General features: G+C 41.1%; 5 protein-coding genes, 2 long non-coding RNA genes and 17 pseudogenes across 60 annotated transcripts in view; 23 read left to right on the top strand and 1 right to left on the bottom strand.

Moving 5' to 3' along the window:
• LOC110082079 (protocadherin beta-16) overlaps positions 1-146108 on the top strand; it is a 186594-nt gene extending 40486 nt beyond the window's left edge. For 4 of the 10 annotated variants that reach the window (XM_072998375.2, XM_078392490.1, XM_072998376.2 and 1 more), the window contains exon 2: positions 144399-146108. In XM_072998375.2, coding sequence (XP_072854476.2) covers positions 144399-144518 — 120 coding nt within the window. In that variant the 3' untranslated portion in view covers positions 144519-146108. Of the gene's footprint in view, positions 1495-11154; positions 15168-86141; positions 88531-105240; positions 109126-118251; positions 120910-121246; positions 126690-144398 lie in introns of those variants that run through there. The other 6 variants (XM_078392492.1, XM_078392491.1, XM_072998378.2 and 3 more) reach the window with 6 other exon arrangements.
• Positions 89420-90503, top strand: LOC144588625 (protocadherin beta-16-like). The gene has a single exon (XM_078391730.1). It carries the CDS (start codon positions 89420-89422, stop codon positions 90473-90475), a length of 1056 nt encoding a protein of 351 aa, XP_078247856.1. The 3' UTR covers positions 90476-90503.
• Positions 141036-141384, top strand: LOC144588932 (uncharacterized). Its single transcript, XR_013544698.1, has 2 exons — positions 141036-141146; positions 141246-141384. It is a non-coding gene; the product is annotated as an uncharacterized LOC144588932 (long non-coding RNA).
• Positions 146109-160681: 14573 nt separating the features above from the next.
• On the top strand, positions 160682-182793 carry LOC144589113 (protocadherin gamma-A12 pseudogene; annotated as a pseudogene). Its single transcript, XR_013545012.1, has 3 exons — positions 160682-160797; positions 180118-181661; positions 181808-182793. The product of XR_013545012.1 is annotated as a protocadherin gamma-A12 pseudogene (transcript).
• Positions 182794-183342: 549 nt separating this feature from the next.
• On the top strand, positions 183343-188902 carry LOC110082104 (protocadherin gamma-A5 pseudogene; annotated as a pseudogene). Its single transcript, XR_013544690.1, has one exon. The product of XR_013544690.1 is annotated as a protocadherin gamma-A5 pseudogene (transcript).
• A 2266-nt stretch (positions 188903-191168) lies between these two features.
• On the top strand, positions 191169-195553 carry LOC140706790 (protocadherin gamma-A10). The gene has a single exon (XM_072998371.2). The coding sequence runs from the start codon at positions 192941-192943 to the stop codon at positions 195551-195553; it is 2613 nt and encodes an 870-aa protein (XP_072854472.2). The 5' UTR covers positions 191169-192940.
• A 7224-nt stretch (positions 195554-202777) lies between these two features.
• Positions 202778-206351, top strand: LOC144589112 (protocadherin gamma-A6 pseudogene; annotated as a pseudogene). The gene has a single exon (XR_013545011.1). The product of XR_013545011.1 is annotated as a protocadherin gamma-A6 pseudogene (transcript).
• A 4193-nt stretch (positions 206352-210544) lies between these two features.
• On the top strand, positions 210545-215890 carry LOC144589111 (protocadherin gamma-A6 pseudogene; annotated as a pseudogene). The gene has a single exon (XR_013545010.1). The product of XR_013545010.1 is annotated as a protocadherin gamma-A6 pseudogene (transcript).
• Positions 215843-219660, top strand: LOC144589110 (protocadherin gamma-B5 pseudogene; annotated as a pseudogene). Its single transcript, XR_013545009.1, has one exon. The product of XR_013545009.1 is annotated as a protocadherin gamma-B5 pseudogene (transcript).
• A 5186-nt stretch (positions 219661-224846) lies between these two features.
• Positions 224847-241879, top strand: LOC110082016 (protocadherin gamma-A12). Its single transcript, XM_078393077.1, has 4 exons — positions 224847-225472; positions 234184-236084; positions 240249-241745; positions 241817-241879. Exons 1-4 carry the CDS (start codon positions 224950-224952, stop codon positions 241877-241879), a joined length of 3984 nt encoding a protein of 1327 aa, XP_078249203.1. The 5' UTR covers positions 224847-224949.
• A 501-nt stretch (positions 241880-242380) lies between these two features.
• LOC144583006 (protocadherin gamma-C5-like) lies at positions 242381-511167 on the top strand. 28 transcript variants are annotated; one of them, XM_078392480.1, is made up of 5 exons: positions 465351-465753; positions 467084-468166; positions 478492-478550; positions 493010-493098; positions 508285-510011. In XM_078392480.1, exons 1-5 carry the CDS (start codon positions 465751-465753, stop codon positions 508536-508538), a joined length of 1488 nt encoding a protein of 495 aa, XP_078248606.1. In that variant the 5' UTR covers positions 465351-465750; the 3' UTR covers positions 508539-510011. The 28 variants fall into 28 exon arrangements, with proteins under 28 accessions (XP_072854467.2, XP_072854463.2, XP_072854457.2 ...); XM_072998366.2 differs by lacking the exons at positions 465351-465753; positions 467084-468166 and adding an exon at positions 242381-242567; XM_072998362.2 differs by lacking the exons at positions 465351-465753; positions 467084-468166 and adding an exon at positions 243530-247537.
• On the top strand, positions 288954-305576 carry LOC144583065 (protocadherin gamma-B5 pseudogene; annotated as a pseudogene). Its single transcript, XR_013544254.1, has 3 exons — positions 288954-293369; positions 303356-305347; positions 305547-305576. The product of XR_013544254.1 is annotated as a protocadherin gamma-B5 pseudogene (transcript).
• On the top strand, positions 307286-312742 carry LOC144583040 (protocadherin gamma-B5 pseudogene; annotated as a pseudogene). Its single transcript, XR_013544253.1, has one exon. The product of XR_013544253.1 is annotated as a protocadherin gamma-B5 pseudogene (transcript).
• LOC144588929 (protocadherin gamma-B1 pseudogene) lies at positions 313064-318110 on the top strand (annotated as a pseudogene). The gene has a single exon (XR_013544693.1). The product of XR_013544693.1 is annotated as a protocadherin gamma-B1 pseudogene (transcript).
• On the top strand, positions 321320-326596 carry LOC144588926 (protocadherin gamma-B4 pseudogene; annotated as a pseudogene). The gene has a single exon (XR_013544691.1). The product of XR_013544691.1 is annotated as a protocadherin gamma-B4 pseudogene (transcript).
• On the top strand, positions 336418-340828 carry LOC144583056 (protocadherin gamma-B1 pseudogene; annotated as a pseudogene). Its single transcript, XR_013544252.1, has 2 exons — positions 336418-338942; positions 340811-340828. The product of XR_013544252.1 is annotated as a protocadherin gamma-B1 pseudogene (transcript).
• Positions 340068-346261, top strand: LOC144583041 (protocadherin gamma-B5 pseudogene; annotated as a pseudogene). Its single transcript, XR_013544251.1, has one exon. The product of XR_013544251.1 is annotated as a protocadherin gamma-B5 pseudogene (transcript).
• LOC144583062 (protocadherin gamma-B7 pseudogene) lies at positions 356272-360486 on the top strand (annotated as a pseudogene). The gene is made up of 2 exons (XR_013544250.1): positions 356272-358645; positions 360289-360486. The product of XR_013544250.1 is annotated as a protocadherin gamma-B7 pseudogene (transcript).
• On the top strand, positions 358803-364490 carry LOC144583057 (protocadherin gamma-B5 pseudogene; annotated as a pseudogene). Its single transcript, XR_013544248.1, has 2 exons — positions 358803-362997; positions 364398-364490. The product of XR_013544248.1 is annotated as a protocadherin gamma-B5 pseudogene (transcript).
• LOC144583058 (protocadherin gamma-B5 pseudogene) lies at positions 366664-375328 on the top strand (annotated as a pseudogene). The gene is made up of 2 exons (XR_013544247.1): positions 366664-372222; positions 375215-375328. The product of XR_013544247.1 is annotated as a protocadherin gamma-B5 pseudogene (transcript).
• On the top strand, positions 374641-382558 carry LOC144583059 (protocadherin gamma-B1 pseudogene; annotated as a pseudogene). The gene is made up of 2 exons (XR_013544246.1): positions 374641-381311; positions 382505-382558. The product of XR_013544246.1 is annotated as a protocadherin gamma-B1 pseudogene (transcript).
• On the top strand, positions 392389-395535 carry LOC144583060 (protocadherin gamma-B1 pseudogene; annotated as a pseudogene). Its single transcript, XR_013544245.1, has 2 exons — positions 392389-394762; positions 395530-395535. The product of XR_013544245.1 is annotated as a protocadherin gamma-B1 pseudogene (transcript).
• On the top strand, positions 415023-419223 carry LOC144588928 (protocadherin gamma-A12 pseudogene; annotated as a pseudogene). Its single transcript, XR_013544692.1, has one exon. The product of XR_013544692.1 is annotated as a protocadherin gamma-A12 pseudogene (transcript).
• A 3131-nt stretch (positions 511168-514298) lies between the features above and the next one.
• Positions 514299-556352, bottom strand: LOC140706792 (uncharacterized). Its single transcript, XR_012086656.2, has 4 exons — positions 555633-556352; positions 549567-549648; positions 527420-527490; positions 514299-514383 (listed from the first exon to the last, which is right to left on the bottom strand). It is a non-coding gene; the product is annotated as an uncharacterized LOC140706792 (long non-coding RNA).
• Between the last annotated feature and the right edge of the window lie 20364 nt (positions 556353-576716).

The raw sequence follows: 576716 nt of genomic DNA, 5'->3' as shown, positions 1-576716 counted from the left end.
TATGACATAAATATCAAGGCAACTGATGGTGGAGGACTTTCTGGATATTGCAAAGTCCTGGTGGAGGTTGAGGATGTGAATGACAATCCCCCAGAAGTGTCTGTCATTTCCATCAACAGTCCATTGCCTGAGGATGCTCCCCTGGAGACGCTGGTTGTCCTCTTCAGTGTCATAGACAGAGACTCAGGAGACAATGGAAGAACTCTCTGCTCTGTAGACATGAACCTGCCCTTTGTTTTAAAGAGCACCACAGATAATTTTTACCAGCTTGTGATTCAAAGTCCCCTGGACAGAGAGAAAATCACTGAGTATAATGTCACCATCATGGCCATGGATAGGGGCTCTCCTAGGCTCACTTCCACCAGAGTGATCAATGTTCAGATCTCAGATGTCAATGACAACCCTCCAGCATTTGAAAAAGCTTTATTTGAAATGCAGGTATTTGAAAATAATATTCCAGGCTTGCTAATTGGATCAGTCTATGCTGTTGATCTGGACGCAGGAAGGAATGCAAAAGTGAACTATCAGGTTTTACCAAGGAAGGCTGGAGATGGCCCCATGGCCTCTTACATCTCTGTCAACTCTGAAACTGGAAATGTCTATGTCCTCCGATCCCTGGACTATGAGCGGATCAAAGACTTTCAAGTTACAGTGAAGGCAACGGATGGTGGGAATCCTCCACTGAGTTCAGAAGTAATTGTCCGAGTCTTCGTCATGGATGAAAATGACAATGCTCCCTTTTTCCTGTATCCCCTTCAGAACAGCACAGCCCCCTGCAATGAGCTGCTTCCCAAGACTGCAGAGGCTGGTTACTTGGTGACCAAAGTGGTGGCTGTGGATGGGGATTCTGGCCAGAACTCCTGGCTCTCCTATGAACTGTTGAAGGCCACTGACCCCACTCTTTTCGGCATAGGAGCCCAGAATGGAGAGGTGAAAACTAGGAGGCCCATTAATGAGCGAGAGACAAGCAAACAGAGGCTTATAATCCTGGTGAAAGATAATGGGGTCCCTCCACAGACTAGCACTGCAACACTCAACATCCTTCCAGTGGATGGCTTTTCTGATCCTTATATGAAGATGGTGGATGTCAGACAACAAGATCCAGAAGGAGAGGAGGAAACCTTGACCTTGTATTTGGTGATCTGCCTGGCTGCAGTCTCTGCTGTGTTTCTGGTTTCCATAGTTTCCTTTGTAGTTGTCAAATTGTACAAGAAAGGCACCAGGGAATGTTTCATGGCTGCACCTCCCCACTTCCCTCCTGCCAGACCTGATATTCCCGAGACCTGTTCAGATTCTCAAAGTGGGTCCCTTTCCAGGAATTATCAGTATGATGTTTGCTTAACGGGTGGATCCTTAAGCAGTGAGTTCCGATTCCTCCGGCCTCTCATTCCTGTTTTTTCTGTGGGGGAACCAATCGTCCCTGTGAACCCCAAGACTTCGTCTGGTTCCCAGGACCTTCAGGGCCATTTGGAAAGCAGTCAGTCAGTGGAACAGGTGAGAGAATATTACTTTTAAATCCATACAAAAAGATAATACAACATGTTATTTAATGCATATTCCTTTGTAAGAGTAATGTCTTTATCTTCCCATTCTATAATTGTTTTTCATCAAAAATACAGCAGCTCAAGAAAACTCATAACAATATTTGCATTTGGAAAGGCTTCTGAATTAAGTGCAGCAGAGCACTTTTCCTGCTGATACTCAGATTACACCCTGCCAGCTCACTCCATAGGCACAGAGTATGGTTCAAAAACACACCTGTGCCTGATAAATGGATGGGGAATCACCTGAGTTTGAGAATGTTACTTTAGAGGAAAAATGCAGTTGCTCTTCATTGTATGTGATTATGATTGCCAAACGTGACTGTTCCCAAACATAAAAACTTTAATTGTCAGACATCAACCAAAACTCTTTCCTTCAAAAAGGAGACAAATCTTCCATTGTTTTGTGTCGGCAATGACAACCACCTCATACCTCTAGATGAATGATAATGAAAAGAAGAATGCATTAATTTGATATACCTAAAAGTGGTTTGGTGTTCACCCTTTGCTATATGCACACCAGGATAAGTTGGATAGAAAAAAAAGGGTTTTCATTTGATTATTAGAGTACTGCTGTTGGTGTGTGTGTCTCTCTCTGTGTGTGTGTGTGTGTATTTCTTTGTTGTTACAGTCAGCAGTGTGTACCTGATTTTTAATTGGCTATTTTAGAGACATCTTTTGCTACCTTTGCATACTCTTTGCCTTTTAAGAAGATCCCGTGAATGTCCGATTTTGTATTGTCATGTTTTGTGGCATTACAATAGAGTGGTAATAGAGGGAGGATGATTGCACTCAGTGGAGCTAAGCTTTGAGGCATATTCCACACTTGCTTACTGCAGATTCCTATAAAACCCCAGTCCTTGTGAGCAGATCTGCATACAATTCCCCATCCGGTGCTGTTTTTTTCAGTTATGTACACTTTATATTTGTTGTTTTTCTTGGTAATATAGATTCTATTAATGAAAAACAGTGGCTCCATCAAAGCCACGATCATATTGTTTCAATGAAGGGGTGGGGTTCAATCATTCCTGGGGTTTAACAAAGTAGGAAATCCCCTATATCTTCTCCCATTAATTTTGGGAATTAAGCTTTTTTTAAAGGAAAAAAAAACAGAGTTCAGCATTTGTTTCTGCTCCTTCTATATCTATCTTTACACAGCTTTTTTATAGTTTAGTCTCCATGTTTTTCAGGATCTCTGTAATTAAATGCATTTTCCCCAAAAATCCTGAATACTTAAAAAATATATGATCTTGAAAAATGGAAGGAGTTCAGTGATCATGAGATGGTTCTGACTTTCTAATCATGGAATAAAAAGAGAGAGAAAACTGCAAAACAGGATGATGAATAGGATTTTGAGGCGTGGGGTATAAGGAATCTGTAAGAGAAAAAGAACTTTTCTGTGAGAAAATTAATTGGTGGGATTCCTATAGAATCATTACAACCTATAGTCCTCCCAGGCGATGTTCTTTCAAGAGAGGTCAAGAAATATAATTAGGGCCTTCTTTGCTGTGGCTCCAATGCTATGGTCCCCCTCCCTCCCCTCCTTTAAAAGACCATTGAAAGCACTACTTTACAAAGAGGCCTCTTTTGGCAACTCCGCGCAACCTATTCTTTGCTGCTCTACATGGTTATATGCCCATGCTGTATTTCATTTTATATTTCTGCCACTTGATGTCTTGATTTTTATTTTGTTGTTTTTATTTCCATTTATTATTTTTAGTTGCTTTTGCACTAATGGGGTGGTATACAAATTAAACAAGCAAACAGACATACAGACTATCATCTACTACATCACTGATCCATTTTTTGAAGGTAGGTCTCAGGGGATTGGTGATTTGGGTGTTTTGCACAGGATTCCTCAGAAAACTGGGGAAGACACATAAAGCAGCACAAGATTGTTACAATTCATGTGTAAAATGGCATATTTCCTGCAAAGGGCTTTAAATTATACAGGAATTAGCAGTTGACTTTGCAGAACAAAAGAAAAATAAAGGGGGGAAAATGAAAGGGAGACTTTGACTGACGTCTTGTATGTACAGGAAGCTGGGAAATCTCATTAAGGGTGTGGTTACATGAACAATAAGAACTGCTTTTGAATTGAATTTTGTGTATTTAATTTTCATTTTAAAAATCCCAACTACATGATGCAAGGAGAGCCCCTCATTTGTTTTGCTGCAGTGAGTTTTTTTAATGAGCCCATGAAGGCTCTTTATTTTAATATGCATGTGAAATCAATCCATTATGAATTGTTTTGTTGTATGTGAATGCCATAAACACTGCATTTGGAGGATTGTGAGTTCCAGTCCCAAGCCAAACAGCCCTTCTGGGGAAAAGTAAATGTCACCTGAACTTGTTATCATTTGTTGTAAGCTGCCTAGAGTGGTCGAAATGACTAGATAGGCAGGGTATAAATAAATAAATAAATAAATAAATAAATAAATAAATAAATAAATAAATAAATAAATAAATAAATAAATAAATAAATAAATAAATAAATAAATAAATAAATAAATAAAATGCTCCAACCACAGAAGACAAAGGGGAGTAAAGGGTTTATCCCCGAGCTACTGCTGGTCTCAGGTTGGAGAGAGGAGCTGCGCAAAAGCTGAACAGAGACTGGTGTCACTGCACAGGATGGCTAGCATGGCAAATCGGAGCCCAAACAAGGTGGGAGGAAGGAAGGCAGTGCCATGCTCCACACTGTACTGTGTCTGCCATTCCACTGTTTCTGTGTGCTTTTTTCAGCGATGAAGATTTTGCAATCGCTTTTGCGATCGCATTGCGATGTTCCCTATGGGGAAAAATCACTTTGTGACTATCGCTTCCCCCCCGATCATCGCAAACGGCCCATTTTCGCACAGCTGATCGGCAGGGCCGCACGATCTTCACAAAGGCCCACCAATCAGCTGTACGAAAATGGGGCATTTGCAATGATCAGGGGGAAGTGATAGTCACAAACGCCCCATTTTCACACAGCTGATTGGTGGGCCTTTGCGAAGATCGCACAGCCCCGCCGATCAGCAGGTAGTTTAGTTTCTGTAAATACTTTGTGCTCTTCCATGGACTTCATCTCCTCATCCATGGCATCTTGCAATTTCCTTCTTTCAAATTCAGGAAGTTCCATTACTTCCTCATAATTTCTAGGTTCTAAGTATACATGACAAACTCTTACTCCACCCACTCCAAATCTCTTGGGTGGTACACCCTTGTTTGCTCTTTCAGACCTCCTAGGACCCTGTGTTTCTGGCTGTTTCTCTGACTCACTAATGTGTTGTCCTTCTTGTTCTTCATTTTCTTCTTCATCTTCTTCAACAGAGGACTTCGTGTCTTCTTCATGTGTTTCTGACTGCCTATTCTGACTTCTCCTTGTGTCATTTATTGGGATAAATATCTGTGAATTAGCGTGCACTTTATCCCAATTCTCACTTTCATTGAAACTGGCAGACCTGGATATTACAATATTTCTATTTCCATCAACAAACCTATATGCTTTAGATCCAGGCTCATATCCTAAAAACCTCATTTTCTTTGTTTTAGCTCTGCCTTTTTCTCTGTTTTAGCTCTGTGTACCCATGCATACAACCAAATACCCTCAGGTGCTTTAATGAAGGTTCCTTTCCAAAAAGCATGTAGTAAGGAGTCTGATCTATGGCAGACGACCAAAGTCTGTTCACCAAATAATTAGCCGTTTTCAGAGACTCCGCCCAAAATCCATGATGCATTTCTGCATCTGCTAACAGTGCATCCTTCATTTCCTGAAGTACCCCATTTCTCCTTTCAGCCACACCGTTTTGAAACGGAGAATATGGACTTATTTTTCTGTGGCTTATCCCTGTGTTTTCTAGCCACCTTTGAAACTTAGTGTTCATGAATTCTGAACCCCTATCTGTTTGCAATTCCGCCACCTAGTGGCCAAAACGTCTCTCAATGAATTTCACCCATTTTCTGAACGTATGAAAGACCTCTGTTTTGATTTTAACGTGAAACAGTATGAAAAACGTGTGTAGTCATCAACAATAATTAATGAATATTTTGCCCCTCCTAATGCGGGTGGAAATGGTCCTATCAAATCGGCATGTACCAGTTCAAAAGGTTTACTTGTCTTTCTGACACTCAATTTCCCTTTTGGTGCCACATGGGTTTTAGTTTGCTTGCACACCTGGCAATCTAAGTAGTTTTTACAATCTTTTAAATGTACACCTCTAGCAATGTTTTCCATTCTTTGTACAGTTTTAAAATTCACATGTCCCAGTCTCCTGTGTAACAAATGTATGCAGTTATTATGTTGTGGCTCATTCCTGTTTATCATGTGTGTATCTCTATATGTTCTGCTTTTTAATACATACAAATTGTCCTCTTGTTTTGCTTTTGCTATTACTCTGTTCTTTTTCTTAATTATGCATTCACCCTTTTCAAATATTACAGAAAACCCTTGTCTGTCTAATGCTGAGACACTTAACAAATGACAATCAATGCTGGGAACCAGTAACGCATTACTAATCTCTTCTTTTAGACTGGGAATATAAATTCTCCCTTCTGCTGTAACGTCTGCTTTTTCTCCATTCGCCAGAGTCACGCTTCTCAGCTCTGTGTCTCCTAGAAAACAAAACATTTCTGGATCGTTAGTTAAGTGATGTACAGCCCCGCTGTCAATTATCCACACAGCTGTGTTCACAGCCTTGATTGCCTTATCTCTTGTTCTCTTAACAAGAGAAATTCCTTTTCTGTTGCCTTCTGCGGAGCGTCTGTAATTTGTTGCTTCTCTGCAGTTTGAAAATGTCTCTCTTTTCATGCTGTTTTCTGTTTGTCCACAGTTTCTCAAAAGATGATTCTTTGACCCACATCTGTAGCAAGATTTAATTGTCATGGCACACCCACGCTGCTCTCTGTCTGTATCTGGTGTTCTTCCTTTCATGCTGCCCTCTGGAATCCGTCTCCAGCTCTCCCGGCCAGCTTTCACGTGGCTTCCTTAAGCACTTTGGGACCTCTCTTTCCATCGATCCTGTTCCTGCAAAATTCTGCTTGTAATATATTCCAAAGTCAGGCAAACTTTCCAAGCTTGTAATCAGCATATCAAAATTATTGGGCAGGCTGCTCAAAATCACGAAGACCTTATGCTCTTCTGTAAAATGAACATTCATCAGCTCCAGTTCATTAAACAGTCCTTTCATTGTTTGGAGGTGCTTTGATGCACATTCACCAGGCTGCATTTTGCACTTATATAGCCTTCTGGTCAATGAAATCTTCGTACCGGCTGTCTCTCTTAAGTAAATGTTCCTTAGCCGGTCCCAGACTGCCTTAGCTGTGGCCAGTCCTTGCACATGTACTAACTTTTCATCTTCGACTGACAAAATCAGGGTACTAAGAGCCCTCTCATGCTCTCTCTGTTCCTCCTCAGTTAACTGTGCTGGAGGATTACACACAAATGACCATAATCCTTCTCTTCTTAATAGCATCTCAGCCTTTATTGCCCATGTTTTATAATTTCTGTCATTCAGCCTGTTAATTGCTAATCCTCCTATGCCTGCTGCACTCAACGCCATTCTGTCTTCTCTTTCAGTTCTCTGTTTCCTTTCCCCTCCTGGGCTAATAGACGAACTGTCTTCTCCCAAGTCTTCTATATCACTTTCTCTCTATTCCTTCATTTAAAGCCTTCACCCACGGTACTCACCAACTGTCTTGACATCAAATGGCTTGTGCAGCACACGTTGCTGGGCCCATAACCTCTGTCAGGAATTTGGCGACAGGAAAATGCGCAGAGTTAATTGAAGACACTGACATGTTCTTCTTCTTTAGCAAGACGGGTATATTTTACAATAAGTACAAATATATACAGGCTGGCATCACTTCAGCATGGCAGGAAAATCATCAAACAAACCGGCATGGAGGATAGCAGCAAGTGGTAGAGAGAGAAGGGAAGACTATGAACACACAGTTCTCTTATATACATTTACAAGACTTCTTCAGTCCAATCACAGGACACATTACATCATCTTCTGCACCTGGTGTCATCTCATCTTCAGACATTGCATCATCTCTTCAGCAGTCACAGTGACTCAGCAGTCACACATCTGTTCACAATGGCAGTTCATTAATAACACATTTAATCCAGGTTCAGGCCTACAAAAATTACAATATCCTGACAATGTTTTAGTGAACCCATATGAAAAACTAATGGAATATATTAAACAGAAAAGAGAAATTCCATCTACATGGAAAGAAGCTATAATATCAATACTGTAATTCATAAAAGAAGGAACTGAACCAGAAGAAATTAAACACTACAAATCAATCTCACTATTCAATGTGGACTATAAAAATATGTCTCAGTTTCAGCAGACAGACTGAAAAAAGTTATTGTACATATAATTCATGAAGATCTGTCAGGCTTCCTGCCAAAGAGACAGATGAGAAACAATATTAGGACAATATTAAATGCATTAGAATATTATGAGACACAACCAGAAAGAGTGATGGCTATGATTTTTCTTGATGCAGAGAAGGCCTTTGACAATGTCAATTGGGATTTTATGTTAAAACAATTAGAAATCATGGAAGCAGGAAAGGACTTTGTTGAGGCAATAAGGACTATCTATAGACAACAGAAAGCAAAGATCAGAATCAATTGAGAATACACAGGATATAAAAATACAAAAAGGAACAAGACAAGGATGCCCATTGTCTCCTTTACTGTTTGTACTATTTATTGAAACATTATTACAAGTTAGAAAGAACACAGATATACAACAACTCAAAATAAGAGGGTAAGAATATAAAGTACAGGCATTTGCAGATGACATGGTCTTTATTCTAGAGGATCTGATAAATTCAATGGGGACATTAACAGAAACAATAAAAATTTTTGGAGAAGTATCCGGGCTAAAAGTTAATAAACAAAAAACACAAATCTTGACTAAAAATATGAAGAAAGAATAGATCCAAAATTTAGTAGAAATGACAGGTTTTAAAGATGAGAAAAAAGTTAAATACCTAGGAATTCAGATTACCAAAAAAAAAAAAAGTACCTTGATAAAAGACAACTACATCAGACTAATTGGCCTGATCGAAAAAGATCTGGAAAAATTGCAATTATCATTTATAGAGAGGATTCCAGCTGTGAAGATGAATATATTACCTAAAATTGATATTTCTTTTTCAGACAATACCAGTTCTTAGAAAACAATTAATACTTCAAGAATTTAAAATAATAATAATAATAAAGTTTGTCTGGCAAGGGAAAACCTAGAATAAAAATCAAAACACTGCAAGATGCAAAACAAAGAGCAGGCTTTGGACTTCCAGATTGGTTTTTATATTATAAAGCTTGTGCTCTAGTTTGGATAAAACAATGAATAGTTTTAGAAAATGGCAGAATATTAAAACTAGAAGGACATGATTTAAATCTAGGATGACATGCCTTCCTATGGCATCAAAAAGCAAAAGACAATAAACAATTTAAAAACCATCTCATTAGGAAAGGTTTTAACTGGGTATAGACCAAGATCTGGGAAGAAAATTACCAAAAAGTTCCTGAATGGTTCTCACCAATGGAAGCATTTACACAACCAATGTTAATGGAAAAGAAGAAACTTTTGAGATACAGAGATTTGTTAAAAGAAGACTTAAGTATGAAATCAAGGGAAGAACTAGAAGAATAAGGTACAATACTTGATTGGTGGACAAAAACACAAATCAATTCCAGCTATACAAGAGATAAAACAGTAGGAAGGAACGGTTTGTAAGGAACAGAGCAGACATTTGTAATTATACAAATGTTGTATAATTATCTACTAGAATAAAAAACACAAGATGAAATAGTTAAAGAATGAATGATAAAATGGGCCCAAAATGTGGGCCACAATGTTAACTTAAAGTCATGGTCACGAATATGGGAAGGTAATATTAAGCTAAGAAAAGCAATTAATTACAAAGAAAATATGAATAAGATGTTCTAAAGATGGTATATGACACCTGAAAAATTATCGAAAATATATCAAAGTATTTCTAACAAATGTTGGAAATGCAAATCAAAAGAAAGTAGCTTGTGGTGGACTTGTAGAGAAGCTAAAAGCTTTTGGAAACTAGTCTACGAGTTTTTCCAAAAATGTTATCCTAGGAAGGAAGGAAGGAAGGAAGGAAGGAAGGAAGGAAGGAAGGAAGGAAGGAAGGAAGGAAGGAAGGAAGGAAGGAAGGAAGGAAGGAAGGAAGGAAGGAAGGAAGGAAGGAAAGGTTTAATTGATGAGGGCCTTGGTTGCAGGAAGCTGACACCCCTGTGAGCACCCTTTTGCTCCAAATCTGGCAATTCTACAATGGGCTTCACCATAATGAACTTTAAATTGTGTACTCATCTATTTTAATTCGGTGACAAATCCAATATAAATTGTAGGGTAAATGGCCAATGTAGTTGTAGAACTCAAAACTATTCACGATAAAAAAGTAATTTAAAAAAAGCAATGGATGAAGAAGGGCTCACTACTTATTGGGAATTCATTATAGGAGGTGAGGATAACAATGCCCCAGAAATGACTGTAACATCCACCACTAAACCTTTACCAGAGGAACCTCCCTCATCCTTTTGGAGAACATGGCAGAACTGCCTGCACCACTGAGACAAGTTCCCTTTTATGCTACAGCTCACAAAAAACAGCTGTTGCCACCATGCAATCCCCTAGACAGAGAACAAGTCTCTGATTGGGTCAGCGTCATTGATAAATGGTTAGCATAGGCTCATTGCAATGATAATCATTAATATTCAAATCTCAAAAGTGAATTATAACCTTTTAGGGCTCAAAACTTTATTCTCTGTCATGCAATTAAAGGAAAACAATATTCTAAATCTGTTTATCACGTCAATCCACTTTGACAACCCAGAACAGAATGCAGAAGCAACTTACTTGCTTTTTGTTAGAAAGGTTAGTGTATCGTCTTGCTTCTGCATTAACTGAGAACCAGTATGCCATCCACTGTATAGATTTGTTGTTGTTGTTTAGTCATCAAGTCACATCTGACTCTTTGTGACCCCATGGACCAGAGCACGCCAGGCCCTCCTGTCTTCCACTGCCTCCCGGAGTTGGGTCAAATTCATGTCGGTAGCTTCAATGACACTGTCCAGCCATCTCGTCCTTTGGCGTCCCCTTCTCCTCTTGCCTTCACACTTTCCCAACATCAGGGTCTTTTCCAGGCAGTCTTCTCTTCTCGTCAGATGGTCAAAGTACTGCAGCCTCAGCTTCAGGGTCTGTCCTTCCAGTGAGCACTCACATTTGATTTCCTTCAAAATGGATAGGTTTGTTCTCCTTGCAGTCCAGGGGACTCTCAAGAGCCTCCTCCAACACCACAATTCAAAGGCATCAATTCTTCAACGGTCAGTCTTCTTTATGGTCCAGCTCTCACTTCCATACATTGCTACAGGAAAAACCATAGCTTTGACTATGCAGACCTTTGTTGGCAAGGTGATGTCTCTGCTTTTTAAGATGCTGTCTAGGTTTGTCATTGCTTTCCTCCCAAGAAGCAGGGGTCTTTTAATTTCTTGGCTGCTGTCACCATCCGCAGTGATCATGGAGCCCAAGAAAATAAAATCTGTCACTGCCTCCATATCTTCCCCTTCTATTTGCCAGGAGGTGATGGAACCAGTGGCCATGATCTTAGTTTTTGTATAGATTATGAGATGTGAAATATTCCTTTGCTTTCTTCCTTTTTATTGCTTTCTTCCTTTTTATTGGCAATCCTTGGCAATCATGGGGGGGGGAGAACACACAATACAAAGTCCTCTTATCAAATTACCTATAAAATCAAATAGACAACAATAAATCTTTGTCAATGAATAGATGTGAAAGATTTCTGCCCGACCATTTGGTGTAAGATTAAATGTTCCCCTATACTCAGCTCAGAGGTTATTGTCCTAGTTCATACCATGGATGAAAATGGTGGTGCCCCTTTCATCCTCTGTCCTATTCAGAACTGAAACTGCTCTTCAAACAACATGGGGGAGAGGCTGGTTACCGAATCACCAAATTGTGATCAGAACTCATGATTTTTCCATCAACTGTCAAAGGAGTTCTTCATTTTAGGGGCTCAAACATGAGAAGTAAGGTTAATTAATAAATGAGTCAGCATGAGACAAAAACTTCATGTGGTTGTCAAAGTTAAAACACATCATTCCCTGTGATGTTTGCTGTTAAGACTTTGAAACAAAGGAATTATAGCTAGAATCCTGCTGGAAGGCAAGGACTGTAAAAGAGCACTGAGGAAAGCACCCCACTTTTCCCTGGCAGTCTCCAGCCTGCTGTTCCACAAACAGAAGACTGTCCAATTTGAAAAAAAAGAGGGATTTCTACTTGGGCCAAATGTTACTCAATTCACCGTGTGGAAGCAGCAGTTGTTCCAGCCAGTTTCTCAGGAAAGGAAGTGAGCCTGAAATGCTACAACATAATCTCTTTGAGCCGAAAGGGGAGGGACTACTAGGGGGGAATTATTTTTCATGGAGTTAAATTCCATATCATAATGGTATTTTTCAATCTATTTTTGCCCCCACTGAATCTGTGGTATCTAATATAGAATGCAATGCAATAGGGAACTATAAATAATAATAAAAAGATGAAGATTAAAATATATGAATATGAATATATGGCTAACAGCTTGAAATTCACTAGGAAATCCATTGGGAAAGTTTGTAATAAAAGAGTATTTTTAACTTAAACTGCATATATTCAGATACGCCATCTGCATAATAAAAGGTCTACTATTGTTGCTCTGATACCAGCAGGAGTAATACTTCTCCTCATCCTCATGGTTTCTCATTTACATATCATCCATATCCCCATGTTTATGAAAACTTTCCTTTCATTTCCTCAGCATTTGATTAATAGGAAATATAAACTTTTCCTGCTAAGTTTCTTGTGCGTTGAGCTTATCATTCAAGGAGAATTATGCAATGCCTAGTGATTGTTTCCGGATTCATCCACATGGTGGTAGTATAAGCAAACACATCGCTTGAAGCTCCCATTTCAGAGTCTACTAGGAAATTTGCAAGCATTTTCAAGCACCCCAGTCTCAAAAAACAACGACAGCAGGGACTTTCCATTTTAGAGGCATAACATTTAATGCAGGAAATGAATCTGCACTGAAAAAACACACACCCTCTAACACTAGAGGTGGTGACAGGGTGACTATCTGAAGCTTTACATTTGGGGGGCAAACTGAAGAAGGAGACAAGATATCTCAGCCATGAAAGGTCTGTATTTTTTCCTTTTAATCTCTGTTTCTGGTGTGTTTTGTGACTCTATCTCATTTTCTGTGCCTGAAGAGAAGAAAAGTGGCTCTCTGGTGGCTAATGTACTGAAGGATTTGAACCTGGGATTAGAGGAGCTGTCTGTTCGCAAAGCCCAGCTTGTTTCCAAAAGCAATAAACAATATTTCCACCTTGATACTCGCTCTGGGGATCTCCTAGTAATTGACAAGATAGACAGAGAATCTTTCTGTGGACAGGTTGAACATTGCTTACTACAGTCTGAAATTGTACTCCAAAACCCCTTAAAAATTTACAGCATTGAAATGAAGATAGAAGATGTGAATGACAATGCTCCCAAATTCTCTAGAAATGAATATCAGCTGGAAATCCCTGAGAATGTCCCTATTAATTCACAGTTCCCCTTGGAATCTGCCAAGGATCAGGACATGGGGAAAAACAGCATCCAAAACTATACACTTAGTCCCAATGATCACTTTCACTTGGTTGTAGAAAGCAATCCTGATGGGAGCAAATTTGTAGATCTTGTTCTGCAGAAACCACTAGATAGGGAGAAAGAGCCACTCTTTGGACTGACACTTATGGCTATTGATGGAGGGACACCACGGAGAACAGGCACAGTTCAAATTAACATTAAAGTTCTGGACAATAATGATAATTTCCCTCAGTTTACTCATTCTGAATATAAAGTAATTGTAAAAGAAAACAGCCCTCAAGATACTCTGATCCTTAGAGTGCAAGCCACAGATTTAGATTTTGGCTCAAATGCACAGATCACTTACTCCTTCCATCGAGTGCCAGAAAACATAAATGGTTTCTTCCATTTAAATGAATTGAATGGGGAAATCACTGTTATAGGAGAAATAGATTATGAAAAAGAAAAGAGTTATAATATGAACATCAAAGCAACTGATGGAGGAGGACTTTCTGGGCGTTGCAAAGTCCTGGTGGAGGTTGAGGATGTGAATGACAATCCCCCAGAAGTATCCATCATTTCCGTCAATAGTCCTTTGCCTGAGGATTCTCCCCCGGAGAAACTTGTTGTCCTCTTCAATGTCATAGACAGAGACTCAGGAGACAATGGAAGAACTTTCTGCTCTGTAGACATGAATTTGCCCTTTATGTTAAAAACCACGGTGAACAACTATTACCAGCTTGTGATCCAAAGTCCTCTGGACAGAGAGAAAGTCTCAGAGTATAATGTCACCATCACGGCCATGGACAGGGGCTCCCCGAGGCTCACTTCCACTAGAATCCTGAATGTTCAGATCTCAGATGTCAATGACAACCCTCCAGTGTTTGAAAAGGCTTTTTATGAAATGCACCTACAAGAAAATAATATTCCTGGACTGCATATTGGCTCAATCCATGCTGTTGATCTGGACACAGATAAAAATGGCAAAGTGAGCTACCAGCTTTTGTCTGGAAAGATTGGGGGTAACCCTGTGGCCTCTTACATCTCAGTCAACTCAGAAACTGGAAATGTGTATGTCCTCCGATCCCTGGACTATGAGCAGATCAAAGACTTCCAAGTCACAGTGAAGGCAATGGATGGTGGGAATCCTTCACTGAGCTCAGAAGTGATTGTCCGAGTCTTTGTCATGGATGAAAATGACAATGCTCCTTTCTTCCTGTACCCCCTTCAGAACAGCACAGCCCCCTGCAATGAGCTGCTTCCCAAGACGGCAGAGGCTGGTTACCTGGTGACCAAAGTGGTGGCTGTGGATGGAGATTCTGGCCAGAACTCCTGGCTCTCCTATGAACTGCTGAAAGCCACCGACCCCACTCTTTTCAGCATAGGAGCCCAGAATGGAGAAGTGAAAACCAGGAGGCCCCTGAATGAGCGAGACACTGGGAAACAGAAGCTTGTCATCCTGGTTAAAGACAATGGGGTGCCTCCACAGACCAGCACCACAATGCTCAACATCCTTCCAGTGGATGGCTTTTCTGATCCTTATATGAAGATCGTGGATGTCAGAAAACAAGACCCAGAAGAAGAGGAGGAAACCTTGACAATGTATTTGGTGATCTGCCTGGCTGCAGTCTCAGCTCTATTTTTAATATCTGTTGTTTCTTTTGTTGTTATCAAAATCTATAAGAAAGGCACAAGGGAATGTTTCATTGCTGGACCTCCCCACTTCCCTCCTCCCAGACCTGATATTCCCGAGACCTGTTCAGATTCTCAGAGTGGGTCCCTTTCCAGGAATTATCAGTATGATGTTTGCTTAACGGGTGGATCCTTAAGCAGTGAGTTCCGATTCCTCCGGCCTCTCATTCCTGTTTTTTCTGTGGGGGAACCAGTCATCCCTGTGAACCCCAAGACCTCTTCTGGTTCCCAAGACCTTCATGACCATTTGAGGAGCAGTCAGTCAGTGGAACAGGTGAGAAACTGGTGCTTTTTCATATACTAGTGGGATTATATTAATTCAGTTACATGTGATATTTGTTTCTTAATATTAATCTGTGAGCAAAATACATGGTGAGTGGAGTATTTTGGCACTTGAGAGTACCATCCAAGGGTTTGCTTGGGGCTGTGACTCTCCATGAATATGGACAAAAACATTTACTGAAGCTCTGTACTAGTCTCATGAGAACTGACGTACAGCCCTTCCTTCCAACATCTCAGCACACTTGGATAGAATTTAACTATGCTGGCTGCGCTTGCATGGGAATTGTATTGCAAAATAGCAACTTTCCTGTCCTTCTGTGGGGTATTATCTGTTTCGCGGAACAGGTATAGCAAAATAAAGCTCTTGGTAACTTTTCAGGCAAGCACGTTGTCAAGGTGTTTATCCTTTGAACCCATGCGTCTTATCTATCACAATAGTAAAGCAGTATTTGGACAATAACCAATAGGTATTATTTATTTATTTATTTTATTTACAATATTTTTTAGCCGCACCATTGCCAGTGGCTTCTCTGTATCTTGGGGTGGGGGCAAAATTAGAAAATTCTTAAGGGTAAGAATCACTTCCCTTTTTGGTGAAACAGCTCTCTTAACATGGAATAACAATAAACTGAGGAACCCAAATGCTTCTTGAAGTCTTCTTGAGGGACTTTGTAGAAAGGGACATGACTTAATTCATGCCTATCTCTACTTTAGGCATGAATTAAGTCATGTCCCTTTCTACAAAGTCCCTCCCCATGTACCCCAGCATTCTGGCCCACTCACCGTCTGTCATGCGCCAGCAAGCTCCTCATTCTCCAGCAGTGCTCCAGTCCAGGCAGGAGTTCAGGCTACCCTTCCCCATCTCCTCTGGCTGCCGACCACTCAGACAAGAAGGCGGGATGGGGATTCTCCCTGTGCAGCCATTGTGTGGTCAGCTTTTGGGAGAGGCAGGGAAGGGCAAACTGAGCTCCTGCCCAGACTGGAGCACTACCAAGGAGAACCCTGGCGGCATGCAACATATTGTGAGTGGCCCAGCTGGCCAGAGGGTGGAGTAAGGGAACACATAGCTGGGGGGTTGGGGCAAGGGAATGTGCAACACCAGAAACCAGCCACCACAGGTGCCATGTGGAGAACTTCGTACAAAGTGGCGTGACTTAATTCGTGCCCATCTCTACCTTGAAGGAAAGAAAATGCCCTGTCATTTTATATTGGCCCTTGGTTATAAAAGGGTTAATTTTTTGTTGGATATTGGACTCATTGATGCTTTTTCCAGCTTTGGAATTCAAGAGGTCAAACCGTGGAACTGGAAAAAGGATACCTAGTTATTGTATGAATCAGAAACTTAGCAAAAATATACAGCACCGATAAGACTGGGAGTTATATTTAAGTGAAGTTGGCAAATAAGCAGTAATGTGGTTAAAGATCTAGAAGTCAGGAGGGAGAGACCAAGACAGAGAGTGGCAAATGAACGAGAAACCAGGCACAAGGAAGCCCAGCTGAAAGCAAGATGGCAGGGAGGTGCAGTGCCAGAGGGCTAGGATGGGAACATCTAATCAGAAGGAGGAGTTCATTAAATGCTGAAAGCACTTAATTGTCATAGCAGAAGCTTTTCACACCCCCTCTATTTTGTAGATCAGCTTGCTTTGATTCTCCAATTGTTCTGTCTGCTTGGAAAAATATTGATACCCAGGCATCTTCCCATTTTAAAAAAGAAGTAGAATTGTGCATAACAAGTTTGTGGAGTGCTGAATTTGAGTTGAAGTGACATTGTGAGGTTTGTCCTCTTGCATGCGTTTTGCAGTTCATTGCAATAAAATTCCATGCAGTATAAACCTATTCCCTACCTCTGTTCAATAGCATAACAGAAATATAAAAGTATCCTTGTAGAGAGTTGAAACTTTTTCTCTGGTTGTGCTGATGAGAAATTAATTCTGAAAGGTTTAATTCCTGTATGAACCAGATAAATATTTTGCACCTTGAACAATTTTTTTATCTTCTTTTGTATATCCTTTTTAATTTTTTGCCAATGCAAAATATACTGATTGTCCAGAAAAATCTCTACTGAACAAGTATATAGAACAGGTATAACTGTTTAATACTATTCCCCATCTATGCATATGGATAAAGTAATCCTTTTTTTACTTCTAAGAACTTTGATATTTTAAGGGACATAGTCTATGCTTTTTTATTATTCCTTTCTTAAGGCTGTAAGCTTCATTTTTGGGTTGAAATATGATTTATGTTCTTGCCTGTAACTTTTATAGCTAAAAGCTTACAATGGAAATATATTTTTCTGACTTAAGAATTTGCCTACAACTTAAGTTTAATCTTTATGTATTCCAGCTCTTCTGGATGCAAATTCAGGTTTATTGTTCATGTCTGATTTCTCAGATGCAAAGGTCTGCAAGTATCACGTTTCTGAAACACTTAACAAGATTTCTGATATAATAACACGTTATCTGGAATACGTCATTGACCTTGAATTTTAAGAAACAACAATAATAATACTAAGTTAATGATCGCTGTCTAGAAGAAGGAGTCCCTCTGAGGTCACTGAATGTGTCTTGCTGAGTTTTTGATACGTTAACAGCCCTGTAAAGCCCATTGAAACATTCAATCTACTGTACTTGAAACTAGCAATAGTTGAATATTTGAATATCTCATTGAGCTTCTAGAGTGAAGAACTGAACATATGAAGGTAGAATCTAGTTCAAAAAGTTAAAATTATTTTCATTCCATTTCTTCTTCAACATTTTATATGTGCTCGCGTGTGCATGCATGTGTGAATACCTGTGGAAAAGAGATGGGGGTATTTGTATTTGTATATGAATACAAATATCCTTGCACAGGTGGAAATAACGATTTCTGTTTATCTGCTGCCACCGGCTACGCGGAGGCTTCCTATCATGCTGTTCGCCACAATGGATTAGCCACTCTCTGACCTTGCAGAGAGGCTTGTCATCCTGCCTCCTGCCATGACTGGGTAATTGATTGCTGACAATGATGCGATAGGAAGGTTCGATGAGCTCGTGTTAGCGTGAAATCATGAGTGGACAGCCCCAGGGGACCGGACCCTTGTTATTTCCACCTGTGTGGGGATATTCATCGTCGTCGTTTAGTCATGTCCTACTGTGCGTGACCCCATGGACCAGAGCACGCCAGGCCCTCCTATCTTCCACTGCCTCCCGGAGTTGGGTCAAATTCATGTTGGTTGCTTCGCAGACACTATCCATCCATCTCATCCTCTGTCGTCCCCTTCTCCTCTTGCCATCACACTTTCCCAACATCAAGGTCTTTTTCAGGCAGTCTTCTTTTCTCATGAGATGGCCAAAGTACTGGAGCCTCAGCTTCAGGATCTGTCCTTCTAGTGAGCACTCAGGGTTGATTTCCTTTAGAATTGATAGGTTTGTTCTCCTTACCCCATCTCTACTGTGGACATAGACACAGTAAGAATATTCTTACAAATATTAATACTCTCTATGAAAATGTGAATTTCCACTTTTGTCACAGAAGCCGAATCTTTGCTACCAGAAACAAATCTTGAAGCATGGACATGAGCCAATGGTTTCTCCTGGTCCTCAAGAGTAGCCATGTTAGTCTGTTTCAGCATGTATGGAAAAAAAGAACAAAAAAAACTCACAAAACTGTGGCACCTTTCATATCAACACATTCATGCCCGTGTGAGATTTTACAGATTATCAATGACTTCCTCAGACTTTAATCCAGTGACTCCCTCTCCTATTCCAAGATTACCTTTGCCTTTTTGTGAGATAATAATGTCCTAAGACAATAACGTTTTTTATTTCATTTAAATTAGAGCATTTCGACCTTCTTGAAAAGGTAAGCATAACACAAACCTTTTGAGGAGCAAGACTAACACCCATTTCCCAGGAGAGAGAAAAAGACGCACATCCAGAGATGGAAATATTATGATTTGAGACTACAACACCCAGAATACTCCAGCTAACATACCTAGTGGCTGTTATCATGGCTTGCATGTGCTAGGAGTTGTCAGAATGGGAGCTTTCTCCATCTCATTGCCCTTTTCAGATTTTTCTAGCTATCTCAATGTGCCAAGTTTCCCATCCAAGAGCAAGTTCACTGACCATGTTCATCATCACCGACACAAATTGCTACTTCAAATGGTCAGAGAAATGAGATTTCAATGTACTTCTGGGACATCTAGTGGTATCTGGTAGATCTTATGTAGTACTTTACATGATCACTTCACACATTTCTATTAACAAGGCTAGCCTAAGAAACGTTACAGCACAACAGGGAACAGCAAATCACACCTCAGCTTCCCAAGTAAAGGTACGACATGCCCCAGACCAAGAAATTCTGCCAGCTGAGGCAGAAATCGTCATTTAAATTCCCTTCCCTTCTCAGCACTAAGGACAGAATAATAGTACATCCAATATTTCCTACACTTTCGGGACAGTCAAACTCCTGTGCCTGAATGACAGCCTCACGGGGAATAATGGTTGGTTCTGAGCTGTGTCTGTGAATCTGACTGTCCTCCTCTTTCCAAATGGTATTTGCCAGGAGGGGGTGGAAGTGGTGTTAGCCAAAGGTGCAAGGGTGTGGAAGGCAATAAGTTGTTTGGGGCAACCAAAAAGCTTTCCACTGGGAGAGAGTTTCTAAGATATGCCTTTCCCGCAAACTTTCATATTTAAAACACATCTTCTTTACCAAAGCTTCAGCGTCAAAATGACCGTACCCACTGTGACACAAGTTCCCACTTCCGCCTCCGATCACTGCATATTTTACACCTGGATGCCATGCTTAAAAGGGCTGGAAAATGAAGAGTCAAAACAAACATAAGTGCACCTCACCTTCTCCAGTATGTTCATGTTTCCACAAACACTGCTACCATCAGCACAGCAATTTCTACAAATAAAATAATCTACTATGGATGGATAAACAGAAAATTTCACCCATTCTTGCTATGTGTACTGAGTGCTGAATTATCATTCAATAAGAATACAAAATTATTGTGGTCATTTCCTCAAACAGCCACACAGTGGCAGTACAGGATAAAACATCAGGAAAAAACCTCAGCATTTTTGGCTTGTGAGGATGTTCGTAGGAACCACTCAGCCGAGGAGTTTTCTCAAAGACAGCCAATTTTTCTTTGTGATAGAGGCATTGAGTAAAATAAATGGATCAGTACTGAAAAACAGAAACATCACCTCCATCACTAGAGAGGGTGACAGGGTGACAAAAGGAAGCTTTATATTTAAGCCAGAAATTGAAGAGGAAGAACATGGAAGGCTGCTGCAGGAATTTACAAGGTCTGTATCTTTTCCTCTTTCTCTCTGTTTCTGGGGTATTCTGTGTCTCCATCCGTTATTCTGTGCCTGAAGAAAAGAAAATCGGGTCTTTGGTGGCTAATGTGCTGAAGGATTTGAAACTGGTGGTTGGAGAGCTTTCTACTCGCAGAGCCCAGCTGGTTTCCAAAAATGAAAAGGAATATTTCCACCTTGATACTAGCTCTGGGAACCTATTGATAAATGACAAAATAGATAGAGAAGCTTTGTGTACCCAGATTGAACCTTGCTTACTTCTCTCTCAAATAGTGCTCCAAAAGCCCTTAAAAATCTACAGTATTGAAGTAAGGATAGAAGATGTGAATGACAATGCTCCAAAATTCCCTAAACATGAATTTGAGCTTGAAATCCCTGAGAATGGCCCCATAAATACACGATTCCCCTTAGAATCTGCACAAGATGAGGACCTGGGCAAAAACAGCATTCAAAACTACACACTCAGTCCCAGTGAACATTTCCATCTGGGTGTGGAGAGAAATACAGATGGAGGTATATTAGTTGATCTTATTCTGGTGAAACCACTGGACAGGGAGAAGGAGCCGCATATTAAGCTGACACTTACAGCTGTTGATGGAGGAATGCCAGAGAGAACGGGCACACTTCAAATAAACATTATTATTCTGGACAATAATGATAACTTTCCTCAGTTCACTCAATCTGAATATAAAGTAAAGATAAAAGAAAACAGCCCCCAAGATACTCTGCTCTTCAAAGTTGAAGCTTTAGATTTAGATGTTGGTTCAAATGCACAAGTCACCTACAGCTTCCATCGAGTACCTGAAAAAATACACAATTTGTTTTCCTTACATCAAGTTAGCGGGGAAATCACTATTGTGGGACAGATTGATTATGAAAAAGAAAAGAATTATGACATGAGTATAAAAGCAACTGATGGAGGAGGACTTTCTGGGCATTGTAAGGTTCTGGTGGAGGTGGAGGATGTGAATGACAATCCCCCAGAAGTGTCTGTCATTTCCGTCAACAGTCCTTTGCCTGAGGATTCTCCCCTGGAGACGCTGGTTGTCCTCTTCAGTGTCATTGACAGAGACTCAGGTGACAATGGAAGAACGGTCTGCTCTGTAGACATGAACTTGCCCTTTGTTTTAAAGAGTACCACAGATAATTTTTACCAGCTTGTGATCCAAAGTCCCCTGGACAGAGAGAAAGTCTCAGAGTATAATATCACCATCATGGCCATGGACAGGGGCTCCCCCAGACTCACGTCCACAAGAATCCTGAGTGTGCAGATCTCAGATGTTAATGACAATCCTCCAGTATTTAAAAAGTCTTTATATGAAATGCAGCTACAAGAAAATAATATTCCTGGACTGCTTATTGGCTCAATCCATGCTGTTGATCAGGACACAGATAAAAATGCCAAAGTGAGCTACCAGCTTTTACCTGGGAAGCTTGGGGGTGGCCTTGTGGCCTCTTACATCTCAGTCAACTCAGAAACTGGAAATGTGTATGTCCTCCGATCTCTGGACTATGAGCAGATCAAAGACTTCCAAGTCACAGTGAAGGCGACAGATGGTGGGACTCCTCCACTGAGCTCAGAAGTAATTGTCCAAGTCTCCATCCTGGATGAAAATGACAATGCACCCTTTTTCTTGTACCCCCTTCAAAATAGCACATCCCCTTGCAATGAACTGCTTCCCAAGACAGCAGAGGCTGGTTACCTGGTGACCAAAGTGGTGGCCGTGGATGGGGATTCTGGCCAGAACTCCTGGCTCTCCTATGAACTGCTGAAAGCCACCGACCCCACTCTTTTCATCATTGGAGCCCAGAATGGAGAGGTGAAAACCAGGAGACCCATTAATGAGCGAGAGACAAGCAAACAGAGGCTTATCATCCTGGTCAGAGACAATGGGGTCCCTCCACAGACCAGCACCGCAACGCTCAACATCCTTCCAGTGGATGGCTTTTCTGATCCTTATATGAAGATGGTGGATGTCAGACAACAAGATCCAGAAGGAGAGGAGGAAACCTTGACCACGTATTTAGTGATCTGCCTGGCTGCAGTCTCAGCTCTGTTTCTGATATCTGTTGTTTCTTTTGTTGTTATCAAAATCTATAAGAAAGGTGCCAAGGAATGTTTCATGGCTGCACCTCCCCACTTCCCTCCTGCCAGACCTGATATTCCTGAGACTTGTTCTGATTCTCAGAGTGAGTCCCTTTCCAGGAATTATCGCTATGATGTTTGCTTAACGGGTGGATCCTTAAGCAGTGAGTTCCGATTCCTCCGGCCTCTCATTCCTGTTTTTTCTGTGGGAGATCCAAACATTCTTGTGAATCCCAAGACTTCTTCTGGTTCCCAAGACCCTCAAGACTGTTTGGAGAATAGTAATTCCACAGACAAGGTGAGAGAATCATAACTTGAAAGCATTCAATACTAAAGGAAAAGTAAAGAAGTTATAGCATTTTTAATATTTTAGTGAAGTAGTAAATCTCTCTTTCCTACATTACATAATTTGATTGCTCATTCATGATTAAATGGACAGTAGTTCAAAATAGCTGCAATTTTAAGACAGTATATTCTATATTTTTCTATTCTTCTCCCTATGTTTTCCTTACATTCCTCTTTCATTATGTGTTTGCTATCCTCCTGTCTTTTCCTCATTTTTTCCTTTGTAACAGATCTCCCCTCTTTTTTTCCATCTGAGGATTTCCCCCTCATCTACTGCTACTTTCATTAACCCTTTTAAATCTGCATACCTTATTTCTATTGAGTTTCTATTCTTCCACCCATCATCTCTGTTCAAGCCCTTTCACTGAAGCCTACTAATGGGTGTGGTGCAGCCCTTGCTTTTTAATCTGTTCTTTTAGGCCTCTATATCCAGCCCTTTTAAGACTAAAAGTGGCTGAGCAATTTGAGTGCTAATCACAGATAATGTATTAATAAATGTGTCATTCATTAAAGTAATGAAGTTTGGATTTTATATCGATGCATGTAAATGCCAATGTACATGACTGGAGCTGAATACAAGTATCCAACATTTAAACATGTAGCTAGGGTATTTACATGTTTCTGCTGCTTTCATTTAAATGTAAATTTGAGGCAACTCTTACTTTGAATATATATTAATTTATGTCCATATATACTGGTAACACTGAGCTTCCTATCTTAGTGTGTCCTACTCCTTGTATCCCTATAGATTAAACAGCATGGGTATAATCAATATAATATAGAATACTAATATAGGAAAGGAAAATGTTGGGGTGAAGGTTGGGGAGAAGGAAGGGAGATTACCCCTTTTCTCACCTTTCTCAGTTAGTGCTCTGCTGGGGCTGTGCTTTCAGGGGCAGAGCCCATGGAATCAAATGGCCTCCTTCCCTCTCGTCTCCCACAGCTGTCATTCAGCTGACTACGGTAACGTTCTTTGTTGCTGTTGTTGTTAAATAAAGTAAGTAAAGCACATCAAAATAGAAGAAAACTGAAATACCAAACTGGGAAGAATTTACGGAAAAGGTTATGGAAGTGGCAGAGATGGATATATTAACAGAAGCTTTAAAAGACAATTCAATCCAAGAAGCAAATGAAAAATGGGACACTATATATAACAGGATTTGTTCTATAACCTGAAAGCCTAATGCAACAACTTTAATACAAAATAGTCAAATAATTCTAGTTGGAACTATATAAGCAACTAACAGATACAAATGTTCTTAATGTAATGATATGTGTAAGTACAGATAATATGTGATAAGTAATGGCATGATACATATTCCCTGTTATCCCGATTCATTTCCTCTTACCTGGAAATAAACAAGAAAGAAAGAAAGAAAAGTAGAACGCATCAACCTAGCATGGTATTAGGATTTCACTGCATCTGTTATAAATTTTTTTAAACAAACATGAAACTAGAGGAGAGGGTTTCTCTGTCCTACCTTCTAATGTCACAACCTACTAAATATGTCACAGGGTTTTCTCCTCAACTAATGCCTTCCAGAGCCCTGTTCCAGGTGTAAATTAGCCATCTGCATGGGCTACACAATGGGATATGACTGTGCTGAATTGTACAAAAAAACAAAAACAAACAAACAAAAAACTCAGAAGCTGCTTGAGTGCCAGAAAGGAGCAGGACAGCTCTTAAAAAGCACAAGATGGATCAATCAAAGTAGAAATGTGTGTGGGTGCCATGATTCCACATCAAACTGTACCAACAGTGATCTGTGTACCTGTCTGGACAAGCCCAAGGGCTCCAAAAAGGTCCCAAATATCAGTAAGAGTATACTCTGATATGTATCACCTGGTAAAAGTTGCACCCCAGAGTCATCAAGACAATGTGTGTGCCAATGCCAAATAATTCAATTCTATTCAGGAGCCTGATGTACAGTTCAAAAAAGTCATATTAAAACAGATTGAGAGGAAGCATTGTTTTGAACTGCATTGTCATATTTCTATTTGAACTGTTATAGCAGACTACACTGCTCTTTAATTTTGAATTGATTCATTTTCTCTACTGTTTCTTGAGGCAATCAGCCCCCCCCTTGTCCTTTAAAAAAAAAATTAAAGGTGATATATCAATAGAGCACTCTGTGTCTTCTCTTCTCCTCCTCTTTCCCTTTCCCTCCTTTACTCACTCATTCTCTTTTCCTTATTTCCCTGCCTATCTCTCCATTTCAGTTCTTGGCTTTCATTCCCCCCCCCCTTTTTTTCACAGCTTCAGGAGGAGGAAGTGGGTTTGCAGAGCATTGCAAAGTATTTTTTGCAGAGTATTGTGAAGAGCAGAGTTAAAAGTGTGTGAGAGAAGATATGTTAATGCTACACCCCTTTCTTTACATTTCAAAACAGAAAATGTCCTTCTTGGCTCAAGCCCTCTTTCACCCACAGTGGCAAGGAAGGCTGTCTCTATCTGAGAATGCATTCATGTTCTTTTCATAGTGGTAGCATTGCCCGCTACTAGTGAATTACCGATATCCCCCTTAAAAAAAGATACAAGCACTGTGGCCATGTAGTAGCCACAGCACCCCAAACCTCACAAAAGGGTTTCCTTTCCTTTCCTTCACAAAGGAAACAAATTGACAGCAATGTTCACATGTGCTGAAATGATAAGGCATGGAATGTACATGATTGGTACATTTTAGACCAACCCTCCTGAGAGGAGGAAATAAACTGATTGCCATGGCAAATGAATCAATGTTAGCCAAATAGATTTATATCTACTAATTAGAAGTTGGGGTATTCATATTTGTATATGAATATGAATACCCCCCATTCACATGTCTGCCACTGCCAGTGGCTCCACTCTCCCTTCCAATCACTCCGGAGCTGCCAGTCGACTATCCACTGCTGACAGAAGGAGGTAAGATTAATCTCCATGCCAGGCTGATGAGTGGATAGCCATCTGGCAGCTCCAGAGTGATTGGAAGGGAGAGTGGAGCTGATGGTGGCAGCAGATACGTGAGTGGGTGGTCTGGCCCCAGGGTTCCAGACCCGCATTACATCCAGCTGTGTGGGGGTATTCGAATACCCCCATCTCTACTGCTAATGGTTCTATAACAGAAACAAAAAGTGAAGGGGAAAGCAGATAGTCCTGTTTAGTGCCCCTTGGAATGTCAGTGAGGGAGGATTCTATGTCATTTGTTTTAATTTGCTGCCTGGAAAATAAAGTGGGAAGAATTGGTTTTTAAAAAAATCCACCAAGTTCCTCCACATCCATATTTCAAACAAGTAGAGCCACTCTAAACAGTCAAAAGCTTTTGTTGTGTCAAAGTAATCTATGGCATGAGGGAAGGGGAAGATTTAGTGCTTAAGTGAATGAAAATGAAATATTTTCTTAAGGTGTTAGAAACATGACTGTTGTATAATAACCTGCTTTTTTTTAAGTCGGCAATTAATTTATATAATCTATTGCCTAGTATACTTGTAAAGATTTTGCCATACTGGTTAATGATGATTATACGATTATTTGAATACTTATATATTCAAATATATGAGAGAGAGACAGAGTACTTATGCACACACACACGCACACACACACACACAAACACAAACACACAAACACACAAAATTGGTAACAATTTGCCAAGAATTAATAAATTTTATTATTTTCCTATAGTACAATTAAAATAAAACAGAGCGTAATTTGGGCCTAAAATCTTTGTAGAAATTATGATTTAGACCATCTGAACCAAGGAATTAATTTAATTTAATTTTAATTTTTAATTGCTTTATGAAGACTTTACTCATTTTTTGTCAAAGAAATTTCTCAGATGAATTTATGTAATAGCACTTAATCCAAAAGAGACAAGATATTATTTACAGTTGGGTTTTCAGAAGAATAAAGGGGATCTATTAAGAACTTTTTAGAAATATTATTTCATGAATATTTAAAAAATTCTCTCTTAGATGATTTGATTTATTTTTGAGATCCCTTTTTTATAATTAGGTTTTGCACATAATTTAGAACTTTCATTTCCAAACTCTTAATAATCTCACTTTGGTGCTTCTGGATGTATTAGATGAAATTAAAGAATTAGAAAAGTTTCATAAAATCAACGGGAACAAATGCATACTAATGCAGAAGCTAATGCAGACAAGCACAAACACTAGAACTATAGCTGTGGCTTTACATTACTCTGCAGGCAAACATTCCAGCCTGATGTGATTTAGTTCAGCCCATGAGATGGCACCCAATGAAAGCTGTAGAATCATTACTAGGTGAGTGAAGACCTGCTGGTAGTCAGTAGCCATTGCTCCCAGTTACATATGGAGCGAGATAGTAGCTAAGAGTAAGGACTCAAAGCTTTTACATCAAATATGAATCCACTTTTCAACTACCATCCTGGCCCTTCCACACTAAAATCAAGGAAAGGTTTTCAGGGTGTCTATGAATTTTGAAGGAAAACAAGAGAATGCTAGAATCATAACGTGGAGAGAAAGAACTATCCATCTGTTAAAATGGATGGAACCCCTGGAAAGCTCCTGATCACACCGAGAACTGGATTGCTCAGTAGTTGCTTAATCAGTTATGGACTGGAGTAAGCAGAACCAAAGTGAACCTAAGAAAATGGAAGTTTTGTACCAGCAGTATCCTTTGCCAGTGCAGAGAAGGACTGGCAACTTCACAACTACACCATTGTTCACAACGATGCTCCTCAAGAAATACTGTGGAAGATTTGATTTTGTCTGCTCCAAATACTCTTGATGTTGCCCATTAGTGGGCAAAGACTATCTGACATTTATTAATTGTACTGTGATGCTTCTGACATGAAGAACTTCTGCTAGCAATATGTTTTTGGTAGTCTCCATATATTTCTTTTTTTTAAAAAAAATAATTATGCCCTTTGATGCATTTTTCACATAAAGTGACTCTGAGTACATCCTATATTAGCTAAAGTTCACATCTGGCATACTAATAAAAAATGGAGATATAGATTGTTTTGTCATGTCCACTGTTTTGTCTAGTTAAGAACACTAATGGGAGCGTTCAGGGAGATGGAGCTGACTAGAGAAGACTGTTAGAAATTGGCAAGAAGGCATTTACACTAGTTTCTATGGACGGAAAAGAGCAGATACGGATTAAATGGTTTTCAATGCATTCCTATGGGAAATGCAGATTCAACATAAGAACTTTTCAACTTGAGAACCACCTTCCAATACGGATTAAGTTCTTAAGTAGAGACCCCACTGTAGAGGGATAAACATGATGAGTGAATCTGTTAACTCTTGTTTGGAGAAATCAAATATGAAAATATAATGTATGTTCAGATCATAGGTATAATTTCATTCACTTTGATGTAGTTCTCTCCAGTTTTTTAGTAAATCATATTTTGCAGAGGAGGAACCATATTTATTCAACTCCTGTCAGTATCATTGGCTGTTATGTTGAAATCATGACCCAGGATTATGGCATTTTCTCTAGTTTCTCTTCAGATTGTGTAAAGATTGTGGCTTTTTCCTTAAAGAAGTTCACAGTTTGAAAATATATTCTCCTCTGGAATATTTATTGGTATCCCAAGGGAGAGAGGAAGTAATTAACTTTGCAATGAATACACATCTGGATTTAGAGGATCTGAATATGAGATTAAAATCTCAACACTATCCCATTATCAGCTCTCCCACACAGCTTGTGTACCCGGCAACTCTGTGGGATCAGAAGGAAAGCCCATTCTTCCATGGCAGACATTCTTCTCTGTAGAGAAGAGTTTGGTTGATTGTATGGAACTCAGATAGACCTTAGCTTTTTAAAATATAAGAATTTATCAGGTTATTTTTGCATAAATGCTTCCTACTTTTCTGGCAGAAGAATAAGATACATATCACTCATGGTGAAGCAGTTCTTTCCTCAGACATCTTGTCTTTTTATTCTATCTTTGAGAAGAAAAGTGACTCTGGCAAACTGATGCTATTGTATATGCTTTTAAAAAAATCTGTATTGAATCTATATTTCTCATACAAGAAGACTATACTTTCAAAAAGGTTAAAAAGTATAATCGTAAACAATTGCATTCAGAAAATAATATTTCAGCCATATTTTGAAATCTATAAAATATATTTCATAGCCTTAGGCAATTATTGCATTGACATGTACCAGAAATTCTAAAATACTCTTACCTATAGGATTATGTCAACATAAAAATAATGAATTGTAGGCCATAATACCTATTTCTTCTTACCTCTCTCCCCTTCTGTGCTTTTCCACTTAAAATTCTAGCTCTTATCTGTCAATGTAATATTATTGTTGACATAAAGGTGCTTGGATAGCAGTAGCTTTAAGTGAATTTCTCCTCTGTTTGTTGTTAATCAGACATGTTGCTTTTATTTATCTGCAAAGGTAAAGGTAAAGATTCCCCTTGACATTTTTTTCAGTCGTGTTCGACTCTAGGGGGTGGTGCTCATCCCAGTTTCCAAGCCGTAGAGCCAGTGTTTGTCCGAAGACAGTTTCCATTGTCACGTGGCCAGCGTGACTTAGACCCGGAACTCTGTTTACCCTCCCACTGAGATGGTACCTATTTATCTACTCGCATTTACATGCTTTTGAACTGCTAGGTTGGCAGGAGCTGGGACAAGCAATGGGAGCTCACTCCATCGCGTGGATTCGATCTTACAACTGCTGGTCTTCTGACCCTGCAGCACACAAAGGCTTCTGCAGTTTAGCCTGCAGCGCCACCACGTCCCACCGCCACCACGTCCCACTGGTGCACATTGTCTAATCTTGGCTGGTAGCTACCAGTAGTAACATCATTATTATCATTCATGAAGTCTATCCAAGCAGATTATTTCTGTGCTTGCTAGTAATGCACATTAAGAAAATATAAATTCATATGCTTATTTTTAGCACACTAAGCAAACTAATGTGAATACAACAAAGATATAGAAAAATATTCACTGCCATCAAGTGGAAAATGGGAGTCTTTTGATTTACAAAAGCCAGGTTTTTCCAAAAGCCCATTCTTGGACAATAAACATCAGATTTATTTTTTCTCTTAATGTAAGACCCTATTCTATGAACACCTAAAGCAATTACTTTAAAGCCTGACATTGGTTTTCCACCAGTGGTTGTAAATATAATATCCCATTCTTTTTACTACATCCCAAAATTATAAAACCCAAACTGAACAATTAAGAACTGAAAGCTTGCAGCCCCTAAAACACTTGTGTCAGATTGTTTTCCCTTAATAATCCTTACTGGATCCAGAATGGCTAAGGTGATGAAGGGATAAAAAAATGAAACTGTTGAATAGCACAATGGCTTAGGTATCTGACTAAGGAACCAGAGGTTGGGAGTTTGATTCCTCATTGTGCCTCCTTGACAAGAGGTGCACTCATTGATTCATAGGCTCCCTTTAGACTCTGCTGTTGTTGTTGTTGTTAGTGATCAATATGTTCATTTGGCCTCATTTGTACTTAATTACTTATTTCATCACTATGCTAGTATATTCAATGAGTTTATTACTCCTTTGGAGCATCGTAAGTGCAAATATTCATGGAAAGTGTCAGGACTCTTCTTTCTTATTGCTTGCAAAATGGTATCCCTTGTTTCTTCCTTGGTAAATCTTACTGAAGCCAGTGCCTTGCCTTTCTTTAAGTGGCTGAGCAGCTCTATATATGTATGCCACCTCCCCTCAGTTTCAAGTCTGAGGCGAGCTCTTCTAACAGGTCAACAGTACCTCGTTTTCTCCTAAGCCTTTTAGTGGCTTCTTTACCTCTCTAATTCTTAGATGTTGCTTTCTATTTCTGTTTTCAGTTAAGTCCAGTTTGAAGTGAAGGTCAAAATTGCATTGTGGATACCAAGCGCCATGGCTATATTTCCAGGTTTGCTTCCTAGTCCATCTACTTTGTCTTTAAGAAGGGATGAAAGTAGCTGGCCACTCCTCACTTAATCCTTCTTCAAGTTGTTTAGTCATTCCAAGAACTTCACTTGAGGTATTTGAAACATCCGAAGAATTTTTCTATTCCTTTCTGTCCATGTAACTGCCAGTGATAGTTTTGCACCTTTGTTTTTGAGCTTTTTGAATCCGAACCAGAAATGATTTTGAACATTCATCTCACTGGTTCTGGTATCTCATTGACAGTCTGATACAAAATTCTATCAGAGCTGAAAAATATCACTTTCCTTGGACTTCAACTCCCAAGGTCTGCCAGCCAGCTCAGTGTTTCCGTTCCCTGAATTTTAAGCTGGTTTATTTATAAACTGGTTCATCAGTTTATTTAATACTTTTTTCAGATTTCAATCACAGAGTGACTCTGCGCACTTTGTCAATTTTGTGCAACACTTTATAAAACAAATCTGCACATTTCTAGGAAGGGGGTCAACCTCAGACATTTTGGTATCTCGGGTAGATCAATAAATTCTACTTAAGTGCACAGAACCGAAAGCAAGACAAGGGGCTTTTTAAAAGGGACAGGAAATCCCACGAGGAGACTTCTTCCTTCTTGGCAGAAAAGTTCAGGGAAAAAAAATATAAATAACTCATGAAAGCTAAACATGGTTTCTTAAACTCTTTATGCCTGATGATTGGACCAAGCCTTTCTATGAGCCTGCTCTCATCTTTCCTAAGTACTTTTGGCAAAGAGTGATGGAGAGTTGTCACCCAAGAAATACGAGGAAGAGAAAACTAATAGGCTTCTTGAAACCAGTCTGCAAACTTTCAGCTGGGAATACTGGACTTTTCACAATGAACAGCTATTCCAATAGTCAGTCTTTTAAATAAAAACATCAGAGTCATTATAATATTAGCAATGAAAGTTCTGAGCCACCTTTGCAACTTGTCTCCATATCAAGCGACCAGAGTGAATGGACAGTCATGCTTAACAGACTCAGAAGTTAACAGCTAAATAAATATAGGCAAACCACTCATGTGGTTTCAAAGTAATCATCATCCATATCACCATGTTTTCATAAATATTCATGCCATTTGCTGAGCACTACGGATTGATAAACAGTGAGTGTAAAGCTTTCCACCTAGGTTTATTGTGCATTGAGCTGCCATTCAACACACAAATCTATAGTTTCTCGATTCAGCCACATGGTGGTAGCATAGGCAAACACATGGCTTGCAACTAAGAAATTTGGTCTGTAAGCAAATTTTCAGGAACCTGGAAGCTTCCTTCTATCTGAAAGAAAAGGACGGCCAATTTCTGCACATCACAGTGGACCAAACATTCAATGTGGCAAAGCAAGGAGAACTGAAAAAAATTAAAATTAATCTCTACCAGTAGGCATAAGGTGAAAGTCAGAAGCTTTACATTTGGACCAGAACCTGAAGAGAGAGGCAGCAGTTTTGAACCATGGAAGATTGCTTCAGGAAAATACAAGGTCTGTATTTTTTGCTCTTGTTCACTGTGTCTGGAGTATTCTGTGTCTCCATCCGTTATTCTGTGCCTGAAGAGAAGAAAACTGGGTCTTTGGTGGCTAATGTATTGAAGGATTTGCAACTGGGATTAGGGGAGTTGACTGTTCGGAAAGCCCAGCTTGTTTGCAAAAGCAATAAGCAATATTTCCACCTTGATACTCGCTCTGGGGATCTCTTAATAAATGAAAAAATAGACCGAGAAGTATTATGTGGCCAGAGTCAGCATTGCTTACTATTGTCTGAAATTGTGCTTCAAAGTCCCTTAAAAATTTACAGTATTGAAATGAAAATAGAAGATGTGAATGACAATGCTCCCAAATTCTCTAAAGATGAACTTCAGCTGCAAATCCCTGAGAATGTTCCCATTAATTCTCAATTCCCCATGGAATCTGCAAAAGATCAGGACCTGGGAGAAAATAGCATCCAGAACTACACACTTAGTCCCAATGACCATTTCCATTTGGGAGTAAAAAGCAATCCTGATGGAAGAAAGTATGTGAATCTCATTCTGGAGAAACCACTAGATAGGGAGAAGGAGTCACACTTTAGACTGATACTTAAAGCTATTGATGGAGGGGTGCCCCAGAGAACAGGAACGCTTCAAATAAAGATTAATGTCCTGGACGTCAATGATAATTCTCCTCAGTTCTCTCAGGCTGAATATAAAGTAAAATTAAAAGAAAACAGCCTCCAGGGTACTCTGGTCTCGAAAGTTGAAGCTAGAGATTTAGATTTGGGTTCAAATGCAGATATCACTTATTCTTTTAATCAAGTGCCTGAAAATATATACAACTTATTCAGTTTAAATGAAAGGACTGGAGAAATAACAGTTTTGGGGCAGATTGATTATGAAAAAGAAAACAGTTATGAAATGAACATCAAAGCAACAGATGGAGGAGATCTTTCAGGGCACTGCAATGTCCTGGTGGAGGTTGAGGATGTGAATGACAATCCCCCAGAAGTGACCATCATTTCCGTCAATAGTCCTATACCGGAGGACTCTACCCTGGAAACACTTGTAGCTCTCATCAGTATCAGGGACCAGGATACTGGAGACAATGGCAGAACTGTCTGTTCATTAGCCATCAATCTGCCCTTTGTGTTAAAAGCAACAGTGAATGACTATTATCAGCTTGTGATTCAAAGTCCTCTGGACAGAGAGAAGGTTAGAGAATATAATGTCACCATCACTGCCACGGATAGGGGCTCCCCAAGGCTCACTTCCACAAGAATAATTAATATTCAAATCTCAGATGTAAATGACAATCCACCAGTATTTGAAAACACTTTATATGAAATGCAGATAAGGGAAAATAATATTCCAGGTCTACTGATTGGCACAATCCAGGCTGTTGATCGGGACACAGATAAGAATGCTAAAGTGAGCTACCAGCTTTTGCCTTGGAAGACTGATGGCGTCCTTCTGAGTTCTTACATCTCAGTCAACTCAGAAACTGGAAATTTGTATGCTCTCAGATCTCTGGATTATGAACAGATCAAAGACTTCCAAGTCACAGTGAGGGCGATGGACGGTGGGACCCCTCCACTGAGCTCGGAGGCAAGTGTCCGACTCTTCGTCCTGGATGAAAATGACAATGCTCCTTTCTTCCTGTACCCCCTTCACAACAGCACAGCTCCTTGCAATGAGCTGCTTCCCAAGACAGCAGAGGCTGGTTACTTGGTCACCAAAGTGGTGGCCGTGGATGGAGATTCTGGCCAGAACTCGTGGCTCTCTTACGAACTGCTGAAAGCTACTGACCCCACTCTTTTCAGCATAGGAGCTCAGAATGGAGAGGTGAAAACCAGGAGGCCCCTGAATGAGCGAGACACAAGCAAACAGAGACTTATTATCTTGGTCAGAGACAATGGAGTTCCTCCACAGACCAGCACTGCAACGCTCCACATCCTTCCAGTGGATGGCTTTTCTGATCCTTATATGAAGATGGTGGATGTCAGGCAACAAGATCCAGAAGAAGAAGAGGAAACCTTGACTGTGTATTTAGTGATCTGCCTGGCTGCAGTTTCAGCTCTGTTTCTGATATCTGTTGTTTCTTTTGTTGTTATCAAAATCTATAAGAAAGGTTCCAGGGAATGTTTCGTGGCTGCACCTCCCCATTTCCCTCCTACTCGACCTGATATTCCAGAAGGCTGTTCGGATTCTCAGAGTGGATCCCTTTCCAGGAATTATCACTATGATGTTTGTTTAACGGGTGGATCCTTAAGCAGTGAGTTCCGATTCCTCCGGCCATTTATACCTGTTTTTTCTATGGGAGAACCAATCATTCCTGTGAACCCCAAGACCTCTTCTGGTTCTGAAAACCTTCAGGAACATTTGGAATTCAGTCAGTCAGTGGAACAGGTGAGAGACTAATTCATTTTCATTATTCTGTGTACCAGGGAAGTCTATCACAAGTGGTATTTGTTTCTTCATGTTAATTCTTTTGTATTAGTCCTTTATCAGCAAAATACAAAGAATAGTTTGTATTCTTGGAATAGTTTGGCACCTGAGAGTAGCTTTCAAGAGCTTACTTGGGTTTGTGGGCCACATGAGCATGAACATACATGGGCACTTGAACACCACACTAATCTAAATTTCCATCAGCTTTTCACAGAAAAGGGTAAGGATTAGCTTTGCTGGCTCGGCTTGTGTGAGAACAAAAACAGTCCAAAATAGTAACTTTTTCTTTCCTTCTCTGTGATGTATCTGTTTCACTGTGGAAGCCTTTGGTGACACTTCAGAAAGGCCCTTTTCTGATTCATTTCTCCCTGAACATATGCTTATTTCCTCACAGTCCCCCAATATCTTCCACAAGAGGAACCATGTTGGGAGTAGGTACTAGTAGGTACTAGTGGTGGTGAAATCTTCTCTGCCATCATGAGGTCATGCATGTTTTGTATGCTGCAATGAGGGCAAAATTGATGACTTGTGGTGGTTGAAAGTCACATTAGTGTTTGGTCTCAGAAGTACTGTATACATTGGCATATAAATGTTAGAACTATAAAATCTCTGAAAGACCATACAGTCATGAAATAATTCAATCATTTTATGTTTGTGGTTATAGCATATTTATTTTTTCAGTTTTTTATTGGATTAATTGTTTAGAAGTCTTTTTTTGCAAGGGAATTCAAAGGGCCATACAAGTTATGCTGATGGACTGTATCACTTCACTGGCGTATTATAAGACACAGGTCCCAGCATAACAGGATATTATGTACTTTGAAAATTACAGGACTCTTTCTTATTAATTATTTGCAAAATTGCATTCCTTGTTTCTTCCCTGGATATGTCTTACCTCAGGTCTTGCCTTTCTTCAGTGACTGAGGCAAGGTTCTTTTGTATACAGAAGGTACATCACTTTCTATCCATTGTAGGTCTGGAGAATGGCGATTTGGTAGATTAGCAATAGCTTTGCTTTCTCTGTGTCCTACTAGAGCATCCTTACCTCTCTAATTAAATTTTGCTTTCTGTTTTTGTTTTTATTTAACTTCACATTAAGATGGAAGTCTAAGGTGCATTATATAATGGGTGAAAATGTTAGTGTTTAATACCAAGCTCCATGGCTTGTTCAGCTCTGCTGGATATATTTTAAGTCTACTTACTAGTCCATTTATTTTATATTTAAGAGGGATGAAAAAAGCAGGTAAAGGTAAAGGCTCCCCTTGACCTTTAGTCTAGTCTTGTCTGACTCTAGGGCATGGTGTTCATCCCAGTCTCCAAGCTGTAGAGCCAGGATTTGTCCATAGAACATTACCATGGTCACGTGGCCAGTCCGACTGGATGCCATTACCTTCCCACCGAGGTGGTACCTATTTATCTACTCACATTTTTACATGCTTTCGAACTGCTAGGTTGGCAGGAAAAAAGCTGACCGCTCTTCAATTAAGCCATAATTAACTTATTTAATATTTTCAAGAATATCACTTGAGGGATTTGAAACATTAGAAACATTAGATAAGAGCCTCGTGGCGCAGTGGTTAAAACGCTGTACTGCAGCTAAAACTGTGCTCACGACCTGGGGTTCAAATCCCAGGTAGCCGGCTCAAGGCTGACTCAGCCTTCCATCCTTCCGAGGTCGGTAAAATGAGTACCCAGCTTGCTGGGGGGGCAATGTGTAGCCTGTATAATTAAAAACATTGTAAACCGCCCGGAGAGTGCTTGTAGCGCTATGGGGCGGTATAGAAGTCCAATAAATAAATAAATAAATAACTAGAAGAATTTTTCTATATGGCAGGCTTTATCTAGCAGCTCTGAATTTCCAGGTTTTTAAAAACAAAAGTTTAAGTATACATACCCTACACACAAGTTCCAGATGCAACATCTCTCATGGAGAGTTACCTTGTATTAGAAGAATACAGAAGATTATCACATGATCTGTACCATGTTGGTGTGTGGGAGGGGTAGAACTAAGAACAGCTAGGATGTGGCTGCAGTCCCTCTGTGCCAAAATACTTTGAAAGACTGTTTTGGACTGAATAAAATGTGCAGCAAATGTGTGAATGAGAGCAAAACAGAGAAGCATACGTACCTTTTAATCTCTCAGGTAAACTAATGTTGCACATCCACTTTGCAAAATGCAGATTAGATGCAGTAGCTGTCCTCTAAGTTCCAGTTCCTTTCCTTGTGGCAGGCAACCTGAGGAAGAAAAGTACATAGATCCAAAAGCTTTACTAACATGTTGCATGCATGTTTTCCAAAAGATGTCCCCAACTACAGGCTCCGTAAATTTGCATTTTGAAATAATGGGGGCTGAGAGTGAGCAAAGATTGTCACTGAAAACCAAGGTCAAAAATCATCCATACTATTTAAAAGACAGACAGTGAAGAAAGAATAAAAAAAACCTTGAACTTATTTGAAATGTAGTGTTGGAGGAGAACCTTACAGATACCATGGACCACCAGATAGACAGATAAATGGGTACTCAATCAAGTTAAGCCTGAATTTTCACTAAAACAAAAATTAGTAAACTAAGGATATTGTTTGCCTTGCACAGAATTGAAGAGACAGAATTTACAAAAACAAAAAAGTAGAATTTATGGGAAAAGTGAGGGGGGCTCAGTAGGAAGAAAGGAAAACTTAACAGGAGATTAATTGACTCAAAAAAGGAAGTCACTGCTATTAGTTTGCAAGATCTGAGCAGAGCTGTTAATAATAGGATGTTGTGGAGATCATCATAGTCACCACATGTAGGAGGTATGTGATGGCACATAACATCTTTGGAGGCTTTTTATATGTGGAGGGGTTTTAGTTATTGATTTATGGTGATAAGACAGGTGGAATGGTTGCAGTATCCAACTACCAGCTAGAGACTATGACTGGGCATAAGCCACAAATGCTCTACTGACATGCTTGTAAAATTTCCAAAATATGTCCCTAGCCACAGGGTCTAGAAATCTGTCTGTTAGCAAAAAAGCAGTAACAACTTTGTTGCATTTTTATTGATTAAGTAACACTATCCCTTGTCACAAAACAAAAAACTGTATTGTAGCTTAAAAGAGTGAGCTTCTGAATATTTGTTATCTGTTCTTTCTTTAATATCTGTGTCTGTATGTCTACAACCAGACACAGAATACCCTTGCAAACATGAATCTCAACTAGCCCATTTGGCGAAGGAGGTGTTAAACACCCCCTAATTGGGTCCTGACTGACAGGTTCAAATTTCAGACTGCCCCAGACATGGATCCAATTTCCCATTTGGAAACATATATTAGGAGATTGTTTGGCCCAAGAGATCATGAGATAATGTTTGCTGAAAGGGCTCTAGGCCATGAGAAAATACAACTGGATGATTTCGTATTGCGTGCTTTTGTAATGTATGTGGAAATACTTTGATTTTGCCTTACGAAATTGTATGCTGATTTCCTGAAGCTACATGGGAAATGTTCCCTTTTCTCGAGGACTGTTGAACAAGCCTGTTCTTTGACTGTCCTGTTTCCTAATATTTTGGGCCATGATTATTACTTTCTTTAAAGCAAGCCTGTTTTTGAGTCTCCTATTTTCTATTAGTTTGAGCTGTGACCTTTCCTCTTAATAGTTCCCTTCCCCTTTCCCTTCTCCCAGCTTTAGCCTTTGCTAAAGCCAGTCTTCTTCCAGGCAGGCTTGTACCATGCATGCTCAGTTTTATAAGAAATCATTGTTGTTCTCACTTGAAAGGCCTGTCTAAAAGACCAGTATTTCAGCCTCTGCAGCCTGGATTCTTTCCAAATAAAAAAGAAAGCATTCTTTTTCAAGAGAAGCAGGATTGTTCTTTTCAATTTATGTGAGTTAATTAAAATCTGGGAATGTTTAGGGCCACCTATTTCTGAATGGAGGAAAAAACTGTTTTACATTTTAAAAATAATAACTTAATAGTCGTTTCCTCAAACGTCCCCAAGTCTGACACAGAACAAGAGCAGACTGTCTGCTACAACTGTGCCAGATTTGATTCTGATCTGAAGCCCTATTTAAAAGTTATAATTGTTTTTGTTGAAGCGGTCCCATTTCGAGAATTGACTTATACAAGTAGAATGTTGATTTGCTCTGTCAGCATGAGACCTGAGGTGCAACCATCATGTACCTCTCATTTCTTCTTACTTTTCTGCTTGTTGTAGCCAAAATCTATCAGTGTGAGCTCTGTAGCCTTAGAACCTAAGCCAAGCCAAGAGATTTTTATAAAAAAGGGAAAACATCCCACATGCATATCTCCTCCTTTGCAGTAAAAATATAGCAGTAATTCCTTTAAAAGGCTTCAAGAATCAGAAAACCAAAACTCATCTGTCAGAAACAACTATCTCACTAGCCCTAATGGTTACAGCTGACCCAATGAACCTGACTATTCTCTTTCCAAGAAATCCTTTGTGGAATATGGTGGAGAAGAATAATGAGAAGGAAAGGAAGTTAATAGAATCTTTGAGGCTAATGTGTCATCTTTCATCCGGGAGATTCTGCAACGCAACACTTTTCTTTCGCACCTGTATATTACAATATTTATATATTAATCAAACCTCCACTATCATTATAATGGCTACACTTAAAACATGCTGCATAGCCAGCAACCAGAGCAAAAAGACAGTCATCCTTAACAGATCCGAAAAACATACAGAATACATGTCGGCTAGCAATTTGCACACAAGCACTCACTTGGTTTTTTTTATTACAACTCATCCCCTGTGTGTTGTCATTAGGTTTCTTATTATTTGATGATTATTATTGATGGCTTAACCTGTTAAGTTATTTGTGCATTGTGCTGACAAATATACAGTCCTAGGATGGTTTCCTCATCTGGCCACACGGTGGTAGTATAGGCAAACACATGACTTCTAATTCAGACTTTTGATCTGTGAGGAAATTCATAGGAAGCATTCTTGTATCTGAAACAAGAAGGCAGCCGGGTTTTCTCCATCCTGAAGAGATAGCATTAGCTGCAGCAAAGGAATCAGTACTGAAACACGAGAACAATTTTGAAAACACTACAGACTGTGACAGACTTGTTATATCTGAGCCAGAAACTGAAGAGAGATACTGTACAAGAATTCTGAACCATGACATCCTGCTTCAGGATCAGACAAGGTCTGTATCTTTTGCTTTTTCTCTCTGTTTCTGAAGTATTCTGTGTCTCTATCCATTATTCTGTGCCAGAGGAAAAGAAAATTGGGTCTCTGGTGGCAAATGTGTTGAAGGACCTGGAATTGGGAATAGAGGCGCTCTCAGCACGCAGAGCCCAGCTAATTTCCAAAAGCAGTATGCAATATTTCCACCTTGATATTCGCTCTGGGAATCTGCTAATAAATGATAAAATAGACCGAGAAGCATTATGTGGACAGATTGAGCCTTGCTTATTACATTCTGAAATTGTTCTCCAAAACCCCTTAAAAATTTACAGTATTGAAATAAAGATAGAAGATGTGAATGACAATGCACCCAAGTTCTCAAAAACTGAATTTCAGCTGGAAATCCCTGAGATTGTTCCAATAAATACACGATTCCCCATAGAATCTGCCAAGGATCAGGACCTGGGAGAAAACAGCATCCAGAACTACACACTTAGTCCCAATGACCATTTCCGTTTGGGAGTAAAAAGCAATCCTGATGGAAGAAAATATGTGGATCTCATTTTGGAAAAACTATTAGACAGGGAAAAAGAGCCATATTTTCGACTGACAGTTATGGCTGTTGATGGAGGGGTGCCACAGAAAACAGGGACAGTTCAAATAAGTATAAATATTCTGGACAATAATGATAACTTCCCTCATTTTACTCAGTCTGAATATAAAATAATCCTAAAAGAAAACAGTCCTAGAGATTCTCTTGTCTGCAAAGTCGAGGCCAGAGATTTGGATATTGGTTCTAATGCACAGATCACATATTCTTTCCATCAAATACCTGAAAACATGAACAGTTTGTTTCATTTAAACGAAATGACAGGGGAAATCACTGTTTTTGGAGAAATTGATTATGAAAAAGAAACCAGTTATGAAATTGATATCAGAGCAACTGATGGCGGAGGACTTTCTGGGCACTGTAAGGTTCTTGTGCAGGTTGAGGATGTGAATGACAATCCCCCAGAAGTTTCCATCATTTCCATCAACAGTCCTTTGCCCGAAGATGCTCCTCTGGAGAAACTTGTTGTCCTCTTCAGTGTCATAGACAGAGACTCAGGTGACAATGGAAGAACGCTCTGCTCTGTAGACATGAACCTGCCATTTATGTTAAAAACCACTGTAAACAACTATTACCAGCTTGTGATCCAAAGTCCCCTCGACAGAGAAAAAGTCTCAGAGTATAATGTCACCATCACGGCCATGGACAGGGGCTCCCCGAGGCTCACTTCCACTAGAATAGTTAATATTCAAATTTCAGATGTCAATGACAATCCTCCAGTGTTTGAAAAGGCTTTTTATGAAATGCAGCTGCAAGAAAATAATATTCCTGGTCTTCTGATTGGCACAATCCATGCTGTTGATTTGGACACAGAGAAGAATGCCAAAGTGAGGTACCAGCTTTTGCCTGGAAAAATTGGAGATGGCCTTGTGGCCTCTTACATCTCAGTCAACTCTGAAACTGGAAATGTGTATGTCCTCCGATCTCTGGACTATGAACAGATCAAAGACTTCCAAGTCACAGTGAGGGCGATGGATGGTGGGAATCCTCCACTGAGCTCAGAGGCAAGTGTCCGACTCTTCGTCTTGGATGAAAATGACAATGCTCCTTTCTTCCTGTACCCCCTTCACAACAGCACAGCTCCTTGCAATGAGCTGCTTCCCAAGACAGCAGAGGCTGGTTACTTGGTGACCAAAGTGGTGGCTGTGGATGGAGATTCTGGCCAGAACTCCTGGCTCTCCTACGAACTGCTGAAGGCCACTGACCCCACTCTTTTCACCATAGGAGCACAGAATGGAGAGGTGAAAACCAGGAGGCCCCTGAATGAGCGGGACACAAGCAAACAGAGACTTATTATCCTAGTCAGAGATAATGGGGTCCCCCCACAGACCAGCACTGCAACCCTCAATATCCTTCCAGTGGATGGCTTTTCTGATCCTTATATGAAGATGGTGGATGTCAGGCAACAGGATCCAGAAGAAAATGAGGAAACCTTGACCATGTATTTAGTGATCTGCCTGGCTGCAGTCTCAGCTCTGTTTCTAGTATCGGTTGTTTCTTTTGTTGTTATCAAAATCTATAAGAAAGGTGCCAAGGAATGTTTCGTGGCTGCACCTCCGCACTTCCCTCCTGCCAGACCTGATATTCCTGAGACTTGTTCCAATTCTCAGAGTGGGTCCCTTTCCAGGAATTATCGCTATGATGTTTGCTTAACGGGTGGATCCTTAAGCAGTGAGTTCCGATTCCTCCGGCCTCTCATTCCTGTTTTTTCTGTGGGGGATCCAAACATTCTTGGGAACCCCAGTACCTCTGCTGGTTTCCAAGAACCTCAGAATCATTTGGAGAAGAATAAATCAACAGAGACGGTGAGCATTTTTCTCTCAAGTACTTCATCATTTAAATTTAATAATGTAATCTACTAGTTGTGCCTTCGTATTTCTCTCTCTGTATTGGTTGTTTTTCAGCAGAATGCATTGTGGCTAAAGTGCCTGCTGCATCGTATCTTCTCAGTGTTACCCATGGAATTCCCTAAAGGGTGATCAAGTCCTGCAAGAGCAAATAGGAATTTTGATTCATGTCATGGGTAGAAAAAGAGGGGGAAAAGAAATACCATGTCTACCAGTAAAACCTGCCTTGGGTTTTGGGGACAGGGGACAGGCATAGTATCTCCTGCAATAGGGAAATAACTTTTGGACAATATCTGGTAGATGTTCATGCTTGGCAGTATTCTCCCAGCCTTCATTGAACTGACTTCCTGTTTTAATGACATGGACATGGAGGTGCCTTTTGGTGGTGGAAATTCATCTCCCTCTCCTTGGAGTGACACTCACTGTTCATTAACTCCCCCCTTTCATTGTGCTCTTTCTTTAAGAAAGCTTTTCATGTAACTTTCCCATTTTTCTGGGCCTGAATCCTATGAGAATGATGCCACATAATGATTTTAAAAATATATTGAAATTATAAGCCCATAAGGACTAAAATGCTATCACTATTTCTTTTTAAATTTTGATTTTATTGAGATAACAAATTGATACTCCAGCAGAAAATGACACTAAGAAAAAACTTTAGAAAAAAACATGTGGAATAAAAATCAAAAACATAAACTTTCACTGAAGAATGGGGTGAAGGAGTCTTATTTTGTTTTTGTTTTTTTTTAATTTTGCCCACTGAAACTCCTGCTAAATTAAAGTATGTTGTCATTTAGTCATGTCCGACTCTTTGTGACCCCATGGACCAGAGCACACCAGGCCCTCCTGTCTTCTACTGCCTCCCGGAGTTGGGTCAAATTCATGTTGGTAGCTTCGATGACACTGTCCAACCATCCCGTCCTCAGTCGTCCCTTTCTCCTCTTGCCTTCACACTTTCCCAACATCAGGGTCTTTTCCAGGGAGTATTGTCTTCTCATGAGATGGCCAAAGTACTGGAGCCTCAGCTTCAGGATCTGTCCTTCCAGTGAGCACTAAGGGTTGATTTTCTTTCAAAATGGATAGGTTTGTTCTCTTTGCAGTCCAGGGGACTCTCAAGAGTTTCCTCCAGCATCACAATTCAAAAGCATCAATTCTTTGGCAGTCAGCCTTCTTTATGGTCCAGTTCTCACTTCCATATATCACTACTAGAAAAACCATGGCTTTGACTATGCAGACTTTTGTTGGCAAGGTGATGTCTCTGCTTTTTAAGATGCTGTTTAGGTTTGTCATCGCTTTCCTCCCAAGAAGCAGGCATCTTTTAATTTCCTGGCTGCTGTCTCCATCTGCAGTGATCATGGAGCCCAAGAAAGTAAAATCTGTCACTACCTCCATCTTTTCCTCTTCTATTTGCCAGGTGGTGATGCAAACAGTGGCCATGATCTTAGTTTTTTTGATATTGAGCTTCAAATCATTTTTTGCACTCTCTTTCACCCTCATTAAGAGGGTCTTTTAATTCCTCCTCACTTTCTGCCATCAGAGTGGTATCATCTGCATATGTGAGGTTGTTGATATTTCTTCCGCATTTTGCATGATGTATTCTGCAATATAAGTTAAATAAGCAGGGAGACAATATGCAGCCTTGTCGTACTCCTTTCCCAATTTTGAACCAATCCGTTGTTCCATATCCAGTTCTAACTGTTGCTTCCTGTCCCACATATAGGTTTCTCAGGAGATGGATAAGGTGGTCAGGCATGCCCATTTCTTTTAGGACATGCCATAGTTTGCTGTGGTCCACAGAGTCAAAGGCTTTTGCGTAGTCAATGAAACAGAAGTAGATGTTTTTCTGAAACTCTCTGGCTTTCTCCATAATCCAGCGCATGTTAGCAATCTCGTCTCTAGTTTGTCTGCCCCTTCGAAATCCAGCTTGTACTTCTGAGAGTTCTTGGTCCACGTACTGCTGAAGCCTACCTTGTAGGATTTTGAGTAGAACCTTGCTAGCGTGTGAAATGGGTGCAATTGTACGGTGGTTGGAGCGTTCTTTGGCACTGCCCTTCTTTGGGATTGAGATGTAGATTGATCTTTTCCAGTCCTCTGGCCACTGTTGAGTTTTCCAAACTTGCTGGCATATTGAATGTAGCACCTTAACAGCATCATCTTTCAAGATTTTAAATAGTTCTACTGGAATGCCATCACCTCCACTGGTCTTGTTGTTAGCCATGCTTTCTAAGGCCCACTTGACTTCACTCTCCAGGATGTCTGGCTTCAGGTCAGGAACCACACTATCTGGGTTATCTGGGACATCCAGATCTTTCTGGTATAATTCCTCTGTGTATTCTTGCCACCTCTTCTTGATGTCTTCTGCTTCTGTTAGGTCCCTACCATTTTTGTCCTTTATCATGTCCATCTTTGCACAAAATGTTCCTTTAATATCTCCAGTTTTCTTGAACAGATCTCTGGTTTTTCCCTTTCTATTATTTTCCTCTATTTCTTTGCATTGTTCATTTAAGAAGGCCCTCTTGTCTCTCCCTGCTATTCTTTGGAAGTCTGCATTCCATTTTCTGTAACTTTCCCTATCTCCCTTGCATTTGCAAAGTTTTTGTTGCTGCCTCCTGTACAATATTACAAACCTCCATCCATAGTTCTTCAGGCACTCTGTCCACCAAATCGAGTTCCTTAAATCTGTTCTACACTTGCACTCTGTATTCATAAGGGATTTGGTTTAGATTATACCTGACTCACCCAGTGGTTTTTCCTACTTTCTTCAGTTGAAGCTTGAATTTTGCTATAAGAGGCTGATGATCAGAGCCACAATCAACACCAGGCCTTGTTTTTGCTTATTGTATAGAACTTCTCCATCTTTGGCTGCAGAGAACATAATCAATCTGATGTCCATGTATAGAGTCACCTCTTGTATTGTTGGAAAAGAGTGTTTATGATGACCAGCTTGTTCTCTTGACAAACCTCTATTAGCCTTTGCCCTGCTTCGTTTTGAACTCCATGGCCAAATTTACCTGTTGTTCCTTTTTTCTCTTGACTCCCTACTTCAGTATTCCAGTCCCCTATAATGAGAAGAACATCTTTCTTTGATGTCAGTTCTAGAAGGTGTTGCAAGTCTTCATAGAATTGGTCAATTTCAGCCTCTTCAGTATCGATGGTTGGTACATAAACTTGGATTACTGTGATGTTGAAAGGTCTGCCTTGGATTTGTATTGAAATCATTCTATCATTTTTGAGATTGTATCCCAGTACAGCTTTTCCCACTCTTTTGTTGACTATGAGGGCTACTCCATTTCTTCTCCGGAATTCTTGCCCACCAGAGTAGATATGATAATCGTCTGAATTGAATTCTCCCATTTCAGTTCACTGACACCCAGGATGTCAATGTTTATTCTTGCCATCTGGTGTTTGACCACCTCCAGCTTCCCAAGGTTCATAGATCTGACACTCCAGGTTCCTATGCAGAATTTTTCTTTGCAGCACTGGACTTTCCTTCCACTTCCAGGTGCGTCCACAGCTGAACATCCTTTCGGCTTTCGCCCATCCACTTCATTAGCTCTGGAGCTACTTGTCCTCCGCTCTTCCTCAGTAGCATGTTGAATGCCTTCCGACCTGAGGGGCTCATCTTCCAACGTCATATCTTTTAGCCTTTTGTTTCTGTCCATGGAGTTTTCTTCACAAAGATACTGGAGTGGCTTGCCAGTTCCTGTTCCAGGTGGGTCACGTTTATTCCAAACTCTCCACTACGACCTGTCTGTCTTGGGTATCCCTGCACAGCATAGCATAGCCCATAGCTTCTCTAAGTTACTCAAGCCCTTTCGCCATGACAAGGCAGCAATCCATGAATTAAAGTATACTTTAAAGCAACCATGTTTTCGTTGAAACTGAAGTATAAGGGCAAAAAATATTGCAGCATCCAAAAATTTACCCAAACAAATATATCTGATTGGGTAAGTGATGGAAGGGGGCAGAGTTTGAAGTTAAGTTGTCATAGAGGCCAGAATATAGCTTTAGAACTAGATAACAGAACAAAGAATCCAGGATAGGGAGTAGCAGTGGAACCCCCCCCCCAAAAAAATAAAACAAGCAAGGAAACAAACAAAAAACAGTAACAGAATAAGCTGACCTGGAAGGAAATTGGCTGGAAACTATTAGAAGCAGGAATCAGATGTAAAAATAATATATTTTATTGCTAGCAATAGGTTAACCAGGGAAGCAGTCTGACCGTGTTTCAGATGGATGGGCTTCTTTCATGTTTCTTTGACACCGTGAATGTCCTCATTATTAATAATAAAATCCTTTTTTAAGGAATATTATTATAGTAACTATTTAATTGATAAAACTATTTAAGTGATAAAAACCTTGGTTTATTCCCCCCCCCCGCAGCATGTAACTACATTTCCACTTTATTCATTCATTTATTTATTTACTTACTTACTTTTATTTAGATTTTTTGCCCCACCTTTCTCCTTTAAAGGGGCCATAAGCGGTGTACATCATTAAAAGACAATATTTAAAGCTAAAACCACTAAGTGTACAGATACTAAAAAGGATCAAACAAATACGACACTAAAAAGCGGTTAACAAAAGCAACACCAAAACCACATTCAAAGCAATAAAAGGCACAACAAAGCAGGAAGCCATTGAAAAGGCCCACTCAGGCAGCCAGTCACTTAGGGAAAGCTAAGTGACTGAAGAGAAAGGGTTTCACAAATATGAGGCCAGCCTACCCTCTTTCTTGCAAGAGGGGGTTCCCGGGGTCTGGGAGCAGCACCGAAGAAGGCCCCCTCAGGTGTCCCCATGAAACACACCTGTGAAGGTGGTGGGGCCAAGAAAAAGGCCTCTTTTGATGATCTTAACACCCACACAGGCTCATAAATGGAGACACATTTCTTGAGATAGCTTAGACTCTATGCAATACAGTGAATTAAACAGCAGAGTTATTAAAGAAATCCATAAGAGAGACTATAGTTACAGACTTATTTGAATGCCAAGGGGAAAAAGCAGCAACCTTTTGGATACCGAAAAGTTCAGAGGGCTTGGAAAAATTCCCAGGACCATGGTTCCCTTTGGTCTACAACAAATATGGCATCTTCTATCATGTGGACAACTGATATGAAGCAAATAGTAAGTACCTGAAGAATATTAGAGCTACAGATGAAGGAGGGCTCTTGTCTTACTCTTTGCAAAGTCATTCTGAATTTTCCAAACTGTTTACTTGCCACCATAGGCATAAAATATGTGGCCAAAAAGCAACAAGAAAGATGATAAACTGCAGGAAGCAAATTTGTACCAGCAGAGTTTCCAATATGTGCTCTTTATAAATGAAAGAATCTGTGTCTGATTCTGATTCTGATCTTTATTATGGTCACTGACCAGCAGATATATTCAAACATTATTATTTAGTATAACACAAAAATACAATTAAAAATATGCAGCCTATTACAATAGGACTAAATTTTATAGAATCTCCATAGTTTTCACAGGACTGAGGAGATGGTGGCCAATACATACCATTACTAAACATCTGGCATTGCTTTAATCGGTGCAAGGAAGGAACAGCGACACTTCTTTGCTGCCACACAAAACTTTGCCACTGCTCTAGTTCTATCAGATTTCTTGTCCAAGAGAAAGAGCGCAACATAAAATTCTCTGGACTTCCCTTGAAATTGCTGCAGTACGGGCTGGAGGAGATCTTTCCCAATCTCTTTAAGGAAGGCACACTTTAAGAGGACATGATCAGCACTTTCAACCTCCACCTCATTGCAAGGCCATGCGCAATTAGCGACTGGCAATTGGAGTCCCTAATAGCTGTTATGAAACAGGTCCCTTCCTATCCTTGTTAAAGACTCATCTGGGACAACCAACGAGGAAAAGCAGCAATACTTAACAAGCCTGGAATAAAAAGTGATGCCTTGAATATAACAACCTTTTGAAAATTGTAGGCACAGAGAGTCTGTAATCAGAAGCACTCAGCTGAAAGGTCTATTAGGGTCGCTATAAACCTGTTCCGAATTGAGGGCGCATAACATAACAGCCTGAGCTGCCCACTCAAAGGAAACACAACTTTTGATCAATGTTTCTTGATTCAGCCACATGGTGGCAGTAGAGGCAAACATATGACTTGCAACTCAGAATTTTGATTAGGAAATACAAAGGAAGCTCCGACCATCGCCCTGTCTGAAAGAAGAAATCACCTATTTTTTTTCCTCTGTCGTAAAGAGAGAAATTAGGTACAACAGAGGGATCAGCACTGTCAAACAGAAAGGATATTCGGACCAGAAATTAATAAGAGATTCAAGAGGAAGCTTTGAACCATGGGAGACAGTTATAGGAGCATAAAAGGTCTGTATCTTTTCCTGTTTCTCTCTGTTTCTGGGGTGTTCAGTGTCTTTATACATTATTCTGTGCCCGAAGAAAAGAAAACTGGGTCTCTGGTGGCTAATGTGCTGAAGGATTTGAAACTGGGACTAGGAGAGCTCTCTGCTCGCAGAGCCCAGCTGGTTTCCAAAGACAATAATCCATATTTCCACCTTGATACCAATTCTGGGGATCTCTTGATAAATGAAAAAATAGACAGAGAAGCATTGTGTGGACAGACAGAGCCTTGCTTATTGCAGTCTGAAATTGTGCTACAAAGCCCTTTGAAAGTTTATAGCATTGAAGTAAAGATAGAAGATGTGAATGACAATGCTCCCAAATTTTCTAATAATAAATTTCAGCTAGAAATATTTGAGAATGCCCCCATAAACACACGATTCCTCCTGGAGTCTGCCGAAGATGAAGATCTTGGTCAAAACAGCATCCAAAACTACACACTCAGCCCCAATGACAATTTCTGCCTGGATGTAGAAAGCAATAAAGATGGGAGAAAATATGTGGATCTCATTCTGCAGAAACCACTGGACAGAGAGAAGGAGACACATTTTAAACTGACACTTATGGCTCTTGATGGAGGGCTACCACAGAGAACAGGCACAGTTCAAATTAACATTAACATTCTGGACATCAATGATAATTCACCGCAATTCACTCAATCTGAATATAAAGTAATCCTGAAAGAAAACAGCCCAAGAAATTCTCTTCTCTCTAAAGTGGAAGCCAAAGATTTAGATTTTGGTTCAAATGCACAGATCACCTATTCCTTCCATCGAGTGCCAGAGAAAATACAGAGTTTGTTTCATTTAAATGAGATTACTGGAGAAATTACTGTCTGGGGAAAAATAGATTATGAAAAGGAAGCCAGTTATGAAATGAGCATCAAAGCAACAGATGCAGGGGGTCTTTCTGGACAATGCAAGGTTCTGGTGGAGATTGAGGATGTGAATGACAATCCCCCAGAAGTTTCCGTAATTTCAGTCAACAGTCCTTTGCCTGAGGATGCTCCTCTGGAGACACTTGTTGTCCTCTTCAATGTCATAGACAGAGACTCAGGTGACAATGGAAGAAATCTCTGCTCTGTAGACATGAACTTGCCCTTTATGTTAAAAACCACGGTGAACAACTATTACCAGCTTGTGATCCAAAGTCCCCTCGACAGAGAAAAAGTCTCAGAGTATAATGTCACCATCACGGCCATAGACAGGGGCTCCCCTAGGCTCACTTCCACTAGAATAATTAATATTCAAATTTCAGATGTCAATGACAATCCTCCAGTGTTTGAAAAGGCTTTTTATGAAATGCAGATATGGGAAAATAACATTCCAGGACTACTGTTTGGTTCAGTCCATGCAACAGATTTGGACGCAGAGAAGAATGCGAAAGTGAGCTACCAGCTTTTGCCTGGAAAGATTGGGGGTAACCCTGTGGCCTCTTACATCTCAGTCAACTCAGAAACTGGAAATGTGTATGTCCTCCGATCCCTGGACTATGAGCAGATCAAAGACTTCCAAGTCACAGTGAAGGCAACAGATGGTGGGACTCCTCCACTGAGTTTGGAGGCAATTGTCCGAGTCTTTGTCATGGATGAAAATGACAATGCTCCTTTCTTCCTGTACCCCCTTCAGAACAGCACGACCCCCTGCAATGAGCTACTTCCCAAGACAGCAGAGGCTGGTTACTTGGTGACCAAAGTGGTAGCCGTGGATGGAGATTCTGGCCAGAACTCGTGGCTCTCCTATGAACTGCTGAAGGCCACTGACCCCACTCTTTTCAGCATTGGAGCCCAGAATGGAGAGGTGAAAACCAGGAGGCCCCTGAGTGAGCGAGACACAAGCAAACAGAGACTTATTATCCTAGTCAGAGATAATGGGGTCCCCCCACAGACCAGCACTGCAACCCTCAATATCCTTCCAGTGGATGGCTTTTCTGATCCTTATATGAAGATGGTGGATGTCAGGCAACAAGATCCAGAAGAAAATGAGGAAACCTTGACCATGTATTTGGTGATCTGCCTGGCTGCAGTGTCAGCTCTGTTTCTGGTTTCCATAGTTTCCTTTGTAATTGCCAAAATGTTCAAGAAGGGCACCAGGGAATGTTTCATGGCTGCACCTCCCCATATCCCACCTGCCAGACCTGATATTCCAGAGACCTGTTCAGATTCTCAGAGTGGGTCCCTTTCCAGGAATTACCAGTATGATGTTTGTTTAACTGGTGGATCCTTAAGCAGCGAGTTCCGATTCCTCCGACCTCTCATCCCTGTTTTTTCTGTGGGGGATCCAAATATTCTTATGAACCCCAAGAGTTCTTCTGGTTCCCAAGATCTTCATGACCATTTGGATAACAATAAATCAACAGAACAGGTGAGAGAATAGTACATTTATTAGTCCATATGTCATTTAAAGAGGAGGGTAATCATATTAGATTGCTTTTCCTTGCTTGAATTGTTCTTTGTTGATGTGTTGTTGCTTTGAGGAACATATAAGAGTTCGCCCCAGGCTAGAGCAAGAGGAAATGTACTCCAAAGTTCCACATCCTGTGTTGGAAGTGGTCCATTAAGCCACACTATTCAAGAACATACACTTGCACTCATGCTCCACATACACTGAGGCATACGTACATACATATATACACATCCATTCTCCCAGCATATCAGCTCCTAGAAATGGGGAACATCAACTGCTCTGCTAGCAGTATTTCACCTCATCATCCAGCTAGCCAACTGTCCTTTTGAAGAAATTGGGGCCACATGGTGTTTATAGTCCATGTATAGGACTGCAGTTGTAGAACTGTGGTCTTTTTATTTTGAATTCCTGTGAGAAATTCATCCCCTGCAGTGCCATCTTTATTGCTGGCAGTGTCTTCTGTTTACCTGTCTCCTATTTTCACTGGACTTCTTCCTTCCTTCCAGACTTTTTTCAGGCCTCTTTTCCAAACAGCACTGTTTAAACTGAGTGTAACTCTTGAGTACTTACATTCATGTACCTGAACTCCCCTATATTTAGCTGTACACTGCATTTGACTTAAATGTTGTACTGTATTAATTTTTTTTTAGTTAAAATATTTATATCTCACTTATTCCATTATTAAGTTCTCTGCAGTTTGCAGAAATTAACTACCAGCACATCTGGACTAGTGCGTCCCATGAAGAATTCCAGAAGTGTTGGTGCCATACATGCATCTTTATCTGCCATGGTAGAAAAGAACCTTGCTTGGGATGTTCTGTGTATGTACCTATATGCTGTTGTTTAGAAACGCAAGATCTACTATCTGCACTTCTTTTGAGGCAGTTGCATGTGCTGCACATATAGAGACATATCAGATGCCTGTTCTGTCATCCTGAAAGCTGCAACATCCGCCATAGCTTAGCTCAAGAGAGAAATGTGAAAAGATAAGGAAGTGACCTCAGCAACCCTAGGAGTATCTGTTTTGGATGAAGAAAGGTCAGCATAGGTCAGGGCAAGTAAAGGACAGTCTAGGAAAACTGAGAAGGTCCTTCCTTCTCTACCTAGTCCTCTCCATTCAAAGGCATACATCTTCTTCATTCTAAGCCAAGTTGCAACCAGTCCTCTACCAACCTCTTGCCTGTTTCCTTGGGTGTCACAATAATGGTTTGTACTTAACCCAGAGTTTTCAATATACAGTATGTACATGAGAAGAATTAGATGCCCGAAACCCTGTAAAGCTGCTGCCAAACATAATTGACAACATTGGGCTATATAAACCAATGCTTTGACTCAAAACTAGGCAGTTTCCTATATTCCTATTATTGCTGCTACTTTCAAATAACCTTTTCCTCAAAATGACTGACTTGTCTCATTAAGCACAAAGATTGTGTGCTAGAGCTCTCGGGGGGGGGGAGAGAATCTAGGACATGCTTGATTTTAAAATTATAGATGTAGTTGATATGGCTACCTTGCTTATAGAGTGAAAGTCTGTTCACAGAAATAAAGAATGGGATGAAATGTCTGCATGAGGGTTGGCAGCTTTTAGATGTCTGAGGTATACATGCACCCACCCCAGAACCTTGAGCCCCACCTGTCCCCCAAAATTTTTATGTTTTAAAACATATTGTAAAGTGGGAGGGGGGAACCCTCACACCTGCTAATGGCCAATAAATAAATAATAACTTATTTGGAAAAAAATTACAGAACATATTTTGGCATGAGGGAATACGAGTGATGCTGGGAACCACAACCTCATATAATTCAATCCAATAAATATCTTGGTCTGCTCTGTTGTAATGAGGGTAATGATAAATTAAAGATAACCCATTTCCTTTTCTCTCTGAGTTGTGGGCTATGTAAGCATTTTCATTCTCTCCTTTGAAACAAGAGATAAGACACCATACATCTTAGTGATTAAGAAGCACAGTAGATAAAAATCTATGCATTCAAGCATTATAAAATCTCTTTTCATTTCCTTCACACATTTTTGCTGCATATAAATAATCAAACAGGATTATGCCATGAAGAACCAAAAACACGTGTGAGAAAACATTCATCTAAATTTATTTTTACCAAGTGATCAAAGTCACCTACCTAATTTTTGAAAGCAACAGAGACAAATGCTATGTAAACCTTCAAAAAAAACCAGTATATCAAGGTATTTCTGGATGCACTTAGTAAAAGATCTAGCTGGCAGTTGCAACAAGCATAACTAAGTGTTGGCTAGATAGAACAATTGTTATGTGGATTCACAGTTGAATACAGAATTGTACTCAGAGAGTGCTTATCAATTGCTGCCTCTCAAACTGGGAGAAGATAACATGTGGAGTACCACAAGGCTCAGTCCTGGTCCTGGAGCTCTTCAACATGTTTATTAATGACTTGCATGAGGGGGTGCAGGGAATGCTGATCAAATTTATGGATGACACACAATTGGTTGGAATAACTAACACCCTGGAAGACAGGAACAAAATTCAAAAATCTTGATAGGCTCGAGCACTGGGCTGAAAACAACAGAATGAAATTTGAAATGGATACATTTAGGATGTTCTACACTTAGGAAAAAGAAACCAAATGCACAGGTATAAGATAGGGAATACTTGGTTCAGTAATATTATGAGCAAGAAGGATCTTAGAATTGTTACAGATCACTCGCTGAATATGAGCCAACAGTGCAATGTGGCTGCAAAAAAGGCGGATACAGTGGTGCCTTGCTTGACAAGGATAATCCGTTCCAGCGAAATCGCTGTAGAACGAAATCGTCATCAAGCGAAATAAAAAAGCCCATTGGAATGCATTAAAACCTGGTTCATGCATTACAATGGGCTAAATATCTCAGCGTCCAGCGAAGATCCTCCATAGGGTGGCCATTTTCCGGTGCCTGTATAGCGAGGAATCCATCCTTAAGCACAGCGGGGAGCCATTTTACACAGTGGGTGGCCATTTTGAATATCCGACAATCAGCTGTTTTGATTGTCGTAAAGCAAAAAATCGGTTCCCAAAGCATGGAACCGATCATCGTGTAGCAGAAAAAGCCCATGGAATCATTGTTTAGTGATCGCAATAGCGATTACAAAAAACTACTCATCAGGTGATTTCCTCGTCTAACGAGGTAATCATCAAGCAGGGCACCAGTGTATTATTTTAGGCTAGGCTGCATTAGCAGAAGTATAGTCCCCATATCCTGTGAGGTATTATTTCCTCTCTATTTAGAACTAGTTAAGTGTCATATTGAATATTGTATCTAGTTCTGCACACTACTACATGAAGGATTCAGACAAACTGAATCTAGAGAAGGGCAACATGGATGATCAGGGGACTGGAAACCAAGCCTTCTGAAGAAAGACTGAAAGAACGTGCATGTTTAGCCTTGAGAAAAGAAGACTGATGGGAGATAACATTCATCAAATGCATAAAAGATTGTCATGCAGAGGAGGGGCAGAATCTGTTTTGTTCTCTACTATAGAGTGCAAGACATGTAATAATAGACTCATATTACAGAAAGTGAGATTTTGGTTTAGTATTAGAGTAGTATGATAATGGAATCATTTATCTCAGGAGGTAGTAAGTGCTACTACTTTGGACGCATTCAACAGAAAATTGGACAACCATCTGTCAGATCTATTTTGATTTGAATTCCTTCATTGACCAAGGGGTTGAAATCACTGACCTTATTGGCCCCTTCCAACTCCTTTATTTGATGGTTCTATGATTAAGTGAGAAACGAACCCTATTAATTACAACAAATATGTCTGCCAACAATTAATGGACACAACAAGAAATCTTTAGCTTTAGAAATTAGGCAATAAACATTTTATCAGAGAAGGCTTGTGTTGGTTGAAAGAATTTTAAAATATAAGTGATTAGAAAAAATTCTGAAGAAACAGCTGTCTTAATTCTTGGCAGGCTTGAGAAGTGGACATAGATGAAAAAGCATTAAAGAGAATATATAACAGCAGAAGGGGAAAATTGCACGTGCTTTATAAACAAGAAGCAAAATTGTCTGTTTTAATGTTCCATTAAGATATTTCTGACTAGAAAATAACCCTGTGGATTAATCACCTATTAATCACCTATTAAATGCAATAATGAGAGACTATGTGAAAAGATAAAGAGATAATGTAAAAAGTGTGCACATATACAGGTATAAGAGTTTATTAATAAGACATTTACTGTCATTGTAATACAATAGATATTGGCCTGTTGTGCTATTTTGAATGCATTAATAATAAAAATTTCTTTAAAAATTAAATATCACCTATTAAAAGTCCTATTATTTTATCAAGAGCACTGTTCTGGTCTTACAAACTAAATACCGCACCTCTCTTTATTGATTCAATCCATCTCATGTTAGGTCTTCTTCATTTACCAATGCCTTCAACTTTTCCCAATATTATTGTCTTTTCCAGTGAGTCTTGTCCTGTTATGCTAACCTCAGTTTAGTCATTTTGGCCTCTAGTGAGAGTTCACATTTGTACTTGATTTGATCTAGAATGTACTTGTCTTTCTGCTCATCCACGATGTTTGTAAAGCCACATTTGGAATGAATAAATTTTTTCCTATCAACTTTCTTCAACGCCTAGTTCCCTATCCATGCATTGTCACTGGGGATACCACAGTTTGGATAATCTTGCCTGCACATTCTTAAACTTGAGGATTGTTTCTGGTTCATCACAGCTGCCCTTCTGTTCTTAGTGTTCTCCTGACTCCTTGGTTACAGTCTCCTTTTTGATTCAAGACTGAGTCAAAAGTATTAAAAATCGTTGATTTCTTCTCTACTAAGCATTACCTAAAACGGGAAGAAAAAATAATACAAATTTTTGAAAACTCAGAAATAAGGAAAAAAATTAAATTGAACCCAGTTTCCACTCAGTTTTCAGTTCTAACATGTTGTGTGAAAAGAGGTATAGGACAATGAAGGAAAATATAAAATACTAAAATACATGTATTTTTAAAACAAATTATTTCAACGCTAAGTATTCTAATTCCAGTTTGGTGCCAATTCTGCAGCTAAAGCAGAATCGAAATCAAATCAAGCAATTAATTAAATAATGTCATTACTCTGCCTTGCATATTTTACAGCATTTCATACAAGGATAGTTTAGGTAGAAGTTATTATTTTCAAGTGGATTTTAATTGGGTGAGAAGAGATTTTTCCAGAGGCTGTATTGTTGTCAGACAACGCCATCAATTTTTCATCATTCAATGCTTTCTGGCACTGAGGCCTTTCTCACAGGTTTTCCTGCATTCAGTCCTCAACAAAAATCATAGATAGTATATACATCTGAACTTAATTTTCCCCAGATGAGCTCAGTCATATGAGCACAAAAAAACCACACCCATTATACTGATTTGGCCATTTTTTAGATTGTTTCATAATTTTCCATTCACATGATACATAGCTAACATTGATTAATTTGCCCTGACAATTGGTTCATTTCACCCTCACCAGGGGGGTTGCTTTAAATTGTACTGATGATGTATCACTTCATTCAGTGATTCATTATTGTTTCAGTGTGTGTGAATGTTGTTGTCAATTTATTTCTTTTGCAAAGGGGTTGGATTTTGAGGTGCTGTGGCCACTTCATGACCACTGTGCTTGTACCCTTTTTAAAAAAGAACATATTGGTAAATTGCTAGTAGCAGCTGCCACCGCAGCAAAACCAACATAAATACATTACTCAGAAGGAGACAGCCTGCCCTCCATGGGTGAAAAAAAGGCTTGACCACAGCCCTGCTTTGAATTGTAAAGAAAGAGGTATAGCATTAACTTCTCCTCTCTCTCTTTTCTAAACCCTGATATTCACAATACTTTGCAAGTCTTTCAAAACCTGCTCCCTCTTCCTGACACTGCAAAAGGGAAAAGAGAAATGAAAGTCAAGAGCTAGAAAGGGAAAGATATGCAGGGAAATAAGAAAAAAAGAAAAGGGGATGAGTGAGTAAAGAAGGAAAGGGAAAAGGGGAGGAGGAGAGAAGGCTCATGCTGCTCTATTCTATTGCACTATCAATATATTGCTTCTATTTTTTTTTTTTTTTAAGGCAAGGCGGTGCTGATTGTCCAAAGAAACAGTAGAGAAAATGAATCAATTCAATTTTATGGAGCAGTGTCGCCAGCTATAATGGTTCAATTAGAAAGAAATTAATCAGTACAGTTAAAACCAATGACTCCTGCCAATATATATATACCATGTGACCTCTGGGGGAAAAATATATCGGTACAACAGATGGATGAAAAGAATTGGTATAACTGGGGTGTGATTGAGCCCTCCATTACAGTTAAAAGGACACTGAGGGAGTGGGCTTGAATGCATGGGTGAGGAGGAATTAATGAGGGCCAGTGGGGAATTTTCGCAGCACTTGGTACATTTTAAAATGCTTTGTTAATACCAGACAACAGCACTAACAGTCTTGTACTTCAATCTTTACCCTTTCATGGTCAGTTTTCCATTCTAAAGCATTTTCTCTCCTCTGGCAATAGCAGAAAGACATAGAAATGGCAGACGAGGGGCAGAGTAAACTTGAAAAGGAAAAAAAGGGGGACAAATGAGTGACACAAAGTATGGTAAAGAATGGCTCGTTATTTTGAAGATTTGTACCTCAGCTTTCAAACAAGTGACTCACAAGACAGCTTGCAAGAGAGTGTAGTAATGCTACAACCACTCTCTGTTCCCAAAACCTCATGCAATCCAGACCACACACAATCCAGTACAGTAGGCCATATATTTCTGGCTGATGGATGGACCCCAAACATGTTTCCCTTTGGTTCAGCCCTCTGACACCAGCTGGAAGTTGGAGCGAAATGTTCTTTCTAGCAGAGAGAAGGAAACAAGCTCCCTGCAGGGGAGTCACCTTGATCCACCTCTAGTCATGATGTTTCTCACTTGGGGGTGTGAGGAGCCAGGGGTCAAAGGGTTGAATGCAGAGCCCAGAGCCTGCTTTCCCTCCTTTCTGCCACTGAGGGTGAGATAAGAGAGGGAAGTAAAGAGAACTGAAGGTTTGTGTGTGGATGCTGAACTGTTTCACTAATTTATGGAACATTTTGATGCACCTTTCCAGCCCAGAAACTAAAAATTTTGCCTATTCTTTTCTCCAGAAGGAATGGATGGGTGTGTATAGACACACGCAAAAATGTATAAACACAACATATATTTTAAAGTTTTAAATAGCAGTCTAGCTGTGTCCCTCCAGATGCCGTTGGACTCCAGCCGGCCATTTGCACTGGCTGCAGTAGCTCGGGCGGTTGGCGGTTGCTGTCCTGTGACATCTGGAGGCAGTGATGAGTCATGACTAGGGAGGGGGAAATGCCCACCCTGAAATTCTGGGATTTTTTTATTTTGAGACTAATGTGCAGCTTTTCAGCTGGGATGACCTTCAATACAAGATTATTATTATTATTATTATTATTATTATTATTATTATTATTATTATTATTATTATTATTATTATTATTATTATTATTATTATTATTATGAATTGCATATTTAAAGATGTCTTTTTCTAATCATAACACTGGTATCCATATCAAAGACAAGTTATATATTTTCCAACTCTCCTTTAAAATCTATTGGCATATCCACCAGCCTGAGTTGAATGCTGGCCATGTTGAACAGGCTTGGAAGCGAATTTTTCAGTACAAATGAAGGCACAAAGATATTTGCAACAGAAATCTTTCATATAATTCCTCAATTACACTTTACCTACATCGCTATATTTTATAAAATTTCTATTAGGTGAGCATTATTAATTATTATTATTATTATTTCATTCCACTTTTATACTGCCCATCTGGCTACCAAGGCCACTCTGGAAGGTACACAGTGTTTATCAGTAAATCTAAAACATTCATCCTAATTTTGTTGTGTGCTGAGCTGATATTCAGTAAGAAATACACAATCCCAGTAATTTTTCCCCCTTCAGCCACATGGTGGTAGTATAGGCAAACATATGACTTGGAACTCAGAATTTTAATCTGTTAGAGAACTCACAGAAAGCATCGCACATCCTTGCATCTGAAAGAAGAAGATGGCTGGGTATACTCCATCATAGGGAGGTAACGATACATGCAGCAAAGCAATCAACACAGGAGAAAAAAAAAAGGAGAACCATTTATCCAAAAAGGAAAGAGGGTGAGAGAGTGGAAATCAGAAGCTTTTCAGCTGACCAGAAACTGAGAGAGAACCAAGAGTTCAGAATCATGGAAGACTGCTTCAAAATCATGCAAGGTCTGTATCTCTGGCTCTTATTCTCTCTTTCTGGAGTAGTCTGTGTCTCCATCCATTATTCTGTGCCTGAAGAGAAGAAAAGTGGGGCTCTGGTGGCAAATGTGTTGAAGGATTTGAAACTGGAAATAGGGGAGCTGTCTGCTCGCAGAGCCCAGCTAGTTTCCAAAGGCAATAAGCAGTACTTTCACCTTGACAGCCTTTCTGGGAATCTGTTAGTACATGATAAAATAGACAGAGAAGTTCTGTGTGGACAGACTGAGCCCTGCTTACTGCAGTTTGAAATTGTGCTCCAAAACCCATTGAAAATCTATAGCGTTGAAATGCAGATAGAAGATGTGAATGACAATGCTCCCATATTCCCTAAAAATGAATTTCAGCTTGAAATCCCTGAGAATGTCCCCACAAAGACACAGTTTCCTCTGGACTCTGCCCAAGATGAGGACCTGGGTAAAAACGGCATTCAAAATTACACACTTAGTGCCAATGAGTATTTCCGTCTTGGTGTTGAAAGCAATGCTGGTGGAAGGAAGTATGTGGACCTTATTCTTGAGAAACCACTGGACAGGGAGAAGGAACCACACTTTAAATTGACTCTTATGGCTGTTGATGGAGGGGTACCAAGAAGAACAGGCGTGGTCCTAATAAACATTAAAGTTCTTGACAGCAATGATAACTTTCCTCAATTTGCTCATGCAGAATATAAAGTGAAGTTAAAGGAAAACAGCCCTCAGGATACTCTTGTCCTCAAAGTGGTTGCCACAGATCTGGACCTGGGTTCAAATGCACAGATCATCTACTTTTTCCACCGAGTGCCTGAAATAATACACACTTTATTCCACTTGAACAAGAATACTGGGGAAATCACTGTTTTGGGAGAAATTGATTATGAAGAAGAAATCAATTATGAAATGAGCATCAAAGCAACAGATGGAGGGGGTCTTTCTGGACAGTGCAAGGTTCTGGTGGAGGTTGAGGATGTGAATGACAATCCCCCAGAAGTTTCTGTCATTTCCGTCAATAGTCCTTTGCCCGAAGATTCTCCCCTGGAGACGCTTGTTGTCCTCTTCAATGTCATAGACAGAGACTCAGGAGACAATGGAAGAATGCTGTGCTCTGTAGACATGAACCTGCCCTTTATGTTAAAAACCACAGTGAACAACTATTACCAGCTTGTGATCCAAAGTCCCCTCAACAGAGAAAAAGTCTCAGAGTATAATGTCACCATAACAGCTGTGGACAGGGGCTCTCCTAGGCTCACTTCCACTAGAATAATTAATATTCAAATTTCAGATGTCAACGACAATCGTCCAGTGTTTGAAAAGGCTTTTTATGAAATGCAGATATGGGAAAATAACATTCCAGGACTACTGTTTGGTTCAGTCCATGCAACTGATTTGGACGCAGAGAAGAATGCGAAAGTGAGCTACCAGCTTTTGCCTGGAAAGATTGGGGTTAACCCTGTGGCCTCTTACATCTCAGTCAACTCAGAAACTGGAAATGTGTATGTCCTCCGATCCCTGGACTATGAGCAGATCAAAGACTTCCAAGTCACAGTAAGGGCAACGGATGGTGGGACTCCTCCATTGAGCTCAGAAGTAATTGTCCAAGTCTTTGTCATGGATGAAAATGACAATGCTCCTTTCTTCCTGTATCCCCTTCAGAACAGCACAACCCCCTGCAATGAGCTACTTCCCAAGACTGCGGAGGCTGGTTACTTGGTGACCAAAGTGGTGGCTGTGGATGGGGATTCTGGCCAGAACTCCTGGCTCTCCTATGAACTGCTGAAGGCCACCGACCCCACTCTTTTCAGCATAGGAGCCCAGAATGGAGAGGTGAAAACCAAGAGACCGTTGAATGAGCGAGACACAAGCAAACAGAGGCTTATCATCCTGGTCAGAGACAATGGGGTCCCTCCACAGACCAGCACTACAACGCTCAATATTCTTCCAGTGGATGGCTTTTCTGATCCTTATATGAAGATGGTGGATGTCAGACAACAAGATCCAGAAGGAGATGAGGAAACCTTGACCATTTACTTGGTGATCTGCCTGGCTGCAGTCTCAGCTCTGTTTCTGGTTTCCATAGTTTCCTTTGTAGTTATCAAAATGTTCAAGAAGGGCACCAGGGAATGTTTCATGGCTGCACCTCCCCATATCCCACCTGCCAGACCTGATATTCCAGAGACCTGTTCAGATTCTCAGAGTGGGTCCCTTTCCAGGAATTATCACTACGATGTTTGCTTAACGGGTGGATCCTTAAGCAGTGAATTCCGATTCCTCCGACCTCTTATTCCTGTTTTTTCTGTGGGGGAACCAATCATTCCTGAGAACCCCAAGACCTCCTCTGATTCTCAAAACCCTTGTGACTATTTGGAAGGCAGTCAAGCAGTGGAACAGGTGAGAGAATGGCTTCTTTTTAAAAAGTACTCTCTATATCAAGAAAATCAATTTAAACCAAGTCAGTCACATCTGTTATTTCTCTCCCCCCCACCACATTTCTCTTCCTGCACGTTTTGTTTGCCAGCAGAATCTATAGTGCTTAGAGTACCTTTGTACTTGAGGAGTACATTGGGTGTTGGTGGTGCAGCTGTGGCATTCTTTATCAGGGATTAAGCCCTACAAGAGGTGGGAATAATCTTGTTCACCTCATGTGTGGGTGCAGGGTGAAAGACGGAGATCCCCAAATAGAATTCAGTTCTGTTTCATTTTGCCAAAATAATACAAATAGAACTGATAGAGATATCATGCATTACACATTCATGGAACGCACAGATAGTTGCCCAAAAGAGTTGTCACAGGAGGTAGACAACAAAGGGGACAATACTGTGCTAAGATAAAGCAGAAGTAGAGTCAGTAGCAGATCTAATCCTTTTTGGGGGGAGGTTTTGATAAGTTTGGTAGTTTGTAGCCTTCTAGAACCTTCTAGATGTCTCCCAGATTTCTTTGCAGTAGATATAATCTTATCCATATGTCATATTTGCTCGTCCTGAAGAGGTGGTTCAGATCCATTGATTCAGATTAGTTTTACAGATCTACATGATGTTACTGGAATCTCAGATACATCCTTCCTACTTCCCTACTTCCCACTAAATACATGGTGAAGGTTTCATGAATATTTTCCCTGGTTTCAAAAATGCTTTGGTTTGGTTTTAGCCCTGCTCCTTCCATATGTCTTATCCTCCTCTGTTCCTTTGTTTCAAGCAAACATAGGTCCTGTGGGACATGTATAATAAGAATTCCTCCTGACATCATTTGTATTGGGTGTTCTCAGCACACGACTACTTCTGGCTGCTTCTCTAAATAGAGAGATGGGTAGGGGTTTTCTCCCCCACACAGCTGCTTCTCAACCTCTGCTTCATGTGTAGCAGCATCAATATAATGCTGCTTTAACATACTCACATCCAAGAGTTATTGGTTCTGAGCTGTCCTTCTGTCTCTGCAGACTCTTCTCAATGTTATGGAGAAACCAACAGTCTTTTCTCCACAAAGTGGAAGCTCCCACTATCAAATTAGAGAATGTCAAGGGAGGAAAACAGACAAGGGGTGGAGAATGAATAGAAAATGGGGATGTCATGAGAGAGAAATAGAAAAGAGAAGTAGGAGAAGAAAGAGGGATGAAGGGAGGGGATGTGTTTTTACAGTGGAAGCTCAGTCTGGATTACATTGAAGGAAAAGTAGCTACAGGTGTGGAAATTTGGAATAAGTACTTTTTGTTTGTCTACTGGCACTCCACATAGAATAAAAATATTTTTAAAGCAACCATAATGTCCCAGAAGACTGTGAATGAGTTGTTGTTTAGTCATTAAGTCATGCCTGACTCTTTGTGACCCCATGGACCAGAGTACACCAACCCTCCTGTCTTCCACTGCCTCCCGGAGTTGTGTCAAATTCATGTTGGTTGCTTCAATGACACTGTCCATCCATCTCATTCTCTGTTGTCCCCTTCTCCTCTTGCCTTCACACTTTCCCAACATCAGGGTCTTTTCCAGGGAGTCTTCTCATGAGATGGCCAAAATATTGGAGCCTCAACTTCAGGATCTGTCATTATAAAATCATTATTTTGCCTTTAGACATTGATTATTTGAAGGATTATTTGGAGGATGTTCTTCCTGGAGCATTCAAAAATGTGCTGGTTCAGACCAGCAAACTGAAGCCTGGGGGAAGAGAGAAATCTGATGTGCAGCATCTAGAAAACCATCCAAAGAACTGGATAGACCGTCATCCCTGGTTGGCTAAGTGGTTGGGAGGAGTAGTTGGAATAGTACAAGTGAATGTGGCAATTATGCCAGAGTGTACACTTCTGTGAATGTTCATTGCCTTGCTCTCCAGTGACACATCCTTACACGTGATGATCTTTTCTACCTCCTTCATAGCTTCTCTTCCGACTTCTGGTCTTTTTCTCATTTCTTGGCTGCAGTCTTCATTTGAACAGATGATTGGATTGATAAGTACAAAACTTTTAACAATTTCAATCTCTTCATGATTAGCATTAAATTTATGTTGTTCTTCTACAGTCATGATTTTTGATTTCTTAATGTTCAGCTGGAATCCGGTTCTTACAGTCTTTTCTTTCATCTTCCTCAGGAGTCATTTGCAGACTCCTCTCCACAGTCTAAAGCAGAGGTCGTTAACTCCCGGTCCACGGCTCTGTGCCAGTCTGTGGCCTGAGCCAGACCCGGCCGTGGAGACAGACCTCCTGCCCCCCTGCATGCACTCCCCTCCCCACAGCTGCTTTTCGCACACTGCGTGTGCCAGTGCTGGTATGAGCGCTCCCCCACCCCTTCATGGATGCACCCGAGCGCCTGCACAAAGCGGTGGGTGGGTGCACGCACAGGTGTGCAGGCGCTTTTGTGCTTGTGCAAAGTGGTGGGGGAGCACTCATGTTGGTGCTGGCACACGTGCGCATGCTCCCCACTGGGTCACGCATGCGCCCAAGAGAGAGAGCGTGCCCCTGCGACCACGGGGGTGTGTGTGCCACTTTCCTAAGAGGCTCAGCCAATCCACGGTCCCAAAAAGATTGGGGACTGCTGGTCTAAATGATAACCAGTACTGAATAGGATGATGTGATTTATGCTGCCATCTAGCAACAAATGGGGAAAGAGGGAAACAGAGTCTGAGTTTAAGGGCGTGGCCAAATGGAGATATAGCTTGCATTGTGGACTGCTTGTGGAACTGTATGGCGTGACCTATTTTTCAGTGATGAAATGATGGAGAGGAAATCACGAACCAGACCGTGTTCCTTGCCCAGTATAGAGCTCCCTTTTTTTGTCCGGGGATACTTTTTTGGAGCTGGGTGGCAGTTATTCTTGTGTGTAAAGGATTGCTGTAAAGTAGATCACTCCTGGTGGAGCAACCTTTTCCAGTGCAAACAAACAGGATCCTTTATTGGTTTCTGATCACACCCTAAGACATGTGGTTTCTGTTCGTTACCTGCCATCAGGTAATCAGTGTTGAAACTAGGAGGGGGCTTGTGGGTCCACTCCTGGATGATGATGATGATGATGATGAGTAGTAGTAGTAGTAGTAGTAGTAGTAGTAGTAGTAGTAGTAGTAGTAGTAGTAGTAGTAGTAGTAGTAGTTCTGTTCTGTTTGTACTGAAAATATGCAATGCATTGTGGTTCTCTGGATTTGGGGCAGAATTTTGCCTTGGTGTTTTTAAAAGAGTAAGCTCATTACATTTTCCCTCTATATAATCAAATCACATGTGTTCGTTCATGAGAAGCAATTTTTTAGTATATGTAAGTCTTAATACCCAGGGTAACTGGCCATTTCTGTATAAGCAGATAAATGTATATAATACTTACAAGGCATTTTATAACTGATATTACGACAGTACCGTATGTCCTGGCATCTAGCTTTTTTAAAAGTCCTAATATTTGGGGAGAGGGGAGCAAAAATCTGAAACATTTTTGAGAAAGGGAAGGGATAGGAAGAACAGAAAACAATACTATAAAATATAATGATCAAAATATTTTGCTATCTGCATATAGTATAGACAATCATAATTAAAATTTGTAGTTATGACATTTCTTAATATTTTAAAATTAATTTGCATTCTAATATAAAGCCAAAGGTTGATGCTATTGATGATTTTAAAATCATGTAAGTGCTTAAATAAGGAATAAATGAGTACTCATGGAAAGAGAAGGATCAAACAAGCAGTAGGTTACCTTAGTTTTAATATTATTTAACATTATTGTCTATTGATGATATAAAGATACAAGAAGAACAGAAATATCCATTTTTCACATATATTCATATTCAATGAACTGTAGAAAATATGAACTAAACATGAATTTCAATATTTTAATGTTTTTGCTCTATTTATTTAATCCATACACCATCTTTCTCCCAATTCTGAGTGTCTGGGACCCTGGGTGGTTACCTAGTCAGTTTTTTGCACCATGGTACGTTGCCTTGTAGTTCTACCTAAATTATCTTAATGATGTCTCCGTTTGCTTATGAGATTAAATGAGCATACTGAATTTTAATGCAAAAATCTGCACCTCTTGGGTAACAGATATCCTCTTTTTTGGTATTTTTTGTTCTCTGTGTCCTCCTTTCTGGTCATCCTAAGCAGCAAATGAAAATAAATAAAAAAAGAAGACAGAAGAAATTCATGGTTAAAGTAAAGTCTTTCACTGAAGGATGAAGAAATGGAAGTTGTTATGTTTCGAATTTGTATTTTTTAGCTAGCCTACGAGCATTCCAATGTGGTATAAAAATGTACTTTAAGCATCTAAAACAGTTCTGGAAGACTCTGACATAGTGTACAGTGAATGGTTAGTTATTTTGTGTGTATTCTTAGTTATAAAAATCTTTACTTTCTGTTTATTTGAAACTTAGAGATTCTTCTTATTGGGGGTTCAAAATGCCATAGGATGCTCGGCCAGCCTAGTAAACAGAATCCTAAGGGGGGGGGGAAGAAGCATAGGCACCACAGGTTCCTTAAATTTACCTGAAGAATCCTCACTGACTAAGAGTATCGAAAGGGGAGTTGGAATAATTTAAGGGAAGATGGCAAATATATATGTTATTTTTTTTAGCTTGTTGGTCTCGTGATTAAGTTTTCCCCCTTAAAAATAGAATTATAATTACCATAGCTGTTACACTTTCCTGAACTGATCTCAGGCTGTAACAGTTGAACCTTATCCAACGAACCAGAAAAAGAGATTTAGAATACCTCAGGTATGGAAAATGCTGCAATCCTACTTAAAATAATGAGATTGTTTCCATGAAGTGCTATGTAACCATGTCACAATAAATCACAGAGTGAATGTAACGTCCCTGCCCCCCCAAGGTCTGTGACTGAGTGACGCTCTTGTTCACTTGGTGCAGTGCTGCACAAAGAGGAAGAAGACAAATACCGTCTTATCAGGAGAATGCCGACGTGTTCAAGGTATAGTTTTCTTAAAACAACTCAAGTATAAACAAGCAGATACCCAGTGAAGTGTAGTGGATAGAGTGATGGACTAGGACTCAGGAAGCCTGGGTTTGCATAGCTCAGCTATGTAAGCTCACTGGGGGTGTGGAATTGGTAAAATCATTCCTTAAATATCTCACTGACCTTAAAAATCCTGTTAGAATCACCATAAACCAGCAGTGAGGTCTGCTTAGCTGCTTAGAACTTTTCATCACAGTTTGACAAGTTACAGTTGGTGAAGTAGAGCTGAGAAGTTCTAAATAGACAGTTTGGGCCACAAAGCAGTATTTCCAACAAAGTCCTTATTCTGAGAATGTGGCAGTCAACAAGAAAGAGAATAGAACAAGTTATCATTAATACTCTGGACATCAACAACAGTTCCTTGCATTTTGGAAAATCCATGTGCAAAGTGAAACTAACTAACAACAACAAAACCCACACATTGCAATACCTAAATTGATAACCTCAGTTCCAGCAAGTTACACCGATTCTGGCTCCTCTTCAGATATTTCTCATCCCTTCAGATGAGTAGCAAAGGCAGCTTGAAGATCATTCAAATTAAAAAGGCAGAATCAGGAAATTTGTACTGTATGGGCAACTGACAGTGAAGCAAATAGTAGTTATGAGATGAACCACAGTACTACAGATGGAAGAGAATTCTTTGCTTAGTGAGAAGTCATTCTGGAAGCTAAATTTCCCAAACTCTTTACTTGCCACTTCTTGAAATGAAGAAAGAGAGAGGAAGATGATGGGCTGTTTCAGCACACTCTGCAGTCTTTCCATCAGGAGAATCTCCACTGTGTGCCTTTTTTTTCCTTATATATATTGCAATATACCTTCTTCATGAATGCATCTGTGTCCCTAATATCAGTTGCCATTGCCCCAGTTCCTTCCCTCGTTTATCTGGGTTTGGAGCCAGAAGGTGTGAATTCAATCCCCCCCCCCCCGTGCTTCCTTGACAGGGACTGGGCTTGATGATCCATAGGGTCCCTTCCAGCTCTGCAGTTCTAAGATCATCATCATTACTAATTTGAGATCAGTCAAGAACAACCAGAGGAAAAGGCTTGTCGTGCTTAACAGCCCTGGAACAAGAGGTGCAGGATAAATGTAGAACCCAGAGGTGGTTTAGTAAAGTTGACCAATAAAGAAACTGCAGATTCCTTTTCAGTATGATATTTATTATATCAGACTTTTTTTTTTATGTAAGCACAGAGAGCCAACAATGAGGAGCACTCACCTGCTTTCTCAGTTAAGCTCATCCAAGTCACTATGTTTTCATAAACTTTCCTACCATCTGCTGGACATTCCAAATGGGATTAATACAAAACCTCTGTATTAATTCCTGTCCACAGAACTGCCACTGGATGAGAAATACACATTCCCAATACGTAATTGCTATTCAAGGAGAAATATGTGACTGTTGCCTCTTTCAGCCACATGGTGGGAGTATAGGCAAACACATGACTTGCAACTCAGAATTTCGGGCTGTTGAAATTCAGAGCAAGCTCAAAACATCTTTGAATATGAAACCAGAAGACATCTGATTTTTCCGTGCTACAAAGGGAGACATTCAGGACAGCAAAGCAATCAACACGGAAAGCAAGAACAATATCTCCATCAATAGAAGTGGAGAAAAAGTGAAAACCTGAAGACACAAATTGAAGGGATAGACAGTTGTTCTGAAACCATGGAAGACTGCTTCAGGAACACACAAGGTCTGTATCTTCTCTTCTTCTTCTGTGTATCTGGAGTGGTCTGTGACTCAATTAATTATTCTGTGCCTGAAGAGAAGAAAAGTGGATCTCTGGTGGCTAATGTGCTGAAAGATTTGAAACTGGAAATAGGGGAGTTGTCCAGTCGCAGAGCCCAGCTAGTGTCCAAAGGCAATCAGCAATATTTCCATCTCGATACCCACTCTGGGGATCTTTTGATAAATGACAAAATAGACCGAGAGATTTTATGTGGCCAGATGGAGCCTTGCTTACTACTGTCTGAAATTGTACTCCAAAGTCCCTTAAAAATCTATAGCATTGAAATGCAGATAGAAGATGTGAATGACAATGCTCCCATATTCCCTAAAAATGAATTTCAGCTTGAAATCCCTGAGAACGTCCCCATAAATACACAATTCCCCCTGGAGTCTGCCCAAGATGAGGACCTGGGTGAAAACGGCATCCAAAACTACACACTCAGTAACAATGTGTACTTCTCTCTGGGTGTGGAAAGCAGCCTTGAGGGAAGGAAATATGTGGATCTCATTTTGGTGAAACCACTAGATAGGGAGAAGGAGCCCCAGTTTCAGCTGATACTTATGGCTGTTGATGGAGGGACACCACAGAGAACAGGCACAGTTCAAATAACTATTAACATTCTGGATATCAATGATAATTCCCCTCAGTTCACTCAGTCCGAATATAAAGTAAGAATAAAGGAAAATAGCCTCCAGGGTACTCTAGTATCTAAAGTGGATGCAACAGATTTGGATTTTGGTTCAAATGCACAGATCACCTATTCTTTCCATCGAGTGCCTCAAAAAATACATAATTTATTCCACTTAAATCAAAATAACGGGGAAATCTCTGTTTTGGGAGAAATTGATTATGAAAAAGAAACCAGGTATGAAATGAATATTAAAGCAACAGATGGAGGAGGACTTTCTGGGCACTGCAAGGTTCTGGTGGAGGTTGAGGATGTGAATGACAATCCACCAGAAGTGTCTGTCATTTCCATGAACAGTCCTTTGCCAGAGGATTCCCCCCTGGAGACGCTTGTTGTCCTCTTTACGGCCACAGATAAAGACTCAGGAGACAATGGAAGAACTGTCTGCTCCGTAGCCATGAACTTACCATTTCTGTTAAAAACCACTGTAAACAATTATTATCAACTTGTGATCCAGAGTCCCCTGGACAGAGAAAAAGTCACGGAGTATAACGTCACTATCACAGCCATGGACAGGGGTTCTCCTAGGCTTTCTTCAACAAAAAGGATTAATATTCAGATCTCAGATGTCAATGACAACCCTCCAGTATTTGAAAGGTCTTTGTATCAATTGCAGATACAAGAAAATAACATTCCTGGATTGCTAATTGGTTCAGTCCATGCTGTTGATATGGACACAGGAAGGAATGCTAAGGTGAGCTACCAGGTTTTGCCTGATAAAGTTGGGGATGGCCTTGTGGCTTCTTATATCTCAGTCAACTCAGAAACTGGAAATGTGTATGTCCTCCGATCTCTGGACTATGAACAGATCAAAGACTTCCAAGTCACAATGAAGGCAACAGACGGTGGGAATCCTCCACTGAGCTCAGAAGTAATTGTCCGAGTCTTCATCCTGGATGAAAATGACAATGCTCCTTTCTTCCTGTACCCCCTTCAGAATAGCACAGCCCCCTGCAATGAGCTGCTTCCCAAGACAGCAGAGGCTGGTTACTTGGTCACCAAAGTGGTGGCTGTGGATGGAGATTCTGGCCAGAACTCCTGGCTCTCCTATGAACTGTTGAAAGCTACTGACCCCACTCTTTTCAGCATAGGAGCCCAGAATGGAGAGGTGAAAACCAGGAGGCCCCTGAGTGAGCGAGACACAAGCAAACAGAGGCTTGTCATCCTGGTTAAAGACAATGGGGTCCCCCCTCAGACCAGCACTGCGACCCTCAATATCCTTCCAGTGGATGGCTTTTCTGATCCTTATATGAAGATGGTGGATGTCAGACAACAAGATCCAGAAGGAGACGAGGAAACCTTGACCATGTATTTGGTGATCTGCCTGGCTGCAGTCTCTGCTCTGTTTCTGGTTTCCATAGTTTCCTTTGTAGTTATCAAAATGTTCAAGAAGGGCACCAGGGAATGTTTAATGGCTGCACCTCCCCATATCCCACCTACAAGACCTGATATTCCCGAGAACTGTTCAGATTCACAGAGTGGGTCCCTTTCCAGGAATTATCAGTATGATGTTTGTTTAACGGGTGGATCCTTAAGCAGCGAGTTCCGATTCCTCCGACCTCTTATTCCTGTTTTTTCTGTGGGGGAACCAATCATTCCTGTGAACCCCAAGACCTCTTCTGATTCCCAAAACCCTCTTGATAATTTGGACAATAGATCAACAGAAAAGGTAAGAGATTTTTTTTCCTATTTAAAAAAAAGACTCTGTATATGAAAGGAAATTTATCTAGTCAGTCACATCTGATATTTGTTTTGTCACATTTCTCTCCATGCACTACTACTTTGTCGGTAAAATGCATAGTGGCTGGAATAGCTTTGCATTTAAGCGCTACTTCCAATGTTGGCAGTGTTAGCTTTGACATTCCTTATTGCGGAGTAAGCCCTGCAAGAGATTGCAGTAATCTGATTTACCTTTTAGGTGGAGTGAGTTGTAAAGACTGAGATCTTGAAACAGAATCCAGCTCTCTTTTGGTGGGCAAAAGTGATCCAAACTGAACCAATAGAATTACCATGAATCACACATGAATGGACCACAGAGATACTTATCGATACTTGCCAAAGGAAGTAGTTGAACAAGGGGTAGAATATGATCTGGATTGGACTGTGCTGAGTAAAGCAGTAGAGTAAGCACCATCCACAATATTTGTTTTGGAGACCCTTTGATACTTTTCTTTGATGATTTACATCCTTGTAGTTCCTTCTGAATGCTTTGCAAAGTTATTTACAACTGTGAATCTATCCATTTTGTTCCTGGTGAAGAGGTGGCTCCATCACCCATTGATTTAGATTGGCTTAACAGATGCATGTGACATTACTGCAGTTTCCAATCAGTCCCTCCTACTTCCTTTCCATCTCAGGATTATTTTCTGTTGTTTGAGAACTGGGATTTTTTTTTTGAAGGCCAGGTCCTCTAGATCTGTTATCCACATCTGTTCCTTTGTCTGGAACTAGCACAGTTCCTATGGGTCATGTAGAATTAGAATCCCCCTAATTGTTATGTTAGCTATGGCAGTGTTCTTTTCAGTGCAATGTTAAGCTGCCTTTTGTTGCATCTCTAAATGGAGGGGCAAGCAGGGGTGTTCTTCCTATCATAGCTGCCTCTGTCCCTCTGCTTCATGCCTGGCAGGATCAATATAATTTTGTCCTCCCCCCTCCCCCCCCCAAAAAAACACCAACTAATGGCTATCTTCCAAGCTCTGCAGGTTTTTCTCCATGTTAGGATGCTCTTCCAAGCAAAATGGAAACTTTATCAAATCAGGCAACATTAAGGGGAGAAAACAGAGAAGGGGTGGAGAAAGGATGGAGGAGATGAGAAGGAAGGAGAGGGTAGAAGTAGGAGGAAGAAGGGAGTGGACGTATGATGTGGAAACTCAATTTGCCTTAATGAGCCATATTTCAGTCTGAACTTTGGTTTCAGTTGTGAAAGGGTGTAGCGATCAGTAGCCTTTGACATGTAATTGCATCTCTGAACAGAAGCTATACATTGTCCTCCACATTTCCTAGTGATAGATCTCTATTCTGGAACTGCTTAGGAAGACATATATTATCAGGTCTTGTATGTTATGAACATAAACAAAAGGCTAAAAGATATGACGCTGGAAGATGAGCCCCTCAAGGCAAAAGGCGTCCAACATGCTACTGAGGAAGAGCAGAGGACAAGTACAGGTAGCTCCAGAGCTAATGAAGTGGTAGGGCCAAAGCCGAAAGGACACTCAGCTGTGGACGTGCCTGGAAGTGAAAGAAAAGTCTGATGCTGCAAAGAAAAATATTGCATAGGAACCTGGAATGTAAGATCTATGAACGTTGGGAAGCTGGAAGTGATCCAACAGGAGATGGCAAGAATAAACATTGACATCCTGGGTGTCAGTGAACTAAAATGGATGGGAATGGATGAATTCAATTCAGACGATTATCATATCTACTACTGTGGGCAAGAATCCCATCGAAGAAATGGAGTATCCCTCATAGTCAACAAAAGAGTGGGAAAAGCTGTACTGGGATACAATTTCAATAAGAATCCAAGGCAGACCTTTCAACATCACAGTAATCCAAGTTTATGTACCAACTACCAATGATGAAGAGGCTGAAATTGACCAGTTCTATGAAGACTTTCAACACCTTCGAGAACTGACACCAAAAAAGGATGTTCTTCTCATTATAGGGGACTGGAATGCTAAAGTAGGGAGTCAAGAGATAAAAGGAACAACAGGTAAGTTTGGCCTTGGGGTTCAAAATGAAGCAGGGCAAAGGCTAATAGAGTTTTGTTAAAAGAAAAGCTGATAATCACAAACACTCTTTTCCAACAACACAAGAGGTGACTCTACACATGGGCAACACAGAAATCAGATTGATTATGTTCTCTGCAGCCAAAGATGAAGAAGCTCTATACAGTCAGCAAAAACAAGACCTGGAGCTGATTGTGGCTCTGATCATCAGCTTCTTATACCAAAACTCAAGCTTCAATTGAAGAAAGTAGGAAAAACCACTGGGTGAGTCAGGTATAATCAAAACCAAATCCCTTATGAATACACAGTGGAAGGGAAGAACAGATTTAAGGAACCAGATTTGGTGGACAGAGTTCCTGAAGAACTATGGATGGAGACTTGTAACATTGTACAGGAGGCAGCAACAAAAACCATCCCAAAGAAAAGGAATGTATTTATTTTTTTTATTTTATTTTATTTATATCCCGCCTATCTGGTCGTGTGAGGACCACTCTAGGCGGAAATGCAAGAAAGCAAAGTGGCTGTCCAATGAGGCCTTACAAATAGCAGAGAAGAGAAGGGAAACTAAATTCAAGGGAGATAAGTAAAGTTATCCAAAGAATAGCAAGGAGAGACAAGAGGGCCTTCTTAAATGAACAGTGCAAAGAAATAGAGGAAAATAATAGAAAGGGAAAAACCAGAGATCTGTTCAAGAAGATTTGAGATGTTAAAGGAACCTTTTGTGCAAAGATGGACATGATAAAGGACAAAAATGGTAGGGACCTAAGAGAAGCAGAAGACATCAAGAAGAGGTGGCAAGAATACACAGAGGAATTATACGAGAAAGATCTGGATGTCCTGGACAACCCAGATAGTGTGGTTGCTGACCTTGAGCCTGACATGAGTTCTGCCGAAGAAGATCTGGAATGCTGGGCAATCAGAATCGCAGGTAGCTGAATCGCCACAGATTCTCCTCACCCGGTAGCCAGAGTGACGGAGAAGCTTCGGCAAGGACTCATGACACGAAGATCCGAAGCCCACATGAGTGCTTCCCATAGAAACATCAGGTCGACCAGCCCTGAGTTTTAGCAGGATGAGGTGTTTAGATGACTGCTGTTGCTATAAAATCTGCACCCAGAGGCTTGCAAGTTTGTGGAAGCAACAAGTCAAACACTTTGGCTCGCATCCACGCTCTTACTTATCCTGGACCCTGTTCTCTGGACCCCTGGCTTTGGACTCTTACTGCTGACTATGGTTTGTGTTTTGGGTTTGGCGTTTTGGTATCTGCTTTGCATCTTCTGGACTTCTGATATTGGACTGGTTTATTGGACTGTTGACTGTTGAAACCCCCTGGGAACATGACAGAGCCAGACATCCTGAAGAGTGAAGACAAGTGGGCCTTAGAAAGCATGGCTAACAACAAGGCCAGTGGAGGTGATGGCATTCCAGTTGAACTATTTAAAATCTTAAAAGATGACGTTGTTAAGGTGCTACACTCAATATGCCAGCAGTGGCCAGAGGACTGGAATAGATCAGTCTACATTCCAGTCCCAAAGAAGGGCAGTGCCAAAGAATGCTCCAACTACCGTACAATTGCACTCATTTCACATGCTAAAATGCTCAAAATCCTCCAAGGTAGGCTTCAACAGTATGTGGACCAGGTACTCCCAGAAGTACAAGCTGGATTTCGAAGGAGCAGAGGAACTAGAGACCAAATTACTAACATATGCTGGATTATGGAGAAAGCCAGAGAGTTCCAGAAAAACTTCTGTTTCATTGACTATGCAAAAGCCTTTGACTGTGTGGACCACAGCAAACTATGGCTGTACTGGGAGTACAGCTTGTACTCCCAGAAGTACAAGCTGGATTTCGAAGGAGCAGAGGAACTAGAGACCAAATTACTAACATATGCTGGATTATGGAGAAAGCCAGAGAGTTCCAGAAAAACTTCTGTTTCATTGACTATGCAAAAGCCTTTGACTGTGTGGACCACAGCAAACTATGGCTAAGAAATGGGAGTGCCTGACCACCTTATCTGTCTCCTGAGAAATCTATATGTGGGACAGGAAGCAACAGTTAGAGCTGGATATGGAACAACTGATTGGTTCAAAATTGGGAAAGGAGCACGACAAGGCTGTATATTGTCTCCCTGCTTATTTAACTTATATGCAGAATACATCATGGGAAAGGCTGCACTGGATGAATTCCAAGCCGGAATTAAGATTGCCAGAAGAAATATCAACAACCTCCGATATGCAGATGATACCACTCTGATGGCAGAAAGTGTGGAGGAATTAAAGAACCTCTTAGTGAGGGTGAAAGAGGAGAGCGCAAAAATGGCCTGAAGCTCAACATCAAAAAAACTAAGATCATGGCCACTGGTCCGATCACCTCCTGGCAAATACAGTGGTGCCTCGCTAGACAGTTACCCCACATGACAGTTTTTTCGCTAGACATTGACGTTTTGCGATCGCTATAGCGATTCGCAAAACAGTGATTCCTATGGGGGAATTTTGCTGGACAATGTTTGGTCCCTGCTTCGCAAACCAATTTTCACTAGACAGCAATTTTGACAGCTCCCTCCGCGCTCGCAAACAGGTGTTTTCGGGAGTTAATCTTCGCAAGACAGCGATTTAAACAGCTGATCGGCGGTTCGCAAAGTGGCTTTCCTGTGGCCGAACTTCGCTAGACAACGACGATTCTTCCCCATTGAAACGCATTAAACAGGTTTCAATGCATTCCAATGGGGAAATGCTTTTCGCTAGACAATGATTTCGCTAAACAGCGATTTCAGTGGAACGGGTTATCATCGTCTAATGAGGCACCACTGTAGAAGGGGAAGATATGGAGGCAGTGACTGATTTTACTTTCTTGGGATTTGTGATCACTGCAGATGGTGACAACAGCCATGAAATTAAAAGACACCTGCTTCTTGGGAGGAAAGCAATGACAAACCTAGACAACATCTTAAACAGCAGAGACATCACCCTGCCAACAAAGGTCCGCATAGTCAAAGCTATGGTTTTTCCAGTAGCGATGTATGAAAGTGAGAGCTGGACCATAAAGAAGGCTGAACGCCAAAGAATTGATGCTTTTGAATTGTGGTGCTGGAGGAGACTCTTGAGAGTCCCCTGGACTGCAAGGAGATCAAACCTATCCATTCTGAAGGAAATCAACCCAAAGTGCTCACTGGAAGGACAGCTTCTGAAGCTGAGGCGCCAATACTTTGGCCAACTCATGAGAATTGAAGGCTCCCTGGAAAAGACCCTGATGTTGGGAAAGTGTGAAGGCAAGAGGAGAAGGGGACGGCAGTGGACGAGATGGTTGGACAGTGTCACTGAAGCTGCCAACATGAATTTGACCAAACTCTGGGAACCACTGGATGACAGGAGGGGCGGGTGTATTCTGGTCCATGGGGTCATGAAGAGTCGGACATGACTTAACGAGTGAACAACAACGACATATTATGCTAAGTTGGGCTGGTTTTCTATTCAGCTTTTCCCCAAGTCCATTTTTTCAGTTATTTGATACATTTCTCTATATCACTGTTTGGGGTCAATGGCACTGCCTTGATTCAGTCCCTTTTGTTGTTCCCTCCAAAATGCTTATCGTTCCTTTAACAGTGGGTAACTGGGAAAGGGTTCATCATGGCATCAGTTAGAGGGAAGATTACACATAGGCATGAATGTAACCAAGTTCATTCAAAGTTAGACATAGCCTGCCTGACCACAGTGTCTCAGAATCTTTGGTGGCCCTTTCCAGACTGTAATAGGTGGAGATTTTGGTAATACACATTCATGAACATGTAAATGCATTTACATCCCATACACATCTCAACCCAAATGAATTATCAGTATATATTTGTTGTCCTCTGACATATTAGTCAACTGGTATTGCTGGCTGGAGCATCCGGGAAGTTGTAGTCCCAAAAATATTTTTGTTCTATCTGTATCGTGTTATACATTTCACAGACTAAGGGTGCAGTTGCACTTTGAAGACTTCTGGGTTGTGGTTTAGTATCTGCAAAACACTCTTCCAGCATCATATTACAAACAAATTGACTATTTTTCTCTCTCTGCTTCTGTTACAATCCAACTTTCATGCCTTCTGATGGTAACTGAATAATAATCATATGCCAGGTCAAATCAGTTCTGACATGGAGACCCTTTTTTAGGGTTTCTAAGTAGAAAGTATACAGAAGTGAACTATCATTCCATTCTTCCAGTGGTGCTCTGGGTCTGTGCAGCTTGCCCAAGGCCACACAGGCTGACTCTATTCACAGGAAGCACAATGTAGAATAAAACTCCCAACCTCTGACTCCTCAGCCACATAACTAAACAACTATATCCAGACAGTGGTAACTTGGAATACAGTCACGTGGATGATCTTGGCTTTGGTCTTCAGTGACACATCCTTATACATGATTATCTTTTCTAGCTCCTTTGTAGAACCCTTCCAACTCTCAATCTTCTCATTTCTTGCTTACAGTCTTCATTTGAAAAGACAATTGAACTGAGGTTTACAAAACCTTTAACAATTTTAATTTCTTCATTGTTAGCATTAAAGTTATGTAGCTCTTCTTGAGTCACGATTTGTAACTACTTAATATTCAAATGAAGTCCTGTTCTTGAACTTTCTCCTCTCGTTTTCCTCAGGAGTTGTTAGCAAATCATGGCCAGTTTCTGCAAGAAATATGGTGTCATTTGCACTCATCTTAAATTATTGATGTTTCTCCCACCAATTTTCACTCCTCCTTCATCTGAATCTAGCCCAGATTTCCATGTGATATCTTCTGTGTACAGCCATGGAGGTAAAATTCACACTTCTCTGACACAATGAGAATCCATTCTGTTTCATCATATCGTGTTCTAACAGTAGCTTCTTGTTCGTAATATAGGTTATGCATCAGGAGAATCAAGTATTGAGGCACACCTGTTTCTTTCAGAGCAAGTAAGATCATACATTTACTGAACCCCAAAGCCTTGTATGGCTCCTACGCAAGCTATGCCTTATTTACCGCAGCATGAGGAGGAACAGTCTCCCCAGCATGGGTCAGAACTATTAAAACCCAGAGGCTACTAGTATGGAAGTATTGCCCCCAGACTTTAGTAATCTTCAGCTAGAGATGAATCTGCAGCCCAGCAACCACAACAATTATGACTCAAAAAAACATTTAAAGATTTCAAAAGAACATTCCTTCTTGCCCTTAATGTACACATGGCGGTTTTTCTGAACTATATTCTGAAGGCCCCAAATAAGTAGTATTTTCCTTAAAACCTCATATTGTAATGCATCTTCTTTTATGAAAGCACCTGTGCTGTTAGCATTACTTGTGGTAAAACCAGTTTCTTCTCACGTTAGAAATCAGCCTAAAATAACCAGAGGGAAGGCCTGTTGTGAGAAAGGGCGCAGGATGCATGTAGAACCCAGAGGCAGGTATTCTGACCAACACACTTCAGATTCCCTTTTAGTGGGATCTTCATTGTATCAAACTTTTTTAAAAGCACAGAGAGACTACAACAAGAAGCACTCACCTGCTTTATCAGTCAAGCTCATCTAAGTCACCATGTTTTCATGAATATTCCTATAATTTGCTGGCTATTACAAATGGATTAGCAGAACACATTGATTCCTTTTTTGTTAAACTTACTGTGCACAAAATTACGACCAGATGAGGAATACACATTCCCAATAATTGCTATTCAGAAAGAAGTATGTAATACTAGTGACTGTTTCCTCTTTCAGCCACATGGTGGGAGTATAGGCAAGCACATGACTTGCAAGTCAGAATTTTAGTCTGTTGGAAATTCACAGGGAGCTCATAGCAGCTCTGTATACAGAAGGCATCTGACTTAAAAAGAAAGCATTAGCGCGGCAAAGGTCTCAAAGAAGAACAATTTCTCCCTCAGCAGCACTGTGAGAATTAAAAGCTTTGTATTTGGGCCACCAATTGAAGAGGACATAGTTGTGAGCTATGGACGCCTGCTTCAAGAACACACAAGGTCTGTATCTTTTGCTCTTTCTCTCTGTTTCTAGAGTGTTCTGTGTATCAATTCATTACACTGTTCCTGAAGAGAAGAAAAGTGGGTCTCTAGTGGCTAATGTGCTGAAAGATTTAAAACTGAAATCAGGGGAGCTTTCGGCTCGCAGAGCCCAGCTAGTGTCCAAAGGCAATAAGCAGTACTTCCACCTTGATATCCACTCTGGGGATCTGTTAATACATGACAAAATAGACAGGGAAGCTTTGTGTGGACAGACTGAACCTTGCTTACTACAGTCTCAAATTGTGCTGCAAACACCCTTGAAAATCTACAGTATTGACATGGAGATAGAAGATGTAAATGACAATGCACCCAGTTTTTCTAAAAATGAATTTTTGTTGGAAATTCCTGAGCATGTTCCCCCAAATACGAGATTCCCCTTGGAGTCTGCCCAAGATGAAGACCTGGGACAAAACAGCATACAGAACTACACACTCAGTGCCAATGAGTATTTCCATCTGGGGGTGGAAAGCAACACAGAGGGAAGCAAATATGTAGAACTCGTTCTGCAGAAATCACTGGACAGAGAGAAAGAGCCACACTTTGCATTGACTCTTATGGCTGTTGATGGAGGGCTGCCACAGAGAACTGGCACCATTCAAATCAAGGTTAATGTCCTGGACAACAATGATAATTCTCCTCAGTTTAGTCAGTCAGAGTATAAGGTAAAGATAAAAGAAAACACCCCTCGGGATACTCTGATTCTCAGAGTGGAAGCCTTAGATATGGACTTTGGTTCTAATGCAGAAATCACTTACATCTTTCATCGACCGTCTGCAAAAATATATAATTTGTTTCATTTAAATGAAATGACTGGGGCAGTCACTGTTTTGGGAGAAACCGATTATGAAAAAGAAACCAGTTATGACATGAATATCAAAGCAACAGATGGTGGAGGACTTTCTGGGCACTGCAAGGTTCTGGTGGAGATTGAGGATGTGAATGACAATGCTCCAGAAGTTTCTGTCATTTCTGTCAATAGTCCTTTGCCTGAGGATTCTCCCCTGGAGATGCTTGTTGCCCTCTTTAATGTTATGGACAGAGACTCAGGAGACAATGGAAGAACGCTCTGCTCTGTAGACATGAATTTGCCCTTCGTTATAAAGAGTACCACGGATAATTTTTACCAGCTTGTGATCCAGAGTCCCCTGGACAGAGAGAAAGTCACAGAGTACAATATCACCATCACCGCCACAGACAGGGGCTCCCCTCGGCTCACATCCACAAGAATAATTAATGTTCAAATCTCAGATGTCAATGACAATCTTCCTGTATTTGAAAAGACTTTATACGAAATGCAGATATGGGAAAATAATATTCCAGGCCTGCTGATTGGCTCAATCCATGCTGTTGATCGGGACACAGAAAAGAATGCGAAAGTGAGCTACCAGCTTTTGCCTGGGAAGCTTGGGGGTAACCCTGTGGCCTCTTACATCTCTGTCAACTCAGAAACTGGAAATGTGTATGTCCTCCGATCTCTGGACTATGAACAGATCAAAGACTTCCAAGTCACAGTAAGGGCAACGGATGGTGGGAATCCTCCACTGAGCTCAGAAGTAATTGTCCGAGTCTTTGTCATGGATGAAAATGACAATGCTCCCTTCTTCCTGTACCCCCTTCAGAACAGCACAGCCCCCTGCAATGAGCTGCTTCCCAAGACTGCGGAGGCTGATTACTTGGTGACCAAAGTGGTGGCCGTGGATGGGGATTCTGGCCAGAACTCGTGGCTCTCCTATGAACTGCTGAAAGCTACTGACCCCACTCTTTTCAGCATAGGAGCCCAGAATGGAGAGGTGAAAACCAAGAGACCGTTGAATGAGCGAGACACAAGCAAACAGAGGCTTATCATCCTGGTCCGAGACAATGGGGTCCCTCCACAGACCAGCACTACAACGCTCAATATTCTTCCAGTGGATGGCTTTTCTGATCCTTATATGAAGATGGTTGATGTCAGGCAACAGGATCCAGAAGGAGAGGAGGAAACCTTGACCATGTATTTGGTGATCTGTCTGGCTGCAGTCTCAGCTCTGTTTCTGATATCTGTTGTTTCTTTTGTTGTTATCAAAATCTATAAGAAAGGCACCAGGGAATGTTTCATTGCTGCACCTCCTCATATCCCTCCTGCCAGACCTGATATTCCAGAGACCTGTTCAGATTCTCAGACTGGGTCCCTTTCCAGGAATTATCAGTATGATGTTTGTTTAACGGGTGGATCCTTAAGCAGCGAGTTCCGATTCCTCCGGCCTCTCATTCCTGTTTTTTCTGTGGGGGAACCAATTGTCCCTGTGAACCCCAAGACCTCTTCAGGTTCCCAAGACCTTCATGACCATTTAGATGGCAATAAATCAACAGAACAGGTAAGATGATTATTGTTCTGTATATCAGGGAAATCAGATCAGGTCTGTCAAGTCTAATATTTCTTTTTCTTTTTTTCTTTTTTAACCTACTTGCATTATACTTTCTGGCTGTTTTGTTATTTATGTTTTGGGAATAGGGCTTCACCGGCCTAGAATAGGAAGTACATTCAGGTTATGCATCCAGTACTGGATTTGGTTCAGGTGACTGAAACATACAATATACTCATACCCTCATGCCCCACATACATTGATATGTGCATACATATTTAGATATGATTCATTCTCCCTGTCATCCTGGCACACAATGAAGAGGAAATATAAGCTGCATTGCCAGAAGCGTTTTGCCCACCGTGCACCTAACCAGTTGGCCTGCAAGAGAAATGTGGGGAAACACCTTGTCAATAGACATGTATACGTCCTTGGGATAGAAAAGAAGACACAGTTATATAATGGTGGAATCCTTTCTATTTGAGAAATGCATCCTCTGCACCACCATCTTTATTGTTGGCTGTTTTTCTGTTTCCTTATCTTCTCTTTGGGTCTTATTTTGTCTTCCCATCACTGGACCTTCCCTTGCCTCCATAAATTATCCACCTGAATTAATCATATCTTAAAGGACCTGTCATTAACTGCCTAGTTCCTGTCTTACACTCTCCCTTTATTGAGTCAATCAATCTCATGTTAGGTCTTTTTTCCTATTGCCTTCCATTTTTCCTAGCATTATTTTATTTTCCAGTGAGTTGTCTTCTCATGATGTCTCAAAGACATGATAGCCTGAGTGTGATCATTTTAGCTTCTACTGGCAGTTCATGCTTGCATTTGATTTGATCTAGAACCTGTTGTTTCTTTATATCCATAATGTCTATAAAGCTCTTATTCAAAGAGCCTATCTTCATTGCCTAGCTTTCGTATGCATGAATTGTAACTGGGAATACCATAGTATGGATGATTGTACTCTGTCTCCACTGACACATTCTTAAACATGAGGATCTTTTCTGGTTGCTCTTCGTAGTCCAAGTGTTCTTCTGATTCCTTGGCCAGGGTCTCCCTTTTGATTTATGATAGAACAATAGTATTTAAAATCTTTCATTTCTTCTCTACTAAGTATTATCTAAAAGTGAAAGAAAAGGGAATGCAAACTTTCCAAAATTAAGAAATAATAAAGAATTTTTAATTGTAGTCAATTTCCTCTCTGTGGTAATGTTTTAAATGCTAACATTTTGTGTGAAAAGAGTTATAGGACAATGAAGGAAACAATAAAATCCTGAAATGCATGTATTTTAACACAAACCTTTTAAAAGCTAAGTATTCTAATTTCCCTTGCTGTTTGGTCTGCTGCAGGGATTGACTGGTTCCCTCCTTTTTCTGATGATCAGATTACATAATTGCTAGAGCAAACTATCCCATCCCCAGAGTGTTCCTACCCACATCTCTCTGCATCCCTGTCAGGGGCTACTGTTTTTTATGTGAGGATAGGATTGCCCTGTTTTGGTTTGTTTCCACCTTGTGTGGTCACTGGAAGTGAACAAAGCAAAGTTTCCTGCCTTTGATTTGCCAGCTGGTTTCAATTTCCAAATATTTGTAAGTGGCTAAAGAAGACAACAAAGCCACTTCACAATACTCGGAAATTAAATACTTCCCTGCTGTTTTCTGGAGGAACAAATGAAGCATATATCTATTAAGACAGTGCTGATGCACTATATCACTTAGAAAAAAATAAAAACAACTTGAAAACTTCCTCCCAGAAGTAGAAAGAAAGAGGAATAGCAAGAAGGGGGATCTTTTTGGTTGTTGTTTTCTATGTTTTTTTTAAACAGGAAGGCAGGCCAAATAGGGTCAATTTGGATGGAAGGATATCATGAAATGGCATACCGGACCTCTAGCCAACCTTGAGCAACCCTATTCCTCTAATTGCAAACATGTTGACAAGCCCTATATCTGAATTGAGTTTTCCACAAAGGAAACCTGAGGCTCAAGGACAATTAAAAGGACACTGAGGGAGGGGACTTGAATGCGCGGATGAGGAATTCAGGAGACCTGGTGGGGAATTTCCCCAATGTTTTATGTGTTTTAAATGCTCTGCTATCAACTAGATACAGCTGTGAGAAACTCTAATTTTCCTCTAGCAGTAGCAGAAAGACATGGAAGCGGCAAGAATGGGGCATGGCAAATTTGAAAGGGAAAGGAAAAACTTTTGACAAAATGTTAACCCTGATAAAGAATGGCAGGTTTTTTTGAAGATTTGTACCTCAGCTTTCAAACAAGTGACTCTCAAGACAGCGTGAAGGAGAGTGTAGTAATACTACACACACACTCTTTTCCCAAAACCTCACACAATCCAGACCACACACAATCCAGTAGTCCATAAATTTCTGTGTGATGGATGGGCCCCAAACATATTTCCCTTTGGTTCAACCCCCTGACACCAGCTGGAGTGAAAATGTTCTTTCTAGCAGAGAGAAGGAAACAAACTCCCTGCAGAGGAAGCAGCTTGACCCATCTCTTGCCATAATGTTTCTTACTTGGAGATGTGGAGAGCAGCTCCTAGGGGCCCGACAGTTGAATGCAGAGCCCAGAGCTTGCTTTCTGTCTCTACTGCTATTGAGAGTGAGGTGGGAAGGAGGGAAGACAAGAGAGTGATGGTTTTTGTGTGATGCTGAACTGTTTCACTAATCCATAGCTTGGAAAATAAAAAAATATTCTTTCAATTATTTCTAGAATGTATGGGGGAAGTGTAAACTCATACAGAAATACCCTAACCACACACTTATTTTAAACCATGAAATAGCAGTCAGGTTTGTTCTGGATTCCCCCCCCCCCAAATGAAAATCCCTTAACCTAGGAGGGAGAAAAATGTGGCTCCCCAGATGTTGTTGGACTGTCTTCATCCCTCTGCCCTGGGTATACTGGCTAGGGTTCTTTGGAGTTGCTATCCCATGACATCTGGAGGCAGTGATGGATCATAGCTAAGAGGGGGAGAATGCCCTCTTGAAATTCTGTGGTGAGGTGCCCCACAGTCCTGGTCCATCTGGTCAGTTCGTCATAACCTGAACCGCATATTTATTTGGGAAATAAATACAGCAAAGATACTGAAACCTTAAAGCAAAATCAGACAGCACTGCGATAGCCAGTGAGGAAGCTGACAGAACAGAGAGAATGGGATGTTCTAAGAGGTGGCATTTACTGTGGATGACTGTAGGTGAGTGATGCAGAGTATCAAGTCCTGTATCCAGATGTTTCCTCTTCTTTCCAATGTTCTTGGATTAGATGCAGTAAATGAAAAATCTGATATGATGAAATTTTCTTTTAAAAAGTGCTTTGCAACTTGATTGGGTTTTTTTCCTGGAGATTGCAGATTTGTAATTTCTGGAATATATTTCCAGATCAGTTGCTCTTTTACATGTTTACTAAATATGAGATGCTGGGCATATGTATCAGTGATCTAACATGCATTGTGTGGCCTGCAAGTCATGTTTCAATAGGGTGAGCCTTGTCAGTCACAAAGCTCTTAATGATGACATCTTGATAAACTGAGTTGATGGTACTGCCAATATGTGAAAGAAGTTCTTTTTTTAAAAAATGTTTTTGGATCTTTGGGGTTCAGTGTATACTTGAATAAGAACTAACAAAGCCAAGTGCAGTTTTACTAAGAATTCTTCCATGTTACTGGACCTTTTAGGCTCAGGGATTTTCTTCTCCAAGAAGAATATGCAGACCAACCAGTCATAGAAGCTTCTCTCAGACTAAAGCCACTGCTTCCATGTAATTCACTAGGCCAACTCATGCTAGGCCTTCTTCCTAAAGAAATATCACACGAAATTGAGATGTTAATGTCACTCAACTGCACAGGGGTTCAAATCGTGACCAGATTCATCCTTGTGTGTGAAATGAGAAGAAACAAACTCCCCCCCCCTCCTCACTGTGGGAGAGCAAGGTTTTCTGTAGGAAAGGCAACCCTGGAAAGAATTTGAGCATTATCAAGGGTGATTTTTTTGCAGGTTTCAGCAGTTACACAAAAGCTAAAACAGCAGAAATGGATGCCTTGTTTCATGGACTTTTAAAAATTAGAATTATGTGCTTTTTGAAACTTTCATGAGCATTCAGCCCACACTTTGGCGGTTTATGTATGCACGTTCTCAATGTCAGAAAATGAAAAGAGCATTGAGATAATTTGTAGAAATGGGCAATGATGAAAGGAGGAGGTAAGGGAAAGCATTTGGTGTCTTCCTCTCATTCCCGAGGTAAAATCTTTAGCAGGGCTTGAAAATCCTCAATAAACCATCTCACCCTAACAAGACAGCCTCTTTCACTATAAATAAGACATAGGCAGGATTTCTTTACCTCTCCTGTTATAATTTTTAAAAAGGAGGCTTCAACTATATGGTAGTATCTGTGTTTATTCATGTATAACATTTGAGAGAATGTATTTTATGCAATTACTGCGAGCCTTTACTACAGAACATTTTTCTACATGTGTTGCAAATGGTACTCTACGGACATTGTTCTATATGGCAAGCACAAGGTGGTGCTATTGCACCACAAATAATAGATCAGAGATCCGGTTCAGTCTTGGAAATCTGAAAGGGTTAATCAGACAAAGGAATCTCAACCTAAAAGGCAGCAGACCTTCCACCCAAGCAAATTTTTAAGAAGCATTCAGGAGAAAAGGCCTCCATAACCATCAGTACAAAACATAAATAAAGGAAAATGCAAAGATTTGCCTTGGACATTTTGCAGTGAAAAACCAGCTCCAGTCGTTGCTTTAGAAATAATCATAGAGCACTTTCGGATCTGACTTGAAGGAGGCTGGAAAAATGGAAACTCAGCTTGACAGCAGGCAAGTTTTGGTTTTTCTCCTTTATTTCTCTGCATGTGTAGCAATGTGTGAGTCTATCCTGTATTCAGTGCCTGAGGAAAAGAGAAGTGGGTCTCTGGTGGCTAATGTGCTACAAGATTTGAAAGTGGATGCAAAAGAGCTGTCTGATCGGAAAGCCAGGCTGGTGTCTAAAGGATCTAAGCAATATTTCCAGCTCGATCCTCATACTGGGAATGTGGTATTGAAGGAGAAAATAGACCGAGAGGTTCTGTGTGGTCAGAAGGACCCTTGCTTTCTGCTTTTTGAAATCATATTGCAAAATCCACTGGAGCTGCACAGAATCAAAGTCCAAATAGAGGACATCAATGATAACCCTCCCAAATTCTCCAGCAGTCAAATTGTTTTTGAAATATCTGAACAGATTCCAACAAATACACGGTTTCCTCTGGAAACTGCTGAGGACTCAGACAAAGGAGAAAATACTGTTCAGAATTACACAATTAGTCCTAATGAACATTTCAGGTTGGACATGCAAAGCAGCAGTGATGGCAGCAGATCTGCAGAACTTGTGCTGGAGAAAGCATTAGACCGTGAGTTGAATCCACAGATTACCCTCATTTTGTCAGCTGTGGATGGAGGGATCCCTCAAAGAACTGGAACAACGCAAATAATAATTGATGTTCTGGATGCTAACGATAACGTGCCTCAATTTGAACAATCTGTTTACAGAGTGAAACTAATGGAAAACAGCTTGCCAGGCACAGTGGTCATGAAAACTGAAGCCAGGGATAATGATTTTGGTTCTTATGCTCAAGTCACTTATTCCTTCAGTCAAGCACAGGAAAATGTCCTGAGATCATTTAAGTTAGACAGCCAGACAGGAGAACTTACAGTCGTAGGGGAAATTAACTATGAGGAAAAAAATAACTACGAGATGAATATCAGAGCCACAGATGGAGGAGGGCTCTCTGCGTATTGCAAAGTCATTGTGGAGGTTGTAGATGAGAACGACAATGCCCCGGAGGTGACCATAACATCCATCACCAGTCCCTTGCCAGAGGACTCTCTTCCAGGCACCGTGGTGGCTCTCTTCAGCGTCACAGACCAGGACTCTGGAGACAACGGTAGAACCACTTGCACCTCTGAAACAGATCTGCCCTTTGTGCTAAAGGCCAGTGAGAACAGTTATTACCAGCTAGAGACCCAATGGCCTCTGGATAGAGAAAAGGTTTCTGGTTATAACATCACCATCACCGCCACAGACAGAGGCTCTCCCCAGCTCACTTCAAGAAGGATTATTACCATCCAGCTCACTGATATCAACGACAATCCCCCAGAATTTGAGAGGCCTTTCTATGACATGCAGCTGTGGGAGAACAATATTCCAGGTCTTCTCATTGGCTCAGTTCACGCCGTGGATCTGGACACAGAGCAGAATGCCAAAGTGATCTACTCCTTGTTGCCTGGGAAGATCAAAGATGGCCCTGCATCCTCTTACATCTCCATTAATTCTGAAAGTGGAAGCCTCTATGCCATCCGATCTATGGATTATGAGGACATAAAAGATTTCCATGTGACCATCCAAGCTGTGGATAAAGGTTCACCTCCACTGAGCTCGGACGTTACTGTCCAAATTCATATAATGGATGAGAATGACAATGCCCCCTTCCTCCTCTACCCTCTTCAGAACAGCACCTCCCCTTCCAGCGACCTGGTTCCCAGAGGGGCAGAAGCTGGCTACCTGGTCACTAAAGTGGTGGCCGTGGACAGAGACTCTGGCCAGAACTCTTGGCTGTCTTATCAGCTTCTGAAGGCCACGGAACCAGGTCTCTTCACTGTTGGGGCCCACAATGGGGAAGTGAAAACCTTGAGGCCAGTTAATAAACGAGATGCCATGAAGCAGAACCTTATTGTGGTTGTCAGAGATAATGGGCATCCTCCCCAGTCCACCTCCGCGACACTCAGGATTCTTCTGGTGGAGGGCTTCTCTGACCCTTACCTGCAAATTGCAGAGATCCCCAAGGAGGAAGCAACACAGAAGGAAGATCACGCCCTGACTCTGTATTTGATCGTATGCTTGGCTGCCATCTCATCCGTTTTCCTCTTTTCTGTATTAGTGTTTATTGCCATCAAGATTCAGAAGAAGAGAAAGCTCATGGCAACCTATAACTCTGAGCCCAATTTTCCAGCGGGATCCAATACCCAAGAGAACCGCATGGATTCTGGTACCCTTTCCCAGGCCTACAACTATGAGGTGTGCTTAGCTGGAGGTTCTCTGAACAGTGAGTTCAGGTTTCTCAGGCCTTTATTTCCTGTTTTTTCAATGGATCTTCCCAACTGTCAGGGAAATCCAAGGAATTCAAGTGGTTCCCAAGAACTTGCTATCCATACAGAGGAAAATAAACATATGAACCAGGTAGGAATGCTGTTGTAATCCTTTCTTAAGGTTATATTACTGTATTCTGACTGTGCCCATAATGTGTAAGCCTGAAAGTAACAGATTTCAGGGAATCTGAGAGAGTGTTTTTTATTTCCATTTATTCCGCTTTCCTTGTTTTTGCAGATGAAGTAGAATATCAGTTTATTTTTTACATAGTAACTTGGTGAATGGCCAAATTATGTCTTTCTGTACCTTTGTGAAGCTGACTGTTCTTTTAGTCAATGTGTTCAGCGAGTACGTGTGTCACCAAAAAGCCGGAAAAGGAAGGTAATAGATTAGTCTTGCAGAGAGGAATCTGCAATCTTTAAAGTAGAAAATAATTTTCAATATATTCATTTTGGGGAAAAACTCAGTTTGGAATATATAGTCTTTCCAGTAATCCCTTCTTATATTCATCCCCAGCTGAAATTTGTTAGAGGACAAAGACGGTCATGATAAACATACCTAGAAACAAAATTTTCAGAACAAACCAAACAAACATATAAAAAGCGCATTTCTACTTTCTGTTATTATTCAGCCACACGATGGCAGTAGAGGCAAAGATATGACTTGCAGCTTTGAATTTTTGTTTAAGAAGAAAAGTGTTCTCGGCACATTCACAGCCATGGAAACGACAAGATCGTCCTACCTTCTTTAGGAGAGGAACGAGGAAGAAGAGGTGGAAGAGAAAGAAGATGAAAATTCAGAGGAAGCACTGAACAAAGGAGTGTCAGAAGTCACACAGCTGCATTGCTTCTGTGATAAAGAAGGTCCATTTGAAGAAGGAAAGGAGAAAAGCAGAAACTGTTCAATGGAAATGGTCACTGGATGAATTAAGCTTTATATTTGGACCAGAAATTGAGGGAGGAGGCAGGAAGTATAAGCCATGGAAGCCTGCTTCAGGAACATACAAGGTTGGTATCTTTTGCTCTTTCTCTCTGCTTCTGGAGTGTTTTGTGTCTCAATTCGTTATTCTGTGCCTGAAGAGAAGAAAAGTGGGTCTCTGGTGGCTAATGTGCTGAAAGATTTAAAACTGAGAGCAGAGGAGCTGTCTTCTCGCAGAGCCCAACTAGTGTCCAAAGGCAATAAGCAGTATTTCCGCCTTGATACCCGCTCTGGAGACCTTTTGATAAATGACAAAGTGGACCGAGAAGCTTTGTGCGACCAGGCTGAGCCTTGCTTACTGCTGTCTGAAATTGTGCTCCGAAGTCCCTTGGAGCTCTACAGTATTGAAATGGAGGTAGAAGATGTGAACGACAATGCTCCCAATTTTCCGAAAAATATGTTTGAACTTGAAATACCTGAGAATGTCCCCATGAATACACAATTTTCCCTGGAATCTGCCCAAGATGAAGACCTGGGACAAAATAGCATCCAGAACTACACACTCAGTCCAAATGAGTATTTCCGTCTGGGTGTGGAAAGCAATCCTGATGGAAGCAAACTGGTGGATCTCATTCTTGAGAAACCACTGGACAGGGAGAAGGAGCCACACTTTGGACTGACACTTATGGCTGTTGATGGAGGGACCCCACGGAGAACAGGCACAGTTCAAATCAAGGTTAATGTCCTGGACATTAATGATAATTCTCCTCAGTTCACACAATCTGAATATAAAGTAAAGTTAAAAGAAAACAGCCCTCAAGGTACTCTGGTCTCCAAAGTGGAAGCCAGAGATTTAGATTTTGGTTCAAATGCTGAGATCACCTACTCCTTCCATCGAGTGTCTGGAAAAATACACAGTTTATTCCACTTAAATCAAGATACTGGAGAAATCACCATTATGGGAGAAATTGATTATGAAAAAGAAACCAGTTATGATATGAATATCAAAGCAACAGATGGAGGAGTCTTTCTGGACGCTGTAAGGTCCTGGTGGAAGTTGAGGATGAAAATGACAACCCCCCAGAAGTGTCAATTATATCTCTTACCAGCATCATAGAAGAAGACGCTCCTCTAGATACTGTGGTGGCCCTGTTCAGTGTCTCAGACCTAGACTCTGGAGAAAATGGAAGAACTGCCTGCTCTGCAGAGATGAACTTGCCCTTTGCATTAAAATCGAGCAAGAAAAACTATTATCAACTTGTGATCCAAAGTCCCCTGGACAGAGAGAAAGCCACAGAGTATAATATCACCATTGCAGCTATGGATTGGGGCTCCCCTAGGCTTACGTCCACAAGAATCATTCATGTTCAGATTTCAGATGTCAATGACAACCCTCCTGTATTTCAAACTCCTTTATATAAAATGATGATATGGGAAAATAATATTCCAGGACTTCTGATTGGTTCAGTCCATGCTGTTGATCAGGACACAGATAAAAATGCCAAAGTGAGCTACCAGCTTTTGCCTGGGAAGCTTGGAGGTAACCCTGTGGCCTCTTACATCTCAGTCAACGCAGAAACTGGAAATGTGTATGTCCTCCGATCTCTGGACTATGAACAGATCAAAGACTTCCAAGTCACAGTAAGGGCAACAGATGGTGGGAATCCTCCACTGAGCTCAGAAGTAATTGTCCAAGTCTTCATCCTGGATGAAAATGACAATGCTCCTTTCTTCCTGTACCCCCTTCAGAACAGCACATCCCCATGCAATGAGCTGCTTCCCAAGACAGCAGAGGCTGGTTACCTGGTCACCAAAGTGGTGGCTGTGGATGGAGATTCTGGCCAGAACTCCTGGCTCTCCTATGAACTGCTGAAGGCCACCGACCCCACTCTTTTCAGCATAGGAGCCCAGAATGGTGAGGTGAAAACCAAGAGACCATTGAATGAGCGAGACACTGGGAAACAGAGGCTTGTCATCCTGGTTAAAGACAATGGGGTCCCTCCACAGACCAGCACCGCAATGCTCAACATCCTTCCTGTGGATGGTTTTTCTGACCCTTATATGAAGATGGTGGATGTCGTCCCACAAGTACATGAAGATGAAGGAACCTTGACCATGTATTTGGTGATCTGTCTGGCTGCAGTCTCAGCTCTGTTTCTAATATCTTTTGTTTCTTTCATTGCTTTCAAAATCTATAAGAAAGGCACCAGGGAATGTTTTGTGGCTGCACCTCCCCACTTCCCTCCTGCCAGACCTGATATTCCAGAGACCTGTTCAGATTCTCAGAGTGGGTCCCTTTCCAGGAATTATCGCTACGATGTTTGCTTAACGGGTGGATCCTTAAGCAGCGAGTTCCGATTCCTCCGGCCTCTCATCCCTGTTTTTTCTGTGGGGAACACAAACATTCCTGTGAATCACAGGGTATCTTCTGTTTCTCAGGACAAATCTGAAGAGCTTATGGATGAAGAGCCAAAGTATCAGGTGAGAGAACTCTAAATAGGTTTTAGCTGAAGGCATTGATTGTTTCTAATGTTAACAATTACAGGGAAAAGATGGTGCTGATGAAATTTCAGTCAAGGAAATTTATAATAGCTGATGTGCAGCTGTCCAGTGGAGCATCTGAACCCCACATAAATGGATTTTGAGTTTTTTCAAAATGTATATACTTACTCTGTTTCTGTTGTTGTTATCTTTCATCAAATCATCTCCTACATACAGCGAATGTATGAATAAGTAGTTTCCAAAATGTCCTGTCCTCAAATGCCCTTCTTCATTATTGTAAACGAAGCCAGACCCGTGGCTTCCTTTAATAAGCACTGAAGTCAGTCCATCTTGTATTTGGTCTTCCTCATTTCCTGATGCCGTCTATCTATCCAAGCATTGTTGTCTTTTCCAGAGAAAATATTCATCCTAGGACCTATTAATTAATTAACATCTATATGTCACCATTCTTCAGTCAAGGTAGGATGCACATAATTCACGGTGTTCTTCAGTCCAGGTCCTGACCAAGACTAGATCAGTTGAGCTTCAGCAAGAATGCTGGGTCATGTGTGAGGGTACCAGAAGCCCTGATGTCAGGATACTTCTCTCTGCTTACCGACTGTACAGTCTCTTTGCCAATTTATTGGGAAATTCTGGAATCAGTAGCACATGTACAGTACAGTTGCCATACTGTATTGCCTATTTGGTCATGTTTTATCTAGAGTTTTATCCAGCCTTGTCACCTTGTGCCTGTTTTCACCATTAGCTTGCCAGGATGTATGTAACCCTTGTAGAAGCCAAGATGTGAGGCAGAATGTGCGGTCAGTTGCCATTGCCTTTCAGTTATGGATAAGCAATGACTACCAACTTACTGCTGACATGTTTATGTTGTAGAGTTACTCATCCTCTCACAATTTACTTGGTAGATATTGCAATCTTGGTACAAAGCCTAGCATGTTTGCAGACAATTGAGACCTTTTCCGCAGAGCTACCAAAAACAGGGTACCTAAAGGAAGGGAGCTGTAGAAACACATGGGAAAGGAAAATGTAACAAAGTATTCATGCAAAGCATGGAAAAAGCTGTTGTAGCTATTTTAAAAAATAGTAGTTAAGATATGATGGATTTTGTTGCTTTTGCTTGACATGGAAATATCATGCAGAACTTGAAAAAGTGTGTTTGGAGGTTGTACTACAATGATCACACTTTAGCCTTGTTGATGACCATACTGGTTAAAGGATTTGTGGAATTGTAGTGCGTTATTCTAATTTTCTTTTATCATTGTTTACTAAATCTTGAATTTTGTGGAAAGGGGTTTCAACAATGATAAAAAAGTGACAAAATATTTTTTGAACAACCAATACTGCATCTGTTTGTTTTAGCATTATGATGTGATCCTGTGAGCTCTTACACATAGGAGCAGTTTTCAAGCAGTTCTAAGCTGTTTCAGTAAAAACATGCTGTGGTACCTTAAAGAACTACGAGTTTCCTTTGACACAAGCTTTCATAGAGAGTATCTGATTTCGTCAGAGGTATAGAATGTTGCCTCAATAGGCAAATTATTGTATACAGTGGTGCCTCGCTTAACGACGTTAATTCAATCCAGCGAAATCACTGTAGAGTGAAAACATCGTAAAGTGAAATAAAAAATCCCATTGAAATGCATTGAAAACTGTTCAATGCATTCCAATGGGCTGAAAACTCACAGCCCAGCAAAGATCCTCCATAGGGGCGGCCATTTTCTGGTGCCTGTAAAGCGAAAAATGGCTCTTAAACACAGCGGGGAGACATTTTGTACACCCAGCAGCCATTTTGAAACCCGACGATCAGCTGTTTTTGATTGTCGTAAAGTGAAAATCGGTTCCCGAAGCAGGGAACCGATCATCGCAAAGTGGAAAAACCCCATTCAACCCATTGTTTTGCGATTGCAAAAGTGATCACAAACACATCGTCATCAAGCGGATTCATCGTTAAACGGGGTAATCGTAAAGCAGGGCACGACTGTACATGTTTGAGTTGTTGGAGTGCTGAAGTGCTATCAGGTTCTGACTTATGACAACTCTATGCATGAATGACCTCCAGAATGTCTTATCATTAACAGACTTGCTCAGCTTCCATAGACTTGGGCATGATGGTATAACTAGTGAGCAAAGGAATTGAAATGCAGAAAGTATGGATTTTGAATATTTATCTTAACTTTGATCTTTAACAAACAATGGCTGTTTAGAGGCTATGCATTGGCTATGCACTGGCTTATCCTATGAGCAAGGTTTCAGTCAATGGTTGGGTGGTACCAGTGACACTCTAGCATAGATGCTTAACCATTTATTATGATGAAAAATCTTAATAGAATAAAAAATCTCCTTCCCTGTTATCCTTTCGAAAAAAGCTAAAGACCCATCTCTTCAGGCAGGCTTTTAACAATTATAACGGAATCTCTGAACCCCATTTTAGCAGATATGAGATACACTACATTTGGATAAAAAGTAATGACCAAACCAGTAATTTTTTTTACTGACAAAGAAGGGATCTGAACTTGACTTTCTCTTCAGCATTCCCAACCATTACCCTGTATTAGTTTTTTTAAAATAAATGCTCAGTATATAAATATACTGATAAATATAACATGTGGAAGGAAAGATAAGATTGGGGACATCCAGAAACAGAGGAACTTGTCTCATCATGGCGCAACAAGGTGCATGATGATGGTTTGAGATGGGGTGAAGAAAAAGAATTCAGGAAAGATATGAGGTATATTCTAGATAGAAGGGAATGGGGTAAAGGTAGCATATTAACAAGGAAAAACAGGCACAAGAAGAAGTGTATATTGGAAGGATTGTAAAATGTCTGTAAAAGACCTAAGAGGTAGGAATATAATGCAGAATTCCAGTGGGATCTAGAGTTAAGGAGAGGAGAAGAAAAAGCATGGGCCAAATAAGAACTACAGTTTTGTTGAGTGTTTTAAATAATCATGTAAACCCCATTCCCAGTGCAGATATTTTCAGCACCACTTGGCTGGGATGGTAGAGAGACACATATTCTCCATTTGCCTCACTTCCCAGGCAACATGGCCCTGTCTTAAAGGCAGAAGAAGCAGGTAGATAGATGTGCTCCTCCTGGCTCCTCAAAGTCTGCGTCCGAAAAATTTGCCAGGCAAAGCAGGTTGAGCCACATTCCTTCTCAGCCAACCAGTTCTTGGGAGTTGAGGGTGGCAGCCCTCAAGGGGGTTCTGCTCTTTACTTTTCCCAAACCAGATACCTAATCTGTAGACCTTCTCTTCCACTCTCCAAGTGTCTAAGATGCTCTCAGAACACTTCGCTGCTCCTTCATAACTCATCTTTACCCATAAACTGTGAGCTACACATAGCTGAGTTAATCAAAAGCAAAACCAATATTGAAGGAAAGGAACTTCCCAACACGAGGAAAAGATGTATACTGTCCTCATATCCAGTTTATTTCAAGGGCAGGGATTCCCTGTTGTGACCGCCTTCCCAAATCGATCAGATGATGGTTTATGATGGCCAGATTAGCTGTAAAGAAAGAAAGATGGACACAGGCTGAAGAGAATAACCATGTTTTGATGATTTTATCACCTCCTCTTCCCTAGAGATTCCCTCAAAAATGCTACCTTAAGCTCTGTATTCAGTACTCCCCACCACCAGCAAGCCCAGTATGGATTTCGCATACATATTCCATGTGGATTAATTTTCAGTTGCTGCTTCTTTTCCTTAATGCTTGGTATTATGAGGAGAACACTCCAAAACACCAGCACAGGTGCACCGTGAGGCAACAGTAGCTTCCACAAAGTTATAGGATACTTAATCAACAGCTTAGGTTCTGGAATCTCAACTTTTGTGATAAGGAACTGTGAATATATTGGTCAAATTATGACTGATGACCAGGAGTTTTTATATAATTTGATCAATATATTCACAGTTCCTTATATATATATATCTTTTTCTCTGGGTGCCATCTTAGTCGATAGGATTGGCTACCAGCATGGCATATTTCCTCCTATCTCTTGCTGTTTGGATTAGTTGTTGGTTATTAATGCTTGGCCAGTCTCTGAGGTTACTTATCCAAGCACTCCATCTTCTATCTCTTCCACATTTGCCCGTTATTTTCCCTCCAATTATGTATTGCAATTAATTTGTCATAACAAATTATGTGTCTGGGATATGAGAGCTCTTGTTTCTTTATAGCCAGCTCTGGCTGAAGCTGCATGGCCAAATACCACAAGATTGGCTCCACTTATAGAACAGGTAGATTCAAAATATTTTTTTTCACTCACAAAGGTTGATTCAAATAAGTCCAGCTATTTTTGCTCCCAAAGCACGTTCCCCCCCCCCGCCACTTGGGGGCTTCTACTTTTTCAAACTATAACTGTTTGAATGTACCTTTTCCCTGTGTGGTTTGTTGTGATGCATTCTTGTAAAGATGGGGGGGGTGCCAGTAGGTGATGTTTCAGTGACACGGGCAGTTGGGGCATGATGTTCAGGACCAGGAGATTCTCCCCTGATCACCCTCCTGATTTTTTCATTTTTATTTTTTAAAAAGTACATAAATGAGATTAGCACTAGATCACCCTGTCACTTTATCATTCGGTCATCATTATTATTACTTCCTGTACTTACACTTCATAAAACAATCAGCAGAGGTGAGAGCAGAGGAAGACAGGATCGCCAGAGGAAGGAAAGAAAGGAGGAGGAGCTGTGCAAATGGAAGGCAAATCACATCACATCCAGTATGAATGATGAACTCTCAAATCAGTCTGCAGCTCCTGTGTGAACACTGACTGCAGTTTCAAACATAATACCGGCTGTGTGAATCAAATTGTTTCCCAATGTAGTTGCAGCATCTGTTTCTTAGATTGCAATTATACCTGTAGGATATTAATCTTTAAAATCATGAACATTTAATTAAAAATATCATTCATTTCAGTATCAGTAATGACATGTAGCAAAACACTACTGTATCTACTGCCGGAATGAACTATACCAGTGTAAAAGGTTTCCACCACTGGCATTATAGAAATGATGAAAGGGAAATTTCAGTAGCTGCTTTACAGAGACCTCTCTTGAGTTTCAAATTTACCTTGAGAGAAACTGGAAATATCTCAGAATGCTAGGCACATTTCCATGGGATTTATTCTCCTATACTTCTGTAACTGTGGTGTGAGCCTTTTCACTATTTAATGCCTGAGGAAAAAAGAGTGGATTCTCTGGTAGCTAATGTGCTAAAAGATTGGAACATGGAAATTCACATTCCTGTTCAGAAAGCCAGGGTGGTTTCTAAGAGCTCCAAGCAGTATTTCCTGCTAGATCCTCATTCTGGGAATGGGACACAAAAGAAACTCTGTGCTGTCAGGAAGAACCTTGCATTCTCTTTTCTGAAATCATATTTTTCCCATTGAACCACGAGGTGGCAGTATTGGAAAACACATTCCTTGACTTTCAGACTCCTTTCAAAGCAGCAGCATTGCGGAAGCTATTAGCAGACAAAACTGAACCAGAGGGAAGCAGGATCTTTGAAATAAAAACAATATTTAAGATGTCAGAATGTTAACCACAGCAGTTTCAACAACAAGAGGTGATCACAGGAGAAAATCAGAAGACTTGCATTTTGGAAAGAATTTGCTAATTTAACCAGGAAGAAACTGGAATCATGGAAGGCTGCATCAGCAATTTACAAGGTCTGTATCTTTTGCTCTTTCTCTCTGTTTCTGGAGTATTCTGTGTCTCTATCCATTATTCTGTACCTGAAGAGAAGAAAATTGGCTCTCTTGTGGCTAATGTGCTAAAGGATTTGAAGCTGGAAATAGGGGAGTTTTCTGTTCGTAGAGCCCAGCTAGTTTCCAAAAACACTAAGCAATATTTCCAGCTGGATACTCGCTCTGGGGATCTCTTGGTAAATGAAAAAATTGACAGAGAAGCTTTGTGTGGACAGACTGAGCCTTGTCTACATCTCTCCCAAATCCTTCTGGAGAACCCTTTAGAGCTCTACAGAGTTAACATAAACATAGAAGATGTGAATGACAATGCTCCCAAATTTCCGAAAAATGCATTTGAGCTTGAAATCCCTGAGAATGTCCCCATAAATACACGATTCCCCCTGGAGTCTGCACAAGATGAAGACCTGGGTGAGAATAGCATTCAGAACTACACGCTCAGTCCCAGTGAGCATTTCCAGCTGGGTGTGGAAAGCAATCCTGATGGACAGAAATATGTGGATCTTATTTTGGTGAAACCACTAGACAGAGAGAAAAAGCCGCAGTTTCAACTCATACTTATGGCTGTTGATGGAGGAGTGCCACAGAGAACAGGCACGGTTCAAATTAAGTATTAACATTTTGGACATCAATGATAATTCTCCTCAGTTCACACAGTCTGAATATAAAGCAAAGTTAAAAGAAAACAGCCCTCAAGGTACTCTGGTCTCCAAAGTGGAAGCCACAGATTTAGATTTTGGTTCAAATTCTGAGATCACCTACTCCTTTCATCGAGTGTCTGGAAAAATACACAGCTTATTCCACTTAAATCAAGATACTGGAGAAATCACTGTTTTGGGAGAAATTGATTATGAAAAAGAAACCAGGTATGAAATGAGCATCAAAGCAACAGATGGAGGGGGTCTTTCTGGACAATGCAAAGTCCATGTGGAGATTGAGGATGTGAATGACAATCCCCCAGAAGTGTCAGTCTTGTCCCTTAAAAACATCATACCAGAAGATGCTCCCCTGGGCACAGTTGTGGCACTCATCAGCATCACAGACCCAGATTCTGGGGATAACAGCAAAACAATCTGTTCTAGTGATATAAACCTACCCTTTGTGTTAAACACTACCCTGAATAATATTTATCATCTTCTGATCCAAAGTCCCCTGGACAGAGAGAAAGTCTCAGAGTATAATGTCACCATCACAGCCATGGACAGGGGTTCTCCTAGGCTTTCTTCAACAAAAAGGATTAATATTCAGATCTCAGATGTCAATGACAACCCTCCAGTATTTGAAAAGGCTTTTTATGAAATGCAAATATGGGAAAATAATATTCCAGGTCTGCTAATTGGCTCAATCCATGCTGTAGATCGGGACACAGATAAAAATGCCAAAGTGAGCTACCGGCTTTTGCCTGGGACGGTTGGAGACAGCATTGCAGCCTCTTACAGTTCAGTTAACTCAGAAACTGGAAATATATATATTCTCCGATCTTTGGACTATGAGCGAATCAAAAACTTCAAAGTCACAGTGAGGGCAACGGATGGCGGGACTCCTCCACTGAGCTCAGAGGCAATTGTCCAAGTCTCCATCCTGGATGAAAATGACAATGCTCCTTTCTTCCTGTACCCCCTTCAGAACAGCACAGCCCCCTGCAATGAGCTGCTTCCCAAGACAGCAGAGGCTGATTACCTGGTCACCAAAGTGGTGGCCGTGGATGGGGATTCTGGCCAGAACTCCTGGCTCTCCTATGAACTGTTGAAGGCCACCGACCCCACTCTTTTCAGCATAGGAGCCCAGAATGGAGAGGTGAAAACTAGGAGACCCCTGAATGAGCGAGACACAAGCAAACAGAGACTTATTATCCTAGTCAGAGACAATGGAGTCCCTCCACACACCAGCACTGCGACCCTCAATATCCTTCCAGTGGATGGCTTTTCTGATCCTTATATGAAGATGGTGGATGTCAGGCAACAAGATCCAGAAGGAGAGGAGGAAACCTTGACCTTGTATTTGGTGATCTGCCTGGCTGCAGTCTCAGCTCTGTTTCTGGTTTCTATAGTTTCCTTTGTTGTTATCAAAATCTACAAGAAAGGCGTCCGGGAATGTTTTATTGCTGCACCTCCCCACTTTCCTCCTACTCGACCTGATATTCCTGAGAATGGCTCGGGTTCAGAGAGTGGGTCCCTTTCCAGGAATTATCACTATGATGTTTGTTTAACGGGTGGATCCTTAAGCAGCGAGTTCCGATTCCTCCGGCCTCTCATCCCCGTTTTTTCTGTGGGGAACCCAAGCATTCCTGTGAATCACAGAGTATCTTCTCTTTCCGAAGATAGTCCTGAGCAGGCTGTGGATAAAGAATCCAATGGGCAGGTGAGATAAACTGGATAAACCACATAATTTCTGCTGTACTCTTATGTCATTTTCCCTTTTCTGTTACTTCTGTGTGCATCTTTAGGGCAGATTGGGCTCATTCTGAAAGTATTCTTTGCACTTGGTACCTTATCCTTTTTCCAAATGGCTACTCTGCATCATCTCATTCTACCTGATCCTGGTAGGATTAGCACTAATCACAACGGGGAAATTGTACTGTTGCAGTAGCAGTTCAGAAAGCAATGGCATTTACCAAAAGGAGATGAATACTGAGGCTAGTCTCATGTGACACCCTCCCCTGCTGGTTTCTCAATATTCAAGTCCTGTCTGAAATTAGGAATCAGTATGGGCAGTGGAAGACAGGAGGGCCTGGCATGCTCTGGTCCATGTGGTCACGAAGAGTCAGACATGACTTAATGACTAAACAACAACAAATGGTGTTTTTTTTAATGGGGGGGGAGGATGCAAATATTTAGGTGGCAAGGAATAGTAATCACAACAAAGTGGTTCAAGAATTTCTTTCTTTTTGTTTTGTTTTCTTCTTTTCTTTTTACATTATATGGAAAGCCACTCTGCTTGACGGAGTGAAATCTGACAGAGCAGCTGCTATCGATAATCTGCGTTGCAAATGAATCTGCAAACAGCCCAAGGAAGATTATTTTTTTATGATGGTGTGATTTTTATAGTCAAAGCTTTGTACTTTTTAAAGATTGCTGATTGTCTCTTAGTACTGCAGGACTGTAATGAGTGCTGTCATAGTAAGTGATTTTTAGAACTATTTATACCTTCACCCTTGAGTGCATTTCTGGTACATATGTGCATACCTTTATAGAGTGGGAATATTCCTGCCTTGCCTGGAGGGTGATATATGCATCTGTTACATAAGAAGTTTTTTTTTCTGATGGTATCTAGTGGGCTTGAGTTGTAAGGAAGATACAGAGAATAATCTAAGTAATTTGTATGCAAGTCTAAAGAACCCCATTAAACGGAAGCTTAATCCAAGAACTGTTGGACCTTATTTATGAAACTGTTGAATAAAAGATTAGAGGCATAAATTGTGGCAAAATACAGAATTAATAATTTATTTATAAGACCTATTCTATGAGATTTTTGAGCCAAAGAAAAACTATTCTCAGACAGGGCTTTTTTTTTTTTTTTTAAGAAAATTAGTCATTTTTAAAAAAATCTTGTATAAATTCTCAAAATCTAATTTTTTTTAACCATTGATTTTTACCTATCCTGGCTACCAGTCTAAGGTACACTGCAGTTAGAGTTCTCCCTCTCTGTCTCTTCTTTTAGCCCTTCCTAGGTCTTTCTGGCATGTAAAGAGTTACTGACCTTACACTCAATTCTATTGCATCCTTGTTTTTGCTTGCTAGGGAAAAAAAATTCTGGGTGTCATTATTTCCCCCTGATCTACTGTCCTTCAGAAAAAACAAGCAATGTCAGCTCGTGCTAATGTGGGGAAAGTGGGGAAAAAACACAAGGTAATATCTTCTTTCTTCTAGCTAGAAAATTATGTTGACGTGCAAAGCTGAAATGATTTTGATCCAGGCCCAGAGCTGCATAGTTTCTGCACGGTTACTGTGTCTTGTGTGATGCACTACATCTTTGGTTCCATGATTCTTCAAATAACTAACTGGTTGCTTATTGCTGCTGTCCATTTCTCAGAAAATCTTTTCAGTGCTGGTTCTAGCAGGATTTTTTTTATGAGGTATATAATTTCTTGAACGTTATTAAGGTTTCGTTGTAGGTTTTTCAGGCTGTGTGGCTTTGTTCTGGAGATTTTTCTTCCTAACATTTCGCTAGTCTCTGTGGCTGGCATCTTCAGAGGACAGGAGTTAGAACTATTATTGAGAATTATTGAGGTTACCCTAATATTCATCAAGGTTTGGTCACTTTGTGCATTATTTTGGAAAGGGCAAACTGTTCCTCCAAAATTTGGTAAGACAGGTCCTACTTTGAGTATTATAATAAAGACAACAATATGAGCAAAGCATCTCACTGCAGCAAAGTCATTTTCTGTAGTACAAGAGGAGAGATGGGCACCAGTTGGGAAAAGAGTTATTTGTGATGGTTCATGGTTCATCACTATTCACGAACCCTGAAACGAAGCACAAAACAGCCCAATTCATTGGTTTGGTTTGGTTTTTTGCTTCGTGGTTTGTTTTGAGCCCATCGCATACAAAAAGCAAGCAGATATTGTTCACTGTATCTCATGATGCATCAGAATGGATAATACAGACCACTTTCCTGAAGCTAGATACATGGAACTGTCACAAGGAAAAAGCTGCTGCACTTTATGGATCAAATTTAACTGAGGTGAATAAAATAGCAAAGCTGATAAATGTACAAGGTCATAAAGAAGATGAGGTAGGAAAGAACCAGGAGGTGGAGTAGATGTCTCTATTGTCAAAGGAAGCAAGATGCTTACAAGATGGTTTGAGATGGGTTTGGGGGAAAAAACTGGAAAGAGGAGATGCACATTTCACCTAGTTGCAGAAATTGAGTGAAAAGTGTATATTGACAAGGGAAACAGAAGCACCAGGAAAAGTTATTGAGGAGGCAAACTTTAAGTGGCCAAGGGTAAGCTGGGTCTGCCAAAGTGTGCACTTCTTATGATTTAGGGCCCACAACAACCTTTCTTTCAGTGTGGCAATCTTATCAACAGCAAGGTGAGCTAACTCATTATAAAAATCCAGATAAATACATAGGAGGGTGAGGTGTGAGGAAGGACACCTGATGTGCTAAAGACACTCTGAGTTCATCTGCCAAATAGTGGAAAGCCTGTAGATGTTGGCCGCACTCAAAGGAATCAGCTGGACCCAGTAAGAAAGAAAGAAAGAAAGAAAGAAAGAAAGAAAGAAAGAAAGAAAGAAAGAAAGAAAGAAAGAAAGATAGATAGATAGATAGATAGATAGATAGATAGATAGATAGATAGATAGATAGATAGATAGATAGATAGATAGATAGATAGATAGATAGATAGATAGATAGATAGATAGATAGATAGATAGATAGATAGATAGATAGATAGATAGATAGATAGATAGATAGATAGATAGATAGATAGATAGATAGATAGATAGATAGATATTCGTGCTAGCCTTCACCCTGGCTGCTCATTCAAGAAAGGTACTAAATCATTCAAAGGCAGCTCAAGGAATGGCACAGTCCATGGGCGCTGTATTGTCCACAAACCAGCCCCTCCTCCAAAATTGAAAAACCTCATAGACAAAAGGTATCAGGCTAAACAGGGAGCAGAAGGAATACAAACTGCACATCACACTTTGCCATCAGTGCCCCTGGCCCACATACCCTGATCACCCAGAGTGGTATGATATACCAGATGGGCGGGATATAAATCAAATAAATAAATAAATAAATAAATCACCTGACCCAGGGAATTAACGAAGAATGTCTCAGGGGGGGTTGCATCATCAACTGACCTCATCAACTGAGCCTCCTAGAGTGGTCTATTGACTAGATAGGCGGGATATAAACAAAATAAATAAATAAAATTTAGGGTAAGACAAGTGATATACTGTACAAGGCAAAATTGAAGGTCTCCTGGGGAATCTTCAAATTTTGGAAAAGGAAGTGCCTTGAAAGGCCCATTTGCTCCCCTGACCACTGGCTCCTTATCTAGTTTGGCTTCCTCTACCTGTGGGAGCTCCTTTGTAGACTTAAGATTAGATGCATCAGATGACGCACGAAGACCTGGAATGCATATGAAGACCATAGGAAAAACCACCCAGTGCAGCTTTCTTGTCAGTGTTTCTTTGTCCTACTCAAAAGAACTGCAGACAGCTGAATCTCCATGAACAGGAAAGATGAGGGTGAGGACCCCAGCAAACATACAATTGTGTTCAGAGGTATAACAGGTCCTCTGACATTTTGCAGAGGTCGTATTGCCAGCACATATCTCAGAGAATCCTCCTTCCTAGTCAGGTAACAAGCTCTTGGATGGGTTACCTTTGGCTCTAATATTTGGGCCAACAACTACAAGCCACGGCTTCTTATTCAATAGATCCCATCTAGTACTTGAACTATGTGAGGCCCCCTTACTGAACGCCTTGTCCTAACTGACAGCTTCCATCTCGCCCGCTAGGGTGCTGGCCCTCAGGACATTAGATAGGTGATTAATTAAGTGCCAATCCGACTCCAAGTAAGCAACCTGCATCACTGCCATCCCCCTTAGACTTCCTGTGCTTCCCCAGTTCAGGCGCAACAGTGTAAACACATCCACATAACCTTCCGGAATAGGTTTCCTAACCTTACAAGGCAATTGGATCCCTGGGAAATCTTCACTCTACAAAATAGTAACATGAGATATAGATATGCCTTCCCAAACATCTCCATGGGCTCCCTGCTGCTCATTAGCCTGCTCCTGTCTCTTTAATGCCCATGATGGGGCCCCAGTACTGCAGCCCCTTTGGACCAATAATTCTCCTTCACTATCTGAATATGACGAGTCTGTGCTTCCACCATTATCTGACTCCTCTCTCTCTTGCAGTGTGATATCTTTCCTTTTGCACTGCACTTGCAGCATTTCTTTGGCCAGTAACACTGATGGGATGAGTCATCTGGATTACTGGTCTGGCGACAGGGACCTTCTGGATGGGCTTGCAGGCTCCTGGGCTTTTTCTCCCCCAGGGGCATGTGCAGAAGCTTGTCAACTTTGGCTGCCCAAACTTTTCAACTAGAAAGGCCAGCGTCTCCATCAAGCCCTTCACTAAGAGAAGAAACCTCCACCTTGCCAGATGAAGTGTCAGCCATCTGCTCTCTTGCTACCTCTGCCTGGGAGCCAGAGCCTCCCAAGACTTCTTCACTTGCTCTACATGTCTCCTGGTTACCAATTTTGATATTTCTTTACAAAGCTGATGACAGCCCTTCTTCTCTTTTCCTGGTCCCATCTCCATCATAGCAAAACAAAGTTAGGTAAAGGTAAAGGTTCCCCTTGACAATTTTTGTCCAGTCGTGTTCGACTCTAGGGGGCGGTGCTCATCCCTGTTTCCAAGCCATAGAGCCAGCGTTTTGTCCGAAGACAATCTTCCATGGTCACATGGCCAGTGCAACTTAGACACTGAGGTGGTCCCTATTTATCTACTCTCATTTACATGCTTTCGAACTGCTAGGTTGGCGGGAGCTGGGACAAACGACGGGCACTCACTCCGTTGCGTGGATTTCATCTTACGACTGCTGGTCTTCTGACCCTGCAGCACACACAAAGGCTTCTGCGGTTTAGCCTGCAGCGCCACCACGTCCCTGCAGCGCCACCACGTCCCTAAAGTTTGTAACAAAGTTACAGTAATGCAAATTGTTAGAAATTCCCCCAGTACTTTTGGAGGAAAGGTTGGCCCAATCTCATAAGCCTCTCTCACACATCCTGTGCCCTACAACCCAGCTCCTAGCTCTGTTGGAAAGGAGGAACATTTCATAGTCCTCCTTCCCAAGTGGTTTCAGCTCTTAGAGAAGAGCTGCTTCCCTCAATCTGGAATTTGTTGCTGCTGCCATCACCTTGACTGCCACTGCAGTCTTCTACCTTTCTCTGTCTTCAACCTTCTCTAGACCCTCTCTGGTCCTGAAGCGGAGTGCCAGAGAACAGCCTGAGCAGCTCCTTATGTATTTGTCTGACAGACCAGATTTAAACCTTTTTCTTTGGTCTGCTAGCTAAGAGGCCCTTCCTACTCTCTTTGGCTGCATCATTCTCATTGGCCATCACGCAGGGAGCATGAAGGAACATTTCAGCCTGGCATGGAGTCCCCTTAGAAGAAAACAGGGGCACTGAAAATGGCGGCATCTCCTTCTGGCAGCCCAGGACTCCCCAAACAGGACCCAATTTAGTGGCAGCTGGATGACCCTGGTTTCCCAGCAGAACGTAAAACCCAAGAGAACGTCCCAGATTCTGCTGCAGTTACTCTTTCCCAACCCTATAACTATGGGGGGTGCTCAGCCAGTGGTTCTCTGAACAATGAGTTTCTATTTCTTAGGCTTTTATTTCCTGTTTTTTAATGTATATTCTGCCAGCATTTGGGATTACATATAAGTGATAATTCAGATAATCATCATCTTAGAACTTCAGAGGTGAGCTTGTTTGTTATAATTATATTTTGAGTCCATATATATAAATGTTTTAATATTCTTTTATTTATACCTATCCTTTCCACCCCCAGAGGTTACTCAAAGAATGGTAAAGTTTAAATTAAATAAATAGCTGCACTAATGTAGCATATTTTCTTGGTGTTTGAATTTCCGGAAAAGTAGAGGAGAGTGAGAAATGCTGTCAGTTAGAGCCATTGTGAGTAATTGTGGAAAATAGACAGTAATTATTTTCTGCTCCTTTTTCCCCAACATCATTCAGAAGTCATGCTGCCTGTTACAAATAGACCAAATTTTGGTTCTTGTTAATTTATGAAAGGTGGGGTAGAAATGTTTTAAATTCAATAAATGAATAAAGCATAGATAAATGGCCCTATACTAAATTCATATTCAGCTGCCATGCTAGAATATAGAATATTTTCCTCACTGAGTCACAAGATGGCAGTATTGCCAAACATATTCATGGCTACAGAGATTCTTTTTAGAACAGGCGCTTGATCCAGCCAACTGCAGCATTTTTTTTCTCAGAAGGAAACATAAAATTCAAGGGAACACAGCATTGAATGAGGCAGAACAAGAACACTTTCTGCTATAGGAGAGATAAATACAGAGGAATACATTGCATTTTGGGCAGAACCTGCAGGTGTGACCTACAGAAGACACTACAGTGATGGAGGTCTGCATCAGAAACAAAGAAGGTCTGTATCTCTTGCTCTTCCTCTTCTTCTCTGTGTCTCGAGTGATGTGTGTCTCCCTCCGTTATTCTGTGCCTGAAGAGAAGAAAAAAGGGGCTCTGGTAACCAATGTACTGAAGGATTTGAAGTTGGGATTAGGGGAGCTGTCTGATCGCAGAGCCCAGCTGGTCCTCAAAAGCAGTAAGCAGTATTTCCACCTAGATACTCACTCTGGGGATCTCTTGATACAGGACAGGATAGACAGAGAAGCTCTGTGCGGACAGGCTGAGCCTTGCTTACTGCTGTCTGAAATTGTGCTGGAAGATCCTTTAGAGCTCCACAAGATTGAAATAAAGATAGAAGATGTGAATGACAATGCTCCCAAATTTCCAAAAAATGCATTTGAGCTTGAAATCTCTGAAATGGTCCCCATAAATACACGATTCCCCCTAGAATCTGCCCAAGATGAGGACCTGGGAGAAAACAGCATCCAAAACTACACACTCAGCCCCAGTGAGTATTTCCGTCTGGCTGTAGAAAGCAATGCTGATGGAAGCAAACTGGTGGATCTCATTCTTCAGAAACCACTGGACAGGGAGAAGGAGCCACAGTTTGCACTGACACTTATGGCTGTTGATGGAGGGACCCCACGGAGAACAGGCACAGTTCAAATCAAGGTGAATGTCCTGGACATCAATGATAATTCTCCTCAATTTAATCAGGCTGAATATAAAGTAAAGTTAAAAGAAAACAGCCCTCAAGGTACTCTGGTCTCCAAAGTGGAAGCCACAGATTTAGATTTTGGTTCAAATGCTGAGATCACCTACTCCTTCCATCGAGTGTCTGGAAAAATACACCGTGTATTTCACTTAAATCAAGATACTGGAGAAATCAAAGTTTCGGGAGAAATTGATTATGAAAAAGAAACCAGGTATGAAATGAGCATCAAAGCAACAGATGGAGGGGGTCTTTCTGGACAATGCAAAGTCCTCGTGGAGATTGATGACGTGAATGACAATGCCCCAGAAGTGTCAGTCTTGTCCCTTAAAAACATCATACCAGAGAACTCTCCTCCAGACCTAATGGTGGCCCTTCTCAGTATCACAGATCAAGACTCTGGGGACAATGGAAGAACTGCCTGTTCTGTAGACATGAACTTGCCCTTTGTTTTAAAAACCACTGTGAGTAATTATTACCAGCTTGTGATCCAAAGTCCCCTGGACAGAGAGAAAGTCAAGGAGTACAATATCACCATCACTGCCACAGACAGGGGTTCTCCTAGGCTCACTTCAAAAAGAATGATTAATGTTCAGATCTCAGACATCAATGACAACCCTCCAGTATTTGAAAAGATTTTATATGAAATGCAGGTATGGGAAAATAATATTCCAGGGCTGCTGATTGGCTCGGTCCATGCTATTGATCAGGATGCAGACAGAAATGCCAAAGTAAGCTACCAGGTTCTGTCTGGGAAGGTTGATGACAGCTTTGTGGCCTCTTACATCTCAGTCAACTCTGAAACTGGAAATGTGTATGTCCTCCGATCTCTGGACTATGAGCGGATCAAAGACATCCAAGTCATAGTGAAGGCAACAGACGGTGGGACTCCTCCACTGAGTGCAGAAGTGATTGTCAAAGTCTTCGTCCTGGATGAAAATGACAATGCTCCCTTTTTCTTGTACCCCCTTCAGAACAGCACATCCCCTTGCAATGAACTGCTTCCCAAGACAGCAGAGGCTGGTTACTTGGTCACCAAAGTGGTGGCTGTGGATGGAGATTCTGGCCAGAACTCCTGGCTCTCCTATGAACTGCTGAAGGCCACCGACCCCACTCTTTTCAGCATAGGAGCCCAGAATGGAGAGGTGAAAACCAGGAGGCCCCTGAATGAGCGAGACACAAGCAAACAGAAACTTATCATCCTGGTTAAAGATAATGGGGTGCCCCCTCAGACCAGCACTGCGATGCTGCACATCCTTCCAGTGGATGGCTTTTCTGATCCTTATATGAAGATGGTGGATGTCAGGCAACAGGATCCAGAAGAAGAGGAGGAAACCTTGACCCTGTATTTGGTGATCTGCCTGGCTGCAGTCTCTGCTCTGTTTCTAATATCCGTTGCTTCCTTTGTTGCTATCAAATTTATAAAGAAAGACCACAGTGGAAGTTTCATTGCTGCACCTCATTTCCCTCCTGCTAGACCTGATATCCCAGAAGGCTGTTCCGATTCTCAGAGTGGGTCCCTTTCCAGGAATTACCAGTATGATGTTTGCTTAACGGGTGGATCCTTAAGCAGTGAATTCCGATTCCTCCGGCCTCTCATCCCTGTTTTTTCTGTGGGAGACCCAAATTTAGCTGTTAATCACAGAATTTCTTCTGGTTCACAAGGCATTCGTGAGCATGTTGAGAATGAAGAGTCCAGAGAACAGGTAAGCCAGTAGCCAATGTTGAAGCCACACTGAAACCCTTTATTTCTAATAATATGTGTTCTTGGTGGCCTTGTAAAAGGTGATTGAATGTCCGAGCTCTGGCTTCACAGTCTGACGTAGCGTAGGTTGACAGGACAGGTATGCAAAGGAGCTGTAACCATATTGAGCAGAGCACACGTGCATGGCTACATAAGATCAAGAATCCTGTAAAGACAGGGTTCCCAGCTGCAGGAATCTTTGTGAGCACATCAATTTAAATATGGCTAACACTCCTTGCAAACCTTTCCCATCAATATAGGGAGGTCACAGTTGTGGGGCACAGTCTTGGAATATGCATCTGTGGTTCTCACCACACTCCTTTTAAAAGTAACACTTGTGTGATGCTTGGGGCAGCATAGTAGTAAGACTATTTTTTTTGTTTAAGTTTGTTCCTGCATCTTACTCTTTGCACTGATTCTGTGAGTTGCTCCCTGTTGTTAAATCTCATTCACCTCAGAAACTGGACATGTTATTCCCTTCAATTCTGGATTATGATATTTTCAAAAAATTATACCAATAATCTTTCACCCTTGGTTTTACCCTTGTACTATTTTCCTTCCACCTACTTCCCTATTTAATTGAATTTATTTCCATTAAGATCCTTAGTATGTGTTTCGGTATATATACATATGTGAGAGGAAGGAGCGTGTCATACTAACTACACCCCAGAACTATCCTCAGTACTTGTTGTATTGCTGTCTTCAGAGCTTCAACATTATCGGCCCAACGTACTTGCACAACATCTCTCAAATTGTTAAATTTCTTGATTTTGTTTCCTCTAGCCCCTGAAACTTTCCAAGTGTTGAGAAAAAGTGTCACTTTCCCCAAGAGGTCAATATCTCAGATATGTCAAGTTTATACCTAAACTGGACTATACAATGTCTCTGGCTAAGAATAAAGAATTTTATAAAATGGCCGTCCAATAGATAAACGAACTTTTTAGCTTATGCCTAAATGGAAGCATGTTATCTTCTTAACAAAGGCTCTACTGCAGTGGTGTCGAACTGTGGCCCTCCAGATGTTCTTGGACTTCAACTCCCAGAAGCCTTCACCACCACCTCTGCTGGCCAGGATTTCTGGGAGTTGAAGGCCAAGAACATCTGGAGGGCCACAGTTCGACACCACTGCTCTACTGTGTCTCCTTCCTATGGCCTCTGTGCTCAGCAGAGATAGAGATCCTCTTGCCATCTGTGGAATCTTATCTTTCATTTTTGCCTTGTTATTACAACTTGTTCCTGTCATGTGTCATTGTCACCTCCCATTTATGGTGACTGTGATTGGGTTCTTTTGAAATTGGTGACAGTTCCTCACATTTTTGGGAAGAAGAGCCTGGGACTGAATTAAGGAATTCTTACTTTCTACTCAGCATTTATACTAACAGAGTCAAAACATGACAAGTCAGGTAATTGTCCATAACTGGTTAACGAAGATCTTTCATCTAATACAAGTCCATTCACAGTGGGGCTGCACCGAACTGTTCGTGATTGGTAATCTTGCACAGGGGTGCACTCCTCATCACGCACACTGTCCCACAGCATGGGTGACGTGCCCAATCTCTATCCGGTGGGGTGTTGTATACTGGATCAGGGTGTATCACCTTCTTCCCACGACCTTGCCCACACAGAAACACTATCATGGTCCATTCCTGTGTCTCGTAGACCTCTCTCTCTCTCTCTTGAGACCTCTGGGTTCGGAAGCAATCCTCCCACTGTCAGATTGGGGAAATCTTTTATAAGTCATGCACTTTCTCATACTTCGGGTCACTCTTCCCTGTTTCTAATTCGGTCTTGTGTTGTTCACTCTTTCTCCACCACTCTACTACAGAACCTCCTCCCGCCCCCCATAGGGAAAGTTTTAACTCCTCCGCTTTTCTTCCTTCTCCTTCCTCTACTAAACAAACTTCTGTATTTCTTTTCCCCTCCTCCAGCACTCCTGTCATCCCTCCTATGTGATCTCTTTTTCCTCTTTTGCTGGTCTCGCTGGTGAGGACGGCACACCTGTCTCCTGTTCTCCTTCACAGTGACTCTGTGAATGAGTGATCTCCACAATATCCTGTCATCCAAAGTTTTGTGCCTTCATCAAACCATTAACTTGAGTCTACTCGTATGATAGAGCAAAAACAAACAAAAAACCCACAAATTTGACTTTTCAGTAAGAGTCAGAAAATTGTCTTTCAAGCCAAAATACAAGACTAAATGAAAAAAAAAATCCACAGAATTATGGCAACCATTTTTTTTAAAAAAGCATTTAGGCTTGAATTCAGCTGCAGCTGTCAGCAACATGGGAAAAGTGAGAATGTTTCCAACACTTTAAGTAGGTATTTGTGGCACAATTGGGGCTACAGTGGGAGTGCAAATTACACCCCTCTTGTTTCCACTGATGAAGCAGTTTCATTTACAGGGCTGCCCCCACTGGATTCTGACTATGGAAGCCAAGGCTATATAGATGAATTCTAAAGGACAAGAACCTTCTCATGGGGGAGGGGAGAAACTTTGATCAGTTGGAACCAGTCACTTATAAAGAATCACTTAAATGAGATATAAAATAGATTGCACTAAAGATGAGAACCTTTTGAGCACAAACCAAACCGCTCGATCCTCCCCTGTCTGGACATGTCCTTCATTGGCTGCCACTCCATCTGTAAAACTGATACAGTTCTAGAACTAAGAACCAACAAGCAAGATTTGGTGGCAGCCAACAGATATCAGCATGCTTACATAAAAAACGGGGACTCAAGACACTTAGAAACATATGTTGCAGTATGAAACTACAATAATTTTATCAAGTCAATTAAAAAGCTATTTATTTAGATGTAGACATATGTAGATATATAAATGCAATACAACCACATGCCTTTTAATGCAGTCTTTCTCATTGGTGAGAAATGTAAATATTTCAGTTAAAACTACACTATGAATATTGTGACATACATGGAAAAGGACTGAGCTCTTTCCTCCTCACCTCCTTTGATAAGGCTCCTGGAGATATGAATGGCCTAGAATGACTGTCATTCACACTTGGATATCCCATATTGGCCAGTATCTTGTTTATGTAAAGTTGCACTGGCATAAATGTGCTGGCTGTTACACCTGGCAACAAAGGATTACCCCATGCACTTGCACAATCAGTTGTGCATCCCCAATGTGACCAACTGTGCAATGCACCAGAGAAAGTGCCTCAGGGATTGCACTTCCACTTCAGCCATTGCACAGCTGCCACAGGTGCAATATCAAGTTGTGCATTCTTGCACAACAGGATGCTGGGCATTGAAACTCTGATTGGGATGAGTTTCCATAAACAAGGTAAAGTTAAAGAGACAAAGAACAGAAATTAGGCTAATATTATGCAATTTAGTGTTTCCACATGTAGTGAACCATAACTGTCCACTATACTTTTATGACTGGGGTATTACTTTACCATGTGACTAGTGTTTTTTCCACTGAGGAACACTGAAAATATGGCACATAAACTTGTGTAATCCAGCTCTGAATTCTGCTACCTCAAATTACCATTTTTGAGTAATGTTTTAGGCATACCAAGAACAGTATTAATTTGTGTCTAGGCATCTTTCAGTCTCGAGAGACTATGGTAATGTGCTCTGTACGAAGGTCTTGGAACAGTGCCTTGTGTGGCTGAGAAGGCCAATTCGAGAGTGACAATCTCTTCCACATTGAAGACAAATACAATCTGTCCCCTGTCCAGGTCCCTGGTTTTGCTTGTTTCGGGACTGCCTCTTTGCCTCGGCCTGCTGTACAAGTGTATCTTCAAATTGGGAGAGGCCATGATGCACCGCCTGCCTCCAGGCTGAACGCTCAGACGTCAAGGTTTCCCATCTGTTGAGGTCCATTCCTAAGGCCTTCAGATCCCGTTTGCAGATGTCCTTGTAACGCAGCTGTGGTCTCCCTCGGGGGCGGCTTCCCTGCACTAATTCTCCATACAGGAGATCTTTTGGAATCTGACCATCATCCATTCTCATGACGTGCCCAAGCCAACGTAGATGGCGCTCTTTCAATAATGTATACATGCTGAAAATTCCAGCTCGTTCTGGGACTGCTCTATTTGGAACTTTGTCCTGCCAGGTGATACCAAAAATGAGTCGGAGGCAACGCATATGGAAGGTGTTCAACTTCCTCTTCTGCTGTGCACAAAGGGTCCAGGACTCGCTGCAGTATAGGAGTGTGCTCAGGACACAGGCTCTATAGACCTGGATTTTGGTGTATGCCGCCAACTTCTTATTAAGCCATACTCTCTTTGTGAGTCTAGAGAACATGGTAGCTGCTTTCCCAATGCGTTTATCCAGCTCGACATCTAGGGAGAGAGTGTCAGAGATTGTTGAGCCAAGGTACACAAATGCATGAACAACCTCCAATTCTTGCATGGAGATAGTAATAGAGGGAGGTGAGTCCACGCCCTGGCACACAACTTGTGTTTTCTTCAGGCTGATAGTTAGTCCAAAGTCTTGGCAGGCCTTGCTAAAACGATTTATGAGTTGTTGGAGGTCTTCAGCAGAATGGGCAACAATGGCTGCATCATCGGCAAAGAGGAAGTCCCACATGCATTTCAGTTGGACTTTGGTCTTCACTGTCAATCTAGTGAGATTAAAGAGCTTTCCATCTGATCTTGTCCGGAGATAGACACCTTCTGTTGCAGTTCCAAAGGCCTGCTTCAGCATGACAGCAAAAAAGATCCCAAACAGGGTTGGCGCAAGGACACAGCCTTGTTTTACTCCGCTTCGGATGTCAAAGGGATCTGATGTTGAGCCATTAAAAACTACAGTGCCCTTCATTTCCTCATGAAAGGACCTGATGATATTAAGGAGTTGAGGTGGACATCCAATCTTGGGAAGTATTTTAAAGAGTCCGTCCCTGCTAACCAAGTCAAAGGCCTTTGTGAGATCTATGAAGGCCACAAAGAGTGGCTGTTGTTGTTCCCTGCATTTCTCCTGCAACTGTCTGAGGGAAAATACCATGCCGGTGGTGGATCTATTAGCTCGAAATCCACACTGTGATTCTGGATAGACTCTGTCTGCAAGCACCTGGAGTCTCTTCAGCACAACACGGGCCAGCAGCTTCCCTACAACACTGAGAAGAGAGATACCACGGTAGTTATTGCAGTTGCCCCTGTCGCCTTTGTTCTTATACAATATGACGATGTTTGCATCCTTCATGTCCTGTGGTACTTCACCTTCTCTCCAGCAAAGACAAAAGACTTCATACAGCTCAGTGGTGATGATCTCTTTACAACACTTCAAAACCTCAATGGGGATGTTGTCCTTTCCAGGTGCCTTGCCAGAGGCAAGGGAATCCAAGGCCACTTTTATTTCTGCTAAAGTTGGTTCACTGTCCAGCTCTTCCAAGACAGGCAGGCACTCAATGTTATTTAATGCCTCTTCCGTTACTACATTCTCTCTAGAATATAGCTCAGAGTAGTGCTGCACCCAGCGTTCCATCTGCTGTGCTCGGTCCTGGATGATCACGCCTGTAGTAGACTTCAAGGGAGCAGATTTCTTCTGTATTGGACCTAAAGCCTGCTTGATACCTTCATACATTCCCTTGATGTTACCTGTGTCCGCTGCTATCTGTATCTGAGAGCAGAGCTGGAGCCAATAATCATTGGAACATCTCCTGGCAGTCTGTTGGACTTGGCTACGAGCAGCTCGAAGAGCCTGCAAGTTGTACTCACTAGGACAGGCTTTGTATGCTGCTAGAGCTCTCCTCTTATCCTCGATGGCTGGAATCAGCTCCTCCGAATGGGCTTCAAACCAGTCAGCCGTCTTTTTGGTCTTCTTACCAAATGTGGACAAGGCAGTGTTATAAACAGCGTTCTTGAAGTGTTCCCATCGTTCAGGTGCATTTGCATTAGCCGGGCCTGGAAGGGTTTCCTGAAGCGCTTGGGCAAATTCCTCCACTTTTCTTTGATTGCGAATCTTGTTGATGTCTATACGTGGTCCTCCTTTCTTTTTAGTGTGATACAATCTCTTTGTTCGCAGTTTTATTCTGCTACACACCAGGGAGTGATCAGTATCACAATCAGCACTCTGGTAGCTGCGTGTGATCGTAATACTAGATAGGCTAGAACGTCTAGTGAGGATCAAATCAAGCTGATGCCAATGCTTTGATCTTGGATGTCTCCAGGAAACTCTGTGTTGAAGCTTTGTATTAAAGAACATGTTGGTGACACAAAGACCATAATAACAACAAACCTCCAGCAAGTTTTGGCCATTTTCATTCATCTTCCCAATGCCAAAACAGCCTAGACAGGTGGGCCAAGAGTTGTGATCAGCATCAACTCTAGCATTAAAGTCTCTGAGAATGAACAGCGGCTCTCTCTCAGGGACTTTTTTGATAGTAGCCGCCAAATCGTCATAGAATTTATCTTTGGCTTCTGTTGTGGATGACAGTGTTGGTGCATATGCACTGATGAGGGTGACCAGTCCCGCTGATGAGTGGAGCTGCAGAGACAGGATTCTTTCACTCCCTACAGTAGGTGGAACAATGGATCTCAGCAGAGTATTTCTGACCGCAAAGCCAACACCATATTCCCTGGTCTCGTTCAATGGTCTTCCCTGCCAGAAGAATGAGAAGCTTTTTCTTTGACAGATCCCATGTCTGGCAATCTCGTCTCTTGCAAGGCAACAATGTCCATCCGCAGTCTACTTAGTTCGATGTCGATGACAGCTGTCTTGCGCACGTCGTCTATTTCCTGCAGGTTGTCAGAAAAGCCAGGGGTCATTGTCTGAACATTCCAGGTGCCCAACTTTAAAGCAGATGTTTTCTTCTGATTGTTGCATGGTGCAGGGTTATTGATCTCCTTTTCCGCTCTCCCACCATCAGAAGTAGCCCCTGGCATCATGCTCTACGCCAATCGAGCAAGACTTATAATCAGTAACTGCTAGTTCCTGTGTTATTTCAACACTGTATGCAAAGCTGGAGTGTCCTCTCCAGAGCACGAAGCCTGGGTAAATTAATAACATGGAGGATAGGCTGTTACCCAAGCAGTAAATCCCCCCTCTCGACATCACTGAAATAGTCCAATGGAAAAGCAAGAGCCAATACAACTGGTTCCAGCGACGTCGCAGGAGTTGGCAGAACAACACGATCTGCCTACAGGACTCCGGCTCAGGATTTTGCCTCGAGGTTATCTCCTGAAGCCTTTTCTATCAGAGGATATAGTCACAAGGCAGTGGAGGTTTGAAATCAGAGTTTTCCTTCTCCTAGATGGGCTGCCTTACATGGCTGACGAGTCCCACCTACTCGCCCTGCACTCTAATAGCGCGGGAGTATGATCCTACTCCTGAAACATTCCTGCCCCAGGTGTATGAAATGCTATTTGGCTATCCTATTTAGCAGATTAGAGTAAAAAATAGAGTGAGAGGACGGCGCGCGCTTCTGCACGCACTAATTTAAAACCAAAGCCCCGCCCCCTCAGACCATGCGGTCAAAGGGTCAGCTTACCAGGAAAGAGCTCACCAATTAAAATGTCCCCCAAGCACAGCCCCCTCCTGCCTCTGCTTCCTCTTCAGGAAAGGGGCTTGGAGCTTCTGCAGGCACTAATTTAAAGCCAAAGCCCCGCCCAGTATTAATTTAATTCAATAGAAAATGGGAGAGAACAGAGGAGAAAAAATATGTCAGTATGAAGGCAAAAAGACTAATAATGGCAGGGTGATTTGGAGTCCATCAGAATAACAAGCAGATTAGGCAAGTCCCCCTTGCCACCTTCTAGGTGACAACAGTCATAAGGCTTTGCCTGACACACACACACACACACACACACACCGAGGCTGGCTTCAGACAGATGACCTCCAGTCATATTTGTGGCTTGAGTACTGGGTCTGACTTGTAAGGCGATGTGTGGTTTATTCAAGCTTGAGAACATGCTGCAGGTAAAATGGCATTCATTGTTACACATAGTTCTTGTGTACTTGGCCTTACTTCTGTGTGGGAATTTGGGGAGCATTTTGCAGCCTTGAGAAACTAAAAGATTGGTGTGTGCTCGGGGAAAATGTTTTGTTAACTTTTATTCCATACAGTCCATAATTTGAAATTTATTAGAATGCTTCATTGAGATGCTGCCTGTTTTGGAGGGACCCTCTGCCAACATGCTCAGAAGATGACCAGATAAAAGGGGAAAACTGGGTTAGCTTCACCATCGGGCAGCTAAAACAATGACTGGACAGTTAATATGTACAGAAGGAAAATAAATATATGGGGGCATTGCACATGTGCACCTTATGCCACTCAATGTGTGAAAGGAATATGGGAAACCACATACCTCAGGGATTGTATGAGACCCTCCCAGCCCATTTTGCACCTCATGGAGACCTCACAAGCTCTACGTCCTCCCCCTCTTCTGAAAAAAGAAATCATGCCAGGGGAAGCCTCCAGGGGGCTCTTGTCTTCTCTAAAACAAGGTATAGTGTCCTCCTGAATCTTGTGTTGAGGAAAAAAACAAGCTTCAGTTTTTGAATTGAGGACATGTTAGGTGTGACCCACCAGCAGATCTAAGGTGTGTGTGTAGAATGCCTTCTGGGTCTCCTGAACGTATCCGCTCCAGGTATTAATGGACAGAATGAACTCTAGATTAGGACTGTCAGATGTTCCATATGCCTGGTATGTTAGAAAATATGCTCAGGTGGTTAAGTTACATGAATATTTGCTTGGCAGGATATATATTTTGTACTCTGCATATCTGTACAGCCAAAGGACAACATTTCATTTATACCTACATAATTCACCAAAAGCAGGTTTTTAAGGTATTTCTAATGTTTGAAAAACTTTTAAAAATAATTTATTTTTTATGACAATCCGGTATTGTTGCTTGACGTTTGAGTCTAATGGGAAGAACAGAGCATTGCAATTGCAAACATACTTTACATTGCTTTGTTTCTATATATTCATCTTTATTTTTCCTAATTACAAAAATAATGGTTCAACTTATGAATTTTAGTTAGCTTTAAGAGATAAATGAGTGTACTATCTAAATGTCATCTGTGCTGAGCTACCAGGTCTTACAAAGGAACAAGGTTAACATTTTTCTGAATGAACCGCAAGGTGGCAGTATTGCCAAACACATTCTTTAACATTCAGGATCTCATTTTGGAGCAGCAGCAGCAGCATCACAGAGACTACAATCAGACAAAACTGATCCAGACGGAGAAGGGATATTTTCCTCTGAAAACATAAAATTCAAGGGAACACAGCATTGAATGAGGCAGAACAAGAACACTTTCTGCTATAGGGGAGATAAATACAGAGGAATACATTGCATTTTGGGCAGAACCTGCAGGTGTGACCTACAGAAGACACTACAGTGATGGAGGTCTGCATCAGAAACAAAGAAGGTCTGTATCTCTTGCTCTTCCTCTTCTTCTCTGTGTCTCGAGTGATGTGTGTCTCCATCCGTTATTCTGTGCCTGAAGAGAAGAAAAAAGGGGCTCTGGTAACCAATGTACTGAAGGATTTGAAGTTGGGATTAGGGGAGCTGTCTGATCGCAGAGCCCAGCTGGTCTTCAAAAGCAGTAAGCAGTATTTCCACCTAGATACTCACTCTGGGGATCTCTTGATACAGGACAGGATAGACAGAGAAGCTCTGTGCGGCCAGGCTGAGCCTTGCTTACAACTCTCTGAAATTGTGCTACAAAACCCTTTAGAGCTCTACAGTATTATAGTAAAGATAGAAGATGTGAATGACAATGCTCCCAAATTTCGTAAAAATGTGTTTGAGCTTGAAATACCTGAGAATGTCCCCATGAATGCACGATTTCCCCTGGAGTCTGCTCAAGATGAAGACCTGGGAGAAAACAGCATCCAGAACTACACACTTAGTCCAAATGAGAATTTCCGTCTGGCTGTAGAAAGCAATCCTGATGGAAGCAAACTGGTGGATCTCATTCTTCAGAAACCACTGGACAGGGAGAAGGAGCCACACTTTGCATTGACACTTATGGCTGTTGATGGAGGGACCCCACGGAGAACAGGCACAGTTCAAATCAAGGTTAACGTCCTGGACATCAATGATAATTCTCCTCAGTTCACACAGTCTGAATATAAAGCAAAGTTAAAGGAAAACAGCCCTCAAGGTACTCTGGTCTCCAAAGTGGAAGCCAGAGATTTAGATTTTGGTTCAAATGCTGAGATCACCTACTCCTTCCATCGTGTCCCTGAAAAAATATATAGTTTCTTTCATTTAAATGAAGTGACTGGGGAAGTCACAGTTTCAGGAGATCTTGATTATGAAAGAGAAACCAGTTATGACATGAATATCAAAGCAACGGACACAGGAGGACTTTCTGGGCACTGCAAGGTCCTTGTAGAGACTGAGGATGTGAACGATAATGCCCCAGAAGTATCAGTCATATCCCTTACTAATATCATAGCTGAAGATGCTCCCCTGGGCACAGTGGTGGCCCTTTTCAGTGTTTCAGACCAGGACTCTGGGGACAATGGAAGAACTGCCTGTTCTGTAGGCATGAATTTGCCTTTTATATTACAAACCACCAAGAATAACTATTACCAACTGGTGATCCAAAGTCCCCTGGACAGAGAGAAAGTCACGGAGTACAATATCACCATCACCGCCATAGACAGGGGTTCTCCTAGGCTCACTTCAAAAAGAATGATTAATGTTCAGATCTCAGACATCAATGACAACCCTCCAGTATTTGAAAAGATTTTATATGAAATGCAGGTATGGGAAAATAATATTCCAGGGCTGCTGATTGGCTCGGTCCATGCTATTGATCAGGATGCAGAGAGAAATGCCAAAGTGAGCTACCAGGTTCTGTCTGGGAAGGTTGATGACAGCTTTGTGGCCTCTTACATCTCAGTCAACTCTGAAACTGGAAATGTGTATGTCCTCCGATCTCTGGACTATGAGCGGATCAAAGACTTCCAAGTCACAGTGAAGGCAATGGATGGTGGGACTCCTCCACTGAGTGCAGAAGTAATTGTCCAAGTCTCAATCCTGGATGAAAATGACAATGCTCCCTTCTTCCTCTACCCCCTTCAGAATAGCACATCCCCTTGCAATGAGCTGCTTCCCAAGACAGCAGAGGCTGGTTACCTGGTCACCAAAGTGGTGGCTGTGGATGGGGATTCTGGCCAGAACTCGTGGCTCTCCTATGAACTGCTGAAAGCCACCGACCCCACTCTTTTCAGCATAGGAGCCCAGAATGGAGAGGTGAAAACCAGGAGGCCCCTGAATGAGCGAGACACAAGCAAACAGAGGCTTATCATCCTGGTCAGAGACAATGGGGTCCCCCCACAGACCAGCACTGTGATGCTCCACATCCTTCCAGTGGATGGCTTTTCTGATCCTTATATGAAGATGGTGGATGTCAGGCAACAGGATCCAGAAGAAGAGGAGGAAACCTTGACCCTGTATTTGGTGATCTGCCTGGCTGCAGTCTCTGCTCTGTTTCTAATATCTGTTGCTTCCTTTGTTGCTATCAAATTTTTAAAGAAGGATGACAGTGGAAGTTTCATTGCTGCACCTCATTTCCCTCCTGCTAGACCTGATATCCCAGAAGGCTGTTCCGATTCTCAGAGTGGGTCCCTTTCCAGGAATTATCACTACGATGTTTGCTTAACAGGTGGATCTTTGAGCAGTGAGTTCAGATTCCTCCGGCCTCTCATTCCTGTTTTTTCTGTGGGGGATCCAAAAATTCCTGTGATCCATGGCACATCTTGTGATTCTCAAGGTATTCTTAAACAGGTTGAGAATGAAGAAGCAAGAGAACAGGAACAGGTGAGCAAACTACCTTTTGAATAATCCTTATTGGATGTATTCTAGCTATATTCAAGTGAGTTTTTTTCTTTATTCTTTTGTTTAGCAAGCAAGAACATAATCTGGGAGTGTGTATTCCTTTCCCTGCTCCTTCAACCTGAATATCCCTATTTTTGACAGAGGGGATATGAAAAGGAGGGAAATGAACAAACCAGCAAACTAACCTTATTTTTGAATACTCTTGCTCCTTCTATTGCTTTTTAAAATCCTTGTGACCCTTACTCTTCTGTAAACCTGCACCTACCCTTCTAGGCGCCTGATCTTCTTTTTTCTGTATGTGTGAGGGGTGGGTTCTAGTCTTTATTAGCTTCACTGCTCTCCAGAACCACCTGTAGTGCTAGCCTGCCCTATTGCTGTCCCTTGAACCTCAGAGTGATAAACTACTCTTGCCTACAGGGATCCTCTAAGACTTCTAAAATCCCTGATTCTCTTTAGCAGTGCCTCCTTTAATCCCTGAAATCTTACGGATATTCAGAAAGAATACGGTTTTCATGGTTTCCTAGGTAGAGAGTGCTTAGAATTGGTTTATCATTCCCTTCTTCTGGGGGTGCCCTGGGATTGTACAGCTACACTGCCCATGGCTACACAAGTTTGTTTGTTTGTTTGTTTGTTTGTTTATTTATTTATTTATTTATTTATTTATTTAATTTATACACCGCCCCTCTAGACCACGTCTACTCGGGGCGGCTTACAGCATAAAATAGATCAATATAAAAAAAGTAAAAATACAATTACAATATTAATTAAGGCAATTAATTTAAGAAAAGAGTACCAAGATGGGATAGAATAAGAAAAGAGGAGGAGAAAAAAAAAAGACTTAGCTGACTGGAGGGAAGGCCTGCTTAAATAGCCAAGTTTTTAACTGGCTTTTAAAAACACCCAGCGAGGGTGCCAGCCGAATTTCTGTTGGGAGGGCATTCCACAGCCGAAGTTGGCTCTACTCTGCAGCCAGATACCTAAACCACTGAGCTATTCAGCCAACTAATATATATATATTAGGTTTATTCTCCATTACTAAACAAATTAGGTTTGTAAAGAAGCCCCTCTGTCTGTAATAGCTACCAGGAGAAAACTAACGACACATCACTGTTTAGCCTGTGCAATCACATGTGGCTAGAGCTCTTTCTTCTGTGGCCGTATATTCTCATGAAGAGAAAGGCCCTGTCACCTGTGCTTGGCTCTTACAGCCATACTTTAACCAATCAATTACGGTAGTTAACTAGAGACAGTAGTTAAGATAAAAACAATGTGTGGAATATGAAGATGAGAAGGCAAGCAATGGTGGCATGATTTTGAGTCCAGCACAACTGGAGAGGGCTAGCCTCTCCCCCTGCTGACATTAGGCACAAGGCTTTGTTGGACCCATAAAGTTCTCTGAAAAGGTCCCACACTATGTACCGTTAGATGACCTCCAAACTGTCTATTATCCTTAGGCCCAGAGTGCTTGCCCCAGTTAGATCGTCATTTCTTATCAGCCAACAGTACCAAAGATGAGCCCTGGGGCTTGGTGATTCTTCTTCAGGCAGTAAGAGCATCTGTTATTTACTGAAGTTCAAGAACATATTGGTAGTCTTAATTGTGTGTGCATTTAGAAGTTATTTTGCTGCCTTGAGAAATAAAAGACAACCGTTTATATTTGGAACCAGTGTTACCACGTCTCAAGATATTGGCTGCAATTGCTTTTTTTCCCCCAAGGATGTGGAAGAGTAGACCCTCTCTCTTGAGTCAGAGTATCATGCAGCACAGCACAATGCTACTGTTTGACCTAACAGAATGAAAAGGGTGGACTTTGGCAGCTTTAGATAAGGATGTAATGGATAATCATCATTATTTCGACAGCGTATTGAAACATCCCATTTCGGGGGGAAATTGAAAAAAGAGTCAATGCAGCGAGTCTGCTCTTTTGCAAAGGGAGAAAAGACCAGCACCTTTTAAAATTAGCAGCATTACAAAAAACACTCATATTTGTGCAAAACATCTTTTATTTTAAAACCTTGTAGTTTTTAAAAATTTCATGAAAAATGCAAGTTGTGTGTGTGTGTGTGTGTGTGTGTGTGTGTGTGTGTGTGTGTGTGTGTGTTTTGCATAAGAAGGACCATATATGGAAAAAAACAGGGAGAAACAAGCAGATTTACATCCCAAGGTGCAGACATTGGCAATCATAGCTGTCGCCATGTAAACGTGCCTATCCCTGCAGGTGTCTCAAGGGTTGCACGCAGCCCCCCTCCCCTCAACCATTTGTGCAGCTCCTGGAGTCCCTAGAACCTCTAATTAGTCCATCCAATATTGGGGGGGGTGGGAAATGGAAAGGGACACCTCCATAATCTTCAAGACTCTTGATTCTCCACTATAACAAGGAGCTGGGCCATCTGCACATTGTTTTCACATGCTGCATCGGTTCTTCAAAAATAGAAGTAGCCTTCCATTTTCTCTGGCAGGAGCTGGTAAGAACGTGGCAGTTTGAGGTATATGGAAAATGCCTTCTGAATCCTCTGAGGTTGTCCACCCCAAATATAAACATGTAGAATGAAGATTAGGCACATCACTCAATTAGTATAACTAGTCTCTTGGACCAGTAGCCTTCTGCTAGTTCCCAATAGAGTAGACCCCTTCAGCTCAGCAAGATTTGTATAAGTGTTGACTCACCATGCAGTAGTTGATTCAGTGGATCTCATTTTAGGACTAGCAAGACAATATTGGCATTGAAGAATGTAGTTGAGTAGACAAGTAGATAGTATTAATATTGGCTGGGCAGTGTGTTTGTTTCTCATGCTGGACTGTGCATATTGTCCAGCCAACAGACCAAATGTAAACCATTACTGATACTGTATTATATTTACTGACCAGAACACATCAGTCTCAAACTGTGTATGTCATTGGGTTAAATCCAGTGTTAGTCCCAGTTTAAAATAAATAGTAATATCAGTTCCATTGATTTTGATGGGCTTAGTCAAGTTGAGACATTAGATTCAATCCTTTGAAAGGAACTTTTAATGCACATAAATAGTAAAATGAACTGTAATGAACATAGATGCTGTATGGACTTCAAACACGAGGTGGTGCTCTTGTTCCACACAAACCAGATGAAGACACTGCACTTTTGGAAACAGGTAATCAGTAGCTGAGAAATCTGAAAAAGGAAGGGAAGAATTCCTGATCACAACAGAATACTCAGAAATTTATGAAGAAAAAGGCAGCTGTCTGTATTATCAGGAAGACACATAGCAAAGGGAGTATTTTTTCCTTTGAAATACATTGGAGTCAACTACAGCAGCTTCAGCTCTGTTCTAGGCATTGGATCTATCCTATGTGAATCTGGAGCAATGGAAATACATGCTGGGAACAGGAAAGTGTCATCTTTCTTTCTATTTCTCTGCATGTATGGGGCCATCTGCAAGTCGATCCATTATTCAATGCCTGAGGAAAAGAGAAGTGGGTCTCTGGTGGGTAATGTGCTACAAGATTTAAAAGTGGATGCAAAAGAGCTGTCAGATCGGAAAGCCATGCTGGTTTCTAAGGGCTCGAGGCAGTATTTCCAGCTGGATCTTCATACTGGGAATGTAGTATTGAAGGAGAAAATAGACCGAGAAGTTCTGTGTGGTCAGAAGGACCCTTGTGTTCTGCTTTCTGAAATTGTGCTGGAAAATCCACTGCAGTTACACAGAATCGAGGTTGAAATAGAGGATGTGAATGATAACTTTCCCAAATTCTCTAAAAACCAGTTCGTTTTGGAAATACCTGAACAGACTCACATACATACTGCATTCCCTTTGGAGGAAGCTCAAGATTATGATAAAGGTGAAAATACTATTAAGAATTACACACTTAGTGATAATGAACATTTTAGGCTGGATGTGCAAAGCTACAGTGATGGTAGCAAATATGCAGAACTGGTATTGGAGAAACCATTAGACCGCGAGTTGACTTCACAGATTTCTCTAATTCTGTCAGCTGTGGATGGTGGGATCCCACAAAGAACTGGGACAACACAACTAATTATTGAAATTCTAGATAGCAATGATAATGTGCCCCAATTTGGGCAATCTGTATACAAAGTGAAACTAATGGAGAACAGTCCCTTAGATGCACTTGTCATTAAAGTTGAAGCTGTTGACAGCGATTTAGGTTCCAATGCTCACATCACCTACTCCTTTAGCAAAGTGCAGGAAAGTGTGCAGAGAGCATTCAAGTTAAACAAACATACCGGGGAACTTACAGTAGGAGAGAGAATTGATTACGAAGAGAACAATAACTATGAGATGACCATCAGAGCCACAGATGGAGGAGGGCTCTCTGCGTATTGCAAAGTCATTGTGGAGGTTCTAGATGAGAACGACAATGCCCCGGAGGTGATCATAACATCCATCACCAGTCCCTTGCCAGAGGACTCTCTTCCAGGCACTGTGGTGGCTCTCTTCAGCGTCACAGACCAGGACTCTGGAGACAATGGTAGAACCGCTTGCACCTCTGAAACAGATCTGCCCTTTGTGCTAAAGGCCAGTGAGAACAGTTATTACCAGCTGGTGACCCAATGGCCTCTGGATAGAGAAAAGGTTTCTGGTTGTAACATCACCATCACCGCCACAGACAGGGGCTCTCCCCAGCTCACTTCAACAAGGATTATTACCATCCAGCTCACTGATATCAACGACAATCCCCCAGAATTTGAGAGGCCTTTCTATGACATGCAGCTGTGGGAGAACAATATTCCAGGTCTTCTCATTGGCTCAGTTCATGCCGTGGATCTGGACACAGAGCAGAATGCCAAAGTGATCTACTCCTTGTTGCCTGGGAAGATCAAGGATGGCCCTGCATCCTCTTACATCTCCATTAATTCTGAAAGTGGGAGCCTCTATGCCATCCGATCTATGGATTATGAAGACATAAAGGATTTCCATGTGACCATCCAAGCTGTGGATAAAGGTTCACCTCCACTGAGCTCAGACGTTACCGTCCGAATTCATATCATGGATGAGAATGACAATGCCCCCTTCCTCCTCTACCCTCTTCAGAACAGCACCGCCCCTTCCAGCGACCTGGTTCCCAGAGGGGCAGAAGCTGGCTACCTGGTCACTAAAGTGGTGGCCGTGGACAGAGACTCTGGCCAGAACTCTTGGCTGTCTTACCAGCTTCTGAAGGCCACGGAACCAGGTCTCTTCACTGTTGGGGCCCACAATGGGGAAGTGAAAACCTTGAGGCCGGTTAATAAACGAGACGCCATGAAGCAGAACCTTATTGTGGTTGTCAGAGATAATGGGCATCCCCCCCAGTCCACCTCCGCGACACTGAGGATTCTTCTGGTGGAGGGCTTCTCTGACCCTTACCTGCAAATTGCAGAGATCCCCAAGGAGGAAGCAGCACAGAAGGAAGATCACGCCCTGACTCTGTATTTGGTCGTATGCTTGGCTGCCATCTCATCCGTTTTCCTCTTTTCCGTATTAGTGTTTATTGCCATCAAGATTCAGAAGAAGAGAAAGCTCATGGCAACCTATAACTCTGAGCCCAATTTCCCAGCGGGATCTAATACCCAAGAGAACCGCATGGATTCTGGTACCCTTTCCCAGGCCTACAACTATGAGGTGTGCTTAGCTGGAGGTTCTCTGAACAGCGAGTTCAGGTTTCTCAGGCCTTTATTTCCGGTTTTTTCAATGGAGCCTTCCAACACAAACATTAATCCAAGGAGGTCATGTGAGTCCCAAGAAGTCCCTAGTCATACAGAAGAAAATCAAGGTATTATTCAGGTGAGAATAATATTTCATGCATTTTGTATGGTGCCTTCCCGCCCCCAAGTGATAGTGCTCTGTTCTCCTTCCAGAAGTCCTGCCTGTGACAAACCCAGACCTACTGGGATATGTCACACAGTTACACTAAGCTGCCACCAACCATTCCCTGTAAGAAGTCACACAGACCAGGGATGGATTTTTAAACAATAAAAGAATAAGGTTTATTTTAAATACACACAGGAAAATAAAACAATCAGGTGAATAAGATAAAGTAACGTGGCTTATTTCACTCATACATACACACAGTTTGGTTCACACAGAACCCTTAACTTAAAGCACAGACCCTGAACCTATCAGTTCTGGCTACCCAACAGACACCTGAACCTATCAGGTTGGTACTCTGACACACAGTAGTACCCTGTCTGACACACAGACTCCCACAACAGCTTCTTCTTCCCAGCTGCTGCTTCGTCACATCCCAGTGTCTCTCAGTGTCTCCTAGCGTCTCCACACAGGCATCACATATTTATACAGTACAGCCCCTCCTCCTGATGTCCCGCCTTCCACTCCCCATAGGATGGAACTTTCCCTCCAAACCCATGACAGACAGGTAACATCAGTGCTGTATGTAACACCTCCCCTCTTTATAAGTTGTTTTGTAGGGGGAAAGCTAACGTGCTTTTCACCAAAAAAACAACCTGGATAAAATACACAACAACAGTTATACGTACCATATTATACTTACTCATACTTACACTCTAAGTTAACCATAGCAAATAGGCATTTAAACATTTACCATCTACATTACATCAATTTACCTTTATTCATACAAACCAAATTCAAAACCAGGTACATTTAACTTTTGTCATCATTATATACACATAGTCCATGTTCTTTCGCCGTCTTCATTCTTCAGGTCTTCTTGATAAGGCGTCAGCAACACAGTTCACTGACCCTCTGACCACCTTCACTTCAAAGTCATAGTCCTGTAGGTTTAAAGCCCACCTCATAAGTTTGCTATTGTGGGTTTTCATTGTCTTTAACCATTGCAATGGTGAATGGTCAGTACACAGAATAAAATGTCTTCCCCAGATGTAAGGCTTGGCCTTCTGGATCGCGTAGACTATGGCCAAACACTCCTTCTCCACGGTTGCCAAATGTCTCTCACCTTTTTGAAGTTTCCTACTCAGGTAGGACACTGGATGCTGGTCACCATTCTCATCCTCCTGGCACAGAACTGCTCCTACGCCGCTGTTAGACGCGTCGGTGTAGATGATGAACTCCCGGTCGAAGTCTGGAGCCCGCAGGACTGGATAGTTGATTAACGCCTCCTTCAACCTCTGGAACGCCGCCTCACAGTCGCTGGTCCACGGGATGCGGTCATCAGCCTTCTTCCTCGTCAGATCGGTCAGCGGAGCCGCAATCTCGCTAAACCTCGGGATGAACTTTCTGTAGTAGCCCACCAACCCAAGAAATGATTTAACTTTTTTCTTGGTGTTGGGTCGAGGCCAATCACGAACAGCTTCTATTTTGGCCTCCAGGGGTTTTATCATTCCTCCCCCTACCATGTGACCCAAGTATTTTATTTCTGGGCTACCCAGCTGACACTTGCTGGCCTTTACGGTTAGCCCTGCTGCACTTAACCTCTGCAGCACTAACTCCAGGTGTATCAGGTGATCTTCCCAGGTATTACTGAAGATCCCTATGTCGTCAATGTAGGCCACTGTAAAGTCACTGAGCCCTGCCAAGGTCTGGTCCATCAGCCTTTGGAATGTGGCTGGTGCATTTCTGAGACCAAAGCTCAGGACTCGAAACTCATAGAGACCAAAAGGGCTGCAAAAGGCAGTCTTTTCTTGATCCCTGGGATCAATTCTTAATTGCCAATATCCCTTTACCAGGTCCAATGATGAGATGAACCGACAACCCCCTATGGTTTCAATCAGGTTGTCTAGCCTGGGCATTGGGTAGGCATCAGGAGTGGTTACACGGTTTAATTTCCTGTAATCAACACAAAACCTAATGCTCCCATCAGGCTTGTCCACAAGGACTATCGGAGAGGACCAAGGACTAGAAGAGGGGACGATTATGTTCTCCCTCAGCATCTCGTCCAGCTCCTTCCGCACCTTGTCCCTATAGGGTCCCGTTACTCGGTATGGGGATACTGCCTGCGGGGGTGCATCCCCTGTGTGGATCCGATGCATCACTCCCTTCACTATCCCCGGCTTGTTGGAAAACACCTGTTGATATTTACTAAGCAGCATTTTTAGTTCTTGCTGCTGGTCTTGGGTGAGTGCAGGACTGATCTTTACTTCCTCTGGGTTGTATTTTACTTCCCCTCTACCCTCCCAGAAGGGTAATTCAGCTTCCTCACTCTCAGCTGCTTTTATCGCGAATAAAACCCTCTGTTCCCCTCTGTAGTAGGGTTTTAGGGCATTCACATGAACCACCCTCCTTGCTTGGTTCTCCTCCTGCTCTATTAGGTAGTTCAGGTCTGACATCTTGGAAATGACCCTATATGGTCCTGCCCATTTGAGCTGCAGTTTATTCTCTCTGCAGGGCCTAAGCCAAAGCACTTCCTCCCCTGGGTCAAAGTGCCTCTCTCTAGCTTTGTGGTCATACCATGTTTTCTGTCTGACCTTCTGAGCTTGCAGGTTTTCTGCTGCCAGCTCTAGATTTCTTTTTAGGTCATTCATCAAGGTGTCTATGTATGTCACAACGTCTTGTGGGTCATCCTGGGTGATCTGCTCCCAATTTTGTTTGATCAAATCAAGGGGCCCTTTCACCCTTCTCCCAAATAAAAGTTCAAATGGACTGAACCCGGTACTGGCTTGTGGCACTGATCGATAAGCAAACAAAAGGGATTGCAGCTTCTGGTCCCAATTGTTTGGATTCTCTGCCAAGTAAGCCCTAATCATGCGCATTAGAGTCCCATTGAACTTCTCAGTTAACCCATTACTTTCAGGATGATAAGCAGTGGTTTCCTTGTGCTTAATTCCACAGATTTGCCATAAGCGTTTCATGAGCTTTGATGTGAACGATGCGCCCAAATCTGTGATTATCTCTGAGGCAAATCCCATCCTGGACATATACCCCACCAAAGCATCGGCCACTGTGTTAGTTTCAATGTTAGTCAAGGGTATGGCTTCAGGATACCTTGTGGCATGGTCCACAATTGTTAGAATGAACCTGTTCCCCCTCTTTGTGGCCTTGGGCAAAGGTCCCACAATATCCACCCCTATGCATTTGAACGGAGTGTCAATCACAGGCAAAGGGCACAACTTTGCTTTGGTCCTGTCGCGGTTATTCCCCTGCCTTTGACACACATCACATTGTTTACAGAACTCCCTGATCTGCTTCCCTATGTCAGGCCAGTAGAAATTCTGTGTGATTCTCTGCTGTGTTTTGTTCACCCCTAAGTGTGCAGCAAACATGTCAGAGTGCCCCCTTTGTAAGATCATGGGGCGATACTTTTCAGGTACCACCAGCTGACTTCTGATCCCATCTCCCCCTTTTGAGATATTCCTCAGGGTTTCTCTATATAAAATCCCCTTCTTCTCCAGAAATCTCACTGGGGTTTCAGGTGTTAGCTGGGCGTCAGTCACCTGTTCAAAACACTTTTGGAGAGTGGCGTCTGCCTTTTGCTCCTGTCCAAATCTGCTGTCTGTGTTTAAGGTTTCCACCACAGCTTCTGAACTCCCCTCTGCTTCCGTCTCTGGCTCATCATTACCCCCCTGAACTGTCCCTGTGGTGGCTTGTGAGCGTGTAATCACTAGCACCCGTTTCACATGTTCAGCCAGGTCATTTCCCACGAGCACGGCTGCTGGCAGAGTCGATGAAATCGCTAGCCGCCAAGCTCCCCTCCAGCCTTGAAAGTTGACAGGTACCTCTGCTACTGGCAGAGAGATTACCTGCCCCTCAATCCCTGCCACCTTCATGCTCTCATTTGGGATTATAAACTCCCTAGGAATAATATCTGGATGGCACAGGGTTACCTGGGAACAAGTGTCCCGCAGCCCCCTATACTGACGGTCAAGTATTCCTACGTCCACCCCGGCTGTCTCAAACAACTGAGAATCTGTTTTTACCAGCAAGCAGCGCTTTACCTCCACAAGAGGACCATTTTCCTCAGCCTGATCAGCAGAGGTAGCTGTCCCAGACTGAGTAGCCATGGCAACAGGCTCCCTCAGTGACACTGAGCCTTGCTCTTTCTGGACACAGAACACAGCTTTTGGCTTGGTCTGACTAGAATCCTGAGGCACCATTCCTTTTAGCTGCTTTAATTTCTCACAATCTGAGATTAGATGACCCTTTCCCTGACAGAAATAACATTTTCTGGTGTATTTTGATTCTCTCTCATCTTGTTTTGGTTTTCCCTCCAAAATCTGAGGTCTTGGTTTCATGTCTGAGGGCTTCCCTTCACCATGGGCCCCTCCCCCTTGCTGGCTTTTCCCTGGTCCCTGAGAGTACTTGCTGTAGGTTTCTTTGGGTTTACCTACAGATTTCCCCTCACCCAAGGGCTTTCTTATTTGGGAAATAAAATCTGCGATCTCTGCGGCTGCTGCCACAGATTTCGGTTTCCTTTCCCTCACCTGGAATTTCAATTCCCCATGCAGGACTGAATAGAACTGTTCCAGTGCTATCAAATCTTTAAGCTGCTCATAGGTCTCTGTCCCTTCCTGCGATAGCCATTTCTCAAGCAGCCTCACCAATTGGGCCCCCACTTGGGTAAAAGTCTGTTCTGGTTTTTTGGTGAGGGACCTGAATCTTTGTCTCAGCTGCTCCGCATTTATCCCATGTCTGGCAAACACCAGTTTTTTAAACTCTGCAAAATCTTTCATCAGTTCCTCAGGCATCTCGGCATAAACCTCAGCCAGGCTACCACTGATTAAAGATCGCATGATGGTCATCTTCTCAGTTTCCCTCACTGAGAAGTCCACAAACGCTCTTTCCACTAAGGAAAAGAACACCTCAGGACAATCTCCCTTGTGGTACACAGGGAATTTCTTCAGGTCAGCCTTAGACAATTGGCCTCCCTCAGAATCCCTATTGTTATTATTATTCTGATTCATCAGTTCCAGTTTTCTTAATTCAAACGCCATTCTCTCTCTCTCCAATCTTTCCTCCCTCTCCATTCTCTCTCTCTCTAATTCAAATTGCCGTTGTTTCTCCCTTTCCCTTTCTTCTCTTTCCCTTTCCTCCATCTCAAATTGCCTCATCCTCAGTTCATGCTGTTGGGCTATGAGCAATTTTCTAAGTTCTGGGTTCTGCTCTCCTGTGCTGTCACCCTGCACTGAGCCAAATTCATCCTCAGAACCTTGGTCAATCTGGGGGTCTTTCACATCACTCATTTCTGCCATCTGGCTTCGAGTCAAGGGCATAATCCCCCCTCAGAACAGGCTGCTTTAAAAAGTCAAGCCTCAAAATAAAACGACCACTTTTTTCCTTCTTGCCTCAGAACCAGCTTTCCCTAGAGATTGCTGCTGTTCTTCAGCACTAAACTTGCAACAGTATCGAGTCAGAGCCTACCCCCCTCTGCTGGGCCTCTCAGCTGGCAAGCTAGCTCGCTGTTACTACGCAGTTTTGCCTCAGCTTTTTCCCGCCAAAACTAGGCTGCCTCAGAGCACCTTAATCTAAGTCTCCCCAGTTGGCACGTTCTTCTACTAGTGCACCTCCCCGTGAGGTACACCTAGAAGATTACCTACGCGCCTCAGACTGTCCCTGACTAGACCCCCCTTGCTCTGGGCACACTTGCCAAGGCTTTGCTGGACCACTGGACAACTGGACCAGTCGTATCCCACACGCTGGACACCAATCAATGTGACAAACCCAGACCTACTGGGATATGTCACACAGTTACACTAAGCTGCCACCAACCATTCCCTGTAAGAAGTCACACAGACCAGGGATGGATTTTTAAACAATAAAAGAATAAGGTTTATTTTAAATACACACAGGAAAATAAAACAATCAGGTGAATAAGATAAAGTAACGTGGCTTATTTCACTCATACATACACACAGTTTGGTTCACACAGAACCCTTAACTTAAAGCACAGACCCTGAACCTATCAGTTCTGGCTACCCAACAGACACCTGAACCTATCAGGTTGGTACTCTGACACACAGTAGTACCCTGTCTGACACACAGACTCCCACAACAGCTTCTTCTTCCCAGCTGCTGCTTCGTCACATCCCAGTGTCTCTCAGTGTCTCCTAGCGTCTCCACACAGGCATCACATATTTATACAGTACAGCCCCTCCTCCTGATGTCCCGCCTTCCACTCCCCATAGGATGGAACTTTCCCTCCAAACCCATGACAGACAGGTAACATCAGTGCTGTATGTAACACTGCCCACCTGTCCTACATCATCCTTCCACCCAGGCTTTCCTTACACACATGCCACCTGAATAGCGGCCCAGAAATACATAGTAATCCAGTGATGTAAACCCCATTTTTCTGTTACTTCCTTCCAATGCTCTCATACAGACACATACTGAAGGAAAAGTATTTGCTTGTGACAAATATGTTTGACATCTTAATGTTCAATCAGGAAGGGATTTGGCCTCATAAATGCTTGAATGAAAACATGGGTTTCATTGGTTTCAGACTTATTTGTCATACAGTTTGAGCACTCCTGCTGGGATATTAATGTAGCAAATTATGTTTCTAAGTAGGTGCAGAATGTCCTACCAAGCAACAACAAGGAATGGGGCTTTTGGCTGAACCCAAATGGAAAAGGTTACGAAAGAGGCGTATGTTTGAGTTTTTTGTGGCATTACAAAAAGATCTCTGAAATATGATAGATTCAGGATTCCAAAAAGAGGGTAAAAAAAGAATCAGGTTTCATTCAGATTTTTTTTATTCACAAGATTATTGGGTATATGATGAAGCTTCTCTTTCTCATCAGGACGTTTCCTGATAATGGAGCTGACTAGGAAATGTTCTAATGTGCCTGCTGTATAAGTGTGATATTGGGTTTTGTTTCTCAGGCTCTGTTGTTGTGTTACCTGCTTTTGGAACAGATTATTCTCTGTTGCCTTGACTCTGATTTCTTTCATGTACAGTGGTGCCCCGCATAGCGATGATAATCCGTTCCAGAAAAATCGTCGCTATGTGGATTCATCACTATACGGAACAAAAAAGCCCATAGGAATGCATTAAAACACATTTAATGGGTTCCTATGGGCAAAAAACTCACTGTTATGCGAAAATCCTCCATACGGCCACCATTTGCGCTGCCCAGTAAGCGAGGAATGGGCGCGAAAACACAGCGGGCAGCCATTTTTTTTACCCAGCGGCCATTTTGGAACCGCCGATCAGCTGTTCTAAAAACATCACTATGCGAAAATCCGTAAGCGAAACAGCTTACCAATCATCGCAAAGCGATGTTTTACCATTTAAAACATCGCAATGCGATTGTTTTTGCGATTGCAAAAACCTCATCGCTATGCAGATTCGTCGTTAAACAGGGCGCCCGTTATGCGGGCCACCACTGTAGTTTTGAGTGTTCTGTAGGACTTAACTTAATTCAGTGCAAGAGAACTGTTGATATATATACAGTGATGCCTCGCATAGCGATCGCTCTGTTTAACGAAGAAATCGCTTTGCGATGATGTTTTTGCAATCGCAAAAGCGATCGCTTTGCGATGTTCCCTATGGGGAAATTTCACTTTGTGATGATCGCAGGGAAGCGATCATCGCAAAGCCCCCATTTTCGGCCAGCTGATCGGCAGTTCCAAAATGTCCACCGGGTAAACAAAATGGCCACCCACTGTGTTTAGGGACAAATTCCTCGCTTAAGAGGCAGCGAAAATGGCCGCTGTATGGAGGATCTTCGCTTAAAGGTGAGTTTTTAGCCCATAGGAATGCATTAATTGCGTTTTAATGCGTTTCTATGGGCTTTTTAATATCGCTTAGCGATGTTATCGCTTAGCAGCGATTTTTGCTGCACGGATTAACATCGCTAAGCGAGGCACCACTCTGTGTGTGTGTGTGTGTGTGTGTGTGTGTGTGTGTATGCAACACAGAATGTACAGTATATGTGTATACGTGGCTAGGAATGTTTAAATGTGTTTGCTAAGAACAGAATGTCGTATTAGCATAGGATACTATTCTAACCAATCAGAATGTGTCTGTAGGCAACCAGGCTGCTATATAAGGCAGGAGTCAGTCAGAATTCTGTCAAACCGAGCTAAACATACCGTGACAGTGCTAAACATTTAATAGATAGGGATTGATAGGAACCCGGACAAGAGAGACTAAGATAGAGCTGACAGGGCCCAATAAAGGACATAACCAAATATGAAATAGACAAGGTCTCATATAACAATAAATAGGTCAGACAAAAATTAATTGATAGTGATTAATAGAATCATTTAGGGTAACAAATATAACAGTGTAACAATGAGACAATTAATTACTTACCAGAGAAAATATGTTCATCACAGAAATGTCTAAGCACTATGAGTTATGTTTTATAAATGTTTATAAACAGTAAATTTTATTTCATGGTTTATTTCATGGGTTAAATGAAGACACGAGTGATTATTTAATGTCAGAATTGCCGGCATAAACACACACAAAGGGGAGAACACCAATTCTTATACTTCTTCAAAAGTGGTTTTTAATCTAAATGTTTCAAGCTGCTATATGCAAATACTGCTGAGTTAAATGTTATAATTTATTTACTATAACCAAAACCAACAAGAACTGAATGAGGAAACCTAAAATAAAAACATACGAAAGATTCAGGCGATTCAGGCCCTTCCAGATTTACCAGAAGAGCAGGTACCTGAAAGACCTCCAAAATTAAAGAGAGGCCCACCCAACAAAAGCAAACTGAAATTATATTTAAAGTAAATATCCCGCAGTGCCACCACATCCCATGACATTCTGTAATACCTGGCCACAAACCGCTTGCATTTCTACCTACAGCCCTGTAGGTGGTGCCGTTCCAAGAACTAAATCAACAGTCAATGATAAGGCTTTTCCTATCTAAATTGTTGGCTTCTGACAGAGCTATGCTTTCTTATGCTGTTTATGAAAATTAAAAATAAAATAAAATAAACAGGAGTGTTTCTGAGGAGGAAGGGCATAAAAACATTAAGAACAGTCTTGGAACAGAGACTTTTCTGGCAAGAGTGTATGCTGGTGTTGACCTGTGCGTGCGTATGCTCCTCACCTCATGAGGTAAGAGGGGAGGGGTAGGTGCTTTGGTTGCATGTGCACTCGTCCTTGTTTCAACATCAGTTCGAGCAATCACATGCTTGAACTGATGTGAAATATTTGCAATATTAAAAAGTGGAAGGCTGCCTGGCGCGGAGGGAAAATTACACAAGGAGGTGGAGGACTCCAGCCTTATTCACATTTCCCATTTTGTCCTCTGATCAACAGAAAACATGCATGTCAGCCCGCCGCAAAGCATAGTATCTTTTCACTAATGCTGTTGCCCCCTCTTTTAAGCATAATTGTTCACTTCTCTACTTGCACCCAGAAAGTTAGGCTTGAGAAACTAGTTCCTTTGTATACGAATAATTAGTAGTGGTGATAATAGTAGCAGAAGTAGTATTAAAATGTTAATGCTTGTACTTCTTAAAAAATCAGTTAAAGCTAGCCTGTTTTTTTTAACTAGGTGAAGTTAATAGCTGGTACCTGGGAAATGTACTGGGCGCAGAGGAAGACAGGAGAGTATGGCAAATTTTACAATATATATGCATATCTACTTAGTTTACACTGGAAACCAAACTGGGGAGAGCGGAGGGTTAACGAGGCTGGGGGGGGTGGTTTAGTTTAGTAGAGGATTTAGTTTAGCTTTTCTTCTTCATTATTCTCCTTTTTCTTTTTCTATTTTTGTTTTTTGTATGTTTGAATTTACAGTAAATAAAAATATTTTGCTTTAAAAAAAAGAAAATGTACTGGTTAAAGATAAAAGTGGGCATTTTTTCTTTCATATTTCTTTCATACTTCCGTTAATTAACTGGTTATAATATGTGCTGTCAAGTCACATTGGACTTATAGAATCCTGGTAGGTAGGGATCAGACTTAGAGAAAGGAAGGAAGCAGGAAAGAGGCCCTTTCTTTCATTTCCATAGCCTTTCATGGATTTGCAATAGAGATAATCCAAAACAAGGAAGTTTGGGGATTCTAAAAGAGAGACTAATAAAACTTAACATTTCTCATGTATTTCGTATTAACATGGTTTGGCCCTGTATGCAAAATCACCTCACTTGATATTACAGCAAATAGTAGCATGTTAAGTCTCATGAAGAAGGCTGTCAGATGCCAATTAGGATTTAGAGAAAATTCTGGAAAGTGGTGAGTACAAAGTCTGAATCTTTAAAAGGACCTGGAAAACTGGAGTGGCTGCTTTTTAGCCGTTTGATGATTGTTACTGCTGAGAGCTCTCCTTTGACTTCCATTTTGATTTTGATTTATTTCTCCCTGTTTTGCTACTGACTACTGCTGTTCCTCCACTGCAGAGTACTTTTCTTCTTCTACTGATGCACTTCCAGTTTTGGATTACATTCTGGATTACTTAAATTGCCTTCTCTCTCTCTCTCTCTCTCTTTGCCTTTTATTTATCCATTTCCCTTATTGTTTCCTGGAATGCCTGCTGGCATACTTTTCATCTAGGGGGCTCCTGCCTGTGCTGCTGGACTGAAGCATTCAGAGTGGTAGGAGGGAGAGCTGTCTTCCCAATCCCCCCATATTTTGGGGGGTTGGGTTGGGAGAGTTTAATTATATTACCCTTAGCAAGTGTTTTATGGTGGGACATGGTGGCACTGTGGGTTAAACCGCAGAAGCCTCTGTGCTGCAAGGTGGGAAGACCAGCAGTTGTAAGATTGAATTGACGTGACAGAGTGAGCTCCTGTCGTTTGTCCTAGCTCCTGCCAACCTAGCAGTTCGAAAGCATGTAAAAATGTGAGTAGATAAATAGGTACCACCACGGTGGGAAGGTAACAGCGTTCCGTGTCTAGTCACGCTGGCCACGTGACCACGGAAACTGTCTACAGACAAATGCTAGCTCTATGGCTTGGAAATGGGGATGAGCACCACGTCCTAGAGTCGGACATGACTGGACTAAATGTCAAGGGGAACCTTTACCTTTACCTACCGAGTGTTTTATTTTGATTATTTCACTTTCTCATATGTACTACATTCTGCTGATGAATAAATGAGGATGGTGATATGATAATGAACGTGAACTAACAGTACTTTAGTGCCTGCATAGTCTTGTGGGTGATTGATTTGTGTTTCTTGAGTACTATTGTTGGATGCCTACTTTTTGTCTACTTCCTTGCCACTGTTTGTTTCACCCAGAGTAAAAGAAATTCATCCCTATACGTAGGATTTTCAAAGTATGTGAGATATTTAAGGAGCAGTTTTGCTGTTGCTACTACCCTTCCAGCTAGATTTATATGGACAAGCAAAGTTTTGAACCCAGGTCTCTTCAGTCCTAGTCTGCTATCCATTACACCACATTGGCTCACAGTTAACTAGTAAGTTGCATGACTGACACGAATTTATGCCATGCTAAAAAAAATAAAACTCCACTGCTCTTTGATCAGTTTTTTGTGAGGTCTCCCTGAAAGACCCTCTGTATATTTTCCCTTAAAGGCCAACAAAATTGCAGACTTACAGGGCAAATCAGACCAACAGGACATATTCTTTTTATAGCTGAAGTTATTTTACATCTATGATATTTTGCCCAGGAACTTTTTTTAACACTTAATTTAATTGTATAGGGTTTTTTTCCCCATGGATATTTTGTATTTTTGCTTCTTATATACAAGGTGTTATAAAGTGAGTATTCAAAACTTGTCTTCTTTTTCTGTTTTATTTAACAGGAAAGCTAAGCAGATGAAAACTATGCGACAATTTTAAGAAGTACATCAGGATCAAAACAAAGTTAATATATAATTGCATGAGTCTAAACTAAAAATTCATGAATCAGAAACACAGCTTGTACTTTATAACAAATAATAAGACTTATCTAAAACATTTTAAAATTATTTCTAATAATACAAAAATGACTCTGATGTGCCAGAGGATTAAGGAAAATTCTCTGTGGTTACATTTTTGTTACAAAATTCTAATGATATAAATTCTCTACAAGTCACATAAAGATGTGTTTCAAAAATATATAAAGATACAGAAATAATAACAAAAACAAGAGAAGGCATAACATGATTTAACATGATTTAGCACAGCAGTGAATTAGCAAAACAAAATTGTATCTCACCTTCTCATAGAATCTCTGTTTATATTATTATTATGTCTTTCACACCTTAGGGTGAAAGAGAAATTAATGGGTATTTACAGTGGTGCCTCGTATAGCGAGGTTAATCTGTTCCGGATTAACCTTCGCTATGGCGAAATATCGCTGAACGGGACAGAAAAGCCCATAGTAATAGTTGTAATAGTAATAGTTCCAAATGGGCCGAAAACTCACCATTCAGCGATGCTTCCCGGGTCCGGCAACCATTTTCGTGCCCTCGTTAAGCGAGGGCAGGGTGCGAAAACGCTGCGCGTGGCCATTTCGGGGCTTCCGGCAGCCATTTTGGAGCCGCCGAACAGCTGATCGTCAGGCTTCATTTTGCGAAGATCGGTAAGCGTTTCGCTTACCGATCTTCGCAAAGTGAGTTCTACCCATAGGGGCCATCGGCATGCGATTGAATTTGTGATCGCTGAGACCCCATCGCTATGCGATTTCGTCATTATACGGTGCACTCGTTAAGCAAGGCACCACTGTATATTCTAAGCCTTTTTTTAAACTTGCTATGAAGCAGCAGCAACCTACAACTATTACTTCTTACCAATGCTTTTATTTACTTTTCTTGCTTACTAGCATCTGTAATAGCTAAGAATTACTAATATAAACATGTTGTACGTTGCCCTTTTGCTTTCAACTAATTAATTTGTATTTACATTAATTTTTCATTACATGGCAGTTTTGTATTTCGAAATGAGGTTGACCTTCGAGTAGTGTGGGCGGCATGTAAGTTAAATAAATAAATAAATAAATAAATAAATAAATAAATAAATAAATAAATAAATAAATAAATAAATAAAATAGGCCATATCTAATTTATTGCATGTCTCCTCCTTTAATATTTATAACATAATCAAGCACAGTTAGCAACTAAGACCATTGGTGTAGATTCAGTTATTTTACCTATGAGAAGGTATTTTGTATTTATTATTTGTTTGCAGAAAAATATGCTTTATGATAGAGAGTGTATTTGCAAATCTAATGGGCTCTGGATGTAGGTCTTAGGCAGAGTAATATGGTAAATGTGTGTATTTTTCTTCACTTAAATTGTAATTCCATATTATCTTCTCTGAGACTAAGCCCTACTTAGCTAAATAGGATTTACTTTTAGATACAGTATTAGACTTATGCTGAAGGCCTTAAAAACCAAGGGATAGTTGAAATCTGAAAAAAAAAACATTTTGAAGACAAGTACAGTGTGGGTGGTCTCTGTATTCTAAACATTTCTGGCTTGTACAATCAAGCAAAAAAGTGATGAGCACCAAAAGAAAACTCTACGTTTCTTCCATTTTCCCCCTCCTGACATTTATTTATGGTGTTAGATTTTAGTATTTCCCTGAACCTCAGCCTCATCTCTGTTTTTTTCTTCCTCCCTGACCTCACCAATTTCATGAAGAGGGAGAGATGCTCAATATTAATAAAGTAAAACATTTCTTGTTTGTTGCCACTGGGAGGACCAAACTTTTGAATTCCTGTTTCTGAGAGAGAAAATACCACCAAATGCACCAGATAGTCTTTTAAAATATGGGGTTTCAATTTCTAAAAAAGAGTCTGGACTGGAGATGAAAAAGGTCATGACCCAGATCAATTCGTCTTAATAGGGTAAAAAGAAAAACATACCTTTATAGGGAACTTATGTCATAACAAGAAAAGATCACAAAAACAAGTGTCTCAACTTTCTTGCACAGTTTGCATTCAGATTGTTCTGGCACAACTTTGTACTGGTATGTTTACAGCCTTGTGATGAGTTATACAAACATCAGAAATATGCTGATTATACTATGATGCTGATACAAGTAGGGTACAAAAGATGTTTTACTATTTTCAGAACAGAGCACCATAAGCTCTTCCAGTTTTATCTCTCATGTAAGAAAATGTCAGTTCATCTGTTACATTCCAAGTTTTCCTGTCATTTGGGACTCCTATCTCTTTCTCCCTGTCTCCCTGACTCCTAGCTGGGAGGAAGAGTAACGTCCTTGCTGTGTTTTCAACAGGTATGTGAGAGAATGTTTGGGGCACTTATCTTGCAAGAAAGAAATGTGTTAGAGAGGATCTCTATTGAATGGATTTGTTTATGCTAGACCGTTTGCAATGAAAGTGAAGCATTGAACACGTTTTCAAAGGAAATGGTGAATAATAATTTTATAACATTAATATACTATAGATATTTGATTCCCTGCCCCTTTCTCATAAGGTCTCTCCAGTTAGGATGAAATAGTAAGGAAATCATGTGAGGGGAAAAGGTAGGGACGAAATGTTTATGGAGCTAGAAAGAGAAGAGAAAATCTATATAAAAGCAAAGTATAGCGTACAGGGAGTCATCCAGTACTGAGAGTTTAGCTCACGTGAAATGAATTTATTCACCATCAGATGCACAGGTAAAGATGCTCCTGGGTTCAGCCTTGCTCTAGGATATCTATCTGCCAATTTTGAAGAGAAAAGAAGGCACTTGTATTTTATTTATTTATTTATTTATTTATTTATTTATTTATTTATTTATTTATTTATTTATTTATTTATTTAAGTTATATGCCGCCCACACTACCCGAAGGTCTCTGGGCGATGATGTATTGATGATGATGGTGATGAAAGTTAAGAGAGATTATAGAGGGGCTAGAAGATGGAGAATAGATTCCAATATTTTTAGTATATAGATGTAATGGATAGGGCTAAGAAAGAATGGATAGGAATATGGTCAATAAATGAAGCAAACGGGAGTAAAATAGGAGTGTTAATGGACACTATGAAAGTAATTATGAGAGGAATTGTCATAAGGGAATCATGAAGCATAAAAAAATTGAGAAGAAAATATATTTAAAAAGAAGAATCATTAAAATATCTAGAAAGTAAATATTTTATAGATAGAGATAATAAGAAACTATTAGTGATTCAAAATTAAAGGAAAGAGTTAGAAAGCATAGACTTATAAAAGTTTCAGAGGGATTTGATATACTTGAATTTTTTTCGAGTATAGTAATAAAAATTCAAAGCTTTTAGCCAGGGTATCTCAAACTAAAAGATTAAAAATGTAATTGGAGTGATTAGAGGTAAAACAGGAAAGAATTGCAGCCTGATGAAAGAAAAATTAGTAATATTACAAGAATTTTATCAAAATTTATATAAAGGAAATAATATACCGAAAGAAGATACTGTATAGAAATTTATATTAAAAAATGTAAAGAGTAAACTATTAGAGAATGACAAAAGAGAATTAGAAAAAGAGATAAAGGATGAAGAGATTACAGAGGTTATCAACAAATTTAAAAAAATCAAACTCCAGGCTTTGATGGAATGGCATCAGAATATTATAAATCTTTTAAATCGATACTGATACCCAGGTTGAAAATACTTTATAATGGAATATTGGAAGGAGAGAAAATACCAGAATCTTGGAAATATTCACTAACAACTCTTATCCCAAAACTCAATAAATATCTGACAGATCCAAGTTCGTATAGGCCTATCTTGTTATTAAATCAAGATGCAAAGATATTTACAGAAGTTTTAGCAAATAGAATAAAAAAGTTCATTACATAATATATTAAAGAGTATCAGAATGCTTTTTAAAGGGGTGAAACATGGAGAATTTAACTAGGAAGGTTCTGAATATTATATATAATATTGAAAAAGATAAGATAAAGGCAGGTATTTTATCCTTAGATATTTTTAAGGTATTTGATTGTGTAGAATGGTCAACATTAAAGACTGACTCTCTATTAGGATTAGAAACTGAAATAGAGAATTTCCCTGCTAATATGAAAGTCTACTTAGAATTATTTAAGGGGAAAAAGTTATTAGATTAAATGACTGGTTGAATAAAAAGAGATTGAATGATCAAATGAAACAAATTCTTCAAATAAGAATATATCATGCTTGAACTATATGCGTTAGAAAGATGGGCTAATGAATGGGTAAAGAAGTACAACAAAGGTAGAGAATGTACAAAGTATGAATAGTTTCTATTATATGAAGACATCCAGATGACTGAGTCAGTGAAGGGTGTAGTAAGTAAAATGTATAGACTCCTGCTAGATTTAGAAGAATAGATCGAGAATGAAGGATCGAAGCTACTGTGGGAACAAGATTTAGGAAAAAGAATACAGTAAATGGTGAAGAACGGATGAAGATATGGAAAATGAGGGTTTTATGATTTATTTCGGTGAGAATAAAAGAATTTTTTTAAAAACTAGATTTAAGATGGTATTTGACACCGATAAAATTGAATAAAATTAACTCTAATTATCTGAATGTCTGTTGGAAATGTGAGAAGGAAATTGATACATAGTTTCATATGTGGTGGGAATGTCAAAAAGTACAATGATTTTGGAAACTAATTTTTAAACAATTAAGTGATATATGTGAAAGCAATATAGAATTTAATCCTGAGATAGCTTTGTTATCAATATTTGTAAATGTGGAATATGATATGATGACTAGAGAGTTGATTACCAATTTATTAACAGCAGCCAGATTAATAATAGCCAGGAATTGGAAATCAAAACTTGAATTTCAAATGGAAGAATGGTATAATGAAATTTGGAACATTGCTATAAATAAATTTACTTGTAATTTAAAGAATTAAGAAAGGAGAGATAAAAATAATTTTTATGATATATGGGGCAGATTTATTGAATATGTGCTAACAGGAGGAAAAGGGAAAGTTCCAAATCAGGAATCAATGCAGTTCTGGAGAAGAGGTCTGATCATTGTTAAAGGAATGTTGGTTAAGTTGTTTCGACTGCTGTAATTGTCTTGGGGTTTATTATTGTGGTTATGAAAAAGAAAAGAACATTTGTCAAATTAAATTAGAAATGGAAAGAATGTTACTAGACTGTATACTTCTTTTAAAAATGAGTCAGCCTTTATTGTGGCCTCAGGTATCCCCTAATTCACACTGAAAAGATACTGACTATTCACGAACTTTTAATTTTAACATTAAGAATGGCAGCATCCATTAACCTCCACTTCTGGTTTGTTGCGTACATTTTCTTTGTTCCTTCTTCCAATGAACAAAGAATTTGTAGCTCTTCCAGCAACTATCTCTGGTTAATAAGGCTGCATAGCTTTAATCTACCAGTTTTCCTTTGTGTGTGGTTCAGCTCACATTTAATTCTCAGGATTAACCAAGACAGGCCTTGGGGTTGCCCTTCAACTATGCTTCCTTTTCTTGGTGTGGACTGGAAACAAGTTATTAGGGTGAACAAAATATGTTTTAACCCATAGGATTAGGTCTTTGGCAACTGTTCCAAGGGCCAAAAAAACAGATCCTGATTCATCTTCGGTGGTATAGCACTCCTGTAGTTCATATTTTGCTGGTTCCAAAATTACAGTTTTTCTTTCCATATTGCATTAGACTGGAGAGAGAACAGATTTTATTACAGCATTTTCTCTAATGAAACTAGAAGCCAGCTTTCAAAACTTACAGTGCTTTTTTTTTTCAAAATATTCTTTGCAGGCCAGAGCTTCTCTCTCTGAAGACGCAGCTCCCAGAGCCGGAGGTCCAGCCTGCACAGCTAATCCAACAGTAGGTGCAAATGTGAACTCTGGTCAAAATGACTGGCTTTCCTACCAGTAGGTGAGGATATCCAACTCAGCCCACCATTCCATCTCTATAGGAAAGGAAGGAAATTCAGAGCTGAAGCATCACACAAGAAACTAAGTCCTGAACCAGAAGAAAAGAAAGAAGAAAAAAAGAAGAAAGAACGGGTCTTCTGCCTGAAACAAGACATTGGGCACAAACACTTAGAAATCTTTTATGTGAACTAAACTGAAGTTAACAGCGATAGCCTTGTCCTGTTCCTATTCATTTTGATGGGGGTTGTGTAAGACAACTTACTGGGGGGGGGGATCGTGTGCCCATACACTTCCATAGTATGTAACTGCATAATTATTTCTGCTTTGTAGGATTTTTCAGTCGCCTACTGCTGATCTTTTGGCCTAGCTGTTCAAGAACGTAGAAGTGATTCTGTTGCATGCTCGTTGTTGTGATTTTTCCTTAGTTTATGATTATGAGATTATAAAATGCCTCCCTTAAAATATTTTCAGTGGTTATACCAATCTTTCAGGAATTGCATTCCTTGGACCTCCTTTATTGTACACAATATTGTAATGCAACTGTTGCTAGTATCTTGTGTAAAGGTTCTGGCGAAGCCAGTAAATGACAATGGACAATAAGAACAAAAAGAAGATGGACGCAATCCAGTGAGAAGTCGAAAGAAAAAGGAACTTTTCAAGAGAAGAGTATTTCTCTTCTTCATTTCACTAAAAGTTCCCCGAGGAGCTTCTGCTTCTTCGTCAGTTGTATCTATCGTCCCCAAGCCATATTTTTAATTGTGGGTGCACTTGCCTTGCTAAATGCTCAGTTTACCACTGTCTGTAGTTATATTTGTTCAAGTAACTGTAGTAGGGTCCACCCATATATGCACATGCAGACATGAACGCACTTCCTTTGATTTATCCCTATCGCATAACTCATGTTGAGAATAATGTTGCAAGTTGATCAGTACTCCTTTGCAACAATTAAAAAAGAATGAGGCATACTGGTCACAAACATACGTGCAAGAGAACACAGAAGCCTATCCTGCAAAGCTGCCCTTTAAAGCTGGCTCATTTATGGTGCTTGGAAATGTTCCAGTGGGATATTAAGTGGGATTGAATACCAAATTGATACTCATCTCTACAGCACAAGGGATAGTTCATTGGTTAATCTTAGGTGTAAAGCCATGATGAAGGGCTACTGTAAACACAGTTCTTAAAAAGAAATAGAGACTCTTATGACAGTGTGCTTTCACAGTTACGTGGTTATATAGTTGTGTAGTCTGCTGTAGGGTTTTCTGTAAACTTTTTGTGTTCGGGGAACTGCTGTGTTCAAACAGGAACAAAAATTCACAATTATAAAGATTTTTAGAAATCTGGCTGAAAGAGTGGCAATCAGCATTCTAGTAGATCAAGTTAAATGTAGAGAGTGTAATCCACATACCACTGGAATCATCAGGGAAACAATCTACTTTCTAAAGGATGTGGAATGCACCAATTTCTATTTATGCACTGTCATCTTTTTTTTGTTATACAAAGATTTAAAATGCTGTGTAGTTTTGCATATTATTTGCTAGGTTTTAATATTGAGTTTGTATGCTTTTAAAATAATAAAAACACTTTTTAAAAATTGTGTACGAGTAATAATTTGTCAGTAGAATTCTGGGGCTGCAACCACATTCCTGAGAATGGGCATTACATTGCTCCCCCTGACCCAGTTCTCAGGTGATATGTGATATTTATTGATTCAACATATTTATTGTATTGAGCCCCATGGTGCTGTCAGGCCTCTGCTCTTGACCTGAGTTCCATCCCAATGGAGCCAGGTAGCCAGCTCAAGGTTGACTCAGCCATCCATCCTTCCGAGGTTGGTAAAATGAGTACCCAGCTCACTGAGGGACAAAGTGCCCCTTGCATAATTACGTTTTAAACCACTCAGCGAGTGCTCTAGCACTAGGGGGTGGTAAATAGGTCAAAGCAACAACAACAACTTGCAAAGAAACATAGAGTATTAATTTGTAGTAGATAGATGTAGTTAACATTTAGCATATGATTATAAATGTCAGAATATTTAATTCTTCTGTGAGGATATGCTGAAGAGCTCAATAAGTATCTCATTGCAAAGAGCAACCTTCAAAGGGCTGCTGCTGTCAAACAAGACCTTTGGGCCCAGTACGCATTCAGAAATTGTCATATATTTGCCTGAAAATGGAGCAAAGCCATAGACCTCACACTTTGACGAACACTTGACCACAAATGAAATGAAGCTATTGAACTACACAAAGCAATCAATATGGTAAATTAAATGGCTGTTAAAAGCCTTTAAGAGCCACTGCTGAGATCTTGAACTGCTCACTGAACCTCCCAAAAAATAACTCTAAGCAGGGCCACCACAAGTACAGAGAACAACAAATAATGAAGACATAACCAGGTCACTGGAGACCTTCCTACCTGACTGTTAGGGAACTTACAGCATTTTGCCTACTCTAAGTTCACTGCCCCTTGTGTCCCTTGGTTCTTTGGATTTTAAATAAAGCCACACACACCCAGAAGCAATGTTTGACAGAAAGAAGTTAAGAGCTATAGGAGGAAGTGCAATTTGACAGAGTCTTTATATATCAGGGATTTCTGGCTATTGTGAAATTTGGTCGAATGAGGGCTGTGTAATGTCTTGCTTCATGCAGCCAGGACTTTTTCATGGCCAGTGATCAACATGGCCAGTTTCTCATCCCTCAGCAATGGGTTTATCCCAGTGACAGGTGGTTACTGTTAGGGAACATGGAAATAGTTTTCCATACTCTTGGTTGACAAAATATAGGCATGTTTTTTCTCACTCTTTGGGATAACTTTTCCATTAATAGGCTAGAGTATTTCTCATTTTCCTTGTAGAAAGAACCATAGCAGCTCAGGTGTAGTTGGTGAGGGAATGCTATTAATGCTTCTTAACATGTCACACTGAACTCAGCAAGGTGTCTCTAACTGGCAGCTGTGGAAACAGCAGAACAGGAAGTGATCATTTGATCTGAGCCACTATTGAAGACTCTACCTGATCTAAGCATAATATGACTATTTACAAGACTTGTACATAATATGGCTATGTGCAAGGCAGATATGTTCCAGCATAAAAACAGAAATGGAAGAAGAGATCTGTGCAACATGAATACCTAGGAGAGCTCCTGGGTTTTGGCATCCTCCATTCTTTGTAGCTGATCCAATTTAATTTTTCTGTAATTTTAATTAATAAAATAGTATTATACCAATATCAGTGTTCTGTCCATCTTATGTAAGTAAAGGACAAAGTTGTCTTGAATATTAGCCGTACAAACTTGAAGATTAGCCATACACAGCTTGTATAAAATGGTCAAGAAAGATAGATTGCCTGTTCAGCAAACATTCCCTTTGTGAAACTGCTGAAATGCTTCAAAGGCTTTGGCATATTGACCATAATGTTCAGTGCTAACAATGCTACAATACTACAATGAATTTCAGCCTTCCAAATGTCCTCAGTGTTCTTTGTACAACTCCTTTATCTGCCCTTGACCCTGTCCAAAGTAATTAGAGAAAGGTTTCCTATCTACAATTGAAAAACAATACTGTTGTCAAGGTCAGCACATCTCAGACAAAGAAGATAATACTGGAATGCAGACAAACAAATCCATTGACAAACCGTATCTCCATGAATGATCTGTGCATATTAGATTTCAAATTACGTTTTTAATTAGAAATACAAAAAAGGAGGAGGCAGGAAAGGAAAAAAGAAATAATCATGCACATCTTCAATGTGATTAATTTTAGAAACCAGCACATGGTGCAGCTATCATTTGATACTCTGAAAGCATTTGATACGATCGAATGGAAACACATGTTCAGTTTATTGAATGAGCCGAGATATTGGTCTAAATTCACAGTTTTACTATCCAAAATACATGAAGGATTGCAAGCTACAGGAAGGATTAATGGAGTACATCTGAACATTTTAAATTGAAAAGAGGAATGCAACGAAGGTGCCCCTTATCACCATTGCTTTTTGTCACAGCAATAAAACCTTTTGCATCAACAGGATGATTCAATTAAAATATAAAAGTTATAAATACAAAGTTAATTAGTCTAATTTACATGTAATTATCACCATGTACATTTGTCAGATGTTCTCATTTGCTATCAAGTTGAAACCAACTTATAGTAATCCTAATAGGGCTTTCAAGATATGTGAAATATGACTAGCAGCTGTGAGTTCTGGGAGGGCCTTTTGATTCCTAATTCTAAACAGAGCACAGCTGAGGAATAAAGCTGAGGCAGACCCAGGAAGCTTGCGACCAGAGCGAGCAAACAGGAGCTTCCCCGGGGAGTTCAACGAAGAGACCCTAACAACTTTTTTGTTTCTTTGGGATATAGTTATATATTTGCAGATGCTTTCAGCTACATTCAAGGTAACAAAATAAAAGGGACAAGCATTCATAAACAATGAGTTGAAATAAAAAAAACCTAGCAGGGATTATGGAGTGTGGAGACAATTCAGTTGTATTAACCTGCAAAGTTTGTGCTATGTTTGTCTTTCTTCCTGAATGTAACACAGCATTCACATGTAACAAATGCAAACTAGTGACACTGCTAGAAGAAAAAGTGAGAGAAATGGAGCAGCGAGTAGCCACACTCAAGGCTATAAGGGAAGATGAAGCATACATAGGCGGAATTCAGCAGCAGCAGCTGTCACAGGGAGCACTGGAAATGGAAGAAAACCAAAGCAGAGCAGTGGAGGAGAGTGTTGAGGAGAGTACAGTGGTGCCCCGCTTGACGATTACCCCGTTTGATGGTGAATATGCTTTACAGTGAGTTTTTTGTGATCGCTATTGCAATCCCAAAACAATTATTCAAATGGGCTTTTTCGTTTGACAACGATTGGTTCCCTGCTTCAGGAACTGATTTTTTGCTTAACAACAATCAAAAACAGCTGATCATCAGGTTTTCAAAATGGCTCCCCGCTGTGCAAAATGGCTCCCCGCTGTGTTCAGGACGGATTCTTCACTTTACAGGCACCAGAAAATGGCTGCTCTTTGGAAGATCTTTGCTGGGCGGTGGGATATTTCCCCATTGCAACGCATTGACCGGTTTTCAATGCGATTTCGCTCTACAGCGATTTTGTTGGAACGGATTGCCGTCAAACGGGGCACCACTGTACAAACATAATGGAGGAACCACCATGGAAAAGAGTCAGTTAGGAGTAAAAGAAGGAGAAGAAACTCTTCATCAGTGGAACTGCAAAACCACTTTCATATTCATGAAGAGGAGTCTGCCGGACAGCCTGCAGAGGAGATGCCACAGGAGGACATTAGAAGGTCTGAAGCACAGCAAAATTAAGTCATTGAACCTGCATCCTACAAAAAAAAAGAAGAGTAGTTGTAGTAGGAGACTCCCTAGTGTGTGGAATTGAGACTGAAATATACTGGGAAAATCCATGGACTTACCATATATGCTGTCTTCCTGGGGGCCATCACTCATAAAAGCCACAGACACATATCTCTTTGTCCTTGTCCACATTGGAACAAATGACACAGCCAAGAGGAGCTTTGAAGAAATCACATCAGACTTTGAAGCTCTGGGAAGAAAACTCAAGGACTTTGAGGCCCAGATAGTTTTTTCATCCATCCTACCAGTAGTAGAAAGGAAAAGGAAAATACTCCAGGAGAATGACTGGCTATGAAGGTGGTGTCGATGTGAGGAATTTGGTTTCTGGAACTACAGGCTAAGCTTCCTGGAAGAAGGACTGCTAGCAAGAGATGACTTGCATGTAACAAGGACTGGGACGAATGTGTTTGGCCGCAGCATGAAAAACTTCATCAGGAGGACTTTAAACTGAATTGGAAGGGGGGGAGAGAGATGCAAGCACAGAGTTAAAGACAGATGAAGCCTTACTCACAATAAAAGAAATAAACCAAATGGGGCTCAATAAGAACATTAACAGTAATGTTCATAAAACTGCACAAAGACAAACAGGCAATCACATAATCTCTATTGTCTATATATGAATGCCAGGAGTACAGAAAACAAACAAGAAGAATTAGAAATTTTAGTTCAGGAAGGCAAATATGACTTGATAGGAATAACTGAAACTTGGTGGGATGACACCCATGACTGAATAAAGGAACTGAAGGATATAAATTGTACAAAAAGAACAGAGAGATAGAGTTGCCGTATATGTAAAAAAATATGCATTCCTGCACAGAAATACAGAAGGGGGAGATTGGATGTCCCATTGAGAGCATCGGGATCAATATAGTTGGGCCAAAAATCAAAAGGAACATGGTAGTTGGAGTCTACTACTGGCTGTCAATTAAGGAAAGGAAGCAGATGAAATTTTTGAAAACCAAATTGCAAGGGTTTCAATGTAGTAGTGATGGAAGATTTCAATTATCCTGGTATTTGTTGGGAGGCAAATTCTGCAAAGTATGGTCCTTCTAAGAAACTCCTGGCTTGTGTGGCTGATAATTTTCTCCTACAAAAAGTGGAGAAAGAAACCAGAGGATTTGCTATCCTTGACTTGATTCTGACCAACAGAGATGACTTGGTGGGGGAAGTGGCACCAAGAGGAACTCTGGATAAGAGTGACCATGTTCTACTAGAATTCTTGATTTCAAAGGAAACCAAAGCATATTGTAGCCACACACATATGCTGGATTTTTAAAAAGCCAGTTTTAATAATTTCAGAACAAGAATGAAGACGGTCCCATGACAGGAGATCCCAACAAGAAAATGAGTCCAAGAAGGATGGGAGTTTCTACAAAAATAAATTCTAAAAGCACAACTACGAACAATTCCAACAAGGAAAAAAGGTGAGAGGGAGCAAAAAAGGCCAGTGTGGCTTTACAAAATGCTCAGGGAGGACCTGGGGAAAAAAGATTTATAGTGTGATGCACAAGCCTCCCTAAGGAGCGCTTAGCACTCGGCCAGAGAGTTCCACAGGCCACTTACCTACCATCTTTGCGCTGATGCAAGTCCCAAGACCTCAGCAGTGTGTAGCGCAAGTACCTTGAACAAGTCTGACCTTAAACAAGTACTTTACTTCATGCAGCACTTTGCGAATACTGAAACATGCCCTTGTCATTCACAATCAGTTAGTTAGGACTCTTAATGATAGCTAGATTGTGGCGCTCTCAACTCTCCTAGATTTAGCCAGACCCTGCTGTTCAAGAGACCAGTCCTTTGTAAGAATTTTTAATAATTATTTTTATAGAAAAATAGAGTTTTATAGAATCAGTTTATATTGCTCAAGCTTTAGCGTAAAGAACATATTCAAAGATTATTACAGTTAAATAAAATAACTAATCCCCATTAAAATAAGAAACACTACTATGTTGGGATGAGTTGGGCTAACCCCACCTCCTTCTGGCAATTCTGGGGTCTTGACTTAAGAACGGCTTGAGTTAAGAACATTTTGACTTAAGACCCACTCTCATAGGAAAATATTGACTTGACTTACATACTTAGATTTGAGTTAAGAACTGAAAAAAAACCACGTGGGAGGCAGGGAAAGTGCAAAATTTGAACTTTCAGTTAACTGTTGGCCGGTGAAAAGGGTGCCTGTCTGCTTCCTCACTCCTCCCAGCGTTTAGAGAGTGGATTGGGAGTCTTCAGACTGCCTGGTACTGCCTGGACTGTATTTTCCCTGCGTTCCTTGAACCTTTCTTGACCTAAGAAAAAAAGAAACAAAATATCCCCCTCTAGTGGTCGAAGGCGGAATAGCAGCTTCCCATTAGTTTCTATGGACAGAAAAGAGCAGATACGGATCAAATGGTTTTCAATGCATTCCTATGGGAAATGCAGATTTGACTTGAGAACATTTTGACTTGAGAACCGCCTTCCAATACGGATTAAGTTCTCAAGTCAAGACCCCACTGTAACACATTCCAGAAAGAATCAACATCTCTCAGATCCTTCAGAAATCAGTTAGCTTGTAGCTAAGCTCTAACACACACTTCTTCCATCTTTTCTACATTCTCTAGCTCCTCCCTTCTTCTTGACATTTCATGGCTGTTAACCAATTAGCCTCAAGGGGATGTTACACTTCCCCCACCCTCAATTCCCATGAAGTTCCAGGTGTTTTATCTCTTCTCCAATTAGTTCGGAATGTTGAGTCTTTTCACGGGCCTCTTTGTCTGACCTTTAGCTTATCACGAATCATGCTGTACCAGTCTTCAGAAAAACACTTTCACACCACTTAGAAAAACACATTCCAATGTCTCTCAAATCATCTTTACACAGAACCTGACTCCATTTTACATTTCTCTGACTACATATCCCACACTGCTCCAACTCCATCACATATAGGAAGTGGAAAGAAGACCAGGTCACCAAGGAAGAGTACAGACAAGTACCAAGGAAATGCAGGGATGGCATTAGGAGAGCAAAAGCTGAGAATGAGCTGCGATTAGCCAGAGCCACTAAAAGCAATAAAAATCACTCTTGAAGTATGTGCAACAAGGAAAAGAAACAGTGGCACAGTTGTTCAATGAAGATAGAAAAATAAATAATGGATGACAAAGAAAAGGCAGAGATGCTCAATTCCTATTTTAGCTCAGTCTTTTCCCATTGGACAGACTATGAATCTTCAGACAAATTTAAAGTACAAGTGGAGGAAAAAGGACTGCAGCTGGAGATTGATAAAGAAATATTCAAGGAGTACGTTACTACCTTGAATGAGTTCAGATCTCCAGGGCCAGATGAACTACATGGGGGAGGTGCCAGATGACAGGAGTAGGACTAATATTGTCTATATCTTCAAAAAGGGCAAAAAAGAGGAACCTGAGAACGACAGGCCAGTCACCCTGACGTCAATCCCAGAGAAAATTCTGGAACAAATTATAAAACTGTCACTATGCAAGCACCTGGAAAATAATGCAGTAAAGACTAGAAGCCAACACAGATTTGTCAAGAACAAATCCTGCCAGACTAATCTGATTTCCTTTTTTGATCAGGTAACTTCCCTCATAGACAGCAGGAATGCTGTAGACATAGTATACCTTGACTTAAGCAAAGCTTTTGACAAAGTGCCCCATAATATCCTGATTAGCAAGCTAACTAGGTGTGGGCTGGAAAGATCAAGTGTCAGGTGGATACACAATGAGTTAAATAACCATATTCAGAGGATGAAGATTAATCTATCCTTCTCTAACTGGGCGGAAGTAACAAGTGGGGTATCCCAAGGCTCAGTCCTGGGCCCCGTACTCTTTAATATTTTTTATTAATGACTTGGATGAGGGAGTGTAGGGAATGCTTGTCAAATTTGCAGATAATACAAAATTGGGAGGAATAGCTAATACCTTTGGAGACAGAAACAAAATTCAAAATGACCTTGATAGGATGGAGAACCTGGCCAAAAGCTACAGAATAAAATTCAACAAGGATAGGTGCAAAGTACTGCACCTTAGAAAAAGAAACCAAATGCACAGTTGAGGGATTTATGTGGCTCAGTAATACTACAGGCAAGAAGGATCTTAGAATTCTCATAGATCACAAGCTGAATATGAGCCAACAGTGTGATGTGGCTTAAAAAAAAGGCAAATGCTATTTTAGGCTGCATTAACAGAACTATAGTTTTCAAATCCTGCAAGATGCTAGTTCCCCTCTGTTCAACACTAGTTAGGCCTCACCTTGAGTATTTTGTCCAGTTCTGGACACCACAGTTCAAGAAGGATGCTGACAAATTGGAACAAGTTCAGAGGAGGGCAACAAGGATGATCAGGGAGCTGGAAACCAAGCCCTATGCGGAAAGACTGAAAGAATTGGGCATGTTTAGCCTTTAGAAAAGAAGGCAGATGAGTGCTATGATAACACTTTTCAAATACTTGAAAGGTTGTCATGCAGAAGAGGGGCTGGATCTGTTCTCAATCATCCCAGAGTGCAGGGCACTCAACAATGGGCTCAAGTTACAGGAAGCCAGATTTTGGTTGAATATCAGGAAAAACTTCCTGTTAGAGCATTACGACAGTGGAACCAGTAACCTTGAGAGGTGATAAGTGCTCCAGCACTGGAGGCATTCAAGAGAAATTGGATAACCACCTGGTTGATATCCTTTGATTTGCATCCCTGCATCAAGCAGGGAATTTAGACTTGATGGCCTTATAGACCCCTTCCAACTTCACTATTCTATGAGTTTTTAAATGGTTTTACTAGTTCCACAAACCCAGTAAATTTCCAAAGCTCATCAAGGATTTGAACTCTATTCACTATACCCCACTGGGTATCCTTTGTCAGATAGCTTCCTGTCACGTTCCCGCCTGGCCCTTGGTTGTTTCACTAAGCAAAGGCACAAGCTACGTGTCATTCAGCTGCCACCAGTTGATTACATTGTTCACTATTAATGACAGAGGTCCAGGCAATGTATCATTTAAGAACCAAGTAGAAATTGTTTATTGTTACAAGTGACAAAAAGTCCAGTCAATGTTGTTAACTCTCAGTTAAACAACCTTCCCCCTTCCACTCCCAACCACCTCTCTTAATCTCCCTCTCTCTCTCTTTCTTCCCCCCACTTAACTCTGCCCCGCCAACTCCTATTGGTGCATGCAAATTTCAACATAAATATTCATGACAAGGGTGAACACTACATCCCTTCTCCCTTAATTAGTTTGTTTTAGGAGGGGAAACATAACAGTTTGCCCTCATAAACAAATGAAGGTTTGTGGAAGAATGCAAATATTAACCTCTTACATTACTAAGGATACATACAGTGGTACCTCGACTTACGAACTTAATCCGTATTGGAATTAAGTTCGTACGTCGAAAAGTTCGTAAGTCAAGGCAAACTTTTCCATAGGAATGCATTGAAAAGCATTCGATCCATATCTGCTGTTTTTCGTTCATATGTCAAGGCGCTGTTTGTAGGTAGAGACATTAGTTCCCATAGGAACTAATGCAAAGCCGGTTAATCTGTACTCTACCACTAGGGGGTGATTTTTTATTTTTTTCTTCTTTTGACCTAAGGTGAACTTAGATTTTAAAAAAAGGGCAGAAAAGGTTTTTTCTCTTTTTTTTGGTTCATAAGTCGAGGCTGCGTTCGCAGATCGAAGCAACTGTTTGCGAACAGAGCCGTTCGTAACTCGAATCGTTCGCATGTAGGGACGTTTGTAAGCCGAAGTACCACTGTACTATTATTTTTACTATTACTGTACCTACCTCTTAGTTTATTATTATCCAAGCAAATTTTTCAGTTTAAGCATATTCCATAACTATAAACAAACAGAACAGTTAATACTGAACTCAGATAAATTTAAAAAAGCATTTTCTCTAGTCATTTGGCCTTCTAGACAAAGCGTCCGCAACCACATTCTGAGATCCTTTTACACTGTGGATTTCAAAATCAAAGTCTTGCAAAATCAGTGCCCATCTCGTTAAGTTTGCTATTAGAGTTCATCATTCATAGCCACATCAAAGTGGAATGGTTGGTGCAGAAGATGAATTTCCTTCCCCAAATGCAAGGCTTTAGTTTTTGCAGCATCCATAGATAGGATAGACATAGGATAGCTAGACACTCTTTATCAATAGTGGATAAATGTCTCTTACCAGGTTGGAGTTTCCTCCTTATGTAAGTCACTGGATGTAGACTCCCGCTGTAGTCTGTTTGGCACAGCATGGCTCCCAGTCCCGCATTCAACGCATCCATGTAAATGATGAACTCACAGTCAAAGTCCAGTGCAATAAGGACAGGTTTTGAAGTCAGCACCTTCTTCAGATGATGGAAGGCTACTTGGCACTCTGACGTCCACTGGATGTTTTCAGCTTGCTACTTTTGGGTTATGTTTGTTAAAAGAGCAGCTATTTCACTAAACTTCAGGACAAAACATCTACAATATCTGGCTAACCCAAGGAATGCTAGAATTTTCTTTTTAGAAGTCAGGGTAGGCCAAGTATCAATAGCTTCTGTCTTTGCATCTAGGGGTTTGAACCCCTTCGACTAGATGCCCTACGTACCTTATTTCAGAGTTCCCAATTTGAAATTTAGCCACTTTCACTGTCACACTGGCCTCATGTAACTTTTGCAACACGACCCCTAGATGGGATTTATGTTCCGCCCTGGCTAGGGGTCCCACCAGGTCCAGACCTAATCATTGGAAAGGGATCAAGATAACAGGCAATTGGACATAGTTTAGCTCTAGTTTTGTCGTTTCCAGTACCTCACTTCTGGCAAGTATCACAGGTTTGGCAATATTGCTTAATTTGTTGCCCCATCCCTAGCCAATAAAAATTCTGTGCAACCCTTTGCTTAGTGCAAGAGACACCCATGCGTGCTCCAAACACATATTTGTGTGTTTCTTCCAGAATCTTTTCTCAGTATTTAATGGGCACAATTAGCTGCTTGTGGGACCTTTCTCCACCCCTACAAGGCGCCATTAAAACCTCCCTATACAATAGGTCTTGGTCCACACAATACCTCTCTGGATGTTCAGGGGACAGTGAAATGAGATTCTCTTTAACTTTTTCAAAGCAATTATTTAAGGTGTTATCTTCCTTTTGCTCCTTAATAAAGGAGGAACTATTAGGATTTTTCATCAGTCTCCCTTATTTCAGGACATTCCCCTAAACCGGGTCTTTCAATGAGAGTTCCAGTGGCTGGGATTTCCATGCTTTCCTCAGTGGCTACAATCTGCTTCCCCTGAGAGCAGGTTACCATGCAAACACTCTGCACATGCTTTGAGAGATCCAAACCAATCAGGCAAGAAGCTGGGATTTGATCTGACAAAGCTACTTTCCATATACCAGACCACCCATGGTAATTAAATGCTACTCTAGACATTGGCAATACTACAGAATCCAAACTTATCCCTTCAAGAGGGATCCTCTCCTATTCCAACATGTTTTCTTTAGGAATTATGTCCAGGTGACAAATAATTACTTGGGAATAATGAGTCCCTAATACCTAGATACTTTTTACCACCAATTAACATAATTTCTCCAGAGCTTCCCAGTAAGTTTTGATCACACTTGATTAAATAACATTGTATCATTCTGCCCTTGGGAAGCTTTAGGTTCTCTGCCAATTCCGTTCCCTTAGCAACAGTGCAGCTATTAGAGGCTTCAACTGTTGATGGCTGAAGGCAAAATACTTTCTTAGGTTGACTGAAATTTCTATTTTTCTGAGTTTGACATTGGGACCAAAATATCCTTCTTTACCACAAGCATAATATTGCTTATTTCTCCTGTGTTCAAAGTAAAGGGATCTATTATCTTTTCCTTAGGGTTATTCGATCTCAGTAGACTTTGCTGTGAGAATGAAGGTCTTGCTTTAAAATGGCTTTCCTCAACTTGATTATGACTGAAGTCATTTTTACTGGATTGGGATGCTCTCTTACTGTCATCCCAAACTTTTCTATCAATTTTTACCTCAGAGAATCAAGGATCTTTGACCCCACTAATAGAATCAGCATATTCAGCATATTCTGTTGCACATTTTTAGGATCCTTGTCCTTGGCAAGATAATGCAACTCCTCTGGTAAAATTGAATAAAATTGTTCTAATGCAAACACGTGTCTTATTTGATCTAAGGAGGTGACCTTGAGGATTACACTTATTAAGATATTGAGTTAAACGTGCCCCAAACTGAGCAAAAGACTCCTCAGGTTTCTTTGAAATTGATCGAAATTTTCTCCTGAGATGCTCTGAATTAATCCCAACTCTGGAATACAACATCTTTCGGTAAGCCTCAAAATCTTTAGCTTGTTCAGGAAGCATCTGTGAATAGATCTCAGATAAAACTTCCCCTATGTGTGACCCTAAAATTATCATCATCTCATCATCTTTAACCCCGAAGTCCCAACAAGCTGTCTCAAAGGAAATCAGGAAAGATTCAGGACAATTTCCTTTCCAATACTGGGGAAATTTCTTTAGATTGATATTTGAGGGATTTCCCCTATTGGAATATTATTATTATTATTATTATTATTATTATTATTATTATTATTATTATTATTATTATTATTATTATTATTATTATTATTATTATTATTATTATTATTATTATTATTATTATTATTATTGTTATTGTTGTTGTTGTTGTTGTTGTTGTTGTTGTTGTTGTTGTTGTTGTTGTTGTTGTTGTTGTTGTTGTTATGGGCAGCCAATTCCATTTTCTTCATCTCAATTTGGAACTGCATTTCTCTTTGCCTGGTTTCATATTCAAATTCCCTTTTCCTTTCAAGGATTTTTTCTTGTTCCAATTCTACTTTTTTTCTTTTTCCAATTCTAATTGGTTTTTCATAGCTAACTCCTTCAGTTTAAATTCCTGTTCTAATTTCCATCTTTCAAAATCTTGGGAGCATTGGATATTTTGTCCTTCTGAGGCAATTATTACTGGTTCTCGGTTTCTTCTTCACTTTGAATTTGAGGGTTCTCATTTCCCTCAGCACTTTGGAGCTCAACCTGTGCCTCCATAACCAACTTTTAACTTCATTTGGGAGATATAAACAATACAATTTCTTATTAAATTGGATTGGTTCTTTTCCCTCACAAGATCCAACAGGACCTCTTCTTGGGATTCCCCAGACGTGCTTCAGAAGCATAGAACCTCCCGTGGAACTGCTATTAGGATATTTCTTCACATAGTCACCTCACTCATTCGGGCACTTACCTCAGGGCTGTATCAATTAGAACAAATACAATCAAAGACTTTTCACTATAATCCTTTCACTTTTCACTTCAAACATATCCTAACAGTATTTGTATTGCTTTAGTATCCTTTAAACTGCTGAAATATTGTAATCAATAAAAATCTAAACAAAAACAAAAAGGATATCACACCCACCTGGCAGTATAACCAAGAAGCAGCTGACCAATCTAAATTACATCCAACAAATCTATGACCTGCAAAGGTAGCTCTGGATGCTGGCATAGTGGCAGAGTGTAAAACGTTGCTTTCTGGCAGTGTGGACCAGAAACAGGCTCTTAGAGTGATTTGGTCAAACTGTACAGGTGGAAGCAGCTAGCTAGTAGCTGAGGTGTCTTGTAACAGGACCTTAGCACAGGTGGAAGCTGTTGAGAGACCAAGCTGAGAGTTCAGTTTGTCATTTCCATAAGTGTGCAGAGAATAGTGGCAAGATTCCTGTGAGAATAGCCACATTGCTCTGGCATATGTCTGTTCAGCTTAAGCTAAGGGACAGACAGTTTCCTTTTTCCTTTTTCTGTGCTGTGCAATTTGCTTAGGCAAAAGCAGCAGACAGAAGTAAGAGAGTAGGGGATGAGTCTTTACAGACGTTCATCCCTCACTGAGCTAAATCATCCCAACATGGCACAGAGAACGTTAGACAGGGAGATTATGCAAACCCTGGAAGACAAATTTGTGGCACAGCAGAGAGGAGTGAGGCCAAGAGTCTCAGGTGTTTCTTTTCAAACCACTGGATTACAATGGGGCAATTTAATGTCCAATCTGCCTATGCAACTGGTACATCACATGCTTGAGGAGGACCAAGATCACACGTGGGCCCTTTTGAGAGATCAAGAGATGGGAGACGAAGAGGAAGATCGCGGAAGGGAATGTGTTCTAGCACAGAGGGTTATTTCAGGGGCTTCCGGAGTCTCTGGAACGCCAGTTCCAGCAACAGCTGCCGTGGGAGCTGACACAGCGTTAGAGGGAGCCAGCAGGAATCTTTCTGACCAGAAAAGCCATGAGTTACAATGGATGAATCAGCTTATACTCATGATGACAGATTTCATCGCTTGCCAAAGAGAATTCATGACTGTTTAGCATGCCAGTGAGTTACAAAACCAGGAATATAGACAAAAGAAACTGGACTTGATAAGGCGGGAGGCAAGAGATAGAGAGAGTGCCAGAGAATCTCTAGACAGTTATGACAGGAAGAATTTGCCTTTTTACCAGGAAGGTTTAGACGTTTTGGATTTCCTGATGAACTATGAGATGGCCTGTAAAGATTTACAAGTGCCAGTATGTCTTTATGTAAAACTTCTTCGTACACAGGTTACTGGACAGCTGGCTAAAATATTAGCATGTCATGGGGATAGAGAGATTACTTGGGATGAGTTCAAGGACCTTGTCCTTCAGCGATTCGGATACATGGCTGAGACATTAAGAGGCATTAAAAGAGCTACAAAGAGAGTTTTTCTGCCCTTGCAGACAGAATAGAACAGGTGGGAGAGCAATGGATGGAAACCACCGGAGCTGATATGAAGAAGGTGTTTTTTACTGAACATTTCATGAGCATGGTACCTGTAGAAATCAGGAGTACTTTAATGGAGAAGGAATATCCAGATTTACAGACTTTGGCTATTAGAACAGACGAACTTCTCGCTTTTAAGAAAGATGAACGTGGGACCAGGTATAAATCCAGTTCAGAAACTCCAAGAAAAATACTGACTTTCAAAAGCTTGCAAAGCCTGCAACACAGGAAACCAGGCATGCTTCTTTTGGGGAACACAAAGGGAAAGCTTATAGTCAGCCAGCACAACTTCTGAAGTGTTATGAATGTGGAGGGGACCATGTAAAAAAGAACTGTCCCAAACTGACTGTGCAAACTAGTCAATCTCAGAAGACACCTAGTAAAAATTCCCCACCGGTCCCTCAGCGCACAAAACAAACAACTCCTAGAGTGAAATATCTCAGCTCTACTCCACAAGACAATCAGCAATTACAGACAGAAGGCAGCTTATTTTCCTAGCCAGTAGGGCTCTATGCCTTCACCAGGACAGGAAGGAGTTAACCTTACTGTTACTCCTGTAACAGCCGCAGAGAGCAGAGGAATGCAAGCAGCCATAAATCAAAATACTCATAGAATTTTAGAACTGGAAATCTCTGAAACAGCTACAGAAACTGGTAAACAGACAGAAACTGCACCTAATTTCACTGTGGTAGATCCTAGTTGTTTAATTTCTTGAGAGCAACTGGTTTGGAGCAAACAAATGTTCCAGGAGACTGTGCAAATTAAGACTTCTGGTGAGGTTCTTACTTTAACTGCCCTCAGGGACACGGCAGCAGATGTCAGTTCTCTTTTGGCTCAATTTATTAATCCTGAGTTAATTCTGACTAATTTGAGATGTCCCATTAAAGCATATGACCCTAAAGGACCTGACTAAAAGTTTGTGCCTTTGGCGTATGTGCCTTTGTCTTACAAAGGTTGGACTGAATATAAGTATGTGCTAGTTCATGAATCACAGCCAGAATTCCTGTTAGGGAATGGCATAGCTTTCCTGGCACACCAGGAAAGTTTGGAAAATGCATCTATTCAGGCTATAACGCGTTCCCAAAGCAAATTAGTTCAAGATTGTGAATCTGATTTTTCTTCTGAGGGCAGCTTAGATGAAAAACTAATGGAAACAGCTTCCTCTTGTGACCAAAACTGATAATGCAGTTACTGATGAAAATGCTAAGAGTAGTCAACCTGAAAATGTTTTGTTAACATCAGGAACAGCTGAATTTAAAGCTAAGCAAGAAGCAGACCCTACATTGACTGCTTTAAGGTCTCAGGCAGATATGTATGTTGTTCAGCCTACTCAGCAGCAAGTAAGCTTTTTATGGGGACAGAATGGACTTTTGTATCAAGAATATTCTCCCAAAGGCAAATTATATGCACAACCAGTTCAGCAACTTATTGTACCTAGAGAATACAGAGAAAAGATTTTAGAGATGGCTCATAACAATCCCTGTAGTGGACAACAAGGATTTAAAAAGACTCTAAGCAGAATCACTCAGCATTTTTACTGGCCTGGAATTGCAAAGAATGTTAAAGATTTTGTTTCTTCATGTGATTTTTGCCAAAGAGTTGGTCACCAGACTGATCGTACAAAGGCCGAGGTACAACCTGTAGTCATCACTGACCAGGTACTCAAATGTTTGCAAATGGATGTATTAGGACCTTTTATTCCTACTAAGTCAAAGAAATGTTACATTCTTTCTTTCATATGTCAAGCAAGCAGATGGATTGAGGACTACCCTATCAGTAATATATCTGCACAGACAATAGCATGTGTTTTGGTGGACTTATGTTCACGTATTGGTATACCTGCAAAAATTGTTTGTGTTAGAGCTGGTGCTTTCAGAAATGAACTGATGAGGAGGATATGTGAGATAAGTGATATCCAATTAAGTTTCAGCATTTCCCATCATCCTCAGTCCCATGGCCTGGTTGAGAGAGGTTGACAAACCTTGTTAAGGATGATTAAGACTCTTGTGCAAGATTATGGGAAAAGCTGAAATGAACTTTTGCCTTATGCCTCACTTGCTTACTGAAGTGTTCCGCATGAATCTCTGGGAGGATTTTCTCCTAGTGAGATTGTTTTGGGAAAAAACCTACAAGGACCTTTGGATTGGGAAGGAATTGTACAGAATAGTTCTGTACCAGTTGCTGATTTTGTCAGGAATCTGCAAGAGAAATTGTTAGCTGTGAAAGATTTGGCTAAGGAAAATTTGTTGAAAGCTCAAGCTAAGCAAAAATACTTTCATGAAAGAAAAGCCAGACACAGGGAATTTGCAGTAGGTGATTTGGTACTTGTGCTAAACCCACCCAGACCCTCTAAACTTGATGTTCTCTGGGAAGGACCTGAAAAAGTTATCCAAAAATTGGGAACTGTCAATTACCTTGTCAAAATGCTTGATTCTGGGGAAAAAAGACATAAGACATAAGACATAAGAAATTTATTTGTCATTGCACTCACAAGTGGGTGCAACGAAATGAGGTGCTCTTCCCCAAGGTAGAACTGGACAACACCACTACAAAAAAGTTAAAATATACACAACACTCACCATACAGATATATATACCCCGTTTCTCCCAGCAATTAAAATTCCACCAAAAACTTATGACCCCGCATTTAAACTCAATACTGCACTTGGGTAAAAGCTGTTCTTGAATCTGCTTGTCCTTGCTTTCAATACCCTGAAAACCTATTATGTATCATGTCAATAGCTTGACATTGTATAAAGACAGATCTGCTATGGTTTTTCAATGTTATGCAGCATGCATGCAACCAGAACAAGAACCTGTTGATGTGTTGTCTGAATTGCAGAATGCTGGCACATGGTCTGACAATATTATTCTATCAGGTACTCCAGAAGAGAGGGAAAAGCTTTTACAGATTTTAGAGCATTTTAAAGATGTTTTTTCAAATAAACCTGAATTTACTAATTTGGTTAGCCATGTGATAGACACTGGAGACAGCCAGGCTATACAGTCTAGCCCATATAGAGCTATTGGTGATCATGCTGTACAGATTGAACAAGAGATCCAAAAGATGTTATCTTTAGGGGTGATTGAACCAAGTCACGCCCCTTGGGCTAGCGGAATTGTTTTGGTGCCAAAACGGAATTCTTTAGGTGAAATTCTTGATGAAGTGAGATTTTGTGTTGATTACTGAAAACTAAACAGTGTGACTGTCCCAGATCCATATCCATTGCCTAGAATAGATGATCTCATTGAACGCCTTGCACAGGCTAATTTCATAAGCATTGTGGATTTTAAAAATGCTTATTGGCAACTTGATCTCCATGAAGATTCATGAGATAAGACAACATTCATCAGTCACATGGGTACTTTCCATTTCAAACACTTACCATTTGGTAAGTGGTGCATTATTTCAGAGAATGATAGACAAGCGTTTGCATGGACTTACATTTGCTAGTGCTTATCTTGATGATGTTGCAGTTTTCAGTTCTGATTTTGAATCTCACATGTCACACATTGAAACTGTGTTGTCTAGAATCCAGCAAGCAAGACTGACAGTCAAAACGAGTGTCAGTGGATGCATGGAAAAGTCATGTACTTAGGTCATTTAATTGGTCAAGGAGAAATTCAGCCTCTGCAAGCCAAAGTACAAGCCATAAGTGATTGGCCTATTCCTACAACCAAAAAGCAAGTTCAATCCTTTTTGGGCCTAGTTGGCTATTACAGAAAATTCATTCCTGATTTCAGTCATTTGGCAACGCCTTTGACAGAGCTAACTAAGAAAAGACAGCCTGTCAAGGTAAAATGGACACCAGAATGTCAAGGTGCTTTTGAAGCCTTAAAGGCAAAGATTAGTGCTGCACCTATACTGAAATCACCTGATTTTGACAAACCATTCATTCAACAAACAGATGCTTCAGATTTGGGCCTTGGAGCTGTGCTGTTACAGGAAGGGGAAGATGGGATTCCTAATCCAATCTCATATTTCTCCAGAAAACTTTTAGAAAGAGAAAGAAATTACTCAGTTCCAAAGAAAGAGGGTTTATCTATTATCTGGATGCTTAATCTTCTTAGACCTTATCTATGGGGTCTTAAATTCACTCTGCAGACCGATCATAGGGCTTTGGCTTGGTTGCAGAAGATGAAATCTCACAATCAGAAATTGTTAAGATGGAGTTTGGCATTACAAGATTTTGATTTTAAAGTTCAGCACATCCCTGGAAAATTGAATGTTGTGGCAGATGGTCTTTCCAGAATGTATTGTGAAGATCAAGATGTAACAGATCGTTGAAACGCTGTTAATGTTTCACTGTTTCACTACTGATATGTTCCTATGCATTCTGTGTGTGCTTACTGAGACTGCATACTGTATTGGTTATTACTAACATGACTGTTTTCTATTTTTCAGATAGTAGAAGTGCTTAACCAAAAGAATGTATTTACATGCTGCTATTAGAATGTTTTTCTACCTCAATGCTTTGCTAGATTAAATGCAATCTTGAATATATTAAAGTTAATCATTAGTATTTTGCACTATGTAACCAGCTAATTACTGCTTATTATTGTAATTAGTAGCCAAAAATGGAAACTAAATTTACTGTTTCGGATTTTTGGAACTCCCAGAGGTAGCATGTCATGGTTTAGGTTATTAAGGCTAAAATGTAATTTCTTAATGGGATTTGTAGTCATGGAATTGTGTAGAAGGAATCCATACTGGTCTGTGTTAGCATAACTAGATGCTTTGAGTAGCTTTTTCTCCTAGAGCGAGCTGGAATTTTCCATGAAGCTGACTTGGCCAGAGACGATAAGGGTCAAGACACAACATCAGGACGATGGTCAACAACACCTGCACATCCCATGGGAAATGGAAGTGAAGAGACAGCCCTTCACCCTGATTGGTTAACATCACAGAAGAGTGGAGAAGAAGGGTGGTCCCAGCATGGAAGAAAATGGAGAATGGAGACAGACAGAGGACTTGATTTTGGACTTGATTTTTAGGATGGATTTTTTGAGTTCCAATTGCTAGTTTTTACTGTTATGCTAGGATATAGTTCAGAGTAAGGATAGGGAAAAGGGGGCTATGCCTAGCCTACCTTTTAAGCTATTTTTAGAGTTTTTAATTTTATTTTTGTAGCTGGAATTTGCTAAAGTTCTAACTGCTTTGATTTATGGAAATGTACTTGATTGCTATGCTTTTGCAAACAAACTGAATATCTCTAAATTCTTTATTTTTCTAATGAAACAATAATTCTTAAAATCCAACGTTTGGTCTCTTGAGCAGCAAACCTGCAAGATTATTTGTTAGGCCACAGATATGCTACTTGAGTCCATTATTAGCCTGAGTTTTGTTCGTCTTGGCAAACTCCAAAACTCATGATTTTTATCTTTGTTTTTCCTCAGTTAATTGCTCATTAGAACGGACTTGGGAAAAGGGTAAGTGGTACTGCCTGGCTGAGTACCCAGACTCAGCTCAGCTGATTTAGGAGTACGCTTACACCTGTAACCTCTCTGTTCAAGCCTCAGATGCTCTTTTAGAAGACCCTGAGTGCTCACATGCCCTACTGAAGTTACATCATAGAGTCATAGAATTGTCATAGGGTTGGAAGGGACCTTGGAGGTCATCTAGTCTAACCCCCTCCCCAAGGAAGGAGACCTCATACCATCCTGGACAGATGGCTGTCCAATCTTTTCTTGAAAACCTCCAGTGATGGGGCACCCACAACATCAGGAGGCAAGCTGTGCCGCTGCTTAATGGTTCTCGCCATCAGGGAATTCCTCCTTATTTCCAGGTTGGATCTCCCTCTGACTAATTTCCACCCATTGGTTCTTGAGGCGCAGTGGAGACTAAATCAATGCCCTCTTCCCTGTGGCAACCCTTCAGATATTGAAAGGCTGCTATCATGTCTCCCCTCAGTCTTCTCTTTGTTAAGCTAAACATACCTAGTTATTTTAGTCATTCTTCATAGGATTTAGCCTCCAGTCCCCTTATCATGCTTGTTGCTGTTCTCTGCACCCCTTCCAGGGCCTCAGCATCTTTTCTGTATTGTGGTGACCAGAACTGGACACAGCACTCCAAGTGCGGCCTCACCAGTGCAGTATAGAGTGGTACTATCACTTCCTGTGATCTTGATGCTATCCCTCTGTAGATTCAGCCTAGGACTGTGTTGGCTTTCTTGGCAGTTGCAGCAGACTACTGACTCATCCTTAGGTGATTGTTCACCAGGACACCTAAATCCCTCTCACAGGTATTAGTGTTGAGCCAGGTACCCCCATCCTGTACCTGTGCATGTGGTTTCCCTTGCCTAAGTACAGGACCTTACTTTTCCCATCAGTGAACCATATCTAATTGGATAGGGCTCAATGTTCAAGTCTGTCTAGATCCTTCTGAATGATCAGTCTATCTTACAAAGTATTAGCAATTCCCCCAGCTTTGTGTCATCAGCAAATTTGATGAGTGCTCCTTCAATCCCCTCATCCAGGTCATTTATGAAGATGTTGAAGAGCTCTGGGCCCAGGACAGAACCTTGAGGGACCCACTTCCCTCCATGTAGATGTGATTCCATTGAGGACCACACATTGAGTGCAGTTGGTCAGCCAGCTGCAAATCCATCTGGTAGTTGTGCTCTCTATCCCACTTTGTTCTATCTTACACAGAAATAGGTTGTGAGCTATCTTATCAAATGCCTTACTGAAGTCTAAATATACTATATCCATTGCATTTCCTTGGTTTACTAATTTAGTCACTTTATCAAAGGCGATATGTTTTGTTTTGCATGACCTGTTCTTAACACACCCATGCTGGCTTCTAGTAATCACCTTGTTATTTTCTAGGTGCTCACAAATCTGCTCCTTGATTATTATTTTCCAGGATTTTCCCAGGTATTTATGTCAAGCTGATTGGTCTGTAGTTTCCTGGGTCTGCTCCCCCCTTTTTGAAGATTGGAGGCACATTAGTTCTTTTCCAGTCATCTGGAAGCTTGCCCATGCTCCAGGACTTCTCAAAGATTTCATTCAGTCGTTCCAAGATCACATCTGCCAGTTCTTTTAGTACCCTGGGATGTAAACCATCTGGTCTAGGAGACTTGAAATTCAAATCGCATGACCCTTGTCTAAACGTACGCTGTTCAAGATCATCAAAATAAGAAAACATCTTTTATTTTAATTTTGCTGAACAGGGAAATGTCTTATTTATGTAGAACAAACATAATTGCCTATGACCACATGAGAAAGGCTCTAAGCAAAAATCAAATTTCAGTGCAGAAAGAGGGCTACTTGCCTCTCTGTAGATAAAAAGTATGCTATTTACAATCATTCTCTATATTAACTTTAAAAAAAAACACCCTCATCCATTTGAAAAGTTCAGGTAGAAAACCAAAAATATTCAGACTTGCAAAATTGTAAAATTAATTTTATCAAATTATTTTTTTCAGGATGAAGTGCAATAATGGCAGCAGGATTGAGCTTTTTTTTGTTTTGCATTTAAGACAATAAAAATTCTAACTAAACTTACCTGGTAACTTTAACTTTTTTATTATATCTTCCTTGTCTGGAAAATGAAACCTATTTGATCCATGTAAGTTACTGCTGATATCACATGCTGGAGCTCCTAATATTTTATAATTTGCTCCATTTCTTCTAGTATTTTATTATTAACACCATTCATTAATTTGAACAGTTAGTATGATCTTAACCCAACTTAAGAACAATGGGAATGAAAGCTTTTTAAATAAAGTTTAGCAATAACAGAAATGAAACTTTTATTAAAAATATACATAAAATGTAATCTGATTCAAAAAAACCCTTGATACAGAGAATAAGAGTGAAGAGCTCTGAATAGGTCATTCAATACAGAACGTTTCTGGTCTGGTGTCATTTCTGTTTCTCATTGTTTCAATAACTATTTGATCCAGAAATAAACTATCAGAAGTTCCCTATGTTGTAAATCTGGTTGTGGCAGGGTTAAATATGGGGGAGTAACAAAACCTTGATCTACTGGAGTGCTGTATACAGTGGTGCCCCACAAGACAAATGCTCCATTTGACGATGAAATCGCTTGACCTTGATGTTTTTGCGATCGCAAAAGCAATCGCAAAATGATGTTCCCTATGAAGGAATTTCGCTTTGCGATGATCGGTTCCCTGATTTGGGAACCGATCATTGCAAAGCAATGATTTTTAAACAGCTGATTAGCAGTTTCAAAATGGCCACCGGGTAAACAAAATGGTCACCTACTGTGTTTTTGCACGGATTCCTCACTGCACAGGCAGCGGAAATGGCTGCGCTATGGAGGATCTTCGCTGGACGGTGAGTTTGAAGCCCCTAGGAACACATTAATCTGGTTTTAATGCATTTCTATGGGCTTTTAAAAATCGCATTATGATGTTTTCATTCTACAGCAATTTCGCTGGAACAAATTAACATTGTAATGCGAGGCACCACTGTATATTTGAATAAAAATGTTGAAATTCCATACTGATAAATTTCACTGTAGTATAAAGATTTTCCATACTCCCTTAATCAATGGGACATAACTGTTTCACACACACTCACTTCAATCTATACATCAGTACCCAACCAGCTCTCGCCCATATGTTACTGTTGGCTGTGCTCTAGCTAACAATAAATTGTTCGTGTTGTAGCTGGCATCTTCAATTTACAATAAGGAACCCAGGAAGCAAAAGCTGCAATTTAGTGTTACCTGTACTGCATTTTCCAAATCTTCTTCCTTTTGACATCTATGTTTCTTATATTGGGAACATATAGTATAGTTACCTATGTCACTGCCTGCAGGCTAAAGTACAAAAACAAATCAAAGCAGGGTTATTTGTGTGATTATATACTTCACCATAAATGTTTGGTTGTTGGTTAACTCTGGATTCTCAACCTTTTCTGACATGATGGACAACACTGGAGTACCATTCATAGTTCAGATCCCCCATGAGGAACCTTATCCCTTCCCACCGTCTTTTTATTCTTACCGTGTCAACTGGGATACAAAAGATTGTTGAAGTGTTCCTCCATTCCAGGGATGAACAGCTGCTCCTTGCTTCACTCCATGATCACACAAATAACCCTGCTTTGATCTGTTTTTGTACTTTAAGTCCACATAATCTTTTTTCAAGGGTTAGAAGAGAATCATCCTCACCACACCTCTCCCCATACAGTCCAAACCACAGTCAAGGTTGCAGACTTTCAATCTCATTTTTCTAATGTCCTTTGCTTATCCCCTTTGCTACATATGAATATCTGAAAATAAAGAACATTTTATAACAAAAGTAAAAAAGATGGTGCATCATTTGTGTTACATTTTTTATCATTTCACTTTCAAGCCTTTTCTTTCTCATGCTTCTCATGCTCCTATTCCTCATTCACATTATTTCATTTTGGGGACAATTCTAACATTGCTTTATTTTATCCTAAATTTCAAAATTTGGTATTTGATAACAGCATTGACACATGTGGAAGTTTTACATTATGAAAAGAAATAAAAATCTAAATAATGAGACAGCTTTAAAAATCCATTCATTTCAAGTAACACCAGTAGATATGATGCTTATCAATACTGCAGTTCTATTTTGCCTTGCTTTTAATAAAGTGGACCTTGCATATTTTGTTAATTTATACCTTACCCACCTATGGATTTTCTATCTTGTTTTATTTCCAAGAGATACAATTATTGGGATCAGCACTTCTGATGATATTGCTATGTCATCAGCATATAGCTGCATTTTATATATCTCTGAATTTCTGTTTGCATTTATACCATGACAGTTATTTGTTTCAAACAGATAAACAATGATAGCAGAGATAGAGAACATCATTATCTGGTTTCTTTTATCATGATTAAGGATAGTTTGCATGTAACCATTAATCATCACTGTGACTGATGAGCCCATATATATTGTTTGAGCACACTATTTAATTTTAGGGACAACCCTAAATTGCTTTATGGTAATGTATAAATATTACCATTCTACATTATCAATTGCTTTTTCAATATCTATAAAAATAATTCTCTTGGTTCCTGTGCTATTTTATGAATTATGAATTTGTGATTCTTTTAATTCCCTCTGTCTCCTTCTTAGATGTAGTGATGCATAGACAAGTCACGCAATTTGTGGTTCTCCAATAAAACATTTTTATTGTGTAACATTTGGTCAATCTTTCTTACCTGAGACATCCACCTCCTGCTTCAATGCTGTGTCATAACATTGGTTATCATCAAACTCCAACAAATTTCCCTTCAACACTTGGGGGAAAGAATTCCAAATTTGCCCATACCATTTAGGTGAGGTGCCCAAAATTTCTGGTACCAGCATAGATGGCATTACAAGTGTGTGTGTGAAAGATCCAACCCACCTGTGGCTCCCAAACCCTTTTTCCTGGCTCTGTCTTCAACTTGGGTCTGAATAGACTAATTCCACAGGGTCTTCTAAGACTCCCTGTTGTCTGATTGTTCCCTCCCCATTGTGCCTGTTGCTGCTGCCAGGTTCAATATTGCTTCATTGCCTCTCTTTCCTCTGTTTCTCCCCAATAAGGTGGTTTTCTGTACATCTGCCTCTTCCACTCTCTTTCTGTGTAATCTCTAGGCACCTCAAACTCTACTCACTCCCCTGTCCAGGGGTCTTCCTGTACCAACTCTACTAAATCCTTGTTTTCCTCCACTTTCTCTGTGCTTTCTGAACAACACACCTCTCCTTTCTCAATATCCAACCCTCTCGTCTCTCTTATTCCCACTTTTACCCCCTTCTCCTTTCCTGCCAAAACAGCCTCCTCTGTTGTCCTTCCTGCCATGCATAATCCTTGTAAATCCTCTGTTATGCCCGACAGGTGACCTTCAGTGCTTCTTTCTGAAGAAAGTGACAGTACACTCTGGGAAGTACCTTTGGAGGTGCTCCCAGCCTCACAGAATTATAACAATAATTTCTATCACATTGTTGTTTTCCAATAATAAATTCTGTCTATTCTTTTTCTGTCTCTTTGTCTCTCTTTATTAGCCAAAATTGGTGTCTAGATTTTTAAATTCCTGATTCAACAAAGAAATTGGTCTGCATACTCTACAAAAGCAGAGGAGAATGAGTCTGCTTATAGGGATGAAGTGGAACAATTGATAAAATGGTGTAGCAAGAATAACTTGCTTCATTTAGAAGCAAAAACTAAGGAGTTTGTAATAGATTATAGGAAGAAGGGGATGGATATTCCACCATTATTCATCAATGGAGACTAGGTTGAAAGGGTGAGGGTTTTTCATTTTTTGGGTGTCCATATTGAGGAGAACATGACTTGGAGCGTAAATATGTCAGAGGTACTGAAAAAGGCTCAACAGAGATTGTACTTTCTAAGGATGCTTAGGAAGAATAATATCACTCAGAGACTGTTGGTGTCCTATTATCAATGCTCAATAGAAAGTGTATTGTCATACTGTAAGTGCATGTGGTACGCAGGTTGTACAGTGGCCCAGAGAAGGGTGATCAATACATCACAGAAGATTGTTGGGTGTCCCCTCCCCACCTTGGAGGAACTGTACAGGTCCCACTGTTTTTAAAAAGGACAAAATATTATAAAGGACAACTCCCACCCTGGACACTCTTTGCTTGAACTACTGCCATCAGGAAGATGATATAGATCTATTAAAACAAGGACAAATAGATGTAAACACAGTTTTTATCCAAGAGTGGTGACTTTGCTAAACTCAGTTATGATTTAATCTGACTTTATTGTAAGGTTGCATGTGAATTTATTTTGTTGCCATTGTATTATGTTAGGGTTTTGTAAGGAGTTTACATGGAGTATTAACTGAATGAGTGATGCACTGTCTGGATAGAACTCTGGTGATTTCGTTGCACATGCAATGACAATAAAGTGTTGTTCTGAATTTGAGGTTTTGGAAATTGCTCTATTTGCTTTTTCCCATGTCTTCAGAACAATAATAATCTGGAATCTCTGTCAGTGTTTTATAAAATATGATCTCAACTCCAAGATGGAGGCTGTGCATCTAGTTGTGTTTAAGAACCTCCCACACTGAGTCAGCTAAGACAGAAATATTACTAAAACCTGATAGTCCTTTGTTTTACTGAATTTTTAAGCACAGGTAATTTTGCCTAAATGAAATTTGAAAGGGAACATTCAAAGGGGTTATTTTACTTATTTTTCAGATAGCAGTGCTAGCTTTGCAGGTTAGTATTAACAGAAAAACAGTTTATATTTAATAATACAAAACAGAGCTGAAAGTGGCCTTTTCTCCCTGCAACTTCAAGTTCCATGATTCCTTGGGGTTTCCTTTCAACCTGGGGAAATCTTTTGGAGCCTAAGGATTAGGAAGTCTTTAACAGCCAAACTTCACTGCCAGCTTACAGTGGCAGCACTCATCCCAGCACCAGTGATTTTTTGCTATTAATGGCCCCCCAACAGCAACCTGAGTCTTTCAAAGGTTTTCCTAAGAAAAAAAAGGAGTGCTGTGGATTTCCAGAACCTGAATGGTGGGGATAGGGTGCTTTTAATATAATATAATATAATATAATATAATATAATATAATATAATATAATATAATATAATATAATATAATATAATATAATATAATATAATATAATATAATATGATATGATATGATATGATATAATATAATATAATATAATATAATATAATATAATATAATATAATATAATATAATATAATATAATATAATATAATATAATATAATATAATATAATATGGAATCACAGGCTGATGATATGATCCTACTAGTGTGGCATAAAGTTACACCAATAAGAGTTAATTACCAATGTCTGGTAAGAAGAGGTAATGTTACAAATATTTATCAGGAAATTACTTCTGTATTTAAACTGTGTGTAAAGCTTTTTTTTGTAGATCAAACAAATATACTTTAACACATTCTTCATAGCATGATAGGAAACCATAAAAAGGAAAAAAAACAAATCTGGTACTCAAATCTCAAAACAGCAAATCTGGTACTCAAGCTGAGCCCATTGGGGAAAATTGGCTTGGCCACTGTATCTGAAGAACATATCTGTAAAAATCTGTGTAAACAAAAAAGGTACATATTTATGTGAATCAAAGGCTTTGGGACAAGTGATAACCATGAAAACAGATTTTGAAGGTTGTGTCAGTTACAGAACACAGAGGGAAATTGGCAAAAAAAAGTGTGCTGCATGTTATTAAGATTTTAGAAAAAGACTTGTATACTTCCCTACTTTTGCTCCTTCCTCTATGATCCAGGCCCTATCCAAGTGGTAGCTAATAACTCCAGGCATGACACCAGAGATTATTGAAAGACTAACCAAAAGATGCTCCAGCCTGTGATATTTACAATCAATCCTGAATGGTGGGCACCTATACTTGTCAAACTCCTTGTGCATATTATGCAATAGGTATTTTGAACTCTAGTCTTGACTTCATGACCATACCTATTTTTAAAAAATATGTGTTTGTCAGGATCACAATAACTGTGCACATAATTGCTTGCTGAATGTGGCTTCTAAAATAAATGTGGAACATTTTCTGGACAAATTCATAGCTTTGGAGGAAACTAATAATATTGTTAGTGAAATGCAAGCAAGTCTACCTACAACTGAAGTGGAGCAGAACAATGATTTCTATTTTGTCATAAATACCAAAAAACAAAACAAAACCCTAACAAACAACAGTACTTTGACTTTTTTTGTATGGATGTCATGGTATTGTTAATTAGTAACGTCATACTTGTGGCACAAATTTTTGCTATTGAAAGATACCCCTACATCCCACTGCCCCCAATAGCTTCCTAATGACTAGATAGATTCCATAGGAACCTTGGGATCTTTTGGGGGGAGAAATAACAAATGTTTCATTTAAAAACAATCACCACAGTTGATGACTATATCACCCTTATGTAGCATGAGATATACAACATAGCTCCAGTGATTTGATTTGATTTTATTCTGAGGGGAAACTGTTTAACCCTGGGACTGTATCATCTGACTACTTCAAGAAGCTCAAACCACTCTATCTGGCTTTTAAAAAGACAATGATTTCCTGTGTTTCCAACCAGGCCTTTGTCACCCAATCAAAATCTAATCATCAACACTGTAATATAATCAACAATGTAATTGCACCTATTGTCCATTAAAGATCTTTATCCAGGACCAGAACACCCTATTTTTATCCTTCCCACCGCACCCTCCTTGCTCTAAGCTCTAAACTCTCCCCAGGGGCACAACCATTCAATTCATCTGAAGAAGTGTGCATAGGCACATGAAAGTTTATGGAAATAAAATCTAAATAGTCCTATCTTAAAAGTGCTGACAGACTTCAAGTCTGTCTTTTGTACAAGAGATTAACATGACTACTGATTAGATAATAATCTAGTACAGTAGTCTCTTCTAATTGTTGTCCTGTATCCAACACATTTAGATCTTTTTGCAACACTTTTGGAGTGGAGAAAGAGCTCTGAAATAGTGTTATTTTCTGAGATTGGGGATTTTCTACTATATAATAGCTAGAATTTTGTTTGTGTCTCTGTGTTAGATTATTTGCCCCAACCAATTTCAACTACAGTGGTGCCTCGCAAGATGAGCACTCTGTTTTACGACGAAATCGCATTACAATGAAGTTTTTGCGATCGCAAAAGCAATCACGAAACAATGTTTCCTATGGGGGAATTTCGCTTTGCAGTGATCGGTTCCCTGCTTCGGGAACCGATTATCGCAAAATGACAATTTTTGGCCTGCTGATCGGCGGTTTCAAAATGGCCACCGGGTTAAAAAATGGCTCCCCGCTGTTTTCTGGGATGGATTCCTCACTGCACGGGCAGCATAAATGGCCGCACTATGGAGGATCTTCGCTGGACGGTGAGTTTCAAGCCCATAGGAACGCATTAATTGGGGTTTAATGTGTTTCTATGGGCTTTTTAATTTCGCTTTACGATGTTTTCGTTCTACAGCGATTTCACTGGAACGAATTAACATCGTAATGCGAGGCACCACTGCAATTGACAAAAGTTCTGGGCTGTGTCTCAGTCATGAAGTTGCTCAAGCAATATTCTGCATAACTGAAATGCACCATGGGCCCTCCACAATTAGCCACAATTTATTTATTTATTTATTTATTTATTTATTTATTTATTTATTTATTTATTTATTTATTTATTTATTTATTTATTTATTTATTTATTTATTTATTTATTTGATTTTTATCCCGCCTATCTGGACCAACGGTCCACTCTAGGCGGCTTCCAATATAATCAGAAAATAAAAACACTGTCAAATACATAATAATACAAAACAACTACAATAAAATAAAGATAGAAAAAGTAAGGGAAAGTTAAGAATAGGCTGGAGGAAAGGCCTGGGTAAACAACCAAGTTTTTAATTGGGTTTTAAATATGCCCAGTGTAGGGGCCGCACGAATCTCTGGAGGGAGATTGTTCCAGAGGCGAGCAGCCACCGCTGAGAAGGCCCAGTTTCGTGTCTTGTCCTTCCGGGCCTCTCTCGGCATCAGGCTCCTCAGCCTCACCTCCTGGCTCACGTGGGTGATCCGGGTAGACCTTGGTGGAAGCAGGCGTTCCGCCAAATATCAAGGTCCCAAACTGTTTAGGGCCTTATAAGTAAGCATTAAAACTTTGAAGTTGATGCGGAAACAGATGGGCAGCCAGTGCAATGCGGCCAGTGTTGGAGAGATGTGTTGGAATTTTCTCACTCCGGTAAGGAGTCTAGCCACCGCATTCTGCACCACCTGAAGTTTCTGTGTCAGCCTCAAAGGCAGCCCCATGTAGAGCGCATTACAGTGGTCTAAACTTGAGATTACGAGCACATGCACCAAGGTAGTGAGCGGCCCCGTGTCCAGATAGGGTTGCAGCCGAGCAATCTGCCAAAGATGAAAAAAGGCGGTGCGGACTACCACCACCTGCGTCTCCATGGTTAGCGTTGGGTCCAGATGTATGCCCAGGCTGCAAACCTTGCTCTTTGCGGCCAAGGTGACCCCCCCGAATGTGAGAGAGTCACCCAAGCCACCCACCACGGGGGCACCCACCCTCAGTACTTCCGTCTTGTCTGGGTTCAGCCTCAGCCCGTTCTCCTCTCAAGAGACTATGGTAGTGTGCTTTGTATGAAGGACATGGAAGAGCATCTAGTGTGGCTGAGAAGGACAATTCGAGCGTGACAATCCCTTCCACACTGACGACAAATACAATCTGTCTCCTGTCCAGCTCCCTGATTTTGCTTCGACGCTATATGCAAAGCTGGAGTGTCCTCTCCAGAGCATGAAGCCTGGGTAAAATAATAACATGGAGGATAGGCTGTTACCCAAGCAGCAAATCCTCCCTCTCCACATTGCTGAAATAGTCCAATGGAAAGGCAAGAGCCAATACAACTGGTTCCAGCAAATAAAATCTCTTTCAGCAAAAGCATTCAAAATCTGCTTTGAATTTTTAAAGGTTTCCAATCCCCAGTTTTAATTAGAAGCATATACATTTCCAATGGATTTAAAATCATTTCCATACATATTATTAATCTGTCTACCCTACTCTTTTAACTCCCTCCTACTTCTTGTGATGAATTGTGTCATATAACAATTGTTATATCTTTTTAATTTTTGTCTCAGGAGCAAAGATAGCTGATGACTAAAGGTGCATTTAGAGCATTTAGAGTCTTATTTATGGTTTCCTCAAATACTTTTGATACCTTTTTGGAATCTTTTGAAATTTTGTCCTTTTGATTCTTTCACAATGTTTAATAAAATTTTTTTAAAAATTCTCCATTCAATTGTCTGGATTTTTGGCTAAGAAAGTTTGTGGTATTTGAAACCAGGCCTTGCCCTGACCAGCGACTGGAAGTTTGTGTTTTTGTGGGTGTAGCAATTTTGTCTTGCAATATTGACATGAGAGTATTAAACAATTAACCTTGTGGATTTTTTCCAAACTCCCTGAAAGCATGGCTTAGACAGGTCAGACTAGAGTGCTGGGAGGTACCAGGACCAGGCAGGTTCCCTAGTAGAGACGAGAGTATTTCTATGTGAATATCCCTGCACAGGTGGAAATCACAAGGGTCCGGCCAATTTCGTTGCTGCCGCCAGCTCTGCAGAGCTTTCCTATTGTGCCATTGTCCACAATTGTTTACCCACTCCTGGCAGGGGCAGGATGACAAGCCCCTGCGGGGCTTAGTACAAAGAGAGAAAGCAGGGATCAAAGCGATCCTGCAGTGCTTTGATCCCTTTCTCCCTACACTTGCTAAGCCCCACTTAGATTTCTTAATTTTGGGTTAGAAAAGTGGGGGGCGTGTCTTATACATAATTGCCTCCCCTTATTCTTGCCCATTTACCATTTCAGTGTTCTTTTCCTTCCTCTATTAGGTAAGTCTGATGTATTTTTCCAAAATCTTTATATTTCTAACTCTGATGCTCAATTTGATTTTCAGTGTGTGTGCCTGTTTGTTTGTTGCCTTCAACTTTGTGTTAAAACACTATTGCTGGTTAAAGAAAACAAAATTTGCACTAACAGTACATGCCTTTGCTCTTTCCTTTTATATAGTTTGGAGCTCCAATTCTATTCATCTATCTTCAGAGAGCAGAAAATGGGGGAGATAAGAAACATAACTAACAGTCTGCAGAACTCTGAGCCATGGGGAAAGACCGCTACACTTATTAATAACAGGTAGAGGGTGTGCACCCCACATACCCCCCCCCCAGATTAAAAGAGAAACATGAATGATTTATTTTTCCAAAAGGAGCAATGGTTTTTAACTTGTTTATAAATTATTTCCAGTTGGGGTGAGCAGTTTTGCTGGCAACACCAACTAATTTACTTATTTTGTTAGAACAAAAACTGATTGCAAATAACTCCAAAACAATCTAACCAAATTGGAAGAATTAACATTTTTAAAAAGGTGAATGAGATTCTGTAAAAGCAATGGTAAAATAAGGCATATTAAGGAAAAAAATTATAAAATTCACATATGTATTAATGGGATTTGGGCCAGTAGTAATGGACCAAGAGAGGAATTATGCTTCTCCACAGCTAAAGTTCAGACTTTTTGTTACTAAAGAATATCTTTCCAAAACCTTAATTATTCAAGAAGTGCCATAAGAGGAGGAATCTAACTGTATGTACAAGGAAGGAATACCATGTATGTATAAACTTCTCTCTCCTTTCCAGCTTTCTCAGTTTTTCAGAGAGAACTTTAAAACAGACAGTTCATCAAAGACTTATACTCATAACCTCTGCCAGCACTTTGCTATCGCCAGAAAGCTGCCATAGCATCACTCTTGGGAACTGCATGGACAGAACATGGAGCTTCTGGGGAAGAAAAAACCTTGATAGAAAAGGAACAACAAAAATGACTAATCCATGTGCAATTACATCAAGAATAATGTGTATAGTTCTGGTTACCCCACTTGTAGGTGGATATAGCAGAACTGCAAAATTTGCTGACAGGTACAGTCAAAATGATATTGGGACTGAAAAATGATCATAGGTCTCTCTTTTGTTGGAGGTTTTAAAACAGAAGTTAGATGGCCACCTATATCAGGGATGCTTTAGTGGTGAATTTCTTGTTTCTGCAAGGGATTAGGTGCAACAACCTTTCGAGTCCCTTTCAGCTCTGCAGTTCTATGATTTTACAAGTCTATGGAGCAACCGCCATATGAGAAAGGGTAAAATATGCATATGCATTCAGAAAGTAGAGGAACAAGCTTTTCCATTTTTTAAAATAACACTAGAATCCAGAATTATCCACTGAATCTGAATGGTTAAATGATTTTTCAAAAAAAAAACTCTGCACACAGTTAATAATTAAACTGTTGAATTCATTGACCATTTTGGCAGCTTTGATATTTAGATACACTCATGGATGTTGGGGCCATCTGTGGCTATTAATCAGGATGTCTATATATCCTATGCAATATGGAAGGCAATGTGCCTCTGTGTCTTTGTTGGTACAGAAGAAAAAGGGTACAGTGTTGGGGTGTTTCATTAGATTTTGAGGGGGATTCCAACTCCCAGAATCCTCCAAGAATTCCACAGGCAGAATTCCAGGAGTTCCATTTCACAAACACATATCTGCAGAAACCTTCATTTCAACCACCTGGACAAGGCCTTCTTCTAGGACTCATTCCTGCTGCCATGCTTCCTGGGGGTGATGTTTCTTCAGGAAACACCCTCTATAGAGCATAACGGGAAACAAGACAATCACCTCCAGGGAGGATTGTAGCAGAAAACTTGTCCAAATACATTTTGAGTTCTTGCATAGGCTGATCTTGAAACAGTAAAGCAGGTTAGAATGTGTTTCATGGCAAATGATTGGCAGTCTTTTAATGCAACAGACAGTCATTTTATTAATGGAACTGCTTTTTCTATCTCCCCACATACACCTCAAAAATTCCTGAGGAAGACAGGTTAATAATCCTGGTGCAATTATTTTTTCAAACTCTGAGTGTCGCTGTTTGCTTGTAAGACTGATGAGAAACACAGATTTCTTCTTTGTTGCCCTACAGCAAAGAATACAAAAGCTCAGACCCACATTCACCCTCTCTGGATGTGCAGCAAGAAAAGCACAGGCAATCTCTGGACCTTTATATCATTTTGTGGTCAAAGGAGGAGAGAAACACTGGAGTAAAGGAGTCTGCCTGTGTCTCTTTAGAAATGGCTGGAGGAAGACAATGTTTTCCAAAAAGATTTTTATTTTACTTTCTGCTGATCACTATCTGGGCACTAGCTTCTGGGCAAGTGCACTATTTAATTCCTGAAGAGCTGGAGAAAGGCTCTTTTGTTGGAGATATTGCAAAAGATTTGGGACTGGACCTCAAAGAATTGTCAAGTGGTGAAGTCAGAATAATATCCAGAGGTATGAAGCAATACTTTGCACTTAACTTAAGAAATGGCCATTTGTTTGTTAATGAAGTAATTGATAGGGAGCAAATCTGCTACCAGGTAGAACAATGTGTGTTAAAATTTGAGATTCTTGTTCATGATAAAGTCAAGTTTTTTACGGCTCAAGTTGAAATAGCGGATATCAATGATAACTCGCCCAGCTTCCCTATAGAAGAAATGGAATTGATTGTTGCTGAAAATTCAGGTCTTGGGACACGGTTTCTTTTACCAGAGGCTCAGGATCCAGATTTGGGGACCAATTCTCTCCAGACCTACCAACTCAGCAGTAACAAACACTTTTCTCTGGATGTACAGAATGGGACTGATGGAGCCAAATATGCTGAACTCATCCTTGAAAAGTTATTAGATCGAGAAGAACAGAAAATGCATCAACTAATTCTCACTGCTGCTGATAAAGGGGAACCAGCCAGGTCAGGTACTGTGCATATTCGTGTTGCTGTTGCAGATGTAAACGACAATGCCCCTATTTTTAATAAGCCTCTCTATGAAGAGAATGTTGTTGAAAATATCATTAAAGGGTCCCAAGTGTTAATACTGAATGCAACTGATCTTGATGAAGGAATAAATTCAAAAATAACTTATTCATTCAGAAAAATTTCAGACAAAGCTTCCAAAATATTCCATTTGGATCCTGGTACAGGACAAATATTTGTCACTGGAAATCTGGACTTTGAAGATTCTAAGTTACATGAAATTGAAGTGCAAGCGCAAGATGCAGCTGGTTTATCTAGTCATACCAGAGTACTAATAAGAATCATAGATGCAAATGATAATGCTCCAGAGATCACAATTACACCACTTTTCAGCAAAATTGCAGAAAGCTCTCCTCCAGGAAGTATTATAGCTCTTATAAATATAAATGACAGAGATGATGGGGAAAATGGTGAGGTGACATGTTCCTTACCAGCAGACCTTCCATTTCTCTTGAAGAAATCATTTGACAGTTATTACAGTTTGGAGACTGCAAGAATCCTTGACCGGGAGAAAGATCCAAAATACAACATCACAATCATAGCAAGTGATCAAGGGATTTCTTCTCTCTCGGCAACTGCTTACTTCCCATTAGAAATATTAGATGAAAATGACAATTCACCCACATTCAAAAGTAGAGCCGTCACTATTTATACTGAGGAAAATAACAGTAAAGGTGATTTCATTGCAATTTTAAAGGCACATGATCCTGACTATGGAGAAAATGGAAGAATAACATATTCTATAATTGATCAACACATTGTACTAGCCAATCCAATGAAAGCTTACTCAGACGGAAACTCCCAAATAAGTGTAAATAAGAATGTGATCAGAAATTCCTTTCTTCATACATCTCTATCAATTCTGAGAATGGAGCTCTGTATAACCTGAGTCCCTTTGATTATGAAGAGATCAGAGAGATCAACTTCCAGGTGAAGGCCCAGGATGGAGGCTCTCCACCCCTCAGCTCCAATGTCTCTGTGACCCTCTTCATCCTGGATCAGAATGACAATGCCCCAGAAATCCTGTACCCTTCCCCTCCCACTGATGGCTCTACTGGGATAGAACTGGCTCCTCGCTCCTCAGAGCCAGGTTACCTGGTCACTAAGATAGTGGCTGTGGATGCAGATTCTGGCCAAAATGCTTGGCTCTCTTACCAGTTGACCAAGGCCACAGAGCCAGGGCTGTTCACTGTGGGACTCCACACTGGAGAGATCAGGACAGCTCAGTTCTTCCTGGAGAAAGATGCCCTCAAACAGAGTTTGGTGATTCTGGTGAAGGACAATGGGCAACCCTCTCTCTCTGCCTCAGTCACAATCACAGTGGTGTTGGCTGATAGTATTCCAGATGTCCTGACTGATTTGAGCAGCGTATCAATTGCTCTGGATCCCCCATCAGATCTCACCTTCTACCTGGTGACTGCAGTAGCTTCTGTTTCATGCTTGTTCATCATCTTTCTTCTTTTGTTGGGGGTCCTCAGAATCTACAAATGGAAAAACTCACACTTGTGTGAATCAGGAACTGGACATTTTAATGGAGTTCCAGTTTCACAGTTTGTGGGCATTGACGGTGTCCGAGCTTTTATCCACACTTACTGTCATGAAGATTCATTAACCATGTGTTCCCAAAAGAGTAAAATGATTTTTCCAGTTGAAAGGTGTACAGATACTCGTTCACCTCAAAGAGCTTCTGATAAAACAGATCCTTTACTAACTCTGGACGACCCAACGTCCGATGAAGAAAGGCATGACACTGAACAGGTGGGTTTACTTTTGAAATTTAAAGTTGAAGAAATTTTAAGGTTGTAGTGCAAAAAGGAGTTGCATTTGATCAGACCTCTAGAGCAAACTGGTCAGTGAAATGATGAGCTGCGGTTCTGAAATTTGAACTTTGCAGTTCTCAAACCTGTTCTGCATTGTAGTTCCTTCTTCCAAGTGGATTTGTGGCCAGGCAAAAAAACTTAGCCATGTTCAGTGGAACAGTAAGTACTTTATACTTCCTAAATTGAAAACTCAGTTTCTCTACATTTTCCTGGTAGCAAGTTACTTGTATTCATGTAGTTCACTAAAGTAGAGACTGTGGTTGAATGCCATTTCTGATAAATGATGGACAAAAATAAGGTACAAAGGGACAAACTCTGAGGTTCAGAGACCCAACTATAGTATTATTATTGTACTGAACTGCTTTGGGTGAACCTCTTTGTTTTTTTATGGCTTTATGCAAAATATATGCAAACATCTTGTGCAAAAATAAATGCATTAAATATGCAGTATTTCTACATTAGATGATACTTAGTTTGTTGCTGGGCTAGAGTTCTTTCTTTCTTTCTTTCTTTCTTTCTTTCTTTCTTTCTTTCTTTCTTTCTTTCTTTCTTTCTTTCTTTCTTTCTTTCTTTCTTTCTTTCTTTCTTTCTATTACTTTTGGTAAATAACTACGTCAAGATTGAGAGTTTGCACTTCTGGGCACCTACTGAAGCCCTCTTTTTCCCATTATCCTTGAAGCTCGACGTTCATCAGATCCTTCTGAGTCAAGAAACAATTAGAGGAGGGGAGGAAAGGAGTGGCTGACAGTGTTCACTTCTCTCCAGACAGTGTTATCATTGGGCACAACTGAAGACTGCAAGCAAATATGAAGCAGTCATGGTAGAAAGAAGAGGTGATCACTCAGAGAGCAGAGACGCCCAATGGTATCTCCTTGCCTAAGTTACTACTGACCATATCTGATTTTATGAGCAAAGATAGATGCTCCTGACACACACCAAAAGTAATAGTATTACAGAAATATGCGACTTTAAAACTAAAACTACTTTACTGATTCAGTAGTATGAAAATAAAATTGATCTTGCGGGAAAAGCTAAAAGACCTGCTATCATATAATATAAAGGATGAGTAGCATTAGAAACATAACATTTTTATTTTTATTTCTACAAAATTGCTGACGTTAAATGTGTTCAACGCTGAAAAAAAAGGAAGCAAATAGCAAAACAATTATAAGAAAGGAGTGGAGCTAAAAAAGCAATGAAATGGAAGGTTTAAATATGTTTAAACTTAATTGAACTCATCTTCAGCTGAAATGAATGCTTGGGGAAACTAATTCAGTGTCCTGCCATCAACCAGGGATAAGTGGGTAAGATGTTATCACATATCTTGTAGTCTCTCTGTAATAGCAGTATAAGATACATACAAAACTGAAGAAAATAAAAAGAATATTTAAAAAAACTGAAAAAAATTATCTCATATTATTTCTCATTCCAGTGTTGAGGTGGTAGTACTTAGTTTCTAAATTATGATCTATGTATTTCAAAATACTAAATTAATTTTCTTTGGACTATTGTGAGGGATTTTTATGCTCATTATGCTGACAAATGAGCATAAAAACTGCTATCAGTTTCTAAAACTGCTATATCATCCACATTATGAAATGTTTAAAAATACTGCATTTATTTCTTGAGACATTGGGTGTCGCTGTTCACCAATAACGAGACATCCAGATAACCCAATGCAGTGTAACAGGACAGAAATCTCCCTGGTTGAAAGAACACAGGAAGGGAGGACCCTGTTGGAAGGATAGTGGAGGAAAAAAGGCTTTGATAAATACATTTTTCTTGGAGATATCTGGATGCAAGCAGCAGTATCTGCAGAAATCAAGGACAAAAGAAAATCACCACTATCTGTAGACAGGTTTAAAGCCTTTGCAGAAGCTGTAATGGCTAACAGTCAGATGCTCTGCGATACAAGGAGGCAGTTGTTCTGCATCGTGTTAGTAGCTGTTTTTCAAGCAATTGCTGGGCAGATCCATTACTCAATTCCTGAGGAACTGCAGAAAGGTTCTTTTGTGGGGGACGTCGCAAAGGATCTGGGGATGGATTTGAAGCAACTCTCGCATGATGCTGTCCAGATTGTTACTGAAGGTAGGAAACAATATTTTGCCCTCAATATCCAAAATGGTTATTTGTATGTTAAGGAAAGGCTAGATAGAGAAGAGCTATGTCCCCAACTAGCCACTTGTGTCATGAAGTTAGAGGTCCTTGTTCAAGGACAGCTTAAGGTTTATACAGTCAAGATTGAAATTGAAGATATCAATGACAATGCACCAACATTCCAAGCAGAAACACTGCAACTGAACATCGCAGAAAGTACGGCCGTAGGGTCCCAGTTCCTTCTTCCAGATGCACAGGACCCGGACTTAGGAACAAACTCTTTGCAGAACTATCACATCAGCCCTAACAGCCACTTTTCTCTTGATGTTCAAATGACACCAAGCGGGGCCAAATATGCCGAGTTAGTACTGGAAAAGCCAATAGACCGGGAAGAAATAGCATTCCATGAATTAATCCTGACAGCCAGTGATGGAGGAAATCCTGCCAAATCTGGAACTGCACACATCAAGATTGTTGTAGAAGATGCAAATGACAATGCACCAGTTTTTTCACAGTCTGTTTATAAAGTGACTGCTATGGAAAACATTCCTATTGATTCTTTACTAGTAACAATAAATGCTACAGATCTGGATGAGGGCATTAATTCAGAGATCACATATTCATTCCGCCAAATATCAGAAAAAGCTTCAAATACATTCCATTTGGATGCCAAGACTGGAGAAGTAAAGGTGAGGCAGAATATGGATTATGAGGAGTGCACTTCCTATGAAATGGAGGTTCAAGCCCGTGATGGAAGGGGTTTATCAGGGCGAGCAAATATTTTCTTGGCAGTTACTGATGTAAATGATAATGCACCAGAAATTGCAGTAACATCTTTCACCAGTGCTCTGAGTGAAGATTCCCCAGTAGGGATTGTAACTGCACTGTTAAAAGTAACAGACAGGGATTCAGGAGAAAATGGCATGGTCATGTGCTCCATCCTTGGTAACATGCCATTTCATTTAGAGAAAACTTTTGATAATTACTACAGTTTAGGGACTGACAGAGCCCTGGACCGTGAAGAGGCCTCTTATTACAATGTGACTGTTATAGCAATGGATAAAGGAATTCCTCCTCTTTCCACAACAACTATCATTCCAGTGAAAATATTGGACAAAAATGACAACCCACCAATTTTTCAGAAAAAATCCTACATTTCTTCAGTTTCAGAAAATACTCCAGCTGGAACTTCGATTATCACAATAAAAGCAACTGATCCAGACTGGGAGAAGAATGGCAAAGTTAGTTACTCAATTACTTCAGGAGAAATGAATTACTCCTACTTATCCTCCTGTCTGTCTATACACTCAGAGAAAGGGACAATATATGCCCTACGTCCCTTTGACTATGAAGAGGTCAAGGAACTTAACTTCCAGGTGAAGGCCCAGGATGGAGGCTCCCCACCCCTCAGCTCCAATGTCTCTGTGACCCTCTTCATCCTGGATCAGAATGACAATGTGCCAGAAATCCTGTACCCCTCTGTTCCCACAGATGGCTCTACTGGGATAGAGCTGGCTCCTCGCTCTTCTGAGCCGGGTTACTTGGTCACTAAAGTGGTGGCCGTAGATGCAGATTCTGGCCAGAATGCCTGGCTCTCCTACCAGCTGACCAAGGCCACAGAACCAGGACTTTTCACTGTGGGACTCCACACTGGAGAGATCAGGACAGCCCGCTTCTTCCTGGAAAAAGATGCCCTCAAGCAAAGTCTGGTGATTTTGGTCAAGGACAATGGACAACCACCAATGTCAGCTTCAATCACTTTCACTGTAGTTTTAGCTGATAGCATTCCAGATATACTGACTGATCTAAGCCACATCTCAGCTCCTGTTGATCCTCCTTCCGACCTCACGTACTATCTAGTAATTGCAGTGGCTTTTGTCTCCTGCTTGTTCTTCGCTTTCCTCCTTGTTTTGCTCGCCATCAAATTGCATAAATGGAGAAAATCTCAATTCTGTGACAATGGAAGTGTGCGTTTCAGCGGTGTTCCTGTCTCCCAGTTTGTGGGAATTGACGGAGTCCGAGCATTCCTTCAGTCTTATTGCCATGAAGTTTCATTGACTTCAGGCTCTCAAAAAAGGCTCTCCCAGATTCTTTTTCCTATTGGAAGCTGTACGAATACACTGACACCACAGCAGGCTGCTAATAAACCGGATCCTTTGTTAATAACTGGTGATCTGAATATCTTTCAGGAGGAAGCAGCTGCCACTCAGGTGAGTATGTACATGTCAGTACTTTGCAATTTTTCTTTTAATTTCAACTGCATTTTAAAATTGATAAAACAGCACTTTGTTTTACAAACAGTTTGGAAGCTCAGCAATAAGCTTGTGAGAAATGAGTTTATTGTTTTTTGAAAACTATGTATTTAGATGTCAGTAAAGAAAGATGTATCTGCAGATAAACAAGCCACTTGCAAATATATGGTCTGTGGCTAACTCCAAAATAATGAAGTGGGTCCTTCTACTTGGATAAGAGGGAGCCTATACAGACAGATATGGCTTTTTCTACTTCTTTTTAAAAAATATAGTCTTATACATTCATTAAACTTGTGATATTTGTGAAAATTAGTCAATATTTTTGTAAACATTTTTATGTAGAATTAGATCAACCAAACATTTATGCAGTTGGGTTTTGTTGTTCTTTATTTCTTGTTTATGAATCTTATCTTCATTGCAATTGTTGCTGCTGCTGCTATTTGAATACATTGTAAGCACAGAGGCCAAGATCTTACACAGCAGGGATGACATTCAAAATCTAACCAGTGTATGTACACACTTACTTAACTTCTGGCTCTCCAGAGATGGTGGGGGTATCCACTAGCAGCAAAAACAGTGGTGGGCTACTCTGTTGTCTACAAAGCCAGTTCAGTCTTCTGGCACCTTACCAACCTATCAGTGACCAGCATTGCTGGTGCTGATTGAAGAATGAAGAATCAATTGCAGTAGTATTGGGTGTACCTTTGTGAAAGCTTCAAGAAGTAAAGCCAGATGTGTAGCTGGAATTTGTGTAAGAACAGTTTCACTACAGGATCCAGGTCAGTTTCCTATCTTGGGCTACTTGGATATTATTGTGCCTTCTTTGACTTCATTCATACTACAAATAGTTGTGAATATGAGCCTATGAAGGACATAATTCCTAAGAAATACTTCTGTTCATTGCTTGAGTTAAACAGTAGTTAATCCTGAAATATCTTCTTTTATTAAGAAGGCAGAGGATGTTCAGTATCTTCTCTCACAATCCAACTGTGATCATTCTCAGAGCAAATTCATTTTAAAATTTGATGAGCAAAATGCCAGAGAAGTGCTTTGAGTATGGAAGATTAGGTTTCAGTGTTAACCTTTCTCCAGAGTTTCTTGCTTAGCCAACAGATTGTCTATTGATATTCTGAGATAAGTACAGTTAACTGCTGGAGAAAGATTGACATAGATAGTTCCTGCCAGTTGTAATAGATCAGTGGTTCTCAAACTTGGGTCCCCAGATGTTCTTGGAGTGCAACTCCCAGAAATTCTGACTAGCACAGCAAGTGGTGAGGGCTTCTGAGAATTGCAGTCCAAAAACATTTGGGGACCGCAGTTTGAGAAACACTGTAATAGATAGTAATCCTTGCTAGGAATAAAAGTCTGACTTGGTGTGAAGCAGATTCATTTGTTTTTACTATTTGTCCACACTTAAGTGGTTTTCAAATAATAACAAGAACATTCATTCCTATCATCTCCAGCATCATCATAATTATTATTTTCCATCTACATTATTATTATTACTGCTGCTAATACACTTAGCATTTAATGAGGGAGCATATGCATGAAAGATAGGGTTCTCTTTCATGAGGCTTAAAATCATAATTTTGATCTGACATTGAGCACTACAGAAGAGACAGTAGCAGCACTCAAGGTAGGAGATGACCAAAGAATGAAGTAGAGTTTATCTAAAGGAATAAACACCTGGTTAAGAATTTGCATTGTTTTGCAAAGTAAAATGTTGCAAGGTAGATGGGAAGAAAATATGGGAAGAAAAAAAGGAGGCGGTTATCAAGATTAGCCACAATTTCATACTTGGTCAACAAATTGGCTAATTTTAGTTAGTGCTGGGAAAATAAGTGGGGCTCTTTCATAAGACTCCATTGACATGGAGGTAAACATTCACATTTGCAAAGCAGGCAATAATGTACCACCAAAGTTTGACATTCGAGTTCATTATTTTCATAACTGTAGTCAAGAATGCACATTCTACTCTATCAAAAGCCTTTTCATAAACAAGAATGGCTAGATTGTTTATGATTCCTATACCCTTTTGGAATTAGATTAATTGTTTTCTGAGTCTTATTCCAAATGTAAATCAATTTATAGGTGCTACTTCAGCAAAATAAATATAACATTGGTTAAATCTTATTGCCTGCAAAGGACACAGTATACAGTATCTCTCGTTGCACTCTTGCAGTTGTATACAAGGATACAATGGTGAAAAATTATCCAGTCAAAAGTGACCATATGAAGGTAGAATTCAATGGATTCACATAAGTGTATTCATAAAACTCTTTGCAAAGTAATCACAGTGGACTGCTTAGGATTCCAGTTGAATACAAACTTGCCATCTTGAGGACATATATAAAGAAGGTTCGTAACTACCTTGGACAGTTTCTCTGAATGGCAATGCATGGACACAATGGTGGAAAGGTAGGATCTGCTCACTATAACAAACCAACATAGAGTGAGCTCTAAAATGTACTCCAATCTGTGTATATTAATATTTCCTATTCAATGTGTATTGTAGATATTTCATTCCATACATCTGCTTCCTACCATCTTTCATTTTTAACCAAATCAGAAAAAAAAGGTGAAGGAACCTTTTGAATCTTTAGTATCATATAAGAATGAAGAGTGAATACACTACTCTTTTCAATATCAAATAATTGCTGATTCACAGCCAGTAGGTTTAGTAACAATCCAGGACAAACTAGTAAGAGGCTGAACAAGGTTAACCATTCACAGCCTACTGCTATATGAGGACATGGGATACAAGGTATGTTGGGACAATGCTGGATTCACTTGACAAAGCTTACTGGCTATGTGGGGTGCTGATAATTCCTGTAATGTTTATCAGCAAACAAGAAACTTTGTTTAAAAAGACTGAACTTGTCTTGGAGCCAGGTGAGATGGCCAATTCAAAAGATATTCTTCCCTCGATAGAGAGGACAACCACATTGTTGACTATAAAGGAAGCAAGAAGTTAAATGGTAAATGAGTCTATGGATCAGCAATTTTAGTTATCAATATTGCAGCTGAAATATGTAACCATAGTTGAATGCATATGCTTTTGACCCACATCATTCAGTTTAACTATTTAGTTAACATGTTAAAGGCTATCAAAACAGAGATAGTTGAAACTGGTAGAAATTACTTATATTAAAAGACACGCACAGACACACATGTGTTTGTGTACATGTATACATGTATGTATGTGTTTTCTAACATTTCTGAACTAAAACAAAATAGATCAGAAAGCAAAAGACCAGGAAGCAAAAGATAAAGAACCTAGTTTCTGTGTATTGAAATAATGTTTATAAAATATACATTAAATATATATTTCGTATCATTGGCATAATAATGCCATCCTAAAATCATTTTTAAAATATGACCTTTTTATGAAGGAAAACATAAACAATCTCAAATTAGAAAAAAGTACTGCATTAATTTCATTTTAAACTTACCCAACATGCATTTATCACCAATTAATATTATTTCTCAAAATGAGGGCATGATATACATGGAGGCTGAAAATCTTTTCATGTCTACTTAAGTGAGAAACAGGTTTCACAGTTAGCACATGACTGGAAGAGGGAAATTCTTAACTAATATGCGATAGCAGGAGATTGTCTCACTTACAATATCATGCAAATTAGTTTTTGGTGGGTTATTATTATTATTATTATTATTATTATTATTATTATTATTATTATTATTATTATTATTATTATTATTATTATTATTATTATTATTATTATTATTCTTATTCTTATTCTTATTCTTATTCTTATTCTTATTCTTATTCTTATTATTATTATTATTATTATTATTATTATTATTATTAGCTTGATTAATGGTCTTCAGAACATAAACATGAAATTCCTTTGAAGTCTCATTTCACAAGCTCAGAAAGACTACCTCAGTCAACTTTCTGAAACATTAATGTGCTTTCAGTCTTAATTAGGCGCTATCCCTAGTGTTTATTTGTGGCCTCAGTTATAAGTCTTACTGATTTTGATGGATCTTATTTCTAGTTACATTATATAGTGGCTCTAGCTACCCCATAATAAAAGTTGATGTCAATGTATCATGTTATCTCCCTCAAAGATGCTAATGGTGCACATTGTGCTATTTCTTTCTTTCTGGCAACCTTTCCATTAGGCCTATTATTTACTGCCATTGCAGTTCTGTCTCTCACCTTTTGAAAGCCTGATGTCCATCTGGGTTCCTTTTCCTCAAATTGACAATTTGGAGCTGCAATTGTTGGGTCAAAACTGAGAGTTTTTAGCTTCTCCCCTTGAATAGAACTAGCTTATTTGTGGGTTTTACTTCCTGTAATGTGTTTTGCATCCAAGGGGGGAGCACATTGTAGCATCTTATATAAAGCGAATTTGTCTCTTTAAGAGAGAGCTTTAAATGGCAGTTCTCCTTCCTTTGTAAGTGGATGTGATTTCTTTAGAGCACCACTGAGAGAACTTAGTTAATACAAGGTGCTTTGTTGACATTTGTCTGTTATTTTTGGAAAAATTCTAATCAGAAGTTGCCCACAAGAGACAGCCTTTTGTTTCCCAACACATTCTCTAGTATTAAAAAGTACGAAAGTTGGCCAAAGAGGGGAAAAACCCTTTGGTGTAGCCACACTATTTTTATTTTATGTGTGCAAGTGGCACCTCATTGATTAGCTTTGATTAGTCACCCTGATGCCAAGCTGATGGCCACAAAGACACCTCAACAGTATTGTGGCACTACAGTATATATAATACTAGTAGCCATCCTACTCCCTATGTAGTGGTGTGGAGAAGCTGAATTCAAACACTGGCTTTGATAGTATCAGCACATCCAAACAGCAGATTTGTAGCGCGATTCTAACTGTAGTCCTAAACTTTACTAATCCAGTTCAACTGATTTATATTTGTGGGAAAGAAGTCTACGTTAGTTTAACCAGTTTACAGTGGACCCTCTGCTTAAGGAATTAATCCGTACTGGAATGGTGGCTGCAAGTTGAAAAGTCTGTAGGTCGAATCTCCATTGACCTACAATGCATTGAAAACCGATTAATCCCATAACCAGCGGTTTTTATTCTATTTTTGTTCCATTTTTGGTTTTTTCTGATCTGTAAGTCGATTCTCCGGCTGCAAGTCAAATCTAAATTTTGCATACAGAGAAGTCTGTAACTTGAAAAGTCTGTAAGTCGAGCCGTCTGTAAGTCGAGGGTCCACTGTACTTGTCAATAAGCAGAGACCTTTTCTGCTTAGGGAAGCAAAGAATGAAGCTAACTGCTTGTATTAATTTGTGATAGAAAAGGGACAATGAGTCTGAATAAATGTGTCACGTTTTGAGTGACAAAAGATCTGTAGATTTCATTTCCATACTTTTGCCGCCTAGAGTGGTCCAGTGGTCCAGATAGGCGGGGTATAAATTAAATAAATAAAAACAAATAAATAAACTTCTGTAATGTAACATTTTGCTTTAAACTGAAGTTTTCATGGAGCGTGTATGTATTGCATCCCCGGTAAAGTAATGTATGCAGGTAGTTGATATTGTACTTCACACAGAACAGCTGCTAAGAGACATCACCAGTTTTCCCTTTTTGAACTGTTCAGTTGAAAAGTGTAGAGTAAAAAGGGACAATAAAATTATGGCCTTCATAGAAAACAAGACAAGCAACACATACGAAAAGGGAAGCTGTATCTTCACTGTTGTTCGTTTGTTGTAGTTTTTTGTTTGAGACTCTGGGTGCCGCTGTTCACCAATGAGATAGCAAACTGCATGGAGAGATCCAAGAGGGACAACTGAATGTTGCACATTGCCAGGAAAGTGTGCCCGCACACATACACTCCTGGTGAAACAGCACATGTTAATCAAAGAATTTTCTTTGAAAGCAAGGAAGAAGAAGGATTCGTTTTAGAGAAAAAAAGAAACAGAACTGCATGGTCCAAAGGAAATCCTAAGAAAAGGAGTCTTAGAAAACTTGAAATGGCACATGCTTTCAGACTCCAGCAATGCAGTGATTTATTCTGGCTTACTCTGGTTATCATTTGGCAGCTAAATGGTGGGCAAATCCACTATTCAATTCCTGAGGAACTCCAGAAAGGATCATATGTAGGGAATATTGCAGAGGATCTGGGACTTAGCTCGAAGGAGCTGTCAGATAGCAGCGTTCGCATCATTTCTGAAGGTATGCATCCATATTTTACCTTGAATTTTGAGAATGGACATTTATATGTTTCAGAAAGAATTGACAGGGATGAAATATGTGGGTGGGAGGAGAAATGCATTTTAAGTCTGGAAGTTCTTGTTAAGGATAAAATGAAGCTATTCATAGTTGAAATTGAGATCACAGATATAAATGATAATGCTCCAACATTTGCACAGGAGCGCTTAGATCTAAAGATAAGCGAAACAGCAGCTGTGGGGACCCATTTCCCTTTGCAGGAAGCTCAGGATGCTGACAGCGGAGATTATGCACTCCAGAACTACCATCTGAGCAGCAGCAAGCATTTCTCTTTGAAGCTCCAGAGGAAGTCTGATAGGGACAAATATCCAGAATTGGTACTTGAGAAGTCCTTGGACAGGGAAGAAGAAGCAGTTCACTTTCTCATCCTAACTGCTACTGATGGTGGACATCCTGTGAGGTCAGGCACTCTGCTAATCTATATAACAATTCTGGACGTAAATGACAATGCGCCCGTTTTTAACCAGCCTCTCTATCAAGTCAGTGTTTTGGAAAGTGTCCCCATAGGTTCAATACTGCTTATTGTGAATGCTACAGATGCAGATCTAGATGCAAATGCTGAGGTGACATACACTTTCCTCAAAATAAAAGAGAAAGCATCACAGCTCTTCGAAATAAATTCAAGAAGCGGGGAAATATCAACAACAGGGAAGCTGGACTATGAAGAAAATACCTTATATGAAATCAGCATTCAGGCAAAGGATAATGGAGGCCTCTCTGACAGGACAAAAGTGATAATAATGGTTAATGATGTTAATGACAATATCCCTCAAATAACAGTCACCACCATTTTTAATTCAATCAGTGAAGGAAGCTCCTTGGGAACGGTGGTTGCTCTACTGAACATACAGGACAAAGATGTGGGTGAGAATGGAGAAGTCATATGTTCAATTCCTACAACTCTTCCCTTCCATTTAGAGAAATCATTTGATAACTATTACCATCTGATGACTGACGGAGACCTTGACAGAGAAGAGATATCAAATTACAGCATAACAATCAGTGCTGCAGACAGAGGAAACCCTCCATTGTCAGCAACTGCGGTGCTATTTATTGAAATTTCAGATGTAAATGATAATGCCCCAGTCTTTGGCAAAACACAATATACTTCTTATGTAACTGAGAATAACTCCAGAGGTCAGCCGGTTTGTCACATAAAAGCAAACGATCCTGATTTCATGGAAAATGCCACAGTCACTTTTTCAATAATTGAAGGAGGCATTAGTGACTCAACTCTCTCCTCCTACCTCTCCATTAATTCTGAAACTGGGGTTGTTTATGCTCTGTGCCCCTTTGATTATGAAGAGATTAAAGAGATTAACTTCCGGGTGAAGGCGCAGGATGGAGGCTCCCCACCCCTCAGCTCCAATGTCTCTGTAACCCTTTTCATCCTGGATCAGAATGACAATGCGCCAGAAATCCTGTACCCTTCCCCTCCCACCGATGGCTCCACTGGGATAGAGTTGGCCCCTCACTCCTCAGAGCCTGGTTACCTGGTTACTAAAGTGGTGGCTGTAGATGCAGATTCTGGCCAGAATGCTTGGCTCTCCTACCAGTTGATCAAGGCCACAGAGCCAGGACTTTTCAGTGTAGGACTCCACACTGGAGAGATCAGGACAGCCCGCTACTTCCTGGAGAGGGACGCCCTCAAGCAAAGCCTGGTGATTTTGGTGAAGGACAATGGGCAACCGTCTCTTTCTGCCTCAGTCACAATCACAGTGGTACTGGCTGACAGTTTCCCTGACGTATTGACTGATTTAAACCGCATCTCAACTCCTGTCGATCCTCCTTCAGACCTCACGTACTATCTGGTGGTTGCTGTGGCTTTTGTCTCCTGTTTGTTCTTCACCTTCCTCCTTGTTTTGCTCGCCATCAGATTGCATAAATGGAGAAAATCTCAATTCTGTGACAATGGAAGTGTGCGTTTCAGTGGTGTTCCTGTCTCCCAGTTTGTGGGAATCGACGGAGTCCGAGCGTTCCTTCAGTCTTATTGCCATGAAGTTTCATTGACTTCAGGCTCTCAGAAAAGGCTCTCCCAGATTCTTTTTCCTATTGGAAGCTGTACGAATACACTGACACCACAGCAGGCTGCTAATAAACCGGATCCTTTGTTAATAACTGGTGATCTGAATATCTTTCAGGAGGAAGCAGCTGCCACCCAGGTAAGCATGTAAACTTTAATGCCTCCATTTTATGTTAAACCACATAAACCAAGTTCTTATCTAGGTTTGATAAGCTTCATTTACTTGAACTTTATCCCAAGGTGCTCTGTTGGTGCTTTTTGTAATGGAGGTTTAATGGCAGAATGTTTTAGCAGTCTACCTGACTTTTTAAAAAATATTTAAACAATTATTTTATTTATTCAGATAAAAGTAGTCATTTTATCCATTATGTTTTAATAAGACATGATGTTGACTAAATTATAAAGCCAGCTCTCACATTGCTTTGCTAACTATCTTATCTTCTACTCACTCCTTGTAAAAATGTTATTTATTTATTTATTTATTTATTTATTTATTGGATTTATATACCGCCCCATAGCGCTACAAGCACTCTCCGGGCGGTTTACAATTTTAATTATAAAGGCTACACATTGCCCCCCCAGCAAGCTGGGTACTCATTTTACCGACCTCGGAAGGATGGAAGGCTGAGTCAACCTTGAGCCGGCTACCTGGGATTTGAACCCCAGGTCGTGAGCACAGTTTTAGCTGCAGTACAGCGTTTTAACCACTGCGCCACGAGGCTCTTAATGGCCGGCAGATGATCTTTGGCTCCTTCTGGGTGTAGGCACGATGGTCTGGTGCGGTCCCAGGGGCAGCTCCGGCCTGTAAGCTCTCTCTCCCCCTAGGCCAGGTGGTTGATGTTGAGAGGGGGTGAGGCAGCCAGGAGCAGCAGGCCGCAAGGCCTGTAACCACAGAGGGAGATCCAGTAGGGGCCCAACCACAGACTCACTGCCTCTCACACAGTGAGCTATGGCCGGCAGATGATCTTTGGCTCCTTCTGGGTGTAGGCACGATGGTCTGGTGCGGTCCCAGGGGCAGCTCCGGCCTGAAAGCTCTCTCTCCCCCTAGGCCAGGTGGTTGATGTTGAGAGGGGGTGAGGCAGCCAGGAGCAGCAGGCCGCAAGGCCTGTAACCACAGAGGGAGATCCAGTAGGGGCCCAACCACAGACTCACTGCCTCTCACACAGTGAGCTATGGCCGGCAGATGATCTTTGGCTCCTTCTGGGTGTAGGCACGATGGTCTGGTGCGGTCCAAGGGGCAGCTCCGGCCTGTAAGCTCTCTCTCCCCCTAGGCCAGGTGGTTGATGTTGAGAGGGGGTGAGGCAGCCAGGAGCAGCAGGCCGCAAGGCCTGTAACCACAGAGGGAGATCCAGTAGGGGCCCAACCACAGACTCACTGCCTCTCACACAGTGAGCTATGGCCGGCAGATGATCTTTGGCTCCTTCTGGGTGTAGGCACGATGGTCTGGTGCGGTCCCAGGGGCAGCTCCGGCCTGAAAGCTCTCTCTCCCCCTAGGCCAGGTGGTTGATGTTGAGAGGGGGTGAGGCAGCCAGGAGCAGCAGGCCGCAAGGCCTGTAACCACAGAGGGAGATCCAGTAGGGGCCCAACCACAGACTCACTGCCTCTCACACAGTGAGCTATGGCCGGCAGATGATCTTTGGCTCCTTCTGGGTGTAGGCACGATGGTCTGGTGCGGTCCCAGGGGCAGCTCCGGCCTGAAAGCTCTTAAGTAACCTGTTGTGAAAACTGTTTCCTGCTTGTATTTCATAATCTACAGAAATAGTACACATTGTCATTGATACCTTGTCTGTTGCAATCAATATAGTGATGGACTAATATTCAGGAAAATTGGTGTTAATTCCCACTTAGTATTATGGCCTGACAACACATAACACACATCTTGAAAGACCACTGATTTTCTGGACTAGAACACAAGCTTTTAGGCAGTTCACAACACTATTTGCTTTCATCAGCTGTCGGCCGCAATATTCGTATGCAGTAGTAGTAGCTGTTATCATTATCTTGATGGAGTCGGAAAAGAGGCAGGACTGGGTATTACTTAGCTACACATCATTTGAACAATAGTTTGGGTAACAGAGATGCTTTAGATATTAGTACATCTCCAGTAGTCCAACACATGGTTTAAACTTTTTATAATATGATTGATATTGATGCATAGCATGTAGGAATAGCTCTTCTTTTCTTGCAAATCATGTCTGCTCAGGCTTGCAAACCACTCTGTCTTATCAAGTGAAGTGGTTCCAAAGATTAGGGAACATGTCAATGAAATAATACCCTTTGAGTGACCCCAGTATTTTGTTTCGTGATTTTAAAGTGTCACATTGAGAAATCATACTGCAATATCTACCAAAATTTTATAGATATTTTATAGCTATTTCTTGAAACTGTCAGTTGCAAATGGCAGCCAGAAATGCTTAGGAAAAGAGCAAAAATATAATGCAAAAAGTTTATTATGGTGTAACGAAGGTTCCCTCTAAGGTGCATGCCTGCGCAAGTGTGAACAACTCTCCTGCCTTCTGCACAGCCTTCCTCCTCCTCCACACACTGACAGCAATAGTTTTCAGCCCTTTTGGTTCTGGTCATGACAGAACTCCATGCAGGGGGTAATTATGTGTGTGGGCAAAGTCACATGTGAGAGGGGTACAGCCTCACCCAGCATGGCTGAAAATTAAAGAGAATTTGATTTCATGGATCATGAGAAACTATGCGTTGTCCCAAAATAAATCCATCTGCCTCAGTGTGGGGGATCATGGAACAAAGGAAAGCTAATTGCCTTAGAGAAAGAACAAAGGAGTCGACAATGGATGTCCAAGTCAATGGAACCTACAGACAATGCCCTGAAAGTTCTTTTTATTGACTTTGTATGAGTTACATGGTACATATGTTGTTAGAATTCAGATAGGATTGTTGTTCAGCCATGTAGTCCCATCCGACTCTTCGTGACCCCATGGACCAGAGCACTCCAGGCCCTTCTGTCTTCCACTGCCTCCCGGAGTTGGGTCAAATTCATGTTGGTAGCTTCAATGACACTGTCCATTCATCTTGTCCTGTGTCGTTCCCTTCTCTTGCCTTCACATTTTCCCAACATCAGGATGTTTTCCAGGAAGTCTTCTCTTCTCATGAGATGGCCAGAGTATTGAAACCTCAGCTTCAGAATCTGTCATTCCAGTGAGCGCTCAGGGTTTATTTCCTTCAGAATGGATACATTTGATCTCCTTGCAGTCCAGGGAACTCTCAAGAGTCTCCTTCAGCACCACAATTCAAAAGCACCAGTTCTTCAGTGGTCAACCTTCTTTATCAGATAGGATACAGTGGTGCCTTGCTAGATGATGATAATCCGTTCCACTGAAATCACTGTTTAGCAAAATCATCATCTAGCAAAAAGCATTTCCCCATTGGAAACCTATTTAATGCATTCCAATGGGGAAGAATTGTCATTGTCTAGCGAAGATTGGCCATAGGAAAGCCACTTTGCGAACCACCGATCAGCTGTTTAAATAGCTGTCTTGCAAAGCTTAGACCCCGAAAATACCCATTTTGCAATCATGGAGGGAGCTGTCAAAATTGTTGTCTAGTGAAAATTGGTTTGCGAAGCAGGGACCAAACATTGTCCAGCGAAATTCCCCCATAGGAATCACTGTTTTGCGAATCGCTATAACGATTGCAAAAAGTCAATGTCTAGCGAAAAAACTGTCATGCGGGGTAACTGTCTAGCGAGGCACCACTGTACTAGTTACCTAATCGCAACTAGGATTGGCTGAATAACTCTTTGATCTTATGCTCTACCTGTAAGTGAAACGGCAGAATAAGGGGTTACCCCGCCTGCTGGCAGCTGCCACTTCCAGCCAGGAGTGTATGCACGTCACTCGAACAGAATGCAGCTACAACCTTTAAGCAGAAGTTTCCCATACCTCAGCACTTAATTGTGCTGATGCACAGATAACCTGTATTGCGGACAAAAAGCTACTGTTAAGACAATATGGAACCAGGGGTTTTTGTTTACAAGAGCTCAGCAGGACTGTCAAGGACAGAATATATTAGAGATCAGTCATTCATAGGGCCATTGTAAGTCAGAGGTGACTTAATGGTACATAACAACAACAAATGTGACAAAATTTTATATTCCACATGCCTCTAGGAGTCTGATTCCACACACTCCTGTAGAGAAACCCTGAATAGGTTTGGACTTATTTACAAAATACAAAAAGAAGTTCCTAATTTAGGCTGCTGTTAGTATTATTGGTATTATTGATATTATAAATATTATTGAGCTGGAATAACTTTTCTAGCCAACTTGTCCACTTCGGAAATAGTTCCTTTCCCCAATTGGTCCAAACAACAACCTGGCTCCATTGAGAAACCTGTAGTGATCTCAAATTTCAATAAATGTGAGAAAACGTCTCAGTATTTTGTCTTTCTGGTACCATCCAAACTAGGAGTCTAAATATACTACTCAACATGCTATCATGCTCTCTTCTGTCAACCTCTCTATAAAGATATATCTACATGCTCAGAATTACATTATTCTATTCCAGAAGGCTAATGGCTGGATAGCTATGGTACAGGTCTCCGGCTACGGAGGCAGAGGTTGGGCGTTTGATTCCCCACTGTGCTTTCTTGACAAGGACTGGACTTGATGATCCATAGGGTCCCTTCCAGCTCTGTAGTTGTATGATGATGTTGGAGCATGCTGCAGCAAAACTGAAATAATCCACACTCAAAATGCCCTGCCTTTTCCCAAAACCCGCTGGGATCCTGCTGGTAAAGCAGGCAGAAAGTAGGAGTGGCATGCATTTGCTCCTCCTCCTCTTTATGTGTGTACAGTTTCATTCCTGTTTTAGAAGCATAGGTGGTGAGATAACTTACATTGTGATGTCATCCTCAATGTCAGCCATATCTGACGCTATTCAAATCTGCATGATTTCTTTTCGTGCAAATGCTTCGGCACACACTTTTGGGCAACCAATATCCACAGTGAACAAAGAATGTAATGTGCTCATAGTCTAGATAGCAGAAGTGGCTGTGACCCACAGCCCGCAGGTAGATTACTAAGAGCCCAAATGCATTCCCCAGCACCACTGTGAGCCCCCAGGCTCCACAATCCAAACATTTTGAACTTGTTTTTTTAAACACTATTTGATAAGGCTCTTGTGCCCTTTAGGAGACATGACTTACTATGTTTCAGGGCTCCTCAGCAGCCCAACATGGGAACCTCAAATTTTAAGAAAGAAATTGGTAGTGGATGTTCATGGAGGTTTTAAATTTAAAAAAACATTAAAGAGATATATATTTTTTGACACAGATAGAGTTCAGTAGTGAATATGGCTCTCTGAGACCTCTGGAAGTTGTCCGTCCTTGCTGCCCAGTAAGTCACAGTGAAAGCCGCTGGCTTGAATGGAGGAATCAACAAAAATTGATGACTTCCTTTAGATGACAAAGCTTCTCAGAATTTCAGTGTACCCTCAGAAACAGACAAAAACAATTGTTATGGAAAAAGTGGTACGTGACAAATACGTAGTTTATTAATTAAAGGCACTGAAGGGCAATGATTATTTGATATATCAAAAAATGATACTAATGATAAAGCCTTGAAATAGTTATGAGGCAATTGGTTAGCTGAATTTTTGAAGGTTCTTGATAGGGAATTAAATTGGCCTTGTGACACCTTAAAGATGAACACATCTGGGTCAAAATCCTCTTACGTAGCTACACAAATTGCATACTTTTTGGAGATTACCATAATTGTGTCAGGTTAAGAAACCACTACAGATGTTATCAGCAGCATGCTGAGACACATGACTCAGTATGCAGCAGACAAAATCTATAGTTTCTTAACATAAAGCAACTTACCTCCAAAAGTTACACCATTTGTGTTATGCCAGCATAACTAGGCAAGACGATTTGGGCCTTTATTTGAACGAAGCTTTTGTGGACTGTAGTCCATTTCTTTGAATGCATTATTTAGGTAATCTATAAGGCACTGGAAATCCCTTTGTTGTTTTGATTTAACAAACAAAAAGACTAACATGGCTACCCCACGGGACATATCTGCCTTTCATTTGTTAAAGACATAGGATGAAGATTCAGGATTTATGAGAAAGTCATATGTTTTTTTTCTACCAAAGTCCTTATCTAACTAAGGAAAACTTGATAATTATTACATTGTGACTACTGCTAGAAAAGTAGTTGGGGAGTAGTAGTTGTCTATAACATCATTGTCAATGACATCAGACAAAGCTTTCTTCAACCATCTTGATCCTGCCTTTGATTTAGAGAGGAAGGATAATTCTGTATATTCTGTGCATCTGGGCTGCATTTAAGATCTTATAGGCAACTAGAAGGTGGCCTACAATTTTTTCTTGAAAGCAGGTGATCTAGATTGGGAGGAGAACTCCAATATCACTTCTTCTGTTCTTGAAGGCCAGATAATCCTATTAACTTAGAGAGTTGAGCTTTCTATGCCTTGAGAATCTTCAACTATAAAAATTATGAGAGATTCAGTCCTATATCAAGGCCCAGGACTGAGGCTTCCCAGCACTCAATTCAAGGATCTCCAGTTCTTAATTGTGGATCAGAATGACGGCACATTGAGATACAGCTGGTGCCTCACTCCTCTGAGCTGGGTTACTTGGTCACTATGATGGTGGCAGTGGATGTGGATTCTTCACTTTGTATGTCCTTGCTGAGAAAATCAGAGCAGAGAAAGATGTCCTCAAGCAAAAACTAGTGGCTTGGATCAAAGATGACACACTTCTTAAGTCTCAGTTAAGTACTTGAAATCAAAACAGTATCCCAGCTCCTGTAGATCCACTGTTCTAGTGTATGCTGCTTGACGGAGGTTGAGAATTACATTTTTCTTGCTGCAGTTGTCTTGATCATTGAATCTGCAAAAGGACAGATCAGTGCTACCTAAATCTGAGTACGATTTAACCTTTTTTCAGACCTCAGGTGGTTGAGGAAAACACTGTATGTCAGGTATTGATTTCAAACATGATGGCAAAGAACTGGACTTATAACAAATCTAGAAAAGTCTCTGGCGTCCACCCTCGTGCCCCTTGTTTGACCATCAAGCCTCAGAGCACACGAAGCCAAGCACTCTGTTCTTTTACACTTGCTGTCACCAGGTGATCTCTAATCACCATTACTTCAGAAAGATTCAGGTCCACACTTCAAGCTCTTTTAAATAAAACTTTGGTTTATTGATTACAGAGATTCATAAACATCTTCAGTAGCTAATCACATCTAAATTTCCCAAACTACACACTCTATCACTCTGTCTGGCTTTTCTCTCTGCCTGACTCTTTCTGACTCTAACTGACTGACTCAGACTCCGCCTCTTATAGCATCTTTCTCGGCTCCGCCTCTCAGCAACATGAATATTCATAAACCATTATATTACATAACAAACATAAACCATTACATAATATAACACGAACCATAGATCTAATAAATGGAGAACGCTACAGTCTCTTTTTGAGAGTCTGAGGGGAACCATTTTTAAAAAGTTTGTCCTGATTTTTCTTTGAATAAAATTAAACCAAAGCATTTCATGGTTACAATTTTGGAATGAGATATGGTGCATTGAAGTACCCACTCAGCCTTGGAACTCACTGAATGAACCTGAGTTAGTTACTCCCTCACAGTCTGACCTACTTTATAAGGCTGTTTAGTAAAAGTGAAATGTGGAAGACATCTGCACATTGGAGGAAAGGCAGAATTATAATGTAGCTAAGTAATAACAGCCAGAAAAGTGTTGCTGGTGTACACCAGTATAAATGCAATGGCATAAATTATAGCAGCAAATTGCCACTACTCAAGGAGTCATTGCTTGTATTCCTTGTTGCATGCCAACTCTTTGGCTTTGCACTTGGAAAATACAATTTGCCACTGTGCTTTGCACCATTACAGTTATGGTGGAATGCATAAGCAATATGAATCTGGCCTACAAATATGCAAACCTCCAAATGCCGCTGAGACCTGAGATTTCACAAAAGACGTAAGCTTGGTTGATTTAATCTTTCTCTGGACTTGTACTTCACAATGACTAGGACTATAAAAGGATAAAGGTCCATTTTAGCTTCACGTAAATTACTTGTCCTGAACAATGGATTTGGAATTATGGGCTCTTTGTTGATGAGGTAAGCAAACTACACAGAAAAGGTAATTAAACTGTAATTAAAGAGGTGTGTATGTGTGTGAAGACAAGGTAGGTTGTTGGTTTTTTAATTAAGAGAAGAATTCAGTGGTGCCAAATATAAAAGTAAAATCATGGAAGAGATCATGCACAGTTTTCAGTTTAGCCTCTGGGTGTCGGTATTCACCAGTCTGGCAGAGGAACACAGTCAGAACTTCAAGCAGCTCAGCCTGCAATTCCCTAGCAGTATATGAAATGTCAGAAAAGACACTGCAGAGGACGTAATGCAACATTTAGTTAAGATAATAATACAGATCTTCAGACCCTAGAGCTTCTGAGCTGCAGCCAGTGATATCTATCTTGTTGCAAGAGAATGGGAGAAGCTCAGAGGTTGTGGATCTCTAAAGAGAAAATCGTACAGTGCCTCATAATGGTGCTTGTTTGGAAAGCAGTTTCTGGAAATATTCATTATTCCATTCCTGAAGAGATGCAAAAAGGCTCTTTCGTGGGGAATATTGCAATGGATCTAGGAATAGATGGAAATCATCTTTCGGATCATGGACTACGGATTGTTAACAGCAAAGGTACGATTCAGTATTTTACTCTGAACTACCATAATGGTTATTTACAAATCTCTGAGAGAATAGACAGAGAAGAAATCTGTGGTGAAACAGAGAAGTGCCTGTTAATTTTTGAGGTTATAATTGAGAGCAAAATAGAAATCTATAGCATTGAAGTGGAAATTACTGATATAAATGATAATGCTCCTCACTTCACATCAGGAAAACAGGAACTGAAAATCAGTGAGATTTCTGCTCCTGGATCTCGGTTTCCTTTACGTGAAGCTCAAGACCCAGATCTGGGCATAAATTCAATACAGAGTTACCAACTCACAGGCAGTAGTCATTTTTCCCTTGATGTGCAAATAAGAGAAAATGGTGCCAGATTTGCTGAGCTGGTGCTGGAAAAAAATCTGGACCGAGAGGACCAATCAGTTTATGATATGATCCTTACAGCTGCTGATGGAGGTGATCCAATCAAAACTGGCACAGCGCAAATCTCCATCTTTGTGCTAGATACAAATGATAATGCACCCATTTTCAGCCAAGCATTCTATGAAGTGAGTATCAAAGAAAACATACCCAAATGGTCCACAGTGGTTACAGTAAGAGCCACGGATCTGGATGAAGGAACCAATGGAGAGGTAAAGTACTCTTTCAAAAAAATCACAAACAAGGTATCCAAAATGTTTTTATTAAACTCAACAACTGGTATAGTAACCCTGATAGGGAATCTTGACTATGAGGAAGCATCCTCATATGAATTTGAGGTGAGTGCTGAGGATGGAGGAGGACTGAGTGATTGGTCAAAAGTTGTCATTATAGTTGTGGATATTAATGATAATGCACCTCAACTAGCTATAACCTTTTCCATCAATACCATCTTGGAAAATTCATTACTAGGAACCATAATTGCTGTTTTAAATGTGCGAGATGAAGATTCAGGAATCAACGGGGAGGTCACTTGCTCAATTCCCAGCAACCTCCCATTCCAGCTGAAAAAATCTCTAGATAGGTTCTACAGTTTGGTGACACGTGACAACCTTGATCGGGAGGAGAAGTCAAACTACAGCATCACTATTACAGCTACTGATCATGGGACTCCATCACTCTCTGTATCTACTGTTATATTACTTCAGATTCTAGACACAAATGACAATCCACCACACTTTGAGAAAGCAACCTATGGGTCTTATTTCCAGGAAAACAATGCAAGAGGAGCCTCAATCTGTACCCTAAAAGCAAGTGATCCAGATTGGGAAGAGAATGCCAGAATCAGTTACTCCATCATTGAAGATCAGATGGGTGAATCCTCTCTATCCTCCTATCTCTCCATTAACTCTGAGACTGGGGTTGTTTATGCCTTAAACTCCTTAGATTATGAAGAGATTAAAGAGATTAACTTCTGGGTGAAGGCCCAGGATGGAGGCTCCCCACCCCTCAGCTCCAATGTCTCTGTGACCTTCTTCATCCTGGATCAGAATGACAATGCGCCAGAAATCCTGTACCCTTCCCCTCCCACCGATGGCTCCACTGGGATAGAGTTGGCCCCTCACTCCTCAGAGCCTGGTTACCTGGTCACTAAGGTGGTGGCCGTGGATGCAGATTCTGGCCAGAATGCTTGGCTCTCCTACCAGTTGATCAAGGCCACAGAGCCAGGGCTTTTCACTGTGGGACTCCACACTGGAGAGATCAGGACAGCCCGCTTCTTCCTGGAGAAAGACGCCCTCAAGCAAAGCCTAGTGATTTTAGTCAAGGACAATGGGCAACCATCTCTTTCTGCCTCAGTCACAATTACAGTGGTACTCGCTGACAGTTTCCCTGACGTATTGACTGATTTGAACCGCATCTCAGCTCCTGTCGATTCTCCTTCAGACCTCACATACTATCTGGTGGTTGCTGTGGCTTTTGTCTCCTGCTTGTTCTTCACCTTCCTCCTGGTTTTGCTCGCCATCAGATTGCATAAATGGAGAAAATCTCAATTCTGTGACAATGGAAGTGTGCGTTTCAGCGGTGTTCCTGTCTCCCAGTTTGTGGGAATCGACGGAGTCCGAGCGTTCCTTCAGTCTTATTGCCATGAAGTTTCATTGACTTCAGGCTCTCAGAAAAGGCTCTCCCAGATTCTTTTTCCTATTGGAAGCTGTACAAATACACTGACACCACAGCAGGCTGCTAATAAACCGGATCCTTTGTTAATAACTGGTGATCTGAATATCTTTCAGGAGGAAGCAGCTGCCACTCAGGTGAGCATTTGAATATATATATTTTAGTTTAAAATTAGTAGTGTTAGTGCTTCTCTCCTGTTTCAAGTATTAGTACTCTGTTTCTTTATTGGCACCTGTTTTGCTCAAGGATTGTGAAGTTCACTGGCATGTGCATATATTTCACTTGTTTTTCCTGACTGTTGTGCGAATGCAGTATTTTCACCAGGGAGAAGCTAAAGGTTGTGGTTTGAATGCAAGTTCCAGGTTCAAAGTGGTGCCCATTTAGATAAAAGTTCTCTAACAGCTGTTATAAGAAGGATTCTTGTCTAAGTGTTGCTATTTGGAGTAGACAGAAATAGCTAGATGCAACCCAGCCCCAGGTCAGTATAAATAAATTAATTTCTTCTAAAAGCCTTACTTTGAGTCCTGAGTGATTGAATATTTGTTGATGTATAGCTGGATCTATGAAATTATCACAAAGCACAGTGTTTTTATTCAGGTGTTATGAAGGTTCTGCACATGATATTTCAAAAATTGAAGCCATTATTTTAGACTGTACAGTATAGTCTCTAGTCTAGCTAGGGTATACTGTAATATGCTATATATAATGAGCTGCTGCAAGTTTAAAAATGCTTCACAGTTGACCACCAGTAAGTCTGCAGGTGTACAGCACTTTCCCCCATACATGTACGATCGACTTACCTGTGCTTACATGCCCATCTTATCTTGCAATCAAATCACCACTATTAAAATAATAAGCAATGTTGTTCATTAGCATTGTTGTCCTCACCAAACTTAGCCTAATATCTGCCAACAAAAGGATCAATCTTTGCCTCTGATGAAGAGGACTGCATTCCAGAAAAGGTTGGCTAATTTAAAAACCATGGTACCACTATACTTTTTTTTTGCTTTTGCTGCAACAAACTTAGAGACTACTTCTGGAATTCTGTGCTCCCCCCCCCTTATTTTAAAAAAAGCTGTAGATCTCTGTTTTCTTTCTAATACATTTCATTTTTATTCAAAAAGAGGACCTGCATTCAAAGCTCTATAGCACCACACTGTGATTATCTTTGTAAAACAAACATTACTTTTTTTCTTTGTCCTACTGCTTGTATTATTCAAAGTCCTAGAGAGCTTGTATGTACGTCTTTAGTGACCCAGCAGTGTTATACATACCACATAGCTCCATTTTAAAAAAATCCCTCAAGAAAATTATTGATCACTCTGGATATTTTAATAGGGCTTCTAAGAAATTACAACACTTTTTCATGATGTAAGAGGAGGAAGCTCCAGGATGTTGAAGCTACAAATGAACATAGCATCAACTTAATTTCATCAAGACTGTGAATGGAGAAAACAAAGATTTACTGCTAGATGAATATGAATTCGTATTAGTTGGGAAAGTACAGTAAAATATGACCAGAGCTGCAGAGTTACTAATATAGCTGGGGCAGGTTTAGAAACCTTATTGTTTAAAGCAGGACACAGACCATTGCTTCCTCATATGTTGTAGATTTGTCTCTGCCTGGCTAGAGAAGACTGCTAGAGATATCAGCCTAGAGATGCCCTGAATGCACTAGTTTCAAATAATTATCCCAAAGGTTACACAGACAATCCCTTAGCCAAATGTTTTGCTGCTTATTGCAGGAACCACAATCCATCATCTGAAAGCCTCTTAGTTCAGGGAACACAGACATTTTAGGAACAGCCCAGCTCAACAAACCCACATCCTTTTGGGGAGTCTCCCTCCATGACATATATATGCAATATTTCAATTAGAACCCTAGAATTGTTTATTAATAAGGATGGCAACAGCAAAAAAGGAAAAAATAAAAGGAAAAATAAGAATGTCAGTGTACCAGCTGACAATTTACTACCCCCATTTTGCTTGGGAACAAGCCCAACTGAACTCAGTTAAGCTTGCTTTTGGGTAGTGATATATAGGATTCAGCTCTTAATCTTAAATAGTATGTGTAAAAATGTGAAATGGAAGAACAATAGATAATTCATCACTCGTTGATATCAAGAGAAGCAACTGCTGGATAGCTCAATGGTTTAGGTGTCTGGCTGCAGAGTTCAGTTCCACACTGTGCCTCCTTTATGGGGTCTTGACTTGATGATCCATAAGGCTCCATACAGCTCTGCAGTTCTAAGATTATGATTATGAGTGCAAAAAAGGTATTTGACTATATAGAATGGAAATTCATGTTTTCAGATATAAAATGGTTTGGAATTGGCCCAGTGCTAATTAATTGACTTCTGTCAATTTATAGTATTCTGTATGCCGAACGTATTGATTCACGGCATTACATAATTTTTTTTTAACATTTCTCTTGAGATGTGGGGTCAAACAAGATAGGAGTAACTTGGGAAGAAAACCCTGATCATTGTAATTGGTTTACAGTTTTGAGAAGGAAGAGGCATAACGCAGAAAATAGAATGGGACACATCTGGTGATGCATTCATGTTACATTTCATGGAGAGAGATCTCCTGCTTCTTTTGTTCTGCTTATTTCTGCAACATCTTTCCTGAAAGCTTTTGTACTTTTTGTAAAATGTCTTTTTGTTGCCCTAAATAGAATTTGTTGGTATATCACCTTAGTATGGATGTTGATACAACTACTTCTGCTTTGTTTGTTATTCTGTGGATGAAAATTTTAATTTATTAGCACAGGTGTACCATTAGATACATATAATGTGATTAACGCAGATGTACTGTTTACACACACACAGCTCTGTTTGGCATAGTGTTGATTGAATACTGGGTTGTGTCCATACTTCATCTCAGTGGAGTTCTTCAGTGAATTTCCCACACTCCTATAGGGATTTTATAGAACAGCATGGCAGGTGGAGCTGAGTCCTAAAGGGGAAGGGGGAATTTGATTCTAGCAGGAATCCTTCCTGTTCCTTTATGAATGGGAACAAAATCTCCTGTTCATGAAGGAGGCAATCTGGATCCCACTCATAAACTTCTCATTGATGAAAATAGTCACTGTTTATTAAGAGTACAGTAAAGTAAAAAACATAGGAAGCAAACACCAAATAATACCAAAGGGCAACACAATAATCACTGTGAAGCATTATATTTGGTAAATAGATTTTGATATTTGGTGAAGTACAACATAGAATATTTGCTGTTTTGAAATGTTAGACATGTAAGAGAAAAACTTCCATGGAAAACATGACTGACCACAAAGGTTGGTTATTATGTGAGAAAGACATTCACGTTCTTTTAATGGGCTCAATCTCAAAAGCAGATTTGGAGGCTGTGGTTGGGAGGGGAAAAGTTGGAGAGGGCTCACTTTCTATTACTGCCAGTTATTAGCCCAACATCATTCCACCAGCAGCTTTTTCACTCATCGGAAAAAGATGGAGGGGAAAGGAAGTTTTTTAAAATTTGAGTAGACAAATTGTGACAAGGTAAAAGCAACCCTGTTTGACATGCAATGCCCATGTATGCCATCACCTCAGCTAGCAAGATTTCATAAGCTTGCAACCTGCAATCAAGGGCCAAGAGAATTTACTTTCAGTGTTTCTGTGGGATAAAAAGATAAAGTTCTTTGTATGTTCTCCATAGCACTGTCTGAAACCACCATCCATTTAAAAGGTTGTACAGTAGTAATATGTTTTAAAGATAAAGAACTGTATGGAATAATAGTTGTTGTTGTTGTTTAGTTGTGCCCGACTCTGCCTGACCCCGTGGACCAGAGCATGCAAGGCCCTCCTGTCTTCCACTGCATCCCGGAGTTGGGTTAAATTCGTATTGGTTGCTTCGATGACACTGTCCAACCATCTCATCTTCTGTCGTCCCCTTCTCCTCCTGTCTTGACACTTTCCTAACATCAGGATCTTTTCCAGGGAGTCTTCTCTTCTCATGAGATAGTTGAAGTATTGGAGCCTCAGCTTCAGGATCTGTCCCTCCAGTGAGCACTCAGGCTTGATTTCCTTTATTGTGGATAGGTTTGTTCTCCTTGCAGTCCAGGGGACTCTCAAGAGCCTCCTCCAGCACCACAATTCAAAAGCATCAATTCTTCGGCAGACAGCTTTCTTTATGGTCCAGCTCTCACTTCCATACATCACTACAGGGAAAACCATAGCTTTGACTACTCAGACTTTTGTTGGCAAGGTGATGTCTCTGCTTTTTAAGATGCTATCGAGGTTTGTCATCGCTTTCCTCCAAAGAAGCAGACGTCTTTTAATTTCGGGGCTGCTCTCACCATCTGCAGTGATCATGGAGCCTTGAGATAGTCCTTCACCAGTTAGTACTTAAGCATCAGGATTCAGCAGTCATACAGGTCACCAGTTCACAAGCTTCTGTTCTGTGAAGAGATGTGTCAGATTTCTATTTAAATTATAGCAATTACTCCTCAACTTCCATAATGGTGTTGTAAATGAATGTAGGGATCTCCCCAGCTTTATAACTTTCAGGACTAAGGCAATCCCAAGACATCTTAACAAATTAGTAGTTTTTAACTGTCTACTCAAAAGAGTATCGATACTTCAAGAGAGAGAGAACTGGCTGGGTCAGTGACAGTTCTCTGCTCAACTCCTGCAGAGTTAACACAGTCATGCATCCAAATTTATTTAACACATTTCTCTTACTCTTTTAAAAATCTGTATGTGGTTCACAGCATTGAAACATAACACCATGAATACAGTCAAAACTGCAGACATCATACAGCAGTAAAAAAATAATCAAAATATATAAAAATATACCTCAGTCTCAAGGGTAGACCTATGCAGAGCCCATTTAGATTAAGTATATACCTGCTTAGAAACATGAGTGAGATGTCCAAGCTCAAAACTGTGGACTGAAATATCTTGGTTCAGAATTTAACAAAGATCAGAAACAATTTACATTAATGTATATTTATATTAATATAATTTAAAAATAATATTTAGGAATAAGAATGTACAAAATATAACACGACAGTAATTTAAATAATCAAAATGTTAATACTGTATGCCCTAGTTGGTAGAAGGAAATTATTAATTTCTTATATGCTATAAAACAAAGGTAGAGAACCTGTGCCCCTTCAGATCTTGTTGGGCAGCAGCTCCTATTCGTTCTAAATAGCACACCTGTGGTTAGTGGTCAAGGATGATGGGATCTGTAGTCTAGAAATATCTGGAGACAGGCAGGTTCCCCATTTTTGCTATAGAAATTCCATTCTAGGTGACAAGAGATGAGTTGAAATCTTAACCAAAATATAAGGTCACTGACTGTGAAACTGATGTGAATAATATAGTTTTAAGCTCCATTCCAGGTTATTTGAGAGATTGAAACAAAGGTCAAGATATAGCAGTCATCCAGAAAGAAAGTAAGGAAAGTACTAGCATCTGGGTATAGCTGAAAGTCAAATTTGCAAATTTATATTTAACACATGTATATGTGCTTTCTGCTGTTTCCTGTTGTTCCGTTGTTTAAACCTGAATGTTGTAGCTTTCTGTGATATTATTTATACATTGATTGCTAAGAACTGGTAAGTAATAGTCTACCTGATGGGAGCGGTACTTGTTCAGTTTCAGAAATCAGAACAGATTACACTCTTCAGGCAGCATATTTCAAATCCTGAGATTGTGCCCTTGAAATTGGAGGAATGAATTGGTGGGCTGAACCCACTATCCTCCTCATTCTTCCTTGAAGCAGTCAGTGCTGATTTGGAGGAACGCATGTGCTAAGAGGTGCTGGATGTGAGTTTTATTCAATAGCTCTCTTCTTTCACTATATGCAGTTAAGAAATAGAAACTTGTTTCAGTTTCAAATCACCCTCACTGGATCGAGCACTGATCACTATAATTTCCTTATTGTGTGCCTTCTTTTGCATGTTCTAGATCCATGTTCTTACTACAATATATTAAACAATTAAAATAATAGCTTGTTGTTGTTTAGTCATTTAGTCGTGGCCGACTCTTCGTGACCCCATGGACCAGAGCACGCCAGGCCCTCCTGTCTTCCACAGCCCCAGAGTTTGGTCAAATTCATATTGGTAGCTTCGATAACACTGTCCAGCCATCTCGTCCTCTGTCGTCCCCTTCTCCTCATGCCCTCACTCTTACCCAACATCAGGGTCTTTTCCAGGGAGATCATATAAAAATTATATCTACATGAACACAAAAATCAGCAGAAAGACAACACTTGTGTGTCTCAGTATTCTCTGTGCAGCTGCATTTAATACACTTCAGTAGCATTTATATTTTGCCCTGCTTGTTTCCTTGAAACAAACAAACAATTTGAAATGAATCTTACCTCCTATCAATATCTTAAAATATTTTTCAACAGTCTGCCTGTCCCTTTCACATGTTTTGGAGCACTGAAGAAGGATGGAATCTCTGTGCTTTCTGCTCTCTTGCCTTAGTAATCCTTTTATCCACCTTCCTTTTAATTTCTAAGCCAGTGTCACCAAAGCCCTGCCTCACAGCAGCCCTGGGAGGAAGGCAGGCTAAAGAAGAAGAATATAGAACATTTTGAAATATAAGTACAATATCTGCATTAATATATTGCCACTCTAATAAAAGATAGACATAAGCTAATATAAACATTGAAGAAAGTTTTCTTTCTACTTATATAGTAACACAGAGGTAGTATTCATAACAAAGGAAGCAAAACCTCTACAAAAGTTAACTAAGATGTCTGTATCTATATCTTTATCTATAATTCATTAAAAACCTATTGTATAACAAGGATCCTGATGAAGTGGATCCAGTTGTCATATTACACAGTCCTTTACTTACTATAAGCTGTGAAGCTGCCAATTCACCACATCTCAAGCTAGTCATTGTTTGAATGCAAAACAGTTTTTAAAGATTAAATTAAAAAAAAAAACACAATTGAATATTGGCAGATAGATATTGCGAACATAGTATTATGATAAAATCATGTACAATTTTCAGTTCATCCTCTGGGTGTCGCTGTTCACCACTCAACCTGACTAGTGTTTTTCTTAACACACACTTTCAAACTGACAGAGAGATCATCTTTGCATGGACGGACATTGTAGGGACTCTACGGAAATTCTGAACAATATTTTGAAACATATTATCTTTATAAACCCATTGAATTCAGACCCAACAGCTTCTGAGCAAGAATTGGTCACAAGGGTATGGGAGAGAATAAGAAGCTATGGAGCTACAAAGACAGAATCTGCCTGCAGTGCTTCATGATGGTGCTCATTTGGGAGACTATTTCTGCACAGATCCATTATTCCATTCCAGAGGAGATGCAGAAAGGCTCTTTTGTGGGGAACATTGCAAAGGATATAGGAATGGACCGAAATCACCTTTCCGATCGTGAATTCAGGATTCTTACCAAGGCAGGTATGATTCAGTATTTTGTTTTGAACTACAACAGTGGTCATTTACAAACCTTTGAGAGAATAGACAGGGAAAAAATCTGTGGAAAGGCAGAGAAGTGCACCTTAAATTTTCAGGTTATTGTTGAAAGTAAAAGAAAACTTTATGGTGTTGAAGTGGAAGTTACTGATATAAATGACAATGCTCCCCAATTTCCTCCAAGAGAGCAGGAGGTGAAAATTAATGAAATATCTGTGCAGGGATCTCGATTTCCTCTGCCTGAAGCTCAAGATCCCGATCTGGGCATGAATTCTATACAGAGCTACCAACTCACAGGCAGTGGTCATTTTTCACTGGAGATTCAAAGAGAAGAAAATGGTGCCAGACTTCCTCAGCTGATTTTGGAAAAACCTCTGGATAGGGAAGAGCAATCTGTTTATGATTTGATCCTCACAGCCACTGATGGGGGTGACCCAGTCAGAACCGGCACTACACAAATCAAAGTGAATGTTCTGGATGCAAATGACAATGCACCAGTTTTCAGCCAACAAGTCTATGAAGTTAGCATGGAAGAGAATATTCCCAAAGGCTCCGTCATCTGTAGAGTCCAAGCAACAGATCTGGATGAAGGAGTCTATGGTGAGGTGAAGTATTACTTCAAGAAAACGGCTGAAGAAGATGCACAGTTATTTCTTCTAAATTCAACAAGTGGCATAATAACACTTATTGGAGATCTTGACTTTGAGATGTCATCTTTCTATGAATTTGAGGTGCAAGCTGAAGATTATGGTGGGTTGTTTACCAGGGCAAAAGTTGAGATTACAGTCAAAGATCAGAATGACAATGCACCAGAACTAACAGTAACTTTTCTTGCCAACACCATCCAGGAGAACTCAGCAGCTGGAACAGTTATTGCTATTATAAATGCAGAAGATAAAGATTATGGAATCAATGGTGAGGTCACATGCTCAATCCCCAAGCATCTTCCTTTCCAGCTGAAAAAATCTATAGATAACTTCTATAGTTTGGTAGTGACCAGTGCCCTTGACAGGGAAGAAGTAGCAAACTACAACATCACTATCACAGTAACTGACCATGGGACACCTCCTCTTTCGACAGCTACTGTGATACCATTACAACTGTTGGACACAAATGATAATGCACCTAGCTTTGCAAAATCAGGCTACACTTTGTTTTTAATGGAGAATAACCAGAGAGGAGCTTCCATTTTTAGTCTGAGAGCAAATGATCTAGACTGGGAAGAAAACTCAAGAATAACTTATTCAATCACTGAAGAAAATATTAATTCTTCCCCAATCTTCTCCTACCTCTCCATTAATTCTGAAACGGGAGTCATCTATGCTTTGAGCTCCTTTGATTTTGAAGAGATGAAGGAGATTAACTTCCAGGTGAAGGCTGAGGATGGAGGCTCCCCACCCCTCAGCTCCAATGTCTCTGTGACCCTCTTCATCCTGGATCAGAATGACAATGCGCCAGAAATCCTGTACCCTTCCCCTCCCACCGATGGCTCCACTGGGATAGAGCTGGCCCCTCACTCCTCAGAGCCAGGTTACCTGGTCACTAAGGTGGTGGCTGTGGATGCAGATTCTGGCCAGAATGCTTGGCTCTCCTACCAGCTGACCAAGGCCACGGAACCAGGGCTCTTTGCTGTGGGGCTCCACACTGGAGAGATCAGGACAACTCGGTTCTTTCTGGAGAAGGACTCCCTCAAGCAAAGCCTGGTTATTTTGGTCAAGGACAATGGGCAACCATCTCTTTCTGCTTCAGTGACAGTGACTGTGGTGCTGGCTGACAGTATCCCTGAAATCCTCTCAGATCTGAGCAGTATCTCATCTCCCATAGATCCCCCTTCTGATCTAACATTCTACCTGGTAGTTGCAGTGGCTTTTGTCTCTTGCTTGTTCTTCACCTTCCTCCTTGTCTTACTGGCTATCAGGCTGCACAGATGGAGAACTTCTCAGCTGCTTGAGTCAGGGAGTGTAAACTTTAGTGGTGTTCCTGTGTCACAGTTTGTGGGGATTGATGGAGTCCGGGCCTTTCTCCACTCTTACTGCCATGAGGTTTCTCTGACCACAGATTCTAGGAAAAGTCAGTTTAATCCTTCTAAGACAATCTATTCCAAAACCTTGAGCAATCAACAGAATTCTGAAGTAAACAATCCTATTCTTGTGGATGAAGACCTGAATTTGACCAGTGGAGATGATGTCAGAGTCCCGGTAAGCTATGTTCTGTTCTTATTGTATCTTGAGAGAAACTTTGCTGAAACTTTGTCTTGATTTTTTTCAGAGCAATAAACATGCTGGTTTTAATTTTATTCTAAACACAGCTGCTGCGGATAGCTGCCTTTTGCTTTCCTCATCATATCACATTCCTAGAACCTGTAAGATAGGAAACATTATATAGTTGCATGGAGGTGTTTCACACTCACTCCCTATTCCCGCAAGCAGTGAGAATGGCAAGAATGCCATTTTAGTGAGCAGTTGGGTTTCTTTTGAGCTTTTTTTGCTGCCATGTTTGGATATTGCCATGTTTGTTACACCTGACACATTGCTACGCTTATTAGACGCACCTGAAAATATTCATGTTCAATGTACAGGACCCATTTGAAAATAGCAAAGAGAAAATACCAAGGAGAAATTGCACAAGCATTTTTCACATTTTCCAGGCTGTTTGTGACACACTTGGTTGCATAATCGAGTATATGACCCAGATATATTCGTAAGCACATAATAACCAGACAGAATGATTTCACAAACCAATTACACAATTTTTGTGTAATTGGTTTGTGAATTATTTGATTCATAGACTGAGGCCTTTTTTTGCAGGAAATAAGGCATCCAGTTCCAGAATCTACAGGTATATATTCTGTGTAGATTAACCAAGTGCAGAATGTTTAATGGGCCATGTAATGAGTTTTACCATTCATATTTTATAATACATCCATATCTTCAGGCTGCAAAAATTTAAATTTATTGAAATAATATTGCCATGATCATGGGACAATTTACATGTCACACAAGCAAGACTTCTAGTGGGAACAGTGGTGTGCTTTTCTCAGATCTCTTTTTAAAAGTTTTCTTCAGATGAACTCTTATGTTTAAATGAAGTCAAGCTGTCTTCACTTGCAAAAGTTGTAAAAATGAACAAGGATGCAATGTATGAAATAAAAAACATGAATTAGGCATGTGGAACTGCCGATCAAATAATAACAAAATACATGTGGTAAGCAGGTGAGTGGATTTTGAGTGTTTTAAAATTTTCTACAAATGTCAGGGAAAATAGCAATACAAAAAGGAAAGAAAATATAAAAGAGCAAATACAGTTCCCCATGTGGACTCAGAGTGTCACTGTTGGACAACAAGGGAGCAGCCATGGATTAACAACATCTAACGTTTGCCAGCCATATCCCTCCATTATATTTCAGCTTTTTAGAAAAGAGATGCAGAAGAAAGCATTAGTATAAAAACTGCCTGTTTCTTAAAGGTGAGCTAATAAGGACTTTTGAGATCTTGTTGCAAAGTATTACAAGACTTGAACTTGGAGAAGGGAAAAGGAAAAGACAACAGCAGCCATGGAAATAAAGTGCATTGAAAGAATCAAGGAGCCCACTCTGAGGCAAGTACTATTTCTATTCCTAGTCTGGTCTGTGTTCTGCTATGTGGTGTCTGAGCAGGTTCACTATTCCATTCCAGAGGAATCAGAGAAGGACTCCTTTGTGGGGAACCTTGCTAAAGACCTGGGGTTGGAGGTGAGAGACTTGGCAAAGCGCAGGCTTGCGATCTCTTCAGAAAAGCAGTACTTTTCTCTCAATGAACACAATGGCAACCTGTATGTGAAGGACAGGATAGACCGGGAAGAGATTTGTGGAAAATCACCCACTTGTGTCCTAAACCTAGAGGTTGTGGCACATAATCCCTTGAATATTTTCAATGTAAAAGTTTCTATTGATGATGTTAATGATAATGCCCCATATTTTCAAGAAGAAGATATTGAAATTGAAATGAGTGAATCTAACTTGCCAGGAGCTCGTTTTTCTCTTGGAAATGCTGAAGACAAGGACATTGGAATCAATTCCCTCCAGAACTATATTTTAAGCTCAACACCGTATTTCCAGCTGGAAATTATAGAGACCCAAGATGGTGGCAAATATGCAGAATTAATCCTTCAGAAACAACTGGACAGAGAAAAGGAAAAAAAACATAACATGGTCCTCACAGCTACAGATGGAGGTGAACCTAGAAAAACTGGAACTGCCACAATTTTAGTAAAAGTAGTGGATGCTAATGACAATACCCCTGTTTTCTCCCAGGCAAATTACAAGATAAGCTTAAAAGAGAGTGCACTGATTGGAACCTCTGTGCTTCAAGTTAAAGCATCTGACATTGATGAAGGATCAAATGGTGACATCACTTATTCAATCAGCAAAATCCAAGGTAGCGCCAAAAATTTTTTTAAACTAAATTCCAAAGATGGAACCATTTCACTTACAGAAAATGTTGATTTTGAGGATACACAAAATTATGTGATGGTGATACAAGCAAGTGATGGAGGTGGGTTGGTGACACATTGCAATGTGGAGATTGAGGTGCTTGATGAAAATGACAATGCTCCAGATGTGATCCTTACTTCCATGTCCAGCCCAGTTCCTGAAGATATTGCACCGGGAGCTGTGATTGCTCTCATCAAAGTTCTTGATAGGGATTCTGGAGACAATGGGGAGGTCGTCTGTCACCTGCAGGATTTTGTGCCTTTCCAGATAGTCCCATCTTCAGATCATTACTTCAAACTCCTCACTGAGGGTCCCCTTGACAGAGAAAGGACTCCAGAATATAATGTCACAATCATAGCCACTGACAAAGGCACACCTCCTCTCTCCACTCACAAATCCATCTCCATACGGATCTCGGATATCAACGATAACCCCCCATTCTTTGAACAACCTTCCTATACTGCCTACATTCCAGAGAACAACCCATCCGGAGCATCCATCTTCCAGGTGAAGGCCTCTGACCCAGATCTGGACCGCAATGCCAGAATCACTTATTCCATTCTGGGCAGCAACCTTGAAGAGCTGCCTCTCTCCTCTTATATCTCCATTAATTCTGAGACTGGGGCCATCTATGCCCAGCGCTCCTTTGATTATGAACAATTCAGGGAGTTTCAGATTCAGGTAAAGGCCCAAGATGGAGGCTCGCCACCTCTTGATAGCAGTGTCCCGGTGACAGTTTGTGTTTTGGATAGGAACGACAACACCCCCCAGATTCTGTACCCTTCCCAAGCCACGGAAGGATCATCCCTCTTTGAGATGGTGCCTCGGTCAGCAGAGCCAGGTTACCTGGTGACCAAGGTGGTGGCCGTGGATGCAGATTCTGGACACAATTCTTGGCTCTCCTTCCATCTGCTGCAGGCCACAGAGCCCTCCCTCTTCAGCATTGGCTCCCACACGGGAGAGATTCAAACAGCCCGAGCAATGCTTGAAAGAGATGCTGTGAAGCAGAGGCTGGTCGTCATGGTGAAAGATAACGGACATCCTCCTCTCTCGGCCACTGTGACTTTGAACCTGGTGTTTGCGGAGAACTTCCAGGAAGCCCTCCCAGAGATGAACGCCCAACCTCTTGATTCTGAGTCTCAGTCTGGCCTGCAGTTTTATTTGGTATTGGCCTTGGCTTTGGTGTCCTTTCTGTTCCTGGTGACTGTGATGTTGACCGTTGTGCTGAAATTCCAAAGGTCAAGAAGCCCGACGTTCCTTCAGTGTTTTGTCCCTGATCCTTGTTCAAAGAGGGGACCCATATTCCCACCAAACTATGAGGAGGGGACCTTGCCTTATTCTTACCAGATCTGTCTGTCCTCTGAATCCCAGAGAAACGAGCTGACCTTTTTGCAACCCAATGTGCAAATAGCAGAGAATATCCTTTGCAATGGTAAACCTGATGCCTCATTGATGTTCAGTGAAGGTATTCATTTAAATTCTGGACAGCAGTCTGGAGAAATGGTGAGTTTCATGTCTTTCTCTTTACAGATTAATTTGTCTCAAAAAGCACTTTAATAACCCAGTTTCCATACAAATAGTGTTTGGCAAAGTATATGATCTTTTTACCTCTAGACAAGGTACAGTACATTACCAGAGAAGGCAACATTGAATCATTGTCACTACAGTATATAGCAAGGAAGTGGGTTATCAACAGTGATCCAGAGACAGTATATAGAAAGAGGGAATACTGCTGATTGGCCTATGCAAAGGTAGCATGCAGAGACTACCACCCTCAAAAGGCATTGTGCTGGTGGGGTATTCTTTACAACTTCTACTTTATTTTCTCTCTATGAATTCATTCATTTATTTATTTTCTCTCTATGTTTGCAAAGTATCAGTGTAGTTATTAAAGTTGTGTGCACATTTAGGAGATTTGCATAGAAGTTGAAATATTATTGAGCAGTTGCGGATGTATTGGTTGATACATTAGTTTTTAATTGGTGGAGATTTTCTACTTTAATTCTCCTTTGGCTGTGGTCAACACCAGGGAAATGTTCCCCACTTCTAACAGTACTTTCCATACCTATATTGTAATGCATCATGGTCAAGTGGTATATATACCTGGATGAGCATCCTAATGTGTTTTAACATTATCAATTCATTTTCTTCCATTTGAATAATTATGGCCAGCTATACTGTGGTACCAATTTATTTTCTCTCTCGTTTTATGGGGCAGTAGCTCCTTAACTTATTTTTTTTTAATGGTACATCAATATATTGGGTACTGTTTCCTGATGGGTAGATTTTCCTCTTTTGCACTGGTGCCTTGGAAGCAAATGCATTGCACTCAATTGACCCAGCATCCACTCCCAGAGCTTTATCACTGGAAAGATGCAACATCTACCAATGCCCTTACAACTGTTCACATACGTAGGTTTACCAACATAGTGACACTCTGGCCATGGAGTGACACTCCGGCCATGGAATTATATATATCGTTTTTTTGGTCTGGTGGTGTTTTTATATATATATCCTTTACCTTCAGACAAGGTAAATGTGTGCAAACACACACACACACACACACACACACACACACACACACACACACACACACACTTACCTTGTCTGAAGGGCTGGTAAAGAAACTGTCTGCAGCCAGACCAAATTTTGTTGCTTGAACTACAATATGCTTTTTGGATGCGAGAATCGCACCAAATGGTATATCGCATCTCCATCCCAAGCAACCCAGCTTAGCCCACATCAGTCCGCTCCAAAATTATCATTGTAGCTGAGCCATTAATCAAAGGAGGACTTGAAAGGAGGATTTTTTTCAACTGAGTTAGATGTTCAGATGAAAGTAAAAACAAAGTGGTGACTGCAATTTTAGAACAATCTCATTTTGTTCTTTTGTATGCTGATATTCTTCCAGTATTTATAAGACATAAGACATAAGACATAAGAAATTTATTTGTCATTGCACTCACAAGTGGGTGCAACGAAATGAGGTGCTCTTCCCCAAGGTAAAACTGGACAACACCACTACAAAAAAAGTTAAAATATACACAACACTCACCATACAAATATAGATACCCCGTTTCTCCCAGCAATTAAAATTCCACCAAAAACTTATGACCCCGCATTTAAACTCAATACTGCACTTGGGTAGAAGCTGTTCTTGAATCTGCTTGTCCTTGCTTTCAATACCCTGAATCTCCTTCTCGATGGTAATAGTTTAAAGAGCTGATGTCCCGGATGAGAGGAGTCTTTCAGTATGTTATCTAGTAAATTGTGAGAGATGAAGGGTTGGAAGCTGGGAGCTGGGGCTGAATGGGATGACTTTAGGTTTGGGTAGAGGCAGATGGTAATGTGGAGCACTCTGAATTCTCCAGGCTGATAATGCAAATCAACTGTATATGTGCCCCCAGGTCCTGTAAGCTACTATAGAGCCAAATAGGCTATATATGTCTGAAGACTTGCCCTGCTGGTTTTTCCAGGCCACCTCTGGCCACAGAATGGTACAGCAGTAGCCAGATAATTTATGATAATATTGATATTTACATCTGATTCCAGTTTCAGCCAGTTGCTCTTATGTATAACTATCTACTGGAGAATGCTGAACAAATATCAAATGGAAAATGGTACAACTACTGTATGAATAAGTTACTATATAATTGCAGAAGATCCAGTAGCAGGATGATTACATTTAAAGAGTCTAAGATACAAGAAGGAGTTGACAAGATACAACTGTTGCTCCCTTTGAGATAGAAAAGGAATGAAACATACTTTTGTCTTCATATGAAGAATGTACAGTGGTGCCTCGCTAGACAGTTACCCCACATGACAGTTTTTTCGCTAGACATTGATTTTCTGCGATCACTATAGCGATTTGCAAAATGATGATTCCTATGGGGGAATTTTGCTGGACAATGTTTGGTCCCTGCTTCGCAAACCAATTTTCGCTTGACAATGATTATGACAGCTCCCTCCTCGCTCGCAAAATGGGTGTTTTCGGGACCTAAGCTTCGCAAGACAGCTATTTAAACAGCTGATCAGCGGTTCGCAAAGTGGCTTTCCAATGGCCGATCTTGACTAGACAATGACGATTCTTCCCCATTGGAACACATTAAACAGGTTTCAATGCATTCCAATGGAGAAATGCTTTTCGCTAGACGATGATTTCGCTAAATAGCGATTTCAGTGGAACGGATTATCATCATCTAGCAAGGCACCACTGTATAAGGAAACAGCACTTGTGCCTTTGTGCTTGTACACATGTGTGTACAGAGGTATAGATATTCTTTCAAAAATGAAAATCTAAGAGTTTTGCTTCATTTTTTCTAAAGTGCCCAAATCCTCCATATCCTCAAAAATACATGTGCTGAAAAGACAGAGCACAGATTCTGAGTGGCAGAGTAAACCTGAGATTCACAAACTGACTATACTCTGAAACACACATGACCCTGTTCAAAACCTCAGAAGATCATCCTGTGTTCTGTTATGCAGGGCGATGCTTAATGTAGATTCAATTCCAAAGTACTGAAGCCAAGTAGCATTTCGTATGGCACTTGCATAGGGGAAAGGGGGAAATGCTGAACTCCTAGCATCCCTTTGTTTGGGGAGTTGGGGGACATAAACCATCAACAGCTACCTGAGGTTGAATTTGAAACCTACACTCCTAACATGTGGAATGTGCATATACTTTTTAAACTGTATCATATACAACAGGTATCCAGCCTGATGAAGACCTGTGTAGGTTGAAGGCTAGTGTTTGTGATTTTTAGTGGTTTAATAAAGGTATCACCTACCCTGTCCTTTGGATTGTATAAGTTAAGAGATGAAGTCAAAAGGGTGATCCATTTCTGTTTTCTGGGGCAGTTCCAGTGTGGAAAGTAGAATCATATCAAACAGATGGCAACTGATACACAACTAGTAATGGTAAAAGTTGAGACACACACTCTCTCCAGTTTCATATGAAAACATTGTGAAAAACACTCTGGCCTGGCCATGTGATTACATAATTCTGTTTGCTGGCTCATGTACATTCATCCTGGATCATGTTCTGTGTGTGTAAAAGTGTAACATCCAGCGCTCGTTCTATCGCCAATATGAAGGTTAATTTTGGAAGCAAATTAGCGTGTCTAGTGAATGGGATGGCAAATTTCACCCCTTTCTAGAAAGCAATGCAACATCTTGTCCTTCCTTTCTGTGTTCAAATGCAGTCCATTTCCATCTTGCCAATCAAGCTAGGTCTGCAGAAGGAGCAGCAGAACATCAGCAGCTCTAATGAAAGAGCAGAACGTCGCCTGCTACTGATGTCTAACAAACTACTAAGTGAACTAGGATTTGTGTAACTAAAGAAAGTTGTCTCTTTTATTTGAAGTCTCATTTGAACATGATCAGGGAAGACCTTTGGACTTGGGTGTATATATACATAACCTGTGAATGCTGTTCAGACCTTTTTTTGTTCTTTTCCATATTTCATGATAGATTTTAGAAATCCTAAGCTTCATTAGCTTTAATTCTTTCTTGGCTTAGTGTTCTTTAGGAGACAATGTGAGGAATAAAATTGCAAAGGATACAACCGCTCCACGTCTACATACATAGATAATCCAGCTGTGCTAGTTAGATTATTGCTGTTGTGTTGTAGGGGAGGGAAAGAGTGTGATGCAGAGAGAATGGCTAGCCGGGGGCCAGCTCAGATGGAGTTTTGAACTGTGGCTTTCCTGATTCAAGTTCCAAGATGCTTCCAGACAAAAAAATGCTTCTTCTTCAATCATGGATTTTTACTGGATGTTGGCAGAGAGGGGTCCAGACACCATAGTCTCCCACCAGGTGTTATCCTTTTTCCTCACCATAAAACATCCATTGAAAAGAGACTGATAGAATAAGTGCAGAGTGCCTTGTGACGAATAGGGCCCTTGACTGGAAAGTCTCTTTAGTCTGTTATCTCCTTGTGATGCAACAGTATCAGGGAAAATAAAGCTGACAGAAGGATAAAAGTTAGCCCTGAGGAAATGGAGCATCAGATTTCTTTCTGGCAGGGAAAGGAGCCTTGCTCAGAGAAAAGGCAGCAAAACAGTGTGGGGTAGATAGAGGCCTTATAGAGCTGGACCAACACAGAGAAAGAGTTAATTAAGCATTTTGAGTCAATATAAGCATCCAGACCAATTGATATTAAAACCTTCTATTTTTTTAGTTGTTTTGAAGAACTGCTAAAAGTAGGATATTGATATTATAACTAGTATGAAAACATCAGGAAGTACAAGTCTTCTGTTTTAAATAGTTCCATGAAAAATACTTATTTCAAATAACACTTTGAAAAAGCCAGTTAACAATCCATACAAGGGTTCATTCTGGACATTCCAACATTGTAGAGGAACTGAAAACTTCATACGTTTCAAGATCGTATCCCTATTCAGTTTGAATAAATCAGCGCAATTTAGGTTCTTATTTATTCTAATGACTAAATTCAGACGCAAAGAAAAAACATAGATATCAAATAAATATAAGGCTTATACATTTCTATTTTCATAAACATCTTCCAAAAAGGACAACATATAACTTTTATTTTTTAAAAAGGAAGCAATGATGTAGATAGAAAGATGTTTGAAATTTGAAAACTAAGATTTCTGCAGTCTGGTGTAGAGCCTCCGGGTGTCACTGTTCACCAACAGGGAAGAGAAAATAACATGCAGCCAATCTAGAGCAGCTCTTCTGCTAACCATCAGTGCAAAATAACTAATAATAAGAACAGGCTGGCTGATGGCGAAAAGAACAGAATAGACACAGATTTTGCATGTTATCTTGGAGAAAATACAATATCTTTGGAACTAGAACTAGGAGCCTTTATCCTGCTGTAAGAGAATGGAAGAAACACAGAAGCGATGGACCTGCAAAGGAGGAATCCTGCAATGTCTTATCATGATGTTTGTCTGGAAGGCTGTTTCTGGGCAGATCCACTATTCCATTCCTGAAGAGATGCACAAGGGCTCCTTTGTGGGGAATATTGCTAAAGACCTGGGAATGGACAGGCAGCAGTTTTCAGACCAGGGGCTCCGCATTGTTCACAATGTAGGTAAGAGTCAGTATTTTACATTGAATGTCAATAGTGGACATTTGCAAACCTCTGAGAGAATTGACAGGGAGGAAATCTGTGGAAGAGCAGAAAAATGCATTTTAAAGTTCCAGGTTTTTATTGAGAGTAAACTGAAGCTTTATGGTATTGAAGTGGAAATTACAGACATAAATGATAATGCTCCCCACTTCCCAGTTGGGGAACAGGAACTGGAGATCAATGAGGCTTCTGCACTAGGATTCCAGGTCCCATTGCCTGAAGCCTGGGATCCAGATTTGGGACTAAATTCTGTACAGGACTACAAACTTACTGGCACTGACCATTTTTTCCTGGATGTTCATATAGGGGAAAATAGTGTCAAACATATTAAACTGGTCGTGGCAGAACCTCTGGACAGGGAGAAGCAATCGGCTTATGATCTCATCCTCACAGCTGCTGATGGAGGTGACCCAATCAGATCCGGCACTATGGAAATCAAAGTGAAAGTTCTGGACGCAAACGACAATGCACCGGTTTTCAATCAAGCATTTTATGAATTGAGTGTTGAAGAAAATATTCCTATAGGATCCCATGTAGTTACTCTAACTGCCACTGATCCTGATCATGGGATATATGGGGAGATAAAATATTCCCTTACACCAACTACAAAACTTAACTTTCCAATTTTTTGGATTAATTCCACAACAGGTGAAATTACTCTTCTAGGCAACCTTGATTATGAGGAATCATCTTTCTATGAATTCGAAGTACAAGCAAAAGATGGAGGAGGACTAAGTGCCAGATCAAAGGTTGTTTTCACTGTTACAGACATGAATGATAATGCGCCTGAATTAATAGTTACCTTTGTCACCAACACATTGCTAGAAAATTCACCCCCCAGAACCGTCATTGCCATTCTGAATGTACAAGATCGAGATTCAGGAATCAATGGAGAAATGACATGCTCAGTCCCCAACAACATCCCCTTCCAGCTAAAGAAGTCTATTGATAACTTTTACAATCTGGAAACTGAGGGTGTCCTTGACAGGGAACGAGTGTCATTTTTCAATATCACCATCACAGTTACTGACCATGGAATCCCTCCTCTTTCTACATCTACGGTAATTCCACTACGTATTTTAGATGCAAACGACAACCCACCAGTATTTGAGAAATCCCATTATACGTTCTACTGTGTTGAGAATAACAACAGAGGATCCTTGGTGTTTTCATTAAAAGCAGATGATGCAGACTGGGAAGAGAATGCCAGAATTGCTTATTCCATCGTTGACAATCAGATGGGTGACTCCTCTCTGTCTTCCTACCTCTCCATTAACTCTGAGACTGGGGCTGTCTATGCCTTGAGCTCTTTTGACTATGAAGAGATCAGAGAGATCAACTTCCAGGTGAAGGCCCAGGATGGAGGCTCCCCATCCCTCAGCTCCAATGTCTCTGTGACCCTCTTCATCCTGGATCAGAATGACAATGCGCCAGAAATCCTGTACCCTTCCCCTCCCACCGATGGCTCCACTGGGATAGAGCTGGCCCCTCGCTCCTCAGAGCCTGGTTACCTGGTCACTAAGGTAGTGGCCGTGGATGCAGATTCTGGCCAGAATGCTTGGCTCTCTTACCAGTTGATCAAGGCCACGGAGCCCGGGCTGTTCACTGTGGGACTCCACACTGGAGAGGTCAGGACAGCTCGGTTCTTTCTAGAGAAGGATACCCTCAAGCAAAGCCTGGTGATTTTGGTCAAGGACAATGGGCAACCATCTCTTTCTGCCTCAGTGACAGTGACTGTGGTGCTTGCTGACAACATTCCTGAAATCCTCTCAGACCTGGGCAGCATCTCATCCCCCATAGATCCCCCATCAGATCTCACCTTTTACTTGGTGGTTGCTGTAGCTTTTGTATCCTGCCTGTTCTTCACCTTCCTCCTTGTTTTGCTGGCCCTGAAGTTGTACAGATGGAGAAATGCTCAGCTTCTTGAGTCTGGGAGTTTGAATTTCAGTGGTGTTCCTGTGTCACAGTTTGTGGGGATTGATGGAGTCCGGGCCTTTCTTCACTCTTATTGCCATGAGGTTTCTCTGACTAGGGACTCTAGGAAAAGCCAGTTTAACATTTCAAAGGCAAACTATTCAGGCACTATGAACACTGAACAAACTAGTGAGGCAAAGGACCCAATACTTTCTGGTGTTGATTTAAACTTGAATAATGGTGAGCCAGTCCTGATTCAGGTGAGTAAACAATTTTAGATTAACCAGGTTTTGTTTTGGGGCTCTGATTAAACTTGACAGAAATTCAGCATCTGTGTTCTGCTTTTAAAATTGTCTTGTTTGTTTAGTAATGTGCCTATGTTGGTGTTTGTTTGTTTTTCATTGTTTTTTATTTCTATGTTTGTTATTTTTGCACTCTTCTTCTTTAATTGCATATTTCTGGGAATTTACGATTGCTTTTTTTAGTGGGTACACTTAGACACCCTGTTATGGATATGTTGAGAATAACTCATTGTATGGAGCTGGCCTTTCCTTTGAGTAAACATGTGTGTCATCTGAAATATACTACAGATCATATATTTGTTTTTTCTTTTGTTCTGGGAAACTACCAAACCAAAAAAAAAAAAAAAACCACATTTCTGTTATATTTATTTTGATGGTTGAAGTTAACTCTTTCTTTAGTTTTTTCCACTATTCAGAGAAGGAAAAATATTTGTATGAATTGTTCCATATCAAATTTATATAATTTAGAATGTGAGAAACAAATGCAATAACATAGCTGATGTGCTGGTCTTAAGCAGCTTGTGCCCAGTCTATCTACAGTGTAATCCTAATGAGAATGAGTATCTTCAGGGGTTATTGAAAGCAGAGTAGAAATGTCAGGTCTTGTTGTACACAAGGAGACAGTATCAGAGAGTTTGGGGAGCATATGACAAAGACAGACATCTGTTGATGTCATATAGGGCCATCAGTCCAAACAGGACGCAGCTAGAAGTGCAGTGCATAAGCTGAGTTGGGTTGTCAGGAGATCAATTACACAGCAGTGCATGAAATGGTAAAAACAAGGAGCAAGGCAGCCAGAGCTGTTTCCAGCACTGAGCTGAGCTTTTTTATGCACCTGTGGCTTGGTGTCTCCCTGGCACACCTACACTCAGTCAGGTAAAACTAAGGCATCCTCTGTTGGAACTTTGCACTCTGCCTTGGCTGGGTCTGGCTATCCTGCTCTATGTAATGCTTTCATCCCCTGGGGCCTGGGAGTTGTTCATCTTCAGAGGTTTTCTCCCCATCTGAAATAAGTGGATTATCTCAGGAGGAACCAGGGCCTGCCTCTGCCTCCAGTTTCTCTAGGGAGGGACTGACAGCTGGCCTTGAGTTCTTCTTCCAATTCCAATCAGTCCAGCTGAGACATGTCCTCCTGGCTTTAATCCTAAAGGGAAGAATCCTCCAGGTAGGGCAGGACAGTGCATGGGAATATGGCACGAACTTAACTGATACAGAAGTATATACTGAATGACAAACAAAAATGATTATTGGGTGGGACATTCTTAAAAATTTCATGATGAGGAAAGCTTCATTTAATACAGTATCTGTAAGGTATGATGTAAACAGATTTAGTCTGCAGTGTGGAAGTTTTAACTGATCTGCCCAAAAACCCTTCTCATGTAAGAATTAAGAAGGTTATGCTCAAAATCCTACAGGGTAGGCTTCAGCAGTATGTGGTCAGAGAAATCCCAGAAGTACAAGCTGGATTTTGAAGGGGCAGAGGAACTCAGAGGAACTAGAGACCAAATTGCTAATATGCATTGGATTATGGAGAAAACCAGAAAAACATCTACTTCAGCTTCATTGACTACGCAAAAGCCTTTGACTGTGTCGACCACAACAAGCCATGGAAAGTTTTTAAAGAAATAGGAGTGCCTGACCACCTTGTCTATCTCCTGAGAAATCTATATGTGGGACAGAAAGCAACAGTTAGAACTGGATATGGAATAACTGATTGGTTCAAAATTGGGAAAGGAGACCAACAAGGCTGTATATTTCCCCCTGGCTTATTTAACTTATATGCAGAATAAATCATCATTGAAGCTACCAACATGAATTTGAGCCAACTCTGGGAGGCAGTGGAAGACAGGAGGGCCTGGCATGCTCTGGTCTATGGGGTCACAAAGAGTCGGACATGACATATAGAATAAACAACAACAACAATTACTGGCACATATCTAAGGCCCCCAGCCTGCCATTTGCAACAATGGCCGAATCACTGAAATACCTCCATGTAGACTGCGAGCATGATATGAAGATAATTAATCTTAAGTGTTGTTGCCCTAGGCACTCAATAACAATTCTTTGGAGGCATATTTTCAGGTAATATCGTGCCATCAGTGTAGTGTGAAAGAGGGAAACCTACATAAAGAAAATCATGGACTGATAATCTTTAAATGAATAGTAAAGAACATGTAGAAACACATTTTCCAAGTTGGATGGAGGCAAGAGAACAGAATGGGAAACAAAGGTGTATATTTATGATGAGGAAAAATAATCTGCTATATGCATTGACTGAAGCATTTTTCTTTTATACTGAACTTGAACTCCTATATCATTTCTCAGCCTAGCCTAGTTTAGCTTCCCAATAAAACTGAATACAGAAGTACAGGTCTCTCACATCTCAACAACTAGACAGAGATGGAACTGCAAGTATGGTTCTGAAATTCCCGTCATTGCTTTCTTTATTGTGGAGGAGATCTGAATGGATTATTGCTACCTGTGATGTTCTTGGTGCAAAGAGATAGTGTAGCCCATAGTTTTATCCCATATCTGTGTAACATGTGCACAGCCCTACAGTCTTATAATCTGGCTCAGAGTTGGGAAATAACAAGGCATGAATAATAGTGTAACTTATAATGAGTTGCTTCTTTCATAATGGTTTAACGAAGTCACAATTCAAAATTAACATGACGAATGGAAAGTACTTTGCTTTGGGGTTGTAATGAATAATATTTTCTAGCTATCTTTTAGGGATATTTGATGGCATTTAGACATATTTCTTCTTTTTAAGTGACAGAAATGCAACTAATATGAATACCAATACGAATACTTTATTGCTTCTTAGCCAGTCAGGCCATTTACATAAACAGAAATTAAATCACTGTTTAAAAAATAGTATTTGACACCTAATATAAGTACATATGAACATCATACTAAAAATAAATTATTTGGGGCTTGTGAAGTGTTATACAATTAATTACTTTTCAAAGTGATTTGATTAGCTGTGACCCAACCTTGTTGAATATGCCAATATTATTATTATGTATTGCTGATAAGGAGTTCACACTTGAAATAAGATTTGAAAGAGGACTTCCTGATCCGTAGCACAGTTTCCTTGCCACTGTGCTGCACTGGCAAATGATGTTGCTTTAATTTTTGTGTGTGTCTAAAAACTGATCACCATAACCATCTCCTGAAAAAGAGAAGAAGCTGATCCCATAACTACAAATACTCAACTATCCCACACACTACACCAGAACACAGACAGAGTTCTAACTCCTTTCTTTTGAAGATGCCGGCCACAGAGACTGGTGAAACATTAGGAAGAAAAACCTCCAGAACACGGCCAAACAGCCCAAAAAACCTACAACAACCATTGGATCCCATCTGTGAAAGCCTTCGAGAAAACAAGGGAAATATTCTTCAAAAAATACAAACTGTGTACACACTTTCTAATATGAGGTCTTGTTTCTAAATGTCTGTGGCACGAATGTGAAGGAATGGATATAATGAACATTGAGAATAAGAATGTTCTCAGGAACATTGTTTTTCCACCTTTAGAATAAAAAAACCGCAGGAAGGGCAACCCATTGGTTGCATGTGGCCTAGGAGGTTGTCTCTGTTGGCAACATGGACTTCCTGAGTCACTCAGTTCTACCCCATGCTGCTTCTGCCAGGACCAATGTCTCTTCCTCCAAAAACAAGACCATCTGTATAATCATTCACACTAGGTTTTACTTGCACACAGTTTTCTTTAAATATCCATATATTGTAATGGGTTTGTGCTATTTGCAAAAGATTTTATTGCATTAATTTTACCACTTTATATTATGTATATATACATTAACATTTATATACTGTAGATACATAGATATATTTCTTCATTTTTCCTAAAAAAAACCACAGTTCATTGCCATGGATCTTGCATTCTGTTTCTACATTAACAGAAGAATAAAGCACGTTCCCTCAAAAATATCTACACTAGAATGAAATATCTGAGACAGAGTACAAATTAGTTTCTGATGTACCATGATGAAGACTGGAACTTGTGTTCAGAGACAGCTTTTGCAAGCATTATTATTTTCATGAAAACCTCAGTAAAGGCAACAAGCTGTACAGGGTTCCATGTCATAGTTTGGACATGGCAGACATCTTAACTGAAAGAAATGTCTTTGCTGATGGCATCTTTCATAAGGGGAATCCATTATCTGGGTGCAGTTATATTACATTTCATGTGGCTTTTGTATATTGCAAAATGGGGAGGGGACAGGCAATTAGGCAGTAATATGGTCAACTAATTTACCCAAAGCAGTTTTAAGGTAAAAGACTCAATGGTATAAGGTTTCATCCCTATTGAAAAAGAGAAAGACAGACAGACAGACAGACAGACAGACAGACAGACGTGTTGCTGAGAGGATGACCACAGCAGTGAATGAGAGGGAAGTTGGGCAGGCCTCAGCCTGAGAAAGTCCACTTTGCCCAAATTGTTCAATGGTTCAATTGTCCAATTGTACAAGTAGAGGTTAGTCTTGGAAATAAGGCTTTGTGAAACTATGTGCAACTTCTTTGGTTCCTTCAGTCACAAGCTAATGATTTTGTAGCACAGCCTAGAAGGCACTGGTAAGGGGTAACAAGAGTATAGTTAGCCGCTCTTTTGGTAGACATGCTGCCATAGTAGCAAAGAAGCTAACATTCTGGAACCTAATTATGTACATCTTGGCTTTAAGATCTTAAGTTCTTACATGAACAAAGAAAATCTGGTCTGGCTCCTTCTGTTGTTGAAGATGTACAGCTTGTCAGTTTTACATGACAAATCACTCTTTGTCAGCAACACCAATGAAAATCCATTGAGGCAAACAATGCAAGAGCCAGTGATGATTCCTTGCAGGACATGCTATCAGTGGTTCCTTTGTGGTGGGCAGAATACTGACAATGACCTTTTCTTCCCATATTGTCTATGAAATAGAGAGGACCTTTTATACATTCAGCCTCCATTTGAGATCTGTGAGGCAAGGGAGCTTGAGTGGACCTTCTCCTTGGTTACATAATACCCCCGTGGGGGGAAGTCTACCTGATAAATCTGTCTTGCCTTTTTCTTAATGAAGAAAGTGGCCCAGGAAACAGAAGGCTCTGAATGTGGTAGAAAATGGAGAAATAAATGGACAGAGGAAAGAGTAGGCTACATGGCTGCCCTTGGCATACAGCAACACAAAGCCTGCTTTGTTGGGATACTGTACTTTCGTTCTTCTTCTTTCATTTACCTCAGAATTTGGGAGCATTATTTACTCTAGGTGGATATTTCCATAACACTTTCCTGTGTTGAGACAATCCCATGCATTTGGTTTTGTGTATGAGTGCTGCCAGCGTGCGATCCGTCACTGCATTCTGTGCAACATTTTTGTGTCATTCCAGGTAAACATTTGCCATTAGAGAAACAAATCATGGGGGGAGGAAGGAATCCCAGATAGTTCTGGTAACATGTGAGAAACATGATGAAGCTAAATATATTGGTGACAAGCAGATGTGCAGGGATGAAAAATAGGAGTCGTCAAAGCATATGGAGTGGGAAATGAGAGGTGGTTATCCTTGGGAAAAGGGATATGGCTGTGAGAGAGGTGTGGAGGGGTCAGGAAAGATGCATGAGTGAGCTCGACTGAGTTGCATGTTTCATAATTGTATATGTTATAGTAGCAGGCATTGTTTAATGTACCTTATTAATATTAAATATTAAATTGTTGAAGAATAACTTTCCTTACTTTCCTTACTTTACTTTGAGTAAGATGGGATATAAATGTGAGATGGTATCAGTTAAATCCAAAGTGCCGTTAGTGGTTGACTAATAAAGACATAAGAATATTGGTAATGGAGATTTTACTAGTTGGAAATTATACAAAGGACAAAAATCAGTATAAAATTAGTATAAATTATTTTAATTAGCATAAATTTTTATTATACTAAAATAAAAATTAGTATAAATAAATATAGCTTTAAATATTCCACTGAGTCTTCTATAGTTTTGTTTTGAGCCTCTGGGTGTCGCTGTTCACTAGTAATGAATGAGAAGGAAAAGAAATCCAACCAGTTCAGTAGCTTTGCTTTTAACCTCAAGCATGCGAAAAATGAGACCAGGCGGGTTGACAGCATAGGGAGTGAAGAATTGATACATGTGCAGAGAAATAAATTGGCTTCAATATATTCTAAACTTGAATTAGAAGAAACAGAAGGGGAACACAAAAAAACTCAATAATTACTGCCCGTCTTTCTGTAATGCGATGGAAGAAAATGAGGATTACAGAACTAGAATCTTGCAATGGTTTATCCTGGTGCTTGCTTGGAAGGCAGTGTCTGGGCAAATCCACTATTCCATTCCTGAGGAGATGCACAGAAGCTCTTTTGTGGGGAATATTGCTAAAGACCTGGGAATGGATGCTAAGCAGGTTTCAGACCATGGACTCCGTATTGTTTCCAGTAAAGGTATGACCCAGTATTTTTCTCTGAATTTCAACAGTGGGCATTTACAGATTTCTGAGAGAATAGACAGAGAGGAGATTTGTGGGGAGGCAGAGAAATGCATGCTAATATTCCAGATTCTTATTGAAAGCAAGTTAAAGCTTTATAAAATTGAAGTGGAAGTCACAGACATAAATGATAATGCGCCACAGTTTCTACAGAAAGAATGGAAAATGAAAATCAGTGAGACATCTCCACTTAAGGAACGATTTCTTTTACCTAAAGCTCAGGATCCAGATCTAGGGATAAATTCAGTACAGAGTTATCAACTCATAGGGAGTAGCCATTTCTCACTGGAGGTTCAAAGAGGACAAAACAATGCAAGACATGCTGAACTGGTATTGGAAAAACCTCTGGACAGGGAGGAACAATCAGTTTATGATCTTATCCTCATGGCTACCGACGGGGGCGATCCCATCAGATCTGGTACTCTGCAGATTCACATCATTGTGCTAGATGCTAATGACAACGCACCGATTTTTAGCCAAGCACTTTATGAAGTGAGCGTCAAGGAGAATGTTCCCAGATGGTCCACAATAGCTACAGTAAGAGCCACTGATTTAGATGAAGGAATCAATGGGGAAATAAAGTACTCTTTCCAGGAAATCACAAGAAAAGACTCCCAGATGTTTTCGTTAAACTCTACAACAGGAGAAATTATTCTACTGGGAAACCTTGATTTTGAAGCATCATCTTTTTATGAATTTGAGGTGCAAGCCGTGGACGGAGGTGGGCTGAGTGACCGTTCAGAAGTTAGGATCACAGTTACAGACCTGAATGACAATGCACCTGAATTAGCAACAATGTTCATAGTCAGCTCTGTTCCCGAGAATTCACCAACAGGAACTGTTCTTGCCATTTTAAATGTACAAGACCAAGATTCGGGAGTCAATGGGAAGGTTAAGTGTTCAATTCCCAGCAACCTCCCTTTTCTACTGAAGAACACGATGGATGATTTTTATACTTTGGTGACAGACAGAACCCTTGACAGGGAACAAGCAGCTTCCTACACTGTCACCATTACAGCAACAGATGAGGGGATTCCACCACTATCTACCTCTCAGGCTATTTCATTCCAGGTGATAGACACAAATGACAACCCTCCAGTCTTTAGTAAGGGAGTTTACACCTCTTATTTTGTAGAAAACAATCCAAGAGGAGCCTCAGTCTTTTCACTCCAAGCAAGTGATGCAGACTGGGAAGAGAATGCCAGAATCAGCTACTCCATCATTGACAATCAGATGGGTGACTCCTCTCTATCCTCCTACCTCTCCATTAACTCAGAGACTGGAGTCATCTATGCCTTGAGCTCTTTTGATTATGAAGAAATCAGGGAGATTAACTTCCAGGTGAAGGCCCAGGATGGAGGCTCCCCACCCCTCAGCTCCAATGTCTCTGTGACCCTCTTCATCCTGGATCAGAATGACAATGCGCCAGAAATCCTGTACCCTTCCCCTCCCACCGATGGCTCCACTGGGATAGAGCTGGCCCCTCACTCCTCAGAGCCTGGTTACCTGGTCACTAAGGTAGTGGCTGTGGATGCAGATTCTGGCCAGAATGCTTGGCTCTCTTACCAGTTGATCAAGGCCACAGAACCCGGGCTGTTCACTGTGGGACTCCACACTGGAGAGATCAGGACAGCTCGGTTCTTTCTAGAGAAGGACACCCTCAAGCAAAACCTGGTGATTTTGGTCAAGGACAATGGGCAACCATCTCTTTCTGCCTCAGTGACAGTGACTGTGGTGCTGGCTGACAACATTCCTGAAATACTCACAGACCTGACCAACATTTCAGCTCCTTTAGATCACCCATCAGATCTCACCTTCTACCTGGTCGTTGCCGTGGCCTTTGTCTCCTGCCTGTTCTTCATCTTCCTCCTTGTTTTGCTGGCCCTGAAGTTGTACAGATGGAGAAATGCTCAGCTGCTTGAGTCAGGCAGTGTGAATTTCAGTGGTGTTCCTGTGTCACAGTTTGTGGGGATTGACGGAGTCCGAGCTTTTCTCCACTCTTATTGCCATGAGGTTTCTCTGACCACAGACTCTAGGAAAAGCCAGTTTCATATTTCAAAGGCAAATTCTACAGGTACTGTGAAAAATCATGAAAATGTTGAAGGAAGGGATCCTATCCTATTTGGTGAGGATTTGGATTTGAACAATGAGAATCTACCCATTGTCCAGGTGAGTAAGTAGATAGCATATAATTTTTTTTCTAGAACATAATTCTTATGATCAGTACACATTTTTTCCTCAATTATGCCATTATTCATTCAGATTTCTCATCTTCTGACTTGTGACAGAATATTCATCTGTGGAAAGTATATCAAGCTAGATTGTGTGGAAACGTTTTTCTAGGATGAAATATATCTGGATGCTGGTGGAGGACCACATGTGTTTTTCCATATTTATAAAATGCAATGTCTATCTAAACAGAAACCTTTCTTGCCAAAGGTTGGCCTTTTCCTTAATATACAGTTTTTATGTGCATATTTCTCAGTATAGGAAACATTTCATCCTGCTACAGCTAATCAGGAATGGTACATTTCATCCTGTTCGCATCCATTGACAGTGGTGAAGGCAAGTCAACCTCTCTAAAAACCAGGGTCTAGCTTCCTGCATTTTAAGAATGTACTCTGAATAAATGTGAGGGGAAATAAAAAAAAAACTAAACAAAAACCCAAAAGTGAAAGAAAATTTGCCCTCCTTTTTTCTTTCAAAACAAACCACATACTGGAAATTATCATGATTTGTTTGAGCTTATAGTTTAAGAAAAGAATGTGTACCCTTGATCGGTGTAAGCTACTTTTTTTCCATTCTTAAGAGTGTGGTTCCACTAGGGAAAAAAACTACATTTGGGGTTTAGCATGTTTTAAATTCATTTTTTAAAAAGAAAACTACACAACACACATGGAAGCTCAGATTTTTTTTCCATGGAAGCATAATTTTTGGTCAGAAAGTTAGATATTTTATTGGATGGTTAGATGGTCATTTATTTTAACTCCCTTGTGAAATCAGTTTAGTAACTTGGAATTAATTTTTTTATAATAACTAAAGCCTATTGAGGAACAGATAAAAATAAGGGAAATAAAAGCAAGGGAAATAAAAACATGTAAAAGTAATAGAAAATAAAAGGGACAGGGAAACTACAGTGAAAAGGAAAACAATGGAAAAAGAGAAAGTGCAATGAAATCACAATTGAAATGAAAATATGGTAAAATTTAATACTAATAAAATTAAATTAAACTAAAATGTAGAAATTAAGGCAATGAAAGGAGGAGAATGATAAAGTGTACAGCTAATGAAAATAACTCGAATTACATTTTTTATCACACCCATTTTGCTCTGTCCTTATCCCTTCACCCAAGGGAAACTACCCAGTCCTGGACTAGAATGCTGTGGACTTCCTTAATTCCTTCCTTTTCAAAAGGAAGAGAGAGAAAGAGGGGGAAAATGGAGCAAATATACTGGAGAACGTCCTGACATATTCAGGAAAATGAAGTTACAGAAAAATAATAGCAAAACTTTTTTCACAAGTTGAGTTAGTAATGTTTGTAGAGTTGGATGTTCCACAAAATGAAAAGGAAATAGGAGTACTGCAGTGGGCCTGCAATAGTTCATACAAAGACAGTCCATCACATTTTAATTGTTAATAGTAATTCCATGGTCGAATCCATGAGACAGAGTGAGCTCCCGTCACTTGTCCCAGCTCCTGCTGACCTAGCAGTTCGAAAGCATGTAAATGCAAGTAGATAAAATAGGAACCACCTCGTTGGGAAGGTAACGGCGTTCTGTGTCTAGTCATACTGGCCACGTAACCACGGAAACTGTCTTTGGACAAAACGCTCGCTCTATGGCTTGGAAATGGAGATGAGCACCATGCCCTAGAGTAGGACACGACTAGACTAAATGTCAAGGGCAACCTTTACCTTTACCTATAAGTAAAGAAACTTATGGATCTCTGTATTTCTGCTGTGTAGAAATTCAAAACTCTGCAACAGACTGCGCATGTACAGGTGTGTGGGCAGCTTGCTAAAAGTTTGATCTTTTAAGTTAGCTAGTTGCTTTCAGGTCTGATGGTGGATGTTGTCCTCTGTCTGTGGCTCAACTAGATGCAACTGCTGGTTGGGTTAGTTTTTGCACGTGGAAGTAGGAGACCACCACTTTATTCTTCCTCTGTGCCCTGCAACAAGTCTCAAGCCAGCTTTATGATTCTCTACTCCAGTCCTCAGGCAATTGTTACACTGGAGTAAGCCTAGTGAATCAATGGAGATTTATTGAGTTATCTCCTCCATGAGTTTTATTTATTTAAATGGGCTACTCTAACTGCAACTTTTGCTATGTTATGTGCCCTCAAGTCAGAACTCACTTACAGGGATTTTAATAGGGCTTTCTAGGTAAGTGAAACAGTGCCACACCCTCAGTGAGTTTAACATGGCTGAGCAGGGATTTGAACCCAGTGGTCCTGAGTCCTAGTCCATCACTCTTATCTGCTAAAGCACACTGAATTAATTTAACACAATAAGTTGCATCTAGAGCAGGTCCTTGTGGATTCGATCTTACGACTGCTTGATCTCCTGACCTTGCAGCACAGAGGCTTCTGCAGTTTAACCTGCACTGCCACCAGTTGCTTGAAATTACAGACTTGCCTATACTGCTTTCTTTACTGCACACATACTCCGGAGCCGGAGTCCCGGAGGCAGTTCGTGTCATTCTGTCAACTCCTGAGACATCGCTGAAACCAGTTGTATTGGCTCGTGCCTTTCCATTGGACTATTTCAATGATGTGGAGAGGGGTGATTTGCTGCTTGGGTAACAGCCTATCCTCCATATTATTTTACCCAGGCTTCGTGCCCTGGAGAGGACACTCCAGCTTCACATACAACGTCAAAACACCAGATGCTGTTCCAAGTCCTCCATACAGAACATGTTACCATAGTCTCTCGAGATTGAAGGATGCCTATGAATTCCATGGTGTTCTAAGCATCAAATGTTTTTACACATGTAGTTCATTTATGACAGAATTCAGTTCAGAATTCAGCAGTTCATGTGGATTTTTAAAATAAAAAGCAGAAGACTGGTATTTTGCCACTCTGTAAACGAGACTCTTTTGGAATGCCAGCACAGGGGAATGGCCAGAATTTTGTAAGCCGTTCACTTAATTAGTTATATTGAGGTAAACAGACAGAGTTTGAATATTCTTGAATGAAAGGGAAACTGATTTGGAGCTTACAAAAACCTATGGCAAAATTAGTAGAGCTGAGCTTTCCCTCAGTAAATAATGTCTGTCCCAGTTTGATATATTGTGAGTAGTTTAACAAAGAGTAGCAGGAGATCAAGATATAACCCCCACCCCAGCAACAGAATATCTCTGCATCTCAAGCTGAATCCAGATCCGTATTTCACGGGGCTAGAAACGAGAGTTGTTCTTGCAGCTAGCCTATCCTTCCTGCCAGTTCCTTCACTTCTCAAGTAAAGCACTTATTTCTCAGAAAGTGGAAGGTCCGAACAACAGTCAGGAGGGTGGGGATAAAGACGGAGGAGTTCCATGAGGTATCTCCCAGTAGTAGTCAGATAATGTTATGTGTTTGACCTCATGTAAGACAACGCCCTACCCCCTTAGGTTTTCATAAAATTCATGGGTTAAAAACATTTATCATCGAACAACAAAGTGTTAAAATATTACAACTTTCAATTAATTTATAATATAAATATTCTGGTGAATTTGAAACGTATCCCATATAATGGTTTGTGGGAAGTAGAAAGTAATTTGAAAGTCAGGCTACATTATTTTCTAAAATCAGAAGATCTGATGTCATAATGTGAATTAAATTAAGTGTACAGGATCTCCTTGGCAATCAGAAGGGAAATGTATGTGAAAAATGCATAAGAACGTTACATTTTCAAGCATAGCTTGAAGAGAGGAATTGATTTAATAGAGAATAATAGGGAAAAAAAATATCACCATGTACAGTTCCTCAAGCGAACTCAGAGTGTCACTGTTGGACAAGAAGGGAATAGCAGTGAATTAACATGTACGTTTCCTGAAACGATATCCTTCCATTAAATTTCAACAGACAGGAGAGAACAGATAGCAGAAGGTTTGGTTTTCAAAACTACTCATCAAAGAAAGCTATCAGTTTCTTAAGGGTTAGTTAACAGGACTCTATTTCTCCTGCCTTACTGCAAAGAGCTAGCTGACTTAAATTGGAGGGGAGAAAGATAAAAGAAAAGGCAAAGACAACAATGAAAAGAAGGTACATAGATGGAATCAAGGAGCCTACACAGAGGCAAGTACTATTTCTATTCATAGTCTGGTCTGTGTTCTGCTATGTGGCATCTGAGCAGGTTCACTATTCCATTCCAGAGGAATCAGAGAAGGACTCCTTTGTGGGGAACCTTGCTAAAGATCTGGGGTTGGAGGTGAGAGACTTGGCAAAGCGCAGGCTTGCAATCTCTTCAGAAAAACAGTACTTTTCTCTCAATGAACACAGTGGCAACCTGTATGTGAAGGACAGGATAGACCGGGAAGAGATTTGTGGAAAATCACCAACTTGTGTCCTAAACCTAGAGGTTGTGGCACAAAATCCCTTGAATATTTTCCACATAAAGATTTTTATCGAGGATGTGAATGATCATGCCCCACATTTCCGGAAAGAAAGTATTGACCTTAAAGCGAGTGAGTCTAATCTGCCAGGAGCTCGGTTTCCTATTGGAAATGCTGAAGACAAGGACATTGGAATCAACTCCCTCCAGAACTATCAGTTGAGTCCAAATCCATACTTTAATCTAGAAATAAAAGAGGCCAAAGATGGTGAGAAATATGCAGAATTAATATTGCAGAAACAACTAGACAGGGAAAAAGAAGAAATGCACTACTTGATCCTGACAGCTACAGATGGAGGTGAACCTAGAAAAACTGGAACTGCCAACATACAAGTTGTTGTTACTGATGTAAATGACAATACACCTGTTTTCTCCCAGGAAACCTACAAGATAAGCCTAAAAGAAAATGCACCTGTAGGAAGCTCTGTGCTTCAAGTTAAAGCTTCTGATAGTGACAAAGGATCAAATGCTGAGATCATTTATACTTTCAGTAACATCCCAGAAATTGCTGAGCAGAAATTTTATCTAGATTCAAGAGATGGAAAACTAACACTTAAAGAGGCTATGGATTTTGAGGATACACAAAATTATGTGATGGTGATACAAGCAAGTGATGGAGGTGGGTTGGCAACACATTGCAATGTGGAGATTGAGGTGCTTGATGAAAATGACAATGCTCCAGATGTGATCCTTACTTCCATGTCCAGCCCAGTTCCTGAAGATATTGCACCGGGAGCTGTAATTGCTCTCATCAAAGTTCTTGACAGGGATTCTGGAGACAATGGGAAGGTCGTCTGTCACCTGCAGGATTTTGTGCCTTTCCAGATAGTCCCATCTTCAGATCATTACTTCAAACTCCTCACTGAGGGTTCCCTTGACAGAGAAAGGACTCCAGAATATAATGTCACAATCATAGCCACTGACAAAGGCACACCTCCTCTCTCCACTCACAAATCCATCTCCATACGGATCTCGGATATCAACGATAACCCACCGCTCTTTGAACGACCTTCCTATACTGCCTACATTCCAGAGAACAACCCATCCGGAGCGTCCATCTTCCAGGTGAAGGCCTCTGACCCAGATCTGGACCGCAATGCCAGAATCACTTACTCCATTCTGGGTAGCAACCTTGAAGAGCTGCCTCTCTCCTCTTATATCTCCATTAATTCCGAGACTGGGGCCATCTATGCCCAGCGCTCCTTTGATTATGAACAATTCAGGGAGTTTCAGATTCAGGTAAAGGCCCAAGATGGAGGCTCACCACCTCTTGATAGCAGTGTCCCGGTGACAGTTTGTGTTTTGGATAGGAACGACAACATCCCCCAGATTCTGTACCCTTCCCAAGCCACGGAGGGATCATCCCTCTTTGAGATGGTGCCTCGGTCAGCAGAGCCGGGTTATCTGGTGACCAAGGTGGTGGCCGTGGATGCGGATTCTGGACACAATTCTTGGCTCTCCTTCCATCTGCTGCAGGCCACAGAGCCCTCCCTCTTCAGCATTGGCTCCCACACGGGAGAGATTCAAACAGCCCGAGCAATGCTTGAAAGAGATGCTGTGAAGCAGAGGCTGGTCGTCATGGTGAAAGATAACGGACAGCCTCCTCTCTCGGCCACTGTGACTTTGAACCTGGTGTTTGCGGAGAACTTCCAGGAAGCCCTCCCAGAGATGAACTCCCAACCTCTTGACTCCGAGTCTCAGTCTGGCCTGCAGTTTTATCTGGTATTGGCCTTGGCTTTGGTGTCCTTTCTGTTCCTGGTGGCAGTGATGTTGACCGTTGTGCTGAAATTCCAAAGGTCAAGAAGCCCGACGTTCCTTCAGTGTTTTGTCCCTGATCCTTGTTCAAAGAGGGGAGCCATATTCCCACCAAACTATGAGGAGGGGACCTTGCCTTATTCTTACCAGATCTGTCTGTCCTCTGAATCCCAGAGAAACGAGCTGACCTTTTTGCAGCCCAATGTGCAAATAGCGGAGAATATCCTTTGCAATGGTAAACCTGATGCCTCATTGATGTTCAGTGAAGGTATTCATTTAAATTCTGGACAGCAGTCTGGAGAAATGGTGAGTTTCATGTCTTTTATTCTACAGATTCTTTTGTTGTAATACCATTCTTTTGACTCCTGCTGTTTAAATAGTGATTAACAAGCCAATTGATGCTTATTTCACTCAAAATAAATGAACATTACTGACAGGAATGAACTAGGAAAGAAAATTGCTTAAGAGGAATTCATTGGAGAAAGCCATGCAGAGCCAGTGGCAGAATCGTGTAGATCAGCCATTCTCAGCCTTTTTTAACCACAACCATAAACACAATATGAAAGAAATACAGGCCAAATCGTTATTGTATAAGTCACATAACGAACCTCATAAAGTGGTGGTGAAGAATGATTTCCAGCCTATGGCCCCTTAAAATGTGGCAGGGCCCTCCAGGGGGCCATATGACCCCCATTGAAAATGGCTGATATGGATGCAAACAATCCTTTTGTTGGTAATTAATTACAACAGTGTAATAGTGTTCTTACTTGTGACTGGTGGCCGTTTGGTTAATGACAGTGTAGCTAAACTACATTTGACAAACAACAGTTTGGCAGGTTTGTTCTTATCATGGACTGCGAAATTCAGTTTTGCTTCATCCACTTTCTCAGTATTTTCACAGTAAGGTAAAAGGTAAAGGTTCCCTTTGACATTTAGTCAGTCGTGTTTGACTCTAGGGGGTGGTGCTCATCCCCGTTTCCAAGCCGTAGAGCCAGCGCCTGTCCGAAGACAGTTTCTGTTGTCACGTGGCCAGCGTGACTAGGGAACGCCGTTTTACCTTCCCACCGAGATGGTACCTATTTATCTACTCACATTTACATGCTTTTGAACTGCTAGGTTGGCAAGGAGCTGGGACAAGCGATGGGAGCTCACTCCGTCGCATGAATTCGATCTTACGACAGCTGGTCTTCTGACCCTGTAGCACAGGCTTCTGCGGTTTAGCCTGCAGTGCCACCACGTCAAATTGGTCAGAACAGGAAACTGGGTTGTATTTCCTGGTGGAGGCTTTTTGTTTATTTTATTTTTTTGCTCCCCTTTTTATTTTTTATTTTTTGCCTGCTAGTAAGGTCAACATAACATATTAATAACACACTTCTGTAAGTGGAGCCATTTTACTAATTATCTGACTGGCTCAAAATAATGAGAAGACAACGAGCCACTTTGAAAATAATGGTAAAAACATGTATGATAGAGTGCAGAGGTGTTGTGCAGAGGATACTTCCTGCCCAAAGTGTTGGGAGGCTCCTCCTCCTCTCCTTTTTTGTTCCTTTCATTTTCTCTTGGTGGTGGGGGAATTGTGAAATGCAATTGAAATATAAAGATCATTTCAAATATTCTGTTATTATAAAGTTTCAGTTATTGTAATGATATGTGTTTTGATAGTCTTATGGAGAAATTTAAATATCAAATAGTTTTCAACATAAATGGCTATGCTAGCTGGCAAAGTTGGTAACTGCCATTTTTAAATATTCTTTAACTCAATTTAATTTAATTGGGGTATGTGTTTGTTTTTTTAAAAATAAGTTGGATAAGGGCCCTTGGGAAAAAAGTATTTGAAGCTGGAGAAACCTAGGGATGTGTCAAGCAACAGAACCAGGCAAGAAAGAGAAATAGAAGAGCATAAGTAGGTTGATTGAAAAAAGAGAAATGGGGGAGAACGTTATGCAGAAATGCAGAGGCGGGAAGGGAAGGCATGGCATGAGAGAGCCATAGGTCTGGACATATGAGAAAGGGAATAACAAAAATCAAAGTGTGATGGAGATGAATGAAAATCTGGGCAAGTTAACATGAATGGTTGGAATCTTGGGAGAATGAAGGAGAAGAACACACACACACACACACACACACACACACACACACAAACACATGACATGGAGACTTAATTACACATTTTATGTCAATAAAGGCATCCATATCTATTAATATGAAAGCTTGTCTTTGTCTTGGTTGTTTCTGAAGAACTGTGAAAGTTGCCATCATCGTGGTATAAACAATTCAGGCAGCATTAGTTTCTTGTCCTTTTTAGTTTACTCTCCAAAATAATTGTTTTGAATACTGCTTTAGAAAAGCCAGTGAAAAATACAGCTGGGGACGGGCCAGAAGATGTATTCTGGGCAATCCAATAATGTGGAGAGACAGCAAACATCATACATTTGTGTTCCCTGTTTCCTTCCGGTTGGTTTAAAAAGTAACAAAATTAGTCAGGCTCTTTTATAGCTTTAGTTAATAAATTCTGATCAAAAGCAACAAACATATAAAATACACAGGAGCTTTGTATCTACATTTATAATTTTACAAAACGTTTCTTATAAATTGATATGCTTTTGGTAGCAACAAATGGTTGATTATGTTGAAATACTGCACTTTGGGGTAGAGCCTCTGGGTGTCACTGTTCACCAACAGGAAGAGAACAGAACATGCAGCGAATTCAGAGGACCTTCCACAAGGATGAAATTACTCATAGAACAGCCTGGCTGACCAAGAAATGGATGAAATTAGAGCACGATTTGTGTAAAATTCTACAGGGGATACAATACCTTTGGAACCGGAACTAGGAGCCTTTGTCCTGCTGTAAGAGAATGGAAGAAACACAGAAGCGATGGACCTGCAAAAGAGGAATCCTGCAATGCCTCAGCATGATGTTTGTCTGGAAGGCTGTTTCTGGTCAGATCCACTATTCCATTCCTGAAGAGATGCACAAGGGCTCCTTTGTGGGGAATATTGCTAAAGACCTGGGAATGGACAGGCAGCAGTTTTCAGACCAGGGGCTCCGCATTATTCCCAACGCAGGTAAGAGTCAGCATTTTACCTTGAATGTCAACAGTGGACATTTGCAAACCTCTGAGAGAATTGACAGGGAGGAAATCTGTGGAAGAGCAGAAAAATGCATCTTAAAGTTCCAGGTTCTCAGCGAAAGTAAACTAAAGCTTTATGGTATTGAAGTGGAAATTACAGACATAAATGATAATGCTCCCCACTTCCCAGTTGGGGAACAGGAACTGGAGATCAATGAGGCTTCCGCAGTAGGATTCCGGGTCCCATTGCCTGAAGCCTGGGATCCAGATTTGGGACTAAATTCTGTACAGAACTACGAACTTACTGGCAGTGACCATTTTTTCCTGGATGTTCACATAGGGGAAAATAGTGTCAAACATATTAAACTGGTCTTGGCAGAACCTCTGGACAGGGAGAAGCAATCAGCTTACAATCTCATCTTCACAGCTACTGATGGAGGTGACCCAATCAGATCCGGCACTATGGAAATCAAAGTGAAAGTTCTGGATGCAAACGACAACGCACCGGTTTTCAGTCAAGCATTTTATGAATTGAGTGTTGAAGAGAATATTCCTATAGGATCCCATGTAGTTACTATAACTGCCACTGATCCTGATGATGGGATAAATGGGGAGATAAAATATTCCCTTACACCAACTACAAAACTTAACCTTCCAATTTTTTGGATTAATTCCACAACAGGTGAAATTACTCTTCTAGGCAACCTTGATTATGAGGAATCATCTTTCTATGAATTTGAAATACAAGCAAAAGATGGAGGAGGACTGAGTGACAGATCAAAGATTGTTTTCTCTGTTACAGACATGAATGATAATGCACCTGAATTGGCAGTTAGCTTTGTCACCAACACCATGCTAGAAAATTCACCTCCCAGAACAGTCATTGCCATTCTGAATGTACAAGATCGAGATTCAGGAATCAATGGAGAAATGACATGCTCAGTCCCCAACAACATCCCCTTCCAGCTAAAGAAGTCTGTTGATAACTTTTACAGTCTGGAAACTGAGGGTGTCCTTGACAGGGAACGAGTGTCATCTTTCAATATCACCGTCACAGTTACTGACCATGGAATCCCTCCTCTTTCTACATCTACGGTAATTCCACTACGTATTTTAGATGCAAATGATAACCCACCAGTATTTGAGAAAAACCATTATATGTTCTACTGTGTTGAGAATAACAACAGAGGATCCTTGGTGTTTTCATTAAGAGCAGATGATGCAGACTGGGAAGAGAATGCCAGAATTGCTTATTCCATCGTTGACAATCAGATGGGTGACTCCTCTCTGTCTTCCTACCTTTCCATTAACTCTGAGACTGGGGTTGTCTATGCCTTGAGCTCTTTTGACTATGAAGAGATCAGGGAAATTAACTTCCAGGTCAAAGCCCAGGATGGAGGCTCCCCACCCCTCAGCTCCAATGTCTCTGTGACCCTCTTCATCCTGGATCAGAATGACAATGCGCCAGAAATCCTGTACCCTTCCCCTCCCACCGATGGCTCCACTGGGATAGAGCTGGCCCCTCGCTCCTCAGAGCCTGGATACCTGGTCACTAAGGTAGTGGCCGTGGATGCAGATTCTGGCCAGAATGCCTGGCTCTCCTACCAGTTGACCAAGGCCACGGAGCCCGGACTGTTCACTGTGGGACTCCATACTGGAGAGATCAGGACAGCTCGGTTCTTTCTAGAGAAGGACACCCTCAAGCAAAGCCTGGTGATTTTGGTCAAGGACAATGGGCAACCCTCTCTTTCTGCTTCAGTGACAGTGACTGTGGTGCTCGCTGACAACATTCCTGAAATTCTATCAGATCTGACCAACATTTCAGCTCCCTTAGATGCTCCATCAGATCTCACCTTCTACCTGGTAGTTGCTGTGGCCTTTGTTTCCTGCCTGTTCTTCACTTTCCTCCTTGTTTTGCTGGCCCTGAAGTTGTACAGATGGAGAAATACTCAGCTTCTTGAATCAGGGAGTGTGAATTTCAGTGGTGTTCCTGTGTCACAGTTTGTGGGGATTGATGGAGTCCGGGCCTTTCTTCACTCTTATTGCCATGAGGTTTCTCTGACTAGGGACTCTAGGAAAAGCCAGTTTAACATTTCAAAGGCAAACTATTCAGGTACTCTAAATAATCAAGGGACATATGAAGGAAAGGATCCTATTTTATCTCATGAGGATTTAAATCAAAGTGATGCAGTTGCAGTCCAGGTGAGAAATGAATTTCAGATGAATCAAGTTTTGTTTTGATTTCTCATGCTATAATTACTCCTGTTGGCAATGCAAAATGTCTATTTAGACTAGAATACCACCTTGACGTTGCTAATCTTACATGTGGCATAATCTGTATTTCCCTTATTGCTCCTTTTTTCTTTTTCTTTTAGTTTTATTTTCTTTGGTGACAGTTATGAGGAAGTGCATGCTTGTTTTTTTAAAGGCTGCAAGATTACATCTCGTTTGTTGAGTCGAAGTCCATAATACTGAACTGGTCTTCTCAGTAAATATGTGGGACAACTGAACTGGACCATCATTCATAAAACAAATTTATTTTTATTGTAGTAAATGCAAACAAAACAGAGTATCATTTTTGTTCAGTTCCTATTAGAGAAAGAGCTAAGTTTTTGCCTATCTTCCACTAAATTATTGCCTAATGCCTATATATCTTGGTTTAATTTAGAATGATAGACTTTAATAGATAATATTATATATTGGTAAAAATTATATTATAATAATATTATATACCAACAGGTTCAATAGATGGTAAATGAAAAACATGGAACATTAAAGAATATGGCTTTAGTAATATTCAAATTAGCAGGAACGTGGTTTAATATTAATATTGCAAGTCTCCATGTTATAAGAGCATGGAAATGTCAATATTGCATATCTCTACTCTTGAAACAAGGTGAGACTAGAAGTGATGCTCCCTCAAGTACTGAAAAAAATATCTGTTATACAACATCATTCCTGTATAATGCTTTTGTGGCTGGTCATTGAAAGGTAACCACATCTTTAATTTGCAAGTTCCATTGTCCCAGGTGATATCTGTGAGGGTCTTATACTGTATCTTGTATCTCTGCTGCATGCTCACAAGATCCAAATCCCTCCTGTTCCTCTGACACTTCCCAAAACTGGTTACAGAACTGTGCCAGCCAATGCCAGTTTAATTTCTTCCCCTTGATGTTCAAACTTGACAGGAGAACTGAGAAGGATGGCCAGGTAAAATAGTGCCCCCACAACTTCCACCTTTCACCCCAGCAGGGCAAAGCAAAGTACAGATCATGCACTTCTGATTCTCCCACTCCCGTGTGGCAGGGTTGTTCTGTAAATGTGGTATAAAGGATTACATTGTGTAAATGTATGTAGTAGACCTAGTGCTACTAATTGAGTACCCAGCTCATGGGAGGTTGCTGGGGGAAGCAATATGTAGTCTGCATAATTAAAATTATAAAGTCCCCATAGAGTCTTTTAAGCACTAGGGGGAAATATATAAAATAGCACACTTCACTTTGTTTTTTGGGGGGACTTTGGGAGACTTCCCCAAATGGCTTATAATTTTTACATTGTTTTAAAGAAGAAGAATATTGTTATTAGTTTTACACTTAAAATAATAGGTTTTATATTTCTAAAACTACGATTATTATTTTTTTAAAAAAAATCTAATGTCTAAAAGAGCAGCATAAAAACATACTGTAGTACTAGAATGACAACTAAATTCCTCAATATTCTTTTTTAAAAAGACAATAGTAATAGTAGTAGAATCCTACCTAGTTCCTAACCAAAAATGATTAAGCCCACCTAAAGAAAATAAGGAGGGAGCCAAATATATCTCCATTTGAGAGAACTGTTTCACACTTGAGGGCTCACTATTGACTAACCTGCCTGTACCTATTGGTAGGTCTGTAATAGTTTTTCAAAATGCTTCACATGCTTTAGCACACATTCCAATAATAGAAATAGTACAAGTCTACGAAAGAGTGGAATTACATCAGAGGCACTGGAACCATTTACAAGCATACAGAATAATGTTTTCACAGATCCCATGGATGTACAAATCAAACGTGCATGGATTCATGGTGCACATGGTGTTCTACGTGAATAGAAATAGTGGGGCCTGTAGCAGACTGCCATACTTTTATAACTTATGCATAGTCTTAAAATCTTGCAATGCAGCCCAGATATGGGAAGTAACCAGTTACAGATAAGACCGTTAATAATATAGATAATACTGTTGCCTATCCAAAGTTACTTCTTTTGTATTGTGGAAAGAAGAAACTCACATTTTAAAAGTAATGTAACAAGTGAGAATTATGTTACTTTTTTGGTATTACAGTTGAGATTCTTTGGTTAACCTTTAGTTACTTTTAAAGGACAACAGAGTTCTGCTTGCAACTCTTGGTGGCCATGCTGTATCTCTCCTGATTAGCTTTTACCATTCAAGATGGACCACTTATCATTTCCACATGCTTAATCATTTTGCCTTAACACAAGAGAAAGGTGGTAAGTAAAGTGACAATGAGCATGGTAAACTCAGATGCATCTTGGACATAGACAAAAATGGGAGGCAAAATCTGAGCTAATAATAGGTAGAGTCAGAGGCAAATTATTTTGTTTTGACCTTATTCTCCTCCCTGGTTTCAGTAACAGTATTTAAGCACTGCAGTACAATTTCATAATATCTAAATGAACTTAAGAATGGTCTTGTCTCATTTCAGCAAGCAACTTGTGAAAGGATCTTTCCTCTCCGTTCTATTATTTCTTGCAAACTTTGAAATGAGGAATTCTGTTATTCTGTTTTAACAAATGCAGTTCTCAGCAGACATTGATGCAGAATGGTCCCAGGCGATGCTCCAAAATGAAAACTTTGACCTTGTTCATTTGACTAAAAGGTGACTCTTAACTACAGACTTATAGTTGCCATGTAACTTTGCTCACAAATAGGTCTTGCTGAATTTACACGTGCTTATTCTTGGGAATATGTGCTCAATATTTCAGTCTAAGAAGTTGAAGAAATGTATTTGATACAAGTTACATGGGAATCTTGATAGATGGCTCTGATGATGTGTACAACACCTGTTGCACATTCAATCTATGGTTTTCACTTTTGCATTATCCTAGGTCTAATTTAATCTGGAATGGAAAGGATGGAAGTTCTTGGATCAGTTTTGCAGAGCAAAGTCACACATATTTCTCAGGGGCCAGTCCTACTGCCCTCAGTGGCATATACTTCCAGCAAAACATGCATAAGATTACAGCATTGTTTCTCCAAGGAAAGTTTTGTAGGACCTCAGCAGGATGAGCATTACTGCATACGGTACAATGAAGATAGTGTCAAGGACTTGTAGGGCTGTGCTAGATAAACGTGAAGCCTTTAATTTGCCCAATAATATGGTTTACTGAATAGAACTGAAGCTACTAAAGAAATCCATGCTACCAAAGCCTCACCCAGGTGTTTCTCCTTCTGTTTGACCCTTTGTCTTCACTGTTCTTTTTTAGGTGGGGGGCATTGAATAAACTGGCTTTTGTTTGTGCCAAACAGATCCAGTCTTTTGTTGTGGGATGTTTTGTTCAAACTATAGTGCTTGAGTTTAGTGTGGTTGCAGTACCTCTAGCCCATTTTTGCCTTGGGATGTGATAATTCTTCTTTACCGTTGCTGGATGTGTTTTCTGGAGTCAGATGGTCTGATCCCTTTCTGCCTCTGCTCTTGGTTTACATCACAAATACAATAAAATAATGTTTTATTCTCTATTTTTAAAGAAGTATTCTAGTAACCCATTTAGTTTTACATCAGTTAAGGAATGAAGTGACTTAGCACCTGCTATTTGCTTTTTATTTTTTAAAACTTTAAAGCATCGCATATCCCTTAATGTCTCTTAATAATAGTCATGTGCTGTCAAGTCAATTCTGACTTATCGCTTTCCAGGTACGGAATACTCAGTGGCTTACCATTGCCTTCTTCTGGGGGTGATGTGGAACTATGCAGCTTACCTGAGGCTACACAGGCTAGCTGTAGTTGCAGGAGGCACAGTGGGGAACTGAACTCCCAATCTATGGCTCCTCAGCTAGATGACTAAACCACTGAACTATCCAGTCAGCTCTTACCATATATTCCAATTTTTTCATTTAAGATCATTTACTGCTATTCCACTTTATTGCTGGCTTAATCATGAATTTGTTTTTTAAAGGAGACTTGGCGCCAACTGATTTGCAAAATATAGATAATAGAGACTTTATCATAGGGCCATTTGGAGCCACTTTTGTTCCAAGTCAGGAAAGAAATAGGCTCATATGGCAGTGAACAAAGTGGGTAAGGGATGAAAGGTGCAGATAATGGGGTGAGGAAATCAGCAGAGGAGGGTAATGGGAGAGGTGGTGTGTTTGTGGTGAGGAGGAAATGTTGCTATCTTCATCCTCTGTGTAGACAGAGAAACCACAATTGCATCTGTGTGCATCTAGAGAGCAAACAGTACTGTATGGATACATTAGGAGGTACAGGTAGTGCAAAAGAATCAACATGTGACTGAGCCCTATGAAATGCATTATGTTTCCATGATTGCTCTTACAGGGTAGTTCTTGCTTTTGAGAACTGCTGCTATGCCTCTTCCCAATGCCTGCAAAGGCAGAAATTAACTGTCTTTATGCCTACTGACTGCAAGGCCTCTTTTTCTATGCAATAAGATAGTTGTTGCACAGAGAGCGCTTCAATGGTGCTAGAAAACAGCCAAAATGAATATGACTTTAAAAAGTCACTCCCTTTTAATCTTGTTTCCCTTCTCCAGGGGATCTATTAATGAATCACATCAAAGGCTAATTTGTTCCTTATATCTCTCAGCATCATTCATGGTACCCCCAAAACATCCACACACATTAATTTTCTTATTCAGCTTTTAAAAGCTGCCCCCATCCAGTTTGTATATTTTATTTTCTAAGAATTCCCAGCCAGTACTGTTCACGAGTCCTTTGAAAGAGGAAGGTTCACAGTAACTGATATACACACAATCTAATAACAGCCCATGGGATTCCTGCTTAGGTAGACATGTACTTTGGTTTTGGAAATTATTTGGAATCCAAAGTAAATTGGCAGTATTTTTTGGTAACAGAACAGATCTGAAGCAGAAAGAGAAAGCCCAAACCAGTGCTGGAATTGAATCAGCTTTCTGAAATACCAGATATTGCTCTGGCTTTTCAAAGGTTAAAAAGTTGATTTAACACCCCTCCACTTATGAAATGAAAGTAATACTGTAACAAAACTAAGAAGCCTAAAGTAGAAAGACATTGACTGTTCAAGCACCAATGAAAAGCCCAAGCTCTCTTGGAAACTCTAATCATAGAGCCTCTGGAAATCAGCAAATCCAAAGCAGAAAGAGATTGGCAGTGAATTTCCCTGTGGCTGACTGATGGCCATTTTGTGACAGAAATATTCTAGAGTGAAAAGAGAGACATTGTTATTTGCTTTGCTTGAATGTTCGTGCAGCAAAGTGAGCATGCATTGAAGAATCCGTTCTTTTTTTTAGGCAGTAGCAGACACAATCCAATTGTTTAACTGCCCGTGTGTGTGTGAAAATTTCATGATCTAATTATGTGTGAGTGGGGTAGGTCCCAGTTATCAAAGTTTGATACCTTGTCTGTTTAAGACCATTAGAACAATTATGGGGGGCAGGGTAGAAAATTGCTCTAAAACTGCTTTACATGTATGTTACAGTGGGGTCTCGACTTACGAACTTAATCCGTATTGGAAGGTGGTTCTTAGGTCGAAAAGTTCGTAGGTAGAATCTGCATTTCCCATAGGAATGCATTGAAAACCATTTAATCTGTATCTGCTCTTTTCCATCCATAGAAACTAATAGGAAGCTGCTATTCCGCCTTCTGCCACTAGAGGGGGATATTTTTCTTTTTTCCCCTTAGGTTCAGGAAAGGAGGAGGAAGGCAGGGATCAGTTTGCAAAGCACTTCAACAAAGCTAATTTTAAATCATGTTTTAAAGCATGTTGTGCTGATTTTTTCAGCACAAAGACACACAGGCAGGCTTTTTAGGTGCTGAGCAAGCCTCCCCAAGCCTCTTCAGAGCCAGCCGATCAGCTGATAGGCGGGGAGAGGAGGGTGCAGGAGGGGGGGAGCTCAAAATGGCTGCCAGGCTCCTTTCTGGGTGTCGGCTTTTAGCTGTTTCCTGCTCTTTTTCCTGCTGTTTGAGGGCTACCAAGGCCTGGTAAGTGACTTTCTTTTATTTATTTTTAAGTTTCTGACCCCTTTTTCTCCTCCAGAAGCCTCTAAGGGGAGGGAGGGGGCACTTTTTTTTCCTGTACATAACTCCAGGGAAGTTCGTATGTCGAGTCCTTATTTCCCCTATAGGGCGGGTTCGTATAAGTTGAATTGTTCGCAAGTAGGGTCATTCGTAAGTCGAGACCCCCACTGTACTTTTAAATTTGCAGCATTAATATATTGTTTACTACATTCCAAAACCAGTCTGGCAAACAAGGTCTATGAAAGAATACCAGTTCTTTGGCAGCTGCCTGCTCATTTTGCATTTCAATTTATACACAAGAGATATGAAAATAACATCGGCATCTGATGGGTAATTGGTGTAAATATGAGAAGGTAACAGCTTGTAAACAGATGTGTACTATAAGCATGTTATTTCTTCTGCTTATAGGCCGATCTTAGTGCTATGATTCAGTTAAAGTAGAGAACTTTCTAACAAGCAGAAGACAACCTGCCATCTCTACTTAACAGCAACACATGTTTGTTCAGGTAAAAAAAGTGTAAAAAGTGATGGTGATTCCTTGCAGCAGTTCCTTTGTCATGGGTAGACTATTCTGTGGTGAAGACTTCTTTTTCCATTTGCTCCTGTACTTCCTCTAAAATGAACAAGGGAGGTCTTTTTATAAATTCTGCATCTGTCTGTGATCTGTATGGTAGAGATCCACGGGTGGACTGTCTCCTTAGTTACATGGCATCTATTAGTACACTACCTGAAAAATCTGTCTGGCCTTCGTAGTGGCATTTTGTTCTCTGCTGAGCTTGAAGACTTTTCATTCTGTTAGGTTTTAATCCTGCCTCGTTTCTGGCTATCCCTTATGACTATGGGTGGATATTTTCCAGCTTTACCTGTTGTCCTGATTATTTTTAAATTGTGCTTCCATGGTTTTAAACTTTGCTTAATTGGGACGTGTTAGCTCTTTAGAAATCAGGAACATGGATAAGAAATAATTCTACAGATTAATTATTTCCAGCCCTGACGTTATGGTTGGAGGTGAATCTTATTTTAGTTGCAAGTGAGAAGTTCAGTATTGCTTGTGGAATCCCTGCTCTTCATCCAGTAGAATTCTGCTAAATTCTTATTCCTAATTCTGCTGCCAGAATTGTACCATTCCTTTTTAAATGTTCTGATATAGTTTCAGTGTCAGGTGTTAAAAAAGTGTGGGAACAGCTAGGAGTGACATCCACTTCTTACCTTAGTGTCTCCTGTGTAACAAAAAAAAGCAACCCTTAGTACAGTGGCCTCCAACCTTGGGCCTCCAGATGTTCTTGGACTTCAACTTGTAGAAATCCTGGCCAGCCAAGGTGGTGGTGAAGGCTTCTGGGAGTGGTAGTCCAAGAACATCTGGAGGCCCAAGGTTGGGGACCACTGCCTTAGTACACATATGTAAATACTACAAAGGCCCGACTTGCAGCTTCTCACAATGGAGATGTACAAGTACTGTATTCAGTTCACTTCACATATTACATAGGAATGTAAGGCTCTTTCCACAGGACATAGACATGGAAATACTGAGTGAATACTGAGAGGATACTATAATTTGAAAAATGGACCTGGAAGCATGAATGAGTCTTCAAACATTGCACAATGTAAGCCCCTTTCCTTTGATGCTACAATCCCATAACCTGTAGTTATATGAATATTGCCAGCATGCACTCTGCCCCTGCAATCTGGACAATGTCCTGGATCAGTCCAGGAAGCCCCTTGCCACTTGGGAATGAAAAAATGAAAAGAGGAAGCATGCCTGCTGTAGCATGTGAAGATGACAATGAAGAGAAATGGATTGGGGAAAAGAAAATGTGTGGAAAAGAAAAATGGGAGCATTCAGAGCACGTGGGATGGGAAATATGAGATGATAGACCCATTCAGTCACGAGTGGTAGAGACACAAATGAACGGCGCTGAAGTATGTGCGTTATAATCACCATGCAATGCTTTGCTTTATGTCTCTAATGTATATTAAATACTGAATCTTTGAAGATCAGCATTCTTATTTTAACTATAGATATAAACATAAGAATGATAAAGAAAAAATAATTCACCAGTTGTGCCTGTAATGACTGACTTCTGAAGAGAGAGAAAAAAAGCTGTGATAAAAGCAGAAGTTCATTATATTTCTATTAGTGTGTTGGACAAGATGCTAATCTGGATATTTTTAGGTGATTTTGAGAAAATTAATTTGTATAAAGAAAAAAATCATGTAACCAAATCTGAACAAATAACAGCCCATTACAGTTTTGGCTTCAGCCTCTGAGTGTCGCTGTTCACCAATAAGCAATTTTGAAAGACCAGGCAGTCAGCCTTGCTTTTACATTGAAGAGCACAAATATCTGAATCAGGCTGGCTTGTAACAGAACAGGAAACGAAGGACAGATACCTTTTGCTTAGATGCACACTGACTGGATATATTTTGAGCTGGAAATAGGAGCAAGAGAAAGGGAACCAGTAGAAAGAAGCAGCCTTCATTACTGGCATGAAAGTTCCTGAATCTGAACCAGTGTTGAATGTCTTGCTGTAACAGAATGGACGAAACTCAGAGGTCATGGAAATGCCAAAGAGGAATCTTGGAATGGTTTATTCTGGTGTTTGCTTGGAAGGCAGTGTCTGGACAGATCCACTATTCCGTTCCTGAGGAGATGCCCAGAGGCTCTTTTGTGGGGAATATTGCAAATGACCTTGGAATGGATGGAAAGCAGGTTTCAGATCAAGGACTCCGCATTGTTTCTAGTAAAGGTATGGTCCAGTATTTTACTCTGAATGTGAATAGTGGGCATTTACAGATTTCTGAGAGAATAGACAGAGAAAAGATTTGTGGAGAGGCAGAGAAATGCATTATTAAGTTCCAAGTTCTTGTTGAAAGCAAATTAAAACTTTATGGCATCGAAGTGGAAATCACAGATATAAATGATAATGCTCCCCGATTTCTTCGAAAGGAGTGGACAATTAAAATCAGTGAGACATCGACACTCAAAGAACGATTTCTTCTACCTAAAGCTGAAGATCCAGATCTGGGCATAAATTCTGTTCAAAGATATCAACTCCTAGGGAGTAGGCATTTTTCTCTGGAAGTTAAGACAGGAGAATATGGTGAGAGATATGCTGAGCTGATTCTGGAGGAATCTCTGGACAGGGAGGAGCAATCTGTTTATGATCTCATCCTCACAGCAACTGATGGCGGGGATCCAGTGAAGACTGGCACAGCGGAAATCCACATTATTGTTGTAGATGCCAATGACAACTCACCACTTTTTAGTCAACCACTTTATGAGGTGAGTGCCAAGGAAAACATTCCCAAATGGTCCATAATAGCTACAGTAAGAGCTACTGATTTAGATGAAGGAATCAATGGAGAGGTGAAATATTCTTCTGTGGAAATCACAGAGAAGAATTCAAAAATGTTTCTGTTAAATTCTACAACAGGAGAAATTATTCTTCTGGGAAACCTTGACTTTGAAGCATCGTCCTTATATGAATTTGAGGTGCAAGCCATGGATGGAGGTGGGCTGAGTGACCGGTCAAAAGTTAGGATCACAGTTACAGACCTGAATGACAATGTACCTGAATTAGCAACAACCTTCGTAGTCAGCTCTGTTCCTGAGAATTCACCAACAGGAACTGTTCTTGCCATTCTAAATGTACAAGACCAAGATTCGGGGGTCAATGGGAAGGTTAAGTGTTCGATTGCCAGCAACCTTCCTTTTCTACTGAAGAACACGATGGATGATTTTTATACTTTGGTGACAGACAGAGCCCTTGACAGGGAACAGGCAGCTTCCTACACTGTTACCATTACAGCAACAGATGAGGGGATTCCACCACTATCTTCCTCTCAGGTTATTTCACTCCAGGTGTTAGATACAAATGACAACCCTCCCGTCTTTAGCAAGGGAGTTTATACCTCTTACCTTGTAGAAAATAATCCAAGAGGAGCCTCAGTATTTTCCCTCCAAGCAAGTGATGCAGACTGGGAAGAGAATGCCAGAATCAGTTACTCCATCATTGACAATCAGATTGGTGAATCATCTCTATCCTCCTACCTTTCCATTAACTCTGAGACTGGAGTCATCTATGCCTTGAGCTCTTTTGATTATGAAGAAATCAGGGAGATTAACTTCCAGGTGAAGGCCCAGGATGGAGGCTCCCCACCCCTCAGCTCCAATGTCTCTGTGACCCTCTTCATCCTGGATCAGAATGACAATGCGCCAGAAATCCTGTACCCTTCCCCTCCCACCGATGGCTCCACTGGGATAGAGCTGGCCCCTCGCTCCTCAGAGCCAGGTTACCTGGTCACTAAGGTAGTGGCCGTGGATGCAGATTCTGGCCAAAATGCTTGGCTCTCTTACCAGTTGACCAAGGCCACAGAACCTGGGTTGTTCACTGTAGGACTTCACACTGGAGAGATCAGGACAGCTCGGTTCTTCTTGGAGAAGGACACCCTCAAGCAAAGCCTGGTGATTTTGGTCAAGGACAATGGGCAACCATCTCTTTCTGCCTCAGTGACGGTGACTGTGGTGCTGGCTGACAACATTCCTGAAATCCTCTCAGACCTGACTAGCGTCTCAGCTCCTTTAGATGCTCCCTCGGATCTCACCTTCTACCTGGTAGTTGCCGTGGCCTTTGTCTCCTGCTTGTTCTTCACCTTCCTCCTTGTTTTGTTGGCCCTAAAGTTGTACAGATGGAGAAATGCTCAGCTTCTTGAGTCAGGGAGTGTGAATTTCAGTGGCGTTCCTGTGTCACAGTTTGTGGGGATTGATGGAGTCCGGGCTTTTCTTCACTCTTATTGCCATGAGGTTTCATTGACCACTGATTCCAGGAGGAGCCAGTTTCATATTTCCAAGGCAAATTCTACAAGCACTTTGAAAAATCAACAAAGTGGTGAAGGAAAGGATCCTATCCTATCTCGTGATGATTTAGATATGAATAATGGAGACCTAGTCTTTGTTGAGGTGAGCAAACAATTTTAAATTCAAAGGATATCATAGTATATAGTTATGTTATATGCTATGCAATCACTTCTAAGTTGTTGCAATGTTTAGATTCCGGCCCTGAAGTTGCTTTGAAAGTTTATTCTTTTGTGAATATTACGCTATATTTTTCAGCTATACAGTAGTAGTTTCTGGTGCATATCAAAGCTGTCCCCTGTTCCATCTGTTCCTTTGGGTTATTTATTGTCTAACATGTCACTGGGAATTCATTAGTAAAGGATGTTTTTTTATCAATTTATGTTTATCTTCTCAGGTAATAGCCTCTTTTCCTCAAACTGGGAATTGGGGCTCAGAGAAATTGCCACTTTCCCATAGCTTCTCTACCAATGGTGATAGAGAAGAATTACATCTTTGCTAGCACAGCCATAGAGTATCCTTCCAATGGACTCTAGCCCACCTTTTTACTGATCCCTTTGAGGTTTTTGCCATTGTTACTCTAGCCTCTGCCCCACTCATTTCATCACTACCCTAATAAACAAGTGGCTAGTTTGGCTTCATTCCATTGGAAGGTGTATTCAGGAGCAATCCAATAGTATCCATAGTTTGGCTTTACTCCATGGGAAAGGGCTGTGTACAAGTGGGGTCATGTTTGCTGCCCTAACCATTTCCCCACTGGGAGGTCAACCAAGGCTTCAAAGGAATAACTTGCTGAGGCAACATGACAACTAGAGCCACTAGAAAGCCATTTGGATCCATCAGTCTCTTGGGGCAGATCATCTTAATGGCCCCCCTGAAGAGAATCTGAGTTGCAGTAGCTCTAAAACCTATCTGGTAGCTATCTGTCCATGATGAAAACACTGCAGAGGATTTGACTGCCAGTCTGACTGTACAAAACAAGAGGTCCAGAGTGCAACTAATAATGTCTGTGGTGATTTATTTAAAACTTTGAACAATTTGACTTCAAAAGTTACACTGTTACTACTATACTAGTGTAACTAGGCAAGAACACTTGGGCCACTGTACTCAGCCAAGGGAAAGAGTAATATCTTCAAGTAGTATTCTCAATTCAGTTCAAAACAAATTTAATGGAAAATTATATGCATGAAAAGAACTGGAAATGTTTTGCAGAATGGATATTTGCATGGGATGACAGATATACCTTTCTCTCCTTGTGTGTGGGAAAGGTAGAAGCTGATATGCAGGTACAGAGTTGGCAAAGAAAAAAAATGTACAGTATTTCCAAAGATTGAAAAGGTGCAGGCTGAATTCCCCCCTCCCCCTGTACACCTTCAAAACTAGGGAAGAAAAAATTCTTCTCATGCTTGACACTACTATACTCCATCCCACTGATCCCAGAATATTCCTTCTGCCCTATGTGATGATGAGTAGTGTGTTTTAGGAAAAGCAGAAGTTTCCATAGGATATTATCCATCCAAGTTTAATGACTTGTATCTATTTTGTTGACAATACCAAATCTGCAGTTGTGCAAGGTTTGAAATGTGTGTGTGCGCACGCGCGCATGTGTGTGCGTGCATGTGTATGTGTGTGTATATATATCTTTTCAAAATTATTTATGATTTATTTACCATACTTTTACCCTGCTCCTCACCCACAAAAGATCCCAGCATGGCTTAAAATAACAGAAATGAGAGATTATTTTTTGTAGGCTTGCAATGTACAATGTATGATGCAAATGGAAAAAGGAATGAGAGGGAGGAGCAAAAAAAGTTGGGCCACCAACCTTGTGAATTTGAGGGCAATTCAAATTGTGGGTTGGAGTGCTGTCGCTGCTCTTAGCCAGGATTCTTTGCCACTTCCTTCCTTTCCCAAATAAAAAACTTATGTTTCAGAAGGTATAGAAGATGACAAAGAGGAAGAAAAGCTGGCCAGAAACAGGAGAACTCTATGCAACTTCTCCTGATACTACTAATAGTTGTCAGTAATGGTGTAGATGGACGATTTAATCTGGTGGAAGGCAGCTTCCTAACAATACATTCTGTTAACTTTATTGGTTGTGTGGGGAATCATCAACTTACTGTACAATGATGATGACTGAGTTGACGGTTGGTCAACTTACAGTTATCACCAGCTAACCCTCTTGTAAGAATATGTACTAAAAATCTCTGTCCATTTCTGATCATGTCTGTATTTTTTAAAAGTAAAAATTATATGCAGAGAAGAAATCTGACACTGAGGCTCCATTTCCCAGCATTGTTTTAGAAAGAGCTCTTCTAAAAGATACAGTACAGCTTCTGCTCAGTAATTGCAACTGGAAAATCCTGGAAGACAGTAAAATATTGAGTACTTTTCTACATTTAGAAATAGCCATGTGCTATTATTTTTGAAAAGTCAGCAGGTACAGTTCCTCAAGTAAACTCAGAGTGTCACTGTTGGATAACAAGGGAGTAGGGTGAATTAACATTTCAGTGTCCTGACGTGATATTCCTCCATTACATTTCAACTGATGGGAAAGAAAAACACAGCAGAAGGCTTGGTTTTCAAACAGCTATCAGTTTCTTAAGAATTAGCTATCAGGGACTGTATTTCTACTGTCTTACTGCAAGGAAGGCAAAGACAACAATGAAAAGAAGGTACATAGATCGAATCAAGGAGCCCACTCTGAGGCAAGTACTATTTCTATTCCTAGTCTGGTCTGTGTTCTGCTATGTGGCGTCTGAGCAGGTTCACTATTCCATTCCAGAGGAATCAGAGAAGGACTCCTTTGTGGGGAACCTTGCTAAAGACCTGGGGTTGGAGGTGAGAGACTTGGCAAAGCGCAGGCTTGCAATCTCTTCAGAAAAGCAGTACTTTTCTCTCAATGAACACAGTGGCAACCTGTATGTGAAGGACAGGATAGACCGGGAAGAGATTTGTGGAAAATCACCCACTTGTGTCCTAAACCTAGAAGTTGTGGCACAAAATCCCTTGAATATTTTCCACATAAAGATTTTTATCGAGGATGTGAATGATCATGCCCCACATTTCCAGAAAGGAAGTATTGACCTTAAGGTGAGTGAGTCTAATCTGCCAGGAGCTCGGTTTGCCCTTGGAACTGCTGATGATGAGGACATTGGAGTCAATTCCCTACAAGATTATAATTTGACCTCAACACCATATTTCAAACTAGAAATACAAGAAAGTAATGATGGTGGGAAATACGCAGAATTAATATTGCAGAAACAATTGGACAGGGAAAAAAAAGACATGCACTACATGGTCCTTACAGCTGTGGATGGAGGAATACCTAGGAAAATGGGGACTGCCCACATACGAGTTAAAGTTACTGATATCAATGATAATGCACCTGTTTTTTCCCAGGCAAGGTACAAGATAAGCATAAAAGAGAATGTACCCAGAGGAACCTCTGTGCTTCAAATCAAAGCATCTGACAATGATGAGGGATCAAATGCTGAAGTCACTTATACTTTCAGTGATATTCGAGAAAATGCAAAGCAGAAATTTCATCTCGATCCTAGAGATGGAAAAATCACAGTTACAGAGAATATTGATTTTGAAGAAGGGCAAAATTATATCATGATTGTTGAGGCTAGTGATGGAGGTGGGTTGGTGACACATTGCAATGTGGAGATTGAGGTGCTTGATGAAAATGACAATGCTCCAGATGTGATCCTTACTTCCATGTCCAGCCCAGTTCCTGAAGATATTGCACCGGGAGCTGTGATTGCTCTCATCAAAGTTCTTGACAAGGATTCTGGAGACAATGGGGAGGTCGTCTGTCATCTGCAGGATTTTGTGCCTTTCCGGATAGTCCCATCTTCAGATCATTACTTCAAACTCCTCACTGAGGGTCCCCTTGACAGAGAAAGGACTCCAGAATATAATGTCACAATCATAGCCACTGACAAAGGCACACCTCCTCTCTCCACTCACAAATCCATCTCCATACGGATCTCGGATATCAACGATAACCCCCCGTTCTTTGAACGACCTTCCTATACTGCCTACATTCCAGAGAACAACCCATCCGGAGCGTCCATCTTCCAGGTGAAGGCCTCTGACCCAGATCTGGACCGCAATGCCAGAATCACTTACTCCATTCTGGGCAGCAACCTTGAAGAGCTGCCTCTCTCCTCTTATATCTCCATTAATTCCGAGACTGGGGCCATCTATGCCCAGCGCTCCTTTGATTATGAACAATTCAGGGAGTTTCAGATTCAGGTAAAGGCCCAAGATGGAGGCTCGCCACCTCTTGCTAGCACTGTCCCGGTGACAGTTTGTGTTTTGGATAGGAACGACAACACCCCCCAGATTCTGTACCCTTCCCAAGCCACGGAAGGATCATCCCTCTTTGAGATGGTGCCTCGGTCAGCAGAGCCGGGTTATCTGGTGACCAAGGTGGTGGCCGTGGATGCGGATTCTGGACACAATTCTTGGCTATCCTACCATCTGCTGCAGGCCACAGAGCCCTCCCTCTTCAGCATTGGCTCCCACACGGGAGAGATTCAAACAGCCCGAGCAATGCTTGAAAGAGATGCTGTGAAACAGAGGCTGGTCGTCATGGTGAAAGATAACGGACATCCTCCTCTCTCGGCCACTGTGACTTTGAACCTGGTGTTTGCTGAGAACTTCCAGGAAGCCCTCCCAGAGATGAACGCCCAACCTCTTGACTCCGAGTCTCAGTCTGGCCTGCAGTTTTATTTGGTATTGGCCTTGGCTTTGGTGTCCTTTCTGTTTCTGGTGGCAGTGATGTTGACCGTTGTGCTGAAATTCCAAAGGTCAAGAAGCCCGACGTTCCTTCAGTGTTTTGTCCCTGATCCTTGTTCAAAGAGGGGAGCCATATTCCCACCAAACTATGAGGAGGGGACCTTGCCTTATTCTTACCAGATCTGTCTTTCCTCTGAATCCCAGAGAAACGAGCTGACCTTTTTGCAACCCAATGTACAAATAGCGGAGAATATCCTTTGCAATGGTAAACCTGATGCCTCATTGATGTTCAGTGAAGGTATTCATTTGAGTTCTGAAAAGGAGACCGAAGGCTTGGTGAGTTCTTTTTCTCTTAGCTATAACGTAAACTGAGATTATAGTATTTGCTCTTGTGAATTTATAATGCTACTATATTCTTTAAAGATCGCTATATTTCTGGAGAGAAATGTCATCTTTATATTTAATTGATTTACGTTATCTAGAGAAATGTATATGTTTATTTAGGGTATCATACCTTTCTGCATAAAAAGAGGTTCTCTAATGCAAGTGGCACATAAACATAACTCCTCTTCAAGCTTTCAAAAATTCTAAGCATGGATGTCTCCCATTTACTGCAGAACAGTATGTCTGCATTCATTTAACCATTTACAGCCTCTCTTCAGACTTACATTTTTAAAATGGCAAGGTATGTTTATGATAGGAGATGTGACACATTATACATGTGGGTGGATGACTGGAAAAGGGAGGGGGTGTTTAAAAGTGGAAAAGCAAAATTAACTTAACGTTTTATTTTGAGAAATGTGTGATTTGTGCGTGAGTCTGAGCATGATTTATCTGGCGCTGTCTGATATCAATTAAATGCAGGGGAAGGCAATATACACTGTTTTAACATCCCTGAAACTTTGCTGTAAATCAGCTTGCCAGGCTAGTTTTGCCTTGTCATGTTTCCAAATTTGGTGACAATTCTCCAGCATCTCAAAATAAGTTGTCACCATGTTTGCTTGGTGCCTAGATAAGGAGCAGTTCAATTTTTTTTTTTGTATACTTGGCAGACATGAAGGTTCAGTAGAGAAAGGAAAGGAATCTAATTCCAGGGACATCACTGAGGAATCTGAATCATAAAAGTAGTGAATGAATTACCGAAACCAATCTGTCAAAGCTTATCAACCTTAGCATGTTTTGCATGAGACGTCAACGTTGAGCATTGAGTGCTTTAATCCCAATATCTTAACAGCTTTGGATCAACAGTGGTAACACGAGTTTCTTTAGGTCTACTGATGGTTAGCATTGGAGATCTAGTAGTCAACCAAGGTCCAGTTCATATATCAAGTTTTAAGTCAAGAGACCTCCGTCAAAGCAAGAGATTTCTTGAAAGAGACAAAATAACAGGAAGCGCATCCTAGATTGGAAGCAATTATCCACATTATTAGAGATGTCTGTTTCAGTATTCTGCATATGTAGTTTCATAGCTGTAACTGTTTCTTTAAATATACATTTTGTGTTTCATTCCTTCTTTCTTAATTGGGGAGGGACAAGGGTCTTCTGGTCCATGAAACGCTAGTGCCCTCATTTCTTGTAAGATCTCTTTGCAGTCTATTTCTGCTTTATTCTCTCTGTCTCTCTCCTTCCACTACTCTGTACAATTTACAAAACCTTAACATTATAATATAAACATGTAATATAATAAAACAGCAATAATAATCTAATAAAACTTCTCTCAAAGAGACCAAATCTCTAAAGATAAAATAACTAATACCAACAAAAATAAAAACATTGCATATTGTGAGAGTTCGAGTTTTGGTTCCAAATTCAGTTCCAAGAAATCAGTAGATCTTTGTTGTTTCAAAAGAGGTGTGGGATTTATTGATGCATTAAACAATAAACAGGTGTCTGGAACATGATTATGAGTCCTTTCTCTTTCTGCCAATGAGTCTGGAAGGGGCTTCCATTCATTAAACAGGAACGGGTTTCTACAGTCTACAACTGTTGTCCCATGGTCCCAGATCAGCGGGGACCCAGTTCTTTACAGTCTGCCTCGTTGTGCCTTCCAGCAGGGGCACAGTCTCCTTGTCCAGGTCATCATCCCACAGGATCCTTCCATCGGAGTCTCGGTTCTCCCAGGGTCCTCCATGTAACTCCTTCTCTTCATCTCCCTTACTCTCCATTCCAATCTTTCTCTCCTTTCTCTCTCTACTCGTTCCTTTTCCTCTCTCAGTCTCCTCCTGTGCTCCCTCGCCTCTGCTTCTCCCCAATAAGAGGATCTTCTCCTATAATCTGCCTCCTCTTTTGGCACTCTTAATGTCTCCCATAATCCAGTCCAAGGATTCCGCATCCACACCCATTCCCAACTGGGTGGTAGCTGGTCTTTTCTCCTCTCTACCTCCCCTGCCCCTGCTTCAAACTCCACCCTCCTTTTTCTTTCTCTTCGTGCCTTTTCTCCATGAACCTCCCCCATCATCCCTTTCTGCATGTCTTCAGTCAGCTCCTCTATCTCTGTCTCCTGCTGAGGTTCCACTGTAGGTTCTGGTGCAGGTTTGGGGTCCACTTCTTTAGTTTTGTTGTTGAGGAGGGATGGCTCTCCAGCAAGTGGGGTATCCCTCTTGCCCTCTGTCTCTCACACATATATAAATTGTATAGTGTATATATATAATGATATAAAATTATATAGTAGGGGCCCCTTCCAAGGGAAACAGCTACCCCGTAGTTTAAAACTTTTAAAACTTACTGCCCTTGTTCCTTCAATTTTGAGTCACTTGCTGGGGAGGGAAAATAATCACCATAAAAAGGAGGCTGCAGCTCAGAAGGTGGTCCATTCGGCCTTTCTCGTTGCTTCTGAGCATTCCAGGAGGAAATTGTGTTTGTCAACCAGGAACAGACATGCTCAGAAGCAAGCTGAGTGGCTTCTGAACAGTTAGAAGTGAGGAATTACAAGTGAACATGGCAATGGGCACAATCAGAAACCACTCAACATTGATTTAAATGATTTAACTAGGTGATGGAGAATTACTTTTATCTGCTGGTCAAAAAGAGTTTAGGAGGAGAGTGATCCACCAGTGCAGTACCCCACCCACAGCCGGAATAGTGATATCTAATTTTTTTATTGGATATAGCCAGCACATTGCATCAGCTTTAACTGAGTACAGAGAGGATGTGAGGAGTACTTGAACATTTTCTCATCCTCAGTGAGCAAGGCTATCTGAACATATTAAGATATCCTGTGAAAAGAAATTTCTAGCTGCTTTAAGATTTTTATTCCCCCAGAAAAGCAAAAAGATACCAGTCTTTTTTCAGCAGCAGCAGCATTCACAGGGAGGGGAAAAGGACTTATTGCATAAAAACTTGTCTTTCACAGACACACACACACACACACACACACACACACACACACACACACACACACACACACACACACACACACACACACACACACACACACAAACACACACACACACTTTTATTTTGCATCCACATTTGCATTTCATTGTTTAATTTTTATTTGGTGCATTTTTAATACCAGGGAGATTTGCTGCTTCAGATGCCATATAAAGTTGGTCAGACGTGAATACTGTGTAATGTTGGTATGTGAGAACAGCAATGCATCAGGCATCAATTTGGCTTTTTTGGGGGGGGCATGTATGACTTAATATTAAAGACTTTGGAAAACAGGATAAATAACCAACCAAATCTATCCTTTACATGTATATCCTACATACAGAAATCTGTTTATAATGAGAGGGAAATATAATTTGAATGTGGAGAGGAATATAATTTAATAGTATAGTCTTGCAATGCGCACTTAGGGGAAATTGTTCAATATCTGTTTACAAACAAAAGAACTTTGAAATGCATGAAGGACAATTTAATAATAAAAAGCATGATTGCAATTCCGAAAAGAAACACCTGCATTTTCTCCTTATGGCTCTGGGTGTCGCTGTTCACCAGTCCAAAAGAGAAAAGGATGCAGAATCATCCAGGCTGCTCATCTCTGCTGCTCAGATGTGTAAGCACAAATAAACCAGGCTTGAACTTCTACTTAAGGCAACGAAATACTTCAGAAACACAGATAAACTGCTTTGAGCTACAGTGAAATGGAGGAGAGACAGAGGCTTGGGAGATACAAAAGAGGAATCCTACAATGTGTCATCCTGATGTTTGCTTGGAAGACAGTTTTTGGACAGATCCGCTATTCTATTCCTGAGGAGATGCACAGAGGCTCTTTTGTGGGGAATATTGCAAAGGACCTGGGAATGGATGGAAGGCAGATTTCAAACCAAGGACTCCGCATTGTTACTAGCACAGGTACAATCCAGTATTTTTCTCTGAATGTCAATAATGGACATTTACAAATTTCTGAGAGGATAGATAGAGAAGAGATTTGTGGAAGAGAAGAGGTCTGCATATTAAAATTCCAGGTTATTGCTGAGAGCAGTTTAAAGCTTTATTTCATTGAAATAGAAATTCTGGATATCAATGATAATGCTCCCAGCTTTCTGTCAATGGAATGGGAATTGAAAATCAGTGAAATCTCTATTCCTAGATCCCATTTTCCTCTGCCAGAGGCACAAGATCCAGACATTGGTATAAACTCTATACAGAGCTATCAACTCACAGGGAGTAGCTATTTTTCACTAGAGGTTCAAAAAGGAGGAAATGGTGTCAGGCATGCTGAGCTGTCATTGGAAAAGCTGCTGGACAGAGAAGAACAATCAGTTTATGATCTTATCCTCACAGCTCTGGATGGAGGTGATCCCATCAGATCTGGTACTCTGCAAATTCATATCATTGTGATAGATGCTAATGACAATGCACCAGTTTTTAGCCAACCACTTTATGAAGTGAGTGTCAAGGAAAACATTCCTACGTTACATAACAGCACTGATGTTACCTGTCTGTCATGGGTTTGGAGGGAAAGTTCCATCCTATGGGGAGTGGAAGGCGGGACATCAGGAGGAGGGGCCGTACTGTATAAATATGTGATGCCTGTGTGGTGAAGAGGAGATGCTGAGACAGACACTGTGAGACACTGGGTGGGGACGAAGCAGCAGCTGGGGAAGAAGAAGCTGTTGTGGGAGTCTGGGTGTCTGACAGGGTACTACTGTGTGTCAGAGTACCAGCCTGAAAGGTTCAGGGGTCTGTGGGTTAGCCAGAACTGATGGGTTCAGGGTCTGTGCTTTAAGTTAAAGGTTCTAGGTGAACCAAACTGTATGCTTGTGTGTGTGAGAATAAGCCACGTTACTTTATTTTATTCACCTGATTGTTTTATTTACCCTGTTTGTATTTAAAATAAACCTTATTCTTTTGTTGTTTAAAAATCCATCCCTGGTCTGTGTGACTTATTATAGGGAATGGTTGGTGGCAGCTTAGTAACTGTGTGATAGATCCCAGTAGGTCTGGGTTTGTCACATTGATTGGTGTCCAGCGTGTGGGATACGACTGGTCCAGTTGTCCAGTGGTCCAGCAAAGCCTTGGCAAGTGTGCCCAGAGCAAGGGGGGTCTAGTCAGGGACAGTCTGAGGCGCGTAGGTAATCTTCTAGGTGTACCTCACGGGGAGGTGCGCTAGTGGAAGAACGTGCCAACTGGGGAGACTTAGATTAAGGTGCTCTGAGGCAGCCTAGTTTTGGCGGGAAAAAGCTGAGGAAAATCTGCATAGTAACAGCGAGCTAGCTTGCCAGCTGAGAGGCCCAGCAGAGGGGGGTAGGCTCTGACTCGATACTGTTGCAAATTTAGTGCTGAAGAACAGCAGCAATCTCTAGGGAGAGCTGGTTCTGAGGCAAGAAGGAAAAAAAAAAGTGGTCGTTTTATTTTGAGGCTTGACTTTTAAAGCAGCCTGTTCTGAGGGGGGGGTTATGCCCTTGACTCGAAGCCAAGTAGCAGAAATGGGTGAAGTGAAAGACCCCCAGGTGGACCAAGGTTCTGAGGATGAATTTGGCTCAGTGCAGGGTGACAGCACAGGAGAACAAAACCCAGAACTTAGGAAAATGATCATAGCCCAACAGCATGAACTGAGGATGAGGCAATTTGAAATAGAGAGAATGGAAAGTGAGGCCAGAGAAAGAGCTGAAATCAGTCAGGTAGAGGCAGATGCCAGGAAAAGGGAAATGGCCATGAGGATAGAAGAGATGGAACTGAAACACAGAATTAGAATGGCACAATTAGAATTAACATTCCTCAATAAGAGAAACAACAATTTATCAGTTGAAGAAATTGCGGAAAGAGAAAAGTATGAGGCTCAGGCCAGACAAAGTGAGCAAGATCTTGAAAAATATAATCAGCAAAAAGACATTAAATTAAAAGAAATCAGAGATAAGACTGAAGAAAAAGTAAAAGAGATAAAAGCTAGGGCTGAGGAAGAAATTTTACAGATCAGGGCTGAGTTTGAGGCTAAGCAAAAGGAGCTGGAAAAGAAACCAAAAGAAGGCACACAGGTTAAGGCACAACCTCAAAACCTGAATTATTCTGAACAAAACATGAGGGAAACATGGGACCCTAAGTACTCCAAAGGGTTAGTTCAGAGCCTGCCAAAAATGGGCGGCCATTTTGTTGATAAACCTTCTGGGCAGAGCCAGTCCAGGAACCAGATTTTGGAGGGAAAACCAAACCCAGAGGAGAAAGACTCCAAGTACAGCAGAAAATGTTATTTCTGTGAGGGAAAGGGCCATCTAATCTCAGGGTGTGAGAAATGGAAGCAGATAAAAGGAAATGTGCCTCATGATTCTAGTGGAACCAAGCCAAAAGCTGTGTTCTGTGTCCAGAAAGAGCAAAGCTCATTGTCACAGAGGGAGCCTGTTGCCATGACTACTCAGTCTGGAACAGCTACCTATGCTGATCAGGCTGAGGAAAATGGTCCTCTTGTGGAGGTAAAGCGCTGCTTGCTGATAAAAACAGATTCTCAGTTGTTTGAGACAGCAGGGGTGGACGTAGGAATACTTGACCGGCAGTATAGGGGGCTGCGGGACACTTGTTCCCAGGTAACCCTGTGCCATCCAGATATTATTCCTAGGGAGTTTATAATCCCAAATGAGAGCATGAAGGTGGCAGGGATTGAGGGGCAGATAATCTCTCTGCCAGTAGCAGAGGTACCTGTCAACTTTCAAGGCTGGAGGGGAGATTGGCGGATAGCGATTTCATCGACTCTGCCAGCAGCCGTGCTCGTGGGAAATGACCTGGCTGAACATGTGAAAAGGGTGCTAGTGATTACACGCTCACAAGCCACCACAGGGACAGTTCAGGGGGGTAATGATGAGCCAGAGACGGAAGCAGGTGGGGGGAGTTCAGAAGCTGTGGTGGAAACCTTAACCACAGACAGCAGATTTGGACAGGAGCAGAAGGCAGACGCCACTCTCCAAAAGTGTTTTGAACAGGTGACTGACGCCCAGCTGACACCTGAAACCCCAGTGAGATTTCTGGAGGAAAAGGGGATTTTATATAGAGAAACCCTGAGGAATATCTCAAAAGGGGGAGATGGGATCAGAAGTCAGCTGGTGGTACCTGAAAAGTATCGCCCCATGATCTTACAAAGGGGGCACTCTGACATGTTTGCTGCACACTTAGGAGTGAACAAAACACAGCAGAGAATAACACAGAATTTCTACTGGCCTGACATAGGGAAGCAGATCAGGGAGTTCTGTAAACAATGTGATGTGTGTCAAAGGCAGGGGAATAACCGCGACAGGACCAAAGCAAAGTTGTGCCCTTTGCCTGTGATTGACACTCCGTTCAAATGCATAGGGGTGGATATTGTGGGACCTTTGCCCAAGGCCACAAAGAGGGGGAACAGGTTCATTCTAACAATTGTGGACCATGCCACAAGGTATCCTGAAGCCATACCCTTGACAAACATCGAAACTAACACAGTGGCCGATGCTTTGGTGGGGTACATGTCCAGGATGGGATTTGCCTCAGAGATAATCACAGATTTGGGCACATCGTTCACGTCAAAGCTCATGAAGCGCTTATGGCAAATCTGTGGAATAAAGCTCAGGGAAGCCACTGCCTATCATCCTGAAAGTGATGGGGTAACTGAGAAGTTCAATGGGACTCTAATGCGCATGATTAGGGCTTACTTGGCAGAGAATCCAAACAATTGGGACCAGAAGCTGCAATCCCTTTTGGTTGCTTATCAATCAGTGCCACAAGCCAGTACCGGGTTCAGTCCATTTGAACTTTTATTTGGGAAAGGGGTGAAGGGGCCCCTTGATTTGATCGAGCAGGGTTGGGGGCAGATCGCCCAGGGTGACCCACAAGACGTTGTGACATATAGAGACTCTTTAAGGAAGGACCTAAAGAGAAACCTAGAGCTAGCAGCAGAAAACCTGCAAGCTCAGAAGGTCAGACAGAAAACATGGTATGACCACAAAGCTAGAGAGAGGCACTTTGACCCAGGGGAGGAAGTGCTGTGGCCTGGGCCCTGCAGAGAGAGCAAACTGCAGCTGGGTATCCCAGAGAGAAAATACTTGAGTCACATGGTAGGGGGAGGAGTGATAAAACCCCTAGAGGCCAAAATAGAAGCAGTTCGTGATTGGCCTAGACCCAACACCAAGAAAAAAGTCAAATCATTTCTTGGGTTGGTGGGCTACTACAGAAAGTTCATCCCGAGGTTTAGCGAGATTGCGGCTCCGCTGACCGATCTGACGAGGAAGAAGGCTGATGACCGCATCCCGTGGACCAGCGACTGTGAGGCGGCGTTCCAGAGGTTGAAGGAGGCGCTAATCAACTATCCAGTCCTGCGGGCTTCAGACTTCGACCGGGAGTTCATCATCTACACCGATGCGTCTAACAGCGGGGTAGGAGCAGTTCTGTGCCAGGAGGATGAGAATGGTGACCAACATCCAGTGTCCTACCTGAGTAGGAAACTTCAAAAAGGTGAGAGACATTTGGCAACCGTGGAGAAGGAGTGTTTGGCCATAGTCTACGCGATCCAGAAGGCCAAGCCTTACATCTGGGGAAGACATTTTATTCTGTGTACTGACCATTCACCATTGCAATGGTTAAAGACTATGAAAACCCACAATAGCAAACTTATGAGGTGGGCTTTGAACTTACAGGACTATGACTTTGAAGTGAAGGTGGTCAGAGGGTCAGTGAACTGTGTTGCTGACGCCTTATCAAGAAGACCTGAAGACTGAAGACGGCGAAAGAACATAGACTATATGTATATAATGAAAACAAAAAGTTAAAATGTACCTGGTTTTAAATTGGTTTGTATTAATAAAGGTAAATTGATGTAATGTATATGGTAAATGTTTAAATGCCTATTTGAAATGTTTAACTTAGAATGTAAGTAAGTATAATATGGTAGGTATAATTGGTGTTGTGTGTTTTATACAGGTTGTTTTTTTGGGAAAAAGCACTTTTAGCTTTCCCCCTACAAAACAACTTATAAAGAGGGGAGGTGTTACATAACAGCACTGATGTTACCTGTCTGTCATGGGTTTGGAGGGAAAGTTCCATCCTATGGGGAGTGGAAGGCGGGACATCAGGAGGAGGGGCCGTACTGTATAAATATGTGATGCCTGTGTGGTGAAGAGGAGATGCTGAGACAGACACTGTGAGACACTGGGTGGGGACGAAGCAGCAGCTGGGGAAGAAGAAGCTGTTGTGGGAGTCTGGGTGTCTGACAGGGTACTACTGTGTGTCAGAGTACCAGCCTGAAAGGTTCAGGGGTCTGTGGGTTAGCCAGAACTGATGGGTTCAGGGTCTGTGCTTTAAGTTAAAGGTTCTAGGTGAACCAAACTGTATGCTTGTGTGTGTGAGAATAAGCCACGTTACTTTATTTTATTCACCTGATTGTTTTATTTACCCTGTTTGTATTTAAAATAAACCTTATTCTTTTGTTGTTTAAAAATCCATCCCTGGTCTGTGTGACTTATTATAGGGAATGGTTGGTGGCAGCTTAGTAACTGTGTGATAGATCCCAGTAGGTCTGGGTTTGTCACAGTCCACAGTGGCTACAGTAAGGGCCACAGATTTGGATGAAGGCATCAATGGAGAAATAAAATATTCTTTCAAAAAAATCACCAAGAAAGACTCCCAGATGTTTCTGTTAAACTCTACAACAGGAGAAATTATTCTTCTGGGAAACCTTGACTTTGAAGCTTCATCTTTATATGAATTTGAGGTGCAGGCCATGGACGGAGGTGGGCTGAGTGACCGTTCAGAAGTTAGGATCACAGTTACAGACCTGAATGACAATGCACCTGAATTAGCAACAACCTTCGTTGTCAGCTCTGTTCCCGAGGATTCACCAACAGGAACTGTTCTTGCCATTTTAAATGTACAAGACCAAGATTCGGGAGTCAATGGGAAGGTTAAGTGTTCGATTGCCAGCAACCTTCCTTTTCAACTGAAAAATACAATGGGTGATTTTTACACTTTGGTGACAGACAGAGCCCTTGACAGAGAACAAGCAGCTTCCTACAGTGTTACTATTACAGCAACAGATGAGGGGATTCCACCACTATCTACCTCTCAGGTTATTTCTCTCCAGGTGCTAGACACAAATGACAACCCTCCAGTCTTTACCAAGGGAGTTTATACCTCTTATCTTGTAGAAAACAATCCAAGAGGAGCCTCAGTCTTTTCCCTCCAAGCAAGTGATGCAGACTGGGAAGAGAATGCCAGAATCAGCTACTCCATCATTGACAATCAGATGGGTGACTCCTCTCTATCCTCCTACCTCTCCATTAACTCTGAGACTGGAGTCATCTATGCCTTGAGCTCTTTTGATTATGAAGAGATCAGAGAGATCAACTTCCAGGTGAAGGCCCAGGATGGAGGCTCCCCACCCCTCAGCTCCAATGTCTCTGTGACCCTCTTTATCCTGGATCAGAATGACAATGCGCCAGAAATCCTGTACCCTTCCCCTCCCACCGATGGCTCCACTGGGATAGAGCTGGCTCCTCACTCCTCAGAGCCTGGTTACCTGGTCACTAAGGTAGTGGCCGTGGATGCAGATTCTGGACAAAATGCTTGGCTCTCTTACCAGTTGATCAAGGCCACGGAACCCGGGTTGTTCACTGTGGGACTCCACACTGGAGAGATCAGGACAACTCGGTTCTTCTTGGAGAAGGACACCCTCAAGCAAAGCCTGGTGATTTTGGCGAAGGACAATGGGCAACCATCTCTTTCTGCCTCAGTGACGGTGACTGTGGTGCTGGCTGACAACATTCCTGAAATCCTCTCAGACCTGACTAGCGTCTCAGCTCCTTTAGATGCTCCCTCGGATCTCACCTTCTACCTGGTAGTTGCTGTGGCCTTTGTTTCCTGCCTGTTCTTCACTTTCCTCCTTGTTTTGCTCGCCTTGAAGTTGTACAGATGGAGAAATTCTCAGCTGCTTGAGTCAGGGAATATAAACTTTAGTGGTGTTCCAGTCTCGCAGTTCGTTGGGATTGACGGAGTCCGGGCTTTTCTTCACTCCTATTGCCATGAGATTTCCTTAACCACAGACTCAAGGAAAGGTCAGCTTAATGTTTCCAAACAAAACTTTTCAAGCAGTTTGACTAATCCACCTCCTTCTTGTGAGGCTATGGCCCCTATCCTATCTGGTGAGGATTTAAATTTTAATAATGAAGATCAAATAATAGCTGAGGTAAGTTAATTACTGTGGTCAAATTGAGTTCCCTTTGATCATATAATCTTGAGAGAAACTTCTCATCTGCCTTTCCTATAGAGTATATTTCAGGACAAAGAATTGTTTATTTTGGTGTCTATTTTAAGAGTTTTTAGCAGGCATAGGAACTGTTTGTTTTCCAGATGCTGTTAGAAGATAGTGTCCATCATCCCTCATCAGCATAGCCAAGGGTGATAAGAACTTAGTCCAAGATTTCTGGACAGTCTGGAATTTTATCTGTAAGATGGCTATCTGACTCTCATATTTTGTCTTTTTCCCACCTCTAAGTTGCCAAGATCAGAAACTTACTGTTGCTGGAGTGTATCATTTGAATATCATGTAAATATTGTTTTGGGTTTGTTTGTTTTTTTAACCTCACACAGAGATGATCCAGTTTAAATCAGTGCAGATTTTTGTTTCAATTATAAGAGTATGTTGGCTTTCCTATTGTTCTGGAAAGCCTGAGATTTTTCCTAGCTCTGATTTGATATGTGGAATGCTGTTTGGGATTCTGGAACATCTTATGGAGGTTGGAACTGTACAAATATTGAGGTCTGAAAGCCTGTGATTTTTGTTAGCTTGATTTTTTTCTTTGGATTGCGTGGAACTCTAGTAATAGAGGTTGAGAGACATAATACAGTGGTGCCTCGCTTGACGAGGATAATTCGTTCCATTGAAAATGCTGTTAAGGGAAATCCTTGTCAAGCGAAACGAAAAAGCCCATTGAAATGCATTGAAAACTGGTTCAATGCGTTCCAATGGGCTAAATACCTCAGCGTCCAGCGAAGATCCTAGGGACGGCCATTTTCGGTGCCTGTAAAGCGAGGAATCCATCCTAAAGCAAAGTGGGGAGCAATTTTGCACAGTGGGCAGCCATTTTAGAGCCACCGATCAGCTGTTTTAAAATCATTGTCTAGTGAAAAATCATTTCCCGAAGCAGGGAACCGATCATCGTTAAGTGAACGTTGCCTATCTAAACATCATTTTGCGATGTCTATTGCAATTGCAAAAACCTCATCGTAAAGCAGATTCGTCGTTTAACAAGGTAATCGTTAAGCGAGGCACTGCTAGGATTTCTTGAGAAGAAGGAACATTTTTGCCACAGTTGTATTTTAAACTGTTGGGCTAAACGCTGATTTACATACCATATTAGCTGTGTAAGGATGGGAAGAAGAAACTGGGGGAGGGTTTTGGTCACTGGCTTTGGTTGTTGGTTAAAACAGTGGAAACATTTGAAAGAGCATGTGGTATATTTGAGGGTTGGACATTCTGGTGAAGGATATAGTACTGTATAACTTATACAAAGTCCATTCAGAGACAGTAGGAGGAAAAACTGAGATATTGACATTGAAAAGATCGAAATGGCCTCCAAAAAACCAAAGCCCCAAATGCCCAGTCTCAAAGTCTGCGAAAACTAGTGGCACAAGCACCAGACAAAAAAATGGCAGACTACCATGCAAAATTTACTAACAGCAGGATTTTAAAAAGTAAATGAACATCTCAGCCAAATAGCAGATCAGATGAAAGAGATGACGTTAGAGATTTCAGATGCCAAACAACAGCTGAAAACAAAACAAAGACACAAGATCTTGAGGAAAAACATACAAATGCTAGAGTGAACCAAACTGAAGAAACATTAGAAGCAGTGCAGAAAAATCAAAAACAAAATGATGACATTAATAATACTAGAGATGGAGAGAGCATTGAAGATGCTTAGATATCAAAATGTGGCAAAAATTGAAGGGGAGGGTCTAGATATATTAATGAGTAAGGCTTTGGCTGCAGAAATAGGGATGGAAGCAGCCAACTTGCAACAATATATGGAGGCAACTTACAGGGTGAACTCAGCATACGCAAGAAGAAATAATCTCACCAAAGAAATCCACGTGAGATTTATGAAGAAATCTGTTAGAGACAATGTTTTAAGAGCCTCATAAGATAAGCAATTGATAATAGAAGGTAGGAAAATTAATGTCCTAAAACAAATTCCCTGGCAAATGAGGCAGAGAAGGAAGCAGTACTCCTCCCTTACATCTTTACTTCAACAAAATGGAATTTCACATAGATGGCTGACACCGGAAGATTTATTCTTTCAAATTGATACACAGAGATACACTATTGCTTCACTGATAAAAGTGCAAGACTTTATGGAAAAAATGAGAAGAAACTGACAAAAGAGGGAGAAAGAAAGAAGGAGGGGAAATCAGAAGAAAGACCTCAAGAAAAATCAGACCACTCATCACAGTCAGAATCAGACAAAGAGCCAGAAAAACAGGAAGTAGCTGAGCCAAGACATACCAGAGGTATGATGAGGAAAAAACAGGAAGTTAGTAACCAACAACAAGATGACTAAAAAAAAAATGAAGATCTTTTCAGTCAATATAAATGGCCTGAACTCATCTCAAAAACGGAAAAAGACATTTCTACAACTGCAGAAACAGAAATCTGATGTAATTTGCATACAAGAAACCCATATGAAAAGAGCAGATCAGAAAAAGTTGGAATATTCAAGGTTAGGAAAATTGTTTGCAGCTTTGGACATAAGTAAAAAGAAGAAAGGCATGGCTATGTACATAAAGAAAGAACTGGAACCAAAACTAATTTTTGCCTCAGACAACGGAAGGATATTAATGGTGGAAATCCAAACAGAATCAACGAAAATGCTAATTATTAATATATATGTTCCATATGGAAATCAAGATAATTTCTTTGAACAATTACAACAAACTAACAAAGATTATGATCACTATTGTGTGATAGGAGATTTTAATGCTGTTTTTGACAAAGAACTAGACACAAAATCAGATAAAATAACCAAAAAGAGAGGAACAATCTCAAGAAAATTTCTACAATTGGTGGAAGAAGTAAATATCAGGACATGTTACCCAAAGACAAAAGACTATACTTTTTACTTTAACTGACATAAATTGTGGTCAAGAATTGATGCATATTGGATCTCAAAATGCCCAATGAAAGAATTAGAGCAAATAGATATTTTTCCTAACACATTTGCAGACCACAATTCCAATTCATTATAACTGGGTAGTAAATCAAGAGAATTTAATTGGAAGCTCAATACTTCACATTTAAAAAATGAGGAGTTTATCAAGCAAATAAAAGACATGGATGTCTTCAAACAGAACATGAGGCCAGAAGCAAGTTTGGGAAGTTTGGGAAGCAAGTAAGGCATTTTTAGAGGAGCAACCATAAGATTTGCATCAAAACAAAAAAGAGAAAGAAAAAATATAAGATTTTGGAAAATAGATTAGCCTCAGATGAACTATAGCTGAAGCAAAATCCATCAAATACAGAACTGAAAGAGAAGATAAAGTTAGTACAACACCAGATAAATATATTGCTCAGTGAGGAAACTGCAAAGAAGCTTAAATCTGCAGAGCAAAATCTTTTTGAAAATGCAAATAAGCCAGGGAGATTGTTAGCATATAAATTAAGGAAAGGGAAAGCAATAATACAAACACTGAAAGATGAAACAGGGACTGAGAAATTTAAACAAGAAGAAATAAAAAAGATTGTTGAGGACTTCTACCAAAATTCATACAATAAAAAAGAAGTAGACAAAAAAATCTCAGAAAGAATATGTACTGAAATACAATCAAATGAAACTGACTAAAGATTAAATGCAGTCCTTAAATGAGCCTTTAACATATGCAGTAATTATAGAAGCCCACAAAAAGCAAAAAAAAGGGAGATCACCAGGCCCAGATGGTCTTCCAGCCGAATAGTACAAAGAATTAGAAAATGTATTCCTTGAACCAAATAAGAAACTCTTGGAATTTGTTGAAGAAAAGGGAGAATTGCCACCAGCATGATCCGAAGCGATCATCTCTCTCATAAATAAGGAAAATACGGAGGGTAAAGAAATCAAAAACTACAGACCAATCTCATTACTAAACATGGATTACAAAATATATGCAACCATGTTGGCAACTAGATTGAAAAGAATCTTAATACAGATAATACATCAAGACCAATCAGGCTTCCTTCCAAAAAGGCAGATGAAAAATAAGGATAATCTTAAATACTTTGGAATACTATGAAGCTCACCTGGAAAAGCAAATGGCTATGATATTCTTGGATGCAGAGAAAGCTTTTGATAATCTGAATCGGAATTTTATGCTACACTAATTGGAAGTGCTACAAGGTGGGGAAAGATTTTTTAAAAATTAATTAAAGCAATCTATACCCAGCAAAAGGCAAAAGTTAGAATCAATGGAGAGCTGATGAAAGACATACAAATACAGAAAGGTACAAGACAGAGTGCCCACTCTCTCCATTACTATTCATTCTTACTCTAGAAATATTACCTAAGCAAATTAGAGATAAAAAGGAAATAAAAAGACTGAAAGTAAGAGGTCACACTTTTAAGCTCCAAGCTTTTGCAGATGATCTAGTTATTATATTGGAGGATTCAATAAACTCAATTGAAGACCTGATGGAGATGCTGATGAATTTTGGTGATATGGCAGGAATGAAAATAAACAAAAAGAAAACAATGAGAGATCAAGAACAACATAAATTAATAGAAAGGACTAACTTTCAAGAAGAGAAGAGAATCAAATACTTAGGGATCCAAATCACAAAGAAAATGAGTACATTATTCAAAGACAATTATATGAAGTTGATCAAAGAGATACAGATTAGCTTGAAGAGATGGGACAAATTACAGCTATCATTGATGGGAAGAATAGCAACCATCAAAATGAATGTTCTACCTATAATTTTATTTTTATTTCAGACAATTGCCATAATATTAAGACAGTCATTTTTTCAAGAACTTAACAAGATAATCATGAGATTTGTGTAGCAAGGTAAAAAAAACCCCAAGAATTAAAATCAAAGCAATGCAAGATGCCAAACAAAGAGCAGGTTTGGGTCTCCCAGATTGGGTATTGTATTATAGAGCATGTGTATTAGTCTGGATAAAAGAATGGATAACTTTAGATAATGATAGTTGAAAGGACATGATTTACAGTTAGGTTGGCATGCTTTTCTATGGTATAAAAAGGTAAAGAGCAGAAAAGTTTCAACTTGCATATGATAAGAAGAGCCCTACTAGGGACTTGGAAAAAGATCATCCAGCAGATTTACCAAAAAGCATCAGGCTGGGTATCACCCATAGAGGCTTTTAGATAGGAGCCTCGTGGCACAGTGGTTAAAACGCTGTACTGCAGCTAAAAAACTGTGCTCACGACCTGGGGTTCAAATCCCAGGTAGCCGGCTCAAGGTTGACTCAGCCTTCCATCCTTCCGAGGTCGGTAAAGTGAGTACTCAGCTTGCTGGGGGGGGGGGCAATGTGTAGCCTGCATAATTAAAAATTGTAAACCGCCCGGAGAGCGCTTGTAGCGCTATGGGGCGGTATATAAGTCCAATAAATAAATAAATAAATAAATAAATAAATAAATAAATAAATAAATAAATAAATAAATAAATAAATAAATAAATAAATAAATAAATAAATAACCTCATTACAGAAGCAAAACTTTTAAGATATCAAGATCTATTTAAAATGATTGTGAGTTAACGTCCAAAGAAGAGTTAGAAACACAAAACATACATCTAGACTGGTGGTCCAGAGCACAAGTGGAATCTAGGTATAGTAAAGATAGAGGGCTTTTGCACAGAACAAACGATAGTCGATAAACTTCTGCTGGGCTCAAAGCATAAAGTTATTAAGAAAATGTATGATTATTTGCTGGAAATTAAAATGCAAGATGAGATGGTAAAATAATGTATAATTATGTGGGCACAAAATATTGGACATAATATTGATCAATGGTTGCAAATATGGAAAAATAACATAAAGCTCACAAAATTGGTAACATATATAAGATGATTTATAGGTGGCATATGACTCCAAAAAAGTGTTAAAGATTTATACAGAGGTGTCAAATGTTTGTTGGAAGTGTGAAGCACAAGAGGGAAGCTTTTACCATATGTGGTGGACTTGTAGAGTAGTGAAACAATATTGGATAGTAGTACATACTCTGTTACAAAAAATACTGCTTTGTAATGTTCCAGTAACCCAAAAATTGTTTTTACTGAGCATTATACCAGATAATATAGATAAGACAAAGAACTACCTAGTTATATATATAGTCACTGCAGCCAGAATTTTTTATGCTAAGAATTGGAAGGAACCGGACATACAAAAACAAGAACTCATTGAGAAGATATGGGAAGTGGCAGAAATGGATATTCTATCAGAAATGTTGAAAGACTGTCCAATACAAAAGGCAACTGAACGATGGGATTTATTATATAAATGGCTTGAGTCACCAGAGAGTGCTCGAATAACATAGAATTAAACTAAGATATAACTGTAAGTTGAAACCTGGAGCGCAATCAAATTGTAGAAAGAGGAAAAGTTGACTTGATATTGCAACATGAACAAACAGATTGGATGACAGTACATTTTGTGTTCCCCTTCCACCTCTTTTCCCCCATATCGCCCTCTACCTTTTGTACTGCTTACCTTATGCCTAGCTGTTAAAACTTTTTTAAAAATTACAAAATTAAAAAGACCAAGAGAGAATTTCTCTTCCTCATAAGACAAGAAGGAAAAATTGTGATTCCTTGTCCTCATGTGCAAGGAGAAGACAAGGGAGATGTTTACATCCCCAAAACCATTCCTTTGCTAGCTATTGATATATCTGCAATATTGATGTGTATAGTATATTATTTCTGGTGAAGGGAACCATGTGTTCCTTGGTTTAATGTAGATGTATAGAGACTGAGAGCTACTGCAGTAAAATGGATAGAATGTCAGACTAGGTCTCAGGAGACCTAGGTTCAAGTCTCTGTTTGGGCATGAAAACTCACTGCAGGGTAGCACTGGTAAAATCACCCCTTCAATAGCTCGTGGACCACAGAAACTCTATTAGGATTATCATAAATCAGAAACAATTTGAGAACACACAACATTGATAACAATTTGATAATACACAAGATAGATGGAGAGGGGTTTATAAGAGTTCATGGAATAGAGTTCATGCTTTCCATGCAAAGGTTCCCCAGTTCAGTCCTCATCATCCTCCAGCTAAGGATACTTCCTCTTGTAGAGCTAAGAAGAACCCTTACATTAGAGACTGGACAGATGCTGGTGATTAGAATTACAGAACAGTAGGGACTAGGTAGGCAAACAGTCTGTTCAGGGACAGCTTCTTGTGTTCACAGAATGAGTTCTTTTGATTAAAACAATTTAAAATGCTGATAAAAGTCATTTGGGTACAGTATTTGGATAGATGTTTTGATAGTATGAAGCTATTATTAATCTCCAGCATGCAGAATAATGGTGATATATTAAACATTCCATTGGGTATTCTCCTCTAATCTGAAATACAAAACTCATTGTGGGGGTGGAGCCCATGGAGTCAGGATAAACCCTTTCCCTGCCTTTTCCCTCAGCCATCATTCAGGGGGCTGGGATGACTCCCCCCCTTTTTTTTTTTTTTGCTAAATAAAGTAAATGGCATATTGAAATGGCAGTGTGGTTTTAGAATTTTGCCTTATCATTTAGGGAAGTATTAAAGAAAATAAGACAAAAATAAAGGAGGGTGTTTCTCCACACTCCCATTTAATGTCATGGCCCACCTAATATGTCACACGGTTGTCTGTTAACGCCACTCACAGTGCCATTTGGTTGTGGGCTAATCATCTTCACAACCTACACAAGCAATTAAGGATTGCAGTGAATCATACCAAAATGAATACATGCTGTACCACTGTACGAGAAAAGTGTGCAGCTGGTCTTAAAGGGACACAATGAATTTATCTAAGTGGAAACATGTATGGATGTCATCATTTGGTCCTATCCAAAGGCTGCCAACAGCAATCCATATACTGATCTATATGCAAGTGTGGACGACCTCAGAGTCAAGCTAGAAGTCGGTGAATCGACTTTACTGGATACCCAGTTCATTCTTGGAAATGCCAAAGATGCAGATGTTGGAACAAATGCCATCCAGAATTACCATCTGGCTCCCAAGTTGTAGTTCACCCTAGACACAAAAATGGGATGGGAAATATTGCAATCTAATGTTGTGAAACCCACAGAACAGAGAAAAGGAATATGCCCTCCAATTGTTCATCACAGCTTTGAGTGGGGGAGTACCAATAAGAACTGTAAATGCTCAAGTGTGGATTCATATCACAGTTGCTAATGGCAACCCACCAGTTTTCACTCAGGCATTTTGTAAGTTAAATTTGAATGAGAACACACTTCAGGTTGAAGTCTCTGGTATAGATACAGGTTCAAATTCTGAGATCAACGAGATGCCAGTATCACAGAGAATGATTACAGTACGACCCCTGTAATCGCAGGTGATCAGTTTCAGCCACTCAACCCCTGCTGCAGATGGCTGAAAAGCACAGATTGTAGCGAACACTACTATTATATCTAATGCTATATATAGCATGGTCTCTGGCTCACTCTAAGTAGAAATATATATATGGGGGGTTTCTTTTAATATTTTGAATATTTTCAGACTTTGGATAAGTGAATCAGGTTCTACTGTACTAGATGTTCAGGCTGAATCCCAGAAATAGCACAATTGCAGTTAAGGAGATTTTGGAGAGAAAAGAAACTATGTAATACAGATAAAGGACGGAGATGGACTAGAAACGCAATGCAAGGTAGATATAGAAAATATTGATCTGAATGGTAATTCTCCAAATACTTGTTTCTATAATGACCCTAGTTCCTAAAGACACTTCATTTGTCATAGTCATTGCACTGATTGACATTTGTGGTAAAGGGTTAGGCATTAATGGACAAGTAACCTCTGAGCACTAGGACAATTTATTTACATATTCATTAATTTATTATTTCAATGTGTATACTGCCCCATTAGTGTGAACATTCTCTGGGCAGTTCACTACATGCCAAATCACATTAAAATCAACAATTCAAAATTACAATATACAATAAATACAATAAAATAAGTAATATTCTTCCACTAGTGGTTGTTGTGGGTTTTTTGGGCTCTTTGGCCGTGTTCTGAAGGTTATTCTTCCTAACGTTTCACCAGTCTCTGTGGCCATCATCTTGAAGATGCCAGCCACAGAGACTGCTGAAACGTTAGGAAGAACAACCTTCAGAATATGGCCAAATAAGCCGAAAAACCCACAACAACCATTAGATCCCGGCCATGAAAGCCTTCGCGAATACATTCTTCCACTAGCATTACAACCCACATTTAAATAGAATTAAATGAATATGAAATAAATTTGGACATCTCAGGTCAATGTTTAAAAGCATTAATAAAAGGCAGCTTTAAATAATTATGTTTTTAAACATTTCCTAAAAACAGAGAGAGATGGCACCCAATAAACCTTGGCTGGATGCTTGTTCCAGAGGGAAGGGGTCATGATTAAGAATACTTGGTTCCTGGTGTTAGCTTTTTTTGGCCTCCTTAGATGTCATCAGTTTTAACATCAACGACTGCAAGGAGTGGGTGGATTCTCTGTTTTGTGGGAGAGATGTTGTGACTGGTGTTGAGATACTAAACCATTAAGAATTTCATAGGTCATGATCAGAACCTTGAATTGGTCATGGAAATTAACAGGGAGCCAATGAAGATATGCCAAGACTGGAAATATGTGTTCCTATCTGCTGTTAGCTGTTATTAACTGCTGAATCCACTGAACTCTGTGGAAATTGTTTTTGAGTATACATGTTTAGGTTCATATTGCAGGGTATACACCACAGATGTTCAGAGGCAGTCCATATTGTATTCAGTTTCGGCTAACTGGTCTGGGAAAACTTCAAATAAGGATTTGAGGGTCTGTTGCGCCCTTTGAAGTTTACAGCATATGTAAAATTATCAGGCAGGGACACCATTTCAGAGATCTGTGAGTCGACCAGGTTAAAGATCTAATGTATGGTGGAATACAGAGTTAAATCAGAGAACTAATGGCACATAATACTTTAAAAACAGAGCAAAAAAAAAATTAAAAACTAAATCCAATCCAACTTCAACAACTCTTACTAACTGACCTTCCACTCTGAGCCTCAGTTCCCTACTGCATTATGGGGTTGCTGATAAAAGGCAGTTGTGAACATATCAGAGAAATATTGTAAAAATTACTGAAGTGTAATGTGTAAAGAACTTGAACACTTGAAATCTTCATATATTGGCCAAGCAATTTTAGTAGTAGTAACAGTAGCAGCAGTATTTTCACTCAGTGGCTCTACACCATATGACTCAAAAATTATATTCACAAGGAAGAACATGGATATTGTGTTAATTTATTTGCACATGTATTATTATTTCATTAATAATAATGGTATTGATTTTGTCAGTGGTCCAAGTAAGAGCAGAATAAAACAGACAATTTTGCAGGACTGAATTTACTTTTCTTTCTCACCTGTGCTACTTGACGTAAATGCTGCATTTTTCTAATATGAAGAGCATTAGAAAAAAGTTTTTGAAATTCACTAATAAGCCAATAATTTAGAATGAGACTTTGGAGCTGGCAGGCTTTAATCTCTGCTTCGCTGACAGAATTCCTATTTGTTTTGATGGAAGAACTGTACTCTGACACTGAGACTCTAGATGTCGCTATTCACCAACATGCTACAAAAGCACACAAGGATCCGGCTTACAGAAGCCTGGCTGTTCTACGGAAAAATCAGAATCGGATGCTCACCAAATGAGCTTTGCCTGAGCTTTGTCTGCCTCTGGTAACCCTGGTTAAAAAGAAGAAGAGGCTTCTCACCAACAAAACAGAACTAGATGAGTCTTTTCATATATATAAAATGGGAGCATTTCTGAGACTGGGAAGTTGGAAAGATCAAGCTTTATTCATCTTTCTGTTGCTAACTGTTTGGGAGGCTGTTGCTGGACAAATCCACTATTCCATTGCAGAGGAAATGCAGAAAGGTTCTTCAGTCGGAAATATTGCCAAGGCTCTGGGACTCAGTGTAAGGGATCTTTCTGACCAAGGTGTGCGCATTCTCTCTGCTCATGATAAAATTCAGTATTTTCATCTGAATCTCAACACTGGACATCTACAGACCAGGGAACGAATAGACAGAGAAAAGATCTGCAGTGGAGCTGGTAAGTGCCTGCTAAATTTCCAGATTATAATGGACAGTAAAATGAAGCTTTATGGAGTTGAAGTAGAAATTAGAGATATAAATGATAATGCTCCCTACTTTCCACAAGGGGAACAGACATGGAAAATCAGTGAGGCATCTACAGTGGGGTCTCGATTTCCTCTTCCTGAAGCTCAGGACCCAGATGTGGGCATGAATTCAGTACAGAGCTACCATCTAACAGGGAGTGAATATTTTTCTCTGGATGTTCAAATGGGAGCAAATGGCGTCAAGCATGCTGACCTGGTATTGGAAAAATCACTAGATAGAGAGGAGAAATCAGTTTATGACCTAATCCTAACAGCTACCGATGGAGGTGATCCAGTTCAGTCTGGCAATGTGCAAATTCAAGTCATTGTCCTAGATGCAAATGACAATGCTCCAGTTTTCAGCCAACCTGTCTATGAAGTGGAAGTCAAAGAGAATCTCCCCAAAGGATCCACAGTGTGCATAGTAAGTGCCATTGATCTGGATGAAGGGATCAATGGAGAGGTAAAATACTCCTTCAGAAAAATTGAAGAAGCCGCTTCCCAGATCTTTCTCTTAGATTCTACTACAGGAGAAATATCACTGGTAAGACATCTTGATTACGAGGAATCGCCTTCATATGAGTTTGAGGTACAAGCAGAGGATGGGGGAGGCCTCTTTGACAGATCCAAAGTACTGGTTAGCATTACTGATGTGAATGATAATGCACCCCAGGTGGAAGTAGCTTCTCAAATCAACTCAATTCCTGAGGATTCACCACCGGGAACAGTTATTGCAATTCTGAGAGCACATGATAAAGATTCTGGAATAAATGGGGAAGTCACGTATTCCATTGGAACCCAAATCCCTTTCCAAGTGCAAAAGATTGTTGATGATTTTTACAATTTAGTGACAACCAAAGTCCTAGACAGAGAACAGGTGGCAGCCTACAACATCACTGTCACAGTCATGGATCAGGGGACCCCCCCATTTTCTACAACTACTCTTATTCCACTCCAGATTTTAGACATAAATGATAATCCTCCCCACTTCCTACAAGAAGTCCATATTTCTTACATAATGGAAAATAACCCAAGAGGGGCCTCGATATTCTCACTGAAGGCAGATGATCCAGATTGGGGAGAAAACTCCAGAATAACATATTCCATAGCTGAAAGATACAGCAGAGATTCCCTCATTTCCTCCTATCTATCTATTAATTCAGAGACTGGGGTTGTCTATGCCTTGAACTCCTTTGATTACGAAGAGATCAGGGAAATTAACTTCCAGGTGAAGGCCCAGGATGGAGGCTCCCCACCCCTCAGCTCCAATGTCTCTGTGACCCTCTTCATCCTGGATCAGAATGACAATGCGCCAGAAATCCTGTACCCCTCTGTTCCCACAGATGGCTCCACTGGGATAGAGCTGGCCTCTCGCTCCTCAGAGCCTGGTTACCTGGTGACTAAAGTGGTGGCCGTGGATGCAGATTCTGGCCAAAATGCTTGGCTCTCTTACCAGTTAACCAAGGCCACGGAACCAGGGCTGTTCACTGTGGGGCTCCACACTGGAGAGATCAGGACAGCTCGGTTCTTCTTGGAGAAGGACACCCTCAAGCAAAGCCTGGTGATTTTGGTCAAGGACAATGGGCAACCATCTCTTTCTGCCTCAGTGACGGTGACTGTGGTGCTGGCTGACAACATTCCTGAAATCCTCTCAGACCTGAGCAGCATCTCATCCCCCATAGATCCCCCATCAGATCTCACCTTTTACTTGGTGGTTGCTGTAGCTTTTGTCTCCTGCCTGTTCTTTACCTTCCTCCTTGTTTTGCTGGGACTGAAGCTGCACAGATGGAGAAATGCTCAGCTTCTTGAGTCTGGGAGTTTGAATTTTAGTGGTGTTCCTGTGTCACAGTTTGTAGGAATTGATGGAGTCCGGGCCTTTCTTCACTCTTATTGCCATGAGGTTTCTCTGACTAGAAATTCTAAGAAAGACCATTGCAATTATCCAGAGGGCAATTATACAGATTCATCAATCATTGAGCAGTCCTGTGAAATAAATGATCCTATCTTCTTCCCTTGTGATCTTAATAGTGATAATATGAATTCAGCCATGCTTCAGGTAAGTCTTGTATGATTTTATATAATTAAAAGAAGAATTGCAAAGTCTTAGCTGTATTTAGTGATAGTAATCTAGGCAAATACACTTCGATTTGCAGTCACCCATACAAACATAAAAAGAAAAAGTTGGGTGTCATGACATTATGTATTCAACAGTGTTGGTTATTTCTGAGCCTGGATACACTATTACTTTTTGTTTTACATGATTTTTCAGTGATCATAATGGTAGTGACTTTATTCTCTGCCTTCCTGAGTGCATCCAAAACATTTGAGCCTGGTGTACTATCTGTTTAATTAGGTACAGGCATATTAATATATGGATTTGATTTGATTTATTAGATCAAGTGAGAACATATTAGATTTCAGGAGACCAAGACTTGATATTGCATGAAAAAGCCCGGTGCTGATTCCATAGCCTTGATGTTTCTATAATGTATGTTTTCAGAAAGACTCATAGATTTACTTCCACATATTTTTTTTCAGGGTGGGATGCTGAGACAACTGCAGCGATACAGTTACTAATAGCAAATGCCACTGACATCAGTGGCCCATTTACCAAAATTCAAGACACGTTGGATGGTGGAGAGCTACTTAATTGATGAGGGGAACTGAGGGTGATTAAGGCTGGAGTAGCAATTGGGGGGACAAAGCACTGGGCAGAGGGAGCAGGAGGTATGAGGAAAGGCGGGTCAATGTGAGCTGACTAAAAATATTCATCATGAAAGGTGAGGAGGTAGGCAGATGGAAACAAAAAGGATAACGAAAATGAGTGGGTAGGGCTTGGATAAAATCTCACAAGTCAGAATACAAGTGGTGTTTGCTGTTTATTAAGAGGAGGATGGAAAGTTAGAAGCCTTGAGAGTTAGGGTGTTTCTCTCGCCAGATCCCTGGTGGTGGTGATGCTTCAGCTCCTGGTCCAATGTCAGTGGCCCAGCCAGCCCCGCCTCCTGGCATGGTGGTTCCACGTGGCAGCTGGGAAGGGTGCAGAGGCATGCCCGGAGGCTGATGCAGGTCAGTGGTGAGGTGTGCATCATTTTTGTGCATTTTTGTGCATCAAATAATTATTTTTTTATAGTTATATTTTGGGGCATATAAGAATAAACCATGGATTTAAAACTACATGGGGGTACAATGCAGCTGACCCCCATAGTTGAAAGGATAAGTATATAGCGGTTAGTCTTTAAAGTGCCACAATGTTTTTGTCTTTATTTTTTTATTTTAATTTTGTTTCTAACCTGATATTTTACTTTTATACCATCAGTACCAATCCTACTTTTTTTTTCATTTTGCAAACACTGCTTTAATTTTATAAGAAACGCACCAGCTGGTTCCAAGGGTATGTAAGTGTACTATTTTGAGTGTAGTCTTCCTCTGCTTAAGTTATTATTCTGTACCGTATTCCTGACTGGAACCTTTGCATTGCAGGTTGAACGTTCAACTACCTTTTGTATTAACTTTCACCATCAGCTCAGATGCAGGTCTTTGTTATTTCAGGAGGGAAGAAGGCTTTTGCTTTATGTGATGGACCCTAAGCTATTGGTTTTAGGAAGCCATGTGTACAAGCAGGTGAAGGACTAAATAGTTTTGCAACATTCTCAGGTGGGCAGGGCCCTGATGCTGACGTTGTTCTTAAAAACCATCATTTTTAATACAGTTCAAACAGTAGATGAGAGAACAGGGGTCTTTCACTCTTAAGAATAGCAGAACTACACCTTATGAGTCATGTCTATCAGTGAGGCCCCATAAGCACCACCTTACTATCTCTTTTTTCATTCCTGGACATTACATCAATGAAGTTAAGCATTGTGAAATGGAGGAGGGAGAATCAGAAGTTCAATGTGTGCCTTGTGTGTTTTGCCGTATGTTACTGGGAGAGGTAGTTGTTCTTTTACCAGGCATCTCCTGTCATATCTCACTGAACAGTGAGAATAATAAAAGCAAAGTGTCCTGCTTATATACTGCCCAATAGCTCTTAAAGCACCCTTTGGGTGGTTTACATTTTAATTATACAGGCTACACATCACCCCACCCCTCCACCCCCAGCTACCAGGTACTCATTTTACTGACCTTGGAAGGATGGAAGGCTGAGTCAACTTTGAGCTGGCTGCTTGAATCTGCTGGGATTGAACGCAGGCCGTGAGCAGAATTCTGACTGCAATACTGCATTCTGACCACTCTGCCAAGAGGTAGTAAGAGGTGGCTCTGGTATGTTTGCTAGCTGGAACCATTAATCTTGTAATGTTGTACTGTTGCTCTTTGTCTTTCCACTATATGAAATCTGTATATAACTTAACACCGTTACCTGTCATTTAGTTAGGCAACTGAAAGTGAAAACACCAACCCAGTGCTGTGTTAATTTGTTCTGAACTTATCAAGAGACAAGGAGAAAGTAATTCGGTTTACCCATACTTCCCCTGTTTTTTTTCTAAGGGCGGGGGAACAAAAAATGGTGTTCTGTGTGCTGCATGTGAATCCTGAGTCCAGGAAAAGGAAGGACTATAAGTCAAATAAATAAGGAGAAAACACACATGTTTTTCTGTAGTCTTTGATAAGCTCCTCCATTTGTTCAGATTTTTCAGTACATCACTTTGCATTATATTTTACAACTTCAATACAGAATTTACATCATGCTCATCATTGTCACAGAAAACAATAAATCTGGGCCTAAAATATATGTACAGTATCTGTATTATGTCTGATTCAGATGGAATTCTTGCAGTTCTCCGTTTAAACCTCATAGTGTCACTGTTGGCCAATCTACATGGAAATCCACCAATACTTCCTAGACCTTGATGCTTCACAGCCATAGGAAAGAACAGATCACAAAGGCGGAGCAGTATAACTGAGAAGACGAAAACTGCTTTGAATTGATTAAGAAAAAAAGGAGTTAATGCTTTCTTACTGACGTTTTCTTCATTCTGTTGAGAAACCTATTCAATACGGAGTGGCTGTTTTGTCAGAGATCCACATGGGAAGAAGACAAAAAGAGAATGACAGGGCACTCACAAGGCAAGTACTGCTTCTCTTACTGTTGTTTTTCTCCTGCTGGGCTGCCCCTGAACAGATCCGGTATTCCATCCCTGAGGAAATGGCAAAGGGTTCCACTGTGGGAAATCTCGCCAAGGATTTGGGACTGAATGTCAGAGAACTAGCAAATCATAACCTGCATGCTGTATCAGTGAATAAAATGCAGTATTTCACCATCAGTGCAGAAAATGGAAATCTGTATGTGAAAGATAGGATAGATAGGGAGAAAATATGTGACACAACTTCACTCTGCCTTATTAATTTTGAGGTGGTGATTGAAAATCCTTTAAATGTTGTCCATGTAACTGTAGAAATTCAGGACATTAATGATAATACTCCTACTTTTTTGAAAAGCAGTATCAATTTGGAGATAATTGAATCCACTTTACCTGGAACTAGATTTCTCCTTGGAAAAGCTGAAGATCCTGACATTGGAATGAATGGTCTCCAGAATTACCATCTCAGTCCCAATCCATATTTCATTTTGGCTGTTAAAGAAAGCCAGGATAGAGACAAATCTGCAGATTTAGTGCTACAGAAAACACTGGACCGGGAAAGTGAACAGACACTGCATTTGTTTCTTACAGCCATAGATGGAGGTGAACCAAGCAAAACTGGCACTGCCCAGATATGGATCAATGTTACTGATGCCAATGACAATCCACCTATTTTCACTCAAGACTTTTATAAGGTCAGCCTAAAGGAAAATACTCCTGTTGGATCCTTTGTAGTTCAAGTTGTAGCTTCTGACCTAGATGAAGGTTTCAACGCCCAGATAAAGTACTATTTCAATAACATCCCAGTCAATGCCATTGAAAAATTTAGTCTGTATACTAGTAATGGTACAATTATTCTTATGGGTTCATTAGATTTTGAAGAAACATCTGTATATACTATGACAGTTGCAGCAAAAGATGGAGGTGGGTTAGAGGCGCATTGCAAAGTAGAGATAAGGGTTCTTGATGAGAATGATAATCACCCTGAAGTAAACTTAGTTTCCTTGTTTAGCCCAGTCTCGGAAGATTCTCAATCTGGTACTCTAATTGCATTGATCAATATAAATGACAGAGACAAAGGGGAGAATGGAAGAGTTACTTGTCATTTACAAGCTGGATTACCCTTCAAGATTCTTCCTTCCTCTAATAGTTATTATAAGCTCTTGACAAACAATCCACTGGACAGAGAAAAAACTCCCGAATATAATATTACAATCACAGCCACTGACAACGGTACTCCTCCTCTTTCCACACAAAAAATAATTCCACTCCAGATCTCCGATATCAATGACAATGCCCCTGCTTATGAGAAATCCTCCTACAACATTTATGTGCCAGAAAACAATCCCTCCGGTGCCTCCATTTTCACAATCAAAGCCACAGATCCAGACATGGGCCAGAATGCACGGATCACATACTCCATCCTCTACAGCAACATGGAAGAGCTTCCCACCTCATCGTACATCTCCATTAATTCTGAGACAGGCACAATCTATGCCCAGCGATCCTTTGACTATGAACAGTTCAGGGAATTTCAGCTGCGAGTGAAAGCCCAAGATGGGGGTTCTCCCCCTCTCAGCAGCAATGCCACCATCAGGGTGTTTATTCTGGATCGCAATGACAACAGACCTCAAATCCTGTCCCCTTCCCAAGAAGCCAAGGGCTCAGCCTCGTTTGAGATGGTCCCTCGCTCAGCTGAGGGAGATTACCTAGTGACTAAAGTTGTGGCTGTGGATGCTGATTCTGGACACAATGCCTGGCTCTCATACCATGTTGTTCAAGCCACTGAGCCAGGCTTCTTCTCAGTTGGCTCTCATAATGGCGAAATCAGGACAACCAGGGCTTTTTTGGAGAGAGATGCTGTGAAGCAGAGGCTGGTTGTGATGGTGAAGGACAATGGGCAGCCATCTCTCTCAGCCACTGTTACTCTGAACCTGGTCTTTGCTGAGAACTTCCAGGAGGCCCTTCCTGAAATGAAGAACCAGCCAAGCATCTCTGAGTCTCAGTCTGATCTCCAGTTCTATCTGGTGCTGGCCTTAGCCTTGATCTCCTTCTTATTCCTCTTGACCGTCATTCTGGCCATTACGATGAAGATTCGGCGCTCAGGGCATCCTAAATTCCTGCAGTGTTTTGGACCGGTTCCCCACTCCAAGGGTAGTATCATGTTTCCACCTAATTTTGAAGATGGGACTTTGCCCTATTCCTATCAGCTTTGCCTTTCCTCAGAATCCAGGAAGAATGAGTTTACTTTTCTGACCCCTCATGTTCAGATTGCAGACCACATTCTCAATTCTGAGAAACCTGATGCACCTTTCACAGGGAATGATGAAAGCAACTTAAATTGTCAGTTGCAGAATGTTGACAAGGTAAGATTATTTTGGCGGGAAATACTGGCATTGCACATAGCAAGATCTCTAATCACATGTGAAAAAGAAATATTTGCTTTCATCGTCAACCTTTATGATGGCCATTATATACTGCAGGTTATATTCTTAATTGCCAGAAGTCTGTTGTCACTTTCACAGGCAACAGGGAAAATACAGTAGTTACATTTTGAAATGAAGAATAATGTCCAGGTAAGTTTTTCGTATTATAGCTTATAGTGGCACTGCATTACTACCATTTATAGTGTGACCTTTCTGTTCTCACAAAGGGCTAAAGATCAGTACATTTACTTGTACTGTACCTTTTGGTTCTCTTATGAAATGTTTTTTGTGTCATGGAGAATTCCTGATGGCATGTGCTTCAAACTAATCAATGTAAATGATCCTCCTATAGTGAGTTGGGATTGTTTTAGCTACTTGCAAATCTTTTAAGGTATGACTTTGAATAAAAGCAATCAGAAATCATGAGCTCTCCAGATATAGCATTTTTCTGCCTTAATGCACCTTGGCCTTTCCTAAAATCCAAACCATATTTTCTTTATCTCCTTTTGTGCAGTTTTTCCCCCCATCAAAATTCCTTATACCTTTTTGTTCTTTCAACAATTGGGGTGGGATTTTGGTTCCGTTTTTAACTGATAAATTCAATGTCTTTGTTTGCAGCTGTGTATCTCCTTAGTGAGGTTTTTCTGTCCTTATTAGCAGCGTCATCAGAGATGTGTGCAGTGAGATGGGAGGATAAGGGTCACATGTTTGGATGTGAGGTGAGGGCTGTGATAAAAAGGAGGTGACAGTGAAAAAGCACACAGAGGCACACACCATATCAAAATTGGCTGCACTTAACTGTAGATGTTTGCTGGGCACTGGCAAGTGCGGGGTTTTTTATGCCATCTTAAAGCTGCAAGTATAGCACTAAAACAAATTTAACACAAGACTAACAGTTTTTTAAAGGTAGCTGACAAGAGTGCATAGATGCAGGGAAAACTCCATAGATGTACCACAGGTCCACAGACTTCAGTTATAAACCACATGAAAAAGTGACCAAAATAGGTGTCATAGACATAATGGTATAGCAATGGAGCCATTAGTCGTCGTCGTTTAGTTGTTTAGTTGTGTCCAACTCTTCGTGACCCCATGGACCAGAGCACGCCAGGCCCTCCTATCTTCTACTGCCTCCCGGAGTTGTGTCAAATTCATGTTGGTTGCTTTGCAGACACTGTCCAGCCATCTCATCCTCGGACGTCCCCTTCTCCTCTTGCCATCACACTTTCCCAACATCAGGGTCTTTTCCAGGGAGTCTTTTCTTCTCATTAGATGGCCAAAGTACTGGAGCCTCAGCATCAGGATCTGTCCTTCCAGTGAGCACTCAGGATTGATTTCCTTTAGAATTGATAGGTTTGTTCTCCTTGCAGTCCAGGAGATTCTCAAGAGTCTCCTCCAGCACCACAATTCAAAGGCATCAATTCTTCGGCGGTCTGCTTTCTTTATGGTCCAGCTCTCACTTCCATACATCACGACAGGAAAAACCATAGCTTTGACTATTCGGACTTTTGTTGGCAAGGTGATGTCTCTGCTTTTTAAGATGCTGTCAAGATTTGTCATCGCTTTCCTCCCAAGAAGCAGGCATCTTTTAATTTCGTGGCTGCTGTCTCCATCTGCAGTGATCATGGAGCCCAGGAAAATAAAATCTGTCACTGCCTCCGTCTCTTCACTTTCTCTTTGCCAGGAGGTGATGGGACCAGTGGCCATGATCTTAGTTTTTTTGATGTTGAGTTTCAGACCATTTTTTGCACTCTCCTCTTTCACCCTCATTACAAGGTTCTTTAGATCCTCCTCACTTTCTGCCATCAGAGTGGTGTCATCTGCATATCGGAGGTTGTTAATATTTCTTCCGGCAATCTTAATTCCGGCTTGGGATTCCTCCAGTCCAGCCTTCCGCATGATGTATTCTGCATATAAGTTGAATAAGCTGGGGGACAATATGCAGCCTTGTCGTACTCCTTTCCCAATTTTGAACCAATCAGTTGTTCCATAGCCAGTTCTAACTGTTGCTTCCTGTCCCACATATAGGTTTCTGAGGAGAGAGATAAGGTGGTCAGGCACTCCCATTTCTTTAAGAACTTGCCATAGTTTGTTGTGGTCCACACAGTCAAAGGCTTTTGCATAGTCAATGAGGCAGAAGTACTGTAGATATTTTTCTGGAACTCTCTGGCTTTCTCCATAATCCAGAGCAAGTTAGCAATTTGGTCTCGAGTGCCTCTGCCTCTTCGGAATCCAGCTTGTACTTCTGGGAGTTTTCGGTCCACATACTGCTGAAGCCTACCTTGGAGGATTTTGAGCATAACCTTGCTAGCGTGTGAAATGAGTGCAATTGTGCGGTAGTTGGAGCATTCTTTGGCACTGCCTTTCTTGGGATTGGGATGTAGACTGATCTTTTCCAATCCTCTGGCCACTGTTGGGTTTTCCAAACTTGCTGGCATATATTGAATGTAGCACCTTAACAGCATCATCTTTCAAGATTTTAAATAATTCAACTGGAATACCATCACCTCCACTGGCCTTGTTGTTAGCCAGGCTTTCTAAGGCCCACTTGTCTTCACTCTCCAGGATGTCTGGCTCAAGGTCAGCAACTACATTGTCTGGGTTGTCCGGGATATCCACATCTTTCTGATATAATTCCTCTGTGTATTCTTGCCACCTCTTCTTGATGTCTTCTGTTTCTGTTAGGTCCCTCCCATTTTTGTCCTTTATCATGTCCATCTTTGCACGAAATGTTCCTCTAATATCTCCAATTTTCCTGAACAGATCTCTGGTTTTTCCTTTTCTGTTATTTTTCTCTATTTCTTTGCATTGTTCATTTAAGAAGGCCCTCTTGTCTCTCCTTGCTATTCTTTGGAAGTCTGCATTCAACTTTCTGTAACTTTCCCTATCTCCCTTGCATTTTGCTTCCCTTCTCCTCTCTGCTATTTATAAGGCCTCATTGGACAGCCATTTTGCTTTCTTGCATTTCCTTTTCTTTGGGATGTTTTTTGTTGCTGCCTCCTGGACAATGTTACAAGCCTCTATCCAAAGTTCTTCAGGCACTCTGTCCACCAAATCTAGTTCCTTAAATCTGTTCTTTACTTCCACTGTCTACTCATAGGGGATTTGGTTTAGATTATACCTGAGTGGCCCAGTGGTTTTTCCTACTCTCTTCAGTCTAAGCTTGAATTTTGCTATGAGAAGCTGATGATCAGAGCCGCAGTCAGCTCCAGGTCTTGTTTTTGCTGACTGTATAGAGCTTCTCCATCTTTGGCTGCAGAGAATATAATCAATCTGATTTCGATATTGCCCATCTGATGATTTTCATGTATAGAGTCGCCTCTTGTGTTGTTGGAAAAGAGTGTTTGTGATGACCAGCTTATTCTCTTGACAAAACTCTATTAGCCTTTGACCTGCTTCGTTCTGAACTCCAAGGCCAAACTTCCCTGTTGTTCCTTTTATCTCTTGGCTCCCTACTTTAGCATTCCAGTCCCCTAGAATGAGAAGAACATCTTTCTTTGGTGTCAGTTCTAGAAGGTGTTGTAAATCTTCATGGAGTACTAGTACTAGACTGTTAACCATTAGTACTAGACTGTTAATAGGTTTTATAAAGTTAAGTTGCAAGAGTATGGAAAAAGAAGACAGAAGGGGATAAAACAGAGAAAGCAGAGAAAAAAGGAGGCTATAAGGAATGTTGGGGAAATTTACTACTGAAATATCATGAACCTTTTGGACTTGATGTGTGTGTGCACTCCTGTTATGATAGATTTTATGATCAACAAGGAAAACGGGCGGCCTTAAAATGTGCAGAAACAAAACAAGGGTTCTGTTCATTTCCTGATCCCTTCAGAACTACTATGAAAAATGTTTGCATGTCATTATTTATATGCAGTTTGTTTTCTCATGTAAAACTAGACTCTTGCTCTTTTGAGTTGGGTGGTCGAGTCGATAAGATTGGCCAGAATCCTGTTGCTTAGGATAGTAAATTGCAGTAGAGTAGGCTCATTAAATCAATGAGGATTTAGTGAGTCATAGTAAGTTACAGTCAGAAGAGGTCCATTCAGATCAGTGGAACTTACGGAGGAGTTGACTTGCTAAATCCTTGTTGATTCAGTGGACCTACTTTAATGTGATTTAATATGACAAAAAACAAGATTTTGGCTATTCTAGTGGCAAATTTACATTATTGTCTTCATCTGGAATACCTTGTTCTCCTTAATAGTAGTTCAAATCACAGAGATGGAGGCTTTTTTGGGGGGGCATGGTTATCCTCTTTAATTCAAGACCATAACAGCAGGTTCTCATCTTTCATTCAAGACCGCAATATCTTCAAGCATAAGAATGACAGTGTGTGTCAATTACTTCTCTTCACTCCATGCTTTCCCAGTATCAAGAGGGCTAATATCAAAATCTTCTCACATTTAAGTGTACACAAGGGATCACACTTACACACAGTATTGAATATTCTCAGTTCAAACACATACTGAACACAATTCTGCACAAACATTCCACTGGCTTTAGAATTCTGCTATGAATTCTTCCATTTCCACTGCGAGACTGGCTTATAAAGTAGATTAACAACTATATGCTGCAGTGTAGTGGGTAACTTTGAAGTATAGGTGCTTGTCATAACTGTCCCAGGAGCCATGCCTCCCAAGCACAGCATTAAAATATCTATATATCATTGTCCTGATCCATATCAACAAAACCATTTCTAACAGGTTGTATCAGCAGGATCAGATGTTTTATAATGCTGATGAATCTTAATTGCCCAGCTGAGGCCAGACCACCCCAAAATACTTGTATCATAGTAGGGATTAGACATGGGAGCTCCATCTTTGTATCCCCCAGAATACGAATATGAACATGCTACTCGAGGTCCCATGGAGATCTGTTCCCTCCCTTGAGAACCAGCCCAGTCCTCTTACCAGGCTTTACGTGGCATGCATGTCCATCATTGGCAACATCATACCAATCGCGGAAGTAGTCTGGCCAGTGGTTCCCCAACTCCTTGCACTGCTCACCACTCTGGCAAGGAGGTGGGCTGATGAGTGTCCCCACTCAGCTGCTGAGTGGTCAGCAGCATAGGGAGGTGGAGAAGCACTGGCTGGGCTACTTCTGCAACTGGCACCATGCTACCAATGACAGCCACATGTGCCACACAAAGCCTGGTGCGTGGACCACCTGGTTTTGGGTGGGAGGGTCAAAGGGGCCTGGACCCTATGATGGTGATATTTGTATTTGTATCCCCAACTCTAGTAGGGATAGTTCATAATCATCTATTGCTCTCAGGAAAATCCATTCCTTATCCCACTCATCAATTATTATGGATAATATTATTACATTCATTGATTGATCAGTTAGCTGCTATGAGGACTGCAGCTATTTAGAGGGAATAGGAAAACCTAAGGAGTGTCTTAAGGTGATATCTTATCCATTGAATTCTTTTTATTATTGTTGTTGTTTTTAAAAGCTAGTTTTCTGCATCAAGAAATTGCACAAGGTAAAAGCATAAAAAGATTAATATCTTCATTACAATAAATGTATATCCAAGCCTCCTCAACACACATACACACACACAAACACACAAATAATTATTTGACTAAAATCCAGTAGTAAGTTGCAGGTAAGCTAGGCTCATTGAATAAATAGAACTTACAGAGGAGTTGACTGATCAGATTCTCAGTGATGCAGTGGGCCTGCTCTAGTTCTGACTTACTACTAGATTTTAGCTTGTGATTCTGGTATCTTGTGCAGATGTCCTTTGCATATATACTTTGATTGATTGATTGACTGACTGACTGACTGACTGACTGACTGACTGACTGACTGACTGACTGATTGATTGATTGATTGATTGATTGACTGACTGACTGATTGATTGAGTTTATATATTGCCTCATTAGTGCTGAAGCAGTATTCTGGGCATTTTACAAACAATTAAACAAACTACACCGAGCTAAAACTAAACACTAAACACAACATAAATACCAAAATCGTAGTCTAAAGAGCTTAACAACCAATGGCACTAAACCAGTTTTTGAACTGAAGTGAAACTGTATGCATAGAAGAAAGGGTCACCCAGTCTCCCTGCCCCCATGACATGGGCTAGTACCCTGTTTTTATAGGGGTTTTGTATGTATACAGTTGAAAATTGAGTGGACTCTTGACAGATTGTGTTGCCCCCCCCCCCGATAGCAATAAACTTCTAGCATGGAGGTTGGGCATGATAAAGCAACAGAATTGCACCCCACTGTGACAGGCATAGCCCTGTGGCAGATATAGCTATATACACTTTGGATCATCTGCATAGATCTATGTGAGTTCCATGTGGTCCATACTTAACAGCATTGGTGGTTCTGTATTTTCTGCTTCCTTGTGATCTTAATACTGTGAGGCCTATTAAAAAAGACCTACTGAAGAGCAATTTCAGCTTTCTAAACTAATTTCCTGAGTCATCAGGGGTTCGTTAGAGAAGAAAAAGAGTGGATTATCTATTAAGATAAAAGTTAGAAAAATGTCTAATGTATGGTGTGATGTTGAAGTTGAAATGTGAACATTGTTGTTGTTTAGTTGTTTAGTTGTGTCCGACTCTTCGGACCAAAGCACGGCAGGCCCTCCTGTCTTCCACAGCCTCCCGGAGTTGGGTCAGATTCATATTGGTCGGTTCGGTGACACTGTCCAACCATCTTGTCCTCTGTCGTCCCCTTCCTTTCTTGTCTTCACACTTTCTCAACGTCAGGGTCTTTTCCAGGGAGTCTTCTCTTCTCATGAGATGGCCAATGTATTGAAGCCTCAGCTTCAGGATCTGTCCTTCCAGTGAGGACCCAAGGTTGATTTCCTTCAAAATGGATAAGTTTGTTCTCTTTGCAGTCCAGGGGGCTCTCAAGAGTCTCCTCCAGCACCACAATTCAAAAGCATCAATTCTTTCGTGGTCAGCTTTCTTTATGGTCCAGCTCTCACTTCCATACATCACTACTGGAAAAACCATAGCTTTGACTATTTGGATTTTTGTTGGCAAGGTGATGTCTCTGCTTTTTAAGATGCTGTCTAGGTTTGTCATCGCTTTCCTCCTAGGTTTGTCACCATCTGCAGTGATCATGGAGCCCAAGAAAGTAAAATCTGTCACTGCCTCCATATCTTCCCCTTCTGTTCGCCAGGAGATGATGGGACCAGTGGCCATGATCTTAGTTTTTTTAATGTTGAGCTTCAGACCATTTCTTGCACTCTCCTCTTTCACCCTCATTACGAGGTTCTTTAATTCCTCCTCACTTTGTGCCATCAGAGTGGTATCATCTGCATATCGGAGGTTGTTGATATTTCTTCCAGCTATCTTAATTCCGGTTGGGATTCCTCCAGTCTGGCCTTTCACATGATGTATTCTGCATATAAGTTAAATAAGCCGGGGGGAAATATCCAGCTTTGTCATACTCCTTTCCCAATTATGAACAAATCAGTTGTTCCATATCCAGTTTTAACTGTTGCTTCCTGTCCCACCTATAGGTTTCTCAGGAGATAGATAAGGTGGTCAGGCATTCACATTTCTTTAAGGACTTGCCATAGTTTGCTGTGGCCCACACAGTCAAAGGCTTTTGCATAGTCAATGAAGCAGAAGTAAATGTTTTTCTGAAACTCTCTGGCTTTCTCCATAACCCAGCGCATGTTAGCAATTTGGTCTCTCATTCCTCTGCCCCTTCGAAATCCAGCTTGTACTTCTGGGAGTTCTCGGTCTCTATACTGCTGAAGCCTACCTTACAGGATTTTGAGCATAACCTTGCTAGCGTGTGAAATGAGTGGAATTGTACGGTAGTTGGAACATTCTTTGGCACTGCCCTCCTTTGGGATTGGGATGTAGACTGATATTTTCCAGTCCTCACGCCACTGTTGAGTTTTCCAAACTTGCTGGCATATTGAGTGTAGCACCTTAACATGTCATCTTTTAAGATTTTAAATAGTTCAACTAGAATGCCATCACCTCCATTGGCCTTGTTGTTAGCCAAGCTTTCTAAGTCCCACTTGACTTCACTCTCCAGGATGTCTGGCTCAAGGTCATTAACCACGTTATCTGGGTTGTCCGGGATATCCAAATCTTTCTGGTATAATTCCTCTGTGTATTTTTGCCGCATATGATTTGAGATTGAAGTCGATATGATATTCTTACATATTCAAAAACTTTGATCATCCATTTGAACTCTATCCCCCTACTTTATTATAACGAACTTAGCAATGATACACCAACTTCTGGGGCAGTAGAAATATTCCTTTTAATAATTCACATTTTTATTTTTAAAAATTGTTTATTTATAGTGTTATTCATTCTTTAATTTCTGTGCTAGGTTTCTACTAGAAATACTGCTCATAACGGCTTACAGCAATAAAATATAAGGATCACACTTACAGAAGTGCAGAATAATAAATAAAATACAAAGACAAAAATGAATTAGAAACATACCACTAAGCTTAAAAAATAATAAAAATCCAGCATCCAACATATAAAGCCTCCTGTTGCAAACAAGTCATCTTAAAAGCCAAAATCTTGTCTGAGACAGAGCTAGCTTGACCTCCCTTGGATCAGGGTGTCCACCAAGTATGTCTCTAAATGTAGACCTTTGGATTCCGAGTCAGTCTTTTAAAAAGAATTCAAAGAAGTCTAATTTTCTTTAAAGCCATGTGTTCTGGTATTTTTCTCTTATTAAAATCCAGACATTGCATTTCTGCTGCTCATGAGGGAAAGGAAGTTTGTGAAGTGGTGTGTATGTTCTGTGTGCATGCATGCATGTGCTCATGCATAGGTTTGCACATTAAAAGAGATGTGTCTGATGCTGTATTCTTTTCTTGAAGTATTTTATTATTTTGTTAAAAACACACACATACGTACTTAAATGTGAAACTTTCCAATTAGTTTCTTTGTCTCTTCACACTTTCACTTTTCCTGCCTGTTGCCCATTATCACTGTGAGTCAATGGAAAAACCACCCTCTGTAGTTAGAATGAAGGGCCAATGCACCATGTGATTCAGTGGACTGCAACAGGATCTTTTAAGTACAGACTTTAAAATTTGGGAATGGTTTTGAAATAGAGAGTGTTGTCTCTGTTTTTGTCACCCGGCCGTAGTGTACACAGTGTACAGATTGAGAAGGTGAGGAGAATGTTGACAGTCACCTTTGGGGGTTGGGTTCAGATTATCAAGGGGATTCAGTAATTCCCAGGGTCCCACTGGGCAGCCCTTCAGACAGGCAGAAAAAGATAACCTATTTATTTTTTAAAAAGAATTGTCTGAGATGAAGAATAAAATTGACCCATAATATTTTTAAAATAAGGAACATAGAATATAAAACAGCTCAAATATTTTTATTTCTTTAATACTATGTGCTAATACTATGATGCTTTCAATGACTTTGAGATATTTGTGTTGAGGAAAAGACACGAAATTCATGTAATCTATGTTTTTGAGAACCAGAAAATATTTCACATTGTATTTGGAAATGGTTTGTTTGTCTCCATAAACACAAAAAGGCAAGTTATCCCTTCCATGTTAGTTGTTTAAAATCAAGCTGCCTCATGCAGTTCTCCATCTCAGACTCAGAGTGCCGCTGTTGATCAACATAGTTCTCCTACAGGAGCGAAGAATTCAGTGAATGGTGTTTCCTGCAGTATGATTCAGACTGCAGATCTGGGAAACAGCAGGATACAGAAAGGTGTCCTCAGAAAAATAAACAAAAAGAGAAAAACTAAGCTATTGAGATTTAAACAAATGCTGGGGTTTTGTCTTATCGTGACTTTGGATCTCTGTGCTGTTGTGGGAATTTAAGTGCCTCAGGAAAGCAAAGAAGAAAAAAGAAAAAAACACATTCAGGACTCTGAACAGATGAGATGGGAGGTAACCATAAAAAGAATGGGTTTATAAGAAGGCAAGTACCTCTCTTCTTGTTATTGTCTTTGTTCAACAAGATTGCCTCAGAGCAGATTCACTACTTGGTTCCTGAGGAAATGGAAGTGGGTTCCATTGTAGGGGATCTTATAAAAGATTTGGGGTTGCCTGCTGGAGAAATAGCAAACTACAATTTGCATATCCTGTCTTTAGGTAAAAAAGAATATTTCAGTATCAATGGAAAAAATGGAAATATGTATGTAAGTAACAGGATAGATAGAGAGGAGATATGTGGGGAAAATGCACCTTGCCTCATTAATTTTGAAGTCATGGTTGAAAACCCAATGAATATTTTCCATGTAACTGTGGAGGTTGAAGACATTAATGATAATGCACCACATTTCTTAAATGGGGATATCAGCCTAGAGACAAGTGAATTAACTTTGCCAGGTGCACGGTTTGTTCTTGGCTATGCTGAAGATCCAGATGTTGGGATGAATTCTGTCCAGAACTACCATCTCACGTCCAATCAGTATTTCATACTGGAAGTGAAAGAGAGAGAAGATGGGAATAAGTATGCAGAATTAATACTTAATAAGCATCTGGATCGAGAAAGCGAAAGCAGTTTCCATTTGATCCTGATGGCACTAGATGGAGGCAAGCCTCCAAAAACTGGGACAGCCAAAATATGGGTTAATGTCCTTGATGCCAATGACAACTCACCAGTCTTCACTCAAGAGGTATACAAAATCAGCTTGAAAGAGAATGTCCCCAGAGGAACTTCAGTGATAGATGTGAAAGCCACAGATAAAGATGAAGGTTCAAATGGCCAGATTAGCTATACTTTTAGCAACATACCTGAAACTGCTCGTCAGAAGTTCAGTATCAATCCAGTCAATGGGAAAATTACAGTTATAGAAACCTTGGATTTTGAGGAAACACAGAAATACACTATAACAGTCGAAGCAAGAGATGGTGGTGGACTGGTATCTCACTGTAATGTGGAAATAAAGCTAGTGGATGAGAATGACAATGCCCCTGAAGTTCTCCTTGTCTCTTTATCCAGCCCAATATCTGAAGACTCGGCAGTAGGAACTCTAGTAGCTCTCATCAATGTAGATGACCAGGATTCTGGAGACAACGGAAGAGCGACTTGTGTTTTACAAGACAACGTGCCTTTGAAAATAGTACCGACATCTAATAACTACTACAAACTACTTACAGATGGTCCCCTGGATAGAGAAAGCACTCCAGAGTACAATATCACAATTGTAGCAACAGACAGAGGAACACCCTCTCTCTCAACCAAGAAGACCATTTCCCTACAGATTTCAGATATCAATGATAACTCACCTGCCTTTGAGAAAACCTTTTACACTGCCTATGTGCCAGAGAATAATCCATCAGGCTCCTCCATTTTTACAATCCAAGCCTCAGATCCAGATATGGGCCACAACGCTCGGATCATTTATTCCATCCTCCACACTACCATTGAGGCATCAACTTACTTTTCCATTAATTCTGAAACTGGCACCATCTACGCTCAACGCTCTTTTGACTATGAACAATTTAGGGAGTTTTTGGTGCAAGTGAAGGCCCAAGATGGCGGCTCACCACCACTCATGAGTAATACAACACTGAGAGTGCTTATTCTGGATCGGAATGATAACAGCCCCCAGATCCTTTACCCAACAGAAGGAGTAGAAAGCTCACATTCTTTTGAGATGGTGCCTCGCTCAGCAGAGGAGGGCTACCTGGTGACCAAAGTAGTCGCAGTGGATGCTGATTCCGGACATAATGCTTGGTTATCTTACCATCTTGTCCAGGCCACAGAGCCCGGACTCTTCAAAATTGGGCTCCATAATGGTGAGATCAGGACATTACGGACATTTTTGGAAAGAGATGCCATAAAGCAAAGATTGATAATTCTAGTGAAGGACAATGGTCAGCCACCTCTCTCTGCAACCGTTAGTCTGAACTTGGTGTTTGCTGAAAACTTTCAGGAGGCCCTTCCAGAAATGAATGACCAGTTCATCAGCTCAGAGCCTCAGTATGATCTCCAGTTCAGTTTGGTACTGGCCTTAGCCTTGATCTCCTTCTTATTCCTCTTGACGGTCATTCTGGCTATTACGATGAAGCTCCGGCACTCGGGGCATCCCAAATTCCTGCAATGCTTTGGCCCTGTTCCCCATTCAAATACTGGTGCTATATTTCCACCCAATTTTGAGGATGGGACTTTGCCTTATTCCTACCAGCTTTGTCTGTCTTCAGAGTCTAGGAAGAATGAGCTTACCTTCCTGACACCTAATTTTCAGATTACAGATAATATTTTTAATAATATGCCTTTCACAAGCAATGAGGGAAACAACTTAAATCCAGAGCCAGAGAATGGTGAAAAGGTAAGATTCATGTTCAATAACAATTAATTAATTACTCCATAAGTACTTTCCAAAGTTAGAAGAGAACTGTTAGCTTTTATTGTGCAGTTTTAGGTTAATTAACAAGATGGATGTCCATGAACATTATTTGCATAACAGTAGGTACAACTTGTTGACATACACAACAATGAAAAATGCAGGTTGAAATCAGCAGTTTCTTGATGGAGAATTAATACTTACTGGTGAGATAAAATATGGCAGTTTTTATTTAGAGATGCTAACAGTTGCTAGCTGCTCATATGTGAATATTTTTCAGGTGGTGCTATAAAGACAGATAGAGTAATTTGCTTCTGTTAAGTATGTTTGTGTATTTTAAGATTAGGAAAGTGTAAATTTATGTTAGGGGTTAAATATTATTAACCTGTTTAAAGTAGGTATTGTTTAGCAATCTATTTCACTTTTACCATAACAGTTAGTGCTTCAGTTCTTGAACTATGTATCTCAGAACAATTCAAATGCATAGGACTCAATACCAGTAAATGAATGAAAATAAATAAATCATATGTATCAGAGACACGAATTGCCAAAGGCCTGCTTGCTTAGAATGTTGCCTCTTGTCATAAATCCCTTGGTTGTGTTAGGAACAGCAAGAAAATACAAAGCACTCCATCACAGCCCGTGCCTACAATATGAAGCCAATAAGACTGACCTCTTTTGCAGGGTTCTCACAAGAATTATGTTAAAAATGTATATAATATAGGGGAAACTAAGGAACCAGGCAGATATTGGCGGGAACTGGTCCATGAAAGATAGATCTTCCTTGGCTGATTGGGTTTGGGCAACACATCTAATCTACTTTGGCTTTTTATTAATATTTGTAAGACTCTGAAGGAAAATAAATGTGATTGTTCTTGTGCCATCAAGTAGCCTCCAACTTATAGCAATCATATGAATGGATGAACTGCAAAATGTCCTCAGCTCTCCTCAGCTGGCCTTGTCAACTCTTGTAGCCTCAAGCCTGTGTTTCCTTTAGGGAGTCCATCCATCCTGTATGTCATCTTCCTCTTTCCCTGCTGCCTTCCATCTTTCCCAGCATCCTTGTCTTTTTCAAAGAATCCACTCTTCTCATGATGTGTCCAAAGCAGGACATTTTTGCCTCCCCAAAATTGTTCAGGCTTGATTTGTTATAGGAGCCATTTTTATTCATCTTTCTGTCAGTCCAGGGTATCTGTAAAGCTCTCCTCCAGCACCACATTTTGAAGATTCCATTTTTTCCCTGTCAGCTTTCTTAACTGCCTAGCTTTCACACCCATAGATGGTGAATGGAAATACAAGAGTGTAGATTATCTTCGTTGTGGTCTCCAGTGATAAATTCCTATACCTGATTATCTTTTCTAGTTCCTTCATGGCTGCCCTTTTGAGATTCAGTCTTCTTCTGATTTCTTGGCTGCAGTCTCTATTTGAATTGATGATTGATCCCATGGTATAAAATTCTCTAACTTTTAGGGTGCTGTTAAAATATGACTTGGAATGTGAAGACTTCTACTACTTTTAACACTGTTATTATTGACCATTTCATTAACTTTCTGGAGTTGGGGAAATGTTCAAGATACCCAAGTAGACATTGCATACTTGAATGTTCAAAATGCATTTGACAAAACATTTGATAAAGCCCCATCACCAAACAGACTTAGACACAGCAGTCACGAGATGAGAGGACAGGTTGTTTTATCAGCCTGTAACTGGTTGATTATTGGGAAACAGAAAGTAGAAGCAGCAGAAAGTAGAAGAGTTCTCACAGTGGAACCCTCCATAGGAGTTGGAGTCACTGCTGTTTAGCAGCAGCACAAACATTCTAGAGTCAAAGATGAACAATGCAATGACCAAGTACTATATGTATTACAACAAAAGAGTTAGGAACTGAAATGGGTTGTGGAAGGCTTCAAAAGGGTTTTCTGACACTGCCAAATGCACTGCCACCCCCATGAATGAAGTTCGACACAAGTAAATGTAAAACAGTATCCTTAACAGCCTTTCACTTAAAATATCCTTTTTAAAAGGACAGGACAGGTTCATAGGCTGAAATTCAGTAGTACCAAGTCACAACTAGAGTGAGCTCATTTCATTCAATGGAGAAGCTGACTCACCAAATCCCCACTGTTTCAATTGGACTACTCCAGTTGCAAGTTAACTACTGGATTTTGGCTACCGTGGATGTCGTATCAAATAGAAGAAAGCCACATCAAAGTAGGAGTATTAAATCTGTGGACCTTCAGCTGTTAGACTACAGTTTGTGTTGTCTTTGATCACTGGTTATTATAACTGGAGTTAATGGCAGTTGGATACAAAATTAATCTGGGGTGGGGAGCATATTTTCTCTCCTCCTTCATTAAAGGAGTGGATTATTGTACAGAGGAGAGCCTTGGGCATAAATATGAATGAATACAGATATATTATTTTAGTTAACGAAGGAAAGGAAATTGATGAAAATAGCTAGAGGGACTTGTCTTCCTGTGCAAGAACTTCCTTTTGGTAAATCTGATTTCTTGTAATTCATGTCTGAGTAATCTACATCCACATTTGCCTTTTTCAAAAATAAATTTATGTTTGCATCATAGAATGGGGGGAACCCAATAAATGCTTGACTGTTTCAAAGACAGTGTAACCTATCTTTACCAAAGTTTTTATTTATTTTTTACTAAATTCCTGTTTCTAAAGAATGCCACCTGATTCATGTGCTCCCTGCACTAATACAATTGTTGTGATGCAGCAAATTGAAAGCTGCAACATTTCCAAGTACACAGCACCATGGTGTATTCTAAATATGCCAGGTGGTGCCATGACGCTTTTAGAACATGTTGTTTCCTCAGACACCTTTTGTATGGACTTTGTTCCAGAATCTCCCATGGTTAACATGTCTGGGATTAGTTGAAAATATATATATTATTTTAATTGAATATATATAATCTTATTTAAAAAATTTCTTTCCTAAAAATTGAGTGCATTCGGTTTCTGACTGCAGAGGTTGGGAATTTGATTCCCTACTGTGCCTCCTGCAAATAGAGCCAGCATGTATAAGCCTTGGACATGTCCCAGGGACCACCCAGAAAAGGGAATGGTAAACCACCTCTGAGTATTCTCTTTCTGGAAAATCTGGAAAATGGCCACCATAATTCAGAACTGATTCGGTGGCACGATTTATTATTTAAAACTATAAACCTATGATAAAAAGGTATTAGAAGGTAAAATGTTTCTGTTTATCTTGTTTATATTAGGTATATGTGTCATATAAAATGTAGGCAAAGTTTCACACTGGACGTCTGCTGAAGTACCCCTTTAATTTAGCGAGAGACAATCGCTAAATTAAAAGAGAGACAATCCGTGCTAGGGCAGCCACGCACACAACCATGGAGAAAGTTCTCTGATGTTTTGTGATTTAATGGAACAGAGTGAAGTTACTTTGAATAAAAGAGGAAAACACTACTGTAATCATATCGGTGAAAATGACCAGGCTGAGAAATAAGAAATAAAGCCAGTTGGATAACTGTAATTTTGATTTCTGCTGTATGATACTCACTATTCTCTTTGGGTACTATTTTCATCCTATACAACAGTAGCAATTTTACAGTGTTTGTCCTGATTCATGAAAGATTTGTTGTTATCATGTAATGTCTAGTTGCTTCTGATTTACAGCAACTTAACAGTGTTTTCTAGGCCTGTGAGATGTTCAAGTCATCATTTGCAATTGTCACCCCTCCCCCAGAGAGTTTCCGTGGCCACGTGGGGTTTTGAACACAGGTTTCCTTAATCCTAGTCTGACAGTCTGTCCACAGCACCATTATTCTGTAATAAATACACTAGAGAATTTGATTAAGAAGCCACAAGACTTTTGCATATTTATACAAGCCTCATCATGTAAGCTTAATTCAACACAGCAGAACTTCACCCCAAGTATATACACTGTAACTTATCAAAAAGCCTTGACACAGATGAACATGGAAGATACACAACAGTAATGGAACAGCATAAGGAAGAGGAAACAAACAATTTGTAAAAAAAAAAAAAAGTTGCTTGACATTGTGTTTATTCTGAAGCCATCGTATGATCATATCCAAGTTGTTTTCCTACTTCTAGTAGATTGATGTGCTAGCCTCGTGCCACAGAATCATATGGCACCTTTCACTGCAATGCCACAAAATCACATGCATTAATCTATTAGCCTTAAAAGTGCTCTAGACAATTTTCAAATGAATAAGAATTACTTGCAGTTCCCTGCCAGATCCTCGTGGTGTCACTCTTAAGCCAGGATGGCCGCCAAAGAGAGAAGGAGAGCGAAGGGAGGAGATTCCCTAATGCTTCCTGAAGAGGAGTTTTGTCAGGGCGGTGCAGAGCAGAGCAGAGCAGAAGAACAAAGGCATAGCAGTCTTGCTGCAAAGGGGAAATAAAAACTGACAGCGTCCATAAAAATTAGGGGGAAAGGCAGATTGTTTGTTGCAGATGTTTCTTGTGTCTTGGAGATAATTTTATGTAAGTTTTCTTTTTAAAGAGAAGAGCTAGTTTTTCACAGAGCCGATGGGCAGAAGGCATGAAGAGAATGGGCAGGCACTCAGAAGGCAAGTACAGCTTCTCTTTCTGTTGTCTTTCCCCTGCTGGGCTGCCTCAGAGCAGATCCGGTATTCCATCCCCGAGGAGATGGCAAAGGGTTCCATTGTGGGGAACCTCGCCAAAGATCTGGGGCTGAATGTCAAGGAACTGGCAAAGCGAAATCTCCATGTTGTCTCTGTGGCTAAATTGCAGTATTTCAGTATCAACCCAGAGAATGGAAATCTTTGGGTGAATGATAGGATAGATAGGGAGGAAGTATGTGGCACAATTCCCCTTTGCCTCCTTAATTTTGAGGTGGTGGTTGAAAATCCTTTGAATGTTTTCCATGTGAACATAGTGATAGAGGATATTAATGACAACGCACCACATTTCCTCAACAATGTAATCAATTTGGAGATAATAGAATCAACGCTAGCAGGAACCCGATTTATCCTTGGGAAAGCTGAAGATCCTGACGTAGGGATGAATTCCGTTCAGAATTATTACCTTAGCACCAATCCATACTTCACTTTGGATATTAAAGAGAGTCAGGATGGAAATAAATTTGCAGATTTAGTGCTGCAGAAACCCCTTGATCGAGAAAGTGAACACACCATTCATGTGATCCTTACTGCCCTGGATGGGGGTGAACCCAGAAAAACTGGAACTGCCCAGATATGGATTAATGTCACTGATGCTAATGACAACCTGCCCATTTTTACTCAAGACATCTATACAGTGAGTTTACAAGAAAATGTGCCAGTAGGGTCCACTATAGTCCAGCTTACAGCTTTTGATAATGATGAAGGTTTGTATGCCCAAATCAGGTACCATTTTAGCAATGTACCAGTAAATGCAAATAAGAAATTCAGTCTGGATCCAAAGAGTGGCATCATCATGCTTATTGGGGATTTGGATTTTGAGGAGAACAAAAAATATACCATGACAGTAGCAGCAAAAGATGGAGGGGGATCACTGACACACTGCAAAGTTGAAATAAATATCATTGATGAGAATGACAATGCCCCAGAAATAACATTAGCATCTCTGTTCAGCCCAGTTCCTGAAGATGCTCTGTCTGGAACAATGATTGCTCTGATAAATGTCATTGACAAAGACAGTGGTGAAAATGGAAAAGTTACTTGCTATCTTGAAAATGATTTGCCATTCACAATTTTCCCGTCGTCTAATAATTACTACAAGCTTCTAACAGACAGCCTCCTGGACAGAGAAAGGACTCCTGAGTATAATATTACAATCACAGCCACTGATAAGGGGACCCCACCTCTTTCTACACAAAAAGTAATTCCACTCCAGATCTCTGATATCAATGACAATGCCCCTGCTTTTGAGAAATCCACCTACAACATTTATGTGCCAGAAAACAATCCCTCCGGTGCCTCCATTTTCACAATCAAAGCCACAGATCCAGACATGGGCCAGAATGCACGGATCACATACTCCATCCTCCACAGCAACATTGAAGAGCTTCCCATCTCTTCATACATCTCCATTAATTCAGAGACTGGCACAATCTATGCCCAGCGATCCTTTGACTATGAGCAGTTCAGGGAATTTCAGCTGCAAGTGAAAGCCCAAGATGGGGGTTCTCCCCCTCTCAGCAGCAATGCCACCATCAGGGTGTTTATTCTGGATCGCAATGACAACAGACCTCAAATCCTGTCCCCTTCCCAAGAAAGCAAGGGCTCAGCCTCATTTGAGATGGTGCCTCGTTCAGCCGAGGGAGATTATCTAGTGACTAAAGTGGTGGCTGTGGATGCCGATTCCGGACACCACGCCTGGCTCTCGTACCATCTTGTTCAAGCCACTGAGCCAGGCCTCTTCTCTGTCGGCTCTCATACTGGTGAGATCAGGACAAGCAGGGCCTTTTTGGAGAGAGATGCTGTGAAACAGAGGCTGGTTGTGATGGTGAAGGACAATGGGCAACCATCTCTCTCCGCCACTGTTACTCTGAACCTGGTCTTTGCTGAGAACTTCCAGGAGGCCCTTCCTGAAATGAAGAACCAGCCAAGCATCTCTGAGTCTCAGTCTGATCTCCAGTTCTATCTGGTGCTGGCCTTAGCCTTGATCTCCTTCTTATTCCTCTTGACAGTCATTCTGGCCATTACGATGAAGCTCCGGCGCTCGGGGCATCCCAAATTCTTGCAGTGCTTTGGGCCAGTTCTCCACTCAAAGGGTGGTGCCATGTTTCCACCTAATTTTGAAGATGGGACCTTGCCTTATTCCTACCAGCTTTGCCTTTCCTCAGAATCCAGGAAGAACGAGTTTACTTTTTTGACTCCTCATGTTCAGATTTCTGACAGTATTCTTAATTGTGACAAATCTGGTGTTACTTTCACAAGCAACAATGAAAACAATTCAAATTCTGACATGAACAATGACGACAAGGTGAGTGTTTCTGAGAGTTACTCATACCTTTTGCTGATCATATATAAATTATTGAGGTCATGTCCATCAAACCTACTTGGTGAGCCACTTTCCTAAATTACTTGGTTAGTTTCCTTGGGGATATTTCACAGTGATGGATACCTTACTATAAAAATATTAAAGATAAAATAAAATAACTATTGTAAATAGTATCTTGTAGTGAAAGGTTATTTCACTATAACAGGTTATTCTAACTCTTGTCCTGCTATTTTGACACGTGAAGTTTAAATTATTTGGCATAAATTCGGTAAAAGATAAGAGACAGGAGGTAACTTGTTCTTTTCCTTATCTCATATATTCTGCACAAAATCATCCTATAGTACGGATACATTGAGTACCTTTTTGAATAGATGGGGACCAGTGGCCATGATCTTTTTTTTTTTTTTTTTGATGTTGAGCTTCAGACCATTTTTGGCGCTCATCTTTCACCCTCATTAAGAGGTTCCTTAATTCCTCCTCACTTTCTGCCATCAGAGTTATATCATCTGTATATCTGAGGTTGTTGATATTTCTTCCGGCAATCTTAATTCTGGTTTGGGATTCCTCCAGTTCAGCCTTTTGCATGATGTATTCTGCATATAAGTTAAATAAGCAGGGGAACAATATACAGCCTTCTCGTACTCCTTTCCCAATTTTGAACCAATCAGTTGTTCTATATCTACTTCTAACTGTTGCTTCCTGTCCCACATATAGATTTCTCAGGAGATAGATAAAGTGGTCAGGCACTCCCATTTCTTTAAGAACTTGCCATAGTTTGTTGTGGTTCACACAGTCAAAGGCCTTTGCATAGTCAATGAAGCAGAAGTAGATGTTTTTCTGGAACTCTCTGGCTTTCTCCATAATCCAGCGCATGTTAGCAATTTAGTCTTTAGTTCCTCTGCCCCTTCGAAATCCAGCTTGTACTTCTAGGAGTTCTCAGTCCACATACTGCTGAAGCCTGGCTTGTAGGATTTTGAGCATAACCTTGCTAGCGTGTGAAATGAATGCAATTGTACGGTAGTTGGAGCATTCTTTGTCACTGTCCTTCTTTGGGATTGGGATGTAGACTGATATTTTCCAATCCTCTGAGCACTGCTGAATTTTCCAAACTTGTTGGCATATTGAGTGTAGCAACTTAACAGTGTCATTTTTTAAGATTTGGAATAGTTCAACTGGAATGCCATCAGCTCCACTGGCCTTGTTGTTAGATGTGCTTTCTATGGCCCACTTGTCTTCACTCTTCAGGATGTCTGGCTCAAGGTCAGAAACTACACTATCTGGGTTGTACGGGACATCCAGATCATTCTGGTATAGTTACTCTGTGTATTATTACCATCTTTTATTGATGTCTTCTGCTTCTGTTAGGTCCCTACCATTTTTGTCCCTTATCATGTCCATCTTTGCACGAAATATTCTTTTAATTTTTATTCTTGCTATCTCATGTTTGACCACATCCAGCTTCCTATGGTTCATAGATCTAACATTCCATGTTCCTATGCAGTATTTTTCTTTGCAGTATTGGACTTTCCTTCCACTTCCAGGTGCGTCTGCAGCTGAGTGTCCTTTCAGCTTTGGCCCCGTCCACTTCATTAGCTCTGGAGCTAAATGTACTTGTCCTCCGCTCCTCCTCAGTAGCATGTTGGATGCCTTCTGACCTGAGGGGCTCATCTTCCAGCATCATATCTTTTAGCCTTTTGTTTCTGTCCATGGAGTTTTCTTGGCAAAGATACTGGAGTGGCTTGCCAGTTCCTGCTCCAGGTGTGGGTCAAGAAAAACTGTAGCATACTCATCAGCTAAACTTTATCTGTGAATTTGGTGGGTCTGTTTTGTGTAAATAACAAAAGAACTTGTTGAAGAAGGGCCTCCCCCAAAGTTTCTTTACTCACACACCAACCACTCTGTTCATTGCAAATAACTAATAAAAGGAGAAAGAGAGAACATTTGGAGTTTGGCTCCACTGAAGTAAAAATTGAATTACAATATGTTAGAGAAGAAATGCCATCTTACATGATAATTTCTCAGAGTTGTTTGGAATGTCCTTAGGTTCACTTGGAGAAAGATGTTTAAAAATCAAAACAAGGCATGTCCATGTCCATAGTTTGGTGGGACCTGTATATATGTGTGAATTCAGTGTCTTGGGTATGTATGTATAACATATGAAGCTGCCTTGGCCCAGTATGGTAATCATCTTTGGTCTGTGCAACCATATGCTGCATTGGTTAAGTGAAGTGCTTATGTGGCATCTCGGGTAGAAGTATTTTCAAATCTTGCTGCCACAAATCTTTTTGTTTGCGAGAGTAGAAAAGGGGACTATGTATACTTAATGCATGGTCCCATTCATTCTATGTTTGGCTTCAGTGACAGATCTTTGCTTATGCATATCATGCAAATATACATATATGTCAATCATATCCTTCTGTTTCACCAAAACACCCCACTTTATGGGAATGGAAGGATATATACTGTGTCATGTCTTATATGACTCTGAAAAGTTCAAAATAGACAAAATAATTTTATAGACACTTCTTTTTCTAAAACAGTAGTCTCATGTAGTTATTCTAAAAGCATTTTTCTGGAATTCAAAAGGAGAAGAGGAAAAAAAAGACACCACTGTTATCTGAAAAGAGATCAAGAGGTCCTCAAATCTTTTGTGTGAGTTCAGCTCTTTGTGAAAAGCTCCTCATAAAAATCAGATAGAAGTATAGGTTATACTACCCTGTTTCCCCAAAAATAAGACCTAACCTGAAAATAAGCCCTAGTATGATTTTTCAGGATGCTCGTAATATAACCCCTACCCCAAAAATAAGCCCCAGTTAAGTGAAACCCCGCCCTCCACCACTGTGCAGCATTGTGCAGCAACCAGAAGATGGCATAACTGTAAAATTAAACATCCCCTGAAAATAAGCCCTAATGCATTTTTGGAGCAAAAATTAATATAAGACCCTGTCTTATTTTCGGGAAACCACAGTATTTTTAAAATTCATTCATTCATTCATTCATTCATTCATTCATTCATTCATTCATTCATTCATTCATTCATTCATTTTGAGTAGTGTATATTAATATAAAGGGAAAGAGATGGTATAAATTACAACTTACAGGTAGTGTAGCTAAGGCAAAGAAACATGTACTGTACATTTCTATATACCATATACAAGTGTGCACAGACACACTGGCTTCATTATACAGTATATTGCTGAAATATTTTCTTTTACAGTGTGCCCAGAAAGACATATCATATATTGAATCTTCACGCTGTTGTTCTCTCTGTGTGTGTTAAGCTGATTTTTTTTCTTTTTTCTTTCTCTTGTATAATGGGACTGATATTCTACAGAGGAGGAGGCACTAGGGATGATATTGACAAAACAAAAAATCTTATTTTTTTTCAAAACCCAGAAAAAGTTACACATTTTATATTTGAAAAGCAATTGTTAAAAAAGCTTATTACACAAGAGGAACTCTTTCTCATTTCCTCGGAAAAGTAAAGACATCACTTCCAGTTCTCCATCTGAGCCTCTGGGTGTCACTGTTGGCCAACACAGTTTTCACAAAGACACTAAGAAACCATTGATTAATGCTTCCTGCAATGTATTTCTACTGCACCTCTGGGAGACAGCAGAACACGGAGACATTGAAGCAGTTTTGATGAAGACACCAAAATCACTGCATTGTAGAAAACGTCAGGACATTTTTTACAACCTCACTGTGCATTTTTGCCTCCTCAGTTTATTCTGTTACAGAGACCCATCAATAAAGCACATTTTACAGCGAACAGGATGGACAGAAGGCAAAAACATTGCAACAGATCAGTAAGAAGGCAAGTAACTCTCTTCTTTTTATTGTTTTTCTTCTGTGAAACTGTCTCAGAGCAGATCCGGTATTCAGTTCCAGAGGAGATGGAGAAGGGTTCTGTTGTAGGGAGCCTTGCCAAAGATCTAGGACTGAATACTAGAGAAATAGCAAATCGCAATCTGCATGTCTTTTCTCTGGGCAAAAAGCAATATTTCACTGTCAGTACAGAAAATGGAAACCTTTATGTAAATGATAGGATTGATAGAGAAGAAATATGTGGGGAAACTACACTGTGTCTCATCAATTTTGAAGTGATGGTTGAAAACCCTATGAATATTTTCCATATAATTGTGGAGATCCAAGACATTAATGATAATGCACCACATTTTGTGGATGATGATATCAATTTAGAAATAAGTGAATCAACTTTGCCAGGAGCTACATTTCTTCTTGAGCAAGCTGAAGATCCTGACATTGGGGTGAATTCTCTGCAGGATTACCACCTTGACACAAATCAGTACTTTCTTCTGGAAGTTAGAGAAAGAGAAGATGGAAAGAAACATGCTAAGTTATTATTGAACAAGCACTTGGATCGTGAAAGTGAAAGCAGTTTTCATTTAAAACTGACAGCTGTAGATGGAGGGAAGCCTCCCAAAAGTGGGACATCCAAAATATGGATTAATGTCATTGATGCCAATGACAATTCACCCATATTTGCCCAAGAAATATATAAAGTGAACCTGCGAGAGAATGTTCCAAGTGGATATTCTGTGGTCCAAGTGAAAGCCACAGACAGAGATGAAGGTACCAATGCTGACATTTACTATGGCTTTAGAAATATTCCTGAACATATTTTCAAGAAATTTTCCTTGGATTCACAAGATGGGACAATTACAGTTAAAGAGGCTCTAGATTTTGAAGAAACAGAGAAGTATATGATGGCAATAGAAGCAAGAGATGGAGGTGGATTGGTGGCTCACTGCAATGTAGAGATAAAGCTGCTGGATGAAAATGACAATGCCCCAGAAGTGACTCTTGTCTCCTTGTCCAGTCCAATACCTGAAGATTCTCCACTAGATACTTTGATTGCTATCATCAACATAAAGGACAAAGATTCTGGAGAGAATGGCCAGGTTGCCTGCCATTTAAAAAGTGCTTTCCCGTTCAAAGTAGTTTCTACTTCCAGTAACTTCTATAAGCTTCTCACAGATGGTCCCCTGGACAGAGAAAGCACCGCAGAGTACAGTATCACAATCATAGCAACAGATAAAGGAACACCCTCTCTCTCAACTGAGAAGACGATCTCTTTACACATCTCAGATATCAATGATAACTGTCCTGCCTTTGAGAAGCCCCTTTATACTGCCTATGTGCCAGAGAACAATCCCTCAGGTTCCTCCATTTTCAGGGTGCAAGCCTCAGACCCGGATCTCGACCGCAATGCTCAAATCACTTACTCCATCCTGCACAGCAGCATTGAGGAGCTTCCTCTCTCCTCTTACCTCTCCATTAATTCTGAATCAGGCATCATCTATGCTCAGCGCTCCTTTGACTATGAGTAACTGAGGGAGTTTCAGGTGGAGGTGAGGGCCCAAGATGGAGGCTCCCCACCCCTCAGCAGCACTGCCAGAGTGAAAGTGTTTATTTTGGACCAGAATGACAAAAGCCCTCAGATTCTTTACCCATCTCCAGGAGTGGAAGGCTCGGGCTTGTTTGAGATGGTGCCTCGCTCAGCAGAGGAAGGCTATCTGGTGACCAAGGTGGTGGCAGTGGATGCTGACTCTGGACACAACGCTTGGTTGTCTTATCATCTCCTCCAGGCCACAGAGCCTGGACTTTTCACCATTGGGCCCCATAATGGTGAGATCAGGACATCACGGTTGTATTCAGAAAGGGATGCTGTGAAGCAGAGGCTCGTGATCTTAGTGAAGGATAATGGTCAACCACCCTTGTCCAGTACTGTGAGTCTGAACTTGGTGTTTGCTGAAAGTTTCCAAGAGGCAATACCCGAAATCAGTAGCCAGTCCAATGATCCAGAGTACCAGTCTGATATCCAGTTCTATTTGGTGCTGGCCTTGGCTATGATTTCATTTTTATTCCTTTTGACAGTGATACTAGTCATTATGATGAAGCTTCGGAGATCAGGGAGTCCTAAATTCCTGCAGTGCTTTGGTCCTATTCCCCATTCTAATAATACTGTCATATTTCCACCAAACTATGAAGAAGGGACACTGCCATATTCCTATCAGCTCTGTTTATCATCTGAATCTAGGATACAAGAATTTGCCTTTCCAGCTCACAGTATTCAAACTGCAGAGAATACGGTGTCTAATCATAAATCCGATGTGCTTCTGACAGCCAATGGAGGTAGTATGCTAAATACTGAGGTGGATGAAGCTGATGTAAGTTTTCATTTGATTCATATTATTATTTTTATTGGTGGGGGTTGGTTGTTATACATGTCATAACTTTACATTTCATTGACCTGTTGAAGAAGTTATAGCTAATTATCTCTAGGGATCCAGGATCCAGAAAAGTCTTGACTCCTCAGGGACGTTGTTTGCCATCTCCTCAAAGAGAAGACAAAAGGCACAGTTATATTCGCTAGCCAAGAGTCTTGACATCTGAAAGGGAAGCCAGAACCTTTATGCTTGGAAGAAGTGGCTACCTGAGGCAGAAGACACCTCATGAGTCAAAGGCTCCTCATGTCTGCTCCTTTAATTTCAGCTGGGCCCCCACAGCCTAAATGCTATTGATAGTAGCAGAATCCCCCCACACCACTTTCTTAATCAGATTTTTCTTGTATTGTGTGAAACTTCTACTCAACCCTCCAAGCCAGTCAGCAAGATACCATGAGTAATTGTATCCACATCCAAAGTGAAGTAAAACAAAATCAACCAGGATGCACTTCCATTTTTCCCCTAAGGAGGCCATTCATCAGAACAGTAAAAGTTGTTTCATTGCTGGACTCAGTCCTGAAAGGAGAATAAAATTGGTCTAGTTAATATACTTCATCTGGAAACATCTGGAGCTGAGCCACCATCACCCTCACCAAAGTCTTTTCCCCAAAGGGAATAATAATGCCTACATTTAGGTAGTGACTACACTGTGGTCTGATTCACAGTGTCTTTTCACAGTGGCATTCAGTTTAGGTGACAATACAAAGAACCTGCATTGTTTGGGTGCCATATTGGCCCTCAGTCTATTGCAATTGGATATGTGACCATAGGCCATGCCCCACCTTTTCATTTGATACCACCCACCTGGTGATCCTGGGCTCCTTTTTTTTTCTGTGCAGAGGTGATCAAAGCAATGATGAGATGATTTTGTGCTAAACTTGTTAATTTGTGTTTTTTAAAAAATTAAAAAACCTTCAGGGTGACCAGGGAGAAAAAATGCAAGGGTGAATGTTCCTTCCGTCCCAAAACATCACATCCAGCTTAATACGTCACCATAACACCTTTCAAAGTCATGCCTCCTGTCCTTTTGTAGAACAAAGTAGACGATCACATAGGGAAAACATCATTTGAATCGTTCCAGCTTTTAAAATGTAGAAACCACCAGGGTCAGGAAGAAAAACTCTGAAATGGAAGTAAAAAGGGTCGAGCTGATTCGCAATGATCTTTGCATCATGTAATCATTGAAAAATACTCTGAATTCAATAGTGCTAATAGTGGAGCAGATCCTGTAGTAGTTGTCAATATTGTTACAGCCTGAGTCTGTGCATCTTTATCTCTTTTTCTCTGAATTGTAATAAGTGGCTGAATCCATATCCTTAACTCTTCTTTGGGAGAGAGATGGCAGATAGATAGATAGATAGATAGATAGATAGATAGATAGATAGATAGATAGATAGATAGATAGATAGATAGATAGATAGATAGATAGATAGATAGATAGATAGATAGACAGACAGACAGACAGACAGACAGACAGACAGACAGATAGCCAATATATTTGACTTCTAAATTCACTTTCTGAGGCCCTTTATCTTCACTCATGCATCCACATCTCATAAAGTAATTTACATGTTTTTTAAAATAGGAATTTATGTAGGTCACATACAAATAAATACATGCAAAGAAAATCTAGTAAATAAAATAGAAGTTCCTGCAATATAATAAACTAATGGAAATGCTTCTGCTAGTAGTGAATCACACCCTACTCATTGATATATCTTCACCATGGATATGAGAAGGGACCACAATCATATAGTGCAAAATTATGAAACAGTAAATGTATTTTATCTTCAGAAGTGTAGGGATCCCACATTTTGCTGTTTCTGAGAAGAAATTAATCTTTTCTTGATCACTGCTATATGATTAAATATTGGCAATCCTTTCCCCCTCAGTATTGCTACTTATTATTTATAAAATCTCACATTTTTGCTGTGGGCAAAGTCACTTTAATAGATTGTAGAACATGACAGCCATAAATATTGTGAAAAACCGCAACACAGAAACTGCACTGCTATTCATTCATTCATTCATTCATTCATTCATTCATTCATTCATTCATTCATTCATTCATTCATTCATTCCAAGGTAGAACACTATATAAAGAGATTGTTTGGCACAAAGGCTAGCAACCACATAAAGCTCTGGAAATGATAACAACTGGGGTGACTTGTGGACCAAGGTCACTCCAGAATTTCAGGACAGTGTGCAACCTTGCCCCACTCACAAGCTATCTGGTAACAACCTTATCTGCTGCCATACGTTGAATCTCTCTCCAAGCAGTCCAATCAAAAGATGTATTGTTCTGTCCTTCATAATGCCAATGTGAGAAATAAATAGTTACCATGTGCTAAAACACCAGGGATTGTATCCAGATTAAGGGACAGTTGAGTAGACTGCTGGGAATGGACATCCCCTCCTCTCCTTCCTGTAGCTGCCCTTTTTGTCCCCTGAAAATGCTATACAGAAAGACACAAAATCCTGCTGAATGGGGTAGGCTGTGGTGTGGGGAGGGAATGGTACGATCTTCCAAATTAAGCAGAGGGACCTTCCACAAGCATAAGGTGCTAGAAATGATGGATGGTGCAGAAGTACTTTCGACAGAAGTATGTGCCTATGGGACACTAACAGTAGTGTAAATAAAGGTTCCACTAAGGGAGCCTGAGCTTTATTTTCATTCTTGTTTTTCAATTCTCCTTGTGGCAAAGACTGGTGTTTTCAAGAGTTCCACATCCCCCTCCTTGCAATTTCTTTCTTCTTCTCACCTTACTGCTACTTCTTCAGCATGTAGTAAATTAGTATAGTAACTTCAGTTTATGTAGTAAAACATAATGACTTTGGGTTAACATAATGTTGACTACTTTTAAATTTGATGCACATGTAGAATCCTTGCACACTTACAATGTTCTAATATATGGCCTGGATTACATCCATAAATTAAGAAACAAAGACGGACAAGAGAATGTGCATGCTTTTTACATTTCTCTACAAGGAACATAAATGATAAGGAACATCAATCATTGGTAATGCTGTGTGAACTACCAGGCATGTGCCTTGTCTTTGTAGATATGTGCAAAATATGGACTAAATCACAGACATTTGTGTAATGCCTAAGCATCAATGGATGAAGCAAGGAGCTGTTACTCACCCCAGAGGAGAAGCAGCATTTCATCTTTTATCTCTGGTTCACAGTTCATAGGATTAAAGAGATGGACAGTTTACAGGTTAATCTTAAAATCCCACATAACATAACACCTAGGCAGGACATTCTGAGAAGCCCCATGGATGCAAAATTGATGCCAGCCGAGATGTGCGGGTAGAGAACATGTTTTGTGCAGAGGGACAAAAATATGCCAAAGCCCAAGCACATGGACCAGCAGTAACTTAGCTGCAAAACAATCAAGGATCTCAACGTCAACAGTTAAGAAATGTTTCTTAAGGCCGTGTAGATTTGCCGCAATGATGGCAGCAGAAGGTAAATGTGGAGAGGGAGAAAATGGCAGGACAAAGCAGGCAACAAACCAATTTGGCAGCACAATACCCTATGTTTCTACTGTCCTTTCTCTCAATGAACAGAGAGGAAAACTACATGAAACTGTTGCTAGAATTTTAGGAGTCAAGTATCTTTGAGTTAAGACCATGAGAATTGTACCATTCTCGTACCGGAAAATCCATGAAGAAACTCAGACTGAGTTCACCACACGGTACAGTATATATATTCCCTTGTAGCTGCTCTGTCAGCCTTTTGAAATTGCAGTATGTGTCTTTCCTGTTCAGATAGCCTTTTCATCTTCTAAAATATTCTTCTTTTACTAAGTGTGTGTGTGTGTGTGTGTGTGTGTGTGTGTGTGTGTGTGTGTGTGTGTGTGAGAGAGAGAGAGAGAGAGAGAGAGAGAGAGAGAGAGAGAGAGAGAGAGAGAGATGCTGTCAAGCCACTGTTTGGTTGTGGTCATGCAAATACCAGCTACTGCCCACTGCTGTGGTGCCATAAAGGGCCTAAGGAAGCCAGCCGCCCACTATCTGGCCTTCTCAATCTGTTTGAATTCTGTACCGTACAACTGGTTTCTCACTGATCTATGACAACCCTGAAATTAATGGTATTGCATAGCACCTCCCCTCCCAGTCATATGGTTTATGAGATGTTCCTACCAACCTAGCCTGTAAGGAATTACAGCTTGCCAATTCTTCTCTTTCCTGCACTTCCTGTACCATTTATTTTTACCTTGTGTAATCAACTGTAACAATTTAAATCTTTGGATTCTCATTATAATAATTGTTTGCTGTCAAGTGGTTTTAACTTATGGAGACACTTTCCAGGGTATTCTAGGTACAAAATACTCAGAAGTGGTTTTCCAGTGTTTTCTTCTGAGAGTTCTCTGAGAATGTGGAGTTTGCTGAAGGCTGCTCAGACTTATGTGGCTGAAATATTCTAGATTTCTGTTTTAGGAGTCCTTCATCTTCATTCATTCACCTTAGTACATTTTGTTGGTACTTTCCAGACATAACAGGAGTAATATCCTATGATTATATTAAAACATCTTGACATGCATGTGAAAATCCTGAAAAAGGTAATGAAACAGACTATCTCAAAGGAAACCCAAAACATGATCAAACTTAAACTATTCTCTCAGAAGCTGAATCCATTGCAGTTCTCTGTTGTAACCTCATGGTGTCACTGTTAAGCCAGAATTGAAGCCAAAGAAGGGCATGGAAAGAGGAGATCTACTGACGCTTCTGAAATAGAATTTGTTTAATCTTTGCTGGTCACATCAGAAAAATAGCAGAAAACAAAGACAAAGCAGGCTTTCTGGACAGAGAAAAGGAATCATCAGAGGCTACATGAATTAGGAAGAAAATTGGATCTATTCATACAAAAGTTTCTTGCATCCTGGATTGATCAGTTATTTTAAGGAGGCCTAATTTCTTATTGTACTGGATGGAGAGAAAGCAGAAAGAGAATGGCAGAGGATTCAAAAGGCAAGTACAGCTTCTCTTACTGTTGTCTTTTCCCTGCTGGGCTGTCTCGGAGCAGATCCAATACTCAATCCCTGAGGAAATGGCAAAAGGTTCCATTGTGGGGAACCTTGCCAAAGATTTGGGGTTGACTGTCAAAGAATTAGCAAAGCGAAACCTGCATGCTATCTCTGCAGCTAAAATGCAGTATTTCATTATAAATACAGAGAATGGAAACCTCTATGTGAATGAGAGGCTGGATAGAGAGCAACTGTGTGATTTAGCTTCCCTTTGCTTTGTTAATTTTGAAGTGGTGATTGAAAACCCCTTAAATATTTTCCATTTAACAGTGGAAATTCAGGACATTAATGATAATGCACCTCAGTTCCCCAATGGCAATATAGGTTTGGAAATAAGTGAATCAGCTACACCAGGCACTCGATTTCTCCTTGGGAAAGCTGATGATCCTGACATTGGGATGAATTCTCTCCAAAATTACCAGCTGAGCTCGAGTCAGTACTTCACGTTAGATGTTAGAGATAGGAAAGATGGAAATAAATACGTGGAACTGCTGCTTCAGAAACCACTTGATCGAGAAGAAGAACAAACTGTTCACTTGCTAGTTACAGCTATAGACGGGGGACAGCCTAGAAAGTCTGGTACTGCTCAGGTATGGATTAATATTACTGATGCCAATGACAACCTGCCCATATTCACTCAGGATGTCTACAAAGTGAGCTTGCAGGAGAATACTCCTGCTGGTTCTATTGTACTGCAGGTTATAGCCACAGATAAAGATGATGGTACAAATGCCCAAATCAGATATGAATTCAGCAACATACCGGTAAACGGACAGAAGAAATTCCGTCTGGATCCCATTGATGGCATAATTTATCTTAGAGAGCAATTGGATTTTGAGGAAGTCAAGCAGTATACTATGACAGTGGCAGCAAAAGATGGTGGAGGATTAGCGACACACTGCAATATCGAAGTAACTGTTCTTGATGAAAATGATAATGCACCAGAGGTGACATTAGCCTCCATTTTTAGTCCAGTTCCTGAAGATGCTCTGTCTGGAACAGTGATTGCCCTGATCAATGTCAATGACAAAGATACTGGTGAAAATGGAGAGGCCACATGCCATTTGCAAGAAGATTTGCCCTTCAAGATTCTTCTCTCTTCTAATAATTATTACAAGCTCCTCACAGACAGACCTTTGGACAGAGAAAAGACTCCTGGGTATAATATTACAATCACAGCCACTGACAAAGGTACTCCTCCACTTTCCACACAAAAAGTAATTCCACTCCAGATCTCCGATATCAATGACAATGCCCCTGCTTTTGAGAAATCCACCTACAACATTTATGTGCCAGAAAACAATCCCTCCGGTGCCTCCATTTTCACGATCAAAGCCACAGATCCAGACATGGGCCAGAATGCACGGATCACATACTTCATCCTCCATAGCAACATTGAGGACCTTCCCATCTCTTCATACATCTCCATTAATTCAGAGACTGGCACAATCTATGCCCAGCGATCTTTTGACTATGAGCAGTTCAGGGAATTTCAGCTGCGAGTGAAAGCCCAAGATGGGGGTTCTCCCCCTCTCAGCAGCAATGCCACCATCAGAGTGTTTATTCTGGATCGCAATGACAACACACCTCAAATCCTGTCCCCTTCCCAAGAAGGCAAAGGTTCAGCCTCATTTGAGATGGTCCCTCGCTCGGCCGAGGGAGATTATCTAGTGACAAAGGTGGTGGCTGTGGATGCTGATTCCGGACACAACGCCTGGCTCTCATACCATGTTGTTCAAGCCACTGAGCCAGGCCTCTTCTCTGTCGGCTCTCAAACTGGTGAGATCAGGACAAGCAGGGCCTTTTTGGAGAGAGATGCTGTGAAGCAGAGGCTGGTTGTGATGGTGAAGGACAATGGGCAGCCATCTCTCTCAGCCACTGTTACTCTGAACCTGGTGTTTGCTGAGAACTTCCAAGAGGCCCTTCCTGAAATGAAGAACCAGCCAAGCATCTCTGAGTCTCAGTCTGATCTCCAGTTCTATCTGGTGCTGGCCTTAGCCTTGATCTCCTTCTTATTCCTCTTGACCGTCATTCTGGCCATTACCATGAAGCTCCGGCGCTCGGGGCATCCCAAATTCCTTCAGTGCTTTGGCCCAGTTCCACACTCCAAGGGTGGTGCCATGTTTCCACCTAATTTTGAAGATGGGACTTTGCCTTATTCCTACCAGCTTTGTTTATCAGAGTCTCAAAAAAATGAATATACCTTTCTGACTCCCCATGTTCAAATTGCAGACCATATTCTTAGTTTTGGGAATTCCGATGCACCTTTTACAGGCAACAATGAAAATAACTTGAATTCAGAGATGAACAATGATGCCAAGGTGAGTTTTGCAGGGTTTTTTTGTATAACACCTTCTACTGAAATTTCTATGCTGTATTTTACCGTGGTCATGTTTTTATAAAAGGTTTGAGGTATGGATTATCTATAAATGTTTGTCTTCTTATGGTCTTTCTATATATTATTGAGGTGAAGTGCTTCCAAGAAAAACTACTTGGTGTGCCGCCTTTGGTAGGCTTCAACTTGACGGCTCAGTGTGGAATAAATAAATTAAGATGAAGATGAAGATGAAGATGAAGATGATGAAGAAGAAGAAGAAGAAGAAGAAGAAGAAGAAGAAGAAGAAGAAGAAGAAGAAGAAGAAGAAGAAGAAGAAGAAGAAGAAGAAGAAGAAGAAGATAGTTTAATCTTTCTGTGGTAGTCAGTTCTGATCATTCTGTCTGGTCTTTTGAGATAGGAAATTAAAATAATCTGGCATAATTAGATCTTTAGAATATCTTTGCAAAACGTACTAGTAATGAGCTGCAAAATTCCTCTCTCAGGCAAGCTATCAAATCAATAATATTGTGGTAGAGATTCAGACTTTAGTACTTATCCAGGATCCTTTTTTCTGCTGAACTTAGTTGTGGTGTGACTTTCAGAAGGACCAATGAAAAATGTTAAGAATCAGAAGTGATAAGTGGTGACAAGGAGCTAAATCTACTGTTAGTCCAAACTGTAGTATACCCATTGAAATCAGTGGTTCTGACGTTAGTTCTGAACTTACAGGTCCCATTCAGAGTCCGTCTAAGTAGGGCTTACATTGTATAGAACACATTGTAAGGATCTCTTCCTCTAGAGGTTATTTGTGATATGTGCTCTCTAACTTTTCACCGCAATTTAAAGTTGCAGTAAGCGTAGTGTGAATCTAATTCAGCTAGTAAAAATATTTTGGGAATTTAAGAGATGGTAGAATGAACTTTTGTTTTGTGCTTCCATTAAGTCTAAGTCTTTGTGAATGTAATGTTCCTTTGTTATTGACAGTTTTCCTATTCCAACATCCATATAGCGCCTCCTGTAATGAAACCTAATGGCAATGATAATTTTAAAAAGGAAGAAAGTTTAGAGTAAGGGCAATAGCAGCACCTTAAAGTACTGGCTGTTAGTGTCCAGCATCTGCATAGATTAAAGGAAATGTTGGTTGATGTCATATACACTTTTGTAGCATATGCCAATGTTGCTAACCCTGTAAAGAGCCCATAAAAGGGTATGATGAAGAGAACTTCGGCATATTATGCATGGGCCTGAGTCCTCTGTGTATATTTAAGAACACATAGAAGCTATCTTATGTCATGTAGGGGCACTGGTCAAAACTGATGAAATGATTTTACAGACACATCTTAATAGTCAAGAATCTTATTCTTTGTCATCACTAAGTTATAAATGTGTGAGAGGGCAAAGGCTTTACCTGAAAGAAAGGTCATGGATGCAGAAAATCTTTAATATTGATTCACTTCTTCTGAAAAACTTCTCATAAAAACCAGGTAGAAGGCAAAAATAGAATCACATGATTTTTCCCCTTATTCTTATTCTTATTCCTTTACTTGTATCAGAGCGCTGCATAATTTTAAATTATGGACACATATTTCATTTTACATAGATAAAATTAAAAACAAATTAAAATGTTAAGATAATTACACATTTTCGATCAGAAATGGGCTACTTGAATAATATTATCTTGGCCATTTGTTGGATCTTCTTTTGTACACATGATGGGACATAAATTGCATGCACGTAAGTGCTGCATTGATTTAATTTCTCCATGGCAACAGAAAATTTGTCCTGCGTCCAAGTAGCCTCATTTTACTTCGTTTTTAAAAAATCATCCTACTTTGCTTTGAAGTCCATTAAGTGACTTCCAGATGGTCCGACTAGAGTCTTGTTTTGGTGAGAAACGCTCTATAGCATTCATCCATTTGGCAGTGTTTATTGTTTTTGTTCTTCTTAGGTTTAGCCTAACCTTTTCTGGTTTAATATTTAAATCTTCAGATATGTGCGCAGAAACGTTTCCTCAGTTTTAGCCATCATCTAGGGGATGATGTCCACGAAGTGGATGGGTTTGGTGCTATATTACCTTATTTTGTTCATTATTTGCTAGCTCCGGCAGCCAGTAATAATTCTGCATGATTCATTAAGACCTACATCCACCTGTTTGGCATATGCTGATTTTTAACATATGGCACTAGCATATTCTGCTGTGGAGTAGCACTGGGAGAAAATTGTTGTTCATATTTATAAAGATTCTCAGTCATCCAGGTGAGATTATCTGGAAGTTGAGTCATGGCAACTGGAATTCTTTCTTATTAGGTTGCAATGTTTTGCTACTCATCCAAGTAGTTTTTCAGTCTAGGGAGAGTTGGTAGGAGACCCCTGATATATCCTCCATGTTGTTTTCACTTCCCCCTGGTCTGAATAGGCTCGTTAGAAGGACAAAGGACAGGGAATGAGTGAAAATCACACCTCCGTGCTCATTTTGGACCAAGAAAATAAGCAGTTTGAGAGAGGGGTGAGGGAGGCCATACATGTACATATAGAAAACCCCTTACTCAACAGGGGTGGAGGCTTTAAATACAATCTGTCTCCTATTTATCATACAGCCGTTTCATCTTTCCCCAGAAAGATTAGGACCACACACACAACAAAGACCACTGTTAACAACCCATGACAATATGTGGAGAAGGATTGCAGAGGTAGGATTTTCACTCACTCATCTAATGAGCCTGTTCAGGCCAGGGGGAAGTGAAACCAACATGGAAGATATATCAGGGGTTTCCTACCAATTCTCCTCAGTCTGAAGAAGCTACTTGGATGGGTAGTGAAACGTTTCAGCCTAATAAAAAAGAAGTCCAGTTGCCATGACTTGACTTCCATACATTGTTCTTGTTGTTTGTGGGTTTGTACCTCAGTCTGACCCTGCCAGTTTCTTCTGTATGTTATTTCTTGTAGCAACTTTCAGTTTGGTGTTTCAATAGTGGTTTTTGTAGGTCAGGGTTCAATCTTACTTTGGGGTAGGGCGGAGTTCCAAAATCTTACCTTCCCAGCTAACTCAGAGCTTCCATTCTGCTTCTCTGTTCTTTTAGTGGAAGGCACAGACCTGTATTTCCGAAGGGTTTGCTTTAATCTGGTTGTCTTTAATATATAAGGAAAGATCTTCTAATATAGCAGTTAGCTGGTCTTCAGTGGCCTCAAACTTTCTCCCTGGACTGTCAAGGCAAGGTCATTAGCATAGATGAATCTCCTGGAGTATGGGGGTGTTGGTTCATCATTTGTGTAATTATTAAAAAATTATGGTGCTGGGATGCTGCCCTATGGGAGACCATTCTGACTGTGCCTTCCTTGAAATTCATCAAAGAATCATCAGTTTTGAAGTAGAATGGAGACCATGTCCATGACCTTTAGTAAGGACATAGAGCTTTTTGATCAGCAGTTGGTGGTGGCCAATATCATATATCTCTGTAAAAATCAGCAAATGCTACTCCAGTTATTTTATGTCTCTCAAAACCATCTTCTATATGTTGGTTTCGATTTAAGGTTTGAGCCATACAGCCCTTGCCAGGTCTAAAGCCTGCCTGTTCAGGAATTAGAAGAGGTTCAATTTCAGAGGCTAGAAAGTTCAGTATCATTCATTCAAGTACTTTGTATAAGTGGCATAGTAGGAAGATTGGCCTGTAGCTTTTGGGGTTTGATGATTCTTTGCCTGGTTTCAGTATAGTGATTACTTCCGTCTTGCACCATATTTTTGAATTATTGTTTTTTGCTCATCCAGCAGTTAATAAATAGTTGAAGGAGCCAATCCTTTGCATTTTGCCTAAAATGTTTTATTTGCTTGATTTAGATCTCATTGAGTCCCACCACACTGCCATTCTGACATCTTCTTGTGGCTTCCTATAGTTCCCACAATATGAAGGCAGTCGAACATTCATTGGATTGACTCTGAATATCCCTTTGATGTTTTATGTTTGTTATCTGTTGGTTGGTCTTCTCTGCAAGGAACAGTTGGTACACTGGTTCAGGGTTATATTTGCGTGAAATGTTCTTTCATTTGGATCATTGTCCAGTTTTTCACCAGTCTCCAAGGTTTATGGCTGCTTCCTGCCATGTCAGGCTCTGTTATAGTATTTATTTATTCAGTGAGTTCTTTTTGTTTCTGCAAGAATGAAGTTTAAATTACTCCCAGTTTAACTGTATTTTCATTAAAAGAATTTTCTTCAAAGTGTTAAATATAATGGTAATAGTGTGCAGCCAGCCAGCCAGTCCTTCACTTTCAGAAGTGTTATATTGTAAAACTGATCAAAATTACTCAATGATGCTTTTTAGGACAACAAATGAAAATAATTTATATTAATATAGAGAGCATCTCTTAATCTAAATGGGAATTCTTAGCTTCACTTTGCCAAGAAAGAAAATGTTGTGCCTTTGTATCCAAGAAACACGCAGAAGAACTAATCAATGTCAACCAAAGTTCCTGGGATGTGTCTATTTGCAGAGAAGCCCCAGAATTAATATGGTGGTGACATTTTTGTAAGATCAGTTATTATAGTTCACTCAACAAACTTTACTGAAAAGGACAACATGGAAATCTTGACAGTTGAACTGGCTGTATATATAGTAACGCTGACGTATAAACCACCTAATATACCATTCTGCTTGAAGGTTCTATTTAATATGGAAAACCAAAGCACTCACTTTCTAGTTAGAGATTTCAACAGCCATAGCAACATTCGGGGCTATGAACAAGATAGCAACAATTGTGAAACCATTATAAAATGGGCAGAATCCCATTCAATGTGCCTTATATATGATCCTAAACTATTCAGTTCACTTAACAGTGAAGTGATGCTTGCATAATCAGTGGTTATTGGATTTCAGGAAGCAAATTAGTAGCTATTGGCAATTGTTTTAAATTAATAACAAAAGATTTTGGAAAGACTCTGGATGCTAAAATTAGTACAGGAAGGAGAATGACTTGATCTTGCTTCCACTATCTTTTAATTTCCGGCCTTAATGTTTGATACTTTGCAATATTTGTCTCCTCTGGACTTTTGAGATTGCTTACTGATGGAGCTCTGACTTCTGTAACGTATATTTTTCTTTGTTGGTTATCCAGAAGTATAATATCTGGCTTATTCAAATCTACTGTTTTATCAATGATAGCTTGCTTGTACAAATACAGTATTGTGGTTTCATTTAATAAAATTGGAGGTGGCTGGAGTTTATAGTATGGGGGAAGAGATGCAAGCTGACTGCTTAAAAATAGCCTTTGAAACTTGGTTATGTATGCACACATAGTCTGTTGGGGCATTCAGATGTACTGTAACTAGAGTGCTATCTATGTAACAGCTTATCAAACCAAGAATCATTGAGTTGTGGGTCTTTCATTAAGATAGGTTGGTTCACTTTCCCAAGCTGTAATACTTTTTTACTATCATCTGATGAAGTAGGACTGTGTTCCCACGGAAATAGTTTTGAAGTTTGACTATTCAATCCATATATAGATTCTTGAGTTCAACAAGTTGCTGCCCACCCATGAGCTATGGCAGATGAAGGCACTGCATCCACATACCTTTGGATAATGCACCGGTATTTTAACACGAGAACTGAATTTTTCATATTTAAATCATCAATATCATTGCGCTTCCATTCCACAATTCCAAATGGATGTGTTACTACTGGATTTGCCTAGTAAAAAATTATTTCTCTTTGTGCATCAAGTTCTGCTCTGAGTATAATAATGATGATGATGATGATGATGATGATGATGATGATAATAATAATAATTATAATTATAATTATAATTATAATTATAATATCCCCTCCATGGGCACAGGCCTTACTGAGGTGGAGGGGCTTGCGTGCTTCAGTGAGGTTGAGAAAGCTATGCTGAAGGATCTCCTGAGCCAGACAGGTCTCAGCTGAGAAGCCAGACTGACTATCTCCGCTAACCATTAATTATGATGAGAGGAAATAAATAGAAATCCATACCGGATTGGTTGTCACCCAGGTCAACAAGGACCGCATCAGATGCTACACCCCCTGGGCGTCTGGTGACAAATAGGCTATAGGGCTCAGCAGACCCTGTTGAGGAACCAGGACAGACTGCTGCAAAGGTATTGGAACAACATAAACCCAAAATTTGGACTCTTGCAGAAAATTGAGAAATTGTGAAATATTATTACGAAGCAAACCCAACAGCTCATGGTTTTCAAAAAAGACTGATGGAAATTTGGAAATGGAAATACCCAAGTAGTGACATAACTGAACAACAATTAGTAGACCAGAGAAGGTTTATCATCTGGAGTAAAGTGTTTTCAGAACTGGAATTGCAAGAACTAGAAAAGGTGACAAAAGAAAAATCAACACAGAACAATGACCATAATATGGAAGACAAAAGGAGGGTAGAGGTAGACACAATAGTGGAAGAAAACATATCAATAGAGGAACAACTTATGGAACAACCCAGAAATTATGAGTTGATAGAATGGCAAACATCACTGAGGGGGAAAAATAGTAACCCATAGTAGCCAGAACACAGAAAGAAAAAGGCTCCCCAATTTGCACCAGTTACAAAATAAACCAGTAAAGGATCTACTGAATGATGCAAATGTTGTCATCAGAACAATTCTAACCAACACACTAAAGGAAACAAACCAGCTCATATATAGCACAGCTATCATAATAACCGTGAAACTTGGTTCCAAACTGCAAAAAATAATAATAATAATAATAAAAAATCAGAAAACCTGTGGCACTCCAAAATGGAAAATTCAGCTGGAAAGAAAAATAAACAAATTATGGGCAGACATTAGCAACATAAAACACTTGAAAGATTCAAAACTTAAAAATGAAAAAGTAAAAGCCAGACTATGCAAAATATATGACCTAGAAAGGAAAACAAGTTGTTGGAACTATGAAAGAATTAAAACAGTGGATAACAGCTACAGCAAAGAAAATTGAAAGATATGATGGACGCTTGAAACAATATAGAGAAAACATGCAATTTCGAAATGACCAACAATTATTCTATACATCACTAGGAGAAAATGCAGAGCAAAAGAAATTAGGCCCATGTAAAGATGACGCTCTGACATTTTGGAAAGAAATGCGAGAAAGCCCAATCGGGCACAACAAAAACACCTTTTGGATTAAAGATATGTGTATAGAAACTCAAGTGCAATTTAACCACTTACCTCAAAATTCTACAACTGAAGACTGGATGACAACAGGCCGTGCATTTCTGATAATAAAAGATCATCAAAAGGGCAATGAACCCAGTAATTATCAACCAGTTACATGCCTTGCAACAATGTTCAAGTTCCTCACAGGAGTACTTGCAACATCAATATGTAATTACAACTGAAAACTCCCTTTACCCAACAGAACAGGAAGAGAACTTTAAAAAGTCAAGAGGCACAGAAGATCAGCTGCTTATTGATAAAATGATACTGAAGAATGCAAAAAGATAAAAAAAAACCTTAACATGGCCTGGATAGACTATAAAAAAGCATTTGACTAATTGCCACACAGCTGGATTAACACCTGCTTAAAAATGTTTCAGATTAGTAAAACATTTCAGAAATTCCTCAAGAAAAACATGGAAAAATAGAAAACTATCTTAATAGCCCGTGGTGAAGTTAGCATCAAAAGAGGAATTTTTCAGGAGGATTCTTTGTTACTATTGCTGTTTAACATCTCACTAATCCCCATGTCAGTCATTTTAAATAAAACTGGATTGGGCTACCGTATTTAAGAACAAGCAGGAAAAATCAACCATCTGTTATGCATGGATGACCTAAAACTATATGCAAAATGTTCCCCTGAGATAGAATCACTGTTAAACACAGTGCAAATATTTCGTGAAGATATCCAAATGAAATTTGGAATTTACAAATGTGCAGCACTGTCTATACACCATGGCAAGATCCAAAAACTAGATGAAATAGAGTAAAAAAATGGCAATATTATAAAATCATTATCAAGTGATGAAAATTATAAATGCCTTGGAATACTAGAAGCAGATAACATTGTGCACACAAAAGTTGAAGAACTGACAAAAAGGGAATATATCAAAAGGCTGCAGAAAATCTTAAAATCAAAATTAAATGGTAGCAATACAATCAAAGCCATAAACACATGGGCATTTCGAGTAACTAGATACCCAGCTGGAATAATAGACTCAAAATGAAGTAGAAGAATTGGATCAAAAAACATGGAAACTAATGAGCATGCATCATGCACTACATCCAAAAAGTGATGTGGACATATTAGATTTACCACGGAAAATTAGAGGCCGTGGATTACTGCAAATACAGCAGGTAGTAGGGGAGGAAAAAAGAAGCCTAAATGATTATATATAGAGAAAAATATTTTGAAATATGAATATTATGGGGGAAAAACAGAAACAAAGGCTCAATATAAGAAATAACAATTTGAAAACAAATTAAACAGCTGGAAAAATAAACCACTACATGGACAACACCTGAAAAATATTGATGGAAAGCATGATCATAATTCAAAATAGGCATGGCTAAAACTGGGTAGCCGTAAGAAAGAAACTGAAGGTTTGATCTTTGTTGCATAAGAACAAGTACTCCAAACCAACATGATGAAAACTAAGATTCAAGGAATTAGTGCTAACAGCAAAGTGTAAACTTTGCTGAGAAAAAGATGAAACTGTGTCACACCTCATCTGTGGATGTCCAAAGATTGCACAGATTACAAAATTAGACATGACAGAGTGGCAAAATCAGTGCACTGATCATTATGAAAAAAAAAAGCTAACTTGCCAGCCTCCAAAAACCTCAGGTAGCGAAGGTGTCAGAAGGTAGAACATCAGGTATAGGTGGTGTCAGAAAATGAGAAAGTTAAGAACTTGTGGGATTTCCAGATCGAAACTGATAGACACCTTGAACACAACACACCAGACCTAATAGTGATAGAATGAAGAAATGTCCAGATGATTGACAATGCAATTTCAGTGGATGCCAGAGTTGAAAATAAAGATTTGGAAAAACTGAGAAAGGACAGAGACCTGGCAATCGAAACATCTCGCCTATGGAAGAAACACACTTCAGTGGTCCCTGGAGTTATCGAGGCTTTGGGAACAATATCAAGAAATTTCACACAGTAATATAAGCAGTTGCAAATCTCAGAAATCACACCGTCAGAGCTACATAAAGTTGCAGTATTAGAAACAGCATACACACTATGCCGATATTTAACAAATACTTAGGCTTTTTTGTTAAATCTTGTCTCTGATATATAATATCAGTCAATGTTTTTATAATGTTGACTGTGTGTAGCATTTCTGAATAATAATAACAACAATAACAATAACAATAATAAAAGCAACACATTTTAGTAAAAAAAGAGAGAAGACTATTAATTAGAACATACAAGTAGCAAACACACACATTAAATATCCTACATATTCTGTCTTTTACTCATTATCTATTAATGTCATTACATTTATTATAATTATAGTAACAATTTTACAACTACAGAGTTGGAAGGCACCCTGTGGAACATCAAGTCCAGCTCCTGACAAGGAGGTACAGTGGAGAATCAAACTCTTAATCTTTGACTCTGCAGTCAGAGACTTAAAACACAGAGCTATCCAACCATTCATTGTATTGCAAAATTCTATTGTAAATTGCCTTGGGAGCCCTGCTAGGCAAAAGCAATAAGTAAACAAGGGGAGAGAGGGAGGGAAAGAGAAGCTACTCTCATCTTGTTCCAATACATGGTAAACTAAACCAATGTATTTATTAAGAAGGATCTCCCTTCCTTGATTTTTTGTGTTGATCTTAAATTTGCTAACAATATGGCTGATATTCTAAAGAGATTGCATCATTGCAGTGACACTGACAAACACAGAAATAAAATCATAGTTCCCCCCCCAAAAAAAACAGAAAAAAAAATTTTCAGAAGAAGTTACAGTTATTACACAAAAGCAACATTGCTCCAATTACCTGCAATTCTCCATCTGCAACTCAGAGTGTCGCTGTTGGCCAACATTGTTCTCATGGAGCACATGGGAATCCACTGTATGATGCTTCCTGCAGTGTGATTCTAACTGCAGATCTAGGAAACAGCAGCACAGAGGAACATTGAAAGAGTTTTGACAAGGAAATACAAACCATTCCAATGTGTAAAATCTCAGCATATTGTTTATACTCCTGCTGAATTATTTCTACCTGGATGGCAATTTGAATCTACTAAGCTTCTCTGAACTCACACAGGCAGAGGCAAACAAAGGACATTTGCCGGCCACTATAATGGAGGACAGATGCAAAGATAACAGCAGATCCTTAGGAAGGCAAGTACCTCTGATCTTACTATTGTCTTTGTTTTGCCAGACTGCCTCAGAGCAGATCCGATATTCAATCCCTGAGGAAATGGAGAAGGGTTCTGTTGTAGGGAACCTTGTCAAAGATTTAAGACTCAGTACTGGAGAAATAGCGAATCGCAATCTGCATGTCATTTCTGAGGGAGAAAAACAATATTTTATTATTGGTGCAGAAAATGGGAATCTGTATATAAATGACAGGATCAATAGAGAGGAAATATGTGGGAAATCTGCATCTTGCTTCATCAGTTTTGAAGTACTGATGGAAAACCCCATGAATATTTTTCACATAATTGTAGAGATCCAGGATATTAATGACAATGCACCTTATTTTGTGGGTGATGATATGAAACTCAAGATAAGTGAATTAACTTTGCCAGGAGCTACATTTCTCCTTGAGCAAGCTGAAGATCCGGACATTGGGGTGAATTCTCTCCAGGATTACCACCTTAACACAAATCAGTATTTTGTGTTGGAAGTTAGGGAAAGAAAAGATGGAAAGAAATATGCAAAATTAGTACTGGACAAGCACTTGGATCGTGAAAGTGAAAGCAATTTTCATTTAATATTTACAGCTATAGATGGAGGGAAGCCACCCAAAACAGGGACAGCCAAAATATGGGTTTCTGTCATTGATGCCAACGACAACTCACCTGTCTTCACTAAAGAAATGTACATAGTGAATCTAGGAGAGAACTCACCACGTGGATCTTCTGTGGTCCAGGTGAAAGCCATGGACAGAGATGAAGGTTCATATGGCCAGATCAACTATAGTTTTATAAATATTGTTGACAATGCTCTCCACAAATTCTCTTTGGATTCTCAAGAAGGGATCATTACAGTTAAAGAGGCTCTAGATTTTGAAGAAACAAAAAAATATGTAATGACAGTAGAAGCAAGAGATGGAGGTGGATTAGTCGCTCACTGTAGCGTTGAGATACAGTTATTAGATGAGAATGACAATGCCCCAGAAGTGACTCTTGTCTCCTTGTCCAGTCCAATACCTGAAGATTCTCCACTAGATACTTTGATAGCTATCATTAACATAAAGGACAAAGATTCTGGAGAGAATGGCCAGGTTGCCTGCCATTTAAAAAGTGCTTTCCCATTCAAAGTAGTTTCTACTTCCAGTAACTTCTACAAGCTTCTCACAGATGGTCCCCTGGACAGAGAAAGCACCGCAGAGTACAGTATCACAATCATAGCAACAGACAAAGGAACACCCTCTCTCTCAACCGAGAAGACCATCTCTTTACACATCTCAGATATCAATGATAACTGTCCTGCCTTTGAGAAGCCCCTTTATACTGCCTATGTGCCAGAGAACAATCCCTCAGGTTCCTCCATTTTCAGGGTGCAAGCCTCAGACCCGGATCTCGACCGCAATGCTCAAATCACTTACTCCATTCTGCACAGCAGCATTGAGGAGCTTCCTCTCTCCTCTTACCTCTCCATTAATTCTGAATCAGGCATCATCTATGCTCAGCGCTCCTTTGACTATGAGCAAGTGAGGGAGTTTCAGGTGGAGGTCAGGGCCCAAGATGGAGGCTCTCCACCCCTCAGCAGCACTGCCAGAGTGAAAGTGTTTATTCTGGACCAGAATGACAAAAGCCCTCAGATTCTTTACCCATCTCCAGGAGTAGAAGGCTCAGGCTTGTTTGAGATGGTGCCTCGCTCAGCAGAGGAAGGCTATCTGGTGACCAAGGTGGTGGCGGTGGATGCTGACTCTGGACACAACGCTTGGTTGTCTTACCATCTCCTCCAGGCGACAGAGCCTGGGCTCTTCACCATTGGGCCCCATAATGGTGAGATCAGGACATCACGGTTGTATTCAGAAAGGGATGCTGTGAAGCAGAGGCTGGTGATCTTAGTCAAGGATAATGGTCAACCACCCTTGTCCAGTACTGTGAGTCTGAACTTGGTGTTTGCTGAAAGTTTCCAAGAGGCAATTCCAGAAATCAGTAGCCAGTCCAATGATCCAGAGTACCAGTCTGATATCCAGTTTTATTTGGTGCTGGCCTTGGCTATGATTTCATTTTTATTCCTCTTGACGGTGATACTAGTCATTATGATGAAGCTTCGGAGATCGGGGAGTCCCAAATTCTTGCAGTGCTTTGCTCCCATTCCCCATTCAAATAATGCAATTATATTTCCTCCAAACTATGAAGAAGGAACATTGCCATATTCTTATCAGATTTGCTTATCATCTGAGTCTAGGATACAGGAATTCACGTTTCCAACACCTCCAGGAGACATTTCTCATAATAAGTCTGATGTGCTTTTGACCACCAATGAAGGCAACATCCTGAATATAGAAATGGATAAAGCTGAAGTGGTGAGTTTTTATTTGACAGAAAGATGTTACTTATTATTAGTTTTTGTTATTGCTGTGGTATGTCATAACTAAGCAGGACAGCCCCCACTTGTGGAATCCTCTTTGAAGAAAGACCCAGAACCTCGCCACTATTGAGCCTCCTAGGAATTCCCAAAGCCTAAGATGAAGAAACATGAGCTTTCATGAGGTTCTACTGATAGTCCATCCCCCTTAAAAAGAAGGGAGAAGTAGAGCAACCTCACAAGCCCACAAGGATAGGCCACATGTTGCACCTTCTTGTTATTCAACTTCAGCAGTCCCTCACAGCAGACATGCCATTGAGTGAGGCGGAACCATTGCCCCTGCATGCTGCTATCTAAATCTCCTCCACAAGTAGGAGTGAAAGCACTGTATCAGTCTGCCTCTTATACCCACCTTGCCTAGCTAGTCCAGCAAGATATTACAGTAAAAGGCACCAGGATGGAGAATCCACAAGGTTGTATTTCCCATCTCTCTCTCTCAGCAGGGACCACCTTTCAGGTCATTTCAGTGCCAGTAAGTCCTGAAAGCAGAATAGGATTGTTGTAATCTGAATGCTTTGTCTGAAAGCATCTGGAGTCATCACCATCTCTCCCAAGTGTTGCCACAGATGAAAAGATTACTACACAGAGTCTGTCCATCACTCCCTCCCTCTATCCCTCCCTCTCTCTCTCTCTCTGTCTCTCTCTCTCTATTGTAATAAGTTGCTGAGTCTGTAATTTCCAAATGGAGGGTTAATATATTTCATTTATTAATTCCTGTTTCTGATATCCTTTCTCATAATCTGTACAGTCATATTTCTATTCCATTGGACACCTGGAATAGGTGCAAGATCTTACCCCATTCCCAGTCATGACCTCTATAACCTTTAAGCTGAAAATCTTAATAGAACCTAAACATAACATGTGTTTACATAGGCTCACTCAATGTTAATGAGAAACCCTCCAGGGTTGGTAGAATGAACCAAAAACGCCCAGTGAGTATGAAGAATGCTGAATGAATGGAATAACAGGAGAAATAGAAAGAAAGCAAACTAAATAGAATATTTTGAAAAAGGTATGTCTGGCTTGCTGAACTTCATCAGAAGCTCTTACAGGTGCAGGTTTCATATATGAAAATTAGTGATTTAAAACTCATGGCTCTTAATAATAATAATTTAAGGCAGAAAAATCAATATAATCACATCAATATAATATAATTACATCTTTCCCAACCAATGACTTTCATTCTTCCTGATATGGTCTCACGGTGCAGTGGTTAAACCGCTGTACCTGGGGTTCAATCCCAGGTAGCGGCTCAAGGTTGACTCAGCCTTCTATCCTTCCGAGGTCGATAAAATGAGTACCCAGCTCACTGGGGGGGGGGGCAATGTGTAGCCTGCATAATTAACTTGTAAACTGCCCAGAGAGTGCTTGAAGCACTATGAGGCGGTATATAAGCAGCACGCTTTGGGTTTTTTTTGCTTTGGTTTTTTTGCTTTGGTTCTGCAGTGTAATATGATATATAATTGTGGGATTATGTCCTTTCCCTTTCACCCAGTCACTTGTTCCTCCTGGCTGTGGCCCACCATCCATGCAGAGGAGACAGTGTCTGAGGCAAACCGTTGTACATGGAGGCTTCTCCAGTTCCTGCAAATCCAATGACACTGGTTTTCAGGACCCAAGTAAGAACCCATGTGCAGAAGTCTACATGCAAAGCCTTTCTTGTTTCAGATATCCACATTGACACCCAGATAGCAGGGGTGAGGCTACGGGTATGGTTCTGTGGTCTCATTCCACTTTGTCTGTTGTCTATTTAATGCATGAAAAGGGGCAATAAGTTTAGTGTGGTTTTTTTTTCCCTTTCTCTAGGAACTAACAAATATATGAAAGAAAGTTGGATTTGAGACCTTGTTTGTGCCTCAAAGTAGACAGAAGATGGAGTGGTGAGGCAAATCCTTAATTCATGGGGTAGAGGTGTCAGTGGGTGGTAGCCATGGAAGTTAATTGGACCTTCGTGTTTGAAAGAAGTATTCCTCCAAATGCTAATTGCTAGGGAATATGTCTAATTGCAGAGGAGGGTGACTATATGATATAATATAACCATAGAACGGCTCGAAAGGACTGTTATGGATCCTCATGTCTAGCCTCTGTCAAGGAGGCACAATGTGGAATCAAATGTTGAGTCTCTGGCTCCACAGCCAAATACTAAACATCTGAACTATCCAGCAGTACATCATTATGCCTTGTTTACTATTAGTTTCTGGCTGGCCATTGTTGGAAACTGGATCTTTGGTCCAAAATAGCAGGGGCTTCCTTAGGTGTTTGTGACATAAAAGATCTGCAGATGAACCAAGATGCCAGTGAGCACTTCCTGTGTCTGTCAACATGGATTGAATCAGCATTGCTTATAACGAAGACAGGAACAGGTGCATTTGAGTTATTTACCCTTCGCAGAGAAGGACCATATCAAAATCAAGAGTAGAGACTATAAAGAAATATATCTGGAAACAAATCTAAGTACAAATGATGTGTCTTCCATCTTGGATTGGGAAGGTTAAGGGACCACAAAATGTGTGTGGGTGTAGATTTTAATATCAGCTTGATGATATATTCTAGGGTACAAGTTTTTTTTTATTTTTCAAAGTATGTAAGTAGTTCTAAACTTTTTTCTGTTTCTGAAAAGAAAAGAACAGTTTTTTGCTACAGCACAGTAAACAATTATCCTTCTTTCTCCTGATATTTTCACAATTTCATAAACTTACTTCTTTCCCCATGGGCAGAAGTCTCCAAAATACATTGTAGATGTGAAAGATAGTCTTGTGAAAGGAAATATATAACCTAGCATGTAACTCACTTTTGTTTGCTTGTTTTTGTTTGTTTGATTGTGTCCTTGTTTAAAAAAAGCTACCATGTTATCTAAAGAAATTGTTTTCCACTAAGTCCAGAAACAAGATAACACTTTAGAAATATTAGTGGCCTTCTTTGCTGCTATCTGCTATTTCTCCAAAAACAATGTGGTCAGAGTTGTAAGTGGTTACTCTATACAACCACTCCTGGTAAAACTTGTAACATCCAAGCTATGGAGGCTCATATTTTAATGTGTGGGGGAAAATGTTCTATATGAGTTCTTATACAAAACTAGGGTACCTGAAGGCAGATATATAGTTATTCTCCTCCATGGGTTCAGATTTAGGTACTGGACTGGTGAGAATGGACCTGTTCATCCTCTCATCCACATGCATGCCCTTCCAGCCTCCTGAAAATGCTACACACAGGGAGATGGAAATCATACTCAAGAGGTGTACTATGATCTCAAGAGCAGGGAATGAAAGGGTGCTCCAAAATCATGCAGAAAGACCTTCCATGAGCAGAATTTGATCCAAATTACTAATTGCAAAACACAGAGGGACAAGAAATATGTATATATAACTATTTCTACTACTATGAGCAGAGGAGATAAGACATAGATTTCATCCATGTTGCGCACAGTAAATCAGCTATACACTGTCTGTGGGGAGCCATTAAATGCTGGAAATGGCATTCTAAGGAGGCAAGCTGTTATACATACACCCATAAAATATAAAAAGTTCTCATGCTTTGAGAGGGAGAAGGGGACATGCAGATTGGGAAGATGGTAAGAGAATGGTGATCAAATGACATGCGAACCACAAACCCCATCAAATGCGAGCCTTTCCTAGTTAGTTAGTTAATTCTGTGCCATCAAGTTGGAACCAACTTAACAGGGCTTGACAGGGCAGTCAAGGCAAGCGAGATGCTTAGGAGTGGTTTTACCAGTTCCACACCTCCAGTTGAGTTTCTATGGTCAACTGAGAATTTGAACTCTTGTCTCCAAGGGATTAAATCATCATTCTATCCACTACACCACACCACACTCGGTAAACTTTTGCTACTGTTTGTATATCACTGAGTACTTTGTGGTTAACAGTCCAAAGGTCCCCTTCTTCCTAAAGCAATTTGGACCATTCTCTCTATTTGTGTCTTTTGCTGGAACTCCCTTTCTATGCAAGTGTGACATGGCTTGTTTTCTTTCAAATGCTGAGTAACCTGTTTTTGTTAAGACTCTGTCCCCTAATTGTTTTGCTGCTGACAATAAGCTTGAAGTAACTGTTTGCTGCTTCCCTTATCCTCTGCTTTTTCTGTTGCCTCCTCGTGTGTTAAATCTTATACTGTTAACTCTGCAGAATAGAGACCTAGCCTGTATGCAGCTTGATACAGTTTCTTGGCTTTTGAACATATTTTGAAATATTTCAAGATGTAACAGTACAAACATCAGCTAATGATACAAAATTCTCTGCACATGTGTCAAAAACCACAATGATATGATGAAGTATTGAAATGATGAAGGGGTAAAACCCTGGGATACCTTGCGTGGAAACAGATTTTTACACAGAACAAAAAAAGCCTTGGAGAAGCACACAAATACATCTGTCCATGTCAGCTGTTTCTCTATTTGAAGCTGAAAGTGAAAGAATCTCTTGCAGTTTTCCAGCAAGTCCTCGTGGTGTCACCCTTAGCCCAGAAAGGAAATCAAAGAGAGCATGGGTGAAGACAAATCTCTACTTCCACAATTATAGTTGCTGCTTCTCTGCTGAGCATATCAGGAAAATAGAAGCTTACGAAGACAAAGCAGCCCTCCTGAAAAGGGAAACTAAAGACTGCCACAGCCAGCAACAATTCAGGAGAAAGGCCATTTATTCATTCCCAGAGAGATTTCTTGCATTCTTTGGAGGATCTGTAGTGATTTTTTCTTTTTGAAGGAGGGTTATTTACTCACACATCTGAATGGAGAGAAGGCAGAAGGAGAATGGCAGAACAGGCAGAAGGCAAGTACGGCTTCTCTTTCTGTTGTCTTTCCCCTGCTGGGCTGCCTCAGAGCAGATCCAATACTCAATCCCTGAGGAAATGGCAAAAGGTTCCATTGTGGGGAACCTCGCCAAAGATCTGGGGCTGAATGTCAAGGAACTGGCAAAGCGAAATCTGCATGCCATCTCTGTGGCTAAAATGCAGTATTTCAGTATCAATCCAGAGAATGGAAATCTTTATGTGAATGACAGAATAGACAGAGAGGAACTGTGTAATTTGGCTCTACTTTGCTTTGTGAATTTAGAAGTGGTTGTAGAAAACCCCCTTAATATTTTCCATTTAACTGTAGCAATTCAGGACATTAATGATCATGCTCCACGATTTCGAAATGAGCAGATCAATTTGGAAACTAGTGAACTAACTTTGACTGGCACTCGATTTCTCCTTGGGAAAGCAGAAGATCCTGACATTGGAGTGAATTCTCTCCAGAGTTACCAGCTGAGCTCTAACCAGTACTTCACTTTGGATGTTAGACAGAGAAAAGATGGCAATAAATATGCAGAACTGGTGCTGCAGAAACCGCTTGACAGAGAAAGTGAACACACCATTCATTTGATCCTTACTGCCCTGGATGGGGGTGAACCCAGAAAAAGTGGGACTGCCCAAATACGGATTAATGTCACCGATGCCAATGACAACCCACCCATCTTCACTCAGGAGGTCTACAAGGTTAGTTTGCGGGAAAATGCTGCTGTTGGGTCTCTTGTGCTCCAGGTTGTAGCCTCCGATCAAGATGATGGTACAAATGCCCAAATCAGATATGAATTCAGCAATATACCAGAATATGGACAGGGCAAATTCACCATGGATCCAACTGATGGCAGCATTTCCCTAACAGAGCAATTGGATTTTGAGGAAACTGAAGAATATACAATGACAGTTGCTGCAAAGGATGGTGGAGGATTAGTGACACATTGCAATATTGAAGTTACTGTTCTTGATGTGAATGATAATGCACCAGAAGTGAAGCTAGCCTCTACTTTCAGCCCAGTTCCTGAAGATGCTCTGTCTGGAACAGTAATTGCTCTGATCAATGTCAATGACAAAGATACTGGTGAAAATGGAAATGTTACCTGCTATTTAAAAGACGATTTGCCATTCAGGATATTCCCATCATCTAATAATTACTACAAGCTTCTGACAGACAGTCCCTTGGACAGAGAAAAAGTTCCTCAGTATAATATTACAGTCATAGCAACGGATAAGGGGATCCCACCTCTTTCCACACAAACAGTCATTCCACTCCAGATCTCCGATATCAATGACAATGCCCCTGCTTTTGAGAAATCCACCTACAACATTTATGTGCCAGAAAACAATCCCTCCGGTGCCTCCATTTTCACAATCAAAGCCATAGATGCAGACATGGGCCAGAATGCACGGATCACATACTCCATCCTCCACAGCAACATTGAGGACCTTCCCATCTCTTCATACATCTCCATTAATTCAGAGACAGGCACAATCTATGCCCAGCGATCCTTTGACTATGAGCAGTTCAGAGAGTTTCAGCTGTAGGTGAAAGCCCAAGATGGGGGTTCTTCCCCTCTCAGCAGCAGTGCCACCATCAGAGTGTTTATTCTGGATCGCAATGACAACAGACCTCAAATCCTGTCCCCTTCCCAAGAAGGCAAGGGCTCAGCCTCATTTGAGATGGTCCCTCGCTCGGCTGAGGGAGATTATCTAGTGACTAAAGTGGTGGCTGTGGATGCCGATTCCGGACACAACGCCTGGCTCTCATATCATCTGGTTCAAGCCACTGAGCCAGGCCTCTTCTCTGTCGGCTCTCATACTGGTGAGATCAGGACGAGCAGGGCCTTTTTGGAGAGAGATGCTGTGAAGCAGAGGCTGGTTGTGATGGTGAAGGACAATGGGCAGCCATCTCTCTCAGCCACTGTTACTCTGAACCTGGTGTTTGCTGAGAACTTCCAGGAGGCCCTTCCTGAAATGAAGAACCAGCCAAGCATCTCTGAGTCTCAGTCTGATCTCCAGTTCTATCTGGTGCTGGCCTTAGCCTTGATCTCCTTCTTATTCCTCTTGACCGTCATTCTGGCCATTACAATGAAGCTCCGGCGTTCAGGGCATCCCAAATTCCTGCAATGCTTTGGACCACTTCCCCACTCCAAGGGTGGTGCCATGTTTCCACCTAATTTTGAAGATGGGACCTTGCCCTATTCTTACCAGCTTTGTCTGTCTTCAGAGTCCAGGAAGAATGAATTCACCTTCCTGGCTCCACATGTTCAGATTGCAGACCATATTCTTAGTTGTGAGAAGCCTGATGCACCTTTCACAGGCAATGGAGAAAATAGTGTAAATTCTCAGGTGGATAATGTTGACAAGGTAAGTCAAAAATCAATAGATTTATTGGATTGCATTTGTCCCAGTTGCTTTTCATGTGGTGAAGTTGGGGGTTATATCTACATTGAAAATGGCTGAATCATAAAGAATTTTTTACAGCTGTTAAGGAGCTGGCAATGTCTGCATTTTAAGTGCATGTATTTGTATATTCTGCAACAAAGCATGACTCTAAATGTTAAACACAATGTTCTACAATTGCCCTAATATCCTATTGTGTTAAAACTACCTTCAGTCCTTTGGACACTGATATTTGACTTGCAATTATTTTTCATTTATGGTTTTGAAGTTATGTAAATTCAAGACTTAGGTATTTTTATTAAGAAGCAAGTCCCATGGCAGATTTTTTTCATTAGTAAAATATCCCTAGATGTCAATGTTTGTGTTGCCTGCTTAAATGTCAACATTTTTTGGTTAAACCTAAGCATTCCTAAGAGTTTTGGGGTTCCCCACACACACAGCAGGCCTTTTCCCATTATTTCGGGTTTAGTCAGATACACTAATATCTATCCTATTATCATCAGGTCCAGTGATTGAGTTCTTCCCTATATTTACTTGCTGAAAAACATTTAGCTAAAGGTGCCAACCAATAGATTAGACAGTTTAGGTGTGTAATGTGAAAGCTCTACTACTGAGCACGAACCACCTGTCTGAACTTTACCTGTAATCCTTAGTCTCAATTAGCGTAAACTCACTTAATCAGTGTGAACTTGTGAAGTCTTTATTTATGATAAACTGATTTAGTGGGATGGCTGTAGCTGGGACTAAGAAATGGGCTTAGGGTTGTGCCAGACTCTTGTAGAGCCATAATGTGTTAATATGAACACAGTTGCATTCAAATGTAATCTCCAGTTTTGAAGTTCCTAAAAATTAGTTTAGTCTATTTCTCCCTCTAACTCTCCTGCTTCGTGATGCAAGTGCAGGGAACATATATTTGAAGTTTTATCCTGTTGATGAATATCTTATATGTCGCACATTCTCTCATCTACACCAATATGGGAGGGAATGTTTTACGTTTGGGAGCATTCAAAATATTAACCCACCCATTGTGGGAATGCTATAATGTGAGAAACATCAGCCAGGAAATTCCAGTTTACATAAAAATCTCAGTATCTTCTGAAGAGAGTCCAGTTGTACCCCTTGACAAAATAACTTGGACGAGCCAGAATCTGTGGTGCGACACAGTTTTATACGTGAACATCAGATCAGAGCTTTGAAAAATTATTTTATTAGAGTCCATCCTGCACACTATCCCAACTAACTTGACCAGTTGCCAAGCAAAAAGTAACTTTTCAGAGATAAGTTTTCCAAATATATATATAGGAACATAACATTTCAGTGTCATAAAACACATTAACAAATACGTTTTAAGTTGCACTCCTTGTTGAGAGTTGCAATTTGTCATGAAGGGAACATGACAGCAAAGATCAGTTGTTGCTTTGAAGTGTAAAAATCAGGGCACATTAAATGGACAAATTAACTTTTCAGATAGATCTGTTTTATTAGAAAACAATACAGGTTCCAGTATTTGAATTGTGCTATTTAAAGCACCCAGAAAGAATAGGTCCAACAGAAAATGTCTGGAAGATCCAGAGACGTGTTTTATAACCTTCTATCTAGTGCAGTTTTGTCTTACCCTGAAAAAGTCAGTGACTTGGCCCTCAGAATATTTACATATAAATACATACTCTGGTTTCCCTTCAGATCGTATAAATCTTACATATAAATACCAATACAGCAACAGCATCTCTCCATGTCTTTTGCTTAAGACATGGCTGCAAGTTCTCCATCCGTGACTCAGGGTGTCGCTGTTGGCCAACCTTGTTCTCAAAGAGGAGCTCACAATCTAAGGATGCCTTTTTGCAGTGAAACTGCTTCACAGACTGGAGATCGGAGACAGAGCAGAAGAGAGGGATGTCTAAATGCTTCTGCTGAGAAAAGAAAGCTACTGCAGTTTATGGGAGCAGAAACCAGCCATCGTGTGTTAATATTGCTTTATTTACTTCCACATCCTGATGGGAATGTAAAACACTTCCGCTTATGTGATCAGGAAGAAAAAAAAACAAGGCTAAAGCTCATTGCTCAACAATGGACAACCGGCAAAAAGACAAGAGCAAACCAGTAAGAAGGCAAGTACTTTTTTTATTACTATTTTTGATCAGCAAAACTGCCTCCGAGCATGTTCAGTATTCAATCCCAGAAGAAATGGAAAAGGGTTCAATTGTGGGAAATCTTGCCAAAGATTTGAGACTGAATGCTGAAGAAATAGCAAATCGTAATCTGCATATACTTTCCCTAGATAAAAAACATTATTTCACCATTAGTGTACAAAATGGAAATCTGTATGTGAATGACAGGATTGACAGAGAGAAAATATGTGGGCAAACTGTATCCTGCACCATTAATTTTGAAGTGATAGCTGAAAACCCTATGAATATGTTCTTTATAACTGTAGAAATCAAGGACATTAATGACAATACACCACATTTTATGAATAGTGATATCAAGCTAGAGATAAGTGAATCTTCATTACCAGGAACCACATTTGTCCTTGGACAAGCTGAAGATCCAGACATTGGGGAGAATTCTCTACAGGATTACCACCTAAGCATAAATCAGTACTTCATGCTGGAAGTGAGTGAAAGGGAAGATGGAAATAAATATGCAGAATTAGTATTAAACAAACAATTGGATCGTGAAAGTCAACATCATTTCCATTTAATCCTGATGGCTTTGGATGGAGGGAAACCTCCAAGATCTGGAACTGCAAAAATATGGGTCAGTGTAATTGATGCCAATGACAATCCACCAGTTTTCACTCAAAAAGTTTACACAGTGAATCTGAAAGAGAACCCACCAAGTGGATCTTCAGTGGTCCAGGTGAAAGCCACAGACAGAGATGAAGGTTCATATGGCCAGATCAGCTATAGTTTTAGCAACATTCCAGAACGTACTCATTTGAAATTTCACTTAGATTCACAAGATGGGACAATTACGGTTAAAGATTTTCTAGATTTTGAAGAAACAGAAAAATATGTGATGGCAATAGAAGCAAGAGATGGAGGTGGATTGGTGGCTCACTGCAACGTAGAGATAAAGCTGCTGGATGAAAATGACAATGCCCCAGAAGTGACTCTTGTCTCCTTATCCAGTCCAATATCTGAAGATTCTCCACTAGATACTTTGGTTGCTATCGTCAACATAAAGGACAAAGATTCTGGAGAGAATGGCCAGGTTGCCTGCCATTTAAAAAGTGCTTTCCCGTTCAAGATAGTTTCTACTTCCAGTAACTTCTACAAGCTTCTCACAGATGGTCCCCTGGACAGAGAAAGCACTGCAGAGTACAGTATCACAATCATAGCAACAGATAAAGGAACACCCTCTCTCTCAACTGAGAAGATGATCTTTTTACAGATCTCAGATATCAATGATAACTGTCCTGCCTTCGAGAAGCCCCTTTATACTGCCTATGTGCCAGAGAACAATCCCTCAGGTTCCTCCATTTTCAGGGTGCAAGCCTCAGACCCGGATTTGGAGCGCAATGCTCAAATCACTTACTCCATTCTGCACAGCAGCATTGAGGAGCTTCCTCTCTCCTCTTACCTCTCCATTAATTCTGAATCAGGCATCATCTATGCTCAGCGCTCCTTTGACTATGAGCAACTGAGGGAGTTTCAGGTGGAGGTGAGGGCCCAAGATGGAGGCTCCCCACCCCTCAGCAGCACTGCCAGAGTGAAAGTGTTTATCTTGGACCAGAATGACAAAAGCCCTCAGATTCTTTACCCATCTCCAGGAGTGGAAGGCTCAGGTTTGTTTGAGATGGTGCCTCGCTCAGCAGAGGAAGGCTATCTGGTGACCAAGGTGGTGGCGGTGGATGCTGACTCTGGACACAACGCTTGGTTGTCTTACCATCTCCTCCAGGCGACAGAGCCTGGACTTTTCACCATTGGAGCCCATAATGGTGAGATCAGGACATCACGGTTGTATTCAGAAAGGGATGCTGTGAAGCAGAGGCTGGTGATCTTAGTCAAGGATAATGGTCAGCCACCCCTGTCCAGTACTGTGAGTCTGAACTTGGTGTTTGCTGAAAGTTTCCAAGAGGCAATTCCAGAAATCAGTAGCCAGTCCAATGATCCAGAGTACCAGTCTGATCTCCAGTTCTATTTGGTGCTGGCCTTGGCTATGATTTCATTTTTATTCCTTTTGACAGTGACACTAGTCATTATGATGAAACTTCGGAAATCGGGGAGTCCTAAGTTCCTACAGTGTTTTGGTCCTATTCCCCATTCAAATAATGCTATTATATTCCCACCTAACTATGACGAGGGGACATTGCCTTATTCTTATCAACTCTGCTTATCATCTGAGTCTAGGATACAAGAACTTACTTTTCCAACACCTACTGTTCAGTCTGCAGAGAACATTTCGGATAACCATAATCCTGCTATGCTCTTGACAGCCAATGGAGACCATATCTTAAACAGAAAGATGGATAAATATGAAGTGGTGAGTGTTAATCTGAGTGATGTTATTTATAATTATTTGCTGCTGTTTTTTTTTTAAAAAAATAGTTTTGTAATATCTTTCCACTTACAAGTCAAAGACAATATGCAACGTATTGGAAAAAGTTTAATACAATTGTATAAAATCCTGGTGTCATTTTGCACTGGCAGTGAATTGCCAGTGAATTGCTGCCAGTAAGAAAATCTCTGTAGATATTCTTTGTTGTCTGTGAAGCTGAATGACAGCATGAAACAGATAATGTCTGTGCTGACTTCATAACTTGTGGCCAATTGCCTCCCAAAGTTATGTTATAGGGAGCTTTGGGGAATTCCACTCAATTGGTTCAAGCAGGGGAGAAGATTCCCCAGAAATAGGACTCAGGCACCTTAAGACAATATAATCCACGGAAGTCAATGAACTTTTAGAAGGGATATTAAAGCTACACACACAGACACACACACACAAACTCAAAAATGAAACTTCACCTACCTCCCAAAAAAGTGGAATCCCACATCAATTAAAATAGGCAGTTTATAATAAATCAGTTGAAAATGCCTGAACAAGTACTTTTTAGTTGGTGTCAAAAAGAAAAAGAGTTCTCTCTAGCGAGAACTCAGTTTCACCTCTGTGGGGAGGACAATCCATATATAGAAGGTCATCCTTCAGTGTTCTTTAGGAAAGAGCTAATTGACACTCCTCCTATTTTTGAATAGGCTGGAATATATAAGATACATTCTAGTACATAATGGAATATGAACAAGAAATCTTGTGATGGAAGAAATATTACTGCCCAAATGCAGCCTGCTACTTCTATCTCAGATAAAACAAAGAAATTGTTCTTCAAACGAACCGATTGTCCACACTGGCATGTAGATTGCTATATGGATCAATGTTGGCATGATTTGAATAGAGCCAAATGACAATGTCAGCACCTGTTTCTAGTTAAATCAATCCATCCTTCCCCTTTAAGAGTTGTTGCATACTTTTCTGGTGCAGCGCTAGGGCGTGCATTCTTTTTAGCACAATTCAACACAATCCAAAATAGCTCAGTTAGCTCACACCAAAATGGCACTTTGGGCAGCATTATCATCGGTGACAACCCTGTGACATATTATGTGGTTGGTGGCAATGCAGCGGATGGTGAGAAACACCCCTTTTTATTGTAGCTTCCTATTTCACTTCACCTTTATATATATATATACTTCTGATATACCTACTTCTGATGTTTCATTTCTTTTTCACCCACTCAGGTAGAATGAGCCTGGTGGGTTTTCCTTCTCCGGTTTGCAAAAGAAAGCCCAAAGCAGGGAGCTTCGTTTTGGTTTGCATTTTTGGCAATCCAAAGCCTTTCTGGAGCAGAAAGGGGAGAGCAGAAGGGGGAATGAGAGGGTCCCAGCAGCGAGGGGAGAATTGCAGTGGGAAGGGGAGTCATGGAGACTGTGGCATTTGCAAACAAACAAATGGAACCGAGGGAAACCCCGCGTGCAGGAGGGTTGCAACAGTGGGCCAGAACTGGCAATGCAAACTGGCCTTACCTCCTGCACAAGAGTTTCTTTGGATTCTGTGCACATGAGCTGAACAGAAAAGCTTTATTCAGTGTTCTGTGTTCCCCCCAGTTTTGCACAGAGAGGGGTGACCTCAGCACACATTCTCAAATGTGATTGAAGAATCACTCAAGTAGAAGTTAAAATATATCGCACTGAAGATAAGGACTTTTTAAAGGTAAAGGTTCCCCTTGACAATTTTTGTCCAGTCGTGTTCGACTCTAGGAGGCGGTGCTCATCCCCGTTTCCAAGCCATAGGGCCAACGTTTGTCCGAAGACAATCTTCTGTGGTCACATGGCCTGTGCGACTTAGACACGGAACGCTGTTACCTTCCCACAGAAGTGGTCCCTATTTATCTACTTGTATTTGCATGCTTTCGAACTGCTAGGTTGGCGGGAGCTGGGACAAGCGACGGGTGCTCACTCTGTCGTGTGGATTCGATCTTACGACTGCTTGGTCTTCTGACCCTGCAGCACAGGCTTCTGTGGTTTAGCCCACAGCGCCACCACATCCCTTTTTAAGGTCTTTTTAAGTGCAGTCCAAATGATACCAAATTTCCCAGTGTAGGCAGGCCCTAAGGCCAGAAATCAGGTAGAGCTGTGCAAATGGTAATGACCTTCCTTGCTGCCGTGTGCTACTCCTCTAAAAAAACAGCCTGGCCAAATGTGTGAAGCCTTGTTCCATATACGTAATTGATTCTTTCTAATGTCTAGAGTGCTGTATATGAGTTCTTAACTTGAAACTAGGTTTGGTGGGATGTGGCGAGAGAAAAGAGATAGCTGCAGATATTTAATATTGTTCTGTGACATCAAGTTACTTCTGGCAGTCGTCATAGGATTTCTGAGGTACATGACGTGTTCAAGGAATGGTGTATCGTTGTCATCACCTAGTGGGTTTTCATGGCTGAGGCTAGATTGGAACCTGGGTCTTCTCAGTTCTGCTCCATCCACTACACCACACTGATTGATATATATTTACCATTTGTTAAAGCATTAAGAGTCAGACCAAATTTAGTAAGGTCCAGATCACAAGTTCAAAGGAATACATATTTCCTCTTCCTACAATGTTTTCCCTTCAGGCACACAGCTTTTTCCCTTCAGGCACACAGCCTTTTTCAAGGTTGAGGTAAAGGTAATGGTTCCCCTTGATATTTAGTCCAGTTGTGTCCGACTCCAGAGCACGGTGCTCATCCCTGTTTCCAAACCATAGAGCTAGCATTTATCCAAAGACAGTTTCCGTGGTCACGTGGCCAGTACAACTAAACATACAACGCCATTACCTTCCCACAGAGGTGGTACCTATTTATCTACTCACATTTTTACATGCTTTTGAACTGCTAGGCTGGCAGGAGCTGGGACACGTGACGGGAGCTCATTCTGTCATGTGGATTCGATCTTACGACTGCTGGTCTTCTGACCTTGCAGCACAGGGGCTTCTGCTGTTTAACCCGCAGCATCACCACGTCCCTTTTCAAGGTTAGGCCTCAGCAATCAGACACACAGCAACCTAAGTTTAAGGGAGTTCTGCATCTGCTAATGTGTTAACAATTTCATCTCATTTCTGCCCCTGACTGGTGGAAGCAAACTTCCCAGGCCCATTCTACCCATGGTAACCCCTCCATCCAACTGAAAGTGCTGCACAAAAACTAACTGAGTCTTGCTGAGCTGGGTGAGCTTTTCTGTGACATGGAAAAATACCCACCCCAAACTGAGGAGAAGGGTTTTATGTGGGCAGAGCACTTTTGCAAGCAGAAGGGAGATTTTGAATCCAACCTATAAATTACTGAAGAAGGAGAAGTAGAAAACCTTCTACATTTATACAAAATGACAAGGAGCGTCAATTAGCCACAATCAGCCACAAAAATACAGAGACTGCTCTCTGAGATCAGGAATAGATTTTATATACAGCCCATAAGCAGAAGAGGGAAAGCCTTAACTAATGTTACCATCAGCGTGTCAACACACAGGATTCTTTCACATATTCTTAGGATGGTGGAGATTAATTTCATTTGTTCAGAGAATGGTCTTGAGAACACAGGATTCCTTGGAGGTCTGATTTCACAAAAAGGGGGAAACTGCCTCAACCACCTCTCTAATTACAGGTGATCTCTAACTGTTTCTGGCCTTGAACACAATGCTGTGTGTTTCAACAAGGCATGCTGCTTTACTTATATCCACAAAATATCAGTGAAAATGGACTGACATTCTCATATATTGGAGTAGAATAGCAGGGAAAGGTATGTGTGAAGAAATTATGATTGAATGAATAATGAAGCCATAAACTTGTCAACTACTCTGCTTTATGGAAGGGATATAGCATTGCTGCAAATTGTTTGTCACAATGTTCTCAGTCCAAAGAACTCCTGCCTTCAGTTCTATCACAAACACATGTCGGTCACTGTTCTTTTCATTCAGCTCCCTAGTAGCCCCCCATTTTGGGAAAGCCTTTGACTTAATCTTAACCTTCTGAAAATAAAGGCAGTTACTGTATGTGTAATATGCACATTATCTTCCTTTTTTTCTAATCATTTGTGTTGCCTTTGATGCCCTCTGTCACCTCCTCTTGTGTTGAAGTTTAGACTAATCACTACAGAGTAGACCAGGGACTTCTCTTGTCTGCTACTTCATAAAGCAACTTGCAGGTTGAAGATGCTAAAGTTAGAGAAGGAAAACTGCTAGGATTTGTGTACAAAACTTATGACTACTTACTGTATGTTAAGAGCTGCCGGACATAAATTAGAAAGGGGATAAGAACAAAACTTGGTCTATAAATGTAAAGAAAGTTCAAATTCCAGAATGTTAGCTTTCTATTGCAGTGTATACTAGGCTACTCTTGCGTGACTCTTTTCAACATATTTGTTCCTCAAATATTTTCCCACAATCCACTTTATTGCTCCGTAGAGTGACTGGCTGTACAGACAGCACACACTTAATAAGTAGATGGTAATGTCAGTGCCAAAGGAATCCAATACTGAGAGACTGATGTTCCACAGAGGATCAATCTTCAAACACATGGGAACATCATTTTCTGTCAAGGCGGAGATGGTGGGTTTTTCCTGTCAGACCATAGGTTGTCATCCACCCTAAAGCAAGAGTTTCATTCTTATCCGGAGGGGAGGGAAAAGAAGGGGAATAGCAACAAAATACAGTTGTTAGAGTGATTTTTGGCTTGTATTAGTGTTAGTACCACTGAATAACCGGATCTGTTTTGGTTGTAGTTAGGAGGAATGATCATTTTACCTGCACATATATTTATTCTGATTAGTGAGATGTGATGCTTGATTATAACTGGAGCTACGTAGGAGTCATTTGGTATCAAATCACAAATCAGATACATTAAAATTATCCATGCTGCATTATAAAATTATGTTACAAAACAAAATCAGTGTTATATGACAATGCTACAGTTCTAGATGATTTCTTTTTCTCTGAGACTCTGAAGGTTTTGATTTAACTCAAAACAGAACAGTACACAACTACAGCAGTAGCAATATATTAAAAAGTCAATAAGGAGAAAGTAATGCATAATAAAAAACCAAAAATATAAATGAAAAACACGGTGGGGGAAAAAGCAGGAGGAAACTCATACTGAAACAAAACTCTCCATAAAAGGACAGTAACTCTTTACTCTGCTCATATGACTACATAAAAACTGCTTCTCTGTTTGAAACTGAAAGAATGCCTTGCAGTTCTTGAGCACATCCTCATGGTGTCACTCTTAACCCAGCATGGAAGTGAAAGTCAGAGTGGATGGAAGGGACATCTTGATACTTTCCAAGTACTGTACGGTTGCTTCATCTCTGCTGAGCATATCAGGAAAATAGAAGCTCACGAAGACAAAGCAGCCCTCCTGAAAAGGGAAACTAAAGACTGCCACAGCCAGCAACAATTCAGGAGAAAGGCCATTTATTCATTCCCAGAGAGATTTCTTGCATTCTTTGGAGGATCTGTAGTGATTTTTTCTTTTTGAAGGAGGGTTAATTACTCACACATCTGAATGGAGAGAAGGCAGAAGGAGAATGGCAGAGCAGGCAGAAGGCAAGTACGGCTTCTCTTTCTGTTGTCTTTCCCCTGCTGGGCTGCCTCAGAGCAGATCCGGTATTCCATCCCCGAGGAGATGGCAAAGGGTTCCATTGTGGGGAACCTCGCCAAAGATCTGGGGCTGAATGTCAAGGAACTGGCAAAGCGAAATCTGCATGCCATCTCTGTGGCTAAAATGCAATATTTCAGTATCAATCCAGAGAATGGAAATCTTTATGTGAATGACAGAATAGACAGAGAGGAACTGTGTGATTTGGATCTACTTTGCTTTGTGAATTTAGAAGTGGTTGTAGAAAACCCCCTTAATATTTTCCATTTAACTGTAGCAATTCAGGACATTAATGATCATGCCCCACAATTTCTAAATGAGCAGATCAATTTGGAAACTAGTGAACTAACTTTGACTGGCACTCGATTTCTCCTTGGGAAAGCAGAAGATCCTGACATTGGAGTGAATTCTCTCCAGAGTTACCAGCTGAGCTCTAACCAATACTTCACTTTGGACGTTAGACAGAGACAAGATGGCAATAAATACGCAGAACTGGTGCTGCAGAAACCGCTTGACAGAGAAAGTGAGCACACCATTCATTTGATCCTTACTGCCCTGGATGGGGGTGAACCCAGAAAAAGTGGGACTGCCCAGATACGGATTAATGTCACCGATGCCAATGACAACCCACCCATCTTCACTCAGGAGGTCTACAAGGTTAGTTTGCAGGAAAATGCTGCTGCTGGGTCTCTTGTGCTTCAGGTTGTAGCCTCTGATCAAGATGATGGTACAAATGCCCAAATCAGATATGAATTCAGCAACATACCAGTAAATGGACAGAGGAAATTCCACCTTGATCCGATTGATGGCACCATTTCTCTAACAGAACAATTGGATTTTGAGAAAACTAAAGAATACACAATGACAGTTGCTGCAAAGGATGGTGGAGGATTAGTGACACACTGCAATATTGAAATAACTGTTCTTGATGTGAATGATAATGCACCAGAAGTGAAGCTAGCCTCTACTTTCAGCCCAGTTCCTGAAGATGCTCTGTCTGGAACAGTAATTGCTCTGATCAATGTCAATGACAAAGATACTGGTGAAAATGGAAATGTTACCTGCTATTTAAAGGACGATTTGCCATTCAGGATATTCCCATCATCTAATAATTACTACAAGCTTCTGACAGACAGTCCCTTGGACAGAGAAAAAGTTCCTGAGTATAATATTACAGTCATAGCAACGGATAAGGGGATCCCACCTCTTTCCACACAAACAGTCATTCCACTCCACATCTCCGATATCAATGACAATGCCCCTGCTTTTGAGAAATCCACCTACAACATTTATGTGCCAGAAAACAATCCCTCCGGTGCCTCCATTTTCACGATCAAAGCCATAGATCCAGACATGGGCCAGAATGCACGGATCACATACTCGATCCTCCACAGCAACATTGAGGACCTTCCCATCTCTTCATACATCTCCATTAATTCTGAGACTGGCACGATCTATGCCCAGCGATCCTTTGACTATGAGCAGTTCAGGGAGTTTCAGCTGCAGGTGAAAGCCCAAGATGGGGGTTCTCCCCCTCTCAGCAGCAGTGCCACCATCAGAGTGTTTATTCTGGATCGCAATGACAACAGACCTCAAATCCTGTCCCCTTCCCAAGAAGGCAAGGGCTCAGCCTCATTTGAGATGGTCCCTCGCTCGGCTGAGGGAGATTATCTAGTGACAAAGGTGGTGGCTGTGGATGCCGATTCCGGACACAACGCCTGGCTCTCGTATCATCTGGTTCAAGCCACCGAGCCAGGCCTCTTCTCTGTCGGCTCTCATACTGGTGAGATCAGGACAAGCAGGGCCTTTTTGGAGAGAGATGCTGTGAAGCAGAGGCTGGTTGTGATGGTGAAGGACAATGGGCAGCCATCTCTCTCCGCCACTGTTACTCTGAACCTGGTGTTTGCTGAGAACTTCCAGGAGGCCCTTCCTGAAATGAAGAACCAGCCAAGCATCTCTGAGTCTCAGTCTGATCTCCAGTTCTATCTGGTGCTGGCCTTAGCCTTGATCTCCTTCTTATTCCTCTTGTCGGTCATTCTGGCCATTACGATGAAGATTCGGCGCTCAGGGCATCCCAAATTCCTGCAGTGCTTTGGCCCCGTTCCCCACTCCAAGGGTGGTGCCATGTTTCCACCTAATTTTGAAGATGGGACCTTGCCTTATTCTTACCAGCTTTGTCTGTCTTCAGAGTCCAGGAAGAATGAATTCACCTTCCTGGCTCCACATGTTCAGATTGCAGACCATATTCTTAGTTGTGAGAAACCTGAAGCACCTTTCACAGGCAATGGAGAAAATAGTGTAAATTCTCAGGTGGAGAATGTTGACAAGGTAAGGTTTCTTTGGGGGAGTTGGTGCCATGGCACATTCCACCGTCATGTATCAAAAGTGAAATCGTTTTTTAAAATGTAGAATAATAAATAAATTTTGAATTGTGCACTTCAAGTTCCAATTAGGTAAACAAAGTCTAGTAAATTTAAAAAAATAGTTTCAGCATTTTTTTATATATCGATTGACCTCAGGAGTTACAGAATGTTTTACATATGAAATTGGGAATGATATTTTATTGTTGTTATTGCATGAGCGGGTATATGCAAATAGATTTATATTCAAGGAAATATTGGCCAGTATCCTGTCATATAGCTCCACCAGTGTGGTGGGCATGATGTCATCCCAGTGGCGTATTTCTGCTAATTAGAGAGTCTCTGCTTCAATTCTGCATTGTGTTTATTTGTATATGTGGAATATTCTCATTTCTTCTCCCAAGTTTGCAAGTAGTATAATAATAGCCTCAAGGTGTTTTCAGTGGTGAGTGAGTGAGTGAGTGAGTGAGTGAGTGAGAGAGAGAGAGAGAGAGAGAGAGAGACTTGGCTGTAACTATGAATTGCCTCACATCAATTGTTCCCTAGGCTCTTCCCCCCTTTTTTGGATTTTGGACCCCAAATAGGAGAAAAGCTGTTGAGAGCTTGAGTGAGGAGAAGTATGGACAAGGAAGTAGATCAGCATCTCCTTCTGTTCTTCCCTTCTCCACATGAAATGTTTGTGGCCCCTCCTTTATGAGCTCACGGTCCCCTCAGCTCTAAAGTGCAACCAGAGGCCATCACACTTTTTAGAGTATCTTTTGAAGTGAAAAGAGATTATTGTGTGTCTACCTGTATGAAGGTAAAGGTAAAGGTAAAGGTTCCCCTTGACATTTTTTTCCAGTCATATTCGACTCTAGGGGGCAGTGCTCATCCCTGTTTCCAAGCCACAGAGTCAGCGTTTGTCTGAAGACAATCTTCTGTGGTCACATGGCCAGTGCAACTTAGACACAGAATGCTGTTAGCTTCCCACCAAGGTGGTCCTATTTATCTACTCGCATTTGCATGCTTTTGAACCGCTAGGTTGGCGGGAGCTGGGACAAGCGACAGGAGCTCACTCCGATGCGTGGATTCGATCTTACAGCTGAAGATCTACAGACCTTACAGCACAGAGGCTTCTGCGGTTTAACCCGCAGCACCACCACGTCCCTACCTGTATGAGCCTGTCTATAATTCAAGATTTCCACTCAAAGGCTCTGTTGCATGCCCCTCCCAGTGAGAGAGGCCAGGCTTGTGGGTGCATGAGACAAGGACTTTTATGTATATCATGTCTTACTGCATTAATTCTTCCCAGCTAGTCTCAGGATCAAGCCATCAGTTCCATTATAGGAATATGTAGCCCTGAAATATAGAAGTGGATTTCTGCGCATGTCGCTAGAACAAAATTGTCTAAAGGAGACTTGTTCTTATTCATCCTGCTGAAAAACAGAAACTCGTACATAGCTTTAAAATTCTTATTATGTTGTGTTATTATAAGAATATATTATTTACAGAACTACAGATATTTTCACTTTCTTAGCCTCAGAATGACTATGCATGTGTAGGAAACCAGAACAATATATTTCCATGTCTTCTGCTTAATGTATGGCTGCCAGTTCTCCATCTGTGACTCAGGGTGTCGCTGTTGGCCAACCTTACTCTCAAAGAAGAATTCGGCAATCTAAAGATACTTCATGCAGTGAAACTGCTCCTTCACAGACTAGAGTTCGGAGAAAGGGAAGTACAGGGGGATGTTTAAATTCTTCTGCTAAAAAAGAGAAAAGATTGCATAATATAGAAGAAGAGAAGAATAATTGTATTAATAATACCTGATTAAGTATTTCTATATCCTGATGAATATTTGAAAGTCCTCAGATTGTCTGACTACACTAAGCAAAGAAAAAAGCTCATTTCTCAGCAAGTGCAATGGACAGCAGGCACAAAAACAACAGCAACTCAGAAAAAAGGCAAGTACTTCTCTTATTAATATTTTTTATCAACAAAACTGTCTCTGAGCACATTCAGTATTCAATCCCAGAAGAAATGGGAAAGGGTTCTATTGTGGGAAATCTTGTCAAAGATTTGAGACTGAATACTGGAGAAACAGCAAATCTCAATCTCAATCTGCTTTCTTTGGGTGAAAACAAATATTTCACTGTTGGTACAGAAAATGGGAATCTCTATGTGAATGATAGGATTGATAGAGAGGAGATATGTGGGGAAACTGCATCCTGTCTCATCAATTTTGAGGTGATCATTAAAAATCCTATGCGTATTTTTCATGTAACTGTAGAGATCCAGGACATTAATGACAATACACCACATTTTGTGGATGGAGACATGAAACTTGAGATAACTGAATCTTCTCTGCCAGGAACCACATACCTCCTTGAGCAAGCTGAAGATCCTGACACTGGGGTGAATTCTCTGCAGGATTATCAACTGAACATAAATCAGTATTTTCTTCTGGAGGTCAAAGAAAGAGAAGATGGAAAGAAATATGCGGAATTAGTACTGAACAAACAATTGGATCGCGAAACTGAAAGCAGTTTTGATTTAATCCTGATGGCTCTTGATGGAGGGAAGCCTCCCAAATCTGGAACAGCCAAAATATGGATTAATGTCATTGATATTAATGACAACCCACCAGTGTTCGCTCAGAAAGTTTACACAGTGAATCTGAAAGAGAACATGCCAAGTGGATCTTCCGTGGTCCAAGTGAAAGCCACAGACAGAGATGAAGGTTCCAACAGTGAAATCCGATACGCCTTTAGAAGCACTGCTGAACGTGCTCGCCAGAAATTCTACTTGGACTCGCAGTCAGGGATGATTACAGTTAAAGAGAATCTAGACTTTGAGGAAACAGAAAAATATGTGATGTCTGTAGAAGCCAGAGATGGAGGTGGATTAGTCGCTCATTGCAATGTGGAGGTAAAGTTGCTAGATGAAAATGACAATGCCCCAGAAGTGACTCTTGTCTCCTTGTCCAGTCCACTGCCTGAAGATTCACCATTAGGAACTCTGGCAGCACTTTTCAACATAAAGGACAAAGATTCTGGAGAGAATGGCCAGGTTGCCTGCCATTTAAAAAGTGTTTTCCCGTTCAAAGTAGTTTCTACTTCCAGTAACTTCTACAAGCTTCTCACAGATGCGCCCCTGGACAGAGAAGGCACTCCAGAGTATAGTATCACTATCATAGCAACAGACAAAGGAACACCCTCTCTCTCAACCGAGAAGACCATCTCTTTACACATCTCAGATATCAATGATAACTGTCCTGCCTTTGAGAAGCCCCTTTATACTGCCTATGTGCCAGAGAACAATCCCTCAGGTTCCTCCATTTTCAGGGTGCAAGCCTCAGACCCGGATCTCGACCGCAATGCTCAAATCACTTACTCCATTCTGCACAGCAGCATTGAAGAGCTTCCTCTCTCCTCTTACCTCTCCATTAATTCTGAATCAGGCATCGTCTATGCTCAGCGCTCCTTTGACTATGAGCAACTGAGGGAGTTTCAGGTGGAGGTGAGGGCCCAAGATGGAGGCTCTCCACCCCTCAGCAGCACTGCCAAAGTGAAAGTATTTATCTTGGACCAGAATGACAAAAGCCCTCAGATTCTTTACCCATCTCCAGGAGTGGAAGGCTCGGGCTTGTTTGAGATGGTGCCGCGCTCAGCAGAGGAAGGCTATCTGGTGACCAAAGTGGTGGCAGTGGATGCTGACTCTGGACACAACGCTTGGTTGTCTTACCATCTCCTCCAGGCGACAGAGCCTGGACTTTTCACCATTGGGCCCCATAATGGTGAGATCAGGACATCACGGTTGTATTCAGAAAGGGATGCTGTGAAGCAGAGGCTGGTGATCTTAGTCAAGGATAATGGTCAACCACCTTTGTCCAGTACTGTGTGTCTGAACTTGGTGTTTGCCGAAAGTTTCCAAGAAGCAATACCCGAAATCAGTAGCCAGTCCAATGATCCAGAGTACCAGTCTGATCTCCAGTTCTATTTGGTGCTGGCCTTGGCTATGATTTCATTTTTATTCCTCTTGACGGTGATACTAGTCATTATGATGAAGCTTCGGAGATCAGGGAGTCCCAAATTCCTACAATGCTTTGGTCCTTTGCCCCATTCAAATAATGCTGTTATATTTCCACCAAACTATGAAGAAGGGACGTTGCCTTATTCCTATCAGCTCTGTTTATCATCTGAGTCGAGAATACATGATTTTACCTTTCCAATTCCCAGTGTTCAAATTGCAGAGAACATTGCAAATGACTGTAAGTCTGATATGCTTTTGACAGCCAACGGAGGCAATGTTCTAAATACTGAGGTGGAGAAAACAGATACGGTGAGTTTTTGTTTTAGTAATCTTTTTTTTTTTCATGCCACCTTGTCTGTCTCTTCTATTGGACCAGTTGCTTCCACTATGTAAAAAGAGGTTCTATTGTTATAATAATCATGTGCCATCAAGTTGATTGTTAATTATGGTGACCTCCCCAGGTTTTTTGTTCGTTTGTTTGTTTGTTTTGGGGGGGGCAGTTAGGTATAAAGTACCCAGATGTGATTTAAATGTTCCTTCTTCTCGTGATACTATGTGACCATACTATTTTCCCGAAGCTGTGCAGCCTGGCTTCTCTCCTAGAAGTCACAATGGAAAATCAGACTTCCAGCCCATGGCTCTATGATCCTGCAGCTACCAAACCCTACCAAACCAGCTTTAAAAGGACAGAATTACAGTGGGGTCTCTACTTAAGAACTTAATCCGTATTGGAAGGTGGTTCTCAAGTTGAAAAGTTCTTATGTTGAATCTGCATTTCCCATAGGAATGTATTGAAAACCATTTAATCCGTATCTGCTCTTTTCCGTCCATAGAAACTACAGTGGAACCTCTACTTAAGAACTTAATCGGTTTTGGAATGGTGTTCTTAAGTTGAAACGTTCTTGTTGAAGCAAAATTTCCCATAGGAATGGACTGAAAACCAATCAATCCGTTCTGGCTGTGTTTTTGTTATGTAGAGGTGCGTTCGTACATTGAAGCATTAGTTCCCATAGGAACTAATGCAAAGCTGGTTAATACGTACTCTACCACTAGGGGGAGAATTTTTTTTAACCTAAGATGACCTAAGGTTTAAAAAAGAGCAGGAAAGGTTTTTTTCCCTGTTCTTATCTTGGATTTCTGTTCTCAAGTAGAAGCAAAATTTAGCAAATGGAGCTGTTCTTAAGTTGGATTGTTCTTAAGTTGGGACGTTCTTAAGTAGAGACCCCACTGTACACGTGGTGTGCAAAATTGCCATCTTCAGTAGGTGGTGTCTAGAGGGGTCATGTAGCTGCCAAAGGTTCAGGAGAGGGCAAAAATTGCCCTTGAACCCTCAGAGGTTTTTTTTCCATCCCTGTAATGGTCATAGACAAATAGTACATGCCCATTTCTTACCTCCTGATCAGATTTATTACCAGTTTGTTCCTATGATTTTGTCGGATAATCTTTTGAGTTTGAATGACTCATTCTTTTGTAACTGAGGGCCTGCTTTAAAATGCTTCCAAGGAAGAATTGTTTTAAAGAATCTCCTTTCTTATATCTATGTAACAAAGGTCCAAGCATGGGGGGAGAGGGTGTAATTTACTGTACTCTGGTGATACACTGCACTTTGGCTCAGGCGGAAGTATCAGCGTCATGTTCTGGGGTGGTAGAGATTCAGGCTGAATTACAAATTTCTAGATCTATTGTCGAAATTTTGTTGGTCTTCCTAGAGGTATTTAGAAGTCCTGGGTGTTCACATCAAGCAATATGTTAAATTTATTCATCCCAGAGCATTCATTGTGCTGTTGAGCCAGGACTTGTAATCTGAAAGATGGAGAGATTGGTACTTCTGTGTGCTGCAAACCTTCTTGAGAACTATCAGTTGTTGTATTACAAATAATCCATTAGATATGAAATCTGTTTTTTCTTGCAGAAATAGATTTAAGCAGACTTTTGTGATTCTGCAAGCATATTTGCAAACAAAATACTTGTTTAAGTGAAAAAGACTAATCACAAAACAAGCTAATTTTGCAAACCATGTATCCTTAAGCTCTTGAGGAATTTCATCTGTTCGTTGGTGGTTTTTTTTTTTTAAATGTACAGTTTGGAACACAGTTTTCCTTCTGTATTATTAGGTGAGATAGATTTTTGGGAAGGCCAAATCTCTGTAATAGTTAGCATCATTGGTAGAGGGTATAAGAGCAAACCACGTTATTGACAGAATGTGCAGGCCCAAAATATATGAGTAAACGCCTTCTTCACAAGTCTGCTACAGGTATTTTTGAGAATCTTCTTTGTGAAATATTGTACAGTGGTGCCTAGCTTAACGAGGATAATCCATTCCAGCGAAATCGCTGTAGAGCGAAATCCTCGTTAAGCGAAATAAAAAATCCCATTGAAATGCATTGAAAACCTGTTCAATGCATTCCAAAGGGCTGAATAACTCACCATCCAGCGAAGATCCTCCATAGGGGCGGCCATTTTCAGTGCCTGTAAAACGAGGAATCCATCCAAAAACACAGCGGGGAGCCATTTTACACAGCAGGTGGCCATTTTGAAGCCACCAATCAGCTGTTTTAAAAATGTCATCTAGAGAAGAATCAGGAAGTGAATTTTGCCTAGTAAAACATCGTATAGCGGTTTTGTCATTTAACGAGGCAATCGTTAAGCGAGGCACCACTGTATGTGTGGAAATACACTTCCAAGTAATATTTGGGCAACCATAGCAGATGTCATCACTAGCTGAATAAGGCTTACAGGAACTGTATTTAATTTTCATTGAAGTGAGCATAGTTCAAGTGACAACTGGGCAAAGGTGGGATGGCCTCCTGAATTTCAAGTTAGCACACATTGTCCTGGTCAATGAGCCATCCACGCATAGTGCAGTAGATTTTTTTTAATGCCCTTCCAGTGAGCATGGTAGAAGCTGAAATACATTTCTGCAACCTAGCGTTCATCAAAAATTGCAACTATGTGTTTATGAGGTAGTAACCATTAGATTACTTAAGGGTTTCTTTTATGTCAAGTTTGAACTTGCAAGAGAAATTAGATTTGAGAATATAATTTTTCATTACAAAGTGAAGGCAGCCAAAAAACTGAAAGTTTAATGTGAATACGTTTATAAATATTTGCAACTGCATTCATTGATGAAATAAAATATTCTAGAACTTCATTACCTGTATTAAGGACAATCAAAAAGTCACTATAGCCCTCAAGTAACTGTTTTGTGATATAAATCTCTGCTTAACTGGTACTTTCCAAACATTGGCTGAAATACAGTAGTGAGTCACAATTATATTTCTTCAGGTCTTCACTGGGCCTGTTCTAATTGTATTCCAACAGACATGAGACATTTATGGAACAACCTAAAGCCATTTTATTAGTAATTGTTTCATGACTTAAATCAATTGATTCAATAGCTACAACTTAGCAGTCACCTTCCATTTATGATATGATGTTACGCAATCATCTCCTCTGACTTCCTTATTTAGATAAAAAAAATCTTGGTTTGAAGCTCAAAAGCATCTCATGTCCCTGTCTTTTTAATGGCCACTTCAAGGTTGTGTTGTCACCTACTCCTTAACCAGTGAGAGGAACCAGACTCCAGGAAACTTTGACTCTGCATTGACTGTTTTGATAAGAAAAGACTCACTGATATCCATTAACACCGTTTGTTCTTTTTCCTCTTGTCTGATGTGCATCAGACTAACTTATTCTGGCCACAGTTTCGCCCCTGCACTGCCAAAGTATCTTGACAAGGCTAAATTCTTAACTGTTCCCTCCTATATGGATTGCACAGAATGGGTAAGCAAAAACATACTCCCAGGTATTCAGAGACTGAAGACCTCGCAGAGAGCTCCTACCTTGTCTCCAATAATGATCACTCACACTCATAATACCTTCAAAAAAAGTTGTAGACTATTATCAAATGTACTAGAGGTGGGCTATCTTGTGTTTCTGTGGGTCTCTCTCTTTCCTCAGTGGCTGAGCTACATGAAGTTTTTCACAACATTCTCCTCCCTGGCTTTCTTCATATAATTCTTGAAAGGAAGATACAGGGCACTCCGCATAACATACATGTATGCTGCAAAAAGGCACTGTTGCTCTAGGGAAATAAATATGATCTGACACTATACAGTAGTTGGTTAAGAAAAGATAAGGAAGGAAGCTGGCACTGCAATGGGTCTGAGGCCTGAAACATCATTTCTGTGTCAACAAGACAAAGCAGCAAATGGTGAGGTAAATCTTTTCTTATTTCAGAACTACTGGCATAACTCTTGATAGGTATTAAGATAACCACCTTGTAAAACCACTGTGACATGGCTTGAAATACAAAACCAGTAAGGCACATTGAACAGTTGTATAAGAAAATCAAAGTACAGCTTTTTCTAAGATTTTCTAATACAGTAGTATTTTTAGCTGAGTGATAGCTGAGTGTTTGAAAATCCCTTTGATCTACAGTGGTTCCCATATGCAGAAGCACATGCTTGAATTAAACAGGGGCCTCATTTTATAAATGTCTGTCTATCAGGAGACCTGTCATGAATACAGTAAGGCCCCTATATCTGTGGAAGATCGGTTCTAAGCCTCCCTCCATGGATGCTGAAAACCGTGATTAATAGAGAACCTTATACATAGTATGGTCTCCGGATCTCTCTAATAGCCAGTTCTGTTAACTATATTGTGGAAATACCTGTGGGGGGACAGTTAAATTATTTTTTATATTTTCAAATCACAGAGAAGTGAAACTGCAGACCAAGCCCATAGCTAAGGGTGTCCTACTGTACTTACACAAATATATAGAATACGTAGTATGAAAAGTAGTAACCTCACAATCCAAAGAGAGGAAAGGTCTGTACTACCTGAGCACTTTTTGTTGTAGACATATTGGTTCCTCCCTGCTGGGTCACTCACTTTCTGTGCTGAAGGAGTCCCTTCTCTATGACTTTACAACCTGCCAAGCCCCAAGATTCTGACTCTGTGAAACAAGGGAACAAGTGGTTTGACATTTGGTACTTTATACATAGACTTGTGCTTGACTTATTTATATTGGTATATTGCCTTTTAACCTGAGAAACATAGTTATTCCTTCTTATACAGTATACATCTCTTAACTAATATAACTTCCAGACTATCTCACAAACATCCTCTTTAATAGACAACTAACAACCTAACTAACCAAACAGACAACCAGCTACCACTTGCTGTATATATCTATTGGACAGTTAACCTTCCCAGCTTCTATTGGTCAATGCCAGACAAATTCTTATTGTTTAGAATGCTCTATCATGCAATTGTCATATTCCATATTCCAGTCTTTCCCATATAAACATACACACACGCACATGATGGATGGATGAATAAATGGATGTATGCATACATGCATGCTGTGGTATAATTACATTTTCAAGGAGTGACCACACTTTGCTCCATTCTCAGATGACAGAGTTCTAAGAAACAGGTCTAGGAAATTCCTATTTACTTTCTGTGTTGTACACCAAGAATTGTACATGTTTATTTCCTTTAAAGATCTGCATGTTGTGACTGGCCTCCTCCTCCCATTTGTTGACACTACGAATTCTTGATTCTGCAAGGTGCACAGTGTAGGGTGTCAATTAGGTTTGTGGGGAAAAGGAATTAAAAATGCTCAACACTTACACCAGCTCTTCCTGCGTTGTGACCTAGGGACGGCCGAGTGGGTGCTGAAGCAACTGGGTGGGCCTTGCGTAGTCCTGTAATACTTCATTCCATGACAACTGTTATTCAAGGATGGCATTCCTATTCCTGCTATATCTCATATGGGGTTGGCTGCAGTGCTCCTATTATAACCGTCCATAAACTTCCACCGCTTTTTAAAAGTGAGGAGATATTCTCTTTTAACAGTATTCTCTTAAAAACAATCAGATGTGTTTCTGATTGACAAAAAATGTACTACATTTAGTTCAGGAAATTATTTGGGCACTCTATGTACAGAAAATTGATATTCAAACTGAAGTATATATTTCCCTAACCCTGCCATAGGCAACCCATTTGTATGAAGCGGTAGGGGAACATGGAACATGTCAGGATACAAAGTAAGTCATTCTGGATGCTAAGGATGGGGAGATAACTGGAACTGGGATTGTCATTTGGGACTGGAGGCTCATTTTTCTTGTTTACATGCCATTCTGCTCACTGTTGATTATCACTAAAGTTCTGGGACAAAGCACAAAGAGACTCACGAACTTTGGGGACAGTATACCAGTACAGGGGATTTCTGTTTTAGACAAGTGGTTCAGCCCACTTTCAAGATCAGGAATGGATATAACATGAAACTCACTTTGAAAAAAAAGGCCTGGCATAGTTTTGGAACTCTTGCATTTTTTCTGCATCATCTACTAAGGAGTCATGCCCAGCCTGATGATGGCCTGTACTGGACGAAAGCTAGCATTCATTTGTGATTTTTTAATGGTAGAAGCATCATCAACCTTGATTTTGGGCTGGATACACAATGAAAATTAAAAATAGAGAAGACAAGTATGAGTAATAATACTGCCATCTTGCCAGAGAAACAGTAAGTCAAAACTAATAGAGATGATATTATTGAAATTGTGATTGCCTAGAATGGCTTGAATAGTAATTATTTTCAGGAAGGCTAAAGAAGTAATATTACCTGTTACATTAGAAAATGATGATTCTTAAACCATAAACAAAGTTCACCAAATATTGCACTCACATCCAGGGAGAAGAGAAATAACTTCTGTGTAAAAATCAGTCTTCAAATTATAGAAGCCAAGTTCTTGTGGTATTAGAATAACATCATACAGTATCTGGTCAGGGTTTTCTTTGAAATTTAAAGGGAGAAAAAATTCCTTGCAGCTCTCCCTCTGAGCCTCAGAGTGGCGATATTGGCCAGTCTCTTGGCTGGAGCGTGGTGGAAATCAGTTGGTGCTTCTGACAGTGGACTTGCTTCATTACTGCTGTGCAGATCGGCAAACAGAGCAAGAGGGAGAAAGAACGTTGCTGCTGATAGAAAGAAAACGTACATCATCTGAACAGAATAAATAGTTGCTCTTTCTTATGGGATTTTCCTGCATCCTGAGGAAAATTTGATCTTATCTGAGGAAAAAAAGAAAGGATTTCTCATACAGCCATATGGAGAGAAGGCACAGGAAGAATGGCAAGGCACTCACAAGGCAAGTATTGCTTCTTTTACTATTTTCATTCTGCTGCCGGGCTGCTGCAGAGCAGATTCGTTATTCTGTCCCCGAAGAGATGCCAAAGGGCTCCATTGTGGGGAATCTTGCCAAGGATTTGGGCCTGAATGCCAAAGAACTGGCAAAACGCAACCTGCATGTTGTCTCAGTGGATGAAATGAAATATTTTGCCATCAGTACAGATTCTGGAAATCTTTACGTAAATGGAAAAATAGACCGGGAGCAAATATGTGGCAAAAATCCACTTTGCTTTGTTAGTTTTGAAGTAGTGATTGAAAATCCTTTTAATATTTTTCATACATCTGTGGCAATCCAGGACATTAATGACAATGCGCCACATTTTGTGGATGGTGATATCTACATAGAGATAAATGAACTCACTTCACCTGGTACCCGATTTCTCCTTGGGAAGGCTGAAGATCCTGACATCGGGATGAATTCTCTCCAAAACTACCAGCTCAGCCAAAACTCATATTTTACTATAGAGATAAAAGAAAGTCAAGATGGAAATAAATTTGTAGATTTAGTGCTGCAGAAATCACTAGACCGAGAAACTGAACAGACTGTTCATTTGGTTCTTGAAGCCATAGATGGAGGTGACCCCAAACAAACTGGGACGGTCCAGATATGGATTAATGTCACTGATGTCAATGACAACCCACCTATTTTCACCCAAGATGTTTACAAGGTGAGTCTAAAGGAAAATACCCCTGTTGACACTGTTGTGCTTCAGCTTGCAGCCTCCGATAACGATGAAGGCTCAAATGCCCAAGTCAGGTATCATTTTACCAACATACCTGTAAATGCCCGACAGACGTTCAGTATAGATGCCTCTAATGGCACAGTCATTCTTAAGGAGGCACTGGATTTCGAAGATACCAAAGAATACATTATGACAGTTGCAGCAAAAGATGGGGGAGGATTGATAACATACTGCAAAATAGAAGTTCTGGTCTCAGACGTGAATGACAACCCTCCAGAAATAACCTTGGTTTCCTTATTTAGCCCAGTCCCAGAAGACTCGGTGCTTAGAACTCTAATTGCTTTGGTAAACGTGAATGACAAGGATGCTGGTGAGAATGGAGAAGTAACTTGCTATTTAAAAGATGATTTGCCATTCACAATTTTCCCATCATCTAATAATTACTACAAGCTTCTGACAGACAATCCCCTGGACAGAGAAAGAACTCCTCGATATAATATTACAATCATAGCCACTGACAAAGGAACTCCTCCTCTTTCCACACAAAAAATCATCTCATTACAGGTCTCTGATATCAATGACAATCCTCCGGCTTTTGAGAAATCATCCTACAGCATGTATGTGCCAGAAAATAATCCCTCCAGTGCCTCTATTTTCACTATTAAAGCCACAGATCCAGACATGGACCTGAATGCACGGATCACATACTCCATCCTCCACAGCAACATTGAGGACCTTCCCATCTCTTCATACATCTCCATTAATTCACAGACAGGCACAATCTATGCCCAGCGATCTTTTGACTATGAGCAGTTTAGGGAGTTCCAGCTGCGAGTGAAAGCCCAAGATGGGGGTTCTCCTCCTCTCAGCAGCAATGCCACCATCAGGGTGTTTATTCTGGATCGCAATGACAACAGACCTCAAATCCTGTCCCCTTCCCAAGAAGGCAAGGGCTCGGCCTCATTTGAGATGGTCCCTCGCTCGGCTGAGGGAGATTATCTAGTGACTAAAGTGGTGGCTGTGGATGCCGATTCCGGACACAACGCCTGGCTCTCGTATCATCTGGTTCAAGCCACCGAGCCAGGCCTCTTCTCTGTCGGCTCTCATACTGGTGAGATCAGGACAAGCAGGGCCTTTTTGGAGAGAGATGCTGTGAAGCAGAGGCTGGTTGTGATGGTGAAGGACAATGGGCAGCCATCTCTCTCCGCCACTGTTACTCTGAACCTGGTGTTTGCTGAGAACTTCCAGGAGGCCCTTCCTGAAATGAAGAACCAGCCAAGCATCTCTGAGTCTCAGTCTGATCTCCAGTTCTATCTGGTGCTGGCCTTAGCCTTGATCTCCTTCTTATTCCTCTTGACCGTCATTCTGGCCATTACGATGAAGATTCGGCGCTCAGGGCACCCCAAATTCCTTCAGTGCTTTGGCCCCGTTCCCCACTCCAAGGGTGGTGCCATGTTTCCACCTAATTTTGAAGATGGGACTTTGCCTTATTCTTATCAGCTTTGTCTGTCTTCAGAATCCAGGAAAAATGAATTTACTTTTCTAACACCCAATGTACATATTGCAGAAAATATTCTTGGTGCTGAAAAATCTGGTTCGCCCTTCATAGGGAATGAAGGAAATGGTTTACATTCTGAGACAGTGAATACTGACAAGGTAAAGTTCATATTTATTACACACACTATAATGTTTATTGCTGTCCTGTCATGGCTCCTCAATACTTCCTCCAATGTATTCATCGGAGCTTACTCTTATTCTCTGAATGCAGCCGAACACATAATTTTTTATTTTTCTTAAGTTTCTTTGAGTTAAATAAACTCTTCCAGAGTTTTCATCACCACACTATCTTGATGTAAATGACGGGGTAAGCTTTGGGTCCTTCCACAACCATCTTGTTTTCTAAACATGTTCCTAATATGGTGGAAATTATCTGTGTTGGGGCTGGTATAAATCATTTCCTCTTTTTGCTTGCATTTTGAGGGGTGCCAATCAGTCGGCTCCTACCCCTCACAGAACTGTAAGAGTGAGAGGCATGCACTACTGCTAATCATGTCATGCCAGCAAGAGCCCAACATGAGTGTGGATACGTCAGAAATTCCAACAATGGAACACTCTGAGTTTTAAGTGCATTTGCCCTGCTGGCTGCAATACCTTGCACTCTCTCCTAGGATGATTGGAATCCAGTAGGATTTACTTCCAAATAGTTAGGAAAACAGAATATAAAAAGAAGTGGTAGCCTGACATTCTAAGTAGTACTTCCGACTAAATGTTCAACTGGAAAAATCCAAGTCACAACGCTTATAAAAAAAATAACCATCAGAAATAATTCAGCTTTATCATATTTAATATACAGAAATAATTTTATATTCATACAACAATGCTTTCTTGATCTATAGTGGTTTAGGCATCTGGCTAGAGGCTGAGAGTTCAATTTCCCACGGTACCTCTTTGACAGGGGCTGGACTTGATTCACGGGGTCCTTTCCAGCTCTGCAGTTCTAAGATGATGAGGATGATGATTATCCTTATAGGATCTATAATGAGATTATAAAACAATGTATTTTCTCCAATCTTTGTCTTTATTTCTGTGATTTGTCTCAGCTAATGTGAAGTTTTGCAATCAAAACAGATATTCTAATTGCTGTGGTTAATCAGCACACCTTTAGGCAGGATGCATGATCTTCTCCTACATAGGTTATGCTAGGAATGACAGATGAAAAAGGAGGAAATCATTTCTTCCTCTCTTTCCTCTATTTCACAACATACAGATGTGACTCTGAGAGGAGAATAGAGGTTACACTGTCTGAGTCTCTATGATATTGACATAAAATTGTCATTGCTGCTGTTGTTTTATTGCAACAACAGTAGACAAGGCATTCTGCAATTTTGTACGCAGAAGGTAGATACATCCAAGTCTCCAAGGAAGCATGGTTATAGTCTTTAAAGGGTACCTTCCTAAAACATCCAGCAGTGTAAACTCTTTCTGGCCCAGAGACTCAGGACAATAGCAGCCAGATCATACATAGGGACAATCCAGAGTAGCCTCTGAGGGTAAGGGACTGGTGGATGTGAGGAGATGCAGAGGGTCTCCAAAGTCAATACTACAAAGAATTATGTGTAAGTAAAGAGGTAAAAGGCTTTGACACCAAAGAGAGTGCAGAGATAAAACTTCCAGAGGTGAAGTGTAACTAGATCAAGTATCTGACGTTTTATTCCTCCCTCCCAGCCTACTTGACCTCATTATATATAATACATCACAGCAAAATCTTACAGGCATCCTTTATTTGCAGCAGAAACTAAGGCATCCCCAAAATAATTAATGTTGGTATGCTGCCCTATAGTTCTATGACTTGTTAATTCTCTTGCACATTTATTCTCTGACTTAGAGAAGAACCAGTGATCCTTCTAGTCCAATATTATCAAGTGTAAATATCATCTGTGAAACTTTTAGTCTTTTAAGTAGATTACTACTCATTAAGCTATGGTCCCGGCCTTATGCAACTTAACTTTAATAATTATTTCTTAGTAGTGTTGCAGTACATCATAGTGATATCTGCAAATGTCTTCACAAGCGTTGGGATTACACTATACAGCATTCAACCACAAAGCCACAAAGGCAGCAGAGGCAGGTAAACATGAAGAAAATCCACAATGATTTTCTGTAGTTCTCTCTCTTATTTCATCTTAATCTTTGTGACATCAAAATGTCAGTCTTCTTTACTTTAATTCTTAACTCTAGGGAAAAAATGTAATAGCTTCCTCTACTGGAAGAAAGTGATGGGATTAGAGATGGGTACGAACCACCGGTTCGGTGGTTTGTGCCGATTCATACTTCATCCAAACAGGTTCCAGCACTTCCCAGCCCTGCCTCCTCTGTTGAGTGCCCACTCAGAAGCAGCCCCTGGAGGAGGCAGAGCAAGGAAGCCGGAGAGCTCCCTCTGAATGGGCACCTTCTGGAGGGGGCGGGACTGGGAGGCGCCAAACACGTGTTCAGACTAAGCACAAACAAGATGTCTCTAGTTGGGATCTAGAAAATAGTGGAAGGAAAAAACAACTAGCACTGCTGCGTTTTTTTTGTTTTTTGTTTTTGTTTTTTTACACAAGAGCTTGAATAAGAGTTTATAGCACGGTGGCTGGTATTTTGTACAGTATATCTCTCATGTCTACCTGTACAAGAGCTTGCACAAAAGTACTAAGAATCTTTATATTTATATATTTTTCTTTAAAACAAAATGTATGGTCACTTCCACCAATTAGCTATTGAAGAACAGAAAGCAGATTGGAAAGCTTTATTATTGACTTTGTCCCATTTCCAGTTCATTTAGACTGAATCTGCAATAATTTCTTACTGTAAATAGCAAAGCATACACTCATATAGACATAGTATCTGAAACATTTCTTTATTCAGCATGAGTGTTATAGTAGTTTACATTTAAATGCAGTAGAGGGAACATCAGGATTCTTACAGTTCTCCATTTTAGACTCAAAATGCCAGTATTGGCAATAGTGTTCCCACAGAGTGGCTGGGAAGACTCTGAAGAATGCTTCCTCAAGCTGTTTTGTTGCTAAAGAAGGGCTCTGCTGTGAAAAATGTTGCAAGATTTGAGGCTGGATAAACAGCTAGTTGCACTCTGCATATTCTTTCTCAGTGTACAAAGCAGTATCTGGCCATCAGCGCAAAAATTAAAATACATATGTCAGAGACAGGACAGCTAGAGAAGCAATATGTGGGGGAAAATGATTTCTGCATCCTTTCATCATGACTGACAGTTCTGTGAATATTTTGTAAATAAATATGGAGATCCAAAGAAAAATAAATTTTAAGAAGACAGAAACATGGCATCTTAAAGACTAACTGCTATATTTTAATTGTGAGCTTTAGTGGACCAGTCCACTTCCTCAGACATAAGAGTGGAGCTGCATAGCGAATACATTTATCATCATCGTTTAGTTGTGTCTGACTCTTCGTGACCCCATGGACCAGAGCATGCCAGGCCCTCCTATCTTCCACTGCCTCCCGTAGTTGTGTCAATTTCATGTTGGTTTCTTCACAGACACTGTCCAGCCATCTCATCCTCTGTCGTCCCCTTCTCCTCTTGCCGTCACACTTTCCCAACATCAGAGTCTTTTCCAGGGAGTCTTCTCTTCTCATGAGATGGCCAAAGTACTGGAGCCTCAGCTTCAGGATCTGTCCTTCCAGAAATACATTTATACATGGCCCCAAAACAAGGAGACTGTTTGTTTCTTGGGCACAAGTTGTTGATAGTGTGGCATTTCACACCTCGCTGTGATATGACAGCACAGACTAAGTCAGCTGTCTCTTCTAAAACTTAAACGATAGAAATCCAAGGCTTTAATGATAACTTATCCTATCTTCAATGGGGTATCAGGCCAGAGAGAATTGGATAACTTTATCAAAAGCCTGATTTTTTTTCCATGGATATGTTACATGTCACTTAAACCTTGTTTCATTGTTATGTTTTGCTAGTACCTAGTGCAGATAACTTGGTCTTGGATTGCACTTACGAGTCCCTTAGTTTCAGCCTAAAGATGTCTTTTAATGGATAGGTTCAGATGTTGCGTATCAACATTATAATCAAGGAGGTAGCTGAAGTGCTGTCTAGCCAATTGTTTCTCAATCCATTAATTCCTGCACTGTGGGACTTTCATTAATGTAGGTTGGTACCCTCTTGCAAGTTGTAATATGGTTAGTCTTTTATCATTTCCCACAATCATCTGATGAAATAGGACTGTGCTCCCATGGGACTGATTTCAAAGTTTGCCTGTTTGAGCCTTACAAAGATATTTAAGGATCCCATCCTCTATGGCAAATAAAGGCACTCCATACACACTTTTGGATAACGGCACCAGAATTTTGACAAAAGAACTTGGGTTTTCTTATTTAAATTGTCAAGATCATTGTGCTTCCAGTCCATGTTACCATGTTGTGGTGGGGGAGCTGGAGGGGGGGGCTGTAATTTTTTGTACACCATAGAGAGAAACAGATGAAATTCTGAATTGCAAAACTGTGTCTTGGAAAGCCAGGATACTGACCAAGGGCAGAGAGCCAAGACTTTTCAGGGAGGGACTCCACACTGCAGAGATAAGGACAGATTGGTTCTTTCTGAAGAAGGACAACCTCGAGCAAAGCCTGTAATTTTTGTCAAATACATTGGGCAGCCATCTCCCTCTGCCTCCGGTATATTCACTGTAATTCTGAACAACAGCATCCCTGAAGTCTTTCAGATCTGAACCATACCTCAGTTTCTGCAGAGTCCCACTTAGATTGCTCTTTGTACCTGTTGATTGCAATTGCTTTTGTCTATTGCTTGTCCTTCATCTTCCTCATTGAATTATGAGCATTCACTCTTCACAGCTGAAGAAACTGAGCTGTATGATTCCAGGAATATGAATTTCAGTTGTGTTCTAGTTTCATATTGTGCTGACTGAGAAGTCCAAGCTTCTACTTCCTGAGGTTTCTCAAGAGAAAGCTCGTTCAATACTCTAATTAACAGCCTTGTAAGGGGGAAAAGGGGATATTTTCCACCTTATTGAAGGTAACTGAGATCAGTAATGGGGATTCGGCCAAAATCCAGATAATCTGCCAATATGATGTGGATGTAAAATGCATTTCAGTTTTAATATAATAAATTTTATTCTAGGGAAGAAATTAGGTCATGATTCTCAAGCTGGGTCTGTGTGGTTCATGCTATGGTTATGGTAGTGAGGCAGGCAACAGTATTTATCCATGTGTAACCAAACTGTCATGGAATGGGTGTGGCAAATGCTGCTTTCAGTTGTGAATGACTCTAAATGCTAGCTCCCTGTGCACATGGTTTTTCATTTTTTGCACACAGAAAGACTTGGTCCTGTGGCCCTTGTATATAGTCATGGGTTCATTACTTCATTTGAACCTAGACCATTGTAGAGATGTGTCCGGTTAAATTTGCTGTAAGAACTTTCTACAGTTCATCTGATTATTGGCCATGCCACACTCTGGTGTGTGTCATTCATTGGTGGTTGCTTAGGTGTCTGACTGACCATGCTTCAGGGAAATGTTAGGCACAGTGGTATTTGACGTCTTCCACTTCTTTGAAGGTCACATTACCCATGCAGTATACAGTATAAGCAAGCTTTACCATATGAATTTTGAATGTTTTTAGTATGTTTGCTGATGAACTAAGTGTCTGTTAAACATACATCAACAATTAAACAGAATATAACAATCTGGCTATATCTATAGACACACAAAATTCACATCAGTTTTATGCTAGCTTATAAGTAATGGCATCCTCAGAACTGTGGTTTGGTGAGGGTGTTCAGAATGCTTCATTACAAATTCTTAACCTACTTTCCTTTACTAACTTTCAAGTTTATGGGTAAGAGGTTCATCACGGTGATCTAGTACCGTCCTTATGAAGAATGCCCAAAGCATTGGATGTTTCTGATGTTACCAAAAGAGGAAAAAATACAGCAAAGAATGCACATGGTAGATATGTATGCAGTCTTGTATGGTCCAAAGAAAGTATATACAGAGAATTTCCTCTGTCCCTCTTACTAAGAATTCAGGATTAACCTAATGAAAATAATCAACTCTAAATTTAGGATTGATAGAAAAAGTACAGTACTTCATCACAGACTGCATAATTAATTTACGAAATTCCTAGCTTCATTTATGGAACATTCCCTACGCATCATGATTGTCTGCTTTCTGGAGATATCTTGTTGGCCACCATTAGTGGATACTTGCTCAGTTCCAGCAATAAAGTGCTATGGAAAACACCTAATTGCAAACTGGCTTCAAATAGGGAAAACTGTGGTCCCAGCTAATAGTCTGCTTCTGCATATAAGCATCATTTCCCCCAGAAACTGCATTAAAAGATGCAAACATGGACAACATACAGAAAAGCTTTCATAACTTGTACTCTTGCAGTCATGTACACATGCAAGACACGTTGCAGAAATACTTACATTTTTGTATATATTGGGCTGGTTTCTGTTTCAAATAGAAGACGGTTTTCCTTGCAGTTCTTCCCCTGAACCTCTAAGTGCCACTGTTGGACAACATGATAGTTAAAAGAGGGTAATGGTCTGTGGATGCTTCCTGTCACACAGTAGCTCACAGTGCTGTGAATAAACCCCAGGAAAGAGCACAGAGACAGAACTGCCTCAAAGAGAGAGGGAGAGAAGGAGAGCAAAAAGAAACTATTGATTCAGGAGAATGGTATTTTGTTCTTCCTTACTGGGATTTCTTCCATCTTCATGAGAATCTGCTGTAATAAGCTTAAAAAGAAAAGAAAAGGTACTGGTCTACAAGGAAGCCAGATGGACAAAAGGCACAAAGAGAATAGCAGGGCACCCATGAGGCAAGTACTGCTTATCTCATTATTTTCTTTCTGCTGCTCAGGTGCTTCAGAGCAGATTCAGTATTCAATCCCTGAGGAGTTGGTGAAGGGCTCCATTGTGGGGAACCTCGCCAAGGATTTGGGACTGCATGCCAGAGAACTAGCAAAGCAAAATCTGCATGCTGTCTCTGGGAATGAAATGCATTATTTCAGTTTCAATAAAGAGAATGGAAACCTCTATGTGAATGACAGGATAGATCGAGAGGTAGTATGTGGCAAAAATCCAAATTGTCTGCTTGACTTTGAAGTTGTAGTAGAAAACCCTTTGAATTTTTTCCATATAAGCATAACAATCCAGGATATTAATGATAACGCCCCATATTTCCTAACTGATGATGTTAAATTAGAAATCATAGAATCCACTTTGCCAGGCACCCGATTTCTCCTTGGGAAAGCTGAAGATCCAGATATTGGGGTGAATTCCCTCCAGAACTATGAACTGAGTGCCAATCAATATGTCACTTTGGGAATTAGAGATAACCAGGATGGTAATAAATATCCAGAACTAGTAATTGGTAAACCCTTAGATCGTGAAAGTGAACAAGTTCTGCACCTGGTCCTCACAGCACTGGATGGAGGTGAACCCAGAAGAAGTGGGACTGTCCAAATATGGATTAATGTAACTGATGCCAATGACAATCCACCAGTCTTTACCCAGGAGGTCTACAAGGTTAGTTTGCCAGAAAATGCTGCTGTTGGGTCTCTTGTGCTCCAGGTTGTAGCCTCTGATAAAGATGATGGTACAAATGCCCAAATCAGATATGAATTCAGCAATGTACCAGCCAATGTCCGTCCAAAATTCCAGTTGAATGCAATCAGTGGTATAATCACTCTGACTGAGCAACTGAACTTTGAAGAAACTGAAAAATATACAATAACGGTGGCAGCAAAAGATGGTGGTGGATTAGAGACGCATTGCAATATTGAAATAAGCATTCTTGATGAGAATGACAATTTTCCGGAAATAAAATTAGTTTCTCTGTTTAGCCCAGTTTCTGAACAGTCTCCGCCTGGAACAGTGATTGCTATCATCAATGTAAATGACAAGGACATGGGGGAGAATGGTCAAGTTGCTTGTTATTTACAAGATGGATTACCCTTCAAGATTCTTCCCTCCTCAAATAGTTATTATAAACTCCTGACAGATAGTCCCCTGGACAGAGAAAGAACTTCTCAATATAATATTACATTCATAGCCACTGACAAAGGTACTCCTCCTCTTTCTACACAAAAAATCATCTCATTACAGGTCTCTGATATCAATGACAATGCTCCTGCTTTTGAGAAATCATTCTACAGCATGTATGTGCCAGAAAATAATCCCTCCGGTGCATCAATCTTCACGATCAAAGCCACAGATCCAGACATGGGCCAGAATGCACGGATCACATACTCCATCCTCTACAGCAACATGGAAGAGCTTCCCACCTCATCGTACATCTCCATTAATTCTGAGACAGGCACAATCTATGCCCAGCGATCCTTTGACTATGAGCAGTTCAGGGAGTTTCAGCTACAAGTGAAGGCCCAAGATGGGGGAAATCCCTCTCTCAGCAGCAATGCCACCATCAGGGTGTTTATTCTGGATCGCAATGACAACAGACCTCAAATCCTGTCCCCTTCCCAAGAAGGCAAGGGCTCAGCCTCATTTGAGATGGTCCCTCGCTCGGCCGAAGGAGATTACCTAGTGACTAAAGTCGTGGCTGTGGATGCTGATTCTGGACACAACGCCTGGCTCTCATACCATGTTGTTCAAGCCACCGAGCCAGGCCTCTTCTCTGTCGGCTCTCATACTGGTGAGATCAGGACAACCAGGGCCTTTTTGGAGAGAGATGCTGTGAAGCAGAGGCTGGTTGTGATGGTGAAGGACAATGGGCAGCCATCTCTCTCAGCCACTGTTACTCTGAACCTGGTCTTTGCTGAGAACTTCCAGGAGGCCCTTCCTGAAATGAAGAACCAGCCAAGCATCTCTGAGTCTCAGTCTGATCTCCAGTTCTATCTGGTGCTGGCCTTAGCCTTGATCTCCTTCTTATTCCTCTTGACGGTCATTCTGGCCATTACGATGAAGATTCGGCGCTCAGGGCATCCCAAATTCCTGCAGTGCTTTGGGCCAGTTCCCCACTCCAAGGGTGGTGCCATGTTTCCACCTAATTTTGAAGATGGGACCTTGCCTTATTCTTACCAGCTTTGCCTCTCCTCAGAATCCAGGAAAAATGAATTTACTTTCCTGCCTCCCAGTATTCAGATTGCAGACAATATTATCGGTGCTGAGAAATGTGATGTTCCCTTCACTGAAAATAGTGGGAACCACTTAAATTCTGAGGTAGAGAATGGTGAAAAGGTAAGATTTGTTGCCAAGAATTTCTGACATTTCTTTTCTTGTGATCTCTTTCGAGCATAATATGAGACTAAGGAAAATAAACACTTGCTTATTAGTGCTAGCATTGCATATTAGTAATCTGTAGGATTAACATCCTGCATTAAATTATTACAAAAATAACTGTCTTTGAGATTTCCTCACTTTCCCCATTCATAGATAATCTCTCCTGTGTATTAGAACTAAAAAAAATGTAAAAAAAAATCATTTTAATAGCTTTTGTCTCGTTCACCAGATCTCTGGTGATTGCTAGTTCCGTATGACTAGAGAGAAATTCAAGATTTATCGAATTACATACAGTACCTACTTTTTCAGATATTTTTCTGTACAGTTTGGTGATATCATGATTGACAACTCAATTTTCCTCTAAGGTCCACAGTTAAATCTTCTCTGCTCAAAACATAGTGAAGATATTAGTATAATGAAATCTGTCTTCATATCATCTTATATAACTTTCCTCTTAATACTGTGGGTAAATTTACCTTTGCATATGGATGTGAGACTTGAGTGTTGTCAAAATTATGACGTATTGACAGTAGAATTTTATTTGGCAGTTGAAAAAAAATATAGCATTTTAAAGGATGCAGAATATGAGCAACAGAGAGAGAGAGAGAGAGAGAGAGAGATTAGTGGATTAGTGGCGGGTCACTACCATTACTACCTCCAAGCCTCTGGGGATACATTATTATTATTATTATTATTATTTATTTATTTAATTTATATGCCGCCCACACTACCCAAAGGTCTCTGGGCGGCATCCCCTCCTCATTGCCAGAACCACTACTGAATAAGCTGTTGTTACTCTTTCTCCCTTCTGATGTTCTTATTCTCACCTAAATCCTCCAATTCTGCCCAGGACTATAGTGTTCAATGAGTGTGTGCCATGCTTCATAGCAGAACTGCATGCCAGCAGCCTGCTTGGTCCACAGTTGTACTGAGAACAAAGACAGGTGACTTGTTTCCAAGCAGAATTGGAGTTTACTTGTATTGCCAGTGGCCACCTGTTGCTTAATACTTCTCTCAGTAGATGTGTTCTTCCTCTTACTGCTGTATCTTATTCATTTCTCAGCAAAAACAACAAACAAAAATGGCCTTGTTTATAGGATATGGTAAAACTTATTTCTAGCTTCTTAAATATCTGGATATTTTACCCTTAGGAGGTTTCTTCTTTAATAGCAGTACATGCTGAGAACAATATTAAAGAAATCTGAAGATCCAAGCTTCAAGATTTTAAAACTGCAGAATTTTCCATAGTGGATTGTTTTTGTTCTTGTTACAACAACTTTGAAGTCATATATAGTTTTCTTCATTCAAAATTATCATTTGCATCATTTATATAGAAATAATTTTATAAATTTCTTAACATGAATTCAACCAAATGTCCTACTAAAGGGGAAATCTAAGTTAATGTTGTGATATAAAAATGAAAACCATGACTGAATAAAGATCAGGAATTCTCAACAAGAATTTTGTGCTATTACTACAGGGGACTCTGAGTGTCGCTGTTTACTAACAAAGGCCTAATTAATCAGCTAGCTGTTGTATTTCATAATTCAACACTTAATGAAGAAACAACTATGTTTTCTGGAATCAGACCTAGCATGAAAATGAAAGCATAACAGAGTTTGTTTGAAGTTCCTCCCTGGGACTCTGAGTGTCGCTGTTCACTAACAAAGGCAAGGAAATGCACTGAGAAGTACAGCCTTCTCCCATCAGCAGCTTCAAAGCAGAGATGCAGAGAGATGCATCCACCGAACCTTTCAGCATTGGGAATCTCAGCTGCAAGACAATATCCATCGAACCAGGATTCTTCTGCAGTTTCTGGCAGCATTCACTCTTCCTCTTGAAGGGCAGACTTCTTCAGTGGCTTCTCTTCTGACCAGGAATGGCAATAGCAAAACATCTGCAAGATTTCAAGAAGGGAGTCATCTTTTTCTGTCTTTTTGCTAACATCTCCCAAGCCACTTCCAGGCAGATCCATTATTCCATTCCTGAGGAAACCGAGAAAGGCTCTTTGGTGGGGAATATTGCAAGGGATCTGGGACTGGAGGCGAAGGAACTGTCAGAGCATGGGATCCGCATTGTTTCCCCAGGTAGGACGCCATACTTTGCTTTGAATTATAGGAGCGGGAATTTGCTCACAACAGGAAGAATAGACAGAGAGGTGATCTGTGGTCAGATGGAGACATGCATCCTGAATTTTGAGATCATAGTGGGTGATTCCATGAAAATTTACGGAGTTGAAGTGGAAATCACCGATGTTAATGATCATGCCCCCACCTTCCCAACAGAAAAAATAGTGATAAACATTAGTGAGCTTACAGCTCTGGGGACCCAGTTTCCTCTCATGGAGGCTCAAGATCCAGATTTAGGAAACAATTCTCTGCAAGGGTACAAACTCAGCAGCAATAGCCATTTCTCTCTTAACGTGCAAACAACTGTTGATGGAAGAAAATATACTAAATTAGTGCTGGAAAGCCCACTCGATCGTGAGAAAGAAACTATGCACAATCTTGTCCTTATGGCATATGATGGTGGAGATCCTGTTAGGACAGGCTCTGTGCCGATTCTTGTTACTGTGGTAGATGCCAACGACAATGCACCCATTTTTAGTCAACCCTTCTATAAAGTAAATGTAAGGGAAGATATTCCCATGGGATCTATAGTAGCCACCTTAAAAGCCACTGACCTGGATGAAGGGACCAACAAAGATGTGAAGTATACATTCAGAAAAGCCTCACCAAAAGTTACCCAAATGTTCCATTTGGATGCAAACACGGGAGAAATAGGTCTTTTGGGAAACTTGGACTATGAAGATTCTGCATTTTATGAAATTGAGGTCCAGGTCCAAGATGGCGGAGGTCTCCTGGACAGATCAACCCTCATGATATCTGTTACCGATGTGAATGATAATGCACCTGAACTGGAAATAACATCGCTTGTCCACTCCATCCCTGAAAACTCATCACCAGCAACTGCCATTGCCCTTATAAACGTACAAGACCGTGATTCGGGAGAGAATGCAGAGGTCACGTGTTCTATTCCCAGCCACCTCCCCTTCCAGCTGACAAAATCCTATGGCAATTATTACAGTTTGATGACAACAAGAGCCCTGGACAGGGAGCAGGCGGCAGCCTACAATATCACAGTCGCAGTCACAGACCATGGGACCCCTCCTCTTTCCTCATCTATTATCATTCCACTTGAGATTTTAGACACAAATGACAGCCCTCCCCACTTCCTGCAACCAATTTATATCACATATTTAATGGAGAATAACCCAAGAGGGGCTTCCATTTTATCCCTAAAGGCAAATGATCCAGACTCCGGAGAAAACTCCAGAATTACATATTCTATTGTTGAGGGAAACATTGGTGGTTCCCCTATCTCGTTCTACATCTCTATTAATTCTGAAACAGGAGTTATCTATGCCCTAAACTCCTTTGACTATGAACAAATCCAGGAGATTAACTTCCAGGTGAAGGCCCAGGATGGAGGCTCCCCGCCCCTCAGCTCCACTGCCTCTGTGACCCTCTTCATCCTGGATCAGAATGACAATGCCCCAGAAATCCTGTACCCTTCCCCTCCCAGCGATGGCTCCACTGGGATAGAGCTGGCCCCTCACTCCTCAGAGCCTGGTTACCTGGTTACTAAAGTAGTGGCTGTGGATGCAGATTCTGGCCAGAATGCCTGGCTCTCCTACCAGTTGATCAAAGCCACAGAACCAGGGCTGTTCACTGTGGGACTTCACACTGGAGAGATCAGGACAGCTCGGTTCTTTCTAGAGAAGGACACCCTCAAGCAAAGCCTGGTGATTTTGGTCAAGGACAATGGGCAACCATCTCTTTCTGCCTCAGTAACTGTGACTGTGGTTCTGGCTCACAACATTCCTGAAATCCTATCAGACCTGAGCAGTGTCTCAGCTCCCTTAGATGTTTCATCGGATCTCACTTTTTACCTGGTAGTTGCTGTGGCCTTTGTCTCCTGTCTGTTCTTCACCTTCCTCCTTGTTTTGCTCGCCTTGAAGTTGCACCGATGGAGAAATTCTCATCTGCTTGAGTCAGGGATTGTGAACCCAAATGGTGTCCCTATCTCACAATTTGTAGGAATTGATGGAGTCCGGGCCTTTCTTCACTCTTATTGCCATGAAGTCTCTCTGACTAGAGATTCTAGCAAAAGCCAGTTTAATACTTCCAAATCATATTATCCCAATACTTTAACTAATAAGCAGAATAGTGAAACCAAGGATCCCTTCCTGATTGACGAAGATATCAATAGCAATAATGAGGATCCGGCCAATAATAAGGTGAGCTATCTTTATCAAATCTGGGTTTTGACATATGTTCCTCGTTATACATTGTTTGTTTTAGCATGTTCATTAAAAGTGACTATGAAGCTTAACTTGCTCATTCATATCTTTCTTTCACATTTACTTTATATTTCTTGAAACAAAACAACTGCTGCACAGACATAGCCAACATACTGAGGGGGAAAATCACATTTTTTAAAAATAAAATAAAAAAAATGAGGCTTTCAGGGAACGAAAGTCTCAGCACTTTCAGGTGCTGCAGAACTCTTCCTCAGCTTCCGTACCCTGCCATGTCCCACTTGATGAACAGTCCTGCTGGACTTGAAAGCTTACCTGGTGTTTTCCATCCTTCTTTTTAGATTACAGATATAAACAATATTTTAACTCTCAACAGCAATGTCTCTTTTTTCGAGATAACATGGCAAACAGAGCAGAGATTTAAAGAGGAACAGCAATACTTTGTTTCCATTTTTGTCAATGATGATGATATTCTGAGATGTTTGGGTATGTGTGTGATTTTTTTATCTAGTGTATAAGTGCACTTCTTACCAATCCTTTTAAGCACACACTGTTAAGAAAGCACAATACTAAAATATTCTGACTGATGACTGATCTGGGGGGAAATTAATTGAATGACTCACATATTGAGTAAAGCACATAACTGAGTCATCCCAAGAAAGGTGTGCTTGTACACAATGACCTGGTTGATCTGATAAATGTATATTTGGAACGAGTGTGTTTCGTATTGCAGGTGAAAACTTTCATATATGAATACCCCTCAGTACAAAACTAGAAACACTGTGGGAAAACCAGATACATTGGAAAATACAATAAGGCTGAGAAGAGTGAAGGGTAATAGGAAAAGAGGGAAACCAAGCATGAAGTAGATTGGTTTGGTATAGGAAACTGGTTTTAATCTCCAAGCTCTGAGGAGGGATGTTAGTGATAGGATATTTTGAACAAAATCCTAAAATAAAAGCAGGTAATACGTTTTGGAGGTCATCAGTTGATAGGATCACTTTTAAGTCAGAAGCGACCTGGTGCCACATAACAACACAAGAACAGTACAAAAAACTTGTGTGGCAGAGAGAAAGTTGATCTAGAATATTCTGGGTAATACCTGTTTTCTGTGTGGAGCAATTGAAAATACTTACATGGAAGGACACCCAATCTCGCAAGTCCCCAACTCAGTTTAAATTATGAAAGCTTTCTTGGTGAGAGTTAAACTGCATAGTGCATTTGTTATAGTTTGCTTTAATTCTAAGCATGGTATTAATAATACTGATAGTATTTCAAATGGAATGCATCAAACTGGGTCATTTCTTTAGATAGTTTTGTGAACATACTGAACAATATGTAATATGTTTGAACTGGAGAAAATCATTTGCATTTAGGATATTGATAAATAAATCCAAATTAAGTGAGGTCTCATTAACCTTACATCCCAATCCCAGAGAAGGGCAGTGCTGAAGAATGCTCCAACTACAATTGCATGCATTTCACACGCTAGCAAGGTTATGCTCAAAATCCTACAAGGTAGGCTTCAGCAGTATGTGGACTGAGAACTCCCAGAAGTACAAGCTGGATTTCGAAGGGGCAGAGGAACTCGAGACCAAATTGCTAACCTGCGCTGGATTATGGAGAAAGCCAGAGAGTTCCAGAAAAAACATCTACTTCTGCTTCATTGACTACGCAAAAGCCTTTGATTGTGTGGACCACAACAAACTATGGCAAGTTCTTAAGGTGGTCAAGCACTCCCATTTCTTTATCTATCTCCTGAGAAATCTATATGTGGGAAGGGAAGCAACAGTTAGAACTGGTTATGGGACAACTGATTGGTTCAAAATTGGGAAAGGAGTACGACAAGGCTGTATATTGTCTCCCTGCTTAATTTATATGCAGAATACATCACGCGAAAGGCTGGACTGGATGAATCCCAAACTGGAATTAAGATTACCGGAAGAAATATCAACAACCTCATATATGCAGATGATACCACTCTGATGGCAGAAAGTAAGGACAAATTAAAGAACCTCTTAATGAGGGTGAAAGAGGAAAGCGCAAAAAATGATCTGAGGCTCAACATCAAAAAAAAAAAACTATCATGGCCACTGGTCCCATCACCTCCTGGCAAATAGAAGGGGAAGATATGGAGGCAGTGACAGATTTTACTTTCTTGGGCTCTATGATCACTGCAGATGGTGACGGCAGCCATGAAATTAAAAGACCCCTACTTCTTGGGAGGAAAGCAATGAAAAACCTAGACAGCATCTTAAACAGCAGAGACATCACCTTGCCAACAAAGGTCAGCATAGTCAGCATGTGGTTTTTCAGTAGCAATGTATGGAAGTGAGAGCTGGACCACAAAGAAGGCTGACCATCAAAGAATTAATGATTTTGAACTGTGGTGCTGGAGGAGACTCTTGAGAGTCCCCTGGACTGCAAAGAGAACAAACCTATCAATTCTGAAGGAAATCAACCTTCAGTGCTCATTGGAAGGACAGACCCTGAAGCTGAGGCTTCAATACTTTGGTCATCTCATGAGAAGAGAAGACTCCTTGGAAAAGACCCTGATGTTGGGAAAGTGTGAAGGCAAGAAGAGAAGGGGATTACAGAAGATGAGATGGTGGGACAGTTGAAGCTACCAACATAAATTTCACCCAACTCCAGGAGGCAGTGGAAGACAGGAGGACCTGGCATGCTCTGGTCCATGGGGTCATGAAGAGTCGAACACAACTTAACGACTAAACAATAACAACATTAACCTCAATGGAAAGTATGTTCACCTTAAATATTCACAGTCCAAGCCACTATGAAACCATATTTGGAAACTCAATGGAACTGAAGGAATTGTCAAAACTGAGTGAATTCCTAGTTAAAAGGAGAATACTGTAGACAAAAACTTTGGAAATAATTTATAATGGACATGAGGCTCAAACTATCATAGATCAGTATGAGGGAAAAGCTCAGAGCCCGCAAGTAGTCACAGATAATGAATTGCTTGCAATTACTACCTTTAATAACAATTGTGCAACTAAGAGTGTGGTTATACTATGAAAATTAATCAAGATAGGGAGCGGAGGTCTAAAATCAGTTGAAAATCATGTGGTAGTCACGTGGTTTCGGGTCGGTGTGTGTGTCCTCTTGGGAAAATTTTTAATCCATTTAAACTCTGTTGTATATTGGTGGAAGAGGGTGCATGGGCTTTTAGAATCTGCTTTTGAGGTTTTGTCCTGCACCTGCCTGCCCTCACACTGGCTGCTTCTCACAGCCACTAGCCACTGCTGCTATGGTGTTATTTTTAATATATATTTTATTTTCTACAATCAGTACAAGAGATAGGGGGGGAAATTAAAGCAGAGGTTTCCCTGCAGTTGGATACACACAAACACACACAGGGGGGTGGAGAAGGAGCCACTGAACAGAGACATTGACTAGATTGGCAGCTTCTAGGCATGTAAAGGAGGAAGATGGTCACATATACACACATACACACACATAGGAGTAGAGAAGTCGAGGGAGCTGAGGCTGGTGCGAGGGAAAGCACACCAATGAGTGACAAACTCTACAGACACAATGCTCACTGACAGAAGAGTTCACACATGCCAAAATGATTCAAAATAAATAAGTGCCACAAGCTATTTAAAATAAACGATCCTCTTGTGGCTGAGTAAAATGCCTTACTTTCCAACCAAAACACACACTTTTTCAGTAAAGAAAAAAAAAATCCATGCTTTCCTGTACATCATGTAGTCAGGATTTTAAAAATTGTTTCAAGAATGCTAAACCTAATTCAAAAACAGGTTTTGTTCCAAATGTAATTGAAGTCTAAGTCACTTTATGATTATAACATAATGCAGAATAACTTTTGTATTATAACTGTTACATTTAGTTACTTCTATAGTGAGGAGCGTGTGGCTATATTAAATGGTGGAGGGGAAGTATTACATGGCGCATCTGCTTACTTGTACTGTGCCTCCTATTGCTGTATTTAGATTTTTTTAAGCAACTAAAGGTTGCTTTAAAAAGTTTTGAGAAACAAGAATGGAAATACTGTACTTCCTCTCTGTAAAAACCATAACTCTAATGTTAACAAACTATTGGAGGGCTTGCAACTGTCTCTGATTACTTTCAAAAAGAGATTTTTATACTCTGGGCAAGTTGAGTGTTTGTACTAACATTCTGGACACCTTGTAAAAAATTAATGGGAAAACTATACTTAGGATTGGTATCTTTGGTAAAGCTGAAGCAATTTGTAAAGCTTAAACCAGATGAGGGGTTAAGGGATAGTGAATTCATACAGTGAGTCAAAAGATTTCATTCCTCATTGGACAACAATGGCTTTGATCAAGTATGATTGATAAGCATTGCACATTTCTACTTTGAATATAAAACACAGAGGTGCTTTATACATAACAGGTATACCATTTGATCACCTTAATGGCTTGGTAGTTTAACTGACCGCAGGTTGTGTGTGCTGGTGCCATGCTTTTGCATTTGAGATCTGATCCTGAAATGCTACTTCTGCCAACAGTGCTTTGTCTGTGTTGACCTCTTCATATGTGCAAGCCATTGCTGGATGACACAGGCATCAAATGGTTAACATGCACAAATGGAGTTGGGTTCTGCCATCATTTGCCTTTTGAAAAACCACTTCACTGCAGTTTTTATACCTTATAGTAATGAATATTGGTTGGAAGAATTTGAGTTAAAACTTTGGGGGTGGTGGATGGCTTGAAAAAGTGTTCCAAATGGACACAGCTTACTTTAAGAACAGATACAAGGAATATGTGTACCATGAATACTGCTATAGTTGTTGTGGGAGGCTATACCTCCCAAGTTTCTTGAGCAGTGGGAGGACTGCTGAATCAGAAAGAAATGTGTTCAAATTACCATGGATCCAAACCCATTGGGTAGTATTGTTCAAATCACTGTCTCTCATCTCATAGCTTTTAGGATCTTTAATGAAACTACTAGGTTCTCCAAAGAGTTCTTCGACAGTGTCATGAGTCCTGTTTCCATCTTGTATTTCCCAATGTTAACAAAATGGGAGAAACTGGACTAGTGATTGGATGACAGTAAGCAAATTGAAGCTAATTCAGATAAGATGGATGTACTAATTGCTTGGAGGTTCTGTTTTCTCCAGATACCCAGAAGTGCCTGTTATACGTTGCAGCCTTACCTGGATCTTGCATCAGTTAGCCATGTCTTTAGTATATTTATAGTGGACCATTGTAATGTTCTCTACTTAGGATTACCAAAATGTGCTTTGTATGATGCAACAGGAGCATCTCAGATAGATCTCGTATCAGTGGCATTGGTCATGTATTCATTTTCTGCATTTGGTATAATGATTTGTAATTATTCTTAAAGCTTTTAATATCCTGAGGTCAGGTTATTGTAAGCTCTGCCTTTGCTTATATAAACCAGCCTGAGACTCAAGATTGTCTTTGGAGCCCTGCTCTCCATTAGAACATTCATAAGAATTTCAACTAGTAGATCCTAGTGACATGGATTTTTCAGTGAAGGCACCACAGCTATAGAACCTGCTTCTTAGCTAAAAGACCCGTCTTTTTGCCATGCTATGATTAAAAAAAAAAATCAGTTAAACATTTGATACATAATTACTTTCTGGTTTCTTTCTTGTTTTGATGCTCTTTTAATAATATAGATTGTATTTTACCATCTGTTCTGTTGTTTTGATAATACTATCTATTCCTATTAATCAGTTATGCGACTATTTTATATTGGCATGCTGCTTCAATTGCATTTGCAAAAAAATACTGAATTTTTAAAAAGAACCAAGGTAAAATTCATAAAATAAAATGAGCAAAAGTTCAGTTTTGCGCGCTCTTGAGTTTTGTTCCACCTTCACTAAAGATATCCCATTGCACTGAACTCTTCAGGAAAAAGAGGAACAAAAAGAGGAACTGTCTAGAGAGAGGGAACATCTAAAAACCATCTACTCACTTTGGCTCTTACACTTGTGACAATGTCTCCAGACACTTTTGCGTTTCTGAGCTCCTACTTCAGAAAATAATCTTTCTACACTGCAATTGGAAATTAAAGGTATAATTTTTAAGTCCTCCATTTATCTTAGGAACTGTAAATCAAAATTCCTAAGATGACAGTAGTAGGATCACAATTTCAGAAGCTGGACTTTGTCACATTTTGGTGTCATACAAGTATCACTCAACTGTGGATTTTGGAAGGGCTTGTCATAGTTACAATAGCAGTTTCATACCAGTTGCTGGAAATCTATATGGAAATAAAACATTAATTCAAAAAGAATCCAAACTATTTGATGCTGAATCAAAAACAGATTTTCAGAGTGGAGCAAAAATATTGTCACTTTCAGTAGCATTTCTGTGCTGCACTGGAGCAGCAATTTGTTCTTGCAATTCTCTGTGAGAGCCTCAGAGTGTCACTGTTGGCCAATATGGTACCTAAAGAAAGAAATTCTAGAGATCCGGTGATGTTTCTGACTGTTTCAAAAGTGCTGCACGGACAGAAGAAACAGAAGACCACAATACACAGTAATCTTGTTGGAAAAGAAGAAAGAGGGAAAAATTGTAATATTCACACTTGAAGAAGAAAGACAGTGTATTTGACTTACCTGTGGAGAATTTGATGTCAGCACTATAGGCTGCAAAAAAATAAGGCAGTTAATTTGTCATAGAGCTGGATGGAGAGAAGGCTCAAAGAGAATGGGAGGATCATCCGAAGGCAAGTATTGCTTCTCTCACTATTGTACTTCTCTTGCTGGGCTGCCTCAGAACAGATTCATTATTCAATTCCTGAGGAGATGGCAAAGGGTGCCACTGTGGGGAATCTCTCCAAGGATTTGGGACTGAATGTCAGGGAATTAGCCAGGCGAAATCTGCATGCTATCTCTGGGGCTAAAATGCAGTATTTCAGTGTCAATGGAGAGAATGGAAATCTGTATGTGACTGACAGGATAGACAGGGAGGAAATCTGTGAAACGACTCCTGTCTGTCTTATTAATATGGAAGTGGTCATTCAAAACCCTTTAAATGTTTTCCATATAACAGTGACAATCCAGGATATCAATGATAATGCACCTCAGTTCATCAACAGTAATATTCATTTGGAGATGATTGAGTCCACATTGCCAGGCACTCAATTTCTACTTGAGAATGCTGAAGATCCTGACATTGGGTCAAATTCTCTCCAGAATTACCAGTTGAGCACCAACCAGTACTTCACACTGGAAGTGAGAGAAAGAAAAGATGGAAACAAATATGCAGAACTGGTGCTGCAGAAACCGCTTGACCGAGAGAGTGAACAATCTATTCATTTGGTACTTACAGCTTTAGATGGAGGTGAACCTAGAAAAAGTGGGACTACCCAGATATGGATTAATGTCACTGATGCCAATGACAACCCACCTGTCTTCACTCAAAATATCTACAAAGTTAATTTGCATGAAAGTGCCCATGTTGGATCTCTTGTGCTTGAAGTTGCAGCCTCTGATATTGATGAGGGAACAAATGCCCAAGTCAGATATCGTTTCAGCAACATACCAGCAAATAGTCGCAAGAAATTTAGCTTAGATCCAATTACTGGAATAATCTCACTAAGTGGGCAGGTGGACTTTGAAGAAATTAAAGAACATACCATGACAGTGGAAGCAAAAGATGGAGGAGGATTAGTAGCACACTGCAACATTGAAGTAAGTGTGCTTGATGAGAATGATAATGCTCCAGATGTAGTATTAGTATCTGTGTTTACCCCAGTCCCTGAAGATGCTCTGTCTGGAACCTTGATTGCTCTTCTCAGTGTAAATGATAAAGATATGGGTGACAATGGAAAAGTTACTTGTCATCTAGAAAACAGTTTGCCGTTCATGTTTCTTCCCTCATCTAATAATTATTACAAGCTTCTGACAGACAGTCCCCTGGACAGAGAAAGGACTCCTGAGTATAATATTACAGTCACAGCCACTGATAAAGGAATTCCTCCTCTTTCCACACAGAAAATAATCCCATTACAGATCTCGGATGTCAACGATAATAGCCCTGTTTTTGAAAAATCATCCTATAATATTTATCTGCCAGAAAACAATCCCTCTGGTGTCTCCATTTTCACTGTTAAAGCTACTGATCCAGACGTAGGTCAGAATGCACGGATCACATACTCCATCCTCCACAGCAACATCGAGGACCTTCCCATCTCTTCGTACATCTCCATTAATTCAGAGACTGGCGCAATCTATGCCCAGCGATCCTTTGACTATGAGCAGTTCAGGGAGTTTCAGCTGCAGGTGAAAGCCCAAGATGGGGGTTCTCCTCCTCTCAGCAGCAATGCCACCATCAGGGTGTTTATTCTGGATCGCAATGACAATAGACCTCAAATCCTGTCCCCTTCCCAAGAAGGCAAGGGCTCAGCCTCGTTTGAGATGGTCCCTCGCTCGGCCGAGGCAGATTATCTAGTGACAAAGGTAGTGGCTGTGGATGCTGATTCCGGACACAACGCCTGGCTCTCGTATCATCTGGTTCAAGCCACTGAGCCAGGCCTCTTCTCTGTCGGCTCTCAAACTGGTGAGATCAGGACAAGCAGGGCCTTTTTGGAAAGAGATGCTGTGAAGCAGAGGCTGGTTGTGATGGTGAAGGACAATGGGCAGCCATCTCTCTCAGCCACTGTTACTCTGAACCTGGTCTTTGCTGAGAACTTCCAAGAGGCCCTTCCTGAAATGAAGAACCAGCCAAGCATCTCTGAGTCTCAGTCTGATCTCCAGTTCTATCTGGTGCTGGCCTTAGCCTTGATCTCCTTCTTATTCCTCTTGACCGTCATTCTGGCCATTACGATGAAGATTCGGCGCTCAGGGCATCCCAAATTCCTGCAGTGCTTTGGACCAGTTCCCCACTCCAAGGGTGGTGCCATGTTTCCACCTAATTTTGAAGATGGGACTTTGCCCTATTCCTATCAGCTTTGCCTCTCCTCAGAATCCAGGAAGAATGAATTCACCTTTTTGACTCCTAATATTCAGACTTCTGAGAATATTATTTGCAATGGCAACTCAGCAGTGCTTTTCACAGGGAATGAAGGAAATAATTCTGATTCTGAAAAGGAAAACGTTCAGCAGGTGAGCTTATTTTTTTTCTGGAAATATCTGCTTGGCACACTCCATGGTTCTTTAGCGTTCCTCACATGCAATACTGCTTTGTTTTACTGTTAGTTTTTCCACTTTCAGTTGGTTTCCTATTGATAGGTAAATAATTTTACTTTTATTATATTAGAATTTCCTAAAACATGACCTTTCCTTTGCACTTGATGTATTTGTTCAATAGCTGAGGCCTTGAGCTACAAATGTTTCCATTCAATTACTTACCTTGTAGTCATTTTGATCATTCCGATTGCCCCGACTTTTTTTAAAAATAATATTCATAAACTGAAGTTTAGGTTGTATATGAAAATTACTAGAAAAGTCAACAGTTGTAATCCGATGTATTAAAATTGTGGAGACTTGATGAAGATCAGACTTCCATGGCTTGGGCGGTGAGAGAGATTTATGACCTCATTCCCAAACACTTAACAGCTCAGTGGTGGTCGTGCAACACTAATTGAGATGCATGTGTTGGAAATTAAGAGAAAGGTAAGTTGCAATTCAGATCCAAAATTTAGACCCGGAACAGTAGAGGACAGATTTGCACTGTCAAGGTTACAGGCAGGATAAGTACCTAGTCTCTGACTTGCTAATAAGTATCAATGGAGTTTACACTAATCAGTTACTGGACTTATAAAGAAATCAAAGATTTTTCTTATATTTAAATCCAAACATTGTCATTATAAGGTTTGGGGCAAATGTAATCAAATTTACGGGTTAATTCCATGTACTGTGTTTCATTCTAGAAGTAAAATCCGAACCATGGACTTCCTGATTCTCAGTTCCACTCGTTAACACTGTACCAGCTCAGGCTACATAAAGCATGCTAAGCACTTGAAAAAGTTACCTTTTTAATTATTATAGTATCCTCCAAAATTGAACTGCTGGATAGCTCAGTGGTTTAGGTATCTGGCTGCAGAGCCAGTGGTTGTGAATTTTATTCTCTCCACTGTGCATTCTTGACAGGGATTGATGAGGGGTCCCTTCCAGATCTGCAGTTCCAAGAGTATTAGAGTATTATCCTTGTGCTGGAATGTTGTTCCAGTGAGTTTTCTAAGCTTTGGAATGGTACTTCTTATTGTTAATTATGATTCATGCATAAATGGAAGAATTGGGGAAAGCACTGTGGGTACTATTGATACAAATATTTTATATTTCGGGCACAGCCACTGTATCCCTGTTTCTATACATCAGGTTTCTGTCTTGATTAAGCTACATTGGCAACTGAGGAGAAACCATAACTTTTTAACTGGCATCTACTGTGCTGTATTTTAGGCCCTGAAGAACAGAGATAACTATATTTATATAGTTAATCATCTTGGGTTGCAATCTTATGAATTTAGTGTTGAGACATATGAGTAGGTATGCATAAGCTTGTACTTATGTTATTAATGGCCAAAATCCTGTTGCTTAAGAATAGAACATTGCACTGGAGCAGACTTACTGATCTAATTGAGATTTGGTAAGTCACTACCTCCATAAGTTCTGTTGATTCAAATAGGCCTACTTTAGTTGTGGCTTATTTTGGCATAGAATACTGAGTATATAAATATCTGGAGGAGGTATTGTTTTCACTAGCAATATAGACCATAGCATGGAATCAAGAGCTAGGGCAACATACATTATCAAATTTGTAAAAGGATGTGCAAAAACTGAAGAATTAGCCACTGTTTCATGGCTTATCTGCTGGTTGGTCCCCTTAATGTAGCCAAGTCAGAACAAAACAAAACAAAAAACACATTTTAATGTAGGCTAGCAGATTTTGTCTTGCGCATCATGTTCCAAGGAAGGAACATCATCTTTCCTTGTACTTTCTTCAGTGTTTCTATGTTTTAAGATGAGTGGAAATACATTAATATAGCCAATAGAATTCTTTTCTTAGTTAACTAAATATTTTGTACAATAAACAATGAAAGTAGTACAATCTGTTCTTCCATTTTTCTAATGTACACTGCATGAACATGATTGCATGTTAATTTGATTGGAAATAATTATAAGTACTCTAAATGTCTTTGCCAAAATTAAACTGTAACTCTAATATTCCCCTCCACTAATATTATTGTATTAAATTTCAGTGTTTTCCCTATTAGAATTAGTGAAGGGAAACCCACATACAGTATATATGTATTTTGAATGGAACAGGATATCTCAGTGTGGTTTGAAATGTCTCATATCTCATCAAAGACATTCAAATACATTAAGAAAAAGTCACTGGATGTAAAGACTGCAGTTGCTTGTTTCCAACTCACAGCGCCGCTGTTGGATAAAGCGGTAATCTGAGGGAAGACGAAAATCCACTGATGCTTTCTTGCAGAGAGGTTTCTTTCTAAACTGCAGATCAGGAAAGCAAAAGAACACAGGGACAAATCCTTTTGCTGGGGCTTGGGGAGCGCTGCACCACGCATGAAAGAAGCCAAATCCAAAGGCCCAGTTCATTTTTTCTTTACTCTGAGTCACCCTCTTTGGATGGAAATCTTTTGCTGATCAAAAGAGCAAGCTGATGGAGACAGGAATCATGCATACAGAGGGCTTTAAAACATCCAGGAGGCACATGGCAATTCTCCTATTATCATCTTTAATCTCTGGAGTTGTTTTGGAAGAGGCCCGTTATTCCATCCCTGAAGAAATGGCAAAGGGGTCCTTTGTGGGAAATCTTGCCAAGGACTTGGGACTGAATGCCAGAGAACTGAAAAACAAGAATCTACACATCCTTTCTGAAGGTAAAAAGCAATATTTCACTGTCAGTGCAGAAAGTGGAAAGTTGTATGTGAATGACAGGATAGATCGTGAGGGACTATGTGGGGAGAACACCCAGTGCCTCATTGATTTTGAAGCTGTGGTTGAAAACCCTTTAAATGTTTTCCATGTAAGTGTAGCAGTTCAGGATATTAATGATAACATTCCACAATTCTTAAAAGGCAATGTCAGGCTTGAAATAATAGAATCCACATTACCTGGTGCGAGATTTCACATTGGAAAAGCAGAAGATGCTGACATTGGAAAGAATTCTCTTCAGAATTATGAATTAAGCCCAAATCCATTCTTCATATTGGAAGTTAAAGATGGTCTGGATGGATATAAATATGCAGAGTTGGTGCTTCAGAAACCTCTGGATAGGGAAGATGAGCACTCACTCAGCTTGATTCTTACAGCCATAGATGGGGGTGAACCTAGAAAAAGCGGGACTGCCCAAATAGTGATTAATGTTACTGATGCGAATGACAACCCACCCACTTTCACTCAAGATGTCTATACAATCAGTCTGAAAGAAACTGTCCCTGTGTCATCATCCATACTCCAAGTTGTAGCCTCTGACTATGATGAAGGTTCAAATGCCCATATCACTTATGCTTTCAGTAATGTTCCAGAAAGAGTCAACCAGAAATTCAAGATAGATGCCCAGAGTGGAACAATTACAATTAAAGAAGATCTTGATTTTGAGGAAACTGAAAAATATACTATAGCAGTGGAAGCAAGAGATGGGGGTGGATTAGTTTCTCACTGTAATGTGAGAATACAGGTATTGGATGAAAATGACAATGTCCCTGAGATTACCCTTGCTTCCTTATCTAACCCGGTTCCCGAAGACTCTGTTCCTGACACAGTAATTGCTCTTCTCAATGTAAAGGACAAAGATTCTGGAGAAAATGGAAAAATTACTTGCTATTTACATGGTAACTGGCCATTTAAAATAGCATCAACATCTAAGAACTACTACAAAATCCTCACAGATGGTCCCTTGGATAGGGAAAAATATCCAGAATATAACATTACCATCACAGCCACAGACAAAGGCTTCCCACCCCTCTCCTCAAACAAAACAATCTCGCTGCAGATTTCAGATATCAATGACAATTCTCCTGCCTTTGAAGAACCTACCTACAATGTCTTCGTGCCTGAAAATAATCCCTCAGGTGCCTCCATTTTCATGGTCAAAGCCTCTGACCCAGATATAGGCCGCAATGCACATATCACCTATACCATCCTCAACAGCAACATTGCAGAGCTACCTCTCTCCTCATATGTCTCCATTAACTCAGAGACAGGAATAATCTATGCACAGCGCTCCTTTGACTATGAGCAATTCCGGGAGTTTCAGATACAAGTGAAGGCCCAAGATGGTGGTTCTCCTCCTCTCAGCAGTAATGTCACAGTGTGGGTATTCATCTTGGATCAGAATGATAACAGCCCTCGGGTTCTGTACCCTTTGCTGGGCCCTGAAGGCTCGGCCTTGTTTGAGATGGTGCCGCACACAGCGGAACCAGGCTACCTTGTGACCAAAGTAGTTGCAGTGGATGCGGACTCAGGACACAATGCCTGGCTCTCCTATCAACTGCTGCCGACCAATGAGCCAGCACTCTTCACTATTGGGCCCCAGACTGGAGAGATCAGAACATCACAAGCCTTTGTGGAGAAAGATGTCATGAAACACAAACTAGTCATCTTGATTAAGGACAATGGTAGGTCACCACGTTCAGCCACAGTGGTACTGAATCTCGTGGTTGCTGAAAATTTCCAGCAGGCACTTCCAGAAATGAGGAACCAATCTACTGACCCAGAGCATCAGTCTTCTGAGTTGCAGTTTTACTTGGTGCTGGCTTTAGCTTTGATCTCATTTTTATTCCTTCTGACAGTGATCCTTGTCATTGTCATGAAACTTCGACAGTCAGGGAAGCCCAAATTATTCCAGTGTCTGGATCCTACTTCTTTGTCTAAGACACACATTGTGTTTCCACCAAACTATGAAGAAGGAACATTACCTTATTCATACCAAGTCTGCCTCTCATCTGAATTCAGGAAAGATGACATTTTTTTCCCAAAACCAAGTGTCCAGGTTGCAGAAAACTTGCTTAGGGGTGATACTTCTCAAGTGATACCTGTGGAGAGCAACTGTGAAAATTTCAGTTCTGAAACAGAGGTTAGTAAGAAGGCATGTTTCATGTTCAGAAACTGTGACATCTGCCCACACCTTGCTACTTGTGAAGAATATGAACAATAGTGTTTTAGTTTGTTTTCTTCTTAAATGCTTCCAGGTTGATTAAATGGGGAAGTAGAGCACCCAGACTTCCCCAACTGCCAAGCCACTAGCAAAGAGGCATTCTGCTCATGCATAGTTAGGACACCCATATTGTGCTTTGATCCTCATTTTTAAATAAAAAAAATATCTCTATATACTTTTCTAATTATCAAGGTGATGTGGGTAAATCAGCCTAGTAAACATCAAATAGGGTATCCATGGTTGCTTGATACCAAGCTATAAGATAAGGTTTGGTGAGCAGATAATCTTTGCATTTAGAGGTTTTGACATTTGTATTACACCATTGGTACTTTTCAGTATTGTCAACTCTTAACAGGGCTTTCAAGGTAAGTGAGATATTTAAAGCATGGTTTTGCCGGTTCCAGTCCCCCAGTGAGTTTCCATGGCCAAGTGAGGATTTGTATCCTGATCTCCAGAGTCCTAGTCCCTCACTTTGTCCACTAGACTACACTGGGTACCTATTGTTAACTAGTACTAATATTTTAGTTGATTAAGTTACTTCTAAATAAATATTCCTAAATAAATACTTCTTAGTTCCTCGTAGAGTTAAATATATTGTGGAGGAAGAGGCAATCAAATATCACATCAATGTCTCCTTGAATTCTTCCCATTTCAGCCCCTTGCCTCCTCATAAAATCTGCTCCAGGGATTTTTCCCTAAGCTCAGTAGTAAATGTTGACTGCTGCATGAAAGATGTAAAGTAGGAAGACACAGATGGAATCCAGTTAGCTGCCCCAACTGGTGGATGGATCAGCTTCCTTCAGCAGAGTGTGGAGAGGAATTCCAATTGTTGCACCAGTGAGGTGGTTGGATTCGACCCACATACTTCTACTTTGTTTCTTTGATAAACCAGATTTGCATATGTTATTCTGAACAAAGTAGCAAATTAAATTAACTGACAAGTCAATAGGATCTGAACCTTTAAAGCACATAATCATTGTCATTCTGGTGGAGGATACTTGTGGGACTATTTTGTGAGAATATTCTGAACTACGTATTTGGAGAATTGTGACAAAAAACTTTATGAATTCTAAGAAATGTAATTATGTGCTTCATTATTTGTGTTCAGTGTTTTAAATTAAGGAAATGGAAATGAGTTGCAAAATGTGTATAAGGAAATATTTTTGGTTATCATTATGCATTATAGACTTTGATTTCCTGAAATCCCCCTCTAATTCTTAGCCCCTATTCTTCATAATGTTATTAACACAAGCTGGTACTCCTTTGACTCCTTACCTCTGGATCCATTTTTTAGGCAGCAGATATGGGGGGAAAGTGTGATAAGAGTGGAGCACAGAGTTTCATACCCAGCCTGTCTTGTGACACCAAATACGGAAGATAAGTACTTCAGAAGGGTAATTGTGTTAATGCTGTGGAAGTAAACGTGGCAAATAACAAAGGGTCTTCTAAAAAGTGTAATAGACTGATAGATGCCCACGCTTTTACCCCTTTGTTGTACACTAACCTCAATTTAGTCATTTTACCTTCTAGTGGTGAAAATCCTCTTGCTTCACTATACTGGCATATTGCAAACCGCATAACTTTTAGAAGTGAATTGCAAGTTAAGAAACTTTTGTAGACATTATCTGTTGCCTACTGAGTCACCTACCTCAATTTTCAACTGATAATATCTATGGAAATTTCTTGACCCGAGGAAATTCACCTCCAAAACCTATGCCTTTTGTAGAGTTGCACAAGAAGATTTTGGTCAATGTCTAGATTTGATTTTGATTTGATGTAGAATGACATTTGTCTTTCCAGAAGTCAATGGTATCTGGACACAACATTCACATGAATCAGTTTTTTTCTGACACTTTTTTATTAGCTGACTTTCACATCTGTATGCTGTAATCAGGAATTCCATAGTATAAATAATTGTAGCATTCTCCTCCAGCAATACATCCCTACACTTACTGATCTCTTTCTAGGTCCTTCGTGATGGCCCTTCCAAGTCTTATATTCTGATTTCTTGGCTGTAGTCTCCATTTGGATGAATTATTCAGTTTCTTCCCTGGCAACACTAAAGTTATGCAATTCTTCTAAAGCGGTGTTTTCCAACCTTGGATCTCCAGATGTTCTTGGACTACAAGTCCCAAAAATCCTGGCCAGCACAGCTGGTGATGAAAGCTTCAGGGAGTTTTCGTCCAAGAACATTTGGTGATCCAAAGTTGGGAACCATTGTTCTATAATCATTATTGTTGTCTTCATGTTCAGCTGTCGTCCTGCTTTTAGAATTTCTTCTTCAATGGTCATTTTAAATCATTTGCTGTTTACGCTCAGTAATGTGGTATCATTTGCATACCTTAAATTACTGATATTTTTCTATCAATTTTTACTCCTTCTTCATATGAATCTAGTTCATGTTTTTTGTACATGTTTTGAATAAAGATTGAAGAAATACAAAGATAAACTAAACTCTTGTCTATCAGCTTTGCAAATGAGAAATCATTCTGTCTCTTATCCAGAGTAGAGTTTATGTATCAGGACAATCAGATGTAACGTAACACAACAAATTCTTTAGAACAACCCATAGCTTTTTGTGACCTAATATTATATTGCTTAACACCAAACTTTCAAGAATGGGGAAAATGTTTGATTATTTTTATTAAATATCAGAACTCTTAAATACAAATATTCATAGTTGTTTCTGTTCTGTACTGTGGAGTTGTCAGTGGTGTAGCAGTGGGAAAAAGCTAGTAAAGTAGTTTACAATGGATATTTTAGTTACTCAGTGTCTTTTATGTAGTAAAAAGCGTATTTTATTCTATATTTATAAAAGGCAAAAAATATACAAGAGAAGGACTAGCTTGTAATCATACAAATAATCTTTGGTTCTTTATTTTTTAATCAAAGCTTGATGGTGGTACACAACATTTTAGAAATTTATCAGTTTCTGTTGAAACTCCCAAAACTTCCATGATGAAAAAATGCAGTCATTGATTGCATCTTTCATACTACAACAAAATGTAAACTGTGCATCCATGGCTAGGATTTGCAGCAAATGTGGGAGTAGGGTGGGGAACCTGAGATAAATTGTGTATTGACAGAGGAATGTGTGCAAAGCACACAACAAGAACTGCTGGATAGCTCAGTGGTTTAGGTCTCTTCCTGCAAAGCTAGAGGTTGGGAGTTTAATTCTCCACTTGGCCTCCTTGATAGGGGCTGGACTTGATGATCCATAAGGTCTCTTCCAACTCTGCAATTCGATGATGATGATGATGATGATGATGATGATGATATTACCATGAGATCTGGAGATGAAGTGAGGATTTACAGGTCAATCCTACACACTCAGATCTATCAGACCTAATTTAAAATAAATTTGGGTTCAACTGTAGGCCTAATTAATGAGCTAGCTGTTATATCTCATTATTTGACACTTAATGAAAAAACAGCTATGTTTTCTGGAATCAGACGTAGCATGAAAATGAAAGCATTAACAGAGTTTGTTTGAAGTTCCTCCCTGGGACTCTGAGTGTCGCTGTTCACTAACAAAGGCAAGGAAATGCAATGAGAAGTATAGCCTTCTCACATCAGCAGCTACAAAGCAGAGATGCAGAGAGACGCATCCACCGAACCTTTCAGCATTGGGAACCTCAGCTGCAAGACAATATCCATCGAACCAGGATTCTTCTGCAGTTTGTGGCAGCATTCACTCTTCCTCTTGAAAGGCAGACTTCTTCTGTGGCTTCTCATCTGACCAGGAATGGCAATAGCAAAACATCTGCAAGATTTCAAGAAGGGAGTCCTCTTTTTCTGTCTTTTTGCTAACATCTCCCAAGCCACTTCCAGGCAGATCCATTATTCCATTCCTGAGGAAACCGAGAAAGGCTCTTTGGTGGGGAATATTGCAAGGGATCTGGGACTGGAGGCGAAGGAACTGTCAGAGCATGGGATCCGCATTGTTTCCCCAGGTAGGACGCCATACTTTGCTTTGAATTATAGGAGCGGGAATTTGCTCACAACAGGAAGAATAGACAGAGAGGTGATCTGTGGTCAGATGGAGACATGCATCCTGAATTTTGAGATCATAGTGGGTGATTCCATGAAAATTTACGGAGTTGAAGTGGAAATCACCGATGTTAATGATCATGCCCCCACCTTCCCAACAGAAAAAATAGTGATAAACATTAGTGAGCTTACAGCTCTGGGGACCCAGTTTCCTCTCATGGAGGCTCAAGATCCAGATTTAGGAAACAATTCTCTGCAAGGGTACAGACTCAGCAGCAATAGTCATTTCTCTCTGGTAGTTCAAACATCAGTTAAGGGCAAGAGATCTGCCAAAATAGTTCTAGAAAGATCTTTGGACCGTGAGGAAGAAGCAGCTCACAACCTTATCTTCACAGCATATGATGGTGGAGACCCAGCCAGGAGTAGTACTGCAGACGTTCACATTACTGTCCTTGACGCTAATGACAATGCACCCATTTTTAGCCAGCCTATCTATGAAGTGAGTGTTAGTGAAGACTTACCTGTAGGAATGACTCTGGCTACTTTAAAAGCCACTGACCTGGATGAAGGGACCAACAACGTGATGAAATATTCATTTCCAAAAGTGACAGAAAAGATATCTCAAATACTTCACCTGGATGCAAACACGGGAGAAATAGGTCTTGTGGGAAACTTGGACTATGAAGATTCAGCATTTTATGAACTTGAGGTCCAGGTCCAAGACGGCGGAGGTCTCCTGGACAGATCAACCCTCATGATATTTGTTACCGATGTGAATGATAATGCACCCGAACTGGAAATAACATCGCTTGTCCACTCCATCCCCGAAAACTCACCACCAGCAACTGCCATTGCCCTTATAAACGTACAAGACCGAGACTCGGGAGAGAACGGAGACGTCACGTGTTCTATTCCCAGCCACCTCCCCTTCCAGCTGACAAAATCCTATGGCAATTATTACAGTTTGATGACAACAAGAGCCCTGGACAGGGAGCAGGCGGCAGCCTACAATATCACAGTCGCAGTCACAGACCATGGGACCCCTCCTCTTTCCTCATCTATTATCATTCCACTTGAGATTTTAGACACAAATGACAGCCCTCCCCGCTTCCTGCAACCAATTTATATCACATATTTAATGGAGAATAACCCAAGAGGGGCTTCCATTTTATCCCTAAAGGCAAATGATCCAGACTCCGGAGAAAACTCCAGAATTACATATTCTATTGTTGAGGGAAACATTGGTGGTTCCCCTATCTCATTCTACATCTCTATTAATTCTGAAACAGGAGTTATCTATGCCCTAAACTCCTTTGACTATGAACAAATCCAGGAGATTAACTTCCAGGTGAAGGCCCAGGATGGAGGCTCCCCACCCCTCAGCTCCACTGCCTCTGTGACCCTCTTCATCCTGGATCAGAATGACAATGCGCCAGAAATCCTGTACCCTTCCCCTCCCACTGATGGTTCCACTGGGATAGAGCTGGCCCCTCACTCCTCAGAACCTGGTTACCTGGTTACTAAGGTAGTGGCTGTGGATGCAGATTCTGGCCAGAATGCCTGGCTCTCTTACCAGTTGATCAAAGCCACAGAACCAGGGCTGTTCACTGTGGGACTTCACACTGGAGAGGTCAGGACAGCTCGGTTCTTTCTAGAGAAGGACACCCTCAAGCAAAGCCTGGTGATTTTGATCAAGGACAATGGGCAACCATCTCTTTCTGCCTCAGTAACTGTGACTGTGGTTCTGGCTGACAACATTCCTGAAATCCTATCAGACCTGAGCAGTGTCTCAGCTCCCTTAGATGTTCCATCGGATCTCACTTTTTACCTGGTAGTTGCTGTGGCCTTTGTCTCCTGCTTGTTCTTCACCTTCCTCCTTGTTTTGCTCGCCTTGAAGTTGCACCGATGGAGAAATTCTCATCTGCTTGAGTCAGGGATTGTGAACCCAAATGGTGTCCCTATCTCACAGTTTGTAGGAATTGATGGAGTCCGGGCCTTTCTTCAATCTTATTGCCATGAAGTTTCTCTCACTGCAGACTCTAGGAAGAGCAAATTCAACTTCACGGATGGGAATTTTTCTAAGACTCTGACCAGTCATCAGTCTTGTGAGATAAAGGACCCCTTCCTCATTCCTGGGGATCCAACCAATATGCAGGTGAAGTGTTTTTCTTAAATAGAAGTCTTTTGACCTCAAATTCTTAGTTGGATAATATTGCCATTATTATTGTTTCCTTTTGAGATTTTCTGAAGATCTGCAATCCAAGACAAATTCTCTGTATTTGTTTTATTGGACTAAAGGAGGTGTGAGTAGGAATTTAAATCACAGTTTCTGCATGAATAGTTGTCCCTGTCATAACTACAATTATGTGCAGTGTTGAGAATGTTGGTTTTAAAAGGTTTGCTCAATATTTGCTGCCAACAAGAGGTTGCTGGTTAAAAAAATTATGGTGACACTTCTTTCTTTCTTTCTTTCTTTCTTTCTTTCTTTCTTTCTTTCTTTCTTTCTTTCTTTCTTTCTTTCTTTCTTTCTTTCTTTCTTTCTTTCTTTCTTTCTTTCTTTCTTTCTTTCAAATATTATGAACATATGAAATATAGATAAAATTAAAACCAATTAAAATGTTAAAACGATTAAACTACTTTTGACCAGGGGCAGGCTACGTCAATACTATTATCTCAACCATTAACTAGATCTTAGTTTGTATACATAGTAGGACATAAATTGCATGCACGCAAATGCTGCTTTGATTGTATTTCTCTACATTCACAGAAAATTTGTCTTTTATCTAAGAAGCTCCATTTTACTAGAGTATTCTTTATCCTCCTGGTTAATTTTGAAGTCTCTTAAGTTACCTCCAGATAGTTCAGCTAGAGTCTTGTCCTGGTGGAAGACACTCTGTGACATTCATCTATTTGGTAAGGTGTGTGATTTTTGTTCTCCACATGTTAAGCGTAGACTCTTCTGATCTAATATTTAGAGCTTGTGTGCAGAAAACTTTCCCTTGATTTTAACCGTTGTCTATAGGATTGGTCCACGAAGTGGACGAGTTTAGTGCTATATTACCTTATTTCATTTGTTATTTTCTTGAGTTACACATTGTGGTGACACGTATCTCTGAGATACTGATATTAAAAGTATACTTTCTTCTAATTCTCTGTTTTACATAGTTTTTCTTCTTTTATATGGATACATGTTTTTTGTCTTACACTGAATAGGTACATTGGTCCAGCTAGTCAGTAGTACTTATACCTACTAACAACAAAGCCAGACTGAGTTCTTTTCCAACCCAGTTCATGAGATCTGTCAACTGGAGATCTCAGAGACTGAGCTTGTCTACTGAGTAAGAGCTGGTTTAATTTATCAGCCAAGTGTCTGAGCTATACGTCATGAAATTGCAGATTTGAAACTGCTGACTTGCTATTTATCTTGATGACATCCCACTTCCATGTTCCTATTTGAATTAAAGTGGAAATAGTAACATGGGGAGGAGACATGCCATGATCCATGATCCTGATCTGCTGTTTCCCATTCATAGCTAAGAAACAGGGCCTCCTCAACTCTGATACTTCCGAGTGTTGTTGTTTTCTTTTGTTTTCTTTTGTTTTGTTGTTGCAGCTGTTGCTGTTGCTCTCTACGCCAGAGTGCATTCCAATATAACAAATAATGTACAAACATGCAACACATTTTAATATTATGTCTCTCTGTGTGTTTTATACATACATATATAAACACACATATACACTATATAAATGAACATGTACATCAACATATAACTCCTCTCTCTCTCTCTCTCTCTCTCTCTCTCCATACATATACATATGTATATATATACACACACACTTACATACACACAAATGCAACACACATACACACACACATGTACATCAACATATACGTAACTCCTCAAAATAAGCAATAATCAAAAAGAATGAACCAGCTGCTTAAAACCACCTAAAAAGCTCAAATATAAAATACAGTGGTCACTAACCTCTCCATATACCCACATAGATCTAAGTTAAACAGACAGGTTTTTAAAACTCATCTATATGTGTCCAGCTCTGGTTCCATGCAAAGGTGCTGGGGGAGATAATCCCACAGCTTTGGAGTCACGTGGGAAAATTCCCGAAGCATTTGCCAATTTAGTCCAAGGGATTGACAGAAGCGCGGAATCTGCGGACTGTGTCCTCTTAAGAGGAATATGCCATGACACCAGCTCTGTTAAATAATTAGGACAGGAACAACATAGGTCTTTAAATGTCAAAAACGGATTTAAAAATATGTTCCTGACCTGATAGGCAGCCAACGCAGTGCACTGCGATGATAGGAAATATGGGAGTGATGTGGTAATTTTAAAACCACTTGTATCTCACTATTCTGTACCTGGGTAAGAAGAAGAAGGAAGATCTGCCAAAAGGCTGTTCAAGTACTCCAGGTGTGAAACCAGCAAGGCATGGACAAAGAGCTTTGGAGTCTCAGGAGTCTGGAAGTGGCAAATCCGGTGAATATTAAGAAGATAAAAATTGCCTACTTTGGCTGTCAGATTCACAAATGGATGAAGCAACAGCTGGTCATTTACTAGAACGGTGAGATCCATGGCCCCTGAGGCAGGGGTCATCCAACAACCTTGGAGAGAGAGAGGAGGTATAGTCAATGGACAGGCAAGATGATCGGGGGGGGGGGAACACCCTTCAATCATATTCATGTTGAGTTTCAGATGATAGGAGGACATCCATGATGAGCTGTCCAAATGGCAGCCCATCAAAGAGGCCCAAGCCTCAGCAGCAGCATAAATGTGATAATGAAAACCCAAATGAGAAATTAAGGCACTCGAGGACAAGAATGAGCAAGAATGAGCATTCTAGCATTCCCAGAGATGTTCAAAAAGGCCAGTCTTGCTAGAAGAATCTGATGATCAACTGTATCAAATGCTGCTGAAAAGTCAAGCAGCACCAACACTGATGAACGATGTTGAGTCTTGACAACTAAATATTCAAAACTCAAGAGACTGCTTTTCTAGGTTGTCCAGCTTGAAATCCATATTGAAATGGATCAATGGCATTTTAGCGAGCTAAATAAGGAGCCAGTTCAGAAAGATCTACTTTCTTCAAAATTTTAGACACGAAAGAAAAGAAACAGGAATATAGTTGGTCCACATAACCGAGAAGCACGCAATGGCTGGAATCCTATTACTTAACAAAGAAGCTTGCACTAGAGTAGACCCATCTAGTGTGGCTTACTACACTGAGTAATTAGAGTTCAGACTCTAAATTGAAGTCAACCAGGTAATTGCATGTTAATAACAATGCCATTTACTTTCCTATGAAGAACCTATGGATTTAAAAGGCATGCATTTTTAAAAAAAAATTTGCAGAGGTATATTGCAATTCTAATTAATGACAGCTTTGATGGGCAATTCTCATTAGTGTTACAATATCAGTTTTTCTCAGAATTGAAGCTTTGGTGCAAATGGAATATCTGTATTTAAAAGGCAACATTTTACCTGCAGTTCTCTGTTGAGCCTCAAAGTGCCACTGTTGGCCAGTATGATAGGCAGAGAGAAGTTAGAATCCATTGATGTTTCCTGAACTGCTATAATTCCCAGAGATGCTGTACGATCAAGAAATTGAAGAGCACAGGGACAGATCACTCCTGCAGAGAAAATGAAAACTGTTTCGTTTTGTATAAATTAAGAAGAGAGACTGTTTGTTTTGTTCAAAAAGATTTCCTACCTCCTCATGAGAATCTGAGCTGGCCATAAGAAGCTGAGAGAAGAAGGCAGCCTAATTCTGTGGGAACCAGATGGAGATAAAGCACAAAAAGAGGGGCAGGGCATTCACAAGGCAAGTACTGTTTCTCTCATTATGGTCTTTCTCGTGTCTGACTGCCACAGAGCCGATCCATTATTCCATCCCTGAAGAAATGACAGAGGGTTCCATCGTGGGTAATCTTGCCAAGGATTTGGGACTGAGTGCCAGAGAATTAAAATTTCGTAACCTGCATCTTGTATCTGTAGGTAAAATGCAATATTTCAGTATCAGTGCAGAAAATGGAAACCTCTATGTAAAGGACAGGATAGATCGTGAGACAATTTGTGGTAAAAATCCACTCTGCTTTATTAATTCAGAGGCCCTGGCAGAAAACCCTGGGAATGTTTTCCATATAACAGTTGCAATTCAAGACATTAATGATAATGCACCCCACTTCCTTAATGACTACATCAATTTGGAGATCAGTGAATTTACTTTGACAGGCACCAGATTTCTCCTTGGGAAAGCAGAAGATCCTGATGTTGGAGTGAATTCACTCCAGAATTACCAGTTGAGCTCCAATCAGTATTTCATTTTAGAAGTTCGAGAAAGAAAAGATGGAAATAAATATGCAGAAATGGTATTGCAGAAACCACTAGACCGTGAAAGTGAACAAACTATTCACTTGATCCTTACTGCCCTGGATGGGGGTGAACCCAGAAAATCTGGAACTGCCCAGATATGGATTAATGTCACTGATGCCAATGATAACCCACCCATTTTCACTCAAGATGTTTACAAAGTGAGCTTGCAAGAAACTGCTCCTATAGGGTCCCTTGTGCTCCAGGTTATAGCCACTGATAAAGATGATGGTACGAACGCCCAAATTAGATATGAATTCAGCAACATAGCAGCAGATGCCCAACAGAAATTCAGTCTGGATCCAATCAGTGGCGCAGTTACTCTTATGGAGCCCCTTGACTTTGAGGAAATTGAAGAATATAGCATGACAGTTGCTGCAAAAGATGGTGGTGGATTAGTCACACATTGCAATACTGAGATAAGGGTTTCTGATGAGAATGATAACATCCCAGAAGTGATATTAGCCTCTGTTTTTAGCCCGATTCCAGAAGATTCTGTGTCTGGAACCTTAATCGCTCTGATCAATATAAATGACAAAGATGCCGGTGATAATGGAGAGGTAACTTGCTATTTAAAAGATGATTTACCATTCAGAATTCTTCCCTCATCTAATAATTACTACAAGCTTCTGACAGACAGTCCCCTGGACAGAGAAAAAGTTCCTGAGTATAATATTACAATCACAGCCACTGATAAGGGAAACCCACCTCTTTCCACACAAAAAGTAATTCCACTCCAGATCTCCGATATCAATGACAATGCCCCTGCTTTTGAGAAATCCACCTACAACATTTATGTGCCAGAAAACAATCCCTCTGGTGCCTCCATTTTCACGATCAAAGCCACAGATCCCGACATGGGCCAGAATGCACGGATCACATACTCTATACTCCAAAGCAACATCGAGGACCTTCCCATCTCTTCATACATCTCCATTAATTCTGAGACTGGCACGATCTATGCCCAGCGATCCTTTGACTATGAGCAGTTCAGGGAGTTTCAGCTGCAGGTGAAAGCCCAAGATGGGGGTTCTCCTCCTCTCAGCAGCAGTGCCACCATCAGGGTGTTTATTCTGGATCGCAATGACAACAGACCTCAAATCCTGTCCCCTTCCCAAGAAGGCAAGGGCTCAGCCTCGTTTGAGATGGTCCCTCGCTCGGCCGAGGGAGATTATCTAGTGACAAAAGTGGTGGCTGTGGATGCTGATTCTGGACACAACGCCTGGCTCTCGTATCATCTGGTTCAAGCCACTGAGCCAGGCCTCTTCTCTGTCGGCTCTCATACTGGTGAGATCAGGACAAGCAGGGCCTTTTTGGAGAGAGATGCTGTGAAACAGAGGCTGGTTGTGATGGTGAAGGACAATGGGCAGCCATCTCTCTCAGCCACTGTTACTCTGAACCTGGTCTTTGCTGAGAACTTCCAGGAGGCCCTTCCTGAAATGAAGAACCAGCCAAGCATCTCTGAGTCTCAGTCTGATCTCCAGTTCTATCTGGTGCTGGCCTTAGCCTTGATCTCCTTCTTATTCCTCTTGACCGTCATTCTGGCCATTACAATGAAGATTCGGCGCTCAGGGCATCCTAAATTCCTGCAGTGCTTTGGCCCCGTTCCCCACTCCAAGGGTGGTGCCATGTTTCCATCTAATTTTGAAGATGGGACTTTGCCCTATTCTTATCAGCTTTGCCTTTCCTCAGAATCCAGGAAGAACGAGTTTACTTTTCTGGCTCCCAATATTCAGATTGCAAACAATATGCTCAATTGTGAGAAATCTGATGTGCCTTTTACTACTAATGAAGGAGACAATTTAAATTCTCAGATGGAGAACATGGAAAAGGTAGGATGTCTTTATCTTTGCTAGTGTTATCTTGTCATTTCATATTGCATGTTTCATTACCTTAAAATATAAATAAATATTACATTTATAGAACAGGTAGCAATGTAATTTTATACATTCAGACTTGTACTGACCAAAAATAACTAGGGTTGTCATCAATCTGGAAATTGATGGTCTTGCCTTATTTACTGGACAACCTCTCCTACTTTCTTATTGTAAATAGCATTACTAGAGTGTTGGTACCAAGTACTGTATTTCTTTCCACTAGGCCTGAGTAGTTCTATCCTGCTCAGCCTGTGTTCCAGCATTATTTTCTAGTGCATTTTCTTTCTAATTTGTAAGTACTGTAGATACATAGATCCAATCCAGATTCTACCCACATGTAATTACACCTTACCTGAAGCTAGTTTTAAAAAACCAAATCTCAACACCAACAGAATGCAAGTACAGACTTCAAAAACGGAGGCTCCCACTCGAACCCTGACTGCTACATAAATTTTGTACTAACTGAAACATTCATGACTTTCTCACTTTTCAAGGCACATACTGTATAATGTCCTGCCACAGCCCAACTTGGTGCTTGCTAGGCATACAGAATTGCGCAAAGATCTTGATCATTCTATGGGTGGCATGTTGAATTGCCCTATTTCACTTCACAGCACCAGAACATTTTGTGTATATGAAACAGGAGAAATAACTGCAGTTTGTGGAATATTAAGAATCTTAAGATTGATGATGCTTTGTGACTAGTTGGTACTTTGATTCAGAAATTTATACTTTATTGTAAATCAGAAAAGTTTGATTTCATTTTCCTTGCACTTGCACTTTCACTTTAAACTTCGTCCTTCTCTTTACCTGACCTGTGTTACCCATGATATTTCTTTGTATACCTTGACAGATTTTCAGTATGTAATGAAACTGCAGCTTAGATTTTGTTTGGGTTTTGAGAAATAAGTCTGTGTTAATTTAGCCTTTTCCATAGTCCTCCCTTATGCAGTTTCAATCATGTGAAAGAAAGATCAGGGCAGCATCAATGACACCCTCAATCATACCTTGAGGGGAGGGGGAAGTGTGAAGTCTACTCTACATATGTAAGCTGCCCGCATGATTTAAAAGTCTAGATCACGGGGAGCCTAAGCACAGGGAGCAGGCTTTGCTCCCTGGCATATGGAAGGTAGAGATGAAGAAGGATGCAGCAGGATAGGCCACCAAGGTTGCCCTTTCTGTCCCCATCTTGTGCTTCTGTGAAGGGTGATGACCCAAATGGATCTAATGCCTTCATGATGTGTATGTTATTATTTCTCTTTCTGGTAGCAGCCATGAGAAGGTACAGTAAATATGGTATGAAAACCATCCCTTCTCTTTGCAAAGTTATGCTCCAGCACATCATTGCTACCCAAGGGGGAGGTATCAGCAAGCTCTGGAAGACCTAAAATTTGTGGAAGTACCAGGAAAGAAAGAAAAAAGAAAGTGAATGTAAAGAAATATAATCAAAGCAGCATTTGCGTGCATGCAGTTTATGTCCTGCCATGTATGCAAATGAAGATTGCCATTCTTGGCAGGAGGCGGGAGGACAAGCCTCGCTGCAAGGTGGAAGAGTGGTGAGTGGATTGCATGCTGTGGGGCCATGCGTAGAGTAGCACAATCCGTGTCCATGGCAGATCAGTGAGTGGACTGTCTGGCTCCATGGGACTGGGCCCTAGTTATGCCACCTGTGTGGGGATATTCATATGTGAATACCCCCATCTCTAATTATTTCCTATTTCAGAAGACATTGGTTTCCTGGTTAGGGTTGGCACAAATTCACCCCTAATCAAAACCATTTTAATTTTCTGGACATTATTTGTTGTACTGAAAGCTACACCCAAGTCTTCATTTGGGTGTTATGGACTACAGGTTCTAGTATCCTAGGCAAACAGGATCAAGGCAAATGTTAAAATAATATTGTAAGGACAGAGAGGGTGGGATCAGTCAATTTCAGTTTATAAGCTTTCAAGCATAATAACTAGTGGCAACTGCTTCGCACAGTGTAAAATGTGAGGATACCTTCTCCCTCATGCTAAAAAAAAAACAAAACATTGTTTTGACAAAGAAAGCCACAAAGGCTCGATAGTCCTATCTGGGAATCCTACAGTGAAAAGAGAAAAACATGGACTTCCTGAATGTGTCGCTGTGACTCCTGAAGAAAAAAGGATTACACTAAATATGGGCTCTGGGGATAATGTAGCAGAGGGCTTGTTTCATAACTGAATTGTTCTTAGGATAAAAACATTTATTCTTATGTTCACTGTAAACCTATGATGAAGATTGTAGATGGGCTTCTGGCTTAGTGGAAAAGCACATGCTCCATCTACAGCCGGTCCTTGGTGTCGCCCTGCCATCTTCAGCAGAGTTGGGAAAGAATCTTCTCTGAAACCCCATGGAGCTGCTGCAAGTCAGTGTCAGCAATACTGGCTAGGTAAACCAGTGGTCTGATTTGACATAAAGCTGCATCCTATGCCTCTCAGTCTCTCTCAGAAGACAATTGGCTCTTACCAGCAGCAAGTGCCGAGTCACCCTTTTTTCTGAGATACTTTTTTGTTTTTAGAAATTGTGCCTATATCTTACTTCTAAAATGGCTTCTCTAAGCTAATAAAAGTGCCATCATCTGTTCTTCTTGTAAGGTGTGTTGTGAAGCCTGTACTGTACTATTGTGCTAGGTTTACTGAGTGAATTACATGATTGTGACATCAAGATGAGAAGCAATTATATCATCACAACATACTCTTATCATCAAAATCATCTCCCAAACAGGATGGTAACTGCTCACAATTCCTGGCTGAGACGCTGAGTGTTGTGACTGAACAGCCAAGACTGAGCACTGCAGCACAAAAACACAAACTTTCCCAAATCAGCTATTTCATAGATTCATAGAAAAGTGATGTTGGATGGGACCTACAAGGCCGTCAAGTCCAACCCCCTGCTCAATGCAGAAATCCATATCAAAACGAATCTGACAGGTGATTATCTACATTTTTCTTGAATGCCTCCAGTGTTGGAGCACTCACCAACTCCTGAGGTAACTGGTTCCACTGTTGTACTCTTCTAACAGTTAGGAAGCTTTTCCTGATATTCAACCGAGATCTGGCTTCCTTTAACTTGAGCCCATTGGTGCATGTCCTGCATTCTGGGATGATCGAGAACAGATCTTGCCCCTCCTCTGTATGACAGCTTTCCAAATATTTGAAAAGTTCTATCATTTCATCCCTCAGTCTTCTTTTCTCAAGGCTAAACATGCCCAGTTCTTTCCGTCTTTCCTCATAAGGCATGGTTTCCAGCCCCCTGATCATCCTTGTCGCCTTCCTCTGAACTTGTTCCTATTTGTTAGCATCCTTCTTGAAGTGTGGTGTCCAGAACTAGACACAATACTCAAGGTGAGACCTAACCAGCGCTGAATAGACGGGGACTAGCACCTCGCAGGATTTAGAATCTATACTTCCATCAATGCAGCCTAAAATAGCATTTGCCATTTTTGTAGCCACATCACACTGTTGGCTCATATTTAGCTTGTGGTCTATGACCATTCCAAGATCCTTCTTGCTTGTAGTTTTGCTGAGCCAGATATCCCTCATCTTGTAACGGTGCAAATGGTTTCTTTATCTGAGGTGCAGTACTTTGCACTTAACCCTGTTGAATTTCATTCTGTTGTTTTTGGCCCAGTGCTCCATCCTATCAAGCTCATTTTGAATTTTGTTTCTGTCCTCTAGGGCACTGGTTCTTAACCTTGGGTTACTCAGGAGTTTGGGACTGCAACTCCCAGAAGCCTTCACCACCAGCTGTCCTGACTGGGGTTTCTGGGAGTTCCAGTTCAAATGCACCACTGCTCTAGGGTATTACATAGCTATTCCTCCCAATTTTGTATCATCTGCAAATTTGACAAGCGTTCCCTGCACTCCCTCATCCAAGTCATTAATAAAAATATTGGAGAGCACCAGGCCCAGGACTGAGCCTTGGGGTACCCCACTTGTTACCTCCTCCCAGTTAGAGAATGATTCATTAATTATCACCCTCTGAATATGATTCTGTAGCCAATTGTGTATCCATCTGACACTTGATCTATCCAGTCCACACCTAGTTAGCTTGTTAATCAGGATCTCATGGGGCACTTTGTCAAAAGCTTTGCTGAAGTCAAGATATACTATGTCTACAGCATTCCCTCTGTCTATCATGGAGGTTACCTGATCAAAAACGAGATCAAATTAGTTTGGCAGGATTTGTTCTTGACATATCCGTGTTGGCTTCTAGCTATTACTGCATTGTTTTCTAGGTGCTTGCACAATGACCGCTTTTCAGGAGAGCATTGAACACAGTCTGCATTTGAACCACATCGGAACCAGTTCAATATTATCTGGAAGTTGAGTCATGGCAACTTTCAGATAACCTCACCTGGATAACTGAGGATCTTCACAGATATACAGGTCAATATTGTCACTGAGTGGACCTTTTCTGCCCTCGTTTTATCAGCACCCACTCAAACCTCAGCAGAAGCAGTCAGCTCATTGCAGCAGAAATGGCTAGAGGAAACTGCCTAAAGGACAGCAAAGGAAAAGGCAGCCCTCTATTTTTATCTTTACTAACATTTGGCAAGATGTCACTGGGCAGGTCCATTATTCCATTTTTGAGGAAAGAGAAAAAGGTACTTTGGCGGAGACCATTGCAAAAAATTTGGGGTTGGGCATAAAGTTGCTCTCATTCCATGGAGTCTCCATTATGGAGTCTCAAAGTCAGACTTTGAGATATTTTGCTCTGAACTCTTAACAGTGGGTATTTGTGTACCACAGAGAGAACAGACAAAAGATGTACTTAAGCAGACAAATGCTTGATAAATTTTGAGGTTATACTCTTGGTTACCGTGAAATGTTTTGAAGTCAAGTTGGATATCACTGATGTAAATGACAATATTCGTACTTTCCAGTCAGAGAACATGGAGATAAAAATTGATGAGGTCACACCACCAAGTTCCCATTTTGTGCTTTATGAAGCTCATGATCCTGATTTAAGCTCAAATGCTCTTTAAGAATATAAACTCAGCAGCAATAGCCATTTTCCCCCCTAGTTTTTAGTAGTCAACATTCAAAGTGAGTTCTTGAAAGATCTTTGGATCATGAAGAAGAGGCTGTTCAGCACCCGATGCTCTGAGCATATATGGAGGGAGAACTTATCAGGACCAGCAAGACGCAAATTCACATTTTTGTCCAAGATGCAAATGGCAATGCACACACTTTTAGTCAACAGTACTACAAAGAGAACATCAGGGAATATTTACTTTACCATGATTACTTTAGAAGTTACCAATCCGGATGAAAGAAGGAGCCAAGAAATGAAATACTCATTTCAGAAAATCACAGGAAGAACTTTCCAAACATTCCACCTACAGTAGATTTAAACACTGGGGAGATAACTCTTGTGGGAAGCCTGGACTGTGAGGACACTGCACTGTAGGAAATGGAAGTCCAGACCCATGATGAAGGAAAGCTCTTGGATATATCTAATGTAGTAATATTAGTAGCTGATGTAAATAACAATGTACCAGAACTCACAATAAAGGGATGCGGTGGCGCTGTGGGTTAACGCAGAAGCCTCTGTGCTGTGAGGTCGGAAGACCAGCAGTTGTAAGATCGAATCCACGCAACAGAGTGAGCTCCCATCGCTTGTCCCAGCTCCTGCCAACCTAGCAGTTCAAAAGCATGTAAAAATGCAAGTAGATAAATAGGTACAACCATGGTGCGAAGGTAGCGGTGTTCCGTGTCTAGTCATGCTGGCCATGTGACCACGGAAAGTGTCTACAGACAAATGCTGGCTCTACCACTTGCAAACAGGGATGAGCACTTCCCCCTAGAGTCAAACACGACTGGGCTAAATGTCAAGGGGAACCTTTACCTTTACCTAGAACTCACAATAATTTTATTCATTACCTCCATCCCCGAGAATTCTCCTGCAGGATCTGTAATTCCTCTTTTAAACTTGCAAGATGAATATTCAGCAAAGAATGCAGAAGTCATGTGTTTTATTTCTAGCAATCTCCCTTTCCATCTGAATAAATCAGTGGGTAATTATTACAATCTAGAAACAACGGACAGATGCTGGACAGATGTCACTGTTCTTGTAATGGAGCATAGAATACCCCCACTCTCTACAACCACTGTCATTCCAGGCCTGATTTTTAACATGAATGACAAGCCTCCTTCTTTCCAACACTCATTTTACACTTCTTACATTATGAAAAATAATCAAAGAGTTGTTTCCATCTCATCATTCAGAGCAAATGATTCAGACAGGAAAGAGAATGCCAGAATAAGATATTCCATAACTGATAGTTCAATAGTTGGCTATAGCCTCTCCTTTTACCTCTCCATAAACTTTGAGACTGGGGTTGTTTACACTTTGAACTCCTTTGATTATGAAGAGTTCTGGGAGATTAACTTCCAGGTGAAAGCCCAGGATGGAGACTCCCCACCCCTCACCTCCAATGTCTCTGTGACCCTTTTCATCATGGATCAGAATGACAATGCACCAGAAATCCTGTACCCTTCCCCTCCCACCAATGGCTCTGCTGGGATAGAGCTGGCCCCTCACTCCTCAGAGCCTGGTTACCTGGTCACTAAAGTAGTGGCTGTGGATGCAGATTCTGGCCAAAATGCTTGGCTCTCCTACCAGCTGACCAAGGCTACAGAGCCAGGGCTGTTCTCTGTGGGACTCCACACTGGTGAGATCAAGACAGCTCAGTTCTTCCTGGGAAAAGATGCCCACAAACAAAGCCTGGTGATTTTGTTCAAGGGCAATGGGCAACCATCCCTTTTTGCCTCAGTCTCAGTGACTGTGATGCTGGCTGACAGTATTCCTGAAATCTTCTCAGACTTGAGCAGCATCACATCTCCCATAGATTCCCCCGTCAGATCTCACCTTCTATCTAGTGGTTGTAGTGGCTTTTCTTCACCTTTCTCCTTATATTACTGGCCATCAGGTTGTACAGATGGAGAAATTCACAGCTGCCCGAGTCAGGGAGTATAACCTTTAGTGGCGTTCCTGTATCACAGTTCTTGTGTCTCTGTTTGATGTAATCCAAGCCTCAGTTTATTGCCATGAGGTTTCTCTGACCGCAGACTCTAGGAAAAGCCATTTTTGTTTTCTTGATGGAAGCATTTCCAATACTTTGTTCAGTCAGTCACTCTGTGAGACAAAAGACCCCGCTTTCCTTCGGCTGAGCTCACATGTACTTCAGAGATTTACTCTTTTCACTAGGGCATTGCTTAAATATATTCCTTATATATTAGTTAGGTATTTTAAAGAAAACAAAACCTTCACCTTTTCATAGAAATCCCAACCCTATTATTAAAATCAACAAAAACTTTCAATCAGTTTGTTATTTTTCTTGTCCTTGCATCATACATCATACTGTGTATTTTAGACCCGTGGCTGTAGATGGGGAATGTGTGGCCCTCCATAGGTTGCTGAATGAGAACTTCCATCACACTTAAGCCTGGTGATTTATGATGAGAGTTGCATCATAATTCAGCAGGGTAACCCAAACCTAGCTTAGAGTATTAGATGATTAAGCCTCATGCTCAAGGTTTGTGCTTGGACTTAACTAAGCTACATTGATATGCACGTTTAGTATCCACATTTTCTATGTGGGTGCAGATTTTGGACACAATACCTGGTTTTCCTTTCTTTCTCTCTTTGCTTAAATCAGTTTCCACACACTTTTTTGTTCTCTGGATACAAAATGAAGGCAGCTACCACTGGCTGAGGAGCCCTTAGGCGATGGACCATCTTTCCCATGTGGCCCTTCCTTTCATTGTTCCGTCATTATCGGTTTCTGTTGCCGCCTCCTCTGCAGACATGTTTCCAAAGAACAACTGACAAAGTTAGTAAGTACAATGATCAGAGAGAGGAAAAGGAGGGTCAATAGCAGAGAGTTTGTCTCAAATTCTAGACATGGGAAAAAGAATGTTGTTAATTGATTAGTGCTGAAAGATAGATGGTCACCTTAGCCTGAGGAAAGTTCCTCCCAGCTATACCTACTGCTAAACAACATGCGAGATTGTTAATTTGCCAATAATCCATACCTTGTCTGCCTATCGTCTGAGTTGGGGAACGATTTCATCTCCTTACCAAACCCCAGGGTCCGAGTTACAGAAAACTTTCTTGGAGGTAATATTTCACAAGTGATACCTGTGAAGAACAACTGTGAGAATTTCAGTTCTGAAGCATATGTCAGTGAGAAGACAAGTTTAGGTTCAGAAATTGTAACATCTGTTCCACACCTTGCAACTTGTGAATAATGTAAAAAGTAGTGTGTTAGTTTATTTTCTTCTTAAGTATTGGTTGATTCAGTGGCGAGGCATAGCACTTGGACTTCCTCAAATGCCATGCCATTGGCAAAGGGGTATTCTGTAGATGGATAGTTAGGACACCCATGCTGTGCGTGGGTCCTCATTCTTACACCAAAACCTTATCTGCCTATTCTTCTAGTTGCGAAGGTGATGTAGCTAAATCACCCTAGTGAACATCAAACTGGGCTTCCATGGTTGTTTGGTACCAAGCTATAGGACAAGGGCTGATGAGAAGATAGTCTTTGCATTTTGACATTGTAACATCTGTGTCACATTGTTGCTGCTCAGTATTGTTCTTAACCATTACTACTATTTACATCTGAGCTTCTTGTAAGTTAAATATATTATAAAGAAATTGGGAATCCCGCATAATGAGTCTTCCTTCATCTTTGCCCTTTTTCAATGCACCATGCATCTTTGCTGATGATCAAACTGTATCCCATGTTTGGGACAAAAATATATGTTAAATTCATGCTATTATGTTCCTTTATATTCCTGTAGAATAAATTCTAGTTCATAACATACCATGAGGAAGTCTCATTAGGAGGTTTTGGCATAGTGGGACTTCGAAGATTACCAAGAATGAGAAATTCTACAGGTACTCATTACATCCCTAGAATCTTTTCTCATGCAGGAGACCTTGAATGCAGAATCCAGCATCTGGAATGGTAGCAGAGGTTGATACTGAAACTAGACAATATAGTTAGCATGTCCTTCAAAACAGAGCTTCCCTAAAAGGTTCAAGTCATCTGTTGTTCTACTTAAAAAATTACCTCACTCTGCATCTTGCAAGCCAGCTTGTCTCTTTCCGCAGCTAATCATATGAAACATGTTTTATTCAGAAGTCTGACTGTTCAGGTACGGAGCTTAGGGGGAATTGTGTGCCTGGAGGGGAACCATTGCAATAGCAGGAAATACATGCCCCTTAATGTCTGATTTGACCCTATAGGATTGTGCTATTTCAGAGAAGTGTGTCTATATTCACATTTGAAGAGTGGGTTTTACAAACTAGTCCTGTGGGAAAACATGGAATTGGCAAATAGCCAGATGAAAAACATTTCAATGTGCCTGAGGAATCCTTCAGCCTGCACTAAAACTGTCATGGATAAGAGTCTTTATCTGTTTTATCTTGAGTCTGAGCACAGTAGATCCCCTTGGTTCTCTCTCTTTGTCTTCCTTGGTCTGTGATCTCACAATTAAAAAAAATCAATAAAAATGAATATCTTGGCTTTGTGTGTGTGTGTTTAGTCGTTTAGTCGTGTCCGACTCTTCGTGACCCCATGGACCAGAGCACGCCAGGCCCTCCTGTCTTCTACTGCCTCCCGGAGTTGTGTCAGGTTCATATTGGTTGCTTCGCAGACACTGTCCAGCCATCTCATCCTCGGTCGTCCCCTTCTCCTCTTGCCATCACACCTTCCTAACATCAAGGTTTTTTCCAAGGACTCTTTTCTTCTCATGAGATGGCCAAAGTACTGGAGCCTCAGCTTCAGGATCTGTCCTTCCAGTGAGCACTCAGGGTTGATTTCCTTTAGAACTGATAGGTTTGTTCTCCTTGCAGTCCAGGGGATTCTCAAGAGCCTCCTCCAGCACCACAATTCAAAGGCATCAATTCTTCGGCGGTCAGCTTTCTTTATGGTCCAGCTCTCACTTCCATACATCACGACAGGAAAAACCATAGCTTTGACTATTCGGACTTTTGTTGGCAAGGTGATGTCTCTGCTTTTCAAGATGCTGTCAAGATTTGTCATCGCTTTCCTCCCAAGAAGAAGGCGTCTTTTAATTTCAGGGCTGCTGTCTCCATCTGCAGTGATCATGGAGCCCAGGAAGATAAAATTTGACACTGCCTCCATATCTTCCCCTTCTATTTCCCAGGAGGTGATGGGACCAGTGGCCATGATCTTAGTTTTTTTGATGTTGAGTTTCAGACCGTTTTTTGCACTCTCCTCTTTCACTCTCATTACAAGGTTCTTTAATTCCTCCTCACTTTCTGCCATCAGAGTGGTATCATCTGCATATCGGAGGTTGTTGATATTTCTTCCGGCAATCTTAATTCCGGCTTGGGTTTCTTCCAGTCCAGCCTTCCGCATGATGTATTCTGCATATAAGTTAAATAAGCTGGGGGACAATATACAGCCTTGCCGTACTCCTTTCCCAATTTTGAACCACTCAGTTGTTCCATGACCAGTTCTAACTGTTGCTTCCTGTCCCGCATATAGGTTTCTCAGGAGACAGATAAAGTGGTCAGGCACTCCCATTTCTTTAAGAACTTGCCATAGTTTGCTGTGGTCCACACAGTCAAAGGCTTTCGCATAGTCAATGAAGCAGAAGTAGATATTTTTCTGGAACTCTCTGGCTTTCTCCATAATCCAGCGCAAGTTAGCAATTTGGTCTCGAGTTCCTCTGCCTCTTCGGAATCCAGCTTGTACTTCTGGGAGTTCTCGGTCCACATACTGCTGAAGCCTACCTTGCAGGATTTTGAGCATAACCTTGCTAGCGTGTGAAATGAGTGCAATTGTACGGTAGTTGGAGCATTCTTTGGCACTGCCTTTCTTTGGGATTGGGATGTAGACTGATCTTTTCCAATCCTCTGGCCACTGTTGAGTTTTCCAAACTTGCTGGCATATTGAATGTAGCACCTTAACAGCATCATCTTTCAAGATTTTAAATAGTTCAACTGGAATGCCATCACCTCCACTGGCCTTGTTGTTAGCCAGGCTTTCTAAGGCCCACTTGACTTCGCTCTCCAGGATGTCTGGCTCAAGGTCAGCAACTACATTGTCTGCGTTGTCCGGGATATCCAAATCTTTCCGATATAATTCCTCTGTGTATTCTTGCCACCTCTTCTTGACGTCTTCGGCTTCTGTTAGGTCCCTCCCATTTTTGTCTTTTATCATGTTCATCTTTGCGCAAAATGTTCCTCTAATATCTCCAATTTTCCTGAACAGATCTCTGGTCTTTCCTTTTCTGTTATCTTCCTCTATTTCTTTGCATTGTTCATTTAAGAAGGCCCTCTTGTCTCTCCTTGCTATTCTTTGGAAGTCTGCATTCAATTTTCTGTAGCTTTCCCTATCTCCCTTGCATTTTGCTTCCCTTCTCCTCTCTGCTATTTCTAAGGCCTCGTTGGACAGCCACTTTGCTTTCTTGCATTTCCTTTTCTTTGGGATGGTTTTCGTTGCTGCCTCCTGGACAATGTTACGAGCCTCTATCCAAAGTTCTTCAGGCACTCTGTCCACCAAATCTAGTTCCTTAAATCTGTTCTTTACTTCCACTGTGTATTCATAAGGGATTTGGTTTAGATTATACCTGGGTGGCCCAGTGATTTTTCCTACTCTCTTCAGTCTAAGCTTGAATTTTGCTATGAGAAGCTGATGATCAGAACCGCAGTCAGCTCCAGGTCTTGTTTTTGCTGACTGTATAGAGCTTCTCCATCTTTGGCTGCAGAGAATATAATCAATCTGATTTCGATATTGCCCATCTGGTGATTTCCATGTATAGAGTCGCCTCTTGTGTTGTTGGAAAAGAGTGTTTGTGATGACCAGCTTATTCTCTTGACAAAACTCTATTAGCCTTTGTCCTGCTTTGTTCTGAACTCCAAGGCCAAACTTCCCTGTTGTTCCTTTTATCTCTTGGCTCCCTACTTTAGCATTCCAGTCCCCTAGAATGAGAAGAACATCTTTCTTTGGTGTCAGTTCTAGAAGGTGTTGTAAATCTTCATAGAATTGTTCAATTTCAGTCTCCTCAGCAATGCTGGTTGGTGCATAAACTTGGATTATTGTGATGTTGAATGGTCTGCCTTGGATTCGTATTGACATCATTCTATCATTTTTGAGATTGTATCCCATTACAGCTTTTCCCACTCTTTTGTTGACTATGAGTGCTACTCCATTCCTTCTACGGGATTCTTGCCCACAGTAGTAGATATGATAATCATCTGAGCTGAATTCGCCCATTCCTGTCCATTTTAGTTCACTGATGCCCAGGATGTCAATGTTTATTCTTGCCATCTCCTGTTTGACCACCTCCAGCTTCCCAACGTTCATAGATCTTACATTCCAGGTTCCTATGCAGTATTTTTCTTTCCAGCATCGGACTTTCCTTTCACTTCCAGGCACATCCACAGCTGAGCGTCCTTTCGGCTTTGGCCCAACCACTTCATTAGCTCTGGAGCTACTTGTACTTGTCCTCCACTCTTCCTCAGTAGCATGTTGGACGCCTTCCGACCTGAGGGGCCCATCTTCCAGCGTCATATCTTTTAGCCTTTTGTTTCTGATCATGGGGCGTTCTTGGCAAAGATACTGGAGTGGCTTGCCATTTCCTACTCCAGGTGGATTGCGTTTAGTCGGAACTCTCCACTATGTCCTGTCCGTCTTGGGTGTCCCTGCACGGCATAGCCCATAGCTTCTCTGAGTTACTCAAGCCCCTTCGCCACGACAAGGCAGCAATCCATGAAGGAGATCTTGGCTTTAGCATCATTGTAATTAAGAGGATATTCCCATTCATCATTGCTAGATGCATAGAATATAATCCATTGGCATTTCTATTCTTGTTTAGAGCCTATTCTCATACAAATATGCTGTTCAAAAGCATGGGGCTGCATCTTAATCATGCTAAGAACAGATCCACAGAAACTAATAGTATTTTTCTTATACCTGGTTAACAAGACATTGTTTTAAATATATGATTTAGTCTGGATTCAACCAATGCTAGTCCTTTTGCTTAGTTCCCATTCTTACTTACTTACTTACTTTACCTTTATTGTAGTTCCCATTCATTTTGCAAGGATTTGCACAAGATGAACGCTCTAATTTTAAGGTCCCTGATCAGATGCAAAGCCTGCACAGATGCAGCCGTGCATATGTACGATCTCTTCTCTTTTGGCCTGCTGAACATGCAAATATTAAAACAGATAGCTAGAGGGAGAGAATAAATATAGGGAAGAGATTGCCACATCACCCCTTTTAGCTGCATTTTCCACCTGGAACCTCCCTATACAATCACTAGCCCCCAATTTGATGCCTTTTTTAAAAAAGTATTATAGACCTGGAGATGTAAAGCAAAAAGTGCAGCCAGTATGTGGGCCAATTGTTTTGTGAAGAGAAGGAAGACTTTGCGTGTGATTAGCCAATGAATAAAGCCATGCACAATTAAACAGATGCTCAGAGATACACAAATAAAAATGCATAGGTAAATGTTACTGTCAGCAGTGACTAAAAAGCTGGTAGCCCACAGTAATGAATATTGACCAGGAAATTATAGGGCCTGTAGTGTACCAAAGGAGCTTCTCTAAGCTCTGATATTATACCGCTGACTGCATTTCCTGCTTTGGCAGAGGTATTGGAATCAATCACTCTTGATGTCCCTTCCAGCTCTTCAGTTCTGTATGTCTATGGCCTTCCAAAAATATTAAATTCAAGATTTTCCCCCCAATAGGTTTCTGGGAGTTATCCTAACAAAAGGTATAGTTGGCCAAAAGAGGGTGGTGGGAGAGGACAGGAGGATTGAGTATAAATAATTAAGATGATTCTGCTTGATATTTTTGTTGTTGCTGAGATTGTGGTAACTTCGAAAGAGATCTGAGATAATAAGAAGACACTCATTCTACATGTATTTGTTTTGGTGTGGCTCTTTGGACTGCTTACTCAGATATATATTCTATTCATTTTAATAAGTCTTACACCTCAGTAAATGTGCCTAGGAAATAAATATATCTGTACTTACGATGAAGTAGAAATGGGCAAAGCTACTTTCTTCGACTCTAGCTCCCAGCATCTTCCAGTCAACATGGTCAGTGACTGTTCTGGTTGAGGGATTCTGGATGTAGCTTATTTATTTAAGCTCTGCGATGAATCTCCTTTTCAATATAGCATAGCAAACCACAATTAATGGGGAAGGGAGGTGTGCCCGCTACCATGCCCACCCTGAGTGGAGGTGGTTGGGGAGACTGGTTCTTATCAAGTATGAACTCCAGACTCTTGTTGCTACTTCAACTGATCTTTATTAGGGTAGGAGAATGGAGTACAAAGGTTCATTGGGTGCCTGGTTCACCCTGCCCTGACAGTCCACAGGGATGCTTGAAAACCCCACTAACCACTCCCATTCACTGGGAGCCCCAAGTGTCTCCAGTCCAGGTTTGAGGTCCCGTTCCCAACATTGATCCTAGCTGGCTGGCAGCCTTTAGGGAGGGTCAGTTGTGCTGGGCTAATGATAGTCCCCAAGTCACAACAATTTATCTCCACTCCAGAGGATTTGCAAAATACACTTGTTGTGGCACTGCCTTTGCCAACATCGGCACCTCTGGGTGGGTCCAGAGCTTGACTGGGTGCCCATGCTGTCATTGAGGAGGCCCAGATTGGGTGCTGGCCAGTGCATTCACCCACACATGTTTTGCCTGTGGGGAGTGGATCCATTTGCTTATCTATTGGTCCTGCAGCAGCCAGTTGTCAAGCTGTATTGGCTTTTATATGTGTATGTGTACATGAAGAGTCACATTGGGCAAATAAAATTAAGCTAGGATATTTTCTGGCTGCAATAAAATATTCAAGATACATCCCTGAAAAAAAGACACATTGGATTCCCCTCTGCCCTTATTTCTGCAACTTGCTCTCACTTTCTCCTGCATTTTTTCTTGCATATCAGGTGATAGTGTATCATCCGGGTAGATTCCTCTGTTATTTTCATGGATGTGTAAGCGAGTAGCAGCCATCTCATTAGAATATCACCAGAAGCCCAATGTGTGTGAAAATACTATTATTTATTCATATGTACCAGCAATGCATGTGGCTGATTTACATGGTTCCCCTCTTACCATTTTATTCCAAGAACACCCCTTTAAGATGGATTTAGCTGAGAAGTACTGACTGGATGATGGATTCCAGGTAAACTGTGTGGTTATGCACAGATTTGAACTGACACGTTCCTCTTCCACATCCTACACTCCAACCAGAATTATATTTGATGGAGAAACAATGCTGTCGATGTCCTTAATTGATACAATATGAAAAAAAATCAATATTATCATATACAAATATGTGTATGGTACCAATTTGACTGCCTAATTTGTATAACATGCAAATCAGAGTACCCAAGATTCAGAGAACCGGAATATTACAATCCTGCATAAAGGTTGGGAGCAGTATGTGATTCCTCTCTCTTGTACTCCATCGCATATCATGGGTGAATAAATGAACAGCCCTGTAAAGAGGTAATGAGATGGGGATCTTTAATGAAATGAGACATTCACTATGAAACAGCAGTAATCACAAAGGCCTTGAAAGAGGCTTTTGTGGAAGTAAAGGCAGAAGCAAAAATTTCACATTTGGGTATAGGGGGTGTTTAAATGTATATTATGGAGTTTGTTTCTTAGAAATAACTTTGATTTCAGCAACTGTAAGCATTTGTGTGCTCGCTTTTCATTTACCCACATTTACCTAGATGGCCTCTGCTTGTTTTTCTCTCACAAAGGTGTGTTCTCTCCTCACTGCCACCAGTGAATTACTTAAATCCACAATATACTGTAAATGACGTATGTCAGAACACTTTTCTTGTGAACAGAAACAGAACTTATTTATTGAAGTCAAGCGGAATGAGTAATAACAGAATTTTTTCAGATAGTCAGTATAAATCAACAGTTCCCTCAGCACATAGTTCTTTTCGCTTGCAATTTCATTACCACCCTCTCTACCTGTTTTTCTAATCAGCCCTATCTCTCTAAATGACCAATCCTCACTATCTGACTAACCAGTTCTATCTGACTCCTCCTTCTCCCGCCAAGCCTCATGTAGCTGCTGACTCCGCCTTTCCAGCCCTCTCATAGGTTCATGCAAATCAGCTCATGAAAATGAGTGACATGAGTGACATGGGTGGTCACCACAGGGATGTTTAAATGTATGTTGTAGAGTTTGTTTCTTAGAAATAACTTTGATTTCAGCAACTGTAAGCATGTGTGTGCTTGCTTTAATATCATTTCTGCAACATCTGTTGGACTTCTTGAATCAAGGTCAACCCTCACAGCAGTCAGTCTCTTGGGTCCTTTTGGGGAGAAAGGCGGGATAGAAATATGTAAATAAATAAATGAATACATTATATTCCCACTGTGCTTCTCCACACATACGTTGATTCTTTTCTTATGTACCTCCACCTGCAAACAGCTTGTCAATGTTGATAAAAGCTTAAAGTATTCTGCAATTTTGCATTTTCAACATAGTTTATGCAGATTTACATACATGAACTGTATGGTGGCGTCTGGGTGAGAAATGAGAAATCAGTGTTAGGTTTAATGGCAATTATGATATTTTCTGGTGGATTCAGAGTTCTTAGTTATTTGGTGCTTTGTAAGAAGCCTGTGAACAGCAGGAAGAACAAAGGCCATGAGACTGCTTTGGTGAAATAGATGGTGGGAGCAAGAATTTAACATTTGGTTTTGGGGGGGATAATTAATCAAAATGTTTCTTTACATGTACTTGATGGAACATCACATATATACTGTATAGCACTAATTTTTTTCATCTCCTGATAAATATAGTCAAAATGTGACAAGGAAACAATCATTTGTTGTTGTTTAGTCGTTAAGTCGTGTCCGACTCTTCGTGACCCCATGGACCAAAGCACACTGATAGGTTTGGCATCTATGAGGCATAACAGTAGGATTGCCATCTATGAGGCATAAAATCAGATTTGGGAACTAATTATTTCTGCTACTACGAACTCAAGAGATGTAGTCATTTTGCTACCGTGTTTCCCCGAAAATAAGACAGTGTCGTATATTAACTTTTGCTCCAAAATTAGGACTCATTTTCAGGGGTTGTTTTGGTTTTTTCACGTACAACAATCTACATTTATTCATGTCATCAGGTTGCTGCACAATGGTGGAGGACAGGTTACACTTAATTGGGGCTTATTTGGGGGGTAAGACTTATACTATGAGCATCCTGAAAAATCATACTAGGGCTTATTTTCAGGTTAGGTCTTATTTTTGGGGAAACAGGATAGATGTGGAAGTGGCAATTAATGGTGTTAGATACACTGAATCAGTGCTAAAAGGATCTCAAAAACACAAAGAAGGAGGTGTTCTAGAACAAGTTCTTCATAGTGTCTGATGGAGGAGATTCAGTAAGGTCTGGTACTACAAAGTGAAACTGTACTTTTGGTTCAAGTGTCCTGCAAGTCTCTTTATATGATAAATGTAATCAAAAATATTCTACAAGATCCTAATGGGTTACTGTGAAAATTACTGGCCTGAGTGAAGGAAACAACAAAGATATAATGTACTCAGGTAAATAATACAGTTTCCCAAATAGTCCATCTCTATTCAGCTGTAGGAGAAATCACTCTTGCTCTTAGATTAAAAAAACTGCCATTGCTATTATTGGTGTGTATGACCATGCTCCTGATCTAGCTACAACTTCTGTCTGCTGCTGGATGGAGATTTCATTAAGAACTTGGTTGCAATACAATCTTGCAATTTTATTCAGAGACCACGGGACCCCATAGATTTCTGCACCCACTGTCTGCAGCTTTGTGACACAAGTAAAAGCTGTCCCTGTTTCTGCAGTCATCATACTACTACTTCTTCATCAGAAACAGGAGCGCTTCTGGACCCATTCCTGTCACTTACATTAGCAAATGACTCTGATTAGAGAGAGAACTCTAGCTAACTTAATCATTATTTTAGATCCAGTAAGTGTTTTCTAAAATTATTCTGAATCCTGTGCTCCTCCAAAGAATTGGAATATAGCTGCCATTTGCTCCTCTGAATCTGGTTACCTGGTCCCTTAAGACGTGGCTGTGGATGTGGAACCTGGGATACATGTACACAAATGTATGCTTCACCCAAGGCTACTTTCCTCTTAAACTCTCAGAAATTCAGCTGTCATGTCATGAAGAAGTTGGGAACATTGAGTGGGATCTGGTTCCCATGTACTCTTTTCTTCCCACTGAAGAGGTAAATGTACTGATGTGATAACAAAATTTCTGCACAAACCCCAGAGGCAGCAGAGTTGGATAATTACAGCTGGTTTAGAAATATAGTGAATAATTTGGTATTAGTAATAGTAAAGGTTTCTCATTTGAAACATAGGCACTACTTTTTGTAAACATTCAGTTTGTTTCTTGAGATGATCAGATGTACCATCGTTTAATTTAGAAGGATAAATTATCATCAAAGCAATTTGTAGCAAAAACCAAACATCAGAACAAAATACAGAAATGAAAGATCTATCTCTGGCATGTATTGCCCAACTTCCCCCAAAAGAAAAAGACTTTAATCCAGGACAAGTATTGCATACTTTCAGACTAAAAGTCTCTGCTGCACGATTTCTCACCTCAATCATATATTTCATGGACATTTTTAGTATTATATTCCCAAACCAATTGTAATTATCCAGCTCTGCTGCCCCTGGGATTATTTGTGCAGAAAATCTGTAATTACATCAGCACAATTCCCTGTTCAGTGAGAAGAACCTTTAAAATGCATTTATTTAAAATGAATAAACCCCCGCTCTCCCCCCCCCCCGGCATTTCATTTGCCAAATCCCCAGGCCATTATAAAGTTTTGTTATGGTGGGAAACTGTGTTATGAAAAATACCCTCTTTTTTCAAAGAACTTCCAAACCTTGGGAGTGAGGATAGACTAAATCAGGGGAATGTTGTGGAATGTTTGAGAAGATTTCTTATATTCACTGTATGCCTGCTCAGCCCCATATACACTGTCTTTACTGAAGAGGGAAATGCATAAATTTGAAATAACAACATCACACACTGTTTCCATCTAGTGAAAACATTTGCTGTTCATATGTTGAACTCTATATTGGTCCGAGAGATGCTCTTGCAGTTTTCCGTCTGAGACTGTGAGTGCCGCTGTTGGCCAGAGTGGGATGGGGATGGTAAGAAGGGATCCATTCACTTTTCCTGTGATGTAACAATTACTGAGTTAAGTTCTGCAAATCTGATAGGAGGCAAACCCGAGGGATAGCAATATAACAACCAACCAAAAATGGAGTTATTCCTATTAAAGCTGTATCGAAGAATGATGTGTGGTCCTGACAAGAACTTCTTGCAGCATGAGAGAAACTTAAAAACACAAATCAGAAAAAAGGAGAAGATGCAAACAAAGAAGCCGAGGAAATGGATGATCACACCGAGATGGAACAACCGGCCACTCGGGCGGCAAGTACAGCTTTCCTTGTTACTCTCTTTGTTCTGCCTGGCCCTGTCAGAAGAGATTTCGTATTCAATTCCTGAGGAAAGGGAGAAGGGCTTTCTTGTGGGGCCTCTTGCCAAAGATTTGGGTCTGAACAAGAGAGACTTAGTGAAGAGGAAGCTCCGTCTTGTTTCTGCAGCTAATGCACAGTTTTTTGCTGTGAATGAGGAACATGGAGACTTCTATGTGAGAGACAGAATAGATCGAGAAGAAATCTGTGGAAAATCTCCACACTGCGTTCTTACCTTTGAAATTGTGCTTGAAAATCCTTTGAATGTTTTTCATGTAAGTGTTGCCATAGAAGATATTAATGACAATGCACCACAATTTTTGAAAGATCATATCAAGCTCGAAATAAGTGAATCCAGCTTGATTGGAGCCATCTTTCCTCTTGGAAGTGCTGAAGATCCTGATGTTGGGATAAATTCTCTCCAGAACTACCAGCTCAGCCCTAGTCAGTACTTCACCTTAGATGTTAAAGAGAGCCCAGATGGAAATAAATACCCAATTCTAATGCAAAGAAAACTACTGGATCGGGAAAATGAGAACAGCCTGCACCTGATCCTTACAGGTCTGGATGGTGGAGATCCACTCAAAACTGGAACAGCCCATATATGGATTAATATTACTGATGCTAATGACAACCCACCAGTTTTCACTCAGGAAGTGTATAAAGCCAGCCTAAAAGAGAATACCCCCAAAGGAACTTTAGTGATACAGGTGAAAGCCACTGATGCAGATGATGGATCTAATGCACAGATCAGCTACAGATTCAGCAATATTCCTATGAAAGCTAGCCTAAAATTTGTCCTGGATCCAGAAGATGGGGTGATTTCAATTAGAGAAGCTTTGGACTTTGAAGAGTCTAGAAGCTATATGATGTTGGTGGAAGCCAAAGATGGAGGTGGACTATTGGCACATTGTAAAGTTGAGGTTGATGTCCTTGATGAGAATGACAATGCTCCAGAGATTTTGTTAACATCTGTTTTTAGTCCAGTTCCTGAGGATGCACCGTCAGGATCTGTGATTGCTTTGATCAATGTGGCTGATAAAGATCAAGGAGAAAGTGGAAAGATTGCTTGCTATTTACAAGGTAATATGCCTTTTAAAATTATGTCCTCATCTAACAGTTACTACAAGCTCGTCACAGATGGTCCCTTGGACAGAGAAAAAGCCTCTGAGTATAATATCACAATCATAGCTACTGACAAAGGCATCCCATCTCTTTCCACAGAAAAAAGCATCTCACTGCAGATTTCAGATATCAATGACAATTGCCCTGCTTTTGAGGAATCTATCTATAATGTCTTTGTGTCTGAAAATAATCCATCAGGTGCGTCCATTTTCATGGTCAAAGCTCCTGACCCAGATCTGGGCCTCAATGCACGTGTCACCTATTCTATCCTCAATAGCAACATTGAGGGGCTGCCCCTCTCGTCATATGCCTCCATTAACTCAGAGACAGGAGTAATCTATGCACAGCGGTCCTTTGACTATGAGCAATTCCGGGAGTTTCAGATTCAAGTGAAAGCCCAAGATGCCGGCTCTCCCTCTCTTAGTAGCAATTCCACAGTGCGGGTATTCATTTTGGATCAGAATGATAACAGCCCTCGGATCCTGTATCCCTTTTCAGCTGCTGATGGCTCTGCTTTGTTTGAGATGGTTCCTCGATCTGCTGAGCCAGGTTATCTCGTGACCAAGATAGTGGCCGTGGATGCTGATTCTGGACACAATGCCTGGCTCTCCTATCATCAGCTTCAGGCCATTCAGCCAGCACTCTTCACCATTGGGCTTCACACTGGAGAGGTCAAGATAATGCGGGCCTTTGGAGAAAGAGATGCCATGAAACAAAAGGTGGCCATTTTGGTGAAGGATAACGGAAGCCCTCCTCTGTCAGCCAGTGTAACACTAAGTCTGGTATTTGCCGAGAACTTCCAAGAGGCCCTTCCAGAGATGAGCAAATCACCCAATGCCTCTGAGTATCAGTCTGATATGAATACTGCTTTGGTTATAGCCTTAGTTTTAGTTTCATTTCTGTTCCTTTTTACTGCCGTAATAGTTTTAGTACTCAGATGTCGAAGACAGAGGACTCCAACAGTGTTTAGGTCATATCATACTGAATTATATTCTAGCCTGGGACACAAATTTTCTTGCAATTACAGTAATGGGACATTGCCATTGCCATATTCATATGAAGTATGCTTGGCATCCACGAAGTCGGATCACAATGACTATCCCTTCCTGAAAACAAATCAGTTAGCAGTCACAGATACTACGACAGATGATTCTGGAATTGGGAATGAGTCAGTGGATGAAAATCTCAGCTCTGAGAACAAGACACAGGTGAGAACCACAGGAGGACTGTAATATTTCTCTGCTGTAGCTTGCTTGCTTAGAATGAAGGTCCTATGTTTAATTTTGGAAAAAAAAATAAGTTGGCACTTTTAAGACCCATAATATATTCTTTTGCATGTGTATGGTATAACTTTTTCCACAAAGTGGTATGCTTTTTGGGAGCCTAGTTGTCTTGAACTTTAATTGTGTGAACAAAATTATGCATCCAAGAAAAAAAAAACCTTCTTAGAGTCTTCGTTCTTCACAGATGAATTGGGCAACCATTCTATCAAGAATTGCCTTGTCACTGCATGCAATTAATAGTTATGTTACGTCTGCCATCTGCTGATCAGATATTATACTACTCTCTTGAGTTTAGAGGGGGACATATTCCCCTGCTCTTGCTGTGTTCCTTATTAAATCATGTTTGTTTAGTTTCTGTTACAACTGGTAATAACTTCATAACAATTATCTAGTAAAAGAAAGCAATATTTACTTTAGGCTGATTTAAAAAGTGTGTATGGAGAGAGGGGGAAAATTAACCTTTGCTGGTCAAAATCAAGGATTTTAAATATCATTGATTTCAGTGGGAGAGGTCTGGCCAAAGTTCTAATCATAAGCCCCTTATAACACAATGGGTTTACTTTTGCATAATTACATAGTTTTGTTATTGGTGTTGGTGTTGCTATGTGCCATCAAGTTGCCTACGACTCACGGTGACCATATGAATGAGAAATGTCCAGAATGTCCTGAGCTGAGCTCTTGCAAACTTAGGGAGTCCGTCCATCTCATAATTACATAACAGTGCATAATTTTCCAAGCAAAACTAAAGGAACTTTGTGTGGCTCTTGGGCTGCAACTTCAAGCAGCTCCAGCCACCATACACATCTGTGAAGGACGTTGGACTCTGTAGTTTGCCTAACCACTGGCAATGGTGCGGCTAAAAAGTATTGTAAATAAATAAAAATAAAATAAATAAATAAATAAATAACCCTGCTCTACCTCTTAGTGTAGTGCATTTAAATGTTTGCATAAATAAATGACTGGAAAACAGAAAACAAACAAATGTATTTTAAAAAAAAAGATTCCTGAAGGAAGAGTGCTCTCAGAAAGTGACATGTGGTATTTAGATTTAAGAGTGGTTTATAAAGATAATGTAATCACCCGAGTTTCACCTTGGGACTGCTTCTCGAACGGTTCAGAATCCTGTTGTACAGTTGCACAAAAGATATAACCTATTTATTTAAAATATCTTTACCCTGCCTTTCTCCTTAAAAAGGACCCAAGGTGGTTTACAGCAGTTAAAGGACAATATTTAAAAGCTAAAAACAGTGAGTATACAAATATTTTAAAAATAATTAAACAAATATTATATTTGAAATGGTTAAGTAAAACCAATACGAAAAACACATTTAAAAACAACAGAGCACAAAAATCCATTTTAAAACAACCCTCTCAGGCACCCAGTCACTAAGGAAAAGCCTTCCTGAAGGCTTTTTACCTGCTTGTGGAAAGACAATAAAGATGGGGCTAGTCTGGCTTCCCATGGGAGGGAGTTTCCCAGTCTGGGAGCAGCGACAGAGAAGGCCCCCTCTCCTATGTCCCGACCAAGCATGCCTGTGAGGATGGTGGGACCAAGAGAAAGGCCTCACCTGATTATCTTAATTCCAAGACAGAGGGATAGAGGGAGATGAGATCTGTTGGACCTATACAGTCAAATCGCTATGTTAATAAATCTTCATAGACATTAGTACAGAGATTTCTTAACTTCGGACCTAATGACATTTCAATTGTTTCAATTACCTATTTCATTTATACCAATACAGTGGTGCCTCACTAGACAGTTACCCCGCATGACAGTTTTTTCGCTAGACATTGAGTTTTTGCAATCGCTATAGCAATTCGCAAAACAGTGATTCCTATGGGGGAATTTCGCTGGACAATGTTTGGTCCCTGCTTCACAAACCGATTTTCGCTAGATGACAATTTTGACAACTTCCTCTGTGCTCGCAAAACAGGGACCTAAGCTTCGCAAGACAGCTATTTAAACAGCTGATCGGCAGTTCGCAAAGCAGCTTTCCTATGGCCGATCTTCGCTAGACAATGACAACTGTTCCCCATTGGAACACATTAAACAGGTTTCAATGCATTCCAATGGGGAAATGCTTTTCGCTAGACAATGATTTCACTAAACAGCTATTTCAGTGAAACGGATTATCATCGTCTAGCGAGGCACCACTGTATTTATTTATACTCACATGGTTTATAAACCACTGGGTGCATTGACACAGCTCTCTTTTCTTGTGACACATTTCTTGAATTTTCAAGTTTTTGTAGGCTGCACATGCCATCCCAATGAAATAAATTCATTTTCCATCATGTTTTAGGAGCACAAAGCTCTAAAATTTCTTTAACATTTTTGGTAAAAAATATGTAAATGATATTACTTAAAGCAGCATCCAAATTCATGTGGAAAACTTTAGAAGGCAATATTGGAAGATGTTTCGTAACACAAGGTTTCCCTTAGCAGTTCTTCAGTTTTAGAGTGCTTTGTTTCTCAAAGGACACTAGATGGGGTGTTTCTCCACATTGACAAGGGAAGGGATTTGCTGAGATGAATGTTACAATGAAGTGGTGTTGTGGTGAACTCTTGGAGGAGAGAATACTGATACATCACTTAGCATTGAAAAAAATAAAATAAAAGGGGGAAAAGCGTGGTGGCCATACAGTGCCCACAGCACCAAAAACAGAAGTGGATGAAAAGTAAATTGACAGCAACATTCACACATGCCAAACTGATGTGAATAGATGTGAACAGGGATCGGATCATTTTAAAAAGCTCATGCCAGCAAAGTTGAAGAAAATTGATTGGTTGGCCAAATGAATCAATTTTATCCATGTGTCAAGTGAATGGAAATTTATAAAATGATTTAAATAACAGCAGAATTTATATAACTGTGGTTCATATGGTCCATGGGGTTGTGCCCTTTGGTAATTTGCCTCTAAAACTTACAGCTTTTGTATAACTGTGCAGCAGAATTTTGGCCACTGTATAGTAGGTACAGATCATGGAGAGAAATGAGGTGCTCTTTCAAAATATTGTGCTTACCCCACCCCCAGCCAAGTCATCTGCTATCCATGCTACATACCACATGCATTAGTGCATGTCAACTACGAGGAAATTTAGTACCTATTTAGATATTTTGCTATCTATGGAAGAAAATCTCCCAAAGAGACTCAGTTATATCTATTGTTGTATAGTCATTAAGTCGTGTCCGACTCTTCGTGACCCCATGGACCAGAGCACGCTAGGCCCTCATGCCTTCCACTGCCTCCCAGAGTTTGGTCAAATTCATGTTGATAGCTTCGATGACACTGTCCAGCCATCTGTCATCCCTTTCTCCTCTTGCCTTCACACTTTCCCAACATCAGAGTCTTTTCCAGGGAGTCTTCACTTCTCATGAGATTGCCAAAGTATTGGAACTTCAGCTTCAGGATCTGTCCTTCCAGTGAGCACTCAGGCTTGATTTCCTTAAGAATGGATACATTTGTTCTCCTTGCAGTCCAGGGGACTCTCAAGAGCCTCCTCCAGCACCACAATTCAAAAGCATCAATTCTTTGGCTTTGGCAGTCGGTCTTTTTTATGGTTCAACTCTCACTTCTATACATTACTACTGGAAAAAACATAGGATTTTGAGCATAACCGTGCTAGCATGTGAAATGAGTGTCATTGTACGGTAGTTGGAGCATTCTTTGGCATTCCTCTGACCACTGCTGAGTTTTCCAAACTTGCTGGCATATTGAGTGTAGCACCTTAACAGTGTCATCTTTTAATATTTTAAATAGTTCCACTGGAATGCCATCTTCGCCTTGTTGTTAGCCATGCTTTCTGAGGCCCACCTGACTTCACTCTCCAGAATGTCTGGCTCAAGGTCAGCAACCACACTGTCTGGGTTGTCCGGGACATCCAGAACTTTCTGGTATAATTACTCTGTGTATTCTTGCCACCTCTTCTTTATGTGTTCTGCTTCCGTGATGTCCCTACCATTTTTGTCCTTTATCATGTCCATCTTTGCACAAAATGGTCCTTTAATAGCTTCAATTTTCTTGAACAGATCTCTGGTTTTTCCCTTTCTATTATTTTCCTCTATATCTTTGCACTGTTCATTTAAGAAGGCCCTCTTGTCTCTCCTTGCTATTCTTTGGAAGTCTGCATTCCATTTTCTGTAACTTTCCCTATCTCCCTTGCATTTTGTTTCTCTTCTTTTCTCTGCTATTTGTAAGGCCTTGTTGGACAGCCACTTTGCTTTCTTGCATTTCCTTTTCTTTGGGATGGTTTTCGTTGCTGCCTTCTGTACAATGGTACAAGCTTCCATCCATCATCCATAAATAAATAAATAAATAAATAGTTCTTCAGGCACTCTGTCCACCAAATCTAGTTCCTTAAATGTGTTGTTCACTTCCACTGTGTATTCATAAGGGATTTGGTTTAGATTATGCCTGAGTAGCCCAGTGGTTTTCCCTACTTTCTTCAGTTTAAGCTTGAGTTTTGCTATAAAAAGCTGATGATCAGAGCCACAATCAGCTCCAGGTCTTGTATTCGCTGACTGTATAGAGCTTCTCCATCTTTGGCTGCAGAGAACATAATCAATCTGATTTCGGTATTGCCCGTCTGGTGATGTCCATGTGTAGAGTTGCCTCTTGTGTTGTTGGAAAAGAGTGTTTGTGATGACCAGCTTGTTCTCTTGACAAAACTCTATTAGCCTTTGCCCTGCTTTGTTTTGAACTCCAAGGCCAAACTTATCTGTTGTTCCTTTTATCTCTTGACTCCCTACTTTAGCATTCCAGTCCCCTATAATGACAAGAGCACCTTTCTTTCATGTCAGTTCTAGAAGGTGTTGTAAGTCTTCATAGTTTCAGTCAGTTTCAGTCTCTTCAGCATTGGTGGTTGGTGCATAAACTTGGATTACTGTTATGTTGAAAGTCTGCCTTGGGTTCATACTGAAATCATTCTATCATTTTTGAGATTGTATCCCAGTACAGCTTTTCCCACTCTTCTGTTGACTATGAGGGCTACTCCATTTCTTCTATGGGATTCTTGCCCACAATAGTAGATATGACAATCATCTAAATTTAATTCACCCATTCCCGTCCATTTTAGTTCACTGACGTCCAGGATGTCAATGTTTATTCTTGCCATCTCCTGTTGGATCACATCCAGCTTACCAAGGTTCATAGATCTTATATTCCAGGTTCCTATGCAGTATTTTTCTTTCCAGCATCGGACTTCCAGGTGCATCCGCAGCTGAGCATCCTTTTGGCTTTGGCCCAACCACTTCATTAGCTCTGGAGCTACTTCTACTTGTCCTCCGCTCTTCCTCAGTAGCATGTTGGACGCCTTCTGACCTGAAAGGCTCATCTTCCAGCGCCATGGGTGTCCCTGCACGTCATAGCCCATAGCTTCTCTGAATTACTCAAGCCCCTTTGCCACAACAAGGCAGCAATCCGTGAAGGGGAGTTTGTTCGTTTAGTCATTTAATTGTGCCCGACTCTTCGTGACCCCATGGACCAGAGCACACCAGGCCCTCCTATCCTCCACTGCCCCCCGGAGTTGTGTCAGGTTCATGTTGGTTTCTTCGCAGACACTGTCCAGCCATCTCATCCTTGGTCGTCCCCTTCTCCTCTTGCCGTCGCACTTTCCTAACATCAAGGTTTTTTCCAAGGAGTCTTCTCTTATGAGATGGCCAAAGTACTGGAGCCTCAGCTTCAGGATCTGTCCTTCCAGTGAGCACTCAGGGTTGATTTCCTTTAGAATTGATAGGTTTGTTCTCCTTGCAGTCCAGGGGATTCTCAAGAGCCTCCTCCAGCACCACAATTCAAAGGCATCAATTTTTTGGCGGTCTGCTTTCTTTATGGTCCAGCTCTCACTTCCATACATCACAGCAGGAAAAACCATAGCTTTGACTATTCGGACTTTCGTTGGCAAGGTTATGTCTCTGCTTTTTAGATGCTGTTGAGGTTTGTCATCGCTTTCCTCTCAAGAAGCAGGCGTCTTTTAATTTCATGGCTGCTGTCTCCATCTGCAGTGATCATGGAGCCCAGGAAGATAAAATCTGACACTGCCTCCATATCTTCCCCTTCTATTTCCCAGGAGGTGATGGGACCAGTGGCCATGATCTTAGTTTTTTGATGTTGAGTTTCAGACCATTTTTTGCACTCTCCTCTTTCACCCTCATTAAGAGGTTCTTTAATTCCTCCTCACTTTCTACCATCAGAGTGGTATCATCTGCATATCTAAGGTTGTTGATATTTCTTCCGGCAATCTTAATTCCGGTTTGGGATTCCTCCAGTCCAGCCTTTCAGATGATGTATTCAGCATATACATTAAATAAACAGGGAGACAATATACAGCCTTGTCACCTTTTTCCCAGTTTTGAACCATATCCAGTTCTAACTGTTGCTTCCTGTCCCACATATAGGTTTCTCAGGAGATAGATAAGGTGGTCAGGCACTCCCATTTCTTTAAGAACTTGCCATAGTTTGCTGTGGTCAACACAGTCAAAGGCTTTTGCATAGTCAATGAAGCAGAAGTAGATATTTTTCTGGAACTCTCTGGCTTTCTCCATAATCCAGCACAGGTTAGCAATTTGGTCTCTAGTTCCTCTGCCTCTTCGGAATCCAGCTTGTACTTCTGGGAGTTCTCGGTCCACATACTGCTGAAGCCTACCTTGGAGGATTTTGAGCATAAACTTGCTAGCATGTGAAATGAGTGCAATTGTACGGTAGTTGGAGTTACATCTATGGTAATCAGTAATTCGCTTGAGACTCTTCTGAATGATACTAATACTAGTATACCAGTATACTAATAGTTACTCCCTGAATTCTCCTTATCATTGCTGGCTTAGAGGCCCCAAGTATACAGTCCTACTTCATAAATGTAACTGTAATGGGTGGGCAATGGAGAATCTAGTTTTTGGTTTGGTTTGGCTTTAAAGATAAAGAAGATTGAAGTAGCATTGATACCACTACACCTCCCACCTTGACTACAGACTAGTCATCATTTACTGACTCCTCCCATGTAGCACTGATATTGCAAAACAATTTCCTTGAACACATTTTTAAAAAATTTTTATTTAGTATAGAAGTCATAAATTTTCAATAGACTGTCTTTGTTGCTGTCTGCTAAAGGTGTCAGGCTTTGAGTCAAGCATCTATAAATTAGAAGAAACAGACTAAAAAAGAAAGCGGTCAATTGTTTCACCCAGCAGAAGGCCCCACCAGCCATACCACAGGAGGGGGCATGCATTATCTAATACATCCCCCACCTGCCATCAGTGACCTTCTGCTTCCTCATGTTAGGTAAATAGGACAATCTATGTAGTAAAGAATGAATAGACATACATCTGTCTTTAAAACGGGCAACATTTGGAAGCCAGTGGAAGAACATATCTGTCTCCCAGAACCCCTGCTACTAACTCCAATGAAATAGTACTGTGTTTTGTTGTGTTTTCTTTAAAACTGCAAGTCATGCATCAGCATGAAATTGCTGGACTAGAATATCAGCACTGTTGTCATAGCATTCAGTTTGGGCTTAGCTGGGTCCACTGGTTTCTTTCAGAGTGCAGGTATGATTGAACAAGCATGGGCTTGTCAAATGTACCTTAACCAGTTACTAATAATATAGATCGCTCAGCATGTTTAAACTGTGAATATTTAAGCTTTGTTGACAGTGTTTTCTCTTTCATTTCATGATGCTTTGGCCTCAATATTTACATTTTTCTCTCTGAATGTATTCATGGGTGGGGGGAAGTTCATTGGTAGATCCCAACTGAAGATGAACATACATCTTCTACTCCTGAGAGACAGCAGATTGGGCCTCTTCCCTTGCATCTTCTCTTGTCTCCCTAGCAACCAACCACATTCCAATTCTAATCCCTCCTTCTTGGTCCTTCCCAAAAAAGGCTCACATGCTAATCACATGTAGAACAGACCTTATAAGCTCTGTAGCCTAAAACAAATCCGGGGGGGGGGGGGATCACATATTGAATAAACACTATGAATATTATTGCTACTAAATCACAATATGGAGACATTCTACCTGACCTAGCACAATAAATTGTATACCAAAAATTGCTGCGCAAACAAAACTCAGGTAACAAATCTAACCCCAGCAAAGTCTGTAAGAGGAAATACAGACAATGCCTGTTAAACTGCTGAATGTCACTTGTTCTACTTTAAAGTTCGATAAATTAGCCGTTCCGTACAAATGAGCCACTTAGCAGCTTTTTAATTTCAAAATTAGCAGAAACTATCCTCAGACCAATCTCTTCTGTACTCTGGCCAAGCTATTGAGCTATTTGCTGAAGTGTTAACAAAAGGCTATGGCCATGGCCCGATAATCTTGTACCTCTTACCTAAAGCCCATTCAGCTCAGCGGGACTTACTTCTGTAATTAGATTTGCACAGCACTGCACTATGCAAACATTGTCCGAGCCCTTAACTGCATAGCTTCCCTTCATCTAATGTATTTGTGTTTACTGGGGGGGGGGGTTGTTGTTGTTTTGCTTTGTTTTAAAGCCACATATTAGCAGACTAGATATAACAATACTGGCTTACTTTGCAGTTATACTCTAAACATGGTTAGTGTGAGCATAACAGCAGTGGGCTGCTTTATAGCAATCAATTGGTATAAAGACATAAATCATTTGTTTGGGAAAGGGAATTTAAAATAAGAAAATTTTCCTTTTTTTTTCTTTGTCAAATAAGAACTGAATTAGAAGGAGCATTAATGCCTATTATTGTTGTTACATATTTTGGGTTAGATATGCTGTTGCTCAACCACAGCTATGTTAACCACTACCACTAGAGATGAGCACAAATCAGAAAAATGGTGATTCATTTTTATTCATAATTTGTCAAGGTCGACGAATCATGAATAACGAATTGTAGGTGATCATGGAATAAAGGGAAGGCAATTAGCCATTAGAGAAAGTGCGAAGAAGTTGACAAGCAGATGTCTGAGCCAGCGGAGCCTCAAGCAATGCCTGGAAAATTCTTTTTATTAATTTAGCATGATTACATAGAATGTTGTGAGAGTTCAGATAGTATACTAGTTACCTAATCGTCACTAGGATTGGCCGGATAAACTCTTTGATCTAGTGCTCTAACTCTAAGCAAAACAGCAAAATGAGAGGTCACCCCGCCTGCTGGAAGCTGCCGCTCTCTGCCAGGACTGTGTGCAGTCACTGAAACAGGAACGCAGCTAACAACCTTGGGCAGAAGTTTCCCACAATGAATTTACAGTTTTTTCTGATGAATCGATGAATCAATTTGTTGATTCATTTTTGCCTTTTAAACCTTATAGAATGCTTCCCAGCACTTAGAGACACTACAATCACAGGGAGGTTTCTCCTGACCCTCCTCTACAGTCTCTCCAATGTTGGTGAAGATTGGGTTTCAGACATCTCAGTTGTACACCCACAAAGTAGGTTCCCCCAGGAACATGCCCTTTAGCAGCTGGCTTAGGAAAAGCCGATCTTCCCCAGACTTGGAGGGATTTTAGAGGAGAGTCAGGGGGAGCTTCTCTGCAATTTTTGTAACTCTAGGTGCCTTGGAGGTATAGCCCAACAAATCAAAAAACACTAAAACTTCATTGATTTGTATTTGTCATGGGCATTGATTTGTACAAATATGAAATGATGTATTAGTGATTTCTGAACAAATTTGGTCATTAATTTTTTAATTCATGCCCATCTCTAACCACCGCCCCCCCCCCAAAAGAAAACCATTTAAAAGTGGAGCAGCTTGATTTTTCACTAAATGTTTTGTCAGTGTTGTACCTGATTATTTTGTCGCATGTACTAGAATGTGCAAGGGCTAGAAACATTGTGCTTTTTTAAATTTGGAAGTTAGAAGTATGGACTAGTTAGCTGCGTCCTTGAAATAGGGTGTTGGGTGCTGCAAACTCCATAGCTCATTACTTAATCTACCAATACATATTCATATCTTCTCCCATCTGTCCTCTCAGGCTTTCTCCATAACCAGCTCTGAATGCCGTCTTGTTAGCCATTAGCTCTCTTCCAATCAATAACTAGCTGAATCCAACTGACTCTTCCCGTCCCTTCTCTGTCTTTTTCACTTCTTCTGGCTCACAGACTAATCATACTCTTTATGGAACTTCTAAGTGGCAATCATCTTTGTTGACCTACTTCTCTCCCCACCCCCAGCTGAAACATAGACAGTTTTTCCCACTAGTCATATTCGAACAGTGAAGAATCTCTTCCATATCAGTCATATCCAACACATCTAAATGTGGCTTATGCCCAATAAACAATAGCAGAGGCTGGTCTATTAAGATACATTATAATATTGTTCAAAAGTCACTTGTACAACAAAAACCACAAAATATACTGTGTCTTCACTAGAACATTCATTGCAAAAAGTTTTATCATGTATCCCTGTCAAAAAGTCACAAATTCACCTTATCAGATTCAGAGCTGTCCCTTTCATAAGGCTAAGGCAATCACATAAGGCAGCTATTTTAATCATCATAAGACAGCAAACTGATAATTAATGAGCTAACTGTTTTGTTTCATTATGTTTTTTTACTACTAGGAAAAGGTAGTACCTTGGGTGCAAAATAACTTTATCAGCCTCAAGTACTAGATGCTTTCTAGGGGCTGGGTGGGCAGGAATGTTTTTGTTTATTTTCCACAGGCATCAGAAATCCTTTGGTCACCATTTTTGGGTGGTTAGCATTGACATCTCTCTAGGCACCCAGTCTGTGCTGAAATTCTACTCCATTATCCGACTGTATTATTCTTTGTCATGTGCTACTCATCCTTACTTCATCTTGCTAATATATCTTGTAAAATCTTCAGTCTAAAGCATGTTGTTAGATGCAAAGACAATCTATGTCAAATAAAAGGTCAGTTAACAGAGAAAGAACTTGGATACATTAATGCCATGTTGGAGCCTTCTTGCATAGTACAGGCACAGTATCGTAAGAAGCAAGATTTCTTCTTCCCCATTAATTTGATGCAGATTTCATGTCCTTTTGGAACAGTTGTTCTCCAAAGGTTTCAGACAGTAACTCTCAGAAACCTCAACCAGTTAGGAGTTTGAAGTGCTGAGGTCGAAAACATCTGGGGGAACAAAGGTTGAGAACTAAAACCCCAGAATACATTTTTATGTCACTGATCAAATTGTATGTGTGTCTTTAGACTGCCCTTAAGATTGCAATCTTATACACACTTATTTGGAGGTAAGTCCTACTGAACTCAGTGGAACTTCTGGATAGTCCCACATTGGATAGCATCATTATGGGAGTATCACACTAGGACTAACATTCAACAGGAACTTTCTTTCATACTTTGAAAGTAATGGTACATATTTGAGACACCAAGCTTCAATAAAATGCAACCTTTCTGTTGTTATCATTTCTCCTAATGGAGACTGTGGACTTTTCCTGCACAAGGATATGGGGCCTAAGGATCAAAGTGGAAAGTGTGTATGTCAAAGATGTCTGCTGTATACAACTGTTTCAGAGTTAATGCTAGTGGCCTTTGAGACAAAATGAGAGAACCAGGATGCTTGTTTTTAAGGAAAACATGGATATAGTAAGCATGGTAGAAACCAAGTAAAAAGTGGAAAAACAATAAGATACAGTCATACTTGGATAGATGTCTTTATAGGAATCATATAAGTCTCATTCTGTGTTTCATAGAGATCACAGCATCAGACAAACTGGAAACATTTTTAAAGGGGCTGACTCATCCATAGATTTGCTGTGGGTGACAATATCAGCCCTTCCTCGAAGTCATTTAATATGGAAAAAACTCCCCCCCCCGAATAAAATTCTCAGAGTAATCTTGAGATGGAGGCATTCAAAGCAGAATATGTTATAATACTTGGCAATTTCCACTACCCTCACACTAACTTGAGGAATTAATGTTCTGTTCATGATCTACACCACCATACTACCAAAAAAGATTACAAAAATGTTCAAGCATTTGCTCGTATGAAAGGAGCAGCATCTCCTACATCCTTCATTCTTTCACTGGCATTCCACTCCACCCAGAAAGAGGCTAAGCAAGCTGAGACTTCTGCCTGGTTACTCACTCCTTCTGAGCTTCTCTAACATGCTCCCAAAAGGAAGGGACAACGTGTTCAAGGGTGTGGGGTGTAGGTTAGGAAAAGAAAAAAACAGTGGCTGGTCCTTGTAACAATCATTTATCTGATACTTCTTGCTGTTCTGTATCAGAAAAAGAACAAAGCAAACAACTGTCATGGGGAAACAGCTATAGACACAGCTGCTGTGAGCACTGGGCAGAGGCCACGCTACTCCCCTATCCACAGGAATAACACAAGCAAGAGGAGCAGCCACTGCTTCCTCCATCCCCCCCTCCCAGTTTCTGAGGAAAAGCTGGGCAGTTGTTGGTTGAAAGGGATAGCCAACAATTCTTCTGATAGCTGGACTAGAGTATGCTTTGATAACCTTCAGGCTGGACTGCTGTTTGCACACCATCTGCGGGCCTGCCTTTGAACATAATTTGTAGTTAATACAGAATGTGGCAGTGATGCTACATATCAGAGACTGGGTGTTATGAGTCTATCAGACCAATGCTACAAAGTTACACCACTTGTCAGTTTTGTTTTGTTCAAGGATACTTGGAAAGCCAGCTGTCTCTGGAGGTGCCTACCTCTACCTTGAGAAACATACTGTGATATTTTGCCATGTGCTTATGTAATGTGGCCCGGCTTACAATGCACTTTAACTTCAAGGTAAAGAGCTATTTTTGTTGCTTTGTTTTAGGCAGTAAAGTGGCCCAATATGGCTCTGTTGTCCTTTCTTGCCAATACCAGGCAATTCCTAATCTGCTCTTCGCTGGGGAAGCATGCAAGCACTACCCTGTTCTGGCCTGTTGCTTACTCTGTCTAGAGATCAGAGAACTGAGAAATGGGTCCCTACTGTTCCCTATAAAGAAATCACAAGCGGATTCTTCCCCCTGTCACGTCCCTTTAAGCGATGCAGCATAGAAAGGGCAGCCCCTTGTCCTTTCACTCATCCCTGCTCTTTCTCTGTAGAGTGTAGGAGCAAAGCCCCTGGCTTTTTGCAGCAGCAGCAGCAGCAGCCGACTGCCTCTGCCTGCTCACCTGTCTCACACGGGATGGTGTGGAGGCCTGAGCTACCTGAGTCTAGTCCCCAACAGGACACCACTCGGAGGGAGGGCTGAGGGGATAAGGAGGCATCACTAGTGGAAAAAGGTGGTGACGTGGGAGCTTCTTGGATGGAGAACCCCTCCCCCCCTTATTATTTTCCAGCTGATGGGGGAAGAGAAAAAGAGAGGTTCCCACTTGGGTTCTTTTCCTTAAAAATAAAACCAGCAGTGCCTCGTATCCTCCCCGCCCCACAATGTCCCTTTAATGTTACGTTTAGCTGCTTCTCAGCTTTTTTTTTTTTTTTTTGGTTACTATTATCATTACTCTGATTTTATTATCAATATCTTCATTGTTTATTCTTTTTTACATACACCATGAGAGGGATTTTTGTTCAAAAGGGAGCACAGGAATGTGTCTAATAAACCGTCTCCTATTTCCCTCGGGAGCCTCTGCCTGTTCCCTCACCCTCTCTGTGTGTGTGTGTGTCTGTCCGTCTGGGCAGCGCCATACGGAGGAAGGGGGGAGTCGAACGCTTCCCACAGACGGGTTTCCGGACGGAGGCTGCTGGTGACCAGCGAGCACTAGGTTGAGACGGTTGCTCCTGACACACGGCAGCCTCCACCCTTCCCTGCTGCCCCCTTCCTTCCCCACAGGGCAGCTCCGGCCCCGGCCTCCGCCTCCCCGAGGCCTCCCCGGAGAGAGTGAGGGCTCCGTCGCCCACCTCTGCCCCCTTGCGCGTGGGCGAGCGCGCGGCCCGCCCCCGCCCCCCCTCCTTCCTCCCTCCCTCGCTCGCTCGCTCCCTCCTGTTCGGCGGCCTGGAAGGGAAACATGCGCGGGCTGGAGCGCGGGGAGAAGGAGAGCCCCCCCCCCACAGCCTCCCCTCCGTAGCCTGGCTGAGGTGCTGCTGAGAGCGAGTCCCCCGGCCTGAGGCGCACCGGGAGGGAGCCTGCCGGGGGTGTTGGGGCCCGGCCGGCAGTAGCAGGCGAGAGCCCGGGGGAGCCCTTCTCCTGCAGTTATTGGCCGGGACTCTACGCGCCGCTGTTGACCCAACGATGCTAGCGCGGGATGCTGTGAGAACTGGGACGTCGCCGAGTTGAGTGCGAGCAGCCGGCGGAGTGGAGTGGAGTGGAGACGAGTCCCGCTCGCGGAGTGCCGGGGAAAGCAATGCCCGACTCAAAAACTCCCTTCAGCAGCCCGGGCCGGGGAGTGGCGGGCTCGCGGCGGCATGAAAGGGCTGCCTGAAAACTTTTAGGGGAAGGGCCCCCCCCCCGCCTCGAAAAACTTTGCCGGGCAAAGGGCTGCCCCCTCCTTCGTGAGATGAACGGCGCTGCTGGAAAGAGCCGAGGGGTCATCACGCAATGGCTGCAAGTCCTGGGGCTGGCGCTCTGGCTCGGGGTCTCGGACTGGGCGGCCGCCTCCATCCGCTACGCGATCCCCGAGGAGATGCCGACGGGTTCTTCGGTGGGGAACGTGGTGGTTGATTTGGGCTTGGACCTCCAGCAGCTGCGGGAGCGAAACCTGCGCGTGATGTCCGGAGGCGGCCGAAAGTACTTCGAGGCGGACCTAAACAGCGGGAAGTTGCTGGTGAACGAGAGGATCGACCGGGAGGAACTTTGCGGGAGGCTGGCGCCCTGCGTCTTGAGCCTTCAGGTCGTGGTGGAGAACCCGCTGGAGTTGTACGGCGTGGCCGTGGAAATCCAGGACATCGACGACAATGACCCGGCTTTCCTAAGCAAGCAGATGAGGCTGGAAATCAGCGAGTCGGTGACACCTGGAGCGCGTTTCCCCTTGGAGAGCGCGCAAGACCCTGATGTGGGAATTAACTCTTTGCAAACCTACCAGCTCAGCTCCAACCAGCACTTCGTGTTAGACGTACAGACGCGAGGGGACGGGACAAAATACGCCGAGCTGGTGCTGGAAAAGGAGCTGGACCGGGAGCAACAGAGGGAGGTTCAGCTCGTCCTGACGGCGCTGGATGGAGGGAACCCTCCTAGGTCCGCTACCTTGCAGGTACTGATCGACGTCCTGGATGCAAATGACAATGTCCCGGTCTTCAACCAGTCCATCTACAGAGCCAGCCTGAAAGAGGACACACCCTTAAACACTCTGGTTGTCAAAACCAGAGCTTTCGACCTGGATGAAGGCCCCAATGGAGAAATTGTTTATTCCTTCAGCAGTCATGCCCCTGCCAGGGTCCGGCAGCTCTTTGCTCTAGATTCTGCTACTGGAGAGTTGAGACTCAAAGGATTGCTGGATTTTGAAGAAACTAAATTTTATGAGATTTCTATCCAGGCAAAAGATAAAGGAGCTAATCCTGCTGTGGCTCATTGCAAAGTGCTGGTAGAGATCATTGATGTGAATGACAACACGCCAGAGATAACGGTGACCTCAGTGTACAGTCCTGTACCTGAAGATGCAGCGCCAGGAACTGTGATTGCATTGCTGAGTGTCACAGATCAGGACTCTGGAGACAATGGTCTGGTCAGTTGCTTTATACCTTCTGGCATCCCTTTTGCTCTCAGCTCTTCCCTTAAAAACTACTACACACTGCAAACTAAAGAACCCTTGGACAGGGAACTTGTCTCTGAGTACAACATCACCATCACTGCTCAGGACACAGGCTTGCCTTCTCTCATGGCGGAAAAGCACATTCTGGTTAAAGTGTCAGATATAAATGACAACCCTCCTAAATTTCCGCAGCCCTCTTATGATGTATATGTAGAAGAAAACAATCTTCCAGGGACTGTGGTTTTCAATATCAGTGCCTCTGACCCAGATCTCAACAGGAATTCTCACCTTTCTTACTCCATTCTGGAGAACCACAAGGCCTTGGGAGATTTGGTGGGTAGATATTTTTCTATTAACCGAGATAATGGTACTATTTATGTCTTAGCACCCTTGGACCATGAGGACGTAATGGAATTTACGTTAGTGGTACATGTCCGTGATGGAGGCATTCCACCCCTTGCCACCAATACCACAGTCAATGTTTTTGTCACAGATCAGAATGACAACCCACCCAGAGTCTTATACCCAAACTCACATAACGGTTCTTTATTTTCTGAAGTAATCTCACCCACAGTGAGCCCTGGATACATGGTCACCAAAATCGTGGCCTGGGATCCAGACGCTGGTTATAATGCCTGGCTTTCCTATGTACTCCTTCAAGCCACTAACCCAGGACTCTTCACCGTGGGGCTGCATTCTGGGGAGATAAGCACAGCTCGTCCTTTGGAGGAGGAAGATTCTCAGAAGCAAACCTTAGTTATCTTAATAAAAGACAATGGGGAACCTGCCTTGTCTTCTACTGTGACTCTCACTATAACAGTAGCAGAGACGTCTAGAGAGATGCTGACAGACCTCACAGCTGTGTCTGCTACTCCCCAAACAAAGAAGCATCTGACATTCTATTTAATCCTTGCTGTCATCTTGATCTCAGTGACCTTCTTTGTTACATTGGTTGGGGTGGGCATTTATAAGTTCTACAAATGGAGGCAATCTAAGGATATATTCAAGGCCTCCAGGAGTTCGCTTTATAGAACACCGGGGCCTTTCAACCATATAGATACCGTGCGGAGTGGATTTACTCCTCCAAACTTCTACCAGCAAGTCCTCACCACTGACTCTCGCCAGAGTGACCTCCTGTACAAAATGCCCTTTGCTCCCAGTCCTATGGGGAGTCGTCAGAGTACTATCACAAGGTGTGATCCAGCAATATATAACCAGATGATAAGCACAAATAGCAGACTTCGAGTGCCATCAGAGGTAATGTATGTTTTTTGTCCTTTTCTGGTAAAGTCTGAAAGCTCATTTGAGTATGACTAATTTTTTTCTCTCTCCTGAAATTATGACAGTTAGGTTTGGGATTTGCAGAATTTATGGACTATAAATCCCATACTTCTCCATTCTGGAAGTTCCAACTGACCTGTAGAAACCTACAGGTACCCAAGTTTGGCGCACCTGCAAAAAAGGCCTAAGGTGGAAGGCTTTGTGGCCTAGCTAGGCCTAGCTCAACCTAGCTTCCTGTTCAGTACCTAGCAGTTTCTCAACAGGAAATTAGACAGAGCTGGGCCTAGCTAGGCTTCAAAACATTCCAGTTTAGGCTTCTCTCACAGGTAAACCACATTTAGGTATCTGTATGTCAGGTGGAACTCCAAGAATGGAGAAGTATGGTATCTGTAGTCCAGAAAATACAAAAATCCCATGCCAAGTGACAGTTCCTGTACTAAGTGTTCTTTTTTCTGTTTTAAGTCTGCAACTAGTGATATGTAGTTTAACAACATCATTAAGAGCAACTCTATCAGTACTTCAATTCCAATTTCACTCCTTAACTTTCCTGTAGTTTTTCCTTCCTACATTATGTTGTGCATTTATAGAATCATGGAATTAAAGAATAATGGAGTTGGAAGAGGCCTATAAGGCCAATGAGTCCAGCCCCCTGCTCAATGCAGGAATCCAAATCAAAGTGTTTATGGTGGTTGGTTGTCTGATTTTCTCTTGAATGCTTCTAGCATTGGAGCACTCACTACCTCCCTAATTGGTTCTATAGTTGTACTGTTGTAACAGTTAGGAAGTTTTTCCTGATATTCAATAAAAATCTGGCTTCCTGTATAACCTGAACCATTATTATGTGCCCTGCACTCTGCGATGGTTGAGAACAGATTCTGCCCCTCGTCTGTATGACTGTCTTTCAAGTATTTGAAGAGCGCTATCACATTGTTCTTTGCCAAGTCACATCATTGTGAACTACAGTGGTGCCCCGCATAGCGACGTTAATCCGTTCCAGGATTAACGTCACTATCCGGAAACATCGCTATACGGAATGTAAAACCTCATAGGAACGCATTAAACAGAGTTTAATGTGTTCCTATGGGGCGAAAACTCACCGGTAAGCGAAGATTCCCCATCCGGCCACCATTTTCGCCGCCTCAGTAAGCGAGGACAGGGCGCGAAAACGGAGTGGGCGGCCATTTTATTCTTCCGGCGGCCATTTTGGAACAGCGGTCAGCTGTTTTTAGAACATCGCAATGCGAAGATCGGTAAGCAAAACGCGTACCGATCATCGCAATGCGATTTTTGCCCATTGGAATCATCACAATGCAATCGCATTAGCAATTGCAAAAAACGCGTCTCTGTGCGGATTCGTCGTTAAACGGTGCGCTCGTTAAGCGAGGCACCACTGTACTTGGGTGATCTACAATTATTGAGTTGTTTGGACAAGCCTCTAATGAATTTCACTCTCGAATTGGCCTTCTCAGCCGCACTAGATGCTGTTCCAAGTCCTCTATTCAGAGCATGTTACCATAGTCTCTTGAGACTGAAGGATGCCTAATCTAAACTAATCTAATGAATTGTAGTTTCCAATAAGCATATCTGCAAAGAAGAAGATATAGTGTCACAATAACAAGTGAAATAATAACACAGGATAAATTAATTCTATGTACGTTAGATAGCAATTTGTGAACATGTAAAACATCTGTTCTCTTAGAAAAGAGCCCAAGTGTGAATGTTGACTTTCAGAAGAAAACAGGGAGTTTGCAGACTGTGATTACCATAGCTTCCTGACCCACTATTTTTCTAACAGTATTTTGAAGTGGTAGAGCTAGTGTTACAGTGGGGTCTCGACTTACGAACAGCTCGACATATGAATGTTTCAACTTACGAACCGCTCTCATAGGAATATATGGACTCGACTTACGAACTTAGATTCGAGTTACGAACTCTTTTCCCCCCTTTTTTTTAAAGCTAAGTCATCTTAGGTTAAAAGAAAAATATATCCCCCTCTAGTGGCAGAAGGCGGAATAGCAGCTTCCCATTAGTTTCTATGGACGAAAAGAGCAGATACGGATTAAATGGTTTTCAATGCATTCCTATGGGAAATGCAGATTCGACTTAAGAACCTTTCGACCTGAGAACTGCCTTCCAATACGGATTAAGTTCGTAAGTCGAGACCCCTCTGTAGTAGTGATCAGCCTTCAGGGATCTGGGGGAAAAAAATGTATGCTGCAGCCCTTTCTTACATCCCATCCAGAGTGTGACAGGTCATGATGGTATCAGCAGGTAACTCTTCCGTATTTTGATTAATTTTTGTATTAGGGAATATGAGAAGGAGAGGATTGGACCTCTCAAAACCTTGATTGGGACTGAAGCTGAATAAATGAGAACTAAGCTGATAAAGCAAATGCAAGAGTCAGATTATTGCTTCAAAGTGTTTCGTGTTTTCTGACCGAGCTGCACTTCATTTGCAGTTATGCTGTCAAGGAGAAAGGTTAGAATGTGTATTCAAATTTTATTTGTTGCTCTATGGGAGACGGATAGAAAATATTATACCCTAGACCAGTGGTTCCCAACCTTGGGTCCCCAGATGCTCCGGGACTAAAACTTCCAGAAACGTTCACCACTAACTGTGCTGGCCAGGATTTCTGGGAGTTACAGTCCAAAAACATCTGGGGACCCAACATAGGGTAACTGTATTCTAGAGTAAAATAAGTATTGAATATAAGTGGCAAGTTTAATAGTTTTTTTCCCATTATTACATTATTGTTATTTCCAGGACTACACAACATGTGACCCACCAGTACATAGTGGGGTTATAAGCACTGTAAACCCCCCCACACACACACACACACTATGTACTGTAGCCTGTTAGGTTCTTTTGTTTTTACAGTCCCAAGTGAGCCATGAAAACAGAAGGTGGCACATGGGTTTTGTTCAGTTAGATGTCCTCAAACTGTGCGGACCTGACTTCTTCTACTTATTTGAATTTCCCAATATCCACAGGCACATTGTGGGTAACAATATTTTTACTATATGTCATTTGTATTGTAATACGACATACATTAAAATAAGCCCTCTCTTGCTTTGTGCCATTGTTCAGAACTAAACACCTTGTGAGACTTGTTGTAAATGCTTGGCCTTCAATTTTGGTAGACCAAGGAAAAAAAAGTGACTTCCATGGGTGGCTTGCTGCTGCCAAAAATGCCTTCCTGTGTCCTCACCAGTCTAAATTGATGCTAGGAGGAAATTTACAATTGATCATTGGGATTATTTGTCTGAAAAAACTTGTTCTCAAAAGAGCGCCCAGGGGAAATTGTTTTCTGCTCCACTTCAGACCTCTTGCCATATGTGCCCTGCCCTCTGTGCTCATCAACTATTCTCAAACATCTCGTGTAGATGGACTCAGATGTTCTCTTTTGCCTTATCAGCTACCATCCATCCCATCAGGTTTCTGCTATGTCCACTTTCAGGATCTACTCATGTGCCTCAAGAGATATGGAGGCCGTAATCTGTTTACCACTAACACTTACCTAGTTTTCACTTCGCAGTTGGTATGTCTTGCTATTGTATTGTAAAAGAGTTGTGAAATGATAGTAGAGATTATAGTTTGCTAGGACTACAAAACTACATTAGAGGTCTTTTAAATGTTAATGAGCTATTCTTTTCATTGTGAAGTAGTGGTTCCCAAACTTCTTAACATGCTTGTCGATTTTCACCAAACTTCATTTTCACCAAACTTCGTGCCTTCCCTCAATTTTTAAATTGTTGTTGTTTGGGTTTTTCTTATTTGACTTTTCATTCCTGATCAATTAATTTGCCATTGTTTCACTGATGCAGGCACTGTATATAAGAAAAGCCGAGATAATGAATCAGATCAAATCTCTAAGAGAGAGAGAGAGAGAGAGAGCAGAGACTGAGGTGACGGTACTTTTTGCTGCAGAGTTCTGAATTTCTCCTAAAATTCTCTTTTTGCTACATAGTAGAAAAACTGAAATCCTTTGGTCTGCCAACTGCCCTAGCACTAGGACAGTAGGCCTTTAAAAGGAGAAAAGAAAAGAAACTGAAGGAAGGGAGCAGGAGGAGGAGGATGAAAGGATGGGAAGGAGAGGATTGAAATAGTGAACAAACAGCAAACAAGGCCAATTTTCTCCCCTCTTTCTGTGAATTCCTGTGTGGTTGGCTGAAGCAAATTAGCCCAGTGAAACCTTACTTCCTGGGTGTGACTTCAGGGCAGATCCATTCACATTTTTCCTGTTGTGTAGTCGCATCCTAAGGCAAAGAGCCAGGTTCTAAATAAGGCAGACAAAAGTACCAGGGTCTAGGATGTGTGAAGGAGATGTATCTGCATTACAAATATAGATTGCTTTGTTCCAGTTGAACTTCCATGGCTCTTCCACCCCCCCACCCCCCCCAAACACTTCAACATTATCTGTAGAACATCCATAGAATCCTTCACCTAGTAAAGGATGGTTAATGTGTGTCTAGATTGTGCTCTGTCAGATTGAAGGTGAGGTTCATATGATTAAATGCTTCATCTCTGGGTGTGTGTGTGTGTGCGTCTATGTTCACGTAGATAACTAGATGTCAGGGATGAGAGCCCTGTGGGGTTTGACTACAACCTCAAGAAACCCTGCCCATGTTGCTTCGGTTTTCTGGGAGTTGTTGTCCAAAATGTACCTTTCCCTAGTGCTGCTGAACCCTCACCTCTACTGTGAAGTACTGAGGCCTAGGTTTTTGGTTTGCCGTTTCAGTTCGGCCAGGAAAAAAAGAATGGCTCCCAGAGATGGATCCCTATGTGAGAATGACTTTTAGGCTCTTTCATGTCTGTAGTGTGAATACAGACATAGGGAATTCTTTGCTGCATGATCAGTGTGAAGTACCAAGGTAGCTAGGAAATTGCTTTAGGATATGCTGGTTGCCTGTGGCTAAATGGGCAAAGAAAGAGGCCTGAAGGTAGGTCTTAGAAACCTGGGGATACAAGAAGAAACAGTGCTGGGGTCCAGTTATCAGAGGGACCCTGTGAATTATAGATTCAGAGTCATTCTTTCCATGTAGTCACTTATGTGGTTGTTCTTTGAATGGATAAAAATCTAGCATTTAGAGTTTGATATCTAATAGAATTTGATAGCAAAGAGATTATCTAATATTTCAATGACTGATTACTTATCACCTCTTAAAATATTATTTGGTTTATATTTAACTATCTGACATTCTATATGAAATCCGTTGGGTTTTTAAAAAAAGTTTATTTATATCAATTCCATGGTAGTTAATATGGTCTGTAGTTTTGATCTGTTTCCTTTTGGATTAAAGGTTAATCTACATTAATCTTTTTCTGTGTGAAACTCTTTGCAATATTTGGAGCAAATGTTCCTTTATGTACTACTATGTAATTAGAAAATCTAACTGCCAAACACATACGTACATTTTTTTCTGCAATACTTATCAGGATAATATATCTACCATGATGATATACTGTAGGAAGCACGTGTAATAAGAAATCACAGTGCATATGTGCTGAAATAAATGTGTGCAGCAGTTTCATGAGAAGAGAGGTTAATGGCTAAAACATGTACCAAACATGCGTAATATTGAGTAATCAATAACGTGTGAAGTGTCAGTGATTACAAGTGGGAAGATGAAACCGAAAGTAAGAGATTTCACTTTCAAAATACAGTGGGCAAATGTGCAGCCAGTGCAACAACAAACATTGAGACCAGAGTTCATGATTAAAATCTCTATTATATGCAGAGAATCTTGTGGCAAGGTCTGTATACAATACTCCATAGAGGTAAAGGACTAAATGCAGTGATAGTCCAACAAAGATACATTAGAATCAATGGGATTTGTTGGTTGTGATTAACAATTTCCAATCATTTCAGTGGATCTACTTTAAGTAGGATTAACAGTGGACAATAAAAACAGAAAGTGGAGAAAGAATCCTGATTATTGTCATGTTATTGAGTCTTTGCTACTGGATAGCAATAAGCAACATGCATAGCTCCTACCCAGAATCCTTGCCAGAGGTCTTAGTCTGTTTTAGACAGATGAATCAATTATGTGTCAAGAAAGGTGAATTAAATCTAGTATTAATCTGGTAGCTGAAAATGTCCCTCTTATTTGCTGTTGCTAACATTTTAACCAAGAAATGTAAACCTAAAGCACTCAAACATAATAGCATTTGAGATTTTGAAGTCAAGTTTCAAAAGACTTCAAAGAATCTCTCTATCCTCATCAAATCCTAATTCCAAACTCTTCTTTCTACAGTTCTGTTTTAGCTTCTTTTTTCCTGTAGAAAGTACAGCAAGCATGTAATAGGATTTCAGTAGCAATAAAAAGAATAGAAAAAGAGCAGAATTCCATTTAGGCTCTAGTTCTTTACATGAACTGTGAAAGATAAATGGCATGAACACACATCTGTAATTGACTTCAATACTTCTCACCAAGTAATGCTTCCTAAGTTGATTAGTACGTATGTGTTAATTAAGTAAGATCAAGCCTATCAAAGCAGGATGCTTGGTTTGATGTATAATGGTTGCACTTCTGTTTACAAAGACCACATGTTTCCAAGTAGATATATACAAGCATTGTGTTTGTGACTAAAACTGTGATCCTGGACTCACTACTAGGGAATAAGCCCTACTGAATGCAAGTAGACATATATAGATATACATATGACTGTGTTCTAAAGGGATTTTGAAGATGTTACAGTAACAAGGTTTTATATACTGTGTGCAGCTGGATCCAAGAGAGAGAAAAATGAGTAAACACTTTGGACTGATAGTGTGACGGGAACTTTCAGATATAAACAAGGGTTGTCTTCAGTAATTTTACTGTGCATTTTATGTCATGCAGAAAGCCAAACCAGATAAAGAGGCATATTTGATCTTTTATTTTATGTATCCAAAACTGAGCTGCAGTTATTTCCTCTTTATATCTTATATCTATGCATACACTGTTAGATTTTCTGTGCAATCTGCATAGTGACTCTACCAGTCTCTGTTAGTTACTAGTTCAAGTGAGCTAACAGAATCTGTTGAGGTTGGTACAAATAGCATAGAAGAAAACAAATTTTAGTTGACACTTTCACTCCACATTAGCTTTTGTGTTGAGTGCTTTACATCCTCTCCTCATTTTTAGTGTTAATATCTCAATCTCACCACAATTTAAATGTACAAATGCTCTTTCTGTTAATGTCTATTGGGGAAAAACTGATTGCCTCCACGCTAGAACCTCTAGTTCTCCTTTTGCTTTTCCAAAGTGAGGTGGAATATGATTGAAACAGGTTACATATAGTGTATTAGTATACAGTATTGTGCAATATTATCGAGGACTATCCTTTCCAGTGACCAAGATACTTCTATTTACTCACCCAAATGGCCCATTCACCAGAGGTCCCATGAAATGCTAATTAAAAACTTGGGGATGGGTTTTGGATGTTTCATATCGTTCTGTTTGGTGCAGCTGGAAGGTAAAGCGTTGCCCCTTGATTAGTTGGTTTTTGTGCCCTAAGTCCTAAATTGTGCTTTACATACAGCCCTATTTCACTACTTTGAAAAGAAAAATAATAAAAGGAAACCTAATTAAAGACCTTCATGGGAAAAAAGAATCTGCTTAATTAAGGGCCAGACCATTACTAATGCTGTAAAGCCTCAATGTTGCCTGTTCACATTGGGCAGGCTAGCACTATAACAATATTTTAATTTTCTTTCTGAAGTGTAAGTCACCTCTGAAAAATTATGGGAACACAATACAGAAAATGCTGGAATGCAGGAAGTGGCTGGATAGGTGACTTAAGATTAGAGCAGGTGATGTGCGTCTGAAGTTTTGGAACAAGTTGTGGCATTTGCCCCTAGTTACCCTTGGTTATCTTCCAACAACTGAGCACTTAAAGGCAAACCAAATTCCTCTTCACCCACTGCCACCAGTTGATCACTAAATCAACATACTGTACTTTTCTAAAGAAAGATGAAGGTCCATTCATCACCGTCTTTTAAATAACACAGGTTTATTGATTACAGATGTTTTGATAATTATCTATACGTATCTTCTTCAAGTTTCTTAATGATCAATAACAATCTTCTATTTGATCTTACAGTTACTATACACTCTTCTGACTAATCACACCTCAGATCTCCCAAATATCTCTCTATCTCTCACTCTCTCCTGATTCCACACTGTCTCCCACTTTGACTCCTTGACTGACAGTCCACTCTCAGGCTCCACCTTTTTCTCTCTCTCTCGGCTCCACCTCCCAACAACATTAGCCTACAACATGAATAATGCATGACTATTTAACATAATAAGGGTGAAAGCCACACAAGGTAACTCTGCAGTTACATCTGGCAGTCTGCAAAAGGTGAAGGTAAATTGGTGGCATTTCCAGACAAAGGACCTACTATTTATTTAGTCCAGTAATTAATTTATTTATGTCAGAAATTAAAAACATTAACTTTAAAAACAAGCTAACAGAAGTAACATTTTTGCTAATAAGGCATTGCAATTAATAGACTTGTAACAACTATACAGTACCTGTCTGTACAATAGCATGAGAACTTTTACACCTTGTGGCAAGCCCAGGTAGGAGTACCAAAAAGGAGGAAAAAGAAATGCCTTTGTACCAAACTGATGAAAATGTGATGAAAGCAAAAGGATGAAAACTAGCAGTTGCTTGTCTCTATTTATATACTGTACAATATGGGTTTATTTTCTAGGAGCTCCATTTTTTTCTATAGGAACTTGAACAGAGCAGTGTTGTTGGTTAGCTAGCTAAGGATAACAAGTACTATTGAACTATTCTTGACTGGGAGAACATTGGCTCTGGGAACAATGTTTTACCACTTATGAAAGAACCTATGGTCTGGGAATTTCTGGACACTTCCAGGTAAAGCTCCTTCATAAATGTCTGATTTATGACAGAAGAACCATGACTAGAAGTTTATCATGCAAAAGCAGAAAATGCAAACATTGATTACTGCCATGCTACACTAATTCTTTGAAACCTTTCTAAAGAGAAATATACTTTTAAAAAGAGGAATCAGTATACCTGGGTTGGAGAAACCTGAAGTTATTCTGTCCTCACTTACTTGTTTAGAATTTCCTATCTGTGGATGTAAGTAAACGAAATGTTTTTTATTCCTTTCTGGATTGGCTGCATTGAACAGCTCTCGACAGAAAGAAAGTGGAGCCTTACTTAGTCCTGCCTGAAAGTGGAAGATGAGAGCAGCATGCTAATTATATACAGAAGCAGCCTGTTGGAGGATTCACTTTGGTTACTTCAACTCAGTACTGTAGTACTGTCCTTTAGTTAAGACTGCAGTAGAGACAGTATGTGCATGAGTCTGGATGTCACAGAAGTGGTGATGGACAGACATGACTCTAAAAGGGAAAGTGTGTAATGTTAACATGAGGTGGAGGTGCTTGCCATAGATCATAAAGTGATGGTATCTTCAGATGTCCCTCAGATACTCCACAGATTGAGATGAGAGCAACATCCATTCATGCCACAGAGCATGGCCTATGGACAGAGACAGCTTGTCAAAAAGACGGGGAGAAGCAGCAACTCTAAGCCTACTCAGACCCATGCAATACATGCAAATCCAGATGCTTCTTTTTTATATGTGAGCCATTGCTACTAGTACAACAACAATGTGGCCTATCTACCACTTCTTTGAGAGGATATTGATAGTAGCTCCAGAAAACAGGGAAATGTGTCTTTTTACAGAGTTCTGTGTCTTTCACTGCAGCACCATAAATCTCTTTTGTCCAATCCATTCCCTGTTATCACATTTATCTCCACTACTGAAAGTCAGATATCTACATTGTAGAGAGAGAAGCTGTTCTTGTGTGGAAAGCTGAAGAGGCAGCAGGTTGAGCATTATGGAAGCATCCCCTGATTTAAAAAAAAAAACCCAGGTACTGAAGACTCAGTCACATTATTTAATGAAAGAGGAAATATCTCAGACATAGAGCTATTTCCTGTACCTCAGAAGATACAAGAATTAGCAGGTCTTTTGCTAATGAAACTCATAAGGGCACCTGTCATGGTTTTTGAGCCCAAACTCTTGAAATTTTATTTGTGATGGCATATTTTATTCTGCTACAGAGCGCCTGAGACATAGAGAAGGGTTGAATTTTTGTTCTAGTGGAGGCCACTTGGGGAGAAAGCACAGAGACATGATAGAAGTGGACTTTCAAGCTCTGTCCTCTGAGTGTAATCTATTTTAAGGAACTTCAGACTGACAATCAGCTTGGGTCTTTAAAGTACTCCAGGAAATAGCAGCATATCACTTAATTGTGCAATGATACCTGTTTTTTCCTTTTATAGGTTACATAAAAGATGTCAACAAACTATGCAATTTGCTGGTTTAGCTTGTACTCCTGACCACTCCAAACAGAAGGACTCTCGTTAATGAATTTAAATGATTGTGACAGTCATTAATGAATTTAAAAGCTTGTGATGACACAGGATTTAATGTTCAGATAATTATCTTGGGATATCCAGCCACTGACAGCTGGCAAATACGCTTCCAGCTCTTCACCATTCGTACTGGCACTTTAAGACCTCCCCCATGCTGGCGCGGGAGTTGGGGAGGGGGGAAATGGGTGGTCCATAGCAAATAATCCAAAGCTTCCCTGATTGCAGAAATCCAGTCTCTGCTTTGATTTACAATGAAGTCCCTCCCCTCTTGATTCTGGGATGGACTAGGCATTGCTGTTCATATCTCTCTGGGAAAAAAAGATAAAAGATGCAGATGGTACTCCGCTTTCTCCGTGCTTCTGTCATCTGAAGCAGGATTTCTTGTCGCTTTGCTGGCTGTACGGGGATCGGAGAGGACAAAGGTCCAGCAAAGGCAACATCATGTTCTTATCAGAGGAAAGACAACACCTTCAATGGCAAGTAAGAGCTTTGCTTTTGGTTTCTGTCTCTCTCCGGAGTGCTGGAGAGATGACACCGCTTCATTATTCCATATCCGAGGAACTACCTCCTGGAACCGTTGTGGGGGATATGGCTAAGGACTTGGGTCTTACCGCTACACAGCTGGGCTCTCGGCAGCTGCAGATCATGGCTGGGTCTATTGAAAAGTACTTTGAGGCCAAGGCTCAGAGTGGCATCCTGACAGTGAAAGAGCGAATGGACCGAGAACAGCTTTGTGGGCCAAGATTGCATTGTTTGCTTTATCTAGAGCTCTTGCTAGCAAACCCAACTGCCTCCTATCGTGTGGAGGTAGAGCTCTTGGATGTGAATGACAATGATCCAGTTTTCCTTACTACTCTCACCCATTTGGAGATTGCAGAATCTGCAGTGCCAGGGGCCCGCTTCCCCCTGGAGAGTGCTGAAGATTTGGACATTGGTACAAATTCAGTTAGCACCTACCAACTTAGTCCACGTGGACAATTCAGCCTGAGCCTTAAGTCTAATAAAGGTGGCAGCAAACCAGAACTGATTTTGGAGAAGGCATTGGATAGAGAGCAACAGCATCTCCATCACCTGGTGCTTACAGCCCTGGATGGTGGAGTTCCTGCTAAATCTGGAACTGCTAAAATTTTAGTGACGGTTATAGATGCCAATGACAATCCTCCTGCCTTTAATCAGTCAGTGTACAAAGTTAGCCTACTAGAAAATGCCCCTGTGGGGACGCTGGTGATACATTTACATGCTATAGACAAGGACGAGGGACTAAACGGAAAAGTTTCCTATTCCTTCAGCACTCACACTCCACAGAAAATCCGGAGAATTTTCAGCCTTGGTGAAGAGACTGGGGAGATCAGAGTGATAGGTAGTGTGGACTATGAAGAAGACACGTCTTACGAGATAGATGTGAGGGCCAAAGACCAAGGATCACCTTCCATGGATACACACTGCAATATTGTAGTGGAGGTAGCAGATGCCAATGATAATTCACCCCTAATAAGTTTCACTTCCCTTTCTGCTACCATTCCAGAAGATGCTCCCCCAGGAACCACAGCAGGGCTTCTCAAAGTGAGCGATGGGGATTCTGGGGGAAATGGAGAAGTGCAGCTTCATCTCTCTGCAGATATCCCCTTCCAGCTTGTTCCTTCTTTTAGGAACCACTATTCTTTGATCACCAGTGGTCCTCTGGACCGAGAAGAAATTTCACAATATAAGGTGGTAATCACAGCTACAGATTCTGGTTCTCCAACTCTTTCAAGCCAGAAGAATTTCCTCGTAAACATATCTGACCTGAATGATAATCCACCTAGCTTCTCACAGACTGCATACCAGACCCTTGTGCCAGAGAACAACGCTTTGGGAATGCCAATCATATCTGTATCTGCCTTTGACCCTGATTTGGGCCAGAATTCACAGTTGTCTTATTCTTTGGTGGAACAAATCATAAATGGAATACCTCTTTCTTCCTATATCTATGTCATGGAGAATGGCACCATTTATAGTGGCTGTTCATTTGACTATGAAACAACCCAACAACTGGTTTTCCTTGTTCAAGCCAAGGACAGCGGTACTCCCCCTCTCAGCACTAATGTGACCGTTTCCATTTTCATCATAGATCAGAATGATAATGCACCTCTCATTGTCTACCCTGTGACTAAGAAGGGGACAGTAGCCCAGCAGCCAGTGCCTTTCTCTGCACAAGAAGGATACTTGGTAACCAAAGTGACAGCAGTGGACGCAGATTCTGGACAGAATGCATGGGTTTCTTATAAGCTTCATAAAGCCACAGACCCAAGTCTTTTCAAAGTTTCAGCATTCACAGGAGAGATCCGGACTGTCCGAGCTCTTCTGGAACAAGATGCCCCTTCTCAAGAGCTTGTTATTGAGATTTTAGACAATGGAATACCACCACTCTCTGCCACAGCTACATTGGTGCTTAATCTAGAGCATGAGCATGAACTGGGCATGGCAGACCTCAGAAAATCCAACATGGAACAAGATGGGCTCTCCCCCCTGACTTTGCATCTTATTATTGCTCTGATAGCAATCTCAGCCCTTTCCACTTTATCCTTTATATTTTCAGCTGTGAAATGCCTTAAAAGATTGAGAGCAAGACACACGGATATGGCTTGGGCCAGTGACTTGAAGGGAAGAAACTCTGTCCCAGTAGGAGGTCACTTTGACACTTTCTCAATACGCTTGAGCCCAGAGGAAAAAATGGAGTTTCCTAAAGCATTCATTGGGGAAGACATTTCTCCTTTTACTCTCCTGAGATCTAATCAGACCCACTTTGGGAGGAACTTCAAGATTGCAAAACCGGTCACTCAACAGGATATCAACAATACAGACACTCTTCTAGCCAGCAGTGTTTCCCAGGAATCAAATGAGGTGAGATAAGATATATTATTCTGTAAGCACTTAACATAGCTCTCCTAGAATTTTGATGCTATTGCTTGTGATGGCAGTGGTCTCTTAGGGTGATCAATGTGCAAATTGATAGTACTTGTGAACTGCTGGGATTTATATTTTAGGTTAAAAGGCAGCAAAGCACTTCTAGATGTAAAGAAGGTTAAGCAGGTGAATTTTTTTAAGGGAATGTTGAAGTATGTTTGTTCTTTTGGTGTATAATGAAAACAAAACAAGAAGGTACTGTGAAACTGAAACTATGCATACATTTCAGTGTGAGCGTTTATGGATTATAATCTATATCCACTTAGTTTTTGTGGATTACAATGCACTTCTTCAGGCTTGTCTATTTGATGTTTCTGAAAGCAGAGCAGAGGCGGGGAGAGGAAGAGGGGGAAGAACATCAGCAAGTCTTCAATGATGGAAAGCTCTGTTTCAGGAGTCCATTGTAGTTCTGTGGTTCTACACTGGGATCTCACATTATTCAAAGAAATAATATACTGTAGACTGTTTCTACTATTTAAAGGAATAGAAATCATTTGGCACTTAGAAACTGTTTTTCTCTGTCTTACGCCACTGCCTAAAAATTGCTCCGTTTGTGGATTTCTGTTCATCCAAGCCATGCCTTTCAGTTACAATGAATCTCTCAGAATTGCAGCAGCACTCAGTGTAATGTTCTAATTTTAGACAGCCCAGTGAATGGAACTGGGAAGCCTTGGGCAATTTTGAAGCTTATGCATTCTTGCATTATCTGCTGGATGTTCCTATGTGTGCATTTAGAAGTGAACATTCTGAAAGAGCCTGTTTTGCCTTGTTACCATCTATTTTTTTTAATCTACATATGTACAGATGATATTTTGCCTGACATTAAAGCATTTTCTCTGAGAGTCCCTCCACTCCATATCTTTCTTTTATTGCACTATAACAAATACTTTTTTCATAGCAAGTGAAAAAGCAGTTATTAGTCACAGAGACTGTGGTTCTGTATTCCCTACAGCGGAGAGTTTGTCTTTGGTTCAGATGAGGTGGAAGGAATCTAGCTAATGTGAACAATGAGGATTTGTACCGTTCATGCTTCCCGGACGTGCTGTTTCCTTGAGAACAAGAATCTGAACTGCTAAACTTAGCTGCCAAAACCAGTGACGAACTAGCCTCCTGAATAGTTACATTTACGGGTGAAGAATAGGAGTGATCCGTCCTGCCACCTCAATCTTGTGCACATTACTGGCGCTTTAAGAGTGTAGGTGGAGTTGTCATGGTGGAGAGTGGATGGAGCTGTCATCCAGTCAGGTGCTGATCCAGATTTGGGGGGGTGCTCTTTTTGCCTTGACTTTTTTTCCTCCCCGTCGCTATGGCTGTAACTCAGCTTCCCTCCCCCAATCCACCCCCTCAACTCTCTGACTAACACTCTGTTACTGCAGCTAGGCAAGCTCAAAAGCTACTTAAATTCATTTGGAAGGAAATTCTGAGGGATTTTAAAAACAGCACTCATCCCAATCCTGGAGCCGCCATATCATTGGGATACTGCAAATACTCTTTCTGCAAGAGGACTTTTCTGAAATGGAGCCACAATTGTCCTGGCAACCTTCTTTCAAATGGCAAGTACAGGGTTTGTTTTTGCTGTTCAGCTGGGCGTTGGTTACAGGACAGATCCACTATTCCATAGTTGAGGAGTCAGAGCTGGGGACCATGGTGGGGAAGGTGGCTCAGGACCTGGGCTTAACAGTAGCAGATCTTTCAAATCGAAGGCTGCGACTGGGCTCTGAGGAGAGCAAGAGGTACTTTGCAGTTGATTTGGCCAGTGGTGCTCTGGTAGTCAATGAAAAGATAGACCGAGAGATCCTGTGTGGAGCAAGCTCAGTATGCCTTTTGCCAGTCCAAGTAGTCATAGAAAATCCCTTGGAACTGTTTCACCTCGAGGTGGAGATTCTGGATTTAAACGACAATTCCCCCAGTTTCATTTCTCCCTGGCTCGTACTGAGGATAGCAGAGTCTGCTGCCCCTGGGTCACGCTTCCCACTGGAGAGTGCTCATGATGCGGATGTGGGAACCAATGCCGTCAGTGCCTATCAACTCAGTCCCAATTCCCATTTCTCACTTAATGTAAAGAATGTAAAGGATGGCAAGCTTTTACCTGAGCTGGTGCTAGAGAGACCTTTGGATAGAGAGCAACAGTCAGAACACCAGCTCATACTGACCGCCCATGATGGCGGGGATCCTGTCCTTTCAGGAACAGCTCAGCTCACCATTGTGGTCCTAGACAATAATGATAATGAACCTGCTTTTGATTCTCCTGTGTACAAGATCAGCCTTTTGGAGAACATCCCTATAGGCTCATTGCTTTTCAAACTCAATGCAACTGATCCTGACGCAGCTTCTAATGGGGAAATACAGTATTCCTTTGGAATCCACACGTCTGATTCCATCCAGAAATTGTTTGGTTTGGATCCTCATACTGGTGAGATCCACGTCCAAGGAACTGTGGATTTTGAAGAGTCCCATTTTTATGAACTTCATGTGAGGGCCAGAGACAATGGCATTCCACAATTGGAAGGCCACTGTGTTATCCAGGTGGAAGTGGAAGATGAAAATGACCACCCACCAGAGGTTTTGCTTACCTCCCTGGTAAACCCGGTGCCAGAAAACACCCCTTTAGAAACAGTAGTGGGGCTTTTTAATGTACGAGATCAAGATTCAGGTGTCAATGGAAAAGTGAGCTTACAGATATCACCAAACCTGCCATTTAAAATTAAATCTTTTGAAAATCACTATTCCTTGATTACATCTGAAAAACTGGACAGAGAAACAGTATCTCAATATACTGTCAAGCTGACTGCCCACGACTCTGGGTCCCCACCTCTGACCACAGATGTCACTGTCGTGGTGAACATTTCAGATGTTAATGACAATGCCCCCTCTTTCTCTCAGCCTTTCTACAACTCCTTCTTGAAGGAGAACAACCCACCTGGCTCTCTGTTGTGTACTGTATTTGCCTCTGATCCAGATGAGGGTGACAATTCCAAGCTTACATACTCAGTGGCAGGAAATCAGATCCAAGATGCTCCTGTCTCTTCTTTTGTTTATATCAACCCAGATAATGGCAATATTTATGCCCAGCACTCTTTTGACTATGAGATGTTTCAAGTGCTGCAAATCCCTATTACTGTCAGGGATGCTGGATCACCCCAACTGAGCTCCAGCGTCACTGTCTACCTCTTCATACTGGATCAAAATGATAATGCACCTATTGTTTTACACCCAGTGCCTGGCCGGGAACTGTCTGCACTTCAGAGGATCCCTCAGTCTGCACCGGCAGGGTATGTGGTCACTAAAGTCACAGCAGTGGATGCAGATTCTGGCCATAACGCCTGGCTATCTTATTCCTTGCTCTCTCAGTCTACTGACCCTTCTTTGTTCCGAGTGACTCCCTACACTGGGGAAATCCGAACTGTTCGGGACTTCCAGGAAACAGATCTTCCTGCACAGAAAATTCTTGTCCTGGTGAAGGACAATGGGGACACACCTTTGTCAACTACTGTCACCATCTTGGTCTCACTGGAGGATAAGACATTCGAAGAAGGGCCTCAATCGTATGATTTCCTAACTCACCCAAAAGAAAAATCTGATCTGACTCTCTATCTAATTATAGCACTAGTGGCGGTTAGTGTTGTGTCTCTCGTTACTTTCATAGTCTTATCTGCAAAATGTTTTTGGAATAAAAAAGACAGAGGCTCCTCTTGCTGCAGTCTGAGTGGAACTCCTGCCAGGGATGTTTTCAAACCATCCAGCCCCAAGCTGCAACTGAATTCAGATGGTACTCTGAAATACATGGAGGTTACACTCCGGCCCACAGACTCTCAGAGCCAGTATTATAGAGCCAACTATTCTCCAGAGTCCGACAGAAGTGACTTCACCTTTATGAGGCCTGTGGATTATCCCCAGCCAAGTACCCTGACAAGGGATTTTGATTCTTTCTTATCCCATTCTGATACGCTGAACCAACCCAAGCAGGTGAGATGGCCTTTTCTTCTTCTCTGAAATGGATTTGTTGTCTCCAAAATATGACCGAGATATGTTATGTGAGCAAGGCAGCAATAGTTCGCAATTTGTTGTGTTTATATTCCACTTTTCCTTCAGTAAGCTCAAGGCAGTCTACATAGCTATTGTCTTCGCCACTTTAAAATCACAAAAATGCCATAAGGTGGGTCAGGCTGAAAGTATGTTAGTTACTCAAGGTCACCCACGGAGTTGAGATTTTAACCTCTGTCTACAAAATCCTAATTCTACACTGGTATTGTCTTGTAAAAGGGAAACTGTAATTTGGGCAAATGATGTGGGTTCCTTCTCATGATATTGTTGTTCTTCACTGGCAGAAGCCCTAAGAGAAAAGACAAGGTGGAGGGGTAGGAGCTGAATTTAGATGTGACTAACAATAAAGTGATACACTGCCATTAATTTAATATCATTCCTTATCTCCTGCTTATTTCTAAACCCTCACTCTTAACATTCCTACAACCGCAGGTTCTAACCACTTCCAGTTAAAAGTGAAAATATTTACAACAATAGCTGGTATCTGACCAAATTAGTACTAAACCAATTAGCAGCTGTCACGTTGTCTGTGGGGAGATGAAATAATTTGTCTCACATAAATACAATTTAGAGTTATTAAAAATCTAGAAAATAATTGGTTTGGAAGCTTAGGATAGCATGAGGGTAGTTTTAATCACTTGCCAGCTCTCATTTAACTGTTATCTTTAATTTTAAAAAATGATGAAGTAACTGTTTTATTGTGAATAAAACAGCAGACGTTGGGATGTGATTTTAGGACACATGTCTCTTTGCAGCTAATGTTTCTGAGGATCCTATAACTAGCACAGAAGCTGAAAGCAGACAAGATTTTGGGCTTTGTTTTCCATTGTCTGTCATTTAGCCTGGTGTCTCTAGGTTAAAAACAGCAGGTTACGCGGTCCTTTTTCACACAGTAGCAACCTCTCAGCTCAGATTGGTGGGTCTGTTGCTGTCCTGGGAAGGAGTCTGCTGATTGGATAAATAGGAAGGCAGTCTTGGCCAATGAACAGGGGGTTAACATTGAAGATCTGCGGCGCGTACCACTCCCCTCCACAGCTGTGTCAATCTCTCTCAAACCAAAACAATGAATGAGAGAGGTAAACACTGACCACAGACCCTTTTTCTCTTATATATTTCATACTTCTTCGAGATAAGTGGTATCTTCTCCAGGGCTTTAAAGAGATACTGTCTGCTATAAATAGCGTCTATTTTGCAGTTTTATTGAGCTTCCTGCTGTGGATTTCAGAATGATGCTCAGACCAGAAAACTCTGCCTGGCGTTTGGAACTCCTGCATGTCTTTGCTTTCTGTCTGTATCTGAGTGGCTCTTTTGCACAGATCCGTTACTCTGTCCCAGAGGAACTCACTCGAGGAGCCTTTGTAGGAAATGTTGCTAAGGATTTAGGAATGGATGTGACAAAGCTTGCAGCTGCCAATCTGCAGGTGCTTTCTGATTCCGACTCCCAGTATTTCTCTGTGAAAGTGAACACTGGAATCATAATAGTCAATGACAGAATAGACAGGGAGCAGCTCTGTGGGCAAAACCTGCGGTGTTTCTTGCATCTTAAACTTGCTATTGAAAACCCAGTGGAGTTCTATCGTATTGAAGTGGAGATTCTGGATATCAATGACAATGCTCCTGAATTCTCAAGTAGCACAATAGCTCTGCAGATCTATGAACTGGCTGTACTGGGTGCCCGTTTCCCTATCCCTCACGCACAGGATCCAGATGTAGGAACAAATACTTTGCAGACGTATCACCTCAGCGCCAATGAGAACTTCAACCTCAACGTGAAGGCACACACAGATGGCACCAAATTCCCAGAGCTAATTCTGGAGAAAGTACTGGACAGGGAGCACATAGCTGTTCACCATTTGATCCTGACAGCTGAGGATGGTGGTACATCACCCAGATCTAGTACTATCCAAATTGCTGTTCATGTTCTGGATGCAAACGATAATCACCCAGTTTTTGACAGACCCACTTACTACACCCGTCTGGTTGAAAACTCTCCTCCTGGAACCCTGGTGATTAAGCTGAATGCAACAGACTTGGATGAAGGGTCTAATGGACAGGTACGGTATTCCCTCAGCAGTCATAACTCTAAAGCTTTGTGCAGAATATTTGTAATTGATGATATCACAGGAGAGATCCGTGTTCAAGGGCGCCTAGATTTTGAAGAGGCCAACGTGTATGAGATCGAAGTGGAAGCTAAGGACATGGGCTCCCCTACTATGGAAGAGCACTGCAGTATCATGGTAGAACTCACCGACGTCAATGACAACGCCCCTGAAGTCATTCTCACTTCTTTCTCCAGCTCCATGAGTGAAGATGCACCTCCTGGCACAGTTGTTGCTGTGATACATGTCAAAGACAGAGACTCTGGGGAGCATGGGAAAGTCCAGTGTGATCTACCCAGAAATCTTCCTTTCAAACTTCGGAAAGACTTTGAGCACCAGTATTCCTTGCTCACCAGTGAGCAACTAGATCGGGAAAGTATTTCTCAATACAATATCACCATCTATGCCTTCGACTTAGGAAAACCACCTCTCTCCCAGCAGACATCTTTCTCCATTACTCTGGCAGATGTCAATGACAACCCACCTCAATTTGACAGGTTGTTTTATGAAGTCATTTTAGAAGAAAACAATCCAATCGGAGTAGTTCTTCTTACAGCTTCTGCAACAGATGCAGACAAGGATCAGAATTCTCGTCTGTCTTATTCTCTTCTGGCCAGTCCCGGACAAGAGTTGTATGAAGATCCAACCACTTACATCTCCATCAACCCAACAAGCGGGGAAGTTTTTGCAGAAAGCCCCTTTGATTATGAGCATACCAATCATTTTCAGTTCCAGGTGGAGGCATGTGATGGTGGCTCTCCTCCTCTTTGTAACAGAGTCATGGTGCACATCTACCTGCTAGACCAAAATGACAATGCACCCTGGATTCGGTTCCCCTTTATTGGGAAGGATTCAATCGTACAGTTCAGGATTCCTCAATCTACCTCAGCCAGTGCCTTGATTACAAAAATTACAGCGGTAGACATGGACTCTGGGAGAAATGCATGGCTCTCTTACCATTTAGAGCAAGCCACAGACCCCAGTCTTTTCACCATGGGCCTCCGCAATGGGGAGGTGAGGACTTTGCGAGCAGTACAGGATGTAGACAGTCCTACTCAGGAGCTTGTCTTAGTTGTGAAAGACTCAGGAGAGCCTTCAATGTCCACCTCAGTCACCGTGATTGTACTTTTGGAGGAGAGCAGTCCTGAAGCCTTTCTGGGTTTAACTGCTCACACAGTGGAAAATGAAGGACCTCCCACATTGACTGTATACCTTATCATCTCCTTAGCTGCAATTTCTACCATCTCCTTGGTTGCTTTGGTGGCCTTGGCAGTTCGGTGCTTCCGCCGTGATGCATGTGCAAGACCTGCTATCTTTGGCTGCTGTGGAAGTAAGGCTGGTGGACTTCGAGATGCCCCAGATCATATGATGGGACATTGTCATTATCAACTGAGCCCTGGAGATACCATGATAGGAGTACAGGTGGCCACTTCAGGAGCCCCTGCTCGAGGATACAGATCCTGCTTTTCTCCTGTTTCAGATATCAGTGAATTTGTGTTCATGAAACCCAGTCTGACTCTTAGGACAGCCTCTTGCAGTAATCTAACTGAACCCAGCTTCTTTAGCCAGGTGAGAGAGTTTTCTGTATAGTGTCACCTTTTCTATTTCAGCTCTGGAATCTTTGCAGATTTTTTGCATGAAGTTTCCCTGCACCTAGGAGTCATTGTGTGGGGAGAGGGGGGATAATGCATAGGATGCTTACATGTTTAGGCTGTGCATTACACCTGTCTTCTCTAAAGCCTTCCAGAGCAGTGTGTCTAATCACTCTCTCTCTCTTTTTTTTTTCTTTTGGAGGTGGGGAGTGTGCAGGATGGGATTTTTTTCTGCTTCTGCCTTCCTTCCTATTTCCTCCAGATACAGATGCTGTTAGCAGCTCCTCCTGCTTGCGTTCTGCACCTTGGATTTCAGCCTTTTCATCAAGACGTCCGGGGAGCTCTTGTGGCCAATGGCTCCCTTGGGCCAGTCCTTCCAGGCTCTCTGCTGCGCTGGGAAAGAAGGGGGGGGGAAGAGGGGGGGGCCGTGGCTGTGGAGATGGGGGGAGCAACCAGGATGTGGGGTGTTTTGGGGAAGGGGCTTCACTGCTGCTGCCGGGGAGGGAATTGTCATTTGTCAGTATCCATTTCACAGCCTCTTTTCTCTGCTGCTCATTTTGCCAATGAGCTGCTGCTGATCGGAGCGCTTTAAAATCCATTCCCCCTCCCCTGTCTCCAGCTGCAGCTTGCTTCTTTCCGCTGCACAGCCCCTTTCGGGTCATCCCCGAGTCACCAGGAGGAGACCTTTGGGGGTGGGGGGCAAAGACAGCAGACCTCAGCGGGTGTCCAGGGGGAGCAGCAACACCCCCCACCACCACCACCTCCGGGTCTGGGCACCTGAAGCAGAGGCGGCGGCGGCGGCGGCGGCGTCAGCAGAGCAGCAGCAGCAGCAGCAGCCGGAAACGGCGATCCTTTTGAGCGAAGCAGCCGGGCATGGACGGCGGCGGACAGAGTTTGCAATGGCAGCTGCTGGTGCTTTTTGCTTCAGTCTTTTCCCTGCCGGCTCTCATCCCCGCGCAGATTCGTTACTCAGTCCCGGAGGACCGGGATCCAGGCTCTTCCGTGGGGAATATCGCCAAGGACCTGGGAGTGGACGTGCGGAGCCTGTCTGCTCGGCGCCTGCAGCTGGTCAGCGAGGGAATGCGCCACTACTTCCAAGTGAACCTGGCAGACGGCATGTTGCTTGTCAATGAGCGGCTAGACCGGGAAGCGCTGTGCCGGTCCAGCCCCACGTGCTCGTTCCCTCTTCAGCTGGTGCTGGAGAACCCCCTGCAGCTTAACCGGGTGGAGGTGGAGATACTGGATGTGAACGACAACGCCCCCAAGTTCCCGAAGGACGCGGTGTCCTTAGAAATCACGGAGGTGGCCAATCCGGGCACCCGTTTGCGCCTGGAAGCTGCAGAAGATCCAGACACAGGTTCCAACTCCATTGCCACCTATGAGCTCAGCCCAAGTGAACATTTTGCTTTGAGCATCAATGTCCGGGGGGATGGGGTCAAAATGCCTGAAATTGTCCTGGAAAAGCTCCTGGATAGAGAGAAGGCAGCCGTTCATCATCTGATTCTGACAGCACTGGACAGTGGGAATCCTGTTCAGTCAGGCACTGCTCGGGTGACAATCCATGTCTTGGATGCAAATGACAACCCCCCTGTATGTGAGCCACCTGTGTCAAAGGTTTATTTGCAGGAAAATGTCCAGGTGGGGACTGTTGTAACAAAGCTCAACGTTACTGACTTAGATGAAGGACCCAACGGAGAGGTTGAATATTTCTTCACATCAAGCAAGAGCGCGCCTCTGAAACTCCTCGACTTATTTAGCTTAGACCCCCAAACAGGGGAGATCAGGACCAAAGCTTTGCTGGATTATGAAGAAGCCAGTGCGTATGAGCTAGCCATCTACATTAAAGACAAGGGATCCCCTGCCATGGAGGGCCACTGCAACATCAGAGTCGAACTTATTGATGTCAATGACAACAGCCCAGAGATAATGCTGACCTCTCTCTCCAGCCCAGTGCAAGAGGATGCCCCCCCTGGTACAGTCATTGCACTCATCCAGGCAAAGGACAATGACTCTGAGGAAAATGGGCAAGTCCACTTGGAGATTACAAGACACGTGCCCTTTAAGCTAGTGTCTTCCTTTAAAGAGCATTATTCACTAGTAACCAATGGCCCCTTGGATCGAGAGAAGGCTGCAGGATATAACATCACAATTAAAGCAACAGATTCTGGAGTGCCTCAAAAATCCACGCAGAAAAACATCTTTATACAAGTCTCAGACGTCAATGACAATGCGCCCACCTTCTCCATTCCTTCGTACACAGCCCACGTGGAGGAAAATATTTCTCCAGGGACACTGGTTTTTTCCCTTTCAGCTTCTGACCCTGATGTGGGTGTCAACTCAAAGCTGTCTTATTCCATTGTGGACAACGGGAACCATGGTTTGCCTATCTCAACCTATTTTCATATCAACCAAGAGAATGGCAGTATATATACATCCAGAGTTCTTGATTATGAACAAGAAAAAGTATTTCAAGTTGCAGTGGAGGTGAAGGATTCGGGTTTCCCGCCCCTGAGCAGCACAGCCACTCTTCACATGTTCATAGTGGATCAGAATGACAACGCCCCTGTGATTGTCCACCCACAGATTCTCAAGGGCTCTGCCTTTCACCAGCCAGTTCTGCTTCCAGTGGAACCCGGACACTTGGTGACTAAAGTGGTGGCTGTGGATGCTGACAGTGGCCATAATGCTTGGCTTTCATACAGTTTGCTTCAGGAAACAAATGAGGCCATTCCTTTCAAAGTGGAACGCCACTCAGGAGAGATCCGGGTTACTCGGGCATTAAGGGAGCCTGGGGTGTCTCACAGGTTGGTGGTGGAGGTGAGAGACAACGGGGTGCCATCTCTCTCAGCCTCATTGGTTCTCGTGATCTCCTCAGAGGATAATGCTGTGCAGGACTTTTCCAAGTCCTTGGATCTTCTACCTAAGTCGCCTTCCAGAGCCCCCAACTTAACCCTTTATCTTATCATCTCTCTTGTGGCCATCTCTCTGGTATCTTGTGTAATGATGATTGTTGTAGGCGCCAGGTGCTTCAAATCTGGTTTCTGTGTCCCCAGCTGGTTCATATCACGTTGCTGTAGTAGGAGGACAGACCGGAAATCTACCATAAATTTCACTGGGCACCCACACCCGGAAGGCTTTATCAGATACCTTGAAGTGGGTGGAGCTGGAGCTCAGCACTACAAGTCTTGTCTCTCTCCAATGTCTGAACAGGGAGAGTTCTTTTTTGTTAAACCTTTCAGTCATTCTACTACGGCAGAAAGCATTCTTGCCTTTGAGCAGGCAGGCAGTGTTTTGCAGAGTCCCTCTGATGGGGTAAGATAAACCAAAATGTTGCCTCAAAAGTTTCTGTTTGCAGTCTATATTTAACACACACTTTGTCGTGGGTGTCCATCTGCTAGGTGCAACGAGGGAATAGGTCACCCTTGTTGGGGTGGCAGGGTGGATTCTGGACTGCCTACATGGAAAATGTGCTGATTTTTACAAGGTGCATAATATGGCTGTCATTTGCTTCAACACCACTCTCAGTTAAGCTGCTTTTCATCTTCAAAGTCTTCTGTGTTTAACGGGGAAGGGAGGTGATGGCAAATTTCCACTTGATTAACTGGATTTCCAATAACTGCAGTGTTTGGGGTAAATCGTTAAATGTACACATGGACCTGCCTGGATAGCTGATTTTCTTTTCTGGTTTGAAAAAAAAAACCCTGCTCAGTATAAATTGTTAATTTATTATTATAACATTGTACAAAATGGTCAATGCAGAATCTGGATCTCTTTCCTAAGAAGCTCACAGACTACCTTTAGGCAGGGAATGGGAAGGGAGAAGAAAAAGGAATGAATCGGAGCAAATGAAAATGTTTTATTCAGACCTTAATTTCTGCATATACAGCAAACATTTGGGATAGAAGAATTCAGGCTGCATTTCAGCTAGGGAGGAGAGCTAGAGGATTAAATAAAGGTGTTGTGAAAGGGGTGGATTTTGAGCTGAATTCAAAGGGGGAAAGTGAAGTGGCAGTGCCTAGATGTTTCTTTGTTTGCTGTTCGAGATACTTAGAAGCACATCTGTTCACACATATTGCACCTAATGCATCCTTTAGCAGAAAGGGCTGTGAATTCTAAAGGTCAAAGGGACAGCAGGTCAAAGCATGAGAGCTGCTAACCTTATAAAGAAGTGCTCTTCTCGCCTTTCTGTCATTATTAGTTTTTTGTGTAACTGTTAACATTATCCAGATTTACCACCAGTCCACGGTAATAAACTCGTTTGTCATTTGGCAAAAGAACACAACATTGTGTGCCACAGGAGTTCAAAAGGCTGGGTTCAAACACCCTGAGAGTAGCATCTGTAGAATGGCCATGAGAACTCGTGATTTGATTTCCTTAGACAGTAATTATGAAGATCTTGTTATTTTTCTGTTTAAAGGGAATTGTGATTTTAATGTTATGTTGCTTTGAGAACATTGCCAAAAACCAGTCTATACAGCTTCAAGTGGATAAGATGAATAAATATGCAATTCTAGGGCATTACAGTAGCTCTTTCAAATCCCACAAGAATGGTCTAATTTGAGACAATGGTCACAATTGACTGGGAAGTTATCTTGTGCCAATTCCAGTGAAATGATCAGGGGCTTAAAAGATCTCAGCTTGGATCATGTCCTTTGCGTAGGAATAGCAAGAGTCAAAGCATGAATGGTATTGTATATTTTGGAATGAAAGTGTCCCATTGAGTTAACCCACGAGCTATAAAGCAGTGGACTCTTATTGAAGAGGGCAGACTCAGCTTATTTAAGGGAGGGGGGACCAAGTAGAACATGATTTACATAGCAATGTTTAAGGATCTAGAGTGAATATGTAGAAGTGTTTTTTCATTTTTGTTCTATAATTTGAATAGCAGTATGAAGATAGGCATGGAAATGAATGCTATAATTTGTGATGTGATGTTTTGCAATCCTTATTATATATCTATTTTCTTTAGCATGATCCTATTTTTTGAGATTTATAGGCAGGGCTTTAATTCCATTTCAAAAACTAAATTAACAGGTGCTATTTTCTAAACTTTTATTTTAAAGTAAATGACAGTTGTGGGTACTCAAAATACATTTAAATGAATGCCTATGTTCAGTTGTTTAAATTTAGGAACCAAAATGTGATTATAGTAGCCTCTGTCTCACCAAACTGTAGAAACAATTGACGAAGTAACTGTACGATAGCTAACTATAGGTCTTCCTAAAGTGTAGGAAGTGTGTGTGGAAATTTAGACAGCAGAGCTGTATGTGTGTATTCATAATAAAAAAACAGAACGTATGTTATTATTTTGCATAGACACTGCCCTACGAGAGAAGCTTTGCCTTACTTCTTTGTTTCCAGAATTAACTCATAGTATCCAGTTTCGTTGAACTCAATGATAGTCTGCCACTTAATGGGATGCAAATTATACCTTTATTCCCTGATTTTAAAGATCTTATTTATTACTTCAGTTTGAAGGTAGCAGGCATTTTAAAAAAAATGGTTGGCATGTATGCCATGCCATTGTCATTAAGACAGAATTAATAAAAGAGATTGCTAGAATAGTTGGTGTTTGTACGACATATCAAGACTGGCCTGTGTCTCACCTGTGTTCACAAAGAGCCATTCAGGCACAGAATTTGTAATGGGAGTTCATGCATTTCTTTCTTTAAAATATGTCTGTTGTAGTAATGCAGCAGCATGAGTGGAATGTAATACATGGCTCAACGTGGTCTGATATAGTACTACTGTGGGTCTTCTGCTGTGTCTTCAGAAGAAATAATTATTGTTGCAAGAAATGGAAATTTCAATCTCGGTGGGCAATGAAGGATCACAGAGCTCCAAAAACATGTATCTAGCAAAAGATGAAAGGACGCTGAAGACATTAAAGCAAAGTCCTGTGTAGGCTTGTTTAAGAAAAGATTACAAATTTAGGAAATTCTATTAGCATTTCTGATGTTGGCAGCAAAGTATATCTCTCAGTACCAATTAATTCTGCCCCCTCACCCACTAATTATTCCTGATGTTCTGGTGTTCTGTGGTTTAAATGATGCCCCTCCAAGCTTATTTCATGCTTCATTTATTTCATGGAATAGTTTCTGGGTGTCTTTATCTTTGGAAGATTAGAGAAATTTCTCATCATCTATCATTCTTATTTGAAAGTAGTTTAGAACAGGTCAAAATGTTCTCTGCCTATGTGTGTATTTTGTAGTTAAATCTGAGTAAAGACCTGTTATTGAACGTTTTACATTTAATGTTCCTGGTTTGTCTGTTTAGCCTTCTCACACATGAAGCAAATGTGTGGAGGGGAGGCATGAGCATCAAAATTATTCACAGAACCCTTTTCAGACCTTCACACTCAATGTACTAAGCTCAGGGGACAGGAATATTTTGGGGTGGAGCTTACATGGTTACCCACATCCCATTGCCCACTTTAGCACTGTACTTCTGTGCTACAGAAGTGTGTATCTTCATCCTGCAGTGGTAGGGAATCAAATGTCTCTTAATATGGAGATAAAAGCATTAATGTCCCCCTCCTTTTGTGTTTCTCTTGCAGCAAGCACAACCTAACACAGACTGGCGTTTTTCTCAGGCACAGAGACCAGGAACTAGTGGGTGAGTTGCTTCTTTATTTATATGTTTATCTATAATTTGAGCATCAATAATCTTTCTCTACACTGCTGACCAAAAATGACGTACTATAAATATTTCAAAAGAGGGTGGTGTGAGTTTGTTAAGTTAAATGGCTTACCAAAGATCTTGATTTCATTTAGCCAGGTAGGAACCAGCTTGTGGGTTAAGCACCCATGCATGAGATTCCACATGGGGGGGAGGAAGGTTCTTGCCATTTTTGTTGCTTATTTTTCACTTTATAATAATGAGCACATTTGAAAAGTTATCAGTTCAGACTATATGGGTCAGATGATCTCTTGTCAAGCTATCAGAAAAAGGCTATTGTATTGGTAGGGTTGCCTGTTGGCCAGAGATGGGGTGGGGGTGGTCACTCTACAGTATGTGCCTTCCACAAATAAGCAAAAGCTAGCAAGTGAAATTCTATGGCATGGGGCTAGATGTTGTCACCTGCTGCTATACTGCCACTGGTGCAAAAGTTGAAAACTCTGTAATGAAGGGGAAATGAAAACCTAGCCTGCTATTCATTAGCTCATAAAAGGCTCATGAAAGGCAAAATGTGCTGCTTTCTGCGATAGCTGTGGAAAAACTGAAGAGCTCCTGTACATTGCAAATAATTGTGCCAAAACTAATCAACACCTTGAAAACTCTTTTGCACATCTGCCACTGATGTGTCATCCTCTGAGAAAGCAGGCTCTAACTTACTAGAAGATTCTGCCACATGACAAGGCTATTCACTTTTAAAGGTGCCACAAGATGTTGTTGTTTAAATAACTACTTTTCTGAAGATTGTTGGCATATTTTTTTCGATCAAAGACAGACATTTCAGTATATTATCCAAAATAATGTATTTAGAATATCATTAGCTATGGTGTGTGCTAATGGGAAGAAAAATATGATAAACAACAATAATAATATGTACCATCTGGCTCTTTTATGACATTAAAGTTAAAAAGAAGTTCCAAGTTAGCCAGCGACATTGAAAGACATGAAAGCTTTTAAAACATCACAGCAGACACATGATATAGGATTAGATTAGGAGACACATTTAACCATCAAAATGCCACCTTAACTCTCCTAGAAAGTAAGTTAAACAAGACATCTCTAACAAGGGTGGGGGCACACGAAGACCTTGTGTGGTCAGGAGACTGTGGCAAGCTATCGCGGCAGCGCAATATTTGGCCACTTTACTAGAAATGAAAGAAACCTTACAGAGAGCAGCAAAAGAATATAAAATTTGTCAGATCTCCCTGGAAACTTTTTAAAAATAGTGGAGAGAAAATCTTTGCGGAGATCTCAATAGAATCGACAGTATAAGAGAGCATGCCCCACTGCTTCTACTTCACCACCATCTCAAGGACATAGACAATCAGAATAGGGTACGCTCTGAAACCTCCCTTCAAGAGATTTGCAGGCAACATATTAAATCTGGCTAAGGATGCTAAACAAAAAGTATTGGGTAGAACAGAATCTGGCATCTTTCAGAGTTTGAAATGTTGTGTGTACACATTCTTCTCCTCATATTTACAACAGTTTTTAAAAGTAAGCTTTAAAGCTATTTAAGGCGGAGGTCCCAAGGTCAGCTGGTGAGTATGTAGCCCAAGTGAGCTTTGACTCATGAATGGCTTCACTGTGCATAAGCAAAACATTTGCCAGAATGGTTGTTGTGGGTTTTTCAGGCTCTTTGGCCGTGTTCTGAAGGTTGTTCTTCCTAACGTTTCGCCAGTCTCTTTGGGCGGCATCTTCAGAGGACAGCACTCCTCTGAAAGACCCACAACAACCATTAAATCCTGGCCGTGAAAGCCTTTGTGAATACATTCGCCAGAATCTTTCCCACAAGGCAGCTGATGGCCTTTGGAAAAAGAGAGGAGAGTTTGAACAGGAGTAAATGTCTGATGTTTTCATCACCTGCTTGCCTCCATCCCTCTCTTGCTTCTGGAATTCCTTCCTGAATGGCAGCTGATGGTAGATTGCCATGTGGGGGCAATGGATATATGTTCAGTCAAAGCAGACTTTGACATCATCTTCACTTGTCTCTGTCTCTCCCAGTCTGGAAATCCTTCCCATAAAGAGATGATGGAAGATGATGTAGGGATAATACACCTTCCTCTGACATTTATAGAAGTGTGCATTTAGAGGTTTTAAAGCTGTCACTAGTGTAGAAAGTGAGTAACAGTACTTTGCTTATAAACACAATACTAGATACTCCCCACAGCAATTTCGAGAATATCCAAAGGAGGTGGATAGAGTGGATTCTGATTCATTTTATCATTCTGATTAGGACATCAGAGAATGCACCATTGACACACCAGAAAATGGGCCTGCACGTGTAGCAATTGTGTCCTTGCCCCTCCCCATAGTTCATAAATGAGCTGTGAACTGTTCAGTGCTTCATTAGAAAAATAAGACTGTGTGCAACATAAAATATGTAAGAGCAATTTTCTAGTTTAAACTAGAAAAGGAGATAAAGAATGCCTGCACTTGAAGTGCTGGCTCAAATTGTCAGAGTTTCTCAATTATGCAAATACTTTGTTTTGAGGCAAGGGTTTTGCCTACTGAGTTTATTTTTGTCGTATCTGTTAGTGTTTGAAACCTTGCCAGAAAAAAAGACAGCAACTCTGATCCAAAGTGCAGTGAATACTAAGTGAGGTAGTTACTGAAGGGTTGGTTTTTCAGGTCCATTGAGACTTCCTCTTGCACCAGCAAGATTTCCCAGCTTCCCACAAAAATGAGAACATGGTCTCATCCCACCCTCAACTCCCCCCCCCCTTTTCGCCTATTGTCCTGCACAGGAAATTGTCAGGTTGGGGGGGGGAGGGTGTTCGACAGTGGATTCAATTTTCGAGCTCTAAATCTATATCAAAAGGCATAACTTTTGGCACATATGAGTAACTGGTAAACACACCCTGATCTAACCAATCTTTCATGGGCAGTTATAATATCAATGCTGCTTTTTGCCTAGACTGCTTTAAGTTATGTCCATCTAGCTATAAAAGACATTCTCTCTATTAAAGTTTTATCAGACAGGGTGGGCTGGCATTTGATTTGCCATAAGCAATACTTCGATTCTTTTTGACATGCAAAATTATCTCTATAAAATAATCATGACCTCAAAATTATGAGAAAACCTTTAAAATAGAAAATATTGGCAGCTTGTGGGATAGACACATTACACCAAATGATAAAGAAATTTTATTACATTCATTATTTTTGTTGTTTATTCATTAAGTCGTGTCCAACTCTTCGTGACCCCATGGACCAGAGCACGCCAGGCCCTCCTGTCCTCCACTGCCTCCCGGAGTTTAGTCAAATTCATGTTGGTAGCTTCAATGACACCATCCATCTCATCCTCTGTCGTCCCCGTCTCCTCTTGCCTACACACTTTCCCAACAGCAGGGTCTTTTCCAAGGAGTCTTATCTTCTCATTAGATGGCCAAAGTATTGGAGCCTCAGCTTCAGGATCTGTCCTTCCAGTGAGCACTCAGGGTTGATTTCCTTCAAAATTGATAGGTTTGTTCTCCTTGCAGTTGAGGGGACTCTCAAGAGTCTCCTCCAGCACCACAATTCAAAAGGATCATTTCTTTGGCAGTCAGCCTTCTTTATGGTCCAGCTCTCACTTCCATACATCACTGTTGGCAAGGTGATGGCTCTGCTTTTTAAGGTGCTGTCTAGGTTTGTCATTACTTTCTTCCCAAGAAGCAGGCATCTTTTAATTTTGTGGCTGCTCTCACCATCTGAAGTGATCATGGAGCCCAAGAAAGTAAAATCTGTCACTGCCTCCATATCTTCCCCTTCTCTTTGCCAGCAGGTGATGGGACCAGTGGCCATGATCTTAGTTTTTTTGATGTTGAGCTTCAGACCATTTTTGGCGCTCTCCTCTTTCACCCTCATTAAGAAGTTCTTTAATTCCTCCTCACTTTCTGCCATCAGAGTGGTATCTGCATACCTGAGGTTGTTGATATTTCTTCCAACAATCTTAATTCTGGTTTGGGATTCCCCCAGTCCAGCCTTTCGCATTATGTATTCTGCATATAAGTTAAATAAGGAGGGAGACAATATACAGCCTTGTTGTACTCCTTTCCCAATTTAGAACCAGTCAGTTGCTCCATATCCAGTTCTAACTGTTGCTTCCTGTCCCACATATAGGTTTCTCAGGAGATGGATAAGGTGGTCAGGCACTCCCATTTCTTTAAGGACTTGCCATAGTTTGCTGTGGTCCACAGAGTCAAAGGCTTTTGTGTAGTCAGTGAAGCAGAAGTAGATTGTTTCTGGTACTCTCTGGCTTTCTCGATCATCCAGCGCATGCTAGCAATTTGGTTTCTAGTTCCTCTGACCCTTTGAAATCCAGCTTGTACTTCTGGGAGTTCCTGGTCCACATACTACTGAAGCTTACCTTGTAGGATTTTGAGCATAAACTTGCTAGCGTGTGAAATGAGTGCAATTGTACGATAGTTGGAGCATTCGTTGGCACTGCCCTTCTTTGGGACTGGGATGTAGACCGATCTTTTCCAATCCTCTGGCCACTGCTGAGTTTTCCCAACTTGCTGGCAAATTGAGTGTAGCAGCTTAACCGTGTCATCTTTTATGATTTTAAATAGTTCCACTGGAATGCCATCACCTCCACTGGCCTTGTTGTTAGCCATGCTTTCTGAGGCCGACTTGACTTCACTCTCCAGGATGTCTGGCTCAAGGTCAGCAACCACACTATCTGGTTTGTCCGGAACATCAAGATCTTTCTGGTATAATTTTTCTGTGTATTCTTGCCACCTCTTCTTGATGTCTTCTGCTTCTGTGAGGTCCCTCCCATTTTTGTCCTTTATTGTGTCCATCTTTGCACAAAATGTTCCTCTAATATCTCCAATTTTCCTGAACAGATCTCTGGTTTTTCCCTTTCTATTATTTTCCTCTATATCTTTGCACTGTTCATTTAAGAAGGCCCTCTTGTCTCTCCTTGCTATTCTTTGGAAGTCTGCATTCAATTTTCTGTAAATTCCCTGTCTCCCTTGCATTTTGTTTCCCTTCTCTTCTCTGCTATTTATAAGGCCTTGTTGGACAGCTACTTTGCTTTCTCGCATTTCATTCTCTTTAGGAAGGTTTTCATTACTGCCTCCTGTACAATGTTACTAGCCTCAATGCATAATTATTCAGGCACTCTGACCACCAAATCTAGTTCCTTAAATCTGTTCTTCACTTCCACTGTGTATTCATAAGGGATTTGGTTTAGATTATGCCTGAGTAACCCAGTGGTTTTCCCTACTTTCTTCAGTTTAAGCTTGAGTTTTGTTATAAGAAGCTGATGATCAGAGCCACAATCAGCTCCATTTCTTGTATTCGCTGACTGTATAGAGCTTCTCCATCTTTGGCTGCAGAGAACATAATCAATCTGATTTTGATATTGCCCATCTGGTGATGTCCATGTGTAGAGTCGCCTCTTGTGTCGTTGGAAAAGAGTGTTTGTGATGACCAGCTGGTTCTCTTGACAAAACTCTATTAGCCTTTGCCCTGCTTTGTTTTGAACTCTAAGGCCAAACTTACCTGTTGTTCCTTTTATCTCTTGATTCCCTACTTTAGCATTCCAATCCCCTATAATGAGAAGACCATCTTTCTTTGGTGTCAGTTCTAAAAGGTGTTGTAAGTCTTCATAGAATTAGTCAATTTCAGCCTCTTCAGCATTGGTACATTCAATATAGCAGTCCACGTGTGATCTGATTACTGGAGCAATATGGCAATATTTACAACATTGTTTGGTGTCCATATATAGGTTATTGGCCTTGGGTACCTCAGCAATCCTGCCACTTTGGAAGCATTACCGTAATTGCATTTTCAGATAACTTGAAACCAACAGCTGTTACTTACAAAGGTGTATTAAAAGGCAGTACTGCAAGTCTGATGTTAATGAAATGAGAATAATGTGGAGCAAAGAACTGGATTGGCCACTGCAAAACTAATGGAAATTTGTGCTAGCTTTCATACCAAAATCATGTTAGAGCTAAAACTACACTTGGTTCACCAAAAACTGATGTTTCAATCATCCTGGACATAACTTTATTTGTCTATAAATAGGTCACTTTAGCTAAATTAATGGCATTGCAATATAGACAGTGCTTCTTTGAGGCTTATCATGTGGGCATGTCCAGTGGTAGCTCTCTTTTGGTTGGACATATTGTCATGAATTTACTATGTATTCGAAAACTCATGTGTATTTGTAGACATGTAGGTACATTTAAATTATGAATCTTGGAATGAAGTAGTCAGTGTAGTTTGATTTTTATAAGCTCATCATCACCAAAAGATTTATATTTCAAGGATGGAAAAATAAAGATCTGTTTTTCAAGGGTCAGAGGATCTTACTACTTTAGCTACTGGCACGCATCTGTTTTACTGATGCCAATTTTAAAAAAAACTTATTTGGACATTGCTTACAGTATATAATGTAAATATACGTAGCTAGCATTTGACTACATTATATATTCCTTCCTTCTTAAATGAGGCATTAATGGAATGGGGCTGCTAAAAATTAGCTTTTCACTTGCTACATCATACTTATAAAATTGCCTGTTGGGGCCTTGCCTAGCACCTACATCTATATCTTATGTGTCCAGCAAATATCTTATTTTCCCAGTTTTAAGTTCCAATTGATGTTTCTGTCTGGTATTGCTTCTAGTGTCGGTTTTACTGATAACATCTATTTAACTGCTTATTGCTGTTCTATATTCTAGGATTTTAATTGGAATGCTGTAACTGGAGACAGAATATAAATGTTTTAAATACAGATTGGTTAGCATTGAGCTCTCTGCTGTTGTGTTGGCTTCAATAGGTACACAGTCATTCTGAGGCATGACTCAGACCATATCAGTTCAAAGTAATGCACCTGCAGTTTTGATCTTGAACACATCTTTGAGTGCTAACTAGGACGAACCTTTCCAGCCTTGTGTGTGTGCTTTAAAGCACTCTAAGATATCAGCAGTTTTCAGCACTCTTAATCCCAGTTGCTTGTAGTCATAGGATGAAAGTACACACTGCTGTAATTGTATGATTCTGACCCTGGGTTCATAGTGGTGCTTGTTGGTATATTGGTGGTGTGGGATCTCAGTCCATATGCTAGTGGGGAGAGAAGGGTGCTTTAACTTTGCCCCTCAGCTCAGTGGCATTCCTTGTCTGGACTGAGATTTCCACGCCTACAATTTGCATTGCCAAATTGTGGCAAAGCAAATTTGGGCGTGGAGGAAACAATCTGAATCAGAACCATGCCATTGGGAGAGAAGCACACTTTCCCCCCATGCTAAGGTCCATTGAGTTGTGATCCCGCTGCTAACGATTTGGGGGGGGGGGGCGATATTCCTGCATGCAAGACCAAAACTTCACCAAATTGATTTTATTCAGTATTTATTCTCCCAAGATAAGTTATCACCTAAGGTATTATGATTACTATATAGTTTATGGAGTTGCCAGTATTTTTACTGGGGTACCTGTGGAGCTTTAATAGGTCTCAAAACACACACAAAAAATCCAGAAGTAAAATGTTTTGTTTTGTTTTCTCCTGTGGGCTCAGTGATAAAGGCAGTGTCATCCACTGGATTTCTGTCTTGTTACACAGGTGTTTGTTTCTTCCGGGGGGGGGCAGTTGGTAATCCTACCTGTCTATAATCTTCTGGAATCAGTTCTATCTCTAATGTGAAGCAGTATCTCATTACCTATAGCTTAGTACAGTAATGTTAAGGAAGTGCTATGTGGTGGTGATGATTTGCTGGAAGCTCAGGAACTGTTGGCTAGTTTGTCTGGGGAGAGACTACCAACTATGTGCCATTAAATGTTGGATATGGATTTAGTGGTATGTTTATTGTATGCCACCTTTCTTCCATCTTTAATAATAGATGACCCTTCTGCTGGCATGAAAGAAAAATAGTGATGGAAATTCCTGCTGAAATTTCTTTGTGTCAAGCTATTGTTAAAGGCATACAGTCAGCTAGTTATTTAAGGTAGCAGCCTTCCTCCTTCTACACAAGAGGAAAAAAGGCAAATTAATGCTAGCCCCTTGAAATCAGATGGCAAGTAGTGTACATCATCAATAGTTGAGTTCAACAATGTTCATGGGGGGAAGGGAATTAAATGGATGCTGGGAAACATAGTTAACACAGTCATGTAGTTAACCTGAAATAAAAGAAAAAAGGACAACAAAACCACAAATTCCAGCATATCATAATCCTCTGGGATTGCCAGTGAATTGCTGAGGAGTAGCATTGCCACCTTTTCTTGTTTGTCCTCAATACCAACCTGACACTAGAATTCCTAGTTTTTCCAACCAATTTTTGTAGCTGTGCTTGATTTGCATATATTAGCCTCTGTTGATTTCTGCACATCTAGCAAGTGACACTTTTCTTATAATTTACTTCTGCTTAGGAACTGTTTCAAATACTGTATTCAGTTTCTGTATGCCAACCTGAGGTAGAGCCAGCAACAGGGACACTATGGCAAAGTTCATCAGGAAAAAAGATTTCCTGATCCCACGTGTTTGGAAAGAGATGCCCCATTAAATCATAGTATAAGATCTGTCCAGTACATCTGAAATTGCCTCTTCCATATAACGACCTCAGCATTTTCCTCACTCTTTTCATCATCCGATACACCTCAGCTTTTCCTGCTAACAGCAATCAGAAAAATGCCTCCCTCCCACAGTAACATAATAATTCTCCTATTCCTGTTATCCCAACTGGATCAGTAGATAGTTTCAGCCAGTAGCTGTTTCCTTTTCCTTGGCATAGCTTACAACATGAAGAAAGTGTAAGAGGACAATAATCTTTCTGTATTACTTGCCCAACATCTGCAAATCACTGAGAGCAGAATTTTGAATATGTGCAACAAGTATAGGCATTCACGTCCCCTGCAGCTGGTAGCCTTTCTTTTAAGCCTGCTAAACTTCCCCAGAAGGGCTAATCAAGTTTTGTGAAATCATCTGGCTAATAGACATCATTTCCTTAGAGTCTCCTTGTCTTCAGTAACAGCCCCTGCCACATGCCATTACAGAGCAAAAAAACACATATCCCCACACTAGGTCTATCGGCTACCACTTCATTTTCTTCTCTTGTCTTGCCTTAAACAGTTAGTGTTACTTTTAAAAAGTAATAATAATAGTTTAAGATTTTTTAAAAAAAATATTCTAAAGATCTGCTGGATAGCTCAGTGGTTTAGGCCTCTGGCTGTGGATCCAGAGTTTGGGAGTTCGATTCTCCACTGTACATCCTTAACTGGGCTGGACTCTCAGATCTATAGGGTCCCTTCCATCCCTGCAATTGGATGATGATGATAACTCAGAGACGCTAATACTTAACCAGCAACCATTCTGGAAGACCATGTTTTTTGGAGTTTATGTCCTGGGGGAAATCCCACTCTCCAAACCTCCAGATTTTCAAACAGCAGCTATATTTGGCTATTAGCTTATCAAGAAACTGAAATACCAGTGAAAGTTGAGGGAAGAAGATGACAACAATGCATGGAACTGATTTTTTTTTTTAATAGAATCCTGCCTGTCTATAATGATTTGAAATGTTTGCTGGGTACAAAAACAGAAGCAAAGAAGGATCTCTGATAGCTAGTTTGTTTGCTTTTCTATGTGATGCCATTCAAATTAATACTGTCAACTCCCCCTGAGAGAAATTCTCCAGACAAAGATGTTTCTCTATAGCTGCTCAGCAGTCTTTTAACTGAAGACCCAACCCAGGAGTTTCTGCATGTAGGCATGTTCTGATCAAAACTCTCCCCTTCCCCCTCTTCCCCCCCCACCAAAAAATAAAACCCTGTGAGACTAACAGAGTCCAGGAACATGCATATTGCTATATAGTGGTTTAATGAAAGAAGTATTTGTGATGCAGTTCAATGTAATACACACAGAATGTGTTGCCATGGAAACTGCTGGTGCGCTAGAGGTAAGAGGGCCTAGTCTCTGAAAGATGCTGAGCTGTGCTAGCTAGCTCTGTCGAATAGGAGGGCATTTTTAAGAAAGCAAGATCTATTTTATTCAGTCCAGAACAGTACAGTAATTGGTCAGTGTTTCTTTCTCCTCTTTCACACAATATGACACACAGAGAAAGATAGTCTTATATATGATGTTACAGCGTACTATATAGCCTGGCAATAATCTGTGTACTATATAGCCTGGCCATAATCTTTGGTGATTTATCCTAATTTTCTCTCCTACCTAATCTGTAAGTATATTATAGCCTCTTTTGAAAGCCCTCTTGTGCTCTTTGTTCTCCCTCCACTGTCAAAGGAAATAAGAGACCTTCACTTGCAACTTTAGAATGCTCCTCCCAAGGAAGTTCACCAGGATTGGGGACATGGGCAGGATGATGACTATATGCCCAGTCCCTTTTAATGTCCTGCAAAACTTGGCAGATTTCAATTTGTGCTTCCCTTCTTGAACATTGTTAAGCTGCCCAGTATTATTTTATGCTGTTCTATCAATTTATGTTGGTTTTTAGTTTAGTTTACAATTCTTATTAGCTTTATATAATTCACTCTGGGAGTTTCAGCAGCTGCTATCAGGGTAAAAATTAAGAATTTAAATAATGAACAAGCAATACCACACAGGTGGCATTCTGTTTTTCAGTTCAAACTTTGCTAAAATCATCTGAATGGAGGGGAGATGGAGTCAGCAAATAATCTCCTTTGTTTTTAATTTAAAGATGTTTTCCCATGAAAGAATTCTGAAAGGATCTCAACGTTTTGATTATATAGATTATATACTACTCTCTACTTTTTTAAAATTTTGTAACCCATATGAGGTACATCATATACCACCCGTAGGAGAATAAAGTTGTTCTCATTAGCATGATATATAAATCACCTTGAGAACATGAAGATTCTAACATTCCTCAACCCAGCTTACACGAGATCAGACAATACATTGCTAAGGTCCCTAGGAGATAAGACTATGTAGAAAAACTTGCTTTGTTTATAGGATTTCAATCTTGTCTCTCAAAGCAATTTGTTTTGTTTTGTCTCCATCTCATGCAGTTTTCCTGTCTATTTCCTTAACACTGAATATTATTACCTCTTCTGGGCTGTGATACTACAGGCAGAAGCAGAACACTTGTCTTTTTCATGTTTGGTTGTGATGAGTCCCAACAGGCTGTGGAACTGTGCATTTTAGCATGTTGTCACTAATACTGGCTTTTTCCTCATGACTCTTTCATAACCAACCTTCAACATTTCACAGACGAAAATAGGAACACTCATAGGCTAGGGGCAAGTCCAGCAACCCAGCAGTGTGGCTCAGCAGGCAGTGATAGGGCCAGTGTAATCTATTTTTTTTAATACACCACAACTAAGAAGCAAGAACTAAGAGTGCTGCAGACCAGATGGCTTCAAAGCAAGCTAAATACAGACATCCATTTAGTTATATCATTTGCAAGTTATATTAAATGAGAAAAACCAATCACAGTAAGAAATAAATAGAAGATGGGCAGTTTTACTCCCCCATCTTAGGCTACAGAGTAGAAGGAGCAGTAAAGACTAATAACTATGCATAGCTAGCTCCTGTCGCTACCTTTCCCATTGTGCCTCCTTGAAGAAAAGTCATCTCAAAAATGGGCATTTGGAGCTGGACAGATATCTAGAGAGCTGAACCAGCTGATCCCTGCAGCTGATGTGACTGACTCTCAAGGTAGCCCACCGACAACCTGCCTATTATGGTACTCTGAGAGGTTCCTCAGAGAGAGTGAATGGCTGCAGTGGATGTGTGGCAGCAGCAGGAGCTGCAAGTGTATTGTGGTTAGAGTTTGAAGCATAGCTTGCATGATTATGGTGTACAGCACAGCTTGAAGAGGTAGTGGTGGGGAATACCTAACAAGAAGTATAGTCATGGTGCTGCAGCTTCTGAATTTACTTTCAGCAAGCCAGAAGAATCCTCATTCCCACCACTTTAGAATCATGCATGGTCCTGGGGAAATATGTTTAGACGGAAAAATCCAGGCAGCAGTTGCTGTAGAAAGAATACATGCCATTTTCTTTGCTTCATAGAATCATAGAAAAGTAAAGTTGGGTGGGGCCTACAAGGCCATCAAGTCCAACCCCCTGTTCAACGCAGGAATACAATCAAAGCATATCTGACATGTGATTATCTAAGTTTTTCTTGAATGCCTCCAGTGTTGGAGCACTCACCAACTCCTGAGGTAACTGGTTCCACTGTTGTACTCTCTCTAACAGTTAGGAGGTTTTTCCTGATATTCAACTGAAATCTGGCTTCCTTTAACTTGAGCCCATTGTTGCGTATCCTGCACTCTGGGATGATCGAGAACAGATCCTGCCCCTCCTCTGTATGACAGCTTTTCAAATATTTGAAAAGTTCTATCATATCATCTCTCAGTCTTCTTTTCTCAAGGCTAAACATGCCCAATTCTTTCAGCCTTTCCTCATAAAGCTTGGTTTCCAGCCCCCTGACTATCCTTGTCATCCACCTCTGAATGTGTTCCAACTTGTTAGCATCCTTATTCAAATGTGGTGTCCAAAACTAAACAATATATTCAAGGTGGGGCCTAACCAGTGCTGAATAGAGGGGGACCAGCTCCTTGTGGGATTTGGAAACTATACTTCTATATACTTCTATTAATGCAGCCTAAAATAGTATTTGCCATTTTTGTAGCTACATCACACTGTTGGCTCATATTTAGCTTGTGATCTATGACCATTCCAAGATCCTTCTCACTCATAGTTTTGCTGAGCCAGGTATCCCCCATTTTGTAACTGTGCAAATGGTTTCTTTTTCTGAGGTGCAGTACTTTGCACTTAACCCTGTTGAATTTCATTCTGTTGTTTTTGGCCCAGTGCTCCATCCTATCAAGGTCATTTTGAATTTTGTTTCTGTCTTCTAGGGTATTACATAGCTATTCTGCCCAATTTTGTATCATCTGCAAATTTGACAAGCATTCCCTGCATTCCCTCATCCAAATCATTAATAAAAATATTGAAGAGCGCCGGGCACAGGACTGAGCCTTGGGGTACCCCACTTGTTACCTCCTCTTAGTTAGAGAAAGACCCATTAATCATCACCCTCTGAGTACGATTCTGTAGCCAATTGTGTATCCACCTGACACTTGATCTGTCCAGCCCACACCTAGTTAGCTTGCTAATCAGGATCTCATGGGGCACTTTGTCAAAAGCTATGGCATTCCCTCTGTCTATCAGAAAGGTTACCTGAACAAAAAATGAGATCATATTAGTTTAGCCAGATTTATTCTTGACAAATCCGTGCTGGCTTCTAGTTATCACTGCATTGTTTTCTAGGTGCTTGCACAATGACCACTTTATGATCTGTTCCAGAATTTTGCTTGGGATTGATGTCAGGCTGACTGGCCTATAGTTCCCAGGTTCCTCTTTTTTGTCCTTTTTGAAGATAGGGATAACATTAGCCCTCCTCCAGTCCTCTGGCACCTCCCTCGTTCCCCATGTTTTCAAGAAAATAGATAGCAGTTCTGAGAGTTCTTCAGCCATTTCCTTCAGTACTCACAGATGCAGTTCATCTGGCCCTGGAGATTTGAACTCGTTCAAGGTGGTAAAGTATTCCTTGACTATTTATTTATCAATCTACAATCTACAATCCTGTCCCACCCACTTCCTCTTCCAATTTGTTTGGAAGTTCATAATCTGTCTTATGGGAAAAGATGGAACTAAAATAGGAATTAAGCCTTTTCTTTGTCCTCTGTTATCATTTTTCCATGTTCATTGTGGAGCTGTGCCACTGTCTTTTGGTTGTCTTTTGTTATTCACATACCTGAAAGATGCTTTTTTTATTGCTTTTAGTATGTCTAGCTCCTCTGCTCATTTTCAGTATATCTTATTGCTTGTATCTGAATGATCTTATACTTGTGTGATTTATAGTGACCAAGACCAGCTTCTCATAATCTGAAGGGTAAAAAGAACACAGAGATTGAGTACAGAAAATGTAGAAAAATCTTTTGTTGCCATGATCTCAGCCTCATGTTTAGATATCATGTTATTGTAGCAAATGTTTTGTGGAAATCACATAACCAGATGATTGCGTTGAGGATTACACTTCGTGCATCTGCCAGACTAGTGCACAAAAGCTAATGCCATTGTAAATCTCCTTTAAGGTATGGTAGGATTCTTTGTTGTTGCAACAGATGTGAAGTCCAGAGAATGTCAGCAGGCAATGATATTGCATCACAAGCTGTCTTGCACAACTACTCTATTAAATATATGGGAACCCAGCAGTCCTCCTTTGCAGCATATGCCCAGTCTGAGTACACTCACCCACAAACCTTTCCCTGCAAGAAAAGCATATTTCTTTGTACTTTGTTGTTGTTGTTTTAACAATAAGGAATAAATCATAATACAGAAGAATGCATCACTTTCATTGTTAATGGTATCTCTGTCTCTACTATACTGTATTTCTTTTAAAATTTCCTTTGTTTTGTTTTCTGCTTTAGATCTCAGAATGGAGATGAAAATGGAACTTGGCCAAACAACCAGTTTGATACAGAAATGCTTCAAGCTATGATCCTCGCATCAGCAAATGGTCAGTTTTCACAAATAATATAATATCAACTTGGGTACTTTCAGCTCTGCAGAGAACATTTGGTGTATATGTTTTGGAAAGTGTATATAAAATGCCTGTATATTTTACTGTTAAAAAAAAAGAATAGGGGAACATGGAAGTTTAATTCTGCTTTGAAATACATTTTTGTAAAAATTGCCTGGGGAGACACACATCTTTATCATCATCTGTCATCAAGGTATTTTATTTCATTGGTTCACAAATAAAAGGGGATTTCCAAGGATCTTTGATTCCCCAGTGGGAAAGCAAACAAGCCAGCATTCAGTTCTACTAAGTCCTTTGGTCAGAGAAAAGTCTGTCTTCCCAATTGAGTAGGCACATGAATCGCAACTACTTTACAGACCATTTATAGTAAGGTCTTTCTGAGAACTTCAGTAATGACATCTCAGTTCAGTGATCAAACTTAGTAAGTTTAATTTGTCAAATGTTCATCAAATTCTCACTGGTTTCAGTGGGCCTTATTCTCAAGGAAATCTGCAAAATTAGAGACTGCTTTGGAGGTGTTGGATATGATGACTTCTCTGGATAGTATGTGTGGAAGGCCAGTTATTTTTATTCTAACTTCTTGCTGATGTGACTTCTCCCTGGATAAGGGCTGACTCATCAGAAATTCTTCTTCAAAGAAGGGCACTTTTTAACAATTTTGGGAGATGTATTTTGTTGATTAAACTTGGGACTCTTGGTTAAGGTAGAATAGAATACTTGTATCCAAGAGGGGTCTGAAACTGCTCTTGAGATGGGTCTCCTCTCAGTGCTACTTCAAAGCACTTTTTGGTCTTCACACCATTCTGGAAAACCATGACCAGGATTTTAGGAATCCATATGGAATGTGGATGAAAGCTGGACAGGGCTGATGCTCTGTGTCTGTTTCAAATGTCTATGCCATCTTGTAATTAATCAAGTGATAATAAATCCAGGCATCATTCCATAAGTCACCAAGGTCTGGTAAAAAAATGTTGGCAGGCTAATCATCCATCAGAAAATTCTTCTGTTTCCTTGAGATGTTTCATGGCTTTACTGTACTGGTTTTGCTGGTGATACATACCTTTGTGGCAATGTAGGTATCCCAATGTTGGTGCAATGTACGTCCCACCTGGATAATCAAATGCTTCAGGAGGTGTTCCACATCTGCTTAGGCACCTTTTTAATTAGCTGGAATCTGGCATCATGTATTATGTGATTTCATTTACTCCAGTAAGTGAAATCCAAAAGGATTCTGGCCAATATTTAAAAAAAACATAAACAGTTAAGCATACTACAAATTAAAGCTACTAAACAAAAAAAAATTAAAACACACTTTAAAAGGTTTTTAAAATTTTATGAATCAGGAGTTATAAACAGCTCAATGTATACGGCCTGCCTTTTCTTCTAATTGCAAGGTAGCTATGCTATACAATAATAACTTCATAAACACAGTAGGATTAACATACTGAAAAGCAACTGAGTTTGCTCTATTCCCTTTAATCTACAAGGACAAGCTATTTTTCATTTGAACAGAGATCACCTTTTGCATTGAATAAAGAACTAAACATTACTGGTTCTGCCTGCTTGAGCGAAGACAACATGTGCTCCTTAACTTCCTCCCAGCCATTGTTAAGATGTGGTTGGACAACTATTCATTCTGTTGACAAGTCAAGGCACAAGCAAACAGGAATAAGCCCCTGGGGTATGGAAGGATCGAACATGGTCCGCTCCATGGTCCACTCCTCTAGTGCTGTTTTTACTAGAAAGAAGGGGGCTACAGAATCCTTTCTCCATTTGTTGACTACCACAGAAAAGCCACCTGAGCTAGATAGTAAGTGGGAATGAGGCCTTATGGTCCAGAGGGGACCAAATACTGAAGTCTGTGTAGGACTAAACTGAGCACCCAAACTCTCTGTTTCTACCATAGAAAGTCAGGCTTGATTTGACAAATTTGATTTGACTGAAGGGAAACCGAGAAGTTATAATAATGGGGAGGAATGTGAGAAGAAGACCTAGTGTTCACATGTTTAAGGGACTCTATGCCTACTACTTCTGTCACAACTTAAGCTACATAATGAGCTTATTTTAGAAAAGTATGCAAATATACAACTATGGAAAAGAATACAAAAATACACATCTAACCAATAATGCTGTTTTTAATTGCATTCAAATTTCTATTCACCCACATGTTATCTGAAGGCTGTTTGCATGTGCAGGGAGCTGGGTCATTGTGTTTTCTTATAATCTAATACTAGTCATCATAGGATTTTGAGGAAGACCTAGTATGAAAAGGAATGAATCAATAAAGGGTACCATGACATTTATTTTGGAAGACCTGAGCCAGGGCAGTTAATTATAGGACACTTTGGAGATCATTAATTCATAAGGTTACTGTACGTGGGAAGTGACTTAACAGCTCATAACAAAATAATAGCCATGTGCTATAGTAACATATGGTAATGAGGCATTAAACCTACCAACATGAATTTGACCAAACTCCAAGAGGCAGTGGACGACAGGAGGGCCTGGCGTGCTCTGGTCCATGGGATCACGAAGAGTCGGACATGACTTAACAACTAAACAACAACAACAACAACATAGTAACATAACCCTAATTCTGATTAACATATACTTCAACTGTCCCATTCCCACCCTAGTACATTGCTGTCCTGATTTTCTCTTGGATAGAGGGACTATGTACAGTATTAGTGTATCATATGTATTCACTTTTGAAATATATATTAGTGTTCTTATCTGTTCACTAGAATTGTCTATTCTTCAGCTTTCAGATTTCCCCTAGGGCCTGGGGAGATCAGTTCTTTATCAAAGGATCAAAGACTTTCCAAATAAATTATATTAAATGTGTTTGAGCCACAGCTGTATTGTGGTAATTGCAGCTAGATTTATTGGCCAGAATCCTGTTGTGTATTTCCATTGGCATAATACCAGTGGTGTAATTTTCATTGGCAAATTGCCTTGAGTTAGAACATTAGAGTAGGCACTATGCCAACCTCTCAACTTTCAGTAATTTGTTATTGAAATTACACTGTTGGTGTTATGCTTCTGAACATAACTAATGGGATTCCAGCCATTGTGAAATAAACCATATTTAAGTTGTACATGTGTTGCTGTTGTTTTAAAGAAAGCTATCATGTTTGGTTCACTAGAACAGCATATGCCACCAATGAAATGTAACAGTGAGTGTATGAGAGGAGACATTCAGATAATGATTTTACGTGTATGCGAAAATAGTGCCTGGATTCTCTTTGAAAGCTACATGAGAGCATTTTTTTCTCCCAAATGGAATAGCAGTGAATATTAGCAGTGCTAATTTAAATACAGCTGTTCATATGCAGTCAGCTCTAAAGGCAGGTCTCTTGTTTTTCATATTCAGGTTATCCTTCAAAAGTTACAGAACTTTGATTTGCCAGTTTCATTTCCTACAACTTGTTTTTGATGTTGTTGTTTAGTCGTTAAGTCCTGTCTGATTCTTCATGACCCCATGGACCAGAGCACGCCAGGCCCTCCTGTCTTTCACTGCCTCCCAGAATTGTGTCAAATTCATCTTGGTTGCTTCGATGACACTGTCCAGCCATCTCATCCTCTGTTGTCCTTTTCTCCTCTTGCCTTCAGACTTTCCCAACATCAAACTCTTTTCCAAGGAGTCTTCTCATCTCATTAGATGGCCAAAGTATTGGAGCCTCAGCTTCAGGATCTGTACTTCCAGGGAGCACTCAGGGTTTATTTCCTTCAGAATGGATAGGTTTGTTCTCTTTTTAGTCCAGGGGACTCTCAAGAGCCTCCTCCAGCATCATAATTCAAAAGCATCAATTTTTCAGTGGTCAGCCTTCTTTATGGTCCAGTTCTCACTTCCATACATCACTAGAGGAAAAACCATAGCTTTGACTATGCGGATCTTTATAGGCAAGGCGAAGTCTCTGCTTTTTAAGATGCTGTCTAGGTTGGTCATTGCTTTCCTCCCAAGAAGCAGGTGCCTTTTAATTTCATGGCTGCTATCACCATCTGTAGTGATCATGGAGCCCAAGAAAGTAAAATCTGTCACTGCCTCCATATCTTCCCCTTCTATTTGTCAGGAGGTGATGGCCATGATCTTAGTTTTTTTGATGTTGAGCTTCAGACCATTTTTGCACTCTTCTCTTTCACCCTCATTAAGAGGTTCTTTAAATCCTCCTCACTTTCTGCCATCAGAGTGGTATCCTCTGCATATCTGAGTTTGTTGATATTTCTTCTGCCAATCTTCGAGCATCTTGTTTTACTGGCCAACAAAAGGAAACATTTTCCACACCACCACCATTTATTTCCCTTATGGATCTGAACAAGCAATAACAGCAGCAGCAGCAGCAGCAGCAGCAGCAGCAGCAGCAGCAACAACAACAACAACAACAACAACAACAACAACAACAACAACAACAACAACAACAACAACAACAACAACAACAACAACAACAACAACAACAACAACAACAACAACAACACTTTACCCTGGAGCTAGCTTTCCATGTACAGGGATATTTCAGCAGCAGAACTTTAAAACATAAAGAAATAATAAAAGGTATTCTTGTGTATGATCCAAGTGACTGCATATTCAAAATAATGTAGTGGCATGGTAGCATTATTGGTCCTTATCTTAGCAGCCCTCAGTATGCCATCAAATCTGTTTTGCACCTAGCAGAAAGACTAATCCAATTAAGTCTGCCTAACACCTCCGGCACTCCATCTGGAGAACTCAAAAGCTTGCTTCTTATTCTGTGACATTTTAGTTAACCCTAATAAAGGTATTAACCTACTGTGTTCTGGGATTAGTTCTACCTCAGATGGTACTTGTAAGATTGGAAAGTTGTTTCCAGCTGATGCCCTTCTGCTGACATAAGTCATCTAGTGGTAAAGGGAGAATTTTTGGCCATTTCCACTCCTTTCTGCAGCCTCCCCACCCCCACCCCATCTGACCTGGAGTGTCAGGGGACACTTTGGAACATTGAGAAGCTGCTGGGTGGGAGGAAATCATTAAAACTATCTTCTTTTCCATTCTAATGATGGCTAATCTTCCATCAGCAGAAGGCCACAAACTAGATCCTATCTGAGGCATGAGGAATAGTTTCAGTACTCTGAGTGGTACCTGCATACATGCTTCTTATTATAACCCAGGAATAGTATATCTTGTGCTAATGTGAACATTTGTGTTGGTTCTGAATGGCGGGTATGAAGAATCCTAAACTCTTATGGCCATCCCGAGTTAGGTTGCCCATTTTATATACCATTAGATTTCCTTATAACCGTTATACTGGACCCCAAAGTGTATTAAAACACTGCTGTTTGAAAAGACAGCACCCAACCATGAAGATTGTGTGTGCATGTATGTGAGACCATGCATGAACACTTAGCGTATCTGTGTAAATAGCAAGAATATTTGGGTGGATTTTCAATTATCCCCACAGTTACTCATAGTTTATATTGCTATGATATTTGATATTTTGCACCACCTTAATATCTTCCATTGCATTCCCAGTTGGAAAGAGAATAAATGTATGCAGTAGGGAGGGCAGGAATCAGGACACCTATATGTCTGAAAGACTGTTCTGTATTTTTTTTGGCTTGGGCAGGGGTTGCAGGATACACTGAATGAATTTGTGCAGGCTTCTTATGTGCATGCCCCAGTGTATTTTTGTGGCTATTTGGAAGGACAGCACATCTCTGTGGGCACTGTACTGGGGAAAGAGAGAGCAGATGTGATCTGTGAGACCTTCTGGTGTTCAGTGGGAATCCACAAGAAGGGTGTGATCACCCAAGAGTCATATTTCACAATGGGTTCTTGTGTTAATTCCAGTGGGCATTGCATTTCTGTGCCCATGCAGAAAGATTCACAAATATATCCTAAAGGTCAGTCCGTCGTCGGTGCAGTTTTTTGTTTTGTTTTGTTACGTCTTCTTCCCAGCCGTTAGCATTGTTGCAACATATCCATATGGTCAGAGAGATTTGTGAGAAATGGCAGGGATGTCGATCTTATTATTCAGTGGCTTTGAAAAGCCTAAGAACTTCTTGAGTAAATTTTAAAAGCCTGTGCTTTGGAAACATCAAAGAGAAATCCTCCAGGCCCGAATCTTAGAGCAGGCAGATAGGGGAATACAGGACACATTACAATTAAAGCAACCATGGAAAATTAGAAATCCTAAGGGTCTTAATTCTACAACCCTGAATAAATATTTTGGTGATCTCTTTTCAGTTAAAGGAAAGAAATTTAAAAACATTCTAAGCTGATGAGGCACAATTGCATGGGGTGGGGTTGGGAAGGGATCTGGCTTCCATTCGCACAGGAGACATGCATTCTGTGATAGAACAGGACAAGTGGAATGTCTTCGTGTAGATTTTTAGACGCCACCTGTCTCCAGGCTCCAGCAGATCTTCCTGAATTATACTCTCTGTTGTTAAATAAAGGATCATATTTTAGTAATAGCCAAAGCTCAAGCAACAGGCAGAGTTTCCAGGGTGCTTCTGATAAGCTTAGAAATATTTGAGACTTGGGAATGAATTATGTTTAGGACAGAAGCAGAGACCATAGTTAGTTATATTTATCTTTATAAAGATTTGTTCTCCTACTGTCCTGCCGGCTATGAAGGCAAGAGACAAACATTCCATCTGAGCAGCAAATGGATTGTAATGCAAGGGAGGTCACTGCAGAAGAGTCACAATTATTTAACCAGCACAACAAGAAGAAGAGTGAGGGGAGGGGGTTTAATGTGGAGAGGGCTGTTTAAAAAAGCATTTACCTGCCCCAAATTGCAACTAAAGTGTATTTGCATGCACCGCCTTAAGTGAAAAAGATACTGGGGAAAAGAGAAGGATGGACCGATATCTCAAACCCCATGGTCTAAAGAATAGCACACATATACTAGCACCCTTGATGTTGGTGTACACTATACAGTATTACAATTTCCCATAGCTATTTTTTAAACTGTTGTGGAGAAAAATGATGTTGCTATATATAATAATAATTTAATCATTTATGGGCATCGGCATTTAAATAGTTTGGATGGAAGCACTCAGTGAACAATGGCACAAGTAAAATTGTTCAAAATTATACTACCTGAGGCAGAATAAAGTGAAGTAAGCAGTTGTAAGGTGTGGAGCATATAAAGAATGGCAGAGTAGTGAGCATATTACTTCTGACCTTTGATTGGCCCCATACATCCTGGGAAAGCCTGCTAAATCCTGACCTGGATTCATTAATAGGCAGATCTGAGGTTGACTCTGTCAAATTGTAGGAACTGTTTGTTCATGAATTCCATAGTTGCTGTGTGCTACCTAGATCAAGGCTAGGTAAAATATAAATCAATGTGGTCAATTGCTGGCTACCTCTGCCCCTCTTAATTGCTTGTGTTCTTGCAAACAGTGCCAGATTAAGTGGGAATGTGAAATATTATTCATGTTCTTAAAGCAATGCATATATTTGGAATTACTTAACATGGAACAGTTATTTTTTAATGGCTAAAAATCCTATGTGATTTTCCTTTGTAGATGTGAGCTTCTGTCTGGACAAGGATTCAGGGGATGAGGGAGTTAAAGACCATGTAACATACTTATTGTGATTCTGGCACTTGCTGTTATTTTTCATTGTCAGAGTCTGTTCTTTGTAATAATCAGAAACCATCCCCCTACTTCCTCATGTCACTGGCCTAATAATGTTTCCTCTCTCATTCACATTGTGGCACAGAAGTGGGTTGGTAGGTCACTATGTAGAGATAAGACAGTGAAAAAGACAGATTGTCCTGTCCCAGTTAATTCTCTGCTTAAACAGTATGATGATAAAATCCATGCTTAACTTTTAGGTCCTGGCAACAAGGGCTCTCTTCTAGATGGAATCAAAATACTGAAGTGTACAGGACACAAATCACATTCCGTCTTCATTTTCTCTTTGCTGTAATATTGCCACCCGTTTCATGATTTTAATTGAGTCCTTACATTTTGTGGGAGGTCCAGTAAAAGGGAAGCTCAAGAGATAAATGCAGCACAAAGAGTTCCATAGAAAGAGCATACAGACAAACTTGTTCAATGAAAAAAGATGCTTCAGGCCACATATGACCCTTCTATAATTAGTAAAAGCAATGTGCATCTTTTATAAAATATAAATATATCATTGTTTATTATACAAGGAGTTGTTCTTATTAAAATGAACTGTTACAACTGGAAAACTTCAGATTTCTGTACAATAACAACCCATAACATATTAATAACTAATAATTATATACCATCAAATCAATTTCAATTTATTGTGACCCATCACTTAGTTTTCTAGGACTCCCAAGTGGTTAACCAGTTCCTGCTTCTCGTGGGGCTGAGGAACCATGCAGCTTGCCCAATGCCATACAGACTGTGTTATCTAGAAGGCACAGTGAGGCATTGAAATCCAGTGATTCAACCCACTGAGCTATCCAGCCAGCTCATTTAAATTCCCATCTAGAAAAAAACAATAATGTACAAGCACAGTCCAATCCAAATTATGAATATTCAAATTCTGTCCATTTGAAGAGGTGGGTTATGCACATGCTTACATTTCTCTCATTGAAATCAGTGAGCCTTTAGGATCCAATCCATGAAACTTAAAAGGTTTCATTTTCATTCTTTGCCCCCATTTCCTAATGATAACATCAGATTTGGGCAATCAACGTTCAAGCTGCTGTCTTATCAGCGACTTGAGTGTGTGGTAGCTCTTAAGAGTAATGCATCGTCTTCTAGAATGCTATGTAAGTACAGCCATGCTAGTCTGAAATGTAACTCTTAGAACCTTATTTGCTAATAAACTGTGTCCAAAATCAGTGTCCAGTAATACTTTCATGGGACCACTTCTTCTTTCTCCTCGTTTAAACATAAAAAAATGTGCATTCCTTCGTAAGAAGGACGAAACAGAAGGAAGTTCATATCTTCCGATATGAAGAGCAAAAGCAGGTGTGAGACTCTCTTGTTCCATGAATTCAGCAATCTCTAGTAACTGCTGGAATTTACTGTGCGATGTCTTTTATAGCTGAAAGAGCACACAGTCATGTTTTTGACATTACAAACAAAAAAGGCTTCTGTCTTCTCGGTTCTCTGAATTTTGGAGGCATTCCCAGTAACCCTGAGAAGATTGGCACAGGTGCAAGTTTCTGTGAGTTCATTGTTCAGATCTTGGTAATTAGTCCTTGAATTTTCTTTAGCTACCAAAACTGATTCTGAAAGTTCCATTTCCTTATAAATATTGGTCATGCATCTAATTTCTGCATTGCTGGGTTGCAGACTTCATTATATTCTTCTGTGATATACACCACAAGTGTTTATGCTCTGCCACTATGAGCTCTCTTAATGCAAAAAAAAAAAAAGACTTTTCCCACAATTTTCTGCAGGGCAAGGTCTATCAGCAGAATAAGCAAGCTGAAACATAATTGGGATAAAAATGGAAACAATGTTTCTTTCTTGAAACTTGAGATGCATACAGTACTTGGAAGGGAATACCATGTCAGATTTTAAATTACTAATTCACATGGTTCCACCTACTTTAAGCACTAAGTATGAAGGATAGCAGCAGTACTAGTATTCTTGTTTGATGAGTAAAATTTTGTTCAGGTCTTTTAAAATCTCCAATTGTCTGACACTTTATTCATCCCAATGTGCAGCAATTGTTAAACAGTTCCTGTGTGGTTTGTCTTTAAGAAGGAAGACTGCGATATGATGTGTGTGGTTGCTGACTCTTAAGATGTGTGATGCAGCTAGAATTAATCATTTATAACACCAGGAAGTCTTTAAATGCTGGAAACTAAACCATATAATTTTGTCTCCATCATACATGACTCTTAGAGATAACTCTTCAGTTTATTTATTACCAGCAAAGTACAGTGGTACCTCAACTTACGAACTTAATCCGTATTGAAATGGTGTTCGTAAGTCAAAATGTTCGTAAGTCGAACCACCATTTCCCATTGAAATGCATGGAAAAGGGATTAATATGTTCCAGCATTTCAAAAAAATACCAAAATAAAAATAAACAGACCAAGTCCCATGCTGGGACAGCAAAACAACAACAACAACAATACAAAAACATAACACAGAAACATACCCCCCCAGTCCAAACCCACCCTCCAAACCCCACCCAGAACAGTTTTTTAAAAAGGACTTACCAGTCCGAAGCCTCCCGGCACTCCACTGCCTCCGCTGTGGCCGGGGTCAAGTGGCCAAACGCCTGGCCAGCTCAAGCCTCCCAGTGCTGGGTGACCACTGCCTCCGATCACGGTGGTGGAGGACCCCCAGGAGGTCTCTGATGGTGGCAGGGAAGCCCTGGGAGCTTCCCCACTGCCGCCATCAGAGACCTCCTGGGGGTCCCTTTTCCTAACCATTGGAGCAAAAGAGCAGCCTCTTCGCCACCAATTGTTTGAATGGAATGAAAAAAAAAAAGGCAGGGGAAATTTGAATTTCCCATCCTTTTCCCCTGCCATTTTTTTTTCGTTCATAGGTCGAGGCTCCATTCGCAAGTCAATGCGGACTTTTGCGAACAGAGCTGTTCATATGTAGGGATGTCCATAAATCGAGGTCCCACTGTAATGACAAACCCAAAGGGTGGACTTTATTAGCAAATTCCTGACCTGACCAATTTTAGAACATGCCTTTCTTTCTTTCTTTCTTTCTTTCTTTCTTTCTTTCTTTCTTTCTTTCTTTCTTTCTTTCTTTCTTTCTTTCTTTCTTTCTTTCTTTCTTTCTGTTACTGCAACTGTTTCTGCTTAATTCCCTTCTTATTTAATACTCTTTTTCCTGGAGCTGAACTGGACATCGTAGTTCTGTTTAGGCCCTATAAAAATAAACTTGTTAAATCGAAAGGTCTAGTCCATAACATAGATGAGTTAGGTTGCAGGTCAGTAGCTGAGGATTTCTCCGTTATCTTTAATGTTCAGGTAGAGTTGCTCCATCTCTTCCTGTTTTTTTTTTAACCAAAGCAGCAATTGGAAAGTTTTGTGCGTTTCTTGCAATAGAATTGTACTCAGTTTTCTAGTACAAAACAAAAAAATTTAATAGGGAGTGGACTGGGGGGGTTTATATAAGACAGAGTGATCAGTGCAAATCGGGGGGGGGGGGGGGAGAGAGGATCATTAGACAGAATTGTCTCCAGAACTTTGACTTTGGAAGATGGGGTCCCCCATTGCTCTTCTTGCCTGATAAGGAGAATTGGATAGTGGAGTGGGACTGTTGGGGGAAGAAGAGTAATGGTGGTCATTGACACATTCACCTTTCTGTACAACTGAATGAGGTGCTAATGACACTTTAAAACCTTGCTGGGGTTTTGATAAATCCACTTTAGATTTGCTGTGGTTTGTGACAGAGGAGGCAAAGATACACGTTTCTTTTTCTGTTGATGAGGTTCCTCCTTGTCAGTGGGGTACCTGAAACAAGGTTCCCGAAGCACTGACAGTTTCAGTGATAACATTACTTTGCACATTGTTTGCAGTGCTAAGTAAAAAACTAAGGGTTGCATTTTGGCTTGCTAAAGATGTTTTATCAGAATCAATGGTCTGCTGACATAACCCTGCACTTGCAGATATTTCATTTTAGATAATGCACAAGGGAGGATCCAGTGCCGTTTCCAGTTGTGCATCTGGTTGCACAGGCAATACCACAGTCATTTGCCCAGACATTTAAGTGGCGTAGGGAATATAAAGACATGTGCACTACCATTACTGCATCTAGTAAAAAACATCACAACTTTGTGGGTGCATTAGTTTTCCCTCACTATTGTTATGTTGCATTTCAGCCAGTGCCTTTTTACCTTTGAACAACTGCAGTCAGAACACGTCACCAGGTAGCTGCACATAGGATTACACTCATGCCCTATAAGTTTAATCATGTGATTTTGTTAGTGGCTTGTTTGTTGGATGTCTGATTTCGTGGTGGTCTTTGAAAGCACAGTATTAGATCCTTTGTGTATAAATAATATAAAAGTACTGTATGATAACTTCTTATCTCCTGAAGGCATGATTATGGATTCCTCGTGGACTGTGGGAGCTGCCATAATGAACTCCTGCAGCTCAGAATTCACGTTTATGCCAATGAGAACTTTAGCAGGCAAGCATTAGCCCATATTGATGGTTGTTGTGGGTTTTCCGAAATGTTTGCCCATGTTCTGGAGGTTTTTCTTCCTAATGTTTCACCAGTCTCTGTGGCCGGCATCTTCAAAGGACAGGAGCTAGAATTCTGTCTGTGTTCTGGTGTAGTATGTGGGATTGTTGAGTATTTGTAGCTGTGGGTTTTTATTCTTTTCAGAAGACTGGGTGTTTCCTGGAATCAGAGTGATTTTTTTTCTTATGGATGTTTTGTTGTGATAAGGGGGGAAATGATCTGTCACTGTGATTGATGGGTGTTGTTGGCTAGTCTTTTGTGTGCAGTGATCACCAGTCCTTGTGGCTGGGTAGAGTTCATTGACCTTTTAGCAGGCTGTATTTTTCAGTGCTGGGAACCAGGCTTTGTTGACTTTTAGACTTTCTTCTTTTTTGTTGAAGCTGTGCTGGTGTTTGTGGATTTCAATGGCTTCCCTGTGTAGTCTAACATAATGAATAGGATTTCATGTCCAGCTTGTTTCAGGGCGTGTTCAGCTACTGACAATTTTTTTGGTTGTTTTAATCTGCAGTGTCTTTCATGCTCTTAGATTCTGGCCTGGATGCTACATTTTGTGGTCCCAATATATACCTGGCCACAACTGCAAGGTATCCGGTATACTCCTGCAGTAGTGAGGGAATCCCTTTTCTCCTTTGCTGACTGTAACATTTGTTGCATTTTGAATACTGTTTATAGGTTATGTTTTTTCAATAGTTTCCCCATGCAGTCCATGACCCCTTTGATGTATTGCAGAAATACTTTATTTGTGGGGGGCTGTTTTTCTTATTCAGTGTGGTGTTTTTTTCTCAGTTTGATGGCTCTTTTGATTTCATTCTTGGAATAGTCATTTGCCTGTAGGGCCCAATTCAGGTGGTTGAGTTCGGTGCTGAGAAATTGAGCTTCACAGTTCCGATTTTCACAGTCCACCAGCATTTTGATTGCGCCTCTTTTTTGTCTTGGGTGGTGGTTGGAGTTTTTGTGTAGGTACTGGTCTGTGTGGGCAGGTTTTCTGTAGACCTTGTGTCCCAGTAGGAGGTCAAGTTTGCTTATGACCATGACATCTAAGAAAGGGAGTCAGCCCTCTATTTTTTCCCCCATGGTGAATTGTATATTTGGCTGGATGCTATTGAGACGGTTTAGAAATTCTTACAGTTTTCTTCACTGTGGCTCCAAATTCTGAAGGTGTCATCCACATATCTGATCCAGACTGTGAGTGTGAAGGGTGCCGAAGCCAGAGCCTGTTTTTCGAAATGTTCCATGTAGACGTTTGCTATAACCGAGCTGAGGGGGCTCCCCAGGGCCACTCCATCTGTCTGTTCATAGCCCATATCCTTTTGCCTTGTTATGCTGGCATAACACAAATGGTGCTGAAGGTGCATTGCTTTAAATTAAGAAATTACCACAGGCAATATCTGTTGCAGGCTGAGTCGGGTGACTCAGTGTGCAACTGAAATGTTTACAGTGATTTTCTAACTAGGAGCAATTTGCCTCTGAAAGTTACACCATTTGTGTAGCAACACAACAGGATTTTGGCCATTATATTTCCTGGAGAACCTTCCTGTTTCCCCCTTTCTTCCCTGATCTGAAATCATTAGCCAGAATTCTGTCATGTAGCTATGCCTGTATAACTTGAAATTGCACGACCCAAGATGGAAGTTGTATCTAGCAAGCAATTCCCCAACTAGTTCTGTAACCAGTTGCCCACTAGTTGTGCAGTCAGACACACGTACTGTCTAGGTGTAATTCTCCATGAATTTTCTGCAGGCATATCTTTACACCAAGTGCAATGAGATTTCAGCCATTGTTTCTTTGTAGATTATGTGAAGAACCTTATATCTGGAGAGACTATCCAGTGGTGAAATTTTCATAGCACATGGTAAATTACAGTTAAGAGCTAAGCCCATGTAAGACTGTAAATGACAGGAACAGCTCTAAGAAAACCAAGATCAAGAAAAGGGTTAGGGCTTGATTCTTATTTCCTTTCCTTTCCTTGCATATTCTCAGAATTTAATACTGTAATTTTGGTCTTTCTCTGTAATTCTTAAATGCTGAAGTGAATGTTTATTGATGTAGAGTAGAACTAGCACACAGCCTGCTTAATAGGCATATTGACAGCTCTTTCCAAAACACTAGAAAGCAAATCGGAGGAAGAGGTGAGCTGGGCATCTTGGTGTTTGTTGCCCTTGCTTCTGTTTGGTTAAAATAAGGCTTGGGGGGGGGGAGGAATACCTCTTTCGGTCTGCAGTGTGTACACATGAAAGGACCCTGCTTCTCTCCTAACCCCTCTCTGCACATGTTGCAGTGGGAACTTGTGTGAGAAGCCATTTCTTCCTTCCTCCAAACTTCAGCACAAACAAGAGCCTTTCAGCTGTATCTGCACACTCTTCTCCCAGATAATACTATTTGGCTTTTCTCATGGAAGATCCGAATGGTATAGGTAATATAGGCAGTATTGTAATGAAAAACATTAGTAGCAGTTTTGTGCCTTCTATAGCAGTGAAATTAAGTATTACATATTTTGAACTTGAACAAATAAGCTGCCTCATGTGTGGAAACTCAATTAAAAAGAATGTATTTCCTGAAATCCGAAAATCTAGTTGTGTGCATCCATCTGCCCAGTAAATCATCTATGCCTCTGCATCCGAAGGGGAGTTAAGATGCAAGATATGCAGTATTTTATAAAGACCATATGAAGAACTTCTCTTGCCACCCAGAGCTGGAGGCTCAGAGTCTAGGTTTTTCCCCCTCCAAGGGGGGGGTTAATCAAACCGGTTTTATATATGTAACAAATAACAAATTCACGTGGTTATTCTTCTGTAACTTAATGTTTTACATGGTGTAAGGCCTGTATGAATGTTGTCTTCTGAGAATCGGAAAGCTCTAAGACATTCACAGGAATTTCGGTGGGCGTGGAGAATGGGTCCTACCAAAATGACATACAGTCAACATCCTACACTGTATATGACATTTTTTTAAAAAAATGTATGCTAAGGCTCAACTGGTCTAATTAATTTATTTATTTCCGCTCTCTTTCCACCCCTTACGTTTGTGTAGAAGCTGCTGCTGCCGCCGCCGCCAATCCTGATGGAAATTCAACTCTAGGAGGAGGAGCTGTGGCAGGCACAATGGGCCTCAGTGCCAGGTATGGCCCCCAATTCACCTTGCAGCATGTCCCTGATTACAGACAGAATGTGTACATCCCTGGCAGCACAGCTACCCTCTCAAATTCCTCGGGGAAACGTGATGGGAAACCTGCCGCCGCCGGAGGTGGAAACAAGAAGAAGTCAGGAAAGAAAGAGAAGAAGTAGAGCCCACAGGACAACCCTACTGCCATCTTAGATCTTAAAGGCAGACTCTTTCAGCACTCCCCCAATTCATAACCTAGGATGGAGGATGAATGTGAATTTGTGGTTTGATTCAAAAAAGAAAAAAGTATAGAGCATGGCGAATGTACACTCTTGTCATCAGAGCTGTGAGTAGGTCTCCTACTGTTAAGTCCTCATGATGTAAAAGTATCTGGATACAACAAAGCAACCCCTGTGGATATATAGCTTATTCTCTCTTAAGGGCAGTCTAATATGCAAGGGTGTCAGAGCTCTGAAACATTTTCTCAGACGTTGGCTTGCTTCGAAGTGATCTGCACAACTTACAAGGGTTAGGATAGGCTCTGTCCATTGTAAATAATTCTTCTAATTGGGATGAGAGGGGTGGGGTGGGTGGGGTGTATTTTTATTTTTCATTTTTAAGAACACTCTCCCTCTCCCAGATTTTGATTAAAGTTCTTGGGGAGAGAGAAATCAATCTCAACTGGAATCCTTGTTATGAAATTGATAGGGAGTGCTGTAGTTCCTTGCTTTGTTTCAGAAGAAACAAGTGTCCATCCTGCATCATTAGAAGGGAATGCAATTCAGCTACATTGTAAACTCTTTTTTTCCCTAAGTTTTACCAATGGCATCCAGAGAGGCAGGGCGCACAAATACATTGCAACAGGAACCCTTCCAAGGGCAGAGGGTGCCTCATATGTTGTCATGTTGGAGAACATTTGTCTTCTTGATTGATTTACAGTGGCCTCTAAAGAGACAACACATCACATCTACATTTTGGTCAACAAATATTTATGTGTACAGTAAATGTTTTCTGGAATAAGTTAAGTTGAAGTCACTTGCTTGTGAACATAATGAGCTGCTGCTCCACTAAGCACTGAAATATCTCTGCTAGTTCCACAGGCAGATGTCTTCAATAGGTGAATGGGCTCTGGTGGCCATGTAGGTAGAGAATTTTTTAACATGGAATGCTTCACATTTTTCTGCACACTGAGCTGCATGCAAAACACTACATCTTCAGTAGGACAACCAACTCCATCAAAGCTAGAATAGAGAAATCATTGCATGCCATAAACAGCATGATGTAAATATGCTGTCAAGTGCCCACATCTTGGTGGAACATGAACATTGTCTGTCTGTGAGTAGAGTTCAGTAATAAGATGCATTGCCCTGGGTCAGATCAGTAGGAAAGTTTGCATACTGAAATATGTTTGGTTCACTGGCCTTCGTAAATTGATATTAAGCCTACAGCAGTTGATTTGAGGAGACTAAGGAACCAGACACAGATAAGAGATGCTGAAATTAAAACTGGATAGAGATTTCTGACTGGCAAGCCGATGACTCTGTCCTGAGGTCAAATTCTGAACATGTTTGAAGTGACTCAGCATTAGTGTACTGAAAATCCTTGGAGCCCTTACTACCACCCCTACCTGGATGTGAATCCACTGGAAAAATCCCTGTGCTATGTTTTGAAATTCTTTGTTTTAGGTTTTATAATGATGTTTTTTCATAGCTTAGTATTGACAGGAAGTGAGGCTTTCCTACACTGTGTTATTCTGTAGCTTATATTGCTGTTTTTGCTCATTTAAGCCCAGCACAGACAGGACACACACTGTTGTGTGCTCTTGGCAGCCCTGGTTGCATTTCTAGGGGCAATGTGGCTTGTCTTCACTTTTACCTGCCTTTCTGTATCACTGTAGCTGAACCACAAAGGCAGAGATGCAGCATATTTCCAACATGAAGGGCTAACCACCAGCCCAGGAAAAAAATTATTTTTGAAATAACTTCTAATAAGCAGAATGCCTGAGATGGTCCAGCCTTCTATGATCTCCTCAGGTTACTCTTTCTAAAATGTTGCAGTCACTGGCTGCATAGTATTCATCGCTACTGCATTTTGCTGCCTCCCCAATATCTAGAAAGCAGGACCTGTCTTCAGGAAGAAACATCTGACTATATATGATTTTGTACTGATCCCAGTCACCGTCCCATCCCCTGTGTTTGGTGACAGCACTAGAAACAGTTTACATAGTTATTGAAACAGCATATGGTCTTGTGGGAAATTCTCCTGCAGATGTCCCATTGAAATTAACTGGACCAGCGCAACAGCATGATCATCCTGTGGTGTGACTCCTGTTTATTTCATTGGGCTTGTATCTGTGAACTTCTCACTGGATTGTGCCTAAGGCTTATTATGTACTAAGGTAGTTATTATGTGACCCTTCCCAAAGCACTGTAGATGAATCTTAGTCATTCTCTATTTCCTTTTAATCAGCAAGCTGAAAGTAGTGTAGTGGTGCTGCAAACATAGTGATGTGTAGGTTTATTTTTCTTTTTTTAAATCTTAGTAATTGAGTTGTGGACATCAGTATTTTTTTTATTCCTTTGTATCTTCTTTATGTGTGCTCTTTGTGCTTTTAAATGTATGTGAATTGAAACACTTACTTGTCCTTTCAATGTGTCTAATATTGAACTATACTTATATATTATATATATGCTTATATCCTTCTTATATCCATATAGACTGACATTGATGTGTTACACGCAAGTTTTATACTCTAATATTTATATTGCTCTTTTTTCTTTGGGAAAAATAATAAAAACTTTTCTTCTGATACATTGTGAAAATTATTTTTGGAGGGTCTTCGGAGAGGTTGGGTTGATAAAGAGAGATTAATAATAGTATAATAATGTCTTAGAACTGCAGAGCTGGAAGGGGCCCTGTGGATTTTTCAAATCCAGCCTCTGTCAAGAAGGCACGGTGGAGAACTGAACTCCCAATTTCTGACTCCTCAACCAGAGACCTAAACCAGGGGTGTCCAACCTTTCACCTTCCCTGGGCCACATTAGAAGATGAAAATTTGGTTTGGGCCGCACATAAATTTGGTTTGGGTCGCATGGGGGGGGCAGCCCTAGCCATCCTCCGCAGCCCTGCTCCAAGCGCGCTTAGGGAGCTTTAGTGCCACTAAAGACAGTGTCATTGAAGCTACCAACATGAATTTGACCAAACTCCGGGAGGCAGTGGAAGACAGGAGGGCCTGGCATGCTCTGGTCCATGGGGTCACAAAGAGTCGGACATGACTTAACGACTAAACAACAACAAATGCCATACAGCTATGGTATTTTAAATGAAGAGTTATTCCAAACCAGCCCCTTAGAAATTAAGGAAAATTCTCATGTCCCTGCAATGGATTTATAATTAGCTCCATGACCTTCCTTTTTTAGTTCCTGCCTTGTGTGTTTTTTCCAGCTACTGCTAGTGGGGTTTTTTCCTATTTATTTTTAAAGCTTAATTATAGTGTCTCATTAAGGCCTCACACACAGGTTAAAATGGTGCATCTCAGACACACATTAAGCACTATGTCAGAGGGAAGTACTTCTTCATGTAAATCATGTGTATAGAAGTCATGGAGAAGACAACTCCTCAGTTATAAAGGTGAAGGCCAGGGTGAGGGAATGCACTAGGTCCTACCCAACCCAGAAACCATATTTTTACCATAGCTGTGACTAGCCACAGGCAACTTCCACTCTAAAACAAATGCTCATTCTTTTTCCTATTAGCTAATTTAAGGAATCTGACTGAAGTCTCAAGGAACTGCTGTATTTCTTCAGGTCTCTAGGCAAGGAGACAAATCTCAGAGAGAGCAGTGCTGGAGGAGGAGAACATTTGGTTTTTCTGGGTGTGAAGCTTGATATTAAGCCATCTCCCATTCCCAACTGGCATCAGGGCTCACTGTAATGATGTGTGTATGTGCCTTGTGCTGGTGCAGAATTGGTGCACTGAATAACTAGAAACAAGAGCAGGGAATTGGGAAGGGAACTGATGAGTGCATACATTTGGACCTACCAATGGAGTGTTGTGCCTGTTTCAGCACACAGCTCATCCAAAAGCAATCCCACCCACTACCACTTGCCCGCCCTATCCAGTAATGTCACAACACCCCAACCCAATTTTACATTATGGCAATCTCCAGTAATAGGATGCTGCTGACCTGGCATTTCCGTACTTGGTTCTTATTTTATGCTAAAATGTACATTCTTTCAATTCCTAATCATTCGTGTGTCATGTTTTCATGCAGAAGACAGAAAAGGACAGAAGGGTTGGAGAATTATTTTCATGTGGCTCACATGTTTTGGAATATCTTTCCCTCTTTATGAGCTGGAATTGAGAGAGGTTCAGCACCAACCAAGATCAAATAGCAGCTCTTTCTAGCCGTCTGCACATGAAACTCTATCAACAATGCAGATAGCTAAAAGGAGCTGCTGTTGATCATAAGATGGCACTGGATTTCTTATAATTATAGAAGAATGAAAGGTTCCGGTAAACACAGCAACTACATGGAAATAATCAATATGTATCATTAATACTTATCTTACCCAACGTCAATCCTTCTGTCCTTTTTCCTACCACTGTGGTGTTTTCCTGCTCTCCATTGCTACTGTCTCTGCATGTGTCTCATGGAGTAAAAGGTTTCTATGTGCAACTGGGTGCAGGATTAAGAACTGAGATATTGCATTCTAAGAATCAATTTGCATGGGGAATTGGGGATAAAAATCCAAACAGTTTTTGGCTCAGGCTATTCCCACAGGCATATCAGGAAGGTCTGGTGGATTGGGGAAGGGGGTCAGAATAATATTTTCACTTCTTGCTGATTCTGATCCCTGTTTCATAGCAGCGATATCATTTGAAAACCAAAAACTCCCTGCAAGTCACACTATCAGTTGGTGGCAACTGGGGGAAAACAGGGATGCCTCAGCAAGCACTATTCACATTTCCTTACTGTATGAAAGAAAGAAAGAAAGAAAGAAAGAAAGAAAGAAAGAAAGAAAGAAAGAAAGAAAGAAAGAAAGAAAGAAAGAAAGAAAGAAAAAATGTTCTCTTTTAAAATGGCCCAATGCACACCACCAAAAAGGAGGACAGTATCCTTAAAATTGCATATATAAATTTATGTATATAAACGCAGTATTTGAAATGATTTTTTTATTTTATATCTTAAGCTATTATTATGCTTCTCACTCAACTGGAGAAGGCAGTGACCAGGCAACCTGTGCACTTGCTCAGTCTGCTAGCCAGGGTTCGCTGAAGCTGGATAGTTTTAAAGTCACCAAGTTCCCTTGTTAAGGTTCTTTATCTGTACATCATCATTGGACTGGAGATGGTGGACAGGTCTCAAAAAAAAGGACTGTCCTCTGGCAGCCATTCAAATGGATGAATGCCCTCCCTAAAGGAAGACATCTGAAAATGAAGAAGCTATTTTGACCTCCTGCCCCATTGAATGTAGAATGTGCAATAGTAATAGCAGACCATTTTGATTGCTCCTCTCAGCCTCAGCCTAACCACTCGTATTCCAATGGTGACATAACAGTACTGAACAACCCTGCAGGGTTTTTCTTAAGCATTGTCTCAGCCTCAGTTGGACTCCACTGCACATTTGGGATATAATAATATTGGGACTACATTTCAGAGTAAGTGGAATTCTACACCAGTCTCTCAGCCTAATCTCTGAACTGCAATATTACAATAAAAGTGCAGAAACACTGTAACAAGCCATTTTTTTCAGTCTGAGCTCCATGAAATACCTTATTTATCACATTTATATTATGATGTTCCACTAAGAATAGCACCCAACACATTTGATAATCATAGTTAAAACAAGTTGAAACATTAATAATAGATTAAACAATGAAATCATTACAATCATGAAAATTAAAGTAATTAAAATATCACAACTTACAGTTTACGAGCTCACTTTGAAGAGTAGTTTTGTCATAACCTTCCTTAAAGCAGCAAGAGATCAACCGGTCACATCTCTGATGGGAATGCATTTCATAGCTTAGGAACAACAACAACAAAAAAAACCCAGAGAGAGAGAGAGAGAGAGAGAGAGAGAGAGAGAGAGAGAGAGAGAGAGAGAGAGAGAGAGAGAGAGAGAGAGAGAGAGAGAGAGGAGACATCAAGCAGGGACTGAGGTGACGGTACTTTTTGTTGCAGAGTTCTGAATTTCTCCTAAAATTCTCTTTTTGCTACATAATAGAAAACTGAAATCCACAGAGGAAGACAGCTACACATTCACTAGAGGCCGGCCCATCTCATTAACTGGCACTTTAAGTTTGAGTAACTTGCTCAGAGAGATTTGTACAAAAAAACAATGAAAAACATTTACTTACAATTGCTTGGAATTATGGACTTGTGCACACTGCTTTCTTTACTGCACATACATATACTAGCAACCAACCAGACAGATCAACAGCAACAAAACAACTGCCACCAGACAGCAAAGAGAGCGATAGAATACTCAGCAGAGGAGCAGGGCTCTGTTTGAATTTCAAAAGCCAGAAGGAACAATTGGCTCATGCTGGATAGATAGATAGGCAGTCACTCTAGAAAATGTCTTTCCCTGTCACTCAGACTACAGACAGCATGTGAGATTGTAAATAAAACTCCAACACTCTCAAGATTATGTCTCCTGAAGATCTTAAGATCCAAGCAGGAGACAGGTAGTCCCTCAGACAGCCAGGTCCCAAGTCATATAGGGCTTTAACATTTTAAAGCAACACCAAAACCATGTAGAAAACCAGTAGAAAACGAATAGCAACCAGCGCAGGTCTTTTAAGTACCAGGGTAGCGTGGTCTTGTTAGGGTCTTAGGCATGGTCTTAGGCATGTTACACCAAATGAATCTCTTGGGCATTTCTTCAAGAGTAGCCTCAGACAGAGCACATTGCAGGAGGAGGCAAGATGTGGTGTGTCTTAAGTGGCACTGAGCGCAGAATATGGGGATAAGAGACTGTGCTAAAATTTAGATGTGTGTTTTTTTTTTAAAGTAGAAGATGCTTACAAAAAAAGAGGCCCAAGTTAAGAGAAAAGCATAAATCCCTCTATATATTTACTGCTACCTTTTATTATGTGTGAACATGAGGATGCCCAGAGTTTTCCCTTGACTTTTCTGGGTCGCTCCCATTCGGAGAGTTTGCATCCTGCAGCAATTGTGTTGATCTGGAGCAAAGGGCCTTCCCTCCCATACATTCTACCCTGAAGAATTGGCGTGAGCACAGGGGACCGGTACTCTCTGTTGCAGCCTTTTGAATTTCTGTTAAAACGTTCTCTCTCTTTTTGTTTTTGTTTGTTTGTTTTATTTTGCTACACGATAGAAAAAAACATATCCCTGACCATTTTTTTTTGTTCGAAAAGCTTTCTCTTTTGGGGGGAGGATATCACACCCTCCTCCTTTTGCATGGGGGGGGTGCACCCTACATTCAGTCCTGCCCCCCCCCCCCCGCTCAGGAGTTTACAAACGGTTTCCGTTATACGTAGACCTAGAATGTTCCTGTTCTGGCAGTGAGAAGAATTATAGTTTTTTTCCTGTTAGAATTGGCCAGTGTTCTCTGATCACGGGGCGAACAGAGAGAATTTCCCGGCGCCTGAGAAACGGGACAGAATTATCGGCAGCGCCGCTTCAGCCTCCAGACCCCTCGAGCCGCCTCACACGACGGAAGAGGCCGACGGGGATTCCCTCTCAGCCGCATTCCCACGGACGCTGCGGCGAAGCATGGTCTCTGGAGTGTACCACTTCCGACGGCAAGGGGAGGAGGCTGGCACGACAACATATGAGACAATGCCACCTGCCTACAGGACTCTAACATGTCCCGGAGAACCCAACAAGGGCGGTTGGGGGGGCGCGTCTTTTTCCTGTTTTCTGTCCAAGACCATTCAGTCACGTGAGCTGAACAGTCCTACCTCCATTTTGGCATAGTATCGCCCAGTTACAGATCTACAGTACTGTATTATCTCAGCTGACAAAGAGTCCCCAGGCGTTTGTGGGTTTTTTTGGGGGGGGGTGTCCCCGCGAAAAGTCGGTGGTGTTGCTAGTTCAACAGAGGAGGCACTCGGGGGGGGGGGGGGATTGTGCCGTTAATCTAGGAAAGCTTCCCGTGCGGAGATCGCCTCTCTTCCTGTGCATTTAAAAGACGAGGGGCGTACATGGGGCGCCTCCCTCCGAGTGAGGAGCTAGACACCCCCCACCCCGCGGGAGACGACACCCCTTCCCCTGTCGCCGTCCGTTCTCCCGACATCTTGTGCGAGTACCTGAGGAACGCCGTTCCTCGTTGCTTGCTGGCTGCTCCGTGGTCAGCTAGCGGGAAGAGCCTCATCCCCTCCCCTCCTCCATCCTGCTTTTGCCCCATTGACCTGCTTTAGAACGCGGCGCCTTTGAAGCCCTCCCGCCCTTTAATCAGCATCCTTCTCCCTATTGATTCACGTGACAACTGATGATGTTCTCTTTAATAGCTAAGCGGAGATGAAGAAGCCTCCCGGCATTTGAGCAAAGGGAATATTTTCGACCTCTTGTTCGTATTTTTTAAAAAACAGAGAACCTTGATCAAACCTACGCGGAGGACACACCCTGGTACCCCACATCCCCCTAGCTTCTTTCATTCTTGATCCTCTGAGCCAGAACTCAGTAGCGGTGAGAGAAATATGTTGTTCAGAAGTATTCCTTTCCCCCTTGTTCCAGTTTGCAGAGACCCCAGTCAAACCAAACCCTGGAGCCAGCACCTTAAGGGATATGTACAGTATGTCATACCTTCTTCCTTATGACACATCACACTCAGCTAAGGAGACCCACTGAAATCCGTGGGGTTCCGGAAGTCTTGTTTATTTAAGTGGGTCTTCTACTCTTAAGTGTTACTACTAAAGCTAGATCCAAACCACTGTTGGTTTTCCACCACAAGTACAAAACAACTGACTTTTAATTCGGCTAATATCACAGGAAAGGGGGGGGGAATTAAAGACCACAAATTATTCCAGACTATTATAATGCTAAAAATCAAGATCATCCACACTTTTGTCTTTCCGATCACTGTGCATGGGTGCAAAAGCTGGACAGTAAAGAAAACTGCTTTTTTTTTAAAAAAAAAATGGTTTGAAATATGGTGCTGGCGGTGAGCTTTGGAGATACCCTGAACTGCCAAAAAGACCAACAAGTGGGTCCTAGAGCAAGTCAAGCCTGAACTGTCTCTGGAGGCAAAAATGTTGAAACCGAGGCTGTCCTACTTTGGGAACGTGAGAAGGCAAGATTATCTGGAAAAGACAATGATTACCGGGAAAAGTGGAAGGCAAAAGGAAAAGAGAAAAACCAAATAGGAGATAGATCGACTACCACAGGCTTCAGTTTGCAAGAGCTGAGCAGGGCTGTTGAGAACAGGACGTTTTGGACATTGCTCATTCATAGGGTCCTCTATAGCCCGAGGCGACCAGACAGCATGGAAGAACAAGACTAAAAATACTGTACACTACAGTCTGAAAGCAGTAAGGACCAAACACAAAGGGCAGTTATCTTGAGACGCTGGAAGGGCAGAAGTCGACCCCAAGCCACGAGATGTTGAAAAGGCCTTCTCTCCGCCGTAATATTCGCTTGTATTGTCGTACTGTATATTTATGTCTCAAATAAAGCCAGACGCTTTATGTCTCAAATAAAGCCAGAGTAGTCCTAGAACGAGCTGGAATTTTCAGCACGAATACATTACTGAAACAGCGACGACTATGTTGGCTTGGGCACGTCGTGAGAATGGCTGATGGTCGGATTCCAAAGGATCTCCTGTATGGAGAATTAGTGCAGGGAAATCGCCCCAGAGGGAGACCACAGCTGCGATACAAGGACATCTGCAAGCGAGATCTGAAGGCCTTAGGAATAGACCTCAACAGATGGGAAACCCTGACATCTGAGCGTTCAGCCTGGAGGCAGGCACTGCATCATGGCCTCTCCCAATTTGAAGAGACCGTTGCCCAGCAAGCTGAGGCAAAGAGGAAGTCACAAAAGCAGCAAAACCAGGGAGCCGGACAGGAGACAGATTGGATTTGTCTTCAGTGTGGAAGGGACTGTCACTCTCGAATTGGCCTTCTCAGCCACACTAGACGCTGCACCAAGTCCTCCATACAGAGCACGTTACCATAGTCTTTCGAGACTGAAGGATGCCTAACTAACTAAAAGCCAGATGCGCAATGGAAGGGAGCTGACGGATCTCAACGGCCTGCCAAAGACGAGCGGGCCGGACAACCTTCCTGGGGCCACAGCACCAGGGCCTCCCTGGAGGCACCTTGCCCGTTGTCGTCGCTGTCTTGACAGACTTTTTTTGGCGGGCTCCTCCTGGTCTTTGTTCCATGTTCGCTGGATTTTTGCGTCTGCATTGTTGTGCCAATAAGCACTGAGATCGAGGGAGAGGCGGGATCTCGCTTCCAACCATGAAAAAGAGCAGACACCAGCGAGGGAGCCTCGGCCCTCCCGCCCTCGCAGCCCCTTCTGCCGCGTTCGTACATTCCTCTCAGGTAATCTGCACGTTTCGCCCGCACTCGTTCATGCCTCCTCCTCTCCCTGTTTTGGCCAATTTCACGCTGAAACTCGAGTCGCTCTTTGTATCCATTCCTGACTAAGCTACCTACCAAGCAAATGTTCAAGGGATGATGGTTATCGGGGTGATTCGCCCACCATGCATTGAACGCTTTTTGTTTAGTCGTTTAGTCATGTCCGACTCTTCATGACCCCATGGACCAGAGCACACCAAGCCCTCCCGTCTTCCACTGCCTCCCAGAGTTGGGTCAAATTCATGCTGGTAGCTTCGATGACATTTGGACGCTACTTAGTCATTAAAATGCAGAAATAGCAACACCTTGCCGGTAGGCTCCCAGTCTCCCCTGCGCCCTTTCTGTAATCTGTTTTTCCATTTGGCAGGCGAAGCTCACAGGCGGTTCTTCCCAAGTATCTCTAACGGTCTCTTGCTTAGGGTATTGCTAGGAAAGGGACAAGGAGCGGGGTAGGGGTGTGAGGGTGGGGGTCCAGGAATGCAAGTTGTTAATGACTCTCTCTCTCTCTCTCTCTCTCTCTCTCTCTCTCTCTCTCTCTCTCTCTCTCTCTCTCTCTCTCTCACACACACACACACACACACACACACACACACACACACACACACACACACACACACACACACACACACACACACACACACACACACACACACACAGAGAGAGTTATAAAAAGCAAAAAGGAAACAGCAGGTCATTTTCCTCAGCTATGGGAGTGGGGACAGGAATGCAAGGAAATGAGGCATAAAATGGAGGGAACAAGGAGGAGGAGGCGGCAGCGGCAGTTTGGTACAGGTTTCGGGCACTAGTGGATAAGACCTCTCGATTTTAATATATATATATATATTTAGTGCTCCTGTAGGAGCTCGTGAGATCGCTGGTTCGCAGCCAGCATCTAGGCACGCTTCCTTGGAATTAAGGACCGCTAAGTTCCTCCGTGGGATTTATTCACAAAGAAATGTGCAGAGAAATTGTACAGTCTTGCCGCGCGAAGCTGTCGGGCGCACGAGGGCGGGGGAGCGCCGTCAGGAATCCGGCGTTGCTATGGAGACGCGGGGGGTGACCTCAATTGCATATGAAGACCGCGGAGGGAGGCGTGCGCCCCCGACGCTTCGTCGAAAAGGGGGGACTGAGTGGGAGAAGCGGCTTTGGGTACTGCCAGCTTCCGAGCCTGCGCAAGGAACCGGGGGGGGGGCGGTTTCCGTTTGCGAAAGGGGAAGCAGGGAGGGGGGGGTCTCCTCCAGCAGACAAACTAAACCAGGCGCCTCCGCCCCCGTTTGCTAAAGCCGTCTAAAGCATAAGGGCTCTCTTCTGAGGGGGAAGGGCGGCGGGGGGGGGTGAGGGTGCTGTCTTCAACCTAAGCGGGGAAATGGGGTGATTCCCCCACCACGAGCCCCCCCCCCCCCCGGTTTGCGATCTGGAGGAAGAATGCTATTTCTGCCCGGAGCGGGAAAAGGCGGGGAATCGGGGGCCTTCGATCGGCGAGAAACCAGAAGCGCGCTCTCGCTCGCTCGCTCGCTCCGTTTGGGGAAGAGGGCGGGAAACGTCGCTTCCACTTCTTGAAAGCCCGTGTTGCCATAGTAATAAGATTCTGCAGGGATCCTGGCCAAATAAACAAAGCCTGGATCGCAAGAGAAAGCGTGTCAGCGGCAGCAGCATTTGCGTTGGCAAGGGTGCCTCTTTAGCGACATATACAGAATTGCCATTGCCAAACAAAACAAAAACTTTGGGACCAAGAAAACCAGCCGCGCTAATTAGATGTGCAAAAATGCCATCTCCATTTCTCAGTAAGAACAGAACACTGCCGTTTCCCTCCCTCACTCTAAACATCACTCTGTGGGTCTTCCCTCCTCCCCTTTTCCAGTCTGGAGAGATGGAAAAGCTTCCATACCACGTCAGGCAAAAGCAAAACAAAAATGATTTTTAAAAAAGACCAAAACGTCACAGCACCTTAAAGACTAGCTGCTATATTCTAATGGGAGCTTGCCCACGAAGGCTCCCATTAAAATATAGCAGTTAGTCTTTAACGTGCCACAGTGTTTTTGTCTTCTTTATTTATATTATATTTTTTGTTTTGTTTTTGCCTGGCATGTTAGCACAGACCAACATGGCTACATCTTCCAAAACCTGCATACTACGTTATGGTTTTGGCTGGTCCTCATAAAGGACCTCTTCGTGGATTGCTGCCTGGTCATGGCGAAGGAGCTTGAGTAATTCAGAGAAGCTATGGGCTATGCCGTGCAGGGACACCCAAAAGGGACAGGTCATAGTGGAGAGTTCTGACTAAACGCGATCCACCCAGAGCAGGAATTGGAAAGCCACTCCAGTATCTTTGCCAAGAAAACTCCATGGACAGAAACAAAAAGGCTAGTAGATAAGATGCTGGAAGATGAGCCCCTCAGGTCAAAAGGCGTCCAACATGCTACTGAGAAAAAGCGGAGGACAAGTACAAGTAGCTCCAGAGCTAATGAAGTGGGCCAAAGCCGAAAGGACGCTCAGCTACAGATGCACCTGGAAGTGAAAGGAAAGTCCGATGCTGCAAAGAAAAATACTGCATGGGAACCTGGAATGTAGGATCTATGAACCTTGGTAAGCTAGATGTGGTCAAACAGGAGATGGCAAGAATAAACATTGACATCCTGGGAGTTAATGAATTAAAATAGACAGGAATGCGCGAATTCAATTCAGATGATTATCATATCTACTATTGTGGGCAAGGATCCCGTAGAAGAAATGGAGTAGCCCTCATAGTAAACAAAAGAGTGGGAAAAGCTGTAATGCGATACAGTTTCAAAAATGATAGAATGATGTCAATACAAATCCAAGGCAGAGCTTTCATCATCACAGTAATTCAAGTTTATGCAACAACCACTGATGCTGAAAATACATAACCGTGAAAATACACTGAAGAGGCTGAAAATATGCTGAAGAGGCTGTGTGGACCACAGCAAACTATGGCAAGTTCTTAAAGAGATGGGAGTGCCTGACCACCTTACCTATCTCCTGAGAAATCTATATGTGGGACAGGAAGCAACGGTTAGAACTGGATATGGTTCAAAATTGGGAAAAAGGAGTATGACAAGGCTGTATATTGTCTTCCTGTTTATTTAATGTATATGCTGAATACATCATGTGAAAGGCTGGACTGGAAGAATCTCAAGCCAGAATTAAGATTGCCAGAAGAAATATCAACAACCTTAGATATGCAGATGATATCACTCTGATGGCAGAAAGTGAGGAGGAATTAAAGAACCTCTTAATGAGGGTGAAAGAGGAGTGTGCCAAAAATGGTCTGAAGCTCAACATCAAAAAACCCAAGATCATGGCCACTGGTCCCATCACCTCCTGGCAAAGAGAAGATGAAGAGATGGAGGCAGTGACAGATTTTACTTTCTTGGGCTCCATGATCACTTCAGATGGTGACAGTAGCCACAAAATTAAAAGACACTTGCTTCTTGGGAGGAAAGCAATGACCAACCTAGACAGCATCTTAAAAAGCAGAGACATCACCTTGCCGACAAAGGTCTGCATAGTCGAAGCTATGGTTTTTCCAGTAGCGATGTATGGAAGTGAGAGCTGGACCATAAAGAAGGCTGACTACCAAAGAATGGATGCTTTTGAATTGTGGTGCTGGAGGAGACTCTTGAGAGTCCCCGGGACTGCAAGGAGAACAAATGTATCCATTCTAAAGGAAATCAACCCTGACTGCTCACTGGAAGGATGGATCCTGAAGCTGAGGCTCCAATACTTTTGCCATCTAATGAGAAGAGAAGACTCCTTGGAAAAGAGTTTGATGTTGGGAAAGTGTGAAGGCAAGAGGAGAAGAGGACGAGAGAGAGCAGGATGGCTGGACAGTGTCATTGAAGTTACCAACATGAATTTGACCCAACTCCGGGAGGCAGTGGAAGACAGGAGGGCCTGGTGTGCTCTGGTTCATTGGGCCACAAAGAATCGGACATGACTTAAGGACTAAACAGCAAAATAAAGGGTTTGTTTTATTGTCCTTGTTTCTGCCAACAAGGTGTTCTTTTTGTTTTTTTAAGGGAATTTTAAGGTGCCCGGATGAAGAAAATTGGGAGCAATGAGGAAGCTATAGAAACATCAGGCTCTCACATGTTTTATTTGTTACAATTGCTTTTAACAGCTGGATGGATTGCTCAGGGATGAGTTAGGTAGCTAGCTCAGTTACTCACTATTCATCCCAGAAGAGCTGGCTTGTGTGTGTTTTACTCATCACTTTTTGTCTCCAAACTAAGGAAAATACTCTGAATAGAATTAAGGTCTGCCATTGAAAGATACGGAGAGTTAGCTTCCACATACATTCCCCCCTCGAGAAAGGCATGGGGAGGGGGGCAAAAAGACAACTGTGTCTATTCTGTGATGTCAAGTTGGAAGCGACTTACAGAGATCCTAATAGGGCTTTCAAGGTAAGTGAAATATTTGAGGAGTGGTTTTACCAGTTCCTCCTGCCAACCTAGCAGTCCGCAAGCATGTAAACATGTGAGTAGATAAATAGGTACCACCACGGTGGGAAGGTAACAGAGATGGGTGTCTACTTGCGCTGGCCATGTGACCACAGAAACTGTCTGTGGACAAACGCTGGCTCTACGGCTTGGAGACGGGGATGAGCACTGCGCCCTAGAGTCGGACACGACTGGACCAATTGTCAAGGGAAACCTTTACCTAACCGTTACCTTTTACCACTTCCACTCCCGCTGTGAGTTTCCATGGCTGAGGGGTTATTCAAACCCGGATCTCCAGGATCTCTATCCCCTATATCGCACTGGGAATAAAGTAAGAGACAACTAGCCAAATGAAAAACTATGGAGAAAGGGGGAGGGGACTGCACTCAGACTGGGCAGGTCACGTTCAATGTGTCGTGCAGACTCTTGCTTTGCTCCGGATCAGAGGCTTGGCTTGCGTGCCTGTGGTCAGGCAAAGGAGTGAGGGTGTGTGTGTGCCTGCCCTGAATTCGTCAGGAAAAGACTCGCGGTCTTCCGCGGGCCGCAAGGGCATCTGCCGCTTTCTCTATGCAGAAAGCGGAGCGCGCTCCTCCACCCTGCATGGATGCTCTGTGCCGGGGAGGAAGCGAGGGAGGGAGGGAGGGGGGAGGGAGGACGCGCCGCTCACACCAGGAGGGGCGGGGGAGGGAAGCGCGCCTCGGGCGGCCGCTCCAGCACCACGAGGGCCGGGAGCCCCATTCTTCCCCGATGGGGTCATCCCGCAATCTGCCACTCGTGACAGCCAGCGAATGAGCGGTCGCTCCCTCCTCTGGGCTGCCAGACCAGCTCTGGGGGGCGGGCATTTCCGGAGCTGGAAACTCTTCCTCTCTCCCCCCCCCCCGCCCGCATGCTGCTTTTGTCCCAGTTCCTCTCGTCCTCTTCCCCCCGCTTGCTCAACGAGGCAAGGGATTCTCCCCGCGTGAGGCAGCAGAGCTGGCTGGACCCGGCTGGCAATGAATCACACACACACCCCGCTCTTCCCGCTCCGGCCAAGGTCGGGGGCAAGCAGAGAGAGACAGACACACACACACACACACACACACACACACACACACACACACTCCCGTGACTGCAACAGGAAGGCAGCCGCACCAGCACGCTGGGGGGGGGGGGAGCAGGACCGAAGGGGAACGTCACGCTCCCCTCCGCAGGCTTCCTGGTGCTTCTCTGCAGCCGGCAAGGAAAAGGCAGACCAGAGATGCAGCATGCGCGGCACGCCGCCATTTCAGATACATACTGGACCATGGAAGAGGAGAATCGGAGACGGCAAGCTTTCGAGGCCTGATCTCGGAATGCAGTGAAGTTGAGAGCAAAAAAGAGGGGACAAAAGGAGGAGGGCGAGGCATTGATATAAGAGCTACGACTAAACGGAGCTCTCCGTGCTACAGTACCTCAGCCGCCACCCTTTCGGAAAAGCCAACAGTTCCCAAACTCGGGGGCTCTAAATGTGCTTCGAATACAACTCGCAGAAGCACCAGTGATCGCTTGTTCTGGTTTGAGCTCCTGAGAGTTGTAGTCCGGTAATCTCAAGTCTGGAAGCAGGATACTTACTGTGACAGCGAAGGAGTCAAAAGATCTGGGTTAAGAATGTGCACTGGGCCATCAGAACTCACGAGGGGGTGGGGAGGGTGCTGGTAAATTCACTCTTCTAAATGTCTTACAAGCCTTGAAAAGCCACATTAGGGTAACTGTAAGTCAGGTGCGACTTGATGGCACATAACTCACACAAGTCTTAAGAGTTTTTATGCATTCCAGGGAAAGCTTGTTTTGACCTTCTGTCTTCCACATGTCTGCCTAGGGACCGACAACAGGGAACCAAAAATAAAGATGATAATCCTAGCCCAGGCTGCCTCCTTTGTTCACAAGCTGCCGCACACCCCCTGCCCCCAGAAACGTAGAATGACTCAGGTCTTCTATGCAGAGGTGGCAAACAGCAGTGGCAGCAGGGCTATTAAAACTGCCAGTGGACGGGACCTCCCTGGGGCTCTGGTAAAGGGATGTGTCATGGCGAGGCAGCTCAATTTGCTGTACCACAAAACCCACGCAGAGTTGCAATTCATATTACAGATATCATCTGTTACCACAAATTGCACTGTTAACATACAGCATTTCACAAGCATTGCCGTTCGGCAAAACATGAAAACATCCGTATTGATCTCCAAACCAGAGCTCACGTCATGTCCATGAATTGCTCCAAAAATATCACAGTCATTGCTTCACAGCATCAAAATAACACGCAGAATAATGGTTATGCTGTTCTGTTGTATGGCTGTGGCACAAAAACAACAATACAAGGCATAGATCTTAATCTGTTGTCAAATGACAGCTAGCAGCTATATTCATTCACTGCACTGTGGGAGAAGGGCCAGATCCGCTGCTTTGTAGCAGTGCTGGGGCATGGAAATATGGATTGAGAGGAACTGGTTCATGGTTTTTAAATGAAATCATTGCCAAATCACTAATAAATCACATCACCATACTGTATTCCTGAAACATAATCACAGACCTATTGCTTCAGGGTACCAAAGTTGTACAAAGAATACACCAGCAAAACCAATGCCCTTTAAGGATTATGTTGGTGATACTGGTGGAGATCTGTCTGCCAAATTAATTCATCTCAAAATAAGGTTTTCTTACCATACTATTGTTGCGATCCATTGGATCAGCAATATTTATGTAGCAATTCATGTGCACAGATGGGAGCTTTGGTGATAGCTTTGTTACGACTGCCTGTAAAAATTAGGAGGCTCAGTGAAGATCCATGTCTGATGACAGAACAGTGCTTTGAAGATCAGGACACATAATTATAAAAAGACAATGGATGCAGATTAATACGATTAGGATTAGAGGGTCAATTGCTGTGGCTGTCTGCAAATATGACCCCATTATGCTCTGGGTATTGGAATTAGGTATTTGCTTGACTCTCACGCCTTACAATATTGGGTTCAATATTATATTGTGTGTGTCATTTTGTGTGTGTGTTGTGTGCCATCAAATCAGAACCAAAATATAGTGGCTCTGATAGGCCTTTCTACAATATAAAATGCTCTAAGATTATCATCACTGCATGAGAATGCAGTGATGTTATTGTGCAGCACAGCACATCAACATTCTACAAGGCAGTTGTAAAAATGGGGTAGCGCAAACAAAAAATTGTATCTTTGAGACCGGACTTCAGATCAGCACCAAGTTTAGCACAGATGTAGCAGACAGTCTGCTCTTACTCTGTGTTAAATATGTGGAAATTTGGGCAAACATTTTTGGAGTTATGGTTTTTTAAACGTAAAACTTTTAACCTTCCTCCATGCAGAAATAAGCAACAATGTCCCCAGATTTAAAACAGATAAAATAACTTCAAAACACTAGTCTTGCTGATCTGGAAAGAAAATGATTGATTTCACACTCTTTTTTTTTTATTTGGAAGGAATCTAGGCTGCAGGGGTTGAATTACTGATTCTCAAAAAAAATCAACCTTTGAAAAGGGAAAAACAACCACTTTGTTATAAGACTGAGCATGTGTGGAGCAGGCTTACCAGCAAGAGCATTGAAAAATAGATACACTGTTGCAGTTTCATGGCATAGGAAGAGACATATTTGGAGGGCAATGACAGGTGACAGAAACAGTCAAATGACAAGTTTTCTTTAAATGAGTGAAAAAAAGAGACTTCCTCTAAATAGAGTGATACTCTTCTAGAATGGGGGACATTTTGCCATGTATCTCCAGGGAATTAGCATTCAATTTTATAAGGCATTATCAAAGTATTTCTGCATTACAAAAGCACATAGCAACTATGTTTGTCCCAGTCTTCAGAGTTTTCAGTAAACATCCTCTCAGGATTTCTGAGACCAGGCTCCTGACACTTCAACACTCCTGACTGTTCATAACTTTTGATGGCCATGCTCTGAAGCTTCTCTCCAGGCAAGAACCCTGATCAGAGAACTGCCTCAAGAAGGCTTGGATACTGTGCCTCAAACAGTAAAATCTCTTGGCTGGTTGTGTATCGCACTCACCTCTCTTCCCATTCCAAATGTGTTAGCCTGGAAAAATGTTATTCATTGCAGGATGTTGAAGGGCTGGGATTCTGGGTGTTCAAAGGAGGGAAAGGAGAGCCATTAATTCCACATCATGGAACCAGATTTTTCCCCAGCTCCAATTTACCCTCCCCAAATAATGCTAGGGCCATTTGCTTCACTGGCTTAAAACAAAAGAGTTGGAACAGATTTGCAGTTATGAAAGGAATCATGGAGAGAACACAGTGGAAGAATTATTTGTTCCCTTGAAGCCAAGAAGGTTAACTGGGTCCAGCTGTGCTATATAGCATGGAGGGGAAGAACGCTGCTCTGAAGCACATGCTGGAGCCAGGAAAGGAAGGGAAAGGACTTGATAAACATGCACCCAGCCCCTGGTGGGCTGCCCCCTGCCCCAGTCGTGGCAGGACACAGCCATCTGGTCACAATTAGGGCAGGAGGTCACGTGGCAACTAAACAGTTGCACTGCTGGTTGCTGTTAAAAAACCGAGCAAGGCCTCTCACACTTGACCCCCTATGAGAGAAGACAGCTGGACTCAGCCCACGTCAAGCTAGTAAAGGCCATTGCCTACTGGTCCTGGAGAGGCTCCTCCAGAAGGAACACTTCTTCTCCTCTCTGTCCAAGCCCTTTGGCTTGAAATATTCTGTCCCACAAGTCCCTGCAAACTGCTCCTTCCCTTGTAGTCTCCTTGGAAGCCTTTCAACTGAAATCTGAGAAGTGAGGCTCAGTTGAAGCTCAATGGCACTAAATAAAGTGAGAATATGCAAAGGAAGTGCAGGTGTAGACTAATGTATCTGCATTAGATTAAGTACCTTAGTGTAGAGCAGTGGTTCCCAACCTTGAGTAACCCAGGTGTTCTTTGACAGCAACTCCCAGAAAACCTGGCCAGCAGAGCTGGGAACTGTAGTACAAGAACCCCTAGGTTACCCAAGGCTGGGAACCACTGCTGTAAATTAATGCCATTTGCCACATGCACAGATGCTCAAACCCTCCCATTTATGTGTGCTGATGCTTATGTATGGAGCTCCTCCAAATGAAGATAATCCTGATTCAGGTCTGGGGAATGAAGACTGCACTCATCCTAGAAGGGGGCCCCAGGATTCAAGTGGAATGTTGCTATCAGTTGCCCACCCAAATTAGCCTGGATTCAATTTTCCTTAAATTAGCTTATCAGCATTAAATATTTTTAATAAATAGGGTAAATAAACAAAATGAATCATCATTAGCATCCAAGGAATTAGTGCTAACAACAAATGTTGACTCTGCCAAGAAAAAAGATCAAACTGTGTCACACCTCATCTGCAAATGTCCAAAGATTGCACAAACAGATTACAAAGTTATACATGATAGAGTGGTAAAGTTAGTGCACTGGTCATTATGCAAAAAATATAACTTGCCAGCCTCAAAAAACCCGTGGGAACATCAGGTAGAGAAGGTGTCAGAAAATAAGGAAGTCAAGATCTTGTGGGAATTCCAGATCCAAACGGATAGACACCTTGAACATAACACACCAGACATAATGGTAATAGAACGAAGAAATGTCCGGATCATTGACATTGCAATTCCAGGGGATGCCAGAGTTGAAAATAAAGAATTAGAAAAACTATCAAAGTACAGAGACCTAGCAATCGAAACATCTCGCCTATGGAAGAAACACACTTCAGTGGTCCCCATAATCATTGGGGCTTTGGGAACAATATCAAGAAATTTCACACAGTACTATAAGCAGTTGCAGATCTCAGAAATCACACCACCATCAGAGCTACAAAAGATGGCAATATTGGGAACAGCATACATACTGCGTCGATATTTAACAGATACTTAGGTTTTTGGTTAAAACTTGTATCTGTTATATAATACCAGTCAACGTTTTTATAATTTTGACTGTGCCTGGAGTTTTTTATTAATAAAACTGCAGAGCTGGAAGGGACCTTATGGATCATCGAGGCCAGTCCCTGTCAAGGAGACTCAATGGGGAATTCTACTCCGAACTCTGGTTCTACAACCAGATGCTTAAACCATTGAGCTATCCAGGAGTACATTTACACATAATATTTAAAGATAAACCAAAACAAACCATTATACATTTTCCCAAATAACATAAACAAACAAAGAAAATTGAATAACCTTAAAAATAAGTTGTTTTTTTTTAAAAAAAAAACACTTGGCATCTATGAATTCTGAGACATCACATGCAGAAAATCCACAAGGTTACTAAAGTTCAGGAGGTCAATGTAAATCCGCCAAGACCATTATACTTTATGAGGTTTGGCATAATCCACTAGAGTTGCTATTTGTATCCTGTCCATATTCTCCAGAGTTCACCCTAACAGCCAGTTTTACATCCTGCTTTCAAAATTCTACACTTGTTTGCAGAAATTATCATAGATCTTGCAAGAGAATGATGGGGTCTGTACTGTAATGTGTCAGTTCAAATTGAGACTCCCCTAAGGATCTCCTACATACCCAGATTGTTTGTTTATTTATAGCATTTTTAGCCTACTCTTAAGACGAAAAGCTTCCCAAACCAGCTTACAGATCAATAAAAATCAAGGCAGACCCTGCTTTCAGGTTCACAATCTAAAAGCAACAACCCAAAGTGAAATGGGAAGAAGGGGGGAATGTACATCTCCATCCAGAGCTGCACCACCAGTGGTCTGAGGAATGTCCCTCAGGCTCAAGACCCTGCCCCTTCTTCCACCAACCCATGGAACCAATCACCTTCTAGCAAATTAAGAACAGCAAACTTTCCACCCACCCTCCTCATATTCCTCATTTGGCAGGAGGGCAGAATGGGCTGGTAAATAAACCCCAGTTTATCAGAGATCCTGGGCAAAAGATTCACACATTTCCATTCTGAATTGGGCAAATAATTTGCACAGCCTGTGTATGTATTCATGTGTGTTTGTAAATCTGACCCCCCCTGCCTTTTCTGGTAATAGCTTAAGTATGAGCGGGGGGGGGGTACCTCAACCCAAAATTGCTGAAATAAGATACCTCCCTCCTTGGCCCACAAGCTGCCTGTGTCCCTGGAATCCAGTTCTTATTCCAATCTAGTTCTCCATCCCTGTCTTAAAGAGCTATTAAATCATGAGTTGGCACAGTAATGAAAGGAAAGAGTGATCCAGAACAGATCTTCCTACAAGACATGCAACCCACTTCACAGGGAAAAAGAGTTACCCACACTTGCTCAAAAGCTACAGGCCTGAGCTGTACTTGGAGCCAGTTTTTGGCTAGTCCATTGACACTATTTCCTTCAGCCTTGTCCTCTGCAAAGACACGCTTAGATGGCTTTTCGATCCCATGGTAACAAATATTCAAAGAGAGTGGAGCTCAGGGCCTAGTCACACAGAGTATTTGAATCATTTATTTTTCCTTCTTTTTAATATAGATATATTTCTACGTATAGTCACATGGTGTGTGTGTGTGTGTGTCTATCCACGTGGCTATCACTTTAATCAATACATTTCTTGTTATTTGTAATGGTTCTGTAGGCTACATGTGCCATCTCATACAAATCAATTCATTTTCCATCCTGTTTCTGAGTCCCCACTACCCTAAAATTTTCTTCTTAAAATAAACTTCATAAATAATATACTGTATCACTATTTTCCTGTCACTTCCAACTGTTAGTTGATGAGCCACTTGGTGGGATATGTCACATGCAGCTTGTCCCTTCCTTCCTTCCTTCCTTCCTTCCTTCCTTCCTTCCTTCCTTCCTTCCTTCCTTCCTTCCTTCCTTCCTTCCTTCCTTCCTTCCTTCCTTCCTTCCTTCCTTCCTTCCTTCCTTCCTCCCTCCCTCCCTCCCTCCCTCCCTCCCTCCCTCCCTCCCTACCTACCTACCTACCTACCTACCTACCTACCTACAAGGAGAAGTCTGTCTACTTCTGAAAATAAAGCTCATGTTGTTGCTGCTGCTTCTGCAGAAGCTGCAAGAACTTTCCATGGATAGTAAGTGATTTACTGCTAAGCATTATAAAAATTGTTGAAGTGCAGTGGCAATGCAGCGACTATGGAGCCCAAAACTGTGGATCATTTGCAAAGCAAATAAATTGACAGTAATGTTCACTTGTGCCAAAATGACAAGAACTGAAATGGTTTTTTGGGACACGTGACTACACCCAGATATTTTTAAAAGAGGAAATGACCAAGGCACAGTACAAACAGGTAGCCAATATTTGTAAGGAGAATGCCAAGAAGTCTAAAGCTCAGAATGGCTCCAGAGTTGCAAGAGAAGTTAAAAATAACAAAAAGAGCTTCCTTTGCATAGCTCCTACGTTATGGCTTTTCTATCTGCAAGTAAAAAATACACATCCAAATTAATCCAAAGGGTACGATCTGAACCAATGGATTCAAATTACATGGAAGGAGATATTGACTGAACATTATTAAGAACTTACTAACAGCTGCTTGACAGTGAAATAGACTAACTTGGAAGACAGTGGACTCTCCTTCTTCAAAGCAAAAGCGTGCTGCTTATATACCGCCCCATAGTGCTTCAAGCACTCTCTGGGTGGTTTACAATTTAATTATGCAGGCTACACATTGCCCCCCCAGCGAGCTGGGGTACTCATTTTACCGACCTCGGAAGGATAGAAGGCTGAGTCAACCTTGAGCCGGCTACCTGGGATTTGAACCCCAGGTCGTGAGCACAGTTTTAGCTGCAGTACAGCGGTTTAACCACTGCGCCACGAGGCTTCAGATGCCCCTCTGCCAGGAATACTTTTCCTGTGGATTTCCTCCTTTGCCAGCAGATCACATTCAATTACCTTTGGGTATCTTCCAATTTTACCATACTACTGTAAACTTCTACGAATTCTAGATGGCACGTCACTCATTTAACTTCTCCCCTTCAGAAGATCCATCTGCACAGAGCCCCCACAACAGCTTGTACAGTACTATTATTTCATTAAAAAGTGTTTCAGTGCTTTAAAAAAATCTGCTCATGTCATTCCAATGGGAAAAAAGAAGAAGAATGGTTCCGTTTTCAAGGTTTAAGATTCTGTATGTATAGAGTACTAAAATAATGAAGAGCCCATGTAAAAAATTGCAATCCTGAAAGTGTACATTGTGCTTTAAAAATTGTTGTAAGCCACCCAGAGACCTTTGGGTAGTGTGGGCAGCATATAGTTAAATAAATAAATATAAATAAATAAATAAATAAATAAATATAATGTAATTAAAATTATTTTTATATTTGTATTTTAGCATATATGCTCCTGTAACTTGGACAGAAAGCTGACACATTTGCCAGCAACTTAAGTTTAGTTTTCATATATTTTCAACTATTTGTGGTTACCATTTTTTTTCCATAGCTGTTAGACTTTGTGGTGTCTTTTATGTGATTTAAATGTCTGCACCTACTGTACAGCTTTTTTAAAATGCTGTAACCTTTATTTCTATACAACTAAAATGTGCTTGTAACTCGTCAAAAAGTTACATGTTTCAACAACTTTGATGTGTTCTTGAGCATATGGAACATAGGAGCAATGTAGATAAATAAAGCTTGTAAAAAACAACATTCTGATATTGCCTGGAATTGTTCCAACAAGGCTTGATACCCAGATGAGTTTTCATGATTGGAAATGGCTATCTGTTTCCATACTGGGATTAATCCTTTCAGGAATAAATGCTAGCTGTGACAAACACAGGCTTCAGATTTTTTTCCTAGAGGTTTAATACTGTAAAGATCTATAGGGCTCTTGGGAAGTTGTTCGGGTGTCAAGACTTTCTGACCTGACACAGTGATTGACATAGTGCCTGTGCAATTAATACCTTGCACAGCCCCATTCTGCAGAGCCAGACAGATTTCTTGATTGACACCCAGGCCTGGCCATGCCACATTCCCAGAGGAGACCTGACTTCCAGAGGGAAACGAAAAAACAGATTTCTCAGATTTTTCTCATGGGGAGAAAATTGTATGCTGTACCCAGGGACACTAAATAAACCGTGCAGTTTCGTTAAATACAACTCTGCCTTCTCACTCCTAGTTGTTATTTGAGCTAGAAGAAGCCGCTGCTATATTTACTGCTGGGTTTGCTGTTTGTTTGAGTCTTTTTTTAAAGTCCTGACGGGAAACCTCTTTTAATAATAAAAAAGCTAGCACTCAACAGACAGGATCAGATTCTCTATTTTAAAAAGAAAACAAAAAACTGTAATCCGGTAAGTTAAATGCAGTTGAGAACAATAGCAAACCATTTAAGGCAGATCATTTTGGAAGAGCATGCCATGTAGACAGGTGAGCAAACATACAAGGGTGGAACAGGTCCAAGGCAAAGAAGTCAGTGACTCTGGCTGCTTTCTCTCTTTACATTTCTTTATGAAACTGCCCTATTTCGTTGAGTAGATCAGAAATAGATAGGTACACTCATGGCCAAGTGGGTGGGACATACGGTTTGTCCTAGGTGCCCAAATCTCTAGCTACAGGCTGAAAACACATCGAGGTTGCAGAGAGGTGATTAAGACAGCCTTTCCTTTTTGCTTTCTTTTTGGAGACATTCTGTTCCCTATTTTTCTTGGGGGTTGGGTGCTCATCCCCATGTCTCATGGCAGAGGAGGTGGAACATTCCATTTGCTGGAGCTGCCAAAATCGCTGGCTCTGGCTCTGGCCCAAGGCCATACTGGGAAATCTGTACATCTGAGTCTTGATCTCAGTCTTCATCTATTGGCACACAACGGCACATTTGACCAGAGACAATCCCAGACCTTTTGTCATCTACGAGCAGAAAAACCAAATGGCATCTCTCATGGAGATAAAAATGTAGTAAATCAAGTTAACAGTCTACAATCCTTTAATAAACAGATAGAACACTATTTTGTCCTTTTTTTAAAAAAGAAACTTGCACTGACTCTAACTATTGGGAAACATTGGTTGAGAGCTGCAGCTGCCAATCAATGACAGGCGCAACCAGCGCCAAAAGTGGGCAGAGTTTGCAGCACAGCAGGGTTGCACAGACCCGTCTCTTCATCCTGCCTGCCCAACCTTCCCACCATTCTCTTTCAGACAGGCAGGCAGACATGGAGAGAGAGAAATTATTTCCAGAAAAGTGGTCCTAAGCACAAAAGTGGACTCTGAGCACTGGGAGGTCTGGATGGCAGTGAGGGCCATGTGGCCGCCTACCCCATCAGCAGTGGCATAACACCGTCTGTTAGCTAAGCTAAACCATCCCACTGTACTGAGTTGGGAGGCCTGGCTGTGCTGCCATCTGCTCTGTTGAGAAGTGGAATTCTAGAAAAAGGGAAGCAGGAGGATTTCCTTTCTCATGCGCATACAAATGTACACTTCTCTGCCTCCTAAATTATTTATGGCTCTTCCGGCTGAGAGTAAAATGTGAATCCAAATTAAACTGGTGGAATTTTACAAGATTGTCAGATGTGTGCTAGTTTAAGTCACAAGTGATGTTGCTATAAATACATTATGAGTTATTAACAACAGAACTGGGACACTTATGTAGGTTAAAGAAGAACACAGTTACAAGGACAATTAGAAGCTATATATTAATAAGTTTAGAGCAGAAATGAAAATAATATTTCCTAATATAAAAAGAATAACATTCCGAAATAATCTTTAAAGAGGTAGCCATAAGGAGTCAGCTTCAACATGCATTAAAAATATTTTGGCATCTTAAAAACTGACAGATTTTTCTTCACATGAGCTTCTGTGGACTAAAAAACAGTTCCTGAGACATGCAGAGAAGATGGCACAGAAAAAGGACATTTAGAAGTGACTATGTCAATACAAGCAATGAATTATGAGAATGTTGATTGTGTAAACATCCTGGCCATTGTCTGTTTATCTGGTAAATTAAGCTGGTCTTTTGAAGTGCAAAGATGTTGAACCAGAAAGCTGAATAGTTTTCTTCTCAATGAAGTTCTGGTTCTGCAGCCAGAATCAATAACTTTGGCCATGCACAAGATTGTAAAGAAAACTGCTTATTAGTTTGAATGGTGAACAAAGATTCCTTGGTATTTAAATCCTCCAACACTTTCTGGAATACTGAAATAACTTTTCTTGATCAGAACAACTGTGGAACCAAACGGCATTTTTAAGATAAAATTCTCCTCTACCTTCTAGATCAAATTTGACATCTTTCAGACCATCTTTCTTCTCCATAGCTTGTATTGCTATCTGATGCTCTTTCTTTTTGACTGGATACTTAGGCTGCAAGTACACTAGCCTATTTTAGGCTTCTATTCGGATTAGGTACCACACAGAGATCACAGATGGTTTCAGTGCTGGTGCCCACGCTGGCCCCTCAGTCTGATGCCACAGCCTCCCTTCCTGTGAGGGGAAAATGACAGTTTTCCAAGTTCTCCATAATGTACACCACATACAAACATACTGCAGAAACATAATAGCCTGCTCTAGTTCATTGGAGATGTTTCTATTTCATATCAATGTTCATCTTTTTTTCCGTCTGTGCAGGGGTAACAATGTAGCAATGTAGTAATAAGATGATTTAGCACTAAATTCCACTCTTGTTTTTGAACTATTTTTTTAAAAAAATGTTCAGGGCAACTAGGGAGAAAGATTTCACATTTTCCAAAGATTCTTAGTACATCACCAGAATACCACACACAGTTAAATCCCCATCCAGAAGAAAGCAACTGACCACATGGGAAAAACACTGTTGAAATTGTTCCAAATTGAAAAAAGTGGAAGTCCTCAGCAACTGGGGGGCGGGGGGGGACAGAACGGGGCTATATATCTGAAGGAAAATGTTTATTCACGTTGGCCTTTGGGTCACATGATGGCATTTAAAAGATTCAAATTCATCTGTTTTACTTCCCCAGTAAACCCTGTACTATTTGCCAGTGTAGCTCCAGCCTTATAGAGGCACATCACATGCTCAAGGTTTTCACCTATTTGGCACACAATGGGCAAAATCATGTTATCTAACTTTGCACAGATGTAACTCAGATCAGGTGCTGGAAACATTTCATTTAAACTCATGGAAAAAGTTCCTATACCTGACCTTTCCAGGTTTCAATGTTCTCTAGGGCTCCCTTATTGCCTGGAGAAGCCTTTGGGAACCTTAAGGCATTGGGATGGGACCTTTAATAGAAAAAAAACAAAATTGTCACCAGATCACCACTGCTAGGATTGGGAGTGAGCTGGGTTACAGGATGGCACTCATCTGCTACTGTTCCAAACTGCTTGCTGGCATATACAAGATATCCCTGTTTTTCACAGGGAATAATTAGTGCAAATGGAGGAAATTAGCTGTTTTTCACTGTTGGATGAATAATAATAATAATAATAATAATAATAATAATAATAATAATAATAATAATAATAATAATAATAATAATAATAATAATAATAATAATAATAATAATAATAATAATAATAATAATATTTTGGTAGAGACCCATATATAGGACTGCAACCATGGAAGCAACAGGGAGGACTTACTAAAAAGCTGTAGGAAATCAAAATGCAAGGACTGAGACAACAGAGCCACAGTCTTCCTGTTCTGTTACCATCTGCTGGGCATTGCAGAGGGCATAGTGAATGGAATACCCAGTGTGGTGTGGTGTATAGAGTGATGGAGAAGGACTCAGGAGGTCTGAGTTCAAATCCGTTCAGCCACGGAAACTCACCAGGGCATGTGGAACTGGTAAAGCCACTCCTTAAATATCTCACTTGCCTTGAGAGCCCTATTAGGGGTTATGTATTTGACAATACAGAACAAGAAATGGTTCCTCCCCATAGGGATTGATAAGACCCCTTGACAATTTGAAACTAAGGGATGGGGGGCAAGATTGGACACTGCTCAAAAAACAGCTCAAAGAATGATGGTTACCCATACACCGTTCCATAAGATCTTTGTTGATTCCTTGGACCTGGCCTACTAGAAGACAGGGAAAAGGGTAAGAAAATCAGAAATGGAGAGGGATTTTGAGGCCATTTAATCCAATAACACAGTAAATGCCAAAAACTGAAACTTGGACCTTTCCTGTTTGTGACTGAACAGCCCCAGTGAGGGACAACCCAAATCCCTCAAGGACGACGGAAACAAATAGACCATGCGGTTGCAGTTAGATAGTTCTGGAGAGCACAGCTGCAGTTAAGCAGCAGCATTTTTCATCTTTTTGACAGATTTTAGAAGGTAGACCAATGAAGGGAGATCCTTGTGGTAATCCTGCATGGAAACAACCAGGGCACTGATAACAGCATTGAGTCCATTCATTGCGCTTATGCAAGGCTGCAGCTAACAAACAAGCCAGAGTTGATAAAAGGAACTCAGCCCTCACTATTGCTGTCCCTTGTGTATGTAGGGAAATTATTGGATCAAGAAACTCCTTGGGCTGTGCCTCTGTTGTCAGAGAAAGTAGAATCTAGTTCAAAGCATTTCTCATCTGGATGGCCAATATTTTAGACCAACTCCATCTTATCTGGATTAGGATTGTTCAGTCCCCATCCACTCTTGAACTAGTTTGACCCTTTCATTAACTCCCTGGAGTCAGAGGATGGAAATGAAAAGTACATGTCATCATGTACTGTGTTCAACCCAGTGTTCTGAATGACCTTTTCACATAAGATGTTGTGACCATAAATGAGACAAGATGGAAGCGTGTGGTGCTATGCAAACTAAAAGCCACAGAGCAGAGCAGCAGTGTTCCAGTACCAACCTCTGAGTATAGATGGACCCACTGGAAAACAGTTCTCTATAATCCCACCCCTGCAAGACAACCCAGAAAGACCATGGCTCATGATACGGAACATTGTTAAGTCAAGTGGAATCAAAAGAGCCACACTCACAAGCAAGTAAATAAAGATGGCCAAGAACTGAGAATCCACATAGAACACAGTACATTGATGACATGTACTTGTACTTTTCATTCATATCCTCTGATTCCAGAGATCGTCTCCATCTGCCAAGCAGCATTTCCACATCAGAAAAAAAGAAGTTGTCAGTCAGAACACAACACGCCTAAATGGGGCCTCAGCAACAACCATCTCTAATTCTGCTCTGAAATCACTGTCTGAGGTACACTAGATGTAAATGATTTTATCTGCCAAGTGTTTAGTAACTACATTAAGTAGCCCACTGTAAACAGTTAGACCGGGATATAGCAAGTCTCCAGCTGTCTTGAAAAGCTATGTTGCTTGATGCCAAGCAGGTGCAATGGTAGTGGATAAGCCGCCTATCCCTGCCATGGAGTAACCAATAAAAGTTCCTTTCTCCTTTGTGTTCAGGCAGATTCATTCCAAGACTTCAATTTCTGAACTTTGGCAATCACACTTTCCATTTCTCTGCGTCCAGCAGCTCAGAAAAATCGAAGGACTGTCAAGTTCCATGATTTAGGTTGAAGGCACATCTCCTTTGCAAAGATTAGCCATCTAGATAGGACTGCCCAAAAAGTCAGCAAGAAGTTATCTCAGAAACATTGAGAATCCCCAAAGACTCACAAGCTTCTGAGGAAAGGCCATTCTAATAAGTCGCCCTTTCTCCTGGAGATAATAGACTACCTGGAACTAATTAGGTCATAGACTGTTGATGAGAACAGAACCATGTCAAGCACGCACACACCCCATGACTGCCAAGACTTCCTTGTTTCTAGTACAAAACACATAACCAAGCTCTAAATTTTTATTTATTAAATTTATACACTGCCCATCTAGACCGAAGTCTACTCTGGGTGGCTAACAATAAAAACGGAATAATAACAATATAATAAAATAAAAGGCAACAATAGTAATATAGTTCAAGATGGGGAAAAGAAAAAAAATGCAAGTGATGACAGGAGGGAAAGCATGCCTAAAGAGCCGGGTCTTAAGTCTGCTTTTTAAAACACCCAGCGTGGTAGCCAGACAGATCTCTGGGGGCAGACTATTCCAAAGGTAAGGGGCCACTGGCGAGAAGGCCCACTTTCTTGTTCTTTCTCTCCGGGCCTCCCTCGGCATTAGGCCCCTCAGCCGCCCCTCCTGGCTAGAACGAGTGGTTCGGGCAGATTTAGGTGGGAGGAGCCGTTCCGCTAGATATCAAGGTCCTAAACTATTTAGTGCTTTATATGTCATCATTAACACTGAAATCAATGCAGAAATGGATAGGAAGCCAATGCAAAGCAGTCAGAGTGGGGGAAATATGCTGATATTTTCTCACCCCAGGGACACAGCTGGGCAATCCGTCACAGATGGAAATAGGCGGAAAGGACCACTGACGCCACCTGGGTTTCCATGGTGAGCGCCGGATCCAGATGGACCCCCAAGCTGCGAAACTCACTCTTCATGGTGAGAGTACCTCCCCCAAAAGAGAGGGAGTTTCCCAACCACCAATGGAGGGGCCACCCACCCTCAGGACCTCTGTCTTGTCTGGGTTTCGCCTCAGTCCATTCTCCTGCATCCATTGCAGTACAGCCTCCAGGCAGCACTGAAGGGACGGAATGACATCCAAAGTGTTTGGAGAAAAGGAAATGTAGAGCTGGGTGTCATCAGCGTACTGATGGCATGAAGCTCCACACCCCCTGATGACCCTACCCAGCAGCCTCATATAGATATTAAACAGCATTGGGGAGATAATCGAATCCTGCGGAACCCCACAATTGAGGCTCCACGGGGCCAAACCACTCTCTCCAAGCTGTATTCTCTGAGGATGGTCCTCCAAGAAAGATCGCAGCCAGGCAAGCGCAAGACCACCGATTCCCAACTCGGAGAGCCTCCCTAGGAAGATACCGTGGTCGACGGTATCAAAGGCGGCTGAGATATCAAGGAGGACCAACAAAGACATTTTGCCCATCAGCCTCCCTCAGCAGGTCATCAAACAGGGCGACCAATGCTATTTCCATACCGTGGCACGGCCTGAAGCCCAACTGGAATGGATCCAAGGCATTGGTTTCATCCAAGAGAGCCTGGAGCTGGTCAGCCACCACCCTCTCTACCACTTTGCTAAGGAAAGAAACATTGGCGACAGGCCTATAATTGCCAGTTTTGTCCACTGCCAAACTTGGTTTTTTTCCTTATGGGCCTAATAAGTGTCTCCTTGAGGGCAAGGTGAACCTTACCCTCCTGGAGAGACCCATTAATAATTGCTGTGGCCCATTCAGTTGTTAAAGGCCTGGCCACTTTGATTAGCCAGGCCGGGCAAGGGTCAAAGGAGGAGGAGGTGGCACAACAGCGTTCAAGTGCTTTGTCCACCATATCTGGTGTCACAGACTGAAAGAGATTGGGTCTCATTGGGCAAGGTGGAGTGCTGGACGTCTCTGCTCAATCCACTGTATTCAAAAAAGGTGAGAGGTCCTAGCGGATGGCCTCCACTTTATATTTTAAAAATGCTGCAAATTGGTCAGGTGAAATACTAGTAGGAGGCCCATCACTTAGACCAATGTCAGATAGATCATGAACTAAATGGAAAAGTTCCACCTGCTGATTTGAAGCTTTGCTTATCTGGACAGCGAAGTGAGCTCAACTGGCAGCCCTCACCTTAGTAAGGTAGTGGTTAGTTGCGATCCTGACAGCTTTCTGATTATAATCTGTCAGGTTCTGTCTCCAAATGCACTCTAGCCTTCTCCTGTTTTGCTTCATAGCTCACAGCTCCTGGTTAAACCAGGACCCTGGCCGAGCTCTGCAATGGAGAGGACATTTAGGAGCGATCATGTGAACAGCCCTGGTGGCAGCAGCAAGCCAGGCATCAACCAGCACCTCAACAGGAGCACCAGTCAGATCAGCCGGAATCCCTCTCATGGAATCCTAGAATCCTATAGGATCCAGTAGCCTTCGAGGGTGGGCCATTAAAATAGGTCTTTGCTCCCTCAGGAGAGGGAGAGCCACTGCGAGGTTACATTTTATTAGGTGGTGATCCAACTATGACAAGGGAACTGACACAAAGTCAGTTACCATTAGACCACACTCACTTCGTTCAGTGGAGAACACCAGGTTTAGTGTGTGTCCACCCATTTGGTTGGGGCCATGAACATGTTGGGACATGTCCAAGGAATCCATGATTTCCAAGAACTCAAGAGCCGGACTGAAAACCTCTGCCTCCGTATGGATGTTGAAATCTCCCAAGACCAAAAGCCTCAGGGATTCCAACAGTGCCACGGAAACAAAGTCCACCAGCTCTGGTAAGGAAATGGCTGGGTCACAGGGAGCGTGGTTACCCAGCAAGATCCCAATACCATCCCTGGCCCCTATTGACATGTGGAGGGCCTCCAGACCTGGCTTCACCACTGTAGAGCACCTAACCACCTCCAGAGTGCTTCTGTAAACAATGGCTACTCCCCCCCCGTCCCTCCAGTCTACCCTGGTGCTGGACTGCATAACCAGGAGGACAGGCAAGAGTCAAGGGAACACCCCCTTCTTCGACCATCCAAGTTTCAGTTATGCATGCCAGGTCTACATCCTCCTCCACAATAAGATCTTGGATAATCTGGGATTTGTTGGATACAGACCTGGCATTCAACAGTAACAGATTTAGAGTGGAGGGATGGCTGATCTGACTACCTCAAGACTGGCGGTCGGTTAGAGTGCCAGAACAGTGAACAGCCTTCAAATATCTGTTCACCATTCTTCTGAAATGAGTCAGAACTGTGCCATCGCCATACCTCCCTCTACCCCTAATCACTCAGGTGTTCAAAGCACCCCTGCAAGGGGCGGGGCAAGCCTTCCACTCCATGTCAAACAAAAGAAAAGCAAAGAAAAAGGAAAGACCCAAGAATATGCCAAATTAATAAAAGTAAACAATACAATAGTAACAAGGTTAACAGAATTAATCCGAACCATAACATAAAATACACATTTAAATTAAACGCTAATCTAATTAAACATCTTAAAAATTAAAACTTTAAAAAGAAAGGGAACACAAACAAGAAACCAGTCCCCCAGACAACCCCCTGTCACACCCAGATAATAAAGCAAGAGAGAAGGAAAAAACAATAAAGAAAACAAACAACAACAAGAAAAACCACAAACACAAAACATTTCTCCCCCTGCCCAAACCACTCCTAAGTATTAGGTACTGCAAGGTCCAGACCCAGTTGTAATTGTCATAGGTGCAGGAAACCTTGAAATAGGCCAGCGGCTGCTTAGAATTGTTGTGGCCAAAGGCCAGGCCCATGTTGAGTTCGCTCGACATCCAGATCCTAAGGAACACCCTGTCGTTGCAGCTGATTGAGCGTCCGTGCACAAGCACATAGGTTTCCAGTGGGAGCACTTGGCAGACTGGATAATCACAAGCCCAGTGCGTCCACATTCGCTTTAGCACATGCGAACGTTAGGTGCCAGGTGGTGGTCCTCCTCTCTGAGGAGTACAGGGTCTTGGTGGCAATGTGAGGCCAGCACACGCTCCCAGATGAAATACAACTCCCAACCACCAGTAGAGCTTGGTCTGCACCTAGCAGTGGTTGCAATGGATGTCAGGAAGCAGGTGTTGAGATCCCCCCTCCCAGCGCAGTGGGCATTAAGACAACTGTGGCAGAGCACCACCGCCTGACTAGGTCACGTGAACATGGATCTGTGCCAGGAAGTTCGCCCAAGTAAAGCAAGGAGCGGGCGGAAGGCAGACGTAAGGGTTTGGAGAGGGTCGGGCAGTCAAACAGCCTCACACCTCTTCAACAGGTCCTTTTTCTTCCTTCCCTTTTCTTTCCCCCTCAGAGAACTCCAGCTCACTGTATTCCAACCTGCCCACCTGTTTCCCCAATGGCAGCAGCTGTGATGATGACCGACTTTGTTGTTCTTCCTCTTCAGTGATAGTGGTGGAGGCAGCAACAATTGTAGGTGTAATGTTTGCTGCTGTTGCAGCAAAGATAAGAGAATAAAAAGCAGCTACATCAAAGGAGGGAGGCAAGAAACAAAAAAATAAACCAAAAAAGCAAAAAGAAAGAGACCAAAAAGAAAAAGCTGACCCAGCAGGAGGAAAAACACAAGCTCCTGCTGTCGGGTCGCCATCTTGAACTACATGAACTAAAGTGGTCATATGTCCTATTTTAGGGAAGACAGCCCTCTATTTGAAGAGATGTCCTGCTTTTTTGGTGATGCAATAGTTTCCTTTTCAGTGACATATAATAGCCACCCTGTTCCCCAGTGAGTTTCCCTCATAGAGCCAAAAAGTAAAACCTTTGATCGGCAAATACTGTATATCTAATCAGCCCTGACTTATTTTTTAAGTAAGATGGTTCAGGGAGGGGGGCTCATTTTGTAAGAAAAGATGCAAACCACACACAATCATATAATTACTGATGAATGGCAGGAAGGACATGGCATGGCGTGTCAAATCTGTATCAAATTCAGATACGAAGTTAGTCCCAATGTGAAAGCATTGTTCAGACGTTTCCTCTGAAATAACTAATTTACTGCCTAGCTAGATGTTACAAGAAAACTACAGTGACCTGTAGCTGAGCAATGGATACCTTCATGCTTTTTGCAGTGAAATAATAACTTTTAAGTTATTTTATATTTAAAGAAATGCAACACCACTAAATAGTGTTGTGAGTAGGGTGGCTCCATGGAAAGGAGGACAATGTTCTCATAGGTGCTGCATTGAAGAGAGCATTTCAGCTCTTTCAACCTACAGAAAATTTCCCACGTAAACAAACCAACACTCAAGATTCTACGACAACCACTTTTCACACATACGGATCAAAAAAGGCCAGATGTTCAAACTGGGTTCAGAAAAGGGAAAGGCACTAAATCGCATTGCAAATACATATTGGCTGCTGGAGTGGACAAAAGAAGCACATTGTGCTTTATAGATCACAGGAAAGCCTTTGACTATGTAGTTCATGAAAAGCTATAGATCATTCTTTTAAAAAGCTGGTGTGTTGTAACACTCAGTTGCCTTGATGTGGAACCTAAACTATGGACAAGAGGTTACGTTAGGACAAAATATAAAGAAACAGAATGTTTTCCAGTTAGCAAAGCTTTCAGACAAGGCAGTATTTTATTTGTTCACTCTCTATGCAGAACATGTCATCCAAAATTCTGGTTTAGAATCAGAAGAAGAAAGAGTGTAAAATGGTGCAAGAAACATTTCTAATTTAAGATACACAGATGATACTGTATTACTGGAAGAAAGCAACAATGAATTGAAACAACTACTGAGGATTGTTAAAGAAAAAAGTGCCAAAGCAAGATTGCTGTTAAAGTTTTAAAAAGTTAAAAAAAAATCATGACAACAGAGTAATAATTTACAATAACTTTAATGTTACCAACAATACTGTATAGTTAAAAGATTTTCCATATTTTACAAAGAAATTAGAAGAATGAGACTTGAAAAGCAGCTATGAAGAAAGTCGAAAAGAACCCTAAGTGTAATGTTGCTATAGGTCAATGCCAAGATCGTCTGTACTATAGTATTCCCAATAACAATATATGGGTGTGAAAAGAGGACAATGTAAGAAGACTGACAGAAAAAGAAGTCATTCAAAATGTGGTGTTGGAGGACAGCTTTATGGATACCATGGTCTGCCATGAAGACAAATAAGGAGATTCAAGGGGGGGGGGAATCAAGCCTGAACTTTCTCTAGAAACAAAAAGCATTAAACTGAAGTTGTTATACTTTAGACATATTATGAGAAGGCAAAATTCATGGGGGAAAGAATAACTCTAGGAAAGACAGAGTCAGCAGAAAAAAGGGGAAGGCCTAACATGAAATGGATTGACTTGATTTGCCTTTAATTTGTCAGACCTGAGCAATGCTGCTAGTGACAGGACTTTTTGGAGGTCATTAATTCATACAGAATTTCATCAGATGTCTTGTCATGAAAGCTACACATGCTGAAGTTTCCTCTTCTACAAAATTATAAAGATGCAGAAGCCCTATCCTCTTCGGTATGCGGCCACCCTACAATCATGGACTGTTTTGTTTTCAATATATTCGCGGATGTTTTGTTTTCTTCTCTAAAGGAGAGCGAGGAAGGAAAAACCTATTTGCTGGGCTCTTGAATAAAAGTGGGCTTGCCATGTTGTATCAGGTAAACTGAATGCATGGGTGAATTGCAAGGGAATGGGGAATCAATATTTGTATCCTATTTAATCTGCATAATTTTGTTAGGGTGCCATCAGATGGGTGTTTGTCCTGCTGCTTGGTCTGCTGTGGGGACAGACTGGTTCATTCCTTTTTCCCAGCAGTCCCATGGTGTAATTACTGGAGCAAACAAACCTATCTGCAGATATTCCTACCTGAACCTTCCTGAATCCCTCCCAAGAGCTTCTGGTGGGTATTTTTATACAGGTAGGAACAATGTGCTTCAGTTTGTTTCTAATGCATCCACTCACTGAAAACCAGAGATAAGCATGAACTGTAGTTTGGCATTTCAGCTTGATGCCCACATAGGTGTTCCGTGAGAGCCAGGCATTTCCCTCCACTGCATGATTGCCTGATGTGTGCTTTCCTCTGCTGCCACTTCTGGCAGTCGCCCACTCAGATGAGGTGGTGGAGCAGGGGAGCCCACATTGCTGCCAGTGGGTAGCCAATTGCACAGAGGAGGCAGAGGAAGGAAGGAAGCTGCTGGTAGTGAGTGGGCGATTGTGCAGAAGAGGTGTGGGAGGGAAGTGCACTGCTGCCAGTGAATGGGTAATCACATGAAAGAGGTGGGGGAGGGAAGTACAGAAAATCTGTGTGGGTACCACATCAAACTGGGCCAAACTGCAGTTCATGTCCATCTCTACTGGAAATGAACCAAAACAGAGCTTATGGCTGTCAATTTCCCTTCCCCTTTCAATTTCTCATATTGTTAAGTGGCATAAGAAGACAGCTACTTTGTGATATTGAACTTTTTTTTTTTTAAATCTGTATTAGGGCAGTGCTAATGTGCTGTACCACTTTATAATTTTTTTTTAAATGAAAACTTTGTCCCAGACATGAGAGAAGACAGGAGGGGGCATGCAGGGGAAATTTCTGTTTTTGTTGTTTTCAACAGGTAGAAGACCAAACAGGATTGCTTTAAAGGAGTATGTCATCTGGATGCAAGAATCACACCAAATACTGGACCTCTATCTGACCTTAAGCAACCCTATTTAGTTTATTTATTTATTTATTTATTTTATATGCCGCCCACTCTACCCAAAGGTCTCTGGGCGGCTTACAACAATTAAAATTCAATACAATAAAATATAAAATGATTAAAATACAATTAAAATATGATTAAAATACAATTAAAATTGCCATAATCAAAACCCACAGTTGATGTTATTTCAATTAAAAGCCTTCTGGACCAGGAAGGTTTTGACCTGGCACCGAAATATCATCAGTGTCGGCGCCAGACGAATTTCAGTCGGGAGGGCATTCCATAGTCTGGGGGCAGCTGCCGAGAAGGCCCTTTGTCTACAAGCCATCCCTCTTACCTCCTTGAGGGATGGCTCTTTCAAAAGGGCCCCCTGGCTAGATCTTAACAGCCGGATAGGCTCATATAGAAGGAGGCAGTCCTTCAAGTATCCAGGGCCCAATCCGTTTAGGGCTTTATATGTCAAAAAAGCACTTTGAATTGGGCCCGGGCAGCAACTGGTAACCAATGTAAATTAAACAGAATCGGCTTGATGTGCTCTCTAGAGGCCCCACCACTCACCAGCCGCGCAGCTCGATTCTGGACCACTTGCAGTCGCCGGACCGTCTTCATAGGCAGCCAAACGTAGAGCGCATTGCAATAATTTATACGAGATGTTACCAGTGCATGTGTAGTTCACACTAGCTTACTCCAAATTTTCCCATATAGACAAGCGTTACATTTGTTTTGATATTGTAGGGCTATGATTTCAATGCCCTAATTCACAAGTTGCCATTTGCTTTTGTTGACCTGTTGCCTGGATCTAAAGGTGTCTTCAGAGAAATTACGGAAGTGTTGGATCCATAGGTGAATGCACAGGGATATTTGCACTGCCTAGCTACCAGGTCTGCAGGCATGACTCATGGTCTAACACAAAGTAGGGGTTGCACTGTCCTTCTGTAAACACATTATTTAAGCTCCCTCTGAGCAATTGCACTGTTGTTTTATCTATAACAGGTGAGGTTCTAACTAAAGAAAATTTAATTTATATCTTGCACAGGCACCCCATCACTTTTCACCAACTGCAGGTGATGCCGTCCTGTCCCTCCAGCGCTGCCTGGGGGCCGTACTGCAGTGGATGCAGGAAAATGGGCTGAGGCTGAACCTGGACAAGACGGCAGTTCTGAGGGTGGGTGCCCTTGGGGTTGGTGGCCTGGGTGGCTCTCTCACATTTGGGTTGTGTGACCCTGACTGGTAAGAATGGGTTTCGCAGCCTGGGGGTACACCTGGACCCGACGCTCACCATGGAAACCCAAGTGGTGTTGGTAGTTCGCACCGCCTTTTTCCACCTTTGGTGGATTGCCTGGCTGCGATCCTACCTTGACATGGGGGCACGCACTACCTTAGTACATGTTCTTGTAATTTCAAGACTAGACCACTGTAACACACTCTACGTGGGGCAACCTTTGAGGCTGATGCAGAAACTTCAGGTGGTGCAGGATGCAGCGGCCAGACTCCTTACTGGAGTGAGAAAACACCAACATATTTCCCCTGTTCTGGCAAAACTGCACTGGCTGCCCATCCATTTCTGCATTGACTTCAAAGTTCTGATGCTTACCTATAAGGCCTTAAATGGTTTAGGACCTCGATACTTGGCGGAGTGCCTGCTCCCACCAAGATCTACTTGGATCACCCGCATGAGTCAGGAGGTGAGGCTGAGGAGCTTGACGCCGAGGGAAGCCCAGAGGGAAAAGACACGAAGCCGGGCCTTCTTGGCAGTGGCTCCTCACCTTTGGAACAACCTTCCTCCGGAAATTCGCAAGGCCCCAACGATGGGTACTTTCAAATGCCAACTGAAAACATGGATGTACATCCAGGCCTTCCCTCCTGTCAACTACTGATTTCTTTGCTTTGCTATTTATTTTTTATTTATTACTGCGCTATTTGTTATTGTTGTATGCTAATGTTTGTATATTTTTTTAATTGTTTTTGATATTCTGTAAGCCGCCCAGAGTGGTAGAATATACCAGATGGGTGGGATATAAATCGAACAAATAAATAAATAAATAAACATGCACACCTGGAACTATTGAGATGATTCCTCCCCTCCTACCTCTTGATCCATGCAAATTCTGGGCATCTGAGGAGTTACTACTCAGAAGGCTAGATCAGGTCCTGGGGCTTCCAGACTTTGCCATACCGACTGGAGAAAGGTTTGCATTTCAAGCCTCAGATATTTATCCTTTTCTTTTCTCAGTCTTGTTCCTTACTTTATTTTGGCAATTCCAGTTTCCTCTTTTTGCAATCATAATTTCTTCTTATCATTTCATTGCTCCTGCTCCTGTTGCATTTGGGCTGAGTATGCACTACACTTCCCTCATTATACTTTGAGGGTTATGCTGGCATTCATGAATAGTTTCAAAACACAGCCTTTCCTGTGGTGCAATCATCCATTTGAAGACAGTGGGGGTCTGCAGACAGAAGAGTGCTGGGTTTTCTTTTAAAGGTATTCAGGCAGGGAGGGAAGCCATTTCTTGGGAAAACAAGAAAGGCTTTTGCTGAGTCAGGGGAATACTGCTGCCTGGCTTTGCATAACATTATGCCACTTCCCACTCCTGCCAAAGCCTTCAAGCCAATCCAAGCAGAGAAACAAATAAATCAGGGTTATCCAGGAAAAGGTTGGTATGCCAGACTGGTTTTGAGAGCACATTTCTGTGAGATCTGGGTTTCTAAAAAGCCTCTTGAACAGTTCCCAGAATTGTGCTAATGCAACTATTGTTTTTTGTTTTGTTTTGTTTAAGAGCTCTTAAATGACGAAGGGGAACATTTAAAGTAGGGAGCTGGGGAGGAAATGATTGTAAGAAGAAAGATTTAAATTTTTCCTGCCCATATATTGATGAGGCCTGATCTAGACTAGGCCTCTGCATGCTTTCTTGGTAGTTAGACAGACACTGAAGCTCAGCTGTTGAATATGCCACACATTTAACACAGCATATAATTTAGAGAGGATGCAAAGACAAAACTCACCACCATTGTTATTTTCACCCTTAGCCCTGCTTCTAGAGATAGAAGTCTGGAAGTATCTGGAAACACCAATCTCTTGATTTTAAAACAACCTTTATGACTATGGCTGAATCAATTGCCCTCCTAGAAAGTACACACAGCAAGAAAATTAGGGAAAGTTACATGAACTAAGCCGCATACCTTTCCTTGGAAGTTTGAACCTCTAACTCATCATGCTTGTCTTCAAAGAGTGACGACCTCTGCAGTGGATTAACTTGTTTTTCTGGAAGGAAAAAAATGATACAGCTTGATAGAAACTCAACAAAACCAAATGTCTGGAAGCTAGAGCATGCTACTGGAAGGTGCCTGCTTTCCAAAGCCACATCAACACAGAGAGTCTGGAACCCCTGTGGAGATTCTGTGCTGTTCTTTAGAAAGATCTTTGGATTCTCGGGTTTCTGTAAGTTTACCCAACACAGGAACAGTCCCTGTATTTGGCACAACCCCTCTGAAGTCTCCATTATATGCTTAACCATTGTCATTTTTAAAAGTTGTTGGAAAAAGACTGCTTGTTTGTTTATTTGTTTATTTTATTGGACTTCTACCCCACCCATCTAGACCAAAGGTCTACTCTGGATGGCATGACAAATTTAAAAACAGTAAAAAAAATATAAATATATACTAAATATCCAAGATGGCAAAATACATGCTCTAGCCTTCTCCTAATTCACTTCATTGATCACAGCTCCTGGTTGAACCAGGACAAAGGGCGATCTCTGCGCTAGAGAGGACGTTAGGTGCAATCGTGTACACAGCCCTGGTGGCAACAGCAAGCCAGCTATCAACCAAAGCATCAACAGGAGCGGCAGTCAAATCAGCCAGAATCCCTCTCATGATATCCTGGAATCCTAAAGGATCCAGTAATCTTTGAGAGTGAGCCATTAAAACAGGCCCTTGCTCCCTGCAGGGAGGAAGAGCCACTGTAAAGTTGCATTTAATCAGGCAGTTGCATTTAATCAATCCAACCATGACAAGGGGACAGACACTAGGTCAGTCACCAGCAGACCACATTCACTCTGCTTAATGGAGAACACCAGGTTCAGTGTATGGCCACCTACGTGGGCAGAGCCGTTGACATGTTGGGACATGTCCAAGGAGGCCATGGTCTCCAAAAACTTAAGAGCTGGACCAGAAACCTCCGCCTCCGCATGGATGTTGAACTCACCCAAGACCAGAAGCCTCGGGGACCCCAACAGTGTCGCAGAGACAAAGTCTGCCAGCTCTGGTAAGAAAATGGCTGGGTTGCGGGGAGTGCTTTAACTCAGCAAGATCCTAATAACACCATGAAGAATGGTGGCAGGGTTTTCTATACCTTCTGTATTCCAGAATCAGGGGTTGGGATACAGCATACATGACCAGGAAATAGTTAACAAAGAATTCTATAGGATGTACATACAAGGGGGGGGAGTGGGAATGGATTCTAGACAAAGGATTTGGGGTGTGGGGGTCTGGCACTATTCTATAAGTTGGGCGATATCATGGGGGAAAAATCTCCTGACAATAGGATTACTTGGCACTGCTGTTAGGAGACATTTGGAGAATGGAGAAACATCTGCTCACAATAGGTCTGTGGTTAATGAACAATTCAGGAAGCTCATTAGCATAGAGGAACTGGTCCACCCTACCTGTCCAGGTGCTCAGAGTGTGGAGTGTCCAGGAGTGAGGAATCTATGTAAATTTGAGTAAATACTGCTGTGACTGCCAAAACCAGTTCTTGTCGGGATGCAAATAAAAGCAGCAATCGTGGTCCTCCCATTGTCTTGCTGGGGGTCATGTTAATTAAGGTCCACACTGTTCCAGCCAGTTTTAGGAGGGATGGGTGGAGAGACACGTTCCCTCGCACTCCATGGTGCTTTTGACCTCTCCAATTGTTTTATTAGAAATATGTTTGCACCAGCGGACCCATCAGGAGGAGACAGCTTGACTCTCTCTCTCTGTGTGTGTCTGTGTGTCTGTGTGTCTGTGTGTCTGTGTGTCTGTGTGTGTGTGTGTGTGTGTGTGTGTGTGTGTGTGTGTGTGTGTGTGTGTGTGTGTGTGTAGTTGCCCATCTTCACCCAATCTTACTCGGCTCAACATGAAGGCATTTGCATGTGCATTGCGCTCACATTGTGTTGGCACACCAAGAAACCAGGACAGTGAATCAGTAGGTACAAGCACTTGGACCCATCATGCCATTTGGAGCAAGCAATAAGTGGAGCACTAATGTTGCAAATCTGGAACCTTTCGACTGCACAACCCCTAACAGTGACAATGTGGGGTTTGCAAGACAGCACCAGCAGCAACAAGAACAAGAACCCTGTAGACTAGTTGTATTCTTTCCATAAGTTCCATCTGCAACCTAGGTTGTTGAAAAACCCCACCTGTACCTTGCATGTTGCAGATAAGGCAGAGTAGGAAGTGAGATATAGCAGGAATGGTAGCATTTGGCCAACTGCCCATCTGCTGAAAATCACTTCCTTCCAACACCTCCCCAGACACATCTAAGAAGACATTTTAGCTGGTTCTCACTTTTTAAAATCATGGCTCGTCTATCCAGATTCCTCTCCTACCAATTTCCATAGTCAGCTGGACCAGAAGTGAGTTCACTCCCTTAACTCTTGTGACAATACAAGGACCCAGAGCGGGTTTCAGGTTTTGACCTTAGAATTACAGGAGATGATGAGATGCTGCTGAGCTGGTGACCCTGCTGCCAGGTCAGCAGCCTCCCAAAGCATGAGATTCTTCATGACAGGACCAGATGATGTCATATGGCTGCCAAACACTGAAAAACTAAAATAAAATAGAAATGCCATACTAGGGTGGAGTCCAGAGATATTTTTTAAAGGCATCTAACAGGATGAAAATTCAGAATATGGTGTGGGGAGAAGATGGGGGAGGTGGAAAACACTGAAAAACTTTTTAGTGCAACACTTTCCTTTTCAGAAAATAAATGGATTTTTTTACATATTGTAGAAACAATGTGGCTGCAGCAAATTAGACTACTACAAAATTCCTAGACGCAGGATTAAAAGGTAGTAATGATAGCAGTGACAACACTTCTACCGCCACACCCCTCCTGATTACTAAACCAGACAATCTTACAACAATTATTATTTTAAATATTTTTGACTACTTTTCTCCTTTAAAAAGACCCAAGGTACCTTACAACAATCAGAAGACCGTATTCAAGCTAACAACGTAAGTATGCAATACTAAAAGGATCAAATGTCAATGCTGTATTTCTCTGTGCCCTTTAGTTTTGTAAAGGCATCCTCTTGGTCTGGTCTCTAAAGCCAAACCACAGCTGGTTTCAGAAACACACTTAATGCTTCTGCCTCTGTTGAAACATCTTGCATATTTATCAGCCTGCGTCACAATTCCCCATAAGCAGCTCAGCTCTCTAGTGTTATTTTGTGCTTTCAGACAGTTTTTAAGAGCAGATTTTTTAGCTTCACAGATGTCCTCAGACACCCTCCCTTCACGAAAATGGCCAACACAAAATCTGAGTGGTTGTTTCTTGCGTGTTTTACTCTGTATCCAAGACGGCCTGGGGGACTTTCAGTACTGATGAAGGCGAAGAAGAGGAGGTTCCAGGCAAAAAGATGACGTTGTTTCAATACAGTTTGGGCAGTTTGATTTAAGAATGGAAACCAAGCACTTCCTAACCCTTATACAAATTGTGTTATATGACAATGTCTGTCCTTTAACAAACAGAGGGGCAAAACTTATCCATTTTTCTCTTTTCTACAATTAAGCATCTATCAGTTTCCAGTGGAACAAGTTTTCTTCCAACAGCAAATTACATGTCCAGCTGCACACCAACAAAACAAAAAACAAAAATCTTGCTTTCAATCACCCTCTTTGGGAAATGCTCCATCCCAAATTGTGTGGTTACTTGTTCCAGGGATTCTTTTTTCACCTGACAAAAAACCCAAACATTTCACCTGATTTAGCTTCATAAATTCTCCTTCTGAGCATGCATTAGGAAATTACCATGACTCAGTAATTGATATCTTACAGAGAATCCATACAAAATACAGCTGCCATTCTCCTTAAATGTGTAACTCTGTATTTCTCAAAGGCATGTACTTGTCTGAGGGTGCAACTACCTGGAAATTGGATGTGCCACCTGTATTGCACTTGAAATTGCGGTCAGTGCTCACACAGGGGCTACAGACTGATTCCGGCGTTCACCATTCGTACCAGATGTGATGCAATCGGCCCACAGCTCCCCTTCTTTCCTCTTGTCCCAACTCTGCAGATCCTTCCTTCTTTCTCTAGTCCCACCTTTGCAATCTTTTATGGGGTGTAAATGTGGGAAAAAATAATAATAATAAGGACCCAGCAATGAGGTGATAGGGTAATCTAGCTCTAATTTTGTACATGAATTTTTTAAAAAATAAAAGATCAGAGGGTGATTGGGAGAGAAGAAAGAATGCGGGGCATTCCATCAATCCTGAACATCATGCCTCAGTTGCCTATCTTGACAAAACACCATTTACAGACAATCTTCCTTCTCCCATCTTTACATAAACATGTCATAATTAACCACAAGGGGGAAAGTATAAAGTATTCCAGTTTTTAAAAAGTAGAAGCCCATCAGTGGAAGGGAGGAAAGCCACCTTGGCAGCAAAAAGGACTGGACTGATTCGAATTAGCCTTTTGTGTCACGTAGTGCAGTGGTCCCCAACCTTGGGCCTCCAGATGTTCTTGGACTTCAACTCCCAGAAATCCTGGCCAGCAGAAGTGGTGGTGAAGGCTTCTGGGAGTTGTAGTCAAAGAACATCTGGAGGCCCAAGGTTGGGGACCAATGACGTAGTGAGTTAAAAAAAATACTTCAAATCCCCCTATTTTATAAGCAAAGCAATTCCCACAGTAGGCAAGATGTGGCCCATCAACTATGCCCCCTTCCAGGGCAGCCGGCTGCCCCACCTGAACCCTCTGCCCCTCCCCACACCTTGTAAAAATATTAGAAGGCACAACTAGGCATCCTGGGGGAGGGTCCTTTCCAGAACTGCAGAAGGCAGATGAGGGTGGGGATTTCAAAACTGGAAGGGACCAGAGAGTGACTTTGAATTTTAAGTCCTCTTCCCTATGTATGAGCCAGGCTGGGGGAAGAAAATGTTGCTAGAGGGACCCTAAAGGGCTCAGGTTGTCATTTGAGGGCAATTTTTAAAAATGCATGAACAATGAAACCTATACGCAGGCAACACTGAACACCCTCAAGCCCACCCCAGTTCAGTAGGCTTCATTTGTCTAGTCATAGTGCTCTTTGAAAAGTCTGAGAAATATAGTCATGCTAATGTCCAGTCACAATAGCGGCAATCTATTAAAATCCTGGATTTCTCAGTTGTTGCCTATTCCAAAAGGTTTAAACAGAAGAACAGGGTGGGGTGTCCGAATGATCCGAGAGTTCCCTTCTACTAATTACTCAATGCACTCCACCCCTGTCACCAGCACTAATAGCCAAGGCCAGTCATGGCTGTGACTTCTTTTGCTAACCAAATACATACAAGAGGGGATAGTGGGCCCTTTTCTCACAACATGATTGGTCAGTTATGTGCCTGAAAATTTTCTCTCATCGCTCAGATTCTGAAACATCTCTTTTTAGTTGAGAGCTGGGAATCTTGATTTAGCACATTGGCTAATCTAGTGCTGCTTATGGAAATCTGGAAAATCTGTTTTAAATTAATTCTGTTTTGCTGCTGCTTTGCGAAGAAACATTTCCTGAAATGGAATCACGGAAGAGCTGGGAACCAACAAACAACTCTAATTTAAAAAGCTACTTTATACATCAGAGCGGACAACGCAGGGGTTTCTGCCTGGGTGCAAGCTGCCTCCCCCCTCGCTAGCACCATTGCTTAATGTATAACACCCCCCTTTAAAAAACAGAGCTTATTTTCCTGGGAGCCTGGTGAAGCAGTGCTTTCCCCCTTAAACCAAAATGCAGCCCTTGTTTAAAGGCATCGGGCTATCTTTACACAACTGGAAATACCCTTTCAGCCACTTCTGGCTTTGTGGTTTGGTTTGCTTTGGAAATGGTGCAGTCTATGGCAGCTCCTAAACCATAACGTCTGCCCATCTCGGGGCGCATTAGGGCAAACTTGCATCCACCGACATTAGCTTCCTGTACTGGAGAATACAAGAGTATGATGCAGCCCCTGACAGGAGGCCAGCCCCCATACAGGTGTGCTTTTGCATCAGTGTCCCCATAGGCAAGGTACTCACAGAATGACTTTTCCTTTGCTCTTCAGGAGGGCAACAGGTTGCTGAAAGATGAGACTGGCTCAGCCCTGGCCTTCTGAATTAAAGGGGGAGCCTTGCCTTATTAAAGAGAAACACACCACCCGCTTCCATGGAGAGGCAGAATGGTGGTCAACGGGAAGGAAGCAAACCACAGCAGTTGCAACCGCAGAGGATAAATGTGGTGGCAGGCAGGGAAGACTATACCTCCGAGCCAGAATTAATCATCTGCCTGAGCAACACCACTGGTTGCAGCAAATAAAAGCACCCTAGTTGTTTTGTTAAAATGCTGGGAATTATGAAAACTGTGCTTTCTCTCCTGAAGGCCTTGCCCTTAAAACCCAGCTATAGGAGACACTCAAGTATGTGATCAGATGAACCTTCTTTCTGGACACTACAGAGCTAAAGAAAACTCCTGGGCTCACTTTTTTTTTTTTTCCCAGAGCAGAGTCCTGGCTCCTGCCCAGTTGTAGAAATAAACTGTCTTGGCCCTGCAGGCTACCATTGCATTCGATTACGGCCGCCTGAGTTGTAAAGCTCTTCCATCTGAAACTTGAAATCAAAGCCGGTTGTGCAGCTTTGCCTTTAAGACAAACACTGTTATGACTTGCCTTTTCTCTTTAATCACGAAGCTGAAGTAGTTTCAGGCTTGCGACAGAGAAGCCCTTAACGAAGCACAGCTGGGGAAATCATTTGGAAATACTCTTGAGAATAAAGGGAAAAAAAAATAAAATTAAAGCCTTTCTTGCTGGAGGGAAGAGATGGTCGCCGGGGAATAGACCGAACGTCCACCCGGGAAAAAAAAAACACAAGGGCCACGCGACTAAAGGGCTGCGGTTGTGTAATAAAAGCACGACGGCTCTTGCACAACAACGGCAATTTCCACAACTGAAACAGCTGCATGGCCGAAGCCATGCATGATTAATAATTTGGTCCCAGGGGGACAGCTGGATGCCCCGTAAATACAGCTGAGGAAATACCAGGCATATCTGACACCGTAGTGTCTGTGTTCGGGGCGACGGTGTGTTTACAATGCAATTCAGTTGCCTTCTGAGAAATTCTGATTTTGCATCTTTTGCCCCGATAGCGCTGCCCTGGTCTGCAAAGCATCGTGGAAGGCGAGGCGAGCATGAGAAGGGAAGCCACGCATTACTATCGTGGCGCCGGCGCTGGCGGCCGCCGTCCCATTGTCTGCTGGCTCACGCATTTGCGAGGTATTGTGGTCCCGGAGCCCCCTGGTGGCCGAGGACGGGATTTTTTGTGTTGTTTTTGTTTAGTCGGGCTGCGAAGAAAGCCCCGGTGGATGGTTTTCCGAGCCGCGGCCGGCGGTCTCTCCTTCCGCCCGAAATACGCGTTGCCCCTTGGCCGTGGCTCTGCGCGACTGAGTTATCGGGACAAGATGAACGCCCCAAAGGGAAAGGGGCGAAACAACTCTTCCCTCAGCGGAGGAAAAAGGGGGGGGGATGGGCCCTTAAGTTCGTTCTCAAAAACGAGGGATGTGGAATTAATGTGCTCTGTTAATTCTGATGGCTGAGAATGGACAGTTTGGGGGCAGGAACGAGGGAGGAGAAACGAGGCCAGTGGGATTTCCCGCCCGTGGGCTCTCTCGGAGGGGCTTGACGAGAGAGGCTCCTCTCCAGTCCCTAGAATGGGCCTAGGCAACAAAAGCAAGATAAGGAATACATATTAGGCCGTTTTCTATTAATCCTGTTGTCTATCTAGGGGGAGGGCTGACATTGCTACTATCCTAGGTGGACCAGTCAGTGGGCAGTGATGCGAAACGTTACTTTTCTTGACTTCACCGTTCCCAGAAAGCCTCAGCCAGCACAGCCGGTGAGGCACCCACCCTTCTTTCCTAGCGTGAAAGAGCCGCTCCCCCCCCCCCCATGTTCTCTGAAAATGGAGGGCAGGCCTGTTGACAGTGATGGTGAGCAGTGATGAGCCCCTGAGGGGCTGGGGAAATCCCGGGAAAAGCGCAATGGCCTCTTCTGCAACAAAGCAGGCCGAACAACAGCTGCTGGGTGGCGGGGCTTTTTGCTGCCTTTTCAACTTTTAAATATATTCCCCTTCCATTGAGCCACAGTGGCTCCGTGGGGTTGAGGACCAGGGCTTGGGGGGCTTTGACTACCACTGGACCTCCTGATAGGGATGTACCTTGGTACCTGTATAGCCTTGGGCAAGCTGCACAAGTCCCAGAGTGCTGCCAGAAGAAGGGACTGGTAAACCACTTTTCATTACTCTATAACTAGAAAACCCTGGAAAGGATTGCCATGAGGCAGAATTAACCTGAGGCCAAATAATAATAATAATAATAATAATAATAATAATAATAATAATAATAATAATAATAATAATAATAATAATAATAATAATAATAATAATAATAATAATAAGTCTCATAGCAAACAAGGAAAAGGAAGAGCACTGGAGACAGAACCATCTCTGACAGGCCCTCAGAGTGGTCTGCCATTGCCAGCAACAACAGTGGTTGTACCTCTCTGCATCTGCAGTCCTTTCTTGGAGGAGTCCATAGGGAAGGTGGTGCCCCACTACAATTGCCTCTATTCAACAAGGAAAGCAGTATTCCTGCCTCCCCCTCAGCTGTAGCCTTGACTTCAAATAAGTACGGTAGTAGGAACTTCCATGGTTTTTATCAATCATTATTGATTTTTTAAACATATGAGTGTTATGTCCTTTAAAAAAACATTTTACAATAGTACCTCGGTTTACGTAATTTTCAGTTTACGAGCCGAAATCCATAAGAAACAATGCCTCAGTTTACGGTTTTTTTTTTAATGGGGGAGGTCGCTGTACAAAAAGGACGCATTGTGCCTGGAGGTTTCTAGCGCTGCCCCCATTACTACAGCAATCTGCGTTCTGGTTTACGTAATTTCCACATCATGTAAAGTCCCGGATGACGGATTGCTTTTGTAAACTGAGGTACTACTGTACTAGTTTTTCATTATATGTCCATTGACATGAAAAGAAATTTAAATAACATTTAAAGAGAAAATAATTTTCTGCGCTGTTCAGAGACTTCCCCATGTTGCTCCAGACTGCTGCATCCACCCCATCTTGTTCCTTCACTGCCCAATCTATCTGGCAAATCTATCTTGCAGTGCCCTCTGGTTATGAGCAGAGAATGCCAAGCCTTACAGATCAGAGATACTGCCTGACAAAGAGTTAGTCACCCACTGTGGGAATTTCAGTATGCCAAGGGCCTCACCATGCCTGGGTGAGGTCAGAGTGGATATGATGGATATGAGGATATGATGATTCACAGAGTTAGGATCCCAAGCTTTGCAGCCAGTGGAGGAAATCACTGCCTGTTGTGTCTGCCCTTGTAGGAGCTCCCAGCAACCATCAGGCAAAGAGACGGAGAAGCTGGGGTTCTCACTTCATCTTGGTTTAGTTTGGTCTTTTGCCCCTGCAGGACAGGAGGGGAGGGGCTAACTAATGCAAGGGTGTGTGTAGGCATGGAGGCAGCTCCTCCCCAGCAGCCACACAGAGCTCTGCCCAGCCCTTCTGCTTGCAGGCTGGTCCACCTCGGTCAATAGGAATACACCACTCTGCCCTCTGGTGGTTATCTTCCCTAAAGGAATATCATCTCTCTTTCGTGTTCCTTTCCAAATCCAGCATTGTTTTATTTAAACAAAGCCCTTCCTCCATCCATGCCGGCCAGGTCCCATTTTTGGGCAGTGGACCACCTTATCCCTTTGACTCTTTGGTGCCCTCTGCTGGCACCTTTGTAGTTTTTCATTTTAAAAAAAAGCCACGGTCCATACAGAGAGGCTTGTCTCAACATTTGGATGCTTTCGCTAGCCCCCCTCACTTCCTCTCTCCCATCTATTATAATCCTGCAGCAAGCACAAGCACAGGCTGTCAGAGCATAATTCTTGGGCTGCTTTCCAGTGGTAATAACATATTAATAATTCAGAGAAGCTTCCGCAACACTTGCCAGGAAGGGAGGACTGCTGACAATTTCCCTGCTGGATTTCACAATGAGATACACTCCTCTTCTCTTTCAGCTTGCCATCTGAAATATAGACCATGTCACAGGTCTGGCTTGTGTAAAGAACCAAAAATATCCCACAGGAAAACGAAGGTGGTTCTTGGCTCCAGTCCTCCGCGTTGTTCATGACAAATTTCCCTCAGAGGCTGTGTTGTTTCCTCGGGATGCACCTGGTTTTGCTCTTGCTGACAGGAGACAACATCTATTTTAGAAACCTCAGGAAGTCATGCCGGGAAGGAAGGAGAGGCTGACAGTTTCCTCCACCCCCACGAAGCAAGCATTGATGCTGGTTGTGGACACAGGGAGAAACTGCCCTGAAAGCTTTCTCGGTGGGCCCCTGAAAAACCATCTCTTTTCAGAGACAGCAGCAGGAGCAGCTCAGTTTTGAAGATGGTGTTAGAAACAATAACTCTCCCCTCCCCCCCGCCGCCCCACACTGCCTGGGTACAGCAAAATGTGAAGAAGAAAAAAACACCACATACTGATGTTGTGATCATTCTCTGTATGTATTTATGATGTGGGAAGACTGTTTCACACAAATGAGGGGAGTGAAACTAGGGCAGATAGTCATTAAATATGGAAACCAGAGAGTCATTTTTTGGCCGCCTTATTTCTTTTCTGTGGGGAATAGCTGTAGAGTACATCCATCTACTGGTTATTCATTTATTTTAGAGCGACATGGTAAATTAGTTGTTCAGAAACAGCATGTCAGCTCAGATGTCGAACAATAACCTGGTTTTCTATACAATACTAGACTGACCCATAAGCTGCAACAAAGGAAAAGAAATCATTTATTCACGCCATGTACAAAATTCTTTTACTTCAATTTCAGGAACCTCTGCTTCTTAAAGCAGTTTTCTGTCTGGGTCACCTGAGGAGTTTGGATGCAAAGGAATTTACTGTGGAGCTATCCTAGTTTGTTTACTCAGGCATTTTCATGATGTCAGCAATACATTTGGTCCTTTCCTCCTGTGTTTTATTCCTGCAATTCTTTTGCAGTTGTTTTCTCAAGCAGCAGAAAGTCCAGCATTTTTAGAAGAGTTTCCCTGCATGTAGTTAGCCATCCTGTTTCATCTTTTTTAAGAGATGTTTTTGCAATGTGGAGTGAGGGAGGGGGTATAGACATTCAGGAAATCATCGTGATTACTTTTCCAGATGGTAATGCTCCATCATTCTGACAGACTTCTATGTCTTTTTTTTTTAAAGAAATGCCAAAACCTTTGAAGTTACAGTTTGAAAATAGTTGTGCAATCGTTACTAATTGAAAAAAAGAGTTATTGGCACTAATACTATGGAAAACAAATTGGTATCTTCATAGATCTGTGGGGGAAATCAAAGCTGCATCTGGCATAGGGGTAAGGTTCCACTTCCAGCAAAGACCTATTGATTCCAAGCTCTTCAGAGAGAGGGTTTTGCCTCTCCTTTTATTCTTAAAGTGTAGCCAAGAAGTGTGGTGTGGTTCAATCAAAACTGGGCAATGCCTTATCCTGCACTGCGTGAGGGGATCTCCTCAGCTTAAAATGTCTGGGAGAATTAGGAGGTCTTCTGTGGATGTCCAGAAAAATACAGGGTAGTTGTTCAATAAACTTTGATGTAAAGGATGGAGTGGAGAAAAAAGATAGGGATACTTCCACCACATTTTCTCCAAGTACTAGAATTTGGGACAGGTGAAAAGAGGTACTCCTATCATCTTGGAGCACAATTTTAAAAACCCTGAAATTCACTGCCACATGATGTAAAAGTGGCTGCTAAGTTAGATGGGTTTAAAAGGGTATTAGATACATTTGTGGAGGTTAGAACAATGAGTGTTCAGCTCACACATCAAGATGGCTGGCTCTATATTACCTCCATTATCTGAAGCGATTTGCCTTTGTATGTCATCAAGTGCTGTGGTATGCAACATGGAGTAGCTGGCACCAATCTGGCAAGCTTCTCCTAGGCAGCTTATTGGTCATCGTGTGAACAGAACAGAGAAGCCTTCTGGGTAACCTAACATGTCTGTTTTTCACATTCTGTGTGCACAGATGGTAATATAATTCCCTGCAGGCAAATTTTCTGATCCACTTTGCCCTCTCCTCCAACCCATGTTTCTTCCTGCTTACTTACTTCACCCTGCTTACTTTTAACCAGTATACAAGGAACACTGCTGGGAGCAATGTCGATCCAAACAAACAGCTTGAGAGGAAATTGTTAAGCACATCCTTAACCTGCCTCATGTCTGGTTTCAGCTGCAGTAAACTAGAGACTGCATTTGCTGATTCATTCTCTGTACAATGCTTTTGTATTCCAGCATCTTATTCCCAACTTTCATAAAATAATTTGCTGTAAATTGCAGCACAGTCTGTCATACCAACATATCACTACCGTTGAGCCTTCTTATAGCACATTCTAACTGTCTAAAGTACTTCAAACTCACTGTTTCAGAAGTATATTCAATGTGATTGCTTTTCTGTATAGATTGCTTTTCTCAAACTACCAAATGCCGTTTATTTCTCACAGAGCCCTCTGGAGGACATAGTCTGCAATGCAAGGGGTTGTCACAGACAAGAATCGACATTGCTGAAGTTGAACTTTATTGCACAAACCAGAATTAACAGCTTAATGGCAATCCTTCCATTTGCAGCTTCTCTATATAACTCCAGATAAGGCTGAGCATAGCAGCCTTTTTTTCTAATGTTAAAAAAACCATTTTCTTCAAGAAATCAAGATTTCTATTCTCCAAAAAATAAAAAATCCACCAAGGGTCTAGAAATCTGGATTTATTCCCACTCTTGCACAAGATAACATGTTAAACAAAAACATATAAAACCACCACAAATCCTAAGTGTAGTACAGTGGTACCCCCGCATGACAATAATAATCCGTTCCATAGAAATCGCTGTCTTGTGAAAACATTGTCTTGCGAAAACCGTTTCCCCACTGGAATGCATTGAAACCCATTTAATGCATTCCAATGGGGAAAAATCGTTGTTATTTCACGAAGATTGCCCATAGGGAAGCCATTTTGTAAAGCGCCAATTAGCTGTTAAAATGGCTGTCCTGCGAAGCATCGGTCTCAAAAACACCCATTTTATGAAGCGCCGATCAGTGCCAAAATCGTTATCTTGCGAGAAACGGTTTGTGAGGCACGGACCCAAACATAGTCCAGTGAAAATCGCCCATTGGAAACACTGCTTTGCGAATCACTATAGTGATCGCAAAACCTCATCGTCATGAGGATTCATCATTTTGTGAGGTCGTCATCTAGCGGGGCACTACTGTACATCTCAGCATATACTCAGTGGTATAATGCTGGCTTGTTTTGTCCACTGACTCTCTTTATGCAATGAATGCTGAGTAAAGATCTAAATCAGGGGTGGGCAATTAATTTCTATAGGGGGCCACATGAAAAATCTGAACTGAATTCGGGGGGGCCGAACCAACTTTACTTAAAAATAAAATGAAAGAGTGATGTTATGATTGTTTTTATTTTAAACTTGTTAATCTTCACAAATACTAAAGAGGTTTTTGTATGTTAAAGATAAGCAACTGATCAACTTTAAACAAAAAGCTATAAATGGTTTTGATGTCCAGCGGGCCGGACAGGAGCGACTCGTGGGCCGTATGGGGCCCTTGGGCCGCACTTTGACCAGGTCTGGTCTAAATATATTGGAGAGCTGAATCAGAATGATTCAGCTTTGCTGCAATTCGATTATACTGGAGTTGCCTGTGACTTGATTCACAGCCTGTATTCAGTCTGAAATTGCAATAAGTGCTCATACAGTGGCTGCAGATTTGTTTGGAATTCACCGTTCATGCTAGTTATGATGCAAGTCACATTCCAGCCCGCAGCTTTCCCCTGCCTTTCCTTCCTTGTCCCACCTCTGCTAATCCTTTAATGGTTTGCAGCCTAGAGGAGTCCTGTACCCCAGAGCAAGAGTGGAAGGAGGGGGAAGAGGTGCAGTTGAGAGTCTAAGAAAATGATGCCTCCACGTGGATGCCCACGCAGCACAGTGAGACCTTGCCCCAGGGTTGGGGTGAAGCAGTTAAAATCCCAACTAAACTGCCTCAGAAATCTCCCAGATGGGGTAAGATTCTTATGTGCAGCCAGTAAAGAACTGCAGGAAAGGTTGGTAGATGTGTTGGCTAGATGCTAGGATGTACTGGGGTGGGGAGAAGAGTTACAAGTGTCTCCTGATAGGGTTCAAGAAGACCCAGAGTGGGGACATGTGCTAGTGCAAAGGTATCAGATGTTATTTACAGATACGCCAGGTAGAACTTCCCTGACCCTTTCCCTCTGGTGTGGCTACAAACTATGAAAGACGCTAACAGTAAGCTTGCAAGATGGACACTGAACCTGCAAGACTTCGACTTTGAGATCCGCAGCATAAAAAGGACTCAGAATATGTTTGCTGACGTTTGGTCTTGAAGGCCAAATGACTAATGGAGGGATAGAAGAGTGTAATGTAGTATTAGATGTTCTGATTGTGCCCTAGTTATGAAATGCAATTAAAATGAAATGTCTAATTGAATGCTGATGAACTGAGAGGTGGATAGTGATGGGAAATAATAATGGTGAGTAGCGTTATTAATGTAAAGGTAATGTAATCTGTATTAATGTGAGTAGTGCAAATGTTTATAGTTGTATTGATTGTTTTGAATGTTTAAAGTAATAAGTTTGATCTAGTAAACATGGTAATAGAGAGAAAACTAGTATAATGTATGTATAAATATATGGTAAATATAATGTATTATATGTTAAAATATGGTATGTGATTTAGGACATAACTGGTAAGCATATTATTATGGTGGTGTTTTGTATGTAATGTTCCCTGTATGTTCCGTTGGTCATAAGGGGAAACTGTAAGGTTTCCCCTCATGAAACAAACTTTTTCTTAGGGGGAAGGAATGTGACGATCGCCCATGTCATGCATACCATTCATATTCATGGACTGATTTGCATGATCCTATGAGAGGACTGAAGAGGCGGAGTCAGCAGCTATATGAGGTTTGGCGGGAGAAGGAGGAGTGAGATAGGGCTGGTTAGTCAGAGAGGGAGGGAACAGATACTGAGAGAGATAAAGCTGGTTATGAAAATAGGTAGAGAACGTGGTGATATAGCAAGAAAAAAGAAGTATGTACTGAGAGAACTGTTGATGATTTGCTGGTGTATAATGTTTATCTGAGAAACCTCTGTTATTATTCAATCTGCTTCACTTCAATAAATAAGTTCTGTTTCTGTTCACAAGTTAAGTATTCAGACAAATGTCATTTATATTGTGGATTGTGGTAATTCACCGTTGGCAGTGAGAGGAAAACGTGCCATGAGGGAAAGACAAGCAGAGGCCACAAGGGCGAACACCACAGTGGCACTTGCATATACTGTAATCATTTTTTTCTTCAAGAGCTCCCCAACCTAGGCAGGAGGAAGAGTGGTTGCAAGGGATTGCCTTTGTGGGCATTAGCTGCATGTGTGGATCACTCTGAAATGATACTAAGATTACGGAAATTGTTGTTTGGAAGCTGCAGCTGTGTCCAGGACTTTTAAGGATACACATTACACAGTCCATACAAACTTTACATGAATGGGGAAGAAGATGGAATGAGCCAATTTGATGTACAAGAAAGTCAGCTAAACTAGGAATTTATCTGATTATTATAGGATATGCCAGACTAGTGTTCAGACAATAATTTCTCCCTCTTGGTTCCCCCCACCCCCTTCTGCTTGTAGTAGCTGAGCTATGGCTGTAGATTTCCAGTGTTACAGGATGCCATTTTTTTTAAGGCCAGTTCTTAGGCTTTTAAGCTTCCTTGCTGCATCTTGTTTTGAACTTTTGCAAAGATGCACAGAGCAAAGTGCACACCCCAAAGAGATGAAGAACCAAAAGGGAAAATGACGGCAACACTGATACAAAATCACTTCACATTCTCTAGGCTGCTGTTACTGAAAAAGGATTTACCATATTTTTTGCTCACTATTATCATTTGGTTGTTCCTTTTTGTACTGGATTCAACTTTTTACAGTGAAGTGGAAATTATGCAAAAAAGAGATCATTTTGAACATAGAGCTGTACCTGTTGTGATAATGACGGAGTTCTATAGATGAGAGAGCCCCAAATGCTCCTCTTCTGAGTTCCAAGAGGGTAGTCTTACATCTGTGATGGTTACAGAGACAAAACCAAGGCAGAGAAATCTGTGCATTGGAGAATTCGGTTCCCCCCACCCAACCAGAAAGTGTTGGGCGGAGAGTAGAGAGGGTTTTTGGCTCCACATCCTTCTTCCACTCAAAGATCACAGTGAGGAATGAATATTGGCAACAGAATTAGGACAAGGCCACTTCCATCCTAGGTGCCAAGTACTGGAAACATGTCTGGCTAATGTGTTAATACTTAATACTATTTAAGTAAAAGTCATAATAGAAAATGAAATAGAAGTCTAATGTTCTGCTTACATTTCTGAACATCCGAATTCTGTCACTTTCTATAAAACCAATTTCTCGTTTGAAGAATCGTCAAAGTTATTTAATTCCACAAGAAAGGTCTTCATCAATCTGGAGATTCAATTTAAATTGCATAGTTTGGTACATAACACAGAAGCAGTTTCAGTTTCTTGGGCCTGACAGTTACAAAGATACCAACTGGAATTTATTGTAATGCTTTTTAAAGTATTCTAAAGGCCTTATTTTAAGCCTTAATAGAAAGAAATCCTTACATAAATAAAAATAATGAGGACTTGGCTTCTCAAAAGAATAGAGATAGAGCACGAAAGTGAAAACATTCACATACAAACTCGTATTATCCACAAGGACTGTTTTCTCTTCTTAAGTATTTCTAACCAATGTTTTTGACTGTTCCAGGCCCCAATACCCATGATTAAATCCCCAGATCTCTACTTCTTTTTGCACTGGATTATCCAGGTCCTCCTGTTGCTGCTCCTACTGCCTCATTCTAGAAAACACTGTTTGAGTAGCTTGTCCCTCACATTTTCAGGAATTTACAATAATGATCATTGTTATTGTTGTTTAGTTGTTAAGCTGTGTCCAATCTTCAAGACCCCATAGACCAGAGCACGCCGGGCCCTCCTGTCTTCCACTGCCTCCCAGAGATTGGTCAAATTCATGTTGGTAGCATAATGATCATACATTAATTGTAAAAACAGCTTTTGTTAAGGCTAGCTGCCCTCGTACAGGAGCCAAGCTTTTTGTTAGCATTGGCTCCATCTTGTTATATAGCCTGCAGACTTCATTCTCAAATGTTATTTTTACCAGAATAATTTTTACCACAACCTTTCCTGCATGTCTCGGGAACAGTGTTCTTGTTGGCCAAGTAGTAGTTTTCAAGGAACAGATGACTAAATTAGATGTATAATATGTGCCATTGCATTTAGCAAACACATCTTGAAGGTACGTAAATAAGCAACTTTGGGAGAAGATGAGAGATATAATATGTGGTTACTCACCGTAACTACGTATGGTTCTTTGAGTGTTGATCCATGTATCCACACAAATGGGGTTTGCGCCTGCATGAACATCAATTCAGAAAGTTCCAGAACTTCAAAAGCAAAAACATATTTGCCTTTACCGCATAAGCATGACCCCACTCTCAGTCCTAGGTTTCCACCACAAGACAGAGGGTGAAACAAGAAGGGAGGCAGGGGGTTGTGTGGATACAAGGATCACCACTCGAAAAATGAGAGGTTACCTACCTGTAACCATGGTTCTTCTAGTGGTCCTCTGTGAATCCAGACAGTTGGGTTGTTCTACGCCTGTGCAGAACGTTCCGGAAGTTTCTAGAGCTTAAAAACATGTGATAATGAGACGTTCCCCTGTGGAGTGCATACTCCGCCCTCCGAACATCCCCTCAGTTCCTATAATAGTCCACCGCTATCAAGGTACTGTATTAAAAGACAATGTGATGGACAGAGGGGAGGAAGGGTGGGATGTGTGGATTCACAGAGGACCACTAGAAGAACCATGGTTACAGGTAGGCAACCTCTCTTCTTTGTGGCCTCTGTGAATGCACACAATTGGGTGACTGACAAGCTCACTTACCAGCTGGTGGGACGTCATGGTAGAAGATATGTCAGGATTGCTCTGCCAAATGCATCATTCTTTGCCTGGACATCGCGATAGTGCCTCACAAAGGTCGATGGATTATGGTCACTCCTGGTTTGGTATTAGAGTGGCTCGGGATAATAGTAGAGCTCTCTATGTGATGGAGCATAGCAAACTGGAGAGAGATGTCATCTCCCCCCCCCCCAATGTTTACGGGGGGAGTGATGAGAAGGTTATGATCCTGACAGCTGAATAGGTATCACCCACCCTGATGATTGAGGGCTTGAATGGGCCGAGGCCGGATTGGAATGCACATCAGCCGGAGATAGGCTGGTACTTGGCAACAGGCTAGCAATGGAAGCTACAGCCTGAGCTGGTGTTATGGTAGGATCATCCCTGTCTGAGGTTGAAAAGGGGGCATCTTTAGATGATTTAGATGATTCCTCGAGAATAGGTGAAAGAATCATTGACTGAGGAGGATCAATTTGAGTTGATTTTGTCAGTTTCTTTGGCTTTTTTTGTTTTATTCTTATCTTTCTTCTTTTTAGATGAGTCATCAGGACGGGTTGGAGCTCTCGAGGCAGAAGTTGAACTCAACTTTGAAGTAGACTTCGAAGATTCTTTCTGATGAGGTGGTATCATCGTTGGGCTCAATATTGAGAGAACAGTTTCTTGTGAAGTTGGTGAAGTTGTCGGTTTCATGGTTGGATTGAGGGACTATTCCCACAGGTAAGATTGCAGTCTTTGCAATCATAATTTGAGAGCCGGTTTAGTTAAGTTTTTTACACTCAGGATATGAGTGAATTTGATACTGTTCTCCTAGATAGAATAAACAGCAATTGTGCCCATCTGTGAGTGGGATTTTGTTGGCGCAAAAGACACATCATTTGAAAAATCTGGGGGGGCATAAAAATAGGAGAAAGTAAGGGGAAAATGGTTATTGGGGGGAGAAAAACACAGGAAGAGAAGAAAAACTAAGAATGGGGGAACAAATAGCTAATAATCACAAGGGAAAATCAAAGAAAAAGATTACTGAGAAAACTATATTAGCATAGCTAATTATAAGAATACTTGCTGTGACAATCACTCTAGCGTTCCAAAATACATCTTACCGAAGTGGTGGTAAAAAGGAACTGAGGGGGCGATGGGAGGGCAGAGCATGTGCTCCACAGGGGAACATCTCATTATCACATGTTTTTAAGTTCTAGAAACTTCCAAAACATCCTGTGCAGGTGCAGAACAACCCAATTGTGTGCATTCACAGAGGCCATGAAGAAGAACCATAGTTATGGTGAATAACCACTTCTTCATCATCATGGTGCCCATATATGCACACAAATGGAGTGACTGGTAAGCTAAGGTTTGGAGGTGGGAATTAAGCCAACACAGAAAACAGAACAGCCCTACCTAAAGAAGAATCTCTCTGAATTCTGAGCTCTAACCTGTAATGAGTGACAAAAGTGAGAGATTGTAACCACATTGACACTCAATAAATATCCTGTACATCAATGCCATGTAGGAATGCAGCAGAAGCAGAGATTCCCCTGGTGGAGTGACCACAGAGAGTTCTAGGCAGTGACCTTTTAACCATCAGGTAAGTAAGGGAAATGGCCAAGGTGATCCATTTGGAGAAATGTTGGGAGGAGACTGGATGTCTCTTTTTTGGACTCTAGTAGCAGACAAAAAATCTGTTTGTTTGTCTAAAGTCTTTTGTTCTGTCTAGGTAAAAGGCCAAGGCCCTCCTAACATCTGTTTGAGGTCGTTCTGCAGTGAAGGATAAAAGGTAGGTAGAAGCAAAGGTTGTGACATGTGAAAACGGGATGCCACCTTGGGCAGAAAGGTGATATCTGTATGTAGGATGACCTCATTGCAGGAGAAAATGAGGTATGGAGGTCAAAGCAGAGGGCTGTAAGTTCTGCTGCCCAGCAAACAGATGTGAGGGCTATCAAATGGACAATCTTGAAGGTCAGGAGATGGTTGTCTGTTGTTGCTAGTGGCTTGAAATTGTGCCTGGTGAGTTGAGATATAACAGGGGAGAGAGATTAAGAGTTTTGTGGAGGCCTCATATCAGGGTAGGCATTTTGAAGACCTTTCAGAAATCTAATGGTTGTTGTGGGTTTTTCGGGCTCTTTGGCTGTGTTCTGAAGGTTGTTCTTAACGTTTCAGCAGTCTCTGTGGCCGGCATCTTCAGAGGACAGCACTCTGTGCTGAGAGTGCTGTCCTCTGAAGAGTGCTGTCCTCTGAAGATGCCGGCCACAGAGACTGGCAAAACGTTAGGAAGAACAATCTTCAGAACACGGCCAAAAAGCCCGAAAAACCCACAACAACCATTAGATTCCGGCCGTGAAAGCCTTCGCAAATATATTTCAGAAATCTCTTAACCGTCTGGTGAGTAAAGAAACAGGAGGAAGAGTGGCTGGCAGGTTGGTGTGCTATAATAGCTGCAAGACAGAGGAGATAGAAAGACCTTGTTGCTTGAGGCACAGGAAAAAGGTCAGGACAGTAGACAGGGAGGTTGGAGAATCTAACAGACAACAGGAGGATGCGTAAAGTTTGAAGTTCTTCCATTTGTACCTGTAGAGGTGGTTTATGGATGGATGCCTGACCTGCCTCAGGATGTTAATAAGGGACAGAATATCCTCCAGGTGGTGAGCTTCAGGTGAGGAATGCCTGGATGGAGGACCACTCCCCCATGATGAAAGAGGAGGTTGTGGCACCAGGGCAGGCAGATCCTGTCAGAAGCAGTGAGGAGCTGGGTTGTAAACCATTGTTGGTGAGGCCACCAAGGAGTGATGAGAATGACATTGGAGTTCTTGGGGGGGGGGGGAGAGACTCTCACTAGTATGTGCTAGATCAAAGGAAAAAGAGTGAATGTGTATAGCAGGCCTTCAGTCCAGAATGTTGTGAATGAATCCCCTAGACAGTGCCTGCCCTTGCCTGCCCAGTGGCAGTACTTGGTGCATGTGGAGTTGTTGGCAGTTGTGAGGATGTCTACCGAGGGCATGCCACATTGGAGGACAAGCAGGTTGTAGACCATGTGGCATAGCTTTCACTTGTGTGTCTGAGGCATCATTTGCCACATGACGTGCAAACTGTATTTGCTGGCCAGTAAGTGTATAGGCCTCCTCTTGGAAAGTGATGGCAAATGTCAGCTTCTCCGGAGGAAGCATGGCAATGTTGGATTGGAATTTTTCTCAAATGAACTGGTGGTAGGCTCCCATTATAGCCATATAGTTGGCTATGTGCATGTGGAATGCAGCTGATGAGTAGATCTTGCAATCTAGACCAACATTACAGTAGTCTAATCTCAGGACTACAAGCGCATGGACCAGAGTGGTGAGTGCCCCAACATCAAGATAGAAACACAGCTGAGCAATCCGCCAGAGATGGTAATTGGTGGTGTAGATCACTGACGCTATCTGGGTTTCCATTGTAAGCATCGGATCCAGATGTACCTCCAAGCTACTAACCTCATTCTTCGTGGTCAGTCACACACATCCCCAAAAGATAGGGAGTTTTCCACACCACCAATGGTGGGGCCACCCACCCTCAGGACCTCCGTCTTGTCCAGGTTCAGCCTCAGTCCATTCACCTGCATCCATTGCAATACAGCCTCCAGACAGTGCTGAAGGGATGAAATGGCATCCACTGTTGTTGGTGGAAAGATTTGGAGCTGGGTGTCATCAGCATACTGCTGACATGAAGCCCCACACCCCCTGATGACCTGACCCAGCGGCCTCATATAGATATTAAACAGCACTGGGGAGATAATCGAGCCCTGTGGAACCCCACAATTGAGGCTCCATGGGGCCAAAACCCTCTCCCCAAGCTGTACTCTCTGAGGATGGTCCTCCAAGAAGGACCAGAGCCAGGTAAGTGCCAGACCACCAATTCCCCCAAATCGGAGAGCCTCCCCAGGTCAATGGTATTGAAGGCGGCTGAGATATCAAGAAGGACCAAAATAGACATTTTGCCCATCAGCCTCCCTCAGCAGGTCATCAAACGGGGCAACCAGTGCTGTTTCCATACCATGGCGTGGCCTGAAGCCCGACTGAAGTGGATCCAGGGTATTGATTTCATCCAAAAGGGCCTGGAGCTGGTCAGCCACCACCCTCTCCATCACTTTGCTAAGAAACATTGGCGACGGGCCTATAATTGCCAATGTTGTCTGCTGCCAAACGTGGTTTCTTCCTAAGTGTCTCCTTGAGGGCAAGGGGAACCCTGCCCTCCTGGAGAAACCCATTAATTATTGCCATGGCCCATTCAGTTCTTATAGGCCTGGCTGCTTTGACTAGCCAGGCCGGGCCAGGGTCAAGGGAGGAGGTGGTGGCATGATAGTGATCAAGCACTTTGTTCACCATATCTGTTGTCACAGGCTGAAAGAGATTAAGTCTCATCGGGCAAGGCAGAGCGCTGGACGTCTCTGTTCTATCTACTGTATTCAAAAAAGGAGATCCTGGCATTTGGCCTCCACTTTAGATTTTTAAAATGCTGCAAATTGGTCAGGTGAAATACTAGTAGGAGGCCTATCACTGAGACCAATTCCGGATAGATTGCGAACTATACAGAAAAGTTCCGCCTGCTGATTTGAAGCTTCGCTTATGCAGACAGCGAAGTAGGCTTGACTGGCAGCCCTCACCCTGGTAAGATAAAGGTTAGTTGCGATCCTGACAACTTTTCGATTATAATCCATCAGGTTTCGTCTCCAATTGCACTCTAGCCTTCTCCTATTCCGCTTCATAGCTCACAGCTGCTGGTTAAACCAAGGTGCTGAACGAGCTCTGCAATGGAGAGGGCATTTAGGAGATCTCAAGTAGTGAGGATGCTGTCCGTGCAATGGAGATAATGTAGCTGAGGACAATCCTGAGCTACGACGTGCCCGACCATGGTGTTGTGGTGAGGGTGACTGTTGGGTCAGTGGAAGATTTCTTAACCTGGATCTTCGTTCATCTTCAGACATGGTAGTGATGACTGTCTTGGGGAAATCTGAGGAGAGGGAGCTCTTGGAGAAATGGGAACACTCTGCACAGAGGGGCTAAGGCAACACTGTGCTCTGATTTCTTGGTTTTGAAGTTGAGAGTGCTCCAGGGTCCAATGTTGAGGACTTGTCTGGTGCTGCTGCTAGGTCTATGGTTTTGGTGGCTGAGGCTTTAGGATTTGGATGTCCCTCAGGAATAGGGTCAGTAGCCCGAAAGGATTGCTGTCAGAGAAAAGAGCAAAGGTGGAACTGACAATTTTTCTGAGTGAGAGTGGCCAATTTTGCAGGATTGGATGAGATGGGTCTTTCCTAAGCAAAAAAGGAAGGTGTTATGCATATCCGACTGAGGGATTTTCTTGCCACAAGTGGCACACTTTTTCATTACAGCAGAGGCCATAAATCAGTAAGCCCATGCTGTGTCAACCTTTGTATCCTCCAGCGGTTTTCTTTTTCTTTCTAGCACCAAGGTGCAAAGAAAGACAAAAAGCTATTTAGGCAGTGGGTAGAAGATGCAAAAGTTGCCTGAAACAAGCCCTAAATTTCCCCTTGGGCTGAACCTAGCCATTTAGATGGTGGCTGGTGGAGGCAGTCTGCTTTGGCTACCTAAGACTAAAACTAGTCTCTGCTCCCTTCCCCTAGTTCAGTGGTCTCCAAACTTTTGAGCTTGAGGGCCACATTGTATATTTTTCACATTTTTGAGGGCCAAAGGTATGTGCACACGTATGCATGGACATCCACCAGCCTGCATCCCTACCCACCCACATGCATGGGCTGAAGGGGATGGACTGGATAAAATGGCAAGGTGGGCTGGATGTGGCCCACGGGCCATAGTTTGAAGACCCCTGCCCTAGTTCAAGAGCTAAAGGATAGGGAAACTGTATCCCACAGTTGTTGCAAGTTCTGACATTCAGTGCAGCTTCAGGGAATAGAGCAAGACGAATCATGAGTGCAGGCGCCAGCAATACAATACTGCACATGTCAATTCTGATGTTCTAAGAATGCCTGGACAGGGCTTCAGCTCCATTGCTTGTGACTTTTCACCAAAATGAGAAAAGCAAGAGGAGAGGAAAAGTGGCTCTGCTAAGGTCAACAACCACAACTTGCATTGAGCACCATGAACTGGCCAGCCACTTAGAATCATAGAATCACAGAGTTGGAAGAGACCACAGAGGCTATCGAGTCCAACCCCCTGCCATGCAGAAACACCATCAAAGTACACCCAACAGATGGCCATTCAGCCTCTGCTTAAAAACCCCCAAAGAAGGAGACTCCACCACAGTCCGAGGCAGCATATTCCACTGCTGACCAACTCTGACGGTCAGGAAGTTCTTCCTGAGATTCAGGTGGATTCTCTTTTTCTGTAGTTTGAAACCATTGCTCCTTGTCCTAGTGTCTGGAGTCATGGAAAACAAACCTGTCCATTCCTCGACATGACATCCCTTCAAGTATTTAAACATGGCTGTCATGTCCCCTCTTAACCTTCTTTTTGTAAGGCTAAACATTCCCAGCTCCCTAAGCCACTCCTCATAGGACATGACTTCCAGACCTCTGACCATTTTTTGTCGCCCTCCTCTGCATATGTTCCAGGTTGTCAACATCCTTCCTGAATTGAGGTGCCTAGAACTGGACACAATACTCCAGGTGAGGTCTGACCAAAGCAGAATAGAGTGGTACTATCACTTCCCTTGATCTAGACACTATACTCCTATTCCTGCAACCAATAAATTGCATTGGCTTTCTTGGCAGATGCATCACACTGTTGACTCATGTTTAGCTTGTGGTCTACCAAGACTCCTAGATCCCTTTCACAAGTACTGTTGTCTAGCCAGGTGTCTTCCATCCTATATCTGTGCAGTTCATTTTTTTTTCTGTCTAGGTGTAGGACCTTACATTTCTCCCTGTTGAAATTCATTTTGTTAGTTTTGGCCCAGGACTCTAATCTGTCAAAGTCATTTTGAATTTTAATCCTGTCCTCCTGGGAATTAGCAACCCCTCCCAATTTGGTATCATCTGCAATTTAAATCAGCATACTCTCTATTCCTTCATCCAAGTCATTGATAAAGATGTTGAATAGCACAGGGCCCAGAACAGAACCCTGATGCATCCCATTAGTTACCTCTCTCCAGGATGAAGAGAAGCCATTGATGAGCACCCTTTGGGTTAAGACAGTCAACCAATTACAAATCCACTGAACAGTAGCACTGTCTAGCCCACATTTTACTAGCTTTACTGCAAGAATATCATGGAGAACTTTGTCAAAGGCCATTTCTGAAATCAAGATATGCTACATCCACAGCATTCCCTTCATCTATCAAGCCTGTGACTCTATCAAAAAAAGAGATCAGTCTGGCATGACTTATTTTTTAGAAACCTGTGTGGACTTTTAGTGATGACAGCATTGCTTTCTAAGTACAGTGGTGCCTCATTTAATGACGAATCCGCATAGCGACAATTTTTTCCCCGATCGTTTTTGCGATCGCATTGCGATGGTTTAGATAGGAAAATATCACTTTGCGATGATCGGTACCGTTACGCATACTGATCATCGCATAGTGATGATTTTCCAACAGCTGATTGGCGGTTCCAAAATGGCCACTGGGTAAATAAAATGGCCACCCGCTGTCTTTTTGCCCAGATTCCTCGCTTACCGGGGAGCGAAAATGGCCGCCGTATGGAAGATTTTCGCTTAAAGGTGAGGTTTTTGCCCATAGGAACACATTAAACGGGTTTTAATGCATTCCTATGGGCTTTTTATTTCCGCATAGCGATGAAATCGCTTTGCAGCGATTTTTGCTGCACGGATTATCGTCGCTATGTGGGGCACCACTGTAATAACAAACTGTTTAATGATCTGCTCCAGAATTTTTCTGGGAATTGATGTCAGGCTGACTAGGTGATAATTATTTGGGTCTTCTTTCCCCCTTTTTGAAGATAGGGACAACATTTCCTTCTTCAAGTCTGTGGAGACTTCTGTTCTCCAAAATTTCTCAAATATTATTGCTAATGGTTCTGAAATTACTTCTGCCAGTTCTTTTAATATCCTTGGATGTAACTTTTCTGGCCCTGGAGACTTAAATTCATTTAGAGAAGCCAGGTATTCTTGTACTACTTTTCTACCTATTCTGTACTGCAGTTTCCCCACTACATCACCTGCTCTTTGCCCCTCAGGTTGAGCAATATTTTCCTTTTTGGAGAAAACTGAGGCAAAGGTGGTGTTGAGAATTTCCGCCTTTTCCCTGTTGTGTTAGTAGTTGGCAATCTTCTCCATGCAGCGACCCTATCATTTCCTTGTTTTTCCACTGCTTCTGACATGTCTCTGTGTGTGTGTGTGTGTGTGTGTGTGTGTGTGTGTGTGCGTGCGTGCGTGCGTGCGCGCGTGCGCGCGCGCGAGAGAGTGGAATTAGAGTATTTGTGCCCCACCTACCACTACTATGGAGCTTTTACCATTAAAGCAGGGCGGAATCACTATGGGCTGAATGTGATCCTTTCTCAATTTTTAGTGGATCCCTGGTACCCTCCAGAGGCCCCAGCCAGAATATTTTTCTAACTGAAATATGATGAATTATTGCTTCTGGGAATACAGCATAGGAGAGCTTGCCCCCAATATGGTTCCCCTGAGATATAGAGTTGTAGCTCTAGTGGAAGACACTCTGCAGGGAACTGGTCTTTCCTTGCATCTATAAGACCCCTTCTCATACAATCCAAATGTGCAGTGTGATCATGATGGTACAGTGTGCAGGCAACAGGATCAACTCCTCTGCACTCCCAGAATGTGTGGGAGAGCGTGTCTCTACACAATTAGTCTATTAGTAGAGGGAATAGTAATCAAATCTGCAGATGAAACAAAACTGGGTGAAATAGTTAATATCTTGGAAGAAAGGAACACAATTTAAAAATATCTTGATAGACTTGAGCATTGGGCTGAAAACAAGAGAATGAACCTCAATAGGGATAAGTGCAAAGTTCTATACGTAGAGGGGGAAAACAAATGCAGTTATATACAGTGGTGCCTCGCTTAACGACAAAATCGCTTAGTGACAACTTTTT

Source organism: Pogona vitticeps, chromosome 4 (assembly GCF_051106095.1).
Source record: "Pogona vitticeps strain Pit_001003342236 chromosome 4, PviZW2.1, whole genome shotgun sequence".
NCBI classification, from domain to species: domain Eukaryota; kingdom Metazoa; phylum Chordata; class Lepidosauria; order Squamata; family Agamidae; genus Pogona; species Pogona vitticeps.
Note: the sequence above shows the minus strand (reverse complement) of the source record. Positions and strands in the feature narration are given on the sequence as shown.

Bases quoted from the DNA above. Each gene is read 5' to 3' on its own strand.
- LOC144583006 (XM_020799203.3), top strand. From the start codon at position 431,356: ATGGAGTTATTCCTATTAAAGCTGTATCGAAGAATGATGTGTGGTCCT. The intron at 433,906-478,491 runs GTGAGAACCACA...TTTCTCTTGCAG, and splicing joins GCTCTGAGAACAAGACACAG to CAAGCACAACCTAACACAGA. The intron at 478,551-493,009 runs GTGAGTTGCTTC...TTTCTGCTTTAG, and splicing joins CAGAGACCAGGAACTAGTGG to ATCTCAGAATGGAGATGAAA.
- LOC140706790 (XM_072998371.2), top strand. From the start codon at position 192,941: ATGTTGCACATTGCCAGGAAAGTGTGCCCGCACACATACACTCCTGGT.
- LOC144588625 (XM_078391730.1), top strand. From the start codon at position 89,420: ATGGAAGCCTGCTTCAGGAACATACAAGGTTGGTATCTTTTGCTCTTT.
- LOC110082016 (XM_078393077.1), top strand. From the start codon at position 224,950: ATGGAAGAAACACAGAAGCGATGGACCTGCAAAGGAGGAATCCTGCAA. The intron at 225,473-234,183 runs GCACTGACCATT...ATCAACTCATAG, and splicing joins ACAGGACTACAAACTTACTG to GGAGTAGCCATTTCTCACTG. The intron at 236,085-240,248 runs GTGAGTAAGTAG...GCATCTGAGCAG, and splicing joins AGAATCTACCCATTGTCCAG to GTTCACTATTCCATTCCAGA.